This window comes from Diabrotica virgifera, chromosome 2 (genome assembly GCF_917563875.1).
Source record: "Diabrotica virgifera virgifera chromosome 2, PGI_DIABVI_V3a".
Classification (NCBI taxonomy): Eukaryota; Metazoa; Arthropoda; class Insecta; order Coleoptera; family Chrysomelidae; genus Diabrotica; species Diabrotica virgifera.
In genome coordinates this window covers 9,903,901-10,461,697 of record NC_065444.1, presented here as the reverse complement: position 1 = coordinate 10,461,697, position 557,797 = coordinate 9,903,901, and the positions used below count along the sequence as shown (strand labels likewise).

Genomic DNA, 557,797 nt, shown 5'->3' with positions numbered 1-557,797 from the left:
TTAGTAAAAAAACTGTATTCAGGTGATGAAACAACTAAAAGAAACTTAAACCATGAAGTAAATTTTAAAAATTAACTTAATTTCTAGCAATACTGAAACAAATTAAGCCGCAAATGAATGACCAACTTAAGTTGTGTAATGAAGTTTTAGAAAAGGGACTAAACTAGTTCAATTATTAGTTGTAAAATTAGTCCCAATTTTACAGATATCCCTGAAAATTAACTAATATACAATGCTACAGGATATGCTTTACTTTTCCCTATGGAGACTGGCAACTAGGGGTCGCCAATTTCTTGAAAATTTCAAGATCTTGTCTTGATCTTGTCTTCATTTCAAGACAAGATCAAGACAAGAAGTAATTTTAGATTTCAAGACAAGACAAGAAACTTTATGTCAATACCAAGATTTCTTGTCAAGAAATCAAGAAATCTTGAAATACCTATCTTGACTAGATAATAACGAAAACTCTAAAACGTATTTATTTGTGAAAAATATAATATATTTTAACATAAAATAACTTACTTTAATGTATTGAACACTTTTTTTGTTAAAACGATTTACAAAAATGTAAATCATGTAAATGTAACATAATTTTTTTAATCGGAGTTGATAAGCCATGAATTAAGGCAGATAATACTTCTTATGGAGTCAACGTCTAGCAGATTTTTTGACTTTGAAAAAAAACTGTTCTTGAAATTAGCCTTTTCGCAGGTAAAGATGTTGCTAGCGTTCCGAGAAATTCATTGGCCATTTTCGATAATAATTACGGGCAGACATTTTCGTGTCTTCTATACCAATCAAGTATATTCTCAACATCTTCTGACCTAGGCTCATTTAAGTATTTTTCGGCTCTGGTATTGGATTCTGTAGGTCATTCTGGGATCTATTAGGCCGTGTTAGCACGCAACGCAATAAAAAGGTCGCCGGGGAATCACCGGACCAGGTAATCAAGAAATTTCAAGATCTTGAAATTTCTTGAGTCAAGACAAGATATAAGATGTCAAGAAAACGTCAAGACAAGATTTTTTTAAATTTCTTGATTTTTTCTCAAGGCAAGACAAGAAGTTGTTATCAAGACAAGAATTCTTGTCTTGTCGACCCCTACTGGTAACTGGCTTGACTGGCTTCTTCTTATGTTCTTCAGTTTTCCCACTTTGTCAATCATTCTCTTGTTCTATCTGGTCTTCCCACTTCTTCGATATACCTCTGGACTGCTTCTATCCATAGCTTTCTTGGCCGCCTTCTTCTTTTCTTCTCTGTTTCTCCAATCTGGAATATTCTTAAGACATTTCTTTCCTTTGGCATCCATAATAATTGTCATATTTATCAACTTTCAACGAAAACTTTTCGTTTATAAATTTGCAAAAGTCTGTGTGTTATTGCGTTGCCGCTCCTGCATTACTTAGAGCAGGTGTATCGATGGATTCTTATGTAGTTTTGCCATCTGAATCCAAATCTGAAAACGGCATTTCGATATATCTAACCGTCTTCGAGATAATCGACCTTAAAGTCTAAAATGTGACGTCACAATCCGGTTATCTCCTACAGACGCACTAAACGTCAGCTCAAATGGTTGATTAGGAAGTAGGCTACTTTTTTTTAAATCTCGATTTGCCAAGCATAGGTTATTTACATTTGAGTTTGACACTTCGTGAATGTCAAACTAAATTTTAAATTAAGTATTAATAAAACATCAATGACATTTGATAGTGAATTTAATTATTATATAAAATAAATAAGATGTTCAAAAATACAATTTGAGTATAAATATTTTAAAAGCAATAATTTATTAACAGTTTTAAAAAGGATTATACCAGTATAAATACGGCCTCCCCTTTATGATAAATGGACTGTTCCATTTGCTATAAAATTAAAATATTATGTATACCTAGTCGTTCCCTAAACTCGGCACAACTGGCTAGTGATTGTAGAAGGTAATTATTTTGTTTTTTGAAAATTTTGCCGATATTGGCAAAATTACTAATTATTTAGTAATAATTATTAACTATTTAGAAATTATTTTTTTGTCGAATTGGCAAAATTATTGACTAAAATCACTAGCCAGTATTGTGTCTGTGTACATCCTTCTAATGGAAAAAAATATTTGAAGATTTTTCTCAAATTATGGATACCAAGAACATTTTCATTTATAACTCTTTTATTTTTAATTTGACAAATAAAAGTTATTCCTCATAAAAAGCTCTTCTTGTTCTAAGATTTATGATGCAACTGTGTCCCAAAAGTAGGGGAACGGTCGAATATTTCGCGAACTAAACATCGGATGGAAAAACTGAAAAATACGGGCTCAATCATTTTCAAAAATCTATCCAATGACACCAAACACCAACTCCCACTACACCCCCTGGAGGTGGGGTGGGGGGTAACTTTAAAATCTTAAATGGAAACCCCTAGTTTTTCTTGCAGATTTGCATTCGTTACATAAAAGTAAGCAACTTTTATGCAAGACATTTTTTCCAACTGTGGATAGATGGCGCTATAATTGGGAAAAACAATTTATCCTGATACCATAGGTAAATTAGAGAAACGGTCTAATATCTCGAGAAATACACTTCCAAATAAGAAACCAAAAAAAAAATTTTTTAATATTTTTCGAAAACCTATCGATAAACACTAAACATCACCCTCCAACCCACCCCCTGGAGGTGGGGTGGGGGGTAACTTTAAAATCTTAAATAGCAACCCCCACTTTTTATTGCAGATTCGAATTTGCCATGAAAAAATAAGCAACATTTATTGGAAACATTTTTTAAAAATGCTGATAGATGGCGCTAATAAATCGTAATTTTCCAATTAAAGCGCCATCTATCAACAATTCTAAAAGATGTTTCGAATAAATGTTGCTTAATTTTTCATGACAAATCCGAATCTGTAATAAAAAGTGGGGGTTGCTATTTAATATTTTAAAGTTACCCCCCACCTCACCTCCAGGGGGTGGGTTGGAGGGTCATGTTTAGTGTTATTCGATAGGTTTTCGAAAAGTATTAAAAAAGTTTGTTTGGTTTCTTATTTGGAAGTGTATTTCTCGAGATATTAGACCGTTTCTATAATTTACCCATGGTATTAGGATAAATGGTTTTTCCTAATTATAGCGCCATCTATCCACAGTTCGAAAAAATGTCTTGAATAAAAGTTGCTTACTTTTACGTAACGAATCCAAATCTGCAAGAAAATCTAGGGGTTTCTATTTGAGATTTTAAAGTTACCCCCCACCCCACCTCCAGGGGGTGTAGTGGAGGTTGGTGTTTGGTGTCATTGGATAGATTTTTGAAAATTATTGAACACGTATTTTTCAGTTTTTCGATCCGATGTTCAGTTCGCGAAATATTCGACCGTTCCACTACTTTTGGGACACCTTGTATAAAATTTTATTAATTTTATACGAGGTATATAAAAAATATGAATGTCGATCAAGAGTAAACTACCTTTATAGTTCATAACATTTAAATTAGAATGATATAATTGCACATTAAAACATAATTATTAATTCTAAACTACTTTTCATAATAGACATTTTCCATATTATGAATTAAAATACGTAAATATACAAAGTTTTTGTTATGACAATGCTCGCATTTTCAGCTTGTTTTATTTTCTTTTTGGTGGTGCTGCAACTAGTTGCCTTATTGTAGGTACATCTTTGATTCCTTCATGATACCCATTCCGGAACCCTTAATCAGTATATACAGGTCTAGTGGATAGGTACCATATATTTTTGGAGTCATTTGGTTGAGCTGGTCTGTAGCTAAAGTATCCATGATACAGTCCCATATATACAGGTGTCCCTTGACTGGCACATGTACAGTAATGAAGCCTGTCATGGCTATGAATTCATTCCTGCTTGTTTTCCACAATAATTCAGCCCTATTAGCATTCTGTCCAATATACATTTTGCCATGTACACAGCCATCTAAATTAAGTCAAGAACTGCAGCAACATGCAAATCGCCATGAAGTCATAATCTATTTACAATTTGCCCGAGAGTTCAAGCCAATGGAGACCGTAATAAGAAATAAAGACCGATATAGAGACCATTGTAGAAATCTGCAATAATGACTGCTCAGAATTATACAAAACACTAAAAGATGCATCAGTGTCAGAACACAAGATTCTACAATACAATACTCTGCCTGTGCGAGCACTTCACCATCTTCACAAAATGAATAGTAGATAACAAAAAAATAATAACTAAAAATTTCTAATGAATATTTCTAAATTCCAAGGTGGGTGGTTTTAAGTAGCTCACTCGGTATATTTTGGCATAAATGTAAACATGTTCGATACGCTTAGATTTACGCAATGCTAAATTCTCTCTTAAAAAGACTTTAAAGTTAATTGTCTATTAGTATAGTTATAGTTAGTCGAATATTAACATTTTACTACTTGTACATGTTAACAACAAAAGTTGCGAATTCAAGCATTGCTACACCTTCTCGCAAGTTTATAATATCATAAAGTTCAACCGCATGTTAATGGTGTTTTCCATACAAAGGTTTTTAATTATTGGGTCAAAACGGCAAACAAATGTATGTTCTCAAAAAAAATTGATAGTGTATAAAAAATGTTTTATTATCAGCTGAGTACTTTCAACACATAACGTGCCATCATCAGAGCTTCCTAAAAGGACATTTAAGATAAGATTTTTTATAAAAAAACAGATTGAAAAACTTAAGTCCTCTTATAAAACCTTCATAGAAGAACGACACAAAAAAAACATAGATTCTGGGAAAAAGCCACAGATATCGGGTATAACAACCCCTTAAAATGAATAAATTCACATCTAATTTCTATTTTATTTTAAAAACAAAGATTTTTTTAATAAAAAATAAATTAGATGTGAATTTATTCATTTTAAGGGGTTGTTATACCCGATATCTGTGGCTTTTGTCCAGAATCTATGTTTTTTATTGTGTCGTTTAGCAATTGCTCTTCTATGAAGAGCAATTCTTCTATGAAAAAATCTTATCTTAAATGTTCTTTTAGGAAGCTCTGATGATGGCACGTTATGTGTTGAAAGTACTTAGCTGATAATAAAACATTTTTATACACTATCAATTTTTTTTGAGAACATACACTTGTTTGCCATTTGGCCTAATTAGAAGTGTGTACAAGTCTTACAGTCTTTTCCAATTCTTTAATTATTGACCTAATTCAGTTTTGCGGAATTCGCCTAATGATTCTTATTTATTTGAGATTGTATTCAATTTTATTCTGATCTACAGTGTCACAAATCCATACTTTTATCAACCCAATACAAAAAGATCACTAGAAACACCCTCGAAGAGGTGGTATGACAGTTGGATATTAACATCACAAGAGCTGATATGATAGAATAAACAGGACCCCATGTCCTACCAGTGGCGTAGCTAGCATGGGTGACACCCGGGGCGGAAATCGATGCTGTCACCCCAAATCCTAAAAATAAAGATTGTGAAAATCAACGAAAATCCGATAAACGTATTTAGAAGCTGTAATATTGGCCGCTTGTAAATGTCTTCTGAACCTTGGTATTTCTAGTAGGAGGTCTGCTTCTAATACTTCTTGAATGGACTTTGATTTCGAGTTCAACATTGGATAGGTCAAAATATCCTTTTGAAGTTCGGCTTGAAGTGTGAGTCCTATATCGGTAGCTAACTCACCCTCCATTCGTTTTTGACGTCGAATTCGTTTTTCGGTGGGAATGTTTTCGTCCTCATATCTTCTCGTGGCCAAATATATTGCTTCATCCATAATATGACCACGCTTTTTTTAATATTCGCGATGAAAAACAAAGTATCTGACCTCTGGTGGAATAAATTTAAACTACTATAAGTCGTATAAACAAACCAAAAAATTGTTGATTTGAATGGTATTTGGTCACTATTTAGAAATTTTTAGTAATTTTCAGCATTCTGACATTAAAATATTTTAAATCAAATCGGTATTTTTCTATTCCTCAATTGAATGTTTGTTTATACCATTTATATCGGCCATTTTCCTGCATTCGACCTGCTCTCTACATTCCGTTTCAATCGCGAATTTGGTCGCTGATTAGGAGAAAAATTAAAAATTGCCTCTAGAGTTCTGAAAAATGTTACACAAGATGGATTTTGTGCAAAAGAGTGTTGGCCACATAAATTAATTGAATGATCATTACATCCAACGAAAATAGTCTTTTTGTTTTTTGCTTTAATAATAGCTTGTATTCCTCCATCTACGCTGCTCATAACAGCTGCATTATCGTATCCCTGTGAACGATACTTCATAATTGTGTAAATCACCAATTTCAAGCTTCTTGACAATTTCGTTACTTATATCAGCTGCTTTTTTTGTTTTTAATTAATTGTCTTTTGATCGTAAAGTGAGTAAAGCTACAAATTAAAAATTCATTCTTTTGTGATCGGGTCTCTCGGATGTCACCCTCGAACGGGTGACACCCGGGCGGACCGCCCCCTCCGCCCAACCCTAGCTACGCCACTGCCTACAAGAAGGAGAAGAAGAATATTGGGAATTAAATAAAGAAATAGGATTGAACGTATAAGCAGAAATAATTAAGGGGGTACTTCTTCTTGGTCCTTAACCTAATGCAGGTATCGTCATACCATAAAGCTATTAGCTGATTTTTTCAATATTGCTCAATTTCTTTCTATATTCTGCCATTCTAGCACATTCTGACAATTGACCGCCAATAGAAGCAACAATATGATCCGGGCATCCTGTGGGATATCTACCTCGACTCCTTTCGTCCACTACCTTCCCTTTGATGGTAAGTTTTTCAAGACCATCTTCAGTGCACGTATTCAGAATAGCCTATTATTTGTTCTGATATTTGTTTTCTTAGCCATTTCTTTATAGTTGGTTCAGTATAGATTCATTTCCTCTTCGGTCCACTTATGGTATGGTCAACATTCATCTCCAGCAGTACATTTCGAATACATCTATAATCTGTATATTTCTCCATGAGGCTGCAGCATTTTGAAGCATAAATGACAACTGGAAAAACTAGACTTCTCACCAGTCTCATTTTTGTATCGGTAGTTAAGTACTTCATGACTTCGAAGCTTTGGCTTCTCCAAAATTTTGTTAATTTTGCCATAGAGCTTTCTGCAATTGCCGACGGACGCTTTATTTCTTCAGTACAGCCTCATTTTTTTAGTTATTACTTAAAGAACCCAAATACACAAATTTATTTTCAACAGCGATATTGTTTATCATCGTCAGATGATTTTGATTATTGTTAACTCTGTCAATAAGCTATCATGATTCTCATTTTGTCTCATGTTTCTTTTAAGACCCTTCGTTAAGCTTACTTCTTCAATCCGCTAGAGCAGGTGAATCAGTTCAACCTCGGAACTATAGCGAAGATGGTTGTATCATCTGCATCTTGCAAATATTGTTTGCAGTCTACCGTTTCAGTCCTCATTAGCTTTCCACATTGCGCATCCATGATTCTTCTTCTACGGCACTACAGCCCAAATTAAGCCTTGGCCTCCTTTATTTTTTGCCTCCACCCTTACTTGTCTGTGGCTGCTCTTCTCCATACATGGACTCCTAAAAGGGCTTGTGCGTCGCTGTTTACTGTGTCTTCCCAGCGTCTTCTTGGCTTTCCAACCGGTCTCTTTCCTTGCATTCTGTCATTCAGTGCTCTTTTTGGTAGCCTATCCTCTCCCATTCTTTATCACATGTCCGGCCCATTGCAATCTTTGTATTCTACTGAAGTCTGACAGGGGTGCTTCCTTATAAAGTTGATAAAGTTCATTATTGTATCAACTTCTGAAGATTCCGTTTTCGCTCACAGGTCCTAGTATTCTCCTCAGTACTTTCCTTTCGAATGTGTCGAGTTTGTTTTTGGATGTTTCTTTCGGGACCCAGGCTTCACTGCCACAACATTGTCTGCCTCATTTTGTCTCATGTTTCTTTTAAGACCCTTCGTTAAGCTTACTTCTTCAATCCGCTATAGCAGGTGAATCAGTTCAACCTCGGAACTATAGCGAAGATGGTTGTATCATCTGCATCTTGCAAATATTGTTCCCGCCAATAACGACGCCATCGTTTCAGTCCTCGTTAGCTTTCCACATTGCGCATCCATTATATATGTTAAATAGAAGTGGGCTTAGTATGAAGCCTTGACTCACACCCTTAGTGGGCCTAATACTTCGGTTAATTCTCTATTTACTTTAACTCTTGCATAATTGTTGTTGTATAGGATTTTACTTGGCAGTATCAGATGATTCGGAATTCACATTTTAGACAAAACCTTACACATTCTACTCCAGTTGACTAAGTCGAAAGCTTTACTGTAATCTATGAAGCACAAATATGTTGCGATATTGAATTCTCTGGATTTTTCTATAATCTGTCGTAGGTCGTACGTATAAATTTTATTCATAACATAAAAATAACACTATAATAAAAAGTATTGTAGAAAGAAAACGATGCATTTAAATTCTGATGAATGAGGTTAAATATAGTTCTCATTTTTTCTTAAAATACATTAATCGTCAACTTTTTGGATCATATCTCGCTTAGACATTTAATATTGCTCATTTTAAAGGCCTTTTCAAGCACTACAAAAGGTATCGGTAGCATTATGCACCTAAAATCGACCGTTTCTCTGTTATTTCAAGTTGAATACACCGATTTGAGCATGCACCAAAAAAACAATTCTTCTCACCTGTTATATCTCTTTTTGTATTATAATTAGAAGATTTATGAAAAACGAATCTCTTTGTTTTTTCATAAGCTTTAAAAATATCATATATAGTTTTTTTCGTTAGATGCATAGTTTTTAAGGTAGTAGCAAAAAACAGTCCGAAAAGGTGTCATTTTTCAACGAAAATGGCCAATTTTCAACCACGAATAACTCAAAAAGTATTGAGTTTTCAAAAAAAAATTATAGAACAGTTTTTGCTTTGAATTAGGTTCTCTGGCCAATTCCGCAGTTATTTTAACCAAAAAAAATTCCACCCCCGAGAAGGGGTGGGAATCACCCCCAAGATAAAAGCGCACATCGGCATAGGGTAGACTTTGTTTCTCGAGCTACTTCCTAGTTGCTTTGAAAATATCAAGTAAATCGATGTAGTAGGATTAGTCCTGTCGCCAGGGGGGGTACAACGGCCTCGTTAATTCAGATGGACTTACTCAAGTTTTTTTTATGTATTTTGACCCGTAGAACACGAATTTTTTGGGTAACAGTTGATCCGGATGTCGATAAGATTGTTATAGACCAAGAACTTGAGGAATCAAATAACAGCGATTTTTGGCAAAACAAAACAATATTTTGTATTTTTTGGGCCATTTTAAGTAAAAAATATTTCTACAAGTTTTTTCGTAGGATGCACAGTTTTCGAGATAAACGCGGTTGAACTTTAAAAAAATCGAAAAATTGCAATTTTTGAACCCGAATAACTTTTGATTAAAAAATAAAATAGCAAGTCTGCTTACCGCATTTGAAAGTTTAAGTCAAATTATATCGATTTTGATTATTTGCATTGGTAAAAATTTATTTTTTTATTGTTTAACAAAGCTATAAACACGTACGGTTTCCCGTGCTTTTACATGCGTTTTAACGCATGTAACGTAGAAATAGTCTTGATTGCACTAGTACCTATTCTACCTATTCGTTCGATTTTAAATGAGAAATCATAGAAACATCACTCACGCACTAGTTGTTTGTAGCTTTGTTTAACAATAACACAATAAATTTTTAGCAATGCAAATAATCAAAACCGACATAATATGACTTGAACTTTCAAAGGCGCTAAGCAGAATTGCTATTTTATTTTTTAATCAAAAGTTATTCGGGTTTAAAAATTGCAGTTTTTCGATTTTTTGAAAGTTCAACCGCGTTTATCTCGAAAACTGTGCATCCTACTAAAAAACTTGTAGAAATATTTTTTGCTTAAAATGACCCAAAAAATACAAAATATTGTATTGTTTTGCCAAAAATCGCTGTTATTTGATTCCTCAAGTTCTTGGTCTATAACAATCTTATCGACATCCGGATCAACTGTTACCCAAAAAATTCGTGTTCTACGGGTCAAAATACATAAAAAAAACTTGGTTAAGTCCATCTGAATTAACGAGGCCGTTGTACCCCCCCTGGCGACAGGACTAGATGGAATTCGGAACCAAATACCCTCATTGACTGCCCTATATTAGGAAGCTATATTTGTTTATAAAACAATTATGCTTTGGCATTTTTTACATTGAAATATAGTTAAAGCATTTATACTTAAACATTTTCTAAGTTTTGTTTTTATCGTTCCGCTGCAGTGAAAGCAACCTGAAACCTGAACCCATAATCATTTTAAGACCAAAAAAATCCATTTCATTCTCATAAATATTTTACTGCTTCATGGGTAGCCACAAGGTAGCCACAGTTCAGCGTCGGACGCTGAACAGTAAAGACGTGCCAGCGGAGCGGTGCAACAGCGAAGAGCAGCCGAACGAGGTGGGGGTAGCTTGACTGTGGACTTCTCAGTCCAGTTGCGGATGTAAGCGCAACACCAGTTGAGCGATACTCACTCTCCGAGGCGAGAAGGAGAGGCAAAGGCCGATTGACTGGATGCGGTGAAACTTAGGGAATTTGATTTTATTGGATTCTCTGAGACGCCGTAGCTAGACAACGGTTAGCGGAAAAAGCAAGACGGGCTCTACTTGAGCCCGTCACGGGATTTCTACTGTGCCTCCGTAAGGGTATCGACACTGCAAGGTGTAGTTCTTTGGAATCTACATCGGGCAGCCCCGGCCCCTAGGTCAGTAGAACGAGAACAGCAAGAGGATCCCGTACTCAGTTCTGTCTGAGTACGTGAACAACCGCGCCACTGTGCAGGGAGCCAACCCTGAAGCCGACGTGGTGTCGGACCAGTCGGCAGACAAAAAGGCTTCATCAAAATTAGATAAATCCGTCCCCAAACCCCAGATGAATCGAGCTAGATCTCGATCACCCCCCCGTTCCATGGCGCCTACCCCGCCAACTTATGAGGACACACGTAAAGTGGGTTCAAACGTGTTTCAGAGATTAGGTTCGGAAGAAAATGATGGATACTCGTCCGTGGACGAGAACGCAAAAACCGATGGTTTTAAACTCCCCAAGAGCGAGATAAAGAAGGAAAAGTCAAAAATAAAGAAAGAGGAGAAAAAGAAAGAGAGCGACAAGAAAGAAAAGAAAAGCTCGGAAGTAGAGGCCATGGAGGAAGAAGTTCCCGATGAGGCAGGCAGAGGTACGACCAAAAGAGCACGGACATCAAAATCCGAGAGCGAAGATGAACCGAGAGACAAAGTAGCAATCCTAGAAGAAATAATAGAAACGATGAGGGCCAGGTTTCAAAATGCCGAAGAACAAATGGCAAAGAAAGAAGAAGAAAACGAGCGACTAAGAGCTGAACTCCGGAAGATGACAAACCGATTGGACGACCTGTTGACAGAACAGAAAGAAACAAGAAAACTCATGGAACAGATGCAACAACAGCTACAGCAGATTAAACCGAAGCCACAGCCAGCCTCTGACGTGAAGAAGCCACAGCCAAGCCCTGAAGATAAAAAGCAAAAACCAACTGCTGAAGAGAGATTAAAAAATATCCGAAACGAAGCTAAACCAAAAAACAAAGATTTCCCAGCGCTGAAATCACCGATTTCAAAGGAAGAGGCGACGGCATGGGAACTCCAAGCAGGCAACGCTATGAGGGCAAAGTCTCCCCAGATGCAAGACACCCCCAACCTGCCCCAAGGATCAGTTTCCCCAATCCATCCAGCTACGAGCGCAGGTGGCGACACGCCTGCCCCGAGACGTCCCAGTGTCTCAGAGTCAGAAAGTCGGATGGAAACAAACGAAGACGAAGACACCGCTGTGTTGCCTGAACAACAGGTAACACATCACCGAAAACCGCCTGTAATAAAATTACAGAGCGTGAGCGAGACAGGGGCCATCCTCAGCATCGCCCAAAAGAAAAAAATAATCACGATAAACAAAATCTCCAGGAGCGGTAGGGAAACCCTCATTCAAGCAAAAAGCCCCGAAGATTACAGAAGCATGGTCAGGATAGTGGAAGACTATGCAAAAGCATACGACGCAAAAGAAAAAACCAAAAGGCTACAATGGATAGCCTTCCCGTTAGACGAGGATAGAAAACCCAGAGTGGTTTTAAGAGGGTTACCAACGAACACCACAGAAGAGACAATAAAAGACGAAATGGCAGCACAATATAACATTGTCTGCCATTCGGCGAAAAACATGTCCACCAGAGCCGGTCCCAAGAGACAGCTTCCGATGTTCGTCCTGACTCTGGACCACGAAGACGTTGAGGGTGCAAAGCGGATAACCAACCTGTGCCATATGAAGGTCGTGGTAGAGGACCTACGAAAGGCAAACGGACCAACGCAGTGCTTTAACTGCCAGGGCTTCCATCATGCCCAAAACGCTTGCCACAAAGACCCAAAGTGTGTTAAGTGCGGTGAAGACCACCAAACAAAAGAGTGCAAACGTGTCAGAGATGTCAAAGCAACTTGCGCAAACTGCAAAGGCAGCCATCCAGCCAGCTACAGAGGATGCCCTAGGTGCCCAATATGGGGAAGACCACCGCCAAGGAGGCCACAACACCAACAAGCACAACAACAAAGACGACCACAAGCAGCCGGGGTTTCCTACGCCCAGGCCACACAAAACGCGCAAAACACCACAGCGATCCCAGACGAAGACTACATAGTCAGAATAGTGACTAGGGTAGTCAGAGAGGTGATATTGGGCACCAGGGAGGCACAGAAGTAATGGTGACAGAAAGGGGATACTTGAGGATAGGTTCCTGGAATCCAGGCGGTATTTCAACCAACCAAAACATCCTAGATGAACTCGTCAATAGATACGAGATGGACATCGTAGCAATACAGGAAACCAAGCTCACTAACAACTTCAACCTAAAGTTTCCTGGGTACGATGTTTACAGGAACGACCACACAAGAAGATCAGGAGGAACGGCCATACTAGTCAAGAAGGGAATTAAACACACAAGATTCACGACTCCACCACTAGTAAACATGGAGGCAACAACGGTAGAAGTGAAAATGACGTACGGCGCAGTCAGAATAACATCAGCCTACGTAAGACCGCAAGACCCATTAATGGACGAAGATCTAGAGGCGTTCCTAAACATCCCAGAACCATCAATAATAATAGGAGACCTTAATGCAAGATCCCCCAACTGGAATGATAGAGCTACGAACCGAAACGGAAGATTATTAAACAGTTACATAGAAAACAACGAAGATACAGTGGCAATGGGCCCAGAAGATCCAACACACTTCCCAGGAAATGGACTTCCCACCCACATAGACATCGTTGTTGCTAAAAACCTAGGACTCCAAACAGAATTAATCACACTAAATGAAGGAACCACAGATCACAACCCCATTCTACTAGAAATAGGAACATGGGAAAAAACAAACAAACCGAAGAGAACTAAAAAGAAAATAAAGTGGACAAATTACAAAAGACTAGTTAGTGAAAGAATAAATATAGTACCAATTCTAACCGACCCAGAACAAATAGAAGAAAAAGTCCTAGAATTAGAAAACACCATACAAGAAGCAATTAGAAACAGCACAACGGAAGAAGAAGTCGAGATCCACACGGGAAGGTTCAAAGACATAACACAAGAAATAAAAGATCTTATAAGGGAAAAGAACAGAGCGAAGCAAATAGCCAGAAGAACGAGAAACAGAGTAGACAAAACCTGGGCAAATACACTAAATAGAGAGGTGAAGACGGCTCTTCGACTACACCGCAGCAAAAAATGGGAAAACTACGTACAAGAGATGGAAGAAACAGACTCAAACATGAAAAACGTCTGGAAGCTTCAGAAAATGCTAAAAAGCGATAGAAAACCCATCCCCCCATTACACGGAGTAAACGGCATAGTATACTCCATAGAAGAAAAAGCTGAGGCGATGAGGTCCACACTCGAAAGTGAATGCAGGCTAAACTTCCATGTAGACGAAGACGATGACTTCTTGGAAGAAGTAGAAGAGCAAGAAGAGGTACCAGAGGATCCGGAAGACATTATTCCCCCAACATCACCGGAAGAAATTAACGAACATATAAGAAACAGTTCTCCGAGAAAAGCGCCTGGTCTAGACCAAATATCAAATAGAGCTCTAAAATACCTTCCCAGAAAAGCTATAGTGTATTTTACAAACATAGTGAACGCTATACTCAGATATAAAAGATTCCCAAACAGATGGAAAGAGGCCCATGTCATCATGATCCCAAAACCTGGCAAAAACCACACGTTCCCGCAGAACTACAGGCCAATCAGCTTACTCCCAGCTATCAGCAAGATAGTGGAAAGAATCATCCTCAGCAGACTGCAAGCGGAAACAAATAGACTAGAGATAATCCCTGAAGCTCAATTTGGATTTAGAGCAGAGCACTCCAGTGAGCTACAAGTACTCAGACTAACTGAGTACATAGCAGCTGGTTTCAATGATAAGCAGTACACTGGAGCGGCATTCCTGGACGTAAGCAAAGCTTTCGACAGAGTATGGCATAAGGGGCTCATTTATAAAATGCGAGGATATGGGTACAGCGGGGCGATGACGAGACTGATCTCTTCGTACTTGGGCGACCGGAGTTTCAGGGTTCGTATAGGACAAGTCCTGTCCGAGCTCGGGAGCCCGGAAGCTGGAGTGCCACAGGGAGCGGTCCTGTCACCTCTGCTATACACAATATACACCGCTGACGTACCTAGAACACCAGGGACCCTAATGAGCCTCTACGCCGATGATACAGCGATAGCGGCCAAACACAGAAATGTAGACATAGCAGTGACCAACCTGCAGACAGCGTTAGAAGACATCGAGGAATGGAGTATAAAATGGAAGATAGCAATAAACTCAGAAAAGACGCAAGCGGTACTATACAAGAAGGGAAGACAACAGCCAGAAGAACAGCTGACAGTGCAGAACACCCCCATCGAGTGGAAAAATGAAGCTAAATACCTAGGTGTCATCATGGACAAAGGATTAACCTTCCAAAAACATGTAGAAGCCACAGTCCAGAAGGCCAACATAGCGAGAGCAACATTAAGAGGACTCACAGGAAGAAAAAGTAAACTAAGACTAAAAACAAGGTTAAGATTAATAAACAGCATAATATTACCGGTATTAACATACGCATCTCTCGCATGGGGACAAGTATGTAACACCCACAAAAAGAAGATACAAGCGGTCCATAACAGCAGCTTAAGAGAAGCAGCCAGAGTCCCAAGATACGTAGCAGAAAGATTCCTGTTCAGAGAACTTCAACAGGTGAGAGTCACCGAAATGATGACAGACAAGGCAAGGGTCAAATTCGCGGAACTGGAGCACCACCCAAGTCACATACTGCGAGAGATGCTAGGGTACGATGCGTTCCACCGATGGAAACACAAACGTCCAAAACAGCAAATATTGTGAAATGGGAAAAATAGTGAAAACAGTGAACGGTTCGTAGCTCGAAAACAACAAGTGCCGAAGATAACGTAACACACGTAGGTTCAATACCACGATCACCTCAAGGTAAGACAGTAATAGAAAATTACAGAAGGGCGTAAGCCCCCAAAAAAATATATAAAATACAAAAAAGGCGTAAGCCCCCAAAAAAAATAAAAAACCAAAAAACACTCAAAAAAAACTCGAGCAACAAGTCATTGGACAGAGCTCAATGGGGCTCGGTACAATGACTTGGGGCCCAAGCAAGCAATTTTAGTTTCCGCGGATAAGTAAGTAAGAAGATAAAGGCATAGAGCGCTTCACGCTGGCCTAGTTTTTTGCATTCGATTAGGGTACCACATGGAATCTTATTACCCAGGATTCCATTGTGAAGAGCACTTGGCTACGATAGTTGTGCCCCCATCGCGCATCAGCGTGCTATGGGGGGGAAAGGGATGGCCTGGGGCATTGGAGCGAGGTGGGGTGATCCCTGTTCATACTCGGGTCAAAACACCTCGCTCCAATGAATTGTTACACCCGAATGTACTTTCTCGATAGGGTGGACACATCCCACAGGTCGGGTTGAATCAAATTGCTTGCTTGCTTGGGTAGCCACAAGGCGAGGTTCATTCTCATCATTGTTTAAATTATTGAAAAGCACTTTTGCAAAATGTGGGCGTTGTTTGAAACCAATGAAAACAAAATCCGTTGCTATATAAATATTTTGGCGTAACACTTTCTCTCTCACTTCGTTTAACTTAATAAACGGACTTGAGCAGGTGACAGCCAGGTTCCCAGCGAAATCAGTCATCACGTTCTAAAATATATATTTACGCATAACCATACCGACATAAATAAATAATTAAAACAAAATAGTTCGATAAATTAAATTTATTTCAATTAAATGTACCTACGTCTAAGAGCTAGTGAACCCTCCGACTAACGGTCGTCCTGTAAGGCTAGAAATTTTTCTAGTGATAATTCATAGCACACCAAGGCTAAAAACCATGACCTGGCAGGTATCAGCCGTGCACGTGTATCTACCAGGTGAAACGAAAGGTGCTTAGTTTAGGGGAAAAATAAACTTTCTCCTGTAAGGTTTAAATTTAAGTATGTGTTTGAGTAAGTCATTCAAAAGAAATGTGTACAATGACAGGCGATTCTGAAGAGCATAAGACCTTGCCAGGCGAGGGGAAAGATTAGGGGTTTTTCCTAAAATTATTATTTTTGCATCGAACAATTTTTTTTAGGTTTTTTGAATCATTCCAAACAGAAAACGTCTTTAGTGATTTTTCTCTTAAGTTAATAGTTTTTGTTATATAAGCGATTGAAAATTTTGAAAATTGCGAAATCGGCCATTTTTAACCCTAAATCGGACATTTATCTAAAAATTTCAATGTTGCCAAGATACGTAGACGTTCTTTAAATATTGATTGATGAAATCCCGAAGAGTTTTTTGCAATAAAATATCGAAAACCCCTTTGTTATTTTAATTGCTAATCAAGCAGGTGCGACACTGTAGTATAAGTGAGGACGTTTGAGTTTGCATAAATTCATTATCTCGAGAATGGGCAAATTTCAAGAGAAATCCTCAGACAGGTCGATTTTTATTTTTAAATTAGGACTTTTTGGCATATATATAATACTAGTGACGTCATCCATCTGAGCGTGATGACGTAATCGATGATTTTTTTAAATGAGAGTAGGGGTTGTGTGATAGCTCATTTGAAAGGTTATTGAATTTTCTATTTACTAATATAAATATTAACATAATTATTTATACAGGGTGTACAAAAAATGTTTTTCTATTAAATTAACTTTGATTAAATTTGACAAATAGAAGAAAATTTTTTTTGTACATCCTGTATAAATAATTATGTTAATATTTATATTAGTAAATAGAAAATTCAATAACCTTTCAAATGAGCTATCACATAACCCCTACTCTTATTTAAAACAATCATCGATTACGTCATCACGCCCAGATGGATGACGTCACTAGTATTATATATATGCCAAAAAGTCCTAATTCAAAAATAAAAATCGACCTGTCTGAGGATTTCTCTTGAAATTTGCCCATTCTCGAGATAATGAATTTATGCAAACTCAAACGTCCTCACTTATACTACAGTGTCGCACACGCTTGATTAGCAATTAATAAAACAAAGGGGTTTTCGATATTTCATTGCAAAAAACTCTTCGGGATTTCATCAATCAATGTTTAAAGAATATCTACGTACCTTGGCAAAATTGAAATTTTTATATAAATGTCCGATTTACGGTTAAAAATGGCCGATTTCTCAATTTTCAAAATTTTCAATCGCTCATATAACAAAAACTATTAACTTAAGAGAAAAATCACTAAAAACGTTTTCTGTTTGAAATGATTCAAAAAACCTAAAAAAAAATTATTCGATGCAAAAAGAATAATTTTAGGAAAAACCCCTAATCTTCGGAATGGGACGTTTCGATGCCGCCGGTTCATCGCCAGTCCATTTCATCGCCGTCATATCTCACATTTCCTAGAATTCTTAATTAATACTAAAAATAACTAATAATTGTAACTGTCGAAAATTCGGAAATATATCAGATAGGGATTAATTGACTGGCGATGAATCGGCCGGCATCGGCATCGAACTGGCGGCATCGAAACGGCGGCGATGAAACGTCCTAGTCCCCTAATCTTTCCCCTCGCCTGGCAAGGTCTTATGCTCTTCAGAATCGCCTGTCATTGTACACATATTTCTTCTAAATGACTTACTCAAACACATACTTAAATTTAAACCTTACAGGAGAAAGTTTATTTTACCCCCTAAATTTGCACTTTTCGATTCACCTGGTAGATACACGTGCACCGCTGAGGCCTGCCAGGTCATGGTTTTTAGCCTTGGTGTGCTATGAATTATCACTAGAAAAATTTTTAGCCTTACAGGACGACCGTTAGTCGGAGGGTTCACTAGCTCTTAGACTATCTACAATTCGAGAAGTTGTATGATCAAATCGAAGACATCTTACAGAAACTTAATAGACACGAAATTTTATATATTATAGGCGCCTTTAATGCAAAAATTGGGGAAGGTCGACGAGGTCAGACTGTAGGTCCTTATGGTCTTGGGCAACCTAACGATCGAATACAGAGATTGTATGAATTTTGTAAAGAAAACGATATGATCATTGCAAACACCTAGTATAAACTACCCAAGCGACGACTATACACTTGAAAAGCCCCATTTGATGATGGCAGTAACCCTGAGTCTTCAAGAAATGAAATAGACTATATACTTGTAATTGAGCGTTTCCGAAATGCCGTCAAAAAAGTCACTGCATTTCCTGGGGCAGATATTGGATCTGATCATCAACCACTTGTAGCAGATATTAAACTAAGGTTAAAACGAATTCAGCGACAAAAACCAAAAACCAATGTACTTAACTTTAACGATATAAACATAAAACATAACATTAAAAAAGAATTTAACAATAGAATAAAAAACATCGGAGAACAACTAGAAGATCCAGAAGAACTATGGAGTGAATTTAAAAACCAAGTTCACGAAATCTCCACAAGCCACAAACAATGATTATAGAAAAAACTTAATCAAGAAAATAAATAGATGACAGACGACATCTTGAAATTGATGGAACAACGTCGACTGATAAAATCTAATGAAACAGAATATAGACACCTGCAGAGAAGAATAAAAAATGAGATCAAATTAGCCAAAGAAAAATGGATGAGAGAAAGGTGCGACGAAATGGAGGATGTGATATCTCAACACGACTTAACTCAAAGAAAACCAAATTTTAAGTGTTTAATCGTGACTCACATCCCGATGCAAAGCTTCAATTAAACGGGTCCAAGTTGAGAAAGTTCACAAAATGACATATTTGGAAACTGTAATAACGGACTAACTAGATCCATAGAAATAAAACATAGAATAGCAATGACTAAAACTACTTGTAACTTCATGAAAATAAAGTACGAATAGCACGAGATAAGTCACCAAATGGACGAAGCAGTATTGGCAGACCAAGAAAAAGATGGTGCGATAACTTAAACAATTTAGGAGACTAATTTTGAAGAAGAAACAGGCTTTAAAGCCTACATACAAGAAGGAAGAAGAAGAAGAAGATAAAAATGAGGTCCTTTCTTTGCAATAATCATCTCAGTTTAGAACTAAGACAAAGAATGGTTAAGTGCTATGTTTGGTCCGTACTTTTGTATAGTGCAGAAGTGTGGACGCTAAAAATATCGATCATGAACAAGATTGAAGCACTGGAAATGTGGATTCATATACGAAAGCTGAAGATACATTGGACAGCAAGGAAAACTAATGAAGAAGTACTAAGTATGGTCAACAAAGATAGAGAACTGCTAAAGACTGTTAAATATCGAAAATGTCTTATCTGGGACATATAGTGAGGGGAAGTTGATATAAAATATTACAACTGATCCTTAAAGGCAAAATAGAGGGCCGTAGAGGTGTAGGAAGAAAACAAGTTTCTTGGTTAAAAAACATTCGAGAATGCACTTAGATACCAAATGCAGGACAATTATTCCATATTGCAGAAGATCGAGAAGCCTTCGCAACGGTGATCGCCAACGTCGGATAATTCTGATATGGCACGTGAAGAAGAAGAAGTACTCCACAATTTCCGTTTTGACTTCTTCTTCATTTAGCATTATAACCGTGGATGGGTCTTTGCCTGCCTCGCTATGTCCTTCCATTCAGATCTCTCTTGTGCCTTGTGCCCTTCTTCTCTATTATCTTATATTCTTGGGTTTTCGGTCGTCTACCACATCATCTAACTACCTCGTTCTAGGCCTTCGTTTTTTCGTTTCCTTATCGGCCTCCACTGTAATATTTATTTTCTTTGCTGTTTGCATCTTCTTGTTTCTGGACATGTCTCAGCCATGAAAGTCTTAAAACCAGGGAATGATCTGGCGGATACAAAGAGTCTTAGACCTGTCTCTCTTTTGTGTCACCTTTTCAAAGCATTTGAAAGAATGATACTGAACCGGATCGCTGAATCTGTGGAGACTAAAATTATTCCAGAACAAACAGGGTTCAGACCCGGAAAGTGCTGCTGCAGTCAAATTCTTAATCTCACCCAACATATTGAAGATGGTTTTGAACGGAAAGAAATAACAGGAGTAGCGTTCATGGACCTAACTACCGCCTATGACACAGTTAACCATCAACGGCTACTAGAAAAACTCTACGAAACTACAAAGGATTTCCGACTAACAGGGTTGGTAAAATGTCTCCTCAAGAATAGACGCTTCTACATAATGCTCCAGTCCAAGAACAGTCGGTGGAGGGATCAACAAAGTGGGCTCCCACAGGGAAGTGTCCTCCGCCGATTCTATACAACATATACACCAACGACCAACCCATACACCAACAAACAAGGCAATTTATTTACGCTGATGATACAGCTGTGGCAGCTCAGGGAAGAACCTTCAATAAAGTTGAAATGAAACTGACAGATGCCCTGGGAGACTTAGCTCTATACTACGAAGAAAACCATCTGAAACCCAATTCCACAAAAACCCAGGTATGTGCTTTCCACCTTAGAAACAAGCATGCCCGAAGGCAGCTGGAGGTGGAATGGCGTGGTGAGATGCTAGAACATAACGAGACGCCAAAATACCTCGGCGTACGTCTGGATAGAACTCTATCTTACCGATACCACGATACCAAGATGTCAAGAATAAAGTAAGTACCAGAAATAACGCCACCCGCAAGCTAACTAATACAAAATGAGGAGTACAACCACACACTCTCCGCCCGCACTTCTGCCTTAGCATTATGTTTTTCAGCCGCGGAGTTTGGAGCACCAGGCAAACTCTGCTCACGCAAAGAACGTCGACGTGGCTCTAAGTAAAACGGTGCGTATAATATCGAGTTGCCTGAAACCGAGACCTATCGAAGAGGTATACCCCATATCTGGATTGCTCCACCATCTATCAGGAGGAAAGTCACGTCAGAAGTAGAACGAAAAAAACAGGAGACGGACCGAAGACACCCCTTACATGACCACCAAACTCAGCCAAGTAGACTAAGATCTCGAAAAAGCTTTCGGAAAACATCAAGATCCATCCCCGAAGCGCCAGAGATGCGCCGAATACACCTATGGCAAGCGTCAGCTACCGCAACACATTTTCCTCCCTCAGAGGAAATGGCTGCTGGACACAATTTACCGTATCCGACTTGGAAAGCGCTAAACAGACTAAGAACCGGCGTTTCACGTTGTGTTAGTAACCTGAAAAAATGGGCATACCAGGAGGACGATACTTGCGACTGTGGCGCGGTTCAGACCAGCCGGCATCTAATATGCACAGAGATGAGAGAGACCTGCAGAGAAGAAGACTTGATTTTAGCAAATGACATGGCCATCTATGTGGTCAACCATTGGAAATACAGAATTTAAAGTCGTTGGTGTTCCGGACACGGAAAGTAGGTAAGTAGCCATGAGAGTTTTTGACTTTTCATAAATCTTACAATATCATACCCTCCATTTAATTCATTAACCTCGTTGTTTTTCCTGATTCTCCATGTGCCGTCTTCTTCTTGCACAGGATCATATACGTACTTTTCTAAGTGCCTTTCTCTCGAATTTTCTGAGTTGGGCTTCTTCTTTTTTGGTTCCTTACCCAGATTCTACAACCATAGGTTACTACGGGTCTAATTATTGTTCTGTAGATAGTCATTTTGGTTCTTTTGTCTAATAATTTCAATATCATCAATCTTTTATTAAAGCATAGTATGTACGATTCCCATTGGAAATACGTGCATTAATTTCGCTACTTACGAAATTCTTCTGATTGATTTCTGTGCCCAGATATGTGAAGGCATCCACACGTTCAGTGGTATAATTTTCTGTCATTTACTTCGTTCTTGTTTCGTTTATTTGAAGCCCTAGCTCTTTTTCGTGCTTTAGGATCAATTTCCTTAAACGCTTCCATTAGTCGTAGTACTCTTACTACCTAATGATAGCTACATCGTCTGCATATGCAGTAATTTGTACTATTTTGGTATTTATATATGTAGCCAGTTACATTGGTTTCTCTGATGACTACCGAGAACTAGGTTGAACAACAAGGTTGATAGTGTGACCCTCTGTCTAACTTCCATATTGTTGTTAAATAGAGGGGTCAGTTCTCCATCTACTTTAACTGCGGCTTTTGAACCCTATCAATATAATTTTTATGAGGCTGATATATTTTTTAGGTATACCTAGATTACGAAGGTCTTCCAGCATTTTGTCTCTTTTCATACTGTCAAAAGCTTGTTTAAAGTCTATATACATGCTCTCTACCGTATTCATTAGCATTTTCCTCTATCGCTCTTAGTGTGAATATAGTGGCTCTATTTGGTCTGAATCTATTTTGATAATCACCAATAATCCGTTTTGACACATATCATAAAATTCATTGTTTCTTGGCTTCTTCTTTCTTTCGTTCCGCAACTTTTTACTCTTCTTCTCGTGCTGGAGACGTGATGACGTAGGTATGCGAAAAATGTACGTTGTAAAAAAAGATAAGAAAAATTCAAGTTCAACTTCAAAACTTCAAAACTTTGGGTTTAAACCGCCTGTTTACTTTAAAATGTTAATTTTACAGACCTTTGTTTATTGGTTTGGTAGGTATATCAAGGCGAACGATTCTATGATAATACATGTAATTGTCCACTTAGCACATTATGCAAACGACACAAAGTACATTATCAACACGTTTGTAATGAATAATTATTTTACCATCATTACGATGCTTAGTAAAATTCAAATTTTACTTTCAGTTGCTCTTCTTCTCTTGCTGCTAATGTAAATGTCTCTTAAGCATATACCACTATTCGCCTTATGGTTGTTTCATAGATTTTCATTTTTGTGTTTAGGCTTATCTTCTTATACCTAAGCACTTTCATTTCTTTTGTTGACTAATACTCAAAATGGCCAAGTATTTGAACGTTTAAACTTTTCTATTTTCGTTTATTTCCAGTCCTCTTAGTTTGGCTTCGCTTTCTATTTCTTGGAAGATTTTTTTTGCTCTTTTATTTGTTGCTGCTATGGTTATATCGTCCTTATATCTTATTATTTGTACTGCTTTCTTGTTTATAGTTCCACGGGTGAGCAAACCGGGAGGGAAATTTTAGAGGAAAGCCAATTTTTGTCTACCAAGTAGGGGATGGGTGCGGTCGCCGATCTTATCCTGGGCGGCAAAATCCCTAGAGTCGTTCGATGAGAGCGCATCTGAAATATTAAAAAATTATAAAAACTCAAACCAATTGTGTCATCGACAACAAGAGCTCCAAATATAGTAATTCCTCAACACATTACATGATTTTTTTTCATTCAATTTTAGGGCTATTTTCATTCAGATGTGTGAAAAACGTGGATGGATGGATCCCTAGACTGTTCTTGAAAATCTGCATGTAGATTCATCAAGCGCAGTATTTGCTTAATCTTCAATAAATGTGAATATTAGCCCTTTAAAGTAATTTAAAATATACTTAATTCAAAATTAAAATCTTTTGTTTATCTTATATAAAAATGTTAGCATTAGACAATTTTATATGTTGTAAATTTTGTGGTAATAAATTGCGAATTCTTGAAGGTTATGGCGATGAGATTTATCCATAATTAACCATATAACTATCAAAAAATTGTTGTATGTATATTAAGTAAGGAAGTTGATTACGAAAGGATTAATATCGAAAAAGATTACTGTGGATTTTACATGCTCTATTAACAATATAATGTAACATATTTTGTTTTTCTGATAATAAACTTGGAAGTTACAATAAATTAAGAAATGATTTTTGGTTTTTAGCCTTTTTTCAAGGCAAAAGTATCTAAATGTTTAAATGTGTAAATTTAAAAATTTCTATAAAAAATAGGTAAAACACTTTCTTTTGTCAATAATTGCTGACGACGAATCTTGATCCATTCGGTAGGTAAGCTGTCTTCGATGCAATGAAGACAAGTAAAACCTCCGCAACCAAAGAAGTCGAAAGTTCTGCAGACAAGCTAATATTAACATTATGTTAACCATGAAGGCATCTTGCTCGTAGAGTTTATAGAACCTAAAGTGTATATCAACGAAAACCTGTATAATGAAACTTTGAACAGGCTCCATCAAGTAATAAAACGAAAACGTCTCGGGAAACTTTCACGTATTGCATTCTTCTGCACGTAAATGATCAACCTTATTAGCAAAGCAGTGGAATAAAATATAAAACGAAAGTAGTTGAGGATATTAGAGCATCCACCTTTTAATCCCGATTTATCTCCTTGCGATTTTCCATCTTTGGGCCACTGAAAAAGGAGTTAAAAGGTAGGTATTCCATTTCAGTCAGACGAAGTACAAAATGTAAAAGAATTTTTCGCGCAACAGCTACAAGATACATCGGTTGATACTTTATTGTGTCCGGACATGTCATTCATAGAATTTCAGCCCAGCATCGGGCTACGTCGGTTCCACCTTTGTTAGGGAGCCACAAATCTTCGAGGGTACACCGATGAGGACAGTTTCTGCATGTTAAGAATATGTTTCATATTCCGTGTTTCTCCACAGTTAAAGGTCACATCATCTTGGTCTATTTTCCCCCATTTTACCATGTTTAATTTTACTAGAGCGACCCCTTTCTTATCCTATTCATAGTTTTCTACGTTTTAAAGTTTAGATACTAGCCGGTCCATTGAACCTGGAGAAGAGGAAAATACTCAAGCGACTCATCCTGCACTGTTCCAAGGAAACTTTTCCTGGATTTTAGTACATAGCTTTCGTGGTGTTTGAGTTTTGTATATGGCATGCCGCTAGTCCACGATCTGTTTAATTTTCTCTATGTGCTCTGCAACACCTCTGCGTGTTGAGGGTTTTGCAAAACCCGCTGCTTTATATAGATTTGAAGTAGGTAGCGTTGATTTCATGCACCCCGTTACTATCTTGCATGTCTCATTTAGCGCAGTATCAACTTGTTTGGTGTGGGCAGATCTGCCCCAAACTGGGCACGCATATTCAGCAGTTGAGAAACACAGTGCCTGTGCCGTTGTTCTTAAGACGGCAGGACATGCAGCCCATTTACTTCCCGTTAGCTTTCTGAGTATGCTGTTCCTAACAACTTTTGATACTTTCCCTTTCGTTTTTATGCAATGTTGTCTATAGGGGAAGGACCGCTCCAGAGTTACTCCAAGATATATAGGTTGGTCTGTGTGTTCTAATGTATTGCCATTACACGCAATTTGGAGTTTTCGCTTGACTTCCTTTGCGCGAAAGTGGAATGCGTAGGCTTGAGTTTTAGAGGGATTGAGTCTCAGAGAATTCTGCAGTTAGAACGCTGTCATTGTTTTTAAGGCAGTTTCGAGTTTCTCCTTCACTTTTTGAAACTATGTTCTTAACCACATATTGCGAGATGGTCAGCATAGAGGAAGTTCTTTGTTTCAGTGGGCGTAGGTTGGTCATTTGTGAATATATTGAACAGCCTTGCTGCTAAAATACTTCTCTGTGGAAGGCCGTTCTTTTAAACTCTCCACCTACTTACTTTGCCCTTCAGCATAATGAAAGAGCGTCTGTTTTGCAGTAAGGAATATACGACTTTACCCAGGTAGTGGTCATTGAGAGTGTCGTATAATTTGCGAAGCCATGTTTTGTGCCTAAATGTGTCATAGGCTGCTGTCAAATTCACGAAAGCAGCCCCTGTTATAAGTTTTTGAAGTTATACTTCTTTACGCGCGATAGAGGGTGAATTTTAATAGGATTAAAACCTTTGATCCCGGCGCAGTCGCATTACAACTTTGTTCTGATTGGATGTTCAAATGACATGACAAAAATTATCCAATATGGCAAAAAAAAAAGTTTATAATTGTAGTGATTTTTAAATAGTTTTTAAAGCAACAGGTACGTAATAATTGGAAATGTATCATAGGTACCTACCAAAATACATAGTATGTAATATCATTTGAACTATCATTTGAACCTACCAAAATACATTAGTATGTAATACTTTTATTTACATAATTTGATTACCATCAAAATTTCTATCAATATTCACCTAATATATTGTTTTCTTACTCTATGTTTTGTTGTATTTTTTCAATTCTAAATCATTTCAATTCAAAATCAAAATAATTTGATTTACATAATGCAAAAATGTCAAAAGTTTAATCCGTTTAGTTAGTCGATCTTCGCACATAATGACACACTGTCTCCGTGGCGAAGCGTAAAATGCGAGTGAACCCCAATACAACGTCAATACCAGCCGCGCTGGTAAGTTGGTTCAAATCCCAATAGAAACTTTTATTTTTTTATTTTTTTTTATACATTTTATGATTGTAAGTATATTTATTATATAATTTTATTTTCAGAAAATACGTATTTAGTTAAAAAATTTTCCGACAATTAATGTTCAGAAATCATTTGTGGCATTTTTAATGTGTTTGTGTGTGTTTTATTCTTTTATTATTATAATTTTTGGCACTGTTTTAATAAAAATGTTTGAGAAGTAGTAAGTATAAATTAGTTTTATATTTAAATAAAATATAAATAAAAAGTATATTAATTTCGTTTATAATTATATAATCATATAATAGAAGTATAACTTCTTACGTGCGTACAAAGTACACACACATTCTTTTTTCTTCAAAGCCCTCTTCAGTGTGTTCTGTTAATGCGAGGACTTGACCGGTGCAAGATTTGCCGGGTCTGAATCATCCTTGTTGTGGGATGAGGTGCTTGTCGACATTGTCTTCTATTCTGGCGAGGATGAGTCTCTCGTATAGTTTGAAAAAGTGACACAACAGCGAAATAGGTCTGTAGCTACTGGAATTTTCTGGGTCCTCTCCTGAGTTTAATAAGGCTATTACTTTGGGTTTAGTTCTAGTTTTTTGCTCCTTGGCCTAGATGCTTTATTTGTTCACTGCAAATATCATCCACACCTGCAGCATTCCCATTTTTAAACCAGTTCATACCCTCGTGGAATTAGTTTAGTGTACTTAAAAGGAGTTCCTAGGTGGTTTGTCTCCTGATTCAATCTTCTTCTAGTATTTGGGTCCTTATATTGGTTCTTAGTTCTTCCATCCATAATGAGTTGAGTAGCAGCTTGGTTTGCAACATCAATTGATGAAACAATAGGATATGTGTCTTAATTATTGTAGTGGTACCTAATTATTTGTAGATATATTTACCAATAAAGGTTTTCTGAGCCAAAGATATGTTTCCATTGAAAAAGCCTCGTACAACAAGCCATGTTATACGAAGTTATTATTTAATTTAATTTCAATGATGTATTTATAAGTCTCTGCATTCCAATGAAATCGAAACCACGACTAGGACCGCAGCAGTGTTAAGGTCGAAGAAAGTGGCTATTGAACTTTAGTAATAATAGTCTGTAGCAATGCGTTAGAGACTACACGCCTTTTGAATTAATAATTGCTCATCCTTTTGGGCCTAAGTATCAACGCCTTTTGATCGATGACGATGAAACTATCCTTCCATGCGTATTTGCAAGAGTTAATCATATTCTTCTCGAGAAATTGATAGTTGGAAATTAATTTTATTTATTAATCATTGATATATAGCATTTTTATGATAAATACTAGTTAATTTAAAAACCAAATACTACAAGGAAGAGATATTTCTTAGTATTGTATTATGAAGTATATTTTATTGTAGTTTCTGCACTTCCCGATAAATAATTTACTGAAAAAAAATCATTAACTAATAATAAAAATAGCAAAATATACAGTTATGGTAAATTGACAGCTGTAAACAAGGAAACACATTTAAAAATATTGTTATTTCTTTTAAATAATATCATAAATTTTATTATTGTTATTCCGTGAAAAAGTCTTGGCAAAAATTTTATTATTTCCTTTTATATATACAAGGTTTCGCTTAAAATGGATAGGACGTAAACAGAGACGCCCACACTCAGATATGTTGAGAAAGATAACTAACTGGGTACCACTATTGTCCAGGTGTAGAGGAAGACATAGGAGAAGATCGCTGGGTGATGCAGAAGAAGATGTAAGAACAACAACAATCTATATATCTTTTTCCATGACAGATACAATTTATCCTATTATATTATCAACTATTATATCTCCCTCACCACTCCTTCATCGATATCACCAATAAAAGAAAATCGCTTCCTGTTGGGTTCTTTTTTGCTTATAAAAGTAGTTTCTTCTTATCCTTTTATCGTCTATTTTTGAACATAGAACTCTCTCAACTCCTTCCATCGATTTCTATCCTGAGCAACACACTTTGTTCCGGCTATGTTTTTATGTCATCTAACCATCTCATATGTGGTCTTCTTGATCGTCTACCTTTGTAAGGTCTCCAATGTTGTATTGTGGCGTTCCAACGTTGGTTTTTTTGTCTAGCAGTGCGAATTGCGAAGCTTGAACGTTGATGCCATATATATTTCCCAATACCTAAGTAATCTTAAAGATGTCATCTAAACTAGAGTAAACAACTTTGGCGAAATTACGTCGCCTTGTCGAACTCCTCTCTGAATTGGAATGGGATTTGTATTTTCATGTAGTTATACTATCCTAATTGCGTTTTCATACACATATATTACTATGACTAATGACTAGGTATGTAGAGTACTATCTATTAGTTGCCTATATCTCGAATCTATTCTACAATTATTAATATCTTGTTTTATAACCCACATCTCGATACTGTCAAATGCTTTTTCATAATCGACGAAGGAAAGAAATACGGTATTTATTTGCCTTCTTTGTCAATGTTCTCATTGTCAACAGATGGTCTGATGTACCTACTTTATTCTTTATGGAAGCCAGCCTGTTCTACCGGTTAGTAATTATCTATTTTGTAAGTCAATCGGTTGTTAATAATTCTCATAAACAATATGTACACCTGACTCAGCAACTACACATCTGTATGTGTCTACCTACAGTGCACAGGTTCTAAAGGTGCCGGTGGGGATGGCGTCTATGCGCAGTACAGTCGATGTATGAGCTGGGCCGCTGTATCCATTAGGCAATAAAGGCAGTTGCCTAGGGCGGAAATTATGGGAGGGCGGGAAAAGCAAAAATAGACAAAAATGGTACATGTTGAAGGACGGTTATACTAGAGAATTGCCTAGGGTGGCAATTGACCTAAACGCGGTCCTGTGTATGAGAGAGAATTTATTCGAAATAATGAAATAACAAATTTTATATTATGTTATTTCATTATTTCGAATACTTTCTCTGTCATACACCGACTATATAATGCTGCGCATAGACGAATCCCCCACCGGCATCTTTAGAATATGTGCACTGTGTACGTGTCTATTCTTTATAGGTCCTCTTAAGACATTTGTTCCCTTTTTGTGTAAGAGCATTACTATAGACTCTCGTTCCAGTCTGTAGAGATTTTGGAGGAACTATATGAATGCCTTTTTTTAATCGTATCCAGAAACAATCAGATACCTACAAAACTAATTCCACAACAAGCAGGCTTCACGTCAGGCAAATCCTGCATAGACCAAGTACAATTACTTAACCTAACAACGTATATAGGGATGGATTTAAGCAGAGAGAGATACAGGACCGTAACTACCATTGGGGCAACCGGGTCAGTGCCCCGGGGCCCCCGGCCAAGAGGGCCCCCGTTTGGTTGGCCTTGCATAGATTGTAACGAGGTCAAATAATATTTTTAAGTACTTTCAGTCAAGTTGTACTTCCAGTTGTCCTATTGTAATAAATACATGGCATATTAATTCTAACGGTTTCAAAGATCGATTTTAACCTGTTTCACCTGCACCATTATAAAAAATTTTATCTCAAAATCTCCTCATAAAGTCACCTTATTTTCTTTGCTTTCAAACCACAAAGCAGCTCCGTATTTTAGATGGCCTCTTATAATTTCTTTGCAGTCTTTGAAGTTCAACATATGTTGGAATTTGTTTTTTAAGATTTCAATGAAAGGTATCGGATATCGTTTTCTAAATTAAATCTCTGCCAAATTAAATTCTGCTCTCATTAGAGCTGTATACAATTACTTTCTGACAGTCTCCTTCTTTTTGACATTATCCTCTCTCCTTCAATTTTTCTTCCACTTTTTCCATATCGAGTTTTAACGCATTCTAGAATTTTCTTCCACTTTTTCAATTTCCTGTATCTTCTCAGCAATCTGGTTTACCTCTTCCTGCATTTTCTCTAAATAAACCTTCATATCTTTCTTTCTTATCTTTCTTCAAATCTTTCGTTGGGAGACACTGAAGTCCTCATACCAATCTGAAAGATGTTCCTCGAAAGTGACTCTAAAACCTCTCAATTCAACACGCTGGGCTAAAGATTTGATGCAGTCAATACATTGAAATAAAAACATTGCGATGTTTTGAAGTGCCTTTCAAGTCTAGTTCTGACAAGTAAAAAAAGAAATGAAAGGGACGAAGCAGCACAACTGAAAAATAGAAAAAAAAAACATTCAAATTTGTTTTGTTACTAGTTGTACAAAGTAAAATCCTTAAAATCCTCAACATAGTCTCGAAAACACTGCAATCAAAATCTTTGGACCTTTTAACAGCTTACAGTTTACTTAAAGAGAGCCTCTTAAAACTATCTGAAATGAGAGGACAATTTGAACCCTTCTTTGAAGTGGCTTCAAATATGTGTCAACGTTGGGGAATACCATTAGGGTTCGCTCCAAAAAGAATGCATAAGATGAAAAAATATTTCTATGAACTGTGCGAAGATAAAAGACTTCAAGATCCCAAGTCATGCTTTAGAGTAACCGTGTTTTACTCAATGATCGACACATTATGATGCCATCAGCTAGATACTCGCTTTCAAGGAATGAAAGCAGTGTAAGATACGTACCGAATTGTTCAACCTGTTTTTATTTTAAATGCCAACGAACAAGACCTTCAAAACAAAGCAATCAACTTCGTAAAATGTTTTCCAGATTATTCCAGATGAAAGATTGAGGGTTTACCCTTCCTCTGGGGGGTAAACCCTCGATGGGGGGTAAACCCTCGATACCCCCGGTAGGGGGCCCCCAGATCACGTTTGCCCCAGGGCCCCCAACATCGTAGTTACGGCCTTGGAGAGATAGTGGAGTAGCTTTCGTTGTCCTCACGGCGGCATACGATACTAAAACCATAGAATCATGTTAAATAAGATTTATATTTATACTGTGCTTGACTACGATCTAGTAGAGATCGTTAGGTGACTACTATAATAGACGCTTCTATGTTCTGATTCATTCTTTGTTGATTACTATTGTTTAATTTTTTGAGTTGAGATTGTCGTATTAAACTCTTTTGCTCTTAGGTTAAATCTGTGTACTAGTATATGCAGATTAACTTCATCTACGGCTATCAATATTGCGTCGTTTGCGTAACAGTATTTTTACTTCTTTGTTTCTCATTATGTATGCTCTTCCTTAAGTTCTTTAGGTTGTCCATCTATTCTAACTTCCTTTTTGTTGTTTTGGAAGATGTTTTCAATAATTGTTATGATATTTAGGGAAACTTCTCTATTAGAAGATGGATTACGTCTTTGAGTCTTACTCTGTCAAATGACACAGAAATGCTGGTTAGAAATACTCTAGAGATTACTCAGTAATTTGCTTTAGGACAATTATTGCATCTGTACACGATCTTCTAGTACCCTGTTATTCATCTGCAAAAATTATCCTTTGATTCATTAATGCTTGTAAAATTTTAGTTGTAAGTTTTAGGATACCGTAAAATGGGGTGAATAGGAACGGTTTTCAACTTTCAACTGAAAAAAATGTTACTAATACATGGTGCAAACATATAACTTATGCATTGTTATTTAGGTCTTACCTTCCTCTTTTGATATTAAGATGTTAAAAAATTAGAAAGTTAATACAGTAGAACCCCGCATAAATCAGAAAGCAGAAAGAGAAAAAAATTGAAAAATTCACGACAAAATCTTGAAAACATGTTTATCATACAGAGTAAAACCAGAAAATTGAACAATGTAGCATTAATAGGACTTTGACATTTAAAATTTCTTCAAAACGAATATGTACTTTATACGTAGTGCTATTGCTTATAAAGGTACTTCGGTTCCCTTGCAGTCAACTTACGTCCAAAAATATTGTCCACGCTCTTGCGAGAACGTTTTGCGATTCAAAATCAAAGACAAAACGAAATCTTTGAATTATTAGTTAGGCTAACTTTCGGATAATCCGAACTTTTCGGAATCGGAACAGGGTGTCCCCCCAATTAGTTCGGATTTGCGGGGTACTACTGTACTTTAATTACAAAAAAATCAAAACCTGGTGTTCCTATTCACCCCACCAAGCGGGGTGAATGGGAACAACTGTATTAAAAACTATTGTGTTCCTATTCGTACATTTGTAGGGTCAATAGAAACAGGTAAAAAGTGTCTTAAGGTGTAAAGTAACATACACACATAAATATAAAGTTTGTATTGTTGAAAAAATATATTGTTGAAATGAAAAATATTTCTTAAACTCTGTTTTGGCATTTTTCTCTGAAAGACTATTAACCAGCTTCTTTAATAGTCTAGGAAACTTGTCTTTAGCTATCGTGGATTCATTCCTGCCTGGTCCTGTTTTCCATTCCTCATCTATTTTGCGCCACATAATCTTCATGAGTCTTGTTGCGTCTTGACATACATTTAAACTTTTTGGACAGCAGTTCTGATGATTGCAGAAAACCGTATAAATATTTATTTCAAATTTACCGAATCCACATTTGGTCCTTCGAGCCGGATGCTGATAATTAGTGCCCATAATAATTGAAAAAATTGTGTTCATTAATACCACGCGTGGTTGAGAACCTGTTATAGAAGTTTGTTTTTGATTGGAAACGACAGCTAACTGCTAGAAACACGTTTTGCAAGATATGGTTCGTTCTATTCTCTTTGTGTGGATCAATATAATGTGTACAATTTGCCGTTAGATGAGATATTGTTTCGTTTGGTCTTACTCTATGGAGATATAGATCAAAAAAAGTAATTTCTAATGTGTGGGGTGAATGGTAACACGGTAAATAATATGCTCCTATTCACCCCACGTATCTCAAACTCATGACGTGAACAGTAATACCTGTTGTTAACAAAAAAAGTTAACAGAAAAATTAAAATACAATCATTTTATATTGTTATACAGGTTAGAATAAACAAAAAAAGAGTACATTTCAATCTATTTTGACAGATTTTGTACTTACTGAGAAAGTTTTTTAGGATGAGAAATAACCTCAAAATTAACGACTTTGTTTGCACGCCGAGAACATAGGAACCAGTGACGCCAACAACATAAACCTAAATTTCCTAAAGCCATATCACGTTAGCCAACTTGAAAAAAATTAAATAGCCCAACGAAATATCTATGTTTAGGAAGATTATTGTTATTGTTTAGTGAAGTTTTGTTCCTATTCAGCCCCACTGTTTCTATTCACCCCATTTTACGGTAGTATTAAGTTCTCTGTAGTTTTCTGGGTGTTATCTCCTTTTTGAATAGTAGAATTAGTTCGCTAGTTCTCCATTCCTCCGGTGTTTTATTGTGTTTGATAATTTTGTCATTGCTGTACCACAATATTTCCGTAACTCAGTTACCTGCAGGTTTTTTGTTCTTCGTTTTTTCAAATGTTTTCCGAACTTCCTGTATATGTATATATATATATATATATATATATATATATATATATATATATATATATATATATATATATATATATATATATATATATATATATATATATATATATATATATATAAGATTATGGTATTCTTGACTGTATATTCAAATATCAAGCAGTGATTCTTGAGGATTCAATCTTGATTCAAGCTTGACAGTAAGTCAAAGAGTTTTCTTTGTCTTGTGGGCCAAAATAGACTGCATCCTCAAGAATCACTGCTTGATATATATATATATATATATATATATATATATATATATATATATATATATATATATATATATATATATATATATATATATATATAAAAAGACAATGAGTCTTTGCTGACAGTAAATGTACAGTTTTTGGTTATTGGGTTATGCAGCAATTGATAAGTGTACTCTTTTAAGTCTTTATTCCGAGCTTTCGTTCATGATTATGAACATCGTCAGGGTGCTACAATTATATTATATATGTGAAACAATATGAAAATATGTATATAAAATTATATGTACTTACAACTTATTGAGGATATTTCAAATAGGTGGTCATTAAAATGAGAATTGTACTTATTAAAATGGTCATGTAATGTCTCGATAAAACAAAATTATTCAAATAAAAATTTTTATAATTTAGTTCAACTTCAAAATCGACGAAATATAAAATGACACTTGGACATTCATGACATGGCATTATTTGAAATATCTAACAAAAATTTTTAAAGATGATCAATTTAGTAAACGACCAATAGGGTCAATGATAATTAAGAAAGTATTTTTTAAATTTTATAAATTACTGTTGAAATTATAAATTAAGGTAAAATTTAAAAAAATTAGTAAGATTTTTTGATCAAGTTTAATTAGAAGTTTTAAATTATTTATATAAAAGTAGTGTATAAAGTTGTTGACAAAAATTAATTTATACAAAAGTAATTTATAATGTTGTTGACAAGTCAGAGTATCTAGAAGAGGAGTTAGGAGATAACTCACGATTATCTAAAAATAGTAGATAAGAAAACATTTCATTTAGGTGGCCTATATCAGTACGATGATTCATCGAATTTGGATTTTTATTTATGTGAACCATTTCCAAAAAAAGCCGCTTTGAAGTATGTGACTCACGGTCCAATATTTTAGCGTTATTGTAATCAATTTGATGATTATTATTGAAAACATGTTCACCCAATGCACTTCTGTCAGGGTACAATCTGCAGTCTGACTTATGTGAAGTTATTCTGTCTTTTAATCTTCTTGATGTTTGACCAATATATATTTGATTACAATCAAAACAAGGAAGACTGTAGACTGTACCAGTTTTAGAAAGCATTGGAGTCTTGTCTTTGACGTTTGAAAAAACCTTATTGACTGTGAGAGTCGTCTTAAATGCAAGTTTGATATTTTCGAAAGGCTTAAAAAGTCTAGTAAACTTCGGTGCAATATCGCTAATATATGGTAAGGTCATATAAAAATATTAAAATTAAAATTAAGTCATATTAAAAGACAGAATAACTTCACATAAGTCAGACTGCAGATTGTACCCTGACAGAAGTGCATTGGGTGAACATGTTTTCAATAATAATCATCAAATTGATTACAATAACGCTAAAATATTGGACCGTGAGTCACATACTTCAAAGCGGCTTTTTTTGGAAATGGTTCACATAAATAAAAATCCAAATTCGATGAATCATCGTACTGATATAGGCCACCTAAATGAAATGTTTTCTTATCTACTATTTTTAGATAATCGTGAGTTATCTCCTAACTCCTCTTCTAGATACTCTGACTTGTCAACAACATTATAAATTACTTTTGTATAAATTAATTTTTGTCAACAACTTTATACACTACTTTTATATAAATAATTTAAAACTTCTAATTAAACTTGATCAAAAAATCTTACTAATTTTTTTAAATTTTACCTTAATTTATAATTTCAACAGTAATTTATAAAATTTAAAAAATACTTTCTTAATTATCATTGACCCTATTGGTCGTTTACTAAATTGATCATCTTTAAAAATTTTTGTTAGATATTTCAAATAATGCCATGTCATGAATGTCCAAGTGTCATTTTATATTTCGTCGATTTTGAAGTTGAACTAAATTATAAAAATTTTTATTTGAATAATTTTGTTTTATCGAGACATTACATGACCATTTTAATAAGTACAATTCTCATTTTAATGACCACCTATTTGAAATATCCTCAATAAGTTGTAAGTACATATAATTTTATATACATATTTTCATATTGTTTCACATATATAATATAATTGTAGCACCCTGACGATGTTCATAATCATGAACGAAAGCTCGGAATAAAGACTTAAAAGAGTACACTTATCAATTGCTGCATAACCCAATAACCAAAAACTGTATATATATATATATATATATATATATATATATATATATATATATATATATATATATAATTGTTCGTAAGGGGATTTTTCCACATTCTCTATTTCATCTATTTGATTTCGTACGAGTGGTCGTTAAACCAATAACCTTGGATCTTTGGTTCACTGAGTGTGTTTCAAAGATCTACATCTTATGTTTTTAAATATATATATATATATATATATATATATATATATATATATATATATATATATATATATATATATATATATATATATATATATATATATATATATATATTATACTTATATTAACTTCTTCATTTATGGTCATTTCTGGTATTTCAGGTTTTCTGGCGTATTTTGTGATTGTTAATATATTATCAGTGGCGTAGCTGACAGGCCCGCAGGGGCCCGTAAAGCCTTCAAGCTTAATACTTCTATTTATTTTTTTTTTAATTGGGGACCAAAACATATTTTCCTAATTAAGCATCAAAATAGGGAATTTGGAAGGAAGTAATGAAGCGGGTAATTGACGTAACTTTTACTCTTTCTGGGTGCAATTTAGCGTTTCGTGGACATGTTGGTAGTTTAGATGAAAGTGAATCGCAAAAAGGTAATTTTTTGTCGATGGTTCTTTTACTAGCAAAATATGATCCTGTTTTAGCTAAATTAATCGACAAAAACAATAACTTAAACATTACTTGAGTCCCCAAATACAAAACGAAGTTATAAATTTGCTGGCATAAGAAACTGAAAACAAAGTGAATAATTTAATTAAAAAAGTTGTTTTTATTCAATAATTCTTGATACCACTCAAGATATTTCCGAAGACGATCAGCTTAGTTTTATTTTCCGGTATGTAAAAATAACTTGCGATGAAAATAATTTACACTCCAAGCAGAAAAGTTGTTTTTGGGATTTATTCGTATATTAGACCAAAGTTCAGAAGGTCCTGTAAGTGAAATTTTAAAATTGACAACACTTAAAAAGGTTATGTGAAACCCGGTGGTCATCCAGACATGATGCTGTTTTAGCTTTGCGTTGAGCTTTCCAACAAGTAATGAAATCTTTAACGAAAATTTCACTGTTATCAGAAAACTATGAAAAATTAGAAGCTAATGCATTATTAGAGCATATGAATAATTTTGATTTTGCCGTTAACATTACTATTTAATCTGAAATACTTAACTTTATTCATCTAACATCAAAGCTTCTGCAATCTGAAACGGCAGAGGTAACGGTCCTTCAACTTTTTGAAAAAACTCGTAATAATCTTTGACAAATGAGAAATTAGGTTTCCGAAATCACAAGGAGCAGGAATAGCAGAATAGTGGGGATCATACCGGAATTAAAAAATAAACGGATAAAACATATAAAAAATTTACGAAGAGCTCAGCTGCAACGAAAAAATAATTTGTAGCAAAGAAAGTTTTGAAGTTAATGTTTTTAATGTAAATTTATATATAGTATTGCAACAACTTAATAATAGTTTTGTCGGATTAAAAGATATGAAGGTATACTTAAAAGGTGTTCATGTCTATTCCCAAACAATCTATTAACACTAACTGATGAAGACTTATTAAAAAAGGCCAAATATTGTCATTTACACATATTTTATAATTATACTGTTGTTAGTTATCGTTATGTTTATAATACGGGGGCCCACAAAAATTATCGCGGGGGGGGGGGCCGCAATCTTCAGCTACGCCACTGTATATTATCCCATCCAAAGCTTGAGTTATAGGTTTGAGTAGATTAGATACCTTGTTTAAGCTTCAGGTACACTTCACTAGGGATGGTTAAAAATAAACAAGATAAACGGTAAACAAAAATTATGTATTTGGATTGATTCTCGTTTTTGTAAAAATTGTCAACTCATAGAGGTATAGATCTAATATGTTGTTGTTTTAAAATGAACAGTACCATTGAGACACTAATTTATTAAATTTACATAAAATTACAAAAATTAAATTATTATTCAGCCGCTTTGACTAACGCTTCTCCCACTTCAACAGCAATGGAGGCTTCAGCTTTCGCCTGAAAAGGAAAAATATATAATTAATCAAAAGAAATAAAAATACATATTTCTAAATTAAATATTTCCCATTGTAATAACCATACATATTTAAATAATAGGTACTATTCATTATTGTAATAAGATTCAGTAAACAAATAACTGTTGTCAGGTCTCAAAAAGAGACCTGACAACGAAAAAGTACAAGAAACTTACAAGTTTTTATTGAGAAACCAACAAAATATCTTTTTACAAATTTAAACATTACTACTTCCCATACATAATAGTACAATAATATGCTCAACAAAACACGCAGATCTTTAGCTGTGTTCATACTTTAGCTTAGATTTGTTCCATTGACAATGTAACCAGTTGTCAGTATGTGACTGAAGTAAAAGAATCTTGTGGAAAATCATATTTTAGAGAAAAAATTACCTGCCACTAAAAATGCATATAAGTCAATCAAACAAAGATACATAATTCATAAAAACACGATTCAATTACCTTTAAATGAAGTATTAGATCTAATATTAAGGGCCGGTTGTTCGAACGCTAATCAACAATGATCATTATCAAATAATTAATTACTGTCAATGTCAACTTTAAAAACATAATTAATTACAATTCTGAGACTACAATCAATTAATATAACAATAATTATTAACATAATTAATAATAAATCTCATAATTGTAATTAATTATGTTTTCAGCAACCCAAACAAAGTTGACATTGACAGTTTTGGTGACAGTAATTAAATATTTGATAATGATCATTGTTGATTAGCGTTCGAACAACCGGCCCTAAATATTTTTTCTTGATTAATGTAAGAAAAAAACAAGTAATCTTACCTCATCTGTACTTGCAGATGATAACTGGCTCTGGGCTTTGGTAAGGATGTCTCTTGCTGCATTGACATCAATGTTTTCTACTGGGTGGGCTTCTTCAGCAAGAATCTAAAACAAAATTGAGATATTTTAAAAATCAATGAATTTTCATCAATGGTGTACCTCCAACTTTGAAGGCTGAACAATTTAAATCATAATTCTATTATTTTATAATAAAGTATAGTCAATTCACTGAAGGTATAAAGTGCAAAAGAATGGGCATACCAGTAAAAAAATGAACACCTATATACCCTAAGTTTTGCTGACAACTAAATAGTGATCGCACAATAAGGAAATAATGGAAATAACCTAAAAGAAAACTGAATATCTAACAATTAAGAATACAGAAATAAAACAAATGGAAATAGAAAAAGATAAACAAATCAAAGGAACAGAAAAGTACAAGTATTTAGGTTTCATAACATCAAACAAAGGAACAACTGAGACTGCATACAAAAATTGAACCAGGTACTGTGGGATAAAAACATCAGTATAACAACAAAAAGAAGAATATAACACCATGACAAGAAGTATCCTGACTTATGTGAGTTCCTAAGAAGAAGCTGCGGACTATCAAGAAGAGATAGAATAAATAATATAGATATTAAGAAAAGAATGGGAATGAACTCGGATATAATAAACTACATAGAACAGAAGAGATTAACCTGGTACGGACATGTCAGAAGAGCAGACAAAAAATGTTGAATAAACAGAATGACAGAATGGAGCCTGATAGGAAGAAGGTGGAGAGGCAGACACTGAAAATCTTTCAGAGATGAAGTGGATGCAGCAAGGAAAAGAAGAGATCTGGATTACTGGCAAAACAGAAAGAACTGGAGAGAAAACCATTCTCTCCAGTTAAGGAGTTAATGAATACAATTGAAACTATGGATATCCTTAGCATATATACAATTCACTGAGTATGGGAATATCTTGATAGTCATTGTGTAACGTTACAAACGTCACATCTTTGATATTTTATTTTTAAATAATTATTCTACTTTATTTTCTTTAATATTTCATTAACAATAATTTTGTTCTATTTGTTTTACCAGTTTTCTTCGTTAAAAACTCGTTGACGCCCTCTTTGATTACCCTCTTTGATTATTCTCTTTTATTATCCTCTTTTATTATCCTCTTTTATTAGCCTCTTTTATTATCTTCTATTTACTATATCTCTTTTCATTTAAATCATCGACTGAACATACTGAACGTACCCCATACATTCTTACTCTGTAACTGCTTTCAATACGGAACATGCTCGCCACTGCCTATGCTGCACTGTCATGAAAGTGTCACTTCATCGTTCATCCCTACCTGCTGACACAAAATGAAAATGGAAGAGACAGGGAAACTAAATCTATTTAAAGAGATGAGCCCATAAGGCCCTATCTATTTCCAGACTTTCGCTCTCTTGGGGTAAGAAATCATTATTATTTTTTTGTAATCACGGTTCAACATCTAACAGTCTTTCTAATGATTTTTTATATCTAACCTAACCACAATGTCAAACCATGTGTTCTGATATTTTAGTTTTAAATATATTATCTTTTTAATTTACATATATGCACGTTTAGTAATCAAAATTTTAACTATTCTCCTCATCTAAATTCCATTTAATTTACCTTGCCATTTACTATTTTTGGATACTATTTGGCGAAGGTACAGTTTGGTTATTAGCTTCTTGATTGTTGATATGTGTTTTACTGTTACAGTTTTTTGGGAATAAGATCACTGTTCTCCCTCCGGGAGTTTCAACAACCCTCAAATCGCTGGCGATAGAACAACGAGGACCATGTCATCAGGGCTGCAACCACATTACCAAGACTGCAACGACCAACAATACACACCTACAGCTAGGGTGGAATACAACACCTACAACCCCAGAGCCCGTTGCAGAACCAGCAGCAGTACCATTCGACGTCAAGAAGTTACCATCAGCTAACAAAAGCCATAAAAGTATAATCCAGAATTGTTAGTTTTTGGCAAGAATTTGAATATATTTGTTAATGGAATTTACTAAGTCATATTTTTATTATATCTTTATGAACAATAAACATGATTAGTTAAAAGTAATGTTTTGTTTGCTTCCATTCCAAATTTTCATAGTTTATATCTAAGGTTAGGACAAGACGAACACACACCTGAGTGACTGAGCTAAGCTAAGGGTGTAACGATGGCTATCTTGGATGATTGAGGTAATATTTTCGAATATTATTTCAATTAGCTGGGGTAGTCCATCGCCTATTTCGTTTCAATTGTATTAAACATACAATAAAAAAATCCTCACTATTAACCCATTCAGCTCTGGTGACACGTATATGCATCCAAATATGACTATAGATTAGTGCTGTTGGGTGCAAAAGTGCGCTTTGTGTGTATTGCACTAACTAACTATTTTCAATGGGAAATGAGCCACAATTTTACCAAAAAAATGATTTTATTAATGTTTCGACGCCCAAGTCGGGTGTCATTGTCAAAATACAAAATAATACTAAATAGTATTATTTTGTATTTTGACAATGACACCTAACTTAAACGTTAATAAAATCATTTTTTTGGTAAAATTGTGGCTTATTTCCCATTGAAAATATTGATTACTAAGCTTAGAAATATTAAAGTGGGGCTGAAAGGGTTAACAGCTTCAATAAGCTTACTCTTTTTTGTCTAAAAAATAATAATAATCAAGAATACTCAAAGTATATTCATAATGTAGGCTTGATTGTATAGTAATTTCCAACCAATTCTAGTCACAGTCAAAATCTGCTACACATAGTGACTTCAGGGAATAAAGAATACCTTATTTGTAGTGCTATTAGTAAAATAGTTTCTATTGTAAACCTACCTGAACTGATGAATCATCATTGATGGTGACAGTACCACTGGAAACAAAGATTTTCTTAACATTACCACCATCTTCGTAAACAGTGACTACTCCAGGTTTTAGCACAGCCAGTGTGGGTACATGGGCGGGGAGGATACCAAAGCTACCAGAGAAAGATGGTACATCTACTTGTTTAACTGAAGTTGCAGTATAGTAAACCTAAAAATAAAAAAAAACTTTTAAAACTGTACCTGATCCATGTGATGCTTTTTAATTATGAATACTGTTTCTTTTTATTTGTAGCATCAGGTATATCAAATTACAACATTTAACACGTTGAACACCACAATGTATATAATATTACGGCTCTCTGGGCCGACTTAGTAGTGGTCCATACAGTATAGCAGTCACTGCGAAGCAAGTGTGATTCATGCGGCATTGTCAGTAAAATAAGCGTGAATCGTATATGATTCATGTGGCATTCAACATGTTAAAGACATGTTTTGAAATATGTAGCTTCCTCTTTAGAACCAGAGTAAACGTTGGTGTATAAACATCAGTTAAATTTGGTGCAGAAGTGTGTGAATTAAGTATCCTGTCGAAACTATTGCTAACTAAATATAACTAACATTAACACTATGCCTTGGTGTTTAGTAACATAAGCTATCTAAGTACAGCATAAAGATTGTTATGCTTTGCGATTCATCCTCCAACTTAACGTAATCAACTTAGTCACACGAACAGAGATATACCATCTGACAGACTGGTAAAAACTGAATTCATTGGTATAAATTTTATATCCGTAATCCGTCTACCCTTAATCTAAACTAGAACCGTATATATAAAGTGTGATGCCGATGGGTGGAGTTATTCCTAATAATCTGTAGAATATGTTTATACCAGTCTTTTCACATCTTCAGTTAAGGGTTAATAATTAATGGCATAAATTTTACAATGTATTCGTATTAAAGGATATGGTTCAAATCATATTAGTACTCTAGGGTTAATACTCAAATGTAAGTTTTACCTGATTTCCAGCTGCAAATGTGAAGTTCATTTGGTCGGCATAGGTCCTCTTTGCAGTGGTTTGAAGTGATCTATTAATAAGAAGGCGAGACATAGATCTGATGGCAGCCATTTCTTAAAAAATAATTATCGTTAAAATAATAGAATTAAGAAGATAGTTTTAAAAATTTATGAAAAATTCTCTCATAACCTCTCATTACATAATAATTTTCACTAGCTGATAACAGCATTGTTAACGTTATTAATTTAAATTTAATTAAAAGTAATGAAAGAATAGGAAGTGAATTTACCTTTTTTAATTTATATGACAATGTATTTGGAAATACAAAAAGGTCTTTTATCCCAAGTACAACCCAAAGTACCCAAAAAAAATGTATGAGAATGACGAATGACAGTGAAAAGCTGTCAATGTCACTGTCTGTCACTAAAGAACAAGCAAGTTGAAGTTGCTGCTGTAACTAAAAAAGAAGAAGAAAGTAAACAGTTTTGAAATGTCAAATAATGATTTCGGGATTTTTATCCATAGATATATTATACTCTAGATTGCGCCTTACGATCTTAAAATGGGTGACGGTTGCGACAGAGATAAATGAGCCTATTTGGTCGGTAGTCTCTTTCTAATTCAAGGGGAGTATCGATGACGTCACTATCCTACTCTATCGGCGAGTATTTTAGATGATTTGACAGTTCGAGCGGATGGCGACGAGAACTGGTCGTTTGTCTTCGGACGTGGATAATCCTGGTTCGAATCCCATACCAATCTTTACTTTTTTTATTTTTTATTTAATCAATATTGCGTTTATTAGATATTATTATATCTCTAAAATAAATCTAAGCAAAGAAATATATAACAAATAAGAAAAACTGTGTAGGTACCTATAGATTTTTAAAAATATAAAAGCCAATATTATTTTTTTAATAAGTTAATGGTACAATAGTATAAAGTAATTGTTAAAAATATTCGTACAAATTACCAATAATTAATATCAACATAATGTACCATCATCGATTTATTAATTGAATCGGTCATTTCAAAAACAACACGAGACACGAGTCACATATTCCTAATTTTACAGAAGAGCAAAGAAAACTACCTATATAGTCGAAAGATGGATGAAATGGATGACATCAAAATTCAGAGTTATAAATATTGTAGTTTTGTTCCTAATGTTTTTACTGGACTGGTGTCGTTTTTGCACACAATGTTTATCTTAAAGGAGTCTATTCCTCTCAAAAAGTTAGTTTCGGAAAATTGTGGACTTTGCTGTTTTTGAAATGACCGATTCAATTATAAGTAATTAGACATTATTTTTATTTATGAAACTATTATTACAATTTTTTAAAAAGGTAGAAGCAATACAAACATTATTCACGTCATTCGAATAAGGCCGAATTTATATTAATAACGAATGACTTATTTTACAAATAATTATGTATTCCAATATTAACTTACTATACATACATTTATTATCTGCTAGATTTACTTAGGTCCATTTTTCAGATGTAAAAATATCTAATAAACGCAATATTGATTAAATTAAAAATAAAAAAGGTAAAGTTGGTATGGGATTCGAACCACGATTATCCATGTCCGAAGACCAAAGACCATTTCTCGTCACCACCCGCTCGAACTGTCAATACATAATACTCGATAAAGTGGGATAGTCACGTCGTCGATATTCCCCTTAAATTAAAAAGAGACTACCGACCAAATAGGCTCATTTATCTCTGTCGCAACCGTCACCCATTTTAAGATCGTAAGGCGCAATCTAGAGTATTATAAATCTATGTTTTTATCATTATGGATAAAAACGGATAGAAATAACAAAACTGATAACCTTCAAAATTTGAATAAAAATGAATAATGTGGTGGAGCAGTTTAGTTTTAAATCGGGTTCACGTCGGTCTACTTTTAGTATATTATAGAAAATATCCGTTTTTTTTCTGATTTTATTTATAATGTAAGCAAAATACTGCTACTGTACTGTTGTCATTACATAATAACAAAATCATGCAGGAATGGCTGAAGATATCTTTAATTTTGTGCATTTTTGGATTTCTGAAGGAGATCCGTCCATCAGAACCCTTTATTTACGAGTTTTTAATAGACCGTAGATGGAGAAATGTCACAGACGAAGAAGTCACTCAGCAAGTCTATCCTGCTGGTACTTACAGTTATTTAGCCCATCTAGTTCTAGTCTTTTTAATTACTGATTTGTGTAGATACAAACCCCTCATTATTTTGCTGGGTGCTTCTGGTATTGTTATTTGGAGTTTGCTGTTATGGACGAAGACTCTTTTCTATCTACTGATTGTAGAGGTAAGCATTATTTTTATTTTTGAATATAAAATCAAGAGCAGTTTATTCTTTAAAATATACAGAAAGGTAGGTAGGTCAAAAATTAAATCATATATTCTGGAACCAAATTTAAAACCTAACTTACACTAGTATAAATGTGCACATAAAAAAGTTACAGCCCTTTAAACGCTTTTTGTTGAAAATAGACATGAGGCTTTCTTATTGCAGGAACGTCTTAAAAAAATAACAGTGAAATTTGTGCACCCATAAAAAGCGCCATAAAAATTTTATGGAGGTTTTGTTCCCTTAAGCATCCCCAAATATTTGTGTACGTTCCAATTAAATAATTATTGTGGTACCATTAGTTAAACACAATGTTTTTAAAAAAAGGTTTTTTGCCTCTTAGTACAGTAAAACCCATTTATCTGCAACTGTGAAGAAAAGAAAAGACAGACGTTTGTTGATGCTGTTCAAGTGACCTTGAGGGTTTCAGTTAAATGTGTATATTTATTTATTTATTTATTGTTAATAAACGGGGCAAGCCCATTGACAAAAAATATACAATTAAGCAACATTTATAAACATTACAAACAAATACTAAATAAAATACAAAATCATAAAATAAGTATGCATATAGAATTACAATTAAATTTAACGCTGCAGAGATTGTTTAAAGGCACTTAAGGACAAGTTAAAAAAATCTGTCTCATGAGGCAACCTATTAGCATGAACAAGAAGTCTGAACAGACCTATATTCACAGAATAATTAGTCCGACAAAAAGGAATATGAAATAGTGTATTCTCACGAAGGACACGGGAAGGAATGTGGAAACAAACCAATTGAAGCAGTTCAGGTAAATGTATCATTCCGTTAACCAATTTAAAAATGAAGATGAGATCGAAATTAACTCGTCTAGTAGACAGAGGATCAAGTTGTAAGTATCTCATCATATCAGAATATGAATAAGGTATGTGTAATTTAAAGGCACAGTGCATAAAGAACCATCTTTGTACTCTCTCCAACTTTTGAACAGAGGATTGGACAAAGGGACAAAGATTTCAGTTATACTTTTGTGGGAAAGCCAGATTTTATGGAGAAATATCGAGAAAATTCACCACATATTATTTGTAAATGGTTAAGTAAGTTATAGAACACCTTACACCGTTAGGTAGAAAGGTTTAGATTATATATATATATATATAAGTTATAGAAACCTGGTAATAATATGAAAATTTATTTATATGTAGGTAATTTAAATTTTGTTAAGTAGGTACAGTAGAACCCCGATTATCCGTATGCAAATTATCTGTGTGCGAATTATCCGGGTTGCGGATTATCCGTGCTATGATTTTTTCTATTACTTAAATTGTATTTTTGAGGTTTTATAAAAATAATGTCACCATAAATCCCTTGACGAAACTATACACCGAGAGGGAGACTCATAATGAAAGATTTATTTTTTCTGTTATCTTTAAATCTTTTTATGGTAGGTTTATAGATGTATTAGGCCTTGGGCCCGCATATACAATTATTATTTATGACCACACCGTTGAAACTTTTTGTACTTGTTATTTGGGTGGAGTCGGACAAATTTTGAGCTTGGCGCATTATGGTAGTGGGGCGTTTGTCTGTCAAGCGGTGACGAAGTTGTCAATTTTATGCAAGAAAAAAATTTATTACCACATTGGTCATTCTATTTTAATCAATGGATTTTATCATATAAACAACGAAAACAATTTTGTCGGACAAAAATATTGGGGCATACGACGCGTCGGACACGCTAAATATGTCAAATTTATGAAAATAATAAATTTATTACCACATGGATAATTTTAACGGTATCTACCATAAAGCATTTTTACAATAATGTGGTAACCTTGTCGGACAATTTTCACGGGGCATATGCGCAGTCGGACGCGCCGAAGATGTCAATTTCCTGAAATTTTTTTATTTACAACCATTTTTCCGACAACATTAGTAGGTTATAAGTAATTATATTCTTAATCAAAAAATCAAAGTGTCGGACAAAAATATTGGGGCAACTCGACAGTCGGACAAAAAATTTAATTTTTATTAGTAAACTATACTTTCCAATTATGCTGGGTTCGTGCATCCCTTATTTTACAACCATTTTTCCGACAAAAGTAGTAGGTTACAAGTAATTATATTCTTAAACAAAAAATGTAATTGTCTGACAAAAATGTTGGGGCAAACGAACAGAAAACTTAATTCTTTTAGGCTATCGACGAGGAGGTATTATCAAAAAAAAATTTTAAAACAGAGTTTCTCGGTTACTTTTGAATCGATTTAGCTGAAAATTGGTACACACACTAAGTAAAGCATTTAAAAGGGTATGACGTAGGTCGGAACCCAAAATTTTCTTAAAAAATTTTCCGACAAGAGGGAAAAATTTTAGAAAAATTGTGATCTGATAATGTGTGTATATACTCCTTGAACAACGACAAACATCGTTCTGTATTTTTTTCTCGAATTGAAAAAAATTTTCAGCACATGTATCAGGTTATAAGTAGTTATATTCCAAATCAAAAAATCTAAGTGCCCGACATAAATAGTGGGGCACATTCAAAGTCGGACAAAAAATTTAATTTTTATTAATAAACTATACTTTTAAACTATTCTGGGTTCGTGCATCCCTTATCTTTACAACCATTTTTCCGACAAAAGTAGTAGGATAAAAGTAATTATACTCTTAAACAAAAAATGTAATTATCTGACAAAAATGTTGGGGCAAACGAACAGGAAACTTAATTCTTTAGGCTATGGACGAGGAGGTATTATCCAAAAATATTTTAAAACAGTTTTTCTCGGTTATTTTTGAATCGATTTAGCTGAAAATTGGTACCCACACTAAGTAAAACATTTAAAAGGGTATGACGTAGAGCTGTACCCAAAGTTTTCCCAAAAAAATTTCGGACAAGAGGGAAAATTTTAGAAAAATTGTGATCTGATATTTGCGTACATACTCCTTGAACAACGACAAACATCGCTCTGTAGTTTTTTTTCTCGAAATAAAAAAAAATTTCCGACACAAGTATCAGGTTATAAGTAGTTATATTCCAAATCAAAAAATCTAAGTGTCCGACAAAAATATTGGGGCAAATCCAAAGTCGGACAAAAAATTTAATTTTTATTGATAAACTATACTTTTAAATTATGCTGGGTTCGTGTACCCCTTATCTTTACAACCATTTTTCCGACAAAGGTAGTAAGTTACAAGTAATTAGATTCTTAAACAAAAAATGTAATTGTTTGACAAAAATCTTGGGTCAAACGAACAGAAAACTTAATTTTTTAGGCTATCGACGAGAAAGTAATATCAAAAAATTTTAAAAGAGTATTCTCGGTTATTTTTGAATCGATTTAGCTCAAAATTGGTACACACACTAAGTAAAACATTTAAAAGGGTATGACGTAGAGCTGTACCCAAAATTTTCTTAAAAAATTTTCTGACAAGAGGGAAAATTTTAGAAAAATTGTGATCTGATATTTGCTTATATACTCCTTGAACAACGACAAACATCGTTCTGTAGTTTTTTTTTCCAATTAAAAAAAATTTCCGACACAAGTATCAGGTTATAAGTAGTTATATTCTAAATCAAAAAATCTAAGTGTCCGACAAAAATATTGGGTCAAATCCAAAGTCGGACAAAAAATTTAATTTTTATTAATAAACTGTCTTTTAAAAAATACTGGGTTCGTGCAACCCTTACCTTTAAAACCATTTTTCCGACAACATTAGTAGGTTATAAGTAATTATATTCTTAATCAAAAAATCAAAGTGTCGTACAAAAATATTGGGGCAACTCGACGGTCGGACAAAAAATGTAATTTTTATTAGTAAACTATACTTTCAAATTATGCTGGGTTCGTGCATCCCTTATCTTTACAACCATTTTTCCGACAAAAGTAGTAGGTTACAAGTAATTATATTCTTAAACAAAAAATGTAATTGTCTGACAAAAATGTTGGGGCAAACGAACAGAAAACTTAATTCTTTTAGGCTATCGACGTGGAGGTATTATCAAAAAAAATTTTAAAAGAGTGTTTCTCGGCTACTTTTGAATCGATTTAGCTGAAAATTGGTACACACACTAAGTAAAGCATTTAAAAGGGTATGACGTGGGTCGGAACCCAAAATTTTCTAAAAAAATTTTCCGACAAGAGGGAAAATTTTAGAAAAATTGTGATCTGATTATTTGTGTATATACTCCTTGAACAACGACAAACATCGTTCTGTATTTTTTTCTCGTATTAAAAAAAAATTTCAGCACATGTATCAGGTTATAAGTAGTTATATTCCAAATCAAAAAATCTAAGTGCCCGACATAAATAGTGGGGCACATCCAAAGTCGGACAAAAAATTTAATTTTTATTAATAAACTATACTTTTAAATTATTCTGGGTTCGTGCATCCCTTATCTTTACAACCATTTTTCCGATAAAAGTAGTAGGATACAAGTAATTATACTCTTAAACAAAAAATGTAGTTGTCTGACAAAAATGTTGGGGCAAACGAACAGGAAACTTAATTCTTTTGGGCTATGGACGAGGAGGTATTATCCAAAAATATTTTAAAACAGTTTTTCTCGGTTATTTTTGAATCCATTTAGCTGAAAATTGGTACACACACTAAGTAAAACATTTAAAAGGGTATGACGAAGAGCTGTACCCAAAATTTTCCCAAAACAATTTCGGACAAGAGAGAAAATTTTAGAAAAATTGTGATCTGATATTTGCGTACATACTCCTTGAACAACGACAAACATCGTTCTGTAGTTTTTTTTCTCGAAATAAAAAAAAATTTCCGACACAAGTATCAGGTTATAAGAGGTTATATTCCAAATCAAAAAATCTAAGTGTCCGACAAAAATATTGGGGCAAATCCAAAGTCGGACAAAAAATTTAATTTTTATTAATAAACTGTCTTTTAAAAAATACTGGGTTCGTGCAACCCTTACCTTTAAAACCATTTTTCCGACAACATTAGTAGGTTATAAGTAATTATATTCTTAATCAAAAAATCAAAGTGTCCGACAAAAATATTGGGGCAACTCGACAGTCGGACAAAAATTTTTAATTTTTATTAGTAAACTATACTTTCAAATTATGCTGGGTTCGTGCATCCCTTATCTTTACAACCATTTTTCCGACAAAAGTTGTAGGTTACAAGTAATTATATTCTAAAACAAAAAATGTAATTGTCTGACAAAAATGTTGGGGCAAACGAACAGAACACTTAATTCTTTTAGGCTATCGACGAGGAGGTATTATCAAAAAAAAAATTTAAAATAATGTTTCTCGGTTACTTTTGAATCGATTTAGCTGAAAATTGGTACACACACTAAGTAAAGCATTTAAAAGGGTATGACGTAGGTCGGAACCCAAAATTTTCTTAAAAAATTTTCCGACAAGAGGGAAAATTTTAGAAAAATTGTGATCTGATAATTTGTGTACATACTCCTTGAACAACGACAAACATCGTTCTGTATTTTTTTTTTCTTAATTAAAAAAATTTCCGACACAAGTATAAGGTTATAAGTAGTTATATTGTAAATCAAAAAATCTAAGTGTCCGACAAAAATATTGGGTCAAATCCAAAGTCGGACAAAAAATTTAATTTTTATTAATAAACTGTCTTTTAAAAAATACTGGGTTCGTGCAACCCTTACCTTTAAAACCATATTTCCGACAACATTAGTAGGTTATAAGTAGTTATATTCTTAATCAAAAAATCAAAGTGTCGGACAAAAATATTGGGGCAACTCGACAGTCGGACAAAAAATTTAATTTTTATTAGTAAACTATACTTTCAAATTATGCTGGGTTCGTGCATCCCTTATCTTTACAACCATTTTTCCGACAAAAGTAGTAGGTTACAAGTAATTATATTCTTAAACAAAAAATGTAATTGTCTGACAAAAATGTTGGGGCAAACGAACAGGAAACTTAATTCTTTTAGGCTATGGACGAGGAGGTATTATCCAAAAATATTTTAAAACAGTTTTCTCGGTAATTTTTGAATCGATTTAGCTGAAAATTGGTACAAACACTAAGTAAAACATTTAAAAGGGTATGACGTAGAGCTGTACCCAAAATTTTCCCAAAAAAATTTCCGACAAGAGGGAAAATTTTAGAAAAATTGTGATATGATATTTGCGTACATACTCTTTGAACAACGACAAACATGGTTCTGTAGTTTTTTTTTCTCGAAATAAAAAAAATTTCCGACACAAGTATCAGGTTATAAGTAGTTATATTACAAATAAAAAAATCTAAGTGTCCGACAAAAATATTGGGGCAAATCCAAATTCGTACAAAAAATTTAATTTTTATTGATAAACTATACTTTTAAACTATGCTGGGTTCGTGTATCCCTTATCTTTACCACCATTTTTCCGACAAAAGTAGTAAGTTACAAGTAATTATACTCTTAAACAAAAAATGTAATTGTCTGACAAAAATCTTGGGGCAAACGAACAGAAAACTTAATTCTTTTAGGCTATCGACGAGAAGGTATTATCAAAAAAATTTTTAAAACAGTTTTCTTGGTTATTTTTGAATCGATTTAGCTCAAAATTGGTACACACACTAAGTAAAACATTTAAAATGGTAGACGCAGAGCTGTACTCAAAATTTTTCCAAAAAAATTTCCGACAAGAGGGAACATTTTAGAAAAATTGTGATCTGATATTTGCGTACATACTCCTTGAACAACGACAAACATAGTTCTGTAGTTTTTTTTCTCGAAATAAAAAAAATTTCCGACACAAATCGGGTTATAAGTAGTTATATTCCAAATCAAAAAATCTAAGTGTCGGACAAAAATATTGGGGCAAATCCAAAGTCGGACAAAAAATTTAATGTTTATTAATAAACTATACTTTTAAATTATGCTGGGTTCGTGCATCCCTTATATTTACAACCATTTTTCCGACAAAGTAGTAAGTTACAACTAATTATATTCTTAACCAAAACATGTAAACTGTCTGACAAAAATGTTGGGGCAAACGAACAGAAAACTTCATTATTTTAGGCTATCGACGAGGAGGTATTATCAAAAAAAAATTTAAAACAGTTTTTCTCGGTTATTTTTAGATCGATTTAGCTGAAAATTTTTACACACATTAAGTAAAAAATTTAAAAGGGTATGACTTGGAGAATGGAGAAGAAGACACAATGATGAACTGCAGACAATATACGGAGATGAAAACATAGTACGCTACATTAAATCAAACAGAATACGATGGGCGGGTCACGTACTAAGATCAAGTGACGAAAGACTTCTAAACGCCACATTCTGGGAAAGGCCCGATGGAAAAAGGTCAGTTGGTCGCCAAAGAAAGAGATGGAAGGACGCAGTAGCCAGCGATCTACGCAAAATGGGAGTACAGCAATAGGAAATAGCTGCTCAGGACCGACAACAATGGAGGGAAATAGTAAACGCGGCCAAGACTCACATAGAGTTGTAGAGCCAAATGATGATGATGATGATGATGACTTAGAGTTGTACCCAAAATTAATTTTGGGTATTAACTACAGTTACATTATTAACTACATTTTTTAACTACAGTTAAGAATTTAATATTCACCATTGGCGCGCATACGGGTAATATGAGCCGAAAAATACGTAATTTAATATGAAGTCAAAAATGTATAAAAATTAATTTTTTTTAAATTGTACCAAAACTCCCCATTATTTTTGTCCGACAAGTGATCCAATATGCATTACATATGTAAAAAAACAGTACAAAATAAAAATAACATCTGTGGTAATAAATAAAAAATTTTCAGGAAATTGACATTTTCAGCGCGTCCGACTGCGCATATGCCCCGTGAAAATTGTCCGACAAGGTTACCACATTATTGTAAAAAGGTTTTATGGTAGATTTCGTTAAAATTAGCTATGTGGTAATAAATTTATTATTTTCATAAATTTTAAGTTATTTTTCGGGTGTAACTACAATGATATTATGCTAAAAATGATGGTGTATCGCATATTTAAAATGCGTTTATCTCGAAAACGGTTGAGTTTAGGAAGATGAAAGAAGTATACCTTTTTTAAGTAAAACTAATAGGAAAATAAAAATTTTAATGTCAAAATTATACAGAGTGAGGGATAAAAAAAATTGAACGTAATAAATGAGTGTTGAAAGGCATATGTGGCGCCCTCTGGGCAATGCATAATTTTTGGTAAGGAATGTAGATTTCTCGACCCAAGAAACCCCCAGATATAAAATTTCATGTTGTTATCTCATACCTATCAGGAAATATTCAATAATAAATAAAAAAAAAAGTTTAACTTTGACACCCTGTATCTCGGCTATTATAAACTTTGTACTAAGGTAAGTTAGCTTAAATCGGCCTATTTTAACCTCAGGGACCTGAGGTTAAGCTATGGCCCATTCTTTACCAAACACCCTGTATGCATAAAAATTACTTTTTATTTTAATTGTACCAAAACGCCCCATTATTTTTGTCCGACAAGTGATCCAATATGCATTACACATGTAAAAGAACAGTACAAAATAAAAATGACATCTGTGGTAATAAATAAAAAATTTTCAGGAAATTGACATCTTCGGCGCGTCCGACTGCGCATATGCCCCGTGAAAATTGTCCGACAAGGTTACCACATTATTGTAAAAAGGTTTTATGATAGATACCGTTAAAATTATCGATGTGGTAATAAATTTATTATTTTCATAAATTTGACATATTTAGCGTGTCCGACGCGTCATATGCCCCAATATTTTTGTCCGACAAAATTGTTTTCGTTGTTTATATGACAAAATCCATTGATTAAAATAGAATGACCAATGTGGTAATAAATTTTTTTCTTGCATAAAATTGACAACTTCGTCACCGCTTGACAGACAAACGCCCCACTACCATAATGCGCCAAGCTCAAAATTTGTCCGACTCCACCCAAATAACAAGTACAAAAAGTTTCAACGGTGTGGTCATAAATAATAATTGTATATGCGGGCCCAAGGCCTATATGTATATGGTAGGTACATACAGTAGGAAAAATGAAAGAATACCCATGAACGAACATATAAAACACGCTGTATTTTCCTGTCACCGTGTCACAAAGAAAATTGTCCAGTGCAAGTACATGCAGCAATAATTATTACATGTACTTATGCTGGCCAATTTTTTGTGTGACATGGTGACAGGAAAATACAGCATGTTTTATATGTTATTATTTCCTACATACAGTAGAAAAAATGAAAGAATACCCATGAACGAACATATAAAACACGCTGTATTTTCCTGTCACTGTGTCACACACAAAGAAAATTGTCCAGTGCAAGTACATGTAGCAATAATTATTACATGTACTTACGCTGGCCAATTTTTTGTGTGACACGGTGACAGGAAAATACAGCGTGTTTTATATGTTTGTTTATGGGTATTCTTTCATTTTTCCTACTGTATGTAGGGATATACATATACAGTGAGCACGTAAAGGTTGGAATAAATTCATTTTCTCGAGAATGGACGATTTTGGAAAAAAATCCCGAAACAGGTCAATTTTTATTTTTAAATTAGGACTTTTTGGCATATATACCATACTAGTGATGTCACCCATCTAGGCGTGATGACGTCATCGATGATATTTTTAAATAGGAATAGGGGTCGTGTGATAGCTCATTTGAAAGATAATTCAATTCTCTATTCAGTAATATAACCATTAATATAATTTTTTATACAGGGTATCCAAAAAAATATTTTTTGGATTAAGTTTACTGACATAAAAAGAAAAATGAAAGTAACTTATTTAATTCAAAATACATTTTACTGCTCTCAGAAAACAGAAAAAAATGTTTAATTGAAAAATAATCATTGATTTTCGCTTAAATTAAATGTTCGAACTGTCAAGAGGAAGGTGGGTGGCTGCTTTAATACTGAATTTAAGCAAAAAATAATATTTTTATTTGTCAAATAAACATTATTTCTTGTTTTCTGATAGGAGTAAAATGTATTTTGAGTTAAATAAATTACACACATTCTTCTTTTTATGTCAATAAATTGAATTCAAAAAAAATTTTTTGGACACCTTGTATAAATAATTATGTTAATGTTTATATTACTAAATAGAGAATTGAATTACCTTTCAAATGAGATATCACATGACCCCTATTCCTATTTAAAAATATCATCGATGACGTCATCACGCCTAGATGGGTGACATCACTAGTATGGTATATATGCCAAAAAGTTAACAACAAAAATTGACCTGTTTCGGGATTTTTTTCCAAAATCGTCCATTCTCGAGAAAATGAATTTATTCTAACCTTTACGTGCTCACTGCATATATACTAAATATAAGAAATAAATGTTCGGATTATCCGTGCTTTTCCATTATCCTTGCCACATCCAGTCCCAAGAAGCACAGATAATCAAGGTTCTACTGTTCTTCAAAAATTTTGAAACATTTTAAAAAATAAGCATTATCTTAACGAAAACTTAGGTATGTACTTATTGAAAAAGTATTATTAGGCGAAGAGTTTTAAAAACAATCACAAAAATAATTTAATTATTGGAACATACACAAACATTTGGGGAAGGGGGTTGAGGGAACAAAACCCCCATAAAATTATTAAGAGGTGCACAAATTTCACTATAATTTTGTTTTAAGATGTTCCTGCCATAAGAAAGCCAGAGGTCCATTTTCAATATAAAATCTCCAACAGTTTTCGATGGAAAAAAATCGATTTTTATTTTGTAACTTCAAAGGGCTGTAACTTTTTTATGTGCACATTTGAACTAAGGTAAGTTAGGTTCAATTGAACTATTTTTCGTCCCAGAATATGTGATATAATTTATGAGCTGCCTTGTTGCACCCTGTATATTTTATTACAATTTATATTTGGCAAACTTTTCAAATTTTATTTAGGGTAAGATAGGGAATCTAAATATATTCTTTCCCTAAACTGAATATGTATAGATATAAAATTGAAAAAAAAACAGACAGAATACAAATTATAAAGTATAATGACAGTATACGTATTTTTTATGAGAAATAAGCCACAATTTTATTAAAAATGAATTTATTAACGTTTCGAAGCCCAAATCGGGTTTCGTTGTCAAAATACAAAATACTATTAAAATAAAACAAACATGTTGTTGCTAAGTAAAAAAATTCTTCTAATAATTTATTTAATCTGACTCATTTATATTGGCAATTCAGACGTATATTATACATTTTAAAGTAGAAGACTTTAAAATGATATCGCCAATATTTATGAGTTGCGTTCCTGGGACGACTTTACTAAAAGATAGTTCATTCGATTACATGAAATCAATCCCAACTCAAGAATATCCGTCGCAAAAAAATCATAGCATGTGATCTGTCTTTAAAAAGACAACCAAATGCAACGATGACAGTAAAATTCTCGCGTTAGAGATTCCATAGTAAATCACGAGGGAAAACCAGGAAAAAAACCTCGTGATACTATCCCGACATCGTAAGTATTTGGTCTTACATTTAATCTACCTTCAAAAAAACTAATACCAAATTCTGACTTTAATATGTTTAAATTATAAATAATATTAATATTACATAGATATACAATAAGTAATACTAAAATATAAAATTTGTACTAACTCGATATGTTATTGACTTACTAATCGTGGTATTTTCTTTCTATTGACTTCCTCTTTCTTAAATACCACGATTAGTAAGTCAATAACATATCGAGTTAGTACAAATTTTATATTTTAGTATTACTTATTGTATATATATGTAATATTAATATTATTTATAATTTAAACATATTAAAGTCAGAATTTGGTATTAGTTTTTTGAAGGTAGATTAAATGTAAGACCAAATACTTACGATGTCGGGATAGTATAACGAGGTTTTTTTTCCTGGTTTTCCCTCGTGATTTACTATGGAATCTCTAACGCGAGAATTTTACTGTCATCGTTGCATTTGGTTGTCTTTTTAAAGACAGATCACATGCTATGATTTTTTTGCGACGGATATTCTTGAGTTGGGATTGATTTCATGTAATCGAATTTTTTTTCATCTTTTAGTAAAGTCGTCCCAGGAACGCAACTCATAAATATTGGCGATATCATTTTAAAGTCTTCTACTTTAAAATGTATAATATACGTCTGAATTGCCAATATAAATGAGTCAGATTAAATAAATTATTAGAAGAATTTTTTTACTTAGCAACAACATGTTTGTTTTATTTTAATAGTATTTTGTATTTTGACAACGAAACCCGATTTGGGCTTCGAAACGTTATTAAATTCATTTTTAATAAAATTGTGGCTTATTTCCCATAAAAAATACGTAATTATAAAAATGCCACAAGGAAATAGCTTCAGAACAACATTAAGACAGTACTTAATTACAAAAGATCTACTTGCAGAATTATTTGATGATGTATGTCATATATTTTACGTACTTATTGCAGTAAATTGTGCAATTTTACAAAAATGCAAAAACTGGAGTTTATAAAAATTACAGCTTAGCAATGTCTCATTAAACATTTTTTTTAATTAGTAAGTAGGTACAAAGGTTACGGTGACTATTTATAGTTGTTTTGATAGATTCATTTTTAAGGATTTGATAAATTGACACAATTTACAACAATTATTTCATAAAAATTGTTGAAATGTCTATATTAATGTTTATGAGATTGTACACTTTTATTGACTAAAATGTAAAAGTCAAAGTTATTATTAGTCCAGGAGGGATCTGTTTTGAATTGAGCAGTTTCCGTAAGAGTCTATTTTTTGTTCGAATCTCTTCAGGATGTACCAGTTGCGAACCTTGTACTTAATTTTTTATTTAACAAAATATTTACAAAGCTCCGAAATTTTTGCTTTTTATACCCATATTTACTTATTAACGGGCCTTGCCCACTTTTAGCACAATTTACAGTTTAAAAACCTCAATAGAATTAGTCAAATAATAAAATCTTAATATAAAAATAATCTAAATACAGTCTAAAAAGTGCTTAGAAAAATAAAGATAAAGTTAAAATAATAAAACAATACAACATTGATATATGAAACTGACAGGTACAAAATCATTAGTTACACGTTATTACAATATTGCTAAATTTATATCATAATTTGCTTTAACAGGCTCACAAATTTACTAAAGCTTCCATTAAAAAAATATTTTTTCCTATAACTCGAGAAATATTGTTCCAACATAAAAAGTTATAGAAGGTAAAAGTTTCGTTTTTCAATTTTATATTGTTTATGGCTAGCTAATATTTGAATAGCTAAAATTTAAAAATTTAATGCTTATTGTTTGAAAAAAATATGGAGTTCTCCTTTAAATTTTTTTTGTCCCTTAACCTTTAACTACACGCGCTGGCGTACTTTGTACGCCAGATATAAGAATTCTACTGGAAATATATTTAAAAATTGAATTTTTGACCTTGCTTATTTTTCTAACCTATCACTGGAATGTGCTTTACGATTTGGTTTTAGTTTCGTTATAATCGGCGTTCTGGAAAGATCGTAATTTACATTTTATTAGGTATTTGTTGTTTCCGGTGGTGGACAAGGATTATATTACTATAAGTCGTAATATAAGTACATATTTTAATTGTTTTTTAGTCATTATGGCAAAAAATATATTTTTCTTTGTAAACAATACTTTTTCTCCTGTAAAAGATCACATTTAAAAAAAATTTTTATTAGTAATTTTATTTATCATGGAATCCAGTTATTCCATGATTCCAGTTATAAATCCCAATTGGCTTACTGAAAAGGAACTCCAAGTATTCACTGATGCCGAATAAGGTTTATAACAAACAACTAAGTGTATTTTTTCAAAAAAAAATTAAACAAATCCGCTGTTTTTAAGTGTATTTTCTTGTGGCGTCAAAGTACGCCACGCGTGTAGTTATGTTATAACTTGATGCGCGGGTAGTTAAAGGTTAAACATAACTTACAGCTTTTATTTGCCGTCTATAAAAATTCTATTATATGACTGAAACATGTATTATATTTCGTTAAGATTGGCTAACAGTTTTTGCATAATCAATTTTCAATGCAGAGTCTGCAAAAAATTGCAAATTTTCAAATTTAAGGTGATTCAAAATAAGCTGGTAATTTCACTTAAAACCTCTCCAGCGGGTCTATTGAATAAAAAGAAGTATTTGCTTTTACTTCCGCGTATTTAAGTATTTACTTAATAGTAATTAAATAAAGCATTAAAGAAATGACTTAATTCAATTACTATTAAGTAAACACTTGTGTAAAAGCAAATACTTCTTTTTATTCAATAGACCCAGCGTGTTTAAAGTTGGTTTTTCCAGTAAATACATCACCATAATATTATGTTGTTTTTAAAAGCGCCAAGTTTTTCAACTACATATCGGGTCTATTGAATAAAAAGAAGGATTTGCTTTTACTTACAAATATTTAAGTATTTACTTAATTGAATAAAGTCATTTCTTTAATGCTTTATTTAATTACTATTAAGTAAATACTTAAATACGAGGAAGTAAAAGCAAGTATTTAAGTATTTACTTAAAAGTAATTGAATAAAGTCATTTCTTTAATGCTTTATTTAATTACTATTAAGTAAATACTTAAATACTTGTACGTAAAAGCAAATACTTTTTTTTATTCAATAGACCCATTGTCTGATTTTGCGATTTAGGCGTCATTTTTTTTTGTTTTGTTTTCTGGCCTTGGTAGACATTTTATGGGTTCCAAAGTGCTTAGCCTGAGTGGATGATTTTAATCTACATCTAAGTACACTAAAAAGTCTTTATTGCAGTTGATGCTAATATTTAAACTTAGTTGATTTTTGTTAAAATTAAAATGTGGGAATTAGATTATGAACAGAGAGAGTCTGTAATTTGGAATAAATTCAATATCTCAAATACTAATTGTTTTTTTGAAAATTGCTCAGGCCCGTCAATTAGTATTTCAAATTGTCTTTTTTGACATACAATAATAATGTATACAGGGTGTCCCAATTTAGACATATGACGCCATCGTTGATTTTCTTAAATGGCAACACTGTCATTTTGATAGTTATTTTGATAGGGTGTGTAAAGTTATACATCACTGCAAATTATCAAATTTTTATTCTCTACCATTTACAAGATAATAAAAAATAACAAAGTTATGAAAAACAAATAATCAAATAATAATTGATAGCAATTGAGGTCATAATGTGACAACTTGACTAACTTGCGTTATAGGCTATTGATTATGCTCAAAATAAGAGAGCTAAAAGGAACTACAACGTTAACGGGTTTTATTATCTCCTACGGTCAAAGGACCTCTAAATTTGAAAAAAACGCAAAGTGCTACCATTTAAATGGGTGCGTTTTTGAGAAAGGGTTGAATTATTCCCTAGGCACAGGGTGAATTAGGGTGAGTTCTATGCACTTTTGGTACAAACACGTCCACAGGAAAATTGTTCCAGTTTAAATTTGCTATCGAAAGATCACATTTTAAAGTAAAAAATGTTTTTTTTTACAAAAATATATTCAAAAGAAAAGCAAGAAAAAAACACGAAAGAAAGCAGTTTCGTTTTTTGTCCCAAACCTTTTTTCCACATGGATATAAGTATAGGCATTGCCTAAGCGAAAAATAACATCCATCCTTCCTCTTTAAAATGACGTCATGTAGAGGTCTCTAGAATTTATAGTTTCCGAAATAAGATTTTTGAAAGTTCGCCGCTCACAGTATTTTTGAGCCATTTTCCCCATTATTTCGCAAACATTGTTCTGCAACTTTTTTCTACGCATTTCTAGGTACATATATGTAATGGTACACTTAGTAGAAAGAAAAGTCAATTACCTTTAAAATGGTCTATTGTATAAGGTTGTGCGACTATTTTTAAACAAGTTATGCTTTTTGAAGTTTTTATACTTTTAATGATTTTATTTTAAATTCCGTAGGATATCCAAGAGTATCCGTAATTTGAGAAAAATTTTAAATTTTTTTATATTCATCAATTACAAGAATATAATTGCATATTATAACAGAATTTTTAATTCCAAATAACTTTTCTTAATAAAACTTTTCGATATTGTAAAATATAATGGTACATACTTTATTCTTGAGCGAAATTCATATTTTTAACATACCTCGTACACTATTGATAAAATTGTATATCTGATGATTGCATCTTAGGTTTTAGACTATGCAGAGCATTTTATAAAGAAATAATTTTTTTTTCATAAAGTTAATAATAAAAAAGTTTTCCATATGGGTCCAACTTAGTCCTTTAGCCCGTCAATAAATAAATAAATAAATAAACTTAGTGGGACCTATTACATGTTTATATGTCACACTTTGAAAAAGCATATCTTCTTTGAATATAGTCCTAGAATTTTTTACGGTACACCATTTTAAAGCAAAGAAAATAAGTTGTCTTTTTTATTGGACAATGTATATACTTACCTAAATATACAATAAAAAAGGTTATAATGAAAAATTTAAAAATGATCGTAAAATATATCAGAAATCATTAAAAGTATAAAATTTTGAAGAACGATATCTTGCTTAAAAATAGTCATGCAGCCTTCTATAGTAGATCATTTTAAAGGTAATTAACTTTTCTTCCTATTAAATGTAACATGTATATAGGTAGAAATGCGTAGAAAGAAGTAACAGGACAATGTTTGCGAAGTAACAAGGAAAATGGCCCAAAATCGCTGTGAGTGGCGAAATTTGAAAAATCATGTTTTCTTCTTCTTCTTGTAGTGCCTATCCGTTTCGGATGTTGGCGACCATCATGGCAATCTGTACTTTGCACACTGCTGCTCTGAAAAGATTTGTAGTGGTCGTGTTGAACCACGTACGTAGATTTTTCAGCCACGAAATCCTTCGCCTTCCTGGTCCTCGCTTTCCCTCTACTTTTCCCTGTAAGACCAGTTGCAGCAGTCCATATCTTTCACTATTCCTCATGATGTGACCGAGGTATTCGATTTTGGCTGTTTTTATTTTGATTAACAGCTCTTTTTCTTTTTGCATTCTCAGCAAAACACCCTCATTAGTAATGTGGTCGGTATAAGATATCTTCAGGATTCGACGATAAAGCCACATCTCAAAAGCCTCAATTTTCTTGCAGGTGGCGTCTGTGAGAGTCCACGACTCAACTCCGTACAACAGTATAGGGAAGATATAACATCGTAGTAATCTGACTTTTATGGGTATCGACAAATCATGACATTTGAACAACTTCGACATTTTTTGAAATGCAGATCTTGCTTTCTCTATCCTACATTTGATTTCTATAGAATGGTCCCAATTTTCATTGACGTTCGTACCAAGGTAGGTATATGTCTTTACTCTTTCTATTTGTTGACCATTTAAACTGAGTCGTCCAAATTGTTGTTTGTTCTTAGAGATAATCATACATTTTGTTTTCTTAGTGTTTAGTGAAAGTCCGTATCTCTGACTGACCCCCGCGATTCTGTTCATTAACTCCTGTAGGGCTTCAGAACTGTCAGCGAATACCACAGTGTCGTCTGCGTATCTTATATTATTGATACATTCTCCGTTAATTCGAATTCCGGCTTCAACATCATCCACTGCTTCTTGAAAGATTTCCTCAGAGTAGATGTTAAACAGGAGGGGGGATAGTATACATCCCTGACGGACCCCACGTTTGATTTTGATATCGTCGGATTCTCCTGCCTCTGTCCGGATAGAGGATGTTTGATTCCAGTACAGATTGCTGATAATCCTTAAATCACAGGTGTTAATTCCAATATTGGTTAATATCTCCATCAGCTTGTCGTGCTTTACTGTATCGAACGCTTTATGGTAATCAATGAAACATGCATAAATATCGCAATTTACGTCTCTACATCGTTGAAATAGCACTTGTATACTAAATAGAGCCTCTCTTGTACCCACTGCATTTCGAAAACCAAACTGTGTTCGGCTGATTTTTTCTTCGCACAGTCTATATATTCTTTGGTGTATAATTTTTAGAAATAGTTTTAAAATATGGCTCATTAAGCTGATGGTTCGGAAATCACTGCAGGATACGGACTTTGTTTTCTTTGGTAAAGCAACAAACGTCGACTTCAACCATGTTTTTGGTATTACTCCGCTTAAATATATATCGTTAAATATTTTGGTTAGGCGTTGAGTACCGTCGGTGTTAAATAGTTTTATGAGTTCAGCATATGCATTGTCAGGTCCAGGAGCTTTGCCATCTTTTAGTTGTGATATTGCTCTTTCCACTTCATCTGATGTGATTGGTAAGTGGTCATCACATATGTAGGATGGAGGTTGTTCGGATCTAGTATCATCAAAGAGTTCCTCTATGTATTTTGTCCATATGCAGATTTCTTGATTTCTGTCTGTGATGATATTCCCCTGTTGGTCTCGCAATTTGCTAGCTGTGTTGGATTTCTGAAGACCAGCTGCTTGTTTCACCTTTTTATGCATGTTAAACGTATCATGTTTTTGCTCTAACGACTCTATCTCTTCACACTGTGATTTTAACCAATTTTCTTTGGCCTTTCTTATTTCAGTTCTTATTTGTCTCTGAATCGTGTTATACATTATTTTGTTGTTTTTTGATTTTCTTCTTTCTTCCATAAGTTGTAGTATATTGTCGTTCATCCAACTTTTTCTCATCTCTTTCTTTTCTATTAGATGTTCTTCTCTGATGCTGTTAAAGGTTTCACATATATTTTGGAGTGATTCTTCGGCGTTATATGTTTGCTCCATATTAATTAGTTTCTCTGAAAGAATCTGTGCGACTGTCTCTTTTGTTTTCTTATCTTTTAGTATTCTCATATCGCACTTTTTGTTGCTGTTCTTTTTTGCAACCTTCTTGAATCTAAACCTAAATTTACCAACAACAGGAACATGATCTGATGATACGTCAGCACCGGGGTAACCCTTAACCGATAGGCATCCATTACGGAATCTCTTGTTCACCATTATGTAGTCAATTTGATTCCGTATTACGTTTCCTGGTTGATCTTGCGGGGAGACCCAGGTGTACAAGCGTCTTGGTGGTAGTTTGAAGAATGTGTTTAGTATTGCAAATTCTTCTTCTTCTATAAACAGTTTTAATCTGTCTCCCCTTTCATTTCTCTGTCCTAGACCAAAATCACCTATGAATTCACCGCTTCTCCCTTTACCAATTTTCGCATTGAAGTCACCCATAATAATAGTTATATCTTCTTTTTTAAGTCGTTTAAGTGACTTTATCAACAACTCATAGAATTGCTCTAGATCTTCTTCTGGTTTATCGCTCGTGGGGGCATACACTTGTAATATATTTAATTTGACGGGGCTAGTATTCAGTTGGATTATTATTAATCTTTCAGAAATAGGTATAACATTTGTAACATATTGACGTAATTGGGGAGACACGATTATTCCAACCCCATATATATGCTGACCATCGTCATTTCCTGAGTGGTATACCATATGGTTGTCAACAATACAAGCACCACTATTTGGCCACCTCATTTCGCTTATGCCCATTATACCGATTCCGAGTCTGGTCATTTCTTGAATGGAATTATGAATTTTTCCAGCCTGATACATTGTCTTCACATTCCAGGTACATATTTTAATAATCAACTCTGCTGTTCTTAGAGACACTTTTCCAGATCTGTCACAGGAGTTTCGCTGGGTTACGACCTGGGAGGCCCTGTGGTCTAAATCTGGATCACCTCCCCTGCCGAATCTTGGCTTCCGTATTCCATGATTAGTAACTATTTCCACTTTAGTTGGATTTGCCATGATAGCTTTTCTAGAGATGTCATCAGGGACCTTTAATGCAGTGGTTTCTCGTTGCCTTCTGCATTCTGATGCCGTTGACCACTTTCTTGGTTCTTCCGCCTTTGAGACCAGTTTCCCAGTCTCAGGACAACAGAGTGCCCTTCCATTTACCAGCTCGTCCGCCCGAAGCCGTTGGCCAGTAAATGGTGGATTGCTTATTCCGGCAAACACTCGGACGTCAGAGCCTCGTTAGTTGTCTAGCAGGATGTACCAGATGACCATGATCTAGATCACCATACGAGCAGGTGAGGTTGACATTTGAACAGGAGAGGCTATATCTTACGCATCACTATCCCTTAACATCCCAATCATATTTTGGAAAGTGTAAATTATAGAGACTTCTACCAAACGTCATTTTAAAGAAGAAGGATGGAACTTTTTTTCCGTGAAGCAATTCCTATATCTATATTCCCGTGGAAAAAAGTTATGGGGCAAGAAATAAAATTGCTATATTTCGTGTTTTTTTCTTGATTTTCTTTTGAATATATTTTTGTAAAAAAAATATTTTTGACTTTAAAATGTGATATTTCTATAGTAGATTTAACCTGAAATAATTTTTCTGTAGACGTGTTTGTACTAAACGTGCATAGAACTCACCCTAATTCGCCATGTGCCTAGGGACTAATTCACCCCTTTCTAAAAAAACGCACCCCTTTAAATGGTAGCACTCCGCGATTTTTTCATATTTAGAGGTCCATTAACTATATGAAACAATAAAACCTCGTTAACGTTGTAGTTCCTTTCTAAAATACATAATCAATAGCCTATTATATTATTTTTAAATCATAAAATCCAATGATAGGCTAGTAAAATGATCGTTTTAGAGATAGTCTGGGCTGATTATCGGAGAATAGGCTATTTTTGGGAAAAGTTATTTACCAGCAATTTTATTGCTGGAATCGAAGCTTATGATTATATATATATTAATAGTATAGGTACGTAAAGTCCGCAGATAGTGTGCTACTTTTTTATAAACAAAATGGCGCCCGAAAATCGTGTTTTTTTTCAATTATTGCTCTATAACTCCGAAGATTTTAACTTTACAACAAAAATACTCAAATAAAAATTCACCGCAATTAAATTCTTCATAGAGATATGTTTTTCCCGATCTGCTCCGACGAAAATTTTCCTCGGAAACAGCGGGTTTTCCCAACAAAATCTCTAATTTTCAAATAAAGTTTTAGATAAGTAGGTAATTATCTACCAATAATTAAATAATTTGGTGACTTTAAAGCCTTTTTGGTTTAGATTATAGTTCCAGAAGCTGGTGAAAATTGAACGAATATTTTAGCAACAATTCAATTGTTAATTAATAATTTACTGTCGCAATAATAACCAAAATAATTATGATACACTGATCAAACTTTAAAATCTTATAAAGATGAGATGCCTGTTTAACATTTTGTCGACAAAATATAAATTTTTAATTTTTTTGCATAATCTTTAAATGTTAAAAAATAGTTATAAACAAATTAACGTTTCTCAGAAAGTTTTTATTATATTCTAATTTTTAAAAATAGTTAAAATGCGTATTTCAAATATCTTTAAAATGAATGCTTTAAAACTTTTTTGCAACCATTTGCAAAAAAGTTATGAAACAGCAAAGTAAACATACGATTACTACGTTGTTTATGATTTTTTTTTAATTCTTTCAAAGCGTAAAAGTGAGTTTAAAGTACAAGCTAATTATTTACAAAACATATCGATTATTAGTTTAATGGTTATATTTTAATTAAAGATTATAAATAATTTTTTTTTGTAATTTACACGCGCGAAAGTAGACTAATACCGTACCGTAACCATGTATTATGTATTATACCCGGCCACATACACAACTCGCGCGAGTTTAAAGCGTGTCAGTCGCTTCGAGTGAACATCTCCGGCTCTGTATCAAGCCTACTTTCGCGCTAAAAATTACAAAAAAAAACATTTTTAATCTTTGATTAAAATATAACCATTTAACTAATGTTTGATATTTTTTGAGAGTAATTAGTTTGTACAGCTGGTTCCAAAAAAACTGATACGACTCTTAAAGCGTATTTTGTAGAAAATTGAGCAGTGTACTTTCTTCTTCTTCTTCTTTTTGTTTTTGGTCTCGCTGCAAGGCAATTACCAGCACGATTTATAGGGGATCTTGATGTAGTCTGGCTCTAAGCCATGTCAAAATCGCTGAGACTATGTTCTTGTAAAAAGCTTTTGATGAGGTGTGATATAATGAATATGAGTTTAATTATATTTAATTTATTATATTTGAAGGATAAATACGATAAATACTTATTATTTACATACTGTCACTGTCACTGCCAAATCTTAAAATTTGTCAGATAACTTCAACCTCAAAAAATGGATGTTTGTTTGTTTATTTTATTATTTGTCTGTCATAATAAATATAATATAATGTCAGACCAATCATACACTGCTCAAAATGATCAAATCTTACTAAGAGTCGTATCAGTTTTTTAGGAACCAGCTGAACCATAAACTCACTTTTAAGCTTTGAAACAATTAAAACAAATTATAAACAACGGAGTAATCGTATGTTTACTTTTCTGTTTCATAACTTTTTTGCAAATGGTTGGAAAAAAATTTTGATCAATGTCTCATGATTATTTTGGTTGTTATTGCAACTGTAAATTGTTAACTAACAATTGAATTGTTGCTAAAATATTCGTTTAATGTTCACCGGCTTCTGCAGTTATAATCTATACCAAGAAACCTTTTATTTCACCAAGTTATTTAATTATTGATAAATAATTACTTGCCCAAAAAATTAAAATCTTCGGAGTTATAGACCAATAATTGAAAAAAACACGATTTGGGGGCGCCATTTTGTTAATAAAAAAAGTAGCACACTATCTGCAGACTTTGCATACCTTTATTATTAATATATAGGATCATAATATTCGATTCCAGCAATAAAATTGCTGATAAATAACCTTTCTTTGTACTTTACTAATTAGACCAGCGTATTATAACTATTTTTTTTTTCAAAATTTAAAGATTATGCAAAAAAACGAAAAATTTATATTTTGTCGATAAAATAATAAATAAGCATCTCATCTTTATCATCTTTATAAGTTTGATCAATGTATCATGATTATTTTGGTTATTATTGCGATCGTAAATTGTTAATTAACAATCGAATTGTTGCTAAAATATTCGTTTAATTTTCTCCGGCTTCTGGAATTACAATCTATACCAAGAAAGCTTTGATGTCACTAAGTTATTTAATTATGGATTAATAATTACTTACCTAAAACTTTATTTGAAAATTAGAGATTTTGTTGGGAAAACCCGCATTTTCCGAGGAAAATTTTCATCGGAGCAAATCGGGAAAAACATATCTCTATGCAGAATTTAATTGCGGTGAATTTTTATTTGGGTGTTTTTGTTGTAAAGTTAAAATCTTCGGAGTTATATGGCAATAATTGAAAAAAATACGATTTGTCGGCGCCATTTTGTGTATAAAAAAAGTAGCACACTATCTGCGGACTTTGCATACCTATATTATTAATATATAGGATCTTATAATTCGATTCCAGCAATAAAATTGCTGGTAAATAACTTTTCCATGAATTTTGCTAATTAGCCCAGAGTAAGAGTGTAATTTTACTCGTCACGACGCCGACGGATTTGCTTGAAAATTTAGATTTCGGTTACTCTTACCCTCCACTTCAGTTTTGGACTTGTGTCGTTGGTTGCTTTTACTTGGTGGGTGAGTACCTCAGGGGTGAAAAAATATACGTTCAAAATAAGTTCGGAAATGGATAAACTGGCTAATTCTAAGTGAAGTTTGATAAATAAAGTTTTTCAAAAGTCAATACTTCTTAAGTTATTTCCGAGAAATGTTTACAAAAAGCTCTATTTTATTTATGTATTTTATAACACATAAATAGAGCTTTTTCTATGTACCTTACCATCAAAACTAAGCGAGTTACGCTCAAAATAAAGTTGGTTCCATTTTTTTTAAATATGTAATGATGTAATTGCTATGTATTGTTTATATGATCTGAAATTTTCAAAGTACGTTTGAGAGCTTGAGCGTTTGTTTATATGACAAATAAATTTTCGACTATTTTAAGTGCTATTTTGGGCCCAGCATAATTTTGCAAATTTGAATTTCTTTTGCGGGCCATGGATTACAAAATTATTATGGAAAAACTGTTACTGATCCTGACTCCTGACCAAATTTAGTTTACGTTTCAATCGTATTATTAAGTTTTTCTAGGCGGAATATGAAGGCTTTATGTTATGTTTAAGAGATCGAGAAAAAAACGTGAGAATTAGATTATAGGTATAACTAATATACTCTCGGATAAAAACCCATTATTCTTTGGTTTTATGTCTTCGTTTTTTAACAGTCAAATTCGAGTTTTTGTATTACTAAGGCGCCAGTATTTATGTAATTATCCTATCCGCCAATTTCGTTATATTATTTTTAAATCGTAAAACTCAATGACACCACGCCGACATTGAATAATTGCCCGAAATTTAAAATCCATGAAAAAAAACACAAAAAAATCGTTTTGTTTACCGCTCCACCTACTACTGTAAACTGAATAGGAGAACGTCCTTGACAGTCTAATTCATTTCGAATAATAACCACTTAAATATATTAAAGCTAAAATACCAATACTGCAATAACGACTGACTGATAGACTGAATACTGTGAAGTGCCAAGGCCAAGGTTTCAGCCAATTGAGCTATTTGCTTTTAAAATAAATAAATATTTTCAAATTGATAGATATTCATTTGATCTAATAATATCCTTCATGAATGAATTCATGTTTTCATTAGTTTTGATGCTTCAGTAAAAATGGGCATAAACACATCTTTATTACTTGATACTACGAGGTGAAGTAAGGAAACAACATAAAAAATAAGATGGCATCTTTTACCAAAAAACAAACACTGTAACAATTGTTGTCATATGTTAACCATATTTAAAAATAGTTCTGAGAGTTACACATTACTTTATATGGGATTAAACCACATAAATTAATTATAATTAACTATTTTGATTGGAAAATAAGCCACAATTAAATTTAAAAAATAATTTCATTAGCGTTTCGACGCCCAAATCCGATGTCGTTGTCAAAATACAAAATATTTAGTTCAATTTAATAATAAATTTAATATTTAACTGAATTTAACTGAATTGCCGATATAAATGAGTCAGATTAAATAAATTATTAGAAGAATTTTTTACTAAGTAACTAGACTACAGGCCCATGTCAAAAATGGATGGGTCATATGAACCACCAGGTGACGTATACAGGGTGAGTCATGAGGAACTGTACATACTCCTACCTCGTATAGAAGCTCCTATGGGGAATAAGAAATGACCATTAAAAAGTGTCTGCTCCCATTGTTTAATAATATACAGGGCGAGTTTCGCATTTTGACAGAAATTTGTATTCGTCATAATTTTTGAACGGTCAGATCGATGTGTCTCTTATTTTGGCCAATCGTTACACTATTACCACCTAATCAACTAATTTATTCAAACTAGAAAAAAATCAGGTCCGGCTTTACAAAAATTAGTTCGTTTGGGTCTTAGAAAAAATTTCACCCTGTATACGCTTTTTGAAAACTAATATGAATTTTACATATTAGACAAATAGGTAATTAAAATGGCATATTTATTTTTTTCCGCACACGATTACTTAATTTTTTATAAAAAAATCAAATTTCACTATGAATTAAAAGTTTGGTAAAGTGCCATGTATTTAAAAAAAATAACTTTTATTACAAAAATTAATTTTTTTTGCACAAATAAGTAATTTATGTTACCATCCAATCAACTGATTTATTCAAACTAGAGAAAAATCAGGTCCGGATTTAAAAAATTAGTTCGTTTTGGTCTTAGAAAAAATTTCACCCTGTATACGCTTTTTGAAAACTCTAATATGAATTTTACAAATAAGACAAATAGGCAATTAAAATGGCATATTTATTTTTTCCTCACACGATTACTTAATTTTTTATTAAAAAATCAAATTTGTCAAAATCGGAATTTTAACCTAAAAATGAAAAAAAAAATGAACTCACGGTTTAACTCGCTACAACTCTGTTCCATTTTAATATTTTTTTTCTGAAATTTTTACAGCACATACCTCTTACCATTGTGAAGACTATGAAAATTTTTGTAGACTTTCAGTCTTCTTCTTGTAAAAGTTGCAAACTTGTAAATCGCAAAAATTAGGTGGAAAAATTTAAAATTTATCAATTTGATCACGTTTCTGTTAAACTATAGAGTCCAAAAGAAGTGTTATGGGAAGTTGTAGATGTAGACGTGTTATAGAAAAAAAAAATGGTAAAACTTTTAAGAAAAACGTTGTTTTTGTAAATTAATTTTTGGAAAAAAAGTTAATTTTTTTAAATCTATGCAAAAACTTTGCCAAACTTTTTATGCATAGTCAAATTTGATTTTTTAATAAAAAAATAAGTAATCGTGTGGGGAAAAAATAAATATGCCATTTTAATTGCCTATTTGTCTTATTTGTAAAATTCATATTAGAGTTTTCAAAAAAACGTATACAAGGTGAAATTTTTTTTAAGACCCAAACAAACTAATTTTTTAAATCCGGGCCTGATTTTTTTCTAGTTTGAATAAATCAGTTGATTGGGTGATAACATAAATTAAATATTTGTTAAAAAAAATCATTTTTGTAATAAAAGTTATTTTTATTTTAATATATGGTTCACTTTACCAAACTTTTAATTATTCATAGTCAAATTTGATTTTTTTTTATAAAAAATTAAGTAATCGTGTAGGGAAAAAAATAAATATGCCATTTTAATTGCCTATTTGTCTAATTTGTAAAAATCATATTAGAGTTGTCAAAAAGCGTATACAGGGTAAAATTTTTTCTAAGACCAAAACGAACTTATTTTTTAAATCCGGGCCTGATTTTTTTCTTGTTTGAATAAATCAGTTGATTGGTGGTAACATAAATTAAATATTTGTTCAAAAAAAATTAATTTTGGTAATAAAAGTTAATTTTGTTAAATGTATGGTTCACTTTACCAAACTTTTAATTCATAATCAAATTTGATTTTTTTATAAAAAATTAAGCAATCGTGTGCGGAAAAAAATAAATATGTTATTTTAATTGCCTATTTGTCTAATTTGTAAAATTCATATTAGAGTTTTCAAAAAGCTTATACAGGGTGAAATTTTTTTTAAAGCCGGACCTGATTTTTTTCTAGTTTGAATAAATGTTGATTAGTGTAACGATTGACCAAAATAAGAGACACATCGATCTGACCGTTCAAAAATTATGACGAATAAAAATTTCTGTCAAAATGCGAAACTCGCCCTGTATATTATTAAACAATGGGAGCAGACCCTTTTTAATGGTCATTTGTTATTCCCCATAGGGGCCTCTATACGAGGTAGGAGTATGTACAGTTCCTGATGACTCACCCTGTATAGGACGATATAAGAGCATAAAATAATAAGATTCAGCACTATGCCGTCACTTGTAAGCAGTCCAACTGAGTGCTGGTGAGAATTCAAAAGTGCAGGTAGAGGGGTACATTTTGGTCATATATTTTTGTACGGCATTTTTACCATCGATAGATCCATGAAAAATAATAAGAAAGCGCGCAGTGTCGTAAAAAAATGGTGAGCCACAAAGTTGGTACATTTTTTTGATTTTCTGACAATTTCCAGGGTAAATTTGGTCATTTCATTCTGTACGGCATCAGTTTCATACTGTTTCAATACAACTTCTAATCCATTATTCCGCAACGCCGTACAAAAATCATGCGACAAGGGGAAAAAATCGAGGGTTGCAATCCCCTCTTTTTCCGTGGTCCGGGGGTGATTTGATGCAGCGGCCACTGTCCGCTAGCCGCTGTGGATCCACAACGTAGCGCTGCAGCGTGGTCCGTTGGTTTGAACCTAACGGAAGCAACAATGAAGAAACTGGAAGCGTTCGAAATGTGGACATATAGAAGAATTCTTAAGATATCATGGATGGACAAAATATCAAATGCCAAAATATTCAAAAAACATAACAAAAGAGAAGGAAATAATGTGCACGGTGAAAAGAAGAAAATTAGATGAAACAAAATATAATCTGTTAAAATACATTTTGCAGGGAAAGGTGAATGGTAAAAGAGTCGTCGGAAGAAGAAATATATCTTGGCTCAGGAACTTAAGGACCTGGTTTGCTACATCCACTACGGGGTTTTTCAAGGCAGCAGCTAATAATATTATCATTGCTAGAATGGTTGCCAACATTCGTAACGGATAGGCACCAGAAGAAAAAGATATAGATTATAAGCTATCATTCGATACCTCGTTGGTCATTTTGTTTTAATACCGTAGGGGTTATATTCGCGGACAGACAGACAGGCATGAAACCTCTTCTTCTTCAGGTGGCGTGTCCCAAAAGTGTACTGAAACCCATCTGGACGTATGGCATCCAAATCTGGGGAACTGCCAGTGAAACAAATTTACTCAAGATACAGCGCTTTCAATCAAAAGTTCTAAGGCAACTGTGCCAAGCTCCTTGGTACATTTCCAACGATAATATACATAGGGATCTCCAAGTCCAAACCGTCAAAGAAGAAATTGTTTCTCTGTGCTCCAAGTACCACAATAGACTACAGGTTCACCCAAACATATTGGTCACCAATCTCCTGACACCCCTACAGAACAGAAGACTAAAAAGAACAGACACTCTTGACCTCAACACTAACTAGTCATTCCCACTTATTAATTACTATTGTATTACTATTCAAATTAATTCAATTAATTTATTAATAACTGTACTAATTCAATCATTATTGTACTCTTTTAGGTATTCACCACTGGGTGAATACTGACTGTGTCACATTCTTAAAACTTATATGTATTGTTTATTATTTTTTATAAAATAGATTGCAATAAAATGGATGTCAAAAAAAAAGGTGGCGTGTCCGTATTTAGACGTTGGCCGTCATCAAGTTTACAAGTTCCTGAAACCTCTCTCTATCGGCTGCTGCGCGAACTAATTCTTCTACCGTGGAACTACACCATCCATCTCTTTCCCTCCACTTTTCCTTGTATTAGGCGAAGGCGAAGTAAATGTTATTTAGGTCCTCTAATTATATGGCCGAATTATTCCGTAGAAAGGCATGAAACCATAAAACCAGTTACAAACAGTTTAAAATAGTTATTCAGGGGCTACATTATGGGCAATGCCAGTAGATGGAATGGTTTCATACCAATCCAGGCATTCCCTGCGCTAGGGGTATAAGATGCCAGCCTGCAAAACTAGCATAAGCGCCCTTGGTTTTGTTAATTAGTATTTTGTATAATACCAGCAGAAAAAAGGCTCATTTTGGCGCACCACAAACAAGGGCGCCCGTCTGCGATGCATCCCTTACAGACCCGTGTTTTCGTGTGATAGAACAGGTTTATGGTATTTTCCCGTTGACTTATTTAGTAGGGAAAAATTAAATACATTGCTCTAACTCTATTTAACATTTAAGTTTTCTTTCCATCAATTTCATTTTTAAATAACTCCTTTTTTCCGTGGTCAACAAATTCAATTAGCACATTAGTATGTATTTTTGCAATTAACAATTTTGTTTATATGCCGAATTTTACCAACAGTGATGTAATTTTTAACCACTTTAAAGCGGCAATAAAAATATATAGATAATGGAGACAAACAATTATCGAAAGGTGATAATGTGTTTTTTATCTTATGTTATAGTTATAACATCACTTTGTATTAACTGGCAGGGTATAAATATTTGGTTTAATGTGTTATAAATATTTAACAAATATGGGATGGGGAATAGTTTGAAATCAATGTTACAAAAAAATATTCAAAAAAGTAAAAAGTAGATTATCCAAAACAGTTTATGTAAACTTGGAAGCAGTTTTTCTTTCAACTATTTCACAAATATCTCCTTTTTCATGTTTAGTTAAAGTAATGAAGCTTAAAATAAGACAAAACCTCGCAATTTTTACAGAATGGATCGATTTGCTTGAAAATTTGAGAATAAGCAGTGGATAGTCCAAGGATCAAAATCTATATGAGGCCGAAAGTCGCTTTTACCATGGGGGTGATTACCACCCCATCTCGGGGGTGGAAATTTTTTATTTTATTTTGACCGCAAAAGTTGGTAAAAACATTCATTCTATGCAAAAAACGTTCTATACATTTTTTTGATAAACTTAATAGTTTTCGATTTATTCGCTATCGAAAGTCTTAGTATTATATCGAAAAAATCAATGTTTTTAATCAGTTTTCTGCTAATAACTCAAAAAATTTTCGTTTTATTAAAACAACTTTGCTTAACAAAAATGTACCTTTTAAAAAAATAAACAAAACCGTTTTTTTTTTAATTCTCTTTAAGACCAATAGTAATCGAGCTATACTTTAGTATATGTTAGCTCTTCTTCCTCAAATGTTAAATATTGTAGTTTCAAAATCAAAAGACGGGAAAACTATGCATTTTTCGAGGATAACTTGTTTAAACTAATTTGAAGTATTTAAAAATATCTCTCTTTTGAAATAAAAAAGTAGCCTCTAGCTCAAAAATTAATAGGTCTGGATCCCGCGTATGAAAAAAAAGTTGATTAATAGTAAGCTGAAAATTTGTTAATAGCTTAAGGGTGTCTACTCGAATAAACTTTGATATATGGGAACACTGAAACAGGGGTAGTTTTAATTGTGGAACAGGTTAAAAATTTGGAACGGTTACAGCACGAAAACGGCACATTTATTTTGTCCGACAGAACAGACTTAAACTCTCCGAACAGATATTAAACTCTCATGAAAAAATCAGACTGCTATTTATTACATGTCATAATTCCTGTCATTTGACATATTCTACATGTTCCACTCATTAAAACGCCCATTTGGTGATAAATAGCAGTCTGATTTTTGCATGAGAGTTTAATCTCTGTTCGAAGAGTTTAAGTATGTTCTGTCGGACATAATAAATGTGCCGTTTTCGTGCTGTGACCGTTCCAAATTTTTAACCTGTTCCACAATTAAAACTACCCCTGTTCCAGTGTTCACACATATCAAAGTTTATTCGACTAGACACCCTTAAGCTATTAACAAATTTTCAGCTTGCTATTAATCAACTTTTTTTTCATACGCGGGATCCAGACCTATAAGTGACTTATAATAAAAGGAATATCAGTCCCTATTTTTTTCAGCGAAAAAGTTATCGGAAACTTTGCCCTACTCACCACCCAAATTAAAATTAGTCATTGACCTTATTTGGTCTTCTTTATTTATATATTATTAATAGGTTGTAGATGTTTGACCGGCTTTTAATGACAGGTTTTTAAAAAAAATGGAGTTAAAAGCTAACGAATTTTTGTAGTTTTGGTAAAAAATGCTCTTTTCTTGATAATAGAAAGATTAGCATCAGAGATACAAAAAATGTTTAAATATGAAATTGTAGGTAATTTAATTCCCAAAAACACGTTTGAAAAAAAAATTTTTGCGGCAAAAATTGAGTGAGCTATTGACAATTAAAACTTGTAATAACATGCAGAAACCACCATTACCAACCCTTTCAAAATCACCTATTTTTGCGACTGAGGACTTTAAAAGGATTTAATGTAAACAGCCTTATAGATATTATAAAAACCTACAAAATTCTTTTTTAACAAACTTTCTAGGATAAAAAATAAAAATGTTTGGTTACGGTTTATAACGGTGTAAAAAAAACGGTTAAAAATCAATATATTTTTTTGAAAAAAAAAAAGGAGAAATCCAATTGGATGCATAATAATGTAAGTTAGCGGTGTTTTTAGTCATTGGCCTTATTTATTCTTCTTTATTTGTGCATTATTAATAGATTCCAGAAGTTTGACTGGTTTATAATGATTAGTTTTTAAAAAAACTGGATTAAAGACGAATAACGAATTTTTGTAGTTTGGTAAAAAATGCCATTTTCTTCAGAATAGAAAGATTAGCATCAGAGATATGAAAAAATCTTTAAATATGAAATTGTAGATTATTTAATTTCCAAGAACTTGGTTTGAAAAAATTTTTTCTACGGCAAAAATTGGGTGAATCGTATATGAGTATAATAACGAAAAACATTGATTTTTTCGATTTAAAACTAACACTTTGATAGCGAATAACCAAAAACTATTAATTTTATCAAAAAAAATGTATAGAACATTTTTTACTTAAAATGAATGTTTTTATCAACTTTTGCAGTCAAAATATAATAAAAAATTTCCACCCCCACGATGGGGTGGCAACCAACCCCAAGGTAAAAGCGCCTTTCGGCATCATATAGATTTTGATCCTTGGACTATCCACTATTTAATCTCAAATTTTCAAGCAAATCGATTCATCATCATCATTGGCTCTACAACCTATTTTTGTCTTTGCCTGTTCCAGAATCAGCTTCCATTTCTTCCTATGTCCTATCCTTCGCCTTGGTTTTCCAATTTCGCACTTCTAACACTCGCAAGTCGTCTTCCACCTGGTCCTTAAATCGTGCTCTGGACCTGCCTCTTTTCCTCACTCCATCCGGTCTCTGGCTAATTTTATGATTTAAGAATTTAAATTGAATTATACATATAACCATTGTTTGATTTTGGGGCTATCTTGCAAGTATACGAGTTCACTGATGATGGACTGATAAGTCCGAAAACGTACGTTCTGAACAAATTTATGTCCATTTGGATTTTTATGGTTTTTTATTAAATTATACCATCTACTTAGGGGTTTTTTATTTCGATGTTAGAGTTTTTTAAAAATAATAAATCTAATTGAAGGAAACAACACAATACCAAAATATTGTTTGTTTTGTTTCAGGCTCTCTACGGAACGTTTTGCGCAACAGAAGTAGCTTATTATTCCTATATTTACACCAAAGTGAAAACAGAGTATTACCAAAAAGTTACCTCGCACACGAGAGCTGCCATATTGGCAGGTCGCGCCATTTCAGGAATATTGGCTCAATTGTTGATCTCCTTCGATTTGATGAACTATAGAGATCTGAACTATATCACTTTAGCTGGTAAGTAAAATAATAATCATAATGTTTTATCTTCGTTGAGATAGTTGTTACAGTGTTGCTAAAAAGTCAGATTGGTGTAGTCGAAAGTAGCAGCTAGTGAGGACTCTTGAAATGAGTGCTAAATTTTTTAGTTTTGTTTGTCTTATGGAGCTTCGTAAATAATTTTTAATTTTGAAAGACTTCTTTCACCACTAGCTATCGAGACAGGGAATGTTAATAAAATTCTTAGTGATACAACTTATTAGTTCCTATGTTAGAATTTTATTATGTTGTATGTTTAATTAGCAATTTTTATTAATTTTGTAATACATAATTGGTTTTGTTTTTTATTTTAATTTATTAACTTGTTTTTTAATATTGACGATTTATCTAATGTGAGAAAATTGTATGTGTTATGGTAATTGTTATTGTTATTTTTTTACCCCATGTAAGCTTTGTCTGCAAAATTGTAAAATAGTTTGTAATTTATGGAAGACTATGTACTGGGCCTGATGATGAGGCAACGAAAATGTAAGCCTCGAAACCGGGTGCTACACATTTTTTAACATCAGTTAAATACAAACTCAAAGATTGCGAGTATTGACTTAATTTATATGCAATAGTATAATGGACTCACATCGGCGACCCTTTCATGATTTATCTTCCTCTGTTAAGAGCTCAGATTTTGCGTAATCAAATTGACGCCTTTTTCTCCTGGTTCGAATTTTATTTTCAGCTGAAAATTCGAATTTATATCAAGATTTTCTTCAATTTCATTAGCAGTAATTTTCGTTAAGTCATAGTCAGATTGTCTGCGACTTTTCATTTTTTTTTTTCTATAGTTTCTGACAACATTTTTACACAATCTGACAAATTTATAGTTACTTATTCCAACATCTTCGAGACTGAATTTATATGAAATAAAATATCATGCCAAAGAACTACACCGCATATAAATTTATAATTTTTAATATTTTTTGCTAATCCTAGGGCTTTAACTTTAGTTTCTGATTTCTGAATCTTTGTTGACTTCTTCTATTATTTCGAATGAGGTATCATATATTTCACAAACTTGAAATGTTAAAGCCTTACATGTTTCAATGCATCTATTTGACTTGACCATCTATCTAGTATCACTCAACGGTTTTAGAGTTGTGAAACATGTTTTTCGGAACTTCCCAACGCTTTGTATAATTAGAAAAAAAGTTTACAGTTCTTGTGTAATACAAAACGGGTTGTTGTTTCTGTAGAAGAAGACGCTTTCTTCACTTTTAAAACTAAGTTTAAAGAGTGGCATGCGCAGAGCACGTAAAACGACCTCTGATATTTTTCAAGTGTTCTATTTTGCATACCCTATCTTATTGCTATGATTATTTTTATGTATTTTGATTTTACTGATTATGCCGCCCCCCTTATGATGCCGCCTGATGCGACTGCCTCACCGCATCATAGCACCGCACGGCCCTGATAATTCCTGTCCCTTGACATGTTCCACGTGTCGGACTTATTAAAATGCCCAGTTGGTGATAAACACCAGTCTGATTTTTGCATGAGAGTTTAATAAAATGGTAACAAATCAATTGGAAGTTAAATCCTTTTACCAAAAAATAAAAGAGACCAACAATATTTTGAGCGTAACTCACTTACTTTTAGGCCGATGCCGCAGTGCAGGAAGTTTGCTAGGATGGTGGTAGATACCCGCCTGGCGACCATCCAGCTACTTATACCACGAATAATACAATGGGTGCGTTCGGACGACCACAGCGGCTGACTGTCAGCAGAAATCGGCTGAGTGGTTGTATCCAGCCGTGATAGGGAAAGCTTAGTAAATCTCTCAGCGGCTGACTTCCAGCGGTGACGTCTGACAGCTACTGCTGGCTCAGCTGTCCAGCCGCTGTGGTCGTCCGAACGCACCCAATGACTGTAGCCGCAGTGGCCTCCCACTACCATCTACCCACCCGGTGGTCCGCCAGACGTCTATCCAATCCACCCATGCCATGACCCATCATATCAGTCGTGTTTGATAATCCATCCGGGTAGCCTCGCTATGGATGAAAGCGTAATAAGTGCTGTGTATAAAAGAAGGGCAATTTGGGACCCAGCAGACCCACTATGTGACGAAAAATTGCTTCAAATATCTGTTTTATTTATTCTTTGCAGTTGCATTAAAAAAAATCCAATATTAAAGTCAGGTGAATTTAAAAAACAATTTTTGCCTTTAAGTCTATTTTTCTCCACTTTCTGAAAAGTTTAGTGAGTGAGTTTTACCTCTAATATGACGATATGCTAAAAAAACAAACCAAATGTAACGTAACAAATGAAACAAACGATTCCTCAGCAGTCAGTTGGATACTGACTTCTGACTTCATTTCACCCTGTCACTGCGTCCAGGATGCAGCGACCCTCCACCATCCACCTTTAAAATCCACCCTCCAAGCCACCATCTAGCATCCTGCAGTGCGGCATCGGCTTTAATGTTAGAAGTTTTTTGAAAAAACAAAATACATGGGACGTTTTTGAAGTATTAAGTTTCAAATTTTTAACCTGTTCCACAATTAAAACTTCCCCTGTTCCACTGTTCCCGTACATCAAAGTTTGTCCGACTAGACCCCGTTAAGCTATTAACAGATTTTCAGCTTGCTATTAATCAACTTTTTTTTGTACGCGGGATCCAGACCTATGATAAGAATTGAGCGAGTAAAAAATAAAAATAAATTAATAAATTATTGAATAGGTATCTGAAAATTTATTTTTACTTCTCCGAAAACTTGATATACTTGATATAATACACATTATCATCAATGGCGTTAAATACAAGACTTCTTGAGCCTTGTTGCGTTTGGTTTACTATTGCCTTCCTGTTTGATATCAAATTTTGTCAAATAACCACAGATATACAATTCTTATCGTTACAAAAAAGTTGTTTATCACTGCAAAAAAATATTGCTTTGCGGTTACGGCGACAAAAGACGATTGTGTCATATTAGTCCAGGGCGGATCTGTTTTGAGATGGACGTTGAGAGGTGACTCAATTTTTTTTGCAGAAATTGCTTGAAAATAGCTCAAATAATAATATTTAAGTTATCCTCCCACTCAAAATGGTCCGGAACATTGTTTAAATAATCAAAATGTCAAAATATGAAAGGAAAAATTCGATTTTTTTATTGGTTTTTTGATTATAACTTTAAAACTATTCACTTCTGAGAAAAGTTGTACTAACATAAAAGTTGTGTAATTAAATTTCCTACAATATAGAATTGGTTGAAAATTTAAAAAATAGTCACCCTTGTTGCAAAATAGCAATAATTTCGGAAAAAAAACATACAAAAACAAGTATTCGCATTTTACGTTCTTCAACCATTTATGCTTCACTTAGGACCTTCATATTTTATCCAGAAAAACATAATGATATAGTAAAACAGCACTGTAAATTTCATTAAGATCGCTTTAATAGATTTTGCAAAATAAATTTTGCAATCCAGCTTTCGCAAAAAAAAATTCATTTTTTTAAAATGTTGCAGGACTGAAAATAAAGCAGATAGCAAGTTGAAATTTTTTGGGCTTATAGAAGTGTACTGTACCTTTCCTTTGCAATTTGCAAAATTAAAATCGATTAATTACCACGGCGTCAGGAAATTTTTTAAATAAACAATAATTTTTGGTGCTACACGCAGGACAGCGGTGTAGAATTCACACAAGTTAATTTCCGCCAAAATTTCTTCCAATCTTTATCTAATATATTATTTTCTTACTCTAATATTTTAATTCCACAAAAATCAAACTAATTTTATTATTGTTTGTGAAATATTGTTTAAACAATTGCATATGTTTAAAAATAATAAACTTTTATTCTCTAAGTTAAAATATATCAACAAAGGAAGTTTTTGCTAAAAAAAGTGTTATTTCAAAGGATAGAGTATGTGTTTTTATTTTGCAATAAACAAATTTATGTATGTATATCGAAATATAATAAAAATTAAAATGTATCAACCATTATCAAAGGTCATTGGAATGCCCAATCAGAACAAACTATCCGCTGTCCTACGCGTAGCACCAATAATTAAGGTTTATTTAAAAAAATTCCTGACGCCGTGGTAGTTAATCGATTTTAGTTTTGCAAATTGCAAATAAAAGGTACAGTACACTTCTATAAGTAAAAAAAATTTCAACTTGCTATCTGCTTTATTTTCAGTCCTGTAACATTTTGAAAAAATGAATTTTTTTTGCGAAAGCTGGATTTCAAAATTTATTTTGCAAAATCTATTTAACCAATCTTAATTAAATTTACAGTATTATTTTACTGCGTCATAAAGTTTCTGTGAATGAAATATGAAGGTCCTAAGTGTAGTATAAATGGTTGAAAAACGTAAAATGCGAATACTTGTTTTTGTATGGTTTTTTTCGCAATAATTGCTATTTTGCAACAAGGGTGACTATTTTTTAAATTTTTAACCAATTCTATATTGTTGGAAATTTAATTACGCAACTTTTATGTCAGTACAAGTTTTCTCGGAAATGAATACTTTTAAAGTTATAATCAAAAAACAAAGAAAAAAATCGAAATTTTCCTTCATTTTTTGACATTTTGATTATTTAAACAATGTTCCGGACCTTTTTGAGAGGGAGGATAACTCAAATATTATTATTTGAGTCATTTTCAAGCAATTTCTGCAAAAAAATTTGAGTCACCTCTCAACGTCCAAATGTACTAATATTTTTACAGATGCGCCCTGGTCTATATTATTATGTATTTGCAAACTGCTTGCCTTAATCAAATATGATGAAAAAGTAGTTTAACAGAGGCACAATTATGTTTCCATCAAAGGCTGTCTATTTTGGCTTGGCTTGGCTTTTAAAATTCCAGTTGAAAATTAAAGATTTTGTTGGGAAAACCCGTTTTTTCTAGGAAAATTTTCGTCGAAGAAATTAAATTAAATTTCGTCGAGTGCAGAATTAAATTACGGTGAATTTTCATTTAGGTTTTTGGTTTAAAGTTAAAATCTTCGGAGTTACAGAGCAATAATTGAAAAAAGAAGATTTCGGAGCGCTAATTTGTTTATAAACCAAATAGCACACTTTCTGCGAACTTTGCATACCTACCTATATTACTAATGCAATCTTAAGATTCAATTTCAGCAATAAAATTGCTGGTAAATAACGTTTCCTTGTTTTTTCCCAATTTGCCAAGAGTATATTTGAAAACATCTTCCAAAGACTAGGCACAAAAATGAAGCAAAATATCCATCATTATCACGTAGCGCTACAACCCTGGGTGGGTTCTGGTTAGCGTTACCAGGCGTCCCGATTTGCGCGGGACGTCCCGATTTTTAGGAGTCTGGGGACGCGTACCGATTTGTACCTAATCGGGACACTAAATGTAATCGGGACACTAAATGTCCCGATTTTGACCCACGGAAACCAATTTCAGGTGGACTTGCAGTGAATTTTATAACTATGTATGTTATAAAAAACAAGGCACTCCTAAAATCGGAAAAATCGAACGAAAAATATAATTTTAATAAAAATTAATTAATTTACTGAATCTACGATTTTTTTTTGTAATTTCGTCTGATTATTATTATTATGTAGGTTTAAATACAGATTATAGAAACACCTTGTAGTCCAGTAATGAACGGGAAATACGGCGATACCGTGTAATTTTCAGGACCAACTCCGAATTGCATGAAAATTTGGACGGCTTGTGCCGTTGGTTGCTTTTACTCGAGGGGTGACAGTCACTCCTAGTTGGGGGTGAAAAACCGTGGGTTTAAAATAAGTCCGGAGATGGATAAATTGACTAATTCTAAGCAATTTTAGTTCTATAGAATTTCAACTTAGTTAATACTTTTCGAGTTATTTACAATTGAAAATGTTTATTTTTGGACAAAAAAATCAAGTTTTCAGGCGATTTTCACAAATAACTCAAAAAGTAAGGATTTGATGGAAAAATATTCTTAGCAAAAAAATGTAGCATATTATAAAAAAATGAAAAAAATTGTGAACTCGTTAAGTCTATAAACCCAGCAAAAGCAAAGTGGTAGCTCATGAAAAATACGTTCTTATTCGTCAAATTCCAAATCAAATATCTCGACATGAAATAACCAAGAAATGAAGCCCTTTTCGGGAAAAACCAATTAAAACTTTTTTAATAAAGCTTTATGTTTATGTTTTAAAAAAGTTTCTGGCATCAAAACTAAGCGAGTTATGCTCCAAATCAAGTTGACTCCTTTTTTTTTTTGGTAAAAACATCGTGAAAATCTTCCCCTACTTAGCACCCCAAATGAAATTAATCGTTACCGCTTTACAAACAATGTACTTTACTTATGTATTTTTTACATGATTGAAAGGGCCTGAACGAGTCACTAATCACGAGTGTATGCAAAATATAAACAGCATTATTTTAACCAATTTTTGTCTTACAGAAAAACAAAATGAATCTATCAAATTTATAAAAGCAAAAGCTACCTACTTTTTACTCCTTGAGATTTTTAGTATCCCTAATACTTTTAAAATTATTTTGAAAAAGGGGTATTTTACAATATATCAGGAAAACTTTTTTTACTGTAATACTATTTTTTTTTTCAAAACTAAGCACTCCCAACCAATAAACCTTACAGATCGTATCAACAATACACATATAAAGTAAATGGTAAAGCGGTAACGATTCATTTTATTTACGGTGCTAATAAGGAGGAGGTTTTCACGATTTTTTTTTATCAAAAATGGGGCCAACTTTATAACTCGCTTAGTTTTAATGCTAGAGACTTTTATATAAAACAAAATTAAAATTTTTTTAAACACTTAATAGATACGTTTTGCCCGAAAATTGCTTAATTTTTTGGTTATTACAAGTTGAAAAATTCGATTTGGAATTTAACGAATAATAACGTATTTTTGATGAACTACATACAACTTTGCTTTTACTGGTTTTATAGACTTTAAACATACAATTTTTTTTGCTTTTTTAAATGCTACATTTTTGCTAAGAATATTTTTTTCGATAAAATTACTTAAAAAGTATTGACTTAGTTAAAAAATTATATGAAACAAAAGTTTTTTAGAGTTAGTGAGTGGATCCATTTTGGGACTTCCTTTAAACGCGCGTTTTTTTTACCCCCGAGAAGGGGTAACTGTAACTGTCACCCCCCCCCCCCCCCCAAGTAAAAGCAGCCAACGGTACAAGTTTAACTTTGAAGTAGACAGTAAGTAGAACCAAAAACCAGATTTTCATGCAATTTGGAGTTGACTCTGACTATTTCACTCATCTTAAAATTTTCACATAATCTGTCCAATCACAAACCAAAGACAGCTTGTGTTATCGCGAAAACACCAACTGTCTTTCAATTCTGATTGGTCTATCAGCTTCGTGTTTTCAACGACGTAACCATGGATACCGATCGCAAAGCAAAGTTTGACGTTTGCCAAAAAAATTATTGTAGCTGTATACGTCAAAATGAGTCGTTTCGGTGGTACTTCAAACGAAGTTATAAACCAAAACATTGAAGAAAATATACCGAGTAACACAAGAAAATCTAAATCTTATATATGGAGACAATTTATGATGTTCTGTGTGGATCGCAACTACAAATTAGATGCAGAAAATAACAACGAAAGACTAGCATTCATTCTAAAAGACTGGGCCTTCAACATGCGAAAAATTGATGGTAGTGATTACAAGGAGAGTGTTATTAAAACCATATGGAACACTACTGCAAAATTGGTACAAGAAAAATATTTCTGTGAGTATCAGAGACATATTGATCCCTTCAAAGATATAACCTTCAAGGAAGCGAGAGCGGCTCGTGATAGTAAGAGAAAATTGTTGCAAACTCAGGCAAACTGTACCCGATAAAAGGAAAATGAGTTCTGTATTATGACTAATTGTGAATTATTCAAAAAATGGGTAGATTTGGGTTACCTAGATCAAATGTATTATTATTAAATTCCTTCCTCTCATTCTACTGAATTTTTGACCTATCACTTTGTTCGTGAAATAGTCTAATAAAATACCACTCGTGATTTAATTTATCTTATAAGTCTGTCTTTTATTTCTAAACTCAACTGAGTTGCTTAAAGAAAACACCACTCGTCCTACGGACTCGTGGTGTTTTCAAGCAACTCAGTTTCGTTTAGAAGTAAATCGACAGACTTATCGCGAAAATTGAATCACTAGTGGTATTACTATTGATTATTTCATTTATAGGAGATTCTGACCAGTAGAAAGCTACAGAAGTGCAAATTAAGGTGATAATTTTTGATAATATCCCGTCGTTAAGCATATTACGTCAGATGCCCTTCGTTGCTACGAAAAAATACATTCAGTGACATTAATGACAATTAATGTTTTAAAAATTATAAAAGTGATGACTTTCAATCGTCATATTATATTTATAAAAACTGTGTGTTTAATGGTACACTTCGCGTCAAAAAAAACTGGTACAACTCTTATAACCGAAAGTCGTGTTTTTCAAGTTGTGTAAGTTGATCTTGTCACAAGTGTCATTCCAATTTCTAGGGCAACGTTGCCAGTTCAACGAAAATATTATATCAAACTAGGTAAAAACGGGGCTGTGCGACAGACCGCATTTTTTAATATTCTAAAAACTAAAACAATTGTAATTTTCCGTCACCTCAATTAAGTATCCATACATTGATTCGTGTTTTTTTATAATTTATAAAAATATTTCAATTCAAAAATAATGATAGATAATAAATCTTGACATGACTTTAAATTATTATGTTTAATGTCAAATCGAGAGGTGTGATTGGTTTCTCGTAAATTGTAGGGCAAAACTGCATTAAGTTGTGTAGAATAAATAAAACACACTGGAAAAATTAAAAATTTAATTTGAAATTAATACAAAATGAATAACTTTTACAGTGAACAAGTGTGTAAATTAAATATAATGTATTACAATTCGAAATATACATTTTAAACGTTATTTTTTTGTATTTAGATTTAGTGCAATTCCGTTATCTGTGATGGCAACAACGAAGTGATTCACGAACAATAATTGTCAGTCTGAATACAGGTTTACATTGGGAAAAAAAGTGTACCAGTTTTATATGAAGCGAAGTGTACTTTGTACTTACATAAATAAATTACAATAAAATTTTGGTTTTGAACAGTTTTATTCATGAAATAATCGCAACAAATTGCACACGATCTCTGAAATTAATATATAATTTCAGAGCTCTTGTGCAATTACTACTGAAAATTACACTCCAAAATGGTCATTTACTGGGCTATTGTTGTTTATTTGTCCCGATCTACAACCCTAAATCCCGATTTGTTTTTGTTTATGTACCGATTAAAAACAAATCGGACCTGGCAACACTAGTCCTGGCTGACTGTACAACTTTCTTCCAATTTGTTCGGTCTTCCATCAACCTAGGGTCAAATGGGATGTTCATTTTTCGGAGATCTGCTTGGATGTTATCTCTCCATCGCATTCTGGGACGTCCGAGTGGTCTTTTGCCTGTAGGAATCTCCTCCCATACCAGTCTTACAAGTCTCTCGTTATGAAGTCTGTGCACGTGGCCTGCCCATCTTAGTCGCTGTGATTTAATTTCTTGGACAATATCAGCGTCATTGAAGAGTGCTTTTAATTCGATATTGGTTCTGATCCTATGCTGGTTTGTGGTGATATCGTGGTGAGGTCCGAAATTTTTTCTCTGAAGCGTTTTTCGTTCAAAAATCTGAGCTTTTCTTCGTTTTTTTTTTGGTCATAGTCCACGTTTCGCATCCATATGTTAGTACAGGTCTGACGAAAGATTTATGGATTTTGATCTTTGAACTTCATGTAAGATTTTTTGATTTTCTTCATTAGTTTTGGACCAGATAACAGCGAAACTACAGGGTAACATTCATGGTGTTTAATGTATGCTGATGATGTTGTGTTGGTAGGAAATAGTGAAAGAGACTTATAACAAAAACTGGAACAGTGAAAACAAGCTCTGGAGGAAAAAGGTATAAAACTTAGTAGGACAAAGACAGAGTATTTGCAATGTTCATTTAAAGATGGAGTTATTACAAATAAAATGGTATCTTTGGATGGTGAACTGATTGTAAAAAGCAATAGTTTTAAGTACCTGGGATCGGTATTACAGAGTAATGGAGAAATAGATGGAGATGCATGCAGTAGAATTAGGGCTGGATGGATGAAGTGGAAGGAAACGAGTGGTGTGCTGTGTGACAGGAAAATTCCAATGAAGTTGAAGGGAAAATTCTATAAAACAGCCATAAGACCGGCTATGATGTACGGAACTGAATGTTGGGCAGTGAAAAAGAAAGAGGAACAACGAATGCATGTGGCGGAAATGAGAGTGCTTAGATGGATGATTGGAGTGACAGGAAAGGATATAATTAAAAATGAGTATATAAGGTGTGGCACCAATTGATGCCAAAATGAGAGAGCATAGGTTGAGATGGTTTGGTCATGTTCAACGTCGAGACGCTAATCACCCAATACGAAGATTGCTGAAGTGCAGATTCCTGGAAGGAGTAGGAGAGGAAGGCCGAAGAAGACGTGGGGGGAGACGATTAGGCAGGACATGTTGGTAACGGGGATTAGTATTGATATGATCCAAGATAGAATTGTATGGAGAAATGCAATTAGGGAAGCCGACCCCGCATAGGGCTAAGGCAAAGAGAATGATGATGATGTAAGATTTTTTGATTTTATAAGCTTATCCAGTGCGAATAGACAGCGATTTGCCGATTTGATTCTGTCTTTTATTTCTTCAGCAGCATATTCGTCACTCAGATACATAAAACATTGTACTCTTTTCAAATTGAAGGTGTTGACCGTCACATTGTGCCCTATTCTGTCTCTTCGTTCTATTTATACACATATATTTCGTCTTCTCTTCATTAATCTCAGTCCTACTTCACTTGTTGCTCCTTCCACCTTGTTGAAAATATCTTTTATGGATAGGATGGATAGGATCTCCAGCGAGATCAATGTCATTAGTAATAGCTTGGAAGCTAAATATTGCGTGTTTAAAATTATTGTGGTCAATTCTCGCTAAAAAGTTATTAAAAAATAAAATGCAATTTATGATGTTGCTCTATTTTTATATTGGATATATACAGAGTGGGCCAAATAAAAGGAGCCACCCCGATATTTGGCAGTATTTATTAGATTTTAAGAAAATAAAAAAACAGGTCAATTTTTGATCTAAGAGGGACACATTTTTATGATACAAACATCTGTCATTTGTCAACTCCCTCCTTTCCACTTCCCCCGCCCCTTATTTTTAAATAGGGAATAGGGGTCGTGTGCTAGCTCATTTGAAAGGTTATTCAATTCTCTATTCAGTAATATCAATATCGACTTAAAAATGTATACAGGGTGTCCAAGAAAAATTATTTTGAATTCAATTAATTGACACAAAAAGAAGAATGTATGTAATTTATTTAACTCAGAACACATTTTACTGCTGACAGAAAACAGAAAGAAATGCTTTTTGCTTAATTTTAATGTTCAAGCTTTCAACCATCTGCCTCTTGGTAGGTTGAATATTGAATTTAAGCAACAAACAGTGTTTATTTATCAGATAAACATTTTTTTCTGTTTTTTATCAGCAGTAGAATGTATTCTGAGTTAAATAAATTACATACATTCTTCTTTTTGTGTCAATTAATTTAATTTAAAATAATTTTTCTTGGACACCCTGCATGAATTTTTATGTCAATGTTGATATTACTGAATAGAGAATTAAATAACCTTTCAAGTGAGCTAGCACACGACCCCTATTCCCTATTTAAAATAAGGGGTGGGGGAAGTGGAAGGGAGGGAGTTGACAAATGACAGATGTTTGTACCCTAAAAATGTGTGCCCCTTAGATCAAAAATTGACCTGTTTTTTTATTTTCTTAAAATCTAAGAAATACTGACAAATATTGGGGTGGCTCCTTTTATTTGGCCCACTCTGTATACATACTTTATCTTACTTTTAGTTGTTTTAATTTCATTACTATCTACAGAGTGATAACAGTGTTATTCCATGTTATTTTGTTATTCCGTGATGTTTTTCTCAGAAAGGCACATTAGTTGTTTAAATCAAAATATGCGTGATATTTTTATTGACCTCCTACTATTTACTTTTATCATTTTATAAGATGTTTAGACATTAATGTATACAATGTTTTCAGCAAGATACAATCTATTTATCCTTGTCAAAATATTTTTGCTCTACTTAAAGTTTCAAGATTCTAAACCTTTTTGTAGAATTGCAATATTATATTTTTTCTACGAGCGTGCAAAAATGTCTATTTTCGCGCACGCGTTTTAGTTTAGAAAGTTTCACTTTTCCGCACGCGTTTTACTTTTCCGCAGGCGTGTAGATATTTTAATATGGCCTTAAAATAATTATAATACATGCAATAAACTAATATGTAGATATTATTTACTATTTTATTTCAAATGTATCTTATTGTGTTCCTCTTTTAATGATATTAACGCGACAATTCGATGAAATAAAATTATTTTAACATAATATTCGAAAGTCAAATCGGTAGACAATAACAGTCATTTTGAATCATCGTCATCGTCATGGAAACCAAGATCGTCGTCATGCTAACTAATTATATTGAAAGTTTGGTTTTGACACCCTTGTCAAAGAATTAATTTGTGTATGTATTTTCATATTAATTAAATTAATTGATTAAGATTTGGTCATTTTTTAAAGACTCGTAGAAAAAATATTGTTCCTAACTCTTGCAGAAAGTCTCTTTTCCGCAAGCGACTGCAGTTTGCCGAACTCCCGCTTCGCGTCGTTCGGCAAACTGCAGTCGCGTGCGGAAAAGTATGACTTTCTGCACTTGTTAGGAAAATAACTATATTAGTTTTTTAGAAAAAAAATCCAAAAAATCACTAAAGGCATTTTTCCAACAAAAAAAATCCAAATAACTCGAAAACGACGTATTTTTACAAACGACGTATTTATACCAACAAAAAAATTAGTTGGTATATTCCCTTTCTAAGCTTCTTTTTATGTGTAAACTGCTCGCCTATTTGGCCTCAATTGGATCATAATATGTGGACAAAAACGACATAATTATAACGGTTTTTTTTTAGTCTACATGCGTGTTTACCGTGCTACTGTTGTTGAGTTAATGAATATTTTTTCCACCTACCTCTACCGAAAGTATACTTTTCCTGACCTGATTGTAGGGAGCAAAGTCGTACTTTTCTTCCCTAGGGAGGGAAAGTACTTTTCCTCCCTAGGGAGGAAAAGTAAAAGTGACGTCATGGTACGTGTAATAAAAATGCCTTTTACAGAATTAGGCTTTTATTCACATAAAACTTGACAGTAGAATGAATTAGAATGACAGAACAATTAATCAATAAAATAAACAATGACAAAAGAATACTAAATTATACAACATTCACCCGGCCCTATTTTTGAACAAAATCTTGCAAATATCTTGGTTTATTTTTAGTTCTAGCTCAGCGATTCTCAATCTGTGGTACATGTACCACTGGTGGTACATTTCATTACTTGCGGTGGTACACAAAATACAAAAAAAATTAAAATAGTAGTACTTAGTAAGTCTTCATAATACACTATAAAAATACAGGGTGTAACAAAAATACAGCTCATAAATTAAATCACATGTTCTGGGACCAAAAATAGTTCGATTTTACCTTAGTACAAATGGGCACATAAAAAAAGTTACAGCCCTTTGAAGTTACAAAATTAAAATCAATTTTTTCCGATATATCGAAAACTATTTGAGTTTTCTTATTGAAAACGGACATATTAAAATCTTTAAAAAAATTATAGTGAAATGTGTGCACCCCATAAAAATTTTTTGGGGGTTTTGTTCCTTTAAACCTCCTTCCGCCCAAACTTTTGTGTACGTTCCAGGTAAATTATCATTGTGGCACCATTAGTTAAACACAATGTTTTTAAAACTTTTTTGCCTCTTAGTAATTTGTCGAAAAGCTAGTTTTTATCGAGATATTTTGAATATTCGTCAAATCCACCGCATATTTGTATACTGTACGATTATTATACAATGCTAGTCAAAAGTCTGTACCCACCCTCGTATCTTTTGAACGGTTATACCTTTAAGAGTAAAATTTGGAGTGAGAAAATAAACGGACGTAAGCTTCTTAACTAGTCATGACAGGTGACGTAATAGTGACAGATGACTTTACAGAGCCACTGTGACCGATAATAATTTTAAATGGGAACTTATGGCAAGTGATAACTCCTTTGAAAGGTATTCAAAATACCTATTCAGTCATACTAATTTTTTTGAGTTTAAGTTGATTTTGATTTTGGTGATTAAATTAAATAAATATGATACATATTGAAGTTTCACATTGAATAAATAAAAATTCAAATGTCCGCCTATGGTTTTTTTTGCCAAAAAGGTGACGTTTTTCAATTCTTTCGTAGTTTTTACGTCAACGTCAACCTTTTTGACAAGTAATCATAGGAGGAATTTTGAATTTTTATTAATTAAATGCGAAACTACAATTTTATATTTATTTCATTTATTCATCAAAATTAGCTTAAACTCAAACAAAATTAGTATAACTGAATAGGTATTTTCAATACCTTTCAAACGAGGTATCACTTGCCATAAGGTCCCATTTAAAATTATCTGTCATGGTGGCGCTGCAACGTCATCTGCCACTATTACGTCACCTGTCATGACTAGTTAAGAAGCTTACGTCCGTTTATTTCCTTCCTCTAAATTTCACTACTATAGGTATAGCCGTTCAAAAGATACGAGGGGGGTACGAACTTTTGACTAGCACTGTATAAAGACCCGATGAACATTTTTATTTATAAATTACAGATTGAGGTATATTTTTAACCATATTAAAAAAGAAGCCACATCTCGATAAAAGGTGCCTTATCGGAAAAATACTATGAGGCAAAAAAGTTTTAAAAACGCTGTATTCAACTAGTGGTACCGCAATAATAGTTTAATTGGAACGTACACAAATATTTGGGGGGTTTAAAGGCCCAAAACCTCCACAAAATTGTTATGTAAACATATTAAAAAAGAAGCCGAATCTCGATTAAAACTGGTTTATCGAAAAAATACTAAGAGGCAAAAAAGTTTCAAAAACATTGTGTTTAACTAACGGTACCACAATAATAATTTAATTGGAACGTACATAAAAGTTTGGGGGGGTTTAAGGGAACAAAACCCCCATAAAATTTTTATGGGTGCACAAATTTCACTATAATTTCCTGCCATAGTAATGCCACATGTCCATTTTCATTAAAAAATCTCCAATAGTTTTCGATATATCGGAAAAAATCGAGTTTCATTTTGTAACTTCAGAGGGCTGTAACTTTTTTTGTGTGCATATTTGTACTAGGGTAAGTTAGGTTCAATCGAACTATTTTTGGTTCCAGAATATGTGATTTAATTTATGACCTGTATTTTTGTTACACTTTGTATACATATGTGGTACCAAAAATAATAAAAAGAACTGTAGGTGGTACATGACTCAAAAAGTTTGAGAACCGCTGTTCTAGCTGATTTACGGCTAGATTGAAAATCTGACTTTTCCAATATTGGTTCATGATTATCATCAGGTACTTGATTCGGTTCTAGGTAAATTTTCTATCTCTGGTATTGATTCAGTAGTGGAATTCTCTAGTGTATTATTTGGACTTTAATTTTCATCTTCATCGTTATCTTGATTCAATAATTTTAGGTCATCTCTAGGAGCTAAATGCTTCGTTGAAACTGTACTTTTCTTTCCGTTTGGATACTGTATTCAGGCGTAATCTGAATTGGCTTCCAAAAGATCAACCTCTTCAACTAAAGGATCAAACGTACTTTTTCGTACAAATTTTCTTATTAATACTTTGTCTGAATCTTTAAGCCATGAAGGACTAGAAGTTGCTCTAGTTGATCTTCGTTGATAAGTAAACAAACGTTCATGTGGTGTACAATTTTTTGCTGTACACAGTAAACTTCTTATAGAGTGCAGAGCAACTGGTAGAACAGTTTCCCATTTAGTGATGTCTAAATTTCTGATTTTCAATGCTAGATTCACTGCTTTTCATATAACTCCATTGTATCTTTCGACTTTACCATTTCCTTCAGGGTTATAGGGTATTGTTATACTTGAAGATATTCCTTTAGAGTGTAGATAATTAATAAATTCTTGTGAAGTAAAGCTAGTTCCCCTGTCAGAATGTATACAGTCGGAAAAATGAAAGAATACCCATGAACGATCACATCAATCACTTATTTTGTATTTGCTGTCTTTTTCTATAAATAACAAACGTTTGTTATAGAAAAAGACAGCAAATACAAAATAAGTGATTGATGTGATTGTTCATGGGTATTCTTTCATTTTTTCGACTGTATATGCCGGCATTCCATATAAACAAAATAGTTGATTCAAACATTCAATTACTGTCTGACTGGATGTATCTGAGCATGGAAAACCCCATGGAAATCTTGAAAATTCATCAATGATTGTAAGCATATAGGAATTTCTAGAAGAACTGGGTATTGGACCTTTAAAGTCAATGTTCAATCTTTCGAACGGAACTGTTGATTTAATTAGATGTGTATCATCTTCTTTCTTATAAAATCTGGGTTTAATTTGTGCAGATTGGACAAGAGATAATTACGTGTTTAATTTCATCTAAAGAAAAAGGTAAATTTCGAATTTTTACAAAATGGCGCATACGAGTAATCCCAGGATGGGATAAATCTGAACGTAATTGATATAACTTGTTTGTATTATTTATATTATTGCATGTTCTTGATAGTGCATCAGCTGCATCATTAGCCTTTCCTGGACGATAGATAATATCATATTTAAAACAAGAAAGCTCCAAACGCCAACGCAAAATTTTTTCATTTTTGATTTTACTTGTATGGTTTGTATTAAACATGAACGAAACTGATTTTTGATCTGTGATTAGTTTGAATTGTCTTCCTAAGAGATAGTGTCTCCATTTTTTCAATGCTTCAACGCAAGCATATGCTTCTTATTCAATTGCAGAATGTTTTCGTTCAGAATCTGTAAGAGTACGTGAGAAAAAAGCAACGGGTCTTCCAGATTGACTCAAAGTGGCAGCAATAGCAAATTCAGAAGCATCAGTTTCAGCAATGAGAATTTCTTTTTCATCAATTATCCATAGAAGTGCATTAGCTATATCAGTTCTCAACTCCTCAAAAGCAAATACTCCAAGTCTGGACCTAATGGAAATTTCTTGCAATCTATAAGACCTCTAATTTTTGCTGAAAAATTATTAACCCATTTTGAGTAATTTTGAGTAAAACATTCCAAGTGCCGCTTTTTTCAAATAAAACTTGACAGTAGAATGAATTAGAATGACAAAACAATTAATCAATAAAATAAACAATGACAAAAGAATACTAAATTATACTACATTGTATATGTCATTGATGAAATAACTTATTGACGCCCTATACAATATTCTATTATCTATTACGTAAGTATCTATACATTTTAACGTTTATTTATAGAGCACCCTGTATTTTGCAGAATGGTAAAAACAGTAAATTGTTATTTTGATTTAACAGTTTACATTAATAATTTTACTTATATTTGACCCTTGACAGTTATACTGTACCTACTTGTTTGTTTTAGTGCTCTAATAAATTTTGTCAATTAGTTACATAAATAAATTATTTAAAAATGAAAAAATTACTTGATATTTGAGGAAGGTGGAAAAATCATATGTATAACATGGGAGTAAAGTGCCTTTTCCTCCCTCGAATGATTACTGCCCTTCGAGAGGAAGAGTAGCACTTTTCTCCCTTGTCATACAAATAGCTATTATTTAGTGTTCATTAACAAACTGTACTTGTTTGTTTGATCTGATTTACATATCCGTAATCTCTTTTTACGTATTGATGGATTTATGCGCTACATTGTTAATAAAATGTATATTTCTGATTAATTAAAACACCTTGTTGTAACAGATAAGATAAAATTTGTTACCAATATTTATTATTGGGTTGAAAAATATGATATTCCTTATTAAGACTACTTGTAATTTGAACGTTAAAAAATATCCAATATTACAGGGTGACAATTTGAACTTTCTACATAAATTACTGCTTCTTCTTAAAGTGTCCTCTCCTCAATGGAGGTTGACTACTACAATTGCAGTGCCTTTAGCTGTTCAATTTAGCCCTGAGCAGTGTGGGATGTTTCTTATCCACGATATTCCTTTCCTTCCTAGTCCTCTTTTTCCCTCGATATTTCCTTTCACTATTAGTTGAGCATATTGGTACATATTATTTCTCAGTATGTGTTCTAGGTATGTTTTTTTTACTAAAAACTGGCAACAATCAGCACAAAACCATGAAGTGTGGAAACAATTGGGGGAGAACTATGTCCAGCAGTGGACGTAAATAGGTTGAATTATGGTTCTATACTCTGCCCCACTTTGACTTTACACTATAGGGAACATAGGCAATGCAGTCCTTATGATAGTTTTTAGCGTGGTAATGCCGATTTTATCAAAAATAATTTGTAAGAGAGAGATTAAATTAAAACTGTTTTAGAAAGGCAAACTACAATTTTAGGATTCATATGCGTAATAACTATAGTATATCAAATAAACTTAAACGTATACGAATCCTAAAATTGTAGATTGTCTTTCTAAAACAGTTTTGATTTAATCTCTCTAATGTTCGATTGCAAATTCTTTTTGATAAAATCGGCATCACCGCGCTAAAAACTCTCATAAGGACTGCATTGTTTATGCTCCCTATACCACAGCATAGAAAACGCAACAGCAGTGACACACTAGAAGGCGGGAAAAGATCGCGCACTATTACTGCGCAGATCGTCGGCCATTTTTCGCGTAGTACCAGATACCAGACAGTGTAGAAAATCGACAGTGTTGCCGATTTGTACATAATTATCAGATTTACTTAACTTTTATGACATTCTGATAATAAATATTTTTTAACATAATTTTATACTTATGCCTGTGGGAAATATGTCAATAATTGGGACATAACACAAAATATTGGCGATGAATGGCGATTGAATTCCAGAAAATATTCAAAAAGAATCTCTTATGGGTAATAAAGTTAGTGCAATAACTGATACTGCAGCAATGCAGAAATAAAAAAATCACGTTTTCTTAGATATCGTTGTCTGTCGACGTTTAAATGCGATCTGTGAGCAAATATTAAATTAGTGTTAGCAAAAGTGAAGGAGTAAAAGAATGTTACTCCTTTCAAACAGACAATAAATGTTAAATTATTTTAATCACATAAAGTCTTCATTTTCACATGAGGATGAGGAAATTTTATTTGAAAGCGTTCCAGATGTAGTTTTATTATAGTATAATATACAGGGTGTCCAGAAACTCTACCGACAAGCGAAGACAGGAGATTCCTCAGATAAATTTAAGACATTTTAACCTAATTCTTCTAGTCCAAAAATGCTTCCTAAGGGAGCTAGAGCTCTTTGAAGATGGCGTCCTGTAATTAGTTTTTCTTAAATAACTCCAGAACGCGTTTATTCACAAAAATGAAAATTGGTACGCATATTTATCTTTTAGAGATAAATCGATTGCATTTATTGTGAATTTCTAGTACCGGTCATAGGCGTGCGTTTTGGGTAGGGCAACGGTTATTTTATGGCATAACTTTTAAGCATTTTTGACACTGGATTATTAAATTATGAGGTATGCTAGTACTAAAAGGTACTCTTGTTCTAAATCGGTAGAACACACCGTTTTCTAAAAAAATTGATTTGAAAATTTTTCGTTTTTTGAATTTCCAAAAAAAAATTTCAAAAAAAACATTTAGAAAAACGAAAACTGGTACGTTTATTTATATTCCAGAGAAGAATCGATTTCATTAATTGCGAATTTCTAGTACCGGTCATATGCGTCCGTTTTGGGTAGGTGAAGGGTTATTTGCATAACTTTTTTGTCTTTAATTTTAAAGAATTTTTTACTTTAGATTATTAAATTGTGAGGTATTCTAGTACTAAAAGTTATTCTTGCTATAAGTTGGTAAAATACACCGTTTTTTTTAAATGTTTTTCAATTTTTTTTCAAATTCAAAAAACGAAAAATTTTGTAATCGATTTTTCTAGAAAACAGTGTGTCCTACCGACTTAAATCAAGAGCACCTTTTAATACTAGAATATCTCACAATATAATAATCCGGTATCACAAATGCTTAAAAGTTAAAGACAAAAAAGTTATGCTGTAAAATAACCGTTGCCCTACCCAAAACGGACGCCTATGACCGGTACTAGAAATTCACAATGGATGAAATCGATTTATCTCTGGAAGATAAATATGTGTACCAATTTTTCTTTTTCTAAATAGAAGCGTTCTGGAGGTATTTAAGAAAAACTAATTGCAAGACGCCATCTTCAATGTGCTCTAGCTCCCTTAGGAAGCATTTTCGGACTAAGTGAATTGGGTTAAAATGTCTTAAAATTATATGAGAAATCTCCTGTCTTCGTTTGTCGGTAGAGTTTCTGGACACCCTGTATATTACATACAATTTTGTTACAACTATTTTTGAATTAACAAGTTGAATAAAATAACTTTTTTCTTAATGTATTTTTATTACCCTTAGAAACTACCAAGATCAAAAATTTTAACATAATTTTTGGCAAAATCTGATCATTTTAGCAGTGGCCTAATATAATTCATATAGTGACATCGGCAACACTGATGAACGAACACATCACATCACCACTGAGATATACTAAGCGAAAAATGGCGACTCTGTACTTTTCAACTTCAAAGGCGGCGTTGGGGAGTGTCCTTGCTGGTGCCTATACTGTAAAGTCAAGTTGGAATGGAATATAGGTATGGGCCATTCCACGAACATACGCCTGTTTTGGATTACTTCGACAACGAATATTTTACTGTGCAACATAAGAAGTACGAAAGTAAATGGCTCTAATAATTATTCCAATAAACAACAATGTAATTTGCAATTTACTTTCGTTCTTCTTATTTTGCACAGTAAAATATTCGTTGTCGAAGTAATCCAAAACAGGCGTATGTTCGTGGAATAGGGTATATGATGTTTTTCTAACTTTCACTGTGTTGAAAAGTTTTTGTTTCTTTCCCTGCAGCACTTCTTTGCTTGAGGTTTGCGATGTCGAAATTGTGAGGATTCTGTGGTAGATCCACATTCCAAAAGCCTCCAGTTTATTTACGGTTGATGTTTTAAGACGTCTCAACTGTATATACAGCGTGTCTACTTGAGTTGGAAACATATGGGAAACTTTTTTATTATTAATTTTACGAAAAAAAGTTATTCTTTATAAAAAGTTCTGCATGCCCCAAAACCTAAGATTCAATAATTATCAGATATCAAATTTTCTCAATATTATACGAGGTATGTCAAAAAATATGAATTTCGGCTAAGGGTAAAGTACCTTTATTTCTCTCAATATCGAAAATTCTTATTATGAAAAGTTGTTTGGAAATAAAAACCAAGCTCAAATATGTAATTACATGCTTCTAATTGGAAAAAAATATTTTCCAAATTTTTCTCAAATTTATTGATACTAACTTCGTTTTTATTCATTACACATACGATAACTCTTTTATTATTACTTTTACGAAAAAAAGGTATTCTTTACAAAAATCTCTGTATGTCCTAAGACCGAAGATTCAACCAACAGATATGACATTTTATTAATTTTATACGAGTTATGTCAAAAAATATGAATTTCACTCAAGAGTAAAGTACCTTTATTTTTCACAATATTGAAAACGGTTATTAAAAAAGTTGTTTAGAATTAAAAATTATGTGTCAATATGCAATTACATCCTTCTAATTGAAATACTGTGAAATATAAAGGTGCTATAATATTGAGCGAATTTCATATTTTTTGACACACCTCGTATAAAATTAATAAAAGTTGATATATCATGGTTGTGTCTTAGATTTTAGACCATGCAAAGTTTTTTATGAAGAATAACTTTTTTTCGTAAAATGAATAATAAACGAGTTATGATATTTGTAATAATTAAAAACGATGTTGGGTATCCATAAATTTGAGAAAAATATTTTTTTTTTCAATAAGAAGCATGTAATTGCATATTTCATCTTAGTTTTTAATTCCAAACAACTTTTTATCATAAGAATTTTCGATATTGAGAGAAATGAAGGTACTTTACCCTTAGCCGAAATTCATATTTTTTGACATACCTCGTATAATATTGAGAAAATTTGATATCTGATAATTGAATCTTAGGTTTTGGGGCATGCAGAACTTTTTATAAAGAATAACTTTTTTTCGTAAAATTAATAATAAAAAAGTTTCCCATATGTTTCCAACTCAAGTAGACACGCTGTAGAAGAATCGACCAGACGAAGCATTTTGATAAACGTACCTAGTCGAAGTTCGAGTCTTATTCGTGAGTCACATAGTCTTTTGATTTTTTCGAAAAATGTTCTGGCCTATTCTATTCTCGATCTTATTTCTAGATCAGGATTTAGGCTGCTATCGATCCAACATCCCATGTACGTAAATTTATTGACCTGTTCTAAAATGTGCCCGTTTATTGTGCAAGATTAACAATCATTTTTACCCCAAAAACCACATTAGAGAGATGCTTTTCATTTTTTTTAAGAGTACATAGTTTATTTGACAATATTTACGCGTTTAGTTCAACTGTGACAATTACAGAACAAAAGTTGATTTATCTTTTGTCTTCCATATTTATTGGTACACTCCTTCTCCTTACTCCATCTGTATACAATACACGACTTCTCGTTAACCGGTACCTACATTCCTTTCCTTGACATTATTGATGCGCTTAATAATATCCTGATACATATTGATTGAGTAGGTGGAAAAATATGAGAACAATATAATTAACCGATGACAATAAAATTAATTCCACTTAATAATGTACATGAAGAGATCACTTGTTATTGTCGTAATTAATGGACTTCAAAGAAAAGATACAAGCTTTTTATAAAGAACACAATTAGAATATAAACAAGATCCTTGATCGTAAGATGCATTGATATCTATTAGTCATGTACAATGTACATACTTGTAGTGTTTTAGAATTTGGAAAAATATGATATCACGACTTTTTTGTCAAAAAGGTGATTTAAATAAAAGTAAGTGCTCCTAATCGGATTGAGCTATTTACTTACATACCTAACATTGTAGTGGATAAGGATAAGGCAGAGTGCCTGATAAACTATCTAAATATTACTCATTTATAATCATTGTAATTTAGTGTCAAAATACATATTTATTAGAATGTGTCACCAGATATAATAACAAAGTTGGTTCTATGTAAGCCCAGATCAAACTCCTTAGTTTCAATCAAAAACAATTTTTTCGTGACTCCAGCCTTTTATTAAATCCTTTAAGACTTCATTCATATTTTTGTCATCATCATCCAGCCATGTTTGTCCAAAGTTAAACATAGGCCTTTCCTAATTCCTTCCATTGAGCTTCTTGCAACTAATTACCAGTGATTCTTTTGATGTCGTCTGTCCAGCGTGTAGGTGGTCTACCTCTGGCTGCTGATCTGCTCGTCTGCTCGTGGCTGGCTAGATGGTCCGCTCGGTTCCACTTCAGCCATGCTATGCGCTTTATGACATCTGTGGCGTCTGTCCTTATTTCTTAGTTTCTAACCATGTCTCTGAGAGTCAGTCCAAGTAGTGACCGTTCTATTCTTTGGACCACTCTGAGTTTGGTTGCTGTGGCCTGGGTTAAGGAAAGTGTTTTGCACACATAGATCGAACGTCTTCTTTTTCAAATAATTTGGAATCTTGCTTTTGAAGATGTCTGGTAGAGTTCCATATCTAGCTCATGTGCTTCTTCTTTGTAGGTCAGCAGTTGAGCAGTTTGATATTAAATCTTGGATTATATACTTAAATATGGAAGACATTGCGAAAAACCACCTACGGACCAAAATTAATTTCTTATTGCATTTTTAGTAAAGTGGAATTTAAATTCCACTTCACGGTAAGTCCAGTTATTAGAATGATTATTTCATTCATAGGAGATTCTGGCCAATAGAAAGCTACATAAATAAAAATTAAACTGATAATTTTTGATAATTTCCCGTCGTCAAGTATATTACGTCAGATGCCCTTCGTTGCTACAAAAAAAATACATTCAGTGACATTAATGACAATTAATGTTTTAAAAATTATAAAAGTGATGACTTTCAACCGTCAAATATTTATAACAACTGTGTGTTTAATTGTACTAATTTGTACTTACATAAATAAATTACAATAAAATTTTGGTTTTGAACAGTTTTATTCATGAAATAATCGCAGCAAATTGCACTCATCTCTAAAATTATTATCGAATTGTTTCCCTTGTGCCACTTTGATATAATTTCTTATTGCATTTTTAGTAAAGTGGAATTTAAATTAAAACTATCAAAGTGTCACTCGTGAAAAATTCGATAATTTTAGAGCTCTTTTGCAATTACTACTCATAATTTATGAACTGCTTAGTAAAATAACAGCCATGCTCCAAGCTAGAGAAATCAACACCTGAACTTAAAAATTGGTTTTTCGTTTAACCCTTCGCTCTTAATATTACTCAGGCCACAATGTTGTTTCTACCTTTTCAAAAAATTGTTGCAATAGGATCATAATAAATAAAAAAAAGTTATTTAAAATGAAAACTGATTAATAGTTTCTATTTGTCTATCAAACACCTTATATTTTCCAAATAAACATTTTTTTCTATTTTCTGGCAGCAATAGAATATATTTTTAATTTTAAGTTAAATAAATTACATAAATTCTTCTTTTTGCGTCAATTAATTTAATTAAAAAATTATTTTTTTGGCCACCCTGTATTAAATAATGATATTAATGTTTATATTACTGAATAGAGAATTGAACACCCTTTTAAATGAACTACCACGCGACCCCTATTCCTATTTAAAAAGAAAACATCGATTACATCATCACGCCCAGATGGATGACGTCACTAGTATAAAATATATACCAAAAAATTGTAATTTAAAAATAAAAATCGACCTCTTTTGGGATTGTTCTTCAAAATTGTTCATTTTAGAGAAAATGAATTTATTCCATAATTTAGCCTCTCTCTGTAAATAAGAACAATGCAATAGCTCATTATGTGATTGAGCAGAACATATATCTAATGACTATATTTGACTAAAAAATGGTTAAATCCATGGAAAATTATTATTATCCAGATTTAGCCATACGGCCCGCACTCCCTCTAAGGGGAAAATTCACTCATCCCAGATACCTAGGGTACCTAGCTCTGGTGGGACTCTTTCCGTGTTATCGAGCTCTAGGTGACTTGGTACGCCGGAGTATCTCCCAAAAATTTTCGCACGCATCTGGAGGTCGAGAGTAGCACAGCTTTCTGCATAGTCTTGTAAAGATGTTCATTTAGACCCAGCTTTTTGATGTTTTTTATGAGGTTCTTTGGAATGACTCCAGTAGTAGAAAGAATAATAGGTATTGTCTGGGTACTTTAAATTCTCCATTGTCTCCTTATTTGTATTTCGAGATCTCTATACTTGGCGATTTTTTCGTTGTGCTTAACACGCAGATTATTGTTGTTAGGTATCGCCACCTCTATTAATGTTGTTTGCCTAGTAAGTTTATTAACTAGTATGAGGTCCGGTCTATTGTGTGCCACTGTTTGGTCTGTGAGCACAGTGCGATCCCAGTATAGCTTGTAGTTGTCGGTTTCAAGCATTCTATCAGGGACGTATTGATAATAAGGAAGATGGTCGGTTTGGAGAAGTCCCAGTTTGTTAGCTAGTTCTTGGTGGAGAATCTTTCCTACTGAGTCGTGGCGTTCTTTATAATCAGTTCCGAAAAACGCCTGGCAGCCCCCGGTAAGATGTTGGATGGATTCTTGGGCTTGACATCCATATCGGCATTTGTCGTTTTGGACTTGAGGATCTTTTACAATGTACTTCAGGTAATTTCTAGTTGGAATAACCTGATCCTGAATGGCAAGTAGGAAACATTCTGTCTCGGGAAACATCTTTCCTGATACCAACCAATAGTTCGACGCTCTACTATCGACATATTCTTGGTGGACCTCATTGAGATGCCGTCCATGCAGTGGTTTACCCATCCAGCTGCCCATTTTTTCGTCCTTAGATAGGTGGTTTATGCGCATTTCTTGTTCCCTCAGTTTAAGCGGCGTTGAGTCATCTACTGCGCAGATTGCACGATGTAAAGTAGATGATTCAGCCTGTGCCTGAAAATAAGTTCTTAAGTTAGCCACTTGTTTATCCAATTGCTCACCTATGTCCATGAGTCCTCTTCCTCCTAGATACCGCGGTAATGTTGTTCTCTCTACTGCACTGCGAGGATGATGGTTGTGTGCCTTTGTGAGAAGTGTTCTTGCTTTCCGCTGAAGACTTTCTATATCGGTTTTTGACCATTTGATAATACCAAATGAGTAGCTAAGCGCGGAAAAGGCGTACGTATTTAATGCCTTAAACAAATTTTTACTATTGAGATATGACCGATTAAGCTGTCTAACCCTTCGTACAAATTCAGAAGTTAGTTCGGTTTTCATTTGTTTATGGTCAATTTTCCGCGCTTGCTTTACACCGAGATATTTATACATATCATTTTCACCCATGGCCTCGATGTTCTGCCCATTTTGCATATCGAAACCACCGGGCTGAACATGTCCCCTGACTATATGTAAGATACGGCACTTGTCTAGACCGAAGTGCATGACTATCATCAGAGAAGGTTTCTACAGTTTTTAGCATCTGATCTAGGTGTTTTTATTGTATTAATATTATTATTATTATACATAAGCAAGGGCAGAGGGACAAGTCCCTATTATGCCCAAAAACAAAGAAATTACATAACTAACCTACTAGTAGATACAATATAAAACAGAAAAAAAGATATAATTTTTGTTTACATAAAAAAAATAAAATAGTTCAGCTATAATAAAAAATGGTCAAGTCTGTTTTTAAACGTGTTGGTAGAGGGGGCCGAGACAATGTTATCACTAAGGTTATTCCAACTCTCGAACACTCTATTTGGTAGGAAGTTCTGCCTTGATCTCGTAGAAAAGTTCTCTTTTTTAAGTTTGAACTGGTGACCTCTGAGGCGTTCATCTTGGTTTATAGTAAACATTTCGTCGAGATTTCCGAAACTGAATTTTAATATTTTAAAAGTGGTTATTAAGTCTCCACGTTGTCTACGAAGTTCGAAGGAAGTTAGGTTGGCCATATTAAGTATCTCTGCATATGAGGGTCTTCTTAGTCGTAATGGAAAAAAACTCGAACTTTGTGTCAAAACATTCTTCAGTTTGGTGTAAGTGTTGACAACAGTATAAAGGTGGGAATCACCGCTCCAAAGTAACGTATTATTTCATTATTATTATTTAAATAAATAATTGCAATTTTATAAATATAGAGATTACAAAAGCATTAAAAAGGCCGACGGGGGTTAATTTTCCGCAGGGTTGAACTGAAATTAACCCCTCTCGCGGTTTTTTTTTTACATCACATCAAGAAAGATAATAAAAATTAAAAAAATAAGAAAAGTAGAACAATATTTTATTATACCAAAAACTGTTAACTGTAAATAAGAGGTGTTTAGCTTTAAAATTATTGATAATAAAATATATTATTTAATAACGCATAAGAATATGCTTCAGATCTTAACGACTTTAAACCATGAGTCAAAATTATAATACTCAGTATGTACATTATCCACAACAGGACATTACTACAAATCCATCACTAAATTCACTAAACCAATGTGCAGGACCGTACGCGCAAATTCAATATGTACCAATTCAACAGTCCTTATATAATAACACAGCTCAGAGTATTCAAAACGTGCAACCGCATTTAGTTTCACAACCGATGCAGCCTTCTACTAGTGCAGCACAATATTATCCTGTAGTACCTGTTCAATCGCAATCCCAAGCTGAATCTGCACCAGATGATTGGAAACACGTACATAACAAAAAAAGAAATCGAATTGATAGCCCGGAAAAATATATTAGAGCAACAAAACAATCCAAAATAGATGATTACTGGTTAAACTCACCAATATCGACCTCCAACAAATTCTCTGTATTACAAAAAGAACAAAACGATGCAAATCAGGATACAGCTACAGAAGAACAAAACGATGCAAATCAGGATACAACTACAGAAGAAAACCAGAGCCAAAATACAAATACAACTACTAAAACGCCACCAATATTTGTCTACAGTGTTAAAAATATTACTCCGCTTACCAAACTACTACAAACGATTGCAAAAGATGCTTATGTATTAAAAACTCTCGCCAATGACCAAGTAAAAATAATGCCTCAAAATAATGAAGTCTACTCTGTCATAACAAAAGCACTAGAAGACAAAAATACTGAATTTCATACCTACCAACTCAAAGAAGATCGCTCATTCAGAGTTGTACTAAGAAATGTACATCCATCTACAGATATCAACGAAATTAAGGCGGAAATCCAAAGCGTAGGGCACGAAGTCATAAATATCAATAACATTCGTCAATCAGGTACTAAAAAGCCATTACCACTGTTCTACGTTGAACTAAAACAAGCCGAGAATAACAAAGATATATATGAGATCGATTCATTGTTGAACTATAAAGTAATTTTTGAACCTCCACATAAAAAGCGTGTAGTACCTCAGTGCATAAAATGCCAACGCTACGGCCACACCAAAAATTTTTGCTACCTTTCTCCAAGATGTGTTAAATGCGCGGGTAACCACAGATCTGATCAGTGCTCTTACAAAGAAAGAAACAACCAGGTGAAATGCGTGCTGTGTGAAGGAAATCACCCAGCAAACTATCGTGGGTGCTTAGTCCACAAAGAGCTGCAAAAAAGAGCATTTCCACAACTGAGAAGCAAACCAACAAGTCAGCCTGTCCAATCAAACCAACACTTAGTAGTCCCGAATGTAACCTATGCTCAGGTAGCAACCGCTGGTAATCAAATACCATCAAATACAGCTCCCAGTCTTCAACAATCCACTGACATGCTCGAACTTAAAAATATGATCAAACAATTGGTAGAACAAATGAGCACAATGTTAAACCTCTTAACCGCTATCATTGCTAAAAAACCCTAAGATGGAGGCGTTTCTAAAACTAGCTTCATGGAACGCCAATGGCTTATCACAACATACACAGGAAATCAAATACTTTCTACACCTTCATAAAATAGATATACTGCTAGTATCCGAAACTCACTTTACACAAAAAAGTTACCTTAAAATTCCAAACTATACTATATATACTACTAATTATCCAGATGGATCAGCACATGGAGGCTCTGCTATTATAGTTAGAAATACAATAAAACATCATAATGCTGGCGAGTACCAAACAAATCACATTCAAGCGACCAATATTGTGGTTGAAGACTGGGATGGACCACTTACAGTATCTGCGCTGTATTGCCCCCCACGACACTCTATCACAAACGAACAATTTAAAGATTATTTCAATTCACTTGGGAGCCGCTTCATAGCAGCAGGGGACTATAATGCCAAACATACCAGGTGGGGATCAAGACTAATCACTCCGAGAGGTAGAGTTCTCTTAAATATCATAGAGTCAAATAATATGGATTATTCATCAACCGGCGAACCAACATACTGGCCCTCGGACAGAAATAAAATCCCCGATTTGGTCGATTTTGCTGTAGTTAAGAACATCCCTAGGTCTAATATAAAAGCTACATCATGCTACGAATTATCTTCTGATCACTCGCCTATACTATTCACAGTTGGAACCCAGGTACTTATTAAAGAAATATCCCCCTCACTTTATAACAGACGCACACACTGGCCAAAATTCAGATCTATCCTGGAGAACAAGGTGTCTCTAGACATTCCACTAAAAATCAAAGAGGACATTTTTCTTGCTGTGGAACAACTAACTACAAATATCCAATCAGCTGCCTGGCAAGCAACACCAACAATACAAAATAAATGCATAATAAATGACTGCCCACAAGTTGTCAAAGAAAAAATTTCGCTAAAGAGAAGACTGAGGAAAAGATGGCAACAGACCAGAGATCCTGCTGATAAGCGTAGATTCAATAGTGCATCAAGGGAATTAAAAAAGCTCTTCGAAGATCTCAAAAACCAATCACTTCAGTACTACTTGGAAAATTTAGATTCCACTAAAGATACCGATTATTCGCTATGGAAAGCCACGAGAAAACTGAAACAACCCCAGAAACCGTCACCTCCAATTAGAAAATCGGACAGAGAATGGGCTCGTAGTGCACAAGAGAAAGCAAGTTGTTTTGCAGAGTATTTTTCCGAAGTATTTACTCCCAATCAAGTGAATTCACCTGTTGAAGTAGACGTATTCTCATTTCTTCAAAGTCCATATCAAATGAGTTTGCCTATTCCGAAATTTAAGTCGTCCGAAGTCATCTTGGCTATTAATAATTTAAACGATAAAAAATCTCCAGGGTACGATTTGATCAGTGGAAAAGTATTGAAAGAATTACCTATCAAATGCATAAAACTTATAACGTTTATATTCAATGCCATATTAAACTTAGGTTACTTTCCTGATCAATGGAAAGTGTCTCAGATAATAACCATTCTAAAACCGGGGAAACCTCAAGAAGAAACTACATCGTACAGGCCAATCAGCCTCTTGCCAATCACGTCTAAAGTTTTCGAAAAACTATTAGTAAAAAAACTCGAACCCTGGATCAAAAATCTAATTCCAGACCACCAGTTTGGATTTCGATCCCATCACTCAACAATCCAACAAGTTCACAGAGTGGTAAAACATATAAATGCTGATTTTGAGGCCAAAAGGTACTGTTCAGCGGCATTTCTTGACGTTAGGCAGGCATTTGACAAGGTATGGCATGAAGGCCTCCTATACAAGCTAAAAAAGACATTACCGCACAGCTTTTACATTCTTCTTGAGTCATATTTGTCAGGTAGGTGTTACTTTATTAAATACCAAGATGCAATTTCCAAACTCTATTCTATCAAAGCTGGCGTACCACAGGGTAGCGTGCTGGGACCTACCTTGTATCTCTTGTTTACCGCAGATATACCTCCACCTCTTCAGGAACCACTAGAGGAGAGACCACTTACAGAAGAAATGATGCTAGGAACATTTGCCGACGATACTGCAATCCTAGCCTCACACACAGACCCTATTTATGCCTCGCATATCCTTCAAGCGTATCTAGACAGAGTACAAATTTGGTTTTTGGAATGGAAAATTAAAGTGAATGAAGGAAAATCTATTCAAGTTACATTTACAACACGAAGAGGAACTTGTCCTCCTGTAACTTTAAACAATCACCAATTACCATCAGCCAACGAGGTAAAATATCTTGGTATTCATTTGGACAGAAGTCTCACATGGAGGAAACATATCTGGACCAAGAGAAAGCAACTAGGTCTCCAATTCAGAAATATGTATTGGTTAATGGGCCGTTCATCAAGACTATCTCTGGATAATAAATTGCTGCTCTATAAGGCAATACTTATGCCAATCTGGACATATGGGTTGGAACTATGGGGAACAGCCAGTCACTCCAACATCGAAATCATCCAACGCTTCCAATCAAAAACCCTCAGAACCATCACTAATGCACCTTGGTACATCAACAATAGAATTATTCATCGAGACCTTAAAACTGATACGGTACAAGAAGTCATCACAAAACGTAGCGCTGCTTACATTGCCAAGTTGGAGGATCATGAAAACCAGTTTGCACTTAACCTCCTAGACAATTCCCAAGAACAGCGTAGGTTAAAGAGGTTCAAACCATTGGACTTACCATTTAGAGTAAACTTTTAAACTAATGAGTTAGTAGTTATGAAATGTAATTATTTTGTACAGAACTTTATAAAAATTGTACTTTGATTTTGCCAGTGGGTAAAATCTTGCTTGTCCTTAGTCAATGTAATTACTTTTGTTTATTGTTGACACTCAACAGATTGCAAAATAAATTTAAATATAAAAAAAAAAAAAAAAAAGTGAGATTAATGACAATTAATGTTTTAAAAATTATAAAAGTGATGACTTTCAACCGTCAAATATTTATAACAACTGTGTGTTTAATTGTACTAATTTGTACTTACATAAATAAATTACAATAAAATTTTGGTTTTGAACAGTTTTATTCATGAAATAATCGCAGCAAATTGCACTCATCTCTAAAATTATTATCGAATTGTTTCCCTTGTGCCACTTTGATATAATTTCTTATTGCATTTTTAGTAAAGTGGAATTTAAATTAAAACTATCAAAGTGTCACTCGTGAAAAATTCGATAATTTTAGAGCTCTTTTGCAATTACTACTCATAATTTATGAACTGCTTAGTAAAATAACAGCCATGCTCCAAGCTAGAGAAATCAACACCTGAACTTAAAAATTGGTTTTTCGTTTAACCCTTCGCTCTTAATATTACTCAGGCCACAATGTTGTTTCTACCTTTTCAAAAAATTGTTGCAATAGGATCATAATAAATAAAAAAAAGTTATTTAAAATGAAAACTGATTAATAGTTTCTATTTGTCTATCAAACACCTTATATTTTCCAAATAAACATTTTTTTCTATTTTCTGGCAGCAATAGAATATATTTTTAATTTTAAGTTAAATAAATTACATAAATTCTTCTTTTTGCGTCAATTAATTTAATTAAAAAATTATTTTTTTGGCCACCCTGTATTAAATAATGATATTAATGTTTATATTACTGAATAGAGAATTGAACACCCTTTTAAATGAACTACCACGCGACCCCTATTCCTATTTAAAAAGAAAACATCGATTACATCATCACGCCCAGATGGATGACGTCACTAGTATAAAATATATACCAAAAAATTGTAATTTAAAAATAAAAATCGACCTCTTTTGGGATTGTTCTTCAAAATTGTTCATTTTAGAGAAAATGAATTTATTCCATAATTTAGCCTCTCTCTGTAAATAAGAACAATGCAATAGCTCATTATGTGATTGAGCAGAACATATATCTAATGACTATATTTGACTAAAAAATGGTTAAATCCATGGAAAATTATTATTATCCAGATTTAGCCATACGGCCCGCACTCCCTCTAAGGGGAAAATTCACTCATCCCAGATACCTAGGGTACCTAGCTCTGGTGGGACTCTTTCCGTGTTATCGAGCTCTAGGTGACTTGGTACGCCGGAGTATCTCCCAAAAATTTTCGCACGCATCTGGAGGTCGAGAGTAGCACAGCTTTCTGCATAGTCTTGTAAAGATGTTCATTTAGACCCAGCTTTTTGATGTTTTTTATGAGGTTCTTTGGAATGACTCCAGTAGTAGAAAGAATAATAGGTATTGTCTGGGTACTTTAAATTCTCCATTGTCTCCTTATTTGTATTTCGAGATCTCTATACTTGGCGATTTTTTCGTTGTGCTTAACACGCAGATTATTGTTGTTAGGTATCGCCACCTCTATTAATGTTGTTTGCCTAGTAAGTTTATTAACTAGTATGAGGTCCGGTCTATTGTGTGCCACTGTTTGGTCTGTGAGCACAGTGCGATCCCAGTATAGCTTGTAGTTGTCGGTTTCAAGCATTCTATCAGGGACGTATTGATAATAAGGAAGATGGTCGGTTTGGAGAAGTCCCAGTTTGTTAGCTAGTTCTTGGTGGAGAATCTTTCCTACTGAGTCGTGGCGTTCTTTATAATCAGTTCCGACAAACGCCTGGCAGCCCCCGGTAAGATGTTGGATGGATTCTTGGGCTTGACATCCATATCGGCATTTGTCGTTTTGGACTTGAGGATCTTTTACAATGTACTTCAGGTAATTTCTAGTTGGAATAACCTGATCCTGAATGGCAAGTAGGAAACATTCTGTCTCGGGAAACATCTTTCCTGATACCAACCAATAGTTCGACGCTCTACTATCGACATATTCTTGGTGGACCTCATTGAGATGCCGTCCATGCAGTGGTTTACCCATCCAGCTGCCCATTTTTTCGTCCTTAGATAGGTGGTTTATGCGCATTTCTTGTTCCCTCAGTTTAAGCGGCGTTGAGTCATCTACTGCGCAGATTGCACGATGTAAAGTAGATGATTCAGCCTGTGCCTGAAAATAAGTTCTTAAGTTAGCCACTTGTTTATCCAATTGCTCACCTATGTCCATGAGTCCTCTTCCTCCTAGATACCGCGGTAATGTTGTTCTCTCTACTGCACTGCGAGGATGATGGTTGTGTGCCTTTGTGAGAAGTGTTCTTGCTTTCCGCTGAAGACTTTCTATATCGGTTTTTGACCATTTGATAATACCAAATGAGTAGCTAAGCGCGGAAAAGGCGTACGTATTTAATGCCTTAAACAAATTTTTACTATTGAGATATGACCGATTAAGCTGTCTAACCCTTCGTACAAATTCAGAAGTTAGTTCGGTTTTCATTTGTTTATGGTCAATTTTCCGCGCTTGCTTTACACCGAGATATTTATACATATCATTTTCACCCATGGCCTCGATGTTCTGCCCATTTTGCATATCGAAACCACCGGGCTGAACATGTCCCCTGACTATATGTAAGATACGGCACTTGTCTAGACCGAAGTGCATGACTATCATCAGAGAAGGTTTCTACAGTTTTTAGCATCTGATCTAGGTGTTTTTATTGTATTAATATTATTATTATTATACATAAGCAAGGGCAGAGGGACAAGTCCCTATTATGCCCAAAAACAAAGAAATTACATAACTAACCTACTAGTAGATACAATATAAAACAGAAAAAAAGATATAATTTTTGTTTACATAAAAAAAATAAAATAGTTCAGCTATAATAAAAAATGGTCAAGTCTGTTTTTAAACGTGTTGGTAGAGGGGGCCGAGACAATGTTATCACTAAGGTTATTCCAACTCTCGAACACTCTATTTGGTAGGAAGTTCTGCCTTGATCTCGTAGAAAAGTTCTCTTTTTTAAGTTTGAACTGGTGACCTCTGAGGCGTTCATCTTGGTTTATAGTAAACATTTCGTCGAGATTTCCGAAACTGAATTTTAATATTTTAAAAGTGGTTATTAAGTCTCCACGTTGTCTACGAAGTTCGAAGGAAGTTAGGTTGGCCATATTAAGTATCTCTGCATATGAGGGTCTTCTCAGTCGTAATGGAATTCGAGTGGCTTTTCTTTGGACGTTTTCCAACAATGTTTTGTCTCGAACCAAATTAGGATGCCACGTTGGACCAGCATATTCAAGAATCGGTCTTACGTAAATAGTGTAAAGTTTACAGAATGACTGCATTGAGACTCTCGAAAAACACCTCCGAATAAGATATAGTCAAATGTCAATTGGTAGTTTAGATTTCTCTCCCAGGTGGCGCTAGGAGTTATCGTTCCGGACAAACTGCGTTTCCGCTTGACGTGTCGTCCTAGGCTTTTATTAAATTAGATTTGTTTCTTTCCTAGTATTTTATTTAAAAATTTTATAAGAAAAATACATATTTACAATCAGCATTAATTTCTAAACCTTAAATTTCTGATATTTTTAGCCATGATCCTCGCAACAGCATGGAGTCTGTTTCTTCCAACTTCCAAGAAAAGCATTTATTTCCATCCGGAAGAAGAAGTGAGCAAGCCGTTGTCTAGAAAAGTGACGGATGCTTTTACATTAATGGCTACGCACTTTAAAACATCATTCACAAACGGATACGTCGTGAAATGGTCTCTCTGGTACGCTTTAGCAACATGCGGATTCGTACAGGTAAAGTTGGATTTATAGTTTGACGTAGCGTAGACGTAGACGCAACGTAGACGTAAGAAACGGACTGGAGACGGAAGAAAATATTATGTCAATTTATAGATCGACGTAGCGGAATTTTTGCGCATGAGTAGAAAGAGTAAACAATGACTTAATTCTAATTCAACAACATAGCCTATAAATTATACGAACAGTAAACAAACTTTGTGTTTATTTATTTATACTTATACTATTATTTATTATAATATTTATCTGTTTTGTGTGTTACATGGATTAGGAAATAAACGAAAGTATGCTCTTTGGTGCCGCATGCCGTGGGATTTCCAACTATTTTGTTCCATTTCCTGGTCTTTAAATGTTTATTGGATTTACCTATCGTATAATATGTGTGGATAACCACGAATTAGGCTAATAACAACTCATATTTATCTGAAATATTGAAATGACTCTATGATATATTTTTATTAAATTAATAACTTAACATCCATTGTATTAACAAATAATTAACAAAATTCGAATATGTTGACAATCAACTTTTTACACAACACAAGGAATGAGGGGGCGGGGCGGGTCCACTTTGAGTGACAGAACAAAATTCTGCCTTATGATTGGCCAGACGGAAGAAACGCACTGTAAAAGATGAAAGTTGGTCATCTCTTATGTTACGTTACGTTTCTCTTACGTTCCGTCAGGCGCTTGCGTTCATCTATAAACACGAGTACACAAAATTCGGTGTTGATCTTTTCCAGTGCGTCTCCGTTGCGTCTACGTCTACGCTACGTCAAACTATAAATCCAACTTAAGCGTTTTTGTAGAGATTTATAAAGCCGGGATACTACGGAACGTGGAACAGCGCTCTTCGCCAGTTCACGTCACAAAGATAAATAGAAAATAAGTAACAGTGAACAGAAGAGATCACAGTTGGCGCGCCACTTTACTGGGAAATTAATAAATATTTCAAAGTACAAAAACTCGTAGTTTTAGTAGGCCCATGGCTTGACTGACCATTCTCCTCCATCCGTTCTTGTACATTGCCTTCATCCTCCAATTTGTGACATTGAGTCTTTTTAGATACTCTTCTACATCCATTTCCACCTTGTTCTGGGCCGAACTCTTCCCTGACGTCTTCCAATTGTACTTGAGAGTAGAATTTTCGGTAATCTACACTCTGGTATCCTCTGTTACTAAATATTTATTAACATGAAGAGAAGTATCCATATTTCTCAAATGTGGTATCGAGGTAACCAAGTACAAAAACTCGAAGAAGTACCACAAAGTTTTTTTTATTAAAAGATCAAAAAAGGACGCGTTTTGGCTCAGTACGAGCCATCATCAGCTTAAATATAGGAACATAAACAACAAAGGACTGACCCGAACAGGAAGGAGAAAAGACTCCTCCTTCCTGTTCGTTGTTTGTTGTTTATGTTCCTGTAATTAACCTGATGATGGCTCGTGCTGAGCCAAAACGCGTCCTTTTTTGATCTTTTAATAAAAAAAATGTGTGTGTACTTTGTACGCACGTAAGAAGTTATACTTCTACTACATATTATGTGATTTTTAAGACAATACCAAAAATTTTAAAAAATAAAAGAATAAAACGCACACAAACACATTGAAAAATGCCACAAAGAAAAAATGATTTCTGAACGATAATAATTGTTGGCAAAAATTTTAAATACGCATTTTCTGAAAAAAAATATATATAAAAAATATACTTACAATCATAAAATGCATAAAAAAATAAAAACTTGCATCGGGAATCGAACCCGTGAATTTCGTGGCGCTTTGATTCGTAATCGAAGCCTAGACTCACTCGTCCAATTCCACATTATTTGTCATGTGGAAAAATAGGGTAACTGAACGTTTTACTGTTTGAGAGTTGTTTTGAATATAATTAAATTACGTAGTTTAAATTTTGTGGAAGAAAATATAAAAATATAACAAAACAGTAAGAAAACAATATATTAGATGAAGATTAGTAGAACTTTTGTTGGTAATCAAATTAAGTATGTAAATCAAAGCATTACATACCTACTAGATAAATAAATCTACGCCAAAAAATCATAATTTAAAAATAAAAATCGGACCTAATTTGGGATTTCTTTCTAAAATCCCCATTCTTGAGAAAATAAATGTACAGTAGAGCGTCGATTATCCGAACGTCGATCAACCGAACGACCGCTTATTCGAACTATCGACTCCCGCGTCCCGCACTCGAATACCGAGCAAGCGTTAGTAATTGACGCTTAAAATATCTTCAATTTTCTTCAATATTGTATCCAAAAATAATTATGTTGTTGCAAAGACTGCACTTTTTTGTTTAGTTGCTAGTTGTCATTATCAAGATATAAATAAATATGTAGGTATATAAATATGGCTTTTATTCACTTGTGGATAAATATGTATGACTATAAATATGTATCAATATATTGTAGTTCGATTATCCGAACAAATCGGTTTTCCGAACACCTATGTCCCCCAATTAGTTCGGATAATCGACGTTCTACTGTATTTCAACCTAATCCAAATGTATAATTACAATATGAAAATCAATGGGAAAGTCCCCGTAGCTGGCTGTATACCATAATAAAAAACCATACAGAAGTAAAAACTTCTTTTGTATATTGGTATAAAAAGTTTTATTAAAAAACATAAAAGTCCTCCAAAAGGATTTGCAAAACGTTTTCAATCTGAATCAGATCATCCTCAATGCCTAGAACGAAGTATTTCCACGTTAAAATGAATGCAAAAGATTAAAATTGTGACTAGGTTAAAGAAAAATGTGGCAATACTTACGTTCTGCTTCGTAAAAGAAACTAGCAACTTTTTGAAAAAGGTTACATCGATATTTATGGTTTACATAATTATTAAGTGGTATTTGTAGCGACTCCAAGTCGATGTTACAAGATGAAATGTGTTAGGAGTGCTCAAAGGGCAACATGGTTCCCTGCTCGTTAAGAACTCGTGGTTCTTGCCAGTTCAATGGACACAGACCAACAAAAGTGAAGGAGATGACAATCCAATTATCAGACCGAAGTGACATGACAAGATAGGTAGTCAATTTTTGGTTATGAATTTCAAATTATTATTGTTGTTTAAAAAATTTGGATTATATATTAGTAACTGTATAAAATTGAAATTTAAATTATAATAATTAGATTTTATTGTAAAAGTATATAAGGCAACTCTCTACTCTCTGTTACAGAAAGAACTGTTGTTAGTGTTAGGTAGATAAAATGCTAGTCAGTGACGTCATCGGTGATTAAATTTGAGAAAGAAGGCAAACATTTTTATTTAAATAAAAATGTTGATGTCATCGGTGATTAAATTTGAGAAAGAAGGCAAACATTTTTATTTAAATAAAAATGTTTGCCTTCTTTCTCAAATTTAATCACCGATGACGTCACTGACTAGCATTTTATCTACCTAACACTAACAACAGTTCTTTCTGTAACAGAGAGTAGGGAGTTGCCTTATATACTTTTACAATAAAATCTATTTGTGTGTGTGTGTGTGAAAAAATGGCTTGGATGCGGGTCCGTTAGCCACAGATTTTTATTTTATTTTTACCTCAATTTATTAGTTTTGTTATATTCCCACCTATCTGACTCAAATGACTATATTTGTTTCTTTCAAGTAGTTTATGAGTAATTTAAATATTTCCATTAAATATTTCCAATAAAATCTAATTATTATAATTTATATTTCAATTTTATATAGTTACTAATATATAATCCAAATTTTTTAAACAACAATAATAATTTGAAATTCATAACCAAAAATTGACTACCTATCTTGTCATGTCACTTCGGTCTGATAATTGGATTGTCATCTCCTTCACTTTTGTTGGTCTGTGTCCATTGAACTGGCAAGAACCACGAGTTCTTAACGAGCAGGGAACCATGTTGCCCTTTGAGCACTCCTAACACATTTCATCTTGTAACATCGACTTGGAGTCGCTACAAATACCACTTAATTATTATGTAAACCATAAATATCGATGTAACCTTTTTCAAAAAGTTGCTAGTTTCTTTTACGAAGCAGAACGTAAGTATTGCCACATTTTTCTTGAACCTAGTCACAATTTTAACCTTTTGCATTCATTTTAACGTGGAAATACTTCGTTCTAGGCACTGAGGATGATCTGATTCAGATTGAAAACGTTTTGCAAATCCTTTTGGAGGACTTTTATGTTTTTAATAAAACTTTTTATACCAATATACAAAAGAAGTTTTTACTTCTGTATGGTTTTTTAATTACAATATGATTATAATAAAAACTACTTACCAAATTAGAATGAGTTTTCCTTGTCCAAAATAGTCCAAAAGTCCAAAAATATAGGTATATGAAAACTATTTAAAAAGGCAGTATAACTATTAGTTAAATTTTGTTTGTTGTTTCTTTTCACACAAATTTTAAAACGCAACAACCATAAATAATCTTAACTACAGCTGTGCCACAGCCGCCATATTGAATAATTTTTGACATGTCATTTGAACATCCAATCAGAACAAAGTTATAATGCGCATGCGCCGGGATCATAGGTTTTAACATATAAAAATTCACCCTGATATCGCCGGTAAAGAAGTATAACTTCAAAAACTTTGTGGTACTTCTTCGAGTTTTTGTACTTGGTTACCTCGAGACCACATTTGAGAAATATGGATACTTCTCTTCATGTTAATATATATTTAGTAACAGAGGATGCCAGAGTGTAGATTACCGAAAATTCTACTGTCAAGTACAATTGGAAGACGTCAGGTAAGAGTTCGGCCCAGAACAGGGTGGAAATGGATGTAGAAGAGTATCTAAAAAGACTCAATGTCACAAATTGGAGGATGAAGGCAATGTACAAGAACGGATGGAGGAGAATGGTCAATCAAACCATGGGCCTACTAAGCTCGACGCGCTAATTATTATTATTATTTATTCTGCCAAAATGTGGTCGAACTATCTAGATGGAGCATTTCCCGTTGAGTATCGAAGGTTTAGTTTAGTCTGTTTAGTAAGCCACCAGTGTTGGCGGTAGAAATTGTAGTTGGTTAATTCATACAATGATAAAAATTCCAACACAACGTCGTTAGACCACTCCATACTAATATTACCACGACACTAACCGTACCAACCCATAAGTCAAGTTTGAAGGTTTGGAGGAGTAAATACCTAATGTGCATCAGATTCTGACTATCCTATCGGCTCTAACAGCATCCTTCCATCTTTTTCTAGGACGGCCTACTGATCTTCTACCGTCTAGTCTCTCAAAAAATGCTGTCTTTAATACTCTGTCTTCATCTGATCTTACCACATGACCTGCCCATCTTATCCGGTTAGATTTTATATGTCTGACGATATTTTCAGTGCCACGCAGAATCACCAATTCAGCATTACGGCTCCTTCTCCACTCGCCTGTCACTTCATCTCTTTGGGAGTCAAATATCATTCTGAGGACCTTCCTTTCAAATACCAGCAGCTTATTTATTTCCCGCTGATGTAGAGTCAATGTTTCGCTTCCATATGTAACAACTGCGCGAATAACTGGCAAGTACAGTCTTAATTTAGATTTTCTTGTTCTTCTTCTAACAGAAAGAAAAGAAAAAGAAACAAAATAAGATAAAAATTAAATTAATTAAATATTATTTTCTATTGGTTGTCGACTCTTTCATTGTACTTAGTTTTTTCTTTGCAATTTCTAAATTTTTCATCTGACTTTTCCTGCAACTTGTTTTTATTTCATCGGCAAAAAAACTGGCGGATAACCAAGACATATTGTCCTTTTCATGATCATTTTTCAGTGCGTAACAAATGATAGGAAAAAGGGTAAGTCCGTGATAATACACATGACATTTATTCTAACATCACATTTTAGTTAAATCTGACAGTTGTCACATTTTATTTTCAATTTGGAATAAAAACAAATCAAATGTGTTTCTTGCATTTATAAAATGGTATTTTCTTTGATTTGTATAGTCTTATAAATTATACAGATTATATTTGTAATATTATTATCTAATTAAAAAAAATTATTTTTTTATTATGGCGCCATCTATCGACAACTAGAATAACTAGAATAAATGTTATAAAAATGTCACCGACGAAATGTAATCACCGACGTGCCTTTTTTTCTGTCACATACAATTTAATGCGTTAGAAAGAAATCGAAAAACTGTGACGCACTTAAAGATGATCATGAGAAATACTGTACTTGATATCTACTCTTCTTTGTGGCTGGTATATTTTTTAGTTTAACTAATTACTTTTTTTACATTAACCCTTTTTGTAGGTACAGACGTATATGCAACCATTATGGACAGCTATAGTAAACGATCCCTCCAAACCAATATACAACGGAGCGGTCGAAGCAGTATTAACAGTAATAGGTTTTCTGGGAGCCTTGGTTGCCGGATTTCTCAAAACAGACTGGAAAATCAAAGGGGAGCTGTGCCTCACCATATGCTCTCTCTTCCAAGGGTTCATAATACTTTTTGCTTCCAGGACTAATCACGTCTTCTGGGCTTACGTGTGCTACGTCTTGTTCGGTGGAATGTACCATTTTATGATAACAGTAACTTGTAGCGAGATAGCGAAATGTATCGAAGATGACAGCTACGGATTAGTCTTTGGTGTCAACACTTTCATAGCAGTAGTTTTCCAAACTATTTTAACCGCGGTTGTTGTGACAGAGGGCGTTGGGTTCGCGCTGAAACCCAGAGATCAGTATTTTGTATATGGTTGCGTCCATATAGTGATAGCGGCACTTTTTATTTGTATAGGTCTTGCAGTGTGGATGAAGAGATCAAAGGACTACAAGAAAGCAATTATTTTAGAAAACGGTAGATGACCAATAAGAATTTTGGTCGTGAAGACTTTTGCAGATGAAGTCTGATGTAAGTAATAGTTACTAACAACACTCTCGTAGGATATTAATGACAAGTACAAATAGACCAGGGCATTGAGAACTAAAAATACCGGAATAAATCGATTTTTAAATACAGCACCTAGAGACTTACAACTTTTTGCATTGCATTCAGGATGATGTCAGGAAAAAAGTTACAATAGAAAAATGGGTTGAAATGCATAATTGCATACAGTACATAGACATGCCAAAATAAGTATATTAAGGGCCAGATTTTGTTACTCAAGGGTTTTTGGGGTTGCTGAACACGAATACGCCATCAGAACCGACCCCCCAGAGCACCTGGTGCCCAGGGTCAGTGCTAAGCCACGTCTTCTGGGGGTTAGAGGATTATTATCGGCACTAAATTGATGCAAACAGGTTCTTCTTCATGTACCATGCCCTTTCAGAACGTTCGCGTTGGTTACTAGGCTATTGATTATGTTCAAAATAAGAGAGCTAAAAGGAACAACAACGTTAAGGGGGGGGTATGGTTTGAAATCAACATATCAAGCACATTTTTGTTATTTTTTTTTCGAAGCTATGGTAGAATTATTTTATTTTTAAATTAAATAAACATATTAAGTACAATTCAAAGAATATTTGAGAAAAAATTCAATCCAAAATATTGAAAAATAAGCCATTGGCGACAAATTTTGGCAGGCAGCTCAAAAAAAAATGGATGTTGCGGTGGACATCAGAACTCATCACTGGATCATACGAAAGAAAAAATTCAAAAAGATTTAATTAGTTTATGAGTTTCATGAGTAACAACGTCGAGTTTTTTTTTATTTTTAATGATTTTTGAATTTTTGTTATCACTCAGAAGTCAAAAATAGGAAATTTTTGATAAAAATTTTGTGAAAACCAACCAATTTAATATTGTTGAACAAAAAATAAGCACAAAACGAAAAATATCTCGAGGTTGTTACCTCACTAAATGTCTAAAGAAAATCTATGCAAAATTTCAGGTAGATCGGTCAAGTAGTTTTTCAGTTACAATGTCCACCGCATTTGAAAAAGCAGTTTTGAGAAAAATGCGTTTAAAGTTTTGACAACTGCATCTTCCTCTTCTGATTTGTCTGCCAAATCGTAAAGTGATGAAAATTGGAATATGTTTTTTGAATTGCGGAGTAATCTACAAAAGAGAAGGCGAACAGTTGTTTAACGTTTCTCACTACGGTCAAGCGTGATGGCGCGAAGCCGCGGCAACGCGAGTCGAAGGTAGGGATATTCAACACCCTGTATCTCTGGTAATTTTACTCCGATTATTTTGAAATTTTCAGAGAGTATTCTTGAAAGTATGCACTTTTATTTGAAATAATAAAAAAAATTAAATATTTCAAACCATACCCCCCCCCCTCCCCTTAACGGGGTTTTATTGTTTCATATGGTCAATGGATCTCTAAATATGGTAAAACCTCGGAGTGCTACTATTTAAAGGGGTGCGTTTTTGAGAAAGGGGTGAATTAGTCCCTAGGCACAGGGCGAATTAGGGTGAGTTCTATGCACTCTTCTCTTGGTACAAACAGGTCTACCGGAACATTGTTCCTGATTAAATTTACTATCGAAATATCACATATTAGTGAAAATTATTTTTTTTTACAAAATATATTCAAAAGAAAATCAAGAAAAAAACACGGAAGAAAGCAATTTTGTTTTTTGCCCCATAACTTTTTTCCACAGGGATATAGGTATAGGAATTGCTTCAGCGAAAAATAACTTCAATCCTTCTTCTTTAAAATGACGTTTGGTAAAAGTCTCTAGGATGTAGTTTCCGAAATAGGATTTTTCATTTTTTTGGTCCATTGCCCCCATTATTTCGCAAACATTGTTCTGTAACTTTTTTCTACGCATTTCTAGGTATATGCAATGGTAAATTTAGTAGAAATAGAAGTCAATTACCTTTAAAATGTAACAATCATTTATAAAATATTAAATGATCTATATCATTGCCCAACTATCTTACAAGCTATAAGCCTCAATACTGTCCAAAGACGGGTTTCCCCAATTTTTCGCATACCTTATCATAATACGAACTATTGCTTTTACTCCCCATTGTCACGCACCTTGCGTCTAATTAATCATAATCAAAACAGTCTTGATCCGTTTGTGGACAGTCTTCGTGTATTTAAAAGAAGCATACATAATTCAGTAACTGAAGTAAAGTACTAAGTTCCTATAATTTATTAATTATTTATTATTGTTACTAATTTAATTTTGTTGGTTTTTATTGTTGTCATTGTTGTCATTTTTATTATCTTTTGTTATTTGTTATTTTAGGTTAAAATTGGTTATCTTTACTGTTTACCATAATATTTCATTTTTTTTATACATTTTTTGTAAATTGGCTCTGCCGTTTATTGAATAAATTAAATTAAATTAAAATGGTCTGTTGTATAAGGTTATACAATTATTTTTAGCAAGTTATGCTTTTTCAAGTTTTTATACTTTTAATGATTTTTTATATTTTTTATGATTATTTTTTAAATTTGTCATTATGACTTTTTTTCTTGTACATTTAGGTATATACATTGTGGAATAAAAAAAGCTTATTTCCTTTACTTTAAAATGGTGTATTGCAAAAAATTCTAGGACTATTTTTAAACAAGATATGCGTAGGATATCCAAGGGTATCCGTAATTTGAGAAAAATTTTAAAATTTTTATTTAGAAGAATATAATATTAGATTGTAACATAATTTTTAATTTCAAATAACTTTTCTTTATAACACTTTTCGATATTGTGAGATATAAAGGTACTTTACTCTAGAGCGAAATTCATATTTTTTAACATACCTCGTACACTATTGATAAACTTATATATCTGATGATTGCATCTTAGGTTTTAGACTATGCAGAGCATTTTATAAAGAATAATTTTTTTTTTTCATAAAGTTACTAATAAAAAAGTTTTCCATATGATTCCAACTTAGTGGGACTTATTGCATGTGTATATGTCACACATTGAAAAATCTTATCTTGTTTAAAAAGAGTCCTAGAATTTTTTACAATACACCATTTTAAAGTAAAAAAAATAAGCTTTCTTTTTTATTGCACAATGTATACATATATCTAGATATACAATAAAAAAAGTTATAATGAGAAACTTAAAAATAATCGTAAAATATATCAAAAATCATTAAAAGTATAAAATTTTGAAAAACCATACCTTGTTTAAAAATAGTCATACAGCCTTCTACAATAGACCATTTTAAACGTAATTGACTTTTCTTCCCAGCGAATGTAACATTGCATATACCTAAAGCTGCGTAGAAAAAAGTTACAGAACAATGTTTGCGAAGTAACAAGAAAAATTAGCCAAAATCGCTGTGAGTGGCGAACTTTGAAAAATCATATTTTGGAAACTATAAATCGTAGAGACTTCTACCGAACGACGTTTTAAAGAGGAAGGATGGTTGTTTTTTCTGTACAGCAATTGCTATACCTATATCCCCGTGGAAAGAAGTTATGGGGCAAAAAACAAAATTGCCATCTTTCATGTTTTTTTCTTGCTTTTCTTTTGAATATATTTTTGTAAAAAAATATTTTTGACTTTAAAATGTAATATTTCGATAATAAATTTAATCTGGAATAATTTTGCTGTAGACGTGTTTGTACCAAAAGTGCATAGAACTCAACCTAATTCGCCCTGTGCCTAGGGACTAATTCACCCGTTTCTCAAAAACGCACCGGTTTAAATGATAGCACTCCACGATGTTTTCATATTTAGAGGTCCATTGACCATATGAAATAATAAAACCCTGTTAACGTTGTAGTTCCTTTCTGAAATACATAATAAATAGCCTATAATATGTACCGTCATGTCTATCTTAATTTTATTCATGTCTGTCAATGCACTTAATATCAATTGCATAATATTTTGTGGCAACCTATATTTGGAACCTCTCATTACATGTCCGAAGTACTCTAGCAATTTTAGGTCTCTGTTACATAATACCTTGGACAACCTTCTTAAAGCTGCTCTGGCCTGCTCAATTCAATGAATTTTAATTCAGAATCCGTGAGAGTGCACTGTTACATCTATTATTACAATACTTCAGATAAATTAGTTTTTCTGTATCTTTTGATACAGTAGACGTTAGACTAGAGAAGAAGTATTTTTTCAAAGACTTACTTATTGTAAAATACATAATGTGATATTTGACATGTGTCCAAAATTGTTGAATTTTTTTATTTTAATCAATAATTAAAAATATCCCATTATGTAGATACTTTTTAGGTTTTAAAATGTAAATAAAAATACTTGTTTTTCACAGGAAAACAAGCTAGAACTGTAGACTGCAGGGTTTCCTAGAAAAGCAGTGTCGCTATCATACGGCCGCAAAGCGAAGGTGGATGACGTCACAAATATATTTTAAACAAATTTTGGTCGATTATGTAAACAAAATTCAGTTATATATAATCAAGTATCCAAGAGCAAGCATAAGCAAATTGAAACAAAATTTATCATATATGTGTACTTGGCTTAGTTAGCGACAGTTAGTTACTTTGTAGCGACAAGATACTGATATGAATGATACTAGTGCTTCGGAGGGCACGTAAAGCAATCGGTCCCCCTAGGCTAGGGTGCATCGACACTATTGTGCGTCCCACCTTGACTTTACAGTACAGGTTCTTATGACCAACAGTGATGCCAAATTTTATCAGAAACAGGTTTTAAGCAAACATACTTTTTTCTATAGGATAACTATTAATAACTTAGGAATTAATATTATTGACATTTTGTGGCTGTAAGGGGTTCTAAAACATTTTTTTTTCCGAAAAATACCTTTATGTGAACAAAATAAAAATAATTTTGTATAAATCATTATATAATAATGTATTTAAGGGCATAAATATGTTAAACCTTAATAAATACGTAGGTACCTACAGAAATAATTAAAATACATTTAAACTATATATATTTTAGCTTCTTTCTATAATCCCGTCTCCCTCACTTTCACTGCCACTGTCGTAGGGTGTAAACACATTAAAATGACATTAATTTCATCTTGGAACTCAGTCATTAAGAATAACAATAAACTGCAATTAGGATCCAAATTTTCGAAATAAGCAATGAGTTACTCAATACAATGTTATCAGTAATAATTTTAAGCTTATTTAATATTAATTTAGGTCAACTGACCGTCAACAATTATAATTTATTTATTCTCAACTGTAGGACAATATAAAACTTTACTTAAACTTGACTGACAATCTATTTTATATTTTTCTTGAGATTACTTCAGAACCAGAACTGTCTATAAGTACTGTCAATACATAAATTAACAACCATAGAACAACATCCACTTTTAATGTTGAATATTCTAACATTCTTAACCAAAAAAAGTTATTACGCATATCGATTATAAAATTGCTGATTACTTTTTGAAAATGACTATCACACAAAAAACAATGAAACATATTGTTTTACTTGACTGTAACGGGTTAGTTTTAATTTAAAATTTTTAGGGACCTACATTTTTAGGACCTTGGTAATGTCCGATTGAAAATTCTTTTGAAGAAAATCGGCATCGCCGCGCTAAAAACTCCCATAAGGATTGTATTGCCGTATGTTCGTGTACTGTAAAGTCAAGGTGGGGAAGACATTAGCTACTTGAAACAGGGTTACCAATGCCATTGGTGCCGGAACCTGCCCAAAAGGATCTCCCCGGAAAAAATGTCATACGAAATTATTATTATTAGTTGATAGTGTAAAGTAATACTTATATGAAATATTATAACTTGTCATTCGGTAGCTAGGTGTTTTTAATATAATTTAAAAGAAATATTCTGTCCTACACGATTACACGATAAACAATAATTTTAGTAGGTACTCGAAGTGTATCATGAGCATGTTTTGGATCAGGATTTAAAACTTTCCCATAAGATATTATGTAATATGGAGAAACACATCATCAATCGAGTCTTAACTACAGTTTTGTAGTTTACTTTTTTCTAAAGATAATTATGATCCTCATTTTTAATCACTTGTATGTGTATGTTGCTCGTCCATTCAACACTGTCCAAACTATTCGCGATTGAAACGGAATATAGAGGGCAGGTCGAATGCAAGAAAATGGCAGATATACATGGTATAAACAAACATTCATTTGAGGAATAGAACAATACCGATTTGATTTAAAATATTTTAATGTACTCATGATGCTGAAATTTACTAAAAATTTCTTAATAGTGACCAAATTCAATTCAGATCAACAATTTTCTGGTTTGTTTATACCACTTATAGTAGTTTAAATTTATTCCACCAGAGGTCAGCTACTTTGTTTTTCATCGCGAATAGTTGACGCTCTCTTAGGGCGGTGGTCTCCACTAATTGCTGTGTTCAGCTTACAAAATAAGAGACCTCATCCAAAGCAAATAGACACAACGTATGGCGTGACGCTGTACGCGACCTACTGCGTTTATTGGAGACCACCGCGTTTGTCCGCTCATCACACCAAATCATATTGCGGCCGCTTGATATTAGATATTCTGCTTTATCCGATTTATTGCCAACTAAACAAGGTATATTTTTTTGTTAATATTTCTTTTTCCTTTTTTTATAACAAAGTTATACATACATGTAACAGTTTTAGAATTATATAATAAAACTTTTAAAAAACTAACGGTTAGTAATTTTATTTTAAATAATAAGTTCTTTTTATCGTATTTAATCTACAAGTTTCTGAAGAAGTGGTAAACAACAAAAAGATAGAAAATAGGGAATATTATTCACGGTCAAGAGAAAGATAAGAAGCGTAGAACAGTACAGGTAAACATTATAATAGTTATTTATGTACCAAGTTAGTAAAGTTACTCTTTATCCAACGAGTCTGATATTATGAGCAGAGCGAGGCGAATAACAGACGAGTTCGATAAAGAGTCTTTACTGACGTGGTGCATACAAAATTTTATCGCCAACATAATTTGACATTAGTTTAACACTTACTTACAATTTAAGAACGTTTTAAATTTTTGACGCAATAAAAATTTCCATAGAGGTATATATTAACATAGAGGGAGCCTACCTTCCGCGCTTCCTGACGACAAGATCTCATGGACTGGTTTGCTGCATCTCTTTCTAACACATTGTATCGAAAATCTATGATGACATTCAGTGTGAATATAGGCACGGAAGAGGAGGACAACTGTAGCAGCTTTACTATGCGTAAGAGTGCAACAGCACTAATCCAAATAAAAAGATGGTGTCACTTCGCTCTGAATGACACTCTCTCTATGCTAATATACACTGTGTCCGTAAAGTATGGAACAAATTCTTTTTTAGCTAAACAGAGCATTTTAAGAAATAATCCTGAAACACGTCGATTTTTGATTTTAATTTACCGTATTTTAAAATAATATTCTAATATACAGGGTGAATTACTTTCGAGTAATGACGTCACCGTCATTTTTTTTAAATGGAACACCCCCATTTTGTTTCAATTTTCGGATTACTCTAGCTGAGCTGATTCCAAAAATGTATCACATGTTGATTCAAATTGGTACAGGGTGGACAAAAATACAATAGGTTTGTGTGTGTTCATAAAGTAACGCGTTAGTTAAATTAACAACATTATCAAAAATACTTATTTATTTTTGATATTTTAATTAATTTTTGATTTTAATGAATTTTTGATATGGTTTAATTTAATATCAAAAACTAATTAAAATTTAATATTATGAGTACACACAAAACTATTGTATTTTTGTCCACCCTGTACCAATTTGAATCATTTTTGGAATCAGCTCAGCTAGAGTATTCCGAAAATTGAGACAAAATGGGGGTGTTCCATTTAAAAAAAAATGACGGTGACGTCATTACTCGAAAGTAATTCACCCTGTATATTAGAATGTTATTTTAAAATACGGTAAATTAAAATCAAAAATCGACGTGTTTCAGGATTATTTCTTAAAATGCTCTGTTTAGCTAAAAAAGAATTTGTTCCATACTTTACGGACACAGTGTATAACTATGGAGACCTGTAAGAAGGAGTGGAAACGCAATGCATCGTTTGTGGGCTAACTTTTCAACCTCTAATTCAACTTTCAGCAATCGCCGCTAGAGGCGCAAGTGTTCGAATAGGTGCTACAAATACATTAGCTCTTATGGACTTATTTATTATTTAACTCATTTTATTATTGTTTTTATCGTAATTAGACATTAATTTATTGGTGGATTGTAGCTGAATGTGTTTTATGCCAAAAATAAATTATTTTAACCTTATAACATATCGACGTGTGGTAAAAAGTGTATTCTTTTTATACCATTGTAGATGGAGATGTGACATCAAATTTAAATTTGTCATTACTTTAATATGAGGACAGCTTATTTTGAAGCGGAAATATTTTGTCACATTATCTAACTGCCACATTTATATACCAATGGTATTTCAACTGCAAATTAATTTGTTAATATCTTTGTAACTGATATCAAAAAGTTTGTTAGTTGAAAAAATTGAACTTAACTGTACGTAATTGTTTTTAAAAAGTTTAAAAAGTTATTTAAATAATTTGAAGTTTATTGATCAATTTTTTTTAAATTATTCTTTTTATCAAAATTTGAAATGCTTTTTCTTTTGAACACTTCATTTATCTATATTCTGAAAGCTTACCTATCAGATGTTTAAATTTAGTTAATAAAGTACATATATGTAAATTAACTACAGACGACAGTCTGACTTTTATAAAATTAATGTTAATTTTTGTGAAATATTTTGTCTCAAAAAATGCATTGTTTCGACAGAAAAACTTTCAAGATCCTCCTATTATTATCACTATAATTTTCAGGTTAAAATAAAAACCAATAATAGGTAATACACAAATTTTATTTACACCGAAGGAAACAAAAATACAAACGAATAGGTATAATCCATGAACGTTATAAATAACATAAAGACAAATATTTATAAAAAGTCTTTATTAACTTCGATAAGTTCCCTTTTGAATTTTTTATCGGAACGATATCTCGATATAAATCCTGGTACGAAGCAATTTCTTTTAGTGTAAGCTTTCTTGGCACTCATATTTAAATAATATTAACCACCAAAACCAGTAATCTTATATTAACTACGAATAATTAATTATTTTCGAAATTTTCACATTCACTCCAATGCAAAACTAGCATCTATCTCTACGCCACCGCCGCCCTAGCGAGAAACCAAGCAAACAGGCAAAATCGTGTACAAAAATTTCAAGGTCGTCCTATCTCGATTCCTCTCCTCTGTGTAGGTCTCCATATGTATAACTCTATGAAAAATTTCATGACAGTGATGACAGATGACGTTTGCATGATGGCCTTTTTCGATCTTTAATCGATAGTTATCAACATTGAATAATTACTAAATCGGTAAAGTTTTGATTTATTTTATATGAATATAATTACAAAATACTACAGAATTTCACTTTGTGAAATAAATTTAATTAACAATGTTTTAAATTTTATACAATATTTTTAATAATTAAAGTAAACAAATTGTAAGTTAACTCAAATAAAAAAAGAATGTGTGTGTACTTTGTACGCACGTAAGAAGTTATACTTCTTTTATAATATGATCTAACTTCATATTATGATTTCAACAAAATCGATATACCTATCTACTTTAAACAGTTTTTTGTATTGTATTTAAATATTAAACTAATTTTAGAAAGAACAACTTTATATGTTATAACAGGTACAATTAGAGCTAATAAAATTTTAAACCACCTACATTCGATGGTCAAAAATAATGGAAAACTAATCTTTTTGAATTCGAAGCTGCAGCTAGAGCAAATGGTGAGCTGAGAAAGAAATTGCAGCTTGCTTGATAGTGTCTCTTCTAGGACAGGCAGCGACCATCTTGTGATTTCTGTCCTAGGATGCACTCAGTTATATCTCTCTCGTTCAAGCTTTAGAGACAAGATATGGCCAGCAGTACCTGGATCTAGAAATAATGAAGATAAACTGAGTAATGTTAGTGCTCAATTTGGTAATAGCACCAATGATAACGATGATGACTGATAATTATTGTTCTAACACAAGTTGTTATTGTGTTAATTTTCCATATATTATTGACAATAATAAAAAACATGGTTTCAATATCTTTTATTTAACAGATACTCTACATCCTAGTCTATTTGTAACCCATTACAAATCTATAACGTAAAAAAGCTATAAAACAACCACAAAAGTCATGCACAATCGGAAATTATGTTTATTCTTATACTGAACATTAAATTAAATAAATATAGCTGAATAATAAGTAAACCGTTTTCAATTATAAATTTAATTGATTTAAAATTAAGATATTTTATTTAACTTACATTTAATAAAGTTTCATATTAATGTTGCAAATTTGTTTGAATGTAGTTTTTAACAGAACAGTTTAAAATTGACGCTAGCCAAGCATATGCATTACATTTGGTTTTAAAGAGGTGTAATACTTTCAATAAACTGATACTTGTTCACAAGGACATAGTATCAGGAGAATACGGGATAAAATTTAAATCAATTATATTAGTAAAAAGTAATTCTTTATTGTACAGTAAATTGAGTAGGGAAATTTCAAGTTTATTAATAAAAACTATTATAATATTTATAAAATTTAGTTCTTTTTAATACGAACAACAAAATAAATATGTAATAATATTTTAAAATAATGTCTCAAGGAATAAACTATTTGTATTATATCACAAATAAGTCAGTTCATATTTTAAACCTTATCTAATAATAAGAAAAGTTTTATTTCTTTAAAAACCCTACTTTTCTAAGATATCTGACAATCAACGGTACTGATGCTAGAGTTATTGTAATTCGTACTGGAGCAAAAACTTTATGAAGAGCGTAAGCAACTGCAAAAGTCCCGGCGTTAGTTGCGATATTACTGTTTTTGATCCATTCTTCCAGTCCAATGGTTTTAAAAAGTGAAGCTACATCTAAGCCACTAAAAATAAAGAAACTTGTTTAAGAGCTGAGACATTTATAAAATGATATTTTTTTCGTCTTGAATATCATACTTTTTATCAGATTAGATGATAAAGAATGAATAAAATACTAGTTCATGAAAAGAAGAGTTGGCCAGAACACTATAACCCTGAAATTGCAAACTTTTCAGGAGAACAAAAACAACATTTTATGGAACTCCCATTTTTTTTCTCTGCAATTTCCTTATTTAAGGCTGTTTTATCAGTTAAAGCACACTGCAATTTGAAATGGGCGTATCACTTACTTTTCTACACTGCTTACGTCAGACCCACGTGACTCCCTACTTGAAATTGATTTGAAGTAGGGAGTGTGATCTACAATTCGATCTTTACTCAGTGGCGCCGGCGGACAAGTAGTTTAATGACAACAAAATGCATTATTCTCCATTCAAATTAGTTTTGTCGGGAATACCTTTTTAGATTGATTATCGTAGATAATGTTTTAAAAAGAATTATCACATTTTTAATTTATAATATCTTAGCTAAATATAGTATTGAATAAAAATTTGTGAAACGTGACTCCAAAAAACATCATGGTGTTTATTTATAATAAATTTAAAATAACATAAAAATATTATTATAAAAAATTACAATTTGTTGTCACAAACAAATAACCAATTTCGCAGTTATAGCTTGAAAATGATCTCAAGAAGTTATTTATTTGTTAGAGAAAACCGATATTAGCCTAGTAAAAATTAAAATATTTTTATTTATCTATAAAAAATTGGTACCTGCCAAAGCATCATAATAGTAAATGTATTTATCTGGCAAGTATTTCGAGGCGACGCGCGACGCGACGTACTGTGAGGAAAAGTCCTCTGAATGGAATATGTATACATTATTTTAATATATTTATAGTCTGGGCAGATTATCGGAGAACAGGCCATTTTTGGGAAAAGTTATTTACCACCAATTTTATTGCTGGAATCGTATCTTATGACTGTATATATTAATAATATAGGTATGCAAAGTCCGCAGATAGTGTGCTACTTTTTTTATAAACAAAATGGCGCCCGAAAATCGTGTTTTTTTCAATGTCTGCTCTATAACTCAAAAGATTTTAACTTTACACCAAAAACACCCAAATAAAAATTCACCGTAAATAAATTCTGCATAGAGACGTGTTTTTCCCGATTTACGTCGACGAAAATTTTCCTCGGAAAATGCCGGTTTTTCCAACAAAATCTTTAATTTTTAACTAAAATTTTAGATAAGTAATTGTTCGATGGAAATTCAATGAACAGTTTAGCAACAATTGCATTGTTAATTAAAAATTTACGGTCGCTATAATAACCACAATAATTATGATACATAAGAATAACTATGATTTTTGTATAAAAAGACACTGTACCTACCTAATGTAAGTACTTTACAAAATTTAAATTGGACTATTTAAGCGGCCTCAGGAATATTTTAAAATTATAAACAATTTTTTGGCTTATAAACAAATAGAATATCTCGGTAAATATTTAATAAAATAAAATTATGAAAACGGTATTGGAAAAAAAGCGGCAGGACGCTTCTTTTAAAAGAAAAAAAAATGTGTGTGTACTTTGTACGCACTTAAGAAGTTATACTTCTATTATATAGTTTCAACGAAATAAATATACCTAACTGTTTATATTTGCATTTTATTTAAATATTAAACTAACTTTCTTACCTACCACTTTTAAAAAATTTTTATTAAAACTACTAAAAATTTAAAAAAAAACGTGAATCGTCCGGGATTTGAACCCGCGACCTCTCGATCTCTAGTCCAATGCTCTACCTCTTATCTGTTACCTCTCCAGAGTTCGGAGCCGTTTTTAATTCTGAACAATTCACTGCAACTAAGTACATACTGTCTGTGTGCGCATGCGCGCAGAATTATGAAATTTTACTCTCAATTGCGCCTAAAGAAGTATAACTTCAAAAACGTTTAATTGTGATGAGTGGTTCCTATTGTTTATATCTTTGCCGTAAATGCCGGTCAACTTTAACCGGTTGTATATCAGGAACCACTTATTACAATTAAACGTTTTTTCTTTTAAAAGAAGCGTCCTGCCGCTTTTTTTCCAATACCGTTTTCATGATATAATTTAATTTAATATTTCCCGAGATATTCTACTTGTTTATAAGCCAAAAAATTGTTTATAATTTTAAAATATTCCTGAGGCCGCTTAAATAGTCTAATTTCAATTCTGTAAAGTACATTAGATAGGTGCAGTGTATTTTTATACAAAAATCATAGTTATTCTTATGTATCATAATTATTGTGGTTATCATAGCGACCATAAATTTTTAATTAACAATTCAATTGTTGCTAAACTGTTCAATAAGAGCTTTTATACTACCAAGTTATTTAATTATTGATAAACAGTTACTTATCTAAAATTTTAGTTGAAAATTAAAGATTTTGTTGGAAAACCCGCATTTTCCAGGGAAAATTTTCGTCGAAGTAAATCAGGAAAAACACATCTCTAAGCAGAATTTAATTACGGTGAATTTTTATTTGGGTGTTTTTCGCGATTTTCACACTGTTCGCGAACTTTGCATACCTATATTATTAAAATATATCATAAGATTCGATTCCAGCAATAAAATTGCTGGTAAATAACTTTTCCTTGTATTTTGCTAATTAGCCCAGAGTATTATAGGTTGCAGTTACAATAATGAATAACTGGAAATGGATTCTGATACAAGCGAACTGACTGACTGACCGTACGTTCATGAGATTTGACGTCACAAAGGTGATAATGATGAAACTAAGCACCAATGATGAGTACCACGTTTCACTATTAGATTTCAATATTTTTAGCAATTTTCTTCAAAGTTGGAACACGCTTTTTTCGATTATTACTGGACACAGAAAGGAGAAAAAAAAATCAACGATTACAGAAAAAAAAACTCTTTCAAGTGATGGGAGTAAAAAGTTTGGTTATAATAGAACGTTAAACATTATAGTCCAATTTTTCAACAGATTTTCAAAAAAATAAAAAAAAGTAAAACCATCATTTTAAAGGCAACATAATTTTGAATAACGTGTCCAAATTTCGAGACATTCTGTCGGTAAATAACAGAGAAAACACTGTCCCTAGGTTTTGGTGCACCGATAAAACAGCCTTAAGTTAACCAAATTCTTCATGCATATTAATGAAGTGTGTATCTATCTAATGCTAGTATTTATTTTTAATTATTGACATTGCTTTACCCTTAAATAAGGCGTTACTGCTAAAGCACCCATATTCAAAATTCGAGACATGTTCTCTAGTGCCTTGGCCCTCACAGGTTATGGCACTAGAAAAGTTTTACTTGAGTAATTTTTCTTGGCTAACAAATGCATTATCACATGTAAGGGCAACATTTAAAAATGAACGGTACTTATCAAGGTGACACAAACTGCCTTAGGGCAGTCTTGCTAATGCTGAGAGAACCAAAATCGGAAATTGTAACAACTACACAGGTGCACTATGCAGATTGTAAGATAACTAAATTATATGACATTATTCCACAATGAAGGCAATGTCTAAAGGAACGTGTTAGGCAAAAAAAACAGATTTTCCATTTTTTAGGGTTATGGCATTATTGAAGTCAGGTGTGTGATGAAAAAACAGTAAAATACTTACGATGAAACTAGCAAATATGAAGTGCCCAATGACATTAATGATATTCCAATGTGAAATACAATAACAGTTGAACCATATTCTTTTACAGCCTTCTTTAACTTTTCCTTTCTTGAAAGAGTTTCTTTGAGGACAATTTTTTCAGGTATCTCTTTCTCAGACCTTTTAGAGTCATCTTTAGCTGCCTCCTTAATATCGGTGCCTTGAAATCTACAAGATTGATATAGCGCTGGACTGTTAAATATCACAGATCTAGGTGTTAAACAGGAGTAAGTTTGATAAAAGGGTTCATTGTAGCAATTGCAGTTTCCTAAAATAAATCAAATACACATTGCAAACTGCATGTCAAAGAAATAGGATGCATAAACAATTTAAAATTAAAGCATATGTGATTAAATGGACATATTTATAACTTGCAGATTTAGAATTAACTGTGCCAATATAGTAAAACATTAAAATTCTTACCCAAAATATTTACTTTGCTTGTCACATTAAAACGGTTTATTACTAATTTATTTAATGTTTTAGCCCTAATATAAATTGTGGTTCTCATTGTTTTTAACAATAAACAACGGGAACAAGGTTCATTTGAATAATTATTTTAATAATATCCCAAATCGAAAGTTCAAAACAAAATTATGTCAAATGTCAAAAAAGAAAAAAGTGATATTTTTGGAACTATAGTAAAATGTGTTGCCTATGTTTTAGGCTGATTTATTTATCAAATTAAAGATTATCCACACAATTTCGATAGCACACCGTCTTTCACATCTTAAAAATTGAAATAAATATTGTAAGATAAAAATATATCGAACAATTGTTATAATAAAGTTTCTATTTGGGTCATATCAATATCAATCCCCTTTATTCATATGTCCTGCCTTAGCGTCTCCCTCTGGTCTTCCGCTCCTAGTTCTTCCAAGAACCCTACCTCTCTTCTATGGAGCCACAGCCACAGTATAAAGAGGGACAGTAGAACTGGTAGAACCACTCACCGAAAAATTGGAAGTAAAATCTTTAGTCGCAATGGCGACCGCGCAATGTTCCCAGTCGCTTTTGCCCCACTGTCGCATTGCTAGTCGCATAGAAACGTACGAGTTTTAACAGGGAAAAAGCGCATCCACCACTGATGAATTACCAACTTGCGTACTGCCGGTATTACTTCTTGAGATCAAAGTGCCGACATGGAAGAAGTTTTACGTTTTACTGTCCCTCTTTATACTGTGCCACAGCCCAAGTTGGGCCTTGACCTCACCCTCCAAATATCTCTGTCCCTGGCTGCTTTCCTTCAGTTATATCTTTTGGAGAAGGAAGCTTGCCGAGTACTTATTAATTAGGTATATTTACTGGGAGACATAATTCATATGCAACGCTTCGTGACGACCATTTTATTAGACTACTTCAACTGTCAATATTGCCAACCTGATTTACATATACTTGGGGATCAGGATAGCTAACATTTCAATACCCCCTCTCAATTTATACAACATTTACATAAATAGTAAATTTGGATGAATTGTCGACTAAACAACAATCTTGACTCTAACCAAGTCTTGACAAAAATTGAACTAAATGAAATCATAAAAACATACTTATACATCCTACATTACTCAGGTTACAACTCATACCTATATAGAAAAATATTCAAAAAATAACTTTCATTAACTCAAAAAATATTAACATGAGAATATGATAAAAAATAAAAAAAGCAAATAGATAATTCACATGAGTTGTGCCTAAAATATAAAAGTACTAATCTATAAAAACTTTCAACATTCTTGAATTTTGATCAAAGTTCTGAGACGTGAGAATATTTCATTTGAAGGAGCTTTAGTGAAAATATCAGCACAGTTTGATTTTGTATTTATGTACTGTAAAGTAATTACATTGTTTTCAATTAAATTTCGAATGAAATGATATTTTGTGTCTATATGCTTAGACCTTTTACCTTTAAATGAATTTGTTGCAATACATATAGCTCCCTGGTTATCTATATATAATATACTACCAGTTATTTTCTCGTTCAATAATTCTTCTGCTAAGTTTTTTGTGAACAATAACTCACAACATGTAACAGTTGATGAAATATATTCGGCCTCAGTACTGCTCAATGAAACAGTGCTCTGTTTCCTTGAATACCATGAAACTGGATTGTCTAGAAAATATACTATACCTCCTGACATGCTTTTTCTATCATTTACATTTGCTGCCCAATCTGAGTCTGAATATGCAAATATTAAAGGTTTTCTTTTTATATTTTTACTGTATATAAGACAGAAATTAATTGTATTTTTTAAATATCTAATAATACGTTTAGCAGCTTTCCATAATATATCATCAGGACAATCGAGAAATTGACTCAAATAAGAGATTGAAAACATTATGTCAGGGCGACTACCCAATGCAATATACATTAAGCTTCCAATTAATTGCCTATAAGGCACATTGACAGAGATTTGATTATTAGCATTAGTTTTGTCAACCTGAAAACCTGTTTCCATTGGTGTTTTGCTAACATTGCAATTCGTCATATTAAATTTCTCAATTATCTTATTGATTAAGGGTTTTTGAGAAATATACATTTTTACATCATTTTTATTTACAGAATATTCAAAATCAATACCCAAAAAGTTGTTTACACAACCAAGATTTTTTGCGTTAAACTCACTTTTTAAACTTTCAATAATTTTTTGAATCGAATCGCTATCTTCACCGCACAATAGGATATCATCGACCCATATACACATACACACATTTTTCTTTGTATAAACGCAACAGTCACTTTCCGCACTTTTAAAACCAATTTTGATTGCCCATTTGTTGAATCGTTGGTTCCAGCATTTGGGTGATTCTTTTAGTCCATGTAAAGCCTTTTGTAGTTTGAGAACTTTGCTTTGTCGTTTATAACCCTTAGGACAATGAATATAAACATCATGTTGTAGCACTCCGTTGATGAACGCTGAAGGAATGTCTAATTGGTATACCTTCCAGTCGTTATTGAGAGCCAGTGATAATAAAATTCTTACACTTGCCATCTTAGCTACCGGTGAATATATATCTAAAAACACTTCTTCTTCATAACCCTTGGCGACTAAGCGAGCTTTTTTCGTGCCATCACTTTTTGTTTTAAATACCCATTTTGTATTTATGATTTGTTGATCATGAGGTATTTTTGTGGCTTCACTCCACGTGTTCATTTTTTCAAGACATTCTAGTTCTGTTTCTATTGCCTGCTTCCATTCATCCTCCTCTACTGCTTCTTCATAAGTTACTGGTGTTGATGTAACTAAGCAATATGCATAATAAAGTTCATAGTCTTTGAACTTCGAAGGTTGTTTTATTTCTCTATTGGAGGAAGTAATTTTGGTATTTTGTAAATTTACTGGTTCTTCATCTTGTGAATTAATTTCAGTAGTGTTTCTTAATGTTTGGACTGTACTTTCTTCATAATTTGTTTCAAATGTTTCCAATTCATTTTGGCTTGGTAAAATTTCCTCAATATTTTGATTATTCGACGATATTTCTGGAGAATATTTATACTGTGTTTCATCGAAAACAACATCTCTTGAAATTTTGATTTGCTTGGTCAGTGGATTCCAAATTCTATAACCAGCACCACTGTATCCAACCATTACACCTTTACTTGCTCTTGGTTCTAATTTACTTTGCTTTGGTAGGTTGTAGTACCATACTTTTGAACCAAAAATTCTAAGTTTAGACAAGTCAAGTCTGCCTAAGTATATTTCTGCTGGTACTTGTAATTCAATTGCTCGTGATGGAGTTCGATTAAGCTGATAAACAGCTGTTCTCACTGCTTCTCCCCACAAACTCTTTGGAAGATTTGTTTCTACAAACATTGCTCTTACTTTATCTAAAATAGTACGATTAAATCGTTCAGCTATACTATTCTGCTGAGGTGTGTACCCTGCAGTAAATTCTTGTACTATACCATGTTGTATACAATAGTTTTTAAAATATTTAGAAGACATCTCTCCACCTTTATCCATTCTTATTCTAGATACTCTTCTGCCTTCTGCAGCTAATTTTTCAATATGATTAATAAGATGTGATTCGCTTTCGCTTTTTCTTGTCATTAAATATACAACACTAAAATGTGAGAAATCATCAATAATTGATAAGTAATACTTTTCACCAGAAAATGTGGGATCTTTGGATGGTCCCCAAGTATCAACATGTAAAAGTTCCCCAACTCTAGAGGATTTTTTGTATATAACTTCTTTAAAAGGTTGCCTTGTGGCTTTTCCTTGTTGACACGAGTCACATAGTTTATCTGAATAGGGAAGTCCCAACAATTGTAGTCCCCTTCTATTTACGTGTCCTAAACGTAAATGCCATAAGTCTTTATCGCTATGCTTTGCTACTAAACTAGATTGAAAATTATTTAATTGAAAATTTGCGGCAAATAAGTTACTCTTATGTTTATAGCAAATAAGTTTAAAGTTCTTTTTTCTTATTTCAGCCTTATTTTCTTTAAATACTACTGTGAAACCTAAACTGTTTAGTTTACTGACTGATAATAAATTATATTCTAGTTCATTTAAAATGAGAACATCAATGTTAATAGGAGTTTCATTGTAATAAACTTTTAATTTACCTTTTGTACGAGCCGTCATCACTCTTCCATCTGCTATTTTAATGCCAACAGGCTCAATTTCAATAATATTACTTATAAATTGTTTATATTTATTGCTGCACATATTCTGTGATGCTCCAGAATCTATTATAAACGAAATTTGGCTGTCATCATTCTTGAGATTTTCAGCTGGTAGGGCTGTGCTAAAACTTACTTCGTCTTCGGCTACATGTATATTCTGTTTACCTTGTGTATCATTATTGGCTCTTCTGCCACGGGAATAGTTATTTCCTCGAAAAAATCTCCCTCGATTATTGTTACCTCTATAATTATTATTGTTTTTTCTGAAACAATTGGACACTAGATGGCCTTCAAGTCCACAAAATGAGCATCGGGGTTTTTTATTGTATTGCTTCGTATAAAAAGAGGATTCTTCACTTTCTTGTACATTATTTTTCAGCTTCAATTCTGCATCTAATAATTTTGCTTTAACGAAATCAACAGATAGTTTATCATTTGAAGTTTCTAGGACAGTAATAACGGTGTCAAACGTATCTGTCATTGTCAACAAAAGGTGACATACCTTGTCATCTTCTTCGATTGTAGTTCCAGTCGATTCAAGCTCTCGGATTAAAGAATCGAATTCAACGAAAAATTTTTGTAAATCGATACCTTGTTTATATTTCAACGTTAACAACTTTTTCCGCACATATAAACGAGAAAGAATACTTTTTCTTTCAAACACTTTTTCTAAACTTTTTATCATTTCGAATGCTGAGTCACAGTCACGAATATATTCTAAATGTTCATCTGTAATGCATGTGACAATGATCGATCTTGCTGTTGCATCATGCTTTTTATGTTGATTTTGCTCGTCTCTTGATAATTGTGTGAATTGCGTTGCAGTTACTTCAGTGGTAATAAAATCTTTAACACCTTTGGCATCTAGAAGATTGCCTAATCTAAATTTCCATGACGAAAAGTTCGTAGATGTTAATTGCGGATACAAACTCACGGTTGAATTCGCGCCATTTAAACCTTGGACTGCCATTTTTTTGCGGTCACTCACAACACTGCCGGTCGGTATAAACAGCAACACTAAAAAACTTTACTTCTTATTGAATGTACTCTTGGCATGTAAAACTGGAGTCCATAACCTTTTGGAGAAGGAAGCTTGCCGAGTACTTATTAATTAGGTATATTTACTGGGAGACATAATTCATATGCAACGCTTCGTGACGACCATTTTATTAGACTACTTCAACTGTCAATATTGCCAACCTGATTTACATATACTTGGGGATCAGGATAGCTAACATTTCAATAATATCCGCCCTCAATATCTCTTTACCTGTCATTTTGGGATGGGATCAATTGGTTCCACCCCTAGACTTACCCTAATATATTCATTTTTAATTTTATCCTTTTTTATTATCACTCCACTCATCCATCTAGACATTTGTTTATACCTACATACTTAAATATTATGATACTTATTACTATATCTTAGTTATAGTGGCATCATAGTTACAGTGCTGAGCTACAATGAATCTATTCAAACTGGAACAGACAACAATAGAGCATAAATTATGCAAAATAATATTTAACTTTGGGAATTGCGTTCAGTATTGCTGAAAAGTAAAATTATCTCAATTGTTTGACGAATGGATTTAGTGTCCGCAGTCATATAAACCCAAGTAAACAACAATTGTTTGTGTCCAATAATAAATATTCAGAATTCATATTCGATATTGAACAGAATTATTTTATCACCCAGTAGACCGCACGAATTTATTTATTTTATATTCACGCACGTAGATTAATTAGTTTAGATACAAATTGGTCAATTATCAACAATATAATTTGGAAATGTCACGAAACTGCTGACAAAAGTAGAATTATTTACCTTAATTAGATATACAAATCACGGGGGACTAGCGTCACCTATGACCCAATTTAAGCTTCTATAAAACTAGGCTCTTGGGCCTAGAAAGAGAGTTCTCATTCAGTCTTCAGCTAATCGCGTATCATTTATCAGTTACAGTGTTCGGCGGTTCTCCCGGGATTGAAATATATCCTTGTGTTCGTCTATATCAATAAACGTATTTATCGCTACTTACGTCTTTTACATCCTACGTATTTACACAGTTTGACTCTATTATAACTGCATAATAAGTCCAATTTGTTACCTACTTCTTCCTATTTATAAACAATTATTGTGCTTGTTCATTGGCGGAGTGATACCCATACGTGCCCATACGGAAGTTGTCACTCCATCTTTTGTGCGGTCGTACGATACTTCTTCTGTCGATTGGTGATTTATCTCTTGCTATTTTGCCCACACAAGATTCTCCCATTCTGCTTATGATTATATCCTCTTTCGATCTCTCAGCGTATTTCCTACAATTCTTCTCATACTCCCCTCTCGTCCTTTCCAGTAGTTTTGTTCCTGATGCATATATCATTATTGGTCTTACACTGAATTTATAAATTGTTGACTTCATCTCAGTGTTAATATTACGGTTTCGCCATACACTGTGTCCGTAAAGTATGGAACAAATTCTTTTTTAGCTAAACAGAACATTTTAAGAAATAATCCTGGAACACGTCGATTTTTGATTTTAATTTACCGTATTTTAAAATAATATTCTAATATACAGGGTGAATTACTTTCGAGTAATGACGTCACCGTCATTTTTTTTAAATGGAACACCCCCATTTTGTCTTAATTTTCGGATTACTCTAGCTGAGCTGATTCCAAAAATGTATCACATGTTGATTCAAATTGGTACAGGGTGGACAAAAATTCAATAGTTTTGTGTGTGCTTATATTATTAAATTTTAATTAATTTTTGATATTAAATTAAAATATTAAACTAAACAATATCAAAAATTAATTAAAGTCAAAAATTAATTAAAATATCAAAAATACAATAAGTATTTTTGATAATATTGTTAATTTAACTAACGCGTTACTTTAAGAACACACACAAAGCTATTGTATTTTTGTCCACCCTGTACCAATTTGAATCAACACGTGATACATTTTTGGAATCAGCTCAGCTAGAGTATTACGAAAATTGAGACAAAATGGGGGTGTTCCATTTAAAAAAAATGACGGTGACGTCATTACTCGAAAGTAATTCACCCTGTATATTAGAATATTATTTTAAAATACGGTAAATTAAAATCAAAAATCGACGTGTTTTAGGATTATTTCTTAAAATGCTCTGTTTAGCTAAAAAAGAATTTGTTCCATACTTTACGGACACAGTGTATAATGTTGTTAAGGGATTTTCGCCAGTCTATTTGCTTTTTGTGTTTGCAAAGATATTTTATTCCCATTACTTGTTCAATACTGACGCCATCAATTTCTACTTTACATTTGGTTAGTACTTTGCTGATTACTATTGTTTTAGTTTTCCGAGATGTGAATATCATAATAAATTCTTTTGTTCTTATGTTAAATTTGTGGACTAGTTTTTGCAGACTATCTTCATCTTGAGCTATCAATAATTGCGTCATCTGCATAACAGAGTAGTTTTACTTCTTTGTTCCCACTCTGTATCCTCCTCCTTTATTGACACTTAATGATTTCATCCATGATTAAACTGAAGAGCATATGGCCTAGTGAGTCTCCTCTCTTATTTCGCTGCATATCGCCGCTTCGCCAGAACGTAGGCTTAAGTCAAAAAAGACGATTTTAGAGGAGAGGCATTTTAAAATTTTATGGATATGATTATGAGCATAACTCCTAATAAGTTTTCACTTTAAGAGCACACACTAGCGATCAACAGGTAGCAACAAACGCGGTCCAAGATTGCGAGAGTTCTGCGAACTTTCAAAAGTGAGGCAACAGTGCGTCGGTAATTCCGGTAGATATGTATTCTTTGGTAATTCGACACTGACAGTGACATTTTTCTACGACCGTTTAATAACATGCTCATTATTCGCTACTTTTTCATAGATAATAGCACTCATTACTGTACCCGTGAGTAATAATTCATTACTCACGGGCTGAAGTTACTCACGGGTCATTACTCACGGGCTGAAGTTAGATTCAAGTGACGAATGCCACTTTTAATATTAATCGTATATAAACTGCAAATAAAATTACGTAAAGTTGTTTATTTAATACAATAATTATTGTAATTTATATCAATAATTACCTTCGAAAAATTTTTAAAGGAATTTTAACTGTAACAATGTTAATATATTTTTTTCCACCTACCTCTACCGAAAGTATACTTTTCCGGACCTGATTGTAGGGAGCAAAGTTGTACTTTTCCTCCCTAGGGAGGAAAAGTAAAAGTGACGTCATGGTATTTCATTCATTAAATATAACTTATTGATGCCCTGTACAATATCTATTTTCTATTACGTAAGTATCTATACATTTTAACGTTTATTTAAAAACACTTTGTATTTTGCAGAATTGTAAAAAACAGTAAATTGTTATTCTGATTTAACAATGTTTACATTAATAATTTGACTTATTATTTGACAGTTGACAGTTATATTGTACCTACTTGTTAGTTTTAGTTCTAATAAATTTTGTTGGTTAGATACATAAATAAATTAAGTAAAAATAAAAAAATGACTTGTTAATTGAGAAAGGTGGAAAAACCATATGTATAACATGGGAGTAAAGTGCCTTTTCCTCCCTTGAATGATTACTGCCCTCCGCTACGCGTTGGGCAGTAAACTTCATTCTCGGGAGGAAAAGTAGCACTTTCCTCCCTTGTTATACAAATAGCTATTACTCACAATCGGTTAGTAATTTATGGATTTCTAACCTTTGAAGTAATCAGGAAGCGACTTATTACTTACTTTACTTTCCCAGCTAGCCGGGAAAGTACTTTCCCGGCTAGCATCTGTCAAGGTACATTCAAATTCACTATCAGACATTTTTGTAAAATAAACACAATTTGATTATATGTACAATTAATGGCGTCGTGTATCGCCTAAATGTCAGATTCAACAAACTTGTTTTGTTACCTAGCAACGATCTCACAGGTTACTTAAAATAATTCATCTTATCACATAATGAAAATGGATACAGATATTTGAAACGAAATTATTATTGGTAGATTGTGAGTATTAGAAATCCATAAACTACTAACCGATTGTGAGTAAAATAGTATACAAACCTCGCGGGAACTCATTCTAGCCTCGCGTCTGTAGTTTACCTCGGTGCTTCGCACCTCGGTAAACTACCTTGCCGCTCGGCTGAAATAGAGTACTTTCCCGCTAGGTATGTAATATACTAATACGTTTATTTTTACTTGTTTACTAAACAAGCAAAATAAACAATAATGAATTAATTGAAACGTACACAAAAGTTTGGGGGGGTTTAAAGGAACAAAACCCCCATAGATTTGTTATGGGTTGGACAAATTTCACTGTAATTTTGTTTTAAGATGTTCCTGCCATAAGAATGATACGTATCCATTTTCAATAAAAAATCTCTAATAGTTTTCGATATATTGAAAAAAATCGATTTTCATTTTGTAACTTCAAAGGGCTGTAACTTTTTTTATGAGCACATTTGTACTAAGGTAAGTTAAGTTCAATCGAACTATTTTTGACCCCAGAATGTGTGGTATAATTTATGACCAATCTTTTCGGGACACCCTGTATATAGTTAAATGTAAATATACATTATACCAACTATTGAAATACGTCCACCGACAACAGCCATTTCCTATTTATTAGATTAATTGACAGTAGGTATAAAATTAAGCTTATAATTTTTCGGAAACGAATAGAACTTATATTGACTATTTCTAGTTGTATTTTTACAATAAATAATAATTTGGTAATAGTAGGCAACAAATTATTCAGCCACGTACTAGAGGTAAATAGCATTTAAGTATTCTTGTAAATTATTATAATTTAAATCTCGAGTAGTTGATAATTAAATTTTTTACTAATTCAAATAAAAAAAGGTCGTAGAAAAAGTATAGTATTCTACTCGCATGTGATGGTTATTACATGCTCGTTGAATAATATACTATTATACTACCAAAAACAATAATTTTTATACACATAGGCGCGAAATGTTGCCAAGTCAGTGACGTTCGATTTCTTGTAAAAAAATCGATTTTTAGTAGTTCCAATGTGACACAAAATCTAGGCACGGGATAAAAAAGTTTATTTGAAGAAAGTGTATTTTTTTTGTCTTTCTTAATGGCGATACAGGCTCCTTTTTTCAATATTTTATTAAGTTATAGAGTAATTTCCACATACTAACATATTTCTGAAATTGGGATTTCTCTGTACCGCCATTCTTTATTATATTACGAATATGTGTGCCAAATATGTCGACAAAATATTCAAAATTAGAGCCGCAATCTTGGAACGCGTTTGTTGCTACCTGTTGATCGCTACTGTTTGCTCTTAAAGAAATTACCTATACAATTTTGTTAGAGATATATCTAAATACAAACTGTGATAACTAGATAAATTTATAAAGTGTTTTTGTTAACCCCTATTAGATTATTATTTTTTCCTCAGAAACATTTACTTCAACTTTGTTAAAACGCTGACCTAACTAAAAAAGGGTCCTTATTTTAGAGAGAATTTTCACAAAAACTAATCGTAAGTATAAGATCGGTCGTCCTTGGCGGGAAATAAGCACACAAATTGTTTCACATTCTGCGCTATTTTGCGGCGTAACTAACTTGGGTCTGTATTCATACGAAAATGTTAAGTATTTAACTAATTTCGCGCTAAACAAATATAGACACTTAGTGCCATCTCTTAGCGACTATTATTATTAACGTCATAGGTCTTTATTCACGCGATAAATACTTTTATTTTTAGTAGATCTGCATTAAAAGTCAATTTCGTCAAATTTTGACTTACTCCTACGTTCTTGCGAAGCGGCGATATGTCTAAAAGTTTTGTTAGTTTTTCTGTGTCACAGTTTTTATATTTAGGGGAACTTCTCTATTATACAGAAGATGGAAATATCGCCGCCGCCTACGAAAAGTATAACTCCGAAAAATGCCGTTAAGAGTAGAACTTTCAATGAACGCCGCGAAAAATATTATTTTCGATTATATGATTGTGAAAATTATAATCCCTAATAAAGTGTTAGCGAAAAAATTTATTTCTTGAGGAGTATCGGAAAAAACATCATTTCTGTTTGTGGGTCCACGAAAATTATAATTAGTAAAAAGTTCTCAGAAATAATTGTTTTCGTGGGCAGAAACAGAAACAGAAAGAAAAATAATTGTTTTAGTCGGCATCTATTATGAACTAAATCTTTTCATTATAAATATTTTGGGAGTTATAATCTTCGCGGACTCGCATATAAAAAAAAATTGTTATCGCCAATACTTATCAAAGAGTTATTATTTTCACTGGAAATGTATTAGGAATCACATTAATCATAGGTACCAGCGATATCTTTCGAGTCTTACTCTGAAATGCTTTCTTCAAGTCAATCAGGCACAGAAATTCTGGTCTATCATACTCTTCCATGTATCTTTTTCTGTGTTAATTTTTTTAAGAAATAAAAAAAATGTAACATTTGATAGACATAAGTTATATTTAATTCTCATTACAAAAAAAATAAAGAAATACACATCATATATACAAGAAATTATACGGTCAGGAAATAAAATATTTTTTTCTTTTGATTAATAAATTACAATATGCCAAAGCAAAAGACACAAAGTTTATGGGATTCCGAATAAGATTCATAAAGCAAATCTATCTAGAAATTGTTTTCATCATCATCATCATAATTGGCTCAACAATACCCTGTGGATCTTGGCCTACTCGCAGAGAAGGCGCCACTTAGCAACTTCCTTTCATCTTCTGACCCTTAGAATCCAAGGTCTTTTTCCACATCACCAATCCATCTTCTATGCTGTTGTCTACTTCTTCTGTCCTGTGAGTTTAAGAAAGTTAATCTCTCCATGTATTCATTATCTGACATCCTAGCAATGTGTCCAGCCCATCTCAATCCTTGCACCCTAATAAACTTCACAATATCTGGATTTGTGTATAGCTGGTATAATTCAAAGTCTTTTAGCCACAAAAATCTTTCGAAGAATTTTTCTCTCAAATATACCAAGTAGCCTCTCATTGTTTTGGGAAAGTCCTATCAAAACCGGTCTTATTAAGACCTTCTAAATGTTAAATGTTATTGCATGTTGTAGGTTTTTATTTCTTAGATGTTTTTGAATGCCATGGAGAGTTCTGTTTGCTATTGTTATGCATCTTTTTACTTCATCGATCGTGGTGTTGTATTTACTAGCGATCCAATATATGTGAATTCTTTGACTTATGTTTACCTCAGGTATGGTTGTTAAGTTGGATTATTTGCTGAACATTTTGAGGGTTTTTATTGACCAACATATCTGGACCTCGGAGGTAAACTACACTATGTCGACATGGTGTTGTTTTGTTTTTTTTTCCTTTAATTCACTCAGCTCTCCAAGAGCTTTCTAGAGGTATACTACACTTTGTACTAATAACCACCAAAACGAAATTACCAAAAAAATAGAACACTATGTTCAAATAATTTAAGAGGTAAAAAGCGCCATGTAAACTTGTGTGTTTTTACCTCACAGTTACTGCAGTAGGTTGATGGCAAACAACACTATGTTACTTAGTGTACTGAGCACCTAGCGGCAAACGGGTCATAGATGGCTGTTTTACTTAACAAAAATAAATCTGTTTGTTTTCATTTATTCTTTTTTTTATAGTTACATATTTTTGTTGTTTTTATAGAAATCGTGGTTATTAATACATTGTAATAAATAATCAACAAATATTGTGTATCTTCTCTTAAAAATGGGTATTTCTATTTCGAGTGATATTATACACATAGTTTCAAAAGTTACGCATCACTTAAAATTATGTTAAATTTAAAAAAATTATAAAAGAAACAGAAATAACAACAAATATTATTAAATGTTATTATTTTGTTGAGCCACAATATGACAACAACAAATTGACAACATTTAATTGTCGTTATTTCTGTTTTCTTTCAAGAGTCAATAAATACATATTGGTTCATTCATAATAATGTTATATTTGTGATAAAATATAGACAATTAAATCGACAATCAAACAACATACCTTGTGTCTGGTATATACCAAAAACCTATTTAGTATTACAATGGTATTACCTCATAATTAACAGTTTTTATAAAATCTTTTATAGTGCGTCTAATAATTTGGCCAGATACTTTATGCTAAGGACAAAACAGAATCTGTTCAGATTGTTATCACATGTTAAACCTCTAATGTCAAGCGTTTTAAAGAATTCGTCAACTCACTTTTATTTTTTTATTATATAGCTTGATAATTTTACACCATATTTTTCGACCAACTGTGAATTATTTAAACCATACTTTTCACTTTCTCAGCTATTATATTTTTATTTTGTTTCTTGGCGACAAAGGTTTCCTATTTTACAACATATTATTATAGAGCTTTAAGAAATTTGTGATCGCCGACACCGACCCTAATAAATTATTATGCAGGTTATTTTTAATCTCATTTTAGATAAATACGATAAGTAATAAAATAGTATTGGGTATTTCCCAATATTTTGTATTATTAACAAGTACCTATACAAAAACATTTTGGCTGATATTAGCTGGTAAATTTCTATGATATGGGTTTTAAAAATAATGAGATTATTTGGCCGCGACCGTATTATAAAGGAGAATTTATAAAATGGCCGTTAGTACAGGTTGCCGATTTTGACAGATGGCCGTTAACACAGGTTTTACTGTAATAACATTTTACTAAAATAAAAATTTGTTTCATGAGAAGTAGCTAATTTTTTGGGCTTAAATACGTTCAAATTCATTAAATTTTTTATAAGTATAGATCAAACCCATCAAGGGTAAACTGCACTACGTCACTGTAAATTACCATTAAGTACAGTAATTAGGGCAAACTTTAACGTTTTATCAGTTGTGTTGTACAAACTAGTTATAGGTTATGCTTAATATATGATCACATTGTCTTTCAGACCGAAAGATACCTAATTATGAGATATATAAAAATTTTAAAATATTAAAACTGCTCTACTGAAAAGTTGCTTAAAATGACATAGTGTAGTTTACCTCGGAGGTCCAGATATATGTATTTGGTTTTTTCCTTGTTAACCCTAGTTTACTTAACATGTTCGTAAACTTTGTAAAACACTGCACTAGTTCTCTCATACTTCTGCCCTCTATAATGATACCATCAGCGAATACAAGAATTTGTGTCAATCTATTAAAGATGGTTCCTGACTGCATCACAATGTTTGCTTACTTTTGAGTTAAAAGTGTTAATCTTCTTGAAGAACATATAGATACTTATAATGCTGATGGGTTTTAAAAAATTATATTGTATAAACTTTTTAATAGAACCATTTTTATTCATACCATTCAAAAGTTTCTTTTTTCCTGGATCCTTTACATTGGCATATACTGGGTTATACCAACGAATATAGACGCATATAGAAGCATTTCAAATGGCAGAAGGGTCACAGTTAGTATACTTCAAAATACTCCTGTATAAGGTGACTGCATCATTTTAATAGGAATATCATTTGTAAATTTCGACACATTTAAATTAAAAATTTGAATCACTCACAATATTGTTTATAGTTCTAAAATTATTTAGTTACTAAAAAGATTTAAAAGTTAAAATAATATTTTATTTTCTCCAAAAAATATGGTGCATGAGTAGGATCTGATTTCTAATTTTATAAAATGCTAAAATTTAAGGCTAAGCATCCCCACCCCCACACTTTCATATTTCAGAAGTAGTAATTTATTGACCAAGGATGGTGTGATGGTGAAAGGAGGATCACATGACCACTCCCTGGTGTTGAGGGAACAAAAGTAAAAAAAATATGAAAAAAAAAATTTTATGAAACGCTTTTCTTTGTTTATGAGTGACTAAAATAAAAAATATAAAAAAATAACTAAAAAGCAAAAAATAAAAAAAAATTGAAAAAATCTAACACATTTCGTCAAAGAAAAGCGTGGCGCGTCTTCATCGAATAAACGGTTTTCCCCCACGCTTTACTTTAACGAATGTGTTAGATTTTTTCAATTTTTTTTTTATTTTTTGCTTTTTAGTTATTTTTTTATATTTATAATTTTAGTCACTCGTAAACAAAGAAAAGCGTTTCTTAAAATTTTTTTTCATATTTTTTATTTTTTACTTTTTAGTCCTACACTTTTCAAACATTAAAATATATCGCCATGTCTCTTAAAATATGTAAAAAACATATTATGATGTACAAACTTGAAAAGTAGTCGGAATCGGCAAAAAATTTGAAACTTTATTGTTTATTTATGAAGCATAACGTAAACAATTAATGTAAAAAGTGAAATATGTGTAGTTCATATAATTAGCTACAATCTGTACCTAAAAGTTTCAAGTTTCTTCATTGTAAAAACAAAAGAATTTTCCGTTAAAATCGTTTTTTTTATTTAAACAATTAATAAACATAAAAAAAATTTATTGACTATTCGTGTATTGTTCCCGAGAATGCATGTCTGCAAATTTTTAGTCATTTGCATTGAAGAAAAGGCAGTCAAATTAACGTCCAAAGATTTGACCCAAACGATTGAACTAAAGAAATGCGTTTAATTCATTAATACGACAAAACGAATTCTAATGTTAATAGTAGCACAAAACGTCTCTACCGGTGGTTTTTCTAAGACTACGATAAAAACACGAATTTTTTGAATTCGAGTTTTGGTTGAAGTTTTGTTTCGTATCGTATTGAAATTTGACACGAATAAACGCCGATTTATATATAAACAAATATATGAGCGTTCAAAATTTGAAACTTTATTGTTTATTTATAAAGCATAACGTAAACAATTAACGTAAAAAGTGAAATTGTGTATAGTTCATATCATTAGCTACAATCCGTAAAAGTTTCAAGTTTCTACATTGTAAAAAACAAGAAAATTTAAGCATTTTCCATTAAAATAGATTTTTTGAAGTTATACTGCTTTAGGCGCGATTGAGAGTAAAATTTCATAATGCTGCGCGCATGCGCACACAGACAGTATGCCGTTTAGTTGCTGAATCTTTCAAGTTATGTATAAATATATGTCCAAGAAAAGGTGTGAAAAGAATATATTAGTGTTTTTAGTAAATACATATATTTATTATAATTTTTGTGTCTGGATTTGTCTTCCTCGGGAATAAAATGTTTTATAATAATAGTAAGTATATTTAAAGTATTTTTGTATTAAATTTGTCAGCATGTATGAGAAATCTTGTAACCTGTCAAAGCAAAGGGGAGCGCAGTAATAGAGCGTGTGACCGGAGATCGAGAGGTCCCGGGTTCAAATTCCGGACGATTCATATTCTTTTTTTTTTTTATTTTTGGTATCGTTTTAATAAAAAAAATTTTAAAAGTGGTAGGTAAGAAAGTTAGTTTAATATTTAAATAAAATACAAATAACCTGTTAAGTATATTAATTTCGTTGAAATCATAATAATAGAAGTATAACTTCTTACGTGCGTACAAAGTACACACACATTCTTTTTTTTTATTTAAACAATTAATAAACATAAAAAAAAATTATTGACTATTCGTGTATTGTTCCGCGAATGCATATGTCTGCAAATTTTCATTCATTTGCATTGAAGAAAAGGCAGTCAAATTAACGTCTAAAGATTTGATGCAAACTATTGAAGTAAAGAAAAGCGTTTAAAAAAGTAATTTAATCTAGTCATTCTGTGCTTCTATATTCGTTGGTTATATATTGTACATAACAGTTTTTTAATACATACTGTATAACAGCATTATTAAACATCTCTTTTATTTAAAATTTTCTAAGATGAGTGGAGCATGTTTTTTCAACTGAATTAAAATAAGAGTTTTTATTTAAAATATTAGAACACTATAATCTAGTTTAAATAGTTTCAGGATCATTCACCACCCTCCGGTTGAAAATTGTCATTCTGTCCAATCCCAGGTTGATAATATCCTGACTGAAAGGATGTCTGTTGATCAGGTACCACACTGATAAAAGAATAATTTCCATTCTCTTCCGTGTGTGCATTTTCGGGTGCTCTGTGGTTTTCATCTGGTAATGCAATATTACTTAATTCTGTACTTGCTACTTCAGTCTCGACTTGTCCGTCAGATTCTTCTTTGTCGATAGCTGGAGATTTACTTACTGGTACGTCGTCAATGTGGCCATTATGGTCACTATCTTGGTGTTCTTCAGGTGGATCTTGTTCAGGCTGAATTTCATGGTCCTCCATCTCATGCTCCTGATCTTGTTCCGTCTGAGAGTCTTCTTTTTCTTCCTTTTTACCTCCCAACTTGTCGAAACCTTTCCTCATTTTTATTTCCATTTGTTCAAGTTCCTCAGCCACTTGTTTCTTTTTATTTTCAATTATTTCTAAAAAAAAATATAGAGAATTTAATATGCTTACAAAAAAATAATAAAATCTACTTCAGGTCCCTCGATGTAGAGCATTTGGTATACATTTGATGAATTTGATATAAACATTTAGTATAAAAGTGTATAAGAGATAAAATAAGAAAAGTTTTTAATATACAGTACAACTTTTTTGAACCAGAATGTTTTATTCAACTAGTGTCACCATAAATCGCTAGATGGTGGAAAATATCTATATGCCATGAGGGAGACATAATGCAATATGGATACAATGTATATTATATCCATATTGCATTATGTGGCAACGCTGTCAATATACTGCGAGGTATAAGTTAGGGATATAGAAAATTATGCTCATTTTCATAGTTGATTTTTTCGTGAACAGATTAACGGATTATGTAAATTTTTTTTTAATTTGTCTTTAGTATTTAGACAGTTGTGCAAAAATTTACTCAAACTTATTTTTTGTACTTATACCAGGTGGAAGAAAAGAAGTGTTTTTCTTATGTTAATTTTGACACACCCTGTAGGGAGAATGAGGTACAAATGTGAGTATACATCAAAATCATATTGCAGACTTATGTTTTGTGAACATTTTGGCTTTTGAATGTCCCTGACATCTTTAGAAACAAAGAAAATATATGGTTGTGTAGTTTAATATGTGTTTTAACCGAAACAAAAGTTTGAGACATCCTGTAGGGAGGAAAAGGTACAAAGGTGGGTATACATCGATATTATGTTGTAGTCTCATATCTTGTGAACATTTAACTTTTTTAATTTCTCTGTTATCTTTAATAACAAAGAAACAAACGGTTTTACTCTTTAAAATGTGTTTTATGTGAAGTAGCCATGTCTTATCATACCACTAAGATGAAATTATTTCCTATTGGGACCGTGCAAGTTCGGCAAAGCGACCTCTATTTCTACGCTCTGTACTTTTATTCGCAGTTTTAATTATATTGGCCAATTATATTAGTCCTGGTTGCTGGATAATTGTCAAGGCCATAGTCCAAAAAAATATTAAGAAGAAAAAATAAGATGCAGGTTATGTTATGCAAACGTAAACAAGTGTATGTAGTAAATAAAATTAGTTATTAAAATGCAGTACTGCAAGCAAAATACAATTAATTAAATTTACCTTTATATAATAATTGCATATCACATCAATATTGTGGAGCAATATATAATTTTTCTGCTTCAATGATAGAAGGTATGAAATATACGTCAATTTGACAATTTCAATTGACAATATGAATTATTTAAGATAGTTGCAATATTTCTCCGCGACTCGCACACGGTCTTTTCTCGTTTCCCTTCCAAGTACTTGCACACCGCAAATATAAGAGACAGAGTGTTCAAAGAAAAAAATATGTGTAATGTATGTGTCGCTATTTAAAGAGCCTCTATCTAGACACCAAATCCGTACTTACTGTCAAGGAAATTCCACCCCAAACCTCACAGAGCCTGCGTTAATCAATCTCGTCTCTTATACTGCGCTGTGCATACCGCTTACCTGGTTGACAAATAACTTTTATAGGTGTCGACAACAACTGTTTACGTTATGTGCCTTTCTGTTTTTAAAGTTTTGTTAACGGTTATTTTTTATTGTTAATTTATTTTTGTTTCAGTTAAAGCACATTCATGTTAAAGAGTAAAACCACATATTTTCTTTGTTTCTAAAGATATCAGGTAGATTCAAAAAATAAAATGTTCACAAAGCATAAGACTACAATACGATTCCGATGTATACTCACACTTTACCTCATCCTCCCTACAGGGTGTCTCAAACTTAACATAAGAAAAACATTTCATTTCTTCCACCCTGTATAAGTATAAGAAAGAAGTTTGAGCAAACCTTTGCACAACTGCGTAAATACTAAAGAATAATCTAAAATAATAAAAAAATAGCTGGATCCGTTAATCTGTTAACGAAAAAATCAACTTTGAAAATGAGCATAATTTTCTATTGGGACTGTGCAAGTTCAGAAAAGCGACACCTGGTTTCATAGTTCGGCAACATTTTTCGCACTTTTAATTATATTGGCCAATCATATTGGCCCTGGTTACTGGACAATAATTGTCAAGGCCATAGCCCAAAAAAATTATAAGAAGAAAAAGTAATATTAAGGTTATGTTATTAAAAGGTAAACAATAGGGAACTTTCATAAAATTTTAAATTCGAAAAAAATGTTATAAATCACAACAGAACATAATTTAAAACATGTATCAAAGATAAAAAAGTTTTGTTTGTCTTTCGTTTGGCCCCTAAAGATGATTAAAAATTCAAATTATACCAGCCAGCCCAAAACGTGTCGTGACGTCATTCGGTTATATGCTTACATTCTGAACCAACAAAGTAAACAAAATTGTATATAATTTTAAATTAGACATTATAGACGTCAGTAGAAAATACAGTTATGTGATGTTACAAGTGTTTTTGATCGTTTGAACTATTCATAGAAAATTTGTACTTTTACAAAATGGTTTTATTTTCCATAGTAAACCTTCTTTCCTTTCCTTCAATAACTATATCAAACTGCAATCTCAACAAACTGGTATATATTATATTATTACAATGACATACTATAAATGTCATTAGAATATAAATATTTTTCCTTTATTCCGCGACGATGAGCTGGCCAAATACCCAAGTAGGTGGAGGCCAATAAACTAAAGAAGAAGAATATACCTAAATATAACCATAAACGGAACCTATAATTAAGCTATGTGACGTCACGGGCCGTTTGAACTATTTTAAAATACAGAAGACTTTAAATTTGTACTTCTAAGTTATTAGGTATACGTTTTTGAAGGGTGAAATTTTGGTAATCTCATTTTTATACAAAACTGAACATTATTATGTAATAAAAAAAATTGTGCAAGTTCCCTATTTTATGTAGTAAATAAAATTAATTACAGTCTGAAAAATGAAAGAATACCCATGAACGATCACATCAATCACTTATTTTGTATTTGCTATCTTTTTCTATAACAAACGTTTGTTATTTATAGAAAAAGACAGCAAATACAATATAAGTGATTGATAATGTGATCGTTCATGGGTATTCTTTCATTTTTCCGACTGTATTAAAATGCACTACTACAAGCAAAATACAATTGATTAAATTTATTTTATATAATACATAATTGCATATCATATCAATATTGTGGAATAACATATAATTTTTCTTCTTCATTGACAGTAGATATGAAATATACGTCAATTTGACAATTTCAATTGACAATTAATTATTTAAGAAAGTTGTAAGATTTCTTCGCTATTCGTGCACAATCGTTTCTCATATCCCCTGCAAGTACTTGCACAAGACGAATATCCCTAACTTATGCTGCTCAGTGTATGTTAAGCTTACATTTAGTGTCAAATATATTAACTAATCATTAACTGATTATGTTTCCTGGTTGCCAGTTGTTAGCTAATATGTATTGAAACATTTTCTAAAATTACTTACCTTCAACTGATTTAGAACTATCTTCAAGAATTTTCTTAGTACGTTCTGACATTTTTCGAGGCAAATAGTAAATAGGAGGTTTAGCTTTGGTTTTGATAAAATTCATGCTTGGTTTTTGATTCTGTTCCCAAACAGTATATTCTTTAGTCCTTAACATTTTCATTTCTATTAATTTAATTTCCGCTTGTTTCTTTTTTCGATTAAGAAACAATTCTTGTCTTTCCTTTCTTACCTCTTCTTTCTCTTTTATCTCATGTTCCTCAATTTTTTTCTCTACCTCTGCACGTTTCTGCTCCTGAAACATAATAAAAATTCCGAGTAAACAGAGTTATAAACACAAAAGAGGGCAAAATCATCAAAAACACCCAAGAGAGTAAAGCTACTGGACTAGATAATGTGCCCATCGAATTATTAAAGCTCACTGATGAAGATGTTATTGATGTAATGATAAAAACATTTTTGAAAATAATACACAGCAGAATTGTTAAAATTCTTGAATGTGAAATAAGTGACAATTTGGCTTTAGAAATGGTGTGAGCACAAGAGATACTTTATTTGGCTTGAATGTGCTAGCCCAGAGATGCATGGTCATGAATCAGGACATTTACTTATGTTTTGTAGACTTTCGAAAGGCATTTGATAAGGTTTAACAGAAAAAGCTCATAGATATATTAAAAAACAAAAATAATGGCAGTTGTGATATGAAAATTATATCTAATCTTTATTGGAATCAAACTGCCAAGGCAAGAGTTGGAATCAAACTACCCGAACACTCGAAATATCAAAATACAAAGAAAAGTCTACCAGGGGTGCGTGTTGTCCTCACTATGTCTATGTCTACAGTGAAGTGGTATTTAAAGAAGAGCCCTCAGATTCAATAAAAGCCATATCTATAAATGGAGAAGTTTTGAATAACTTACGTTTTGCAGATGATACAGTAATAATGACAGATAACAACAATGATTTACAGAACTTGATGCAAAGCCTTAATGAATGCTCTCATGAATAAGGACTGAAGATGAATTTGAAGAAAACTAAATGCATCACAAATGGCAGATGCAAATATCCAATAGGGCTTTTTAACGATTCTCATTTGTTTTGAGCTTCTGTCACATGTTGTATATTAATATTATGCACCGATTATACAACATATGACTATATGACAGAGTCTCTAAACAAATGAGAATCGTTGAAAAGCCCTATTGATTATTGAAGATACAGTAATCCCTCTTTATCCGCGGATTTATCAACTGTGGTTTCACTTATCTGCGGTTGAGATATCTGTTGAATCTTTAATGAGAATATTTTATTATTTTTATATATTTTTTATAATTTGTCCAGTCACGTTGAATTACTCATGATAGGCCACTGGCGCATGTTCTTAGTAATACTATGGCAATTAGTTTATAGTTTTAAAGGTATAAAATACCGGCGAATGTAGACGATCTCAGCATCTTTATTTTTGTTGATGTGATAATATTATTTCACAGATATGCAATTACATATTTTGTACGTAATGTACATACTTTCATCATATTCCTTTCTCTGTACTAATATACCTATCCAAATTGAGATTATACGTCTGCGTAACTTGGAACCATATGGGAAACTTTTTTAATATCAATTTTACGAAAAAGAGTCATTCTTTATAAAGTGCTCTGCATAGTCTAAAACCTAAGATGAAATCATCAGATATCAAATTTTGTCAACAGTATACGAGGTATGTCAAAAAATATGAATTTCGCTCAAGAGCAAACTACCTTTATATTTCATTTCATTTCATTTATTTACCCACAGGAAAACCCCATTAACAGTAAAAATACAATAAATACAATAAAAAAATGAGGTACAATCATTCATTAAAATATAAAAAGTAAAAAATAAGAAAAGCAAAGGCTTGAAAAATCACCAGGCAAGATATTCAAAACATAACAGTTAGAAAAATAAAATATAAAATGTACACATGTAACTGAAACAAATCATTAAAATTATACAAAACACAAATACAATAATAAAATACAACAACATTGCAAGATGAAACCTAATTATCACATGGCAAGAGATCTCCTCAGTTGGCCCAGGCTTATATTAAACAGATCCATATCAAAACCGTTAAGGAAGCACATATATCTATCTAAAGGCATGTTACTACCGTAGGATGTTCTGTGAAAGGCCGTGTTAAAGGTAACATTGTAGTGTAAACCTGGATATGGAACATTAAATGGATTTTGACAAATGATTTTGAAAACAAAGACACCTCCCGAAATATCACGCCTAACACTAAGGGGAGCTAACGATAAACGTTGCTCAATCCCAGTGTAATCATGGTTCTCAATATAAGGACTTCTCTCAAGGACTTGAGAGGACCAGAAATGGAACCAGATACCTAGCATTGAAATTTTATAACTGTATACCAATATCTATTAAAAGTCTTGATTTTAACCAATTTAAGAGACAAATTAAAAATTATCTTCTGATGGGTGCTTTCTACTCATTTGAGGAGTACTTCAGATCTAAATTTTGTTTTGTCCTGTAATTTAATTAGTGTTTAGTTTTTAAATTTTAGTAATAGGTTTTTTTTACTGAAGTACTGTCAACTTTTAATGTAATTTTAGACAATTTTAATTATTGCTGACCTGTAAAAGTACATTTGTACATTATTACCAATAAATACTCTACTCTATAAGTCTAAGCTTTATAAGCACAGTATTTCAGGAACTTATGTTGGACTTTTTCAATAGTGTCAATATGAATTTGATGGTATGGAGACCAAACTACCGAACAATATTCTAATATTGATCTGACTAGACAACAATAGATCAACCTAACAGCATCAATAGAGAAGTATTTAGAGTTTCTTTAACAAATCCAAGTAATTTAGAAGCCTTCACGGATAATGAATTGATATGTTCGACAAATGAGAGCTTTTCATCCATGATAACACCTAGATCTCTAACAGACGAGACATATCTAAGAGGTTTACTGTCTATGTGATAAGCAGTATCAATTCTGTTTAACTTACGGGAAAAACTAATATAACAACACTTCTCAACACATAACTGAAGATTATTGCAAATGCACCAATCAAATAAGTGATCCATATCAGTCTGTAAAAGTTTCTGATCCTCAATATCATTCACAACTCGCCAAAATTTTACATCATCAGCCAACATTAAACATTTACTATATAAGAAACAATTAACGATATCATTAACAAATAAGTCAAAAAATATTTCAAAATATCGAAAAATTTTATTATGAAAAGTTATTTGTAATTAAAAACCATATTCAAATATGCAATAACAGCCTTCTACTTGAAAAAAAAAATTTCTGAAATTTTCCTAAATTACTGATTCCAAACATCATTTTTATTTATTAGACATGTAATAACTCTTATTAATAATTTTAGGAAAAAAAGTTATTCTTCATAAAAATCTGGGCATGGTCTAAACCTCAAGATGCAACCATCAGTTATCCAAGTTTGTTAATTTTATACGAGGTGTGTCAAATAATATGAATTTAGAAAGAATTTCTTTATTACATGTCTAATAAATAAAAATTATGTTCGGAATCGGTAATTTAGGAAAATTTCAGAATTTTTTTTTAAGTAGAAGGCTGTTATTGCATATTTGAATATGGTTGTTAATTACAAATAACTTTTCATAATAAAATTTTTTGATATTTTGAAATATAAAGGTAGTTTGCTCTTGAGCGAAATTCATATTTTTTGACATACCTCGTATACTGTTGACAAAATTTGATATCTGATGATTGCATCTTACGTTTTATGCAGGGCACTTTATAAAGAATGAGTTTTTTTCGTAAAATTGATATTAAAAAAGTTTCCCATATCGTCGCACTAGAACAATACTAGGATATCTTCAAATATTTGACTTTTGAGTTATCTGCTCTATCTGATGTAAAATTTCATAAGCTATCTGGAGAGATACTAAGATTTGTTCAATCGGCTGCTTTGGGGTGTTTATGAGCAATATCCTAATATTGCACTAATTGATTTGTTGGAAATACCTTGGTTAAAACGAAGATATCTTAAAATACCTTTTTATTATCCGATTAATATTTGCCTTTTCTAATCATAGTTGTGGTGAAATACCCGGACATTCCCACATGTCTTAGTCTAGCCCCACATCTGCATTATGATTTTTTTAACATATCCGTGTTTTTAAGTTGTCTTAGTATTTTACTAGCAAACTTGTCTGACTATTTCACCGAGTGTGGCAAAGAAAATTTTAAATTAACCTGTTTTTTTTAAGTTGTCTCTGTATTTCGCTAACCAAGCTTCAAAAATAAGAATTATTTGAGTAAATGGCCGAGTATATCCCCACTCTCACCTACGAATTCGTGGATGAGTCGGTAAGTTACAGTAAAGTTGTTCACTTTCACTGGTCAGTTCAAGTTGCTCTCCGACTACAATAGAGTGGGGATGCTAGAAGTCGTTTCTTAAATTCGCTTGGAAAACATGTGTCTTCTGTTTATTAAAATGTATTCGAAAAAGTTTAGCATGAATTTTGCAAGTTTTTCTAAAAATTCAATTGGAGAGCAATATTAAGGTATTGCGAGTGACCAAAGAAAGCACAAATATTATTTTCTACAAGGAAACCTTTGGTACCGATTCATTTAAACAAATTAACGTTCGAATGAATGAAGTTGACAATATTGCTCCAGCTTAGATGGAACACCCTAAAAATCCCTTTAAGAAAAAAGAAGATCTTTTAAGTTTCATCCGACATATCCCTGCTGAACATCACGATTTTTTTTTAAATCTAAAATCGTACAAGAAAGGACAACACAAGATCAAGAAGTTAGCAATTAAAAAATGTTCGCAGAAGTATTTTTTTTTTCAATTTATTATTGTTTATTGAGTGAAATTTTAGTATAAACGATTTAACCAGTTGGTAATATTTGATTTCATTTTATAAATTTATGTAATAATATTATCGCACCCTCAGTGCAAGACTGCAGTAACTCAAAATTTTATGAAAATGAAGTAATCATGGAATTCGATTGTAAACATGCATATCTATCCCCTGCAAAACTTTAGTAACTTTCAAATGCTTAATGGGCTAAATTTTACAACAACAGTTTAAATATTTTGCATTTTTGAACATAATTTCCGTGCAAAACTGTTGTAACTCTAATGTAACAGAGTTACAACAGTTTTGCACGGAACATTGCAACGGATTCGATAACAAGCAATAAAAAAAGTAAGATATTTGTTATTTTAATATCTATATCTGTGGTGTTTAATTTTAATATACAGAGCGTCTACGTAATCCATTAACGGCTGAGACAATAAACAAAGAATTTTCGAGACCAATCTATTCATGTAAATTTTATGTCCTTTGTGTAATACATATTACATTTATTTTCCATAAGATTTTAAAAGGAAGAACAGTTATCTTAAAACTTGTGTATTGACAATACTGAGAGGTCAAAAATATCTATTCTCAGAAAACTTGCCAAAGAACAGCCAAAAATTCAAATGGCCAAAAAAAAGATTGGGTATACTTATGCCATTTGGGTATGATACCAGAAGCCCACCATAGTTTTTATAAAATATTTTGGCACAAGATGATGTACGAGAAGAGGACAACAACTACGGTAAAACCTGTCAGCAACGGCCACTAAAAATGAAAGAACTATTGACCGATATAGATAGGTGGCCGGTAATGCCAGTTTTTGTAGTCTAGATATACAGTAAAACCTGTCAATAACGGTCACTAAAAATGACAGAACTATTGGCCGATATAAAAAGGTGGCCGCTAATACCAGGTTTTGTAGTCCAAAAATTTTGGGTTGGGGAACTTTGAAGCTGGCCGGCTAGTTCAGGTGGCCGGTTTTGACAGGTGACCGTTAACACAGGTTTTACTGTACATAATTGGTTTGGGTAATTTTTAAACTGGCCGTTAGTACAGGTGGCCGTTGTTGGCAAGTAGCCAGTAACACAGGTTTTACTGTAAAAGTAAATGTGTCTACGCTTTTTACAATTTTCTCCGTGCAAAACTGTTGTAACTTTGAAATTCTAATACTAAATGTGTAGTGATTAACAATTTTTTCATTGCAAAAGTGTTGTAACCTTGAAATTCCTAATTTTTTGCGTTAATATTATTTTATTTAAATTTCTATTTTTGGTTAATGTAATATAGGCTGAAAAGCATGCAAATTCATAATTAAATATTAATTTTTCTTACAATTTGTGTCTTATTTCACCGATATTAGCACGAAAATAAACAAAATCGTCTTTATCTCGAAACTTACTTATTTTGACTTACTGCAGTCTTGCACTGAGGGTGCGTTATGCTATTGAACTATTTCTTGAAGTTTCAGTAAAAAATAAAAAATTACAATACCTACTGTATTTTTTTGAGAATAACTGTGTAAAGATAACTTGAAAAATCAATGAAACAAGACAAAGTGGTCAAAAGCGTCAAAAAATAGTGTAACAGTGGGATATTTTTAAATGCTAATAATAGTAACAAAATTAATAGTTGAACAATAGAATTGGTGAAATACTAGGATAAGCTGAAGAAAAATAAAGATATTTTTAAAGAATATTACAAAAAATAAATACAATACTAGGTCAACTTCAACCCTTAGCAAAGATAAATTGTATAATCACAAATTTTTAAAGTTTAAGAGGAGGACATGTTACAAAATCTCAGTTTATTCTCATTATTTATTATTTCAAATTTTCAGTTGAACTATAAACACACTCAAGAACAAATAGGACACCATAACATTTAAGAAACAATGCAATAAACTTATATAAAATAGTTTTATTTCATACTTTCTATGGAGGAAATTTAAAACTCAATTTACTTGAAACTATATTGTTTAAGTTGTCTTAGTATTGTTCTAGTACGACGATATGGTTCCAAGTTACGCAGACACCCTGTATATGTCATATACAGGATGTGTTCTTTGGATCGTAGAACCCTCGCCAACCATGGTTACACCAACTGCACCTTTCTCTTCAGAACGTAACCCCGTGGTTGAAGAGTGATTACTGTACTGTAATTGAGGGTGTGGATACCTACAAATACTTAGGAACATGGATAACATCAAATCTTGACCAAACCAAAGCAATTAAAATACATGTTGAAATAGCATGTGCATCACTCATTAAACTTAAAAAGCTTCTTTGTTGTCAGAATATAAGGTTAGAACTATCAAAGATCTTTACAGATCTATCAAAGATCATGAAGATTGTAGTCTCCTTCAAAACGATCTCAATAATTTAGTTGAGTGGTGTAACAAAAACAGACTCTTTTTAAACATTAATAAATGTCATTTCATTAGCTTCCACAAAGTTGCAAAAAAATATCAATCATCATATGTCATCAACAGTAAAGCGCTCTCTTATGTTAAAACAGTAAAGGATTTAGGAGTAATATTCGATGAAAACTTAAGGTTTGTGGATCACATTAACTATGTGACAGCAAAGGCTTCAAAAGTACTGGGTTATATACTTCGCAGTTGTGCTGATCTTTCCCTTAATACAATAAAGGCTGTTTACTCATCATTGGTTATATCTATATTAGAATTCTCCTCTATTGTCTGGTCACCATTTTATAATGTTCATGTTGTTTGTCTCGAGAGAGTTCAAAATAAGTTTTTAAGATTTGCAGCATACAGATTGGGATATAATGTTACTGAACTAAACCACAACTATACCATCATCCGTAGTGATCTATCTCAATTTGCACTCCTTAAAAGACCGTAGAATTATAAATGATCTAGCTTTTATTTATAAACTATTAAATAGCGAAATCAATTGTCCTGATTTATTAAAATTAATAAACTTTAATATTTCAAACCATAATCTGAGAAATAATAACTTGTTCCATGTACCTCATCATTCAACAAACTATGGTCTTAACTCACCAATAGATAGAACTTTAAGTCGCCTGAATGATTTGGACATCGATTTATTCTCTTCTTCCAGTCGAGTATTTAAAAACCGACTAAAATCAATTTTTCCAGTCAGCACTTATGTTTAATATTTAATATTATATTTTCAGTGGATTTGTTAATTTTTGCCATGGATAATGCTTTTGTATTATGTAATGTGTTAATTTTTTTATTGTCTGTAGTTAGTTGATTAATGTCAGTTTATATTATATTATTATGTATTGTCACTGCATAACGTGGATTGTGTGTATGTTAAATTTAGTTTTATTGTAATGTACTTACTACAGTTTTATGCTGTCACACTTTCATTTAATTCATTTAATTTTATTTTTAGTCTTTTACTGTTTTACTGGACTTTACTAATACTACTTTTACTTCTACTTATTGTTTATATATGTACATTTTTTTTTAAATTGGGGAAACCGGTAAATAAATAAATAAATAAATAAATAAAATAAATAAACTATGGCTAAGGATGCTTCAGTGCTACATTTTCTGTATTCTTCTTTATGGTTTGGAACCATAAACGTTAAAACAAGTCCATCTGAATAAGTTGGCCCCCTTTGAATTTTGGTGCTACAGAAGAATCCTACGAATATCATGGATTCAAAGAATGTCAAACGTGGAAGTAACTATAAGGATAGTAAATGAAACGGAAATAATATTAACTATCAAAAGAAGAAAACTTGAGTACTTTACTTAGGACATGTGATGACAGCATCAGCGGGCAAAAATACGTATTATTACAACTTATACACAGCAAAATGTGAGGAAAGTGAAATTTGCACAAAGTCGAAGAATATCTTAGCTTAAGGACTTCGACAGATGATGGAAATTGAAGAAGAGTAATAAAAAAATTAGAAACATAATATAGTAATACTCACTCTTTGTTTAAGTTTTGTTTCTTCTTGTTGAAACTTTTGAAGAGTTCCCAATAAAGCCCCAAACATTCTTCGATTCCTAGCTTTAAATTTTTCATCCTTGTTTTGTGCTTCAAGGGCTTGCTCACGACTAGGCACTTTCTTTGGAGTCACTATAACTTTACTTATTAAACCCCGTTTATTTGTTGAAACATCATCATCATCAGGAACCTTATCTGACAATCTATTAAACACAGAAACTGCACTTCTTCTTTTAGCAGGGGGCTCCTCATTTTCTGTGAACATCCGTGTTTTAATAGGAGTTTTATTGTTACCTCGACTTTTGTCATCGCCAAGTCTTTTCATAACATTTCGTGGAGGTAATTGAGAAGGATCTCTGCCGATTAACCTTTTTATACTTTCGTCCACTCCTTTTAAACTATTTTTTGCTTCTTCTAGTTCGTGTTGTAGGTTGCCAAAGGATATAATTTCTGTTCCCATATTGTTAGTTTTTAATAAGTAATGTTATATTTCATTTATTTAAAAACTTAAAATACAGATTTAATGAATACAACCGACATTTATTTATTAATGAGACTAGGGATTAGGGATTTTAGATTTTCTTTTTTATAAATTATGTCATATGTCTAATGTCAGTCAGCCTAAAATACAGGGTCGGCAACTGAAGGAACGGAAATAGTCACAGAAAAATCCGTGTTCTGTCATTTGAAGAAAGTTTGAAGTATGTTTGAAGCGTTTCTTCTTCTTCTCTTCATTTGAATGGCCTTAGCTGCCAGGGCTATCCGGCCAGGTTTGAAGCGTTTGAAGAAAGTGCTTTTCATTCACAGTCATTTGTTTCGAGCTTCTGTCATATGTCGTATAATCCGTGTATATTAATATTATACACAGATTATACAACATATGACAGGAGCTCGAAACAAATGACAGTCGATGAAAAGCCCTATTTCAAAGTTAGGAACAAAACTAGAGATGGTAAAGAGTGTTGCCTAGTTAGTTGCCTTATAGTTTTTGAATTTTGACTTTTGACATAATCAATTATCAATTTTTGATTTTCAATCAAAATTTTTGATCAAAAACAATTTTGAGGGGTACTGAAAAAGTCACATAAAAATAGAAATTATAATATACTTGATCGATTAACATTTATTTTTCTTCTGGATACACATGTAAGTACATTAATTTATATTAATTAGGTTTTAAAAATGAAATAATATGCCAGAAAATATACAAAGATTATGCAACAATTTTTAGGTTAACTTTTTATTTTGTAGATTATGGGGGGCGACGGACACGGTCATGGACATGGTCATGGACCCCCATATACAGTACCCGATTACAGGATATATAAGGTTAAAGATGTGCCCGAACTGTTGGCTACTGAAAGAGCCTTATCTGCCCATGGTTTAAAAGATCCCTGGCTTCGCAATGAAGTTTGGAGATACAATCCCAAGGAATTTGGGACCCATAGCTCTAGATTAAATACGCTGGTTTTTAGAGGATTCAAACTTGGATTTGGAGCTTTTGTGGCCACAGTTATCGGAACAGCTATTTACGATAAAATGAATCCTAGTGATCATGGCCATGGACATGGGCATCATTAAATGTGTGTATGTTGTGAACGTAGGATTTTTATAAATAGGAATATATAATATAACAAAATATTGGTACTTTTTATTTTAAAATTATTTGTAGATAATTATCTAGAGTAGTTGTGAAAAAATAACAATTTATTACCAACGAATATACACTCGTATTCATCTATATTCGCATGTGCATCTATATTCATTGCTATTGCCAATAATATCTACCCAGTTTGTAAAAATAAGCATTTGCCTATGGGGCCGTTCAAGTATTACGTAACGCAGGTTGGGGGAGGGGGGTCAAAAATCGCGTTACGTAATACTTGAATGCTCCCTATACTAAAATCCCAATAAAGATGCACTAGAAATAAACAAACCAAGACACATTGAATGTTATGAGGAGCACTCCCAAATCATAATTTCAAACTTATATATCGAGGGGTTCGAGCGAAAACCCGATAACTAAAAATAACATTGTTTCGAGATAATCGCGATTAAAAATTTAGGAAGTTTGAAGAAGTTTTCAAATCGTCATAGAAAGTTTAATGATGATTTGATTGAACTTCCTATGACGATTTGAAATCTTCAAACTTCCTAAAATCCTTAGTCGCGATTATTTCGAAACAATGTTATTTTTAGTTATCGGGTTTTCGCTCGAACCCCTCGATATATGGTTGATTCGCCTAATCTGAGACACAACTGTCTATACTACAATCACAATAAAGATGCACTAGAAATAAACAAGCATGAGGAGTACTCCCAAATCATGATTCAGGAGTGCCCCTCGAACATTCAACATGTCTTGGTTTGTTTATTTGTATATAGTGCATTTTTATTGTGGTTTGTAGTGTAGACAGTTGTGTCTCAGATTAGTGAATCGACTATATTGTAAATCCCAAATTATGTTTTACAATAAATCATCGGGAGTGCTCCTAGTAACATTCATTATGTCTTTGTTTATTTCTAGTGCATCTTTATTGAGATTTTAGTAAAAGAAATCTTTGTTTATAGAATAAAGAACACAGTAATAGGACTTTTCAACGCTTCTCATTTGTTTCTAACCTCTGTTATATGTAATATAATCCTTGTATAATATTAATATGTATACAACATATGACAGAGGCTCGAAACAAATGAGAAGCATTGAAAAGTCCTATTGTAAGGTTTAAATTTATTAAGGATTCTGCTATTTTATCAGTGTAATGTCACACTCTGAAAATCCTTGACAGTAAGGTACTGACAGTCTCAACTTTGAATGCAAATCAGCTATTAAGATGTGCTTAATAATTATGGAAATTATTCAAAGAGTTTGCTGAGGGTACAATAAGTAAAAAATATTTGATTTTGTTTAATTGGGAAAGTGCTGTGGGACAAGTTTTGCCTTTTTGAATGAAATGTCTTAAGTTGATAGCGTTTTGACATAAAGCACATGTAAAGATGTTATGTAAATTCATTTTAGCAGTTTCCAACAATATTCATAAGTTTTGCAAGTATTTGAGGCAATTTATACAACTTACAAATAAAATCAGAATGCAGAAATATATTACTTCGGAGGCAATCACTGCCACTATCAGCATTTAGTTTGAAACATTTTAACCCACACCCTTTATTGTTTAACACTTTACTCTGGAAGCTGATAGTACCTCATAGGCTCATAGCTGAATGCAATAAGTCCAAATCAGTAGAGGAGCAATTTATTATTTGAATTGAGCTTAGAGTGTCAACTAATCAGGCAGTACATTTACCTAAACATAGTTATTTTTCTTCTTTTGAAATTAGTCACAATGGAAACAAGTTCATTAGTGTAATTTATTATTTGATTGTTTAGTGACGTTATTCTTTCTGATTGTATAATTGTATGGTCTCATTTTGTTTTGGAACAAGTGAAATCTTCAGTACTCATTTTGTCTTTGTTTTCTTTATTAAGTTTTCAATGCCTTTCACTCTTTTGAAAGTTCTCATTTTGGTAGCTTGGATTCTATAGAGACAAGAAAAAATATTGTACCTGGTCCAAAATATATTGGTCCAAAATATATTGGACCAGGAAACAAACAGGTATGTTCTTTTGAAAAACCAACCTGATCTAGGAGTAACACTCAAGGAAATGAAATGTTTTATTGTCATATTCATTCTTAGTGGTTACAATGATCTTTCCAGTAAGGAGAAGTATTGCGAGCAAAGTCTTGATACTGTAATACATTCAAATACCAAGGTAAGCTCGAGGCCACACCCATTGGTGCATATGTCGTGACATTGCAGCTTGTCATTGGTTAGAAATTACTTGTGTTGTTCTGAAGCTAATTATTTGTGGTATTTTTGAAGTTATACTTCTTTACGATCGAGAGTGAAATTTTATAATACCGTGCGCATGCGCACACAGACAGTATGTAGTTCGTTGCTAATCTTTCAAGATATGTATGTATCAGCGCAAATAAGTCATTAAAAGGATATATTAGTGTTTTTAGTAAATGTATTATTTATTATAATTTTTGTGTCTTTGGATTTGTCTTCCTCGGGAATAAGACATTTTATAATAATAGTAAGTATATTTAAAGTATTTTTGTATACTTCACTTGGTCTATTAAATTTGTCATCAAAATAAGCCACAATTTAAATAAAAAAATGATTTTATTAAATTGTGGCTTATTTCCCATTTATAATAGTTAATTAATTTCTTGTGATACAGATAAGGCAAGTTATAAGAACAAATGGCATGCTCTAAACTAATTTGAAGAAAATTGTTTGTAAATATGATATCAAGAATTTGGATTTACCAAAGATAGGCCATGCACTAGAAAATTTGGATTGGAAATTGTGAGAATTATGCTTGAAGTGATCTTTCAAGAAACTGGTGTACAAATTAATGTGTGTTGCCAAAGAGATTGTGTCCTTCAAAGACGGTAGACTGTTATTTCTGCTGAGGGGTTTATGTAGAGCTTGAGAGTCCTGCTGTAGACTCCGCCATGCTGTGCCTTCATTATAGAGTTGCTGATCGAGACAATCAGATCTAAGAGGGGAGCAGTGTAATGAAATAGCTTATCTTCGACTTTAGCCCTTAGACCTAATGTCTCACAATTGGACAGAAAAATGATTCATAGACGAGAATCTTCGCTGCCTTCGAAATTGTGGGCAAAATAAATCTGTGCAATAATGGGTTTGTATGCATTTGGAACGATTCAAGTAAATTCGTAGAACTTTCTTCCTTACAACCTTCTTCCTAGTTCAAACTGATTAAAATTTGAAAGTATAAGTTTTTCAACCTAATAAAAATATTTGTAAAATAAAATACTTTTAAAAGATTTTTAATTGAAAAACTTATTAGACCATTTTCCTGGGACCATGGCTTCTAAAAATTGCAAGCCAGATGGATGCTGCAGTGAAGACAAGAGGGAATTCTAAAAAGTTGCAATTCACAACCCCGTCTACAGCTTGGTAAAGTTCCAACGGAAAATGGACCTAGTTACTCTATAGGAGTAATACTAATATGAATTGCAACTTTTTAGAATTCCCTCTTGTCTTCACTGCAGCATCCATCTGGCTTTCAATTTTTAGAAGCCATGGAGGTTGTCACCAGGAAAATGGTTCAATAAGTTTTTCAATTAAAAATCTTTTAAAAGTATTTTATTTTACAAATATTTTATTAGGTTGAAAAACTTAGACTTTCATTTAGCAGATGCCGCTACGTACCTACTACCTTCACGTCAGTTGCAATGGGGGACTAATAAATGTCGAAAATGTTTACCTGGAGTAGAGATAGCAGCCTATGCATTCTCTGAAGAGCCTCTAACAAGAGGTGAAATCGTCGATAAGAGTGCTGGTTGCGCTATCTAACCTATTTTTGGCTTCGTATTGCAACTGAATAAAAATAGTATACTTTTTTATTTTAGATTAAAATTTGCCTTGGGGTGGGGACTTCCAATGAAACACCAATAAAAAGATAAACCCAAACTACATAAAATACATAAATAATAAGTATGTATTTTTATATTTTCAATTATTTTTTTCTTTAATCAAAACAAATACATCACATTAAAGAAAAAAATTATCCATAGACAAATTCACCCCAATAAACCCGCTAGTTAGGAAAATTAAGGGAACTTAATGCGTATAATTTATTATTTATGTCTTTTATGTACCTAATTTGACTTTATTTTTTTTATGTCTTTTGCTTGGTGTTTCATTGGAAGTTACTGGTGCTTCTGGGAAAGGCCCGATGGTAGAAGGTTAGTTGATCACCCAAGAAATAGATGAAAGGGTGCAGTAACAAGTGATCTACGTAAGATGCGGGTGCACCAATGGGATATATTATTAAAGAGAGGAGGAAAATAGTACACGCGACCAATACTCACTTTAAGAGTTGAAGAACCAAGATAGAAGAAGAAAAATCATATGAAAAGGAGCATTCATAGGCATCTATCTTCGGTTCAATCCCAATCCAGAGAACCAGATCCTTATCATATGAAAGATTTCTTTCCTTATATCAACGGCGTCTGGTATGTCTGGTCCTTACTAAGGTACGTTAGATAAATAGCATTATAGCCCGATCAGGGAACACAAAATTTTACGAAAACCTCAAAAAAAAATAAAGGAAGGATGAAAATTTGGGAATAGGTAGTTGAAATTGTCTATTATTATACAGCGTGTCTACCTAAGTTGGAAATATATGGGAAACTTTTTTGTTATGCATTTTACGAAAAAAAGTTATTCTTTATAAAAAGTTCTGAATGCTCTAAAACCTAAGATTCAATCATCAGATATCAAATTTTCTCAATATTATACGAGGTATGTCAAAAAATATGAACTTCGTTCAAGAGTAAAGTACCTTTATTTCTCTGAATATCAAAAATTCTTATTATGAAAAGTTGTTTGGAAATACCCATATAGCACACAACGTCCGATGTACGTCCATATAACGTACATTTAAAGTCCAAACGTCCATGGACCAAAACTGGACGTACTATGTACGTACATTACGGGACGTCCATTGGACGTTTGATTTCAACGTACATTGGACATCCATTTGTGGTCCATGGATATTTTACACAAAACGCGACTATTATATTAAATCCCAATACAAACTAAATGAGAATCTTCTTGACAACGTTGTCGCTCTTCGCGCTATCGGTCGTGAAAGGTAGTATATCAGGTACTTTTAGGGGATTATCGATGTTAATTGTTGTGGAATACTGAAGGATGGTTTATTTATGATAATTCACAGAATGGCAAACGCGCTTGTAATATACAACAACGGTACTGACTCTAAAAATAGTTTGGAACAGAAACAGAACAGAGATTAAACCTCTTTTAATGTGCATGCTTCCTAGGGCGTCATTATCTGAATCTCGTCTTTATGAAAATACATCCTGTGATATATTTGTGTTTTCTGTTTATCGTGCAAGTGCAGTCGTGCATTAATGAAGTTCCTAGTTCCTATAATAAAGTATATATTATAATGAAGTTATAGTAAAGAGAAATAAAAAAGGTCTTTTGTGTAATATTTTTAAGTATAAGTTTAGTATTATAAGGAACTATTTCCTATAAAGGCTTTTTGCTATGTATTCACAAAATTATGGATACTAGATTGCTTTCTGAAAAGTGCCCTACAAATAAGGTGTACACTGAAAGCTCCAATACAACGTACAATGTACGTTTGTAGCGGACGTTCTATGGACGTCCAATTTTGTGAACTCTGGACATTCGTTGGACGTCCATCGGATGTCCATTGTATCTTAGCGGGACGTCCATTGGACGTTCCAATGTACACAGATGTACGTCCATTGGATGTCCATAAAACGTACTTGTGCTATCTGGGTATAAACTAAGATCAAATATGCAATTACATGGTTCTAATTGGAAAAAAATATTTTCCAAATTTTTCTCAAATTTATTGATACTAACTTCGTTTTTATTTATTACACATACGATAACTCTTCTATTATTACTTTTACGAAAAAAAAGTATTCTTTATAAAAAGCTCTGTATGTCCTAAGGCCGAAGATGCAACCATCAGATATCACATTTTATTAATTTTATACGAGGTATGTCAAAAAATATGAATTTCACTCAAGAGTAAAGTACCTTTATTTTTCACAATATTGAAAACGGTTATTAAAAAAGTTGTTTAGAATTAAAGATTATGTTTCGATATGCAATAACATCCTTCTAATTGAAATATTGTGAAATATAAAGGTACTATAATCTTGAGCGAATTTCATATTTTTTGACACACCTCGTATAAAATTAATAAAAGTTGATATATCATGGTTGTGTCTTATATTTTGGACCATGCAAAGCTTTTTATGAAGAATAACTTTTTTTCATAAAATGAATAATAAACGAGTTATCATATTTTTGTAATAATTAAAAACGATGTTGGGTATCCATAACTTTGAGAATTTTTTTTTCCAATTAGAAGCATGTAATTGCATATTTGATCTTAGTTTTTAATTCCAAACAACTTTTTATCATAAGAATTTTCGATATTGAGAGAAATAAAGGTACTTTATCCTTGACCGAAATTCATATTTTTTTACATACCTCGTATAATATTGAGAAAATTTGATATCTGATGATTGAATCTTAAGTTTTGGGGCATGCAGAACTTTTTATAAAGTATAACTTTTTTTCGTAAAATTAATAATAAAAAAGTTTCCCATATGTTTCCAACTTAAGTAGACACGCTGTATAAGAAAAACATTACAATTCTACATCCTCTCCAATTTACAGAAATTGGGAAATACGGGGTGAAAAATATTTTCTCAGGAGTGAAAAAATATACGTTCAAAATAGGCCCGGAATTGGATAAAATGACTAATTCTAAGCAACTTTTGTTCTATAGAGTTTTTTCACAAAGTCGTTACTTTTCGAGTTATTTGCGAGTGAATATGTTCATTTTTAACAAAAAAAAAAACATGTTTTTTTGGACGGTTTTTCGCAGATAAAGTAATCTAGCGAAAAAATATTCCGAGTAAAAATTCAGCTTATAAAAAATTGAAAAAAAAAAAATGGTGTACGCGTGAGGTCTGTAGACCCAACAGAAGCAGAGTTGCAGCTAATGAAAAGTAGGTTCTTCTTCGTCAAATTCCAAATCGAATATTTCGAAGTGTTTAAAAAAGGTTTATTTTTGTTTTTTAAAAAAACTTCTAACAATAAAAATAAGTGAGTTACGCTCAAAATATTGTTGGTCTCTTTTATTTTTTTTGGTCCAAAAATCGCGAAAATTACCCCCTAATTAGCTTCCCAAATAAAAATAGTTGAAAGACTGATAAGTTTGTACACACTTGAATGAATAAGGGAAAATGAAAATGTAGTATGTCAAAGTGTGTAAATAATTTATTTCCTTAGCTGAGCGCTTTCGACATAAACGTCATCATCGGAGCTAATGGTCAAATACTAAAAAAGTACCGCTACATAGAGGTGTAAACAAGTGCATCTTAGGAATGTAAATTTGATTTTTAAATTGTGAATGCTAACTTAGTCCTCCGTACAACAGCAAATAGCAAAAAAACAGAAAGAAACGGAGTCAGCTGTTGTTACAAGGCCAAGGATGGACGGGTGATATCGACACCCGTACCATGAAAAAAGTTTATATGTTTTTGTGCAACGTGTATGTGGCCGTTTCTTTCTGTTTTTTTGCTGTTTGCTGTTGTACGGAGGACTAAGTTAGCATTCACAATTTAAAAATCAAATTTACATTCCTAAGATGCACTTGTTTACACCTCTATGTAGCGGTACTTTTTTAGTATTTGACCATTAGCTCCGATGATGAGGTTTATGTCGAAAACGCTCAGCTAAGGAAATAAATTATTTACACACTTTGACATACTACATTTTCATTTTCCCTTATTCCCAAATAAAATTAATCGTTACCACTTCACAAGTTACTTTACTTATCTATTGTTTATATTATCTATAGGTTTCATTGGTTCAAAGTGCTCACTTTTAAAAAAAATTGGGTTTAAAATAAAACATTTTTTTTTAATTTGAAAAAAAAATGGAATTGTTCATGGAATTAACTTAAAAATTATTAGTAATACCAAAAATCGTAAAGAGTAATAAAATGTACGTTTTGCTTTTCTGAATATTTTTGTTGTTTTGTTTTCTTGGACAAAAATTGGTTATGCTATGGCTGTTCAAAATTTGCCTAAACTCGTGATTAGTTACTCGTTCAAGCCATTTTAACTACAGCTTTTTCAAAAATAAGCCCTTTGAACCGATGAAACTTACAGATCATATAAATAATACATAAGTAAAGTAAATTGTGAAGTGGTAATGATAAAATTTATCTGTCGTGCTAATTAGGAAGTGATCTTCGCGATTTTTTTACCAAAAAATAAAAGGGACCAACAATATTTTGAGCGCAACTCACTTACTTTTAATGTTACAAGTTTTTTTAAAAAACAAAAATAAACCTTTTTTAAACACTTTAAAAAAGTTAAAATAAATTTTACCCGAAAAGTGCTTCGTTTTTGGGTTATTTCACAGTGAAATATTCGATTTGGAATTTGATGAAGAAGAACCTACTTTTCATTAGCTACAACTCTGCTTCTACTGGGTCCACATATCTCAAACATACACCATTGTTTCAGTTTTTTATAAGCTATATTTTTGCTAAGAATATTTTTTTCGCTGAAATACTTACTTTTTGGGTTATCTCCGAAAAACCGTCTAAAAACATGTTTTTTTCTGTTTAAAATGAACATATTCGCTTGCAAATAACTCGAAAAGTATTGACTTAAAGAAAAAACTCCATGGAACAAAAGTTGCTTAGAATTAGTCATTTTATCTAATTCCGGACTTATTTTGAATGTATATTTTTCACCTTCGAGAGGGGGTTTCCCCTCCATTTTTGTAAAATGGAGGGGATGTATAATTGTAAACTTTGTCTTATATAATAATAGACAATTTCAACTACCTAATACCAAATTTTCATCCTTCCTTTATTTTTGTTTGATGTCAGATTGTTCTTTGATCGGGCTATTAACAATTATGTACCTATTTAGGGAGTAAAATACAAAAATGATTTATTTAAAAAACCGTATGCATTAACACAAATAAACTTTATTTTAAGCCTTAACAAAATATTAAACATGTATTATGTCTATATATGTATTATGACAATTTTTTTAAAAACCTATTTTTTATTTGTGCTTTTTGTTTGATCATTTAATGCCATAAATAAAATAAATAAACGAAACTTAACGTTTGCAATAAATCTACACTCGATGTTTGATTCCAAAAATATTTTAGCTCATTTATTAAATCCTAAACAGTCTATCGGAATGTAATTACAATATCATTATCTCCCTTCTCGCATTTGCCAAACATAGTCAGTGTTGTTTTCGCTTGCGCTTGTAAATTATCATCCAGGTTTAAGCTCACCTTCATGGCACTTACTACGATCAATTATTTTGGAAAGAGCTTTTTACATTTTATGTAATTGGTTCATGTTCTTTTCTTGACGATGAGACTTTCTGTAGTTTTGGTGTTTGCGATTTTTAGTGCGCTTGTCGGGGCGAATTTGGATAAACATAGTGACGAATCATGCCATGAGTGTAACAAAGAGTCTTTGGTAAGAATATTAATTTTATTAAATAATACGATGATAAGATCATTGAAATGTGTATCAAAGAAAATGCCCACATCATAAATTTTCTAAAAAATAATCTAAATTCAGCCAAATCTCAAATAAAACAGATTTGAATTAAGATATAGATATATGTAGTCCTTTTCTAGGTAACTCTGGTTGCACCAACAGATCTTAAGCTCCAGCTTAGCTAAGCTCTACTTATAGATAGGGCCTCTTTGAGTATCACTTGAGTTGCACCATAATTTTAGATTCTTACATTATTATCAATTATATCTATTATTATATTATGGTATTCTTATTGTAATATATTATAATTATCTTATATATTAATTCTTATGATATTCTCGACTTAAGCTTAAGATCTGTTGGTGCAACCGGGCATTAGCCATACAAAGGTATGTGATTTTTCCATATCCTTGCATTTCTAATTCTTTATTTTTATGCCTCTAATATATTGCGGAAAGCATTCCCATGAGTTTCTTCTTAGTCTATCTATGTATAAATATTGGTACATCTTTTATAGATCATAAACTAGTTCATTTGTACGTCCCTTTATTCCGTATTCCCCGTTTTTGTCTTTAAGATATATTATTCCTTACCATCATGATCAGTTGGCTCTATAGCCAGTCGTGAACCTTCATCATCATCATCATCAACAGCTATTCTATCCATCGCCGGATGTAAGCCTCCCTTAGGTGTGTCCATTCATTTTTGTTCGTTGTTTTTTGCAACCATTAGTGGCCAGCCATTTGCTTGATGTCATCAGTCCATCCGGTTTGAGGACTGCCTCTACTTCTCTTACTTGCGCTTGGTCGCCACTTAACAATTCGCTTCGTCCAATGGTTGTTTTCTATTCTTCACATGTGTCCTGCCAGTTCCATTTTAACATGGCAAGCCTTAATCGTGAGCCTTATCCTGCGTCAAAACATTCTTCCATCCTTCCCTGTTGAGTGTCTGTCTTCTCCATCCCGTTACTTTAATCTCCCTTAATTCTTCATGTACGTCGTCCAAGTATCTAAATTTAGGTCGCCTCCTTCTTCTTCTTCTTCCGACCGGCCTATTTAGCATAATTTTAGCAGGGTCGCAATGAAGAGGCCTTAATTAAGAAGAATGAAGAAAAACCGAGAGGTACCGAACACCATTAAATAAAAAAAGTTGTAATATTTCGGACACATTATGCGAAATTAATCCATATATGAACTCCTACAAGCCATTCTGCAAGGAAAAATACCAGGAAAGCGAGCTCCGAGAAAAAGAAGAACATTCTGGTTAAAGAACCTCAGAACCTGGTTCAGAAAAACATCTATAGAGTTCGAAATTATTTCTCCTTCTCCACAGAACCTGTTCATTATCTCCGCCATACACATATGATAGTCAATACATTTCTTTCAAAGATTCGTAGTAACTCTTTATCTCGAACATAGTCAGTTTTGTTTTTGCCTACGGTTGTAAATTATCATCCAGGTCCAAGCTCACCTTCATGGCACTTACTACGATCAATTATTTTGGAAAGAGCTTTTTACATTTTGTGTAATTGGTTCATGTTCTTTTCTTGACGATTAGACTTTCTGTAGTTTTGGTGTTCGGGATTTTTAGTGCACTTGTCGAGGCGAATTTGGATAAACATAGACGATAATTGGACATAATTGGACGAATCATGCCATGAATGTAACAATGAGTCTTTGGTAAGAATATTAATTATGTTAAATAATACGATGATAAGATCATTGGAATTTGTATCAAAGAAAATACACATATCAAATTTTATAAAAAATAATCTAAATTCAGCCAAATCTCAAATAAAACAGATTTGAATTAAGATAGAGATAGATGTAGTCCTTTTCCAGGTAACTTAGCCATACAAAGGTAGGTATATGATTTTTCCATATCCTTGCATTTCTAATTCTTTATTTTTATGCCTCTTATATATTGCAGAAAGCATTCCCATGAGTTTCTTCTTAGTATATCTATGTATAAATATTGGTACATCTTTTATAGATTATAAACTAGTTCATTTGTACGTCCCTTTATTCCGTATTCCCCGTTATAGTCTTTAAGATATATTATTCCTTACCATCATTATCAGCTTACCATCATATTTACAAGCTATGTGAAAGTCAAATTTCGCCCAACCAGTTCGGGTTCATAAATGTTGTTGGTACGAGAGAGGCTTTGTTTTCAATACAAGTCTTATTCCAGAGATGCAGAGACGTCAATTGCGACGTATACGCATGTCTGGTTGATTACGAGAAGGCGTTTGATCGAGTACAACACGCCAAGATGATGCAAATACTAAAAGAAGCAGGAATTAACAACCAAGATCTGAAAATAATTAAAAACCTTTACTGGAGGCAGGGCTGCATTTTGTACCCCTAATTTTCAATCTTTACTCTGAAAGAATATTTATCGAAGCTTTGCACGAAACTGAAAAAGGTATTTTACTAAACGGGTGCCGGCTAAATAACATCAGGTATGCAGATGACACCATAGTATTTGCAGACAACCTAGAAGACCTACAAGTCCTCATGAACAAAATCACGTATTATAGTCAACAATATAGACTCAATATAAACGTAAAGAAAACAAAGCATATGATCGTCAGCAAGAAAAAGATAACAGAAGTTCAACTCGATATCAACCAAACCCCTGTAGAAAGAGTGAGGCACTACAACTACCTCGGCACCATAATAAATGAAGAATGGACCAACATCCAAGAGATAAGAGCGCGCATCGGAAAAGCTACATCAATCTTCAATGGGCGCGTTTTTCAAGAGCCACAACCTTTCTCTTGGTATAAAAGTAAGAATGTTGAGATGTTACGTCTTCTCTGTCCTTTTTTATGGTGTTGAATCATGGATCTTGAACGGAGATATGTGCCGAAAGTTGGAAACATTTGAGATGTGGCTATATCGGAGAATTCTTAAAATCCCATGGACTAATTGAGGTCCTTAGAAGGATGGGGAAGAACCGAGAAGTACTGACCACCATCAAATCTCGAAAGTTGGAATACTTTGAACACATTATGCGAAATGAGTATCCAGACATGCCCTCCTACAAGCCATCCTGCAAGGAAAAATATTTGGAAAGCGAGGTCCAGGAAGAAGAAGAACATCCTGGTTAAAGAAGCTCAGAACGTGGTTCAACACAACATCTGTGCAGCTTTTCCGCGTTTCTGCAGATAAGGTGAAGATTGCCATGATGATCGCCAACATTCGTCACGAATAGGCACATCAAGAAGAAGAAGAATCATTATCAGTTGGCGCTACAGCCCTTGGTAAACCTTCATCATCATCATCATCATCATCATCAACAGCCATTCCATACATCGCCGGATGTAAACCTCCCTTAGTAGTCGAGGAAATGAAGCATTTTGGCTCGCAATTTTTTCGTCCAGCATGGATTTACTTGAAATTTTCACAGAAGGTAGGGAATAGTACAAGGATCATTTTCTATATCATGCCGCTGTACGCTAAAACCTTGGGGGGTGGTTGCCACCCCATCTCGGGGGTGGGAATTTTTTATTACATTTTAACCATGTAAATCAATGTAAAAAGTGATTCTAAGAAAAGAATGTTTTTTACATTTTCTTCGTAAAACTAATATTTTTCGAGTTATTCGCGCTTGAAAGTAACGGTTTTTCGTCGAAAAAATTGACTTCTTAGAGGGTTTTTTGAGAATACCTCGAAAAATATGCATTTAATCAAAAAAACTGCAGATAACAAAATTGTATCTTTTAGGAGCACAAACTAAATTCTTTTTCTATAATATCTTTAAGACCAATACAAACCGAGATACGGCATGTTAAATTTAGCTTTTCTCGTCAAATGCATAATTTGAAATATTGAAAGCCAAATAACGGGAAAATTTAGCTTTTTGAGGAAAACTTAAATTATTTATTTTCAAGTATACAATTAAACCTTTCAAAAAATAATAATAAAAAATTTCTAACATAAAAATAGAGCGATTAATGATAAAAAAAATGTCGGTACCTGCTTTTCTCTACGAAAAAATCAGTGAAAATAACCCTCTAACTACCCTCCTAATTAAAAATTGGTCTTGACCTTTCTGTAATTCCTTGTATATTTGTATCGTCAATACACCCAAGAAGTTTCACCTATTTAAAAGGCCAAACTTTAGAAAAAATGGAGTTTAAAGAAAAATTAATTTTTTGCACTTTCGTATTTTCCACGTTTTACTTCCAAATATTACTAAATTATAGCTTTTTTAATGACTATATTTGCATAGATTTTCATAACAGTGAACAGTTAGCCAGATATAGCTGTTTAAAACCTCTATTTACCAGTAAACACTTCCTTATTCGAGCCCTTTAAACCCGCCCCAATTAAAAAGAAAGGGATCTAACGGAATTTAATTTACACAGTCTTATAGTTCTTCAAAAATCCTACAAAACCGTTTTTGAAAAAACTTTTTATCGCCAAAAATGAATGAGCTATGTTTATAAAACGCGTTTTTTTTCGAAATATTCGAATAGTCCGCTTGTGGAACATTTTCAATGCATGTATAATACCACAGAACTGGTTCGTATACTGGAAGATGACTTAAAAACAATGTGTATTTGTACTTCTACATATTTGTAAATTCGTATTTTTGTGTAAATAAATGTTTTTGTAATTCTTTAATTCTACTTTTTTTCTGTATAGATCTATTAAATTATCTACTTATAAAAATTATAATGTTCTTAAGGGTGGTTTTTAAGGGTTGAAATATGATATTATATCCTAAAGCATTAAACAATCATTATTTTTAGCCAATCAAAACCAAATTTTACCCATATTAAAGTTTACAATGTTTTTATATAATTTTTGACAATAAGGGGTAGTTTACACACCTAAAAATAATCGACGCCCTTGAGCATGTTGTAGAATATGAAGTACAGGGTGAGGTGATCCTAATCCCAAATTATAATGTAAATCGATGCAAGCCAAAATTATTCTTTTAGGATAAGTAATTTTTTATATATAGCTCCAACAAGGGTGGTTATAAAGGTTCAAATATTATGATAGTATACCTTAAAGCAGCGGTTCTCAATCTGTGGTACATGTACCACTGGTGGTACATTTCATTATTTGTGGTGGTACACAAAACACAAAACAGCCAAAATCAGCACCACTATTATAGTTAATCAGATCATTCAGCTAGATAGGTATTTCAGTTAGGTGGTACCAAAAATAATAAAAATTGTTTGGTGGTACATGACTCAAAAAGATTGAGAACCGCTGCCTTAAAGTATAAAACAATCATTATTTAACTAATAAGAACCAAATGTTGACAATATTAAAGTTTAAAACGTTGTTTTATATTTTTTACAAGTAGTTTTTTTAGGGGTCGTTTTCACCCTTAAAAAACCAAAAGCGTACAACGGCTCAATATAGAAAATTAACTAGAGGATAAAATGAGCCTAATCCCAAATTTTTGTACAAATCGATGCTGGACGAAAAAATTGCGAGGTTTTGCCATTTTTCCAGCTTCATTTCCTCGACTATAGGTGTGTCCATTCATTTTTGTTCGTTGATTTTTGCAACTATTCGTGGCCAGCCATTTGCTTGATGTCATCAGTCCATCCGGTTTAAGGACTGCCTCTACTTCTCTTACTTGCTTTTGGTCGCCATTTAACAATTCGCTTTGTCCAATGGTTATTTTCTATTCTTTACATGTGTCCTGCCAGTTCCATTTTAACATGGCAAGCCTTAATCGTGAGCCTTATCCTGTCTCAAAACATTCTTCCATCCTTCCCTGGTGAGCGCCTGTCTTCTCCATCCACTTACTCCAATCTCCCTTAAATCTTCCTTTACATCGTCCAGATAACTAAATTTAGGTCGCCTCTTCTTCTTCTTTTTCCGACCGGCCTATTTAGCATAATTTTAGCTGGGTCACAAATGAAGAGGTTTTAAAGGTAGCTAATGACACAAAAGAAAATGAAATATGAACAATACAAAGTATACCAAGATGCGAATATCGTAACATTTCTTAAAATATCAAACAGAAGTAAAAAACTTCGTTTGTATAATGGTATAAAAGTTTATTAAAAAACTATTAAAATGTCATCCAAATGGATTGCAAAACGTTTCCGATCTAAATCAGATCGTCTTCAGTGCGTTCCGCTTAGTAGATGAAACTAGCACACTATTAAAAGTGGTAACATCGAGATGTGTGATTTACATGTTAAGATTATGATAAATATAGCGACTCCAAGTCGATGTTAAAAGATTTTATATTAATAGTACTCAAAGGTCAACGTGGTTCCCTGCTCGAATAGAACGTGTGGTTCTTGCCAGTTCAATGGACACAGACCAACCAATGTCTGTTAATATCCAACAAAATAACGCAAAAGATGGAAAACAATACATTGTGAAATAAAAAGAGATAAAATTAGTAGAGGCGGAAATTACCGATATAAACGTATAAATTCACATAACATTATATAGTTTCCCACCTTTAGGCTCTGTGACAGGAGTATTTTATCAAATTCTCATAGTGACAGTTGTCATACTCCTCCGATACGTCTGAAGGTGGGAAACTATGTAATGTAATGTTAATTTATACGTTTATATCGATAATTTCCACCTCTACTAGTTTCATCCCTTTTTACTTCACAATGCATTATGTTTTCCATCTTTTGCGTTATTTTGCCGGTTATTAGCACGCTCATCACTGTATAATAACGGAAACGATGGTGGGGTGGGGCGGCTTGATATCATCACTTGATAATATCATCCCGCCGCCTTGATAAGAAAGTAAATGACTCATCACACGGGGCCCCTGCCGTATTCCAGTGCGGGTTACATTAATTCATCACATTCCTAGAACTTTCCACAATCCACCTGCAATATACAGTAGATATATGGTGCAAATGCCTGGAATAAATTCGATATTTCGTAAACCGGTGACTTTAAGGAAAAATCCCGAAACAGGTCGATTTTTATTTTTAAATTACGATATTTTGGCATTTATTTCATGCGAGTAATGTCATCCATATGGATGTGATGACGTAATGATGATTTTCTTAAATGAGACTGGGGGCGTGTGATAGCTCATTGGAAAGGGTATTCAATTATGTATTCAGTAATATAAATATTAACATAATTATTTATACACAGTGTCAAAAATTTTTAAATTAAATTAATTGACAAAAAAGAAGAGTGCATGTAATTTATTTAATTCAAAATACATTTTACTATTGTCAGAAAACAGAAAAAATGTTTATTTGACAAATAAGCATTGTTTTTCGCTTAAATTCAATGTTCAAACCAGCTCCCGCCAACCACCTGCCTCTTGAAAGTTTGAACATTTAATTTAAGCGAAAAGCAATGCTTATTTGTCAAATAAACATTTTTTTCTGTTTCCTGGCAGGAGTAAAATGTATTTTGAATTAAATAAATTAGGTACATACATTTTTATTTTTTTGTGAATTAATTTAATTAAAAATGTTTTTTGGACACTGCGTATAAACAATTATATTACTGAATACAGAATTGAATACCCTTTCAAATGAGCTATCACACGACCCCTAGTCTCATTTAAAAAAATTATCGATTACGTCATCACGTCCATATGGATGACGTCACTCGTATGAAATACATGCCAAAATATCGTAATTTAAAAATAAAAATCGACGTGTTTCGGGATTTTTCCTTAAAGTCGCCGATTTACGAAATATAGAATTTATTCTAGACATTTGCACCATATTGTATAGCGTTAATATTTTTTATTTTTGATATGAACGTTGCGTATTTTAATTAAATTGTATTGTTTATATACAAAAGTAATGTACTCAATTTACAGTAGCGGTAATTATTAATTAATTTTGGAAAATAAAAATTCAATTTCTTTACAAAGAAAGTTTTTTTTACAAAAATGCTGCGGCCCCTTTTTGCTGCCCTAGGCCGCGGTCTAGTCCGCCTAGTGGTAATTTCGGCACTGCTGTAAACTGATGTAAAAAGCTGATGAAGACCTATGACCAGCAAGGGACTCGTACAGGTTGATGATAATGATGAATAAATTTTGACGAATATATTTTAGTGAGCCTATTTCTATTCTTTATTTATCTTGTTTTATTATTCTTTTTATAACAAAGTCTCCTCCTTAAATGTTTTTTCAGAACTGATCTCTCAACAATATCGTATCGTATTAAACGACACTACTTGTTTTTCGCATTCATACCAAAGTAATGATCTGTCTGTAGCCTTTTATATGGAAATTATAAACAAGGTGATATTGACCAAATTTGAAATTATAATGCGAACGAATGAACTTTTATTCTTTTCTGTATCACCATATTATGGTGATTAGATGACGGTACTTTTAAATGGCCAGAAAATAAATGGTATCCTAATATGTTTGGTCAAATTCGAAGACAGTCGTTTGAAATTAGTAAAAACGCAACAATAAAAGCTTCATAAAAAACGAATTAAACAATTTTACCATGAGTACTGGTATTATTTATCAAGAATGGCTGTTATCCACTTTTTCGTCCCAATATCAAAAACAGCTAGGTAATGCAAAAGAATATTCCGATCATCGATCAATCTCGTTAATGAGTCATTTTTACTTACAGTTATCTAATAAGGGCCGGTTGTTCAAACGCTAATCAAGAAGTTGATTATAATTAAGTCCCCTTAACAACCATCAAATAACAACACCCCTCATTCGTTGACTAATCAATTATGTTAATTATCATTATGATAATTAACATAATTGATTGATTAATGAATTATTAATTAACATAACAATTATTGGCATAATTGATTAATAAATCTCATAATTGTAAACAATTATGTTTTCAGCAACCCAAACAAAGTTGACATTGACAGTTGGTGACAGTACATAATTAAATATTTGATAATGATCAGTTGATTCCATTTTCCGGTTGTTCAAACGCTAATCAAAAAGTTGATTATAATTAAGTCCCCTTAACAACCATCAAATAACAACACCCCTCATTCATACGTCAATTAGTTGATTGTAATCAATTATGTTAATTATCATTATGATAATTAACATAATTGCTTGATTAATTGATTATTAATTATTAATTAACATAACAATTATTAACATAATTGATTAATAAATATCATAATAATTGTAATCAATTATGTTTTCAGCAACCCAAACAAAGTTGACATTGGCAGTTATTGACAGTAATTAAATATTTGATAAGGATCAGTTGATTCCATTTTTGATTAGCATTCGAAAAACCGGCCCTATGTTTATCTAAATTCATTATCTAAAATTATTGGAGCTAATTCAAATGTGCGTGACAGTGACAGACTCATATGCACAGGTAAAAATAGGAAAGAGAACATCGATGCCATTTAGTATAAAATCAGGACTTAGACAAGGAGACCTCTTATCACCGTTGCGATTCAGTTTGGCCTTAGAATATACAATAAGTGAAATATTATCTGAGCTGACAGAGGATTTGCGAATCGAGGATCAAAAATATTGTTGGCGTTTGCTGATGATTTAGATGCAGTCGCTCATTCTACAAGAGACGTGAGAGAGGTGTTTTCACAACTCGAGGAAGAAGCAGGTACTCTTGGTCTTCGAATAAATAAAGAGAAGACTAAATATATGCTAGTAACCAAAAATTCAAAACCGAGTGTTAGGCAGAACATAACTACAACTTCGAAGTAGTAAAATCGTTTTAATATGGGGGGGTGGTAATCAGGGACGACAACCATATAGAAAAAAAAATTAAAGGCACTCGTGGGAGTGCCGACAGAAGTGAAAACTTCTTATAGTATATAAATTACGAGCTCAATGCTTTTACACCATCCTAAAAGAAGTGCTATACCTATATCATATACGATATACACGATGCGTATGCCCTATGCTATTTATGTATACACGCATAATTTAGATATGTACAAAATTTATTTCAGCGAAGTGATGACGGTCGCAAATTCGATACTTTTTCCCCATCCAAGAAGTGCACAACGTCCCTAAAGAAATTTTCAATTCAAAAATTTATTTCGTCGAAGCGATACCGGCCGCTAATTTACTACTTTTTCCCCATCCAAAAAGTGCACAACATCCCTCAAGGAGTTTTCACTTCAAATATTTATTTCGTCGAAGCGATGATGGTCGCTAATTTAATACTTTTTTACATCGAAAAAGTGCACAACGTCTCTACATAAGTTTCACTTCAAATATGTATTTCGTCGAAGCGATTACGGCCCTAATTCAATACTTTTCTTCCATACAAAAAGTGCACAACGTCCCTATAAAAGTTTTCACTTAAAAAATTTATTTCGTCGAAGCGATGGCGGTCGCTGATTTAATAATTTTTTACATCGAAAAAGTGCACAACGACCCTAAATAAGTTTCACTTCAAATATTTATTTCGTCGAAGCGATGACGGTCCCTAATTCAATACTTTTCCCCCGTCCAAAAAGTGCACAACGTTCCTAAAGACGTTTTCATTTCAAAAATGTATTTCGTTAAAGCGATGACGGTCGCTAATTTAATAATTTTTCCCCATCCAAAAAGTGCACAACGTTCCTAAAGAAGTTTTCACTTCAAAAATTTATTTCGTCGAAAAAATAAAGGTCGCTAATTTATATTTTTCCCCATCCAAAAAGTGCACAACGTCCCTCAAGAAGTTTCCACTTCAAAAATTGATTTCATCGAAGCGATGACGGTCGCTAATTTAATGCTTTTTTCATCGAATAAGTGTACAACGTCCCTAAAGAAGTTTCACTTGAAATATTTATTTCGTCGAAGCGATGACGGTCCATAATTCAATACTTTTCCTCCATCCAAAAAGTGCACAACGTCCCTCAAGAAGTTTTTACTTCACGAATTTATTTCATCGAAGCGATGACGGTCGATAATTTAATACTTTTTTCCATCCACAAAGAGCACAACGTCCCTAAAGAAGTTTTTACTTCAAATGTTTATTTCGTCGAAGCGATGACGGTCGCTTATTTATTACTTTCTCCCCATTAAAATTTAATAATTTTTCCCCATCCAAAAAGTGCACAACGTCCCTAAAGAAGTTTTCACTTCAAAAATTTATTTTGCCGAAGCGATGACGGTCGCTAATTCAATACTTCTTCCCCATCTAAAAAGTGCACAACGTCCCCAAAAGAAGTTTTCACTTTAAAAATTTATTTTGCCGAAGCGATGACGGTCGCGATGACGTTCGCTAATTCAATACTTTTTCCCTATCTAAAAAGTGCACAACGTCCCTAAAGAAATTTTCACTTCAAAAATGTATTTCTTCGAAGCGATGACGGTCGCAATGACGGTCGCCAATTTAATACTTTTTCCCATCCAAAAAGTGCACAACGTCCCTAAAGAAGTTTTCACTTCAATACATATACGTACAAAATTTATTTCGCCGAAGAGATGACGGTCGCAATGACGGTCGCGAAATAAATCCTTTTTCCCTATCGAAAAATAGGTTTTACATTTATTTTAAATTTAAACACTTCTATACAATTTATGTATAGATACATATAATATAGATACGTACAAAATTTATTTCGTCGAAGAGATGACGGTCGCTATGACGGTCGCGAAATAAATATTTTTTCTCCATCCTAAAATAGGTTTTACATTAATTTTAAATTTAAATACTTCTATACAATTTATATATACATACAAATAATATATAGCATAAGCGATGACGGTCGCAATGACGGTCGCGATGACGGTCGCGATGACGGTCGCGATGACGGTCGCGAATTCAATGCTTTTTCCCCTATCTAAAAATCGCACAACGTCCCTAAAGAAGTTTTCACTTCAAAAAAGGCCTCAGCAAGGATAGCTGCGGGGAATAGAGCATTTATACTCGCTAATATCAGCGTTATTAAGATCTATACTCCAGGAACCGAAGTTTTTCACCTCGCAATTTTTACAGAATGGATCGATTTACTTGAAACTTTGAGAATAAATAGTGGATAGTCCAAGGATCAAATTCTATTTGGTGCCGAAAGGCGCTTTTACCATGGGAGCCTTCATTCTAAGCAAAAATGTTCTATACATTTTTTTGATAAAATTAATAGTTTTCGATTTATTCGCTATCGAAAGTGTTAATTTTATATCGAAAAAATCAATGTTTTACGATATACTCATTTACGATTCACTCAATATTTGTGTTGAAAAAATTTTATCAAACCAAATTCTTGGGAATTAAATAACCTAAAATTTCATATTTAAACATTTTTTTGTATCTCTGATGCTAATCTTTCTATTCTCAAGAAAACGGCATTTTTTTACCAAACTACAAAAATTCCTTATTCGCTTTTAACTCCAGTTTTTTTAAAACTAATCATTCTAAGCCAGTCAAACTTCTAGAATCTATCATTTATATATAAATAAAGAAGAATGAATAAGGCCAATGACTAAAAACACCGCTAACTTACATTATTATGCTTCCAGTTGGATTTCTCCTTTTTTTTCAAAAAAATATTGATTTTCTAACCGTAACTTTTTTATTTTTTATCTTAGAAAGTTTGTTAAAAAAGAATTTTCTAGGTTTTTACAAGATATATAAGCTTATTAATATTAAATCTTTTTAAAATCCTCAGTCGCAAAAAGAGGTGACTTTGAAAGGGTTGGTAAAGGGGGTTTTTGCATGTTATTATAAGTTTTAATTCTCAATACAGTCGGAAAAATGAAAGAAGATGATCACATCAATCACTTATTTTGTATTTGCTGTATTTTTCTATAACAAACGTTTGTTATTTATTTATTGTTCATGGGTATTCTTTCATTTTTCCGACTGTAGCTTACTTAATTTTTACCGTAGAAAAAAATTTTGCAAACCAGTTTCTTGGGAATTAAATAAGCTACAATTTCATATTTAAACATTTTTTCGTATCGCTGACGCTAATCTATCTATTCTGAAGAAAAGGCCATTTTTTCCAAACTACAAAAATTTGTTATTTGCTTTTAACTTTATTTTTTAAAAACTAATCACTCAAACTAAGCCGGTCAAACTTCTGTTTCAGTTCAATTCTTCAATCAAACCAAGTTTTGTGGTCAAAATATAATAAAATATTTCCACCCCCGAGATGGGGTGGCAACCACCCCCATGGTAAAAGCGCCTTTCGGCATCATATAGATTTTGATCCTTTTCAAGCAAATTGATTCATTCTGTGAAAATTGCGAGGTTTTGTCCTATTTTAAGCTTCATTACTTGGACTACTAAGCTGCTAAAAAGAAAATCTAAATTCAGACTGTAGGTACATCTCAATTATTCGCCCAGTTGTTACATATGAAAGTGAAACATGGACTGTTCTTACATCTCTTACATGCTTGAAAATTTGAGAATAAATAAGCTGCTGGTATTTAAAAGGAAGGTTTTCAGAATGATATTTGGCCATCAAAGAGATGAATTAACAGAAGAGTGGAGAAGTCGCCGCAATGCTGAATTGATGACTGTACAGTACTGAAAACATCGTCAGTCATATAAAAGCTAACCGGATAAGATGGGTAGGTCATGTGTAGAGATTGCAATTGCTGGATCCAGCAATCCAGCTGGATCTAGCGCTATTTTTTACATGCTGGATCCGCAAACGTGTCAAATTCGAAATAAGTTACTTAATATATTCATTAGCCTTTTTATTCAAAGCCGTGAGTAGGCAACTTGCCATTCTATCGCGCTAGCAGTAGCTCAGTATGCTGGAAAGTTTCTACAGCCTAAAAGTTTGCATCCATAAAGCGTTGATAGTCATAGCCAGTGGTCAATAAACAATGAGTTGATCCCGCTCTTTGACCGGTAAAACTGACCTGGCTATAGAAGCTCTTTGCAGAAGAGAGTACACTTTGATAACAGCCGACACAACCATGAAATTTGTCTTAGACAAACTAAATAGCCAGGACTCTAGCCTTAGCGCCGATCTATCGGAAGATCTACGCAACAGAATCGCGGAACGGCACCTCTCTGAAGTTACAGGTATATTAATGTACTTACAGAATCCAAAAAAGTATGACGGAGAACTAAACAATCCTGGTTATTTCCCCATAACGAAAAAGAATGCAATGCGACGAGATGAAAAATTTGTTGAGTTGTATAAATAAACAAGTGATTGTGGAACCAGTGCAAGAGGACATAATGGAAGAAGATGGGCCAACTAATCCGGAGCCCGTGAATTTTACTATAGAACAAGACCTTGAGATTGAATTGAAACGAGAAAGAGAAAACTTGTATAACAAAAAAAAACTGGTTATCAAAAAGATTATGAAAAGATTGTGGAAAAGGAAATGACCGTTTGTGACACCGGATGAGTGAAAGGCGATCATTTGTCCATGATCTATGGCTATTTGATGACCTTAAAACCGATCAGCACAGAGGCCGAAAGGGCTTTCTCCGCAACCGGTTATATGTGCAGTTCTGTGAGAAGTAGGTTAGGCGATAAGACGATAGTTAAATATGTTTTTAAGGTCTAACTTCAAAAAAACAAAATTATTCATGTTTCTGTTGTTTAGAATATAGACAAAAAAACATTAAAATCGTGTTTTTATTTTGATTCCACATTTTGCTGGATTCAGGCCAATCTTGCAAAAATCCAGCTGGACTGAAAATGCTGCTGGATTGCAATCCCTAGTCATGTGGTAATATCAGAGGAAGAGAGAGTGTTAAAGACAGTGTTTTTGAAAGATAAGACAGAAAGGTAGAAGACAGAAAGGTAGAAGAAAGATAAGGTAGAAGATCAATAGGCTGTTTCAGAAAAAGATGGAAGGATGATGTTGAAGCCCATTTATCCAGGATTGGAGTACAACAATGGAAAATGGAAGCGCAACATCGTAGAAGATAGAGGGCTATAGTAGATGCGATGCGATGAAGACTCACCCCGAATTGTAAAGCCAGTCAAGAAGAAGATGATTTAAAAAAAAATAAATATTATAAACTTCAAAAATTCTTTTTAAATATCACATTGTCTTCCTACTTGTTACATTTTATTGCTATTTATGTATATAGAGTATTATAGTTGAAGTATTTATGACAATGATTACATACTACCTATATACATTTTGCGTGACACCGATTGCACATAATTACTAAAAAAGTAGATTCGGGTTGGGATAAGCGGCAATATCACCTTTTATTTTGATGAATATGTGTTATATTTCTAATAACTGTCGATAAGTGGATAAAATAAAATTTGTAAGCGATGATTATATTTGGGCAAAGTTATCGTACATACAATTTATTAAAATAAATGTTGTTGTACGGGAAAGGATTAAAAAATTTAATATTCTTTTCACCCATTTTGAAAAAAATGTAAAAACGTTGAATTATCCATGTTCTTCTGTCCCAGGGACTTTGTAAACACAACTCATCCATCATTTTACCAGATAGAATGACAAATGAGGTGCCGAATAACAGCTTATAACCCAAGGATGGTATTAAATAGGAGTTTGACCTAGGACTTCCGGTTTTAGAGTTGCAGCCGGAAGTGCTATTTTAAAGTCGCCGAATAGTACAAACAATATATTATTTCAAAAATGAATAACCATTTTCAATGTGAATTGTAAATTGTAGAATTCCCTCATCTTCCTTAGTCTCAGCATCCGTATGGCTTGCAAATTGTAGAAGCCTCGGAGGTGTAACCAGAGAAGGTTCCCATTGTTTTCATTCTGGTGGGGTGTAGAATAGCATTATGTTGTTTTATATGCCATTAGAGTGAAAACTTAGTCTTTTTTTTAATATATTATTTCGTCTACGCAAGACGAAAACAAATATATTCTTACGGTTTCCGTTTTCATACGAGAACAAAAAATATACAGGGTGTAACAAAAATATAGGTCATAAATTTAATCACATATTCTGGGACCAAAAATAGTTCGATTGAACCTAACTTACCTTAGTGCAAATGTGCACATAAAAAAAGGTACAGCCCTTTGAAGTTACAAAATGAAAATCGATTTTTTCCAATATATCGAAAACTATTAGAGATCTTTTATTGAAAATAGAGATGTGGTATTCTTATGGTAGTAGTATCTTAAGAAAAAAGTTATAGTGAAATTTGGACACCCCATAAAAATTTTATGGGGGTTTCGTTCTTTTAAACCCCCCCAAACTTTTGTGTACGTTCCAATTTAATTATTATTGTAGTACCATTAGTTAAACACACTATTTTAAAAACTTTTTTGCCTCTTAGTACTTTTTCGAAAAGTCAGTTTTTATCGAGATATTTTGAATATTTGTCAAATCCACCACATATTTGTATATGGCTAAGTACGATTATGGAGACTTGGTAATAATATGAAAATTTATTTATGATTTACATTTTTAGGTATATTTTGAACCATATTAAAAAAGAAATAATATCTGGATAAAAAGTGCCTTTTCGAAAAAATACAAAGAGGCAAAAAAGTTTTAAAAACACTGTGTTTAACTAATGGTACCGCAGTAAAAGGAACAAGTTTAATTGGAACATACACAAACATTTGGGGGGTTTAAAGGAACAAGACCCCCATAAAATTTTTATGTAAACATATTAAAAAAGAAGCCGCAACTCGATAAAAACTGCCTTATCGAAAAAATACTAAGAGGCAAAAAAGTTTTATAAATAGTAAATTTAACTAATGGTACCACAATAATAATTTAATTGGAACGTACACAAAAGTTTGGGGGGGTTTAAAGGAACAAAACCCCCATAAAATTTTTATGGGGTGCACAAATTTCGCTATAATTCTTTTTTAAGATGTTCCTGCCATAAGAATGCCACATGTCCACTTTCAATAAAAAATCTCGAATAGTTTTCGATATATTCGAAAAAATCGATTTTCATTTTGTAACTTCAAAGGGCTGTAACTATTTTTATGTGCATATTTGTACTAAGGTAAATTAGGTTCACTCGAACTATTTTTGGTCTCAGAATATGTGATTTAATTTATGACCTGTATTTTCGTTACACCCTGTATAATTATGGTTTCATGCCTGTCTGTTCGCGAATATAACTCCTCTGTTATTAAAAGGTTAAATAACAAGTGAGATGTAGAATCAGACCTTATAACTCAAAGGTAGTATTATAGATGAGAAATTTGAAGTCGGTCTTCCGGTGTTAGAGTTGCAACCGGAAGTACTGTTTTAAAGTCGCCGAATAGTACAAGTGATATTACTATTCGACGCACCTTAGCAAGACGCAAACAAATTAATACTGTGAATGTGCAATATTAAAACGATATAATTCGTATTAAATAATTATTATTTCTTGTTGTGTTTCAGAAACATCCAAGCTGCATGCAGAAACAATGCGACTGCAAAAAACCGCCTCATAAAAAAGATAAAGTTACTTTAAATTGTAAGTATTTTTTTTACTTATTATGACTTCATACTCATACTTGAATGGCTGAAAATGTTAATAAAATATTTTATTGTGTTTCTCTAATATTCCTTCAACTAGACATTTGCCTTGGAGGAAGGGGAGAACTTCCAATGAAACATCAACCAAAAGAAATAAAAAAGATAAACCCACACTACATAAAAGATATAAATAATAACTTATATGCATTAAGTTTCTTTAATTTTCCTAACTAGTGGGTTTATTGGGTTGAATTAGTCTGTCTATGGTTTAAGTTTTATGAATTTTGGACCTTGTTGACGAGGGGAATAGTGACGAGGGGAATTTCCTCTATTCCCCCCTTAGATCCGTAGATCTGTTCCCCGTTTGTTTTTATTGAAAATTAATTATAATTATTTTATTTTTTAACAAGTTTTATGCTTTTAGCGGATTTAAGCGATAGTAATATTACCGATGTGGAAAAAGCTTCATCATCTATCATTCGCATCAATGCAACAACCCTGTACCAATCATTCGTAAATGCTCCAAGGTTGCACTGTCTGGAAACTGACTTTTTAATTCTATTTTGGCCTCTTCCAGAACAAGTAGACTACTATTACGTACGATATGTAAGCGTCGGAATGAGTACAATAATTAGGGAAACTCCTATGGTGAGTATGATACTGCTATTTATTTGTAACCGAAACGGTATTTATGAAGACCAAGAAGATGATAAAAATGTATGCAATATGTACAGGGTGTTTCATTGGGAAAGTAACATACGTTAACTGTAGAAAGAGGACACTTAGGCGGTCTCAAAAATACCATACTTAATGGGCCTTACTCCATTAATAACAAAGATACTGGGTGTTTTATCTATTTTTCCATTTTCTTAATTGGTTCATAACTTTTTAACCACACTGTATATTTCTTTTATATTTGGCACGCAAATATCATTTAAGTACAATAAACTAATTTATTTACAATTGTAAAAAATCCAGGTCCGGATTAAAAAATATTGGAAAAATGTACCAACCCAAAAACAACGCCCTGTACATTAAATTTTTTTAAAATGGGTTTTTCAGTTGAAAAGATGATAAAAAAATAAATTTAGTGGTATACTTTGAATTTTCGGCAAAATGATTTTTCTGGTGAAATTTTGAATTTGAGTTCTGAAATTAAGTGAATTGTGAGAGCTCTAAGTAGAAAAAAATTGAAACACAGCTTACAACTTGTCAACCACACTGTATATTGATTTTATATTGTTAAAAAAACCCGTTGCATATTACATTTTTTTAAAATGGATTTTGCATTTGAAAAGAGGATGAATAACAAAATTAGTCGTATAATTTGAATTTTCGGCAAAATGATTTTTCTGGTAAAATTTTGAATTTGAATTCTGAAATTATGTCAATTGCGAGAGCTCTAAGTAGAAAAAATTAAAATGCGACTTAATTTTAATTAATACCATTATTTAATCTAAATTGTTAAAATGTTAATATTTTAGTGTTTTTTTATTATGTGTGAAAAATAGTTTTTGCGAATATTCATCTTTAAATAATGAATAAATAATAAAGGGTCAATAAAGAATACATCACTTTAATCAACAAAATATCTAAAAATTATAACAAAACGGCGAAAATTTGCAGCATAATAACTATTCAAAACTAAAGTACTTATTCAAAATGATCGCCATTAAAAATTATTATTTTTTTTATACGTAGATACGGTAAATTTTTGTAGATATGTACCTAGTGTCATGTGTAGTGTGTGTGTTGAGTAAGTGTCTTGTTACTTTGCAAATTGTCATTGTCTTTGCAAAGAGACGCTAATTGTATCCAAACGTCTGCGGTCCCTCCGGTGAGTATCGATCCCACAAGGACATAAACTATTTTCATTTATTAATTTATTATAAACAAAAAATTTCTGACCCTGGTGAGATTCGAACTCACGACCTTTCGATCCAAAGGTAGGCGCTCTTACCACTGAGCCACAGAGAGGTCTTCAAAAATTATTGTTATGTGTGTAAATGTTAATATTTTACCAATTTAGATTAAATAATGGTATTAATTAAAATTAAGTCATATTTTAATTTATTACACTTTGAGCTTCGCAATTCACATAATTTTAGAATTCAAATTCAAAATTTTACCAGAAAAATCATTTTGCCGAAAATTCAAAGTATACCACTAATTTTGTTTTTCATCCTCTTTTCAAATGCCTAATCCATTTAAAAAAAAAATTAATATACAAGGTGTTTTTTTAAGTCGGAACATTTATACAATATCTTTTAATCCGGACCTGGATTTTTAATAATTGTAAATAAATTAATTGATTGGACACCTGAAGGAATATTCGCGTGTTAAATATAAAATCAATATACAGTGTGGTTAACAAGTTGTAAGCTGTATTTCAATTTTTTTCCACTTAGAGCTCGCAATTCACTTAATTTCGGAATTCAAATTCAAAATTTCACCAGAAAAATCGTTTTGCCGAAAATTCAAAGTATACCTCTGAATTTAGTTTTTTATCCTCTTTTCAACTGAAAAATCCATTTTAAAAAAATTTAATGTACAGGGTGTTGTTTTTGGGTCGGAACATTTTTCCAATATTTTTTAATCCGGTCCTGGATTTTTACAATTTTAAATAAATTAATCTATTGTACACTTTAAATGATATTTGCGTGCCAAATATAAAATAAATATACAGTATGGTTAAAAAGTTATGAACCAATTAAGAAAATGGCAAAATAGATAAAACACCCAGTATCTTTGTTATTAATGGAGTAAGACCCATTAAGTATGATATTTTTGAGACTGCTTAAGTGTCCTCTTTCTACAGTTAACGTATGTTACTTTCCCAATGAAACACCCTGTATAAATAGTTTATGAAATGAGCAGTCCCAGATCTAGTCCATTCTTTCACGGTTTTTGCTCTAAATTTTAAAGAACCGCTTGGATTGGCATGAAATTTGGCATACGTATAGCTTACATGTCAAAGAAAAAAAGTGATATTGTGCCAATGTGTGCTTTTGCCCTGGGGGTGACTTTCACCCCCTTTTTGGGGTGAAAAAATATATGTCCAAAATAAGTGCGGAAATGGATAAACTGACTAATTTTAAGTAACTTTTGTTCTATAGAGCTTTTTCGCCAAGTCAACACTTTTCGAGTTATTTGCGAGTGAATATGTTCATGTTTCAACAAAATAACCACATTTTAGACGGTTTTTCGCAAATAACTCAAAAAGTAAGTACTTTGTCGAAAAAAACGTTCTTAGTAAAAATATAGCCTATAAAAAAAGTAAAAAAATGGTGTACACGTTAGGTCTGTGGATCTTGTAGATCCAGAGTTATAGCTAATGAAAAATAGATTAATATTCACCAAATTTCAAATAGAATATTTCGACGTGAAATATCCAAAAAATTTAGCACTTTTTGGGAAAAACCCATTATAACTTTTTTAAAAAGTGTTTAAAAAAGCTTTATTTCTGTTTTTACAAAAAGTTTCTAGCATTAAATTTAAGCAAGTTACGCTCAAAATAAAGTTGGTCACTTTTGTTTTTGCAAAAAAAAATCGGGAAGACCACCCCCTAATTAGCAACTTAAATGAAATTAATCGTTAGCGCTCCACAAATTATTTTACTTATGTTGTGTTTATATGATCTGTAAGTTTTATCGATTTAAAGTGCTTATTTTTGAAAAAATTTGGTTTCAAAATAAAATTTTTAAAAATTTAAATTTTGAAAAATATGCTTTTTTTCAAAATAACTTAAAAATTGTTAGAGATACCAAAAATCTCGAAAAACAAAAAAAAGTCAGATGTGCTTTTCTGAATATCATGTATTTTTTGTTTTTCTGTTAGACAAAAATTGATCGAGATTTGGTGTTTCTAAATTTGCATACATTCGTGATAAGTGACTCGTTCAACCCCTTTTAACTACAGTCCTTTCAATAATCAGGACTTTGAACTGATCAAACTTACAGATCATATAAACAATATATACACGAATCAAGAAACTTGTGAAGTCGTAACGATTAAGTTCATGTAAGATACTAATTAGGGGGTGATTTTCTCGATTTTTTTACCAAAACCAAAAGGGACTAACTTTATTTTGAGCGTAACTTGTTTAATTTTGATGCTAGAATTTTTCTTTATTAAACAAAAATGAAGCTGTTTTTAAACACTTTAAATAAGTTGTAATGAGTTTTCCCCGAAATGTGCTTCATTTTTGGTTATTTCTCGTTAAAGTATCCCATTTGGAATTTGACGAATATGAACCTACTTTTCATTAGCTATAACTCTGCTTCTACTAAGTGAAGAGACGTGATATATACACCATTTTTTTTTTAATATTTTATAGGCTATATTTTTCCTAAGAATGTTTTTTCGACAAAATACTTACTATTTGAGTTATTTGCAAAAAACCGTCTAAAAGCGTGGTTATTTTGTTGAAAAAATTAACATATTCACTGCCAAATAACTCGAAAAGTATTGACATTGAAAAAACTCTATAGAACAAAAGTTACTTAAAATTAGCCAGTTTATCCATTTCCTGACTTTCTTTGGACGAATATTTTTTGTGAAAACCACCCCCAGGGCAAAAGCACATATCGGCACAATATCACTTTTTTTCTTTGACTTGTTAGCTATGTGTATGCCACATTTCATGTCAATCCAAGCGGTTCTTTAAAATTTAGAGGTTTTGCAATATTTTACCGTTAAAGAACGGACTAATCCGTAAATCTGAAGACCTATACAAACAGTGGAACCAATTTCTGGGTACATCCTTAATCTCTGCCTTTTACAATTTATAAGGCAAGCAGACGACGAATAAAGGAGATGAAAGGGACTCTATAATATGCAGTCACATTCCGTCCATTCGCCTAAGAAATAATTCCTTTAAAAGTTGGTTCCGTGTACCTACTCATAATATGAGTAAACTGAGAAAATAAGAGACAGCTTGTATTTTATTCTTAACTAGCTGAACTATGTGATTAGCGCTAATTCTACAGCCCCTCTGATGTTCTCTGGGTAGAGTAAAACGTACGTAGGGGATAATTGATCATCTCTGAATCGAAATGAAATGCTGCCTTTCATTAAATAGCTTATATAGTTTATACCTACCTACTACAAATGGTTTTGTCTGAAATAAGAGTCCCGAATCATCTGATACTGCTAATTAAAAGATTAAACGATAAAAATTATGCCAGAGTTAGAGTAAATGGAAAATTAACCGAAACTTTCAGAGTCACTAAGGGCGTGAGACAAGGCTGCATACTAAAGCCAATTCTATTCAACATGTATAGTGAATGAATAATGCGGAAAGCTACTGAGGACTGGAACGGTGGCGTCACTATCGGCGGGAAGAAGATTTGCAGTTTGAGATGGCTTTCTTGGAAGATATTGAATTACTGACAATACTTTTTAAAATTGAAACTGTTTTTTTTTTCATTAAAATAACAGTTCTATTTGTATCACTGTATCTATTTATCGTTTCTTTTTGGTGATTATAGAAAAAAATTAAAACATGCAGATATTTTATCCAGCAGTCTATTTATAGGGGAGTGCAATAAGAACGAAAACATGCATTGTTTCGGAAAAATTCAAACAAGCTTATATTTTTCTAAAACTTTTTTTGTTAGTTTATATACTTGTTAAAGTAAAAAGTTCTACTCGCAGATTTGGCCGCTAATTGTTTATTAATTGTTTAATCAATAACAATTATTGTGTATAAATAATTTTAAAAATATCGTTAAATTCATCATTTAACTTTGATCAAATGTGTTTCTATTTTGTTTTTGATTATGCTGAATCCGAATATGGCATTGCAATTTGAAAATTCTTATACAGAAGCTCTTATACAGTATGTCTGCGTAGCTAGGAACCACATGGAAAACTTTTTTTATTATCAATTTTACGAAAAAAAGTTATTCTTCATAAAATGCTCTGGATAGTCAAAAATCTAAAACTCAAGTACCAGATATCAAATTTTATCAATTTTATACGAGTTATGTCAAAAATATGAATTTCGTTAAAGAGTAAAGTACCTTTATATTCCAGAATATCAAAAAATGATATTATGAAAAGTTGTTTGAAATTAAAAACTATGTTTAAATATACAATTACATCATTCTAATCGAAAAAATTTTTTTCAATTTTTTCTCAAATTACGGATACTCATCATCATTTTATTACAATTATGAGAACTATTTTATTATCAATTTTACGAATAAAGTTATTCTTCATAAAATATTCTAGCTGGTCTAAAATCTAAGATACAACCGTCAGATATCAAAATTTTTTAATTTTATACGAGATATGTAAAAAATATGAATTTTTCTTAAGAGTTAAGTGCCTTTATTATTCACAACATTTTAATTACAAGAATGTAATTGAACACTTAAACACAATTTTTAATTCCAAACAACTTTTCTTAATAACAATTTTCGATATTTTGAAATGTAAACGTACTTTACTCTTGAGTGAAATTCATATTTTTTGACATATCTCGTATAAAATTAATTAAATTTGATATTAATTTGATGATTGCATCTTAGATTACATATGATGCGGAGTATTTTATAAAAAATAACTTTTTCGTACTTCCGGGCCTAAAGTGACAACTTCACTCCCTTGTGACAGGTACTAAAGTGTCACATTTAATCCCTCCGGGATTAAATATTGACGAAACTCCCGGAACGATTAAATCACAAACAAACGAATTTAAGGGATATTTTATTGAAAAATATAATTAATTAGAATGGTAATTAACGTTAATATTCAAATTAATATTGTGACAGTTCGTCATATTGACCAGTCTTTCCTGGGTTAATGCAGCAGGTAACTGACGAGTAACAGATAGGTCCTTTTCATATTGAACTGGTGTTTGTTTCGAAGATCCTGCGGAAACAGGAAGCGAGAATGAGGACTGTGGCATAACTATAGTGGACGAATCGGCGACTTGACCAAATATTTTATCTGAAATTTTTTGTTTATTTTTAATAGACGATTCAATATATCCCTCGGCCACGTTGGAGGATTTCCATCCTCCATGTCTCTTCAGCACGTCTATTGTTGCTCCCGAATCAGCTAACAAAGACGCAGATGTGCGTCTAAAACAATGTCCCGTATAAGACGTCGCATTTTCTAATTTCAAGAAAGCTGCTATTTGCCGTGGAATTGTACCAAACATGTTTTTTCCTACTACTCGCGTAGTACATTCTTTGTTGATGTATTGAACAAAAAATTTTGAATGAGTTGTCCCTGTCTTTCGCAATGCCACATATTTCCGAAATATCGCCACAAAACTGATGGCACTGTTTTCTGAATTTTTGATCACAAAATTTCGGTCAATTTTATTTTTGGTGTTTCTAATCGCAATTAGGAAGGAATCGCCCAAATCTCTCACATCGTCGATTTCTAAATCAACCAACTCTTTTCCACGACAAGCTCCCGCAACGCCCAAAATAAGTGCAACCTACAAAAAAATTGATTTCTTAAAATTTCTGAATATAAAAAAATTTCCAAATTTACCTTAAGCATTAAATATTTATCATCCGGAGCCTCCCGTAAGAACTGATCTACCTGCTCAGACGTGAGAATTCTTGACTTCTTTGGCTTAAATCCCTCATTTCTTCTCTTCAAAAAAGCTAATAATTTTGGAAATTTACTTATATCAATATCTTCTCTAATGTTAATAACCGATTTCAGCATTGAGTAATGTGCCCAGAGAGTTGAGGCACAAACCGCTTTTGATTTATCATCGAAGTAGACTAACAGCGCATTTTCAGTAGGTTGTCTCACATTTTTTAAGCGGCACCACTTTTTAAAAGCATCGTACTGCTGCTCGTATAGTTTTCTAGATTTCGGTGGTAACAATTCTTCACCTACTTCGGCTGCTCTTTTATCAATATCAGATACACCTTCTTCACTCATGATACCAATAATTATCAATAACAATGTTTCTTTACAATGACACTAGTAATGACAATGTTTCTAAATTATAACTGTCACAACGCAATGTTACTATGGTAACTTATTTTAAAGACAGTTTATTAAATGAGTTGAAGAGAGAAAAAACTGATTGAAATTATTGAAATAATTAATAAAATCATACCGGAAGTACGAAAAGTATCGTATATACCTTGCGACTGAAGTACATTTAATCCTTCAGGTAAATTATGGCCCTCCCTGCGGTCGGGCCATAAACTTTACCTTCAGGATTAAATGTACTACTTCAGTCCCGCGGTATATAATGTACTATTTTTCGTAAAACTGATAATAAAAAAGTTATCAATAGGTTCCAAGTTACGCAGACATACTGTATGAGCTAAAAAAATTTTTTTTGCTGGACATTTATTATTGTTGAAGCGTATTATTAAATGTATTTTAGGTAAGTTTTACAAAAAAAAGTTTTGATCATTTTGTATAAACATTTTTTTAGCTGGTATTTTCGGTTTTTGGATTACATTTTTGTTATCTTTCTTAATTTTCTCAAAAAGAAATAGTGTATTTCATTTCTAAAGTAAAATAATTAGTGCATTTTAAAGATTACATCCTAAGCTTTAAAGAAGCACTTATAAAACTGTAATAGATATGTTCAAACTTGAGTAATACCGTCTTAAAGTGGTGGTAATTCTATAAAACTACGAAGATTTCAAAAATTACATTTTTTGAGACGTTTCATTTGAATTAAATTTTTGAGATTTTTTTTTGAATGAAACATCATTTAGTAAGATGTTTGAAAGGTGAGTTGTGCAAAATTGAGAGTTCTATAAGAAAAATTGTATTAGTTACACATTTTTAAATCATTTTTAAACAAAATTCATGTAAGGCTCACTTTCCGCCCACACCGTACTTATGTCCATACATTTTATTTTTTTTTATTATAACCATAAGATATCTTAATTATTCTTCTTTCATGTTCAATTTGTAAAATTTCATTTGATCTATTAGTTAAAGAATTACATTAAAATAACTCAACCGTGCACTTCGCCGTACGCTAGTTTACAGTGCGCCAATGTTTGTGAGAAGGAAGACTTTAGCGTTATAAATAAAAAATTATAGAAGATACAGATCTAATTTTAGAAAATTCTTTATATAAGGTTTTTTTGTAAAATTTTCTGAATTTTTCAATGTTCAAGTCAGTTTTTTTCTAAAATTTATATTTTCGGAGTTATTTAAAAAGACATCTAATTTCGTAGTTCATTTGTTTAATAAAAAATGAAGCACCCACTTCTCGAGTAGAAATTTTTGATATGTTGTTTATTAAACATTTCTTAATGAAATTACAAAAAGTTCTGTCTTGTTTAATTTTTTCCGAAGTGAAATCTATATGCACTCCCCTATTAGTCAGAGATATACAGTATTAGATTTGCTGGTTGTAAGACAAAATAAAAGAGTACTACTTGAGTTCCTCGTTCTCTTACTACTGCTTTTTATTTATTTTAGACAAGATGTAGATATATAGCTCTCAAGGATCTAGAACCGGACACAATATATAGTATAGAACTTCAAGGATTTATTTTTAAACCAAAACGACAAACTCAACGTGTACGAAGCCATCCCATCTTAATAAGTACTAGAAAGGAACATGTAACTGTAGGACGTATTAATCATTTTTGGCTCAGCAAATTTGAGTTTAAAGAAAAAAAATATTCCGCTAATGTGCAGTGGGATGGAGGAAGAGGTAGGTCGAATGGTAAAGTACTTAAAATTAATTTTATTTTACTGTTGATTTGATTAAATTTAATTTACTTTCATCTTGCGATTCCATGCGATTTCCTTTTAATTAATTTGTTGGTTGTCCTTTCATTATAATCATTAACATCTACCATTTCCTTTTCTCTGCCATTTTGCTCCATTATTTCGCTCCAATGCTCACTGTCCCGCGTTTTCCCATTTGCTCTTCTCTTCTGCCTCATCATTTTTCTCTTCCCAGCTGCTCTTTTCTTCCTCTTCTGATATTGCCATCTCTCACCTATATACAGGGTGTCCAGAAACTCTACCGACAAACGAAGACAGGAGATTCTTCAGATAATTTTAAGATAATTTAACCCAATTCACTTAGTCCGAAAATGCTTCCTAAGGGAGCTAGAGCAGAATGCTTCTATTTAGAAAAACAAAAATTGGTGCGCGTATTTATCTTCAAGATATAAATCTAATCCATCTATTGCAAATTTCTAGTACCGATCATAGGCGTCCGTTTTAGGTAGGGCAACGGTTATTTTATCGCATAACTTTTTTATCTTTAACTTTTATGCATTTCTGACACTGGATTATTAAATTGTAAAGTATTCTAGTACTAAAAGGTACTCTTGTTTTAAATCGGTAGGACACACCGTTTTCTAGAAAAATCGATTTGAAAATTTTTCGCTTTATGAATTAAAACAAAAATTAAAAAAAAACTGTTTAGAAAGACGAAAACTGGTACATTTATTTATATTCCAGAGATAAATCGATTTCATTAATTGCGAATTTCTAGTACTGGTCATAGGCGTCCGTTTTGGGTAGATCAACTGTTATTTTATAGCATACCTTTCTTGTCTTGAATTTTTGAGCATTTTTGACACTAGATTATTAAATTATGAGGTATTCGAGTACTAAAAGTTACTCTTACTTTATGTTGGTAAAATACTTCGTTTTTTGTTGAAAGGTTCTTTCAATTTTTTTTTCAAATTCCAAAAACGAAAAACTTTCAAATCGATTTTTCTAGAAAACGGTGTGTCCTACCGACTTAAAACAAGAGTACCTTTAAGTACTAGAATACCTCACAATTTGATAATCTGGTGTCAAAAATGCATAAAAGTTAAGGACAAAAAAGTTATGCGATAAAATACCCGTTGCTCTACCCAAAACGGACGCCTATGACCGGTACTAGAAATTTGCAATGGATGGAATCGATTCATCTCTGAAAAGTAAATATGCATACCAATTTTCGTTTTTCTAAATAGAAGCGTTCTAGAGGTATTTAAGAAAAACTAATTTCATGACGCCATCTTCAAAGAGCTCTAGCTCCCTTAAGAAGCATTTTCGGACTAGGTGAATTGGGCTGAATTATCTTAAAATTATCTAAGGAATCTCCTGTCTTCGTTTGTCGGTAGAGTTTCTGGAGACCCTGTATAGGTAATGACGCTTTTTTTATTAGTCCATTTTTCTTCCCACGAGTTGGGTCGGTCCTTTATTCCAGCGTGACAGTGCGCCCATTTTTCCCTTTGGGCCATGCACCCTTTCAGCACGATGGCGTTACACCTCGAGGTTGGGGTGGCGCTATATTAGAATGATGCGTATCAGAATAATGCAGTCTACTTAAGTGGCGAAATTGGGGAAATTCCCCTTCACATGGGGAAATTCTGTCAGCTTAGAATTTCTCAAAAGAGATAAGCAAAAGGTATAGATACGAAAGCCTCATCTAAATGGCGAAAAAGGATATTCAGTTGTGCCCTGGTTTACTTATTGGTTAAAAACTCGAAGAGAAGTTCTGGCAACCCCTCTAAGTCCTAGGAAGCTAGGATTTAATGGAATCACATAAAAGAAATTGACTGGGATTGATGGTTTTTAAGTCTAAGTAAACTAAAAGTTTTGTTTTTTCTTTCAGATATAAACACGATTAAAATCAAGATGAGTAGTTTCAAATCTAGACTGAAAACAAACAAAATAGAATAGGAAAAAAGTAATGAATTGTTATAAATAAGATAAACCATAGTTTTTTTTTCTTATTTTCAGATCCTCCTTGTTTTTATAAGTTAACTTACTTCACACCTGCGGGAGATTATGAGGAAATCAACATTGATCCAGTAAGTGTTTTATGAATTTCATAAGTCCTAGGAAAATATTCCAACATGCGATCTCAGAGAACCCATATGAAACGAGTCTTTTGTACTCTAATACAGAGTATGGTATAAATGAATGTAGGCAAATCCAAATCAAAACTTCCGATCTTTTCGGTATAAAATAAACTATTTATACCGTAAGTATAGTATAGTATAGTATAGTATAGTATAGTATAGTATAGTAAGTATAGTATAGTATAAGACGAAACCGTCTATTTTCATTTATACCATACTCTGTATTAGAGTACAAAAGACTCGTTTCATATGGGTTCTCTGAGATCGTATGTTAGAATATTTTCCTAGCGGCGCCTTTTGATATATGGGTTAACAGAGAACTTGATTCGTGTCGACATTAAATTCACTTATTCCCCGTTAGAGGTCGTTCTAACCTTGCTACACTATAAATAGTTTAGTTTATACCGAGAAGATCGGAAGTTTTGATTTGGATTTGTCTTCTTGCATAGCCTTCTTAACAACGGGTAGACCTAGAAATAGCTATCGAAGGATGGCAGGAGTTATTTAACGGTAAAATATTGCAAAACCTCTAAATTTTAAAGAACCGCTTGGATTGACATGAAATTTGGCATACACATAGCTAACAAGTCAAACAAAAAAAGTGATATTGTGCCGATATGTGCTTTTGCCCTGGGGGGTGGTTTTCACCCCCTCTTGGGGTGAAAAAATGGTCGTCCAAAGAAAGTCAGGAAATGGATAAACTGGCTAATTTTAAGTAACTTTTGTTCTATAGAGTTTTTTCACTAAGTCAATATTTTTCGAGTTATTTGGCCGTGAATATGTTCATTTTTTCAACAAAATAACCACGCTTTTAGACGGTTTTTCGCAAATAACTCAAATAGTAAGTATTTTGTCGAAAAAATATTCCTAGCAAAAATATAGCCTGTAAAAAATTTAAAAAAAATGGTGTATATATCACGTCTCTACACCTAGTAGAAGCAGAGTTATAGCTAATGAAAAATAGGTTCATATTCGTCAAATTCCAAATGGAATACTTTAACGTGAAATAACCAAAAATTAAGCACATTTCGAGGAAAACTCATTACAACTTATTTAAAGTGTTTAAAAAAGCTTCATTTTTGTTTTATAAAAAAAATTTCTAGCATCAAAATTAAACAAGTTACGCTCAAAATAATGTTAGTCCCTTTTGGTTTTGGTAAAAAAATCGAGAAAATCACCCCCTAATTAGTATCTTAAATGAACTTAATCGTTACGACTTCACAAGTTTCTTGACTCGTGTATATATTGTTTATATGATCTGTAAGTTTCATCGGTTCAAAGTCCTTATTATTGAAAGGGCCGTAGTTAAAAGGAGTTGAACGAGTCACTGATCACGAATGTATGCAAATTTAGAAACACCAAATCTTAATCAATTTTTGTCTACAGAAAAACAAAAAAAATACATGATATTCAGAAAAGCAAATCTGACTTTTTTTGTTTCTCGAGATATTTGGTATCTCGTAAAAATTTTTAAGTTATTTTGAAAAAAAAAGCATATTTTTCAAAATTAAAATTTTTAAAAATTTTACTTTGAAACCAAATTTTTTCAAAAATAAGCACTTTGAATCGATGAAACTTACAGATCATATAAACACAACATAAGTAAAATAATTTGTAGAGCGGTAACGATTAATTTAATTTAAGTTGCTAATTAGGGGGTGGTCTTCCCGATTTTTTTTGCAAAAACAAAAGGGACCATCTTTATTTTGAGCGTAACTTGCTGAAATTTAATGCTAGAAATTTTTTGTAAAAAACAGAAATAAACACTTTAAAATTTTAAACACTTTAAAAAAGTTATAATGGGTTTTCCCCAAAAAGTACTTAATTTTTTGGATATTTCACGTCGAAATATTCTATTTGAAATTTGGTGAATATGAATCTATTTTTCATTGGCTATAATTCTGGTTCTGCGGGATCCAGAGACCTAACGCGTACACCATTTTTTTACTTTTTTATAGGCTATATTTTTGCTAAGAACGTTTTTTTCGACAAAATACTTACTTTTTAAATTATTTGCGGAGAACCGTCTAAAAATGTGGTTATTTTGTTGAAAAATGAACATATTCACTCGCAAATAACTCGAAAAATGTTGACTTGGCGAAAAAGCTCTATAGAACAAAAGTTACTTAAAATTAGTCAGTTTACCCATTTCCGGACTTATTTTGGACATATATTTTTTCACCCCCGAGATGGGGTAACAGTCACCCCCAGGGCAAAAGCACACATCGGCACCATATCACTTTTTTTTTCTTTGACGTGTAAGCTATACGTATGCCAAATTTCATGTCAATCCAAGCGGTTCTTTAAAATTTAGAGCAAAAACCCTGAAAGAATGGACTAGAGACAGATTTAAATCAAAACGAAACCGTCTATTTTTATTAATGGTAGGGGAGCCCAAGCGGGGATTTTTGCAGTTACTCGAGCGCGTCAGATTATCATATGGGAGAAACCTGGTACCCTGCAGATGTACCTCTACCATATATTAGCTCTTAACACAGGGGAGTTCGTTAAGCGGGGCCCGAAAAAAAAATCTACCCTTAAAAAAACTCGAAATTGTCAGATTAAGATAAGGTAAGTTAAGTACATGCAAAAGAGTGTATATTTCAAAAATCTGACGATTTGAGCAGGGCATAAGGAAATGGGCGAGTCCCAAAGTTTCACAAGAAAAAGGCGAATATTTCGCAAAATGAACGACAGATCGAAAAACTAAAAAATATATGCTCAATATTTTTAAAAAATCTATCGAATGATACCAAACACGACTTCCCACGGAGAGGGGTGGGGGGTAAATTTAATATTTTAAATACGGATCCCAGGATATTTCGCGAAATGAACATCAGATCGAAAAACTGTAAAATACACTTATTTAATATTTTTAAAAAATCTATCGAATGGCACCAAACACGACCCCCCACGGAGATGGGGTGGGGGTTACTTTAAAATCTTAAATAGGAGCCCCCATTTTTTATTGCAGATTTGGATTCCTTACGAAAAAATAAGTAACTTTTATTTTAAACATTTTTTCGAATTATGCATAGATGCTGTTATAATAGGAAAAAACGATTGTTGGAAATGGAAAATTAAATTTAAAAATGGCAAGCGCCCACTAAAATGGAAAATGTTACTTAACTTTTTTTGGTTTTAGGACCTACTCTTCACAACCCAATAGGTCTCCAAAGCGCTCGAGTGACTGCACATTTAGCATACTTTGCTCCCCTACCATAATGTTATATTATTAAAATACAATTACTTATTTCAATTCTAGTTCGAACTGGATTACACTTGGACTATACCAAATCTTAAAGTTGGATCAAATTATCAAATAGCATTAACACCGTATACATCTCCCGATGATGAATTAGAAGGTCCAAAAACGTGGTTAAACATCACTACACCCACGTGTATTGAAACTTTTCATAGTACCAAAAAGTGCGGTAAGAATAATTATTATCTTTAAGTAACTCATAACTATACCCTATTCCACGAACATACGCCTGTTTTGGATTACTTCGACAACGAATATTTTACTGTGCAAAATAAGAAGAACGAAAGTATATTGCAAATTACATTGTTGTTTATTGGAATAATTATTAGCGCCATTTACTTTCGTACTTCTTATGTTGCACAGTAAAATATTCGTTGTCGAAGTAATCCAAAACAGGCGTATGTTCGTGGAATGGCCCATAGTAACAATCTACCATAATGGTGTAAGGTTTTATTTACTTCTTAACCAATTTCTCCCATTGTGTCCATTTTACGCCTCTTTCCTCCAATATCTTTAAGATTACTTCATCCCTTGTATGTCTTGGTCTTTCCCCTTTTTTATTTTTCAATATTTTTGCTTCCCACACTCTTTTCACTGGTATGTATGGTATCTTTCAACCGATGTAAATGACTCAACCAACTTAACTGTCTCTGTTCTAAAAAACTCCAATGTGGATTTTATTTTCAGTTCGTTCCTTACATATGTGTTTATTATTTTGGTAACACTTTTAATTCTGCTTAAAAACTTCACCTCCATAGTCTGTATCTTGCTCTTTTTCCGTTCCGTTACTACCTATGATTCGCTGGCAAAAGTCAGAAGAGATCTATAAACTGCTTTGAAAACTTTCATTTTTGTATTCCGTGATATTTCTTTTCTATGAAAAAATAGTTGGCAGGTACCAAAGTGGCTTCTGTAGACAGAAGTCAACAATAGACCAGATATTTGTTCTGCGACAGATCCTTGAAAAAACAAGTGAACATAACATCGACACACATCATCTCTTCATAGACTTCGAAAGCGCATATGACAATATAAACCGAGAATTCTTAATAAAAGCAATGAAAGAATTTAATATACCAACACAACTAATAGAACTGATAAAAGAATCTCTAAAAGTAGAAAGTAAAATCCGGATACAAAACGAACTAACGGAAACAATAGATGTGAAAAAGGGACTACGCCAGGGAGACGCTCTATCATGCATCTTGTTCAACATTGTACTCGAGAAAATAATGAGGGACACAACAGTCAATACTCGAGGAACAATAATTAATAAAAGCGTGCAAATACTAGCATTTGCAGATGATGTTGACATAATCGCAAGATCAAGAAGAGAAATGATAGAGGCATTCAATCAAATAGAACGAGCTGCACAAAATAGTGGCCTGAAAATCAACCAGAACAAAACAAAATATATGCAGGTAAGTAAAAACACAGAAATAAGGCAGCCACAAAATATAACAATAGGAGAATACAACATTGAGGGGGTAAAAAACTTTACATACTTGGGATCCCTAGTCACATCTGATAATAACGTAGCAGAGGAAGTGAAGAGGCGAATATTTATTGCCAATAAAAGTTATCATGGCTTAATTCGGCAACTAAGATCAGACAACGTCGCAAGGAAAACAAAATGCCAAATATACAAAACCCTAATAAGACCGGTACTCACATACGGCTCAGAAACCTGGACACTCACTAAAAGAGAGGAAACATTGCTAGCCACCTTTGAAAGAAAAATCTTGCGACACATATATAAGGGCACAAAAGAAAATGGAATTTGGCGAAGAAGGTACAACTTTGAACTATACGAAATATACCAGGATCCAGATATCATAACATTCATTAAAATAGGACGGCTGCGTTGGATGGGACATGTAGAAAGAATGGAAGAAGGCGAAATACCAAACAAAATATTCAAACAGATGCCAGTAGGAAAAAGAACAAGAGGAAAACCGAAGCTGAGATATTTAGAACAAATAGAAAATGATATAAAAACCTTAAAAATAAAAAACTGGAGAAAAAAAGCACGAAACAGATCAGAGTGGAGAAGAATCCTGGAACAGGCCAAGACCCAGAAAGGGCTGTCGAGCCAATGATGATGATGATGATGATATTTCTTTTCCGCATATAATTTTTTTTTCGTTCATTGCATGATACAGTTGTAGCGTTTTATCCACTCTGCTGTTGATTTCTGCTTCTAGAGATCCTGTTTCTTCTATTATTATTTCTAAGTAGGTAAAAGTTTTACCTTGCTCTATTTTTGTTCCTTCAATTTCTATATTAAGTTCTTCTCTTGTTTCTCCTATCTGCAAAAGTTTTGTTTTGTTAACATTTATCTTCATTCAGTTTTCAGTGACTTCTTTCCATATTTTCAAATTATTCTGAAGTTATTTCTCAGTTTTTGCAATTAGCACAAGATCTTCAGCAAATACTCGATTTTCTCTTTAAGTACTCCCCGTGTTTGCTCTCCAATATTCTAGACCGGGCCTGGAACACAATAGAATAAATCAAATTGACTACATTGAGACAAAATGACGCCTAAACCGGCCTCGCGTCTTTTCTCGATCGAATGAGTCCATGGACGTATAAATACTTTATTTATACGTCCATGAATGAGTCGAAACCAGTTCACGGCCACTTCGATTCGGTCTTCCAGAAGGTTCTAGAGATCCAGGGCCGGCCTGCATGCTCTTTCGAATCGTAACATTATTTACGTAAAATATTATTAAGCAAATCAGAATATCGATAGACTTATGTTGATTTTAGTTCCTGATGATCCAGAAGATGTGATGGTTGAAGAAAACGTTTTGAAAAATGTAAGATCTGTTATCCATTTCAACGTTAGTGTTAAATGGAAAAAACCAAAGTACCCACCGTCTAGTTATAGTATCTGCATTTTATTAGTTGATAGCGATACTCCTTACAAATTGATGTCACGTAATATTTCAGGGGTAAGTCTTATTCAATTCCTCTCATGTCTCTCATTTTCATTCAGTTCAATCCCTTTAATTTTAATTTTATTCCACAGGATCACACCAATTTTACATTTTTGGATATAGTACTCCCTTCGATCTATGGAGTATCCCTGGTAGCTTATTCTGAAGGTGGTGCCAGTAAACCTGCTTATATCGAGCGACATACGATTGTAAAAATAAACGAAAGTGAGCAAGTTATTGATCGTCCTCCTCCAAAAGTATCAAACAATCTCACAGTTATTATTGCTCCAGTAGCTGCATTAATTGTTTTACTTATGATAACTGCGACTATCTTCATTATTTTAAGGATAAAGAAAAAGGAAAAAAGCTTCGAGGTAAGTGGAAGATTTAGGTAATCTCTCTTCTATGGCGCTACAGTCCAAGCCTTCCCCAGCATCTACCAACAAGTATATCTGTTCCTGGATGCTCTCCTCCAGTTATGCTTCCTCAATATCTCTTTAGTATCAGTTCTCACTTCGTCTATCCACCCCTTCCTTGGTTTTACTACTGGCAGACGTCTCACCTTAGTTCCGCTGAGCGTTCTACTAGGTGTTCTGTCATTATACATTCTTATAAGATGATCTGCCCAGCGCAATCTTTGTATTTTTACATAATTTGCTATAGAGGGTTATTTGTAATATTCGTTTAACTCGTGGTTGAACCTTATTTTCCATATACCATTGTTGCAGATGGATCCCAATATCCTCCTTAATACCTTTTTTTTTATAAAATAAGATGTATTGTCTTTTCTGTCATGATCCATGTTTCAACAACATATTATGTTGCTATTGGATATCTTTGGATCCAAACACCTGCGACTGTGAGAAGTATATGCTTCAACTCACCTCTTCAAACGATTATAAGGCGATTAAATAATGAAAGAATGAAACAATCTTATTTTTAGGACAGCAATAATAAATTTATACCACACAATCTAAACACAGCTATAATCATCCCCATGAAAGCAGACGAATGGGAAATTGATGTGAACAAGCTGACAATAAAAGAAGTTTTAGGTAATGGTGCTTTTGGGGTAGTAAGAAAAGGCTGGTATATGAAAACTAAAGAAAAAGAAGTAGAAGTTGCTATTAAAATGTTAAGAGGTAAGTATTTATATAAAATGTGTTCTTAATCCTAGAACCACAACTTGGGGTAACTGACACGCCAATCACAACGTGGGGTCACCTCTGGACCTATTCTTATAATCTCTCCAAGTTTAACCTTCGAGCGAGCGAGCGCGCTGTCGTAAATTTTACGACAAAACACGTGATCGGATTCTTTGCTCATATCACGCGATCTAGCGCTTTGAGTTTCTGGGTTTTGAAGTTCAGTATGTTCCTAAACTAACAAAGTATCAGCTGTACGCACAGCTGTACGACTAAATTTTCTGGAAAATGGTTCTTGACAGGATCCAATCTGTTGTGGAATGCAATCTTAGATCCCCTATAGTCTACTTTATTCATCGTTCGTTTGCCTTGCAAATTTTAGGAGGTACCAACGAATTCAGTTTACCACCATAATCTTGGTTCCAATGATAGAAGTTTTAGAATTTCGGATATAGACTTCTCATTGTTTCGTGAAATATACTTTAAAATCTAATCTGTGCGACTAACATATTAATGCTGTTATATATTTTTTTAGAAAACCCAACTTCTGAAGAAATTCAACAATTTCAACAAGAAATCCAATTAATGAAAGCTGTTCCAGTTCATCCTAATCTAGTATCAATGATCGGCTGCGTTACTCAAGGACAGCTTCTTTTAGTTGTAGAGTATTGTCCAAAAGGCGATCTTCAAACTTATTTAAAAGTGGCTGCAGACAAAATGTTAAAAGCGTAAGTAAACATTTTCGAGTATTATGTGTAAATAATTTATAAGGTAATGGTTACATTAGTCTAGGATCGTATTCAAGTTAAAAGTATTATGTAATGAGTTCTTTACTTTATTACATGTTTAACAACACTTTATTTTAATGAAAACACTTAGTTTATTAGTTTTATTTTTAACTATTTACCCACTAAAACACATACTAAATTATATGTACAATTTATTTTATACAATTTATAAGATGCACTTTACATCGAAATTATGACTGAATCCGTTCAACACAAGTTCTCTTATTTATAGTAATCCTATCCTGTTCTGGAAACGGTAGAATGAGTCTCGAACAGGTAAACCCGTTCAGCGAAGAATCTGGATGTAAAACTTGTTCCATACAATCTTCCAGAACGGTGCGGAAGGTATACCGTTACTGATCCGGCGTATTGTTTATTGACTAGATGGCTGGCAGACGGTTAGCTACGTAACGATTATATAAACACTTATTTGTATTTCGAAAGCTTTTCAAATGAAAACGATATAATTTTTTTATATTTAAATTATTTTAATCTTTTAAAAATAACTGAAATAAATCAAAAATCTTTTATCTGTTTTTAGAAATCTTATAAAAGGAAATGATTATGTAGAAAAATCAGTGTTCAACAAGATGTACGAATTTGATCAACTTGATCTCGATGATATTCCTCAACCCAAAGATCTTATTTCTTTCGCTAGGCAAGTTACGTTGGGAATGGTAAGTAAAGAAACTTATAATAAAAGTAATAATAATAATAATAAGAAAATACTGGATAAGAAAATACAAATATTTTCTAATGATATTAGTATGCACTTCGGACTAGGCAAGTGCCGTGTTTTAAATATAGTCAGAGGAAAGGTACAGCTCGGTGGATTCGATATGCAAAATGGCGAGAAAATCGAGGCCATGAGTGAAAACGATATGTACAAATATCTTGGAGTAAAGCAGGCGCGGAAAATTGACCATAAGCAAATGAAAACTGAGATATCTACTGAGTTCATACGAAGGGTAAAACAGCTGCTTGGTTCACAGCTTAACAGTAAAAATTTGTTTAAGGCACTAAACACCTACGCTTGTTCTGCGCTTAGCTATTCATTTGGTATTGTTAAGTGGACAAAAGCGGATATAGAAAATCTTCAGCGAAAAGTACAAACACACCTCACAAAGGCACAAGAACACCATCTTCGAAGTGCAGTAGAAAGAACGACACTACCCCGGTACTTAGGAAGACAAGGACTTATGGATATAAGTGAGCAATTAGATAAACAGACTGCTAATTTACGAACTTATTTTCAGATGCAGGCTGAGACATCTACTCTACATCGCGCTATTTGCGCAATAGATGACACAACACCAATAAAACTGAGGGAACCAGAAATGCGCATAAACCACCTTACAAAGGACGAAAAAATGCGCACCTGGATGGGTAAACCTCTGCACGGGCGACATCCCAATGAGGTCAGCCAAGATTATGTCGACAATACAGCGTCGAACTATTGGTTGACATCAGGAAAGATGTTCCCTGAAACAGAAGGTTCATTACTGGCCATTCAGGATCAGGTTATACCATCCAAAAATTACTTGAAATATATCGCCAAAGACCCTCAGGTCCAAAATGACAAATGCCTATATGGATGTCAAGCCCAAGAAACCATCCAACATATTACAGGGGGCTGCCAGGCATTTGGTGCAACTGAATACAAGGAACGGCATGACGCAGTAGGAAAGATCTTTCATCAAGAGATAGCTATCAAGCTGGGACTTCTTCCAAACGGACCATCTCCCATATTATCAATCCGGCCCTGAGTATGCTTGAGAATGACAATTACAAGCTATACTGGGACCGCACTGTGCTCACAAACCAAACAGTGGCACATAATAGACCAGATCTCGCACTAGTTAGTGTGTCTCGTAAATCAGCAAGACAAACAACACCAATTGATGTGGCGATACCAAACAACAATAATCTACGTAGGTACTAAATTTACCGAAAAGATCGCCAAATACAGAGATCCGGAAATTCAAATACGAAGACAATGGAGAATGCAAAGTACCCAGACGATACCTATTATTATGTCTACTACTGGAGTCATTCCGAAGAACCTCCTCGAAAACATAAAAAAGCTCGATCTAAATGAACATCTTTATAAGACCATGCAGAAAGCTGTATTACTAGCGACGGCCAGATGTGTACGAAAATTTCTGGGAGATACTCCAAGTCACCTAGTCCCATCAGAGCTCAATCCTTTTGATACTGGTAGGTATCTGGGATGAATCAATTTTCCCCTTAGAGGGAAAGTGAGACGTATTGCTAAATTTGGATAATAATAATTAGCGATACTGCTCGCGACGTCCTAATTTTTGGGGAAATACTCCAGCTAAGGTCCTTAAGGCTCCAAAACACGCAAAGAGTCTTCCGTCAAGTATTGTCTTCGTCTTTTAAGCCAGCGACAACGGTTTGCAATTGACGAGACATGCTCTGAAAAACATTATGCGGAAGATTGTTACATTTCTGCACCAATATGTGTGATTTGATTTAAACCTTGTCAAGATACTCAGTAACTATGTGATAAGATATTTTTTTGATTTTCAGGAATTTCTATCATCTTACAAACTAATTCATCGTGACCTAGCTGCCAGAAACGTATTGATTACCGACGACAACAAAGTGAAAATATCCGATTTCGGGCTAAGCCGTGACGTCTATTACAATAACATGTACTGCAAATCATCGGGAGGAAAACTGCCGATACGTTGGATGGCTCTGGAATCCATGACCCATCAGATCTACACGACCCATAGCGACGTTTGGTCTTTCGGAATTCTTCTCTGGGAAATCACCACCTTGGGCGGGACACCGTATCCTGGAATACCTACGCAGGATATTATGGGAATGTTAAAGAAAGGATATAGGATGGCGAAACCTGATAATTGCTCTGATGAATTGTAAGCATGATTTTTTTTCGTCTTTCTTCAAGTTTTTTAAATATAATAAAAATATGAACTACTTCATCTCTTATCATTCATCTTCATCATTTCATCTCTCCCAGTCTTTATCTTTCCTATTGCTTCCTCTAGTTCCTCTTTCTGTATAGCTTCTGTTTCCTCAGTGTTTTCCTCTGATCCGTCAATTACGATGTTTTCATTTTCCTTGCTCTCCGTTGTTCGAAATGTCTCCGTCATCACCACGATCATTCTCTTTGCACTTATCCATATCCGGGGTCGGCTTCCCTAATTGCATTTCTCCATAAGTTTCTATCTTGGGTCATATCAATATTAATCCCCTTTACCGACATGTCCTGTCTAAGCGTCTCCTCCCAGGTCTTCTTTGTCTTCCTCTCTTACTCCTTCCAGGAACCTGCAGTTCAGAAATTCTTCATAAAGGGTGATTGACGTCTCGACGTTGAACATGACCAAACCATCTTAACCTATGTTCTCTCAGTTTGGCATCAATCGGTGCCACCCCTAATATATTCATTCCTAATCTTATCCTTCCACCTAAACATTGTCATTTCCGTCACATGCATTCGTTATTCCTCTTTCTTTTTAATTGCCCAACATTCATTCCGTACATCATAGCTGGCCTAATGGCGGTTTTATAGAATTTTCCCTTCAGCTTCATTGAAATTTTTCTGTCACACAACACACCAGCCGCTTCCTTCCATTTCTTCGCTTCAACCATAATGCTACTACATGCATCTCCATCTATTTCCCCTTCTTCTTCTTCTTCTTTTGCCCTTTAATTCCTCCAATTTTGAACATAGGCTTCCCCCAGTTTCCTCCATTCGCTTCTGTTTAGTGCTTTCTGTTTCCAGTGCGTTCCTCCTATCTTTTTATTGTCGTCTCCCCATCTCATCTGGGGTCGTCCTCTTGCTCTCTTTCCTGTCCATGGTCTCCATTGTTGTATCGTGGTATTCCACCTATTGTCCGTTTGTCTAGCATTATGACCTGCGAAGCTCCATTTTAGCCTGGCTATATGTTGTCCTGCGTCTTTGACTCTTGTTCTATTTCTTACCCAGTTGTTTTGCTTTTTGTCTGTTAATTTTACTCCTAACATTGCTCTCTCCATGGCTCGTTGTGCCTTCATTATTTTATCCATGTTTGCCTTGGTCAAAGGTCCATGTTTGGCATGCGTATGTGAGAATTGGGAGTATGCACTGGTCAAACACGCTTGTTTTTAAGTATTGTATTTTTTTATTCTTTAGGACCCATTTTAATTTCCCAAATCCTGCCCAGGCTAATCTAACCCTTCTCTTTACCTCCGCTGTTTGGTTTTCCTTATTTATTTTTATTATCTGTCCCAAATATATATAATCATTAACTGCTTCTATAGTGGTGTCGTTTAGTATTACGTTTTTATTATCTTGTGTGTTTGTCATTGTTTTCGTTTTGGCAAAATTCATTTTTAGACCTATTTGTTCGGATTCATTTGCTAGTTAGGTTAGCATGGTTTGTAGTTCTTCAAAACTTGATGCTATGACTACTACATCGTCTGCATATCTTAGGTGGTTTAGTTTCTTTCCATTTATGTTTATTCCCATGTTTGTCCATTCCGTTGTTTTGAAAACATCTTCCAGTGCCAATGTAAATAGTTTAGGAGAAATAACATCTCCCTGTCGCACTCCTCTGTTAATTGGTATGGGTTTTGTGGTTTCTTCCAATTGTACTGTCATTGTTGCTTTCTTATATATTTTAGCATCCTGTATCTGGAATCTATTCGACAGTTGTTTATAGCTTTTTCTATTGCCCACATTTCCATGCTGTCAAATGCTTTTTCGTAGTCAACGAACGCTAAGTGAAGAATTCGTTAGCTTTCTCTATTAGTGTCCTAATTGTTAGAAGATGGTCAGTGGTGCTATTTCCCCATTACTCTGTAATACCGATCCTAGGTACTTAAAACTTTTCACAATCATTTCACCATCCAAAAACATCATTTTATTTGTAGTAACTCCATCTTCAAATGAACATTCCAAATACTCTATTTTTGTCTTACTAAGTTTTAAACTTTTCTCCTTAACAACTTGCCTCCACTGTTCCAGTGTTTCTTCTGTCGCTTTCACTATTTCCCACTAACACTACATCATCAACTTGCATTAAGTTGTCCATCTCTCTTTGACACCCTTTTCGTGAATTAGTATGTTATTATTTTCATCTCGGATACATCCAGATCCAATCTGACCATCATGATCTCCATCTTTCCATTATATCCTGGTCATCGGTTAATATTGTTCTGTTTTTGGTCATTATTTGTTTTAGCTTTATTTCTTCGTTACTTTTTAGGTTTATCAGTAGGTTTTTCTTTTTTCTCCGAACTTGTCTGTATTTTATTTATTTATTCTCTGTATTTTGTATCTATCATATTTCCCTTGTATTTCTTATTCTACTCTTTAAATTTATTTTTATTATTTTTTCAGATATGTCATAATGTGTAAATGTTGGATTGAAAAACCTACTAGCCGACCTTCGTTTACAGAGTTAAAAAAGAACCTGGATGATATACTTTCTTCGTTCACAGATTATTTAATTTTAGATCCTTCACTAGCCTACAAATATAAAGATTTTACACTTAAAGAAGATAATATTAGAAGATAAAGTTGCATGTTAACCATTATATTTATAGGTAGTGTTTGAATCGAAATTGTAGATTTTAAAAAGTCAACCAATCAATGTTAAATATCTTATAAACAACGGGACCAGACGTATTGGTATATTTTAAGGATACAGATTTAAAAATAATGGGTTAATTTTCTTCCTCTTTTTGCATAAACATGACTGTCTTTTTATTCAATTTATCTCCAATAAGTTGTCGTTCTTGCCTTCCTACTGGGGAACCGTTTCTCGCTGTCTTCACTACTCTGTTTGTTGTTTCTTACCCAGTTATTTAATCTCCATCTTGCATCTCCGTCGTATATCTGTACTTCTAGCTCTCTTCCATAGTGTCTGACCATAATTTTTTCTAAGCGATTTGAAGCGTCATGAAACGTTTCCATTTACTCCTTAATAAATTTATCCGTTTATTGGAATACGTATTCATAAAACAATACCGCTTATTAGAATATTTTTCAGGTCAACGAAAAAATTTTTACGTATAATTTCGAATTTCTTAAAAAATTAAATTATGTCTTGTATTATAATTTCTCACCAAGGGCTTCGAAGGCCTGTAGGGCTGTTATTTATATTATTTGGGTTTGTCAGATAGGTAATAGATATTACGTAAGGCGTAGAAAAATTCTGAATACACGAGGAGAACGAGCGGCAAATTTCATCGAAGAAAAGTGCAACAGTTTAACTTTTGAGCTCAAATTTCATAAAATATGAATTTTTTAATTTTACGAAAGGACATATCTTATGGAAAATATGTCACTCAAATTTAATAAAATTTATATGAATAGATTCGTTTTAAATTAACGGTCAATTGTTATCATTGCGCCAACTCTTAATTATGATTAATTACGGAGCAAATTGCAATTAAAGTTTATCGAAATCACATTTTTGGAGTTCATAAATGTGTCAGTTACAATCACTATTGTTCTGGGTGCTATTCAAAACAGCTTAAACCCCGCTGGGCCTAAGCGGATTAGTGAAACTAATCCGCTGATTTATGGAGTACCGATAATTTGGGTATTTTAAAATATTTTTTCTCTCTCTAACTTATGCACGTACCCATTTGATTTCAGATTTATTTATATCAATTTCTGCACTTATTATTTAAAATACAGAGTTGGCGCAATGATAAGAATTGGCCGTTAATTTGAAGCGAGTCATATAAATTTTATTGAATTTGAGTGACATTATATTTTCCATAAGATGTGTTCGGTGTCCTTTTCAAAAAATCGGCATCAACAAACGAAGTTTTTCCCACGAATCACAATCCGTATAAAAATTTTAAACACACGTAATTATAATGTAAGTACAAGTGTCTACCGCAGCTTACAATTGTTGCACTTTTAACACAATAATACGTGGCACGCATTGTGTTAAAAGTGCAACAGTATGTGTTTGAATTTCTGAGAGAGAAGGTTTGGTCATATCAAAAGAATGTTATATATGTTTCATATCTCTCAATGCTACTCACTGTTTTGCCGACTTAATAGTGGAAGAATATGTGTTTGAATTCGCGAGGGAGATAGTTTGGACATAATATGTCCTGTTATGAGTACCAATTCATTCGTTTACCGATAAATTCGGTCGTAAAATAATTTCCTTTTTCTAGAAACTATACATATTGCCACCCAGTTGCCTGTTATAAATTTTTTAAGAAACATTTCGCCCATCCTAATTTCTTGTAAAGTTAAAACGCTTTTGGAATGGCCAAACCATTGTAAATTTTTCTAATTTTTATAATTCAGAGCAACAAAAGTGACTAGTATTTTATGTAACAAAAAAACAAGCTACAATTACCGATTATTTTTCAAGACTAAATAAGTAATTTTCTTATTAAGTATTATGTATTTAATACGAAAATATTTACATAATCTATATATTGTCATTTCATACTAATTACTGTATGCATCCACATAATATAATGTAATTTGGTTTTTTAATAAATACGTTACGCTATTGTATTATTGACATAAAAAGACCTAAAACCATATAGGTACATATACATATTAACATAGTATGTACTATTATTACGTATATTCGGTACACTTATTACGGCTAGCCACCAATGATGGGTTATTAGAATATCTAGGTTATAAGAATATTTTTGCTTGGCACGAAGGCTATTTCAATAAGCGGATTCGACTGTATAACCATGCATATTATCTTTTTTAGGAAAATTAACATCGTTACTTTGAGAAATTAGTATTGCGTTGTCTGCATAGTAAATTATTTTAAGTGTTTTTCTCCCCCTGTTTTATCACATTGGTTTAGTCAGCTCTTCTTTTATTTTTGCATTTATTGTATTGTTCTGGTAGATATTTTCGATCGTTGTGATTATACCTATCTCGTGCGTACAACAAGTGTATTCGTTTGTAGTGGTTATATACCTGTTTTGTTCTGTATTGGTAAAATACTTTCTTCTTTGCTTCACATTTTATCTTCACTTCCTCTTTAAACCACGGGGTTTTCTTTTTTGATATGTCAGAGTTACCATTCCCATCAAAAGTTAAGAAATTCCTGCTAAATAGGACTTTCAGTGCCAATAAAGTAGAGAGAGAGAGAACTTAAATGTAGTGTTGAGTCCAAACGAGGCTTAGTTATTTTTCCTTCCTTACGATATTCTTGGAAAAAATTTAATATGTATAGCTACAGTACCAGTATGTTTACGTCTCTTCTATGTAATAAATGTATAACTGTGGGTTAAAAAAACGGCGTATTTCTTAATTTTAAAACTATATTTTGTACAAATAAAACTCTTGAAAAGAGTTAGAAACAAAAGTATCACTTTAGTATTCAGATTTAATCTAGATATAATAGAAAATATATATTTTTAAAATGAATAATATAAATAACTTTTAGCACATACAAATCATTTTTATACCTATTTAATATACACTTTTATACATATTTATACATTATACATCCTTTTTTGTAATCATTTTCATTCCTTAAATAAAACAATAATTATAAATCCAATAGTGGTATTCTTTGCGTGTCTTATATTGCTTAATATTTTTCGGGAATGTGTTCATAGTTTATCAGACGTGGATTTTAAAATATGACGTATACCTTGGTTGATACTTCAATACTGTTACTGTTTATTCAATCATTAGACTTAATTACATATATATTAGACGTGGTTAGTAAAGTTCACATTGTAACAAATATTTTTTAATTGTCACCTTTGGCATGTCACTGCGTACCTGTCATATGTCATATCTCAACTGTCATATGCTTTTATTTCGTAGGTCAACGAAGTAGTGCCAAGGGAGAATGAGAGTTAGCCGAAACGTCTGCAAACCCTTTTGTGTGTTAAAATTCTCAAGTGCTGTGCACTTAGAAATATACAGTAACTGCAAAGTTAATAGACACGCATTGAGCTAATACAGTCCTGGACCCTTGCTGCAGTGTCCTACATAGAAAAAGTCCCTTGACGTAAAAGAAGTATTTATTAAGTTGGACGAAATTCGAGATGTCATTGAATAACCTAGAAATGTCTAGTCACGTCTAGAACGTCAGAAAGTGTATACAGTGATGAGCGCGCTAATAACCGACAGAATAACGCAAAAGATGGAAAACATAATATATTACTAGTAAAGTAAAGAGAGATGAAACTAGTAGAGGTGGAAATTATCGATATAAACGTATAAATTAACATTACATTACATAGTTTCCCAGCTTTAGACGTATCGAAGGAATATGACAACATTCACTGTGACAGGAGAATTTTATAAAATACTCCCGTCACAGACGTCTAAAGGTGGGAAACTACAGTAGGAAAAATGAAAGAATACCCATGAACGAACATATAAAACACGCTGTATTTTCCTGTCACCGTGTCACACAAAAAATTGGTCAGCGCAAGTACATGTAATAATTATTGTTACATGTACTTGCACTGGACAATTTTCTTTGTGACACGGTAACAGGAAAATACAGCGTGATTTATATGTTCGTTCATGGGTATTCTTTCATTTTTCCTCCTATATGTAATATAATATTAATTTATACGTTTACACCGATAATTTCCATCTCTACTGTACTAAATTTCAATAGGCTATGCAGGAGATGTAAACATTAGTTGACAGCGATGTCGTCATCAGCAACATAGGGATGGCTATTTCGTTCAGTTTTTGAATATTTTTGGATAACAGTTACTTGTATAATGGCTTAAATTATTGAACTAATAAGATTATTTTTTCACTATCTGTGTATACAGTGATTACAACAATTGATATACTATACAATAAAAACTAAATAGAAGAAGTGATAAAGTGATTTTAATAATATACTGTTACTATGGAACGAGTAGATAAATTTTGAACATCTTTAACTACTAAAATCGTTGTTTACATGCCCTGCATCACTTATTGAAATTTAGTATAGTTTCATCTCTCTTTATTTCGCAATGTATTATGTTTTTCATCTTTTGCGTTATTCTGCTGATTATTAGCGCGCTCATCACTGGATAAACAGAGAGTTGACACTTTATAGAACAGTTCTATTTGAAGTTTATAGTTGTCATTGTTATTATTATCATGTGTTAAAGTTATAAAATACATAATATGCATGATGTGACAATCACATGGCATGACAGACCTGAAAGTCAGATGTGAGACGGGCTGGATTAGCCCATAAGCATAGCAATTACATATGTAGGTACCTGTGTGTCTACTAGCATGGCGCTTACTGTATAACCAAACTTATATGGAATCATCATGTATTCCAAACCCATATTTATATCTTTTGAAAAAACTTGTTATTGTTGCGAAGAATAACGATTTTTATTGAAAATAAACAAACCGCTAAAACAATGAGATAGCACAACTCGGTACGTTATAATTTAGTCCAGGGTGCATCTCTCTTGAGATAGACGTTGAGAGGTGACTCATATTTTTTGCAGAAATTGCTTGCAATTAACTCATATAATAATAATTAAGTTATCCTCCCACTCAAAAAGGTCCGGAACATTGTTTAAATAATCAAAATGTCAAAAAATTAAGGAAAGTTTCGATTTTTTTCTTCGTTTTTGAAGTTATACTTCTTTACGATTGAGAGTGAAATTTTATAATACCGGGCGCATGCGCACACAGACAGTATGTAGTTCGTTGCTAATCTTTCAAGATATGTATCAGCGCTGTCAGCGCAAATAAGTCATTAAAAGGATATATTAGTAAAAAATGAATGGGTTGCATGTGTGAGTCCATACTATTGTAGTAAAGAAAAGAGAGACGTTCTCACAAACAATTTATTTTTACAACTGACGACCGGTTTCGCTGTCTACATATTCACAGCATCTTCAGGTCACGGTAAAAGTAAAATTAAATGCTACAAATAACAAAAAACCAGAGTTAGTTCAGTGGTCTGGTTGAAATCAAAAGGGTAATGATCAAGCCAATATTAAAGTATATATATTTATGCATACATATAAATACTAACATGTACGTAAATATGGTTTACAACCCTCACACTCACATACATGCACGCATTCAAATGTAGTGGCAACAAAAGTATGTTAAGTATAAGTATATATATGCATAAATATATATACTTTAATATTGGCTTGATCATTACCCTTTTGATTTCAACCAGACCACTTAACTAACTCTGGTTTTTTATTATTTGTAGCATTTAATTTTACTTTTACCGTGACCTGAAGATGCTGTGAATATTGTAGACAGCGAAACCGGTCGTCTCTCTTTTCTTTACTACAAAAGGATATATTAGTGTTTTTAGTAAATGTATTATTTATTATAATTTTCGTGTCTTTGGATTTGTCTTCCTCGGGAATAATATATTTTATAATAATAGTAAGTATATTTAAAGTATTTTTGTATACTTCACTTGGTCTATTAAATTTGTCAGTATGTATGAGAAATCTTGTAACCTGTCAAAGCGAAGGGAATATAGCTCAGTGGGAGAGTGTGTGACCGGAGATCGAGAGGTCCCAGGTTCAAATCCCGGACGATTCATATTCTTTTTTTTTTATTTTTGGTATCGTTTTAATAAAAATGTTTTAAAAGTGGTAGGTAAGAAAGTTAGTTTATTATTTAAATACAATACAAATAACCTGTCAAGTATATTTATTTCTTTGAAATTATATAATAGAAGTATAACTTCTTACGTGCGTACAAAGTACACACACACATTTTTTTTATTATAACTTTAAAAGTATTCACTTCCCAGAAAAATTGCACTGATATAACAGTTGCATAATTAAATTTTCTACAATATAGGATTGGTTAAAATTTTTAAAAATTGTCACCTTTGTTGCGAAATAGCAGTTATTGCGGAAAAACCATAAACAAAACAAGTATTCGCATTTTACGTTTTTCAACTATTTAAGCTATACATAGGACCTTCATATTTTACCCAGAAAAACTTTATGATATAATAAAACAATACTGTAAATTTTATTAAGATCGGTTTAATAAATTTTGCAAAATAAAGTTTGCAATCCAGCTTTTGCAAAAAAAATCATTTTTTCAAAATGTTGTAGGACTGAAAATAAAGCAGATGGCAAGTTGAATTTTTTTACGTATAGAAGAATACTGTACCTTTCAATTTGCAAAATTAAAATCGGTTAATTAAAATGGCGTAAGGAATTTTTTAAATAAGCATTAATTTTTGGTGCTACGGACAGGACAGCGGAGTTCGTTTCACATAAGTTGATTTCCACCATAATTTCTTCCACTCTTTATCTAATATATTATTTTCTTTCTCTATATTTTGTTGTATTTTAATATTTTAATTCCACAAAAATCAAACTAATTTGATTATTGTTTGTGAAATATTGTTTAAACAATTGCATATGTTTAAAAATAATAAACGTTTATTCTCTAAGTTAAAATATATGAACAAAGAAAGTATTTGCTGAAAAAAGTGTTATTTCAAAGGACAGAGTATGTGTTTTTATTTTGTAATAAACAAATTTATTTATTTAGATCGAAATGTACTACAAATTAAAATTTACCAATCATTATCAAAGGTCATTGGAATGCCCAACCAGAGTAAACGTATCCGCTGTCCTGCGCGTAGCACCAAAAATTAATGTTTATTTAAAAAATTCCTGACGCCGTGGTAGTTAACTCATTTTAATTTTGCAAATTGCAAATGAAAGGTACAGTATACTTCTATATGTAAAAAAAATTTAAGTTGCTGTCAAGTGCTATTTTCAGTCCTGCAACATTTTGAAAAATTTTTTGCGAAAGCTGGATTGCGAAATTTATTTTGCAAAATCTATTAAATCAATCTTAATGAAATTTACAGTATTGTTTTATTATATCATAAATATTTTCTGGGTGAAATATAAAGGTCCTAAGTGTAGCACAAATGGTTGAAAAACGTAAAATGCGAATACCTGTCTTTTATGTTTTTTTCGCCATTATTGCTATTTTGCAACAAGGGTGACAAATTTTAATATTTTTAACTAATCCTATATTGTAGGAAATTTAATTACGCAACTTTTATGTCAGTCCAACTTTTCTCGGAAATGGATACTTTTAAAGTTATAATCAAAAAACGAGGAAAAAACTCGAATTTTTGCTTCATTTTTTGACATTTTGATTATTTAAACAATGTTCCGGACCTTTTTGAGTAGGAGGATAATTCAATTATTATTATATGACCTTTTTACAAGCAATTTCTGCAAAAAAATATGAGTCACCTCTCCACATCCAAACGTACTAATATTTTTACAGATGCGCCCTGGTCTAATTTGCTAATTGTAAATTGAACGAAAATAAAATGACTTTTGGTATGCCTTATGTGCGACTATAGACCGTGCAAAGGAAGAACGACTATTGGTCTTGTGGCACAAGGTATGTCTCAGAGTGACATAGTTGCAGTGGTATGCGTAACACAGAGGGTTGTGTAAAAACCTATGCTAGGTATCAGAAATTAATAAATCTTAAAAATAGAGCAAGGTAAAGTCGCCAAAAAGTAACAACGACTCGCCACGATCATTGTCTAAGCAGCTAGAAGAGTACCAACAATTTCTCACTTGCAGTTTCAAAGGCAGCTTTTGGAAGCTACAGGTCTAAGTGTTTCAGTTAAAACGTTACGAAAAAAATTTTTGAGAAATTATCATGGTCACAAAAGATGTTAACCAGAAATTGTAAATTAAATATAAAATGAATGTTATTTAGGATTAACACACTTTTTAAATCTATTAGAGAGTATTTCACAGCGATAGTATATTTATGTCTAATGCAAACCAATAGGAACAATTCAGCTTTTACCAAGTAGCATACGTCATACTTTTTTATTTGTTCTAACCATAATCACAGGAACGATGGATCATAAGTCAGATACCGTCATTTCTTATGAGCGGATCGTCTCGGTCTACTGGAGGTGGAGCAGAATTTACTTTGGCGCTAGGTCCCTGGGTCAAGTAACCGGCAGTTGCAGGTGTACCACCTAAAAGTAAAAATACATTTTTAATCTTAACCAGACCTTAACCACATCGAAAATGTGAGAGCAGAGTTGACAAAGAAATTAAATGAAAATAACCTTAGGCCACAGAATAGAATTGAACTATGACAAGCAATTGAGTAGGCATGGGACGAACTTGTTGAATATAACAAGAGGGTATTGACAATAATGGGGCTTCCACCAAGTACAAGGTGATTCAGTGAAACGGTACGATTTGGCAACGCTGCTGACGATAAAATAGAGGTGAATATATTGGCGTCCCACCATGACTTTACAGTACAGGTTCTTATAATCAACAGTGATTATACTGTATACTGTATTAATTTTGTCATTAAAATATCCACAGTTTTGATTATTTACGTATTTTTCTATCAATATAACCAAGCTCAGTGTTAACCGAGTTTTTCCGTATCCGAGGTAGTCACGGTCCCAGTTACCTCGGATAATCGCGAGTCTATTGTAATATTATTGACATTTTGTGGCTGTCAGGGGTTCTAAAACATTTTTTTTTTCAAAAAATACCTTTATGTAAACAACATAAAAATACTTTTGTATAAAACATTTATATAATAATGTATTTAAGCGCATAATTATGTTAAACCTTAATAAATACGTAGGTACCTACAGAAATAATTAAAATACATTTAAACTATATATTTAAACTTCTTTCTAGAATCCCGCCTTCCTCACATTCACTGCAATTGTCGTAGGGTGTAAACACATTAAAATGCCATTAATTTCATCTTGGAACTCATAGGTCTGGATCCCGCGTATGAAAAAAAAGTTGATTAATAGCAAGCTGAAAATGTGTTAATAGCTTAAGGGTGTCTAGTCGGATAAACTTTGATATATGGGAACACTGGAACAGGGGCAGTTTTAATTGTGGAAGAGGTTAAAAATTTGGAAGGGGCAGACCACGAAAACGGCACATTTATTTTGTCCGACATAACAGACTTAAACTCTCCGAACAGAGATTAAACTCTCATGCAAAAATCAGACTGCTATTCATCACCTGTCATAATTCCTGTCATTTGACATATTCTACATGTTCCACTCATTAAAACGCCCATTTGGTGATAAACAGCAGTCTGATTTTGGCATGAGAGTTTAATCTCTGTTCGGAGAGTTTAAGTCTGTTCTGTCGGACAAAATACATGTGCCGTTTTCGTGGCCTGACCGTTAGAAATTTTTAACCTGTTCCACAATTAAAACTTCCCCTGTTCCAGTGTTCCCATATATCAAAGTTTGTACGACTAGACACCCTTAAGCTATTAACAAATTTTCAGCTTGCTATTAATCAACTTTTTTTTCATACGCGGTATCCAGACCTATCAGTCATTAAGAATAACAATAAACTGCAATTAGGATCCAAATTTTCGAAATTAATATTCTTTGTTATAACTTAATTTAGGTGAACAACTGACCATCAACAATTATACTTTATTTATTCTCACCGTAGGACCTGGTAGTACAATATAAAACTTTGCTTAAACTTGACTGACAATATATTTTATATTTTTCTTGACATTACTTCAGAACTGTCTATGCTACCAATACATAAATTAACAGCCATAGAACAATATCCACTTTTAATGTTGAATATTCTAACATTCTTAACAAAAAAAGTTATTACGCACATCGATTATAAAATTGCTGATTACTTTTCGAAAATGACTATCACTCACAAAAAAAAAACAATGAAAAATATTGTTTTACTTGGCTGTAACGGGTTAGTTTTAATTTAACATTTTTAGGGACCTACATTTTGCCTTATGTTCGTGTACTGTAAAGTCAAGGTGCAAAGTCAAATGCGCGTTGTTCACCCGACCAAGTCTCCATGATAAGTAAACTTCCCACTCTCTAGACTGACAACGTTTACGTCGCAAGCCTGCGGCACCTCTATTTTATCGTCAGCAGCGTTGCCAAATCGTACAGTTTCACTGAATCACCTTGTCTTAATAATGATGTTACTATTTATTATTATTTAATTTAAACTACATTTCAAATAAAATTTTTACTTCGACGTAAATTGCGCGTTAAGGGGAACAGAGCAAAACGCAAAATTTTTAATGTGTTTTAAATGTATTCATTTTTTTTTTTCGAATCCTGAGAAAACTAATAAATATTTTTGAAAAATTTAAACGTAGAATGAATGATTACATTATTATCGAGGGCCGAAAGTCCCTGAAAACTTATATAATGTTTATTTTAATAAGTTAGAGGGGTGAAAAAAAAAGAGAAAATTTAGTGTGATTTTTAATTGAAAATATTTTATTCAAAAGAAACTTTTTATTTATTCTAAAGGACTTTCGGCCCTCGGTAATAAAGTAGTCTTTTATTCTACGTTTAAATTGTTCAAAAATACTTATTAGTTTTCTCAGGATTCGAAAAAAAAATGAATACCTTTAAAACACATTGAAAATTTTGACATGCGTCAAAATTTTGTGCTTTGCTCCGATCCTCTTAAAACGAGGTAAGAATTCCAAAAATTCGGCTCTAGATATGTAAGGGTGCAAACTTACCTGTTAAATACCCGGAAATAGGAGTACTAGAAATAAACAGATCGTGTTTTTGGTCCTTATATTCAGACCAAATGCTGCTCTTCTCCAAAATCGAAGTCACTTTCTCACCGTACAACAGACTTCTGGTCATAGATTTAAGGGCCTTAACTATTTGTGCTTTTGTCATGGCCGGATTATCGATTAATTCTAATCTAGCTTCTAATAACGTGAGTAAGAACTGGACAAATTCTACATCTAAGGCCTGTTTTATCAACTGGTCCTGATTACTGGAAAACAGCCTGTTAAGGGCCTCGCAGGCCACGGCTACCATGTCTTTTCGCACCTGCATGGCCTGCTTCAAAGGGTGCATGCAGTCCGATTGAGCAATGGCGCTAACGCATATCTAAAAGAAATTATTAAGGGTTAAAAAACGTATGTCAGTTCTCTTCAACCGAGGTCAAAAAGACACGGTACTCCTAGCTCTACTCAAGAAGATCTGTAAACATTACTAGATAGTGTCTTTGAGAGCTGTAGGGAAGCAGGTCTGGATCTGAACATACAGAAAACTAAAATACTCATAAACAATAAAATATAAAACCGTCTATACAGGGTGTCCCCGAAAATAGTGCGTTCCTTTAAGGTATGGGTATAATACACAATTTAGAACAAAAAAGTCCTGTAACATTTTTTTCTAAAACCGTTTCCAAGAAAAAAATTACATTGTTCTCCATATAACTGAATTTTTATTTTCATAAATTTGAATGACATGGCAACGTAGCCTAGAAGAATTTGCTGTGACTGTGGAAATTTAACCTAATAACCCCTTGTTTATTTACTTTAAGGTGTGATTTTTGGGGTTGTTGACATCGTAGGTACCTACCTGCAAAATAATGGATATGGGTTTGGTTGATATTTACATTATTTTACCTAGCAGATGCAACTGACCTACAAACCTACTTTTTTAATCTTTAAATTTTTGAGTTGCGCGTTGTTGCCAGACTTCAATTTGCATATCAAAATGTATTTTCGTTTTTTGGTCAAACGGATCAATTTAGAAAAAAATGTTACAAGACTTTTTTGCTCTACATTGTGCCTTCTACCTATACCTTTAAGGAACGCACTATTTTCTCTCTCTGAGTCTCTGAGACACTCTGTATATGTAAATAGTACCAAACTTGAGCAAGTTGATCAAATTTTTAGCTTGGATATCAGTTAAAGTATAACGCAGAGGATGTCAAAGGTATTTCACTAGGTTAGCTACTTCGCTCCTAAGTGTTTTCAATCTTACCTTATGGTGTCGAATCTTGGACTGTAAATAAAATCGATCTAAATCGCCTCGAGGCTTTCGAAATGTGGTGCTATAGAAGAATTTTTAAAGTTTCCTGGGTGGAGAAGATTCGAAACTCCACAATACTAGAACGTCTCAGCAAGACTACTGAGATTATAAAGAGCATCAAGAAGAGAAAGCTGTAGTATTTCGGACATGTAATGAGAGGTCCCAAATATAGGTTGCTACAAAATATTATGCAAGGAAAAATAGCAGGCAAACGCAGTCCAGGACGAAGTAGAACTTCATGGTTGAATAACTTGCGAGATTGGTATGGTGTTGATACAAGCATGTTATTTTGGGTGGCAATGTAAAGGATATGGTACATGAAGAAGAAATGTAAAACTGGAGAAGTTATACTTGTAGTGAAAACTGTAACAATTGCTTATATTTATATTCTTATATTTCTAACATAAGACTACTTACCGTACTCATTGATAATGAGTTAAGTATACATATGGCAGATTTCGGTACAACTATTTGTCTAATATTAGATCCCATTTGTCGACATAGTCTAGGAATGTGTCCCATAGACGGAACCAGATCTAAGAGAGCTGGTTGTGATTGCAGCAGAGCACATAAGGCAGTTGTACATAGTTCTAAATATTCTACCTGAAAAATAAATTATGGAAAATTGTAAATATTATTCAACCACATTGTCTTTTAGATTTGTGGGAATATGGGTAATCATTTCGACCCAAAAATTAGAATATATAAGGTTCCGGGGTCAGAGCACATGCTAGTCAGAGCGAAACTAAGAATGAAATTGGCCATAGACAAAAACCAACATAAGGAACAAATGCAACGTCGATGCCCTAAAACAAAACAGTATAAGAAATAAATTCAGTGAGAAACTGGCTATTAACCAAACTGCATCACAGCAAACTGGAGGGTAAGTCGAAGAATCATGGAAGCATTCTAAAGAAGTAAAGATAAATACAGCAAAAGAAACAATCGGACTGAAAAGAAAAAATGGATAGCTAAAAATACCCCACACCTCTTAGAAAAAAAAAAAAAAAGAAAATAATCAAAGAGGAAATACAACAAAAGGAAGGATCGGAAGAAGAGAAAGCACGTGAAAAGAAATATAAGGCAAAAAACTTGTGCAAAAAACGTAGAAGTAAAAAAATAAGCCAGAAAAAATAAAAGCAACTATACAGGGTGTCCAGAAACTATACCGACAAACGAAGACAGGAGATTCCTCAGATAATTTTAAGACAATTTAACCCAATTCACCTAGTCCGAAAATGCTTTCTAGCTAGAGCTCTTTGAAGATGGCGTCATGTAATTAGTTTTTCTTAAATATCTCCAGAACGCTTCTATTTAGAAAAACGAAAATTGGTATGCATATTTACTATTCAGAAATGAATCGTTTCCATTCATTGCGAATTTCTAGTACTGGTCATAGGCGTTCGTTTTGGGAAGGGCAACGGTTATTTTATCGTTTAACTTTTTTGTCTTTAATTTTTAAGCATTTTTGACTCTGAATTATTAAATTGAGATATTCTAGTACTAAAAGGTACTCTTACTTTCAATCGATAGGATACACCGTTTTCTAGAAAAATAAATTTGAAAATTTTTCGTTCTTTGAATTAAAAAAAAAAGATTAAAAAAAAACTATTTATAAAGATGAAAACTGATACATTTATTCATATTCCAGAGATTAATCGATTTCATTAATAGCGAATTTCTAGTACCGGTCATAGGTGTCCGTTTTGGGTAGGTCAACAGTTATTTTATAGCATAACTTTATTGTCTTTAATTTTTAAGTATTTTTGACACTAGATTATTCAATTATGAGATATTCGAGTACTAAAAGTTACTCTTGCTTTAAGTTGGTAAAATACATCGTTTTTTTTTTAATTTTTTTCAATTTTTTTTCAAATTCCCAAAACTAAAAACTTTCAAATAGATTTTTCTAGAAAACGGTGTGTCCTACCGACTTAAAATAAGAGTACCGTTTAGTACTAGAATACCTCACAATTTAATAATCCAGTATCAAAAATGTTTAAAAGTTGAAGACAAAAAAGTTATGCGATAAAATAACCGTTGCCCTACCCAAAACGGACGCCTATGACCGGTACTAGAAATTGGCAATGGATGGAATCGATTCATTTCTGGAAAGTAAATATGTATACAAATTTTCGTTCTTCTAAATAAAAGCGTTCTGGAGGTATTTAAGAAAAACTAATTACATGGCGCCATCATCAAAGAGCTCTAGCTCCCTTAGAAAGCATTTTCAGACTAGGTGAATTGGGTTAAATTGTCTTAAAATTATCTGAGGAATCTTCTATCTTCGTTTGTCGGTAGAGTTTCTGGACACCCTGTATAAATGAAATGCGAAATATATCAGAAAAAGCATGACAAGAAAACGAGATACGAACACAATATACAATCATAGGAAACCTAACAGGAAAAGCGCAAAGAAATATACTAGAAGTAAAGGTTAAACAAGGAAATAAATAATACAAATATGAAAGGAATACTTCGAAGAAATGTATGCTAGACATGATATAACAGAAGTCATAGAAGACGAAGCAGAATCACCAGAGCTAGAAGTGAATATTGAATAAATTACAATGAAAGAAGTTATAAATTCACTAAAACTTCTAAAAAATGGCAAAGCCGCAGGAATCGGCAATATACCCCTTAACATACTAAAAGCAGATATTGAACAATTAACAAAAATGTTACATGAACTTTTAAACAAAATATCGACTGACGAAGAATTACCAAAGGAGTGGAACGCGGGATTGAAAAATACCCAAAAATGAAGACCTGAGTAGATTCAATAATTGGCGTGCAATAACACTGTTAAGTGCCACATACAAAGTGTTGACCAATATCATATCATCAAGAACCTAAATCATAGTTGTTTTATCGACTTTGAAAAAGCCTTCGACATTAATAATAATATTTACAGGAATTATCATCTGTAACAGAAATTTTTTAATTTTTAAATTTTAATATATTCTTAACGTTGCGCCAGCTTGAATGCGTTTTTTGGAAAAGAAAAATTTTTCCTGTAATTGGCTGTATACCATTAATCACAAAAATTGGAAAAAATCTTTTGTAAAAGGTATAAAATTTTTATTAAAAATCCCTTTAAGGGCTACATCACAACAAAACGTTTTCGATTTTATAAAAAATCATCATCAGTGTTAGACCTAAAAGTAAGTATAACCGTTTTAATGAATGTAAAGTTGATATTTAAATTTTGACTAAGTTTAAAGCAAGTTGGTTATACTTACAGATTAGATGCCAGCTGAGCCACCAAAGAAATATTCGGGTAAAAACCCTTATAAAAACTCGGGTAAATATAATATGGATGCATTAATGGTGTATACTTAAATAAAATGCCTTAGGGTGGATATATGGCAACACGGATATTGCCCTTAGGTAAGGTATTGAATTTCCCAACACGTGGGAGGCAAATTGAGTTGTTTACATTCCAATGACTTAATGGCAACTAAATGTAAATTGAGTGATTTTTCTGAAAGGTGTCAAAAACAAACCGACAATGTGACGGTTTTTTGGTAATGTTTAATACCGGGCACTTTCTACTTGGTTGCATATTAATGAAAACATTTATAAAATCACAATAAAATTTGACTTACATTAGGTTTGTCTTTACTCATAAGATTAAGGCAAGTTTCCATCAACTCCGTGAGGAATTCCTTCGGTTTTCTCAAATTCCACGACGGATTAGCGATGAAAATCCTCAGATAAACACCGCCAACGACAACTTCATTGGGCGTGGCGAGATTCGTGAGGCCGTTGGTATCTGGCATCTTCCACTGGATGGAAGGATTGCAACTTTGTTCAGTCTGGTGTCTGAAAGATATCAAAATCGTATATGAGTGTCAAGTGTCTACAGAATATTGTGTGATACTTATTAAGCTCACATTAAAGTTAAACAACTTTAAAGAGAAACGGATATATTATGATAAAAAAGATTGTTAATGGAGGAAAATAATCATTTATTCAGTTGTTAGGTTTATAATTGTATATGTACAGTATGCGGCAAACTAAACATAGTCTAAGATCCGGATAGGAGGTCAAAATGTACCCATCTGCTTGCCGGATGAAATATTTTTTTTTATTAAATTTCATACACAGACAAATATTTCTAGCATGGGTTGCTTATCAAAATCGTGTCATAGCTATCCTTAAGGGGACCGGAGGGGTTGAAATCAATATTCCAAACACATTTTTTTTAAGTATGGTAGAATTATTTTATTTTTAAATTAAATAGGCATATTCAGTACAACTCATGGATTACTCAAGAAAAAATTCAAGGAAAAATACTGAAAAATAAGCCAACGGTGGCAAATTTTTAAAAGACACCTCAAAATATAATGAATTTTGCGGTGTACATCAGAACTCATCATTGAATCATGGTAAACAAAAAACTCAAAAAGATTTTATTAGCTTATGAGTTTCTCGGGGTAAAGCTGTCAAGTTTTTTTAGTTTTATCTAATTTTGACTTTTTGATACCACTCAGAAGTCAAAACAACGAATTTTTTTGTAAAAAAGGGGTGAAAATTAACATATTTATTATTGTTAAACGGTCAACAGCTGTTATTATTTTCTTTTGTAAATTACTCCGCGATTTAAAAACATATTTCAGTGTGCATCACTTTACCATTTAACAGACAAAAAAGAAATTGAAAATTAAAGTTGACAATACTTTAAAAGCGTTTTTCTCAAAACTGCTTTTTTTCAGGCTGTAGACATTGTAACTCAAAAACTACTCGACCAACTCACTTGAAATTTTGTATGTATATATTTTCCTTAGACATTCCTTGAGGTAACGCTGTCAAGATATTTTTGTTTTATGCTTATTTTTTGTTTAACAATAATAAACATGTTGATTTTCACCCTTTTTTGCAAAAAAAATTATTTGTTTAGATTTCTGAGTGATATCAAAAAGTCAAAATTAGATAAAACTAAAAAACTTGACAGCGTTATCTCGAGAAACTCATAAGCTAATAAAATATTTTTAAATTTTTTGTTTACCATCAATCAATGATGAGTTCTGATGTCCACCGCAAAATTCATTATATTTTGAGATGTCTTTTAAAAATTTGCCACCGTTGGCTTATTTTTCAGAATTTTTCCTTGATTTTTTTTTTTTGAGTAATGTATGAATTGTACTGAATACATATGCCTATTTAATTTAAAAATAAAATAATTCTACCATACTTTCAAAAACAAAATGTGCTTGAAATATTGATTTCAACCCCTACGGCCCCCCCCTTAAGGATAGCTATGACACGATTTTTATAGACAACCCATGCTGGTCGTGTTTGTCTATGTATGAAATTTAATAAAAAAAATGTTTCATCCGGCAAGCAGATGGGTACATTTTGACCTACTATTTGGATCTCGTACTAACAGTACTGAAATGAATATTGAAACGTTTACGATTACTTATTTATTTACTATACATGATATAGCCTTGCAAAGATTATTCACAACGACGTTCCCGATAAAACAGATGTTAAAGACGCCCCCTGTCATGAAAAAAAATCTTTCCGGAATTTGAGACGGTGGATCGGTCAGCTCCCTTCAGCATTTCCCATATGTACGCATCAGGTGGCGTTAGGTCTGGTGAGTGGCGATCTCCCAAAATAATCGATCAGTATTCGAAGAGACTCCCTGGGCGTGTGACAGGTTGCCGTTACCCCGTCCTGCTGAAACCATTGCTAATTTTAAGCCTGGACCGTTTTAGTACTCTACGATAAAAAAATTTTCTGCAAAACTGAGAAGCATCCTGAAGTACCTAACATTAACAAGAACCACTCAGTACGTTTCGGCACATGACACATACAAATTTGAGGCATACGCATTTCAGTACTGCTCATTTTACCGCATACCGTACTTTAAAAATGTTAAATTTCTTCTAAAAAGTATTAAAATATGTTCACTTACTCTCTTCTAAATCTAGCTACCACTTTGCACACATTATCTTTGGCATCTTGATCCCAAATAAGTTCCGGGTGTTCGTGGGCGCTCTCGAACATCGTCACCGAAGCCTCGGGATTGTCCCGCATTGCGTCCGCGAATATGGGCGGCAGGAAAGCGCCCAAAGCTAACCTCACTTTCGGACCCACCAACTTATCCAAATTCATCCTCGCTAATAATTCTGCGCACGTCTGTCTTACGTTCGGATTTGTTGAGTTACAAAAGAGGTCGAGGAGGTAGATTACCTGAAGAAAATGTTTATTAAACTATTTTTCTAAATGTATACAGCTGTTGTTCTGATTTATAGAGCCCAGTAATCGTCTCAGTGTATCAGAGAAAAAAACAACCACACAAATAACATGTATCAAGAACTGCAACAACATTCACACCTCCATGAAAGTCTTGAACTATTTAAGAAAGTTGAATATTTGACTCGAGAGCTCAAACGGAGAAGTAAAAACCAACATAGAGACCATTGCAGAGACCTGGAAAATGACTGCTCAGAATTATACAAAGACACTTTAAAAGTGTATCAGTCTCAGAAGATAAGAAACGTGACAAGAAACTAAGAAACAAAAAACCCCACTAATCGATGGCATACCACTGGAGACTCTAAAAGCAATGGGCAAGATTGGCGTAGATGTAATACTAGATATTTGCAACATGATATGGATCATGGATCACAGGTGAATCCATAAAAGATCACTAAGCGTATGCAGCAATTACATAAACATTGTCCTTATTCCTCATGCAAGCAAAATCCTACTACATATAATAAATGAACAGAATGAACAGCTAAAGAACTTTCTACTTCCAGAGATAGCCGAAGAATGCGAATTCGTAACAGGTAAAGGAACGCGTGAGCAGATATTGAACACCAGACAGATAATACTTAAGGCGAAAGAACATATTATACCAATGCTATTCTGTTTCCTAGATCACATAAAGGCTTTCGATTTAGTAAAATGGGATCTCCTCTGGAGAATAATGGAAAAGATGGTAGTACCTAACCACCTAATTAACCTAATAAGAAATATATATGATAAAAACTCAGTCACAGTAGTTAAAGTACATGGCATATATTCACATGCGTTCAAAACAAAGAAAAGAACTAGACATGGCTGCATACTACCACCATTATTATACAACATATATTCTGAATAATGTAATGAAGAAACTACTAGACGAATGGGATAGAAGAATTCCTATAGAAGGCAGAAAAATCGGTAACCTTCGGTACATAGATGACACACTTATACTAACAGCGAATGAAGTCGAAATGTCCACGAGGAAAAATTCCTCTTAGTAAAAGGTATATTTATTTAAAAACCCTTAAAAGGGCCACAAATATCACAGAATGCTTTCGCTCTCTAAAAAGAGCATCATCAGTGTTACAGGCTTGACATGTTGAGCCACCCAAAAATACAGAGGATAAACCTTTTAAATGTTGACTAAATGTCTTACATTGTTACATTAAATATGAAATCCAAAGGATGGATATAATCCCTAAGCATAAGGCCCTGGGGCACTGTATGATTCCCACGAGGCAGGTCGGTTGCTAGGTGAAAATTAGGTATTCACATTGAGAGCGGTGAATGGCTCAGCATGTCAAGCCTGTAACACTGATGATGCTCTTTTTAGAGAGCGAAAACGTTCTGCGATATTTGTGGCCCTTTTAAGGGTTAATAAATAAATATACCTTTTACTAAGAGGAATTTTTTTATTAAATTTATCTGAAGTCGAAATGATTACAATCACCGAACGGCTAAACCGGATAAGCAAAGAATTCTGACTTGAGATCAACACATAAAAAAAATGACCGTAGACAGAGCAAATTAATCTGCGCACATACACCAAGTGCCGAATTTCGAAGTACATAGTAGATAGATTTGTACACTTGTGCTCCTTGATAAACAACAATGGCGATTGCTCCTCAAAAATCAAGCATAGACTAGCAATGGCCTAAATCTTAACAGCTAAATTAATTAAAATATGGAAAGACCGAATAATAAAAAGGAATCTCTTCTTCTTCAAGTGCCATCTTCGCGACTGAGGTCGGCAATCATCATGGTTATTCAGACTTTGAAGACGGCTGCTCTGAAATGTTCATTTGATGTATATCCATACCATTCTCTCAGTTTGCGCAGCCACAACATTCTAAGCTCAGGTTGGTCAATCCTCTTATTTTTCTCACTGTTACATAATCAGCTGAAACATGGACTCTCAAAAAAATCAATAGAAGTAAGATCGAAGCATTCAAAATGTATTGGACAGAACACAGAACCAACATGTCAATTCTGGAGCTTCATGTAAAAGACAGGCTATTAAAAAAATAAACCGAGCGTACCTAAATTACTTCGGCCACATAGTGGGAAGAAGCAGGACCATGAAACCATGAAAAGCAGAACGAGCAGAAAAAATGAAGACTCTGGTAGGAAAATTCCTACATGAAGCCGTCCATCTGGTAGAGGATCGCAGCCAAGCTAACAATATTTTTTTTTAATTGAATGGTTAAATGAATATAAATCTGCCAAAACTTACCGCCCCTTTGTTTAATGCTTCCTTCACAATCTTCGTAGTTGCCATCAACGCATACAGAGCTTCCAAAGTCTGCGGTTGCGAATCTTGGAGAGTATAAATCACCAACAACAAATACCCTAATACTTCACTGGTAGCTATATCAGTAATACAGTCGTTATTCCTCGTCACCAACGAAATAACGTTCAGTGCCCCCTTTTGGATTGGAATATAGTTTACATTGAGTAAACCGAACAGTAATCTAAAATGGCCGATGCATTGTGTTTCGACGCCGACGTTATTTCTTATCACATTTGTTAAAGCTTCGAGTGTCATCACAGTATATTTTAACCTATCTTCTATGGTAACGGAAAACGCTATGTTTACTAAATTTAGGAGGTCTGAGGATTGTTGTTTTATGTAATTGAGGAGTTCTATCACAAAGCCCTTGGGGTCCTAAAACAGAAATATATTACAATATCATTTTTTATGGTGTTCGTAAGAATGTTAGTGTATTTTTATTAGGCTAAAATGTTTGGTACCTTAATAGACAAGGGAAGTAACGATATTCAGCCCTATTCTGTAACTTTTAACAAATCGAATAGAAATGACAAAGTCGAATCGTAATAACCCGAAAATCGGAATGTTGGATAAACGACCCAAGAATCGCGTCGTTTTCGTGTTTGCATTAGCATTCTGTAACTCACATCGTAATCAGTGTAAATCGAAAACGCCAACTTCTATTTGACGCACTCAGGAGGTGGTGGCAACCCCGCAATGAAAAGTGAAATAAGTGTTCTGTGACGTTAAGTTACAGGAAAAGATAGTGCGGCGCGAAGAATTCATCAAAAAAAGAAGAAATTTTGGTTTGTTTTGGTTAAGTTTGACAAATTCAACACAAGAATAAAAAATTGCAAGCAAAACACCAAAGAAGCAACATCTGCTGAGCATTTAAATAACATAGTAGACTTTATCTCTGAACATAAAATATTATTGCACGGTAAAAGTAAGTTTTTTTAAGGCCATCGGTACATAATTCGCAAATATTTTACGGCTATCCCTACTTTTTCTGTCTTTACACGGCAAATTACGTGTAGTACAATTCACACTGGTATGAATATGTAAACATTACTAGAATGTCATTCTACTTGACAATGTCATCATTAACTTTAAAGAGATGGCTTTTGAATGTTCTTGGATAACTGCTATTTGTATAATTGCAAATTATTAATTCAGTTAATAAATGTGATAACTTTTTGACTAACTATGTATAGGGCTTTTCATCGATTGTCATTAGTTTCGAGCTTCTGTCATGTGTCACATAATATTGATATATCTACGTCATACGTCTATGGTTTGTATCATTGGTATATACCAATAACGTATGACGTAGATATATTAATATTATGTGACACATGATAGAAGCTCGAAACAAATGACTGTAAATGATTCCCTATTCAGTGATTGTAATAATTTATATGTACAACAAAAACTAATACTCAATCGATAAAAGAGGAAAAGTGTTAAAGTGATTTTATAATAATATATTGTTACTATGGAACGCTTACAATTTGGAACATCTTTAACAAAAAAATACTTGGATCACAGAATATATCCTGATGTATTCTCTGCTTGGATCTCCATAAATACTAAACAATAAATAACTTTTTATTAAGTTCACGTCTTAAATCAATTATTTACCAAATACACTACCAATATTATTTAATCAACAACTCAAAATATTCCCGAAGCCATGTCAAATATTTAAAACTGTCACTGTCTTGTCATCATATTCTATTTGACTCAGAGCGTTGTATGACAAAGATAGCGAATGTTCGATTTGGAAAATATCACCACGGACATGGTGTCCATTTTTTTCGAATCTTGAAAAAACTAATAAATATTTTTTTAAAATTTTAACGCAGAATCAAAGACTAAAGTATTACGAGGGCCGAAAGTCCCTTACAATAAATACAAAGTTTCTTTTCAATGAGATATTTGAAATTAAAAATCACACTACATTTTCTCTTAGTTTTTCAACCCTGTAATTTCTTAAAATAAACATTATAGACGTTTTCAGGGACTTTCGGCCCTCGGTAAGAACATAATCTTTCATTCTGCGTTTAAATTTTTCAAAAATACTTATTAGTTTTCTTAGGATTCGAAAAAAATGAATCCCCATTTGAATAGCATTGCAGCCGAAAATACGTACACATCCCCTTAAGAAAAATTTAACATATCCCCTTAAGATACATTCTACCAGTACATTAATTAGAGTAGCAATTCTTAAAATGTTTAATGATTTCTAATAACCTTGATGCTGTATAATTATTGGTAAATAAAATTAAACATACAATTATCTATATAAATAAAAACACAGACTAAAATCGCTAATTAGTTAACTGTGTACACGTCAAAACAACGATAATGATATCAATTATGATAACGCGCAAGCGTCAAGACCAATTTCGATGTCGAAATGTGATCCCGACAGAGCTTGTCTATTCGAAATCAGTTTCTACCGGTTCCGATAGTAAAGGCCGAGATGAGTTACAGAATACCAATTCCTACAAATTCTGATCCGACTTGATGACCTCTATTCGATTTGACTCATTTCTATTCGATTTGTAGTTACAGAATAGGCTTAAATATCACAAATATTCAGCTATAAAAATTTCAAGAAGATTCACTTAATAATTAATAAAAAATTGAAATTGTTTATCCCACAAAGCTTTTATCTTCAACATTATTTTTCGCAAAATATTGAATCTATATGAATTCTGAAAGCGCCAATTTGAAGAGAAAGGCTTATATTATCAAATTAAAACATCTAACGATTAAAAGTTTATGTTAAATATTGTAAAATAGGTTTCCAAATGTATTGTGATTTTTAGCTTATAGCCATTTAAAATTTTTTTTCGAAATGTTGGCATTTTTACACGAATTAAAAAATTGCAATGTCCTACGACGACCGTTAGAACCTAAGTTAGCCTGTTTTCTTCAAAAATTCACCAATGCTTTGTTTATAAACATTAATAAGGAATTTCAAAAGCATTGTTTGAAAGATAAAAAGTTCCAATTTTTGACAAAAAAAAAATTAAAATGGTTCCTTTAAAAATAAGCCGCTCATGATGTGGCAAAGATGAAGGGTTTGAAGGACAAGGGAGGAGAGAGTAAACCCTCTGGATTTTACTATTTCAAAAACTGAATTCATAACTTCAAATTTATATAAGTCACAATATCTTCAGTTCTAACGAAAATTGATATATTTTTGATATTGAAATTGATATATTTTTTTTTTAATTTGGGGTATCTCATTGCATAGATAGATTATAAAAATGTAATTAGTTAATTAGTGAATTGTTTATTTAACTGAGTAATTCATAGAATCAAAAACATACATACCTTAATCGGATACGTTGGTTGTTCATTATAAATCTTGATAAATATATCGCCAATTTTGTGTTCCCCATCATGAGCAGAATACTTGAATTCATTTGGATTATAGAAATCGCCTTGGTTTCTATTATTCCTTTGTGTCTCCAAAAAGTCCATAAGCTCAGCCCTAGTTCCATTATCCCAAATTAGGTATGGCGTTTCTGTATTACTATTAAGAATCTTCAAGATCTACAAAAATATATACTAAATGAAATGATCTTCAAAAATTTATTAGGAATGGGTAATATTTTTTTAATAGGAGATATATCACTAAAATTGCGTTAAATAAAATGAAACGTCTCATTACTATTCAATGTAGCAGTTTCTGTGAAAAAAATGGATTAAAAATGAACATAAAAAGACTAAATATATAATGATTTTTTTTTTGTTTTATGGCATAGACTTGGGTGTCAATTAGCCAGTCACAACTTTTTTTCCTATTGAATACATAAAGAAGACAATGAGGTCCTTAGAGTTCCATAGCAAACTCTTTCACAGCTCTCTACTCAGTTCAAAAGCTGCAGCTGGCCGTTATGGACTATCCCAGTTGCTCAAAACATTTTTCCATTAAATATCTTCTTCTTCTTCTCTTTTAATAATAATAATAATAAACTCTTTATTACAGAGACAAAATAAAGAAGTACAAGTACCAAATATAACAATATAGGAAAAAAAATATCTCTGTAAAAGGGACAAGAGAACAACATATGTACATATACATATATATCAAATTATCAGGATTAAGTTTAGGTTAATTTTAGTTTCACAGATAAATTTCATTAAACAATCATATATATTTTTGCTGTTCAGAGACAATAGATAGGATATATTGAAAGGTGGAAAAACATTACAGATTTTATTAAATTTTCGATTAAATTATAGATGTATGAAATGTATTTTGTGCACTCAAAGAAAGTGTGATTCAAATCACCCACCTTCTGAAATTCAGTACAAAGATTTGAATCAAAAACTTTTCTTGCTAGATGTAGAGGGAAACATGCATGTCCAAACTTCATTCTGATTAATGTTGTTATATATCTTCGAGGTACTGCATAATTTTTAAACCAATATATATTTGGAACAGAAGGTTGAATCAGTGAATACTGAGATTTGGATTGTTTACAAAGATCTCGCCATGATTGACTCCACTGATTTTTAACTCGATGCTTAATACTGTTAACTAAATCAGATATGCAAAACTTACGATTATTTTAAGTACTATACTTAATAGTTTTTTTAAATATATGATAATAACTAAGAAAACAAATATACGAAAAAAAAAACACATTTGGGAAATGTACCGATAGAAAGGGTTGATAAATCCAAATACCTAGGAACCTGGATTCCATCAAATAATGATCAAACAATAGAAATAAGGGCCAGGGTAGAAATAACGACAAATGCGTTTGTAAAAATGAAACCAATTCTCTGCAATGGGAGACGACACTTGAAGAATAAGAAATAAAATGAGTAGAACTTAACACAAAACATAATGTCTGTTCTACGATAGGAAAGATATAATAAGATAAAGTATCAACCCACTGGAAGGACTAGAATTGTTTTCTCATTTTTTTTTTCATGTACATAAATTTAATGAAAATAAAAAAATCGAGAAAAAAACATACATAATTTATATAATCCTTACCTCTTCCGGTTTTTCATCTCCAAGTTGTTCGCTAAGATAGCCGGTCAACAGCTCTTTTAAAATCCCTCTCGTAAGCGAATTAGGTGGTGGTTTATCCTCCCCTTGTACGTATCCTCCTAAAGCTGCACAAGCTTGCACCGCCTTCTTCGCAAGCATATTACTGACTTCTTGTTTGTTCGCTTCTTCGCTCTTTTCTACGCCTCCCTCGTCTAATGTGAAATCGTAGTTGAACATATAAAGTAGTAGATGCCACAAGGCGCCAGATTTAAGCAATTCCATTTGCAGTATCGAATCCATGGAAAGTGCTGTAACACATTCTGTTGCAACGGAACACAGTTTGGTCAAGTGCTAAAATAGAGAACATAATATCAAAATTACTTACTATAGTGATCAATTTGAAATTGTTCCTATTTAAACTAAGATCCTTAATTATTATTATTATTTATTTATTTTTTGCAGTCCACAATAGACCATGTAGGTCTAAGGCACAAAGTAACATTTAAAATATTTTGTTCATCATCATTATCCAGCCTCAAAAGTCCACTGCTCAACATAGGCCTCTTTCTCGTGTTTCCAACCCGATCTATCTTGAGTTTTTATTCTCTCATCCAGTTTTTATATAACCTTCTTAAAACGTCAGTGCATCGTGTAGATGGTCGACCGACGGTCGACGATTTGTGACGATAATATAATTTTATCGTCTAGAGTACACCAATGAATTAAGTAAAACACGTTTTTGTACTGTTTCGAACGATATAAAAATCGGATCGAAAAGCCTAGTTGATTATTATTCTTGGAGCGTTGATCGGAGAATAATAAACAACAGCGAGGTACAAGAGATGAGTTTATGTAGGTAGTATTTCCCGACCATTTTCCGCTGTCGTTTTGGCGAGCTGAGCGCATCTGACAGTTTTCTTCTGACCTATCCTTATATGAGCGGTGATCGTATATCCTTTATATGTCTTTTCAATCCGGCGAGGTGAGCGGGATCTCCTTTCTCCCCTTTCCATATACATTCATGTCGTATTAATAAAAGCAATTCCTATTTCGCGTGATCGTCAAAATCATTCATTCATGTAAAAAATATGGTCACATCGGCCCGAACAGTAAGCTCGATGCGTAGAAATTATAAATATATTTTATTAACGAACTTAATAAGTAATTAAGGCTAATTATCTTATCTTCTGTTTATTTTGATTCCAAATAAAAATGTTTTAAAAAGCGAACTCTTTTTCTTCGACTGATAGTTACCTGGAGCAACAACGACGCAACGACCTCGTTACACATTCTAGCTATGTGTCCTAACCATCTCCCATTTTAGTATGGCTATTTTTCGATGACGTCAGTCACATGGGTTCTTCTGCTGATCTCTTTTTTTATTGTCTTCCTAGTTATTCCTAATATTGACCGCTCCATTCTTCTCTGTTTGACTCTGTTTGGTAGCCGAGTCTTTTGCTAGGGTAAGCGTTTCTGCTCCGTATGTCAGAACTGGGAGGAGACATTGATCAAATACTTATCTCTTCAGGCATGCGGGCAGCTCACTTTTAAAAGTTTCTCTCAGTTTTCCATATGCTGCCCACCCAAGAGCGATTCTTCTCTTCAGTTCATGGGCCTGATTATCCCTGCCAATCATAATTTCATGTACTAGATATTTATATTTATCTACGAGTTCTATATCTTGTCCACCAATACTGATGTTCTGGTTGGGTACCAAATTTGTCATTATTTTTGTTTTCGAGATGTTTATATTGAAACCTACATTTTCTGTAGCCATAATGAGTTCCTATACCATCTCTCTTGCCATTCCTAGATCCTCAGCTACTGTAACTATATCATCGGCGAAACGTAAGTTGATTAGATATTATCTATCTATATTTATTGACTTTGTCAGCCAATCCAAATTCTTAAAAGCATAATTAACTAGTTTTGATGGGAAATAAGCCACAATTTCTTAAAAGCATATTCCATCAACGTATTAATAAACAACTTTGTTACTTTTCACTAAATTTCTGACGCACTGTTCGCTACTAGAATCTTTCAGAAAACCTCTCGTATAACTAAAGTTAAAAATTTTAATCACTTACCTTAAAGTATAGAAGCCTACAAAGATCATGTACCAGCTGCTTCAATTCTACCATTTTCTCCCTACAGGCTGGGAACTGTGCCGCTACGGTAAAACATCTTGTTATATGTGTGCAAACTTGAACGGGTACTTCGTCAGACTTTGAAGAATTATTGAGAACGTCGACACATCTAGTATATGCTTCTAACATTACCTAAATCAAAATAATAGTTAATAAATAATTATTTCGTCCTAAAACGAAACGAAAGCCGTCTAATTTTTGGTTAGTTCAGAGAGCGCCAAAAGCATCCTGACCCGTTTCAATCCTTATTAAGATATCCTCAGAGAGTGCATATTTGTTTCTCTCTGAACAACCAAAATCCGGGCGGCCAGCATCGATCCTGATGGTGTGGATGTCGTAGCGACATCTGCTAAAGTTAAGTGTAAGTTTTACTTTTAATAAAATTAAAAATAATATCAAAAATAAAACTATTGGGACTAATCTTCTCGTAACATCTTCGTAGTTTCTAAAATTTGGAAACCAACAAATTTCCGGAGCAAAGAAGGCCGAGAGAGATCTAAATAGTTGTATCTGACTTCCCGCCTGTCCAGCTGGACTATATAATAATTGTTATTTCTACCGTTCTACAGAGAAACAGTTACTCTCTATACACATATGATCAAAATAGTATGAGATAAAGAGACAACATTTGTCCTAAAGACCAGTAAAATCCCCAAAACCACTCGAAAACCGGGTTATTAGCATGTTTCAAGAAATTTCTAGCTTCTCTGAACGTGGTAAATATATATCGTCTCATGTTGTTATAAGATTTTTGAAAACATGTCGTTTAATGATACAGAAAGATAAAAAAGTTGGGAAATACCAGTAAAAACACCGAATAACCCTTGAAACCTGGTTTTTCATATTAACCATGGTTGTATTTGCTTCGTTGAGGCCTGAAAATATTATTTTTCACATATTTTTTTAGTATGAATTGGAGACGCATTGATTCAGGTGTTATCGATCTCAAAAATATTATTAGCCAGCAATAACTTGCAAAAAACCCGTAAAAACCATAAAAAACATGGTTTTTGGGGGAAAAATGGTGTTTTGACCAATCTTTGAGTGTGGCAAAGGAATCAGATACTTTAAATTATATGTAACCTATAAAATAACGTTGATTTGATCTATTTTGTTCTATAAAGGGAAAAATTCTCAAAAACCTCTAAGAACCATTTTTTGGATTTTTGAAAGTGGCGCACCTTACGGAAAAATCCGAAAAAAAACAGAAATATGTTTTTTGATAAAATACACAAAATAAAAAAAATTCTGGAAAGGGGATAAGGGGCTGGAGGAGGGGGTGCCGGGCTAAAATTGCGCTGTCTTCTTTTTAATCACATAGAATTAAAAAAAAATGAAAAAGGTTGAATTCTGGGAGTGAGGACATTTTGCCTATATTAACGGAGGGATTTGTGCAATAATAAGTACTTAAAATTATCAAAAGCTTACCTCTAAACCATTCTCACGTCGCAGTTCTTCAGCATTTAGGGCAGAACAGTATACTGTGTGATAGGCCAGTTCACAAGCAGCGGTAAGAAGGGGAGCATTCTTGGAAAATAATTGATCATCTGCAGTTTCTATTTTAATTGTTTTAATTAATTGGGGATAGCCAGCATACTTGTACGGTTGTAAATCTAAAAAGTAAGAAAATATTTAATAAAGTAAGCTACAGTTATGCGGAGATTTATTTATTAATAACAGATACAAACAGGTTTCCCTACTTACATGTATCCGTATCTACAATGACAACAGTTTAGTACAACATGCACATAATGTAATAATTCGAGGTAATAGAGACAAGAACGACAGATGTTTACCAGCGAAAACGTTAAAAATAATAATAAAAAAACCTCTCTTTATATTATTCATGCAATAGACGTTTAAATAATTGCAAGTTTATTCCAAATAATTCCAGACAAGTGGTTGTTGTTAAATCGTTGTAAATTTGGCACATTTTATTAAGTGGGCTAGAAGTATTTACAAAAAATAATATGTTTCTTGGACGGGTTCTGTGATCCGGGATATAAAATTGTATTTGCCCCAAAAGATCAGGCGAGTCTATTAAGTGATTACATAGTTTATAGAGAAAAATTAAACAACGTTGAAGTCTTCTTTGCTCTAATTTTTTTATATTAAATTCTTTTCTTAATGGTTGATACGAATCATATTCTGGCGATATTTTATGCTATTTGTAAAATAAATATTTAATAAACTTGTTTTGAATTGATTCAATTTGGCGCATGTGACCACTATTTATTAAGGTACTCCAGACAATACTCCCAAATTCTAATTTGCTTCTAACAAATGAATTAAAGAGCCGTTTAATTGAGTCGATATTATGAAATTTATATATTACACGTTTAATAAGTCCCATCATTTTGTATGACTGAGACATAATATTTTGCACATGTAAGTTGAAACTTAAATTATTTACAAACGTAATACCAAGATCCGTCACTTCATTGACCCTATGTAAGTTATTATTTCCCATATTGTACATAAAATAACTAGGGTTTGCCTGACGACTATATGTCATGATCGTACATTTGTTCAAATTAAAATACAATTTATTACGTATTGACCAATCATAAATCTCGTTTAAATCGTACTGTAATTGAAAATAATCATTCAAATCTTTAATTTCTCTAAATATTTTTAAATCATCCGCATATAAAAGGCACCGATATGTAATTAAAGAAGGTAATTCATTCACAAACAGTAAAAATAATAGCGGTCCTAAATTTGAACCTTGTGGTATACCTGATTCCACCAGGAAAACCTCCGATTTATCTCCTTTATATGATACAAATTGCCATCTGTCTGTCAAGTATGTTACAAAAAGTTCTAGCAATGAATTGCTTAGCCCAAAGTACAATAATTTTTCTAATAGAATAATAATATCATGGTTGACCTTATCGAAGGCTTTGGCGAAATCAGTGTATACCACGTCTACCTGGTTCTTGTTGACTATGACATCATTAATATAATTAGTAAATAATAATAAATTAGCTTCAATAGATTTATTTTTACAAAATCCATATTGTTGTGGGCATATCATTTTCTGTACATGTGCATACATTTTTTCATGTAAGATGTGTTCAAAAATTTTTGCTATACAATTCAAAATTGCAATAGGTCTGTAATTTTTGCAATCATTTCGTGAACCTTTTTTATGGATAGGAGTTACCTTAGTCATTTTGAACAATTTCGGAAAATAATTATTATCTACTATTTTTTGGAAGATAATTATTAGAGGATATGTAAGGTAGTCGCGACTTGCTTTAAATATATACCCCGGAATACCATCAGGTCCCGAAGAAAACTTTGGTTTTAATTTTGAAAATGCGTTATGTATATCACGCACTGTAACTTTAGTGAAACTGAGCAAAGGAGAATTATTGTGACTAGAATTAATAAAATTTAAATCGTATGTAGAAGATTTATGGTCATATATAGACTTAAAATAATCAGCAAACTCTTGGGAAATTGTTTTACTGTCAGAAATTATTTCATTGTTTCCATTAATTATATATTCAGTGTCAATACTCGCTTTCTTGTTTCTATTTACCAAATTCCAAAATAAGTTAGGGCTAGTATTGATACTGTTTTCGGCATTATGTATGTATGACTCATGCGCTTCCCTGATCCTATTTTTTAAAAGTGCTCGCAGTCTTTTATATTCAGTTACATGATAAACCGCTACATTTTGCATACCCCTATGAAACTCTTTCTCCCTTTGCAAACGAATAATGTCTGGAGTAAACCACACAGGAAATTTGTTTATTCTACTCTTAGTTCGAAATCTAGGTACACACACCTCAAATATTTCATAAATTTTGTGATAAAAATAGTCAACTGCAATGTCAATATCTTGTATACATCCTAAATTATCCCAGCTACAGTTCCTCAATAAATCACACAACATAGGAAAATTGGCTTTTTTAAAATTAAATTGGTTAGTTAGATTATTCATCTCATGATGATTGATTGTTCCTGTCTTTATCATGTTAAATTCTATACTCAAAACTGGATGTTTCTTATCCTCATTTGTAAATGGATAGTTATTTTTACCAACTAAAATATCAATATTACTCAAAATTAGATCTAAGGTTCGCACATCCTCATTCACAATGTTATTGAAAGACTGAAAGTTATACATACTAATTAATTCATGAATTGACAAATATTTGAGAGAAGTGTTGTTTTCAAATTTATAGTCAACACCGGTTACACAAGGTAAACTAAAATAGATGTTTTCATTGTATTATCTATGTACGAAAAAAGATCAACAAAAGCTATATAATCGTTATTGCTCGACTGGGGGGGCAAATATACGTTACTAAGAATTAATTTATTTCCAAATACATCCAATTCAACGAATAGTACCTCTAATTCAGTATGTACTAAGATTTGTTTAGATTTATATTTTTTATGAACTGCAATCAGAACACCTCCGCCTCTTGCCTTACGCGTCCTTACAAGGTCCCTATCGTTTCTATAAACCACATACCTTTCGTCAAACAATTCAGAATCATTAATGTCATTACTTAACCAGGTTTCCGTCAAAGCAATAATATCAAAGGTTTCTATCAACAAAATTTGGTAAAAATCTGTCGTTTTCGTCCTTAAACCAACTCGACCAACTAAACCAACCAACCCGAGATTGGGGTTAATTCCAAAAAAAACTACATTTATGGTGAGATATCTGCGAAGATATGTTTTTTTTTCCAAGTTAATGTCACTGGGAAAGCCAAAAGGCCAGTCATTTTTCTTATGGTTTTATCAACCAATGCTTACATTATGATACTTGGTCATTGGGATACAATAATTTTAGTGTGTTACTAATTGCCTAAAGGTTTTGGTTAATTATTTTTATTATTATTATTTTTATTTATATGTAACTTTTATTTTATTTTTATTAAATTCTAGTCAATTTATTATGATTTTTTATTTTTTACTATTTGTATTTGTTTGTTTTGTTTTTTGAAGTTATACTTCTTTAGGCGCGTTGATTGGGAGTAAATTTATATGTGCGCGAATTCATCAAAAGTCTTGGTCCTGGGCGCAGCTGAAACGTTAAACGTGCTCTGATTGGGTAATTACAATGACCTGTCAATAATTGTTCAATATGTCGGTTATTTTATTAACGTCAATGGTTATGGATAAACAAATTGTGTGTATATTAGTTTTTATTGTTGTGAGGACACAGACAAAAAGCAAGTTTATAATTGTAGTGACTTTTTAAATAGTTTTTAAAAGCAACAGGTACGTAATTATTGTAAATTTTTCAGTATTGCAATAAAAAACTACATACCTATTTGGAAAATGTAACTACCTAGCTAGTAGGTAATGCTTTGATTTACATAATTTGATTACCAACAAAATTTCTACCAATCTTCATCTAATATATTGCTTTTTTAGTCTATATTTTGTTGTATTTTATTATTTTAATTCCACAAGAATCAAAGTTATTTGATTAAATTAAGAGAATAAGCAACTGTCAAAAAAGTTTAAAACGTTTAGTTGCTATATCTTCCCACACCATTCATATGTCTCCGTAGTTAAATTCTGCGTGCGGTGAGTTCAAAATCTAACAACCTGATAGACGCAGGTTCAATCCCCGGTGCAAATTTTTTTTTTAATTTTATTTTATACATTTTATGATTGTAAGTATATTTATTATTTTTTTTTTAGAAAATAAGTATTTAGTTAAAAAATTTGTCAACAATAATTATTGTTTGGAAATAATTTCTTTGTTTTATTTTTGAATGTGTTTGCGTGTGTTTTATTCTTTTATTTTTTTAATTTTTGGTATTGTTTTAATAAAAATTTTTGGAAGGTAGTAAGTATTAAAATTAGTTTATTGATATTATTAGTAAACGACATCAAAAAGAAAACTGGCAAACGTATTATCGAAACACGAGAACTGGAAGTAATTACAAACAAATGCAACCTGAAATTCCCATAAAAAGATGGTTTCATTCTGTATCAAATCGCCATTTCATAAGAGTTATAAATAGATTGAGATGTAATCACGCTCTTACTCCCCTTCATATGTTCAGTTTGGGTCTCACAGAGTCACCTAACTGTGAGTGTGGACAAGAAGGTGATCTACTACATATTCTCCTCGAATGTTCCCATCAATCAGTAAATATAAACAAATTTTAGGATAATCTTAATATTTTAAAAATTCCACTTCCCGTCTACCTAAACAATTTGATTTTTTCTGAAGATATTAATATATTAAAAACAATTTACGAGCATATCAAAAACTGTAAATATAAATTGTAGCAATATAATTAACCCTATATTTAAGTAATTTTGTTAAAACAAAACAGGCATGTTTGTTAAAACAAAACAAACATGTTTGTTTTGTTGTTATTTTTTTTAACCCTCTAGATTTAAGTAATTATTGTATATTATAATTGAAAAAAAAAGAAAAAAAAAAGAGAGAAAAAAAAAACAAAAAAAAAAGAGTAAAAAAAGAGAAAAAAGAGAAAAAAAAAACGAAGAAAAAAAAACTAAGAAGATGTAAACCTCCGCGAAGTTGAATCGGGTTTATGTCTTAGCGTATTAAAAAAAACATATTAAAAATATAAAATATATATATATACAAAAAAAATAAATATATACAAAAAAAATATTTACATCCAAAATAATGTATTTATTTAGATAGTAGTATGTTAGTTTATTATGTACATATATTTAGAGTTAAAAATACAAAAAAATTCCTCTGATTGAAAAAAAAATATTTGTTTTTAAAATAAAATGTCTGGCCAATTGGCTCAGCCAAGGGCATCAAATTCACACAAAAAAAATTAGTTTATTTAAATAAAATATAAATAAACTGTTTAAAGTATATTGATTTCGTTGAAATCATATAATAGAAGTATAACTTCTTACGTGCGTACAAAGTACACACACATTCTTTTTTTTTTTAATTTTTATTTTTTAATATTTTTATTTAACAAATTTTATCCAACAAATATGCACATGCCTCTGTTTGATTGCCACGATCTTTAAAAATATTTATATTTATAACTACCTATTGCTTTTGGTTTCTTACCTTCAGAATATCGTCTGAATAAAATACTTTGAGTTTGTAATACCAGCACAATATTATTTGGATTGGGCCCATTACCTGTCCAACTAGTTCGACTACATAAAAATTCATAAGCTTCGTTCACTTTTTCAAACATTTCCTAAAAATATAAAGCAAATATTAGTGCCTCCTTATGATTGAATTTCATACAGTGAAACAAGTACAATGCACATTTCAGTGAACATTATACAAGGAAAGACAGAAGGGCGAAGATCACGAGAAAGATCCTCAACATGATGGATCGGCCACATGATGGATCGACCAAATTACAGGAGTATGCAAAAGGAAGGTATGCTAGAAGAAGATTGAAACAGGAGGCAACCTCCCTAGGAACTCCTTTTACACTAAAAGAACTCCAAGATGGTATGAACAGGTTAAAAACGGGAGAGCTGCAGGTGTGGATGATATATGCAGTGAACAAAGAAAGCATCTAGGCCAAGGACAAAAAAAAACTGGATCCTGCAAGTCTACGGTGTGATTCATTAGTGGGGTAAAAAGCTCAATAGATCCGCTATAGTAATAGATAGCAATAAAAGTTAATAACAAAAATTGTAGCCAACTTTGAGCTTCACATTACAAAATTAGTTAGAATGTTACAGGGTGTTCGATAACATAATGGCAGATCAAATTTATGTTTTTTTAAATGGAACACCCTATATTTTATTTTATATTCGAAATCCTGTTAACTTCTCCATCACAAAAATATAAAGGTTTGTTATGTTATACAGGGTATTTACAAAGTTATAGTTATAGTCATAGTCATACTTTATTGATCCTTTAAGGAGGGGGTATGGTTTGAAATATTTAAATTTTTTTATTATTTCAAATAAAATTGCATACTTTCAAGAATACTCTCTGAAAATTTCAAAATAATCGGAGTAAAATTACCAGAGATACAGGGTGTTGAATATCCCTACCTTCGACTCGCTTTGCCGCGGCTTCGCGCCAGCACGCCGGAGCGTAGTGAGAAACGTTAAACAACTGTTCGCCTTCTCTTTTGTAGATTACTCCCCAATTTAAAATACATATTCCAATGTTCATCACTTTACGATTTGGCAGACAAATAAGAAGATGAAGATGCAATGTCAAAACTTTAAACGCATTTTTCTCCAAACTGCTTTTTCAAATGCGGTGGACATTGTAACTGAAAAACTACTCGGCCGATCTACCTCATATTTTGCACAGATTTTCTTTAGACATTTCATGAGGTAACAACGTCGAGATATTTTTCGTTTTGTGCTTATTTTTTGTTCAACAATATTAAATCTGTTGGTTTTCACAAAATTTTTATCAAAAATTTCGTATTCTTGACTTTTGAGTGATACCAAAAATTCAAAAATCATTAAAAATAAAAAAACTCGACGTTGTTACCTCGTAAAACTCATAACCTAATAAAATCTTTTTGAATTTTTTGTTTCGTATAATCCAGTGATGAGTTCTGATGTCCACCGCAAAATCCATTTTTTTTTTAGCTGCCTGCCAAAATTTGTCGCCAATGGCTTATATTTCAATATTTTGGATTGAATTTTTTCTTAAATATTCTTTGAATTGTACTTAATGTGTTTATTTAATTTAAAAATAAAATAATTCTACCATAGTTTCGAAAAAAATTCACAAAAATGTGCTTGATATGTTGATTTCAAACCATACCCCCTCCTTAAGACATTCAAAATAAATGTATAGGATACGTCAATACAGAATTCAGTATAAAAAAAAACATCAATGTGTATAATACAATATTCACAGTGTAACAAAATTGACAAAACATAAAATATATAAAATAACATTGTTACACGTAAAATATGAAGCTACTGCAGTTTGTCCTCCAGATATTCATTTATCGAATAATATGCTTTTTTATGAGTAAATCTTTAACATTTTTTTTAAATTTAGTGGAGAGTGGTATTTCTTTCACAGCTTTTGGCAAATGGTTGTATAAGGTCAGACCCATATATCTGAAGCTATTTTGAAATTTGGATGTTCTGTGTTTAGGAACTCGTAAAGATTCAGCACTTCTTGTATTGTAATAGTTACCACAGCTATTTCTCAGTCGGAATTATTATTTTTAATTAGTTGGTTTGATTTAGATGAGCATGAGACATGACAGTTCAAATAAAACACTAGATAACTATAGAGAATATAATGTCAACAAAATTTTAAGTCCCTTTTTACATACAAATATTAATTTTGATTTCAATAGTTTATAAGAACAAAAGTAAGTAATTAATTTAAAAAAATAAACCAGAACCAGCTGTTTCCTTCACATAAATATAAAAATCATTGTATTTTAGTCCCCTTTTTAGACCCCTTAACCCAATCTAAATTGTACCTTGTTATTTCTTGTTTTCTCCCATAAAATAAAATAAAATCTATTACCGTCCTTATTTTCTTCAATAAAAAAAATCATTTGCCTGGATAAACACACTGCAATCTTCCTTAAATTTTGTCAAAATGTCAAAAGGTTAAACGTCAAATATCGAACTTCTAAATAAATCTGCCAAATGTATTATTTCCAATATACTAAATAAATGTAAATCTGGTAAATAAATGTACTTCTATTACTTCTTTAAAGCCTCAGGATCGATAAATACATACAATTACTGAATACCGGAACACCCTTTAACATACAAAAGGGTCTATTACACGACTCTCAGCCTGGCCATTAATAAACATCGAATTAATCTCTAGAGGATTTTCCAAGACAAATCTTTACGTGCCCCAAATTTCCAGCACACCAACGGATACCTCAATAAGAGAATTCCCAGTACATCCCACCAAAGGATTGAAAAAGTACCATTTCAATTAAAAAAACTGGGAATCCAAATCGCCGACCAGGCTTCAAGTGCTTTCTCAAAAATGTTTATTGAAAAGAATGAACGTTGTTGATTTGCTAACAAGGCGTTCAAAAACAAAAACTCTACAACAAAAATCTTCTCTCACTGACTCACACAAAAAGCATATACATCCAAACATAAAAATTATACATCCTCCAAGGACAAAATAATCGGTTATAAACAACCAAAACTCAACAAACGTTACTACTAAATTTTCAACCGTAATATAGTGATTGTCTGCATTTACTGGAAATGTATTTATTTCCTCTTTTACATAGAGTAAACATTTATAGATATATAGGCAGTAGAAAGTTAAAATTTGATGTTTAATAAAAATTGGTTTACAAGATTGTTGATAATCCAAATTAAAAATTTCACGGATAATTTTTTTTTTTTGGGTAATGAACACTTTGGCACTATCTACTGAGTTCCCCCATAAAATTACATTATAGCACATGTGGCTGTAAGCAAGGCTATAATAAACGTTTATTAATGCCGATATGGGTAGTGTGTTTTTAATTCTAGATATAGCATAAAAAGCTTTATTCAATTTCATGTTCACTGAATTCACTTGCTCTGACCATTTCAGATTACAATCAATGAACAGGTGTGGATGATATATGCAGTGAACAAATAAAGCATCTAGGCCAAGGACAAAAAAAAACTGGATCCTGCAAGTCTACGGTGTGATTCATTAGTGGGGTAAAAAGCTCAATAGATCCGCTATAGTAATAGATAGCAAGGCCAATTTGTATGAAAATCGTAACAAGTTCAACTCCCTGTATAAATAAAAATAAGCACAACAGCAATGGTTTATTAATGCCATATTTTTTTATTTATTGTCAAAATTTTCAAGAATTATCGACATTGCTAATTTCCTTTATATCAAATACTGGGTGAGTCAAAACGCAAGTACATACATTATGTTCTCAGTAATGTTAAATGGAACACCCTGTATTTTATATCATTATTGAAAAGTAACATTACCGTACTTTAATTTTTATAGAACATTCCCTATGTTCAAATTTATTAGTTTTTGAGATATTTTCATTTTTCAGAGCAAATTATTTAAGGTGTCTAAATTTATCTAAATTTTAAGTAAGCCATGACTGAATTGACAATTGACGATTACTGATTATCAATCCGGTAATCAATGTAACAATGTACCAAATAAAAAAATAAAAATAATTTATTAGTAATACATTTTACAAAAAACAAACAACCACAACATGCAACATTTTTGAAACAATTAAAAACTACTTTTTTATGTAAATAATAAAGAAAGAAAATTAGTAATACGTTTTACAAAAACATACAAAAACACAAAATACAACACTTTGTGAAGACAATTAAACACTACTCTTGTATGTAAATGTAACAATGTAACAAATAAAGAACGAAAAAAATAAATTATCAGTATCTAATACATTTTGCAAAAAAACATGTTTGAAAAAATTAGAAGCTACTTTTAATAAAATATTTTTAATATTTAATTACAAAAGGTGTTCAAAATTACCTCCTAACACATTTATGCACGCCTAAAAACGATCATTGAATGAGCTACTTACTCTACGAAGCATTTGTAAATTAACACATCGAAATACACTTTGTATTCTATTTTTCATCTCATCCCTTGTTGTTGGAGGTATTTTATAATGTTCATTATTAACGTAATCCCAAAAAAATCAGTCCAGTTTATTAAACTCTGGTGATTTGGGTGGCCACGCTACTGGTCCATCAAAAAATGAAAATATCTCGAAATTTAGACATAGGGAATGTTATCCAAAAATTAAAGTACGGTAATGGTACATTTCAATAGTGATATAAAATACAGGGTGGTCCATTTAAAATTACTGAGAAAATAATGTACTTGCGTTTTGACTCACCCTGTATTTGATATAAAGAAAATTAACAATATCAATCATTCTTGAAAATTTTGACAATACGTAAAAAAATATGGCATTAATAAACCATTGCTGTTTTACTTATTTTTATTTATACAGGGAGTTGAACTTGTTACGATTTTCATATAAAATTGGTTATAACTTTGTAAATACCCTGTATAACATAACAAACCTTAATATTTTCTGATGGAGAAGTTAACAGGATTTCGAATTTAAAATAAAATATACGGTGTTCCATTTAAAAAAAACATAAGTTTGGTCTGCCACTGTGTTATCGAACGCATCTTATCGAATCTTAAATAATTTTATAATGTGAAAAGCTCAAAGGTGGCTAAAGTTTTTGTTATTAATTTTTATTGCTATCTATTACTATAGCAGATCTATTGAGTTTTACCCCACTAATCAATCACCCTGTATAATACTTGATGCAAAACCTGCAAAATTCCAAAATCATGGAGTGAAATCTAAAGTAATAGCCTTGTTAAAACCAGGAAAGGATCCAGAAAATCCCGAGTAGCTACAGACCTATTTTGCTGTTGTGTCACTTTTTCAAACATATACAAGAGACTCATCCTCGCCAGAATAGAAGAAAATGTCTACAAGCACCTCATCCCACAACACGGAGGATTCAGACCCGGCAAATCTTGCACCGGTCAAGTCCTCGCACTAACAGAACACACTGAAGAGGGCTTTGAAGAAAAACTTATAACAGGGGCTGCTTTCGTAAATTTGACAGCAGCCTAAGACACAAAGAATTGCTCCGAAAATTATACGATACTCTCAATGACCACCATCTGGGTAAGTATACATCTAACTACTGGATTTTTCCTTGATGATTTGATGGATAGACACTAATTAGATTTGACTGTACATAATTTGTAATTGTGATTTTGTAATTGTAAGTAAGAATTGAAAAAGAAACATCTGAAGAAATGGAAATAAAGAGAGGAGCCAGATACTCTGGAAGATGAAACAGTCGGCATAAGAGTAAATGGAGTCTTAGTTAACAACATCAGTAATGCAGATGATACAGTAATAATAGCCGATAGTTTACAAGACCTGCAAAGACTCATGAATAAAATAGTAAGGTGTAGTAGGGAGTATGGACTCTCTCTCAATATCAAAAAGACGAAGTTTATGAAAATTAGTAAAAACAACCATAATACTAACGAAATCTTAATAGTAGAGGGCCAACAGATCGAAATAGTAAAAAAGTACACTTACCTAGGAACACTTATAACAGAAAATAATGACTACACTGCAGAAATCAAAGTCAGAATCGAAAGAGCACGATCTAATTTTATGAAAATGAAAAAGGTCCTATGTAGCAAAGATTTAACATTAGCTCTTAAAGTACGCCTAACAAAATGTTACGTATACAGTGCACTATACTATGGAGTGGAATCATGGACGTTAAATGTAGAGACAATGAGACGACTTAACGCCTTTGAAATGTGGACCTATAGAAGAATTATGAGGGTTTCCTGGGTAGATAGAGTTACGAACAAAGAAGTACTGAGAAGAATAGGTAAAGAGAAGGAAGTTGAACTTACAATTAAAGAAAGAAAACTACAGTATCTCGGACATGTGATGCGGGCGCATCCTGCGACTCATAATGCAAGGAAAGATAGATGGCAGAAGAAGACGAATTTCATGGCTGAAGAACCTGAGAGAATGGTTTGGATGCAGCTCAAAACAACTATTTAGAGCTATTGCCTCAAAAATTAAAACAGCTATGACGATTGCCAACCTCCGTAGCGGAGATGGCACCTGAAGAAGAAGAAGAAGAATTTGTAATAATTATCTTTAGAAATGCCTGTACTTACTCTTCCTTCTGGATTTTTATCAGGATGGTACTGCTGAGCTAACTTGTAATAAGCTTTCCTTACAGTAGCTTCATCGTGATTATTGTCATTAAGCCCAAGAGTTTGATACGCGTCATGCAATGTCATTAACGGAGGTTTCTTTTCTACCTCCGATCTCCAAGCTTCCAGTGTGTCCTTCAACAGTCGAACCTAGAAAACAAACAAACAAAGCTATGGTAGGGGAGCAAAGTATGCTAAATTTGCAGTCACTCGAGCGTTATGGGGACCTATTGGGTTGTGATTATTAGGTCGTAAAACCAAAAAAAGTTTAGTAAAATTTTCCATTTGAGTGGGGACTTTCCATTTTTTAATTTAATTTTCCATTTCCAACAATAGTTTTTCCGATTATAGCGCTATCTATCTATAATTCGAAAAAATGTCTCAAATAAAAGTTGCTTATTTTTACGTAAAGAATTCAAATCTGCAATAAAAATTTGGGGTCCCATTTAAGATTTTAAAGTAACCACCCACCCCACCTCCGTGGGGGGTCGTGTTTGGTACCATTCGATAGATTTCTCAAAAACATTTTGAAAGTGTATATGTTTGAAATATTCGCTTTTTTTGTGAAACTTTTTGACTCGCCCATTTCCTTACAGCTCAAATCGTCAGATTTTTGAAATATACACTCTTTTGCATGTACTTAACTTACCTTACCTTAATCTCATAATTTCGAGTATTTTTAAGAATAGATTTTTTTTTTCGGCCCCCTTAACGAACTTCCCTGTGTTAAGAGCCAATATATGGTAGAGGTACATCTGCAGGGTACCAGGTTTCTCCCCATATGATAATCTGACGCGCTCGAGTAACTGCAAAAATCCCCGCTTGGGCTCCCCTAGTAGCATCAAAGATTAAAAGGTGGAAATCTAAAAATTTAAAAGAACTTGAACTTACTGCATCTGGAATAGGCCACTCAGGGAATTTGTGAGTATCACACAGATGGCGTAGGTAAAATATGTTACAAAACAGTTCATGTTCTAACTGTGGATATCTAACGGCGGGTATGGGAATGTAGTGATATCTGACCATAGTATGACTACGTAAACGAGGGGTAAAATCTGCAATGTGAGCTGCCACTTTTTCTATCAGCATCCGCCTAAAACATAAAAATATAGATAACACTCTCTCTATAACGAACACGTGTATTACGAAATTTCGCATATAACGAGGTGCACTAGATGTCCCATGAAATTCCTATTGAACTATAACATTTCTATAACGAGGAAAAATGAAATCGAAGAATATGTTTCTTTACCTGTTTTTGGTGTGGTGATGGCCATAAATAAATACCATAACTGCCTGTATACAGGAATGACCAACATCTGTGTGCTTATTGAGACCAGTGCTGTAATAGATTCCACCGCCGGTAATAAACTTCTTCCTTCTTGTTTATCTATCGACCGATATTAAATATTGTAGGAAATTTACAATTTACGATGGCCAAATTTCATTGTTGAGGTCGACCATCCACACCTAATAAACTACGTAAGAGGCATCAAAACATTTCAGTGGTGGTGGTATGCACAATATTATTGTCTGATATAACGAGATCCGCTTATAACGAGGTAATTAGTCTCGTTATAGAGGGAGTCTACTGTAGTAGGTACTGTAACGCCAAAACTGCCTATCAAATATTTGTGTGGCGTTCGATGACCTACCAATATCAAAGCGTGTGGAGCCTAATCGAACAATCTAGATGACGACGCGTAGTCTGACTTCGATGACCCACCAATCGAGAAATTTCTACGAGGATCGAGAACCGATTCACAAAATATATAAATAAAGAACGATTTAGATTTTAGACGGTCGAAATTATAAGTTCATATAGTAAGTAATAAACAAAAATGCATATATTAAAAATTAAATACATGAAAGATTACCCATGAACGATCCCATCAATCACTTATTTTGTATTTGCTGTCTTTTTCTATAAATAACAAACGTTTGCTGTAGAAAAAGACACCAAATACAAAATAAGTGATTGATGGGATCGTTCATGAGTAATCTTTCATTTTTCCGACTGTAGTTGCGTTTTTAACGTAAGTGAGTTTAAGAAAGTGTTAAAATATCTGTAAAATAAAGACTGTAAATAAATTAAAGATAAAATCATTACATTGGTGTCGAAGGGGATATTTAAATAAAAGTAAAGGATTTGACTGTGCTCAAATTTTGACTTTTGAAGCTGGGTACTGTCTCTTAAATCATATACAGTGAACGCCACGCTACTAGATACATGGGTAGGTGCCTAACTGCTATGCTTATGGGCTAATCCGGTCCGTTCTCAGATGTGACTTTCATCTCTGTCATGTTACTGTCAAGAAACTATTCAAAATAATTCTTTTTTCACACAAAAAATGCATTAATAGTATTGTTATAGTCTGTTTGCTAAACTCAGACCCAACTGGCTACATATTTTAGTCGATAATTTGTTTGTTTTTTGCCAATTTTGCAAAAATTGGCGAAATTACTAACCATTTAGTGATTATTAACTATTTAGTAATTATTTTTTGCCAATTTTACTAAAATTGGCAAAATTACCGACTAAAATATCTAGAACGTTGCGTCTGAGTTTAGCGAACAGACTATACTCTGCTTTAAAATAACTTAAATAAAACACCAAGAATATTACAATACTTTAAAACTTACACAATTTTAACAAAATGACAACTATAAGTGTCAAATACAGCTGATTTATTAATTGTCAACTTTCTATGTTAATATTCAGTTTCTATACGTTTTCTGACGTTTTAAACGTCACTAGACATAAAAAATAAACATTGCAACAAGTGAAGGGTCTAGGACTGTAATAGCTCAATGTTCCTATGTGTCTAGTAGGGTGGCGGTTACTGTATAATGATTATTAGTGACGCCATATATACAGGGTGCGCCAAACCTCTGGTTTTCTTTGATTATGGCTAAATTATGGGATATACAAAAAAATGTTTTTAACAAAATAATGTATATCGACGCCGTCTATAATTTAAAATTATTTTAGATTATACAGGGTGCGTCAGAACGACGGTAGGAACCAAAGTTTTGTTTTTTTAAATAGAACACCCTATGTATTAAATAATTTTTGAATATATTTTTTAAAAATATTAAGAATTATTAGAAGGTATTATAGGCCTAAAGTTAACAATTTTCGAAATATTTACACTTTTATTGAGAAAAATGGTAATATTCAAAGGGCTGTGAATTAGGCTTTCAAGGTAATAAAATTTTTTATGACATGTCAAAGTTTTTTTAGTATACTGTTATTTTTAAATAAATTAACATATTTGACATATATCCATAAAATATACAGTGTGATCACTATTTGCAAATATCAAATTTTCTCATTTTTTTTAAACAGGGACACCCTGGGTATTGGCTTTTGTAGTAAATATTACAACCTTTCTTTTGGTATAAGGTTGTATGTACCTAGTATGTTTCGTTTTGAAGATATTTAAAGAAAACTATAGACGTTACCTTTTTGCGGATTTTTTATTAAAACATTTTTTTGCAAAAAAAAATAATTATAATCTTGTTTTAGAAACATACATTAAAATATTAAATATGAAAATAAAAACGTAATTAAAGTTTAAAATAAATCGTATACTAGTACAATTATATTGAATTTAATATCTTAAAATTATTTTACAAAAAATATTTTACCATACTAATGAATGCATAAATTAGTTACTAAATTAAATAAACAACTAAATTTGATATCTAACCTAGTAATTTTTCTACCACAGCAACTTTCTTGCACCAAATTAATTGTTAGTTATATTGTATTTACGAGTAAGATCAGTTAAACTTTTAATTTACCTTTTAAATTTACTTACATCTTGAGAACATAATTATAAAGTATGCTTTGAAACAAATAAATGTTAAATGTATCAGCCAAATTATTAATATAAATAGGTGTCACAAAAACTGGTGTCACAAAAGCTGGTAATTCTTTTGTAGTTAAAATTTTTGTAACAATTTTTTATATTTTAAATTTTAATTTTTCAACCGAACAATTGGTGAATATGACATTTGTTATGGGCGAAACCATTAGAAATTATTCCCAGCTTTTGTGACACGACTACATAGATACTATTTACTTCATAATATTATACTTCTATAACGTTCATTTGTTTCAAAGCATACTTTATACGTTCTCAAGATAAATTAAAAAGTTATTAACTGATCTTACTCGTAAGTACAATTTAACTATCAAAATTGGGTACAATAAAGTTACTAGGGCAGAAAAATTTCTAGGGTAGATTTTAAAATTGGTTGTTTAATTTAATAATTAATTTATCCATATTAATTACTTATTAGTATGGTAAAATATTGTTTGTAACATAATTTTAAAGTTATTATATTCAATTAAGTTGCACTTGCATACGTTTTATTTTAACCTTTAATTACGTTTTTATTTTTATCTTTGATATTTTAGTGTATGTTTCTAAAATCAGATTATAATTTTTTTTGCAAAAAAATTTAATTAAAATTATCGCGGATATAAAATATCCGCGAAACGTAAAATCTATAGTTCTTTTTTAAATATTTACAAAACCAAACATGCTATGTACATAAAACCTTATACCAAAAGAAAGGTTGTAATATTTACTACAAAATGCAATACTAATATACAGGGTGTTCCATTTAAAAAAATGAGAAAATTTTGTATTTGCAAATAGTGATCACACTGTATATTTTATGGCTATAAGTAAAAGATATTAAATTATTTAAAAATGATACTATATTATAAAAACTTTGACCTACCACTTAAATTTTTTATTACTTTGGAAACATAATCCACAGCCCTACAAATATTACCATTTTTCTCAATAAAAATGTAAATATTTCGAAAATTATTAACTTTAGGCCTATAAGACCTTATACAAATTTTTCATATTTTAAAAAAGTATATTCAAAAATCATTTAATATATAGGGTGTTCCATTTAAAAAAAATACAACCTTGGGCCATACCGTCGTTCTGACTCACCCTGTATAATTAAAAATTATAGACGGTTTTGATATACATTAGTTTTGTTAAAAACATTTTTTTGTAAATCCCATAGTTTAGCCGTAATCAAAGAAAACCAGAGGTTTGGCGCACCCTGTATGTCAACCCGTGACATGAGTGATATGGTATATGTTAGGCTCTATTATAAGAAATTTAATTATTTTTGTATCAAAACATCTTCGTAACCTCATACATACTTTGATGGCCATGTTCAACATTTAACCTACCTCATTTCAGAATTCCAAATTGCTTCTGGCGTATCAAACTCCCCTAGGTAGATTTGGGCAAATCTTTCAGCCTCATAATTTTCTAAATAATGTATCATTGCTTCGGGAAGAAGCCTTCCTAAAATACTCTTCTGTATAATCGGTGATGCTTCCTAAAAAATAAGGATTAAAGAAGTAAACAAATATAAAAATCAAAGGAGCAATGAAAGTTATTAGAAATTAAAATTTAAAAATTCCCATAGGATTACATAAATGTACAGAACGAACGTTTTTGGAATTATCAGTCCATAAATAATATAAATAAAATTAGTAGGTATAAACAAATTAAAAAATAATTGGAAGATGAAGTTTTCAATCCTAATAGCATTATTAATATTTAAAAATATTAAAAATATTACTAAAAGATTTTTAAATTGAAAACTTATTGGTCCATTTCCTTGGTAACACCTCCATGGCTTCTAAAATTTGCAAGCCAAATGGATGCTGAAGCGAAGAAGACAAGAGGGAATTCAAAAACTTACAATTCACGACCCCGTCTGTTCAGCTTCTAAATTCCAACAGAAAATGGGCCTAGTTACTCAAAGGAGTAAAGACCAATATAACAATAAAATAAAAATTTCATTTTTAATTCAGTTGCAATGCGAAGGCAAAACAATCTCTCATCGGAGAGAACGTAGGCTTCTTCTCCATATTCTAACCGATCAGTACCGAGAGCTTTTCCCACCCATTGCAACTGAAGTGAAAATATTAGGTGACTAGCGTCATCTGGCAGTTAAAAGATGAAGTTTTTTCAATCCTAATAGCATTATTAATAATATTTAAAAATATTACTAAAAGATTTATAAATTGAAAACTTATTGGTCCATTTTGATCCATTGAAATTTTTATTTTATTTTTATATTGGTCTTTACTCCTTTGAGTAACTAGGTCCATTTTCTGTTGGAATTTACCAGCTGAACAGACGGGTTCGTGAATTGTAAGTTTTTGAATTCCCTCTTGTCTTCTTCGCTTCAGCATCCATATGGCTTGCAAATTTTAGAAGCCTTGGAGGTGTTACCAAGAAAATGGACCAATAAGTTTTCAATTTAAAAATCTTTTAGTAATATTTTTAATATTTTTAAATATTATTAATAATGCTGAATGCAACTGAATTAAAAATGAAATTTTTATTTTATTTTTAAAAAATAATTGTAAATAAATTGAAATAAACACTAAATAAATTAAGTGTTACATTCATTGCAATAGTTTGGTTACAATTGAGCAAAAAACAATTACCTCCTCAGTTTTAAACGCTTGCTTCAAATGTGTTAGTTTTAAAAACCTCGCTACAGGCAACACATTACTACCCGTATACATCATAATAAAGTAAAACACACCAGACGTGTATAGTTTGGACATTTCTGGATTATCTGTCATTACTTCGCACAACAGTGTAGCCACCTTTTCAACTAAGATAGGATCAAAAGTAAGCAGCAACTGTACGATATTTGGCAAGGTTGCCTGATCCGACAACAGTCTTTTTACTTTGGGTAAAGGTCTTATCACAGCGTCGTCTGCATCTCGACTTGGAAAATACTGACACATTCTGAAATGAATAAAATATTACATTTAATTACGATAAAACAAATGAGAGAATAGTAAAAATATCTAGTCAAATGTCCTAGCATACGTTATAAACATCACATGTTTGTTGAAGTTATACTTCTTTAGGCGCAATAGAGAGTGAATTTTTATTATTCTGCGCGCATGCGCACAGAGACAGTATGTTATTCGTTGCTAAGGTCCGGTTTCACCAACAACAAATAAATCAATGAATAGTTATTCGTCGAATAAAATTTATTAGACGTTTATATTTATATTTTGTTTCAATATAATTTTTTTTTTTTTTTTTTTGGTTTATTGGCTTTGGGAAGAACCCGTTTTGCCACGAAAATTTATAACATTTAAAAGACTATACATATAACTGAACACAATTTGGTACAAATACAATTTTTACAAATCTGTACATATAAATACAGTAACTGAATACAATTATTTGGTACAAATACAGTTTTTACAAATCTATACATATATATTTAATACCTAACTGAATAAAATTTGGATTGGTTGATACAGACCTAAAAGTTGAGGAAATTATAAGCGTCTCCTCGTACGACCTAAAAAGTTACAAAAAATAGCTCTTACTTCGGGATTATGGATGCACTCCAGCATAACGGAAAGATAATTTTGAGGAAACGGGATTTTTAGTTTCGTTAGTTCCGTAATAAGGTAAGAGGTGGCATTAGAGTTATGACCGCATTGAAAAATCCAGTGATTAAAGTCGTCAAAACTGTCACTGCAGTCACAGAGGGGGGATGTGGCCAATTTCATCTTATAAAGCTTAGAGTTGACTGCTCCGTGTCCAAAGAGGCACCTAATGTATTTGGTGTTAATTTTTCTATTGGGATGGCTTCTTTTAGCAAGCTTTGTAGAAGGAAGTGTTGGAAAAAGCGTGCAGTACTGAAATGCATTGTTAGATCTAATTGTTGTCCATTTGTCTGCCCATTTAGTTCTTAAGTTTTGCTTACATATAGATAATGCGTCTTGTAGCGTTAATTCGGGGGCTTGTTTACCATCAGTGATAGCTCTTTTTGCCAGTTTGTCAGCTGTTTCGTTTCCAGTTATGGAGGAATGCCCTTTGGCCCATATGAAGAATGTATTTATCTGTTTATAATCTAAGGCTCTTAAGGTTGTCAAAATTTCCACGATTATTGAGTTATTGTATATGGAGGTAACCGGGTACACCAGAGCTGATAAAACAGATTTCGAATCCGATATTATAGCCAAGTTTGACAAGGGTAGCAGTGAATTGTTTGCCCAATCCAAAGCCTTAAATATAGCAAGTGCCTCTGCTGTAAAGATTGTAGAGTTTTTGTTTAGTTTAAACAACAAACTTTCGTTTGTGTTTTCCCTGTACACTGCACATCCTGTTCCAGTAGGGGATTTGGATCCGTCTGTAAAAAATTTATGTACATTACCTAATTTCTCTAATTCTATTTGCATAGATATGTTATTAATTGCTGGGTTATCATTATATTCTGGAAAAATAATATTTGGTTGTGTAAGACATATATCGAATTTAGCCGTGAAGAACGGCAAACCAGAATCATCACGTAGTTCGATGTTTGAGACTGTTGCAAATGCATCAGCTAGAGGGGGACAGTTTCTGTTATGCCAGTATTTATTAGTGTAGCTATATGCAGTTAAGATGCCTAAATTTTTAATAAGGTCGTTGTGTGTAAATCGTTTTTGTTTAACGACGAATTTTTCAGCTAGTAACTGTCGTCGAAGTTGCATGGGGGGTTCGCCACACTCTGCAAGGAGAGCAGCTGTGGGAGTGGATTTAAATGCACCAAGAACAATGCGTAGAGCCTTGAACTGTACCCTATCTATTTGTGAAAGTCTGGAATTAGTGGCTGATCCATACAAGAAACAACCATAATCTAGGATAGATCGAGTGTACGCTCGGTAGAAAATCAAGTTAATGTTAGGGTCAGCGCCCCAATGATATCTGTTAATTGCTCTTAGGATATTAAGACTTTTTTCACTTTTCTTAATGCATCTTGATATGTGATCAGACCAGGTCAGTTTGCAATCAAATGTGATACCCAAATATGTGTATGTTTTGCAAACAGGTATAGTGTGATTTTGAATTGTAAGGCTATTAAGTTCTGGCAATTGGTGTCTGGTAAAAAATACAATAGCAGATTTATGAGGTGATATTTCAAATCCCTGTTCAGGAAAGTATTTAAAGCAGCAATGCACTATATACTTAAGATTACTAACACATTGAGAGTAGTTTTTATGAGTAGTGTATATAGAAAAATCGTCAGCATATTGTAAAATTCTTGCGTTCATACCAAGGTTGTGAACATCGAGGGTATAGATATTAAATAGAAGCGGGCTCAACACCGACCCCTGTGGCAGACCAGAGTTAACCTCTCTAGGACCTAGAGTATTTGTATTGTATTTTATAAAGATCTGTCGTCTGAGGAACATATTAATAAGAACAAATGCAAATTGTGGTGGTATATGGATGTATGTTAACTTTTCATATAAACAATCCAACATCACGCTTTCATAAGCACTAGAGATATCTAAAAATAAGGCAGCTGAATAATGGTTTTCTGAAAAAGCCAACTGAATTTCCGTTGCAAGATTGGCTGCACAGTCGAGAGTACCTTTACCTCGCCGAAAACCAAACTGGGATTGAGGGAGGATGTTATTATTTTCTAACCACCATTCTAATCTGAGTTTGATAATTCTTTCCAAAGTTTTTAATACACAAGACATTAGAGAAATGGGTCGCAGAGCTTTGTTGTCACTGACCTTAGGAATAGGAATAATTAGACACTGTTTTAGTGAGGGGTAATCCGTATCTCCTGAAAGTATATTGTTATATATTTTGCAAAGAAAGTGTTTCGCCGAGTCAGGGAGCTTTTTAATCATCATGTAATTGATGCCATCTAAGCCTGGAGCAGTAAGTTTTGACGATTTGATATTAAGTTCTAACTCTCTTAGTGTAACTGGGGCTAGAAGAGAATGATCATGATTACTGGTGGGTGTGTAGTGAATGTAAGGACTAACAAAACTTGGAGCTAATTTATGAAAAAGTATTTCCGCCTTATCTTCTTCACATGGTTGGATATCATTTTTCTTCTTTTGAAATCTATTGATCCGGCGCCAAATTTCCGAGGGATTTGAATTCCTATTAAGTTGAGTACAATAGTCTGCCCAAGCCTGTTTGGCTTTCAATTTGAAGGTTCTTTTGCATAGCGCATCTATTTTTTTTACATTGATATAATTTGAAGTTATCATATTGCGCTTGTACGTTTTGTAAGCTTCCTTCCTTTGGGTAACTAACTGTTGACATTCCTCATCCCACCAAGGGGGATGAGGAGCCTTTTTAGGAGAGAAGGGGTAAGTTTTTTTAAGAGCTGAATCCGCCGAGGATGTCATTGAATTGGTGATAAAGTTAATCATTTCGTTAGTATTGTTGAAAAGCGGAATCTCGGAGAAATCTTTATCAATTTTTGTTTGAAACAATGCCCAATCAGCTTCTCGCATAGACCATTTATGAATGGGGGTAATATTAATATTATCAATTCTGAGTTGTTGTAACACAAATGTGATAGCATAATGGTCAGAGCCATACGTATCTGCTTTAACAGACCAAGAGAATTGTGAGCTAAAGTTGGACGAAATGAGGGTAAGATCAACACATGATGGAGGAGAGCCAGGGGCAGATACTCTGGTAGGAGATCCGTCATTTGCAATGATAAAGTTGTCGAAGTATTCTAAAGCTTCCATGAGTATGTTACCGCTATGATCATTGTTTATAGAGCCCCAGGCTCCATGATGGGCGTTAAAGTCGCCACCAATAATAAAATTATGCGGAATTTGTTGAAAAAGAGAAACATAGTCGTTCACTGTGACTGCAATGCTACCTGGACGATAAATACTAACCACAGATATTTTGGTGCCATTGACATCAATATCAATGCCACAAACTTCAATATTTTTATTAAATGTTTGGTTGAATACTATATTATTGTATTTAATATTATTAGAGATAATTATGCTAACACCTCCACCTCGTTTATTACGTCTATCTTTTCTAATAATATTAAATCCCTGTAAGGACATTTCATACTTAGGTTTGTACCAAGTTTCCGAAATAAGAGCTATATCAAAGTGTTCTTCTGTAAAAAGTTGCGTAATAGAGTTTTTATTAGAGTACGCTGATCTAGCGTTCCACTGGACAATTTTTAAACCGGCCATATCAGGTAAAGAAATGTTTAATCACGCTGTTAATTATATTTTCTACATCTTGTATAGAGGGAACTGAACTATTAATCGCAGGGTTTCGAGCAGGAATGTCTGAAAAGAAATTATTGATTGAATCCTTCAAAGTAGTAGCGAATTCATTTTTAAGATGTTCATCGTTATTTTTAGATACATTTTTATTATAGTTTCCGAACTGGAATACGGGGCTAGCACAAAAGCTAAATTCGCTTGGAGCGGTAATAAGCGTAGGAGACGATGGGTGTATTTTTCGTTTTTTTCTAGTAGAAGCTGCAGTATTTGAAATATTTGCAATGGAAGGCAAATGTTTTGATGAGCTTTGAGCAATATTGGAATAGGTATTTGGCCTGGAAACTAATGAAGGGAATTCAGTAGTGGATGACAGTAACGGAGCAAATCTGTTTTTTTGAACAATACTAGTGTAGGCAGGATTGTCAATAACTTTTTCGGCCTCTTTGAAAGAAATATTAAGGTGTGCCATTGCTTCCTTAGTTCGTTTTTGTTTTTTATACTCTGAACAATCTCGATTTGTCGAGTTGTGTGAATTAGAGTTACAAAAAATGCAGAAGTTATCACATTGAGTGCATTCGTTATCATTTTCTTTGCCGCAGTTTCGGCATTTCTTTTTTCCTTTACATTGAGATGCAGAGTGACCGTAACGAAGACAATTGTAACACTGCATAACAGGATGAACGTACGTGTCTACAGGACATCTCACTTTATTTATATAAATAAATTGGGGAATTTTGTTCCCTGCAAATGTGACAATTATCATTTGACGGGGGATTTTTTCAATCACTCCGTCTTTTATTACTTTTCGAAACATTCTTTGAACCTTACGAACAGAACACTCTGATTTTATAACTTTAACAAGATCATTTTCAGTCAGATATGTATCGACCGATCTCACAATACCTTTTTTTTCAGTTAAATGTGAGGGGATATAAGCTATCAGTTTATTGTCTTTGAATACCGAATTTTCCACTAATTTGTTCGCAACTAACCCTGAATTAACTTCAATTTTAAGTCTGTTACGACCCACGCTACTAATTTCTAAGATCGATTTTTCGTATTCCGAAAGTGCTAACAGTTTTTCACCAAGTCTCATTGGATGCAATCTTCCCACATTCAAAACTTCGTGTTCCACAAAAATTAAGTACGGACCTGTATCTCTTGACGTCAATCGATTATTAATGGAAATATCGCGTCTGAAAGACTGGTTTGGCTGGTCTAAATTACTTGCTGTTGTTGTTAATGAGCTTTTATTGTTATCATTATCTGCTGGCAAAAATTTGATTTTTGTCCCCTGTTGCAATATTATTCTTATCGGCTTCTGTAAATCCACGAAAACCATCTTGATTAATATTTACATTTGAATCGTCGAGTTCCATGCCATCCAGAACCCTGATATCCTCGATTCTTATATTTGAAGATCGCGGCGGCTTCCCGCCGCCAGGTGAAGTTCCCGACATCCGTCCCAGACAGAAGTCGGATTTTTAAGTATAATTTCCCAGGACAAATTAAGTAATGAATCGACTTACTTGTAGAAATCCAAAAAACTTAACCAAATAAATGAGTAAAAGGTAAACAAACTGTGTATTTTTTGCGGCAATTAGTGAATCGACTTTTAAATCAAACACGTCTAATCACTAAGAGATTTGATAGACGACTGAATATAATTTTGATAATTTAAAGTTAAACTGGCAAATTTACTTTCTTATAAATATTTACAGCGAGATTAACTTGCCAATTTATTCGAAGAGTAAGTATTTATTTGATAAATAAGCAAAATTATTCTTATTTAACGTTAGTAAAATGGAGAAATGTCAGTTTATTGGTCGAATAACTTTATTCAGAGACTACTATTTGTCGGTGAAACTTAATAAGACTTATTTTATTAATTAGAATAAGACTTATTTTATTAATTTATCAAATAAATACTTACTCTTCGAATAAATTGGCACGTGAATCTCGCTGTAAATATTTATAAGAAAGTAAATTCGCCAGTTTAACATTAAATTATCAAAATTATATTGAAACAAAATATAAATAATATAAACGTCTAATAAATTTTATTCGACGAATTGTATATAATTCATTGATTTATTTGTTATTGATGAAACCGGACTTAAATCTTTTAAGTTATGTATGTATCAGTCCAAAAAAGTTGTGGAAAAAGTATATTAGTATTTATAGTAAATATATTTATTATAATCTTTGTGTCTTTGGATTTGTCTTCCTCGGGAGTAAGATAATACGTATTATTATACTTTTATAAACATCTTTTAATATTTCACTTCGTCTATTTGTTACGTGGATACGAAACATTTTTTCAGGTAGGATAAATACTTTTAAAATTGTGTATTATGGATACTTACTTTATTAAAATATTTAATATATACGTCGCCAGCTCACTTTCGTTTAGTACTGGCGAGCCTTTGGCTAAAAGGTACCATTTCAATTGAGGTAGCTGGGATAGGGGTCGCCATCCGGTAATGCCCATTGCCCAACATCGAGTTTTGTGATTGATTTTTCCTTTTTCGTACAAGTCTTTCATCTAAAATATAAACATAATTCAGTTAAAACGCCTTATTATCTTCCGAAAATTAGTTTTTCTGAAAGAGTGCAATTGTTTGTAAAGATTCGACGCTGAATTGCAGAAGCGGCCTCATTTGGCGAAGAAAAGAGTGCTCTTCCACCATGACGTCGTCGCCACAACCAAATTGGTCTAATTGGGCGACGAACTGCTGCTCCATCCACCGTATTCTCCAGATTTGATCCCGTGTGACTTCCTTTAATTTCACATCGATTATGAAGGTTTATTTTGCACACATCGAAAATACATACTTTTCATACGGGTGACAAAGATGGAGCATAAGACTACTTATACGACATAAAACAGAAAAAATTAACAATCAGACTCACCTCACTGAACGAAACGGGTCCTTCCCTCCCTTTATCACGATTGTAATACCATTCTTTTTCTTCGGCAATTTTCATACCAGGACCAGCTTCGATGACATTGGTTTGAGTCGGTATCATGGCTCTTGATGTGTGTAGATGTGCTAATGTCATTAGGTCCACTAAAATTTGAACGCCTCCTACATCGAGAATATCTCTGACGTTTCTGTGATGTAATATTAACTTTTCGATAAACACTATTAATCTATCCCTCTCTAAACGATCGACACACTGAAAAAAATGTCAAATATATAAAACTGAAAGTGATTAATAAAAAAATCATGAAGATTTCAAATTTAATGTTGCAGTGTTGCCAGATTTATAAGTTTGGAGCCAATTTTAATGAGATATGGTTTCAGCAAGACGGAGCTCCAGCTTATTTTTGTGTAAATGTTCGGCATTATTTAGATCAGACTTCTCCCAGACAACAGATTGGTAGATTAGGTAGTATTGCATGACCTCCTCGTTCACCCGATTTGTATCCTAAGGATTATTTTTATTAGACATTACAAACATCAAATTTCAAATCTTCATATTGCAAAATAGGTGTATCCCCGTAAACTAATTAATACAACGAGATACTTACCCTTTCTAACATTCCTACGATATACTTAGTATCACTGAACGGTCCGATATCTTCAAAATATCTCCCATAAACTATCGACATGGCTTGGAGGCATAAACATTTCATTTCAACTTTATTAGTTAACAAAAACCTATGATATAAGTCATTAAAAAATTCATATCTGAAATAGAAGAAACATCCCTTTTAAAAGAATCTACAGAACACCGAACGAGTTTTTACGTGGACAGACATGCGTCACTTGTAAATTATACAGACCGTTTAGTTTTTAATTAGATATAAGAGGCTGAAGGAAGCGCTAAAATTGGCAACATTGCTGTATACTATAAATTTATTTTTATTTGTTAAAGATGTTCCAAATGAAACAGATAACGAAAAAGTGCGGAGAATATAGGCTAATAAGTCTAGTAAGCCATGCATTACAACTTTTTTTTTAAATTATACATAGCAGAATATACAAGATATGCGAAGAAGAATACAAGACACAGTTTGGATTCATGAAAGGCGTAGATACGAGAAATGCACTCTTTAGTCTACAGGTATTATTCCAAAGATGCAAAGATATGACTTGCGATATTTACACCTGCTTTGGGGACTACCAAAAAGCGTTTGATAAAGTTCAACACCGAAAAATGATGGATGTTCTAACAAAAGCCCAAATGGTTGATAAAGACCGGCGTATAATAAAAAATTTATACTGGAACCAATCAGTCACAATAAGAACAACTCTTGGAGATAAATCGATGGAAGCCATTCAGATTCTGCGAGGCGTTAGACAAGGATGTATACTTTCACCTATATTGTATTTAACCTATATTTAGAGGAAATATTTAGTGAAGCCTTGAAAAATTGCGAACATGGAATACTCCTAAATGGAGAACACCTAAGCAACATACGCTATGTAGTCGACACCGTTATTTTTGCAGACAGTTTGAATAGTTTACAGCAACTAATAAACAAAGTAAATGAAGTAAGTGAAAGATTTGGACCACAAGTAAACATATCAAAACTAAATTTATGGTCATCAACAAAAATAATATAAATTTAGAGATGTTCAACTGCTTATCAAGAATACAACAGTGAACCGAGTAAAACAGTATACCTACTCTTGGAAAAATAGTAAATGAACAATGGGATCACTCACAAGTAAAATGTAGAATAGAGAAGGCTGGGAGTGCATTCAAGACATGGCCAAACTCTTTAAAAGCCACAACCTTAATTTGGAGATAAAAGTAAGGCTCCTACGATGTTATATCTTCTCAATATTATACTACGGAGTTGAATCCTGGACACTCACTGAAGCGATGGACAAGAAACTTGAAGCCTTCGAGATGTGGCTATACAGGCGAATCCTAAGGACATCATGGACGGACAAGATAACCAACGAGACAGTACTATGACGAATGGTGAAAGAAAGAGAAGTAATGTTTACGATCAAAATGAGAAAGTTAGAATATCTCGGACACACAATGAGAAACGGCACTAAATACAGATTACTGGAAAATAATCCTTCAAGGCAAGGTATTCGGAAAGCGAGGAATTGGTAGAAGAAGAATATAGTCAAAAAACCTGAAAAAATGGTTATCCACAACTAATATATTTCAAGCATCAGATAATAAAATAATTACAGCCAGAATGATCGCCAATATTCCAAACGAATAGGCACCAAAAGAAGAAGAAAGATGTTCAAAATCTATCTACTCGTTGCAATAGTAACAGTATGTTATTAAAATCATTTTATCATTTTTTCTCTTTTCTCGATTATTAGGTTTTATTGCATTGTATATAAATTATTGTAATCACTGAATACATAGTGAAAAAATAATCCTATTAATTAAATTAGTGAATAGATGCATGTAATGATTGTCCAAAAATATTAAAAAACTAAACGAAATAGCTATCTCTATTTTGCTGATGAAATTGATACTCAGGCGACTAATACAACTTACTAATGTTTACGTCTATCGCGCAGTGTTGTCATTTAAAGCGTGTATATCTAATTTAAATGTAAACAGTCTGTATCATATAATGGTAATTTAAATTATTTGAAGTTTATTTATATTACTACTTACGTTCTACGAATTGGAGAATCATCGTCATTAATTTCTAATAACAGTCTTAAGTAATAATCACCAATTTTAACTTCATCAGCAAGACAGGCATAATTTACTTCAAATTCTTGATGGTTCCAAGCTACAAGAGTCAAATGTGCTAATTCTCTGTCTGACGAGAAATTCCGTACTTCCGCTTCTAAGGCACTTCTCAATTCTTCTCTAGTCTAAAAAATAGCCATTACATAAACACATCTGACATGGTGTAGGACGTGTATATGAGCCATATTATTAAAATAAAAAAAAATGTTTGTAAAAGGTATATTTAAAAATATACCTAAAAAGGGCTACATCAAGACAACAAACGTTTTCGGAATAAAAATTCCATCATCAGGTTTTAAATTCAACACAGCATGCCTGAGCCAGCAAAATAATAGGGTCAATACCCTTTAAAGTAGTTAATGTTTACAAAGATTGTACATAGTGTTGTTTTAAAATTAGGATGTTTTAAATGTTCCTAGATTTAACTTCACGCAACATATAATTATGCCCCACGTGGGTTGCAATGTCCAGAGGGTGAACCTCTATTGACGGACTTCACCATCTGGACATTGCAACCCACATGGGGCAGAATTATATGTTGCCTGAAGTTAAATCTAGGAAAATTTAAAACATCCTAATTTTGAAACAACGCTATGTACAATCTTTGTAAACATTAACTATTTTACACTATTATATTGACACCATTGTCTTGATGTAGCCCCTTTTAAGGATATTTTCAATATACCTTTTACAAACAAATTTTATATTTTTTCCATATTATTATTTTTCGACCACTTTTGTAGGGGGTCCCGGATTTTTACTAAATTTTAGTATATTATTGTACCTTAAAAAATTGCCTATAGCTATACTTTTAGCCCTCTAGGTGCCCCTGAGCCTGAGATGGGCCCCTCGAAAGTGTCAAAAATAGCCCTTTTTAACTTATATTTGAAGAGCTATATCTTAAAGCATCTCTTTGATCGATTTTAGCGCACAAGGTCTCATGTTTCTTTTTATAATGTCAATTTATTGATGATGCATCGCAAAAAAATATAATTTATTTTGTTGAAGAACGAGAAGAAAACTTACAAAATTTTATGACTTTCAACTAATTATCAAAATTTAACTAAGACAGGAATAAAAATGTAGAAACCGGCATATGAAAGGGTTTTTAATTACATTTCAAACGAGCATTTGTAAATTAAAATACGTCTGTGTAGGAAACAGAGGTTGAACCTTGCAAAATGGACACAAGTCTGGTTTTATTTTTGTTCTGGTATATCAAGGGGGTGCTATTATGAGACTAACTTTTTCTTAAAAAATTTCGCCCCGGAATCCCCCTTTTCACCCCTTTAAAGGGGGTAATTTGTGGTTTTGCAAAAAATTTACTTAATAGTAAAATGAAGAGGACTATATTTCCTACTATTTATTTCCCGACAGCATATGGCTGTCACCCACCGTTTGGCGGGGGTGGCGCCCCAAAGTTGACAAATTAAAAAAAAATGTTTTTAAAAAAAATTATTTTTCCCTGTTATGAAAATTTAGAAGAAAACCTGCGTCGATTAATCACAAATAAGTGGCTGATTTTTTGGTATAGGTTTCATTAAATGGCAATTGCAATTTTTTTAATTACAGGGTGATACGTTATAAAAACCCCCTTTTTATCCCACCTGAACCGCCTATGCTAAAGTAAAAAAAACTTTCAGCGATTATCCATGTACTGGTGTTATTTACAAATTTCTATAATGCACCCCAATTTTTTTCCGGAACCACCCAAAAAAAAGGAGAATTAATAAAGAAAGTGATTTTCTTGGAATCTTTCACACACCATTTCCTTTATTAAAATACTTCATATTATCATTTTGTACACGTTCTTATTACCCATGCATGGATACCAAAAGCGATTTCTTGATGCAATCCCTATAGCCAAAAAAAAAATAAATAAAGGGGGGGTTGAAAAAAAATTTTTTTTTTTTTGCTTTTTGACCCATATGGACATATGCTCCATCAATAGCGGTTTTCATAAATATATATCATTATTGCAACATCCCTGCGAAAACTACCCCTATCCTTGAAAATAAACTGCAGAGACTACCCCTATCACTTGGAGAGCATGTTTTTACGATTTTCTCATTACGGCACAGTGGCGCCGTAAACCTCAGAAATGTTTTGGCGAGCTCCAGTTTTTGTTTTTTTTTTCGTCACCTATTCATTTTATTGATAACATGCTTATGGAAAATAAAAGAACACACTGTCTGATACACATTATTACCTATGCATATTTTATTTTCTTTTCACCCTAAAGCCACAGTGGTGGTCCAAAATCAATTTTTGATTATTTTCTTTATTAATTCTCGTTTTTTTTTGGGTGGTTCCGGGGAAAATATAGGGGTGCATTATACAAATTTGTAAATAACACCAGTACATGGATAATCGCTGAAAGTTTTTTTACTCTAGCATAGGCGGTTCAGATGGTAAAAAAGGGGTATTTTAAAATGTAACACCCTGTAATTAAAAAATTTGCAATTGCCCTTAAATGAAACCTATACCAAAAAATCAGCCACTTATTTGTGATGAATCGACGCAGGTTTTCTTCTAAATTTTCATAACAGTTAGGGAAAAATAATTTTTTTAAAAGACATTTTTTTAAATTTGTCAACTTTTGGGCGCCACTCCCGCTAAACGGTGGGTGATAGACATATGCTGTCAGGAAATAAATAGTAGGAAATATTATAGTCCTCTTCATTTTACTACTAAGTAAATTTTTTGCAAAACGTAGAGGAAGGGCTTTTTCGCAAAAACCACAAATTACCCCCTTTAAAGGGGTGAAAGGAGGGGTTCCGGGGCGAAATTTTTTAAGAAAAAGTTAGTCTCGCAATAAGCACCCCTTGATATACCAGAAAAAAAATAAAACCGGACTTGTGTCCATTTTGCGAGGTTCAACCTCTCTTTCCTACACTAATTCGTAGATGCAGCTGTTTAAAAATAGCCAGTTTTTCAAAAATTGCATGTTTTATCATTTATAAACAGATACTTAGTACTTTTTCGTGACAATCTCAAATTGCATAAATTTAGGTAAAGGTAGTTCTATGTATATCTACAACAATCTCTACTTATTGTATTTGTTCGCCAGAGTCTATAACTTTTTTTGACCGCCTAAAAATTGAGCTTTTTGCTTCATAAGTAAACCAACACAGATGCTCTTTAATGATTTTTCTTATCTGTCATAATATGATCATTCCGCAATATTAGAACTCAACGAATTATAAAAATAGATAACAAAACAAATTTTAAGCGTTTAAGGAAGCCTTTAGGTGGTCAAGAACCTATGGCAGTTTTAATTTTAACTTTATTTTGACGTGTTAAATACAAATATAGGCTATTTTTGGCCTTTTTGAGGAGCATATATCTGGCCCAGAGGCACCTAGAGGGATAAAAAAATAGCTATTGGCTACATAAAAAATAGCTATAGACAATTTTTTTGGGTACAAAAATATGTATATACAAAAATTTGGTAAAAATCCGCGGACCCCCCCTACAAAAGTGGTACCATTGTGATTTGTGCCGTGGGAAAAAATAGCACATTTTGTGTTTAAGTACGTATATCCAAGTATTCAATACCCTTACCTTATGGTTCCATATCAAATTAGGTAGGGAATGGTCCCTATTGAAATTCCAATAAAAAAGCGGCCAATTGGATTCCGCTTTCTTCCTCTCCCTCCTTCTCCTCAAAACAATCGGTCGTTCTTTGATCTTCTCCTCTCGTTTCAGCTGAATACCTACGGTGGTTCCCCAATGCTGTAAAGCTAGATTGGTATAATGTTCGACTCTTTTTTCCATAAGCTTAAGTTGTCTTTCTACGGCTACCCAGTTCGGGTTTCTTTTTGTCTTGTTCGCATGATCTTGGGCTAACTTGAGGTTATCTCTGTTGTTTAACATCTCTTGTTCGACCGCATCTTTCGGTATTTGATCTTGTGAGTCCAAAAATGCTATCAATCCCGTAGGCTGAAAACAGAAAATAGAAGAATAATGTTGCTACACGTTAAAATTAATCTCAGCCTAAGCTAAGAGATTTTGGCAGAACTGTTGTGCCCCATCCCCCCTACAGTCCGGACTTAGTATCAAGTGATTATCACTTATTACAAACATTAAAGGAACATTTGGGTAGCTTAAGCTTCAGTGCCGATGATGAAGTCAAGGAAGAGGTTACTTAAGTCCTCAAAGGAATGGCGGTAGAATTCTATAGCATAGAAATAGAAAAGTTGGAGCATCGTCTGCAAAATAGTTTACAGACAACATGATTAGCGTGAAAATGTCATGTTTTTATCAATTTACTCAAACATGAAACAAAGATAAAGCTCAACGAATATAACTTACCATTATCCTCTTCAATAAACCCATGGCAATAGGATTCCCTGTAACCCAAAGGCCGATTAGATGTCTAGACAACTGTCTATGCGTCAGCAGTCTGCCGTCTGTTCCTTGAGTGTAGAGAGCGGCCAAAAGATGTCGTGGTAAAGCTCCTTCGGCAAGGGCCAAGTTTTGCATTTTTTCCGCTACATCGGACTCTCCTTCTTCGATGATCGAACGCATGACTAGGCCAGCTCCTTTTACTATCGCCATTGATGGATGCTAAAATCAAAAAAAGCATTTAACATTATTTCTCCTCCTTCCATCTACCTATCTACAAAAAAGGAGATAGAAAAAATTGAATGCTCCTAATGAGCAACATCTGTAAAAGGCCTTTAAAGATACATCTCTTCCTGTAGGTCCCACAAGAAAAATCGAGTGGTGTCAAATCTGGAGACCGAGGAGGCCAGAAAATTTCAGAAACCCGATGTATAACTCTTCCTTTAAACCGATTTTCAATGTATTTCCTTATATCTAAACTACTGTCACATACTTAATTCTTAAATCGTTAAAATGTTTGTAAACAAGAAAGATTTACCTGAAACAAACGAAACAACATCCTTCCTCTTTCGGAAACCATTTCCAAAAGAGTGTCGAAGTGTTTTCCGTCCGTCGTTTCGCTGTATGGTACACACAAAGCGAACGTTAAAAAATCCAACATGGCCGATACGATCAAGGCACCAGTACCAACTGCCTAAAATAAAAATAATTTTATTAGTTGTATAACTAATGTATTACTAATAATTATTAATAGTTATTTTAACTCGTAATAAAAAAATGTTCCGTGGTTGTGGTTGGATGCGTGTGATAACTTTATTGTCCACGAAAACAAATAAAATAATATCAAATAAAACGTAAAACAACAAACTGTCAATAATATATTTATTTCGGTAAAAGGCGTGCTTGTGCTTAGTTCTCGGAGAGGGTGTGTTATTCTTTCCCGGCCGAAGGCTTGTAACTGACTGAATTCATTAGTTTTGTCAGCTGGTAGTTTCAGATGTGAATGCATTTAAAACTGATTTATAGGGCTTTTCATCGATTGTCATTTGTTTCGGGCTTCTGTCATATTTTGTATAATCTGTGTATAATATTAACATACACGGATTATACGACATATGACAGAAGCTCGAAACAAATGACTGTGAATGAAAAGCCCTATTGCTCGGTCTGAATGATGTGATTAGAAACGGTATTTTGTTTCGTATACATAAAACTGAAAAGAGGTTTGGGCCATTAATTTTATACATATGGATTTGTATATTATGAGCGGAAAAATGTAAATTTTAAATGAGCCGTATTATTTTGTTTAGGGAGAAAAGTTATTAAAAATTAATAATTAAAATTAGTAATTGAAAAATAGTAATTGTAGCTTTTCGCTACAAATGATTTATTATCTCTTCATACTACTCCCGGACAGGCAGAAATATTTTCCTGAGCACTTTCCTTTCAAAAATTGTCAGGGCATCTTACTCTCTCTTCGGCAGTGTTCATGTTTCACAATCATAGTTCACAATGGGTCTTATTAGCGTTTTGTACCATTGCATCTTCGAATAGGGAACTTGCATAAAACAAAATTGGAAAAAAATGTTATAAATCACAACAGAACATAATTTAAAACATGTATCAATGATAAAAAAGTTTTGTTTGTCTTTCATTTTTCCCCTAAAGACGATTAAAAATTCAAATTATTCCAGCCAGCAAAAAACGCGTCGTGACGTCATATGGTTTTGCATTTACATTTTACACCAAAAAGTAAACAAAATTAATTAGACATTATAAACGTCAGTAAAAAATACAGTTATGTGACGTTAAAAGTGTTTTTGTTCGTTTGAACTATTCATAGAAAATTTTTACTTTTACAAAATGGTTTTATTTTCAATAGTAAACCTTCTTTTCTTTCCTTCAAAAACTGTATCAAACTCCAATCTCAACAAACTGGTATATATTATTACAACGACATACGATAAATGTCACACTGTGTCTAGGTACACGCTAACGTGTACGCAAATAAAAAAGTTAGGTACACGCTTAAACGTCATCAAGTCAGTGACGTCATTATTTAGCGTGTACTATGACTGGGTTTTTTGGTACACGCTAATTTGAGCCGCGTGTATGCTGTGGTATTAAGTATCTGTAAGTATCGCGAGTGTCAGAGTGTGGTTAGAATTTGTCTAATCGCGTTATGTTTACACTTTAATATTGATTTGTAAAGAGTTTCCTTATTTTTTACTTGTTTAGTGTTTTTTTTTTTAATTAACTATATGGAGTGTGAACAATTATTTAGTTCTTTTAATGAGTTTAACAACATTCTAAAACAGTATGAAAAAGATAAGAGACAAAAATTCGTGATTAACGGTAGCAGAAGTAATAAGATAAAATATACGGGGCGAGTGATTAGTGTGATAAAGCTCAGTAGATCCGCTATAGTAATAGATAGCAATAAAAGTTAGTATCAAAAATTTTAGCAAACTTTGAGCTTCATATTACAAAATTACTAAAATTAGTTAGAATGTTACAGGGCGTTCGATAATATACTGGCGGACCAAACTTATGTTTTCTAAATGGAACACCCTATATTTTAGAAATCTTCTTAACTTCCATATCACAAAAATATAAAGGTTTATTATGTTATACAGGATATTTACAAAGTTATAACCAATTTTCTATGAAAATCGTAACAAGTTCAACTCCCTGTATAAATAAAAATAAACACCAAATAAACTGGTATAATTAACTTACGTATAAAAATTATTTTAGCAGTATTTTGTATATATCATGTTAACTAATATTTATTTTGCTAACCTGAATATATACTTTTATATGCATATTGTTTTATTACAATTAAGTTTGAAACATCTGAATAGTTTTGCTTCCCTTCCCCTTCCCTTAATAAAAATATTTTCTATCAAACAAACAACAAACACTAAAAATATCAAAATAGCGTGTACCAAAATATAAAGTCACCGCGCACGCTAAATAATGACGTCACTGGCTTGATGAAGTTTAATTCGCGTGTACCTAACTTTTTTATTTGCGTACACGTTAGCGTGTACCTAGACACAGCGTAAATGTCATTAGAATATAAATATTTTTCCTTTATTACCCTACGACGAGCTGGCCAAATACCCAAGTAGGTGGAGGCCAATAAACTAAAGAAGGAAAAGAAGAATATACCTAAATATAACGCTGTGTCTAGGTACACGCTAACGTGTACGCAAATAAAAAAGTTAGTGTCAGAGTGTTGGAATTTGTTTAATTGCGTTGTGTTTATACTTTAATTTAAATATTGATTAGTAAAAAGATTTCTTATTTTTTATTTGTTTAGTGTTTGTTTTTAAATTAACTATGCAGTGTGGACAATTATTTAGTTGTTCTAATGAGTTTAACAACATTTTAAAACAGTATGAAAAATTTAAGAGACTATAAATTAATATATATTTTTTTAGTTATAAGTGAAATACAGTATTTAGTATTACAATATAGTACAATATGTTACAATTTAGTATATACAATATTTAGTATTACCGTCCAAAATTAAAATAAAAGGAAGACCTAAAGCTTTCACAATAATAATTAACTTGTTATGAAGCTATTTCCTTGTGGCATTTTTGTAATCAACTATTCTAAATGGGAACTAAGCCACAATTTAACTAAAAAAATGATGTTATTAACGTTTCAACGTCTAAATCGGACGTCGTTGTCAAAATACAAAATATTATTAAATTAAACAAAAATGTTCTTGCTTAGTAAAAAATTTTTTCTAATAATTAATTTAATCTGACTAATTTTTGTATTTTGACAATGACATCCGATTTGGACGTCGAAACGTTAATAAAATCATTTTTTAGTTAAATTGTGGCTCATTTCCCATTTAGAATAGTTGATTATAATAATTAACTTACGTATAAAAATTATTTTAGCAATATTTTGTACGTGTCATGTCAACTAAATACATATATTTATTTTGCTAACCTAAATATATACTTTTATTATATACATTGATTTATTACAATTAAGTTTGAAACATCTGAATAGTTCTGCTTCCCTTCCCTTAACAAATATTTTTCTATCAAACAAACACTAAACATATCAAAATAGCATGTATTTACCAAATTATACAGTCACTGCGTACGTTAAATAATGACGTCACTGGCTTGATGAAGTTTAATTCGCGTGTATGTACCTAACTTTTTTATTTGCGTACACGTTAGCGTTTACCTAGACAGAGCGAAATATAACCATAATAATAACTAATGTAAAACTAGGTGACGTCACGGGCCGTTCGAACTACTTTAAAATACCGAAGACTTTAAATTTGTACTTTTAAGTTATTATGAGGTTTTGAAGCGTGAAATTTAGGAAATCTTATTTTTATACAAAACTGAACATTATTATGTAATAAAAAAAATGTGCAAGTTCCCTATTCTGCCCTAGTATTTTAGAAGTTTTTTTTTATTTTTGTAATATGCCCTGTTTCCTTTGCTTATTCTTTTCTTTATTTCTGCACATTCATGAAACAAATAATTTACCTTTAGACGAAACCCTTAGTTTAGATTTGACCGAGGGCCGCAATTTTATGTAGCTATTAGGATTATTGATGTCGATATTTGTCCTTTTTTTAGTAAGTAATAAATAATTTTTTCAAGTTTATTTTTTTGATGATTTTATTTTATTGACGACATAACTTTTTTGCATTATATAGTTAAACATGTAAATTTCAATAGTTTTGCTTGTGGTAATTATTTGGTATGTTTTATGACGATTTTGAGTCCTTTATAGATCTCTGGTTAAGATTTATTGATGTCCAATCATATTACAGTTGTCTAGAATTCAGTATTTCTTGTCTCTTTTTGGTCAAACTGTTATCTATTTGATATTTTCCTATTAGTCGTGTTCATACCCACCCCATTGACGCTCCCGAGAACGAGCAATGAGGCCTTCGTATTGCTCTTGCATACGATAGGCTTATTATCACCTACTCATTCTTTGTCCAAGTAGGGATAATTATTCTAGTTATACAGGGTGTCCCGGAAAATAGTGCGTTCCTTAAAGGTATGGGTAGAATGCACCATTTAAAAGAAAACTTTCTTATAATTTTTTTTCTAAAGTCGTCTGTTGCCTCAAAAAAAATAAAATAATGTCTTTTACTAAAATTTACACTTGGCAACACGGCAGTTTTATATTTTAACATAGCGAAGATATTTAAGATTGTAAACACAAACAGTCATGTCATAATTACCTGTAACCCGAGAATACATCGTATTGTTGTGGTATTGTCATGATTTCGATGGCAAGTATCATGTTAATTAAGTAATACCTATAATAATAGTATACCTATAATAATTAGTGCAAGATTTAGGTACACCAAGGCGATTTACCTCGAAGTTTAAGGATTTGTAGATGGTTTCAAAACAAAATGTGTAAAGGGTTGTGTGCAGATAAAGCTTGTTTTACGAGGAATTGTGTTTGTGTGTTTTACTTTAATAATGCCAAAAGTATTAATGTATGGGCTGGGATTATTAGTAGTCATCTGATTGAACCACTCGAACTTCCCAGAAGATTGAATGGAGAAGTGTAATACTCAAATTTTTTGTAACATGTTCTACCGATAGATAAGTACTTCTTGAAGACGTAGCTTGATTGAGTTGATTGTAATAAAAAATTTTCATGTAAGTTAAAACACTATACAAACCTTATTTATTAGATATTTAATAAACACAAATATTATGCTGTTTTTCTATCACTGTTATCAGTATTTTATCAATACATAATATTATGCCTAATGGTCGATGATTCATGATAGTTGAGTTCGAGTAAAATTATTTTTACACAGAAGAAGGAACGCAGCGTTGCCGGCTGTATTTGAATTTCTGTGGACATTAATGAAATGCATTAAAATTAATAAATTATTTTTTTGAAAACTGTTGACTTTACAAAAAAAATTTATCAGACTTTTTTGCTCTAAATGGTGCACTTAGCCCGTACCTTGAAGGAACGCACTATTTTCCGGGACACCCTGTATAGTTATATACATAGAATGGCGACCTGATCGTTATAATTACTCTTTTAGATTTTCTTCGTTTGTAGTTTACTTATACTCCATTTCTTCTTATACCCCAGAGCGTTTTTACGTCAGTTCTACACACCTGTATTAATATGTTTTTCGAAACGAAGCAACTTTACATAAACCGTCGATACTTACAATATGTTGAGTCCACATGTTCAAAAGACTGTCTAGGAAGGGCTTGGTTTGTAACAACGACGACTTGTTGAGTTGTTCCTGTCTTAAATCGTAATCATCATGCATCGGATGCATCAATGCGCAAATGACATCTATAGCAGCTTGAGTCACGGCATAATCATCTCTTTTCAATGCTGCAATAACTTTGTGTCCTATGGCTTCCCTAAAACTGTGAGAAAATATTGTAAAACAACTCTTAGTCCCACACAAAAATGTGTTTGATAGTTTACTTACAAGAGATTAAAAGCTTACTTATAAGAGATTAAAAGCCGCATAAAAATAGCAAGGGCAAAATTTGTGAAAATGAAACATCTATTATGTAGAAAGTAACAAAAAAGAAAAACTTCTGTTGGAATGAAAGTAAATAGGATGATAAACTCCAACAGAAGTAAGAAAAAGATGAAAGAAACTAATGTGTAACTAAATGGGAACAAAAATGAAAATAAAAAGAAAATAGCTTATCATTGGAGAGGCTGAAGTCATAAAAATTACTACTTTGCAGTAGTATTATGTAGGGGGAGAATGATAAGATGAATGGAGTGATGAATAAATAATAGGTATATGAATAGACATAAGCAAACTGAATGGAGTTGGCTAGCAAGAGATGCAAGAGAACGACTACTTGACACACAAGGATGGATACGGCCAATTTTCATGATTGTCGAAGACAGTAAATCAAAATAGATAGTAGTTATTTTTAATAAATATTTATTTATTTTGTATATCATTTATTCTTGTTTCATTATATTTATATTTACTGAGTTAATATATTTGACAGCAGTGTGAGATACCTGGGAAAATGATCGACTATCATTTTCTTGGCGCTCATGATTTGTTAGTGTTATTTAATTTGTTCTTCTTTATCAATTATTCTTCTTTATCTAATTTCAGTACATGATTCTTATTGTAGTATTTACCTTTTCTTAGTTATCATCACTATCTACTTTGAACTACCGTCTTCGAAAGGCATGCAAATTGGCCGTATCCATCCTTAAGTGTCAAGTTGTCATTCTCTTGCATCTCTTGCTAGCCTACTCTATTCAGTTTGCATATGTCTCTTCATACTTTTATTATCAGTCCATCTATTTCTGTATCTTATCATTTTCCCCCTCTACTAATACTACTGCAAAAGTAGTATTTTATTACTTCAGCTTCTTCAACGTAGAAGGCATTCATTTTGATACACTAAGGCCCGGTACTTTATGTCTCCGTTAACAGCCGATTAGATAACCGGGGTTTAATCGGGACTACTTTAGGGTCTCTTGCGTTGTAATAAATGCAATTATAATTATTATTATACTTATTTATAATTATAATAATACTTGTAATTAAATTTATTACAACGCAAGAGACCCTAAAGAGGTCCCGATTAAACCCCCGTTAACTAACCGGCTGTTAACGGAGACATAAAGTACCGGGCCTTAGAATTAGTCCATGTGGTGAGACCGCTCCCGTCTGAAAAAAATTTCTGATTCGGTTTCTTTGTGGATTTCTATTCAAAAATGTCCCCTTTAAACAAATCTGAAGGGTACCGGGCGGAATTTTTGGGCAGAAATTGTTTAAACAATTTTTTTAAACAAATACATAAGATCATGTTTTTTTGCTCTGGGACATATATTTTTAGATTTATTCTGTCAATCTAAACAAGAAAGGTATCTTGTAATTTTTCTCAGAAATTGATAGTTTTGGAGTTATAGGCGATTTAAAATCTGAAAAATGCGAAAATACGCATTTTCGAAGCTTAAAAACTCATATTTAAATTAGTATTTTTGAGGTTGCCAGATACTTAGATTGAAGACTGAACATTCAGCTTCAAGAGTCTGAAGAGTGATCACGTCCAACTTTAATTTATACCGTTGTTTTTAATTGTTAAATATGCGTGTTTATCCGATTTTTTTGCCGGTGAGGAGCGCTCCGTTTCAAAAATCTCCTATTTTCATTCGAAAAATATTTTTTCTAGATTCTTTGGGACATTCTAAATAAAATAAGTTTCTTGACATTTTTCTCAAAAGTTAATAGTTTTTAAGTTATAAGCGATTGAAAATCCGAAAAATGACAAAAAACGCATTTTCGGATTTTAAATCGCTTATAACTTAAAAACTATTAACTTTTGAGAAAAATGTCAAGAAACTTATTTTATTTAGAATGTCCCAAAAAATCTAGAAAAAATATTTTTCGGAGGCAAATAGGAGATTTTTGAAACGGAGCGCGCAGCACCGGCAAAAAAATCGGATAATCACGCATATTTAACAATTAAAAAACAACGGTATAAATTAAAGTTAGACGCGATCATTCTTCAGAATCTGGAAGCTGAATATTTAGTCTTCAATTTAAGTATCTGGCAACCTCAAAAATACTAATTTAAATATGAGTTTTTAAGTCTCGAAAATGCGTACTTTTGCATTTGTCAGATTTTAAATCGCCTATAACTCGAAAACTATCAATTTTTGAGAAAATTTACAAGATACCTTTCTTGTTCAGAATCACCGACAAAACTCAAATATATATGTTCCGGAACAAAAAAACGTGATCTTTTGTATTTGTTTAAAAAAATTGTTTAAACAATTTCTGCCCAAAAATTCCGCCCGGCACCCTTCAGATTTGTTTAAAGGGGACATTTTTGAATAGGAATCCACAAAGAAACCGAATCAGAAATTTTTCCAGACGGGAGCGGTCTCACCACATGGACTAAATCTGTTTTCTTTGTATACTTCTGTGAAGTTTATCATCTTCTTTACTTTCACTCCAACAGAAGTTTTCTTTATTGTTACATTGGCGCCCAACGTGGGGCCAACGTAGAGACCTAAGAATGGATCTAAAGATAAGGTTGTTGCTCTGCTACGTTTTTACAACTTTGCTCTAAGGATCTGAGGCCTGTACATTAAAGCAAATATATATTAAGAAATTGGAAGCTTTTGAGCGTTGGTGTTATCGAAGAATGCTACGAATATCATGGGTAGACAAAATTAGCAATATTAAAGTCCTTGATAGAGTTAATAAGAGGGAATACAGACAATTAAGAGGCGGAAGCTTGAATATTTCGGTCATATAGTAAGAGATCCTCGTTATGGTCTGCTGCGTTTGATTATAGAGGGCAAATTAAAAAATATGTAGGAAGAAGACGAACCTCCTTGTTACGAAATCTAAGGGAATGGTTTAGTCTGTTTGATATCCAACCTTCGATAGAAGATGGAACCTTAAGAAAAAGAAGTTTACTTACCCAGGTAATTTTGTAAATGATGCGTATCCTACTTTGCTGGCTACAAGACGTCTTAGTGCTTGGAACTGAGCTTCCAATTCGACTAAACTAATGGTTTTTTGGTCACCTTCCTTTGATACTAATGATTGCAGTACGCCTGTGATAAGTTTTTCTTTATTTTCTGAAAATATACCCTAGAAGAAAAAATTACAATGAAGTAAATGAACTTGAAAAAAATTGACGAGATCTATGTCCAACAGTGGACGAAATCAGATCCTGTATGATGATGAAATATGTATATAGCCCATTTATGCAACCAGTGTTTCAATTGGTAGACAAATTACCTAAGTTTATGTTTCAAAAACCTTATTGTAATTCCTTACCTCTTGTGTTATGCTGTATAGAAGCCCGCTGTAAGGAATATTACTGTTAAACCTCCTCAAACATTGCGAAAAGGGTTTGGAAGGTGGTGGATTCATGAGTAACTTTAGGTGTAAACTTTCTGCTTCTTCGTCTACGGGTATGCTCAGAGGACTTAACCTCAACCCCCTATCAGTGGCAACCATCGTCACATGCACATCTTTATTACCTGCAGCTCTAACACCATCTAACAATGAGGCTAATAGTGAATCTCTAAAATGTTTAATATACAAATTAATAGTCCCTTCTCCCTGTGCAGTAGCGGATCCATGGAGAGGGAAAATGGGGAAAGTCCCCCCACCCCAAGGTTCAAAATTAAATCCCTAAGGCAATGTCTAGATCCGCCACTGCGTAAAGCAAGCTAAACCATAGCTAGTGCCATGTTTTTCTATATTAACATAAACTTTTGTAATACAAATGTGATTATATTGTCCTAAAATGTTAACTAGTTTTGATGGGAAATAAGCCACAATTTTACTAAAAAAAAAATGATTTTATTAACGTTTCGACGTCCAAATCGGATGCGGTTGTCAAAATACAATTTTTTTTATTTTGACAACGGCATCCGATTTGGACGTCGAAACGTTAATAACATCATTTTTTTAGTAAAATTGTGGCTTATTTCCCATCAAAACTAGTTAATTATAAAAATGCCACAAGAAAATAGTTTCAGAATAACCATCCTAAAATGTTCACATCCTAAAGTGGCTAAAGGTTCCAAACCAAGGCCAAAAACAAAACAAAACAAAAATAAATAACTTACCTATCAGTTGTAGTGTATGTTCTAGTCTGCCCATTTAGATACTCAATGGAAAAGAGTTGCAGATTACTGTTATCTCTTACGAGAGCGAAAATATTGTTTAACGGTTGTAGAGTACAAATACTGTAGGTTTGTGGATCTCTTTCTAATATACAGTGCTCCGAGAGACACAGCGTTCTTCTAACAGGTTCGTTATGTCTAGCTTTTTGAATTTTGTACACGGAGAATTCAGATACAGCAGTAATGTACTCATCATCACTAAAACAAAAGCATAATCATTGAAACTGATAAATGTTCTGAAAGATGATAACTTCGACATGGAAGGGCAAATATTATGGGGACAAGTGAGCAGAAAAAAAAAGAAGATATGACTCGAATTGTGGAAAGAAATTTATTGGTTCTTTAAAAGACAATCTGCTGGCTTTTGCACTGTCTTGTCAAGAGGTTCCCTACTAGAGGATCTACTTTAAAAGGAACAAGACTTAAGTCAGTAAAAGCTTTGAAAGAGAAAGCGACTCCTCTTAAAGCAGCTGAGAGAGGAAGACTCCCAGTTAGTGATGTGGAAAAAGGAACTATTCGTTACAAAGTACTCGTTACTTACGAATACCGAAAGTAACGATTACTATACAGAGAAGCAAATCGTTACTTTGATTACTCTGATTACTTCGTTACTTCGTACCAATCGTATCAGAGCTAGTAACGACTATTGTATCTACTTTGATTACTTTGATTACTCTGATTACTTCGTTACTTCATACCAATCATATTAGAGCGAGTAACGACTATTGTATATACTTTGATTACTTTGATTACTCTGATTATTTCGTACCAATCATAACAGAGCGAGTAACGACTATTGTATCTACTTTGATTAATTTGATTAGTCTGATTACTTCATACTTCGTGAAGGTCGTTATTATATCTATATAAAATACCTACCTATTGAGAAATACGATTCTAGATATGATTACCGGTACTCAAATGCAAAAGTAACAAAAGTAAACATAGTAATCAAATCATTTTTATCCCTTAAACAGATTGGTGAAGGTCGTTGTTATATCGGAATACCTATACAAACCTACCTACTGAGAAATACGATTCTCGATATGACTACCGGTACTCAAATACAAAAGTAACAAAAGTAATTCTAGTAATCAAATCATTTTTATCCCTTAAACAGATCGGTGAAGGTCGTTGTTATATCGGAATACCTATACAAAATACCTACCTACTGAGAAATACGATTCTCGATATGATGACTGGTACTCAAATACAAAAGTAATCATAGTAATCAAAGTAACGAATATTGTGTGTAAATGATTACTTTATACAAAATACCTACCTACTGAGAAATATGATTCTCGATATGATTACCGGTTCTCAAATACAAAAGTAACAAAAGTAATCATAGTAATCAAAGTAACGAATACTGTAAATGATTACTTTATACAAAAGTAACGATTTGTAACGAATACTCCAAAGTAACTATAATCAACATCACTACTCCCAGTGTTCTTTCCAATAAACTGAAATCTATATATGTAGCATCATAGGGGCAAAAGATATTAAAGCTGAAAATATGTAAATAAGTATGACATGAATATATAATTTATTGCGGTGTTAGTTCTGGTTATTTAAGGAGGGGTATGGTGTGAAATCAACATTGCAAGCACATTTTTGTGAATTTTTTTTTGAAACTATGGTAGAAATATGTCATTTTAAAATTAAATAAACACCTTCATTATAATTCAAACAATATTCAAAAAAAAATTTCAAGCAAAATATTGACAAATAGGCCAACGGTGGCAATTTTTTATGGGCACCTCCAAAAAACTTGATTTGTGGTGGACATCAGAACTCATCATTGTATTATGCGAATCAAAAAATTGAAAAAGATTTTATTAGCTTCTGAGTTTGTCGAGGTAACGCTGTCGAGTTTTTTTAAATATTATTAAGGATATTCGAGTTTTTGGTATCCCTCAGAAGTCAAAATAACGAAATATTTTGTAAAAATTGGGTGAAATTCAACATATTTATTATTGTTAAACAAAAAATAAGCATAAAACAAAAAAGATCTCGACAGCGTTACCTTACGAAATATCTAAAGAAAATCTATGCAAAATTTCAGGTGGATTGGTCAAGTAGTTTTTGAGTTACAATATCCGCCACGTTTGAAAAAAGCAGTTTTGACAAAAACGTGTTTAAAATTTTGACAACTTTTATTTTCATTTTCTGTTTTGTGTGTCAAATCGTTAAGTGATGCACACCGGAATATGTTTTTGAATCGCGTAGTTTTTTTTTATTAACTCCTTGAGAGATCTGCAATCTGCCTATTAGGCAATAAGCGTTTTTTCTGACAATGAAGCTGATGACATGTAGAGTATTATTCGAATGTTATTCTAAGTTAAACATTGTTGGTATGATTTTACAATAATTTGCCTTAAGGGGGGGGGGTATGGTTTGAAATATTTAATTTTTTTTATTATTTTAAATAAAAGTGCATACTTCCAAGAATACTCTCTGAAAATTTCAAAATAATCGGAGTAAAATTACCAGAGATACAGGGTGTTGAATATCCCTACCTTCGACTCACGTTGCCGCGGCTTCGCGCCAGCACGCTTGAGCGTAGTGAGAAATGTTAAACAACTGTTCGCCTTCTCTTTTGTAGATTACTCCTCGATTTAAAAAACATATTCCAATGTGCATCACTTTACGATTTGGCAGACAAATAAGAAGATGAAGATGCAGTTGTCAAAACTTTAAACGCATTTTTCTCAAAACTGCTTTTTCAAATGCGGTGGACATTGTAACTGAAAAACTACTGGGCCGATCTACCTGATATTTTGCACATATTTTCTTTGGACATTTCATAAGGTAACAACGTCGAGATATTTTTCTTTTTTTGCTTATTTTTTGTTCAAATAATAAGTCTGTTGATTTTCACAAAATTTTTACCAAAAATTTCATTTTTTTGATTTCTGAGTGATACCAAAAATTCAAAAATCATTAAAAATAAAAAAACTCAACGTTGTGACCTCGTGAAACTCATAAGCTTATTAAATCTTTTTGATTTTTTTGTTTCATATGATCGAGTGATGAGTTCTGATGTCCACCGCAAAATCCATTCTTTTGTGAGCTGCCTGTCAAAATTTGTCACCAATGGCTTATTTTCCAATATTTTGGATTGGATTTTTTTCTAAGCATTCTTTGAATTGTACTTAATATGCTTATATAATTTAAAAATAAAATATTTGTACCATAGCTTCGAAAAAAATTCACAAAAATGTACTTGATATGTTGATTTCAAACCATACCCCCTCCTTAAAAAACTAAACTAAAGTCTGTGTGATATAGATAGATTGGATGGCAGTAGACGTTTTAGCCTACGGATTTCATTGGCATCGCGCACGTTTAGTTTGGCCGCTAACCGATTCAGGTGCACTGACACTTTTTCACTATAGTTGACACTAAAACGATGTATGGCATCTTTGATGGATTCTAAAGGGATATCATGCTGAATGATTTCGTTACTGACGTAGTAGGGAGCATCAACAATAGTTCGTAGTACTTTATTTTGGAACCTTTGCAAGATGGATATGTTGGAGTTGCTAGCAGTTCCCCACAGCTGGATGCCGTAGGTCCACACAGGTTTTAAGATTGTTTTGTATAATAATATTTTATTGTCTATGGAGAGTTTTGATCTGCGACCGATGAGCCAATACATGTTTCTTAATTTGAGGCCAAGTTGCTTGTGCTTAGTGAATATGTGTCCAATATGTGTGTTTTGTCCAAGGTCAGTCGTCGATCCAGGTGCATTTCGAGGTATTTGGCGCTATCAGATTGTGAAAGTTGACAATCAATAAATTGAACAGGTGGGCACGTTTCTCAGCGGAGGGTAAACATCAATCCATTTGCTTTAATACGCCATCTTTTTAGACAGTTTTGGACCTTGTTTAGACTAGTTTGCAGGTTCCTAGAGGCTGATGTTGGGTCAGTGTGGGACGCCAAAATGGCTGTATCATCGGCAAATGTTGCAACAGTGGTAAGTCGTGTTGATGGCACGTCTGCAGTATACAATAAGTACAGAATCGGTCCAAGTACGCTACCTTGTGGAACTCCTGAATGTATTGGATGCAGCTCTGTATATTCACTTCCATGTTTTATTTGGAAGTGCCTATCTGTCAGGTATGATTTTAGAAGTTGAAAGTGGAGATGGGGCAGTAGGTTCTTTAGTTTAACTTGCAATCCTTCATGCCACACCTTGTCGAAAGCCTGAGATATATCGAGGAAAGCTGCTGAACAATATCTTTTACTATTCAGGTCCTTATTGATTTGGTTTACCACTCTATGAACTTGTTCTATTGTCCCGTGTTTATTGCGGAATCCGAATTGGTGATCTGGAATTATCTTCTTTTCGTCTATTATAGTTTTTAGCCTTTTAACATATAGCTTCTCAAAAACCTTGGAAAGAATTGGCAGTAGACTTATCGGTCTGTAGGAAGACAACTCTTCTGTTTTCTTCCCGGGCTTGGCTATCATAACGATCTGGGCAACTTTCCAGATGCTAGGGAAATAATTTAGTCGTAGTATAGAATCAAAAATGTAAGTAATCTATAGTCTACAGTCTATAGCACTTTTCGGATAGTTCTTGAAGAATTTTTCCAGATACCAAATCGAAACCAGGAGCTTTTTATGTTAATTTCTTCCTTAATTATTGTTTGTTTGACTTCTCGAATAGTGAACTTGTTATGTAGCCCGATCAAAGAACAATCTGACCTCAAAAAAAAATAAAGGAAGGATGAAAATTTGGGAACAGGTAGTTGAAATTGTCTATTATTTTATAAAAAAAGTTTACAATTCTACACCCCCTCCGTTTTACAAAAATAGGGAAAGAAGGGTTGGTTTTTCATTAAAAGTGCTGTATTTCGGAAAATAAGGCAATAATAACAAAACATTTTGTTTAAAAATCATCAAGGTACTTTTATTCTAACATTTTGACTAAAAACTTTGTTTGCATCTTGATTCGTTTCTAACCTATAGCCCTTTTTAAAGTACTTAACAGGGGCGCTTATTTGAATTGCGCGCGCAACAAAAATGTCACATTTTAAAATTAACTAACTTTTATATCGATAATTTTGGGCATTTATCAAACATTAACATGTACGAATAAAACCTAATACTTTTAGAAAAATATCAATTTTAACGTGAATATATTTTCATTGTGAATTAAAAATTATTTAATTTAGAAAAATATGTTTTAAAATATACTAATACAAGTTTTGATAGCAACACATATTTTTTGTCACAAAAATTTACATAATCATTTAAATTAAAATTCCTTTTAGATTTACGTTTTAAGATGGCTAATTAACATTTAGATTTAAAATAGCACAACGTTACTTTAAAGGATAAAAATTTGTATGGCGATAAAAAATGGATATTTTTTTGATTTTTATTTTAAGTCAATTTTCAAGATTTCAATCAATAATATCTTTGTTGAAAATTCATAAAAAACTTTAAAAATATGCTTGTAGGTACTTGAAAATGTACTCTTTCGAAAACGGTATCTAATTTTCTTATGCATAGAATACTTTTTAAATAAGGCTCACTTATTATAAACAACTACAAAAAAATGTCATGTTTTAATAAAATCGATGCCATTCTTTTATGAAAGCCTTTTTTTAAATGAAAATATGGGAACATATTAAAAAAGGCTTGAATAACATATTACATATATATATACAACAGGCCTATTGCAAAGGTAAAAATATATGGGGCACGTAAACACATGTGAAAAAGTTGCTTAAAAGAGAAAACGGCGCGCTTCCTAACCACTTTAGACGAACATAACCTAAAAAATTGGAGCAATGTTCACGCTGCAATGTTTTGTTATCGTTTTCGGCTGTCAAAGTTTTTGAATTTATAACTTATTATCAATAAAAGTGATCTGTTTGTTATAAAATAATTGTGTAAATATTTACAATGAGTGCGAACTGTGAAACAAATAATAATAATTCTTGTTTTATTTGTGAAAAACATTTAGAATGTAATAACGAAAAAATTGTAATTGTCAAACGTGGAATTGAAACATTAAAAAGTGTTTAGAAAGAAAAGATGATAGACACAAAATGCTTTTGGACTGTGATGAAATTAAAATGTAGACAAAAATTTGTATTAAAAAGAGGAGTAACGTTTTCATGCTGCATGCGGAAGTTGTCAAACTGGTAATTATACAAATCATAAAAAGGAAGACATTATAGTTTCTGATGATTAAGATGATAATAGTTTAGATCGTAGCTGCCAAGAGACCCAATATTATGATTTTACAGTTGGTTCTATTATAAATGAAGTTGATTCAGACACAAATTTTACATCAGACGAAGATGAAAATGAACTTTGAATAATTTAGATTAATTAATTAAATGTAAACAGTGACGATCCAGTTCGATATACAATAAACGATTTTTCATTGCACCTTTTATCATTTTAGTACTTCATACTCATTTGATCCTTTATAACTTAGGAGGCAACATCAGCGCGCGAAAAACGCGTTCCAAGATTGCAACTTTAATTTTGAATATTCTGTCGAGACATCTGGCACACATATTCGCAATATAGTAAAGAATTGTGGTACAGAGCCCAATTTAAGAAACATGTTAGTATGTAGAAATTACTCTAAAATTAAATTAAGTATAAAAAACGAGTCTGTGCCGCTTTAAGAAGAACAAAAAAATACAGTTTCTCCAAATAAACTTTTTTATCCCATGTCTAGATTTTGTGTCACAATGGAATTACTAAAAAACGATTATCTATAACAAGAAATCGAATTTGACTGACATGGCAACATTTAGAGCGCCTATGAGTATAATAATTATTGTTATCACATTACTGTGCCTTTGTTTCTGATAGTATAGTGTATAGTGTCAGTGACACTGTAGTACTGCCGACACACTGTTGCCGCAATGTTGAAAGTTCGGAGAACTATCGAAAAAAATATTGATGACGCGCTGTAGCCTCTTAATAGAGTACATTTATTTTTAATTAAGTTAATTTAATTTTTAAATTAACTTTAGAAAACCTAATAAATATTTAGTAAAAGAAATATTTTTTTGAGAAATTTTGATATATTTTCATTTCATATGTTTATATTGAAATAATTAACTTAAAAATACAAGTATGTACTTTAAAATTATAGTTTTTCAAATTAGTAACTTAATTCAAAAAGAAAATAATATAGGATACGTGCACGCGCATGTAATTCGTTCAGGTAAGTACATACTTACAAGAAAAACCAAAGTTTTCAGTTCTTTTTCCAAAAATTCAAAATAAAATTTCCAAAATTTTTCCACTGGCCGTAAATTTTTTTTGAAATTTTTTGGAAAATCTTAACCTCAAGCCCTTATTAGATCTGTAAAGAGTGTGTTCACCAATTTTCAGATTAACTGATACAAAACTAACCGAATAAGACCGTTTTAAAAATTTTTGGTTTTCAATCCTTATTAAATGGGCTATATCTCATAAAATAATGGAGATCTAAAAAAATTTTTAAGACCAATCTTTAAGGTTGAATCTCTCTAATGACTATTTTATTTTTCACTGTTACATTTTTTTTATTATTTCATTGTTTTTAAAATACAGCAATTTTAATGAAAAACCAACCCGTATTTCCCTATTTTTGTAAAATGGAGACGGTTTAGAATTGTACACTTTTTCTTATATAATAATAGACAATTTCAACTACCTATTCCCAAATTTTCATCCTTCCTTTAATTTTTTTGAGGTTTTTGTAAAGTTTTGTGTTCCTTGATCGGGCTAATGAGGCAGGTCCATTTGGAAGGATACATTTAGATAGTCGGTAATTTCGTGTTCTTCTTCAGCAGATAATTCTGAAGGAAAGGGCATGCAGCCTTTTTTCAGATATTTGCCAAAAGCTTCAGATTATTCTTTATCATTTCTGGCCCAGGTGTTATCATTTCTGATTGGTGGATTAGGCAATCGCGGAGTAATTTACAAAATAAAAGGGAAACAGCTGTTGAATTTTTCTCACTACGCTCAAGCGCGCTGGCGCCAAGTTGCTGCAAAGTGAGTTGAAGGTAGGGATATTAAACATGTGTATTTCCCGTAATTTTGCTCCGATCACTCTGAAATTTTCAGTTAGTATTCTTGATGTTATGTACTTTCATTTAAAATAATAAAAAACCGAAAATTTCAAAATAAATTATTTAACTTTGCAATTATTCATTTTTATTCAAATATTGTTAGTAAAATAGTGTGACTAGTTGGATACATATCGAAAATCAATCAACTGTCCCAAATTTTGTTTATAATAAAAGTCAATAGTGGTATAAGCTTAATCAAAAGTCTTACCTGTACTTTCCAAATCGTTGAACTTGAAAATCCTCTAAAGATATTGGCTTACTTAACAGTTTGATATTTATTCCTAAATTGGCTGTTGCAGATTCCAAAATTTTACTTTTGATACTTTCATAATGTGACGATTGAAATAAATGCAAACGACCAAATCCTCCGCAAACTATCACAAATCCTCCTGAAAAGGAAATTTGAATTAAATTTTATTACAAGCTTGTTAATAGTGTATGCTTCCAAAAATAGAGAAGTCAAATATGGAATATGGTCGTGGGTTTAGTCATTTTAATACCAACTTTCCAATTTTTCCAAAGATCAATTTTTATAAGATTTATAAAACTTTTATTTCGAGCGACAGGTTTGGATTCAGCAGCGCACAAGAGTTTACTAGTAAATAAATGAAGAGTGGAAGAGGTAGACCTCATACAGTAAAACATATAAGGGAAAGAATAACTATACTTTTTTTATTCAATAAAAATAAATTTCTAGCTCACAGAAGGACAAGCTGAAAGATTAAATGAAATATTAAATGAAACCCTAAATGAAATAAATGGATAGAAAAAGAACTACCAAAAATTTTAATTTTAGAATTGAAGTTGTTGTGAAGCTATTTTCTTGTGGCATTTTTGTAATTAACTATTTTTAATGGGAAATAAGCCACAATTTTACTAAAAAAAAATGATTTTATTATCGTTTCGACGCGCGACGTCCAAATCGGATGCCGTTGTCAAAATACAAAAAATATTAATGAATTAAACAAAAATGTTGTTGCTTAGTAAAAAATTCTTCTAAATTTATTTAATCTGACATTAATATCGGCAATTCAAACATATTAATATTTATTGACGGAAAACTCCATTTTACAATTAAAATTAAAAGTCAAAATTAAACATTGAACACAAGTTAACTTACATTACTTACAATTAAACTAACGACATCAAAAAATTAAAATCAAATTAAAATAATTCACGTGAAATAGTCCTTTTAAAAGCATTTAGTGTGACTCCCATAAAGTCTATATTTGGAAACTCATTTACACTAGAAACAATTCTATTTAAAGGCATATTTTCTGCATGACGTGTATTGCACGATCTAGAGCAGCGGTTCTCAAACTTTTTGAGTCATGTACCACCTACAGTTCTTTTTATTATTTTTGGTACCACATATATAGGATACCACATATTCTGGAACCAAAAATAGTTCGATTTCACCTAACTTACCCTAGTACAAATATGCACACAAAAAAAGTTACAGCCCTCTGAAGTTACAAAATGAAAATAGATTTTTTTCCGATATATCGAAAACTAATGGAGAAAATGGACATGTGGCAATTATAGGAAATTATAGTGAAATTTGTGCACCCATAAAAATTTTATTGGGGTTTTGTTCCCTCAAACCCCCCCAAACTTTTATGTACGTTCCAAATAAATTATTATTGTGGTACCGTTGGTTAAACAATGTTTTTGAAACTTTTTTCCTCTTAATATTTTTTCGATAAAACAGTTTAAATCGAGATGCGGCTTCTTTTTTAATATGTTTACATAACAATTTTATGGAGGTTTTGTGCCTTTCAACCCCCCAAATGTTTGTGTAGGTTCCAATTAAAAACTATTATTGCGGTACCATTAGTTGAACACAGTGTTTTTAAAACTTTTTTGCCCCTTATTATTTTTCCGATAAGGCACCTTTTATGGAGATGTGGCTTCTTTTTTAATATGGTTAAAAATATACCTCAATCTGTAATTTATAAATAAATTTTCATATTATTATCGGGTCTCTATATAATAATCGTACTTAACAGTATACAAATATGTGGTGGATTTGACAAATTTCAAAATATCTCGAAAAACTAGCTTTTCGAAAAATTACTAAGAGGCCAAAAAGTTTTAAATACATTGTGACTAATGGTGCCACAATGATAATTTAATTGGAACGTACACAAAAGTTTGGGGGGGGGGGTTATTATATAAAAATTAGCCGAACACGTTAAAAATGGGACATGTTTGATGTCTCGTATTTCATAAACCAGTAGTCCGATTTGAATGATTCTTTTAGTATGTTATAGCCTTATTATTGAAGAATATTGTTGTAATAATATTGTTGCTAGACAGTTAAATACCATTTTATACCGGGTGTACCAATCATACTGTGTTTTTTTCTTAAAGTTTGGAACACCCTGTGGAATATTCTAGCATATGTAAAATATTAGAATTAATACTAGATTGTAGACTTAGGCTTGCTTAATATTTTCCTTTTCGATTCGTTTACTTATGTGAGATAATAACAAAGTTATGTGCGTTAACAACTATCCATGTTTTTCATCAATAAATCCTCATAGTAGGGGAGGAAAATATACTAAATTTGCAGTTACTCGAGCGTTATGGGGACCTATTGGATTGTGAAGAGTATGTGCTAAAATCAGAAAAAGGTTAAGTTAAGTTTTCCATAAAGTGGGGGACTTCTCATTTTTTAATTTAATTTTCCATTTGAAACAATCATTTTTCTCCGATTATAGCGCTATCTATCCATAATTCGAAAAAATATGTCGAATAAAAGTTGCTTATTTTTACGTAAAGAATCCAAATCTGCAATAAAAATTGGGGGCTCCTATTTAAGATTTTAAATTAAATCCCCCACCCCACCTCGTGACACCCCACGGAGAGGGGTGGGGGGTAAATTAAAAATTACAAATACGAACCCTGCGATATTTTGCGAAATGAACATCAGATCGAAAACTGCAAAATACACCTATTCAATATTTTTCAAAAATCTACCGAATGGCACCAAACACGACCCCACACGGAAGTGGGGTGGGGGGTTACATTAAAATATTAAATAGGAGCCCCCAATTTTTATTGCAGGTTTGGATCCTTGACGTAAAAATAAGCAACTTTTATTCGCAACATTTTTTCCTATTATGGATAAATGGCGCTATAATCGGAAAAAACGATTGGTGGAAATGGAAAATTAAATTGAAAAATGGAGAGTCCCACACTTTACGGAAAACTTAACTTAACTTTTTTTGGTTGTAGCACCCACTCTTCACAATCCACTCCAGGTCCCAAGAACGCTCGAGTAATTGCAAATTTAGCATACTTTTCTCCCCTACTATGAGGATTTATTGATAAAAAACATGGCTAGTTGGTAAAGCACATAACTTTTTTATTTTCTAACATAAGCAAATGAATCAAAAAAGAAAATGTTAAGAAAGCATAATTCTACAATCGAGTTTTAATTTTAATATTTTATATATGCTGGAATATTCCACAGGGTGTTCCGAACTTTAAGAAAAAAACACAGTATGTTTGTTACACCCGGTATAAAATGACATTTACCTGTCTAGCAACAATATTATCACACCGATATTATTAAATAATAAGGCTATAACATACTAAAAAAATCACTCAAATCGGACCACTGGTTTATGAAATACGAGACATTAAACATGTCCCATTTTTAACATGTTCGGCTAATTTTGCCGGTGTGTGTATATTATTAGTTATTAATTATAGTTTTCGATATATTGGAAAAAATCAATTTTTATTTTGTAACTTCAAAAGGCTGTAACTTTTTTTTATGTGCCCATTTGTACTAAGGTAAGTTAGGTTCAATCGAACTATTTTTGGTCCCAGAATATGTGATTTAATTTATGACCTGTATTTTTGTTACACCCTGTATTTTTGTAGTGTATTATGAAGACTTACTAAGTACTACTATTTTAATTTTTTTTTGTGTTTTGTGTACCACCGCAAATAATGAAATGTACCACCAGTGGTACATGTACCACAGATTGAGAATCGCTGATCTAGAGGATAGCAAGGGACATCTTCTCAAATTCCTAGCTGGAACATAAAAATCTATTCGACCCAGAATGCTAGGTGCAACAATAATACCATTTAACACCTTAAATACGAAATTAAGGCTATGGGTACATAATTCGCAAATATTTTACGTGTATCCCTACTTTTTCTGTCTTTACACGGCAAATCACGTGTAGTAAAATTCACACTGGTATGGATATGTAAACATTACTAGAATGTCATTCTACTTGAAAATGTCATCATTAATTTAAAGAGATGGGTTTTGAATGTTCTTGGATAACTGTTATTTTTATAATTGCAAATTATTAATTCAGTTAATAAATGTGATAATTTTTTCACTAACTATGTATTCAGTGATTGTAATAATTTATTTGTACAACAAAGACTAATACTCAATCGAAAAAAGAGAAAAAGTGTTAAAGTAATTTTTTAATAATATATTGTTATGGAACGCTTACAATTTTGAACATCTTTAACAACAAAATAGGTACTTGGATCACAGAATATATTATCCTGATGTATTCTCTGCTTGGATCTTCCACAAATAATACACAATAAATAACTTTTTATTAAGTTCACGTCTTAAATCCATTATTTATCAAATACATTATATATCAATAATATTTAATCAATAACTCAACATATTCCCGATGCAATGTCAAATATTTAAAATTCTCACTGATTGTCAGTGTCTGACTGACAATATATGCTGACAATATTATATTCGGCTGAGTGCATTGTAAGACAAAGTTAGATTTGGAAAATATTACCACGGCATTGTGTTTATTTTTTTCGAATCCTGAAAAAACCAATAAATATTTTTGAAAAATTTAAACGCAGAACGAAAGACTAAATTATTACCAAGGGCCAAAAGTCCCTTAGAATAAATAAAAAGTTTATTTTGAATGATATATTTGAAATTAAAAATCACACTAAATTTTCTCTTAGTTTTTCACCCCTGTAACTTATTAAAATAAACATTATAGAAGTTCTCAGGGACTTTCGGCCCTCGCTAATAACGTGATCTTTCATTCTGCGTTTACATTTTTCAAAAATACTTATTAGTTTTCTCAGGATTCGAAAAAAATGAATCCCCATTTGAATAGCATTGCAGCCGAAAATACGTACCGATCCTCTTAAGGTCAAAGTATCGCCTCCGATCCTCTAGACGGTGCAAATGAAACATCTGCATGACCTGACTGGAATTCAATTGCATTCCTCTAGTACCTAATCTATACCGCAGATATCTAACGAATTTATTTTGAATCGATTCAATTCGATATTTGTGATTCTCATAACTTAGACTCAAAATCACTGAACAATACTCTAGTAATGAACGAACATAACTCAAAAACAATCTCACAATACAAACAAATTATTAAAATCATATGACATTCTGATGACTAACCCTAATGTCCGATTAGCACGCGCAATAATGGCATCATAATGATCCACGAAACTTAACTTACTATCCAGTAAGACACCTAAATCCTTAATTACCTGAACCCTAGATAAATCCACATCTCCTATCTTGTATTTAAAATCACTGGTGGTCTTATTACGTGAAAAAATAATATATGAGCATTTCGAAGCATTTAATCTAAAATTATTTTCCTGGCACCAATGTACTAAAGAATCCAAGTCTCTCTGCAAACCCTCACAATCAGATTCTGACCTAATGCATTTAAATATCTTTAAGTCGTCTGCAAATATCAGATATTCAGATTTAAAGTTCATACCAATATCATTTACCAACAACAGAAAAAGCTTAGGACCCAAATGGGAACCCTGCGGAACCCCTGACACGGCTTCAAATCCATTAGAAACACATCCTGCTGATCTTACTTGCAATGTTCTTCCTTGCAAATACGAAGTAAACCAAGCTAATAAAGAACCAGTGATACCAAAATTTCTCAGCTTTGTAATTAAGACATTATGATCTAGTAGGTCAAAGGCCTTACTGAAATCGGTGTATATAGAGTGCACCTCGTAACCCTCATCCATTGCTGTACCTATACTATCGATATACAAAAAGAGGTTAGTGAGAGTAGAACGTCCGCCTACAAATCCATGTTGGTTGTCCGTAATAATGTTCCTAAAACAATTATTCAAACTTGGCAAAACCATTTTTTCAAATACTTAAGATACGGCTGACTGAATACAAACAGGCCGATAATTTTTGATATCACTATGATCTCCTGCCTTGAAAATAGGACACACAAAGGAATGTTTCCATCTGTTCGGGAAAATTCCCGTCTGGAGAGATTTATTAAGAACATATACTAATGGTTCACACAAGGACACTGCACTTTCACTTAGGAACAAATTCGGTATCAAATCAGGGCCAGCCCCTTTATTGACATTTAATGACAACAACACATTCAGTAAATTGTCAAAAGTGACTTCGAGGTTACTAATTTCCACCTCCAGCTGTTGTGAGAAAATTTCATTACTCTCCAGGTTATCCAGAGATTTACCATTAAAAGTGCTGTATACAGTACCAAAATGTTTCGCAAACAACTCTGTTATTTTTTGTTTGTCATTCTCACTTTCCTCACCTAGAAACATAGAGCCAGGGAGAGCACCATGACCGTTGGTTTTATTTTTGATGAACTTCCAAAATTCACCAGCGTTCTCATTTATTCTCACTTCCATCTTTGAAACGTAAGCATTGTAAGACTGCTCAGTGAGTGATGAGCATTCATCTCTCAAATTTTTAAATTCAATATAGTGGTGATACTTATTTGTAGTTTTATATTTTTTATGCGCAATCTTTTTGGCAATGACTTAACTCTTGAGTTCAGATGAGAACCAAACAGGAAAATTCGATCTTTTTACAGATATCTTTGATACAAAAAGTTCAATTGCGTTCCAAATAATGGAATAAAAAGCATCTAAAATGTCATTTACATCCTCTAAACAGTACAACTCAATCCAATTGATCTGAAGCAAATAATTATTCAAGGCGCCATAATCCGCCTTGTGAAAGTTATAATAAATATTAGTTTCCAAACTGATATATTGATTATCAAATAATATTAATGCTTCAAGTGAGGGATGATACCTGTCACACGCCATTAAAGCTTCCGCTTTTTTTAGATTTAAATAAGTATCAGAGAAACACAGATCAAGAATTGAGTCATACTGGTTTTTAAAATAATTATATTGACCTAATCCTAAAAAATTGAACTCGTCACAAAACAAAATTTCAGTATCATTGCCTATATTTTTAGCAGTCGTCTCACCGCCCCATATCAGGTTTGGTAGATTATAATCCCCAAATAATACTAGTTTAGAATCTTTATACTTATTCATAATTAGTTTTACAGTATCAATGTGATTGGAATAAACATCCAATCTAGATCTGGGCGGAATGTAGACACAGCCAAAAACATATTTAATGCAATTAATAGTAATTCCAGCAAAAACCTGTTCTACATTTGAACTGGCAATTTCCACTAGACAAGAACTGATATCACTTCTAACTGCAATTAACACTCCACCTCCTCTTCATTTCTCGCTGGAAATATGATCACGGTCCCGACGGTATACGGTATATAAATCACAGAAAACTTCATTACTTTTAATTTCAGGACCAAGCCAACTCTCTGTTAGGAAAATAACGTCATATGTAGCTGAACAGGATGTCAAATATATGTCCTTTAGCTTCGTACGCAGACCACGCACATTTTGGTAGTAAAGTGATAGACTATTCATATTTATGTTCGCATTTGGGAGTTTTTTGGATTCTGGTGGTTTTGTTCTTTTACCTTTGAAATAAACGGGTTACCATTCTTGTATCGTATTGCCAAGTTTGATTCACCATTTCTTCTACGCCTATCAAGTTCTTCATATAATTTCTTGAGATGATTTCGTTGCATTTGAGTAAGATCTGATTTAATCAATATGCTCGATGGCTTCAACTTATGTTTTAAAACGATATTGCCAATATTTATGAGTTGCGTTCCTGGGACGACTACATGAATTCGATTACATGAAATCAACCCCAACTAAAGAATATCCGCCACAAAAAAAATCATAGCATGTGATCTGTCTTTAAAAAGACAACCACATGGCACGGTGACAGTAAAATTCTCACGTTAGAGATTCCATAGTAAATCACGAGGGAAAACCTAGATAAATACTAGAATTGAAATTGAACGTCTACACACAATCTATGTCTATAAAAAGATTTACATTCCTCCAACACGTTACCTGCGGGACTAGGTCTATTTGGCCCCGCCAAATTTCTTCGTATATGGTGGAATCAATTTTTATAAGGCTTCAAATATGGCCGTATGAGGTTCGACGATTTATCTCTTCCCCTAAAACTACGTCTAGTTAACCCTTTCGCGAGCACGACTGCATATGCAGACACTTACCAAGGGAAATTACTGTCTGCATATGCAGTCGTGTCCGTGAATGGGTTAAATGCTACGTTTTTCCGATCTTACCATATGGTGGGGGGGGACTTCTGGACATACGAGGAAAGCCGTGAAAACACGAGGCTTATTAGACCTCGTAGTTGTCAAACGGATAAAAGTCATACTTTATGACAGTAAGGGGTCAAATCAACCTCATACATTTTTTTACAATAATTCGACTAGAGTACTCTATATGGATTTAAACGGTACCAATAACCTTAACAATGGTTCAAAAATAAACATTTTACAGCCTTAGCAGGTGGGGATGTTTTAAACATTTTTTTTATCTGCCAAATAAGAACTTTTATGACGAGGTCTTTAAGACCTCGTTCCATCAAATAGGAAGTTATTTAAAAACTGTTCTCGCAGGTAACGTGTTAAATTACTCTAAAATTGAATATAATTTCAAAATATTTTCAAATAAATTAAAAAAAATTAAAAAGCTCTTAAATGTCACCAAAGTCACATCACCCTGTATAATATCTACTCTCAAATAATTAATTTTAATATATATTTCATGTAAAGCTAATCTTTCAACTTTTTAAAACCATTGTAAACAATTCAATACAAGAAAAAAGTGAAGTAATCGTCAACCGATTGTAGACATACAGGAATCAAATAACAAACAACAAATACAAAAAAACCATGTCTTTTTAGTGCTTTATAAACAATATTGACGTTTATAAGTATCTAAGCAAATAATATGAAAGAACAATTGCATTTAGCTATTGTTTGCCATTTAAAAAGTGTTTAAAAAATGTTTCGTCCTCCCACATGATACCGATAAGTTTTCGATATGAAACTGATCGACTAGATTGATAAACCGCATTTACCTAAACAATATCCACTTCACAAAGAAGGCATTTTTAGAAAGATTTGTATGGAGAACCTACTTTGATTTCAAGGCAAATTTGGGGTACAGTTAGGGGAGAGGCATGTGGTGCACCAATGGTGAGTCTTATTGAATACAGACCATATTTAATTTAAAAAAATACTATTCCTTAATGTACTATGCATAAAACTACTTTATATATAATAAATTATAAAATTTTATAAAAACATTATTAGTTTCAATTAAAAAAAATTAATTTGAAAATTAAAATAAATTCAATAGAAAATTAGTGTGATACATATTTTGTAACAAAATATAATAAATATGACATTAACATGAAATTAATTTAAAAATGTTAGTTATTTTATACACTCAAAATTTGTTTTATCATAGAAAAAACAAAGAAAATATATTCTTTACAAAATAATAGCATATAAAAATTAATGTGTACAATTTGACAAGTAAAATAATATACACAAGAACTATACAGTGATGAGTGCACTAATAACCGGCAAAATATCACAAAAGATAGAAAACATAATATGTTGTAAAATAAAAAGGGATGAAACTAGTAGGTAGTGAGTTGAAAAATTATCAATAGAAACCTATAAATTTGCATATATTGATAGTTTCCCACCTTTAGACGTATTGGAGGAGTTTGACAACTGCCACTATGACCGGAGAATTTTAAAAAATTCTCCTGTGACAGTTTGACTCCAACATGTCTAAACGTGGAAAACTATCAATATACTTTTTTAAATTTATTAAGAAATATAAATCAAATGGACAAATGGTACAAGGAAATAGATTCACATTTCTCAAAATGCAAAATATGTAGTAAATAAAGAAATAGATGTAAAAATAATAAAAGAATAGCCAGGTAAAGGATTCGTTGTATCCGAAGTAAATTATTTAAATTAAAGTTCAATAATTGAATTAATTATTGTTGAAATGGGGTGAGAGCCATTTTCTACTTTTTGAGTTACAGTAAAAACCCCTCTCTCTTTCTTTATCTGCAGCATTTGGTGTTAAAAGGAAGTAAGCACTGATGTACTGCATGGATAAAGTTTATACTGCTAAACAAACAAAACACCAAATGACATGCATATAGATAGTAGGGTTTTTAACTACCTATAACTGGAAAAGTTAAGTGGTGCTTACCCCCTTTCAACAAAAAACGATTTAATTATAGGCATCATATGATTTAAAGGGTTAAAAACAAATCAATGACAAAAAGACGACCAAGGACATTCAAGGAATGTCACATATTATAATACCAGTGAACTGATGTAAACTAGCTTCTTACCAGAGTATCAGAGCGAAAAATATTTTGAAATTACACCTAGTTAAGCTTGTACCATGACAGAAATAACTTAAAATGCAAAATAAGATTTATAGCTTAATTAATTCTGTTTTGTTTAATTTATTTGTTAAAATCCAATTAAATTGAATTACCTAATGTCTTTGACTTATTTGACTTTATTTAATAATATACATTGAATATTTATTAATAAAATACCTCTTTACAATACCCAACACTGGTTGGCAATGTTACATATTCTCATGAACTGTAATCTGATATAGGCAAAATAAGAAATTATGTTGATAAAAAAACATGCCACCAGCTAGGTCAGTGTAAGATGATATGGCAGAAAAATAACCCAGACCACAGACAAAACAATAAAATGTTATCTTCCACTTCCTTTTTTGATGTTCAATAAAAAGTTGTATATTTATGTAATATTTATATCTGTCTTATTTCATTACATATTATACAATATGTAGTAGGTTAAACAACAATAATAATATTGATTATTCCTTACATGTTTTAAAAAAATTGGAATTTTTTAGCAATTTGTAATTTGTTTTTTATAAACAGTTAAAATAAACTTACCAGGATAATCTGAAACTGTACATATTCCCTCAAAATCTTTGAAATTGTAACTGGCAAGGACTGTATTACTAGTAGGATCCAGTTGATCTAAAGAGTATGATGTGACTTCTAGTATAATTGGCAATCTTATATCAGACCAGTGATGTTTGTAAGCTTGGTATCTCTAAAAAACACACATAACAAGATCAGAATGCGAATACTCCTAATGAGAGACTGTTTTAGATGGTTTTTGGGAAACCCCATTATCTTCCTTTTATTTTATTGTCTCAACCATTATATACACCTGAATATATATGATTTTCTTAATACTAGTACTAATACAAAGCCCTAATACAGCAAGGAATCAACGAAACTTGCAGAATTTAGCAAAAGATGACGTTAATATTGAGTTAGTAAAACAACTCACATACCTGGGCATACAGATATCAGTATGATCATGAGGAGGAGGAAATACAGAAACATAATGCTGCCTAACAAACCTTACTTCTATCTGTCACAGGTATTTGTATCCAAAAACATCCATAGGGTAGTTAGTAGTAAAGTTCAAAGTATATACAGTCAGAAAAATGAAAGAATGCCCATGAACGATCACATCAATCACTTATTTTGTAGTTGCTATCTTTTTCTGTAACAAACGTTTGTTATTTACAGAAAAAGACAGCAAATACAAAATAAGTGATTGATGTGATTGTTGATGGGTATTCTTTCATTTTTCAGACTGTAAAACTATCATACAACCAATAGCAACATATGGCATAGAAACATAGATCATGATAGAAAAGGCAATAAACTTATCAATACTTTTGAAAGGAGGATATTGAGACCCATCTGAAACAGTGGTATGTGGAGAATAAGGTTCAACCATGAGTTCTATCAATATTCCAAAGAACTCTCTATAGCAAATTCAGCAAAAATACAATGATTACTCTGGGCAGGTCACCTTATAAGAATGGATAATGACAGAACATTTAGTGGACTATGGCGGGATGTCAGCATGTCAGTAGGAAGACCAAGAAAGAGATGGATAGACGAAGTAAGAACCGATACTAAAGAGATATTGAAGGTGGATAACTGGAGGAGAGTAGCTAGGGATAGAGATGCGGAAGAGGATGCTGGAGAGGCCAGAGACTGACTTGGGCTGTAACGCCATAGGAGAGAGAGAATACTTAATACACATACATGTCAAAAGCTATCATAAAAGAAAACCATCTTAAAATTTGAGTCCCAGTACAAAATTTCAATAAACTTGTTAATGTTTCTAAAAAAAAACTGCACGAAAGCATGTAAATAAGGAAAGCACAAAAACCTTACCAGTATTTCCTTGGGTTTTTCAGAAAAGTGAGTTCTAAACTTGAGAGCTTCTGTTAGGATGAATGTTCTAAGATCAGAAGAAAATGTCATTTTATCAACCTTCTTCTCTTTCTTCATAGTAATCTGAAATTCATTGTGATTTCCACCCCTCAAGGGAGTGATAGATATGAAATCGCTGTAGGCCCATCTGTTTGTGATTTCCAAATTGTTAGGATTGTAAGTTGTAATCCCTTGTGTGCCCACAGAAAAAATTCTTTTGTATCTGAAATAACAAATAGGTGTAACGATTTTTGTATCTGTATTGTGGTATTTCGAGACTTACTTTCCCTTCCACGTTGTGTGTTTTGTGCAAAAGAAGCAAGCCACATCTTGATTATCCTTTACAGGCATCATATTGCTAGACTTTCTTTACACAATTTGATATTTTAAAGTAAAACGCCTGCAGCTTCGGCATAAAGAGTTCGTTTAAGTTACGGGGTATTGAAACAAAAACACTTATAAACAATATCTAGAAAAAAGCAAAAACCGCATTAATTATATAGAAAACACAACTTTTATCCTTCACAAAAACATTTTGGGGGTGTCAGCTGTTGATTACTCAAAACTCAAATGTCAAATATTCAACTGACAAGTGAAGTTTTTATGTCATAATACGTATTTTGATTCGCCCAACGGAACGTAAATAATTTTATCTGACATTGTTCTGACGTCAGAATATACAAAAAAATACAAGGACCGTACTTATTTTTGTTTTACAAAAATTTAATAAAAATTACTCATATTAATATCGAAAGTCGAAAACAAAGCAATAATTCTTTTTCCAGACACAACACAATTTATATTTTATAATTAGGGAAATTATTACGTTTCTAATTAAAACTTTTGGAGTATTTAATTTTATTTATTTCTTTTCGCTTTATAACATTCCCATTGCCTGTATACAATTATTTGGCCTGTATATTTTATTTTCTTATCTCTATCTTGTGTTCTTCAGATATTTTAATGAAAACTCCATTGTCTACAATTTCTCAACAATAGAGATTTAAATACATATTTATTAATGAAGTTAATTATACGGTTCTCCAATTTTCTATGTGAAAATAGATGTTATAAGTTGGTTTATATTTCTCTCTGTGCAGTTTCCCATGACATATTATAATCTAGTTTTATGAATTTTCGGGCCGTCCTCTTTCACTCTTCTTGTTCAAAAGCTATATTTGCTATAAGAAACCAGATCAAAAGCATTTTTTATTATTATTAAGACTGCTTTTATCTTCAAAGGTTTCTGAACACAGAACCAAAGGCTGGTTGCTCTGTCCAGGACATGTGTAGGTACAATGCTTCTGTAGACCCACCTTTCGAAGGCTTCGATCTTCTATCTATTTTTTTTTTGAGTCTTTGTATAATTCTGAGCAGTAATCTTTCCAGGTCTCTGCAATGCTCTCTGTATGTCGGTTTTTACTTCTCCATTCTGGTCTTGAATGGCTTGAAGGTGGGGCTTTAACTTTTTTAAATAGTTCATGACTTTCATGGTGGTTTGCATATTGCTCCAGCTCCAGTTCTAGATGTCTGTGCTTCCCATAGACATGAATTAATACCTTATTAAGATCAGGCGTTGGATGTGTTACATTTTTGTAAATAAAATACAATGTGTAAGCAATATACTTTATTATTTAATAGAAACTAGAGAATTATAATGCGATTTTAACACAAATTCTAAACTTTCTAGTTCTTCTGTAGAATTTACTTTATGAAGATGGTCAGAAAAGTCTTTTAAAATCCGTTTTTTAGTTTCCTCCAGATTCTCATTGGTTTTGCCGTTTCCAAGTTCTACAGTATCTATTTCTGTTGCTAAAATAAAAAAAATACTAATTAGTTCACAGCTCAGAAACATGGTACAATAATGCTTCTGAATTAATTTACAGATAAAGACAGAATAAAAAGACTAAAAGTGCCCTTCAAATAATCAAATCGAAGAAGATATTATGCTCCAGTTGGATTATAAAAAAAATACTGGACTCGGTTCATTCAGCTGACTTAGAAACAAATTTGCTAATTTAGAAATATTAAGGAATAACTTAGCACAGCCTATAAGCCAGAAAGATGTATCAGTACAATGTCTTTGCTAACCAAGCAACCAGTGTGAATCAAAACTGAAGCTAGAGAGGAAAATATCAAGCCACGAAATATGAAGAGAAAATTTATTAGAAAATATAAAAGCACAACAGTTTGAATGATATTTGCACTCAGCATTATGTAGTGTACCGGGTGTCCCAATAAGAATGGCTCTCGGCCATATCTTAGGAACCGTTTAGAGTACAGCTTTGAGAAAAAAATATTTATAACAAAAGTTACCTCGGGAAAAGCCTGGAAATTATTTTCATAATTGTAGGTCCACCGCTAGAGGCAGTAATTGAATATCAAAAATTAAAAAATCAAAATTTTACAAAATTTACCTAATGAAAGGGCACTCGAAATCCAATCATCGTATTCTTCATAAAATTCTGCGCATATTTGATTTCACAAGTTTAAGTCTACTTTGCAAATAAGAGGTGGGGTTGAGTGGGAACCTTCTTATGAAAAAATGGCTGTAAGTCCGGTTCTGCTAAATCGAATTTTGCATACTTGGTCTTGTTGAAAACAGCTCTTTTTCGTCAATGTAATTGTCTTATTTTCGAAATAGCCTAATAAGTAATATGCAAGCTAGGAGGCGTTATTTAATTATTTTCAGAAATCTAGTTTTCTTTGAAAAATATTAAATACAAGTATGCATTTTAATCGTGTATTACAAAATTAGACGAAATTAGCAACATAATACCGTAAACCTCATGCCGATACCTTTTTTCTATCTCGAGATATCTTAAGAAATGTGTAAATTTTAAACATAACTGTTACTGCTTGTTCACAATGGACGTAACCATAAGATGAACGTAAACCGTTATAATTTCGTAAACCATAATTTGTACATAATTTTATGCAGCGTTCACAATAGACTTAAATTTTACGTAAAGACAGCGTGTCTTTACGTAAAATTTAAGTCTATTGTGAACGCTGCATAAAATTATGTACAAATTACGGTTTACGAAATGATAACGGTTTACGTTCATCTTATGGTTACGTCCATTGTGAACAAGCGCTTACTGTCACCGGTAAACGAGATTAAGGAAACGTAGTGTGCTATGGAAAAAACAAATAAACATTTTCCAGATGTAAACGTATATAATTAATTAAAACAAAAATAAGACTAACAACACTATAAAATATAACAAAGAAATAAAAGCAATTACTTACTTGTCTTAGTGACTGCCTAAATGTTCAAATTGTTGCCAATCATTTTCGATGCAAGCGTTTATTCTTTGAAGAGTAGATTGAATAACAACAGATTTAACTGTTTACAACACTACTCGAGTAAACATGATCTAGAATATAGAGAATACGAAACGCCATTCAAAGTATTGCGAAAGCAGAAATTGAGACTGCTGTTCAATCTACTCTTGAAAGAGTAAATGCTTGCATCGAAAATGATGGGCAACAATTTGAACATTTAGGTCGTCACTAAGTAAGTAGTTGCTTTTATTTCTGTGTTATATTTTATAGTGTTGTTTGTTTTATTGTTGTTTTAATTAATTATAAACGTTTGCATCTGGAAAAGGTTTCTCTGTTTTTTCCATAGCACACTACTTTTCCTTAACTTGGTTTACCGGTGACATTAACAATTGTTTAAAATTTACACGTTTCTTAAGATATCTCGAGGCAGAAAAAAGGTATCGACATGCGGTTTTCGGTATTATGTTGCCAATTTGGTCTAATTTTGTAATGCAGGATTAAAAATGCATACTTGTATTTAATATTCTCCAAAGAAAACTACATTTCCGAAAATAATTAAATAATGCCTCCTAGCTTGCATATTACTTACTAGGCTATTTCGAAAATAAGACACTTACATTGACGAAAAAGAGCTGTTTTTAACAAGACCAAGTATGCAAAATTCGATTTAGCAGAACCCGACTTACAGCCATTTTTTCATAAGAAGGTTCCCACTCACCCCCACCTTTTTATTTACAAAGGTAGACTTAAACTTGTGAAATCAAATATGTGCAGAATTTTATGAAGAATACGAGGATTGGATTTTTAGTGCCCTTTCATTAGGCAAATTTTGTAAAATTTTGATTTTTTAATTTTTGATATTCAATTACGCCCTCTAGCGGTGGACCTAGAATTATAAAAATAATTTCTAGGCTTTTCCCGAGGAAATTTTTGTTATAAATATTTTTTTCTCAAAGCTGTATGTACTAAAAACGGTTCCTGAGATATGGCCGAGAGCCATTCTTATTGGGACACCCGGTACATTCTAGGTATAGTGCAGTCAATGAGGGTATTTGTTGGTATTTTCAAAGTAAGTAGGGAATAGCTCAAGAAACAAAGTCTACCCTATATACTATGGCGCTTTTATCTTAGTCCCCACCCCTCTCGGGGATGCAGAAAGTGCTAGAGAACCTAATTCTAAGCAAAAACTGTTCTATAATTTTTTGAAGATATTCTTCTTTAGCGGCGAATCGATTGAGGGTAAAATTGTACATTTACCGCGCGCCTGCGCACACTGACAGTATGTAATTCATTGCTAATCTTTCAAGATAGGTATGTATGTATCTGTAACCGTGCAAATAAGTCATTAAAAGAATATATTAGTGGTTTTAGAAAATGTATTATTTATTATAATTCTTGTGTATTTGGATTAATAAAATATTATGTAAGCATTACATTTTTACACTATATGTTGCCGTGTTGTGTAATTATATCCGAAACTTACATATCTATTTCTAGAGCCTCGATGGAGTAGTTAGAAATGCGTTAGCACTGAGATTGGAAGGTCGCGGGTTCAATTCCCGGGTGATTTATATTTTTTTTTATTTTTGGTTGTTTTAATAAAAATTTTTTGAAAGTGATTAATAAAAGTAATAAGAAAGTTAGTTTGATTTTTAAATAAAATACAAATAACCTTTTAAGTATATTTACTTCGTTTAAATTACCTATTATATAATAGAAGAATATCTTCTTACGTGCGTACATAGTACACACACACATTCTTTTTTTGAAAACTCAATACTTTTTGAGTTATTCGTGGTTGAAAATTTGCCACTTTCATTGAAAAATGACACCTTTACGGACAGTTTTTTGTGAATACCTTAAAAATTGGGCATCCAATGAAAAAACTATATAAAACAACTTGGTAGCTTATGAAAAATCAAAGAGATTCATTTCTTCTTAAATCTTCTACTTATAATAAAAAAAAGAGATATGGTAGGTGAAAAGAGATGCTCAAATCGGTGTATTCGACTTAAAATAATAGGTAGATGGACGATTTTAGGGTTATCATGCTAGAAACACTTTTTTTAGTGCTTGAAAAGACCTTTAAAACAAGCACTGTTAAATAATGTCAATTACATCCAAACTATTGTATTTTAAGAAAAAATGAGTAAGGTGAGTCGGGGTAAGATCGAATCTGGGGGAAGACCGTCCACAGTCGCTGTAACTCGGATTACTTCTTAAAATCACGTCACCGGTAGTGCTTTCGCTTGCTTTACGGATTAGTTGGATGGTACCAAAGTTGGAGCGTGCTTACTTACACTTATTTTAGGAAGTGAATATTCTTAGATTTAGTGTGTTTTTTAACTAAATTTAGCTATTCGGTCTTGCCCCACAGAAAATAAATCCTTATTCGAGGTGAACACATTGAATGATGAATACCTGGTAAAATGCTTAAAACATAAGCATAACAGTGCCCAGTTTTTTTGGCCCGAGCAACCCGACGAAGATACTGTAACGAAAGATACAATTGTAATGATTTTACCAGAACCTGAGAAAGATCGTCGAGGCTCATATATGACTTTCAATATTGAATTTTCTGGCATGAACTTGTGCTAAAATTATTAATGTTGTATTTTTTAAGTTTCACCAGAAATTACTTTTTATTTTGTAGTTACTTAAGCACACATTTAGTTATAATGGGACTTTCCTTTATGTCCAGTTTTGTTCATAAGCATTACATTATTTCTTGTTATATACTGACTTAAATAAAATACTAAATTACTGCCATTGTTTGCACAGACAATTTATTTTCTCATTGGGGAAGACCGGAATTCGAACTTCCACCTTATTAGGACAAATGAATGTTCTGTACAATTTTGACCTCTTGTTCGGTCTTGCCCCATAAGTAGGTATAAGATCGGACACTGACTATATATTATTATTTTTAATATTTCAGTAATACGGTTTTGTTAACTATAAATCTAACCTTGTAGATGAATAGAGTATGTCTTGAAAGTAGAGTATGCATATTATTATAATTCTATGCCTAATTTTCATTTTACAATTGTCAGACAAATTTCATGTTTACATTTTTTGGTGCGATTTTACCCCGACTCACCTTATATTTAATCTCTCATGCACCAGTATTTAAATGCGTAGTTTTTCTTCTACAATATCTTTTATTATAGTGTTATTTCTATGCTCAAAAAGTTGGACTTTAAATATTTCAATAAATATGTAACGTGAAAGAAAAATTTCAAAGTAATGGTATACACATTAAATTTGTTACCTTCCAGATCAAGACATATTTGTTCTTCTCCTTTAAATTTATTTATATCCTTTTTACTTTTTGTAATTGCTCCAGAATGCCGATTAAAGCATGCTTCAATATTCCTTAGATCTCTTTTTGTTACAAGATGTAACCGTTTATTACTATCCGGATCAGCTGATTTCTTAATTTGTTGTATAATTTCATCAAAGTTCATCCCAGAAGCAATTTTAACGGCCAGATCTTTTCTTTCTAAATCCGTAAGTTGAAGATGCTCCAAATCGAAGTCATGTCCTACGTGTGTATCAATCAACGTAACTGTGCAGCTTCCACTAATGTTTTTAATTAGTCTTATACTTGCTGGACAATAAGCATTTATTTTATTGGATCCTTGTCCTTTTAAGCGCCTGACTCTATCGTCCTTAGGTGTGTAGTTCCCAGAACGGTGACAACAATAGTAACTACTGTTGGACACAACACTTTTTGCCTTTTTGATATATCGACTACAACTCTTAGTTTCTAAGTCAGTTTTCCATTTTTCAAATTGTTGAATATTGGAAAATGTGTATTCTTTAGAATCTACACAAATATTGTGTTCTTTCTGGAAGTGTTCTAACATTGAACTTTTCTCTCTTGCTGAAAAATCACACAATGGACATTTTCTCTGCAAAATGTTATTCTGCTCATCTAAATGGACCTTTCTTCTGTGGGATTTTAAGTGACGAATATGGTTGAAGTTTCTTCCGCATTCACATGTAAAATTAAAGTGTTTACTGTTTTTATAATATGATTCTACTAAAACTGTATCTGGATGAAATTTCTTGGCATGTTTTTTCAAATTTGAAGAAGTGCTGAAAGTTTTTTTACAAATAGAACATTTTACTACTTTACTGGTGTTCATAATATGATCATATGATTCTTCCAGAACTCTATCTGGATGCAATTTCTTGACATGTTTCCTCACGTTTGAAGAACTGCTGAAAGTTTTTCCACAAATTAAACATTCTACTACTTTACTGGTGTTCATATTTCTATAATAAACTGATGTAATTCTATTTAAATGCCCTTTTGTCTCATTTTTTAAAATCTATTCAGTTTAAATTAGAATATTAGGAAAGGCGCTCAGTTTCTGTTTCTAGTTTTTGTCCATAGCACGTTTCTGTTTCTGTCATATAATAGATAATCATAACAAATCAGCTGTTTAGTATTAAGTAAATGACGTCAGCGATAGTCACGTTAAATTAAAATGTACTCTAAAAAACGACCCGGTATTAAATTTCCCATATATGGTAAACTGGTAGTGTATAATAATACAAACATACGTATATACACCCACTAATCTGCATAAATATCAATAATATTCTTCAAACCAAACAAAATAAGCATAAAAGTAGGTACCAGTAGGAAAAGAACAAGGACAAGACCGAACCTGAGGTACATAGTACAAATAGAAAATATTATAAGGACCTTAAAAATACGGAATTCGAGAAAAAAAGTAAGAAACAGATCAGAATGGAGAAAAATCTTGGAACAGGCTACGGCTAGACCCAAAAAGAGTTGTCGAGCCATTGATGATGATGATTATCCTTCCAGTTAGATTATCATGTCAGAATTTAGTACTGAGAAGTAATAAGTACCAATATGCTCAACTAATAGTGAAAGAAAAGATCGAGGGAAAGATATGACTAGGAAGAAAGACTATAGTGTCTTAAGGTCGTAGATATTAGATCCCTTATCTATGAACCTTGATAGTGGCTAAGAATAAGAAACGTCTGACAATGATAGACAGGATTAAATTTTGAACAGCTAATAAGACCTGAAGACAGAGAAAAATTTGCAATTGTAATAGCCAACCTCCATCATGGAGGAGAGAGCATTAAGAAGAAGAAGAAAAAAGTGAATATACATTCAAAAAAATGCTCTTGCGTGGAAAGCAGTATTTTAAATTATCAACGATAATTACCTACCTAATATGGTACCTCAAAAAATAAAGAAAATAAAAGCAGTCGGACCAGATGATATTGCTGGGGAAGTATAGAGAACATTGGGAGAGACAGGAATAAGTTGGCTTGCAGGTCTATTTAATAGAATTAAGGAAGTTGGGCAAATGCCAGACGCATGGAGAAGCAGTATATTAGTACCTGTCTACAAAAACAAGGGAGACATACAACAATGTACAAACTACAGGGCAATAAAACTACTTAGCCACACCTAGTATTAGGACTAGTGTTAGGACTAGTGTTAGGACAGGTGTGGGAGAGACTGATAAATTTCAGGTGAAAATAGGGTTGCACCAAGGCAAGGCTCGGTGCTTAGTCCTTATTTATTCTGATTAGTTTTGGACCAGATAACAGCGAAACTACAGGGTAGCATTCCATGGTGCCTAATGTATGCTGATGATGTAGTGTTAATAGGAAATAGTGAAAGAGACTTAGAACAAAAACTGGAACAGTGGAGACAAGCTCTGGAGGAAAAAGGTTTAAAACTTAGTAGGACAAAAACAGAGTATTTGGAATGTTCATTTAAAGATGGAGTTACTACAAATAAAATGGTATCTTTGGATAGCAAAATTATTGTGAAAAGCATTAGCTTTAAGTACCTAGGATCGGTATTATTACAGAGTAATGGAGAAATAGATGGAGATGTATGCAGTAGAATTAGGGCTGGATGGATGAAGTGGAAAGAAGCGAGTGGTGTGTTGTGTGACAGAGAAATTCCAATGAAGCTGAAGGGTAAATTCTATAAAACAGCCATAAGACCGGCTATGATGTACGGAACTGAATGTTGGGCAGTGAAAAAGAAAGAGGAACAACGAATACATGTGGCGGAAATGAGAATGCTTAGATGGATGAGTGGAGTGACAAAGAAGGATAAAATTAGAAATGAGTTAGGGGAAGTCTAGGTGCGGCACCAATTGATGCCAAAATGAGAGAGCATAGTTTAGAGTTTAGATGGTTTGGTGTGGTTTGGTCATGTTCAACGTTGGGACGTTAATCACCCAATACGAAGAATAGCTGAAGTGCAGATTCCTGGAAGGAGTAGGAGAGGAAGACCAAAATAGACCTGGAGGGAGACGATAAGGCAGGACATGTTGGTAAAGGGGATTAACATTGATGTGACCCAAGATAGAATTATGTGGAGAAATACAATTAAGGAAGCCGACCCTAAGGAATGCCGAAGAGAATCATGATGATGAATTTCCTACCTACTATGGTGCAGTAGAAAATATTGTTTTACATTTGTCAGAAAGTTGTAGAGGGGGGATTAACGTTAGCAGATCGAAAAAGGATTACCTATATGGCTGAGAAGAACAAACATGGTTGGGCTTGGAGAAGAACTGGGACGAGTAGGAAAATTTAAAAAATTTGGCTAATACCTACATTATGGAAAATAGGATACTGGGAGATAATTGCCCAAAGGTTACAGACTGGTTGGTTGAATTGGAGCGTATGAGAGGGGTATTTTTGATCGAAAAATCGGGGGAATGCCGAAAGGAAACAAAAAATTGTGGTGAGACCAGCATTGATATACGGCGGTGAAATGTGGTCTGCAAAGAAGATTCAGGAAAGGAATATGGAGGTAGTTGAAATGAAAATGTTACGGTGAAGAGAATGGTGATAGAGCTTTTAGAAGTTGATGGAAAGAGAGGTATAAGGAAAATCGAGTCCAAAGACTAGTCCAAAAGATTTCCGTGTTAAAATAGAACTGGGCAGGACATATAGGATGAATGGAAAGCAACCGTTGGACGACGCGAATTCTTGAATAGCGACCAAGAGCAAGTAAGAGAAGTTGAGGCAGACTTCAAACCAGATGGACTTAATAAGATCAAGCAAATGGTTGGCCAAGAATAGATGCAAGAAGCAACCAATAGAAATGAATGGACACACCTAAGGGAGGCTTAAATCCGACGATGGATGGAATAGCTGTTGATGATAGGAACTATTCCTGATATTAAGATTAAAACGTCACCTAATATTGGCCTAAATGCTTTACGCATTCTACGTAATCATCTTTTTGGACACGCGACCATCATTGTTCTGTCTATTCTATCTGTGTGTCTCATTCCAAGATATTACTCTGCTCTATTCTTATATAGGTACTAGACTATTTTAGATGGTTCGTAGCCATTCTTATTAAATTAGGATCAATTTTATTTTGCAGACGTACTCTAAAGAAGTTTTAGAATACTTTTTCACGCGGAAAATTACTATTTTCCTAGTACTATTTTGTAATCTAAAAATAATTTTATGTTTATATACATTATTGCTTTGTTTATGTTTTGTTCTGTAGTTGCAGATATTCTCCCATTCCGATTTTTATCATGTATCTAAAGCAGAAGTTTCTACAGAGGAGTCATTTCTTGCAGAATTTGGGCATAAACAAAAATGGAGTAGTGGGTGTAAACTCCAAAATTAATCGCATTTCGAACCCACGCAATCGGTCTAGTATACACTTTCAAATAAAGAAAATGGAATTCGACCTTGACGATTTCTTTTTTTATTCCTTCTCTATCTTATTACCGTAAATCCGTATACATTCTACTTTATCTCGTGGGAAATGTCAGATGGAAGGACCTTGAAATTATGAAATTGTCAAATCCATTATGGTGTCTTGACAGTGACGTTTGTATTTACATAATTTTCTGTAAGTTTCTCATTTTAAGTGGAAAATAGTGATATAGAGGAACTTTTCAAAAGAAAATTAGGTTCCTTTTTATTGCATTTTCATATTATTGATAACGTTCGTACGGTCACAGTGTTGGTTCTGAATTAAATTTTGCCAGGGATTGAACATGGATGTGGTTGTTTAATTTTTTGTTTAAATTAATATAAACATTTAAATTTTCAAGTAGCCAACCCTTATGTTCGCGAAAGTGTTTGGGAAAGCTTGGTGTTAACAAAACTAGGATTGTGAGTATTCAAAAGCCACATTAAAAACCCTAAAGAGATTTGTATAAGTTGTTACCATATCATTATTATAGAAAGTGTACTTTTCTTTTAAGATCCGTTTTTACGACCTAAATTCCATTGGTTACAGATAATAAAAAAATATGAAATATTTGATACTATCTCCAAAGCGTCTAGCTTTAAGAAGAAATTCCTCAATGCTTGAATAATCTTTTTTAACTCTTGATATACCATATTGCAAGTAATTAAGTTCTTTCACATTCATTTAGATGTAAGTTTACATTCTTTTCTAATTGTTTAACAGTTGCGAATATTTAATTGCAATGACATATAATCTTGATTGTTGTTAAATCATTATTATGGTTTATTTGATTTAAAAAACTTTAAACATTGTTTTATAAACATTTCTGAAAGATTAAATAATTAAAATGAAAAGATATTATTTATGAAATGGCCTTCAATGTTTTACTTTCCCAATATTTTTAATATTGCATATTTGGGAAAATATATAATTATAAATGTTTATTTTAAATTTAATTTTGTTAGTTATGCCTTTCTAAAGCCTTTCTATATTGAAATTTAAAGAAATGGTGCCATAGACTATATTTTTTAGTCAGTTTTCTTTTGGATTTATAAAATGCGGTTCTTTTTATAAAAAAAATATTTTAAACAATTATTTAATTGTTTTACTTGTTGCAATGATTTAGGTAAAATATTGACTTCATAATAATGGTATTTCAACCAGTATACCACATGTTTGTATTATTTTTGATGTCTCTACTTAATCTGCAAAATATACAATTTTTTTTTCTCTACCCTGAGGAATTTCACTGCATTTGTGTTTACAATATCTCATTTTCAATTTTATTTTTATTTATTTAATTTATTTATTATACACACAACAGGCCGTTAAGACATAGGGCATTTTTATGAAATACAATGATAAGATTACAATTATTTGTATATTTATTTAACCTCCTTTAATACACAAAACAATTGTTATTACATTAAAAGAGTGCTTACTACTGCTAAAAACTAATTCCTATATTAATTAGTAAACCTAATACCCCAGGCTGCGGGTGAAAAAACGTGATATAATTCAGGAATTTTTGAAACCTATCAGGTGTTGTAAAAGACGATGCCAGGAATAACTTATACTAAAATGTAACCAAAAATATTGTGCGCTTTTTTTTTAATTGCGATTTTCATTTGTTAAATTTGCAATTTTTATTGATTTTTAATTTTGTAGCTTAGGATATTGATTTTAGAGAAAAACTTTTTAATAGAAAGTTGTAGTAAATTAAAAAACCTACAATTTGAGCTATGGTAAGTTTAATTTCGTTAATTAGTTATTGCAAAACAGCCTGCGAAAGGTCCAAAATGGCCGTTTTTTACAATTGCATTATTTATTGTACAAATAATTTTTTTTTATTTTTTAAAGCTTTAAAATGAAGACCTTTCAATTCCAAACATAAAAAAAATTGTAAAGCCAGATTAACGAATTTATTGCTTAGATATTATAAATTGTTTATCCCAAGAGGTAAAATGTCGAAGGCTATAACTTTTTGAAAAAAAATCGTAGAAAGTTGGTGAAACATCCAATCTCCTTCGAAAGAGTTATGTCTTCATATTCTGATGTAAATAAATGCGTAAAAGTTTTTTAAACCTCTAATTTTTGGATTTGAAAATAAGGGGGCAAATTTCGTTATAAACATTTAGAGCTGAAGCGGCCCTGTACATCCTATGAGTTTTTAACTTACATATTATTGTTGCTGAAGATGAAACGAAGGTTAATAAAAAAATAAAAAATTTCTACGACCAACTGAAGCCGAGATAATTTTTGGGTTTGCAAATAAGGGGGCAAATTTCGTTATAAACATTTAGAGCTGAAGCGGCCCTGTATATCCTATGAGTTTCTAACTTACAGATTATTGTTGCTAAAGACAAAACGAAGATTTATAAAAAAATTAAAATTTTCTGCAAACAACTGAAGCCGAGATAATTGTTTTTTTTTTCTTAAATCATAGTGCCTTTATTTATAACAATTAAGAAATTATTTTACAGTCATTGACTAAAGAAAGACTTATATTATCTTAAAATAAAGATTATTATAAAATATAATTATATTTAATTATTAAAAATTATTTTTTAAATCGGTGCTTTTGCAAGGGCCGAATTTTGCAAATCGCCCGGCTCGCTTCAAATCCGCGTGCTCGAAAAATTTTTATGTAACTTGTATTAAATGACAGAAAACAATTTAATAATATTACCATTATAATATACAGTCTATTTACCACTGTATTTGTTTTTCTTTATAAACTTTTATATGTGAAATCCAAAAAGAATAGTCACTACAAGAAGAAAAAGTTTTATGTATATTATAGTAAGAAGTAACATTATTATTATTATATTTATATAACAATGAAAAAATTAAAAATATAGTTATATATTTCATATATATGTATCATTTTTGTAATATTATTTCTTCAGAAATGAAATTTCACATATAAAAGTTTATCAAGAAAAACAGATACAGTGGTAAATAGATTGTATATTATAACGGTAATATTATTAAATTGTTTTCTGTCAAAATTTAATACAAGTTACGGGAAAATTTTCCGACCGCGCGGATTTGAAGCGAGCCGGGCGATTTGCAAAATTCGGCCGCTCGCAAAAGCACCGATTTTAAAAATAATTTTTAATAATTAAATGTAATTATATTTTATAATAATTTTTATTTTAAGATAATATAGGTCTTTCTTTAGTCAATGACTGTAAAATAATTTCTTAATTGTTATAAATAAAGGCACTACGACTTAAGAAAAAAAAACAATTATGTCGGCTTCAGTTGGTTGTAGAAAATTTTTATTTTTTTATAAATCTTCGTTTTGTCTTCAGCAACAATAATCTGTAAGTTAGAAACTCCTAGGATGTACAGGGCCGCTACAGCTCTAAATGTTTATAACGAAATTTGCCCCCTTATTTGCAAACCCAAAAATTTTCTCGGCTTCAGTTGGTCGTAGAAATTTTTTATTTTTTTATAAATTTCTGTTTTATCTTTAGCAACAATAATCTGTAAATTAAAAACTCATAGGATGTACAGGGCCGCTTCAGCTCTAAATGTTTATAACGAAATTTGACCTCTTATTTTCAAACCCAAAAATTAGAGGTTTAAAAATGTTTTACGCATTTATTTACATCAGAATATGAAAATATAAATCTTTCGAAGGAGATTGGATGTTTCACTAACTTTCTACGATTTTTTTTTCAAAAAGTTATAGCCTTCGACATTTGACCTCTTGTGATAAACAATTTAAAATATCTAAGCAACAAATTCGTTAATCTGGTTTACAATTTTTTTTATGTTTGGAATTGAAAGATCTTCATTTTAAAGCTTTAAAAAATAAAAAAAAATTATTTGTACAATAAATAATGCAATTGTAAAATACGGCCATTTTGGACCTTCCGCAGACTGTTTTGCAATAACCAATTAACGAAATTAAACTTACCATAGCTCAAATTGTAGGTTTTTTAATTTACTACAACTTTCTATTAAAAAGTTTTTCTCTAAAATCAATATCCTAAGCTACAAAATTAAAAATCAATAAAAATTGCAAATTTAACAAATGAAAATCGCAATTAAAAAAAAGCGCACAATATTTTTGGTTACATTTTAGTAGAAGTTATTCCTGGCTTCGTCCTTTACAACACCTGATAAGTTTCAAAAATTCCTGAATTATATCCTGAAATCGACCTATTTTTCACCCACAGCCTGGGGTATAAAAAGAATAGAACAAGTAAAAACAAGTAAAAAAAACACTATAAATACATCTAAACAAATAAATACATCTAAATACAAATAAATACATCTAAATAAAATTTTACGACAACAGCTTTTATAGACTAGAAATTTGTTTCAGTAGCAACTTTTATTTGTTTCACAGAAGAATTTAAAAAGTCTATATCACAGTTAATTATCATATGGTTACATTCTTCCAACATCTTATTTATGGGTGAACAATCAGTCTTATTAGTTGAGAACAGTTGTTTGTTATTGATTCTTAAATGTGTGTTTGTAACATAAAATTTAATATTATTTATAAAAAGGCAATCATTATATTTAGTGTGATTTACAAGATAGTATATAAAAGGGCTGAATGAAAATGTCTTCTATTATCCAGTCGCTGAACTTTAAAACAAGTTAGCATAGCATTATAGGAAATCATGTATGGATAGATACCAAAGTTTCTGACATAAAGAAACCTCAAGAATCGTTTTTGAACCTTTTCAATCAGATCAACATTGAATTGGGCTTGTGGTGCCCATATAATAGAGGCATACTCCAAGTGAGGTCTTACCAGTGCATTGTATAATGATAGAGTTGCAGTTCTTTTAACCCTTTGACTGCGGGAACCACATACTTGCGTAATTTCAGTAGTGCACGAGATGTGCGGGAAACGCATATATGCAACAAGGCTAACCGCTTCGCTACGGTTAGCGATTATTTGCGTATAGACAAAATATAACGTAAACAAAATATAAAATATATAATGTCATCAGATGGTTTCCGAATGAATGGGTGTGAACCGCCCACCTAAAGTGCCTCGAGCGGGATGAGGTTCCCGCAGTCAAAGGGTTAAAAAATTTTGAATTACTAATTATGAAGAAAAGAGTTCTGTATGCCTTTCCAATGATGATCCGATAATGTTCACTAATCTCAAATTTTGCTGAAACATTACTCCAAGATCTTTGCAAGTGTTCTTTCTTCCAAGTACAGTGTTAGAAATTTTGTATTGGTTCTCCACTAGTGTTTTTCGAGTGATAGTAAAAACATGACATTTAGAAGTGTTTAAAAACATTTTGTTGTCATCGAACCATTAACTTACTGAGTTCAAATCACATTGCAGCATCTCCTGAGATGATGAAAGATTGCAGATTGAAAGATTACATTATCACAGAGGGTGAAAAGTCCCTTAGAATAAACAAAAAGTTTCTTTTGAATGATATATTCGAAATTAAAAATCATACTAAATTTTCTCTTCTTTTTCTTCCCTGTAACTTATTAAAATGAACATTATTTTGTTTGTTAGTTTGTAAGTTGCCATCACCTGTGATTACCATTGTAACATTTTTTTTTGTTTATTACTGGTGTTTGTGATGTGTACCAATAAATAAATAAATAAATTATAGAAGTTTTTAGGGACTTTTTACCCTCGGTAATAATGTAATCTTTCATTCTGAGTTTGAATTTTTCAAAAATTCATATTAGTTTTCTCAGGATTAAAAAAAATGAATGCATTTAAAAAGCAATGGATCGAAATTGTGCGCAAGTATTATACATTTTTGTAATCAGTATTTCAAAAGCTTTTAAATGAGGTGTCACATGATGTACTTTCCCATTTTTAAAAATTAAAGTTATGACCTTCACCTTAAGAGCAATCGCGTAAAGTAGGAAACATTGATGCTATCATATATGATTATTTTAAAAAGTGACCTGTCACAAGTGTTTTGCTTATGTGCTGAAAATAAATGAGTTAATATGGGAGGGTAACACTTATTTCAGCGCACTGTATCCTTTATTTATTATTTTATTTAAGTGTATGTACAATAAATTGTTACTACATACTTTTATTTATACATATTTTTCTTTAGTTTTTTGTGAATGTTTGACTTTTCTAATCAGGGTTGGCAAAAGCCAAGGTTTTTCCAAAAAACCTAAAAATACCAGGTTTTTTTATTTAAACCAGGTTTATTTGGTTTGAACCTGGCTTATTTGATACAACGTATAATAAGTCTAAATACTTTAAAAATGAATAAATTATTTTATAAAATACGCAATACTAATAAACAATGAGAAAATGGGTAAGGCAACTTTTATTTTTATTTACACACACAAACTATAAAAAAAAAACATCTTCAGACGTAATAATATTCAAAATAACTAAGTTCGAAAGTAAAAAAATAGAATTTATTTATTTTAATTTTCTTCATTTGAGGGAGCTGTATTAAAAACTTTAAATAAAAACACCAGTTTGGAGGCTCAATAAAAAAACCAGGTTTTTTTCCTAAAAATCCAGTTGGTTTAAACCAAGGTCTTAAGCATGTAGGTTTAAACCTGCCAACTGTGTTTACATATCTGTATGTGTATATCATGTATTAAAATATATGTAATGAATGTCCCCATTTTGAGATAGTAAGGTCTTTGTTTGAATATTGCTGTTACATCCCCTCTAGATGGCGAGAATCTAACTTTATTGTTGGGGAGTCTGGTATGTATATGTCCTCAGAACTCCTTTTGATCAAATGTTTGAGTCTACAATGGTTCTTAGGATGTTCTTCTTCCGAGGGGGTGGATCTGACTTAGAATTGTGGGGATGTTAACCAATTTATAGATAGTCATTTAACATCTGTTCATGATTCTCCTCAGTATTGTTCTTTCAGTTGCCATATTGATATTAATTTGGTGCTTGTTGAACATTACGTAAAGTAGCGCCCTTTATTTGTTAATAGGCCTACATACATTTCATATGTATGGGGACGAATCCAGTAGAAGGTTCTATTAAGTTTACCTCCTATTACTGTTCAAGATTGGTCCTGAGATTGGTTCCTCTTCCCTGTTTTTGATATCAGTGTCCAAGCTGAGCATATTAGCAAATAGGACACCACTATCACTATGGTAGGTAAACTTTACTTAGTTACTTTGACATCCATCGTAAATGCGTCTTCAGGCGTCTCCAAGCCATACACCACTATATGAACACACAAATGAGCATTAGGGGAAGCACAAAAATACAATATTTCATTTTCAGATTATATCTTTCTGTATGAGCAATCTAGCACATGCAACTGAAATTAAAAATAATATAAAAGACTAAAAGACTAAGTTTTTCAACCTAATAAAAATATTTGTAAATTAAATATTTTTAAAAGATTTTTAATTGAAAAACTTTATTGGCCCATTTCCTGGTGACAACCTCCAAGGCTTCTACAATATGCAAGCACATGGATGCTGCAGTGAAGACTAAGGGGAAGGAATTCTACACTATGCAATTCACAACCCCCGTCTGCAGCGTGGTAAAGTTCCAGCGGAAAATGGACCTAGTTACTCTATAGGAGTAATACTAATAAAAATTAAAAATGTATACCATTTTTATTTATTCAGTTGCGGTGCGAAACCAAAACTGTCTTAATTTTCACTCAGATCAGAGAGTGCAGCCAGCACTCTTATCGACGATTTCACCTCTTTTTAGAGGTTCATCAGAGACTGCATAGGCTGCTTTTCTCTGGCCCAGGTAAAAATCTTCGACATATCCATCTCCCACCGCAACTGACGAGATGGTAGTAGGTGCCTAGCGGCATCTGCTAAATAAAAGACTAAGTTTTTCAACCTAATTAAAATATTTGTAAATTAAATATTTTTAAAAGATTTTTAATTGAAAAACTTTATTGGCCCATTTCCTGGTGACAACCTCCAAGGCTTCTACAATATGCAAGCACATGGATGCTGCAGTGAAGACTAAGGGGAAGGAATTCTACACTATGCAATTCACAACCCCCGTCTGCAGCGTGGTAAAGTTCCAGCGGAAAATGGACCTAGTTACTCTATAGGAGTAATACTAATAAAAATAAAAATGTATACCATTTTTATTCATTCAGTTGCGGTGCGAAACCAAAACTGTCTTAATTTTCACTCAGATCAGAGAGTGCAGCCAGCACTCTTATCGACGATTTCACCTCTTTTTAGAGGTTCATCAGAGACTGCATAGGCTGCTTTTCTCTGGCCCAGGTAAAAATCTTCGGCATATCCATCTCCCACCGCAACTGACGAGATGGTAGTAGGTGCCTAGCGGCATCTGCTAAATAAAAGACTAAGTTTTTCAACCTAATAAAAATATTTGTAAATTAAATATTTTTAAAAGATTTTTAATTGAAAAACTTTATTGGCCCATTTCCTGGTGACAACCTCCAAGGCTTCTACAATATGCAAGCACATGGATGCTGCAGTGAAGACTAAGGGGAAGGAATTCTACACTTCTCTCTGATCTGAGTGAAAATTAAGACAGTTTTGGTTTCGCACCGCAACTGAATGAATAAAAATGGTATACATTTTTATTTTTATTAGTATTACTCCTATAGAGTAACTAGGTCCATTTTCCGCTGGAACTTTACCACGCTGCAGACGGGGGTTGTGAATTGCATAGTGTAGAATTCCTTCCCCTTAGTCTTCACTGCAGCATCCATGTGCTTGCATATTGTAGAAGCCTTGGAGGTTGTCACCAGGAAATGGGCCAATAAAGTTTTTCAATTAAAAATCTTTTAAAAATATTTAATTTACAAATATTTTAATTAGGTTGAAAAACTTAGTCTTTTATTTAGCAGATGCCGCTAGGCACCTACTACCATCTCGTCAGTTGCGGTGGGAGATGGATATGTCGAAGATTTTTACCTGGGCCAGAGAAAAGCAGCCTATGCAGTCTCTGATGAACCTCTAAAAAGAGGTGAAATCGTCGATAAGAGTGCTGGCTGCACTCTCTGATCTGAGTGAAAATTAAGACAGTTTTGGTTTCGCACCGCAACTGAATGAATAAAAATGGTATACATTTTTATTTTTATAAAAATAATATGTTATAATAAAACTGTGACAAATTACTAGGTTGTTTACAATATAGACTATAGAGTGCAAAAAATGTAATGATAAGTAAACAAGTACTTGAGAAAAAGATTAGCAATTTTAGGTCAAGAGTATGAAATATATTAATTTTTCCTGAAATTCTATACAATGGCAATTGTTTTTATTGGCATATTAATTGATTTTATTTACTAACTTAATTTTTTGATTACTTACACTTGGAGATATAGCCAAATATTTTTTAAATACCTATCGTATATGTATTGTTATGCTCTACTTTATCTATTTATTTATATTGATTAGCAAATTCTTAATTTAATTGATTATTCAATTATCTTATTTACTGCCTATGTAAAAACAACTAAATTCAAATTTAATTTTCCAATCAATTTTATTCTCAGGGCTAATTTTGTATTTGATACAATACCTGTGATCTGTGGCTTCTAGTATTTCTAGTTGCTTCTTCTAGGGTGGAAACAGGGAAATTGAAAACACTCAAAATCATATAAATGTAATCTATTGTTTTTATCAAATAAGCCGTGTACATATGATTAAAAAATACTAAAATTTAACTTTGTTGCACAATCTCTAACTTAATAAATTAAACTCTAACTCTGATATCTCCTTGTTTTGACAAAAAAAATTATTTAATTAATTTCTTATTTACTCATACTAGATTGAATGAATTTTACTTTTCTTCTTTTGAATTGATTTCTCAAATTTGAAATGACTAACTGCGTTAAAAAAAGAAATGTTCAATAAACAAATAAACAAATATGGTTTTGATCTAAACAAATTTTCTCCATTCCGACAAATGATTTGACTAACCTTTTGTTTCTTCACTCCCTCGTTTTCTGGATTGCGCCGTCCTTGATTCTCCCAACACGTACTCTCTGGATGTTGCGAAAAAGTCCCTCTCGTCAAAACTGCTTCCAAGAAAAACACACAGGACTTGCTCGAATTCTATTACTCAGTTTTCCTTGCTCGATATCTTGTGCACAAAAGGATAACAATCAGCTACTCATTCTAGACAAAACAAAGGAATCTCTCTCGGACCAGGAAAATTAACTCTTCAACCGGTCGACAATTTGGTTTCAACTTGATTCTGCTGGCAAAGGCTGATCACTCCACTCTACACTGATTACTCACTTTTTAAAAACTGCCTTCTATCGATGTTCATTACACAGTGCCCTTTATTTCTCTCTCCAATCCATACTCCAACATTCATTATCCCTACTCCCGATATTTTCCATCCAATAAACAACAACCTCTCTCAAACCATTTATTTCTTAAGAAACCAAATATTCTTCCACATAACTTTTCCAATTTGTCAAATTTCAAGAAATATCATGATTAGTTCTTTTCTACTTTCTACTTTTACAACTAAAAACTAATACAATTTGTTTACCAAATTAAAAACCTTCCCGGAAAGATCTTAAAAACGTCATTGTTCCCGTCAACGCTCTGTCCACTTTCTAATCACCGAATTGTTTGTTAATGCCCCGTCCATTTCGTCGAATAATTATCACTAATCGTTTTCATTTTTTCGAACACTTGTTTAATAGCAAAATTAAATTCTATGCAATTTTGGTCATATACAGGGTGATGAAAAACTATGATCTTATGCTGTTTGATATAAATTTAATTTTTTTTTAGTTTCTTTAAAAAAAAACAATTCTACAACAGTATATTCCGATGTGACTAATGTGTGTTGAACTGTAGACTGATTATTTAATACCAACCAGGTAATCAGTGAGAAACATAACTCAAAGATCAAATCTTTATTAACTTCAAGATCTACTTTTCCTTGTTTTTCTTTAATTATGTATAAAATATATACTAAAATAATAATAACACTAGATTATACTAATAATATATTATTTAGTCCAAGTTACCAATGAAGGGGTTTTGTGAAGACTCAAAAGAATCAAATTTAAACAATGAAATAAAGATACATTACAATTGCAGCATCTAGGCCATGTGATGGGAGGAACGAAATACCAGTTTCATTCAGTTATCAGTAAGGGAAGGATTATAGGAAAACGTAGCGTTGGAGTAAGACAAATGACTTAGAAGCTTCGTAATCTCAGAGACTGGCTCACATATTCTAGACCAGCAAAGAAACAAGCTAAAATATCTTATCAAGTCACTAAACTACTAATCACAAAAAAAAATCCAGTTCCGGACTATAAAAACATAAATTCATTGTGACTTTGAAACAACACCCTGTATATTGAAATTTTCAAAATCCGTTTGCATATTTGAAAAGTGCACAAAAGCTAAGTTTAATGGTTCACTTCCATTTTTTGGGCAGACAATTTAATGACTTTAACTTTGAAATTATATTGAAATTTTTAAGAACTCTGAGATTAAAAAGCAGGTATTATTGACTTTTAATCATAAATTATTAAAGGTAATAAAAAATACTCATTTTAAAACTAATCAATACTTATTTACTAAATTGGAACAACCCATTTAGTAATCACAAGAAAAATCCAGGCCCAGATTAACAAAAAAACATAAAGTAATTGTGAGCTTAAAACAATACACTGTAGGTATATTGAAATTTTCAAAATCCGTTTGCACATTTGAAAGTAGCACAAAAAACTGTGTTTATAGGTTCGCTTTATTTTTTTTTCGCAGTAAATTTAATGAATTTAATTATATTAAATACATATTATATTGAAATTTTTAAGAACTCCTAAATTAAAAAGCAGGTTTTAAAGCACTTTTAATACGTAAGTTATTAAAGTTAATGAATAAATACTCATTTTAAAAATAATCAAAAATCATTTACTACCTTGGAACGACCCACTTACTAATCATAAGACCATCCAGGTCCGTATTAACAAAAAATATAAAGTAATAGGTAGTTACCTTGAAACACTACCCTGTATATTGAAATTTTCAAAATCCGTTTGAACATTTGAAAAGAGCACAAAAAACGAAGTTTAATGGCTCGCTTCAATTTTTTGCGCAGACAATTTAATGACATTACTTTTGAAATTACATAATATATCTAAATTTTTGTTTGAGTTCTCAGAGTTCTTAAAAATTTCGAGATAATTTCAAAATTAATGTCATTAAATTGTCTGCGCAATAAATGAAAGCAACCCATTAAACTTAATTATTTTTTGTGCTCTTTTCAAATGTGCATACGGATTTTTAAAATTTCAATATACAGGGTGTTGTTTCAAGGTCACAATTACTTTATATTTGTTTGTTAATCCGGTCCTGGATTTTTGTTGTGATTAGTATGTGGGTCGTTCCAATGTAGTAAATAAGCATTGATTGTTTTTAAAATGAGGATTTAGTCATTAACTTTTATAATTTATTATTAAAAGTTAATATTACCTGCCTTTTAATGTTTAATTTGAAAAGTTCTAAAAAATTTCAATAGATAGGTAAACTTAATTTCAAAATTAAAGACATTCAATGTTCTGCGCAAAAAATTAAAGCGAACCTATAAACTCAGTTTTTGTGCTCTCTTCAAATGTGCAAACGTATTTTGAAAATTTGAATATACAGGGTGTTGTTTCAAGGTCACAATAATTGTGTTAGGTCACAGGCAAGTCTGTCTGCGGTCAAATTGTACGATTTCGTTGGATGCACGGTCACACACGATCAAAATGTTTGCCGATTCGTCGAATTCCACAAAGTTGAACGACGCCGCAGTACCGTGAGTGGTCGGCTTTAGAAACTTACAAATTGAAGACCTTTTTCAAGTTTTACAACTTTTATTTGAACTATTTTTCTCTAAAATACAGGGTGTTTCATTGGGAAAGTAACATATGTTAACTACTGTAGAAAGAGGACACTTAGGCGGTCTCAAAAATACCATACTTAATGTGTCTTACTCCATTAATAACAAAGATACTGGGTGTTTTATCTATTTTGCCATTTTCTTAATTGGCTCATAACTTTTTAACCACACTGTATATTTATTTTATATTTGGCACGCAAATATCATTTAAAGTGTACAATAAACTAATTTATTTATAATTGTAGAAAATCCAGGTCCGGATTAAAAAATATTTGAAAAATATTCCGACCCAAAAACAACACCCTGTACATTAAATTTTTTTAAAACCGATTTTTCTTAAAAAAAAAATGAAAAACCAAATTTAGTGGTATACTTTGAGTTTTCGGCAAAATGATTTTTCTGGTCAAATGAGTTTGAATTCTGAAATTATGTGAATTGCGAGAGCTCCAAGTAGAAAAAAATTAAAATACAGCTTACAACTTGTCAACCGTACTGTATATTGATTTTATATTTAACACGCGAGTATTATTTTAGGTACCCAATCAATTAATTTACTTACAATTATAGAAAATCCAGATCCGTATTAAAAAATATTGTATAAATGTTCCGACCCCAAAAAAAATACCCTGTATATTAAATTTTTTTAAATTGATTTTGCATTTGAAAAGAGGATGAAAAACTAAATTTAGTGGTATACTTTGAATTTTCGGCAAAATGATTTTTCTGGTCAAATTTTGAATTTGAATTCTGAAATTATGTCAATTGCGAGAGCTCTAAGCAGAAAAAATTAAAATGCGACTTAATTTTAATTAATACCATTATTTAATCTAAATTGGTAAAATGTTAACATTTCAGTGTTTTTTAATTATGTGTGACAAATAGTTTATGGCGAATATTCATCTTTAAATAATGAATAAATAATAAAGGGTCAATAAAGAATACATCAATTTAATCAACAAAGTATCTAAAAATTATAACAAACTGCGAAAATTCGAAGTATAATAACTATTCAAAACTAAAGCACTTATTCAAAATTACCACAATAAAAAATTGTTGTTATGTGTGCAAATGTTAATATTTTACAAATTTAGATTAAATAATGGTATTCATTAAAATTAAGTCATATTTTAATTTATTTTACTTGGAGCTTCGCAATGCACATAATTTCAGAATTCAAATTCAAAATTTTACCAGAAAAATCATTTTGTCGAAAATTCAAAGTATACCACTAAATTTAGTTTTACATATTCTTTTCAAATGCAAAATCCATTTAAAAAAAATTTAATATACAGGGTATTTTTTTGGGTCGGAACATTCATACAATATTTTTTAATCCGGACCTGGATTTTTTATAATTGTAAATAAATTAATTGATTGGGCACCTAAAAGAATATTCGCGTGTTAAATATAAAACCAATATGCAGTGCGGTTGACAAGTTGTAAGCTGTATTTCAATTTTTTTCTACATAGAGCTCTCGCAATTCACATAATTTCAGAATTCAAATTCAAAATTTGACCAGAAAAATCATTTTGCCGAAAATTCAAAGTATACCACTAAATTTAGTTTTTCATCCTCTTTTCAACTGAAAAATCTATTTTAAAAAAAATTAATGTACAGGGTGTTGTTTTTGGGTCAGAACATTTTTCCAATATTTTTTAATCCGGACCTGGATTTTTTACAATTACAAATAAATTAGTTTATTGTACACTTTAAAAATGATATTTGCGTGCCAAATATAAAATAAATATATAGTGTGGTTAAAAAGTTATGAAACAATTAAGAAAATGGCAAAATAGATAAAACAAACAGCAGTATCTTTGTTATTAATGGAGTAAGACCCATTAAGTATGGTATTTTTGAGACCGCCGAAGTGTCCTCTTTCTACAGTTAACGTATGTTACTTTCCCAATGAAACACCCTGTATATAAAAAATGTTTTATAGGCAAAAAATATTTTCACTTTTTATGATTGTTAAAAAAAACAAAATCAACTGTATGTCTTCAAGAATTTCTTGTCAACTATTCCACATATCCATTTTAGAACTTTCAAAAACCTGTATAAGATTTTTTTAACTAAAAAAAAACAGTAAATCCTGTATAAAAGGTATATTTAAAAACTTATTTAAATATACCTTTTATACAGGATTTACTGTTTTTTGTATCACATGGTATACAGCCAACTACAGGAAAACTTTTTCCTTGTGGATTTTTTTAACTGTTTTTTTTGCTGGCATATTTTCTCAATTTTCTTGTGCCTATTTTCTACTCGTTTTGATTCCTTTATCTTTCACCTGAAATATTCGTAAGTAGTTTATAGATACCGCTGATTAATTGTTTGTTATATTTTTTGATATTAAAAAAAATACTTTAATCCGAGACTAGTTTTTGATATGCACTCTGGAACAATAGCTCCCTTTATCTATCAGATAAAAATGCATTTGGTTCGACATAATATTGTTATTAGTTCATCGTGAAAACGCAGCTTGTCTGTATTGATTATTCTATTAGAAGATGAAAAATCTGATTTTTGATTTTCGTGTAGAGGTATACTTGTGTAAAAACGGAGAACTTATATGAAGGTATGTCAGACAGTGATTAATTCAATGTACTCTTACACAGATATGGCAAATTATAATTCGCTTACCTCTACAAAAAAACGATTCTCTCGATTCATTAATAAGACCAAAAATCACAAAAACATTACAGCATCACAAAAACATCTAGAAAATCACAAAAACGTCTACAAAGTCACAAAAACGTCAACAAAATCACAAATTTTTTACGTTGCACACATTATCATTTCTTGGAACTCTCTATACATTAATTAGACCACCTTGTGGTGCCCCCCACTATTTGAGAATTTTTTATATTGTTTGATATGCCAATGAGGAATCAGATGTAGATAATTTTGTCAAACGTTGGTAGTTTTATCTTTCTTTCGTAATTTTGGAAATTAATATCTTAATAAGGATCAAGTCACTTTTGTCAAGCCAAATTTTGATTAGTTTCTGATATATGGGAGTACTAAGAAATTTACTTTGTTGGTATGTGCATTAAACATCCATTTAACATACGTTGGTATCTGGGTAAAAATTTGCCCCATTTTTTCTGTCAGCAGTTGCTTAGGTGAGTTAGAAATTAATAATCTCTATTCCGTTTTGCCCATACCAAGAAAGCTGTTAGGACATGACGGAAGAAGGTTTCAAAGGTTAATTTAAAGATGAGTTATCAATTTTTTAAAGTACCTAATAAAAAATGTTGATAGACGTGTAGAGTTTTAAGTGTAGGAAACATTGGACATAATCCTTCCTCTTTCTGTTCGTTTCATGCATTCCCATGATTGCCAAAACATGTCATTAGTGGTCTGATTTTTAAAGTCTTCCTTTTAATTCTTTCCCGATACTATTATTTCTCCATTTTGTTTCATTCAGGCAACTTGCGGCCCTGTTTGCTCTATTTAATTGATCTTCCACTTCTGTTTCGAGCTTTCCTTAATTAGATATTGTAATCCCTAGGTATTTAAACTTTTTTTTTGGGAAATCAACATGTTAAGGGTCATTCCATATCAAATCACTCAATTTTGGAGCAAAAAAAAATTTTGGACCTCCGATTTGTCTGAAAATTGGTATATAGCTTCTGCGGGACGTAAAAATAAGATATTTAAGGTCAAAAAATCTTCTTTTTTTCTCAAAATGGTATTTTATGCGGTTTTACAGTGATTTGGTGTTTATTTATACAAATTTGCATTTTCTATCGTAAAGTATCAATGGAAAACATAATATTTTAATAGAAGGGACTCAAAAATGTCATTATATGGCATTATAATAAGTTACTTTGATTCAAAACAAGCTTTTGATCAAATTTTATAGTGTAGAAAACGTTAAAATACCGTTTTTTACATTTTTCTCCATTTCCAAAATACATCATAATCGATTTGGCTGAAAATTTGCCCACAGATAGACAAAACATAGGACTTTAAGTGGTGAGAAGGATTTGAATTATATTACAGTACCAAAAAAGTTACATGCAATATTATAGTCAAAAATATAGGCGTCTACTGTAAGTAATATAATTAACTCGAAAATACCGACCTCACGACAAAAATTGTTAAAAAGAAATTGTAATAATTGTAAATACGATTTATTTGGAACAATGTAAGTTCCTACCATTTTTGTCGAAAAGTTAAAAATGGCGGAGATATTGAGCAAAACAGGTTCTCCTTTAAAATCAAGATGGCGGCTAACGCAACGGAGGTATTCATTCGTGATTTTAAATTTAGGCTACTATTGGCTCCCCTAAAGATCAGAAAAATAAAATTTTGGGCAGCTCGGCATTCAAGGTCAAATGCTATCCCGACTGGACTAATATATACTTTTGAGACTGATATTACTGCATGTAACTTTTTTGGTATTGTAATATAATTCAAATCCTTCTAACCACTTAACGTCCTATCTTTTGGCTATCTGGGAGCAAATTTTCAGCCAAATCGATGATGATGTATTTTGGGAATGGAGGAAAATGTAAAAAACGGTATTTTAACGTTTTTTACACTATAAAATTTGATCAAAAACTTGTTTTGATTCAAAATAACTTGTTATAATGCCATATAATGACATTTTTGAGTCTTTTCTATTAAAATATTATGTTTTTCATTGATACTTTACTACAGAAAATGCAAATTTGTTTAAATAAACACCAAATCACTGTAAAATCGCATAACATACCATTTTGAGAAAAAAAGAAGAATATTTTTTGACCTTAAATATCTTATTTTTACGTCCCGCAGAAGCTATATACCAATTTTCAGACAAGTCGGAGATCCAAAATTTTTTGCCTGAGTGATTTGACATGGAATGTACCTTAAACTTCCTAGAGGTTATATTAAATTGGTATAGCATATAAATTGTTTTTCTCCTACTTGGTATCCTTTTTTAGTTCTTATTCCTGTCAAATTCCTTGTTCAGGTCCGCTAAACATAAATAGACCGGTTTGTTGTATTCTAACGATTTCCCTTGCACTTATATGAATATAACGTGGGTGCATGATCTTCCTGACCTTAAACATTGTTCTACTGGTGTTATAATTTTATTCAGTTTATTTGGTTGTTAATTTTAATGTTGTGTTTAATAAATTAATTCCTCTATAATTATGCTGGTCCAATTTGTCTCCATTTTTGAAGAGAGTTAGTAGGATGCTTAATCTTTACTCTTCTGGTATTCTATTTTGTCCTAATATATTTTGGATTAGTTTTAATGGTTGTTTGGTTAGATCTGGTCCTCAGTACTTTATGAGTTCTTTCAATATTCTGTCATATCTTGGTGATTTTCTATTTTTTAATTTCCTTAATGCTAGTTAGTGGTAGCGAAACTCTTTCTATTAAGTTATTCTACAATAATATCCATAAATTCTTCGGTACATTCCATGTCAAATCACTCGGGCAAAAACATTTGGATCTCCCATTTTTCTGAAACTTGATGTATAGCTTGTGCTGGACGTAAAAATAAGATATTTAAGGTCAAAAAGTCTTCTTCTTTTTTTTCTTAAATGTTATTTTATGCGATTTTACAGTGATTTGATGTTTATTTAAACAAATTCGCATTTTTTACCATAAAGTATCAATGCAAAAAATATTGTTTTAAAAATGTCATTATATGGCATTATAACAAGTTATTTTGATTCAAAACAAGTGTTTGATCAAATTTTTTATAGTGTATAAAACGTTAAAATACCGTTTTTTTACATTTTCCTCCATTCCCAAAATACATCATAATCGATTTGGCTGAACATTTGCCCACATATAGCCATAACATAGTACTTTAAGAAGGATTTGAATTATTTTATAATACAAAAAAAGTTACATGCAATAATATCAGACTCAAAAGTACATTACTCCAGTCGGGATAGCATTTGACCTTGCATGCCGAAATTTTATTTTTCTAATCTTTAGGGGGGTCAACAGTAGCCTAAATTTAAAATCGCGAATGAATTCATCCGTTACATTAGCCGCCATCTTGATTTTAAAGGAGAACCGTTCTTGCTCAATATCTCTGCCATTATTAACTTTTTGACAGAAATGGTATAGGAACTAAAATTGTTCCAAATAAATCGTATTTACAATTATTACAATTTCTTTTCAACAATGTTTGTCGTGAGGTCGATATTTTCCGAGTTAATTGTACTTACAGTAGACGCCTATATTTTTGACTATGATATTGCATGTAACTTTTTTAGTATTGTAAAATAATTCAAATCCTTCTAACCACTTAAAGTCCTATATTTTGGCTATCTGTGGGCAAATTTTCAGCCAAATCGATTATGGCGTGTTTTGGGAATGGAGGAAAATGTAAAAAAACGGTATTTTAACGTTTTCTGCACTATAAAATTTGATCAACAACTTGTTTTGAATCAAAATAACTTGTTATAATGCCATATAATGACATTTTTGAGTCCTCTCTATTAAAATATTATTTTTTCCATTGATACTTTACGATAGAAAATGAAAATTTGTTTAAATAAATACCAAATCACTGTAGAATCTCTTAAAATAACATTTTGAGAAAAAAGAAAAAGAAGAAGAAGACAATTCAACCTTAAATGTTTTATTTCTACGTCTCGCAGATGCTATATACCAATTCTCAGACAAATCGGAGATCCAAAAGTTTTTTTGATCCAAAATTGAGTGATTTGAAATGGAATTCCCCCTTCATAAATCTATGATTAACCGTATATTCGGTAACTTTTCAGATGATGCTGTCCCCATTGTTATCGCCATGGGAACTCCAGGCGATAAAGCAGGCAGCATCAAAGAGGTAATTAAGACAGAATCGGAAGAGCCCGCACCCCGACCGCCAGATCCTCAACAACAATTACAACTTTTTTCACCACCACCATCGTCACCGTCATCCACACCAGCAAGTTTTCCATTGCAACAGACCATATCTTCACCAGGACCAGGACCACCTTCGTCTTCGGATATGGGCGTCATCAACATATTACCACATTTCAGGACTTTAGCTAGTCCTCCTCAGCATGTGGGAACTAAACCAGAAGCTTTGATAAAGGCTGAGTTAGAGCAATCGACCATAGGTAAGTGTGAACAAGTTTTTATCGTCTATTAAAATCACGAGCTTTCTCACAAAATGGATAAGCTTCGGAGCCCTGTAAAATTCTTCCGTACAATGTTTGGCTCTGTTTAGGACACTTCCCTGTTTTTCGAAAATTTGGAAACCTTTTATCCTTAATATATCATTTCGAGCTCTACCGTCTCTTCAATGAGCTTAATATTAATGGTTCCATCAAAATAAACAGGCTATGGTGGCAAGGTCTTGTACATTCCATAAATGATAACGTCAAAGGCCAGATGGAAGAAATACTAACAATCTTACGAGAACAGAAAACCCAAATCTTATTAACAAAATACTTATTTAAAAGGTAAATAAGACATCAGACAGTTAAAGACTTCTTCTTCTTAAGGTTCCTATCCATTCCGGACGTTGGCGATCAGCAAGGCTATCCTAACTTTGCTTGCTTCCATTCGGAATAGTCCGGTTGTAGATGTATCGAACAACTTTCTCAGGTTTTGAAGCCAAGATATTCTTCTCCCTGTTCCTCTCTTTCCAAATACCTTGCCCTGAAGAATGAGTTGCACAACAAGCGGTATCTGTCTTCATTCCTCATAACATGGCCAAGATATTCTAGTTTACGCACTTTGATGGTGTTAATAATCTCGCATTCCTTGCATATTCTACGTAGTACCTCAAAATTAGTCACATGATCAAGTCATGAGATTCTTAAAATGCGTGTAACATCACATTCATCTCAAAGGGCTTGAGTTTTCTTAAAGAAGCTTCAGAAAGAGCCTAGGCCTCTACTCCGTATAATAACGTAGAAAATACATAGCATTTGATTATACACATTTTGGTACCAAGTGGTAAGTCGTGACTTCTGAAAAGAGATTTATTCTTGCTTTTCCTGCGTTATTGTATTGCAGTAGAGTAGTCCCATTGGCTGTTTATGTTGGTACCAAAGTATGTGTAGCTATCCATCCTGTCAATTGGTTGTTCGTTAACCAAAGCCGTGTATTTTATGTTTCGTTCTTACTGGCTACCATCATCATCATCATCACTGGCTCGACAACCCTTTCTGGGTCTTGGCCTGTTCCAGAATCCTTCTCCATTCTGATCTGTTTCGTGCTTTTTTCTCCAGTTTTTTATTTTTAAGGTTATTATATAATTTTCTATTTGTTCTAAATGGCTACCATGTACTTTGTTTTTTTTTCATATTGAGAGAACAAGTTCATGTTCTCTGCTTATATCTGATATACGCATTATTTGCAAACCATCTACATAATAGACCAGGAAGGATCTATTTTTAGGTGGATGTGAGAGGTGGCATTCAGATTTTTGCGGATAAAGTTAGGTGATAACTTCGTTAATAATAATTTACTTATATGCTTCTTCTTAAATATGCCCGGAACATTAATAAAAAAAATAAAATATTTAAAAATTTCAAAAAGTTTCTTTTTTTTCTACTTTCTTTGCTTATAACTTTAAAACGATTCATTTTGGAACAAAGTCGTATAGGAATAAAACAAAGATAATTAAATTTTCTATCAGATACGATTGGTTAAAAATGTCTGAATTTATCACCCTTGCTGCAAAATAACAATAAGTATAAAATAAGGGGGCAAAACAAGCCTGTCCTTATTCAGTGTTTTTTCCTAATTCGTTTAGAAAATTTTTGTAGTGTGCTAAAACCGTCCACCAAATTTCATTAAGAGGATCGGTACGTATTTTCGGCTGCAATGCTATTCAAATGGGGATTAATTTTTTTCGAATCCTGAGAAAACTAATAAGTATTTTTGAAAAATTTAAACGCAGAATGAAAGATTACGTTATTAGCGAGGGCCGAAAGTCCCTGAGAACTTCTATAATGTTTATTTTAATAAGTTACAGGGGTGAAAAACTAAGAGAAAATTTAGTGTGATTTTTAATTTCAAATATATCATTCAAAATAAACTGTTTATTTGTTCTAAGGGACTTTACTGCGTTTAAATTTTTCAAAAATATTTATTGGTTTTTTCAGGATTCGAAAAAAATGAACACAATGCCGTGGTAATATTTTCCAAATCTATCTTTGTCTTACAACGCACTCAGTCAGTCAGACACTGATAATCAGTGACAATTTTAAATATTTGACATTGCATCGGGAATATGTTGAGTTGTTGATTAAATATTATTGATATATAGTGTATTTGATAAATAATTGATTTAAGACGTGAACTTAATAAACAGTTATTTATTGTGTATTATTTGTGGAAGATCCAAGCAGAGAATACATCAGGATAATATATTCTGTGATCCAAGTATTGTGTTGTTAAAGATGTTCAAAATTGTAAGCGTTCCATAACAATATATTATTAAAAAATCACTTTAACACTTTTCCTCTTTTCTCGATTGAGTATTAGTCTTTGTTGTACAAATAAATTATTACAATCACTGAATACATAGTTAGTGAAAAAATTATCACATTTATTAACTGAATTAATAATTCTATTCAATTATAAAAATAACAGTTATCCAAGAACATTCAAAACCCATCTCTTTAAATTAATGATGACATTTTCAAGTAGAATGACATTCTAGTAATGTTTACATATCCATACCAGTATGAATTTTACTACACGTAATTTGCCGTGTAAAGACAGAAAAAGTGGGGATACACGTAAAATATTTGCGAATTATGTACCCATAGCCTTAAAATTGACTTACTAGATTTTGCATAATAATTTTGGAATCTAAACTTTTTTAAAAAATTAAAATTTTTTAAAATCTTGCACAACAAAACTAGAACATACAAAGATTTGTCAATTTTTTACATATAAAGAAGTACTCCACCTATCTAATGTACTTTACAGAATTAAAATCGGATTATTTAAGGGGCCTCAGCAATGTTTTAAAATTATAAACAATTTTTGGCTTATAAACAAATTAGTGCTGTGGCCAGGAGGGGGTGCTACGGGCTCCTTTATTTAGATGGACTTACCCAAGTTTTGTTTATTTACTTTGAACCGTAGAACACGAATTGTTTGGGTAACAGTTGATCCGGATGTGATAAGATTGTTATACACAAAGAACTTGAGGAATTACATAACATCGATTTTTCGCAAAATAAAACATTTTTTGCATTTCTTGGGTAATTCTAAGCAAAAAATGTTCTTACAAGTTTTTTCGTAGGATGCATAGTTTTCGAGATAAACGCGGTGGAACTTTCAAAAAATCGAAAAATTGTAATTTTTGAACGCGAATAACTTTTTATTGAAAATTAAATTAGCAATTCTGCTGACAGCATTTGAAAGTTTAAGTCAAATTATACCGGTTTTCATTATTTACACTGCTAAAAATTAATTTTTTTATTATTAAATAAAGCTATTTGTTTATAAGCCAAAAAATTGTTTATAATTTTAAAACATTGCTGAGGCCCCTTAAATAATCCGATTTTAATTCTGTAAAGTGTATTAGATAGGTAAAGCACCTCTTTATATGTAAAAAAATTAGCCAACTTCTAAATGGTCTACTTTTTGTTCAGAAAGATTTTAAAAAATTTGAACTTTTTTAAAAACATTTAGATTGCAAATTTATTATGCAAAATCTATAAGGTCGATTTTAATGAAATTTGGTAGACCGTTTAAGTAAGTTATAAGAGTTTTCTAAGCGAATTACTAAGGTTCTAAGTGCCACCAAAGGGGTTAAGAAACATTGAATAACAACAGGCGTATTTTCCCCCTTATTTTGTATTTATTGCTATATTGCAGAAAAGGTAATACCTTAAGACATTTTTGACCAATCGTATATCATACAAAATTCAATTATCTTTATTTTATTTTTGTACGACTTTGTTCCAAAACGAATCGTTTTAAAGTTATAAGCAAAGAAAGCAGAAAAAAATCGATGTTTTTCGAAATTTTTAAATATTTTAATTTTTTTATTAATGTTTCGGGCATATTTGAGAAGGAGCATAAGTCAATTATTATTACTGAAGGTGTCCTAACTTTATCTGCAAAAATCCAAATGCCACCTGTCACATCCAAAAATAGACGTTTTTTTACAGATTAGTCCTGGTCTATAAGGTGTCTGAAAAAAGCGCTGGGTTGTCGGGATATCTGGGGATATCTAACGTTGTTTAGACGCATTCCGTTGACTAATACGCCTACCTGTAGTTCTCCCAGCGCTTGCTCGCCGCGTTGACAGTACAAATTAAAAAACACCGAGGACATAATACATCCTTGAATCACTTCTCTATCTATGGAGACTGCCTCTGTTAACTGGCCATCCACTTTAATGCTGGAAGTTTGGTTGTAATATAAATCATATACAGGGTGTCTGCGTAACTTTGCACCATATGGGAAACTTTTTTAATATCAATTTTACGAAAAAAAGACATTCTTTATAAAGTGCTCTGCATAGTCTAAAACCTAAGATGCAATCATCAGATATCAAATTTTGTCAACAGTATACGAGGTATGTCAAAAAATATTAATTTCGCTCAAGAGCAAACTACCGTTATACTTCAAAATATCAAAAAATTTTATTATGAAAAGTTATTTGTAATTAAAAACCATATTCAAAAATGCAATAACAGCCTTCTACGTGAAAAAAAAATTTCTGAGATTTTCCTAAATTACCGATTCCGAACATCATTTTTATTTATTAGACATGTAATAACTCTTTTATTAATAATTTTAGGAAAAAAACTTATTCTTCATAAAAATCTGTGCATGGTCTAAACCTCAAGATGCAACCATCAGTTTTCCAAGTTTGTTAATTTTATACGAGGTGTGTCAAATAATATGAATTTAGAAAGAATATAGAAAGAATTCTTTCTAAATTCATATTATTTGATACACCTCGTATAAAATTAACAAACTTGGATAACTGATGGTTGCATCTTGAGGTTTAGACCATGCACAGATTTTTATGAAGAATACATTTTTCCTAAAATTATTAATAAAAGAGTTATTACAGGTCTAATAAATAAAAATGATGTTCGGAATCAGTAATTTAGGAAAATCTCAGACATTTTTTTTCTCGTAGATGGCTGTTATTGCATATTTGAATATGGTTTTTAATTACAAATAACTTTTCATAATAAATTTTTTTGATATTTTGAAATATAAAGGTAGTTTACTCTTGAGCGAAATTAATATTTTTTGACATACCTCGTATACTGTTGACAAAATTTGATATCTGATGATTGCACCTTAGGTTTTAGACTATGCAGAGCACTTTATAAAGAATGACTTTTTTTCGTAAAATTGATATTAAAAAAGTTTCCCATATGGTGCCAAGTTACGCAGACACCCTGTATGATTCTCAAGTTTCTATCACCTAATCCCGCTTCTATGAGATGGTTATGAGCTTATCATGTTTTACTATATCAAATGCCTTTTTGTAGTCGATAAAACAAATATATACTTCACAGTTGACATCCCTGCACCTCTGCATAAGGACTTGGACAAGGACTGAAGACAGGAGATTCCTCAGATAATTTTAAGATAATTTAACCAAATTCACCGTGTCCGAAAATGCTTCCTAAGGGAGCTAGAGCTCTTTGAAGATGACGTCTTGTAATTAGTTTTTCTTAAATACCCCCAGAACGCTTCTAGTTAGAAAGACGAAAATTGGTACACGTATTTATCTTCCAGAGATACATCGATTCCATTTATTGTGAATTTCTAGTACCAGTCATAGGCGTCCGTTTTGGGTGGGGCAAGGGTTAACTTATCGCATAACTTTTTTGTCTTTAACTTTTAAGCATTTTTTATGCTGGTTTATTAAATTGTGAGGTATTCTATTAACAAAAGGTACTCTTGCTGTAAGTCGGTAGGACACACCGTTTCCTAGAAAAATCGATTTGAAAATTTTTCGGTACCTGAATTTGAATTGGTGTATTTTACAAATATTGGTGAATACAAATTGGTGTATTTTACCAACTTAAAGCAAACAAATATTGCTGAATACAAATTGGTGTATTTTACCAACTTAAAGCAAGAGTAAATTTTAGTACCAGAATACCTCATATTTAATAATCTAGTGTCAAAAATTCTTAAAAATTAAAGACAAAAAAGTTATGCGATAAAATAACCGTTGACCTACCCAAAACGGACGCATATGACCGGTACTAGAAATTCTAAATTAATGAAATTGATTCATCTCTGGAATATAAATAAACGTACCAGTTTTCGTTTTTCTAAATAGTTTTTTTTTAATTTTTTTTTGATATTCAAAAAACGAAAAATATTCAAATCGTTTTTTCTAGAAAACGGTGTATCCTATCGACTTAAAGTAAGAGTACCTTTTAGTACTATAATACCTTAAGTTTTAATAATCCAGACTCAAAAATGCTTAAAAATTAAAAACAAAAAAGTTATGCGATAATATAACTGTTGTCCTACACAAAACGGACGCCTATGACCGGTACTAGAAATTTCCAATGGATGGAATCGATTTCTGGAAGATAAATATGTGTACCAATTTTCATTTTTCTAAATATAAGCTTTCTGGAGATATTTAAGAAAAACTAATTACCAGACGCCATCTTCAAATAGCTCTAGCTCCTTTAGGAAGCATTTTCGGACTAGTAAATTGGGTTAAATTGTCTTAAAATTATCAGTAGTAATTGTACAAGAGCTCTAAAATTCTATATTAATTTTAGAGATCGAGTGCAATTTGTTGCGATTATTTCATGAATAAAACTGTTCAAAACCAAAATTTTATTGTAATTTATTTATGTAAGTACAAATTAGTACAATTAAACACACAGTTGTTATAAATATTTTACGGTTGAAAGTCATCACTTTTATAATTTTTAAAACATTAATTGTTATTAATGTCACTGAATGTATTTTTTCATAGCAACGAAGGGCATCTGACGTAATATACTTGACGACGGGAATTTATCAAAAATTATCAGTCTAATTTAGATTTCTGTAGCTTTCTGTTGGTCAGAATCTCCTATGAATGAAATAATCGGGTATAATATCACAAGAGAGTGAGAATAAATTGAAAATAATGCGACAGTTTTTCGAAAATTTGTTGTCGAAATATTGCCCAATGACAACAAATTTGAGTAAAAATGAAGCATTATGTTCTTATTTATTCTTACTTTCGTGTGATATTCGTAAGATTATTTTTTAATACACACATACAAAAGTTAAGTCTTTAGTAACATTAATTTTATTGTATAAAGTATATTACAAAAGACAACAGAACATGACAAGAGAACTAAGAACTATGTGTTTCTAGCATCTCGCGAGGATTTAAATTCCACATCCTTAAAGGGGTCTATGACTCGGTTAAATTCGTTATAATATAAATCTTGAATAAGTTTGGCGATTTTGTTCCACATTGTTTTAATCACTGCTTCTTTATAGTCTTCACCATTACACCTTTTCATGTTGAATGCCCAGTCTTTTAAAATGAGGGCCAATTTTGGGACAGTAGTATCTTGTTCCAGTTTGTAACCCCTTTCATCACAAAATTCTTGGAATTGCTTTCAAATTGAATTGTTGCTAAGTAAAATATTCTTACTTGCATTTGCTGTAATTTCGATGTTTATTTCTTCCACGGATGCAGGATCAAAACGTTTACTTTCGTTCATTTTATTAAATGTGACAGTTGTCAAAACTAGAAAACGTCACAGTATAATGAGCGGTTGTCATGAAACAGAAACAATCTACTTAAGAGGATCGGTACGTATTTTCGGCTGCAATGCTATTCAAATGGGGATTCATTTTTTTCGAATCCTGAGAAAACTAATAAGTATTTTTGAAAAATTTAAACGCAGAATGAAAGATTACGTTATTAGCGAGGGCCGAAAGTCCCTGAGAACTTCTATAATGTTTATTTTAATAAGTTACAGGGGTGAAAAACTAAGAGAAAATTTAGTGTGATTTTTAATTTCAAATATATCATTCAAAATAAGCTTTTTATTTATTCTAAGGGACTTTCGGCCCTTGGTAATAATTTAGTCTCTCATTCTGCGTTTAAATTTTTCAAAAATATTTATTGGTTTTTTCAGGATTCGAAAAAAATGAACACAATGCCGTGGTAATATTTTCCAAATCTATCTTTGTCTTACAACGCACTCAGCTGAATATAATATTGTCAGCATATATTTTCAGTCAGACACTGACAATCAGTGACAATTTTAAATATTTGACATTGCATCGGGAATATGTTGAGTTATTGATTAAATATTATTGATATATAGTGTATTTGATAAATAATTAATTTAAGACGTGAACTTAATAAAAAGTTATTTATTGTGTATTATTTGTGGAAGATCCTAGCAGAGAATACATCAGGATAATATATTCTGTGATCCAAGTATTTTGTTGTTAAATATGTTCAAAATTGTAAGCGTTCCACAACAATATATTATTAAAAAATCACTTTAACACTTTTCCTCTTTTCTCGATTGAGTATTAGTCTTTGTTGTAAAAATAAATTATTACAATCGCTGAATACATAGTTAGTGAAAAAATTATCACATTTATTAACTGAATTAATAATTTGCAATTATAAAAATAACAGTTACCCAAGAATATTCAAAACCCATCTCTTTAAATTAATGATGACATTTTCAAGTAGAATGACATTCTAATAATGTTTACATATCCATACCAGTGTGAATTTTACTACACGTAATTTGCCGTGTAAATACAGAAAAAGTAGGGATACACGTAAAATATTTGCGTATTATGTACCCATAGCCTTAAAAAAATTCTCAGTAGTAATTGCACAAGAGCTCTAAAATTATCGAATTTTTCCCGAGTGACACTTTGACAGTTTTAATTTCACGACCGGAAGGGGAGTGAAATTATGTTAAAGTGTCACGAGGGCAAAAATTCGTTAATAATTTTAGAGATCGAGTGCAATTTGTTGCAATTATTTCATGAATAAAACTGTTCAAAACCAAAATTTTATTGTAATTTATTTATGTAAGTACAAATTAGTACAATTAAACACACAGTTGTTATAAATATTTGACTGTTGAAAGTAATCACTTTTTTCATTTTTAAAACATTAATTTTCATTAATGTCACTGAATGTATTTTTTCGTAGCAACGAAGGGCATCTGACATAATGTACTTGACGACGGGATATTATCAAAAATTATCAGTTTAATTTTTTATTTCTGTAGCTTTCTATTGGTCAGAATATCCTATGAATGAAATAATCACCGTAATTTTCTACAGTAGATAATTCTCAATATAATTTTAATCTGATTGGACAGAATTAAACACGTGTTCAAATATCTTACTATACGATTGGAAGGTAAAATCATTAAAAAATAATCAATTTAATTTAGATTTCTGTAGCTTTCTATTGGTCAGAATCTCCTATAAATGAAATAATCTGAGGAATCTCCTGTCTTCGTTTGTCGGTAGAGTTTCTGGACACCCTGTATATACCTAATGAAATATTGGATAACGTGAAAGGTGAATTTAGTGTAATTTAGGCAAACACGTAATTCCAATCTCTTGTTTTAGAACGTTTCTATGGCCAAACCAAATACTATCCAGACTATCAGCAGCCGTCAACAAGTTACTCTACAACGTCGAAGTCGAAAACATTCCTTAGTAGTTCGGAACAACCGGGTCCTTCTGGCTTGCAGACGCCTAAATCCAAACCTTCCGCTTCCTCTGCCAGTCCAGGTCGACTGAAACGGCTGAGGAAGACAGCTCAAGAACAACAAGGAACTCCGCAATCAAGAAAATCATACCAGTGTCCTTATACGTACTGCAATAAGATATTTAGTAGTTCTGAAAAATTGGAGAAGCATGAACAAACTCATACGGGTAAGTTGACACTGTTCGTTTCAAATATTCTTCTTCCTCTCTTCTTCTTCTTAACTCAGGCGAGACTCGTTAGTCTTTGGCACTTGGTCATAAGGCCTTTTTACAATACCTTGTTTTTTTCCTTAAACTCTAATAAGTTCTGTGGCATCAACGAAGGTCAACAGTTTTCTTATTGGTAGTTTGTGGATCTCTTCTGGTTCACACCTCAGATGACCAGTAAATTCCTTCCTTACATCACTTACCACACTACAATGGCATAGTATGTGTATGGCAGTCTCTTCTTCCATTTCGCATTTTCTGCACCATGGTTAACCTGGTTAACATGGTTTAACCAAGGTTAAAAAATGAAAGGTTAATACTAGAGCAAACCCAAATAGAAAAAGTAAAGACATACAAATATCTGGGATCCTGGGTTGATGACAAAAATGACCAAAGCAAAGAAATTAAAGTCCGAATTGAAACTGCAAGGCAAGCATTTATAAAAATGAAGACACTGCTTACAAACAAAGACCTTCAGTTGCCTCTCAGATTGAGGGCTCTAAGATGCTACATATTTTCTATATTACTATACGGAATGGAAGCTTGGACATTGAAAAGGCAACATATAAGAAAAATAGTAGCGTTCGAAATGTGGTGTTACAGAAGAATGTTGAAAATTCAGTGGGTTCAAAGGATTACCAATGTTGAAGTGCTACGACGTTTAAATAAGGAGTTAGAAATTATGAACAGTATAAAAACAAGAAAACTAGAATATTTGGGTCACATTACCAGAGGAGAGAAATATGAGCTGCTGAGAGTTATTATGCAAGGAAGGATCCAAGGAAAAAGAAGCATAGGAAGAAGACGCATCTCCTGGCTGAGGAACCTTAGAGAATGGTTTAACTGTATTCATTACAGTGTTCATTACAACTGTTCAGAGCAGCAGCCAACAAAGTGACCATAGCCATTATGATATCCAACCTCCGCTAGGAGATGGAACTTTAAGAAGAAGAAGCACCATGGTTCATTCACCTTACCTAGTTTGTATAGGTGGTTTCTTAAACGGCAATCTCGAGTCACCATTTCAGTGACCGTTTTGATCTCTCGTTTATTGCGTGTCGTGTTGGGTCCTTAAAGGACGGAAAGGGAGCCAACTATCGGAACTTAGGAAAACACTGACTCTAGACTACACTTTTATTTAAAGTTTACAATATGACAGCCCTGGGCACTAAGGCTATCTTCTCCCGGTGAGGGTGGTTATCCCTTATCCGAGGGGTGGAATAATTGATACGCTTTTACTTGTTGAGTTGTTTTATTTACACTCGCATTAGCATAAGCTGGTAGCACCGCACCCAAAGAACATCTCGTGTAGAAAGAGACACTATCTTTAATGTGGAAATATTACGTCTGATCACCAAGATAGAATGACGAATGTCTCATATAATAATATAGAATTCCCTTGTTATAGTTTTGCTGTTTATATATTTAGAAATGCCTATTCAGCATCGACCATGAAAAGTGTTTATAATTGACTCTGCAATTATTAGTTGAATCGTGATCTAGGATAACAATATTTATATAATCGAATGAAGGTTGTAATATTGTTATGATGACATAAATAACTGAAAGTAATTATCGTAGATAATTACAGGGTGTTTTTAAGATATATCTACTGAGTACAGATGAATTCTTGTACACCTTCCCTTTTTAGGAATTTTCCGACTACGGGGAGGGAAATTTGCAAGTCGTGCTACCAACCCATACTGTGTTGTAATCAATACAAAAAATTTATTTTATATACAAACTTCCTAAGCCTACGCAAATACATAAATAATATAAAATGTTCGTTTAACAACATTGTTTCGTAACACTTGTCACTCACTGTGTTTTCGGATTGTAAGCATATAATCTATTCTTATGTATTTCCTTGATTTTATTGTTTTCTATTCTGATTTTACAATTAACGTTATTTACTTCTGTTATCGTGAAAGGACCTACATAAAGACTATCAAACTTACCATTCTCTTCCCTTTTTACAAGGACTAGGTCTCCTCTTTTAAAGTGTTGTGGTGTTGCTTTGAGCTTATTCTTTTCTTGCCGCTCTTTTTTGTCTTCATTGCTTCTAGTGAGGTGACCTATCGTGTCTATGTACGCTGTGTCCTCTGGTTTCGAAGAAGTGTCCGATATCACGTCTTCTTTGACAAGTGTTCTATTCGGTTTGTTAATGTGACATTCATGGCACTGTTTAACGTATTTTCTTACGTCTTTTTCTAAATTTTTCCATCTAAATCTTGCTTTTAGCTTCTTTATTAGTCTATTTTTCTTTAAGTGTCCTCCGAACATCGGGTGATTATGGTATTCTTCTATTAATCTGTGTTTTTCTTTGTCATCTTTTATTGTTTCTGGTACTTCACATATGTATATTTCTATATTCTTCAATTTTTTATTTCCTTCTTTAATAAATTCATCAATTGTGCACATTTTAAAAATAATATCATTTACGTATATTTTTACTTTACGTACTGCATTCTCTACCGCCAGCTTATCAAGCTGTACCAACGCTTGGTTTAAATCGAAATGATTCAATCCTGTGGCTATGCTTTTGCTGCATTTTATTTTGTTTTTGGCCCTAATGCTCAGTCTTGGTGAGATTAGTTCTGCTCCAAAGGACAAAATTGGTAGTCTATGCGCCTCTAAATTATTTAGTACCTTCCTTACTGTCTGTTTGGTGGCTTCTGGCTGTAGTGCGAGTTCACTTTCAGCCTTTGTTTGTCTTGCTTCTTTCTCCTTTTCTTTTGCTTGAGCTCTTGTTATAGCTAGTATATGGGCGTTGTCTATGTATAGGTTTTTTAGTTGATGCAATGTTATTCTTGAAAGGCTGTCTGCGTAGTTACTTTTCCCTGTTATATACTCTATTTCGAAGTCATATTCTTCTAGGTCTAATCTGATCCTCGTGAGTTTTGAGGTTGGTTCTTTCATTGCAAATAGGTGTGTCAAAGGTTTATGGTCTGTTTTTACTTTGAATGTTGGTGCTCCATATAGGTAACATTTAAAATAATTAATTCCCCAATGAATCGCTAGTAATTCCTTAACGATTATAGGTTTATTACATTCTCCTTTACTAAAACTTCTTGATGCATATGCTATAGGTAGGTCAATTCCGTTATAATCTTGACTTAGGATTGCTGAACAACTCTCATTGGATGCGTCTGTTGTTAAGATAAACTGTTTGTTGAAATCAGGATATTTTAAAATTGGTGGTTTCGTCAGAGATGCTTTAAGCTTTTTGAATGCTTTTTCACACTCCTCGGTCCACGAAAATTCTACTCCTTTCCTCGATAATTTGTTGAGTGGTCTGCATATTTCCGCAAAATTTTTAATAAAACGTCTGTAATAGTTGCAAAATGCTACAAATCTCTTTGTTTCTTCCGCTGTCTGAGGTGTCGGATATTGTTCAATTGCTGCATACTTCGCTTTGTCTGGTGATACTCCCTCTTGAGAAAGATCATGTCCTAAATATGTTACTTCCCTTCTAAAGAATTGACATTTTCCTGGGTTAAGTTTCAAATTGAATTTTCGACATGTCTCGAATGTCTTTTTCAGGTTGTCTAAGTGATGTTTTTCGGATATTCCAATTACTACGATATCGTCCATGTAAAGAAATGCTTTGTCTGGTGTTAATCCTGAAAATGCTATTGACATCATTCTTGAAAAGCTATTTGGGCTTACATTTAATCCAAAAGGTAATCTGGTAAATTGAAATGCTCCATTTTCTGTGCTGAACGATGTGTATTTTCTCGATGATTTTTCTAATGGTATCTGGTGAAAGCCTGACATTAAGTCTATAACTGAAAACCATTTTGCTCTTCCTAGTTGATCTAATATCGAATCTATTCTTGGTAATGGAAATTTGTCTGTAACTATCTTCTTGTTCAGTTGTCTAAAATCTATGCATAATCTCCATGCTTTTCCTCCATCTATAGCTTTTTTCGGTACCAGTACTACTGGGCTGTTGTACTCGGATGTAGATGGTTCTATGATTCCTTGGTCTCTTAGGTTTTGTACTTGTCGATTTAATTCCTCTGTTTGCGCATGAGGTGTCCTATAATTCTTGATATATACCGGAGTTTGGTCTTTAACTCTTAGTTTTTGTTCGTAGAAATTGTTACAGGTTAACATATCATGCCTTAGGGCGAATATGTCTGAATATTGCTCGCATAACGATACTAAGTTGTCTCGTATGTATTCTGGTATGTCTAATTTCAGTGATTCTCGTAATTCTTTTTTTCTGTCCTTGCTGTCGTTGACTAGCCTATATATATTGAATAGTTTAATATCCAACGTCCTGATTGTGCTTGCGTCTACATTTACTGTTTCGTACGTTGTGTTCAAAATTTTGATGTATGGATTATTACTTGAAATAATTGCTCTTGCTATGAATATTCCTGGTTGTATTTCTTGCTGTTCCACTATCCTGTCTTTCTTTAACGTTTGAAAAAATTTTACAATTCTGTAAATTTCACATCTAGGCGGTATTATTATGGTGTCATTGTCTATATTATCCAGAATTTTCGTACTAATGTAACAATCGTTGTCCTCTTTAATGTGCATTTTAAGGTTTGCGTAATCTAGTATACATTGAAAGTTAGAAATAAAGTCTCTCCCAATGATTCCGTCTGTTGGAATTGGAAAGTTAGGTTCTACCAATTGAAAGATGTGTTCGAATCGAGTTCCTTTTACTTCGAGTGTTGTCTCAACTTCTCCCATTGTTTGCAACTCTCCTTTAGTGACTCCTTTTATTTTCGCCTTTGTGTTTGGTTTCACCTGTTCCTTCATAAAATCTTGTGAACATTTTAGTATTGAAATGTCAGCTCCTGTGTCTATGATAAAAGTGCTTGTGTTTTCAAGAATTCCTGTTTTCATTCGTACAAAGTTCGTTAGGTTTAGGTCTAAGTTGTAAATGTTATATTTTATTTCTGCCTGTGTGCTTCCAACTTCTTGTTCATTCAAAACCCCAACTGCTGGTTTTCTTGCTCTTCTTGACTGTCCTCTATTTCTAGTAACCTTACGTTCCTGTTACGTCCGCCTCTCTGGTTTCCTCTGTATGTTTGATTGTTAAATTGTCTGTATCCTCTGTTCGAATAATTTCGTTGATTGTCCGTTGCTTCTCCTTCGTTCCGTTGTCCGAAGTTATTTCTTCTTCCTCTGTCGATAGTTCGATAGTCTTACGGTGTATATAGATATGTAGTATATAGATATATAGTAAAAAATATAGAGATAAAATAATACGTCAATATATGGTAAAAATATGTAAAAATTGCAGTAGTAATAAAAATTCAAAAATAAATAACGTTATATTAACCCTTGTAAATAAGTAGTTAGAATAATAATTTAAATGTATTATGCATATAGCGTATATTTGTTATATCGTATATTTATTTTGATAGGTATATTTACGATAGCAAATATTAAGATCATAAAAAATTGCAAAAATGTACTAAAAATCAGTAGTCAAATAATAAATGAATAAAAGTCAGCAAGGATAAAGTATACGTTGATAAATATGTAAAAATCATATAAAATTGTATCATTGCGTCCTATAATAACTTAATATGAGGGTAAAAAAAAATCTTTGTATATTGATAAATATTGGTAATAGAATAGAATAATTAAGTAAAAATAGGTAAACTTGAAACATATATTAATGTAATTAAGGTAGCACATAATGTTTATACTTTATACTTTATATTAATCAGGAAATACCATAAAAATAGCTAATATGGACTTACCACTTTTACGCGTCTTTGTTCGTATCACAAGTCCTTGCTGCACGTTCCATAGCATTGTCCATTTTCCATTGTCCCACGATGTTCCATCTCCATACTATTCCCTTTTCAGCTCCGCGTCGGCCTGATGTCTCCATCCATTTTACATACCACACTGTTGTCTAAGGTGGTCTAGGTGCCTGAACATTGACGTGTTTCTTCATACCTGGCCTGTTCACCAGTCCTGAGTTCTTCCCTGGTTCTGGATCGCCATATGACAGCCCTGGGCACTAAGGCTATCTTCTCCCGGTGAGGGTGGTTATCCCTTATCCGAGGGGTGGAATAATTGATACGCTTTTACTTGTTGAGTTGTTTTATTTACACTCGCATTAGCATAAGCTGGTAGCACCGCACCCAAAGAACATCTCGTGTAGAAAGAGACACTATCTTTAATGTGGAAATATTACGTCTGATCACCAAGATAGAATGACGAATGTCTCATATAATAATATAGAATTCCCTTGTTATAGTTTTGCTGTTTATATATTTAGAAATGCCTATTCAGCATCGACCATGAAAAGTGTTTATAATTGACTCTGCAATTATTAGTTGAATCGTGATCTAGGATAACAATATTTATATAATCGAATGAAGGTTGTAATATTGTTATGATGACATAAATAACTGAAAGTAATTATCGTAGATAATTACAGGGTGTTTTTAAGATATATCTACTGAGTACAGATGAATTCTTGTACAACAACATCCATAAACGTAAGGTTAAGAAGATGTTGTTTCGCGGGGTAGTCGTTCAGACACCCATCTCGCAGGACTTCTACTATAATAGTAATCTTAATGATGATCTATTTTACCTCTCTTCGGGCTTTTTATATCTTTCTTTTATTTTGGACTTTTAAAGTAAACGGTACGTGTGTATCGTTACTTACTTGCGAGGTTACCCAAACAAAATCCATCAATCAACCTTCGCTTTGTTTGTGATTATAGAAACAACACCTTCTGTAACGACCTAATTATGCCTAAATTATATACATTTTTTGGATACACATTATACCGGGTGGCCACTTATATTTTCCCCCATTTTAACTGCATATAACTTCTAAACGGCTCAAAATAGAAATATGCGGTTTTCGCTGAAATGTTTTATTTTAATAAAAGTTTTGTCTGAATGGATTGAATTTTTTATATCTCTGTCAAATACGAAAAAAAAATGGCGGATTTTTGAAAAAAACGTTGTTGACTTTTTTTAATGGAACACCCAGTATATTGTTGTTCTGAAGCTATTTTATTGTGGCATTTTTATAATCAAGTATATTCAAATGGGAAATAAGCCACAATTTTACCTAAAAATGATTTTATTAACGTTTCGACGCCCAAGTCGGGTGTCGTTGTCAAAATACAAAATAATACTAAATAAACAAAAATGTTGTTGCTTAGTAAAAAATTCTTCTAATAATTTATTTAATCTGACTCATTTATATCGGCAATTCAGACACGTATTATACATTTTAAAGTAGACGACTTTAAAATGATATTGTATATTTTTATTATATTATATTATATTACCCAGTATATTTTTCTGTAAATTGAAAGAAAGGTCATTCACCTATCCAGCGATATAACGTTTTTCAAAATCGGTTGTCAAATCACTGAGTAATTAATTTTTAAAATTAGAGGTGCAATGTGGATATCACATACCTAAATAACATCTAAGCACAAAATGATATTGTTATGTGATTTCCACATTGTCTCTCTCATTTTAAAAATTAATTGCTCAGTCATTTGACAACCGATTTTAAAAAACTTTATATCGCTGGATAGGTAAATGACCGTTTTTTTCAAGTTACAAAAAAATGTACTGGTTGTTTTAATAAAAAAAATCAACAAAGTTTTTTTTTTCAAAAATCCGCCATTTTTTATTTAAAAGCGATATAAAAAATGGTCATTTACCTAAAAACTTGAAAAAACGGTCATTTACCTATCCAGTGATATAATTTTTTTTAAAATCGGTTGTCAAATGCCTGAGCAATTAATTTTTAAAATGAGAAATGCAATGTGGAAATCGCATAACATAATATCAATTTGCTTAGTTGTGTTATTTAGGTATGTGATATCCACGTTGCACCTCTCATTTTAAAAATTAATTACTCAGTGATTTGACAACCGATTTTGAAAAACTTTATATCGCTGGATAGGTGAATGACCTTTCTTTCAATTTACAAAAAAATATACTGGGTGTTCCATTAAAAAAAGTTAACAACGTTTTTTTTTTAAATCCGCCATTTTTTTTTCGTATTTGAAAGCGATATAAAAAATTCAATCCATTGAGACAAAACTTTTACTAAAATAAAACATTTCAGCGAAAACCGCATATTTGTATCTTGAGCCGTTTAGAAGTTATAGGCAGGTAAAATGGGAGAAAATATAAGTGGACACCCGGTATTATACACTAAGGGTTTTTTCCCTTACTGTACATGAGGTTCATCAAACTATTCGAGAGTTTTTTATCAATATTCTTGATTATTTTTTTAGTCTGGATTTGTTCTTGAGTGGCTCTCAATTTTTTTGATGATTCTTTATCAGCCATTTCTGAATCTCGTTTTTAGTAGCATCTTTAGTGATTCCACAGAAAGATTCTGGCCTTTAAAAGTTTCTCTCGAGCCTTGTTTCGCCAAACTATTTGCTCATTCGTTCCCATGCACCCTTTCATGCATGACCCGGCACCCACATTAAAGATACTTTATTGTCTTTTGCCGGGTTGTTGAGGATATTGTTATAAAACTGAATTTTTACGCGGTTGACTTTACTATTTTATTATTTATGTTTTTTTAGGCACTAAGTTTAATTTTAGTTGACTTTATTTATTTTTAGTAACTTACAACTAAACAAATTAAAAATCAATACCTTTTATTTTACAAACTATGATAAACTCTTAACATTAATTAATTTATTAGAAAATACTACACTAATTTTATACGTTACAAAATAACCACGGCTTTATTATAATTTATTTACAATTTATTTCGCGACGGCTACAAATTTATGACTAAACTCTAATTCCAAAATGTCTCTTTATGTAGTTATAAAATTAATTTACTGATTTCCAGAAAAATCGAAAGGTAAGTATTAGTTACAGAGCAATAAAAAAGTGTATTCGATGGCCTTCTAGATCGTAAACAAGTTTCCTCTCGCCCTCGGACAGTTCGTCGCCAGAAAGTTCTGCCGTTGACAGGGCCGGCCTGGGACCGTGACAATATCTTGACAGTTTTTCACCAGTTTTGATTTGGTGAGTGGGTTCTTTACAGCCAGAATAGCCGATTGGCCGATCTGTTACTTCGGACGTTGAAGTTTTTTTTTGAGAGGTAGACTGTCAGCTATCTCTCCATGTTTTTGGTGGTCTCCCCGGTGGACGCTTGCCAGATGGTTTTCCTTCTAGCGCAATTCTTGGTAGTATGTGCTCCTCCATTCCTTTTACATGACTGAACCATTCTCTTCGTCTTTTCCTACCCCACTTACTACATCTTGCACGCCACATTGTTCCCTGATGATGTTGTTTCGTATTCTATCCCTTCTTGTCTTCCCTACAATTGCTCTTAGTGTCTTCATTTCGGCTGTTAGTAGTATGCTTTTGGTTTTATTGGTGTCTTCTCTTGATTCAATACCATAGGTCATAACAACTCTGATGCAAGCTTTATAAATTCTAACTTTGCTGTCCATTATTATCATATACCTATGGGTTATTCCAGACCACATCTCTCAAACATCTGGACATGACTGCGACCTTGTTTGTTTGTCCTCTGAGGTCTCTGGCTGGGTCATGATAACCTGATAATTATACACCTAGATATTTGAACTGGTTTAGCTGCTCTATGGGTTCCCCTCTACCACGAGCTTCCATCTAATTGGATATTTCGCAATGGTAATGCATTTTGTTTTCTGCGAGGATATGTTCATGTTCAGTCGTCGACATGCTTGGTAGAATCGATAAAGTTGTCTTTGTAGGTCATCCTCATCATATGCAATCAGGGCTGCATCATCCGCATAGCACACTATACTGATTCTACTGTGACCTGACCGAGTCTGTATTCTTGTAGCGATTCCACATCTTCTATTATATCATCCATCAGCATATTGAATAGAAATGGGTTGAGGCTGTCTCCTGATTACCCTGGTGTTGGTGTGTTGGCCGTAGTGGTGTCGTTTGTTTTAATTTTTGTCGTGTTGTTATTGTTCAGCTGTTTTATGACTTCCACAATGTTTGCCGGTATCCTTTTTTTCTTTCCTTTCTTTAATATATCGCTAAGGTCGCGTTCAGAGTGGACGAGCAAAGAGCAAAGAGCAACGAGCAAAGAGCAAAGAGCAAAAAGTGCACGTTCAGAGTGGACGAGCAAAGAGCAAAGAAGTGCTAATAGCGGGTAGTTACGCTAGACGAGAGTTTAGTTCTTTTCCACTCGGCAGTGTGGATAGGAGCGGTAGGATATTTGCTCTTTACTCTCACAGTAGTCCATGTAGTGAGACCGCTCCCGTCTGAAAAAATTTCCGATTCGGTCTCTTTGTGGATTCCTATTTAAAAATATTTTAAAATTTCCTTTAAAAAAATCTGAAGGGTGCCGGGCAGAATTTTTGGGCAGAAATTGTTTAAACAATTTTTTTTAAGCAAATACAAAATATCACGTTTTTTGCTCTGGAACATATATTTTTAAGTTTTTTGGGTCATTCTAAACAACAAAGGTATCTTGTAAATGTTCTCAAAAATTGATAGTTTTCGAGTTATAGGCAATTTAAAATCTGAAAAATGCGCAAATACGCATTTTCGAGGCCTAAAAACTCATATTTAAATTAGTATTTTTGAGGTTTCCAGATACTTAAATTGAAGTTTAAACATTGAGCTTCAAGACTCTGAAGAGTGATCGCGTCTAACCTTAATTTATACCGTTGTTTTTTAATTGATAAATATGCGTGTTTATCCGATTTTTTTGCCGGTGCGGCGCGCTCTATTTAAAAAATCTCCTATTTTCCTCCGAAAATTATTTTTTCTAGATTTTTTGGGATTTTCTAAATAAAATAAGTTTCTTGACATTTTTCTCAAAAGTTAACAGTTTTAAAGTTATAAGCGATTTAAAATCCAAAAATGAGTTTTTTTTTAACGTATAACTTTAAAACTATTAACTTTTGAGAAAAATGTCAAGAAACTTATTTTATTTAGAATATCCCAAAAAATCTAGAAAAAATAATTTTCGGAGGAAATAGGAGATTTTTGAAATAGAGCGCGCCGAACCGGCAAAAAAATCTGATAAACACGCATATTTAACAATTAAAAAACAACGGTATAAATTAAGGTTAGACGCGATCACTCTTCAGAATCGAAGCTGAATGTTTATTCATCAATTTAAGTATCTGGTAACCTCAAAAATACTGATTGAAATATGAATTTTTAAGCCGCGAAAATGCGTATTTTCGCATTTTTCAGATTTTAAATCGCCTATAACTCGAACACTATTAATTTTTGGGAAAAATTACAAGATACCTTTTTTGTTTAGAATAACCCAAAAAACCTAAAAATATATGTTCCGGAGCAAAAAAACGTGATCTTTTGTATTTGTTTAAAAATAGTTATTTATTAAACAGTTCGTGAAGTATGCTTTTTGCGAACGCACGCAATATTTAGAGCACGAGCGACAGCGGCGCGAGTGCTATACATCGCGTAAGTTCGCAAAAAGTACTTCATGCACAGTTTCATACAATATTTTATCTACTCTACCATAAACAAATAAAAAACTGTAACTCTTCGTCACTGGAATTCATTTCTATTTTACAATTTTTAGAACTTTGACATTTAAAAATTCTAACTTCTTTCAAACCACAAAACTGTAAAAACTTTTGTCGTAATTTATTGCTCATTATGTCATGACCATGACAACGCCAAAGTTAAGGATATTTGATTATATGAAAGTGTGTTAAAAACAGTGCGAAAAGTAAGTCCCATTTAAAATACATTGTTACTTCACGCTCACTTTAAACACTTCACGCACTGCTATTTTTATAATGACAGTTTTCACAAACTAAAAACTTACACATAACATAGCATAGAGTAGATAAAATTGTTTAAACAATTTCTGCCCAAAAATTCCTCCCGGTGCTCTTCAGATTTGTTTAAAGGGGACATTTTTGAATAGGAATTGCCAAAGAAACCGAATCAAAATTTTTTTCAGACGGGAGCGGTCTCACAACATGGACCAAAGAGTGCGAGCGGAGAAATCAAACTTGTTTGGTTTCGCCGCTTTGCTCTTTGCTAGCACTCTGTGTACCTCCATTTCCCAGTATGAGTTTGATTTTTCTGCTTTGCTCTTTGCTCTTTGCTCGTCCACTCTGAACGCGGCCTAAGTCTGACTCTGTTAAATGCTTTTGTTAGGTACATATACCCTTCGTAGAAATCATTTTTAATTATTGAAAAAAATACTAAAATAAAAAAATAACATATTACTTACATCTTAAATGCTTATTGTATAATATATTATAATATGATTTTCTTGTATTTTAGGTTCCTCGCCTTACAAATGTGAACACTGCAAAAAGGTGTTTTCTTCTAAGTTCAAATTGGTCAGGCACGCCCTCATACACTCTGATCGCAAACCATTCAGCTGTACGGTATGTGACCGCACGTTTCATCGCAAAGACCACCTCAAGAACCATATCAAAGTGCACAGTCCTCAAAAAGACATCCATGTTTGTGATTCATGCAAGAAACAGTACACATCGTTGCTTAGTTACAGGTATTGAACAATTACTTTAAAGAATACTATAATGAGTTATTTACTTTATTTTATGTCACATCGGTTTAATATTGTGTATTTATTACTTAGTTACGAACCACATAATGGTATACTTTATGCCCCCGAGGGCATAAAGTATGTGTCTCCTATGTATACTGCATCATTTTACTTGATATTTTCCCTGTAAGTAGGAACTAGCTCAAAAAAGTCTACCCTATATTCTATGGCGCTTTTTATCTTGGGGTTGGTTCCCAAAATTTTTTGGTCAAAAGTTGCTAGAGAACCTAATTCTAAGCAAAAACTGTTCTATATATTTTTTTAAACTCGATACTTTTTGAGTTATGCGTGGTTGAAAATTTGCCATTTTCATAAAAAAATGACACTTTTTTAACTATTTAGAATGGGAAATAAGCCACAATATTATTAAAAAATGATTTTTATTAACGTTTCGACGCCCAAATCGGGTGCCGTTGTCAAAATACAAAATACTATTAACATAAACAAAAATGTTGTTGCTTAGTAAAAAAATTCTTCTAATAATTTATTTAATTTGACTCATTTATATCGGCAATTCAAATACATATAATACATTTTAAAGTAGAAGACTTTAAAATGATATTGCCAATATTTATGATATATTAATTAAAATAAATAATCAAATTAAATAAATTATTAGAAGAATTTTTTTACTAAGCAACAACATTTTTGTTTATGTTAATAGTATTTTGTATTTTGACAAAGGCACCCGATTTGGGCGTCGAAACGTTAATAAAAATCATTTTTTAATAATACTGTGGCTTATTTCCCATTCTAAATAGTTAAAATTGTAAAAATGCCACAAGAAAATAGCTTCAGAACAACATTAAAAAATGACACCTTTTCGGACGGTTTTTTGCGAATACCTTAAAAATTATACATCATCTAACGACAAAAACTGTACAGGGTGTTTCATTAATAATTGTCCATATAGTAACTGGAGAAACCTTAGCACAAAATACGAAGATTTAACCTAAAACACTTAAAAAATAAAATGTGGTTCCTTACTGAGTTACAGGGTGTTTTGTCTAAAAATTTAAAAACTATTTTTGCTCAGCATTTTAAAACTATTCGACGTATCCTTTTTATACTTGGCAGAAAGTACGACTACTTATACACCCTACTAAATTATGATAAACAAACGTTTCTAGCTACTACCAGAGGCGTACGACAGGGGATAGTGAATGGTTGATCCTTCTCAAATTCTACGCCACTGGAGGAATTACTATTTTAGTGCCATTTTTAGATTCTCCAATACTTTCTACGTAAATAATATACTCTTCATTGGTAACGATAAAGTCATTAGTTTTCGAGATATTTGAAGTTAAATATGAAACGGCACAGTTATTTTGATTAATTTATGATAATGATTCATATGATTAAAATTTAAAAATTATTTTTACCCAGTACTTTAAAACTATTTGGGGTATTCTTATCATACTTGGCATAAAGTGTAGGTACTGTACACCCTACTAAATTAAGATAATTAAACGTTTCTAGCTACTACCAGAGGCGTACGACAGGGGATAGTGGCTGGTTGACCCTTCTCAAATTCTACGCCACTGACGAAATTGCTATTTTAGTGAAATTTTTTGATTTTGCAATACTTTTTATGTAAATAATATACTCTTCATTCGTAACAATAAAATGATTAGTTTTCGAGTTATTTGAAATTAAAAATTAAGCGACACAATACATTAATCGAAATAACCGTGTCGTTTTATTTTTAACTTAAAGATCTCGAAAATTAATGACTTTATTGTTACGAATGAAGAGTATATTATTTTCATAGAAAGTATTGGAGAATCCAAAAATTGAACTAAAATAGTAATTCCGCCAGTTGCGTAGAATTTGGAAAGGGTCAACCATTCACTATCCCCCGTCGTACGCTTCTGGTAATAGCCAGAAACGTTTGTTTAACATAATTTAGTAGTTTGTACAGTACCTATACTTCCTGCCAAGTATGAAAAGGATACGTCGAATAGTTTTAAAATGCTAAGCAAAAATAGTTTTTAAATTTTTAGATAAAACACCCTGTAACTCAGTAAGGAACCACATTTTATTTAACTGTTTTAGGTTAAATCTTCGTATTTTGTGTTAAGGTTTCTCCAGTTACTATATGGACAATTATTACTGAAACACCCTGTATAAACCATTTTTGTAGCGTATGAAAAATCGAAGAAACTCATTTACTCTCTTCTAGTTATAATAAAATAAAAGATATGGTTGATGAAAAGAGATTTTTTTGGTGCATGCTCAAATCAGGGTATTCAACTTAAAATAATAGCGAAATGGTCGATTTTAGGGGTATAATGCTACCGATATCTTTTATAGTGCTTAAAAAGTCCTTTAAAACGAGCACTGTTAAATGTTGATTACATTCAAACTAAGCGAGATATGTTGCAAAAAAAATTGATGACTATTGTATTTTAAGGAAAAATGAGAAATATATATAACACCTCATCCACTAGAATCTAAATGCATCGTTTTCCTTCTATAATACCTTTTATTATAGTGTTATTTCTATGCTTAAAAAGTTGGATGGGTTTATTATGAATAGTTTTTGAAAAAAATAAGATCAAATTATATAACGAATTTTTAAATTTTCCTAAAAATCTTCCTGTTTCTAACTCAAAAGTGATAAGAGATAGAAAAAAAATATGCAGTACAAAAATGTAGGGTATTTTCATATAAAAATTTTGTTTTGTATTTTATTACTGTATCTCTTTATAGTTTTCAAGTTTCATAGAGAAAAGGAAGATTTTTAAGAAACTTGAAAAATGCGCTCTATAATTTGATCTTAGTTTTTTCAAAAACCATGTATTTTAAACCCATCCAACATTTGAACATAGAAATAACACTGTAATAAAAGGTATTGTAGAAGTAAAATGATGCATTTAAATCTGGTGGATGAGGGGTTAATATACTTCGCATTTTATCTTAAAATAAATTAGCCATACATTTTTTACATTAGGTATATCTCGCTTAGTTTGAATGTAATCGACATTAAACTATGCTCGTTTTAAAGGTCTTTTCAAGCACTATAAAAGATATTAATAGCATTATATTCCTAAAATCGATTATTTCGCTGTTATTTTAAGTTGAACTCATAAATTTGAGCATTCACCAAAAAAAAATCTCGTTTCACCTACCGTATCTCTTTTTGTATTATATCTAGAAGGTTTATGAAGAAATAAATCTCTTTGATTTTTCGTATGCTACAAAAAAGTTTTTGTTTTCGTTAGATGCATAATTTTTTAGCTATTCGCAAAAAACCTTCCGAAAAGTGGACATTTTTCAATGAAAATGGCCAATTTTTAACCACGAATAACTGAAAAAGTACTGAGTTTTTAAAAAAAATTATAGAGCACTGTTTGCTTACAATTAGGTTCTCTAGCCAAGATAAAAGCGCACATCGGCATAGGGTAGACTTTGAATTAGGAGATAAGTAGAGGATAGGCCCAAAATTTCATTAAAATCCATGCAGTAGGATAAAATTCGGAGGTAATATCCTGTTTTTGCTCTCATTGACTGGCGTATAGTTATAAGTGTTCTTAATTTTATATTTTAATAACGAAACATTTTTAGGAAACACCTCGCTTTACATGCTGCCGAAGAAGGAAACTTAACTTGTCAAATTTGTAACGATACGTTCGATAGCAAAGAGAAAATTTTATACCATCTGAAGATCCACGCCGGTAGTCGGACAGTCAAAAACCCGAACGACAAAAAGTTCAAATGCGATCAATGCGACAGTAAGTTTTTTACAAGGAAGGATGTTCGGAGGCACAGTGTTGTACATACAGGTAAGCATTGATTCATTATTGACACAAGAGGACGAGGCATATTGCAGCTTCTTCTCCTTCTTCTTCTTCAGCTTTTTTCTTTTCAGGGGTCGCTAATTACTCTTCCACACAGCCGTTAAATCTTCTCCTCGCTTTTTCTCTACCTCTCCTTCCATCAACTTTAACACCTCTTTCGTGTTTTTTAGTTCGCTAAACTCGGACGTAGTGATTTTAGTAAGTAATTTTGCCAAATTGGCAAAAAATTATTTTATAAATAGTTAATAATTACCAAATAGTTAGTAATTTTGCCAATACAGTGGAACCTCGATAAGTCGGATTAATCGGGACCGCGGCTTATCCGGGTTATCGAAAATCCGGGTTAGCCGGAGAATATGGTAAAAGTAAAAATTAATAAAATACAATTTAGGTACTTACAGATAAACTCCATTATTATTGCCAAAACATGAAATATATATGCCCAGTAAATCTAAATTATGTACAGTATTGTTCATTTCTTGCCAAAAACTCTTGTCAAACTGAAAAATGATTGTCTTGTCTGATGAAAATCGGTCCGGGTTAGCCGGACTTCCGGGTTATCGGAAGCCGACTTATCGGGGTTCCACTGTATTTGCAAAATTGGCAAAAAACAAAAAAATTACCGACTAAAATCTGTAGCCAGTTGTGTCTGAGTTTAGCGAACCGACTATAATTAGAAATCGAATAGAAATGAATCAAATCAAATAGAGGTTAGCAAGTCGGAAAGAAAGAAAGGCAAGAAAGGAAAGTTGGGAAGAAATTGATTTCGACTAGACAAGCCCTTAGTCCAGAGTAATAAGGATTTTCTCAGGACATTCAATGATCCAGGTAGCTGACTACTTTTTTAGTTATTTTAGACCTATAGGAAGAAAACCTACCTGTTTCCTTCCTAGAGTTCGCGTCCGTTTTTTAATTATTAACAATTTATTGTAAAAATCGCAATTTTTTCGATTTTTTGCACCCTATTCAAAAGCTAAACAATTGACATAAAACTACAAAATTTAATTTTTTAGAACATTGAAAAACCTTCAAAATACCGATTTTTGAAAGTTAAAAAGTTAATTTGTTGCTTCACAAATTGCAAAATAAATGAAAATCGATATTTGTTAATAACTTTTACTAAATTTAACTTAAAATTTTAGGGTTTCACCCAAAGTTGGTTATATTGGTACTTAACAATCCTGTAAAGGTTTATCAACATCCAATATTGAGATCAATACATATTCATTTAATTCTTAAATGTACTAGAAACAAAACCAAAACATACACATTTGTTTACATTTTAGTAGGTGACCTAGATTTGTTAGAAGCACCAGTCGACAATAATGCATAGTCAACTAATTCATATTTTCGTATGTCATGATCAAGCTGAGTCGGCAATATATTTGTTTATATACTTATACATGAAGGCACCGTGATTCATTCTAATTGATTCGTTAATTAAATATCATTCTTAATCCAGATGCACTCGTAGATGGTTCTACTTTAAGGACACCAACTTGTTACTGATAATAATTAGTAGTGTTCAATAAATAAAGTATGGACAAATAGTGTATTCCTAACAACCAACCCTCTTCTCAGAGTAACTACCCCATTACGACACAGTATTCTTTTATAATCCCTCAAAATTTGGGACAGATCCATTAATTAGTTTAATTCTTATTTGTTTATCCCAGAGACATTTATTTTGCCATAACATAAGACAGAAAATAATAAACATTGGGCAATTCTGAGTATGATACACGAAAGTAGAAGACTGATAGTATCAAAATGTATTAAAAAAAGATGAAAAAATTAATCAATATAATCAAACATCCTAATGCCAAATTTTTGAAATTTTGTAGTTTATAAACATTTAGAATAACTTGACAAATATTGTCCGTAGGAACTTTCTTTTTATATATTCGGAAAATATATTCTATTTATATATTTTAACACGAATTTTCATATAAAAAAATTTAGCCTGGGTTCATTAGAGACAAAGTTAGCCATTTGTTTTTTTTTAATTCACAGCTAATTTGATTATGATAATTAAGGAATTTCATTGATGCCATTTTAAAAAATGGGATTTGTATTTTTTGTTAAAAAATTTGCATAAACATTGTATCTTCACAGCACCCTCTACGATTTTTCAAAATTGTAGTTCAAACGGTTACTAGGGGGAACCTACGAATCCACCGAGTTAAAATACCGAAAGAGCAATTTCAAACTAATACAATTTTCTGTATCTCCGGATCAACTCAATGGATTTTCGTCTTCTTTTTTTAATTTGTATGTAATTTCTACGTACATTACAAATATGCAATTTGTTTATAAATTTATTAATTAATAATCAGTCTAATTTGTTTAAACAATTCTTGAAAAAATATTTTTTACAAAAATCTATTTTTTTAATTATAGTATCATTAATGATCATACAAAACGTTAAAGTTCACTTTAATAAATAAATTATTCTTATTAGATAATTATTTAATGAAGATAATTTATTTATTAAAGTATAACTTAACTTTTTTATGATTAATAATGATAGTCTGATTAAAACATGGATTTTTGGGGAAAAATTATTTATTCAAAAATTGTTTAAACAAATTAGACTGTTTATTAATTAATAAATGTCAAATTGCAAATTGACAAATTACATATTTGTAATGTACAGAAAAATTACATACAAATTAAAAAATAAAGATCAAAATATATTCAGTAGATCCGGAGATATATAGAAAATGATAGTAGTTTTAAGTTGCCTTTTTTAGTTTTTGAACTCGTGCATTTGTCGGCGCCCAGCTCCCCGTTCACTTACCACGACTAGTCACCAACATAACAACATTTTTAAAAATTCGTGTAGAATACCAACTTTTCGAATATGTAAAATGATTTTTTCTACGGACAATATTTTTAAAGTTGTTCTAAATGTTTATAAACTACAAAATTTCAAAAATTTGGCATTACTATTTTTGACTATATTAGATATTTTTTTATCTTTTTTTAGTACATTTTGATAGTATCACTTTTCTACTTTCATTTGACATACGCAGAATTGTCTTATCTTCATTATTTATTGTCTTATGTTATTGCAAAATAAAGGTCTCTGGGGTAAACAAATAGAATAAACTAAAAGGGAAGTTCCCTAGGTTGGCTGTATACCATATAGTTAAAAAACTCTAACAAGAAGTAAAACCACTTCTATGTAAATTGGTATATTTATTAAAACTTAAAAATCCCAATGGATTGAATAAAATATGTCCAATTCAGAACGTTTTCAGACCTATCGGTCCATCATCAGTGAATGTGGATACTTGCTAAATAGCCCCAGAACCAAACAATGGTTGAATTTAAAATTCAATTTACATTATTTAAAAATAATATTAAACAGGCTAAACGCCGATGTTAAAGGATATAGCCTATGGGAACATGGTGAAACCCTACCAAAACCTCAATCAACCATCTTAGGCCAACTTTGACTATAAAGTGAATAGAGTAAATAGAATAACTTTTAAACTAATTAATGGATCGGTCTCAAATTTTAAGGGTTTGTTAAGTACCCCAATACACAACTTTGGGTGAAACCCTAAAGTTCTTAAGTAGTTTTAGTAAAAGTTATTAACAAATAACGATTTTCACTTATTTTGCAGTTTGCGTAGCAACAAATTAACTTTTTAACTTTCAAAAATCGGCATTTTGAAAGTTTTTCAATGTTCTAAAAAATTAAATTTTGCAGTTTTATGTCAACTGTTTAGCTTTTGAATGGGGTGCAAAAAATCGAAAAAATCGCGATTTTGCACTAAATTGTTAATCATTAAAAATCGGACGCGAACTTTAGGCAGGAAACAGGTAGGTTTTGTTCCTATAGGTCTACAATAACTAAAAAAGTAGTCAGCTACGTGGATCTTTAAGTGTCCCGAACATGGTTTATTTCCAGCTTATTACCCTGGTCTACCTGTCGAGATCACATTTCGAGATGGTAATTGGTCTTGACGCTTATGCATTGGCATTATTATGGTAGTGGAGCCCAAGCGGTGATTTTTGCAGTTACTCGAGCGCGTCAGATTATTACATGGGGAGAAACCTTGTACCCTGAAAATGTACCTCTACCATATATTGGCTCTTAATGCAGGTTAGTTCGTTAAGGGAGGGTCGAAAAAAATCTATCCTTAGTAAAACTCGAAATCGCCAGATTAAGATAAGGTAAGTTAAGTACATGCAAAACAGTGTATATTTCAAAAATCTAACGATTTGAGCGGGGCGTAAGGAAACGGGTAAGTTCCAAAGTTTCACAAGAAAAAAGCGAATATTTCGCGAAATTAATGACAGATAGAAAAACTAAAAAATACGTTCTCAATATTTCGAAAATCTATCGAATGATACCAAACACGACTTTCCACGGAGAGGGGTGGGGAGTAAATTTAATATTTTAAATACGAATCCCGCGATATTTCGCGAAATGAACATCAGATCGAAAAATACATTTGTTCAATATTTTTGAAAAATATATCGAATGGCACCAAACACGGCGCCCGACGGTGGTGGGGTGGTGGTTACTTTAAAATCTTAAATGGGAGCCCCCATTTTTTTATTGCAGATTTGGATTCCTTACGTAAAAACGAAACGTATTCGAGACATTTTTTCGAATTGTGGATAGATGGCGCTATAATCTAAAAAACGATTGTTGGAAATGGAAAATTAAATTAAAAAATGGGAAAATGGAAAATTTTACTTAATTTTTTTTTGTTTTATTACCTACTCTTCACAACCCAATAGGCCCCCAAAGCGCTCGAGTAACTGCACATTTAGCATACTTTGCTCCCCTACCATTATTGTTGTTTTGACGTTTATTTGTTAAATTCATTAGTGATTTTAATATGTGTTGTTATTTATTTAGATAATTGTATATTTCATTAAACATTTTAAGAATTGCTACTCTGATTAATTTACTGGTAGAATGTGTAGATTTGAACGTATCTAGTGTGTTTCAAACGAAAAACCAAAATTTTTCTTAAGGAAAAAATTTACTTTTACCGTTCAATAATATTTTATATCAGACCTAAAGTCTACTATGTAATTTAAATGCTCAGCAGATGTTTTTTCCTTTGGTATTCGTGTTCCCAATCGTGTTTTTATTCTTGTTGCGTTGAATTTGTCAAACCTAACCAAAACAAACCAAAACTTCTTTTTTTCTGATCAATTCTTCGCACCAAATACTTATTTTAGTTTGCAGTACGGTGTTGCCACCTCCTCCTGAGCCCGTCAAATAGAAGTTGGCGTTTTCGATTTACACTGATTACGATGTGAGTTACGGAATGCCAATCCAAACACGAAAACGACACGATAGATATCCAACATTCCGATTTCGGGTAATTACGATGCGACTTGGTCATTTCTATTCGATTTGTTAAAAGTTACAGAATAGGGCTGAATATAATAGATATCTTTAATTTGATAAAATTTAATTTGATTCGTATAGATGTTCTCTTATTATAAAAATATGTCTCCTCAGGTAAGCGAGATTTCTTGTGCCAGTACTGCCCACAACGTTTCGGACGCAAAGATCACTTAGTCAGACACATAAAAAAATCACACAACGACAAATACAAAGCCGAGGAGACTATTACCAGTATAACCATAAAAACTGAACCGAAGGAAATGCTGCTGGCTTCGGACGTTTCCGTCAAATCCGAATATTCCGAGAGTAGTCTTTCGAACGCTCCAGAAACTTTTGGAACTGTCACTGTCGATTCAAGTTTGCCGCTCATTGAAGGTGACCTAACTCCGTTCTTAGGTAAGTGAAAAGTCCTTTTTTAATTTCAAATCTATCATTATACGGATGCTGGTTTTTTGTGTTCTCCCTGTTTGTTTGATATATATACTCCCCGGCACAAAATTCCGCCACTAAATTTTTTTTATTAAGTTTCACAATTTATAACTACTATTTTTGTGACAATTCTCAAAAATAACTCCACTTTGAAACAACATAAATTATTACTCTTGATAAAAAGTATTATTTAGTGCTTTGTTTAAGATAAAGAATATTAATAGTGGTGTAGTATGTAATTCAATACAGATATTCCAACTTAACTGAACCACGAATTCGAAGGAAAATTTTATGTACTAGTAAATTTATACTCTGTGTAATAAAGATTTAAATAAGACTTCCCGTTGCTTTGAAATAGCTACAAACCCAGAGGAAGGAAGACGGTAGTAAGACTCCATTCATTCACATTGGTCCTTCGAGCCGGATAAAGAAATAATTGGAATAATATTGGAAATAGGTACACCAGTTTTATTATTTTTATTCCGATTTTCAAGATTCTTGCATTAGTTTGTAGGTACATGCATTGAAATCGTTTGTTATTATTCTGGCAATACACAATTTTTGCTTAGTTGGCATTATACGGGGTGAATAGAAGGGTTGTATTTTCTCCTAACTTTAAAAAATTCTGTGGAAAAGTTGAAAAGCTGATTTGTTTCATAGTCCTTTCGTATTATTCCGTAGGCATCTCTAAGATTTTGTTTTTTGAATTATCTGAATATCTCTTTTCTTGTAAGAGCTGCATACACTGTTAGCCTCGTAAACACGAACATCTCAAATAGAGGTTGAATTGATAAGATTGGAATAGCCCATATTCAGCCCAAATCTCAATCCTATCGAGCATTTATGGGATGAATTAAAAATAGCTATTCACCGTCATCCTCGGCTTCCAGAAAATTTGGTACAGTTAAGGTTGGCGCTGATAGAGGAATATCGGGCTATTCCCCAGGCAAGGATAACAAATGTTATTCATTCGATGTCATACAGATTGCGAGCAGTCATTGCTGCCAGAGGTGGACATACCCGCTATTGAATTGTTTTGTTGTTAATTTTGTTTTGGTTTGTTAATTTTAGTGCGTTTGATATTTTTAATTAAATAAATCTTCAAAGCAGGGTTTTTAATTACAGATTTTACAAAAAAAGAGTTACTCGGATAATTAAAAAAACAAAGAATTAGGAATGCCTCTGAAATAATACGAAAGGACTATAAAACAAAATCAGCCCTTTAATTTTTCCACAGAACTTTTTAAAGTTAGGATAAAATACAATTCTTCCATTCACCCCCATATAATGTCATCTAATCAAAAAATTGTTACCGGAATAATAACAAACTATGTCAATACATGTACCTACAAACTGATGCAAGAATTTTGAAAATCGGAGTACAAACAATAAAGTTATAAATTGTCAAACTTAATCAAAAATTTTGGGTGGCGGGATTTTGTGCCGAGGAGTGTATCTTTGGGCAATTTTACTTTAATTTTTGATTTTTTTTAAAATACATTTTAATTTGGAAAGTGAATTGTTGTATCCTTTGCTTTCTGTGGAATGTAGACATGTGTTGCTTTAGCTATTTTTATTTGTCTGCTTAAATTGTTATTTGTATTAAACCGGTACTAGTCGTTTTTGCTACGTAATCGACAGCTTTGCACTACCAACTGTCTAGGAGACTCAATAATATTCAGCTCAGCAGGGAGCTATTGTTTGAGGTGTCAAATTACATAAAAAAGGGATCATAACAAGTAGATCCCTTGTTTATGGAATTCCGCCCCCTTGAACAATAGTACCGCGCTGAGTTGAATATTAATGAGTCCTTAGATAGCTGGTACTACTATACTTCCATAACGTTTTACTGATTCTTTAGGGTGAAGAGGGGTATTTGTGAATGTGTGGAGTCACTTAGGAAGTTGGCAGGTTTCAAACCCTTTTCTTTTTGTTTGCAGATATGTATTGCTAATATGTTATCTTCAGCATTGGCTGAGTCTAGATATTATACGTTATTGATTTCGATTTCCACTCTTTCATATGTCAGAAGCAGTAGTAGCTTCTAAATGAGGAACGGTGCGCTGGTGAAGGGGAGATCACACGAACGCTCCTTGGTGTCGAGGGAACAGAAGTAAAAAAAGTAAAATATTCCCTCACAGCATATACCAAAAATTACATTGAAGTGTATGCTTCTATATACGTCTATATTCGTTGGCTGTACTGATTACACCTAATGTTAGGGTAACTGTGGACTTCTTCGTAATTAACAAACATACTTAAGCTATTTTACTTCGTAAAAAACATACTTCAGGTATCGAGCGCTAGCTGGCGCCTAAAAGTCACAGAAGTATGGTGGTACTCCACCCTCAGGAACGTCCTAGGTTAGTTGGGGTAGTTACCCCCTATGATGTGGGTTGATGAAGCAGATACTATTTGTTAAACATGTATTTATTCACCACCTTTAAATGCAACAGTAACTAGCTGGTGAGTTTGAGGTCTAAATATCGAATGATGAATAATGAATCACGAATAACGAATGATAAAAGAATGATCAGCGATACTTCTCCTGAATCTATAAATAAACTTGTAAATGTTGTTATTTTGATTGTTGACACGGCTCGACCGTGAAATATTAATAATAGCTGACAAAGCGTTCTTGAAAACTAGTGCACTATGTTGGGCAATCGGTGTCACCTAATTATTTTACAACAACCGGCGATGTTTGTTTTTAAGATATTTAAAAATTAAATGAATATGAGTTGCTTTTATTTTGGATGCTGATATAATCCTGTACAGAAGCATGAATTGGAAACTGGGGCATTTGTACTTCATGTTTAAGAAATTTGACTTAACAGATCAGATTTCTAGTTGTTGATTTATTTTCTATTTGTTTTTTTACCCTGTTTTTAAACCAGGAGAAGTAAACTCAAAAGACAGATTCACACCCAATAATGTCACTAGAAAAATCACCAGATTCATCTTCTGTTTTTCTTGACCATGTCGCTAAAGGTTCTAAAAACAACTGTTTTTTTTTATATAAATGCATGCTAAAAATCTAACAATTAAAGAAATGCTTATGAATTTTAAATGTCAATATTGTCAAACTTCGTAAATGTCAATTGTGCTAAAATTCTAAAGTTTAGTGGAGTTAACATGCCTGTAGTTGGACCAATTGCAAACAAGCATTACGGCGCGGTAAATATGAATTACTCCTCCTAGTTTAAAAACGAGGAATATTTTACTACCAGAGAGATTAAACAATCATGTACTGTAAACTTTATCTGGCCAATGTACTGATATTTTAATTGGTGTCACAGTTACCCCAAATCACAGTTAACCCATTTCACCCTATTTAATCAAAATGAAAATTTATGATTATTGTGCCACAAGTGATTATATACCAAAAACAAAACTATTTTAGATTTATTACAGATAGCAACTACAACGCCATATTCAGTTTGTACACCCCCAAAACTCGGTAAGAGTGTTTATCTGTCTTAGCTCTAGTTTAACTACTTTTGCTTCTTTAATAATGTTTTTAACGAAATTTGTAGAGATAGAAACTGGACACCTATTGCCAGTGGAACCTGAATTAAAAGACTTCGGAAGCGCCATTTTGGAGGACATCGAAAGCACTCCCTCGACCTCTGGGATTCTGACCACCGAAAATTTAGATGCTAGTCAAGATGTTTTGGACGAGGTCGTATTGAACAATCCCGAATTGTTGTTGCTGGAATCAGACGGCGACACCAATCTACCTTTGCCTGGATTTAGTCAGACGTTTCAGCCACCCCCTGCTCCAGGCCCCCCTCCCCAGTAAATATTATGAGTCGAAAAATAGACGGACTTTTCTCAATGCTAGTGTGAGTGTTCTTACCGGTGTCGTATTAGTTTTTTAGATGTATTTTTATCCTTTTATTACATATAATCGAAATAAAATCCACCAGGAAAAGGAATTTCCTGTAGTCGGCTGTATAAATGCTATTTTGACATATATATCTTATAAAAGAGTATAAGTTTTTTCCTGGGTTATTGAATTCTAATATTATTTTATTAAACTGCTCACAAATCTTTCTTACTAAAAGAAAAACAGTTTATGAGCCAGCAAATACTATTGACTGTAATACATACAACTCTTGACATTTCCCATTACATTTGAGGAAGCAAACAATATAGCACCATCTAGTGGTGTGCAGTGATAACCAGAGCAATCTAACCTTACATTTATAAAATTGCTTTATTATTGTTTTTGTATAAGTGTTTAACTATTTTTATTTTAATTTAATTTAGCAAAATTAGCTCGTTATTCAAAAATTTATAAAATTAAATTTGAATGTTTACGTCAAATTTTACATTTTCAAAACGTAGTTTCAATTCAAGCCGACAGTGGCGCTAGTGCGCTAGTGGCAACGTGCTTCCAGATTTCTGTGGGAGTTGGATGTATTACAGTCCATAGTATTTGGAGCCAGTGAACACCTGACAATATGTATATGCGTTATGCAACCTGCGTTACGTAATACTTGAACGGCCCCCAAAGCCCTGTTAGGTTATTGGTAGAGCATTCGACTACGCATCGCGAAGGTCCCGGGTTCAAATCCGGACACCGACGATTCTTTTTTTCTTTTTTTTTTAATTTTTGATATTGTTTTAATAAAAAAATTTTGAAAGTGGTAATATCAAAATTAATTTAATAATCAAATAAAATACAAATAAACTGTTTAAGTATATTAATTTCGTTGAAATCATATAATAGAAGTATAACTTCTTACGTGCGTACAAAGCACACACACATTCTTTTTTTTTGGTTATTTTTTTAGATAATTAATTATTCTCATCAATATCGACACATATCGTCTTTTAGTAAATTTTAAATCGGCCTATAATACTGTTCTAAGAAATAAATTGTATGAAGCCATGGATGAACTCCACATCCCCGATAAACTAATAAGATTGGTTAAGGCTACAATGCCTAAAGTTGTTTGAAAAGTCGAAATACAGGGCGAGCAATCACAGGCGTTTGAAACGCATGTTGGACTGCGACAGGGAGATGCGCTGGCGTGTCTCCTTTTCAACATAGCTCTGGAAAAGGCGGTCAGAGATGCCCGAATAGACAACAGAGGAAATATTTTTAATAAATCATCCCAAATTTTGGCATGTGGCAACAATAGAGCCAGAAACATCGGTCATCATTTCACGATTGATAAATCTACCTTTGAAGTGGTGGACAAATTCACATACTTAGGCTCCCTGATTACCAAGGAGAACGTCAAGACAAAAGAAATCAAGCGAAGGATAAAATATTACCAAACAAATGCTATTTTGGACTGAATAGACACGTGAGAAGCAGAAACTTACGCCAAAATTTAAAAATATTTTTTGGAAAAAGCTTGAGATTAAAAAAATTTAAACTCCAAATCATTTTAAATCATTATATACAGTACTTATAATAACCTTCACTGCCACAAAAAGACAAAAATTTTATGTTAGGAAAACTTTAGTGAAAACATAAGAATTTTTTACGTCCTTTTACTATGTATTACAATATGCAATCTTCCTAATATGTTGACTTTAAATAAACATAAACAAAGTGTGTTCTTGTATTCCATTCAGTATAACCAAGACACTCGACACTGGTATTGAGGAAAGTCCACCCTTAGGTTAACATTCTACCCTTATTATTTATAATCTGTTCAAAATGTTAATTTTATGTTTGTCGGAAGGTTGGCCTTTGTTTGAACTTTAGAATAAGGTTACCATAAAACGTACAAAATACAAATTTAAAAAAAGTACTATTTTAGGAGAGACATTACCAAAAATGTAAAAAACATGCTTTTTATTTATTTAATTAGATATTAAGATGACGAATTTATACCTATTAGTTGTAGTACTCAACTATTTTTATGCGAGTTTAATAGAATACTGGAATAGGGACGGTAGAAAGGACACAACTCTTATTTATAGATTTCGTCCATGAAAAATCAGTATTCGCGGTGTGCAAGTACTTGGAAGGGAAACGAGAAACGACCATGCGCGAGTCGCGGAGAAATATTGCAACTATCTTAAATAATTCATATTGTCAACTGAAATTGTCAAATTGACGTATATTTCATACCTTCTGTCATCGAAGCAGAAAAATTATATATTGCTCCACAATATTGACATGATATGCAATTATTATATAAAGGTAAATTTAATTAATTGTATTTTGCTTGCAGTACTGCATTTTAATAACTAATTTTATTTACTACATACAATAGACCGTGATAGTCGTGACGTCAAAACGTAAAAAAAAGTTTTCCAAACACGTTGTGTCTAGGTACACGCTAAAATGTACGCAAATAAAAAAGTTAAACTTCATCAAGCTAGTGACTATTTAGCGTGGACAGTGACTGTATATTTTGATACACGCTATTTTGATATGTTTAGTGTTTGTTTGATAGAAAAATATTTGTTATGACGTTTAATTCTACCTAACTTTTTTATTTGCGTACACGGTAGCGTATACCCTAGACACAACGTGTTTGGAAAAATTTTGACGTTTTGACGTCACACTATCATGGTCCATTGTTTACGTTTGCATAACATAACCTGCATCTTATTTTTCTTCTTATAATTTCTTTGGACTGTGGCCTTGACAATTATCCAGCAACCAGGACTAATATAATTGGCCAATATAATTAAAAGTGCGAATAAAAGTACAGAGCGTAGAAATAGAGGTCGCTTTGCCGAACTTGCACGGTCCCAATACCCAGTAAGCTATTTTATTAAAAACTTCTATTGGATCAACTGAAGTTGAAGTATATTAACTATTAAGTTAAGATTACATATTTTATTATTCTTATTATTTGATGTTATTTAATATTTTCTTCTGCAGTCTCTATTTTAAACATGTTTTGATCGAAATGGATTAACTAAACGTTACTTTTTTGACCTTGTACGCATTTGTCTATATTTTCATTTTAATGCACACCTCTTGATTTAAACGCACAGTTAATCCGTTGCAAAGCGAACTTAAGTTAGTTAAGACCATTTTTATGCTTTTTACGTGTATATACTTATAATATTTCGTATTTTTATTTATCATGCCCGATTCTACAAAAAAATCTATGTAAAGTTTGTTTAGCAGTAAATGGTTGACTTCAATTAAAACATCCTGGGTTAACCGATAATAGTATAAAATTCAAGACCATCAAAGTCAAATAAACGCATCACAATCATACTCTTTGGCAGCGTCAAAAATTCAATTTCCTTTAAAGCAGCAAGGAATTATCTTTAGTGCCTTAGAAAACACCAAACTTCCAGACTACCTTCTCCCATTTGGAAATATAATTCAACCGAAAAATATAATCTTCTCTTCTAGATTATCTAATAATCGCATATAAATAATTTATCCAATAAGCAAATAGTGGATGATTTTATGAATAATCATAGTCAAATAGAAATACAAGGTGAAATTGTCAGAGCAAGAAGGTTAGTTACACCAGCGGAACGACTTGTGCTCTCCAGCGTATGTGCTTCAATACCACATGACTTGCTAATCAATGAGTTACAAAAAATTGGCATAGTTCCTGTCTATCCCATGACATTTCTCAAAATTAGTGCTTCTATGCCTGAGTACAATCACATCCTTAGTTTTCGAAGACAAATCTATATCAGTCTTCACAGTCTAACACTACCAGAGTCATTTACTCTTATTTTTGACAACACGCTATATAAAATATTTATTTCTCAAGACAGTCTAGTTTGCTTTAGCTGCAAGAAGTCAGGCCACATTGCATCACAGTGCTCCGAACCACTAGCTCAACTAATCCCCAACCAAAACAATGAAGCATCGGTATCCAGTGCAACAAATATATCTTTGCAAGAACCCAATGATACAAACCCTTCTCAGCGTGAACAAATGTATATTTCTAATGTCCCGAGTAGATGCATCAAATAAGGACAGTCACATAATTAATCAACCAAAACGTAACTTTGATGAAATTATTTTACCTGAAGCAGATCCATCTTCAAAACAACGTAACATTTTTCCACCACCTAAAGTCCAAGCAAAATCTAAAAAAGCTAAAATTAGTTCAGCAAGCAGTTCTGAATGCTCATTTTCTCTCTTACTTGACCCTGTCAAAAACTTCATAGAAAATCACCCTCTACCTTTCCCTCTAATCTTTGATCAACTTAACATGCTCCTAACGAATATCACGGGATCAAAAGATCCTATAGCCACGATTCAAGAATATACCACAGATAGTATGGTATAGTTAGACCCAAACCCAGACATCCAAAGTGAAAGTTATCCTCCAACACCAAATTGTTCTATATGGTCCACATAATGTTCAGAAAAAAGTCACACCATTTTGAGCGTCGGGTTTGGGGGGGAGAGGGGGGAGAAATCTGCAAATTTGTAGTTTTTTAAGTTTTTCGTCAATATTTCTAAAACTAAGCGGTTTAGCATGAACAACCCTCTACACAAAATTGTTCTACATTAAATTTGAAATAAAAAAGGCCCTATGCATAACCCTTCTAAAATAAACGGTTCCAAAGTTACGGAGGTAGTATAGTATAATTGGTCCAAAAAAGGCCTAACCCAGACATCCAAAGTAAAAGTTTTCCTTTAACACCAAATTGTTCTATATGGTCCACATATTGTTCAGTAAAAAGTTAGACCATTTTGAGCGTCCGGTTTGGGGGGGGGAGATTGGGGAGAAGTCGGTAAATTAGTAGTTTTTTTACGTGGTTCGTCAATATTTCTAAAACTATGCTTTAATGTAAGGAATGTTCTATAGAAAAATGTTCTACATAAAATTTTAGGTTCTATACATAATTGTTATAAAATCAACTCAGTTATATCATAAATATTGCCCAAAAAATATAAAAAGTATCGAAAACCTCGACTTTTCACCATCTTTAACTCTGGAACCGTTGATTTTATAACAATTATGTATAGAACATTTTTTGTTTTAAATTTCATGTAGAACATTTTTGTATATAATATTGTTTACGATAAAGCATAGTTTTAGAAATATTGACGAAAAACGTAAAAAAACTACTAATTTACCGGCTTCTCTCCCATCTCCCTCCCAAACCGGACGCTCAAAATGGTGTAACTTTTTACTGAACAATATGTGGACCATATAGAACATTTTGGTGTTGGAGGAAAACTTTTACTTTGGATGTTTGGGTTAGGCCTTTTTTTGGACCAGTTATACTATACTACCTCCGTAACTTTGGAACCATTCATTTTAGAAAGATTATGCATAGGGCCTTTTTTATTTCAAATTTAATGTAGAACAATTTTATATAAAAGGTTGTTCATGCTAAACCGCATAGTTTTAGAAATATTGGCGAAAAACTTAAAAAACTACGAATTTACCGATTTCTCCCCCCTCTCCCCCCCAAACCCGACGCTCAAAATGGTGTGACTTTTTTCTGGACATTGTGTGGACCATATAGAACAATTTGGTGTTGAAGGATAACTTTCACTTTGGATGTCTGGGTTATGCCATCTTTTGGATCAACTATACTATACTAAGACCTACCAGCCTTGACCGATATGGTCACTGAAGTTTACCCCCATTTAAAGGAAAGATCTATAAAACGCAAATTCACGTCCTTAAGGAAAAACATTTATAAACACCTTGGTAGTGAGGCATCGGACTGGGAAAGTGACATATCTCAATTAAGTCAACATTAAGATTCAAGTTTCTACTTCAAAAGCATATTGATAGATTTTTCCATCGCCTTGCTATGCTCCAATATCTTTCTCTAAATTCCAGCATCTATACTGCAGAGCTCTTTGGTTTGTTTAAATCCATCAAACATGTATATATTAAAAACTTCCATTGTTGTCTAGTCCTTTCCGACTCTCTTAGCACAGTCAAAACTATGCAAAATATATACCATAAACACCCCATTGAGAAAAGAATCAAGGCCGAGCTAATGGAAGCTCAAGAAAGTTTCAGAAGAATCCACTTCCTGTGGATACCATCCCACATAGGCATAGAAGGAAATATGAACAAGCAGATACTGGTGCGCGTAACGCTATCACTAATGATGCATCAGAAAGAGAATGTCGGAGTGTCGCTAGCGATCTAAAAGTTCATTTCAAAAATAAAGTGTTAGTGCGTGGAATCCAATTATTGCTCCAAACGTTTAATTGTCTACAAATTGTAATTCATTTTTACCAAGTTTTGATTTAATATTGTTACAAATGTTACAGAAATGTCGCTAATAACCTTCGGGTGGATGCGACTTTGTCTTTTTTAAATAAAAAAAAAATAGTATAAAAGGCCCGGTTTCAGGTAAAATTTAAATATGTTTCAATTACATATTTCAGGTAAAAATTGTGTGGATCCTTTGCTTTATTATAGGAGTACCCTTTTATCAGTGTTAATTGTCAAAAGACCAACTTTGTCTACCTCGTTCGCTTATCGCTCCGGACCGGTCTTTACAATGGGCCAAGACAGACAAATTTAATAATATTTACGACCGCACTAATTGAAGTCAACCATTTTCTGCTAAACAAACTTTAATCAAATTGGGTAGTGTTCGGGATACTTCAAATTTTAAACAAACAACTTCTCCATTTTAATTGACTAGCTCTGTCTAACTTTTTCAAATCTTTATATTACTTTCTTCACTGATTGCGTCATTGATGTCAACTATAATAGGGAAATGGTTTTATTTCAAATTTTTCTCACTTTACTTTTGTGTTGTGGTAAACGACTGCCAAAAAATCTAGTTTAATATTATCACATCTTAAAATATTCCAATATTTTATAAAACTCGATATAAACCTACATGACTTAATACTTTAAAAAGCAAAGGCCGATATGTAACTTCTTTAATAATGAGATTTATTTCGAAAATTAATATTTGATCTGAAATGTGAAATTGAAAAAAAAAAAGATAAGATAACAAAACTATCACAGTTGGAAGATTAGTTTCTGTTGAAAGTCTCATTTTTATATTTAACTAATTAGTATGAGAAAAAGAGCAATATTTTTACATAGTGTGACACTAAATTTGTTGTTTATAGTAAAATGTCACAATGTTAACCGTATTTTTTATTAACTTTGTATATTTCAGATTTTGTTCTATGTACAGTGTTATTTATCAAAGTTTGGTAGGGATAAATAATTCATACATTTTCAGGATGTTTTTTCAAGATGACAATAAAACTGCAGCACTGCTTGAACCACGTTGACAATCTATCATTAGTTTATAAAACTAGATTTTCTTCTTTTTTGTGTTTTTTTATATTTCGATTTTAGTTTTTTTGCAGAATCCTTCATTTAAAATGACTTTTCGCCGGTATATTTAAAAAATTGCTATGTAAAAGGGAGCAACTTGAGCCTTCCATTTTTTTTTGTTCCTTTGTAATTTTTCTGACTATGTAGGTTTCTAACACTAAGACAAGAAACTTCGATTTCCTTGACATTGCTGATATTGTTGCTATAACTAATAGTAACAAAATATTGAAATAATGATGAATTTAAGGTTATGTTTTTTTATTCAACAATTTTACTTCTTTTTAGCTTCTGAAGACAATGATTTTAATATAAACATTACACTCATTTCATCCTTCCTTGTTAGAGGTCGCTAAAGGCATACTTTAGTATACTATTTTACTATAATTGCCAACCATCCGGTACGTTTTTATTCTGTTCAGTCTTCTTACAAGTCTCTCTGATGACGGGTAGACCCAGAAACATGTGTAAGAGAATGGTAAGAGACTCGAACCAAAAATAAAGATTTTTTGCAATTATCTCGGTCCATAGTTTATGTATTTTTAATTTAGAAACTCGCAAATTAAAGAAATTTTTAAGATTATAATTTTTATTTGAACCAATTTTCTCTAAAATGTATAAGAGACGTTTATAGGCAAAAAATGATTTTTTTAACTTTTTATGATTGTTTAAAAAACAAAGCAAAATCATCTGTACATCTTCAAGAATTTGTCATCAGCTATCCCTCATATACCGTTTAGATGTTTAGAACCTTCAAAAACAATTATAAGATTTTTCAGCTGCTTTATTTTTCTTTACTGGTCCTACCAAACCTCAGATAAATAACATTGTAATTTTATTTGAACTATCATATTACTGTGTGACAGTGATACCATTTATATTGTGACGTTGGTTGTTATTAAAATTTAATTTAATTGAATCCATATTTACATTCTCGTCGTTGTTTAAGATAAGTTTTTGAAGGAAAACCACGCATTACAAAGAACCTGATTCAATTAAGATAAATTTTAAACTTTTAAATGGATAAAATATCAACTCTACCATTATTATTGACATTGGCATATTGTTTAAAAATAACGACCATAAAGGTATTTAAAACTTTCATAATTTTTCATATGAATTCATATACAGGGTGTCCCGGAAAATAGTGCGTTCCTTTAAGGTATGGAGAGAATACACAATTTAGAACAAAAAAGTCCTATATTATTTTTTTCTAAAGTCATTCGTTTCCAAAAAAAAATAACATTGTTTTCCATATACCTGTATTTTAATGTTTGGAAATTTTAATAAACTGGCAACATCGTATGCACTACGGAATAATAACAGATAATAAGAACTCGTTTGTGATTGTGATTTACAGTATTTAAAATATTCCAACCTAATAGTAGGTACTTATGTATTTACTATTTGTTGACTAAAATTATTTTCATTTAAAATGTATTGAAACACCTATTTCATAATTTTAAACGAATTACACATCTTTTAACTGAACTAGTATTATATATTTAGTAAGGTTTAAATGTGTTGAATGCTGAGTATTGCTGAGGGCTTAACTGAATTACATAGTTTACAGTGGAACTTAAATACACCAGATAATGTCTCAGTAATTTGTTTACTTGTGAACTGAAATAATTAAGTTGTACTTACTTGAAAATAATTATTATACCGAATAGATGTTCCAAGTAACCCACTTTCACAAACACCATTCATACGACGAGAAATACCGGCAAAACATTTTGAAAGAAATTAATTATAGTATGCCTCTCCATTTAGTGATCTGCCATAAATAATCAACTTAATAACATTAATACACTCACGATTCGAAAACATTTTCGGCATTGAGACTAAACATGATTCTTTAAAACTATCTGTTTACTATCTGTTTTCTATCTATTTAGATGGGACTGTCTATGCTTAAAAATTTGCGTACCGCACATAGTTGTCAGATTTAAATTTTCATACCAAAATGTATTTTAGTTTTTTGGTCAAACGGTTGCATTTAGAAAAAAATGTTATAAGAGTTTTTTGTTCTACATGGTGCCTTCTACCTATACATTTAAGGAAAGCACTATTTTCCGGGACACCTTGTATAGACTATTTTAATACGTGTCTACGGTTTAGTATCAAAAGACTGATGTATAATGGTTATTTGCTGAGAAGATTCACCTACATATCTTCTTCACGTGCCATCTCCGCGACGGAGGTTGGCAATCATCATGGCTATTCTGATCTTAGATGCTGCTGCTCTGAATAGTTCGGTTGATGTGCATCCGTACCATTCCCTCAAGTTACGCAACCACGAGATTCGTCTCCTTCCTACACTTCTCTTGCCCTGGATTTTCCCTGTATAATCAACTGAAGTATGTTGTATCTCTCATTACGCATAACATGCCCCAGGTACTGCAGCTTTCGTGTCTTGATGGTTTCCAATATTTCCAGTCTTTTGTTGACTCTCCAGTCTCTATCTCGGTCCATGATATCTTCAGGATTCTTCTATACACCCACAGTTCAAATGCTTCCAACTTTTTAGTAGTCGATGCGTTAAGTGTCCACGCTTCTAACCCGTAAAGCAGAGTCGAGAAAATATAGCACCTTGCCAGCCTAACTCTCAAGTCTAATTTCAGTTCTCTTGCACAAAGTACCTTTCTCATTTTATTGAAGTTTGTTCTTGCTTTCTCTATTCGAACTTTGATTTCTTTGGAATAATCGTTTGTGTGATGAATTATTGTGCCAAGATAGTTGTAGTTTTCTACTTGTTCTAAAGTTTTACCTTTAACTGTCAGGCTTTCATCATTATTTTGGGTTTTTGATATCCTCATAAATTTAGTTTTCTTGATGTTTATTGATAATCCATATTTTTCTCCATACTCAACTATCTTGTTCATTAGCTTTTGGAGGTCTTTAAGGTTGTCTGCTATTATGATAGTATCGTCCGCATATCTAATGTTGTTAATTGGCGTTCCATTTACCTTTATTCCTGCTGTTTCTCCCTCAAGAGCTCTTTTCATAATTTCTTCAGAGTATGCATTGAATAGTAGTGATGATAATATACACCCCTGTCGCACTCCTCTTTTAATTTCGAACTCTTCTGATGTGTGTTCGTTAATCCGTATGTGTGCCTGCTGTTTATAATATAGATTTGTTATAATTCGAACAAATCTATATTACAGTATACAGTATACACCTACATATACAGTACACCAAACATAGCTGAAAGTGTGAAATTCACATTGCCTTTGCGAACAATAAAGTGGGAATGCACATACAAACGGTAGATATTAACAGGACGGTCAGTGCGAGTCCGTCGTATGACGAATGCGCATCATGGGCGTGGTTATTTTCACCCTTTCTATGTTTGGAGGGCTGTTCTTGCTTAATTGATTTTAATATACAGCACAAATCAAGCATATGAGTTCTTACAGTTCAAACAAACCCTTCTTTCAGTACGTCCTTCAGAACGTCGCGAATCATTGCATAACATTTTACTTTAATGTGACAGTTGCCAGAATCGTAATCAGCCAAATAAGAAAAGGCTATATTAACACTTTTATTGCAATTTGGAATAAAAACAAATCAATAGTGTTTATTGTATTCACGGTCAGTGCGAGGTCCGTCGTATGACGAATGCGCATCATGGGCGTGGTTATTTTCACCCTTTCTATGTTTGGAGGGCTGTTCTTGCTTAATTGATTTTAATATACAGCACAAATCAAGCATATGAGTTCTTACAGTTCAAACAAACCCTTCTTTCAGTACGTCGCGAATCATTGCATAACATTTTACTTTAATGTGACAGTTGCCAGAATCGTAATCAGCCAAATAAGAAAAGGCTATATTAACACTTTTATTGCAATTTGGAATAAAAACAAATCAATAGTGTTTATTGTATTTATAAAAAGTCTGTCGGTCAGACGGCTCAGTGGGCTGAGCGCACTCGATCGACAAATCTAGCGGATATACGATCGAGCTTCAAGCCCCAGCTCGGTCATTTGAAAAATAAAAAAGGCCAACGTCGTAGTATAAATTCTATATAGAATCTACGACTTGGTCTGGAATAAACTAGCGTCTGATCGGCCTATGGAGGAGCGGTACGAAAAGGGATAAGGGCTTGCGGCTTGGTGATACTCCTCCATAGATCCCTACCGAAGGGCGTTGACGCCTAAAAAACGGTGTATATATATAATATATAAATAGTTCTGCTCTTTGATATACAGGGTGTTAGTAAATAAGTATGAAAAACTTTATGGGGAATATAAGTATGAAAAACTACATGAAAAAATAATGACAGTTTGCTCTATAAACGTATGTCCGCAAATGCTTCGTATCCAAGCTACGGGGTGTTGAAATTTTTTTTTCAAATTGCGAATTTTTTTATCGCTCTAAGACCTTTTAAACTATGAAAATTAAATTTGGTGGGTTTCAAGAGGTAGTTATTGCGCATTTTTTGGCAAACAAATAACAATTTTATATTCATCATTGGCGCGCCTACGGGTAATGGTCTGAATTTAAAAAAAAATAGTACGCCACTAAGATATTTCAAATTAATTTTTTTTTATATTTCACGTTTAATTTATGATAAAGAACCTTTCTTGTCTTATTTTCATATGGTGCTCCGTTTTTATGCAAAAAAATAAAACATCTTCGCGCGTATTTTTCATTTCGTAATATATTATCAAGAACTCTCCAATATAATAATGCCAAACTAGAACAATAGAAAATATTTCTAAAAAGATTTTAACTGTGTGCAAAGCTACAACAAATGTTCAAAATTACCTCCTTTAAAGGTGACAGAGTAATGTTATATTGACCTTTGGCGCGCGTACGGGTAATGGCCCGAATTTTTTAAAGAAAAAAATAGTACGCCACTGAGATATGTCAAATTAAAAATCATTTTTGAATTCCTCGTTCAGTTTACGACAAAAAATCGTTTTTGTCTTTTTTTCAAATGAGGCGCCGTTTTTATGCAAAAAAAATAAAATATCTTAACGTTTACAAAGTATTTGAAATAAGTTTCTGTGCATATAGACCTGGATCCCGCGTAAGAAAAAAAAGTTGATTAATAGCAAGCTGAAAATTTGTTAATAGCTTAACGGTGTCTAGTCGGACAAACATTGATGCACGGGAACACTGGAACAGGGGAAGTTTTAACGGTGGAGCATGATAAACGTGTCGTCCTGACAAGTTTATGATGGTGAAAAATAGCAAGTTGTTTTTAAGTTTATTCAATAGCTAACGTTATATAATATTTGAAAAAATGTTTGTCCGACAAAAAGGTTGGGCATTTTAACGAGTCCGACACGTAGAACATGTCACATCACAGGAACTATGTTGGTGATGAATAGCAGTCTGATTTTTGCAGAAGAGTTTAATGAAAGGTTAAAAAAGCAATTGGAAGTTTTGTCGGACAAAATGAATGGGAAATTTTCCTAGTCGGACATTCTAAACATGTAAGATATAGACAAAAATGTTGGTGATAAATAGCAAGCTAATTTTGATTTGTTTATGTACAAATTATATTTTGTAACGCAAAAAGTTATATGTCGGATAAAAAGTTTGGGCAAATCGAAGGAAATAAATAAAAAACATTTTTTCAGAATGACTTAGTAACATATTAATAAAGCTATTTTAGTTGTATATTATTATTTATATTCACATATTTGCATGTGCATATATATACATGCACACTCCAAAAACATTGAGGTAAGTATCAATGCATGTATATATTGCCAAACAATTATTTTTTTGGGTAGAGTTTGTTCAAGATATTCTCAAAATGACAATAAAAAATGTCAAAGAACATGTGAAAGCAATCTCTTAGGGTTTTCTAATTAGGCGCATCAGAAAGTAAGGAAAATTTCCTACAAAAAACGTTGTATACATTTTTTTCCATACTCAAATCTTAACCCTGTAAACGACATTGAAAAATGTGAAGAGTCTAAAACTTCGGTGCTTATAAGAATAGACGTAAATATGACACATTATGTTTAGAAGTATGTATTAGAAGGCTGCATTTGTCAGTGTGACACTTTGTGTTATACAAAGTAGTATTTGAAAGTACATGGTCTCTGAGTTTCTGTTTGCCACGTGTGTTGGAAATTAAAATTTATATTAACTATGGAGTGTTTTTGTGTCTATTTTTGAGTGTCAACAGTTTAAATTTTAAGTCGCCAAATCAAAAGTGAAATCATTCAACGGAACATTTTTGAGTAATTTTCGAACATTTTACAAAGTTAGTAAAATACTTGGTCATCAATTCAATGAGGTTCAGTTGCCAGATAATTGTGAAAATTCTATTGAATATCATTATTCGTGCTATAATGCTTTGCTTGATTGAAAAAGGGTACCTAAATAAATTATTACTAAAATTATATAACGTAATTTTTCTCAACTTTCTACAAATGAAATAATAATGTAATTAATATGTCACATGGCTAGAAATAATTTGCTGCCAAAATAAATCGATTAGTTTAAATTTGAAGTTACGATTGCAATTTATTATGAATTATTGTCAAAAGTGACAGTTTTTCTTAAATGGAAATGTATTCATAGACATAAGGGTAGACAGGGAATACAGTGCAAAAAGTCGATAGGTGGTCTATCTATCTTTTTTAACCAAGCGATCCCGCGCATGTGGCAGACAAAGATAGCTAGACCACTCAATCCATAATATAATTTGCCTGATCTACTATAAATGTATTACAGTGAGGTATCTAAATGATGTAGAGATAAATCGTAAGATATCGATTGTAATTGATTGCAGGTACTTTTGACATAGAATAATCACCCCTTATTGAAATTTCAAAAATTATTTTTTTAAATTGTCCGACTACAAAATCTACCCCTTATTTTTTTCCGACAACAGTCATTCTTGGTAAGGAATAATTTACTTAAGGCTATGGGTACATAATTCGCAAATATTTTACGTGTATCCCTACTTTTTCTGTCTTTATACGGCAAATTACGTGTAGTAAAATTCACACTGGTATGGATATGTAAACATTACTAGAATGTCATTCTACTTGAAAATGCCATCATTAATTTAAAGAGATGGGTTTTGAATGTTCTTGGATAACTGTTATTTTTATAATTGCAAATTATTAATTCAGTTAATAAATGTGATAATTTTTTCACTAACTATGTATTCAGTGATTGTAATAATTTATTTGTACAACAAAGACTAATACTTAATTGAGAAAAGAGGAAAAGTGTTAAAGTGATTTTTTAATAATATATTGTTATGGAACGCTTACAATTTTAAACATCTTTAACAACAAAATACTTGGATCACAGAATATATTATCCTGATGTATTCTCTGCTTGGATCTTCCACAAATAATACACAATAAATAACTTTTTGTTAAGTTCACGTCTTAAATCAGTTATTTATCAAATACACTATATATCAATAATATTTAATCAATAACTCAACATATTCCCGATGCAATGTCAAATATTTAAAATTGTCACTGATTGTCAGTGTCTAACTGACAATATATGCTGACAATATTATATTCGGCTGAGTGCGTTGTAAGACAAAGATAGATTTGGAAAATATTACCACGGCATTGTGTTCATTTTTTTCGAATCCTGAAAAAACCAATAAATATTTTTGAAAAATTTAAACGCAGAATGAAAGACTAAATTATTACCGAGGGCCGAAAGTCCCTTAGAATAAATAAAAAGTTTATTTTGAATGATATATTTGAAATTAAAAATCACACTAAATTTTCTCTTAGTTTTTCACCCCTGTAACTTATTAAAATAAACATTATAGAAGTTCTCAGGGACTTTCGGCCCTCGCTAATAACGTAATCTTACATTCTGCGTTTAAATTTTTCAAATGAATTTTCATTGAATTTGACGTTTCTCAGTGGCGTACTTTTTTTTTAAATTCAGGCCATTACCTGTACGGGCGCCAATGATGAATATAAAATTATTCTGTCACCTTTAAAGAAGGTAATTTTGAACATTTGTTGTAGCTTTTCACCTAGTTAAAATCTCTTTAGTAATATTTTCTGTTATTGTTCTACCTTGGTATTATTATATTGAAGAGTTCTTGATAATGTATTAAGAAATGAAGAATACGCTCGAAGATGTTTTATTTTTTCGCATAAAAACGGTGCACCATAGGAAAAAAATACAAGAAAGGTTCTTTTTCATAAATTAAACGTGAAATACAAAATTAATTTTTAATTTGAAATATCTCAGTGGCGTACGATGAATATAAAATTGTTATTTGTTTGCCAAAAAATGCGCAATAACTACCTCTTGAAACCCACCAAATGTAATTTTCATATCTCAACCATTCTTAGAGCAATAAAAAAAAATGGCAGTTTGAAATAAATATGTCAACACCCTGTATCCCGGAAACAAAGTATTTGGGGACATACGTTTATAGAACAAACTGCCATTATTTTTTCATGTAGAATTACTCCTTAAAGTTTTTCATACTTATTTACTAACACCCTGTATACCTATATGAAATATATTTTTTGTAAAATATAAAAAACATATGAGTTCTTACCTAGAGGTAGTTGATTATCCAAATGGCCATGAGTATGACTCATGCATGGGCAGTGTACAAATTTAGGTTTCGACCGCACACATTTTAATAATTTTAGACGGGCCAGTACGCAGATATTTTCAAGGTCATATAGACTAAGAGCCGCTATAGGGAAATTTCTTAATCATTAATTAGGCACGACGGGACCCTATAACTTAAATAGTAAAACATAAAAGAAAACGTTTGAGCACTGTGCCGTCACTTTTCAGTGGCACATGCGTCTACAGTGGCGCATCAAACTTTCCACTTATGGATGGGATACATAAATTAAAAAATACCCTCCCTCATTACCAGAATTTAATTTTTTTCATTTTTTTGAGTTCTATGTGATTAAGACATAAGATTCATCGTAATTTTAACCCACCACCCCCCTTCTTCCTGCCCCCACCATCAAAAACTTTATTTTTCGATTTTATTTTTTTTGTGAGATGCAATCAATTTTAAAATTTCAAAAAATTCACAAGCATAGTTAAGGCTTTTATAAAACACGTCTATTTTTATAGACCTGTAGGGTGAGTGTACATAACCTCAAAAAAATTTTATTTTTTTATTTTTTTTTTTTTTTTGGAAAAAAGTGTATAACTTTTTTTGAAGATAGCTGCAGATCTAATTTTTTCTTAGTCTTGTGTATTTTATCAAACACTATATTTCTAATTTTTTTCAGATTTTTCTGTAACGCTGGTCACCTTTAAAAATCCAAAAAACTGTTTTTTAAGGGGGTTTTGGGGGGTTTGAACGTGTTTTTCTGATTTTTAAATATTCTAAAGGACTCAATTACTTCAAGTACATATAATCTATAAAAACAAAATTGATTTGATTTATTATGAAGTCTATAAAATAGGGAAAATCCCCCAAAACCCCCCAAAAAACAGTTTTTCGGATTTTTGAAGGTGGGGAGCCTTACGGAAAAATCTGAAAAAAAATTAAAAATATAGCGTTTGATAAAACACACAAGATTAAGAAAAAATTAGACCTGCAGCTATTCCTCAAAAAAAGTTATACGCTTTTTTGAAAAAAAAAAATTTCTCTTAATTTTTTGATGTTATGTACACTCTACCTATGGGTCTATAAAAAATAGGCATGTTTTAGAAAAGCATCAGTTATGCGTGTGAATTTTTTGAAATTATAAAATTGATTGCATCCCACCAAAAAAAATAAAAACGAACAATGAAATTTTTGATGGTGGGGCAGGGGGAAGGGGTGGTGGGTTCAAATTACGCTGAATCCTATATGTTAATCACAAAGAACTTAAAAAATAAAAAAAAATTAATTCTGTTAGTAAGGGAGGGTAACTTTTAATTTATTTATCCCATCCATAAGTGGAAAGTTTGATGCGCCACTGTCGACGCATGTGCCACTGAAAAGTGACGGCACAGTGTTCAAACGTTTTCTTTTAGGTTCTACTATTTAAGTTATAGGGTCCCATCGTGCCTAAAATGATTAAGAAATTTCACCTATAGCGGCTCTTAGTCTAATAGCTCTTTAGAAAATATATTACCTCTACCTTTTCTCTGTCTCTTTCAACTTAATGCGCTAGAGAGAATTCGATAAACTATGGCGCACTCAAAGAACGGTTTGGTTTGAATTGAACTGTATTTAACAATACAAGACACATCACGGCAACAGTGTACAACCAGATTATAGTCAGTGAATGCTGACTAGTCAAATAGTTATCTCTAGGTTGTCGCTGTCGGTGTTCTCTAACGTAGATTTCTTAGGTCCAGTGTTCACGGCTCAACTGTTTTAAAGCTAAAGTCTGAATCCGATTACGGTCGCAACTACCTCGTTATCTCGGCAGCGTTAAAGCGTGTGCTCAAAAGCACACGCTTTTACGCTGGGATTCTGTCTGAACTGGTTTCCAACTAGTTTTGAACCTTGCTTTAAAACAGTTCTATCGTGGGGACCGGATCTAGGACATAGGTTAGTGTAGGTTAGGCCTAAGGTCCAGCGAACACGACGTTTACTGTTTTAATAATAACGGTTGAAAACTAATTGGAAACTAGTTTTAGGCGGAATCCCCAGACTAAAAGCGTGTGCTAAAGGTTCAAAACAAACGGACCTATACACAAAGGATACGGATACACAAAGTAGTTTCCGATGATTAGCCATAAATTCTTATGTAAATCAATCGTACCATCCCATGTAGTGATGTTGAAAAAGTAACTATTCGTTACAAAGTACTCGTTACTTACGAATACCGAAAGTAACGATTACTATACAGAGAGGCAAATCGTTACTTTGATTACTCTGATTACTTCGTATCAATTGTATCACAGCGAGTAACGACTTTTGTATCTACTTTGATTACTTTGATTACTCTGATTACTTCGTTACTTCGTACCAATCGTATTAGAGCGAGTAACGATTAGGGATTTTGCCGACCTGGGCAAGATCGGCGACCGCCGCCCAGTTTAAAACCCACCCCTTGGTAAACCCAAAAACTCAAAAATTTCACCATGGCTCTTAATTTGCCGAAATATATCACTTGATGCAATAACGGTTGTGTCTATAATTTTTAAATAGAAGTCTAAGAAGTCAACTTATATCGTGTCTCTGGATCTAGGTCCATACTTTCATCTTCAGCCTCATGGCCAAATTGTCTTTTCAATTTCCTTTGTAGAAATCACAGTGATTTCTACAAGAGCATCGTAAATTTCTTCAATTTGCTATCTGATGGTAGTAATTGCATCAATTCTACTTTCTCATCTAGTCTCGGACAAAGGGTTTAATGTTAGGCTAGAAATATGATTTTTCAGTATAGCCGAACGATAAATAGATGCTCAGAAAAAGTTATAAATTTTTGCCACTAAGGAAAAGAAAGGAACTGCAAACTGTGAGGCTTTAGCAGCATTGTTTACGACTAAGTTGAGTGAATGGCTAAAACATGGGACAAAAATGGGTCAAATTTTCCAAAGAGCTCAATAAGCCATAAAAGATTACCATTGTTGTGACGAAAAAGTTTACCAGTATCGCTCCTCAATGGAAGACACTGTCGTTCTGTGACTATAAGTCGTTCTATTACATTTTTCTAATGACCAGTTTCTGAATTTAGAACTTTTTGTGTTTCTTCATCTATGGTTTTGTCCTATTCTTGTCAAATTGCTAGTTCTACCCACTATTGCTGTGACTGTAGATGGGCTGGAGACTTAGCGTGACTGGACAAAGCAAATTTAATTTTGACATTGGAAAATATTTTACAGAAAACCAATACACAGAATTATTTGTCTTAGAACCCTTTTCTCTCAATAGTTTGACCATTGCACATATTGTAACTGTAGTAGTTAGTTGTAAATCTACGATCTGAATTATATTTCGGACACAACTGAGCCTCTGCAACGAATAATTTTGGCGGAGGCCTCTTGTTACCAAAGTTGCTCTAATAAAATCATTAATTTTATTGCTGGATCATAATCAGTAATAACATTGTTTCCTGTGACGGTAGTAGTGGCATCAGTAGCTGACGTAGATGCTGATGATTGCCCTAGATGACTGTCGATAGGCCTAAGTCTGGGTGAATATTGTCAGACTCAAAGGAAGCGGTAACAGCTGTATGCTCTCTAGGTTGAGCAATATTGTCAGCATCAGTGTGTAACGATTTTAAAAATTTACCTAGGGAAATTTTAAGCCTTTTTGTTTTAATCTCGTTCTCTGCTCTCTTTTTCCTATACTGACAACCAGAAAAACGTTTTCTACCATCCATTATTGCACTCACACAATTATTTTTAATAACACTAAATACTCAATAGTATTCTGGCACACAACTATACGGAAATTACACTAACAATAGGTTTGTTCGTAGAACGATCAGCAACCGTTGCCAACCATCAGACGCATGCGCGTTCGTAGTCTACGAACGCTAACTGTTAACTGCGCAACGCTAACTGTTCACTGCGCATGCGTCTGATGGTTGGCAACGGTTGCTGATCGATTGGATCGTACTACGAACAAACCTAATTATTGATCTAAACTGATTTGAAAACTAAACACAGTAAAATACCTACAAGCCTATACAATTAAACGAAATACAAAAACACAGTACAATTGTTAACAGCACATCTATAGAAACTTGGTAACAAGTTATACGAAAAGCGTGAGCCTACAGATATCATTCGGTCGATGCTACTGCACAAGAACCATAAAAAGAATCCTGGGAGGGAGGTATGGTGAGGGGTAGTTCTGATCCCACTATTCTTATGCGATGAAGAAGAAGGCGGTGTTGTCGATTTCCGGTCGAATCAACCTTGCAATTGATATTGTTTCACTTATTTAATTCTCGTTTTTACAGTTGCGTTTTTGCCGCTATTGTTCATAATATTGATTTTTTATAATATTAAAAAAATAATTTATTATTTCTTCAATTTCAAAAATTGGTGTCCTTTAAAATTTGCCGCCCCTAAAATTGCCGCCCTGGGCAGCCGCCCAGTTCGCCCACCCCTGGGGCCGGGTACGACTATTGTAGTTGTTATATGGGAATACTTATACAAAATACCTACCTACTGAGAAATACGATTCTCGATATGATTACCGGTACTCAAATACAAAAGTAAACATAGTAATCAAAGTAACGAATACTGTAAATTATTACTTTATACAAAATACCTACCTACTGAGAAATATGATTCTCGATATGCTTACCGGTACTCAAATACAAAAGTAACAAAAGTAATCATAGTAATCAAAATAACGAATACTGTAAATGATTACTTTATACAAAAGTAACGATTTGTAACGAATACTCGAAAGTAACTATAATCAACATCACTACTGGGATGGAACGTCCAATCCACATAAGAACCCACGGCTAATCATCGGAAACTACTTTGTGTATCATTTGTTTTGAACCAAAAGCACACGATTTTACGCTGCCGAGATAACAAAATAGTTGCGATTGCAATTGGTTTCAGACCGAAGTTTTAGAACAGGGTCGATGTGAGTGCGGGACCTCAGTAAATCGGTGCCAATATGTATCTCAATGCAAAACTGTAAGCCTGTATATTCAAAAAAGCACAATTTTTCTAAAAAAATCTATAACTTATACTAAATTTCAATAAGCTATGCAGGAGATGTAAATCTTAGTTGACAGCGATGTCGTCATCAGCAACATAGGGATGGCTATTTCGTTCAGTTTTTGAATATTTTTGGATAACAGTTACTTGTATAATCGCTTAAATTATTCATTAATTTAACTAATAGGATTATTTTTTCATTATCTGTGTATACAGTGATTACAATAATTTATATACTATACAATAAAAACTAAATAGAAGAAGTGATAAAGTGATTTTAATAATATAGTGTTACTATGGAACGACTAGATAAATTTTGAACATATTTAACAACTAAAATCATTGTTTACATGACCTACATCACTTATTGAAATTTAGTATAGTATGTGCGCATACCAATGGACCATATGAGGCGCTCAGAGCAACAGTGGCCTAACCCACATCTCACAATTTTACCTAAACACTTTTATCACATTAAACGTATCCCTTATTTAAGTATTTTCAGATGCAGAGTAGCTAAAACAATGGTTGCTTGAGCCATTCTGCATATGAAAATGCTTAAATAAGGGATAACTTGAATATAATAAAAGCATTGTGGGATGTGGGTTAGGCCACTGTTGCTCTAAGCGCCTCATATGTACATCGGCATGCATAATAAAAAATACTGGAACTATCGCAGCAAACTCAGAATTATTTTATAAAAATTGGACAAGTAAAAACGGCGCTGAAAAAGACTTAAATAGTGTCAAAATAGTCAAATAAAATTAAATAGCAGGTTTTTCGGTTACTTTTGACGATATAAGGATGAGAAAACAGAGACTAGTAAACTGTTTGCGTCTTCAGTTTGGCTTCGTCTTCTTTTTGCGAATTTGTTGCGAATCCATAGCCTTCCGGAAAGACTACGAAAGAACATTAACGTGAGTTTCTTCCAACCATTCTCGAACATTGTCACTGATGGCTACATCATGTTCTCAAGAATATGTTTCTTCAGCACTTATCCATCCCCATACGTTGACTGAGAATCCTCCACTATTCCTTAAATAATGAGTATTCCGTTCATCAAACCTACGATTTTTCGGCCTAGAAACATGTATTCGACCATTGCTATATTATTGAAACACTTTTTCATTGGAAAAAGCAACATTAGACCAAAACCTCACGGTTTATGAATTCATTACAAAATGTAACTCATCTCCTCTTGTGATCGTCAGTCAAGAAGGGCTTCCTTGCAGCTGCAAAATTTATCAATTCACTTCCTTTAATCCTTCTACATGCAGTACGAATGCTGTCCGGAAACGCTTTCTCTTCGCTAGCTTTTCGAGCTGTGGCAGATAATCTTCTAACACCTAATCGTGTTGCTCTGTGGAGATCTTCTGTCCTCTTGACCCACCCAATCTATAGAACATAAAGTATAGAGTATATAGAGTAAAAATGATCCCATCTCTGTTCGATTTTCCATATGCACATACGGCTCACCTGCAGAAAGTTGCCTTAGTGATCAACAATTACAATTTTACAGTATTACAATGTAAAAAATGAAGGTGTAAACTATTCAGTGACTGCAGCCGTACAATGAGCTGGTCTTCCTTTATTCGACTAATGTTCTTTCATATTGTTGTAGATTCTCATTTTTGTTTTCTCCTAAACTTATTATCTCATTTTAAAACAAAAAGTATTTTTAAAATTGTCTATAGAAATTTTAGTTTGCTATTTATGGATAGTCCGATCTAAGTATTTGTATTTCAATTTGTTTCCTATTTTTGTGCCATCTATTTTTAGAATTTTTTGTTTTAGTGCATATTTGAATTTATTTGCGTGGAAATTAAGAACCCTGTTTTTCTATATAATAGTAGATATGAATCCGTTTTGAAGAGAGAACACGGCAATGATAAGAAAATAGTATAAATACACATAATAATACTAATCAGTAAATAACCTTTGATGATGCTGTTATAATAACTTAGTTCAACTAAAATCATGTCTCAAATGGAAGATATGTTTATGAAATATTTTTTGTAGTTTCGTTTAATTAAAGTCTATTGCCGAAAAGTCGAATTTTGATAAAGAAAATTCATAAATATAATTGAAATAATGTAAAAGTTAGAAAAAAATCAAAAAACAAAATGGAGCACTGATAAAAACTTGAAAGTAACAGTTTATGGATTTTACTTTGTGAGCTCTATCTCTTCATTAACAAATATAAGATTTAGTTATTGCTCATTTTACAGTTTGACTGCTCTTGTATTCCATTTCAAAGCGTCTTTTGAGAACAATACAAGATCTTTTTATTCTTCCAAAATCCAGATTCTTTATTTTGACACATTTTGATTCTATTATGTTTTGAATTTTTATTTCTCGTTCTTGCTATACTGTGATGAGCGCGCTAATAACCGGTAAAATAGCGCAAAAGATAGAAAACATAATACATTGCGAAACAAAAAGAGATAAAACTAGTGGAGGTGGAAATTATCGTTTTAAACGTAAAAATAATTAACATTACATTACATAGTTTCCCACCTTTAGACATCTGTGACAAGAGTATTTTATAAAATTCTACTGTCACAGTGACAGTTGTCATACTCCTCTGATACGTCTAAAGCTGGAAAACTATGTAATGTTAATTTATACGTTTATAACGATAATTTCCACCTCCACTCGTTTCATCTCTTTTTGTTTCACAGTCTATTATGTTTTCCATCTTTTGAGCTATTTTGCCGGTTATTAGCGAGCTCATCACTGTATACCAAATATGCCATTGTCAATAATTACATATAAATATTTTTTTTTACTTATATTTATATCTTTATGAGCGTTTTAAACGCCTTTTATATTGTTTATAAGATTGCTCTATAAATTGTTGAACACTGCCTATTTTTATATATATTTTGTTATACAGTTTTTCGCAGTATTTTTTACATATCACTTTTCTTTTATGAGATGTTTAAATTGTTATTGAGTTTACGCCGAGAATATACAGCGAATATTTCTTGGTTGCTCCAATTGAAACAAACATTAATAATTGGTTTTTGAAGTTTTATGATAAATATAAAACACATATATTAAGTTGTTGTAAATATGGAAGTAAATTGTGGTTAAACTTTCATAAGTTATAAAAGATCCTTGTGTTCAAAATGTTGCACCAATCCTATCAAATATCGTTATTCATATTTGCCAAGTGTACTAATGAGTAAATTTTGTAGCAATACGTACGTCGCGTATTTTTGAGCCGCGTGAGAGAATCTATTGTGATGAAGAGGGATGTTTTCTGTTTTAAACCAACCTTTTTCCATGGATTTTTTCATCCAACTGATCTAAAAGGTTACAATAATAATCCTACTTCATTGTTTTACCAGTTTCAAGGTAATCTACGTGCAAAAAAATTCCTTTTGCATTCCAAAAACCTCATACTAACAGTTTCTTGGCCGATTTCTTAACACTTATTTATTCCATTGTTAGCAAATGTATGGTGCTTCTCAGAGGCTTTTTTCAGTGCGACACAAGTGACAGAAAAAAAGGTACGTCCGTGATACATACACACAGTGGCGTACCGATATATAAGCGAGCCATGGTTCCAGTTGAGATGCGGGCCCATCCTCCCAATAAAAACTCACATTGTATAACACGAGTATCGAGCATCTAGCCTATTATATTGGGATTATTTTTATGACCCACCGTATAAAACTTGCATTGAATATCTTAGTTTCCGAATTTTTGCAACTTTGTAGTTTACCTACAACTTATTCATGGATCGTGCTAATATAAAAAATACAAGTGTTTGAGTTAGCACGTGTAGGCAGGCACCGGCGGTTAGTCTTTAAACAAGGACTTCGGCAAGCAGGTAAATGAGCAAGGAACCTTACAAAAGCGTTCCCTGTGTTTCTTAATAAATTTTGATGTCAAATTTTTTGATAAATAGTTGTTCTTCATTTTTATTAATAAGTAGGTACCTACACAAAAATTAAAATTTATTAAGCAGTTACATTTCGTAGTGTGCACTTGTGTAGTTCAAAATGTCCTTATCAAATTAGGAACAAAAGAAACAAAAAGCGCATTAGAGCGGGCCCCTGCGGGGCCAAGGCCTTAGTTCCGCGAAACCATGCTCAGTACGCCACTACATACACATAACATTTATTCCAGTTGTTGATAGATGGCGCTGTAATCGGAAATGAAATGATTTATCTATTACATATCTATATGACTATAAATTATAGTTATAAATTATAAGTTCTTCTCAGTCTTTCAGTGTGTCATTAATGACGTAATAAATGATTTTACGAATGTAGAGGATCATAGCATGACATTTAAGTTAAATCTGACAGTTGTCAGAATCGTAATCGTAATTTGATATAAAACAAATCAATTGTGTTTATTTCATTTATAAAAAGGTATGTTCTTTGATTTGTATAGTTTTATAAATTGTACAGATTATAGTCGTATAGATAATACGTAAATAATTTTTTGTTCGATTGCAGCGCCATCTATCAATAGCTAGAATAAATGTTATAAATGACTTTAATCACAGACGTACGTTTTTCTCCGTCACTTCCAACTTAATGCATTAGAAATAAATCGAAAAACTGTGACGCTCTGAAAGATGCCTCTGAGAAGGAGTATAGCACTTATTGAGCACACAACAGTCTTAAACCCAAAAATTCAGCAACGTACTGCATATATTATGTAATAAGATCATTAGAGCCTCTATGGAATATCCCTAATTTAATTTGCCATCTTCCAAAATCATAATCTGTATTTCTGCTATGGTTGCTGGCGTTGATGCACTTTTTGGACCTTCTTCACGTGGATCATCTTCAAGACATGTACGACCACATTTAAATTCAGAAACCCTTTTTTACTGTTCTAATTAACGGCTAAAAGCCCTTATACACTTCTAACAAGCCTCCAAGTATTTGTTTTGCTGTGACATCTTTAAAAAAAAATTTTCAACGTAATAAAACTTGTCCCAACTCTAACAAACATTGTATAATCAAACATTCATTCAGATTTCTGTAACCATATTGTTCTGATTACTATATTTATTAGCCTATAAAGGTTTAACCCAACCTATAGAAACATATCGAAAGTTACCTCGGAGCAACCATTTTGAAAGTTACTGTGAGCTCAAAATTCTGAAGGGTGATAATTGTAAAATGTTTGTATGTGTACCACCATTCTTATTATATTTTTCTCTAACTTTAATTCGTATTATAAATAGTCTTGGTGAGATCACAATTTAAAATCTTCTGCGTGTAATAGTTCTGTAGAGTATTTTAAACTGTAAAGCTCAGAGAAACGTAGAAATTCAGATAAGTAGATGCTATAAATTTCCTCTTTAAATAAAAAAAAATAAAAACCTTATCTTGTAAAATGTATATATAAAATCCCTAAAAAGGGGCTATATCACATCAAAACGTTTTCGGAATCAATATTCCATCATCAGTGTTATCACCTAAAATTAGTATAACTCTATAAGTAAAGCGAAAGTGAGGTTAAATTTTGACAAAGGTAAAAAAGGTGAATAGATAGTTATACTTACAGGTTTACATGCTTTAAGCCACCAAAATATATGGGTAAAAACCCTTAAGTTGTTTTTGAACAGTTGAGGTTACAGTATCTTATTTGATTTTAAAGGATGTTAAAAATATTTCCAGATTAACCCCTGGCATCACATGACATCAACCATATTGGTTGAAAATTTGTAGGTAAGGCCTTACATGGCAGAGTTTAGGTGACAACTGAACCAGAATGGCTGTCTGAAGGGTGTCAGCACTAGATTGTCAGTGAACAATGACAGACTGTAATAATATGTGTAGTTACTTCAGCCAAAGAATTTAAATTTTATGATAATATTTAAAATAATAACAGTAGTGAAAAAACATTTGTTGGAATTAAAATTAATCTGCTCTGAACAAATGTGATGGGTAAATGTAAAATTACAGGATCAAACAAAAGTGAATATACCCATCACACTTGTTCAGGGCAGATTAATTTTAATTCCAACAAATGTTTTTTTCACTACTGTTATTATTTTAAATATTAACATAAAATTTAAATTCTTTGGCTGAAGTAACTACACATATTATTACAGTATGTCATTGTTCACTGACAATCTGACACCCGTCAGACAGCCATTCTGGATCAGTTGTCACCTAAACTCTGCCATGTAAGGTCCTGCCTACAAATTTCCAACCAATATGGTTGATGTCATGTGATGCCAGGAGTTAATCTGGATTAACCCCTGTTTTTTAAATATTTGAACTTTTTTTAAAAAAATTTAGATTGCCAAATTATTATGCAAAATCTATTAGGTCGATTTTAATGAAATTTGGTGGACGGTTGTAAGAATTTTCTAAGCGGATTATGAGGGTTCTAAGTGTAACCAAAATGTTTAAAAAACATTGAATAAAAACAGTCTTTTTTGCCCCCTTATTTTCTATTTATTGCTATTTTGCAGAAAGGGTAATAATTTAAGACATTTTAAACCAGTCGTATATTATACAAAATTCGATTATCTTTATTTTCTTTCCCTACGACTTTTTCCCAAAATGAATCATTTTAAAGTTATAAGCAATGAAAGTAGAAAAAAATCGATGTTTTTCGAAATTTTTAAATATTTTAATTTTTTTATTAATGTTCCGGACATATTTGAGAAGGAGCATAAGTCAATTATAATTATTGCAGTTGTCACCTAACTTAATCTGCAAAAATCCGAATGCCACCTCTCACATCCACCTCAAAACAGATCCGCCCTGGTCTAAAAGTGATTCCAACAAAGAATAGAGTCCTATGGAAATTGTCCAATTCAAAACATCTCGCCGGGACTAAATATATGAATAAAAAGTTTACTTAAATGAATTTTTAGGTTACTGTAGATCCACCAAGATTGAGACTAAAATAGGAAACATCTTTCATAACACTGTGTTAATAGATCTTGGGCCTACCATTAAAAAAATATTACCTCCCTCATGAGACTTTTTTTATTCAGTTATTCATGTCGAGTCGGAAAACTTTTCTATTTTGGGAAATTTTCGGGAGGGTGGTAACTTAAATATAGAGGTTTTTAAACTTTGGTGCGTCCGACAGCAACTGGAGTACCCTTAAAAATTTGTCGGACAATATTACCAGTAAATTGTAAATATTTTTAACAAACAATCCTGCAAAAATTAGCTGTGAGGGTATACATTTTATGACTGATGCGTGCCCCCATATGGGGGGCGCACTATGGAGTCATATAGTTATATTAAAGTGTAATTGGATATTGAGGTCTTTAAAACACGCACAATTTTTCGAAATAGAGCAAGTGTTTTAAGGCCAGTTATCCACGAATACTTTACGCTATTTTTTTATTAGTTCACTTGTATCATGTATTATTACTACAAAAAAATTGAAATAAGAGCTAATAATGTAAAATGGTTTAATCTGTGATGTACCTTTTGTATACCTGTGTATACCTTTTGTTGTTATGGAAATGAGAAAAACCAGCAATGGTTACATTACTGGTTGTATATTGCTTAAAAATTAGTTCTAACATTGATTACTTAAATAGTAAAGCGGAATCGCGATTAATACCGCAAACATCGGAAGACGCTTATAAAAAAGAGTACAAGTTCATTAAATGGATGGAAGAGCAAAAGGCAACAGATACAGATGAACGAGTTGTGCTTGCTTACCTTCAGAAAATGGAACAGTACATGCCGTCGACTATGTGAGCTATCCATTCGAAATTGCAATGTTGAGGATAAACAAAAGGGTCGATTTAAAATAATTTCCTCTGATTTAAAAACGGATGTATAAATACTTCAAACAATACCAACTGTACTTTTCACATTCATATGAAATATGATTTTCAAATATTTGAATAAAGCTTTTTTGAAACATTTGTTGGTAATATTTTATTCACATTTTATTTATTTGAGGTATGTACTCCTGTCAGGTCAGATCAATATTTAAAACTCTTGATATATTGAGATGGTAACTTTGAAACACGCGCGTTTTTGAAAGTTGAATTTAAACACGCTGAGGCGTACTTTAAATAAGCAAAATGGGGTACTATGGTGGCTCCTAGCTTCTGAGCCACCTTAGTAAGATGTTTACTGAGATGCGGTGTATCCCAATACAGTACCAATAAAAATTATTTTTTTCCAGGATTGTTTGATAAAAATACTTACAATTTACTGGTAATATTGTCCGACAAATTTTTAAGAGTAATCCAGTTGTTGGACGCACCAAAGGTAAGAAACCTCTATTTACGAAATGTCCCCCTTCCGACTCGACATGAATGACTGAAAAAAAAGTCTCATGAAGGAGGTAACAATTTTTTTAATGGTTGGCCCAAAGACTATAAGAAGCGTTTACCTAAAATACGTTGGTGCTAAAAATATAATTGTTAGCTTTATACTATGTACAAGATTGGAGCGCCTCCACGATTTCCCGGTCGGAATGAATATGTGATTGTAATATAAGGTTGGTAGTTTCGTATGCGGGAAATTCTGGAGGTGTTCCAACTGCCGCTAGATGTTAATCGTTAATTTTTTAAATTAATATATGTATTGAAAACTCATAACTTAATCAAGTACAAACCATGAGAATTTAAAAAACACTTTTACTATTTTCATTTATTTTATATGTAATAGGTGTGTATGGAAATAGTGAGATGTCCGATATTAGTCGAAGTACAACAAAATTATACATAAATCATTAAAGGAGTTCATCGAAACTTGATGGAAATTAAATACCTATATCGGTATTTCATGAAAATTATATAACGTTAAACACGACATTTGCAAGATCAAACATCTCTTGACAACACAAGTTATTTACAGATCATCAATATATTCAATAATATACTCTCTATCCATTTACTTTCTAACTAATTTCTTCCAACGGTGTCGTATAAATATCTTTGCGTCTGTCCATATGACTCCTCTTCTCTCCAATATCTTTCCGATTACGTCATCCCATGCCTGTCTTGGTATTTGCCTTTTTGGTTTTCAATATTGTTGCTCTCAAAAAAATAAAAACACTACTCACTTGTATGGTATCCTTCATCCGGTGTAAATGACCCCACTAACTCATGTGTGTGTTCTATAAACTCCAATGTGGATTTTATTCTCAGTTCGTTCCTTACATCTGCGTTGCTTTCTCTATCCATTGTGGTAACACCTTTAGCTCTTCTTAAAAACACCATCTCTATAGTGATAGCTCTTTATCTTTCCTGTATCTTGCTCTTTGATGGAAAAGTTTTAACTTGTTCCATTTTTGTTCCTTCAATTTCTATATCAAGTTCTTCTCTTGTTTCTGCTATGTGCATAAGTTTTGTTTTGTTGATATTTATATTCATTCCGTTTTCAGTAAGTACATACTTCTTTCCATATTTCCAAATTATTCTGAAGTTAAAGAAAAGAGAATTCCAAATACAGAATCCATTATTAAAAATAATAATAGACAATAGTTTAAATCTGAAACTTTCCTTATTAGAACCCCTTTCTGTTAACATCCTAAATCTCTGCCTTTTACAATTATAAGACATAGAGCCGACGAATATAGAAAGCGAAAAGGATTCTACAATATGCAATCACATTCCGCTTTCAGTCGTCTAGGAAAAGGTACGAAAAAAGGTTTCTAGTAGTCCAGTATTCTGAAGTTATTTTTCAGTTTTTGCAATTGACAACAGATCGTCAGCAAATATTCCTTCAGAGATTTCTATACTCAACATTCAGATTTTTTACTCCTTGTTGTGCATTTCTTAATAAATTCGTCCATAAGTATTAGAAGTAGTGTTGGGCTAAGCGTTCCTCCCTGTCTTAAAACTCCATTTTTTGTAAACGTATCTGATGTTGCATTACGGCATTGTTGTTCTCATTGTATATTTTTTTGTATCATTCTCAGTAACTTGTCCATTCCTTTTTCTCTTAGTATTTTAAACAGTTTCTGTGTTGGAACTTTATTGAAGGCTTTTTCGAGGTCAAGAAATGCTATGTATATTTTCTTTTTCTCTTGCACGCTTTTTGTGTTATCTGTTTTAAAGTAAATATATGATCCTGTATACTCCTACCACTTCTCAATCTACATATCAAAACATAATAAAAACTAGAAATAGCTGCATTAGTTCAGTTACCTATCCAAAAATGTAATAATTTAGGTTTATGATTCAGAAAATATTTAAAGACGATACTGTAGTGTAGATGTTAATTGTATACTATACTACAATCAGAAACAACGCAATACTAGCCGATATTGAATATTCAAATCATTATTTAAAGAATAGACAATCATATTTTTGAATTGCACGATTTTGGAACACTATATTTTATAAACTTGTCTTCTGTTTTGTGTTCGGTTCATGAAAATAAAATTTATTCGTGCAGATATAGTAGTAAATGTGTATAATTTTGTTGTAGTTTGATGTCAAGCTCCGTTAATAATATTAATCTACCTCATTTTGCAACATTTCATGCTGTACAATCAGCTAGTCATAGTTTTTAAGAAGATATCATTAATTTTTTATAAAATGTAATGTAAAAAGGAGTAATATATTTTACCGACAGTTATGTATATAAAATATTTAAGTATTTTAAAGACATATGTACAGACTATATTTTTATACAAATTATAGTATTATTTATATCTGAACTGAATTTTTTTATACTCCCAACTTTGATCCCACAACCACAACAGCACTAATAAGTTATCCTTTTATACAAGTACAAGACAATTGAGGCTATCAGAGCAACAGTGGCCAACAAGCCCAAAAACGAAGTTTTGAGATAAATGCAATCTTTGCATTCGTATTTCAAGCATATTTGATAAGGCAACAAAAAATTATGTAGCGCCATCTAGCCAAATATAGAGAGAGGTAGGTTTCGCAAGCGTTTCTGGCGCCTGTGTGCAAAAAAGATTTTGGCGCCCCTTAAGGCATTTTGAATCATGTTTTTTATGTATTTTTTTGACACTAGGTAGGTAGTTGCTTGAAATAAAGCAAAAAACTGAACTTTAGAAGTCATATTCATAGTCCATTCACCCACGGTCAAATATTGCAAAACCTCCGAATTCTAAAGAACCACTTGGATCGACATGAAATTTGGCACACACATAGCTAACAAGTCAAAGAAAAAAGTGGTATTGTGCTGATGTGTCATTTGCCCTGGATGTGAGTTTCACCCCTTCTCGGGGGTAAAAAACCATAAGTTCAAAAAAATCCGGAATCTTTGTTGCTGATTAATTTCATTTGGGATGCTAATTAGGGGGTGATTTTTACGAATTTTTTACAAAAAAATAAGGGAACAACTTTATTTTGACCGTAACTTACTTACTTTTGATGCTAGAAACTTTTTTAAAATGCAAAATAAACCTTTTTTAAACACTTTTAAAAAGTTTTAATGAGTTTTACCCGAAAAGTGCTTAATTTTTTTTATTATTTCACGTTGAAATATTCGATTTGGAATTTGACGAATAAGAACCTAATTTTCATTAGCTGCAAATTTGCTTCTGCTGGGTTTACCGATACTTCATAAATATACGCCATTTTTTCACTTTTTTGTAAGCTATATTTTTGCTAGGATTATTTTTTTCGATAAAATACATACTTTTTGAGTTATTCGCGAAAAACGGGGTTTTTTTGTTGAGGAATGAACATATTCACTCACAAATAACTCAAAAAGTATTGACAGTTAAAAAAAATCTATAGAACCAAAGTTGCTTAGAATTAGTCAATTTATCCAATTCCGAACTTATTTTGAACGTATGTTTTTTTCACCCCCGAGAGGGGGTAAAACTCACCCCCATGCGGCAAAAGTTATGGGCACAAGATCACTTTTTTTTCTTTGACATATTTATATTAGCTATGTGTACCTATGCCAAATTTCACGTCAATACGCGGTTACAATATAAGCAGTTCTTTAACATTCGCAACAAAAACCGTGAGTAAATGGACTATTATTTTGTACACTAAACTATCAAAATGATCCAAACAGAATAAAATCATCCCAACCATGAAAGTTTCTTTCGACCAATCCATCTCTTTCCCTCCACTTATCCTTGTATTAAAGGCGAATTAGATGGTATTTAGGTCCTTAATTATATGTCCGAAGTATTCTGATTTTCTCCTCCTTTTCTCCTATTTATACCTAATCCTATTTAATTTCTCAACTTTTATTTTAAAATTAACTTGTTTGTTTTTTTTAATTATTTTGCAATTTTGGACCCCGGGTTTTGGCGCCCGTGTTCATTGCACACTTTGCACATATGGTAGCCGCGGCCCTGCCCCTGTTAATCCGAAGATTTAATGTTGCTGCTTTTGTTGGTATATTAATCTCAAAGTGCTCAATTTGTGGCTTATTAGGCCACTGTTGCTGTAAGGAAACAATTTAGAACACAAGAAGAACTGTAGAGTTACAAGAAATAAAGACCTTAACGAGTAAAATATTTTATGACGAATTGTAACAAGCAGTAGATTAAGCTAGAGGGAAGATAATAATACTGGGGATTTTAATGCTCGAATGGGCAACCAAATACTACCCGGAATTAAGCAAAAATGTAATGAGAATGTTATTAACTATAATGGGGAACTGATGATAAACTTCTACACAAATAATTAACTTTAATAACTAATCATGTAACAATCAACACATTTTTGACTTCAAAGACCAACACAAATATATATTCATTAACACCCATGGATAAAGTTCTATAATAGATTATGTTATGACTAACAGAGATATACAGTAGGAACAATGAAAGAATACCCATGAACGAACATATAAAACACGCTGTATTTTCCTGTCACCGTGTCACACAAAAAATTGGCCAGCGCAAGTACATGTAATAATTATTGTTACATGTACTTGCACTGGACAATTTTCTTTGTGACACGGTGACAGGAAAATACAGCGTGTTTTATATGTTCGTTCATGGGTATTCTTTCATTTTTCCGACTGTACAGTATGTCCCTGTAAGTTGTATCCATAAGGAAAACTTTTATTATTAATTTTACGAAAAAAAGTTATTCTTCATAAAAAGCTCTGCATGGTCCAAAACCTAAGATTCAACCATCAAATATAAAATTTTATGAATATTATAGGAGGTATGTCAAAAAGTTTGAATTTCACTCAAGAGTAGCTTTATTTTTCACAATATTGAAAATTGCTATTATGAAAAGTTATTTGGAATTAAAAACTATATTCTAATATGCAATTACATCCTTCTAATTGAAATTTTTTTTTTAAATTATGGAAACATTTTCAGTTATTTCAATTCTGATAACTCTTTTATTACTAATTTTACGAAAAAAGTGATTCTTAATAAAAAGTTCTGCATGGTCTGAAACCTAAAATACAACCATCTTATGACAAATTTTATCAATTTTATACAAGGTATGTCAAAAAATATGAATTTGGCTCAAGAGTAAAATATACCTTTATTTTTCACAATATCGAAAATTGTTATTATGAATAGCTGTTAAGAATTAAAAACCATGTTTCAGTATGTAATAACATCCTTCTAATTGAAATATTTTGAACTATAAAGGTACTTTACTTTTGATCTAAATTTATCTTTTTTGACATACCTCGTATAAAATTGACATAAGATGAAGATGGTTGTATTTTAGGTTTTAGAGTATTTTAGACCATGCAGAACTTTTTATTAAGAATCACTTTTTTCGTAAAATTAATAATAAAAGAAAATAAAAAGGAAAAGATTCCTCTCATTGGCTGTATACCATAATAAAAAACTTACTAAGGAAGTAAAACTTCGCTTGTAGGTAAATGGTATATAAATTTTTATTAAAATTTTATCTAAAATGATCCAAATTGGATAAAAGTGGGTACATCTATAGTCTGTCAGTTTGAAGCCAAGATGAAGACCACATTATAATAATGCTGCATATTTAAATCCTTTTAACATCAACTTATTGTCGACATTGTTGTAGCCGAAATGGCATAATTATTGTAAAATGAAGGTCTTTTGACCTATCTATGTAGCTAGTTCCAACTACTTTGGATCTAAAGTTTCTACCACCTGATGATGGACTGATTGGTCCAAAAACGTTTGTGTGATTTTGTACTATGGATGTACCCACTTTTATCCAATTTGGATCATTTTAGATAAAATTTTAATAAAAATTTATATACCATTTACCTACAAGCGAAGTTTTACTTCCTTAGTAAAAAATAATAGTTATTAGAATTAAAACTACTGAAAATGTTAGTTATCCATAATTTTTCAAACAAAAAATTTTCAATTAGAAGGATGTAATTGCATATTGGAATATAGTTTTTAATTCCAAACAACTTTTCATAATAGCAATTTTCAATATTGTGAAAAATAAAGCTACTTTACTCTTGAGTGAAATTCAAACTTTTTGACATACCTCGTATAATATTCATAAAATTTGATATCTGAAGGTTGAATCTTAGGTTTTTGACCATACAGAGCTTTTTATGAATAACTTTTTTTCGTAAAATTAATAATAAAAAAATTTTCCATATGGATATAACTTACAGGGACATATTTTACATCTAGCAAAAATAATCGAAGTAGATGCCTCAACTAGCCAGAGATGTAGGTAGTGACAGTAGCACCAACACAAACAAAAATCAGAGTCGAAAGACAACATACCATATTGCAAAATACTTGTACAGAAAAATAATATCAGAGGTTTCTGAGAATGGAATATTAGGAAACAATAACATATACAATAGGAAAAACTGAAACATAATATGATTAATGCAGCAACAGAATTACTTGGAGAGAGGAAATAATAGAATAGAAATAAACGAACACAAAGTAATGAGTAACAAACGAAACAGACATACAATAACTATGTATAAACGAATCCATAATGAAACGAATACTTTAGTCAAAGAAGTAAGCGAACAGAGCTTCTCAAAACAGATGTAACAATTCTTCTACGGAACTCAAAAGAAATGTGAAGGATGATCAGAGCACAAAGAAAACAGACGATAGAACTAATAAAAACGAAATACTTTTAGAAGGAGATATAAGAAGAAAATTTTCAATCCCATTTGCTAAAGGTAGCGATAATGAACCATCAACACCAGAAGTAACAACAAAAGAAGAAATAATCTGAAGGTGGAGAGGTGAAGGAAGCATTAAAGAAATTAAAAGTAGAAAATCACCAGGACAGGACAGCGTACCGAATGAAGTATGGTGGACCAGATCTGACGAAACTATTAAAACTAATCCAGAAAATATTAGAACATAACAGAAGAATAAAGATCAAGGCATACTCTTCGAAAAGTGAGACAAATCTGACCCAGATAATTACAACAAGGAAGGTCCACCAGTTATTTAGAGGTATTGACTGTTTTTCTCGAAAGTGACTGGATCAAATTATTTGAAATTTTAACCCATTCTGGTTGCCGTAGTCATATAACTCCAAGAGAAAAAAAGCCCATTCTGGTTACTAAGGTATCATTTCCATAGTAACATAGCTTAAATACGCAAATACAAACTAAAACTAGTAAAATTAAAACAATATTTCCTAAATTATGGTATATTTATAATATAAAAAACATAAATCATAACTGGACTGAAGATTATAATGTATTTTAATAATTTAAATATAAAAAAATTTATTAGCACATCATCTCCCATCAATCTGTAGGATTCTGCACAACTATAAGTATAAACTCCTTATCCGGAGCTACCATTATTTCATGTTTCTTTGATCTAATTCTTAAAAATGTAAGGTCATTGGATGGATCCAAATCTCTAACAACACTTCTAGCTTTATCTGCTAAAGAACTTATTAATCCAGCATATTGCACCGTTGTTGTATTATCCAAAGTAGTTTTTATTGGAACTCCTAAAAACGAATTAATTTGATCCTCTCATCATCATCCAAGAAAGAAATGACTTACCTTCTGAGTTCACTACAATGGTTCCAACAATTCCCTTGTGGGATTGGATCCTCTTCATGGTCTCTTCTACTTCTTGAGCCTGTAAAAGAATTATATTTAAAACATTTTGTCTATATTAATCCAACAAATACATACCATTTTTCTTTTTGAGTATTTTAATTTTCTCCTCAAAACTACAAAACTTCAAAATAAACGTCAAAGTCAAATATATCAATGACTCATATTATTTTCTATCCTTTTCTATCATAATGAATTAAAAAGAAAGAAAATCAATTAAAGAACTGTTGGCTAACCTGATGATAATACCCACTTCACAAGACAAAATACAGCTTTAAATGTCAATCTATGAAATAATTTTTTATTAGTCTGATTATCAGAATAGGCCATTTTTGGGAAAAGTTATTTACCAGCAATTTTATTGCTGGAATCGAATCTTATGATTGTATATTGGGATAAACCGTAATCGTACCCCTTCCTAACTGCCAAAGTGTCATGGCCGCCGTCGGGACCTATTGTGCTGACATTTACAATGTTTACATATAGAAAAGTTTGTTTTTTTCTGCTTATAATGCCGTTTTCTAAAGATATTAATGAACAAAATCGATTTGCTAACAATATTTAATATATTTTAAATGTGCTAAAATTGGATTCAACAGCAAAAGTCGCATAAATAACATATAAATGACGAATTTGTTTACCTATTACAAATGGGGTTATGTGGTTGTAACTGTTTATTTTGGGAATAAAATGAAAATGATCAATTAAACGACTGGAAAACTGTAAGTATTACAATTAAAACATGTTTATCCTATCACAAGAGTTCACTTCATTTTAAGAAAGCTAATTATTATTATACAATAGACATTTATAAACTGCCATGTACTTTTAAGGTTACTTTTGATCTGTTTTCAAAGCTTATGATTAAATGTTACCTCTTTATTAATTAGATTTGCCAACAAAAGATGCATGATTAAGGCCAAATGCAATTCCTTTGCTAAAGTCATAAAAAAAGTACAAATACAGTTAAAAAAATTATTTTAAAAAGGTCTCTCAAAAGACATGAAAATTATACAACAACTCAAAAAACTAGAGAATGTAAAGAAAGCCAGGTTATTGGAAATGGAATTCCTGTTTAATTGAAAGCCAGTAAACTATCCAAGACTTTTCAGAATCAAATGTGTCAACTTGTAAAACGATTCTTCTGACATTTTTAGTAAAAACCAGATTATCCTCAAGAAAAATTCTGTTTTAAGTGAAACTCAAAGTCATATATATAAATATAATTTTGTGAATGTGTCATCTTTGAATGAAACAAATTTTTTACCTAAACAAATAAATGTTTGGATCTAATTAAAAACAATGCTGAATCAAGTACAGTAGAAATACAATCCTTTGAACTTCTAAATGTGATTGTTAAAAGTGTCGAGATAGCTACTGCATAGGGATTCGAAAGGGATAGACTTGTTATGAACGCACTTGATCATGTACTTCTTACTGTTATAAAGTTGAAACAAAACTTATTTTATGCTTTCTTATCAGTCACTTTTAATTGTGTATCAACTTTACGTGGTACATCGTGCAAAAATTGCTAAAATGCAAACATTATATTTATTTTCTGTGTTACATTGGATACTATGATTGAATGTCTTCCTCTTTTAGATAGTGAAGTGAAGAACATCTTGAAGTTCCAATGATGTTTCAAGATGAGATAAATCGAAATAATGGTTGTATGTTAGAAGGACAGAGAATACGAAGAAATGTTATTGTGCATACTTAGTGTAGTGAAATACAAACTTCAAACATTATAATATATTTTTTTATTTCAAACATTTCATATGATTATGAAAGAACATCTTCCTCTTTAAAACAATGAAGAAGTGAAGAACATAATAAAGTTCCAACGAAAATGATTCCAGATGAGGAAAATCGAAATAATGGTTGTATGTTACGTGTATAGAGAATACGAAGAAATGTTATTGCTGCAAACTTAGTGTAGTGAATTAAAAACTTATTGTCAAATACAAATCAATTTATTTCATACTTTTATAATATATAGTGGTACAATTTTATGTGTTCAAATAAAAATATTAATAAATAAAATACAATAAACACAAATCATGTATATCTTACAATGAATTACAAAATCAAAAATTAATTACAAAAATATCAAAATAAATCTAAAATATTAAAAAGTAACCCATAATTTTTATAGTACCTACATACTTTGGTTGGTACTCTAATAATTTGGAAATCCATTAAAGTTTGTAGATGGAAATTGCAGGTATCTAAAAAATATATAAAGTAACTCAACAATCTCTTTTCAATTAGGGTTGCAGTTGATAAAGATGAATGACCCTTGCTCGGGAAATCAAATGTATCTAAAAAAAATTAAGTAACAGCTTTCTAACAAAACAATCTTAGCACTAAACGGAAACAAAGATACTGGTAAGTATTAAAACATTTTTTGAAAAATCTTTCTGAAAGTGAAAATAAAGACTACTCTCTATGGGAACAACTAAAACTGGGTATGCTTTACAAAAAAATGTATCCAGAACAAACTTCTTCTCTATAAGGCAATACTACTACAAGTCTGGATGTACAGGATTTAATTCTGGGGAACTGCCAGTAACACATAATATGCAAAGACTACAAAGATCCCAATCCAAAGTCTTTCATGATGTCCGATTTTTTTAGTACCACTACCAAATATCACGCTAAACTTAAAATTCTTACAATGAAGATAGCTAAAGCTTGAGTACACATAGATAGATCCAACCAAATAAATAAAAACAATTAATGTATGTAAAATGTATGTTAGTCTTCTTCCACTTGCAGAAGATATTTTCAGTTGTTTGTGCCACTGTGAACTTAAGATCTCTAATATTAACCGATGATAAATTTATGAAAACTAATTTTAAATATTAAAAACTTTCAGAGATATTTCAATTTTCGAAACATCTTATAAAAGAGTGAAAAATATTCAGAGACACCTTACAGCCATAAACCAGTAAAACTAAAATATTTAATGTTTTTGTATAAATTAATATTAATATTTATGAACTTTTTAAATATATCTTTAAAAATTTTATGATAAATAAAATGTTTTTGAGTAAAGGCAATATTTTTTTGTATGGTAATAGAAAAGATTAATATTTGAAATCATATACAGCATCACATTTTATAAATTATAATCTTTTTATTATAAAAATAGTAATACCGTGTGTCTACGGATGGGGTGCCCAAGAGGAAAAACTTTTTTATTTTCAATTTTAGCGAAAAATGTCATTCTTGATAAAAACTTTTGCTTGTTCTAAAACCCCATAAAATGAACTAAAATTCAAGTTTTTCAAATCCTGCTTATTTTTATAGCCAATTTTATGTAAATCCCTATAAATTTTTGCACTAAGTTCGAAATTGTAACAATAATAACTTGGGAGAACAACCCTTTCACTTCTCTGGATTACGAAGCCAGACTTTGTCGTTCTCCTTGAATCATCCAATTATTTATTAATTAAATAATTATTAATACAACAATTTTAATAATGAAATTTATCACAAGATAAATTCTTTATTGATAGCTTAACATTGTCAAAAAAATTGACAATTCGCAAATTATTTATCGAAGTTGATAGTTACTAAGCTACATTGTGGCTTGGCAACACTAGATTATTGTTAAGATTTCAAACTTAGTGCAAAAATTTACATAAAATAGGGATTTACATAAAATTGGCTACAAAATTAAGCAGGATTTAAAAAACTTGAATTTTATTTCGTTTTATGGGGTTTTAGAACAAGCAAAACTTTTTATCAATAATGACATTTTTCGCTAAAATTGAAAATAAAAAAGTTTTTCCTCTTGGGCACCCCAACCGTGGACACACTGTATATAATTATAATACTAAAATCACAATAAATATGCACTAGAAAGAAACAAACACAAGACATGATGAATGTTATGAGGAGCACTCACAAATCATGATTTACAAAGTTTATACATTGTAAATCATGATTCGGGAGTGCTATTTGTATCATTCAACATGTCTTGGGTTGTTTATTTCTGGTGCATCTTTATTGTGAGTTTAGTATAAGAGAATTACAAGTTTTATGTTAAATCTTCTGAATCAAATTTTTGTTAGGTATCATGTCACTCTTACTAATTTTATCCCATAAACACTTTGAACACACATTTTTTAGTTCCATGACTGTTATCAATTGTTGGATATCATATTGGCTACCATATTCGCTATTGTGGCTTTATTGACAGCAGCTCTAACTAATGATGATGGAGTCGATTTTCCATACTATGGTCTTAGATTGTTCAGCTATGATTGTGAGATTCTACCAGAACCACATTTACCTTGGATCTTTCTCTGAATTATCAAATGCAAAAGTTCATATTTTTTAGGGTGTTTCATACCTAAGTATTATTGACCTAAGTATTCCAGCTTGTGTCTCTTTAGTCAAATGGAAATTATTATATGAAACTCTACAAGAACACATTCATATTATAATCAATTAAGTATATTAATTTTAATCACAAATGTTTATTGGTTGAGAGAGTGACTTTTTTACTTATGCTCAATCAAATATTTTTACTATTTTCTGTTAGTTTTTTAATAGTTATTTATGATATAAGTGTTAAAAGTACACATTTAAGGCACGCATGTGAAAGTCTGCAATTCACATGAGTGCCTTAAAAATGTACTTTTTAACACACATATCATACAATATTTTTTCTGCAAACGTAATTACAGAATAATATCTACAAAAACTTTTTTCTACAACCGTGTTAAAAATTCAATTTTTAGCACTCCATAAGAGCATTAAAAATGCTACTTTAAGGCACAAGTGCTTTAAAATTTTTATGGCACTGCAATTCGTATTGACCGTATAGACAATTTTGATGTAATGTCACAAAAATATAAAAATGGAATGTCAGTCAAGTTCAAGTAAAAGTTTTTGTAGATATTGTCCTGTAATTACGTTTGTAGAAAAAATATTGTATGATATGCGTGTTAAAAAGTACATTTTTAAGGCACTCATGTGAATTGCAGAACTCGCTATCGCTCATTCTGCAAACTTTCACATGCGTGCCTTAAACGTGTACTTTTAACACTTATACAGTACGTAAATCGTTCAGCTGGACATAGGGAACATACATTGTACATATTTAGATACATAAATACATACATTGTATTATATTGAGACAATTGTGGCAACTAAGCTCTCTAGATGACATGATGGTTGTTAGCATTAAGGGGCATTAACCTCAAAATTGACAACTCTGGCACAAATAAACGTCAAAATATTACAATGTAGTAGCTAAATATTTTTGGCCTAAGGGAATGGGAAAACGGTTTAGTTTTGAAATTAGTTTTTAAAAATAAATATTTTAAAAATTAAAGTAAACTTATTAACTCATTAATCATAAACTTTGTTTTCGATTTAATTATGGACATCCTTGCTTCAAAAATCACTCATTCTATTCGTTCTAACAGCCCTATTACACCAAAAACTCGTACTCGAACAGAAGCTTCAACTAACACAGGTTACCGCAGTTGCCACAATTCTCTCAATGTATAATCCCTATGTCCAGCCGAACGATTTACGTACTGTATCATAAATAACTATTACTTGAACTGACATTCCATTTTTATATTTTTTTGACATTACATCAAAATTGCCTATACAGTCAATACGAACTGCAGTGCCATAAAATTTTTAAAGCACTAGTGCCTTAAGGTAGCGTTTTTAACGCTTGCATAAAGTGCTGAAAGTTGCATTTTTAACACGGTTGTAGAAAAAATAAATTTTATGTATATTTTATCTAAAAAAGTATTTAAGCACTTAAATATTTTTTCAAAAATAGAATATTTTTATGAACTTCTTTAATTCTTTTTTATTTTAACTTTAATGCAATCTGTTATCATTATAACAATATGACAGATATAAAAAATGACACAGTGGGAACTACACTCAGGGGTGAGAACTCTTTACATATTTATATTAATTTAGTCTACATTACCATATTTCTGACTTTTTTACAAATTAGTAACTACTATTTACTTCCCAGTGGTGTAGAGATCTGTAACTTTTCTTAACCCTCTAGTGCCCTAGTTTGCCTCAAGGCGGACCATAATAAAAATTTCCATGCTTACTATTTAAGTATTTTATAGCTGCAATACCGAAACCAGCCTCTGGACTAGATCAGATAAGCATCCAGCTTTTAAAAGTTTGGGTGATCAGACAGATTTTTACCCTATAATTTTCAGTTTAGCATGATATTTGGTAGTGGTACTAAAAACATCGGACATCATAGAAGACTTCGGATTAGAATCTTAATAGTTTTTGCATATTTGTATTACTGGCAGTTCCCCAGATTTAAATCCTGTACATCCAGACTTGTCGTAGTATTGCCTTATAGAGAAGAAGTTTGTTCTGGATACATTTTTTTGTAAAGCATGCCCAGTTTTAGTTGTTCCCATAGAGAGTAGTCTTTATTTTCACTTTCAGAAAGATTTTTCAAAAAATGTTTTAATACTTACCATTATCTTTGTTTCCGTTTAGTGCTAAGATTGTTTTGTTAGAAAGCTGTTACTTAATTTTTTTTTAGATACATTTGATTTCCCGAGCAAGGGTCATCTTTATCAACTGCTACCCTAATTAAAAAGAGATTGTTGAGTTACTTTATATTATTATATTTTTTAGATACCTGCAATTTCCATCTACAAACTTTAATGGATCTCCAAATTATTAGAGTACCAACCAAAGTATGTAGGTACTATAAAAATTATATGTAACTTTCTAATATTTTAAATTTATTTTGATATTTTTGTAATTAATTTTTGATTTTGTAATTCATTGTAAGATATACATGATTTGTGTTTATTGTATTTTATTTATTAATATTTTTATTTGAACACATATAAAATTATATCACTATATATTATAAAAGTATGAAATAAACTGATTTGTATTTGACAATAAGTTTTTAATTCACTACACTAAGTTTGCAGCAATAACATTTCTTCGTATTCTCTATACATGTAACATACAACCATTATTTCGATTTTCCTCATCTGGAATCATTTTCGTTGGAACTTTATTATGTTCTTCACTTCTTCATTGTTTTAAAAAGAAAGATGTTCTTTCATAATCATATGAAATGTTTGAAATCAAAAAATATATTATAATGTTTGATGTTTGTATTTCACTACACTAAATATGCAGCAATAACATTTCTTCATATTCTCTGTCCTTCTAACATACAATTATTTCGATTTACCTCATCTTGAAACATCATTGGAACTTCAAGATGTTCTTCACTTCACTATCTAAAAGAGGAAGACATTCAATCATATTATCCAATGTAACACAGAAAATAAATATAATGTTTGCATTTTTAGCAATTTTTGCACGATGTACCACGTAAAGTTGATACACAATTAAAAGTGACTGATAAAAAAGCATAAAATAAGTTTTGTTTCAACTTTATAACAGTAAGAAGTACATGATCAAGTGCGTTCATAACAAGTCTATCCCTTTCGAATCCCTATGCAGTAGCTATTTCAACACTTTCAACAATCACATTTAGAAGTTCAAAGGATTGTATTTCTGTAACTGTACTTGATTCAGCATTGTTTTTAATTAGATCCATACATTTAATTGTTTAGGTAAAAAAATTGTTTCATTCAAAGATGACACATTCACAAATATGACTTTGAGTCTCACTTAAACAGAATTTTTCTTGAGGATAATCTGGTTTTTACTAAAAATTTCAGAAGAATCGTTTTTACAAGTTGACACATTTGATTCTGAAAAGTCTTGGATAGTTTACTGGCTTTCAATTAAACAGGAATTCCATTTCCAATAACCTGGCTTTCTTTACATTCTCTAGTTTTTTGAGTTGTTGTATATTTTCATGTCTTTTGAGAGACCTTTTTAAAATAATTTTTTTAACTGTATTGGTACTTTTTTTATGACTTTAGCAAAGGAATTGCATTTGGCCTTAATCATGCATCTTTTGTTGGCAAATCTAATTAATAAAGAGGTAACATTTAATCATAAGCTTTGAAAACAGATCAAAAGTAACCTTAAAAGTACATGGCAGTTTATAAATGTCTATTGTATAATAATAATTAGCTTTCTTAAAATGAAGTGAACTCTTGTGATAGGATAAACATGTTTTAATTGTAATACTTACAGTTTTCCAGTCGTTTAATTGATCATTTTCATTTTATTCCCAAAATAAACAGTTACAACCACATAACCCCATTTGTAATAGGTGAACAAATTCGTTATTTATATGTTATTTATGCGACTTTTGCTGTTGAATCCAATTTTAGCACATTTAAAATATATTAAATATTGTTAGCAAATCGATTTTGTTCACTAATATCTTTAGAAAACGGCATTATAAGCAGAAAAAAACAAACTTTTCTATATGTAAACATTGTAAATGTCAGCACAATAGGTCCCGACGGCGGCCATGACCCTTTGGCAGTTAGGAGGGGGTACGATTACGGTTTATCCCAATATTAATAATATAGATATGCAAAGTCCGCAGATAGTTGCTAATTTTTTTTATAAACAAAATGGCGCCCAAAAATCGTGTTTGTTTCAATTTTTGCTCTATAACTCCAAAGATTTTAACTTTAGACCAAAAACACTCAAATAAAAATTCACCGCAATTACATTCTGCATAGAGACGTGTTTTTTCCGATTTACTTCGACGAAAACTTTCCCCGGAAAAAGCGAGTTTTTCCAACAAAATCTTTAATTTTCAACTAAACTTTTAGATAAGTAGTTGTTAATCAATAATTAAATAACTTGGTAACGTAAAAGCCCTTTCCGTATACCTATATTATAATTCCAGAAGCCGATGGATATTGAATGAACAGTTTAGCAACAATTGAAATGTTAATTAAAAATTTTACGGTCGCTATAATAACGACAATAATTATGATGCATAAGAATAACTACGATTCTTTCATAAAAAGACACTATACCTATCTAATGTACCTTACAGAATTGAAATTGGACTATTTAAGCGGCCTCAGGAATATTTTAAAATTATAAACAATTTTTTGGCTTATAAACAAACAGAATATCTCGGGAAATATTAAACTAAATTAAATTGTGAAAACGGTATTCGAAAGACAGTGGCAGGACGCTTCTTTTAAAAGAAAAAAGTTTAATTATGACGAGTGGTTCCTGAGATACAACCGGTCAAAGTTGACCGAAATTTACGGCAAAAATATAAACAATAAGATCATAATTTTCAAACCATCACCTTTTTATTTTTGTCCTCTTTTTCCACACCAATTTTCATATCTTTAAAATCCTCATAACATATATTATTATAATAAAAAATATCGATAATACGTGTGAAAATTGCCAAAAATAGCAAAATTCCAATCAAAAATTAGGTTGGAGAAAATGTAACCCTCAAAGTTCAAAATCGGTATACGTTAAAAAATGCATTTTCTTGGCTTCCCATGGAGCAAATTTCCTTCATTCTTTTTTTGTTCCCAAGTAACTCGAATAGAGCCATCGAACTACGCATTATTAAATGTCGAACTTGCTTTTGTTTTGTTATAATAAATTAATTTATAACACAATATTTTAATTTGTTTAAATAAAAATTGTTTAAATAATTATTATACAGCTTTCAAATGAGAATATTTATGTTTTTAACTTTAAAAGGTACACTTGTAGTAAGTTTATCTAAAAAAAAAAGCCTACAACTGGTAAAAATATGTAATTTTCTGTTCTTATAAATAAATTAATCTATTATAACGAAACAAAAGCAAGTTTGACATTTAATAATGCTTTATATAGTTCGATGGCCCTACTCGAGTTATTAGGGAACAAAAAAAGAATGAAGGAAATTGCTCCATGGGAAGCCGAGAAAATGCATTTTGTTAACGTATACCGATTTTGAACTTTGAGGGTTACATTTTCTCCAACCTAATTTTTGATTGGAATTTTGCTATTTTTGGCAATTTTCACACGTATTATCAATAGTTTTTATTATAATAATATATGTTATGAGGATTTTAAAGATATGAAAATAGGTGTGGAGAAATAGGACAAAAATAAAAAGGTGATGGTTTGAAAATTATGATCCTATTGTTTATATCTTTGCCGTAAATTCCGGTCAACTTTGACCGGTTGTATCTCAGGAACCACTCGTCATAATTAAACTTTTTTTCTTTTAAAAGAAGCGTCCTGCCGCTGTCTTTCGAATACCATTTTAACAATTTAATTTAGTTGAATATTTCCCGAGATATTCTATTTGTTTATAAACCAAAAAATTGTTTATAATATATAATTATATGTAGGTATAGTGTCTTTTTATGAAAAAATCATAGTTATTTTTATGCATCATAATTATTGTCGTTATTATAGCGACCGTAAATTTTTAATTAACATTTTAATTGTTGCTAAACTTTTCATTCACTTTCCATGGAATTATAATATACCTATGCAGAAAGGGCTTTTACGTTACCAAGTTATTTAATTATTGATTAACAACTACTTATCTAAAAGTTTAGTTGAAAATTAAAGATTTTGTTGAAAAAACCCGCTTTTTCCGGGGAAATTTTTCGTCGAAGTAAATCGGAAAAAACACGTCTCTATGCAGAATTTAATTGCGGTGAATTTTTATTTGGGTGTTTTTGGTCTAAAGTTAAAATCTTTGGAGTTATAGAGCAAAAATTGAAAAAACACGATTTTCGGGCGCCATTTTGTTTATAAAAAAAGTAGCACACTATCTGCGGACTTTGCATATCTATATTATTAATACATACAATAATAAGATTCGATTCCAGCAATAAAATTGCTGGTAAATAACTTTTCCTTGTATTTTGCTAATTAGCCCAGAGTATATGTATGGTACAATAAAAACGTATATAATTATTTTATATTAATTTTATGTGTATCTTAAACTTGTTTGTAAATATTTAATTGAAAATACAAAATAATTTTTAAATTTCTTAGGACCACTGCGTCATTGGTCAGAACTACCAACCCATTTATTTTTTTGTGTACCTGTCAAATGTTTACATCTAACATCTAACTTTTTATTTTTTATATTTTTACTACATTTTTAATTTCAAAGTACGAGGGGTCAAAGTCTAATCTAAAAAATTTGGGTTCAATTTTGTGGACTCGGTTTATATTATTAATTTATTTTGTTCTTTCATTTAAGTAAAAGTAAAACAAAAAATAAAATACGAAAATGGCTTTAAGTTCAGCGAGAAATATTGTAAAAAATCAGGTTACATTAGGCCTAATAAAGCAACAAGGCAGTAAGTTAATATTCTCTATTTTTACACTAAATATTTATAGTGCATTCAATTATTTGTGATCTAAATGTTTCTTTTGTTTTTCAAGCAGCTGTTTTTCAAAATCAAATGTTCTGTGTAAATTTTTCCTCTTATCATTTTCAGATGCTTTGAGAACTTTTTCCCTTGGAATTCATAACAATCAGAAGAAATCTTTGGCTCCTAAAAATGGTCAGAACATAGTATTAGTAGATGGAGTAAGGACCCCCTTTTTGTTATCTGGAACTGATTATGCAAAACTTATGCCACATGAACTGGCTAAACAGGCTCTAAGGTAAAATTAATATCTGTCATGGTTGATTATTTCAACTGCTCAACTGTTAATTCAATATCCAGTCATTAAAAATAAAAAAAAAATTAATTAAATGGATAAATTGTATATTAGGTATTTATTTATTTAATGCTTTTTATATCACACAAAGTATATCGTCGTCGACACAAGAAAAACTCGTAACTCCATTTTCCTTAATTTTTCAGGAGAGCCTAAAAACAGTAATTTAAAAGAACATGTAACTCCAACATGGGTTCATAAAATAAAATATGGAAAACCATGTAACTCTAGCGATAGTTTAAAGCAACAAAAATCCCTTTATTTTTTAATTGTACTAAAAACATTTATTACCCAAATCAACTTACTTTATCTGACTTCCTTACAGATGTAAAATTAGAACTTAAAAGCCTCTATTTCACTCCAAAAAAACAAATCAAATCAACGGCAATAATCACCTAACTGATTAAGCAGAAGGAGTTGCGTGTTCTACTAACATAATTTTTTGACAAGGGAGATACCTGCTTTTCTAGTATACACTTTAAAAATAGAAATCTACATTTAAATGACGTATTATTTGTCGGATGGCTAGAATAGGCGATTGGCTAATAGATGACAGTAAAATATCATTTTAAGTAAAAATTGGAGTTACGCGGTTTTCTTGTGTCGACGACGATATGTGTCATCCTTGTGATTGTAAAGTACAATAATCCAATGGATTAAAGCTACCAGAATTAGATTCAAAAACATTATTTATTATACAATAAGATGAATAAGCTCATAGTATTTTTACTACAAAAACGTTATTACGCAGGTCAAAATTTTTGACGTAAGAGAACTGTCAAAACATTAGAATGTGACTTTTCATATTGCCATGTTTTTATAAAAGTCACATTCTAATGTTTTGACAGTTCTCTTACGTCAAAAATTTTGACCTACGTAATAACGTTTTTGTAGTAAAAATACTATACATTTTTGCTCTAGTCATCTAGTCCTTCATTCTTCATATTTATGTACTTATATGTTTTTAGTTGAATAGAGAAATGTGATATAGATTGTCCCAAACCCTTTTTTCAGTGCGTCACATATTATCGAATTTTCTCTAACACATTATAGTTGAAAGTGACAGAAAACAACATATAGTCCGTCCGCTATAACTTTTCCCATGCTGTACGATTCATTTTCAATCAAATTAAGTCAAAACATAAATTGAAACGAACGTCGATGTGTATATACAGTATTTCTCATGATCATCTTTCAGTGCTTCACAGTTTTTCGATTTCTTTCTAACGCATTAAATTGTATGTGACAGAAAAAAAGGCACGTCAGTGATTACATTTCGTCGGTGACATTTTTATAACATTTATTCTAGTTATTCTAGTTGTCGATAGATGGCGCCATAATAAAAAAATAATTTTTTTTAATTAGATAATAATATTACAAATATAATCTGTATAATTTATAAGACTATACAAATCAAAGAAAATACCATTTTACAAATGCAAGAAACACATTTGATTTGTTTTTATTCCAAATTGAAAATAAAATGTGACAACTGTCAGATTTAACTAAAATGTCATGTTAGAATAAATGTCATAAATGTGTATTATCACGGACTTACCCTTTTTCCTATCATTTGTTACGCACTGAAAAATGATCATGAGAAATACTGTACATTTTGTATACTGTATACCAGCGACTCTCCATCTTTTTGAGTAATGTACCACCAAATAATTTTTATTTTTTTTTTGGTACCTCCTATAACTGAAATACCTATCTAGCTAGGCGATCTAATTAACTACAATAGTGCCAATAGTGGTGTTGATTTTGGCTGTTTTGAGTTTTGTGTACCACCTCAACTAATGAAATGTACCACCAGTGGTACATGTACCACAGATTGAAAACCGCTGCTGTATACTATATACTACACACATCGGCGTATGTTTCACTTTGTTTTGACTTAATTTGATTAAAAATGAATCGTACCCATGGGAAAAGTTATAGCGGATGGACTATAGGTACCTCTGTGACTATTATACATTGAACTTGAAAATTATGTATTCCTTGATGGGTATTTGCATACTAAAACGAATTTATACTTATAGATGTATAATTGGTTGGCGATTACAATACTCTAAACAGATAACCAATCAATGAGGCGAGTAAAGATAATTTGACACAAAAATAATCGATCATATGGTAAAATGACAATTGTAATTTCTAGGTCAGTACAATCGGACAAGCAAGACCTGGCGCATGACCTTGTCGTATTGTGCATTTATTGCTGTGTATTTTCGGGCAAGGTTAGCCACCAGGTCTCGTTTGTCAGATAGTATTTTTCAGCGACGTAAATATAAATATTTTATGTCATTGGTATATTCGGATATAGTGAAATTTGATTTTATATTTATTTATTTGTACATTAAAATATTTTAAATATTAATATTCTGACAAATATTTGTATAAATATTGATGTTTATATAAATATAAATATTATGACAACTGTCAGATTTAACATTCATTGCATTTCAACTGTCAGATTCATTGCATTTCATAATGAATTAAGTAAGGCTTTCTTGCACTCTTTTCCTGAAAAATTCTATAAAAAATGTAGAGATCCAAGTCGACTAATAAACTGGTTCAACGATGATTTGAAGTCCATGAGGGAAACTCTGCACTTGCTAAAGAAGCAGTATGATATAAAGCAGTAAGCTAGAGGAGCAGTATGATGAGTTTCCTACATTGGCTCAGAAAACTCTATTAGCAAATCACAAAAAAGATTATAAATTAGCAATAAAATCTACTAAACAAAGGGCCAATGATAACCTTATTTCAACTACATCCAATCCAGTTAAGTGTATGTGGGGTATCATCAATGAACACATAAACAAGTCTAAAAGCAAGTTAGAAACAAAAATTACACCTAATGAATGTTAATGACGTCTTCACTAATGTCACCTGTAACTTGCAAACCCAGATTCAACCCTCCTTTTTCAATCCCTTGGATTTTGATGTCACCATGTTTGGGGAAGAATTTTTCTTCCAAGATGTTTGTTTCTCTCATTGAAATCAGAGACATTTTAACAAACATGGTGAACAAGAAAAGTAGAGACTACTTCGGATTCTCGGTTAACATAATAAAAGGAGTGAAACATCTCATTGTTAGTCCATTAACAACACTTATAAATCACTGCTTTAAGGAAAGCATCTTTCCTGATCTGCTCAAAAAAGCAGTGGTGGTACAGATCTATAAGAAGGGTGACAATGATGACCCATCCAATTATAGGCCAATATCACTCCTTCCTATAATATCAAAGGTATTTGAGAAATGTATGGCAGCAATGATTATTACAATAAGTACTTTGAATCCAAAAATTTGTTCACAAATAGTCAGTTTGGTTTTAGAAGGGGTCTAAATACGACAAAAGCCATCGTGGAGTTAGTGATGAAGATTCAAGAGGCTTTTGAGCAGAGCTGCTATCTGTCGGCTACATTTTGTGACCTGAGCAAAGTTTTTGATTGTGTTTCACATGAACTGCTTCTCAGGAAATTGGAGAGATATGGGTTTGGAGATAGTAGCATTGCAATGATCTCCAGCTATCTCTCCGATAGAAAGCAGAGTGTGCAGGTGGGTAGAGTGAGGTCGGCAGAGAGAGCTATAAATATCGGATTACCTCAAGGGTCAATATTGGGACCACTTTTATTTCTAATTTATATTAATGATCTTCCACAGACAGACCTTACCAGTTCATTTACTCTTTTTGCTGATGATACTACTATTACCTGCAAAGATTGGGATTGTAATGCAGCAATAGAGGCATCAAAACAAGCACAAGATAAGGCAGAACAATGGTTTGCAGCAAATATGTTGCTTCTAAACATCAATAAAACCCAGTCTTTGATTTTTTCAACAAGACAGCTTCCACCCGGAGATGCAGACAAACAAATAAAATTTTTGGGGTTTACTTGGATGCAGAACTATGTTGGAAAGCTCATACACGGTCCCTTGTTGCTAAGTTAGGAACTGCAACTTTTCTGATTAGAAGACTTTCTGAGTGTGTATCTCAGTTCACTTTACAACAGGCCTATTTTGCACTGTGTCATTCGCACATCAGCTATGAAATTTTGGCATGGGGTCACAGTGCTGGAGCCAAAGATGTCTTTCGTATTCAGAGAAGAATAGTAAGGATAATTGCTGGCCTGTCCTATCAGAAAGAATGTCGGCAAGCATTTGTTGCATTGCACATACTAACTCTACCTTCGCTATTTATTCTAGAGTCTTGTTCATGTGAAACAAAATATAGATTGTCATCAAAGACATGAGGATGTACACCGATATGAAACCAGAAATAAGCATGCCTTAATATTGCCCTACACCAGGCTCCAAAGAAGTAGAGACGGACCAAACTCTTATGGTGTAACATTCTACAACAAGTTGCCTACTGAAATTACTGAATTGCCAATTTTACAATTTAGAAAACAACTAAAGAATTTTCTCATAGGTCAGGCATTTTACAGCAGTGATGAATTTTTAAATTTTAACTTTAATGTTTGGAACTGGGTTGTGAATTGTTGAATTGTACTTTGTTTATTCTTAGGAACCCAGAAAGTGTTTGTCTTAATCGATGTATGTATTATTTCATATTATGCCTTGTGTTTTTATATTTGTATTTTATATCTGTGGACCAAAGTTGTACACTATTTTTTGACGTATGTAAGTACTTTGTATAAATACATGAATAAATGACTTGACTTGACTTAACTAAAATGTCATGTAATGATTTGCGACATTCTTAAAATCCTACATGACGTTAAAATTAATGACGCCCTGAAAAAAAGGTTTGGGATCCACTATAACAGTGTTTTTCTATCAAAAATTTATGCTCTAAACTCTATTATCTGAATTTGAATAGCAATGGGGAGCAATTTAAAAATGGTTAGTTTTGTTCTGAAGCTATTTTCTTGTGGCATTTTTGCAATTAACTAGTTTTGATGGGAAATAAGCCATAATTTTACTAAAAAAATGATTTTATTAACTCACAATAAAACACTGAAAAACGTTTGTTTTCTATACTTCCACAAAATTTATTACAACTATGTTATTACTACAGCTGTTTCGGCAAAGTGCCTTTCTCAAGTGATATATTTTACAATGTGTTTGCCTTTTTAAGTCTTTAACTGAAGAGGTTGAGGAGTGGGGAGCTGTTTGTCTCGAGTTGGTCATTCAGAATTATATCTGTATTTTTCAATTTATTAATTTCCATTGATTCTAAAAGTGATAGCTTAAGGCCTTTATTTTGAATATGTAGAATTTGAAACTCTTCATTGAAAGAATGATTATGATCTAGAAGGTGAAGTGCGTATGTAGAAGTGTCTGTTTTTCTATTGTTGAAAGCCCTTTTCTGTTCTGCCATCCGTTTGTCAAAAGTTCTGCCAGTTTGACCGATGTAAGTTTTCGGACAGTCACCACAAGTTAGTTTGTACACACCACTCTGTAGTTGCTTTCTCTTTCGGCTTTTATTGTTTTCAATATTGTTTCGACGCCCAAATCGGGTGTCGTTGTCAAAATACAAAAAATATTAATGAATTAAACAAAAATGTTGCTGCTTAGTAAAAAAAATTCTTCTAATAGGTAATTTATTTAATCTGACTCATTTATATCGGCAATTCAGGCATATATTATACATTTTAAAGTAGAAGACTTTAAAATCATATTGCCAATAGTTATGAGTTGAGTTCCTGGGACGACTTTATTCGATTACATGAAATCAACCCCAACTCAAGAATATCCATCACAAAAAATCATAACATGTGATCTGTCTTTAAAAAGACAACCACATGCAATGGTGACTGTAAAATTCTCGCGCTAGAGATTCTATAGTAAATCACGAGGAAAAATCAGGAAAAAACTTCATGATACTATCCTGACATCGTAAGTAAGACCTATACTTTAGTTTACTCTCAAAACTAATACCAAACTCTGACCTTAATATGTACATGTGTTATTTTAAATTATAAATAATATTAATAATACATAGATATATAAACAATACTAAAATATAATAATTTTTTTAGTAAAATTGTGGCTTATTTCCCATCAAAACTAGTTAATGATTAGTTTTTTTGCAAAACAAGGCAGATAGAAATATCCAAGACTACTACATGTGAAATTCTATGCCCCAGTATTAATTTATTGAAGGAAATGTTTAATGTTATGGTTAACATCCGAAATCAGATTAATCTCAATATTATCCAGTTAATATCAAGATTCACCAGTCTAGTTGATTAATATCCAAAGATAGAACTGTCTTCATCCTTCAGTCAGATATGCTTTTTCTCATGAGGATCTTTCAGTGCGTCACAGTTTTTCGATTTCTTTCTAACGCATTAAATTGTATGTGACAGAAAAAACGCACGTCGGTGACATTTATAACATTTATTCTAGTTGTCAATAGATGGCGCTATAATCGAAAATAAAATATTTTGCGAATTATATAATATATCTACGATTATAATCTGAACAATTTAAAAGACTATACAAATCAAAGAAAATACCATTTTATAAATGCAATAAACACAATTGATTTATTTTTATGCCAAATTGCAAATAAAATTTGACAACTGTCAGATTTAACTAAAATGTCATGTCACTAAAATGTATATTATCACGGACTTACCTTTTTTTCTATTATTTGTGACGCACTGAAAAATGCTCATGAAAAGAAGGATGTCAATTGACTAATCTCTACTTTAAGAGGCTATATCGGCACGTCATCAAAACGGAAAATGCGTTCCAAGATTGCAGCTTTAATTTTGAATATTTTGTTGAGATATTTGGCACACATATTCGTAACATAGTAAAGAATGGCGGTATAGAGCCCAATTTGAGAAATATATTAGTATATCGAAATTACTCTATAATTAAATAAAATATTACAAAAACGAGCCTGTACCGCCATTAAAGAGAACCAAAAAATACACTTTCTTCAACTAAACTTTTTTATCCCATGCCTAGATTTTGTGTCACATTGGAACTACGAAAATTGATTATCTATAACACGAAATCGAAAATAATAACTATAATATAATAACTATAATTATAACTAATAACTGATTAGGCAACATAGAGAAATAGTCACTGTCATTTTGATAAACCTCCATCGATTTTACTCTTACATGTAATTACTACCTAGCCTACAGTTGAGTCCGCAAGTCTTTACCCGCGCGTCATTAATACCTGGTGAGATAAAACACATACTTTTTATTTAGCATCATTCTCTTGCACGCATGACATTAATGACAAACCAGCTGCCGTTTGTTATTTAAGTAAAAACACATGTTATTTTTATGAACGATTAAGACTCAGTGTATTGAAAAGAGATAGGTACAAAGAAAGACGGTTGGGTATGTCTTCACATATTTTAAGTACAATTTCTGACGTTTTGGTTTGTTTACTTTTGTGGCTGTCAGTTTGTTGAATTTTTTGCTGTTATTTTGTCGAGTTTTTGCATTTTAAAGTTTTTTATAGTATACAAACAGTTGTTTTCACAACTAATTTTATATTGGAGTTAGAACTTTTGTGATAAGTTTATGATATTTTAAGATAAATTTTGACGACGTACAAAGCTAACCTCATTGTTGACACAGTTGAATGCTTGTGTTTAAGGTTCCGCCAAAGTGAATAAAATAACAAAAAGAAAATATGTTATTAAATTTTTTTATAAATTGTTTATTTATTTATTAATCAATGATAATAAAATAATTTATTAAGCTACTTCAAATGTAGCTGTAATGATGCACCAAAATTTTAAAGCAAAATTTAAATTTGACATTCTATTTATTTGATAACGTCAAATTTTATAATAACCCGTGATCGGAATAATATCCATTTGCCGTTACGTTCAGTAAATTTCCGACTTATTTCGTTTGCTTTAAATGATGACGCACGGGTAAAGACTGGCGGACTCAACTGTAGGTGGTGTTTGTAAGTTTTAATAAATAAATAAATAAATAAATTTTCTAAGTGTAATAGCATGATTCTCTTATCTGTTCTCTTATCTATATCGATATCTGCTCAGTGCAGTAGTGTATTATTTTCCAAGATATTGGAATTCATTAGTGTTTATCCATAAGGAAGTATTGTTTGTTTATAATTAATTTATTATATTTTGTGTAATAGAACTAAGTTGTTGGACTATTTGAAAAAATAGATTATTATTAATTGTAAGTTTTGTAGTAAGTATATTTTATGTAAAAATATTTCGAATTCTAATGCATAGTGTATATAGAGTTTTAGGAGGATCTTTTATTCTAGAAATATCAATAGTTTAAAATTTAAATTTTAAATTTAAATGAAAATACCAAAATACCTGCTTTTAATAAAATTTTCACCTATTTTGGTATATTTTTATAAATATTTATTTACTTATAATAAAATAATTGTTTTCTATTACTTCCATTTAGCGCGCCTATGAGTATATTGTCACAATATTAGTTAGTGTCAAATAATGCTGATGCACTGTTGCCAAAGTTTCGCAGAACTTTCGAAAAAGGGTGTGCTCTATCTCCCGAAGTAATATTGATGACATGCTAATGTTGCCTCTTAACATAAGTGTCTTGTTAAAATCCACATATTGTTATTTCTTAATCAAATGATAGTTGTGCAGAGAATATTGGTATTAATAAGTAAACATTTAAGCATTCATGGACATAAATTATTGTTACTAATAAGTAAACATTTAAGTATTCATGGACATAAATTATATTAAAATGAATTTAAAGACCAGTTCTACTAGAATCTTGATAAACTTATTTCCACAAAAGGGATGATAACAGTGCTTGTCAACAAGACAAGCTGATGACAACAAGATTTAGTGAATATGAATTTCTGCATACTCTAACTTAAAATATTTTAGCGCAACTGTCCCTACATTAAAAATTAATGTGTAAAAATGCCCATTCTGTAATTGAATCAGTGAGAAGAAAAACCGGGCATATCTTTGTATTAACAATGCTTTGTTAGTATGAAGATATGTCCGGTTTCTCTAAAAAATGGTGCGTCTTCATACTTATAATGGATTTCTGTCAAAATGACAAAAATGCGTATTTATGGACATGTCCGCTTTCTCTTCTCACTGATTCAATTAACTATGTATGTGTAACTTTTTGTATGCTTAACAAAATATTCATCGTTTCAGTGGCATTCTTAAGAAGACTGGTGTTCCAAAGGAAATTATCGATTATGTTATTTATGGTACTGTGATGCAAGAAGTCAGAACTTCTAATATTGCTAGGGAAGCTGCTCTGGTTGCTGGATATAGTGACAAAACTCCTGCTCATACTGTCACAATGGCTTGCATTTCTTCAAATGTTGCCATGACAACAGGTATTGTTAAACTTTAGTTATATATTATTGTCAAATATAAGATACTACAAGATAGCGTTTACATTTCTCTGTAATGAGCTACAATTTTCTGTAGTCCTTAACTTATAGGGTTTAACTTGTCTATATGTTACTGTTACTGTTTTTCTGTGTCATCGTGAGACACTAACTACTGTCTTTGAAAAAAATATATAATATGTAATATGCTGAAGAAGAAATATAAGTTTCATGTGTATCTTTTGTTTCAGCTATTGGTCTTATTAACAGTGGCATTTACGAGACAATAGTATGTGGTGGAGTAGAATTTATGTCAGATATCCCTATTAGACATAGCAGAAAAATGAGAAACCTACTACTAAAAGCAAATAAAGCGAAGAACCTCCAACAGAGACTGTCTTTGTTGGCTTCGATCAGACCTGATTACTTTGTACCAGATCTCCCATCAATTGCCGAATTTTCTTCTGGAGAGACTATGGGTCATTCAGCCGACAGGTAAGATTGTTAAATTTTAACATGCTTAGATTGCCTGTTCTATTACATATTTCATATGTGATTATAAATTTATGATTTTTTAAGTAGTTAATTACTTACGAGTACCACTTTATAGACTATATTATACTCTTATTATAGGCTCGCTGCTGCTTTTGGAGCAAACCGCAAGGAGCAAGACGAATTTGCCTTAAGGTCACATACCAGAGCACAAGAAGCTGCTGATAAAGGTTACTTAACCGACATCGTGCCATTCCAAGTACCAGGAGTTGCAAAGCAAGTCGAAAAAGATAATGGTATCCGTGTATCAAGTCCTGAAAAATTGGCGTCACTCAAACCAGCTTTTATTAAACCTCATGGAACGGTCACTGCAGCAAATGCTTCATTTTTGACTGATGGTGCTTCTGCTTGCCTCATTACTACAGAAGCTAAGTGCAAACAACTGGGGCTAAAACCAAAAGCGTACCTCAGAAACTTCATTTACGTATCCCAAGATCCCATCGATCAACTTCTTCTGGGACCTGCGTATGGAACACCTCAAGTATTAGAAAGGGCTGGACTCACACCCAAGGAGATTGATGTTTGGGAATTCCATGAAGCCTTTGCAGTAAGTAGACACCATTATGTTATGATACACGGTATCATCAACTAGAGCTTTATTCAGTGGCGGCCGTGGCTTTAGGGACAGGGTCGGCAAGGATTTGTCTCCTCAGATAGGTATGCCATCTAATTAAAATGCTTCAATTTCATAGGAAATTTTTGGTTTTTGTTTTTTTTTTATTTTTTTTTGTTTTTTCCTATAAATTTAGAACCTAAACCTGTTTATAAATTAACTCTAGTCTATGTTGTTTCGAAGTAGCAAAATGGGTTATAACGTCATTGTAAAATTTTTTATTGTTTTGGAGAGGTTTTAAAAGTTTTTTTCTATTGACATTTGAGACAAGTTTGACATTCTCTCTTGTTTCATAGTGTTTCGACAATACGTTTTGACTCTTTTGAGACAAGAGAAATCCCGTTCATTTGAGGCAGAATTTGCCCACATTTGAGCACAATAATTTATTAATTTCTGGAACAGAAATTTTATACCCAATGAATTGCAGTATATAAAATTAAACATATTTTGTAACTTATCCAACCTTCCGAAGATATTTAGATCAGCATATAATACTGTTAATCCATTTTCTTATTTTATTTGATTAAAGAATGATGGATAATTTTTAATGAACTTGTCTAATAGATATTTTGAAAATTCTTTGGAAATAATAATTGAGTTATCCTTCCACTCAAAAAGGTCCGGAACATTGTTTACATAATCAAAATGTCAAAAAATGAAGAAAAAATTCGATTTTTTTCTTCGTTTTTTGATTTTTTGAATCCTATATTGTAGGAAATTTAATTACGCAACTTTTATGTCAGTGCAACTTTTATCGAAAAAGAATACTGTTAAAGTTATAATCAAAAAATGAAGAAAAATATCGAATTTTTCCTTCATTTTTTGACATTTTGATTATTTAGACAACGCTCCGGACCTTTTTGAGTGAGATGATAACCCAAATATTATTATATGAGTTATTTTCAAGCAATTTCTGCAAACAAATATGAGTCACCTCTCAACGTCCAAATTAATGTACAGTGGAACCCCGATAAGTCGGCCCCCGATAACCCGGAAGTCCGGCTAACCCGGACCGATTTTCATCAGACAAAAATTTAACAAATAAACAATTTAACAATTTTATCAAATAAAAATGTATGTAGGCCAAATAATATTTGAGAGATAATGTGTATTTGTGTAATTTGAACACATAGGTAAGTACAATAGTAAAAATGATTCATGCACACGGCGGCAGCCAGAGCGACCGTCTCAGCTTATCGGAAAGAACAGACACCTGTCTGTATTCCTTTTTCTTTATTTATGTCAAACTGTCTTAGCATTGTTTAAAAAAGACGTGACTATTTAAAAATTCTTTTTTAAAACAATGGTCTTGTGTGTAGTACAGCCTATTAATCACTTCCGTTCTGTAATGTAATCGTGCTTCAGATTGTGTTTGCTTTGTCTACGTAATGGTAACAAAACGTAAAAATGTTGTAGTGACAATGGAAAAGAAACTAGAAACATTAGGTAGGATTGATAAAGGCGAATCTTTAAAATAAATTTATTGCAGCATCATAATATGATATTATGCTACCATAGGTCTGGATCCCGCGTATGAAAAACAAGTTGATTAATAGCAAGCTAAAAATTTATTAATAGCTTAAGGGTGTCTAGTCGGATAAACTTTGATATATGAGAACACTGGAACAGGGGCAGTTTTAATTGTGGAACAGGTCAAAAATTTGGAACGGTCAGAACACGAAAATGGCACATTTGTTTTGTCCGACAGAACAGACATAAACTCTCCGAACAGAGATTAAACTCTCATGCAAAAATCAGACTGCTATTTATCACCTGTCATAATTCCTGTCATTTGACATATTCTACATGTTCCACTCATTAAAACGCCAATTTGGTGATAAATAGCAGTCTGATTTTTGCATGAGAGTTTAATCTCTGTTCGGAGAGTTTAAGTCTGTTCTGTCGGAAAAAATACATGTGCCGTTTTCGTGGTCTGACCGTTCCAAATTTTTAACCTGTTCCACAGTTAAAACTTCCCCTGTTCCAGTGTTCCCATATATTAATGTTTGTCCGACTAGACACCCTTAAGCTAATAACAAATTTTCAGCTTGCTATTTATCAATTTTTTTTTGTACGCAGGATCCAGACCTACCGTATTATGGTGTCGGTACATCTCTACAGTATGACTGAGTTTTTTACCAAGAAATGAACAAAACTCTACACTCTATACAACTATACGTAATTAAGATGTGTACTGTGCATATGTGTTTCATGTTTTTGTAATTATAATGGAGGTTATTTATTAATTTTTACTATATTCTCCGGCTAACCCGGATTTTCGATAACCCGGATCGGCCGCGGTCCCGATTAATCCCAGTTATCGAGGTTCCACTGTACTAATATTTTTACAGATGCGCCCTGGTCTATAATAGGTACACCTGGTTCCAAAAAAAACTGATACGACTCTTGACGCGTATTTTGTAGAAAATTGAGCAGTGTATTTTGAAGGATAAATACCTAATATTTACATACTGTCAATGTCACTGCCAAATCTTAAAATTTGTCAGATAGCTTATTCTGTTCCACGGTTATTAGACTTTATTATTAATCTTTATTATTAATACTTTCTCCGCATCTGAGGGTATCTTATCAACTGTATTGTTTTTAAACAATAGATGATAAAATAAAAATATTGACAGTTCAAAAATGTGAACATTATTGCATTGTGTGTGGCCTAAGTTTGGGCTGAAAACTGAAATGTATTACATTTTTACAAAATTTTGGAATATGTTTAATTACGTAGACCAATTTTAACAGTTCTTTTCAATACAGATTTCAATCATCTACAAATAGTTTCTAATGTCTTTTGATGTCAAATAATTAGGGAAGCTGGAATTCAACAGTTTAGAATTTTACATTGAGTTAATGCAAAATTGTGACGCATGTCAAAATTCTCAATGTATTTTAATTGTATTCATTTTTTTTCGAATCCTGAGAAAACTAATAAATATTTTTGAAAAATTTAAACTCAGAATGAAAGACTACATTATTACCGAGGGCTGAAAGTCCCTGAAAACTTCTATAATATTTATTTTAATAAGTTACAGGGCTGAAAATAAAAAAAAGTGTGATATTTAATTTCAAATATTTCATTCAATAGAAACTGCTTGTTTATTCTAAGGGGCTTTCCGCCCTCGGTAATAATGTAATCTTTCATCCTGCGTTTAAATTTTTCTAAAATACTTATTAGTTTTTTCATGGATCAGTTGTTTGTTGTTTGTTTATTTTATTATTTGTCTGTCATAATCAATATAATGTCAGATCAATCAAATACACTGCTCAACATGATCAAATCTTACTAAGAGTCGTATCAGTTTTTTTAGGAACCGGCTGTACGTGTCTTGTTGCCGTTTGCAGATCACCGCTCGGCAGATTGTTTATCTGCCGTACTTGCCATTCAAATAAATACGGGGAATGTACAATTGGTTGCCAGTCGGCTAATATTCCATAGCTTCTTATTACAAGCAAATGGTCAATCTGGGGACCGAATGGCTTGCCGAAGCGGGCCTTATAAGAATTCACACAATCGCAATCGGGTGCTTGGCTAGGATCATTAATTTGAAAAGTCTCTTACGCACAGCGCACAGGGATCACTTAACGTATTCGCGGTGTGCAAGTACTCGGAAGGGATACGCGAAACGATCGTGCGCGAATAGCGGAGAAATATTGCAACTTTCTTAAATAATTCATATTGTCAATTGAAATTGTCAAATTGACGTACATTTCATAACTAATGTCATTGAAGGACAAAAATTATATATTGCTCCACAATATTGATATGATATGCAATTATTATATAAAGGTAAATTTAATTAATTGTATTTTGCTTGCAGTACGGCATTTTAATAACTAATTTTATTTACTACATACAATTGTTTACGTTTTAATAACATAACCTAAATCTTATTTTTTCTTCTTATTATTTTTTTGGACTATGGCCTTGACATTTATCCAGTCACCAGGACCATATGATTGGCTAATATAATTAAAAGTGCGAATAAAAGTGCAGAGCGAAGAAACCAGGTGTCGCTTTTCCGAACTTGCACGGTCCCAATCGGATCGATCGAATTCTTTTAAAAACAATGAATAAAATTTAGTCTTTTATTATCTCACAGATATTTTTTTTATTTCACATAAACGAATATCATCAACTCTGATTATTAAATATTTAAAAATATATATAATGTGTTCATAAATGTATGGGTTAGCACTGCCGACCCTGACGAGCCGCCACTGGCTTTATTCCTCACCCAATAATTTTTTTTGGTACTTTGGGGTAATACTTAAACGATACTTTTTAGGGTCAAATTTTGGCGAACTTAAAAGCGCTTGACAGTGACTGGTTCGCTCAGAAATACATGAATAGACAGAATAGAGTTGGAGCTCCCGATCTCAACAAGTTCAATGCCTGGGGAGGATCACTTTCAATCGGACATCCATTTGCTGCTACAGGTGTAAGATTGGCTATGCACACAGCTAATAGATTAGTTAGAGAAGATGGTCAATTTGGATTGGTTGCTGCATGTGCTGCTGGTGGTCAAGTAAGTAGAATATCTGTTATTTATTATGTTTTTAAAAAAATTAAGTTTTTTGAAAAATGTGTTCTTTTAATGTTACGGTGCAGAAACTTAACACTTTAATAAATCTGGAAAAATTAAAACTGCTCAGCGAAACAGAGAGCCAGAACAGGAATTACGGATCCTAGAGAAAGCATACACACAGTGGAAGTGGACTGGATCTCTCTCTTGTCGTTTCTCGTGGATCGAGTACTGAGACTAAAGAATGTGATTTTCTTCAATACTCCTAACAAATTTTCTCCATTGGTCTCTATCTTCAGCTAAGAGCTTTCTAAGAGTTTCTCAGAATAAGTGGCTCGCTGAATTCTGAATTTGGTCTGACTATCTGGTTGGTGATCTTCCTCTTGTTTTTTTCCAGGAACGTTTCCAGAAACAATTAATCTCTCTAAATTATAGTCACCTCTGAGAACCACGTGACCAAAGAACTGTAGAATTCGCTGCAGACATGTTGTGGACAGACTTTTTAAATGTCAAGTTGGTTAAGGATAGAAACATTGTCCGATGGGCTGTTCCAAGGTATGTGCAGCATTCTTCTCCATGGCGTTCTTGTGCATGAAGAGTCCAAGTTTATGCCTCATATAGAAATATAGAGCCTATGAAAATAGACAAATAGAAAAAATGGAAGAAAATTTCAAAAACAACGAAATTAGAGGAGCTTACGAATACCTAAAAAAGATAAGAAGTGGGTATAAACCTCAAACAAGTCTATGTAAAGATGAAAGTGGGCAAATAATCAGTGACCAACAGAAAGTCACAGAAACCTGGAACCATTATTTTCAGACCCTACTTGGAACACAAGTAGACATGGAAGATGAAATGGGTATGAACTACGTAGAAGAGAATGAAGTAGGTAATGGAGTAGAAGCTCCAACTATAGAGGAAGTCCTCGAAGCTATTAAGGCCCAGAAAAACAATAAAGCTCCAGGAGTTGACGAAATACCAGCAGAATTGTATAAGGTAGGTGGCGACCACCTAGCAAGTCACATCCAGGCGCTCATCAAAGACATATGGCAAGAAGAGAAAATACCCGACGACTAGAAGAAAAGTATAGTATGCCCGATCTTTAAACGATCGATCCGACCGATCTATAAAAAAGAAGACTAACTCCAGTGCAAAAACTACCGTGGAATCACTCTACTATGTACAGCATATAAAGTTCTCACGTATATTATAAACTAGCGGCTCCAACCATTAGCAGAAAATATTGGAGAGTATCAGACGGGCTTCCGACGGGGAAGATCGACACTGGATCAAATATTTACAGTCAAACAGATCTTGAGCAAATCATGGGAACACGATATTGATGTTCACAACGTGTTTGTAGACTTCAAACAGGCATACGACTCAGTCAAAAGGAACAAACTATACTATATATTGGCTGAATTGGCAATTCGCGGTGTGCAAGTACTTGGAAAGGGAAACGAGAAACGACCGTGCGCGAGTCGCGGAGAAATATTGCAACTATCTTAAATAATTCATATTGTCAATTGAAATTGTCAAATTGACGTATATTTCATACCTTCTGTCATTGACTTAGAAAAATTATATATTGCTCCACAATATTGATATGATATGCAATTATTATATAAAGGTAAATTTAATTAATTGTATTTTGCTTGCAATACTGCATTTTAATAACGGATTTTATTTACTACATACAATTGTTTACGTTTGCTAAACATAACCTGCATCTTATTTTTTTCTTCTTATTATTTTTTTGGACTATGGTCTTGACAATTATCCAGCAACCAGGACTAATATAATTGGCCAATATAATTAAAAGTGCGAATAAAAGTACAGAGCGTAGAAATAGAGGTCGCTTTGCCGAACTTGCACGGTCCCAATACCACACAAGCTAATAAGACTCATTAAAGCCACAATGGATGAAACTCAGGCATGTGTACGAATACAAAACCACCGAACAGACTTTTTCAAAATTTCGCAGGGACTAAAGCAGTGAGATGGGCTGGCCCCAACATTGTTTAACCTGGCACTGGAGTATGCGGTTAGGCAAATGCAAACTGGACGAGGAAACCTACTGACCAACCGAACGGTTCAACTGGCCGCTTATGCCGATGATATTAATATCATGAGTAGAACATCAACAGGAGCACAGGAAACATACGCAGAGTTAAAAACACAGACAAAAATGCTAGGTCTGGAAATTAACACAGAAAAAACAAAAATAATGACTTAGACGAGAAGAAATATAGTCCCACAAAACATTATACATGAAGATGACATTCAAACGGTTGGAAAGTTTACATACCTGGGAGTAGAAATATATGCCGACGGATCAGAAGATGGAGAAATGCGGAAGAGAATAACGCAGGCAAACAGAGCTTATTTTACCCTCTCCCATATATTTCGGTCTAAAAGTGTCCACCGAAATACAAAGATGAGAATCTATAAAACTTTAATTCGACCAATAACATGCTATGGCAGTGAAGCCTGGGTCCTGAAAGAAACATCCAAAAACAAACTCGACACATTCGAAAGGAAAGTACTGAGGAGAATACCAGGACCTGTGAGGGAAAACGGAATCTTCAGAAGTTGATACAACAACGAACTTTATCAACTTTATAAGGAAGCACCCCTGTCAGACTTCATTAGAATACAAAGATTGCAATGGGCCGGACATGTGATAAGAATGGGAGAGGATAGGCTACCAAAAAGAGCACTGAATGCTAGAATGCAGGGAAAGAGACCGGTTGGAAAGCCAAGAAAGCGCTCGGAAGACACAGTAAACAGCGACGCACAAGCCCTTTTAGGAGTCCGTGTATGGAGAAGAGCAGCCACAGACAAGCAAGGGTGGAGGCAAAAAGTAAAGGAGGCCAAGGCTCAATTTGGGCTGTAATGCCGTAGAAGAAGAAGATAGAAATATTGAGAATACAAGTGCATTCATCATCTCATCTTTATTTTTTGAGAGATGGACCTGTCTTTTCCAAAGTCTTTCGTATTGTACTGGTAAAGATTTTGAATATACCAATATCGGTATCGGTCCACCCATCTCTATTGAAATGGGCCAAAGATTTGTCCAGCTTACACAGTCAGATGCCTCCTGGTAGTCATCAAAGCATATAATATGTAGTTGGGTCAGATATGTGGCGAAAAATAATGATGCTAGACGGACTAAACTTTGTGCTGATCTAGCCAGTCATCAATCTTACACTTTTGGCCATGAAACGCCTAATACTCCACAGAGAAGGATATAACTAGATCGATAGATATAGAGAGAGATGAACTAAACCTAAACGCTCAGTGGGACGTTTAGGTTTAGATAGGAATATCCTTGGACCAAGGATAGAACATGGTCAACATCTTCTTATGGAGTAAGTGACTTCATATGCAGTTGTGTCCGTGAATGTGTTAAGAGGGTTACAACAAACTGTTTACCAGACACAAGATCGGCACGTGGAAACAAGCATGCCTAACAATGGAGACTTCATGAAGTGTGATAATAAATTGATTTCAATTCACGATTGTTGCTTGATCAACATTAAATAATTATATTATAGTCGGTTCGCTAAACTCAGACAAAACTGGCTAGTGATTTTAGTAGGTAATATTTTTGTTTTTGGCCAATTTTACCAAAATTGGCAAAATTACTAACTACACATTTAGTAAATTATTTTTTTGCCAATTTTACGAAATTGGCAAAATTACTTACTAAAATCACTAGAAAGTTGTGTCTAGAGTTAAGCGAACCTACTATATTAGCATAATTATAATATTATACCAAAAATACTTAACGTTTCCAGTCATAGGGACTACAGTTTCATACTATAGCAAATGCACATTACATCAACATCAGTGAATATAGCACCCGATACGTAGAAAAGATGGAAGACTCCATAAACGAATTTTCACTAAATCTGCTAGATAATAGTGTCATACCCATTGAAGTTTTCATATAGATTCTTATTCTGTGGTAGTGACATACCTTAGCATTAATTGCACAATTGATTCATCAAAGCGACTAGTTCAGATTACCAACCTATTACATACATTGTTTTATACAAAGAAGTCCTTATAATAGTTTATACTTTATTGATATTGTGTTTTGGAATGTTTGAATCTATTTAATTTTGTTTTCAGGGAGTAGCCATGATTTTGGAGAGACATCCTGATGCTACCCCCAATTAGTATGGAAACTGCAATGACAAACTTTACTAAGAAATTATATTAAGAAATGTCGCCAATATTTTTATACACTTTAAGTTTTAATCAACGTAGTATACTTTTGTAAAAATTACGTATATAATTATATAATATTAAGTAGCAAATATTCAGTACTGTAAAATATGGCTATTTTAGTCACTTGTTTATTTTATTATTTATAAGTTGTCCAAAAATAAACTGTTAATTTTTTTATTAGTTGTAATCTTATATTGCCAGAACTTTACCTGTTTTCCTTATGTTCTTACCATGATTTACAATATGAGATGCATGTTTAAATTAATATGATTTCAATTCTATCCAGAAAGATAGACTTCGAACTAATAAAGTATATGTAGACTACTAATATGAAATAAGAATTTCATATATGAGACTTTACAGTTACTTGATAACATCAACTATCAGCATCATTTGGAAATAATAAAGATGCACTGCCCTGTTTTTTCCTAGTTGGCAAATACCATATCTGTGATTTAAAAACAGTTGTCGCCCGAATTATAACATACTTAGACCCATACAGACATATGCAACTAACATTTTGCTGACATTTCTCGTGCTAGTTGCATGCCACTGTACCAACCTTTTTTTGGAGGTGAAAATCTTCTAAAGAGATCTGGGAAGAAGATCCAGATACTGTTGCATTCATATCAACTGTAACGAAATGAATAGAATAGAAAAAAGCTTTATTCTCAGGATTCACAAGTTACAAATATAAATTGTCAATAGAGAGAATGGTGTCAATTACAATTTATAAGTGTTGCTGAAACAGCCTACACTTAACATAAAAGTAATATTAAAATATAATAATAATAACAGTGACATTTAGATTCAGATAAGAGCCCTCAGTCTCCCTGCAGGTCAGTTTGAAGGTATTCTTCCACTTTGTATGGTTCTACTTGTATGAGCAACTGTTGAACAGACTGTCTATATTTATTTATGTCAGTTTCTATTTTGATGCTGTAAGGCAGTTTATTAAAGAATTTAATACAGGCATATTCTGTGGTTTTCTCAGATTTTGTTAGTCTATGTATTGGTATATTATAGTTTATGAGATTGTTTCGTGTATTAGTATTATGGTTTGTTATGTGTTTCAAGAATTTATGTGTATTTTAAAAAATGAAAAGTAAGCATTCATATATGTATGTTCCAGCCATTGTTGACACGTTGAGCTTTTTGAAATTATCTCTACAAGAATCCCTGTATTTCAAATTAAGTAGAGTTCTGATTGCTCTTTTTTGTAATATAAAAACCTGTTCAGAAAATTATTCCAAATCGCATTACAGAATAAAAATTTGAAAAATATATAACTCGTTTACATTTTTCGTCCAAATAATTTGCTGTTATTCTGAAAGAGTAGCAGATAGATGCTAACCTGTTACAGATCTCATTTATATGCACTCCAAAATCTACATTTTGGTCAATATGTACCCTCAGAAATTTTGTGCTTTGGTTTAGAGTAACCATTTGCGATTGAATTGAGACAGTTTCTGGTAAGGTACTATTATTTGTTTTAGTGACGAAAGATATATAACTTGTTTTTTCTCGGTTCAGTATGAGTTTATTCATATTCAGCCATCTCTGCACTTTCTCTATTATTATCGATATTCAATAAATTATTCAAGCATGACCCTATAGTTAAAATGTTAGTATCATCTGCAAATTCCACAATAAGAATATCCTGATTGTTATCTGTAATGTCTAAAGCTAAATCATTTACATAAAAAACAAAGAGAAGAGGACCCATAATACTTCCCTGAGGAAGTCCCACCGAAATGAGACCTTCATCAGAGAAGCAATTTCTTCCCTCGTACTCAAATTTTACTTTCTGTTTGATAGGTACAATTTTATCCAATTATAACCTGGCCCGCTAATGCCATATCCGTAAAGCTTTTCCATTAGTATTTTGTGATTTAAAGTATCAAATGCCTTTGATAAATCTAAAAATATGCCCATGGATATATCTTTGTTTTCAAATGTTGCTAATGTTAGTTCGAGCACCTACCAACTAAACTCACCCCCTCTTCCAGCAGCACATCCTGAAAGTCAAAGATAGCTGAAGGGCCAGTATGGTTATATGTGTAGGACCATGGTATAATGAGAGGAACAAAAGACAAATACAGGACAGAATGATATGTATTTAATGACAACCTTAAGTTTCATAATTTTATTCTTCAAAGTATACAAACTTAATATTAAAAGCATTAAACACTAAAACTTTATAAAAGTCCACTTATTAGAGATGCTACCATTAACTAATCGAAGTGCTTGCCCATCCTGTAGAGCTTCCAATCTCTCTAACATGTAACCTAACCGCAGCATCCAAAATTTGTTTGATATCTTTGCACCCCTGTAAAGCTTTATTCAAAACTTTTTCTAGATGATCTAGATGGAATCTTTGTGACATTTCCATGAGAACAATTTTCCCTGACATAGGTAAAGCTGCTACTGTTAGTGTTGGACCTCCCATTATCTCTTCATGGTGAGAAATATCTACCATTGGAACATCATTATTAGCTAAACTGGCTGTACATGCGCATACATATTCTTTCAAAGGTATCCCTGCATCTACAAGTGCAAGTGTTGCTGCATTTACACAAGCTGGATAAATTCCTCCATCAGCATGTAGAACTTCTACGTAGATATCTATTTGACAAAAAGGATATAGTTCGCTTTTGATTGCAGCTTCTAGAGCTTGTTGTAGATGCATTGATAGTTCAGTAGACTTTCTATCTCCTCTGGGTCTCTTTTTGCGATCTGTTGTTGAAAATACTGCCATGCTAAACTGACAATTTATTACAGCACTATCATGTAATGCTTTAGATCGGCCTCCTTTTACCTGCAATAAATTAATATATTCAAGTATTATGTTATCTGCCAGCTTTATTTATCTTACATCATGGGGTCCATATACAGCAGCTAGAACTTTTGTTAAACCCTGTTCAATGTATGCACTTCCATCGGGTGCTGAGAAAACGCCTAATTTACAACGGATTCTTCTGAGCTCATTTGGTCTTCTGCCGTCCAAACGGAGACCACCTTTTGAAAGTAATTCCCTATCATTTTTACTCATTTTTTCAGATTTCCATAAAGTATATTTATTCAAAATAAGTAGGGTTAGGTTAGGATTTTCATTTTACCAATAAGTGACATATGACAGTTGACACAAAAAATTTTGTATTATCTTGTTAGATGTGGCAATACTGTCGAGCTGTCAAATAGAGGGCCCATTTAAAAATATAATAGTGATATAGGGTGAAGGAAGAATACCATTTTAAAGAGCTATATTTAATTAAATTAACACAAAATATTATTTATTTTACTTATATAACAGACTGTCATAACTAAACAAAATACACATTCTCATTTTTTTGAAAGACGTACAGCTTGGTTAGTAAAATTATATTTTTCACATTGGCTGTATGTTAAAGTTACTGTTTGCTGTCATTAGCTGTCATCGCGGAAATTGGCGCGGAAAATTCCCTCTATTTCAGTTTTCGCTTCTCTACCGGCCATAGTCCTTTGTCATCGTGTTGTGTATTTTTCAATTATTTTAACTGTTTATTAAGTACAAATAAATCCAAAATGTTTGAAGCACGTTTAGTTCAAAGTGCCACCTTCAAAAAAGTATTAGACGCAATCAAAGATCTTCTAAATGAAGCATCCTTCGATTGTTCCGAATCTGGGATCCAACTCCAGGCTATGGATAACTCTCACGTTTCCTTAGTCTCCCTAACGCTGAAATCAGATGGATTCGACAAATACAGATGTGATAGAAACCTTACAATGGGCATGAACTTGGGAAGGTAAAATTTATAATCATGTATTAATCTGAATGGGGACCACAACTTGGTCCCAAGACAACACATTCTCTCTCCTATGGCATTACAGCTCAAGTCGGACCCTGGTCACCCCCATCATCTGCCTCCCAAGTATATCTGTCCCTGGCTGCTCTCTTCCAGTTGTCCACCCTCTCTTTAGTGTTGGTTCACTGTATCTCTTTAGTGTTGGTTCTCATTTCATCATTCACCTCTTTTGTGGTGTTCCTACTGGCTGACGTCCCAGTAAGCATTCTACTAGGTGTTCTGTTATCAATTCTTATAGGGTTATGCAGACAATATATCACTTTTCTTTTTTTTAAGCGATTAGTAGTATATATAGCGTTAACATTCCTTAGGCCCGTTGCTGGATGAATATTTTCCATCGTTCTCCCTCTTCTACTTTTTCACCAAACAATCTTTCTTTCCCATGCTTCCAATCTGTTCTGCATGGTTTTGTTCATAGTCCATGTCTCAGCAGGATATAGCATTGTGGGTCTAATTATAGTTTTGTATATAGGGATGATACAAATGAGTATTTTTCGGTAAGTTACGTTACGTTCCGGTTCCATATTAATACTTGTTACAAATACTAGTTACTTTTTAACCTAGTATTTTTCATATTTTCCTGTCACAGAGTCACAGTCGGTTGTGATGCTACCGATTCTAGGATTCTACCAAATTCCTGTCAAATCTACCGATCTACCGAAGTTTCTTTTTCCCCCTATTATTCTGTTATTTTTTAATTCAATATGAACAAACTAATAAATATTTGTTTTTGTTTTGATATTGATTGCAGTTCATTATTAGAAATTTTTTTTGGCAGTTGCCCTGATAGATTAGCGGATAGATTTGGCAATAGAGTTTACGTCAATTTTCAAGAATCCTTGCATTTGCTTGCAGTTACTTTGATTGCCCTGACTTCGGCTTTTGGGTTCAGGAACTCCACGCCACCAATAAAAGTAAATAAATATCATTAATAAGTATGGCTTACAATGTTATCTAGGTCCTACTATCCCATATCGAATGTAATCTTTATTTGCTTTTTTTAATTTTTAATAAACTAAAAAGTTATTTGCACATACAGAAAATTTACACACCCTTTTATTTTAGTTTCATTGAAAATATGTGTTCCATTCAAACAAAATAAAACTAAAATACTTCTATGTAGACTAGAATAATATAGTAAAAAGAAGGAACCAATATGATACGTTTAATTTCACATCTGGGTACCCCACCGTAAACCGTAATAATCCCGAACGGCCCGAACCCGTCGGGCCCGAAAAACCTCAGTAAAACTACCTACAAGACAAGTACAAAGTAATACCCTACCCACAAAATGTAACTGTTCCCAGTTCGTATCAGGTACCTATTACAAATTCAGCAAATAATTTCAGCAGAGCTTATTTAAGGTTTTTAGAAAAGTGATTTGCATTTTGTAATGATCTTTAGTTTATTCTCAAATTTTTTGTTCAGAATTATTAATCTTAGAAATGTTTACTTTAAGGTAATACAATCATACCCAACAATGGATAAATTGTGTTCTCAAAATAACAACATTTAGATAAAAAGTGGTGGAGATACATTTTTGTGTCCCTAAATGAAACATCTATTATTATAGAGACTTACTGTTAGGATCAGTAATTTATTTGTAATTCTTTGTTGCTATAGTAACGAGCGATCCAAAATTATTGGGATCAAAGCTAGCCGTGCAAAAAAATTACGTATGTCCTCTTTTAATCTGAATTGATATCATTGGTTTATCAATTAATTTTGATTAACATTATAAAACATAAAAAATCAGTCAAAACCTTTAACACTGAACTTTAATAAAAAATAAAAAGAATTAACAAAATTATAAGTAACAATAATAAATAAAATCAAACAACCAACATCTCTACATAACCTAACTTTTCTTGAAGTTGACGTACACTGCAAAGTTGACGTTAACTGGTAAATATATCTGAATTAAGAATAGACATGCACTGTATAGCTATCTCTGTCGTTCAGAGCCACCTATCGTGACAATAATTTTGGATCACACGTTATTATAATCTAATTTTACAACTGAGGGTTACCCAATTTTCTAATAATATTAATAATAAAAGTAATAATCATACTTCATTTTAAAACTTTATTTATTTATTTATTTATTTATTCACGGGCAAGCCCTATTCCGATATAAATTTTACAGTGTTCTAAATTATATAACATAATTATACAATTATATAACATTAATGTTAACCAATTATATAACATAAACTATCGTAATATAACATATAACTAAGTGGTTTGAGAAAAAATAACTCGTATGAGTAATACAGTTACAAAAAAGAAAAAAAAAAAAGAATAAGATAACATTAGGTCAGTACAATTACAAACAAAAGATATCACCTAAATCAATTCGGAAATGTTGTAAGGTATAACGGTTTTAAGTTATCTAATACATACAGGTCATGTAACACTAATCACAATACAAAAGCTCTGGCCGAAAATATTAAAAAGTTAAAAAGTTAGGGAAGAAATTAGGTTTTTAAAGCGGGAAACTGATATATTAAAAATTTCGAGGTTATTTAATGAGTTAGCTAATCGAAGAGTTCTAGGAATAAATGTGTTGTAGGAATAATTGAATCTATGAAAAGAGACATAAAAGGTTTGCACCTGCCTAGTCGAACGACTGGGGACAAATAGAGATATTTTGGAGAGAAGTTCGGGGCAGTTACACAGCCCGTTGATAATTTTAAATAAAATAATTAAGTCTCTTTGTTTTCTGCGTACCTCAAGAGGAGGTAAGTTCAGTATGCGCTCTAATACAGAATAGTCATAGTATACATGCAACTTACTGGCAGTATATCTCAGAAAATTGTGTTGGACAGCCTCAATCTTCAGTTTATGAGTAAAGTAATAGGGGGACCAAATTGTGGAACAGTAATCGAAATGAGATCTAACCAGGGAGAAATAAAGAGATTTAATAGCTGAGATGTTTGTAAAGTCTCTAGTGGTTCTTTTTATAAAGCCAAGCATCTTCATAGACTTCTGTATTGTACTGTAAATGTGTGATTTATAGCTAAGGGCGGAGTCAAGGATCACACCTAGATCCCTAGTTTCAGAGGCAGAATGTAAGGTCAGATTATTTATACTATATTCGAAGATGATTGGATGATGAGTTCGGTGGAAACGAAGAATATGGCATTTGGATGCATTCAAACACATACCATTTTGCATACACCAGTTAGATAGGCGATCAATATCACCTTGTAGACTAAGTGAATCAGCCTCAGATGTGATTATTTTAAAACATTTTAAATCATCAGCGAATAACAAAGTTTCACTTACTTGGAAACAGGGTATTAGATCATTGATAAATATATTAAACAACAGAGGTCCCAAGTGTGATCCCTGTGGTACACCTGAGTTAACAGAGATGGTATGAGAATAGTGATGATTAACCCTGACAATTTGCGATCTTTGCGTAAGATAGCTCTTGAGCCACTTCAATATAAGGCCATCAACTCCGTATAAATAAAGTTTATGAATCAAGAGCTCATGATTAACTTTGTCGAAAGCTTTGGAAAAGTCAGTATACACAGAGTCAACTTGTAAACCCCTCTCAAGAGCATCTGTCAAAAAATCAACATATGTTATGAGACCCAATTCTGCTGATATTTTGGATGTAAATCCAAATTGTTGGGCCCCTATAATTGGCGAGAAGTCATAACTTAAATAATCGGAAATAATGCTCTCAAAAACTTTAGGAATAGCACTAAGAATACAAATGGGACGATAGTTACCTATATCCGATTTTCGACCTGATTTATATATTGGAGTGACATAAGAGTTTTTCCAGTAGTCTGGAAATTCCCCTGTTGATAAAGACTTATTAAATATATAAAAAAGTGGGCGCGATAGAATGAAGCTGAATGTTTTAAGGAAAGTGGGGGGAATTCCATCAGGACCAGGACCTTTGTTGGTATTGAGTTCAGACAGTTTTTCGTAGATTTTTGAAATTTCAATGTGATAATTAGACACATTAACCAAAGGTGAAATCTGGGTTACATGCGGATGTAAGGATTGGTTAGTATAGACGGAAGAGAATTGGTTAGCAAAAAGATTAGCAATATCAGTTCCATTGAAGGCAGTACGATCTCCAAGAGTCATTGTATTAGGTATAGCGTTATTTTCCCTTTTACTACTTACAAATTTCCAAAAGGATTTACCGTTATTAACAATAGAATGTTCGGTACGTTGAATGTAATCAGCATAACACTGTCTTGATAAAAATTTACATCTAGTTCTTAAGTTACTAAATGCTGCATAACTGTCTGGACACCTTGTGCTCTTATATATCTTGTGCACTGATTTCTTCTCGTGAAGCAACTTCTTCAGCTCAGAGGAGTACCAGCATGGATATTTCTTATCACAGATTTTTTTTAGCGGAACAAAACAATCAATGATGGAATAAAAAATGTCGTAAAATACAGAAACCATGTCAGAGAGTACTTTTCCTTGAAGTGCACCATCCCAATTAATTGCTTGAAGGGATGAACGAATTGCTGCATAGTCAGCATGAACAAAGTCATAATAATACTCTTCACCAGATAAATGATCATTTGTGATTTTGAGTGGCAAACTGCATTCAAGCGGAGGATGATGTGTGTCCACTGGAATTAAAGTGTCGATAGCCTTCAATACATCAATACCCAATGGAGATAAAATGAGATCAAGCGTAACTCCTCTATCGTTGGTTATTTCGTAGGTCTGGAAGAGATTGAAAAAAGCACAGATATTGGATATAGTTTCAATAGAATCAGCTTCAGATTTTGTAGCTGTAGGCTGAGGAGAAGCAACGGAACAATAATCATCGACATCCCAAACTGCAGATGGAAGATTAAAATCACCCAATAGAAAAAGGTTTGCTCTATCATATTGCTCGCTTATAGTGATAAGCTGTTCAAAGTACGATTGGTATAAAGTAGCTATAGATTTAGGTGGAAAATATACTGTACCGATTATAGATTTGTTATTAAAGAGTTTAAAATCACAAAATAAAAGTAATCGACTTTAGATATTGATAGAACCGATAAACAGTTTTTTATTTATTTTTTTAAATAAACATCAACTTTGAAAAAATTTTCAAACATTAATTTTAATTGTGTCAATCACTTTGCACACCTGATTGATTGTGATACGCTCTGCTGAAAAGTAGTCATTTCTGAGATACAATTTTGTGTCCCTAAGCCGATGAAATTATCAAGTTATTCACTTTTTTACGCCTTCACAGTTGTAACAGAGCTGGAAATGCAACAGACCACGCTGCCAAATATACGAAACAAATTATTAAATCCATTGTTGCTACCTGCAACCACCGTTCAGTGCAGTAAAATTTATGCCACAAAAATGTAACTCAATATCATCAGTCAAAACATAGTATCACAGAAATGTAAGACCACTTACATTTCTGTGACACTCAAAGATTGCTAAGAAATGTAGTTACGAAAACTTACTGGGGTTTAAAGTGTTCGGAGAAATACAATTTTGTGTCACTCAAAAGAACTCATTAAGGTAAGTTAATGATGTAGATATCTCAAAATGGAAAAAATTGTAGTTACATTTTCGTGTCCCTAAGCCGACGTATTTATCCCACTATCCCTTACAATTTTTTTAGAACTACATAGAATAGCAAGGTAGATAAGGGGTCTCCTTAGCGCACACCTTTTTCCCTTCTAATTCTGAATTTCTGTGATTGTACCATTGCATTTCACAGCACAAATTGTATTATTTCTAATTGTCATTTTTACCAATCTTAATGTTTTTCTGGTATTTGGAATTCTTTTAGCGTTTCTATTAATTCGTTTATGTCTATTGTATCGATTTTAAGATAACTCAAGGAAATACAATTGTATTTCACCTGTCTGCTGGAGGGTTAGTCAAAACAAATATTTATTTTATTATTATAAAACAATGTGTTTGTTGTTAATTAATTGCTTAATATTTTGTTACAGCATGTCAAAGATCTTCAAATGCTCCAGTAATGATGACACAGTAACAATCAAAGCTCAAGATGATGCCGACATAGTAACGTTTATGTTTGAAGCCAAAAAGCAGGACAAGATCTCAGATTACGAAATGAAACTGATGAATTTGGACCAGGAGCATTTGGGTATCCCAGAAACAGATTTCTCTTGTGTCATCAGGATGCCTGCAGCTGAATTCGCAAGAATAGTCAAAGATCTTTCACAGTTTGGAGAATCTATCGTAATCTCATGCACAAAAGAGGGTGTTAGGTTCTCAACTTCTGGAGATATTGGCAGTGCTAACATCAAAATTGCCCAGACAAGTAATTTCGAAAAGGAAGAGGAATCTGTAAGCATAGAAATGCAAGAACCAGTTACTCTTACTTTCGCTTGTCAGTATTTGAATTCCTTCACCAAAGCCACACCTCTTACTAACGTTGTGCAGCTATCGATGTCTGACAATGTACCTTTAGTAGTTGAATATCAAATACCTGATTTGGGCCATTTGAGGTACTACTTAGCACCTAAAATTGAAGAAGATGAAAATTAAGATCTCTCTAGTTTTCTTTTTACTATTTTTAAGGGCCTTAATCTATTTTAGTTTTAATTATGTTCTTGTACACTTTCTTATTTGTATAAAATAAGTAGATAATCCAGCAGATAATTTAAGAATAAATAAGAACTTTTTTTACAAGTTTTTCTTTTTTTTTTGTCTTTAAACATCCATTAAATGGATCCATTAAATGGATCTTTAAACACATTAAATTTTAATCCATTTTTAAAGAAAAATGTCAAAAGACCAAATGTATTGAATAAAGATAAAAATAATAACTAAGTATTCAATGGATGGATCTTCTGGAGAAATGAAAGAAATATGGGAAACATATATATTCAGAAGATATCGATGGTTGAAAGGAAAAAAGTTGTAAACCATAAATCAACTTTTTTCAAGAAGTAGAAAAAACGTTGCATTTAAGTAATTTGATGGGGTATTCCCTGAAAAAAGTTAATTTGTGAGTTACAACCTTTTGCCTTTCAACTATCGATATATAGTGGAAACCCTAGAAATTATAAAAGGTATCAAATGATATGATCCTCATTAAACTAAGGTTTTTAATTACCAAAATGTGTACAATGTAACGCTTTAACCATGCTATTACCTGAATTTACTATTTTTGTTGGGAAATAACCAAAAATTTAGTTTAATATGTTTTTGATGTTTTGATTTCCACTTTCGAAATTATTCTAAAAATAATATATCAAGGTAGAAATCAAAATGTCACAATAAACATATTTTTAAACTAATATTGTGGTTATTTTCCAATAAAAATAGTAAATTTATTATAAAAATGCCACAAGAAAACAGCTTAGGAACTCATCTACAGTTAATTAATTTTTTCAAGGTTGTGGAAAAATGTTAGTGTCTCAATCCAAATATGTACTGTACTCTGTACTGTAAAGTAAAACACTGATAATTAGCCTGTTAAAATAATATAATAGTTATCATTTTCATTCCCCCTCCTCCTTGTTTTGTGCGTACAGTTTAGTCCTAATATAGTCCTGTAGTACCATTTTCAAACATAGTATTTGGGCATTATCAGGAAGATAATCGGTAGTTCTTGGTTAAGTATTTTTCGTATTCAGTTATAACAAATGTTCAGCAATCAGCATTAGTCTCCATATTGTCATTTTGCACCTGAGGGTCTCTATGTATTTGATGTAATTTTTGGTTGAAATTACATAATTCTGAATAGCAAGTATTAACTAATAGTTCAATACTGTATTGTCAACATAGTCCTAGCTTTTTCATTGGGATACCATGCGGTTTTTCCATCCTTATTCTGTGCATTCTATTACTGAAGGTTTGTGATCATGATCACTGAATCAAAATTTTTCCTATTCTATGTGTCTCTACGTAATTGTTTCACACTCAAGCCTATCCATGCTCTGATGTTACTAAGCCATGATATTGCTCTTCTACCATTGCTACTGTGGCCTATCTTTCCTTCAATGTCAAGTAGTAGTGTATTATATTTTTGTTATTTCTTACATCTTTCTTTTCTTAATCATTATTAATTTTAATTGTTTAGTCTTGCTTTATTAGTTCATGGTATTTGGAAGGTGGTGGCAAGAACGCTAACTACTTCTTCACCCAGCTCCTAAGAGGGCATGGCTCGTTCAGGCCCTACCTATTTCTTGTGCTATACCTGGAAAGGATAGGGAAGGTAGAGTATGGAAACTGCACAGACTGGAGTAACTGACACTGCTGAGCACTGTGTATGCAAGTTCAGAATGTTAAAACACAACAGAAACAAATTATACAGGAAGGTAGGGTAAGTACAAATACCATAATGCAGGTGGCGATGAGGGGAAAGACTGAATACAAGGCAATACCGGAGGCAGTAACTTGAATTGTCAGAAACAGAAAGAAGGAAATATTAGAGAGGAATCTGCACCAAAGGTAGGAGAGAGAAGACAGGCTATTCATTAGGGTGGGCCGTTGAGTAATGTGTTTTTATTTTGTTTTTTTAATTAACTTCCCTGACCTCAGAAAAGATGTATGATAAGATAACTTACTTCACAGTGTTTTGTTTTATAATTAATTTTATTTTTTTCCGCTGAAACAGAGCTGTATAAGAATGAGATTTTTACGAAAATATCAAATCATCTAATAAATGTCAAATTCGTTTTTTTTAATTTATTATGGTCGCCTGAGCCAAAAAACGTGTTTGATAAGATAACTGCCATCATAGTATGTATTTTGGCTGATAAATAATTCTTTTCCACTACCACAGAGCTATATAAAACTAGGGATTTAAAAAAAACTATATTTTGTATGAATGTTTTTTATGCATACAAAAGAATTAAATTGAGCTAAAGCTGACTTTGGTTTGAACACAAAAAGTAAACGAAAATACACCCTCTCAACCGCTTGTGTGCTACAAGGGTATGCTGTTACATATGCCAAAAGACTGGTGTCGGGATTTTTAACAACTTCCCTTAGTTGGTCTTTGGATAGTTTCATAGCTACACGAGGCTCTATTCATAAAACTTTCTGACAGTCGATAATCTCAAAGTATTCCTTAGCGCAAAAAAAAAATAATTCTGTTACTACGAAATATCGTAATTTAATTATTTCCTCTTAAAAATTGTTTAAAATTCCAGTTGTCTTATGTTTTTACGTTCACCAATTAGCATAATCAAAATAATATCTCTGGTTACATATATGTATATTCTCTTTGAATATTTTTGTAGACTAAATCTTTTAATTCTGGTAGTAAGAAGAGGTCTGCTCGCAGAGTCTTATTGTCTTCAATAGATGTCTTGCACCATCAAGTCATGATGGTCGACTCCTGAACTCATTGAGTCTTAATGCAAAACCACATGGGCGCATGCACTTTTATTATAAAATGGCTTAGTATTTGTAAATTTTCCGAGTGGTTTCCGATTGCTACATAAAACTGAAAGATTATAAGCCAGCGAGAATGAACCATTTTCCCAAGCTGTCTCTCGGAAAGTTGTTCTGAACAAACACCACTTTCTGTTTTGACAAAAATATCGTACAGGAATTCTTGATCTGCACTAAGATCGTAACTGCGGAAATCGTCAGCTGATGATTCTATTTTTGAAAATGAAGCTAAGTCACTAAGTACATGCAGTTGTTCTCCAAAATACCCGCAAATGCACATGGTCCATTGGTACTGCTATCCAGTTCTTCAAATAGATAAATTATAGGCAACTTGTTGGCAGACAAACCACTGCAGGGACCTTTCAATTTTTAGGTAACAATATAATGTCTCCTTTACGCCTGTATTTATGACAGTACCGTTCAGTACAGAATCGTTGACGTCCAAGGTTATGTTATTTTAGAAGTGAAATAACGATCGGTAATGTTAACTTATTTACACTATCGTATATTTTATTTCAGTATTTCATCCCATTTTTTGAAGTAGGTTTCTAAATTAATTTTTGTCTATTTATTATTTAGTGGCGACATACCCAAATAAAGTATACGTTAGTATATAACGTATACCTACATGAACCAGCCACAACAATACAGATTTTATTTAAACTTTTTTTTGAGGTACAAAATAAATAACCCTGATGTTTAAGAAATTAGATAATAAAAAAATCTGTATTTGAAAAAGTTAATTTTTTTTATTTTTTCCACTGCCACAATGACGTTTTATATTAAAATAATATACAGCCTTTGTGGCAGTGGAGAAAAATGTTTTTAGCTACTCATTTTGGGTCTTAAAATTTGTGTTTTAGTACAACGCAACTTTTTTGACCTCAGGTGTTGGTATTTTACAGAAAAAATTTTTTCTGCCCACCCTACTATTCATGTGATCCACCAGTTGAGAGAGGACTTACTGCATGAATAGTTCAATTGAGGGGGTGGACTTTACTTGGTAGGCAGGGAGACATGGTGCATCTGTGAGCATGACTGCTCTAGGAGGATTGCTAGTGGATGGACGCTTCTACCCTGAATCCAACATACGTTTGGGCATCCCATCCCATAAGAAACTTATTAGATCTTCGACATCAAGTATGTTGTTCCCTGATTAAGAATGATATTTCTTATGGATTTCATATAGCATGGTTATTGAATATTGTTAAGCACATATGAATAGTACACATCTTCCTTTGCCAACTGTGTCCCTGGAGATTTCCTGCTATAAAAAGTTTTGATCCAATTTATGACTTCTTCAGTACATAGTTAAAGATTTGTAAAGAGTGATTGTAGTACATATTGACCTGTTTCTTTTATACACCCATATATTCGTAATTTATTATTGAAAAGCAAAGTTCAGTCCTACACCTATTTATTTGGTTAAAATAACAAAACTTTTCGGGACTAAATTTTATTTAACACATAACTTACATAAATATTGTACAAATTGCTACAATTCACTATATAATTAATAAACTTTATTCCATTCTTCTTGTTCTTTTTTTTCTTTAATAACTTGGTTGACAAATGGAGTCAGGTATAGTTTATCATCTTCTAGTTTTGTCCACTGTTCTTTGGGTAAAATACTATGAGAAAGGGACAGTTGGGTGGCTCTAAGGATACGGTAGTTTCTTTCATCAATTGTCTTCTGGGGTACACGTTTTAGGGCTTCTGCAACATCAGAATCTTCGTAGAGAAGATCGTCTCTCCACAGACCATACCTGTTGAAACCAGCCAAGTTGTATGCCCATTTTTGTAGTCCGCTGGACATGAAACGTTTCTGGGCAAAGCTAACAGCCATTTTTCTAGAATAAGTTCTAAAAATTTATAAAATTCACGAAAGAAAGATTATTATTAGGTAATCAACCTAACCGAACTTTCGTCCCCGATGAAATTGTCAATGTCAAGTCAATTAAGTTGTCAATGTCAAAGAAAAGATTTTGATCAAGTGGAAAGAACGAAAAATATAAAGAGCAACCAAAGCTAATAAAATTTAAAATATTAATCAAAAATAAACTTCGTTTAGTTCGATATTTTTTTTGAATAACTGCGACTCTTTCGAAGAGGCGAATATTTAATTAAATCTTTATTTGAACAGACCGCCGTGTTAGATGTGGCAACACCGCCGAGCTGTCAAATAGAAGGCCTATATTTTAAAGAAGAAATATAATCTAACATAACCAAGTAAAAACTTTAGTGAATATTTATAAACAAACGTGTGTAATTTTGATTTCAAATTTTATTATTATAAAGTAATATCTATTGAATATGCCAGTCGACCACAAGAGAATTAATGGACCAGAAGACACTCTGCCGTATGAGTTATTCGCAAAGAAAAACAAGCAAACCTTATCCGAGTCCTTTGAAGAAATTCTAAAAAATGGGATAAGAAAGGATTCCAGATCTTTTCATGAACACAGAAAAATTTGTAAACGTTCAAACAACTATTATATTGATTAAAACTAACTTATTCTTGTTTTAGTCATCAAAACTGGTGTGGTAAGCCAAGCAAAGGGTTCAGCATATATTGAAATGGAAAAAAGCAAAGTAATAGTATCTGTTTTTGATCCTAGGGAGATTCCAAATAGGTCAGATTATTCCTTAAAGGGTGAAATTTATTGTGAATTTAAGTTTGCGCCATTCAGTTGTAAAAAACGGAGGTTACATCAACTAGATACTGAAGAAAAACAGTACAGTGTAATAATGAAACAAGCATTAGAATCGACTGTATGCCGTCATGAATTTCCAAATTTTCAGGTAAATTAGCAGTAGTAATGTACAACACTACCAAATTCACTTTGTATTTGAGAGTTGGATGCATACTGGTGTTGACGTTGGCATGGAATTTTTTAAATTGTATTTTGGTAACGTTTCGCCAAGTAAAATACCTGCATGGTACCAAAATGAAATTCAGTGCACATCCAAATCTCAAATACAAAGTGAATTTGGTGATGCTGTAAATCTTATAACCTAGCTAGTACCTATTATTAGTAAGTAATATATCGATAATCTGTTTAAGTCAATAAATGTTTGAAATGAGATAATAAGATGTTTGTGAACATAGTTGCAGAACAATGAGGAGCCATTAAAAATAAATAAACCGTCTTTACTGATCATAATATGAGTATTATATTCATAAATACAAACAAGGACATTAATTAGTCGTTAGTGTTTGTAGTATAATTTAGTATTCTTTTGTCATTGTTTATTTTATTGATTAATTGTTTTGTCATTCAAATTAATTCTACTGTCAAGTTTTATGTGAATAAAATTGTAGTAAAAATGCCTTTTACAAAATTAGGCTTTTATTCACATAAAACTTGACAGTAGAATTAATTTGAATGACAAAACAATTAATCAATAAAATAAACAATGACAAAAGAATACTAAATTATACTACATTCGAGATCAACTTATGCATCTACAATGGTAATCGCTTCTTCAATGGAAACACCTCAATCGCTTTCAAAATGTATAGCCAAAGTAACAGTTAACCAAATTGATGCCAACGCTTTAATAGACACTGGAAGCTCAGATACTTTTTTAGATCATGAATTCGCTATTGAAAATAAGCTTAAAATTTTTCCAATACAAGGGGTCCAAGTTTCTATGGCATCTATGTCATTCTCAGTTAATATTCAAGGCTATTGTTTAATAAACATTCAGGTTGATAAAGAAAAATATGATCAAACAAAAGTTTTAGTTTTATCCAATCTTTGTACAGATGTGATTTTGGGTCAAGATATTATGAAACAACATGAAAGCTTAGAAGTTAAATTTGGAGGACCAAGAAGACCTCTTAAGATATGCTGTCTTACTGAAGCTAAAATTAAGCCACCTTCGTTGTTTGCCAATTTAACAGAAAATTGTCACCCTATTGCTACTAAATCTCGCAGGCATTCACAGGAAGATGAAGAATTTATTAAACAAGAAATAAAACGTCTCCTTAAAGAAGAAATTATTGAAGAAAGTAAATCACCTTGGAGGGCCCAAGTGTTGGTAACTAAAAACGAAAATCATAAACGTCGGATGGTAGTTGATTACTATCAAACAATAAATAGATTCACATTACTTGATGCTTATCCGTTGCCGAATATTGATTCACTGGTGTCTAAGATAACAAAATATAAAATTTTTAGCTCAATTGATTTAAAATACGCATATCATCAAATACCAATTTACGAATCTGACAAACCATTTACAGCTTTCGAGGCAAGTGGAGGCCTTTACCAATTCCGTCGTATTCCTTTTGGAGTTACCAATGGAGTATCATGTTTTCAGAGAGCCATTGATTCTATCATAAAAAAAGAAAATCTACAAGGTGTTTACGCTTATTTAGATGATGTAACAGTTGGTGGTGAGGATCAAGATAGACATGATTTAAATTTACAGAATTTTTTAAATGCTGTTAAAAAATATGGGTTAACTTTAAATCAAAATAAATGTCACTACAATCAAAAAATTATAAATATTTTGGGATATACAATAGAAAACTCTACAATGAAACCTGATCCAGACAGATTGAAGCCTCTACTAAATTTACCAGTTCCGAATGATTCTAAAAGTCTTCAGAGGACACTTGGAATGTTTTCACATTACTCAAAATGGGTTAATAATTTTTCAGCAAAAATTAGAGGTCTTATAGATTGCAAGAAATTTCCATTAGGTCCTGACTTGGTATTTGCTTTTGAGGAGTTGAGAACTGATATAGCTAATGCACTTCTATGGACAATTGATGAAAAAGAAATTCTCATTGTTGAAACTGATGCTTCTGAATTTGCTATTGCTGCCACTCTGAGTCAATCTGGAAGACCCGTTGCTTTTTTCTCACGTACCCTTACAGATTCTGAACGAAAACATTCTGCAATTGAAAAAGAAGCATATGCTTGCGTTGAAGCATTGAAAAAATGGAGACACTATCTTTTAGGAAGACAATTCAAACTAATCACAGATCAGAAATCAGTTTCGTTCATGTTTAATACAAACCATACAAGTAAAATCAAAAATGAAAAAAATTTGCGTTGGCGTTTGGAGCTTTCTTGTTTTAAATATGATATTATCTATCGTCCAGGAAAGGCTAATGATGCAGCTGATGCACTATCAAGAATATGCAATAATATAAATAATACAAGCAAGTTATATCAATTACATTCAGATTTATCGCATCCTGGGATTACTCGTATGCACCATTTTGTAAAAATTCGAAATTTACCTTATTCTTTAGATGAAATTAAACACGTAATTACCTCTTGTCCAATCTGTGCAGAAATTAAACCCAGATTTTATAAGAAAGAAGATGATACACATTTAATTAAATCAACAGCTCCGTTCGAAAGATTGAATATTGACTTTAAAGGTCCAATACCCGGTTCTTCTAGAAATTCTTATATGCTTACAATCATTGATGAATTTTCAAGATTTCCATGGACTTTTCCATGCTCAGATACATCCAGTCAGACAGTATTTGAATGTTTGAATCAAATGTTTTGTTTATATGGAATGCCGGCATATATACATTCTGACAGGGGAACTAGCTTTACTTCACAAGAATTTATTAATTATCTACACTCTAAAAAGGAATATCTTCAAGTAGAACAACACCATATAACCCTGGAGGAAATGGTCAAGTCGAGAGATACAATGGAATTATATGGAAAGCAGTGAAACTAGCATTGAAAACCAAAAATTTAGACATCACTAATGGGAGACTGTTCTTCCAGATGCTCTGCACTCTATAAGAAGTTTACTGTGTACAGCAACCAATTGTACACCTCATGAACGTTTGTTTACGTATCAGCGAAGATCAACTAGCGGAACTTCTATTCCATCATGGCTTAAAGATTCAGACAAAGTATTACTAAGAAAATTTGTACGAAAAAGTAAGTTTGATCCTTTAGTTGAAGAGGTTGATCTTTTAGAAGCCAATTCAGATTACGCCTTAATACAGTATCCAAACGGAAAGAAAAGTACAGTTTCAACGAAGCATTTAGCTCCTAGAGGTGACCTGAAATTATTGAATCAAGATAATGATGAAGATGAAAATGAAAGTCCAAATAATACACTAGAGAATTCCACTACTGAATCAATACCAGAGGAGATAGAAAATTTATCTATTCAAGAACCCAATCAAGTACCTGATGATAATCATGAACCAAGATTGGAAAATTCAGATTTTCAATCTAGCCGTAAATCAGCTAGAACTAAAAATAAACCGCGATATTTGCAAGATTTTGTTCAAAAATAGGGCCGGGTGAATGTAGTATAATTTAGTATTCTTTTGTCATTGTTTATTTTATTGATTAATTGTTTTGTCATTCAAATTAATTCTACTGTCAAGTTTTATGTGAATAAAAGCCTAATTTTGTAAAAGGCATTTTTACTACAGTGTTACATCTCATAAGTCATTTTTAGGAAGAACTTGACTTACACCGTTTGACTTCTGAAGCATCCAATGTATTCTGCTATGCTAGAGCATCTTGGAATCACAGAAAAATTAAGATAAATTAAAGTATGAGACGATGGTAACGCCAGGAAGGACAACACAATAACTCAGAAATATCTAATAACACCGAACCATAAGTTTGAAACTGCATCCACCTTTAGCTACGTGGGAGTATCAATAGAGAAGACTGGAAAAGGGAGAACAGATGAAAGAATTTTGAGAGGCAAAAAACATATGGAATTAATAGAAATCTGATGAGAAGCATGACTCTAAATAAGAGAACAAAGATGAACCAATAAAGACCTGTTACATGGGATGGAAAAAACTATGATAAACAAGAAAGAGGAAGTAAAATTTGAAAGAACAATAATGAGAACAATACTGGGCCACAATGCAACAAGAGAGGGAGAAAGAATAATGAAAACATTGTTGAAATTGAAGAAGAATTAAAGGGAGAAAATACAGTCAGATACATAAAATCTCTTTACTTACAATGGATAGGCCATTGTACAAGACACTCAGATATGTTAAGAAGGATAACTAACTGGACACCACTGTGGTCCAGGCAGGCATAGAGGAAGGCCTAGAAAATGGCTAGATGATATAGGAAGATATAAGAACAATGCATGTAAAAGACTGGAAAGGTTAGGGCCAGTCTTACACTTACACCTGAAGGTAGAAAGGCTTAGGACTACGTAAGTTCAGGGCAAGGTCAGGAAGAAATGGAAAAGAGTCAAAACAGCAGCAAAGATACACAATAAGCTATAAATGACATATAGGAGTAATCCACCTCATGCAGGAATATGATTTTGAATGCCATGATCATGATGGTAGCCCTAGAGATTGTAATGCTGCTTAACAAATGAATGAAGTAACATATCAATCAATTTAATCCTTTTACATTGATCTATTGTAATACGTTTTTCATTTCTAGGTTGACATTTATGCCATGGTACTACACAATGATGGATCTTGTTTAAGTGCAGCAATAACTGCTGCTGGGTTGGCATTAAGTCACGCAGGAGTTCCTATGTATGACATAATAACTTCCGTCACCCTAGGTATACAACAAGATACTATATTCGTAGATCCCAGTTGTAAAGAACAGAATATAAGCTGGTTTCCTCTCTCTAAAGACACAAAGAATAATGACCATGGACTTATAGTGATATCTAAGCTTCATACACACAATCAGATTTCACACTTTTACCAGACAGGAAGTATATCATTAGCCAAGGTGACGGAAGCTATTGGCATTGTCGATAAGGCCTGTGAAGAAATTGTTCCACTTATTAAAAAATGTTTAGTTAAGCATGTGATTAAGAATTTAAAAAATAGTGAGACTGTTGCTGAATGAATAAAGTTTGATATTCTTAAGTTTTATTTAGTTTCTTTATATATCACCATTTATTTCCTCCAAGATTAAGCTAATTGATCTAACACAGTTGGACTATTTTCAGTGAAGATAAGTTAAGTAGCTATATTATGACCATGATAATCTCGAAAAGCTTACAGACTTATAAGCACTTCTAGCCTGCATTCAGCACATGGTTACCTTATTGAGGTAGAGCTTTTTGAAGTTATACTTTTTTAGGCACGATTGAGAGTAAAATTTCATAATACTGCGCGCATGCGCACACAGACAGTATGGCGTTTAGTTGCTAAATCTTTCAAGTTATGTATAAATATATCAGTGCAAGAAAAGGTGTGAAAAGAATATATTTAGTCGAGGCATTGAAGGATTGAAGTGTCGATTTTTTTGGAGTAAGACGGATTTTAATGCTGATTGGTGAGTTGGATTCGTGAGAATGTCAGGAAATTTTGTGAACTAATGTAATGAATAAGAAATCTCAAATTGCATTTGTGCACAAGATAAATGCATTTTGAAATAGGCAATTATTATGTGCAGGTACCTACAGTCAGAAAAATGAAAGAATACCCATGAACGAACATATAAAACACGCTGCATTTTCCTGTCACCGTGTCACAAAGTAAATTGCCCAGCGCAAGTACATGTAATAATAATTTTTACATGTACTTGCACTGGCCAATTTTTTGTGTAACACGGTGACAGGAAAATACAGCGTGTTTTATATGTTCGTTCATGGGTATTCTTTCATTTTTCCTACTGTACATGCTTTTGTGTTTACGAATGTTTTGTATAAATGTACCTATTTACGAACGTTTCTTCTAAAATTTAGGGAATATATTAATTTTATAATACATTTAAGTATGTAGTAATTTTCTTTACAATTTTTACTTACCTATTTGTTTTTTATACCTAATATCACCCGTGTCTAGCAAGTGTCTGCGTAGACTAGCAGTATGTGTATCTAGTTACGGACGTGTTAGTACTTGGTTGGATTCCCTATAAGGAAACATTTTTTGTTTATTATTAATGGTTATTGACATCTTAGAATATTATATGGACTTATAATTAATCGGAATGTTGCCCAACTATTTACCGAATTGCAAATTTATAATAATTGCCTATTTCAAAATGCATTTTTCTTATGCACAAATGCAATTTCAGATTTCTTATTCATTACATTAGTTCACAAAATTTCCTGACATTCTCACGAATCCAACGCACCAAACTGCATTACAATCCGTCTTACTGCGCCAAAAATCGACAGTAAGGCCTTTTTTGTGTTTCGTTTAGTAAATATATTTATTATAATATTTGTGTCTTTGGATTTGTCTTCCTCAGGAGTAAGATGAGTATTATTAAAACATTTTATTGTATATTTATTATACTTCACCTTGTCTGTTTGTTACCGTGAATTGTCATTAGGTACGTCCGAACCAATACAGACACAGTCCTCGTAGCGTATTTGGTATAGCATTCGGCCAGAGATCGAGAGGTCTTGAGTTCGACTCCAGTGCAATCCTATACTTTTTTTTTATTTTTTTGAAAGCGGTAAGCACAAAATTAGTTTGGTGTTAAAAAAAAATAAAAAAAAACTTTAAAGTATATTTATTTTTAAGAAATCATATAATAAAAGTATAACTTCTTACGTGCGTACAAAGTACACACACATTCTTTTTTTATTGGCTTTAGGATAGGGGTGGGCAAATACTTTTAAATCTAAACGGGAACTGGTGTATGTTTTCAAAAGACTGATAGTGTGTAAATAAATTTATTAAATCAGCTAAGTACTTTCAGCATATTATGCCATCATCAGAGCTATCCTATAAAAAGACTAAGTTGAAAAATCTTATTCATAAAAAATTATAAAGTGAAACTTACGTCTTATAGGTGTAAAAACCTCAAAAGAAGAGAAAACTTCGAACAAACACATTCTTTAGTTTAAAATAATAACAAGCTTCACAATTTGATAAAAAAGAAAAATAATCTCAACAGTAATAGTCAAAACACTAATAGATTGATGGGTTCCTTTAATTTTAGATTTCACAAACGTACAGTTAACTTGTCAACTTGCTCTTTTACTAATAAAGAACTTGATTTTCTGTCCAAAGGTTTAAAATTCTCTACTCTAGTACCTTTTAACAATAAAATGGTTGAGGAATTTTCAGTTGATATTGATACCATTATAGAAAGCTTACCTTTAGACAACATTTTTAAAACTAACTTGAAAAGCAATTGTTTTCTTTCTTTACAAAAAGATCTAATCAAATTTAATAACAATGTTAATAACATTAAAACCAAATGTTTTAAACAACTCCATTTGATTAGACAATTATCCTTCAAACTGAAAAGTAATAACCTCATCATAACTAAAGCTGACAAAGGCAACTGCCTCATCATCATGCATCATAGTGATTATGTTCAGAAAACTGAAGAGTTTTTAAGAAATAACAACTTTGACATTTTAGATAGAAATCCTCTAAATAAATTAATCACTAACCTAAAAAATACCTTATCTAAACATAAAGATTTCCTACAATTACATAAAACGAAAGAAAAAACCTTCATTTTGTCAAATCCTCAAATACCTAGACTATATGGTTTACCAAAAATTCACAAACCGAATGTTCCTATGAGACCAGTGGTTAGCTTTTACAACACACCAGTTGTTACATTGTCTAAATTCATTAATTCCATTTTACAATCTACAATAACTTTACAACCTTCTTATTCTGTCAAAAATTCTACCGATTTAGTAAATAAGCTGTCAGTTTTAAACTTACCTAGAGACTTCTTTCTAGTTTCTTTTGATGTAAGTAATTTGTTTACTAATGTACCTAGAGATGAAACCATTCCTATAGTGGAGAATTTACTTATTAAAAGTAATATTAATAGAGTTTCAATTCCTCACTTGTTGGATTTACTTAAATTTTGTTTATCGCAAGATTTCTTCACCTTTAACGATATTATTTATAGACAATCACAAGGCTTGGCAATGGGTAATCCTTTATCACCTTTGCTAGCAGATTTGTTTCTTAACAACCTCGAGGTTAACATATTTGATAATAATTCTTCGAACCAAAACTCTTTCCAAAAAATCTTATACTGGTTCAGGTATGTTGATGATGTATTGGCTATTATAGATGGCAATTCTACAGATGCTGAAAATATTCTTTATTTGCTCAACAATTTACATCCAGCTATAAATTTCACTCTAGAAACCGAGTCCAACAAGTCTATAAATTTTCTAGACCTTACTTTAACTAGGATGGACAGTAAATTAATTTTTTCAGTCTTTAGAAAACCTACTCAGACTGACCATACCATCCCTAGATCTTCTAACCATCCTTTTCAACAGAAGATGGCTTCCTTTTATTGCTACATCCATCGTTTACTTAGTCTACCATTATCAGATACTAATTTCAATTCAGAATTAGATATTATCAAACAACTTGCATATAGTAATGGTTATTCCCCTACTTTAGTTGATAACATCCTCAACAAATTAAGGAGTAAAAGGAATAGATCCCTAGCTTACAATTCTGTCCTTAACAATTCCACTACAGCAGTTATGTATAGATCAATATCATACATAGGTTATCCTTCAGATAATATAGCCAAAATCCTAAATAACATCCCCAACCTTAAACTATCATTCAAATGTAAGGAAAATATCAAATCTATTTTTTCTCATACCAAAGATAAAATTGGAAAAACATCAAAAAGTGGTATATACAAATTGTCCTGTGGAGACTGCCCTGTTACTTATGTGGGGAGAACTATGCGACCTTTGGAAACACGCATCAAAGAACATTTGTCTAAGATTGACAAATCTAGTTTTGGCAATCACTTACATGCTTCTAAACATAACTTCAGTCCCCAAAGAGATAGTAGGATTCTACATAGTATACCCATTAACAACTATACAAAAATGAATTTATTAGAAGACTTAGAAATTAGCAGGGAATTAAAAAGAAATCCTCAAAATTGTGTTAACACCCAGGTTCAATTAAATTGTAAATTTGATCCAATCTTTAAGAAGTTTCTTTAATACTGTTATATTCAGCATGCCCAACAATTGCTCTAGTTTTTTGAACATTACTTTATAACATATTTGAATTTTCTTTCATTGATTACAATAAGTAAATATTTTCGATTTGCCTTTTAATAATAATATTGTTTTCAAACAGTTTTGGAACTCTGAGCTTGTCCAACGGTGCTTCTCCTTGGTTTTCATCTATCTCACTTCTATATTTGGTCAGAACTGACTGGTTGTTTGGTTTTTTAATAATTAATAATACTTTGATAATTTGATTATTTTCACATTTAACTTTACTTTAAACTTAACAATTGTCATTTAAATTTAACTTCAGTTTTCATATTAATTTCATTAATTAGTAACCTACATATGACAACATAGTCATTTCAAAAAAAAAAAAAAAAAAAAATTTTAAATAATTTTAAAAACACAGATGTCGCTAGGAACTATTGTTTCCGTCAGCAGCCTGTCGTTTTTGAATATTGTCAGTAACAGCTGTTTGTAAGAATGGTAGCCATTTTATAAAAAACACATTAAATGTAATTTTTAAACATTTAAGGGTTTTTACCCTAACCAGTGGTTATATCCCTGGGTTTATTTTAAACTAAAGAATGTGTTTGTTCGAAGTTTTCTCTTCTTTTGAGGTTTTTACACCTATAAGACGTAAGTTTCACTTTATAATTTTTTATGAATAAGATTTTTCAACTTAGTCTTTTTATAGGATAGCTCTGATGATGGCATAATATGCTGAAAGTACTTAGCTGATTTAATAAATTTATTTACACACTATCAGTCTTTTGAAAACATACACCAGTTCCCGTTTAGATTTATATAGAAGTGTGTACAAGTCAAACAGTCTTTTTCTATTCATTAAATACTTTTAAGCACGGGCCAACATGACATTTTCAAAATTTTTATGTTTATTATTTATATTATTTGTCTGTGTATCTTCATGTTTAATTGTCTTATAATTTTTAGCTTATAAATGTTTTATTTTGTTTTAAACCTTTAACATGCTAATTGTATTTTTTTAAATTATCGTACTTGTTTTAAAATTGTACTTATTTTGTAAAATGTGTTCGCCCATAAATAAATAAATAATAAACATTTTGGGATAAGGACAAGAGTCACACTTTTCTCATTCAAGGGTTTTTATTAGCATTTTTAATAGTTATTGATGTGATAATACTAACAGTGTTAAGAATTCAATTTCACTTATCGATGGTTTAGTATGAAAACCTTGTATGCCATTTTACAGACATGTTTACAGGAGAGACAAAAAACTGAATTTCTACATACCTACTCTATCTTAAAATATATGTGAAAACATTATGTGTAAGGACCTAAATGTGCTCAGAATCAAAAATACCTACAGATAGTTTTGAAGTTATACTTCTTTACGATCGAGAGTGAAATTTTATAATGCCGGGCGCACGCGCACACAGACAGTCTATATTTCGTTACTAATCTTTCAAGATATGTATGTATCAGCGCTGTCAGCGCAAATAAGTCATACTATATCATATAAAAGGATATATTAGTGTTCTTAGTAAATGTATTATTTATTATAATTTTTGTGTCTTTGGATTTGTCTTCCTCGGGAATAAGATATTTTATAATAATAGTAAGTATATTTAAAGTATTTTTGTATATTCACTTGGTCTATTAAATTTGTCAGTATGTATGAGAAATCTTGTAACCTGTTAAAGCAAAAGGGATATAGCTCAGTGGTAGAGCGTGTGACCGGAGATCAAGAGGTCCCGGGTTCAAATCCCGGACGATTCATATTCTTTTTTTTGAAGTTATTTTATATTTTTGGTATCGTTTTAATAAAAATGTTTTAAAAGTGGTAGGTAAAGAAAGTAGTTTAATATTTAAATAAAATACAAATAACCTGTTAAGTATATTAATTTCGTTGAAATCATAATAATAGATAAGTATAACTTCTTACGTGCGTACAAAGTACACACACATTCTTTTTTATCTCTCCTGTAAAATGACATGTTTTTATACTAAGCCATCCTTATGATAAATTTTATAGCATCAGCTAAATAAACACACATGAAGTTTAAAATCAACATTTAATAAATATAAAATAAGATATAAATATAACGGCTGAAAAATGTGTAATCTTACAATAAAATTTGTAACTTAAGCGATTTTTTTACATGAGATATCAGTAGCCGGCCATCATAACTCAATGAAGCGAATACCCATGGTTCCGCAGGTGACCATTCTACACAGTACACACTGTCCTCATGCTCACACCATTGAAGTGGACCATCTTTTAATCTAATAAAAAGAAAGAGTTAGCATTAGAAATATAGACCTAATGTAATAAAAATATCTAATTACAGAATACTCTCTCTATAACGAAGACAGGTATAACGAGGTTTCACTTATAACGAGTAGGTGTCCCATGAAATTCCATTAATCTCTCTAGGCATATCTCTAACGAGTCATATTTCTTACATCGAAAAACATGTTTCTTTACCTGTTTTTGGCGCAGTGATGGCTATAAGTGAATACCCCAACTGCCTGTATACAGAAATGCCTAAAATCTGTGTGTTTATCGAGGCCAATAATGTCATAAACTCTACTGCTTATCAACTTCTTCCTGTGTATCCACTGACTCTTTTTCAAAAGCGCCACTCAAACAATATTTAGCGTCTTATATTGCTCAGAATGGCTTATAGACAAGGCGAAAACGGCGGGTTCGTTGGAAAAAATGTTCCCATGAGGTTTTTTTGCATAATCATATTCATGAGACATCCCAGAATAAGGTTCAAGAAGTCGCCCACGTGAAAAGTGGTCCAAATTTTTTTTTTCAATTTATTTTTAATCAAATTGCAAAAATCAATATTTTCGGCCCGGACACATTTTTTTAGGTTTTTTTGGGCTATTCTGGACAAAACAGGTCTCTTATAATTTTTCTCTACAGTTGCTCGTTTTCGAGTTATAAGCAATTTAAAATTAAAAAAAAAACGAAAAATGGCTATTTTTAAGGCTTAATAACTCGGTTAAAAATTATTATTATGAAATTCAGAAAGTGACCGTTGACACAGAAAAGTTATGCGATAAAATATCCGTGTCCTTACCCTAAACGGACGCCTATGACCGGTACTAAAAATTGACATTTGATGGAATCGATTTATCTCTGGAAGATAAACAGGTGTACCAGTTTTCATTTTTCTAAATAGAAGTGTTCTGGAGCTATTTTCAAAAAACTAATTACAATACGCCATCTTTAAAGAGCTCTAGCTTCCTTAGAATTTTCGGACTAGGTGAATTGAGTTAAATTTTCTTAAAATTATCTGAGGAATCTCGGGGCTTCGTTTGCTAGAAGAGTTTCTGGACACCCTGTATAATAGGTACAATCCCTACTATAACCAATTATATTAATTGTAAAATTATTGACTTTCTTCCTATTACTTTTATTACGTTTACTTAGATACAAATATGATCTAATCGCTTAAAATAAAGATGTTACAGTTTGGTATTAGATTTGAAAGATGTGTAAAAATCCGACACATTCCTCAAGAAAATAATATTTAATACCGTACGTTATAAACCGATTGTTTTAACGATATAAAAATTAATTTTTATGTATTAAATATCTTTGCGGTTATCCTGCCACGTTGTAAACGGTTTTAGATTAGTGTTTTTAAGCATACTCGACATGGCATGACTAAGACAATTGTGGTGATATGAATATGTCTGTAAAAAACCCTGTAATAATTTTACAGACTTAAAATTTTATTTTTATATACGAAATAACTACACAACCATCCTGCCTCTTTGTAAGTAGCTTAATATTAACATTCTTGAGATATGTGCAAAATGGCATGACTCAGAAAATCGTGTAACTTTCCATGAATTTTCTTACACATTTTTTAACTATGTATAGTAAAAAAGGTGTAACTAAACATCCTGCCATTTTAAATAATGTCTACTTAAATTATTTATGTTATAATAAAATTTATTTTATGACTCAGAAAATCACGGAACCAGGGTGAAAATTTTACACAGAATTTTCCACGAGACAAGTGCAGTTAAACATTAGGAGACGTCATGCCAACATTTTTTTCGATAATTTTCAACTAATTATGTTTAATTTATTAAGTTGGCAGGACTCAGAAAATTATGAAAATTTCATTATTTTCATTACATATTTGTATATCTATATACTCCCTTAGTCCTTTTGCAACTCTCCTGCCCAAAAAATTTTTTTCATAAAATTGATAGTATCCTGTCATTCTATGGATATGGCAGGACTCAGAAATTCATCCCCATTTTTTTCCTCATGGAAAATCTAATTTTCACAGGAAAATGTCACAGGAAACCCGTGGATTTTTCCATAAATTGCAAGTACCTTTTCTAACCTTCCAGTATTGCAAAGGGCAGGACTTAGAAAATCGTGGTTGAAGTTCTGTTAATATCTCCCGGTATATTTAGAGAAAAATTATAAGAGACCTTTTTTGTCCAGAATGGTCCAAAAAACCTAAAAAAAAATGTGTCCGGGCAGAAAATATTGATTTTTGCAATTTGATTAAAAAAAATTGAAAAAAAAAATTTGGATCACTTTTCACGTGTGCGACTTCTTGAACCTTATTCTGGGGTGTCTCACGAATGTGATTATGCAAAAAAATCTCATGGGAATATTTTTTCCAAGAACCCGCCGGTTTCGCATTGTCTATTATATGAAGATAGTGTTTTAGAAAACTACATATTCATGTGTATGTAAGCACAATATTATTGTTGTCTGATATAATGAGATCAGCTTATAACGAGGTAATTAGTCTGCCATTTCAGTTCTCGTTATAGATGGAGTCTACTGTACTTACTTTTGTTTTGTGTCTAGGCCTTCCTTATCGTCAGTAATAAGTGTCTCACTGAGATTTTCTGAACTGACACTTGCAGCACTTGATAATAATACTCGTGCATCTGAACTAGCTGTTAACATCAACTGGTCATGGAATGGATTAAATCTCACACACCAAATCCTAAAATATTACTTGAAATATATATGATGTATTAACATAAACAAAATTAATCAACAGCTGAAAAAACAATAGGTTTTAATGAGAAAGGGTCTTGTGATGGGGACGATATCATGGTGGTATTTACATTGTTGTCAAATCTTCCGTTTTTCTGCAAATTTAATAAATTTTCTTATTTCAAATGGATCACTCTGTATATTTTTTGAGTTTTGAACTCCTTAAGAAATACTGATTATTTTCAGAGTTATTGCTCGAATTATTTAAACAAATTATAAAAATAAATTTTTTTGGTCCGTGTAGATATATTTTAGGTTTTTTTTGGATCATTCGGAATAAAAAAGGGCTCTTGTAATTTTTCTTTACCATGGATCGTTTTGGAGTTATAAATAAATTGAAACTGAAAAATTGTGATTTTCAAGGCTCAAAAACACAAGTAAACAATTTTATTTGGAAATTACGAAGTACCTAAATTCAAGTTCAAACCTTATTTTATCAGTTTCTGATAAGTATTTTGGGCTTATTTCATTTTAAAACATTGTTTTTAGTTGTTAATGTAGTCCGATCGCCAGTCCTCTCATAAGTGCTTCATTAACAATTAAAACAATTATTGCTTTAGAATAAACATGACAAAAATTCTTATTAGGAGCTGATAGAAGAAGATTTGACCTTGAATTTAGGCACTTCATTTTTTTCAGTTTTAACTTGTTTATAACTTGAAAACGATCAATTTTAGAGAAAAATTATAAGAGATCATTTTTGTTCCGAATGATTCAAAAAACTTTGTTTAATAAAAATTGTTTAAACAAATGTAGCAATAATTCCAAAATTGTGGCATTTAGGTATAGGAACATTATTTGAAAAATAGTCAGTATTTCTTAAGGAGTTCAAACGCAAAAAATATACAGGGTGATTCATTTGAAATAAGAAAGTTCATTAAATTTTCAGAAAAACGGAAGATCTGACAACAATGTAAATACGACCATAATCATACCTATTCTGTAACTCATTTCGATGATAGAAGTCAGTAAAATCGAATAGAAGTGACCAAGTCGAATAGAAATAGTCCAAATCCGTATTCCATAACTACTTCGGAATCTCTACAATCGTAATGTGAATAGAAATCACTTCGACAGCATTTACCCTGTCGAGATGAGATTCCGATTATCGGAATTGTGGTTGACGCAAGCGCATTTTGTTTTGTTTTGACGTTTATATTTTATATATAAAAATAATTAATTACATACTACTTATTTATAATTATTTATAGTATTTGTACCTTTTTTTAGCTGCTTAATTTTTAGTCTGTGGTGTTATTTGTTTAGAGAACTATATATATTTCATTTAGACATGTTGTACGAGTATGAATAATTGGACCTAACCTTATTTATTTGCTACTTGGCGTCTGAATGTTTCCCATTCACATTGTTGCCATATTTTGTTCGTATATTTCTTGTACAATTGCAATCAATGGTATAATGCACAAGAATAGCTTGATAAATAAATATTATACCAGTATACTTGTATATTTATCAGTCAACGCTCATAGCCTGAACAAATTATAGAAAAGATGCCATTTTTGGGAAAAGTTGTTTAGCAGTTATTTCAACTGAAAAAGAATCTTAAAGATTGCATATTATTAGTAATATCAATTTTAAATAATTTATTAATAATAATGAATTAATAACATCAATTTAAATATCTTTGATTTAAAAGCATTTATACTTCTTATCTTCACTTATCTTTTTTATTTATCAGTTTATCTTCTTTTTTATATCAATTTTAATTAACTTTAATTTAAAACCATTTATCCTCTTTTAAGCTTTTTGCATCCAGTATTTACACGAATATTTTATTTACTTCTCAAAACTTTGAGGATAGTATGAAGAAAGTATGAAAACATTGAGGAAATGGCAACGGTGTCATATCTCAAGTAACAAAATAGGTCACAGAACACAATTTCGCTGGTTACTGCGCGGCTGCCACCTCCTCAGAACCGCGTGAAATAGAAGTCAGAGATTCCGATTACGATATGAGTTACAGAATACCGATCCAAACACAAAAATGACGCGATAGATATCAAACATTCCGATTTTGGGTAATTACGATTCGACTTGGTCATTTCTATTCGATTTGTTAAAAGTTACAGAATAGGGCTGAATATCGTCCGCATCACACAACCCTTACTCACTAAAACCTATAAAAATCATGCAAGCCGTGTGGCAAAGTAATTTTTGTTTTATTTATGTTCTTGTATATACAGAGTGGGCCAAAGAAAAGAGTCCACCTTGAGATTTGGCAGTATTTATTAGATTTTAAGGAAATGACGAAACAGGTCGATTTTTGATCTCAGGGGGACACATTTTTACAGTACATACATCTGTCATTTGTCAACCCCCTCCCTTCCACATCCCCCACCTCCTATTTTAAAATAGGGAATAGGGCATGGGTCGTGTGCTAGCTCATTTGAAGGGTTATTCAATTCTCTATTCAGTAATATTAACATTGGCATAGTTATTTATGCAGGGTGTCCAAGAAAAATTATTTTGAATTAAATTAATTGACACAAAAAGAAAAATGTATGTAATTTATTTATTAACTCAAAATACATTTTACTGCTGACAGAAAACAGAAAAAAATGTTTATTTGATAAATAAACATTGTTGCTTAAATTCAATATTTAATCTACCAAGAGGCAGATGGGTGGCAGCTTGAACATTGAAATTAAGCAAAAAGCAATGCTTATTTATCAAAAAAACATTTTTTTCTGTTTTGTGACAGCAGTAGAATGTGACAGTAATTAATTTAATTTAAATTTTTTTTCTTGGTCACCCTGTATAAATAATTATGTTAATGTTTATATTACTGAGTAGAGAATTGAATAACCTTTCAAATGAGCTTGCACACAACCCCTATTCCCTATTTAAAAATAAGGGGTGGGGGAAGTGGAAGGGAGGGGTTGACAAATGACAGATGTATGTACCGTAAAAATGTGTCCCCCTTAGATCAAAAATCGACCCGTTTCTTAATTTCCTTAAAATCTAATAAATACTGCCAAATATCGAGGTGGACTCTTTTCTTTGGCCCACTCTGTATAATAAATTCTCACACTTATTTCAGATAAGACTATTAATTTTTTAAGTAAAAGTTAAAAGTTGTAGATTTATAATTGATAATATATAATTACCAATGGGAATGATCACTTCTTGAAAATACTGGAGCACTGGTTTGCCTGAAATCCCAAATCTTCAAAAACCCATCGTCTCCACATGTAGCTAGATGGTATAGTTTGTTCATATTATAATCCATATCACGTATAAATTGACAATGTGCTTGATCGATACTCCATGCTAATTCTCCAGATCTAATATCGTAAGTCTTTATATGTGTCTCAGTTGCTGTACTGAACTAAAATAGTAAATAGTACTAATATAGTAAAGATTTTAATAACCAACGAGATCAATTATACAATATTATATAATATTATGAACCAAGACCAGAATAAAATTAAAAAAAATTATACAATATCAAGTTGACTCTATACATAGCAGCATCTAAACAGCTAGAAATCAGGTCTCTCTATGGTATGCCAGATTACTTGTCTGTTTTTTCAAAATGCCAGGGAAACTAAAAATGTCAAGGTCAGTGATAAAAAAGTATGTATTCTTGTTCTCATGATCATTTTTCAGTGCGTCACAGTTTTTCGATTTCTCTCTAATGCATTAAGTTAGATGAGACGGAAAAAGCGGTAGCTCCGTGATTAAACACAAAAATAATGCAGCATTACAATGGTTATATACATAAGATGTCTAGTCTATTCCTAACCTACGTTTGATTCGTTGATATTTAGAATGCGCGTTTTTTCTAGCCAATCAAATACACGTATTACGAACATTTGACGAAAACTTCGTTCATTTTGGCCATTTTTTAGAAGTGTCAAAGAGTCAAGTGACGGTTATTATTCAGGTCAGTATTTTGTGTACCTGTCATTTTGAAATTTCGAATTCGACTTCCCTTGTGTTTCACAACGTCTTTGTGCATTTTTTTGTGTTTTGGTTTAGAATTTAGTTCGTTAAAAGTTAGTCATTGGCGTGAGGAGACTAGAGACATTTGAGATGTACCGAAGAGTGCTAAATATCTCATGAGTAGATAGAATAGCCAACGTGGAGGTAATGAGACTTACGCATAAGGAACGAGAAGAACTAACAAATAAGAAGAAAACTGAGATATATCGGACATGTGATGAGAGATGTATATCTAATACTCCAGGTCATTATGCAAGAAAAAGATCTATAGTAAGGAGACGTAACTCATGGCTGAAGAACCTTAGGAACTGGTTTGGATGTAATAACAATGAATTATTTAGAGCCGCGGTTTCAGAAATAAAGATCGCTCTGATGACTGCCAACTTTTGAAGCGGAGACAGCACCTAGAGAAGGAGATAAAAACACAATTAATGGATAGTTTTGTGTCATTTTTTAATGTTTCCATATTTATAAATTTAATTAACAATATTGTTTACTTTCTAATTTTATTCCCCTTTATAAAAAATACCTACATGTTAACATATTGTGTAAAAATCAAATATACTAAATTACTAATTAGTTTAATTCCACCAGCTTTTCACCTATGGCTAAGTACGATTCTAGCATCTGTCAGATTCCTCAATAATTACATGAAATAAGTCTCGACACACCCAATACAGTATATGACGTCATAATTAATGACGCACTGAAAATTATCAAGAGAACAGGAATATAGAACCATACAAGTGTAAAGATTTTAAATAGGTACTACGACTTTTATGATTTAAGAAAATTGTCACACACTCTAATTAAAAACCAAACAAAAGACCAAAACGGCGAAAAAAGAATGCGGTTAAAGATAAAAAGATGAGATTCGTGAAAGAAGAGACAAACAGAATTGATTTCAATCATGACTTCGCCAATGAATATATGAATATGAATATTTATGATAGAACTTCGCCAACTAGCATAGCAAAAAACAGAGATTTGTTACAGCTATTTGATAAGGGAGTGATACCGGAGGAATATAACAGGTAGTATCGTATTTTATGATGCCAATGGCATCTTGTCAGATCCTGCTTTCAGATCTGACGAGTAATACGCATAGTAATATTATTTTCTTGTAGCTATAACACATTCAAAATAAATTTGTTTTTTCTATAAAACTGCCTATCATTTATGTAAATAATATCCATATAACTACAAACAGTTCTGAATAAAATGTTCAGGGAAAACCAGTTAAATGTAATAATTATATCGACTAATGCCTTAAAAACATTGCTATTAACTAGTTAAAGCTTCATATTCCGATCACAAAACTACAAAATATTATATTTGGTTTATTATATTTGTTATAAATGTGTTATTTTAAGGGTAACTGATTAATTTAGATTTATAGGTAAAACCAGTGACCGCATAACCATCTTAAATTTAGGTTTAATCAGCTAGGTGTCTTAACTTTTTCAAACTAATGATAGAATATCATTTCTGATATATGCATCTTTCATTAGAATACCGAATATCAAACACAAGTTGTCCTCTTAATTCAAAATAAAACACTAAACTTTAAAAACGTTTTTTCTCGGTTTCACTATTTCAGCATTTACCTGGTTTTCGTAGTATACTGACGATATATTTGTTTTCGTAATGCTAAGGTGCATTGAATAATATATCACTTGAACTATTTCAATGACAATATTATGTTTAATTTTTACAAACTTTGTATTGCGTTTTAAAAAGCTCTGGATATAAACTAGTTCTGCACATATATTGAAAGCATTGTAGCAAATCATCAATACCCTTTTGAACTAATGTCTCAAACTATACAAGAATGAGAGATCTTTGAAATATGAAAAATAACTTGCAACAAAAATTGAAATACAGTGGAACCCCAAAAATCCGAACTAATTGGGGGGACAGCCTGTTCTGATTCCGAAAAGTTCGGATTATCCGAAAGTTAGCCTAACTAGTAATTCGAAGCTTTCATTGTCGTTGATTTTGAGTCGCAAAACGTTCTCGCAAGAGTGTGGACAATAATTTTGGACTCAAGTTGACTACAAGAGAACCAAAGTAAGTTTATGTTTAACCTGTATAAGCACTACATATTAAAGTACGTATTTATTTTTAAGAAATTTTAAATGTCAAAGTCCTATTAATCCTACATTGTTCAATTTTCTGGTTTTACTCTGTATAATAAACATGTTTTTAAGTTTTTGTCTTGAATTTTTTTCACTTTCCGTTGGTTCAAATTTGCCGAATGTTCGGATTAGCGGGGTAATACTGTAATTGTTATAATACCTGATTACAATTTTGATGTGGATTCCATTTTCCATTTGTAAACTTGGGATTATTCTTTCCTTCTAAGGCTATGTTACTAACAGCTCTACCTTCAGTCTCAGAAATATCCCAAAGAACAACATGGCTGTCCGTCAATGTAACTGCTGTATTTGCGTCAGTGGGATGGAATTCCGTAGTTTTAATATCATTGCCAAAAGAAGAGGTATCCAGTTTTGTCACGATTTCTAGATTTTCTATGGTATCATGATTTTCGTTTTCAGGTAATTTTAAAATTGCACTTTTCATGGTGCAGCTGTTTTCTCCTACTAGAGAGTTGTAGCAAGTCGAGATCTTGGAGGCATCAGTTGGGCTAGACGTTAATTTCCATATTTCTCCCGCTGAATGATGGAATACCTAAGTAATTTTTAAAAATTAAAACAAAAATTGTAATAGAATAATTTTTGGGAAAGTAACCTAGCAATCCCTAGGGATTGTAAGGCTTAACATGTTCGATGCCCATTGCACATGAGTAGAGTCACTAAGGTTTCATCAAAGGTACCAATGACGCATAAGTATCGTCAGTGTTATGAAATGAACGATTTAAGTACGTGGTATAGTCGGTTCGCTAAACTCGGACACAACTGGCTAGTGATTTTAGTCAGTAATTTTTTTGTTTTTTGCCAATTTTGCCAAAATTACTAACTATTTAGTAATTTATTAACTATTTACTAATTATTTTTTTTTTGCAATTTTACTAAATTGGCATAATAACTTACTAAAATCACTAGCCAATTGTGTCTGAGTATAGCGAACCGACTATACCAGCCAAGTGACCCTTGTTTAAGATGGGCACCGAACCTGTTAATGAATGAAAGAATAAATGAAACTCACTGAAGTTTTTATTGTGGATATTTCTTCATTAAACTCTATCAAATGGATTTGATTATTAGTCTGTTTTAGAAATTGGGTTCCGATTATAAACCTTATTTTTTCAGTTTCTGCTTGAGGTGTTAAGGCTCTGGCCTAAAAGTAATTTTATGTTATAAAATAATTTTGCTACACATATACAAAAATTACCTGGAATTCTAAACCATAAATAACAGAATTTTCATTGTCCATTTTAATTTTTTATTGTTGAAAGAAAATAAAAATATTTTATACAATCTCAAAAATATTTTCCTCTACAACTGTCAGTGTCAAAATCAAAATCTTGTAATCTGATTATTTTTCAAATACATGGCAACACTTTTGAGCTGTCAAATAGAGGGCCTATATATGTAACAACTTCAGTGTTGCCAAATATCAATGTTCTGGACTTTACAATGTTCCTGGTTTTATCATTCACAGTGTTCCTTGAAATCAAAACAAAACTCGATTAATTTAATATCGTACGAGGTAAATACTTTCCTACAAGACGGAAGAAGTTTTACAGAAAATAGTAGCTACTAAAGAAGTTTTTTTTTTAATAAAACAAAACTATGGTTGATGACGTTGAGGAAAAATGTAGTTGAGAGCACAGAACACGAAAGTTGCAACTTACTTTTGAAGACAAACAGTTTATTCGATTGTCAACAGAAGGAAAATACTTTAAATATGTCTGTTAAGACAGTTTTACATTATGCTATTTTCATGCTAGGCAAGAGCCATGCAAGACAAATCACGCTACTGCGCATGCCCACGCGCTATTTCCATGCAATTCCTGTGCTAGACGAAAAATTAAAACATGTTCTATTTTTCATGCTATTTTGATGCAAGTCCTGTCAAAATTCATGTTGCCAATATGACAAAATTTATAGTTTAGAAAAAAACTTAACCTTATTGTGTAAGTTTAAATGGTATTTACTGGATGTAGTAATTTGTGATTTATATTTGAATATATTTAATTATGTACTGAAATTTCCAAGTGAAATATCTAAAGTTAATATTTTGATATATTTCTTCTATTGGCAACAATGAAAGTGGTATCCAAAATTGCACAGAAATAGCTCTGATGTAAAAAGGTCAAGCTAGGCAAGAGATATGCCTTGCAAGACGGACTTGCATAGCATGAGACTTGCATAGCCTTGATGTAAAGCTGCTTTTAGAAGTTAATTTAAACAGTAGAGAACATAATATTTAATTAATCCCAATAATTAAGCATTAAAAACTAATTTAACAATTAGTGTTCCATGGACTTAACAGGTACAATGACCCGGACATTGCTCGTTACGCCGGTAACGGAAGTTGCGGGAGTTTCAGAAAGTCGGTAATCACAATTCGGCTCGGCAAGTTTCGTTTATCGGTGTCGGTGTTTCGTTTCGTTTTACAGATTGTATTATCCATCATTTGGTGTTGTTATTATTAAAAGTAGTTAAAAATGACGGACAAATATAATTCAAACGGCGAGGACTATTATGGCGACAAAAGAAAAGGTGGAGAAGAGTCGATTAAAAGAGATTCTGAGGCTGCTGGCGACAACGAAGAAAACACATCAAGCCAAAGAGCAAGCGAATATGTCAAAGAATTGTTAGCGGAAAAGCTATCGATTGATCAACATAAGCTACCTAATGCCGTTAGGTTATTAGAACAAGGTAATTTTGATTAAAATGTAGTAGATTCAATAAATAAAAGCTAAAATTTATCAAACAGGATAAGGGTGATTATTTACTTTTGGCTAGGTGTAAATATTTCGCTTTCATGCGGCGAGGATGGTCTTTACCCGGCTTTATAAAAAATAACGCTAAAAATGTATTTCAATGTAAATATTTCATGTGCAATGCAAAGCACTTAATAAATTAAGCTACTCTACTTACCTACTTTGATGCAAGAAAAATATTGTTCCTACATTCCAAAATGGCCGTTTCTTTTTTATAAAAAAAATTAAAACATTTACATTTTTTATCTTAATTTTTGATGTTCTACACTGTATGTATAGTAGAAAAAATGAAAGAATACCCATGAACGAACATATAAAACACGCCGTATTTTCCTGTCACCCTGTCACAAAAAAAATTGGCCAGGGCAAGTACATGTAATAATAATTATTAATACATTATAGACCTGGATCCCGCGTAAGAAAGAAAAGTTAATTAATAGCAAGCTGAAAATTTGTTAATAGCTTAACAGTGTCTAGTCGGACAAACTTTGATGCACGGGAACACTGGAACAGGGGAAGTTTTAACTGTGGAGCATGATAAACGTGTCATCCTGACAAGTTTATGATTGTGAAAAATAGCAAGTTGTTTTTAAGTTTATTCGATAGCCAACGTTATGTAATATATGCGAAAATGTTTGTCCGACAAAAATGTTGGGCATTTTAACGAGTCCGACACGTAGAACATGTCACATCACAGGAATTATGTTGGTGATGAATAGCAGTCTGATTTTTGCATGAGAGTTTAATGAAAGGTTAAAAAAGCAATTGGAAGTTCTGTCCGACAAAATTAATGGGAAGTTTTCGTAGTCAGACATTCTAAACAGGTAAGATATAGACAAAAATTCTGGTGATAAATAGCTTTCCGACAAAGACGAAATTTAATTAAGTAAATTATTCCTTACCAAGAATGACTGTTGTCGGAAAAAAATAAGGGGTAGATTTTGTAGTCGGACAATTTAAAAAAATAATTTTTGAAATTTCAATAAGAGGTGATTATTCTATGTCAAAAGTACCTGCAATCAATTACAATCGATATCTTTCGATTTATGTCAACATCATTTAGATACCTCACTGTAATACATTTATAGTAAATCAGGCAAATTATATTATGGATTGAGTGGTCTAGCTATCTTTGTCTGCTACATGCGCGGGATCGCTTGGTTAAAAGAGATAGACCACCTATCAGCTTTTTGCACTGTATTCCCTGTCTACCCTTATGTCTATGAATACATTTCCATTTAAGAAAAACTGTCACTTTTGACAATAATCATAATAAATTGCAATCGTAACTTCAAATTTAAACTAATCGATTTATTTTGGCAGCAAATTATTTCTTGCCATGTGACATATTAATTACATTATTATTTCATTTGTAGAAAGTTGAGAAAAATTACGTTATACAATTTTAGTAATAATTTATTTAGGTACCCTTTTTCAAATAGAACTTTCACAATTATCTGGCAACTGAACCTCATTGAATTGATGACCAAGTATTTTACTAACTTTGTAAAATGTTCGAAAATTACTCAAAAATGTTCCGTTGAATGGTTTCACTTTTGATTTGGCGACTTAAAATTTAAACTGTTGACACTCAAAAATAGACACAAAAACACTCCATAGTTAATATAAATTTTAATTTCCAACACACATGGCAAACAGAAACTCAGAGACCATGTACTTTCAAATACTACTTTGTATAGCACAAAGTGTCACACTGATAAATGCAGCCTTCTAATACATACTTCTAAGCATAATGTGTCATATTTACGTCTATTCTTATAAGCACCGAAGTTTTAGACTCTTCACATTTTTCAATGTCGTTTACAGGGTTAAGATTTGAGTATGGAAAAAAATGTATACAACGTTTTTTGTAGGAAATTTTCCGTACTTTCTGATGCGTTTAATTAGAAAACCCTAAGAGATTGCTTTCACATGTTCTTTGACATTTTTTATTGTCATTTTGAGAATATCTAGAACAAACTCCACCCAAAAAAATAATTGTTTTGCAATATATACATGCATTGATACTTACCTCACTGTTTTTGGAGTGTGCATGTATATATATGCACACGCAAATATGTGAATATAAATAATAATATACAACTAAAATAGCTTTATCAATATGTGACTAAGTCATTCTGAAAAAATGTTTTTTATTTATTTCCTTCGATTTGCCCAAACTTTTTGTCCGACATATAACTTTTTGCGTTACAAAATATAATTTGTACATAAACAAATCAAAATTAGCTTGCTATTTATCACCAACATTTTTGTCTATATCTTACATGTTTAGAATGTCCGACTAGGAAAATTTCCCATTCATTTTGTCCGACAGAACTTCCAATTGCTTTTTTAACCTTTCATTAAACTCTCATGCAAAAATCAGACTGCTATTCATCACCAACATAGTTCCTGTGATGTGACATGTTCTACGTGTCGGACTCGTTAATATGCCCAACATTTTTGTCAGACAAACATTTTTTCATATATTATATAACGTTGGCTATTGAATAAACTTAAAAACAACTTGCTATTTTTCACCATCATAAACTTGTCAGGACGACACGTTTATCATGCTCCACCGTTAAAACTTCCCCTGTTTCAGTGTTCCCGTGCATCAATGTTTGTCCGACTAGACACCGTTAAGCTATTAACAAATTTTCAGCTGGCTATTAATCAACTTTTTTTTCTTACGCGGGATCCAGGTCTATTATCGTCGCCTTAGTACTATAACTTGATAACTCCAAAATTGACGTTTTTGAGATAACTAGTTCACATGATGTATTTTATTTGCCTCTATATTGTGTAAAAACTTGATGACTAGCTTCAAACGGGTTAAGTATTTATTTACCATTGACGAAAGTTGATAAAACTCAAATGCCGCTAATATTCAGTGCTAAAACTTGACAAGATAAGTTATCAAGCTATTTTTTAATAGAAATAATCGTGAATACGACATACACTGAATGCTATAACTAGGTAACTCCAGTTATCTAGTTGTAGCACATGTTTTTCTGAAACCATTGAGCTTACCACGTAAATGTTTATTCGGTTCATGTTAATGCAAAAATTCTAGAATTGTTAGCAGATCTGGCAACCCCCATGGCAGAGGGCTAATTTTCACCGAAATAATGCTTAAAATATTAGTTTTGTTAAAAAGTTCGCTTAGATGCAACTTGGCATCTCATGCGACATTACCAAATGTTAACATTATGGTAGTGCTAAAAGTTGATAACTTTAATTTTTCATGTTATTTTCCATTTTGGAAAGCAAATTTGCACCATATTCCTAAATAGATCAGTAGCCAAAAAGTTAAGGAACAGTATTTTAGAGCTGCAGAGTGAATTCCTTATTTACCAACATCATGGGAGATGTTGGTAAATATCTTAAAAATCTTTAAACCCGTTTATCTCAAAACTACTAATTTCGAGTTATCAAGTTATAGTATTACGGCGACAATATTATACTTGCGCTAGGCAATTTTCTTTGTGACACAGTGACAGGAAAATGCAGCGTGTTTTATATGTTTGTTCATGGGTATTCTTTCAGTTTTCCTACTATACATTTCGTGGAGCTAGTAAAATAGTCAATATTTAGAGGTTATCAAAACAAATAATTAGTGCCTTTAGTTGATTTTTATTTATATGCAATAATATTTAGGTATCCCAGGCTTCAAAATAATTGATAGAGTTTTAATGGATTCTTCTTCATGTAACATGCCCTTTCTTTCAGACTAACCCTTTGACTGCCACCCACAATAAGAGGTCATTCTCTATATGCCAGCGAAATATTAGACTCCTAAGATGAATCATATGAAGAGTACAGGGGAAAAACAAGGAATGTCACTTTTTCATGAATTTTGGCCTTTCTCGCCATGTGGTAGCAAAAACTGAGTACTATCGACTAGACCAGGGCTTCCCAAACTGTGCGTCGCGACGCCGGGGCGTCGCAGAGTTGTCCCAGGGGCGTCGCATTTAAGAGCGGCTTTTAATACAGAAAATATATTTATTACAATACTCATATCCTGAAATTGGCAGATAAAGTTACTGGGTTTCAGAAGAAGTTGCTCTTATGGAAGGGAAAATTAGAAGATCAAGAAATTTACTGTTTCCCTGCTTTACAAGGTATTCTAGAAGAAAAATCGATAAAAATCCTCGATCCCTCTTTAAAAAATATGTTTACACAACACGACACTTTCAACAGAGGAAGAAGAACAACTGACAGAATTGTCCTGTGATTCCAACCTAAAGCTTCAATACAACAAGGACCAAACTGTTTGAATGTTGGAGCCATAGAGAAACTATGGTTGGAGCTCAGTTTCTCATGAACATCATGCCATCAGCACTGCAACATTAAAGATTTTATTACCATTTGCGGCTTCATACTTGTGCGAAAGGGACTTTTCTGCAGTGACAGTAATTAAAAACAAGTAGGTACAGGTCAAACATAAACTTAGAAAAAGAAATGGGAGTGGCAATTTCTAAATTGGAGCCCCGGTTTCATAAGCTGTGCTCAAAAAATCAAGCACATCCCTCACATTAATCAGCCAGTTACATAAAAAAATATCCCTTTTTATTTTTGTGCTTATGTTTTGATTTCGTTCCTAACTTCTAATAAAAATATAAATCTTCAAATAGTTAACCTGTTACTAGGCTAGTACCTACTTAATAAAATTGTTAAGTTTTATTGGAGGTTGAGTTGAGGGGCGTCGCAAAAAAATAGCAAAGTCTCAAGGGCGTCACAGTATGAATAAGTTTGGGAAGCCCTGGACTAGACTATCGATTCAGAACAATAACCAGAAAGATCAGGCTATATAAATTTTTTAAGAATTTGTATCCAGGCGAAGGACCAGGATTGTCTGCACGCCACTGGACAAAAATAAGGAATGTTAGCAGTTTTTTGGTGCATTATTAAATTAATAAGTTAATATAGATTATTATTATATTAAGATTATAGACTAATAATTGCTAGAATTCTGCTAAGAATTTCATAAGTAGTTTTTAGATATCATAAGAATTAAACCTTTCTTGGTATTTATCTCAATATGTATAAAATGTGACATTCCTTGTTTTTCCCCTTACCTACTCTTCATATGAAGAACTCGAGAGTTGCTTTGCTGGCACATAAACAAAGTTTGTCAAAACTTAAGAGGAACGTTGGTGGTAGTCAGTAGGCTAAACAGCATGCTTGTATCAATACCATACCAATCTTGCAAGTTTTTCAACCATGAAGTCCTTCTTCGCCCTGGACTGCGTTTGCCTGCTATTTTACCTTGCATAATATTTTGTAGCAACTTATATTTGGCTGTTCACTGTGCTTAGAAGGGTATGTTAAGCTGTCGGTCCCTCAGGGTTAGTGTACCTTGACACTAGTTACTTGAATCAGGATTAAATTAAGGATGCAATTGGAACTGGAACAATCCGAAAGGATCTCGCTAGCAAAATGCCATATGATATTATTATTTGGGACCTCATTACATGTCAGAAATACTCTAGCTTTCTCTTTTTATAATCTCAGTACTGTTGCTGAAATGTTCTAGTATTTTCTCCACAAAATTTTTTTAAAATTCTTCATGAAATATCACATTTCAAAAGCCGGTGATGACTTAGATCAATTTTATTCACAGATCAAGACTCGATACCATACATTAAGACAGAATAAGTAGCAGCGAAGTAGGAGGATCCTCAATGCCAATTTTGGGAATCTGTTACATAATACCTTGGACATTCTTCTAATTTTAATAGATTAACTAAAGAAATTATTTGGCATTGATGCTAGCAAAAAACTGCTTTACTGAATTCGTTCAGCCGAGATTAATTTTGACACATTTAGGAGAGGAAACATACAACACAAAAATTCCTACCTCACACTATTAACTGCTCAAATCAACTTAATCTTTCATTAAAAAAAGAGAGGAATTATTGGAAATAGTGGGAGTGTAAAATTTTGTGGAATTTGTTTTTACAAAATATTTTTATTTTGTACAATATATAATTTTCTCATTTGTTATCAATACATCATAATGGTGTAAATAAATAATATTGATTGGCGTAAAGTTTACTTATGTTATTTATGTCTGTTTACTATTTATAATATTGGCTATGAGCAGGTATGTTTGGTTGTGTAGTAATTTCCAGTCACGTCTAGCAACCTAACTTCCCAAAATAAAAATTACCAAGGTCACTAGACAGTTGTGTCTCAGATTAGCAAATTGCTTTTATGAGGATTATAATCCCCAAAACAGCAACTGCTTTGAATTACCTATTCTTGGTCTCAGCAATGTCTGCACAGTTTTACATAGTCTTGACTAACTTTTTTTAAAACAAACATGTTGGTTAGGAGGCAACAGTAGCGATCAACAGGTAGCAACAAATGCAGTCCAAGGTTGCGGCTGTAATTTTGAATATTGTGTCAAGATATTTGGCACACATATTCTTAATATAATAGAGAATGGCGGCACACAGCCCAATTTCAGAAATATATTAGTATGTGGAAATTACTCTGTAATTAAATAAAATATTAAAAAAACGAGCCTTTACCGCCATTAAGAAGAACAAAAAAATACACTTTCTTCAAATAAACTTTTTTATCCCATGCCTAGATTTTGTGTCATTTTGGACCTACTAATGAAATAAAAAATTTTAGTACAGTAGACTCCCTTAAGTTCGGCCACCTCGGGACCGGACCCTAGGCCGAACTTAAAAGTGGCCGAACAAACCGATGCTTATCTAAAAAATGCCCATTTATTGTTTTTATGATTGTATGGATCTAGCAAAAACAAAACACTTGTACATTAAGTAGAAGACAACACAGAGGAATACTCTGACATATATTTAACATAATATATGAAAAGATAGACCGTTACAAAAATACTATAAAACAATACTTTCAGAACTCTAGGCCTAATAAAATTTAAAAATATTATTGCACATTGGTGGTTTGGCTTCTTAAACACTTAAAAAAAAGTCAGTAATTTTTTTCTGAATTTTCTTTTCTAATGATTTTTGATGTGCAAAGTGTGTGACTAATGCTCAGAGAGTAGGCCGGACTAAGCGGAGACCGAACTAACCGAGGCCGAACTTACGGGAGTCTACTGTAGGTCCAAAATGACACAAAATCTAGGCATGGGATAAAAAAGTTTATTTGAAGAAAGTGTATTTTTTTGTTCTTTTTAATGGCGGTACAGGCTCGTTTTTTTAATATTGTATTTAATTACAGAGAAATTTCCACAAACTAATATATTTCTCAATTTGGGCTCTGTACCGCCATTCTTTATTATATTAAGAATATGTGTGCCAAATATTTCAAAAAAATATTCAAAATTACAACCGCAATCTTGGACCGCGTTTGTTGCTACCTGTTGAATCATCTTAATAAGAAAAATCTACTTATTTTCTCTGCCCTAAATGCACTTGATCATATGGGCAAATTATTCTTTTTCAACTATTAAAACAAAAAATAAGATCTTTATTTTATTTTAAAATACACCTCATGTATGGTTGGTTGCCTATCTTTAGTAATACACTTATTAAACCCCGCTGACAATTGGTTTTTAAATAACATTATTTTCACTCCGTATATTATCCTTGGTAGCTTAATAGTGAATACTTGTAATCCCAGCACATCATGTTTGTTGTTATTATCGTATTTTACCACAAATAAATTTTGAAACTATTGGCTAGTGTACCTAACTACATATCAGTTCACAAAACTTCATGTTGGACCGTCTGTCTCTTGCTGTCATCAGTCAGAAACGCTTTCTTACCTGTCACCTGTAATTAGTTGGCTTTTACCTTTCTCTTTGTGAAGATAGAGAAATCAACTCAACCACCCACATACACATATATCTTGTTTAAATTTCACCCATCGCCAGGGTTTAATATATAACACGCCAATGTAAGACTTTTGGTCGGCGTTTTAAGGGTTTTAACCCATGTATTTTTGGTGGCTTAGCATGTAGAGCTTGTAAGTATAACCTAATTTTTTTATCTTGGTCAACCTTTAAATTTTTTTACTCTTGTCTTCACTAATTATGGTTGTACTTATTTTAGGCTTAGAACACTGATGATGCTCTCTTTAGAGCGAAAACGTTCTGTTTTTTAATGCAGCCCTTTATTGGGGTTTTAAATAAATATACCTTTTACACAGAAGATTTTCTTCAATTTTTATTATTTTTTGCATATCATTGTAGTTACACCCGAAGAATAAGTTAAAACCATGCTATTATGATATTAACCAATGATATTATGCAAAAAATTATGTTGTATCGCAGATTTAAAATACGTTTATTTCGAGAACAGTTGAGTTTAGCGAGATGAATGTAGTATACGTTTTTTAAGTAAAACTATTACCTCCGACGCCCCTGAGGGTCATAAGGATTTTCGACAAAGAAGAAGAAGAAGCATAAATATTAAGAGAATAAAAGTTTTTATCCAAAAACTTTAAAAGTGAGGGATAAAAAAATTGGACGTATTAAATGAGCTCATCATTTTCGGTGGCGAATTTAGATTTTCCGCCCCAAAAAACCCCCTCTTACCAAATTTCGTGTTATTATCCCATGCCTGTCAGAAAATATTCAAGAATAAATAAAATAAAAGTTTAATTTTGACACCCTGTATTTCGATTATTATCAACTTTCATACTAAGGTAAGTTTAACTGTATACGATTTTTTCGGCGTTTTTTTTTACATACGTTTCACACATAATACCTAAAATGAATTTCTAATCACAACAGCTGAATAAACGATAGTCAAACGATAATTTCGAGACCCTATATATTTTTGTAACTTTATGTTGTGATTATAATATATTCATGTTCGCAAAATAACATTTAACGATATTTACTATGCAGCTTTTCCCATATATTCTCCGAATTCCACGAACGTCGCCAAATACCAAGTAACTACAAAATTTACGACGGCAACTTTATTAATCCCTTCCTGAGCCTAATTGATTTTGCATTCTGAAATTGAAATTTGTAGGCCAATATCGACTGCACATACTGCAATACGAAGGGCGAGGGGATCTTTGTACAGAGACATGAAGTTTTTTATTATGAAAATAACGAAAATAATATATTGCTAAGTACGAAAGCATTCGATACCACAGAAATTAACAGCGTAGTTGAAAGCCGTATAGATTATCGTACTCCAAACTGATCGCGAACACATACGAGGATAGATTGATATAAAACTAGCCTTTGATAGATGGCGTTACTTGATACCGAATTGGTCTCGGCAATGATATTTGTCATTTGTCATTCATAACATGACGTCTGTCAAAATTTTAAGCCAAAAAACTATTAGTTTGGTTTTTACAGCCGTCAAAAGCAAACAACTTTTTAGGCCATTAAAATGTTACATATTTTAGGCCATACCTTGCATTTGTTAGAGGAGTCAATTTTATTTCTTTAATGTGTAGGGGGGATCAGTGGAAGCTTAAGTTTAAGTTTTTGGGGTCGCCACCCTTGTCCCCCGGCCGTCATCTTGGAAATGGGGTGCAAAGGGGTTTCGCGCTATATCTCGTAAACTACAAACCCTACGGAAAATCTAATTAAACATAAAATGTAGCAAATTTAATTTTCTACAATATTGTTTCTATTACTTTCTATCGTGGAGTGACCAACAAAAAAGATATAAAAAAAATAAGTACAAATTTTTTAACAAGTTTCCTTTTGGAGGTTATAACTTTTTTTCAGTTCATTTTAAAATAAAATAACAGTATATCAATTTTGTAGAGGGTTTTTCAGTGAACAATTTTCACTATAAGGTTGTTTAATTCTATTTATTTATATAGGTTTTACAACGCTCCAAACTTGACCAGATGCTCGAATGCTCATAGGAATACAATGAAAACAAAACGTTAGGCTTACTTTTCTATCTATATATATTCCTTATTCATAAAATTTATTATGATTTAACATTTCTATGCTATTATTAATCTATTTTTGACCTTTCTCCCCACTATAAAACTTATAACCCTAAGCATATATAGAAAAGGCCCAAGAAGTTGTTTGAGGACAAATTCGCTCGTCCAGAAGAAGAATGACGCAACCGCAAAATGCAAAATTCTTAAGAAGAGCGAAAAAACGATTTTTGATATCAAAGTCATAAAGTATGATCAAAATTAGCCATCCACCACACCGTGACCAGGATCTCGAGATATAAGCGTTTTAGGGGTGTGCCGCTTGTCTATGAAGTAGGTAACATAACTTTTTTCCTATTGTATATTTTGACTTAAAATTTTCCAAAAAACTTCTTCATGAATCATATTTTATTGTTGTTGGTTAAAATTATAAATTAAAAAGTTTGTCACTCAACTTTTATCAGTAAACATGAAACTAACAGAATATGATGACAAAATGTTTAAAAATTAACAACTCCTTTTATAATGTGTTTAAACATTTTGGACAAATTTCATTGTTATCTACATACTTCAGCGGTAACACAGTAAAATTTTGAAAAGGAAATATTTCCAGCGACCAAAGATACAGCGAGGTAAATTTAAAAAATCATCAAAATTGATTTTTGGCATTTTTGTATAAAATTTGATTTTTGAACATGTTCCATCAACTTTAGATAAAAATAAGCTTCATATTCGGATTCAGAGACCTCAAAAACATAAAAAATTACCAAAATTAGTCATTTATCTTAAATTTGATTTTCGTGGTCGGCATAACGTAATTTTAATTAAAGTATTGTTTTTATTGTATTCCTATGAGAATTACAGAATCTGGTGAAGTTTGGAGCGCTGTAAAACCTAGATAATAAATAAAATTAAACAACTTTATAGTGAAAATTGTTAAAAAATCCTGTACAAAATCGCTATGATGTTATTTTATTGTGAAATTAACGAAAAAAAGTTATAACCTCCAAAAGGAAACTTCTTACAAAATTTTCTCTTATTTTTATTTATAACTTTTTTGTTGGTCTCTTGACGATAAAAAGTAATAGATATAAAATTGTAGAAAATTTAATTTGCTACATTTTATGTCTAATTAAATTTTCTGTAGGCTTGCTAGTTTAGGAGATACAGCGCGAAAGCCCTGTGCACCCCTTTTTCCAATATGGCGGCCGGGGGACAAGGGTGGCGACCCCAAAAACTTAAAGTTAAGCTTCTACTGAACCCTCCTACACATTAAAAAAATAAAATTGACTCCTCTAAGAAATGCAAGGTAAATGTAACATTTTAATGGACTATTTGTGCTTTCGAAAAATTGAAAAAAAAACCAGTATCGTTCGGTGATTAAGTTCCTGCACAAAAAGGGGAAAACGAATATGCAAATCAAAGCCGACTTGGACGAAGTATATGGTCAGGCTACACCTTCGTTAGCAACAGTAAAATTTTGGAAAGCTGAATTTGTTCGTGGTCGTACGAGTGTTTTTGATAATTAGCGTCCCGGGAGGCCAAATGAAGTCACCAAGCCGAAAATGATCAACAAAGTCCATGACATGATTATGGCAGATCCAAGAATAAAGCTCCGCGAGTTAGTAGACACCCTAAACATTTCCTACGAAGGCGTACAACATCATTCACCATCATTTGGTCATGAAAAAGCTATCCGCGCGATGGGCGCCTTTGCTGACAATCGACCAAATGCGAAAACGTGTGACTACTTCGGAGATGCTTTTGGCGATGATACGGCGCGATCCGAATGATTTTTTTCGGTGATTTATCACCGTTGATGAAACCTGGGTGCACTATTACACACCGAAACCCAAAGAACAGTCGAAAGAGTGGAGCAAACGCGGCGAAGGCCCGTCGAAGAATGCAAAAAGTGCACATTCGGCCGGCAAAGTGATGGCGACTGTTTTCTGGGATACAAAGGGCATCATCCACATCGACTACTTAGAAAAAGGAAAAACAATCAATGGCGAGTACTACGCAGCATTATTTGATCGATTCGATGTCGAATTGCGTCGAAGACGACCATGTTTGTCACGCAAAAAAAATGCTTTTTCACCAAGACAACGCATCGGCTCACCGATCGGCCGTCGGCATGGCAAAATTATATGAATTGATTGAACACCCACCATATTCGCCAGATCTTGCCGCCAGCGACTTTTTCTTTCCTCTTTCCAAACCTAAAAAAAAAATGGCGCGGAGAACGCCGTTTCGCAACAAACGATGAAGTCGTCGCTGAAACTTCGGCCTATTTTGAAGAGCTCGAGCAAAAGTACTATTCGGATGGGATAAAAAAAATTGGAACATCGTCTTACTAAGTGGATCGAGCTAAAAGGGGACTATGTTGAGAAATAAATCGATTTAATCCCCAAAAACTTATTTTTTCTATCAAAGGCTAGTTTTATATCAATCCACCCTCGTACAATAATGCAACCATGACAGCAAAGGCAGAAATGCGTTAGAGAGTCGCGGACGCGACTCGTTGCGAACAAGACAGTAGACGACTTGAGTAGGGATGGCGGTTTTTGACAAAACACCGGTTTTCGGTTATACCGGTTTTTTTTGCTTACGGTTTAACCTGGCGGTTATAACCGGCCAAAAAAAACCTTTTTTTTGGAAAAACCGGTTTTCGGTTTTTTTAATCCAATAGGTTACAAAGTTACATTTACAATGCACTTTAGTTTGCGATACTCCATTCGACTCGATATCAATATAATCAAAATTAGTACTATCGAAAGAACATCAATATCAATATAAATAAAACACAATTTTTAATAAATACCATTTTATTCTATTAATTAATATATTTATTTATTATTTTACTATTATTATTATCGCAGACTCTTTGAAATGGGATTTAAAAAAAATAATATCAACATAAATATTTTACTTAAAAATAAATTGGATAATGCAATTTACCTTTTATTTTTACTACCATCAAAAAAATTTATCATAATGTATTACTTTTAACACGTTGGTATATTTGCAGAATAGGTACATTTTAACTCATTTAATACTTCCTGTATGGGTGTATCGTTTTGAAAACGTAGGGAAATTCTTGGAGATTCGTATTCGTAATCAGTAATTCGATATTCATAGTCAGAGCAATATTTTTGGTAATCAGAAAAAGTCATTCACCCACTGTCAATGTCAAGAGTTGAAGTGTGAAAAATAGATGATGCTTGCGTCTAATTCAACCAGATTACTTCTTATGTAAATATATTATGAGTACAAATACCTTTTCAAGGAAATATTATAATAAAACTTAATAATTATTGTTTCTGGCTGATGTGAGATTGCACTTTCAGTTTGCTTCTGTATTTATAAAATAAAATAAAATTTGAATTATGGTTTTGTTTGGAATAATTACTTGAAAATAATAATTATGATTGGGATCCAAAATAATACCTAACCTAATCCTAATCACCGAAAAACCTAATAACCGGTTTTTACTTTAAAAAGAAAAAACCGGATATAACCGGGACAAAAAAACGGTAAAACCGGTTATTGCGAAGTAAAAAAACCGGTTTTAGATTTAAACCGGTAGGTTTTTCCCATCCCTAGACTTGAGATTCTCATTAAAAATTGAATCAAGTCCTCGTCCCGTCCACGACTTCTCCAAATACTTTCATGAAAATTAAAAATAACGTAAAGAATCTGAGTTGAGACTAGTCTGCGACTCTCTAATGCTTAAGTACCTTAAGACTAAACAAAGATACAAAAAGTATAAGAATCAAAAGAGGAATTAGACAAGGAGATATGTTATCTCCAAAGCTCTTTACGGCAGTTCTAGAACTTGCTTTCAAACAGTTGGACTCAGACGCCTAAGGAATCAATGTCAACGGCGAAATGCTCTCACACGTATGATACGCTGACGACATAGTTCTAATAACAGATAACTTAAGGATTGGAACTATGTTTGCTGAGTTTGATGACGCCTCCAAAGGCACGTATCCACCATGTTGGTGCTCCGCGCTCCTGCAACTGCTCCACATAGGGGATATGTTCATACGTTTTCGCTCCCTCTCGGTGCAACAGTGCGCTCCGTTTCGGTGCAACGGTGCGATCCGCCTCGGTGCTCAAATCGGTGGCGGTTTATATGTAGAGGAGCGCATGCCGTGTCGGTTGGAGCAGTTGCAGGGAGCACGGAGCACTAACATAGTGGATACGTGCTAGGGATGGCGGTTGTTGAAAAAACACCGGTTTTCGGTTATACCGGTTTTTTTCACCTACGGTTTAACCTGGCGGTTATAACCGGTCAAATAAACCGGTTATTCCAAAAACCGGTTTTCGGTTTTTAGTCAATAGCCAATACCCAATAGGTTACATTTATATTGAGCTTTAGTTTGCGATACTCCATTCTAATCGATGCCAATCCATATCAGTATAGAAATCAGTCATCAATGTTGTCAAATCGGTTTCGGTCAACTTAAAATTTCTCATTCGTGCGTGTAATAATAATAATAATGTTTATTTACTTCTCATTATGCTCTCATATATAAGTGTGGAAGTAAAAATTTTCCCATTTTTTCTGAATTCATTATTTTTTTCCACTTACCCAGTTTTTCACCGGTTATTACTTTAAAATGAAAAAACCGGTTATAACCGGGACAAAAAACAACCGGTAAAACCGATTATTGCGTAGTAAAAAACCGGTTTTAGGTTATAACCGGTAGGTTTTTCCCATCCCTACTACGTGCCTTAAGGAAATTGGTTTGAATATAAATTCTATACCAAGAACTAACGAATGCGAAGAGCTCATATAAAACAGTAAATCTTCTTTTAATCATTATAAAAAGCATAAAACCATGCAAAACAAAATTAATTTCAAAAAATTAAAGGCAAACGCGCAGCTTACTATAACGTAAGCTAAAAGGAATTCATGGCAAAAATTTGTATCGGAAATAAATAAATTCTTGTTCTGGACCCGATGATATTCGAACTATATTCCTAAAACTTCTTCCAGAATAAGCCATATATCATTTACTTGTTGAATTGAATATGGGTGCAACAGCGTTTTACTTCAACGTGGACAATTCATATGTCCTACCTTTTTTAAAATACAAAAACAATTACGATTTAGTGTTGGAAAATTCTCGAGAATGAAAAGTCGGAGAATATTCTCAAGAATATTCTCGAGAATATTCTCGATATGGAGAATTTTCTGAGAATGAACCCTATGATGCGCTTAGGGATGTTGTTAAAGATGAAATAGAGCATTAAAAATCATGAAATTATATACAAAATTATGAGATGAAATAACAGTGTTCTTTATATACAAAAAAATACAAAAACAACAAAAGACACAACATTTATTTGATAAAAAAATGAAATTTTCTTTTAACAGCAAATCATGGATGTGGTTATCTAATCTGAAAAAGATGAGGTATTAGATTCAAAATCTATTTCTATCACTAGCTCATCATTATCATCTACATTCTGCATTTTAATGTACATACTAATGAGAAGTTGTGGGATTTTGTTTTTCACGAGTCGCCAGCTCAGTTATACAGATTTCAGCAGTAGATACCTAAGCCGGTTTCTTTTAGAGGAGTGGATAAAAAAACCATAAGTACTGAAACTTCTTTCAGTCGCTGCAGTGGATAAGACATGCTTAATATATTAACTGCAGTTTTAGTTAATTTTGTTCTGAAACATGTACCTGTCAACCATATGATTTGGTAAATTTTTCAATAAGTTTCAAAATTATCTATAAACTCAGTTCCCTCAACTTGTTCTTCTCTACTTAAATGAACACCATTCTAAATATTTGCACGTTAATATAGCACCAAAACAATAAATACTGACACTGTAAACACCCTCTTAGCTACTGGTTCATGGGATTCTCCAGCACCGGCTACTTCGATTTTGGGGGATTTTATCTAAAATCGCGTGATTCCTTGGCCAGCCAAAGCGAAAAAGCATTTCCGGAGCGGCAAGTAGGTATTTGGGCTTTAAGAATAATGTTTAGGATGCAAAAATATTCTAGGTGAATTGGCAAAAACAATATACATATTTTTTAAAGTGTAATAATTTGACCCATATCTACTTTCTATTTTTATTTCGGTTTTTGTGCATACATATGAGAAAATTCTCCCTGAGAATTTTCTGACCGAGAATATTCTCTTGAGAATATTCTCTTCTTACATCACTAATCACGATATATGTAATTGGGAATCATACCATATAATATGTTTGTTCTCATTCTATAAATATAATCTTGTTCTAATGGTGCTACGTATGCTTCTAAGTATGGCATCCTGCGACTCATAATGCAAGGAAAGATAGATGGCAGAAGAAGCATCGGAAGAAGCATCGGAAGAAGACGAATTTCATGGCTGAAGAATGTGAGAGAGTGGATTGGATGCAGCTCAAAACAACTATTTAGAGCTACTACTGCCTCAAAAATTAAAATAGTTATGATGCTACAACCCTTTGTGAGTCTTGGCCTGCTTAACAATGTTCTTCCATTCTGTCCTGTCGGATACTTTCCTTCGCAACTGCCTGATGTTCATGGTTTTAGAATCTTCCTTTACGTCATCTATCCATCTTTTACGGGGCCTTCTTCTTGTTCTATTTCCTTGGGGCCTCGATCTCTAGATTAGTTTTACAGCTCGATTATCTGGCATTTTTTCTAAATGACCAAGCCAGTTTAGTCTTTGTGACTTTACAAATTTAACAATGTCTGTGCTCTGCATTGGTTCATCCAGCTTGTAGTCAGGGTTGGCGTAGAATTTCCCCATCTTATAAAACCCAGTGGGTTTTTTCGGTTTTTTTCAATTGATAAAACCCACTATTATTGGGTTTTTTGGGGTTTTTTCAAAAATAGCAAATTTTCAGTTGAATGAACGTCATATACATATATTTATTTCTGAATAAGAACAAAAACTAGCATAAATACCATGAAGTAAGTAGTAGGTGAATACAAAACGAGAGAAACTGAAACTAAACTAATAAAACACTTATTTTAAACATGGTATATAGACAAATAAAAAAAAAGAATGTGTGTGTACTTTGTACGCACGTAAGAAGTTATACTTCGACTACATATTATGTGATTTTTAAGACAATACCAAAAATTTAAAAAAATAAAAGAATAAAACGCATACAAACACATTGAAAAATGCCACAAAGAAAAAATTATTTCTGAACGATAATAATTGTTGGCAAAAATTTTAAATACGCATTTTCTGAAAAAAAAAATTATATAACAAATATACTTACAATCTTAAAATGCATAAAAAAATAAAAAAAAACTTGCATCGGGAATTGAACCCGTGAATTTCTGGCCGCTTTGATTCGTAATCGAAGCCTAGACTCACTCGTCCAATTCCACATTATTTGTCATGTGGAAAAATAGGGTAACTGAACGTTTTACTGTTTGACAATTGTTTTGAATATAATTAAATTATGTAGTTTAAATTTTGTGGAAGAAAATATTAAAATATAAGAAAACAATATATTAGATGAAGATTGGTAGAACTTTTGTTGGTAATCAAATTAAGTATGCAAATCAAAGTATTACATACCTACTAGATAAATAAATCTACGCCAAAAAATTATAATTTAAAAATAAAAATCGGACCTAATTTGGGATTTCTCTCTAAAATTCCCATTCTTGAGAAAATAAATGTATGTATGCCAACCTAATCCAAATGTATAATTACAATATGATTATAATAAAAACTACTTACCAAATTAGAATGAGTTTTCTTTGTCCAAAATAGTCTAAAAGTCCAAAAATATAGGTATATGAAAACTATTTAAAAAGGCAGTATAACTATTAACTAACTTTGTTTCTTTTCACACAAATTTCAAAACGCAACAACCATAAATAATCAAACTACGTACAGCTGTGCCACATCCCCCATATTGAATAATTTTTGACATGTCATTTGAACATCCAATCAGAACAAAGTTATAATGCGCATGCGCCGGGATCATAGGTTTTAACATATAAAAATTCACCCTCATATCGCCGGTAAAGAAGTATAACTTCAAAAATAAACAAGTTTCTTGTTAAACAAAGCATCAGCAAAGCATATTAGTTATCAGGAAAATCAGAATCTGTATTTTTGTCACATTCCCAATTCCCATTCGTTATTCGTTAGACTCGGTCGAGGACGAGAACTCGGTTCTTAAATGATTATATATTTTTACCAAGTTTGCAGCTCTATCGGCACCTAATCTGTTGCGAAGCTTAGTCCATATTAATCCATATGAAGAAAAAATCCGCTCAATAGATGCAGATGAAGCTGGACATGAGAACAAAGATAACATATAAATACAGAATTCATCTGGTATTTTATTTGTTTTTTTATTTTTTATTGATATCAGCTTCCACCATTTCTTTGTTAAGAATTTTTTGACAAGTTCTTCTTTGAAAAGTGTTGCGGGGAACATATCTGTATCCTTAATCTTGAATGATAACATCACTGCCAAAAACTCATCAGAAAGATTCGATGCAAACCATTGTTCGACTGTTTCCTCTTCTTCCTCTGTAAGTCGTCTTCCCATGTATTTGGGATCCATAGTATTTGCAAAAAGGTGAAATGGTTGAATGGCAAAGTCATATTTCTTTTTTATTTCTTGTCTGTATGACTGTAACAAATCATGGTCGAGGGCATCTTTCCATATTTCTACTGCATCAGAAATGTTTACAGAATCGCTTTGGAATCTGTCTAGAGCTTTCACAATAACGCCAAGTTGTTTTTGCAAATACAGAGCCTCTCTATATATGGCGACATTATCTAATATTTTGGAGATATTTTTATCAAATTCTTGCTCCTTCTCTGTCCTAATTTCAACATATATCTGATAGTTGCTTATAAATGTTGCAAGACAGGCTTCATGTGATTTCCAACGGGTTTCATTGGGTAGCTGAGGCATTAGACCCTTTTTTTCTTTAAGCCACCCATGTGGTAAACGTTTATTTCTAAAATATTTATGGACCTCAATTATGTGCTTGGTAACTGTTTTGGGTGTAACATATGTTTCTAATAAATTCATTAAATGAGAGGAACACCCATATGTTAGTAAATTTGGATAAGTTTCCTTCAAAATGTCTTTCATATTGACCATTTTTGCCTCATTATCGGTACATATAGCAAAAACATCTTTATTATAAGTTTCTTTAATATATTCAATATTTTTTTAGCTATTTCAGAACCATATAAAGCAGTTTTTTTCATCAGAAGGCTCCACAGCATCAATTAATATACTATGTTCGCCAGTATGAATACTCGTAGCAATTATAGGGTCATTCTTAATACTGGACCATCCATCCTGCATCATTGTGAAGCTAACGTCTTCAGCACTGAGTTCACTTTTCAGGGTTTCTTCTATTTCCTTATAAACTGTATCTAACAGCTCTCCTGATACTTTCTTGCGGCTAGGTGGATTATATCCAGGTCTCAATGCGCAGATCATGTCCTTGAATAATTTGTTATCAGCAATATTGAATGCTATGTTACAGCCATAAAAAAATTTGGCTATTTTAATATCCAATTTCTGCTTTTCACTTGCGGAAGTCTGCACAACAAAGCTTTCAATACCTAAAACAATTTACATAAAATTAATTATGTTTGTTACTTTTCTTGAAATTTCTTCTTATTATAGTAGACCAGACACAGGGTGGGTAGAAAATATATAGATATACATCCTGTATATCCTGTCAAAGTTTGGGTTAGTTTGGGCATAGTCAGTAGCATAAACATAATATGATGTTTTCACTTTCTGCGACGCCACTGGAAGTTACATAAAAATCGGCGAAAACACTTTACAGCAATAATTGACAAACTTTGACACCCCTTTATGATTTCGATAATTCGATATATTATGACAAAGTATACTAATACTTATTAGTTATTTTGACATTTTCTATTGATTTTAGATATTTGAAGTTATGCCAAATAGTTAGACCACCCTATACATATATTATAGATTGAATCCAATATCAAAATTGAAGGAAATAATAAAAATAACAATTGGTTAGCGTTGGTTAAATTTTAAATTACTAAATTTAAATTACGGAGAATTTATTGAATTGACGTAATTAATTCTCAAATATAGAATATAGTATAATGAATGATTTAATGATTTTACTATACCTGCCTGTCTTTTTCTTTTAATAGGTACATTCGTTGATGCACTTTCTTCAAAAAAACTGCTGCTACCACCACCACTACTACAACTTTCTATTTCACTCATTCTATTGATGTCCCCGTCAGCTCGTTCAGCCACTCTTTTTTAGTTAGCACCGCACATTTCTGCAAGTGTGCTTTTACTCTTTCAATTTTGCTGCTAATTAAAATTTTACAATGTTTACATTCGGCTTTAAGCTTTCCTTCCGTTTCAAGTTTCTTAACGTCTGCCCAACTGAAATCTAATTTTCTTCCACATCTACTGTTATTTGCCATAATTTCAGAATGATGTAATTTCACAACTCCAGAACGCCACGGCAAAACGCACTCATCAATGTGACACAGTTAAAATTGACAAAATTAAGAGGTTTGTGCTCTAAATAAATCCCCGAAGAAATATCGGTGATTCCCCATTATCCGGCTGTTGGCGTGGAGGCAAATGACGTAGTGCAGGTGTTGATGCACTGATGGCCAGTGATGCCAAATGTATTTATTTATGTCAAGTTGCTTTATTTTTTAAGCATATTTTGATATTTTATTATTTTTGCAATAAAATTCATAATTTTTGTAAAACTTTTGATAGAGCAGAAACTATATATCAAATCTAAATAAAAAACTGAAAATCCCCAAAAAAATCCGAAAAACCCTAAAAAACCTAAAAAAAAACCGTCGGGTTGGGCTTTAAAAAAAACCCGGGTTTTTTCCAACCCTGCTTGTAGTTCATTTTAATTATCCACGAACCAACGTTACAATGGGTTGGTCCAAATATCTTCCTTAGTATTTTACACTCAAATATTCTCAGTTGAATTGCATCAGTGGTTGAAGGGGTCCACGTTTCACATCCATATGTGACCACTGGTCTAATTACTGTTTTGTAGATTTTAAACTTAGACTCACAATTCACTTTTTTTTATTAAGTCTTTGTATGCATAAAAGTACTTATTACCGCTAAGAATCCGTGCTTATATTTCTTGACTGAAGTTGTTGTTATTTATGGTTGAGCCTAGGTAGGGAAAAGTGGAGGCCATTCATAGGTATGGTTGTCTACCTTCAGATACTCACATTGAATTGACTGTGTGCACTCCATATATTTTGTTTTACTTCTATAAATATATTTCTATTAAATTTCTTGATTAAGTTATGTTATAATAAATGCTTTTGTTTTTTTTTTCAGAGGTCACCAAGACACAATCGATAGGCCGAGCTCCCGTGAGAGACATAAAATATGTTGATATTTACAGGGAAAAACCGATCAAAGTTACTGTTAAGGTATTAGTACCTGTTCGGGAATACCCTAAGGTAAGGCACTAACTATAGACAGTAACCGTCACGCTACTAGACACATGGGTACATTGAGCTAATACAGTCCTGGACCTTTCACTTGTTGCACTGTTTACTTTTATGTCTAGTGACGTCTAGAACGTCAAAAAATGTATAGAAACCGAATATAAACATAGAAAGTTGACAGTTTATAGAACGGTTGTATTTGAAATTTAGTTGTCAGTGTGTTAAAGGTGTAAAAGTTATAAAGTATTGTAATATTGTTGGTCTTTGAATAAAATTATTTTAAAGCAGTCTAACAATACTATTAATTAATGTATTTTTTGTATGGAAAAACATTTATTTTGAATAGTTTCATAAGAGTCACATGACATGACAGACATGAAAATCAAAGGTGAGATCGAGTCGGATTAGCCCAAGACTAGCAATTAGGTACCCGTGTGTCTACTATCGTGGCGACGCTTACAATATATATTGGCACAATATTGTAAAACTCTCGATAACTTAATTTTGTCACTGACAACAGGATAATTAAGTTAATCTCTATTTTAGTTTAATTTTGTTGGAAAACTTTTGGGACCGAAAGGAAATTCTATGAAACGGCTCCAGGAAGAAACCATGTGCAAGATGGCCGTTTTAGGAAGAGGATCAATGAAAGATAGAGCTAAAGAGGATGAGTTGAGAAATTCTCTTGATCCCAAATACAGGTACTTTCTATACTGCAATACTGTGCAAATACTGATTACTGTTAGAGTCCTATTAGATTAATCACTTTAACTTTGTCATTCGTTTTTTTCTAGCCATTTGATGGACGATCTTCATGTAGAAATCTCAGCTCTTGGTCCTCCAGCTGAGGCTCATGCAAGGGTAGCTTTTGCTCTGGCAGAGGTCAGAAAATATCTTATACCAGATAGCAACGATAATATTCGGCAAGAGCAATTGAGAGAGATGGAATTATTTTCCGATAGAGAAATGATACCCGAGCCACGAAGACCTCCTCCACCTCATCACATAAGACGTAAGTGTTTGCCAAAATATTTTTATTCATATTTATAAACTGTACATAGACTTCAAAGCCGCATACAACTCAGTTAATAGAGGTAAACTTCTACTTGCTATAGTAGAATTTCAAATACCGCTTCATCTTGTCCAATTAACTGAACTTACACTCACAGGAGCAGAGAAGATGGTAAAAATCCAAAACGATTTCTCAAGACCCTTCCATTGTAAAAATGGACTAAAACAGGGTGATGGACTGATTTAACCTGGCATTAGAAAAAATAATTCGAGAATCCCAGATTAGTACGAATGGCACCATCTTTAACAAATCAGTACAAATTGTTGGATATGCAGATGACATATAGACATCATAGAATCCACACGTCCACAGAATCTGTGACTGAAGCATTTCGGTCCTTCTGCACAGAGAATGGGACTAAATATAAATGTTCAAAAGACCAAATATATGTGTTGCACTAGGTCAAGCAACCCGACACCTACAAGAATAATAATTGGCTACCTAGAACTGGAAGGTGTCGACACCTTCATTATTATTATTATTATTATTATTATTATTATACAATAATATCGAGCCAAAGCAGAGCTTATATGGCTCAAAGTACAAAAATAATTGTAGGTCTTAAACTAAATAACATAACATAAAACAAATTCTTACAAAATAAAAATTAAATTAAAGTAAATATTCAAAAGAATTGGTTTTCATAAAAGTTGTTACATCAATAGCAAATTAAAAAAGATACAAAAACTAGAAAGTAAGTATACCTAAAAATTACAAATTTTTTTTTCTCATAAAAAAAACATAAAATATATCCTTATATTTTACAACAACTATTTTAACAAAAATTGCTAACATTACACATACAATGTCCAGTTAGTTCTCATCAAACCTGTTTTTGAAACTATTTAAGCTAATAGCCCCTACGATGTCATGACTTAAACTGTTCCATTTATCAAAAACTCGATTTACCAAAAAGTTTTGCCTTACAGTAGTTTTAAAAGGTTTCTTTTTCAATTTATAGTGATGACCTCGTAGTCTGGCATCTTCGCTGATATTAAAAAAATTCGATGTTCCCCAAAATTCTCCCCTAAGAATTCTGTAAGTAGATATTAAATCACCTCTCTCTCTTCTATGAGTCAATGGAGACAACTTAAGCTTTCTTAATCGAGTTTCATAGCTTAATCTTGCATAATTAAAAGGTAGCTTAGTAGCTCTTCGTTGTACTCCTTCTAATAATTTAATATCTCTTTGTAAATGAGGTGACCAAACAGATACCGCAAATTCCAGGTGAGGTCTGACATAACTTTTATAGAGTTTCAAAAACAAGTCTGGAGACATTCTAGGAAAAGCTTTTGATATGAGGTATAAAGCAGAGTTAGCCTTACCGACTACTTTTGCTGTTTGAGTAGACCAACTTAACGTTTGGTTGACCGTAACGCCCAAATCATTAACTTCCTGTACCGATTTCAGAGGAACTCCATCCAAAAAATATGTTATATGTGGATTATTATATCCACATTGAACAACACAACACTTACGCGAATTTAATGGAATAGCCCATTTCATGCTCCATTCTGATAGCTGATTAAGGTCACTCTGAAGAGTATTAACAATATCGGGACAGTAATATAACTTAAAATCGTCGGCATATGAAACTGATTTTGACTGCCATCCGCACGTTAAATCAGACACGTACAACAAAAACAGAATAGGCCCTAATATTGATCCCTGAGGGACACCACTGGCTACCGCACGTGGAACACTGCAGTCATTTTCCACTTTGACCGAAAAAGTTCTTTCAGAGAGGAAGTTTTCTAACCACAATAGCAACTCACCACGCACGCCGTAATGTTCTAGCTTCAGCATTAATTTTTGTATGGGTACCTTATCAAATGCACGGGAAAAATCTATATAAATAATGTCAATCGGTTCATATCGGTCCAAAGATAAAGTCCATTCATTAAGAGAGTGAAGAAGGTTGCTAGTTACAGAACGGTTCGGCAGAAATCCGTGTTGAGAGACTGGAATAACATTATGCTCTAACCAAAAGGATATTAATTTATTAGCTATTAATTTTTCCATTATTTTAACTGATGTTGGTGGAACTGTTACTGGGCGATAATTAGACGAAAGGAGTTTATTTCCACTTTTATATATCGGTGTTACTATACCAGATTTCCATGAAGCTGGTATTGAATTTGTTTGCAAAGATTTGGCCAATAAAGCTGCCATTGGAGCCGCTAAACTATCTGCACAATTATGATATAACAATGGTGAAATATTTTCCGATCCAGGAGACGCAGTAGTCTTTAAAGAACATAATACCTCTCTAACCAATTCAGTAGAGATGTCAATTGTTGATAAACTCTCCATTATTCTATCAGTAGTGGGCAAACCTGAAAACGCAGCATCCGTGTCAACTGTAAAAGCAGTGGAAAAAGTCTCAGCAAATAACTCACAAACCTCTTCTTTTAAACATATTTCGCCATTAGATTTTTCTAATAAAGGAATACCAGTTTTTGTACAGAATTTTGATCTAACGTATTTGTAAAAAGATTTGGGACCTCTGGAGCTAACTCTGTTTTCATAATTACTTCTCGATAATCTCAACTCCTTTGTCAATCTATTGGAAAATTGTCTATGTGTAAGTATGTTTTCTTCCGATGGATTTTTTCTTACCCTTTTCCATAAAATGTTTTTTTCTTTAGTCATTGCGATCAGTCGGTTATCGATCCAAGGGCTTCTGGGATTAGTCCTAATAGTGTACTTTGAAGAACATTTATCAATACCTTTATATATAATTTCTTTATATTTATTCCAAGAATCATTACATGAACAATTATCTAAATCCGGCCAAATTACTTCTCAAAAATAGTGATTTAATTTAACATAATCTATTTTACTAAACTCTTTAACTATTTTTTCATTAATTGCTCCAGTAATGTCCAATTGAGCTTGTGTCTGAAGAACTACATGGTCCGAAATACCTATTGGTGAAAGATAATGAATTTCACTGATAAGTTCTTCCTCATTAGTGATTATCAAATCTAAAATCGAAGGTGTATTACCTTGACGATATCTAGTAGGTTCTTTTACCAATTGGTTAAGATTGGTTTGAAAAAATAAATTGTAAAATGGAACACTCGGATTATCTCCAATAAGCGGAGTTTGAACTGGCCATTTTAAATCCTTAAAATTGAAATCTCCACAAATGATTAAATTTTCTTTTTCTCTACTACATTTTTCAATAAATTCACACATTGATTTGGTAAGAGTAAAAGAAATGTTTGGTTTATAGATAACAAGGAGGTGCAAAACAACTTTATTAGGAAAGATAATTTTAAACATAAGAGATTCTATACCTTCCAGATTATGACTTACAGTACTTATCTTGGATTTTTTAAAGAAAGTCTCCTGAAAGTAGACACATACTCCGCCACCTACACGATCAATGCGATCTTTACGATAAATTGAATAGCCATTAAGTTTTACAAAAGAATTAGGTATTCTGGGACTTAACCAGGATTCTGTTACAGCAAAAATATGAATATCGGGATTAGAAGATGAAAATGACAAAACATCAGCGAACTTAGCATGTAAAGAAGCAATATTAGTATAAAAAATATTTATTGTTGTCAACTTTATTCGTTTTTTGCGGTGGGTTGTTGGTTAGTACTAACAATGGTTGGAATCTTATTAATATACCTTATCGTTAGATCCTTATCTAGTATTTTTCGTTTTTCCAGTTCCTCTCGCACTTTATGTAAATAGTTAATCTGATATTTAGTTAAATCATCCTTGAAAACGACTCTAGAAAATACTTCATATACTTAGGCTCGCTGCTAACTAAAGATAACAATGTCAGTGCAGAAATTAAAAGAAGAATAGTGCTCGCCAATAAGTGCTACTATGGCTTAAGAAGCCAGATGGCCTCAGAAATAAATAGAAAAATTAAATTGACTGTCTACAAAACACTAATAAGACCAGTGCTGACATATGGTTCAAAAACTTGGTCACTTAAACAGTGTAACCAAGAACTGCTCAAACATTTTGAGCGAAAAATCATAAGAAGAATATACAGAGGGATAAAAGAACAAGGTTTGTGGCGCAGGCGTTACAACAAGTTGTATAGAACTTTTGGAGAACCTGCCATTGTAAAATTCATTAAGGTAGCACGCCTTAATAGTCCAGTCGGGTTAGACGAATAACAGGCCTAACCTTGCATTAGGAGCTGCCCCAAATTTTATTTTTCTAATCTTTAGGGAGGGTCAATATTAGTATAAATTTAAAATCTCGACTGAATTCCACCGTTGCGTTAGCCGCCATCTTGATTTTAAACGAGAACCGTTTTTGCTCAATATCTCCGCCATTTTCCATTTTTTGACAAAAAGTGTGAAAACTGAAATTGTTGAAAATGCGATTTTCTATAATTTCATTTATTATAATTTTTTCCGTGCGGTCGATATTTTCCGAGTTATGAGGGGAGAATAGTGACAGTTGGAGCATAATTATTGAATTATTGAATTATCTCGTTTATTATTAGTTTTACAACAAATATGTACCTATACAAAAATAAAGAGAATTAAATTCTATACAATTTTGATCTCTTTCATTTTTTTGCTAAAATTAATATTTAAGGTAGTACGTATGCGGTAATGGCGCGAGCGTAAGACCGGATTGATTTTATAGCAATTGTTTTTGTTCAATATCTACGCCATTTTCAACTAAAATTGTTCAAAATATAATTTCCTACAATTTCTTTTTAACAATTTTTTTCATGCGGTTGATATTTTCCGAGTTACATGGGAAAATAGTAAAAAGTGGTGGGGGAGCATAATTATTGAATTGAATTTTGTATCCGAGCTGCCCCAAATTTTATAATTATATCCTTTAGGAGAGATCAATAGTAGTGTAAATTTAAAATCTCGACTGAATTCCGCGGTTGCATTAGCCGCCATATTGATTTTAAATGAGAACTGTTGTTGCTTAATATCTCCGCCATTTTCAACTTTTCGACATAAATGGTGGGAAAGAAAATTGTTGAAAATGCAATTTCCTACAATTTCTTTGGCACAATTTTTTTATACGATCAATATTCTCCGAGTTAAGGGAGAAAATAATGGAAGCGGAGGGGAAGCATAATTATTGAATTGTCTCATTTATTATTAATTTTACGACATAATTGTACATAAAGAAAAATAAAGAGAATTATATTTTATACAATTTTTGAAACTTCCAATGAAACATCAACCAAACTAAGTATGTATATAAAAGACATAAAAAGACATTATATACATTAAGTTCACTTAATTTTATTAACTAGCGGGTTTAATTGGTTGAATTTGTCTGTCGATATTTTAAGTTTTATGTCAGCTAATATGTCGTGATGTTCCAACAATTTTTTTTTAAATTTTGGACCCTGTTGGGGGAATTTTCCCATTTCCCCCCTTGTAGACCCGCCACTGGTTCTCTCGAAAAATTGTAGTAAATCGTAATTGCAACAATTTCAGTTCTTACACTTTTTGTCGAAAAGTTGAAAATCGCGGAAATATTGAACAAAAACAATTGCTACAAAATCAATCAGGTCTTACGCTCGCACCTTTACCACATAAGTACTACCTTAAATATTGATTTTATCAAAAAAATGAACGGCATCAAAATTGTACAAAATTTAATTCTCTTCATTTTTGTATAGGTAAATATTTGTTGTAAAACTAATAATAAACGAGATAATTCAATAATTCAATAATTATGCTACAACTGTCACTATTTTCCCCTCATAACTCGGAAAATATCGACCGCACGAAAAAAATTATAATAAATGAAATTATAGAAAATCGCATTTTCAACAATTTCAGTTTCTACACTTTTGGTCAAAAAATTGAAAATGGCGGAGATATTAAGCAAAAACCGTTCTCGTTTAAAATCAAGATGGCGGCTAACGCAACGGTGGAATTCAGTCGAGATTTTAAATTTGTACTAATATTGAGCCTCCCTAAAGATTAGAAAAATAAAATTTGGGGCAGCTCCTAATGCAAGGTCAAATGCTATCCCGACTGGGCTATAAATGGATAGAGCATGTAATCAGGCGAGAGGAAGATGCCATAGTCAGAAAAGTTTTTGACCGAAGAGGGCCGATAGGACCACGAGCAAGAGGAGGACCGAGACTTAGGTACTAAGACAACATAGAGAATGATTTAAAATCTATTGGAATTAGAGCGTCGAGAAGAGTTGTCAGAGACAGGGGCGAATGGAGAATTATTGTTCTGAAGAAGGCTTTGGCTCATAAAGAGCAGTAACGCCACTGATGGTGATGATAAACTGTACATACAGGGTTGCGAGAAAGTCTGGCGACACGTTATTTTCTCAGAAACCGTTAGAACGATTTTTATAGATTTTGGTGAGTAAGGGTCTTTTAATGCAGCTGATATTAGAGTGATAATTACATTGTTTTCAAATCTTCCGTTTTTATGGAAATCTAATGAACTTTCTTATTTCAAATGGAACACCCTGTATATTTTTTAAGTTTTGGAATCCTTAAGGGATATTGATTATTTTTCATAGATATTTTCTATACCTAAATGCCATAATTTCGGAGTTATTGCTACATTTATAAAAAATAAAAAAATAAACAATTTATAAAAATCTTGTTTTTCGGCCCGGCTAGACATGTTCCGTTTGTGGTTTACGGAAACAATTATGAAATTAAAGTAAGTAAAACAACGAACAGTAATATATTTATTTATTTTGGGTAAACAAGCGTGCTTCGTTTATATCTCGTAAGGGTTTGTTATTTTAGCGAGGGTATGACTGCGCTGCGTGCCCACTGTGTCGATACTGACCGAGACCACAACACTATTATGTCGTCATGTATGCGGTTCTACCATGTGGGCCAGAAAAGGCGATAAATTACTAAATCTGGCGTTTTAAAAGCTGAGAACCTTTCTGTAGTTTTTAAGAAGTTGACATAAAGAGCGTGGCCAATCTGGTAATTTGTGTTTCCCTGAAAAAAACATTAATTTTATACAATCTGGTTTTGTATTTTAGGAACGAAAACACATGTGAATTTAACATGAGACGTATTCTTTCGTTTTGAGAAAAGTTAATAGGTAAAATTAGCAATTAAAAAAATAATAAATAAAGCGTGTCGCTATAGACATTATTTTAGGTTTTTTGGATCATTGGGAACAAAAAAGGTCTTTTGTCATTTTTCTCTAAAGTTAATCGTTTTCGAGTTATAAACAATTTAAAACTGAAAAAAAAAACAAAGAATGACGATTTTAAAGGTTCAAAAACACAAGTAAAAAATAATTTTTGGAATTACAAAGTACCTAAATTCAAGATCAAACCTTCTATCAGATACCTATAAGAATTCTTGGCACGTTTTATTCTAAAATATGTTGTTTTAATTATTAATGAAGCGCATATGAGAGAACGGACGATCGGGCTGCATTAACAACTAAAAAATAATATTTTAAAATAAGACAAGGCCAAATTGCTTATCGGTAACTGATAAAATAAGGCTTGAACTTGAATTTATGCACTTCGTAGTTTTAAAAATATGTCATATTTTTTACTTGTGTTTTTAAACCTAGAAAATCGTAATTTTTCGATTTTTTTCATTTTTAAATTATTTATAAATCGGAAACTTTAGAAGAAAATTACAAAACGCAAATATATACAGGGTATTCCATTTGAAATAAGAAAGTTAATTAGATTTCCAGAAAAACGGAAGATTGACAACAATGTAATTACCACTATAATATCGGCCGCATTAAAAGACCCTCACCCACCAAAATCCATAAAAATCTTTCCAGCGGTTCCCTAGAAATTACCGTGTTGCCAGACTTTTTCGCAACCCTGTATGATACTTAAAGATATCCACCTGATAACTGGTGGATATCGAAATTGTTGAAATTTTTTGTTCACAGCATCTAATCCGATATCCCGAGGACCACCTCCACCTCATGCAATGCGTACAGCAACCAGAGCCCCAGTTCACACGCCGAGAGTAATGCCAGCCAAGACTAAAATAATGTCTATATTAGATAGAGCTCGTGTAGCCATGGAGGAAAGTTATGGATACGAAGATGATTATGGAGCCACGTCACCCCCTCGTTACGGTAACATGTATGCTCCAAAAGTTAACGATTACACATCAGGGTACTATGAAGATTATGAAACTGATTACTACAAAGATAATGGTTCTCCGAGTTTTGGTGAGTACCTTACATTTCATTTTTATTTTGTAAGGGTGAGAGTTGGTATTGAGGAAGTAGCTCATAATATCTTTTAAATTATTACCAATTAATATTGTAGTAGGTATGTACTCTTTTTTTGTAAACTGTTGATTTGTTAATTGCAATAATTTTTAATGTATTAGTATTAGGCCTTTGTTCTCTATAAATTTTATACATACTATATGGTGTTGGTATTTTGAATTTTGGTGTAAATTCGAGGATGATATGACGAATTGTCTTTATTTATTGCCGAATTAAGTTTAATAATGCGAGTTAGTCAAAAGAGACAGGAAGTAAAATTCATAAAGCCGGCTACTCACGATACTGCGGCGTTGTTCAATTTTGTCGAATTCGACTCTTCTTCTTCTTCTTCTTCTTCTTCTTCTTCTTCTTCTTCTTCTTCTTCTTCTTCTTCTTCTTCTTCTTCTTCTTCTTCTTCTTCTTCTTCTTCTTCTTCTTCTTCTTCTTCTTCTTCTTCTTATAATAGGCCTCTTGGCCTGTTTCTTACCGATTTTGAGCTTGTATTCGTAGCTGTGATGTTGACTGCCAGCTATCTCGCCACCTTTTAAAGGGCCTTCCTATTGGTCTCTTGCCTGTTGGCTTCGAATCCCTGGCTATACGGGCTATTCTCTCGCTGTCCATTCTCGTCACATGCTGATTCCAATCTCGTCGTCTGTCTTCCCCACCATACTGTATCTTGTATGTTACAGAGATCTCTTATTCTGTCGTTCGGGATTCTCAGTATCCTCTTGGTTTCCGCTGTGTCACATCTTGTTTCTATCGCGTACGTCATGATCGGTCTTACACATGATTTGTATCTTCCAGCCTCATATCTTTGTTTCTCCAGATGACATCCCTCCGACATCCTGACACGTAATTGGCTTTATTTGCTTGCTTTCGGACGCTCTCTTTAACATCTCCATAACTACATATTTCGATTCCCAGATATTGGAATCTCGAGACTTGTTCAATTAGTTCATTGTTAATTAATAATTGGCATCTTATGGGTTCCCTTGACACTACCAGGGATTTTGTCTTGGCTGTTGATATTTTCATGTTGTAGTTCTTCGCTACTGTACTGAAAGTTTGTGCCATTCGCTGTAGGTTATTCTCGTTATCGGAGATTAAGATTGCGTCGTCAGCATAACAGGATTTTTATTTGTTTTTCCGCCATCTTATATCCTTTTCCAGTAACTTTATTGTTTTCTATGATTTTGTCCATGACTAAATTAAAAAGCAATGGGCTCAAGCTATCCCCTTGTCTGATTCCCGAGTTGATGTCTACTTCCGATGTTAGTTCATTCTCGACTTTTATACTGGTTTTGTTCTTCGTATTAATGTCTTTAATTATCCTTATCATCTTGTTGGGCTGATTTTTCTCGTTTAGCAATCTTAGCACATCTTCCAATCCTACACAATCGAAGGCCTTAGTCAGATCTATAAAGCACATAAATGCAGGTTTATTATATTCCAGTGCTTTCTCAGCAATTTGTCTGGCTATGAATATGGCGTCTATTGTGGACCTATTTTTCCGAAAACCTTGTTGTTCCTCACTGTGTATTCTTCATTTATTTTATTGGCAAGTATTTTTGTTAAGAGTTTAAGAGTTGTGCTCAGCGAATTCGACTAAATTAGCAAAAATTTTGATAGTTTGTGACCATGCAATGCATTCAACAAACTCATACCATTTGACCACAGACTGGCCTATCTGCTGCAGTACTGCAGAATTGATATCATATACGATCTTGTCGAAGGACACCGCAATACAGTGAGTGGCCGGCTTAAGTGCCTCTACACAGGTGCTCTGATGAAGCTAAGTTAAAGCCGAAATACATATAAGCACATAGTGGAGCTGTTCTGTAATCAAATCTGAATCATCTTTACTTTCATTTAATAATGCGAATTTAAGTCCAGTTCGGGATGTATTGGGAATCCGAACTCACATGCCTGTCCTGCAACTCTATATGCCTGTCCTGCAACTCTACATGGCGATTTCGCCAGGATCATAATTTGGATTCGACCAAGTCGAATCGTAATTACCCGAAATCGGAATATTTGATATCTATCGCGTCATTTTCGTATTTGGCTTGGCATTCTGTAACTCACATCGTAATCAGTGTAAATCGAAAACGCCAACTTCTATTTGACGCGCTCAAAAGGTGGTGACAACCCCGCACTGAAAGATGAAATTACTGTTCTGTGACCTGTTTATTACTTGATCTAAACTTGAAATTTGATACCGTTGCCATATCCTCAATTTTTTTATACTATCACACTACATAAACTTGCATTTAAAAATAGTTTTGAAACACCAATAAAGAAAAGTTTTGAAAAGCAAATAGTAAAATAACAGTGTAAATACTGGATACAAAAAGCTCAAAATAGGATAAATGGAATTTCTATTCACTATTTCGATTGTAGAGATTCCAAAATATTTATGGAATACCGATTTGGACTATTTCTAGTCCACTTGGCCACTTCTATTCGATTTTCCTTACTTTCATCACCGAAATGAGTTACAGAATAGGGATGAACATCTAGTAGCCGATTTTTTTTAAATCCATACCGCGTTTAAACCTACTTTTTACGCCAAATTAACGTTAATTACCAGTGGCGAACCCAGAATAGGTTGATTAAAATTAAAAAATCAAAATAAAAGGTAAATAACTAAATGAAAATAAATACAAAATAAATGTAAAAATGAAAATGTAAATATTTCAGTAACCGCAACTGTACATAATGATTTAAAATATATTAGAGCTATTTCTCTATATGAGTATGAATAATAGTTTTATTAAATGGAAATGTATGAGTGTAGTGGGATAAAATATAATGCTAAACTATCTATCAAATTATACAGGGTGTTTAATTGGGAAAAGGAAATACTTAAAAATGGTAAATATAGGTCAACGAGACGGTTCTTGATATACTAATGAAACGCCCTGTATAAGGTTAAAAATTTAAAATTAAAAAAAAATATATTAAAGATGTTTCTTAGCCGTTAAAATGAATGGATCTTAATATTTGATTCAAATAAAAATGTCGGTATTAAATAAAAGTATGTTATAATAATAAAAAGTATTTTATCAAAAATATCAGTCTATTTTGCTTACCCTACAGTATAAATTTTATCAAGATTATAATGCCCTGTTTTTGGTTTATTGTAGCAAATACCAATATTTGAAATAAAGCAATTCCAGTTTGGACAAAGTGATGGTCAGAGTGAGTTCTCTTGTAGAATGAGCCAGTGCATGTATGTCATCAGCTAAGATCAACACCAGTTTTTCACCGCGATTGGCAAAATCGTCTGTCAGCATCTCATTCATTTCATGTTCTAAGGTAAAATTGAACAGTAATGGTGACAAGGGGTCTCCTTGTATGAGTCCTGATATACTAAATTACGTTGATGTTCTGCTTCTTGTCTTTACCTGTGCAAATGAGTTTGTCACCCACCTTCGTGTTAGCTCCACGAATTTTCTTGCTATTCCCATTTCTAGCATTGCTAGCCACATCCAGCTTCTTTTATGGAATTTATGGAATCCTATGCTTGCTGGAAATCTAGGAAAATACGGTTCACAGCCCGGTTGAATTCCCAGTGACCTTGATCTGTCGTTGATCTTGCGTTGGCATGTAAATGGCATCGGTAGTCTTTTATTATATCTTCATCATAATGAGTAAGTTTCTGTAGCAAGATACCTGCTAGAACTTCATATGCTGTGCGTATTATGAATAACGGGATTTAAAAATAGAAGTGATATTAAAGATATCTTGTTGGGAATAAACTAATGAGGTGGGCATAAGTCAAATAAGTGTTCAAAATGTTCATAATTCATCTTAATACACTTCAAATAAGGTTTTTCGATTGAATTAATAATGAGAGCAAGCATTGTGAGACCTTCTTTGATGATATCTAAATCAATTGCTATCCAATGTTTAAAATATTCGACGTGTTCTATCGTTGCGCAGAAACTGTTCTTAGGCATGCCCAGATTGAGAAATCCCTAGGAGTAAAGTATGGGGACCTTGGAGGCCAGGATTCCCTGTATAATTACTACGAAGTAAACTGTCTAATATTGATATAAACTGATATTATTGATATATTACAATAAAATATCTTAATAATCTTAATATTTATAACAACAATAATAAAAATAATGAAATATAATAATGAAAAATAATAATATATTATAATAAGAATTATTAATAATAATTTTATAAATTATACTATCTTTGAACTATCTCCTCTACAGAATCTGCACCTCGTTCTTGGAAGCCCAGGATGTCGAGCTCTTCATATTCTAAATCGGCTCCAGGTCCGCCATCGTCGTCACGAGGTGGGGACATGCATCGTTATAAAGCTTCCCCTTACTCAAGACCTTTAAAATAAAAAGTATCTCAAGTTGGACCAGAGTTCCCATAACAAACTTTACATTTAATTTTAGATTTTAAGTAGACTCTTTATAATTTGAATACATCGATTATGTAATTACATTTTATTGGTATAATACTTATTTTATAAGACAATGCGTTATATAGTATATACACACACATCAAGGAGAACGAATGATTCTGTGCTGGTATAGGATTAGAGATGGAACGGATCAATCAATACTCGGTCCGATAAGGAACGGCACGGCGATTAATCAATACTTAATCGCCGCGGCAGGACGGTTTGGTCTTAAATGAATAATTTAAGAGCTCGGTTTGAAAACCGCTACTAAATCAATCTTTCAGCAGAGGCAAGTGGCCTCCAGTCAATACCTTTTGGCCAATGGAGTTTTTGCCAGATCAATTCTCCAGTAATGGATTTCTTCCATAAAATTTTACAAAATGAGTAATTATATCTAAGATACAAGATTCATTCTGCTCATTTTTTATCTTTTTCTAATAGATTTGATACAGTTGCTTGTCTGATCATGACAAAAGCACGAGCAATAATTTTCAATTGTAATACTATTCTGCTGTTTACTAAACTGGTTTGATTTGATGGGAACTCTGTAATAACTCATATTGTTTCTTAAATGTATTTGGTGTTTATTTTTTTTAATGTGAACTTTATACTAAACACTAATAATATAGATTGTAAACTGAGCGCAATGCTTTTTTGTCTTGAAAATAACGTCTAAGCGGAGCAACCAACTGTTACGCTCCTTTCACACACTAAGAATTTGAACGTGCGATCGCTAGAACGCACGATGGCATTCCAATGGTGGCTCGAGGAATCCCATGGTAACTATCACATTATACCGAACGTTCCAACCACCGTGTATCATATGATTGTTCGAGCCACTATTGGAATGTCATCGTGCGTTCAAATTTCTTAGCGTGTGAAACGAGGATTATATACCATTAAACGTGTGTAAACCCAGCACAAATAGAGAAGATTTGAAGATATAACTACATACCAAAAACATCTAAATTTTCGGGGAAAAAAAGTGTTGATTTAATATAACCCTCAAACACAATAAAGTAAAAATGTTAACTAACCTTAAATTATAATGTAATAGTGGACGTACCATTTAATTTGAAAATTGGAAATATTGGTTATTAGTTTTTGGGGTATATATCTTCTGTGTTTGTGTATTTTAAATTTTTTTAGCAATAGTGCAACTTTAATGTTACAAAGCATGGTCTCGAAAATTGTCGTGATACTATTGATTAATTAATCTGTTTTGATATATTTTGTAATCAAAAATTAGTTTTTACAGTTTTGTTCTTTTTTATTTTATACATATGGACGTCACGATGGAAATATGATCAACATATTTACGATAGCAATGGAAAACGAAGCATAGAAAATCATTTGTGATTTCCACCTGTAACGTTTAAATTTTCGTAAAGTGCAAACTTGTACGAAATAACGATGAGTATGCGTGTTGAATAACTTACTTCATTCGTAGGTTTTTCATTACTGAACGATACTCAAACAAATTATAAATTTACTTCAGCGTCCATTGTGACAACAAACAGAAATGAAATGAAATCAGAGTGTTCGATTATTTATAACTGATGGGGCCAAACTAAGAATTGAGTGCTGAGGAACAGTCCTAGTCGTGATTTGATCTTGTGTTTATATTATACGACGGTTTTCCACTTAAAGAAAGTGGCTAAAAGACAAAATATTACTCACTTTTCTAATTAGACTTTAATGATATGAAAATTGAAAAATAATGTGGTTTGGTACGACGCTAACAAAAGTTCGAAGACTGTTAATACTTCGGAAAATTTAAATGCTACTCAATATACTTGGATTAATTAAAGTTTCTGGCAATATTGCAAATTTTTGGAAATTTGGATGCATACTACATTTTTTAACCAATTTTGTCAAAAACAAGAAACTAACCAAACTGAACTGATATCCTCAGTTTCTCAAAATTATTTGATACTAGATTGTTGTATGACGTAAAACCGTTAAATATCCATTAGGTACCTCCACTTCTTACTCTAATTCACGCTTCACAAGCTCAAATTGAACAACTGAAAAAGAGACCTAAAAGTATAGGAAGTAAGACGTGATAGAATTCCGACATCATAAACAATATAGAAAATACCGTCGTCTTAAATTGTATGCAAGTTTTTTGGAACTCGGTCAATTAAAAATCAGTAATAAACCAAACCAAAATTTAATGCCAATTTTGTCATCTACTTTTGTAAACTGTAAACCTACTTTTCGTATAAATACTATTTTATATTTTCGTGTAAACACTAAAAACCCTTCAGAAACCGCGTAAAGCTTGGCAAAAGAAAAATCATAACACAAATTTTTACTTTTAAACTACTCTTACGAAAGCAGCAGACATGATCTGTTTTTAAAAGGTAAGTTAACAGTCTTTATTCAAGTATGTGAAAACTATTTTTTCAAACTGGTTAAAAGGGATGTAGAGAATGTCTCAAAATCACTTGCACCGCTTCAACGAACGTCTGTCGTGTATTCTCTTCACCGTTAAAGCCAAATGGGTTTTACTGTAAGTGGGACTTTTTCGCTATATTATACAACCGTATCAGGCAACAGTATACCCACGCATCGTAGCGAGGTCGTTAGTACTTCCGTCGGCAGTACCGGGTCAAATTCCCGGTACCGCCTCTTCAGCTGGTTGCGACACCAGGTGGAGAGGCGGTACTCCACGAGGCTACGAGACAACTCCACGACTTGACGAAAGACCAAACCAAGACTGACTTCCTTTCTGATAGGAAGGCTCAGTCGGCGATTGGATTCCGCTTCTCGGCTATTGTCAATGCAACTAAGCATAATATCATATATTATTATGATTCTGCTAGCGGCACTTTCCAATGCAAATAAATGATTGGATTTTGTTTATTCTAATCGAACATTAAAACAATTAAAACATTATGCAGGGTAGACCAAAAAAATGCTACAGTGTTGCAAACCTAAATTGATTCTTCATAAAACTATGTAGCATTTCCTCGTAAACATATGAAAATGAAAGAATTTAGGTATACATTCCCTTAATTTAAAAAATTTTGTTGCTATTGACAGAGAAAGTTAAAAGTAGAAATTTGTGTGTTTATGCGGTTAATATTTTTTATAAACTTTGTTTCTTTCGTAAAAATCTATGATGTTAGATAATATAAAATATTTCATAAACATTAAGTAGTATTGGTGTATAACTTACATATTGTACCCTAAACTAAATAATAATAATTAGATTAGTTTTTAATGGTCTAAAATTATTTTAAATATGTAAATGCATTGCATAATTATTCATGTAAACTGGTATTAATAATAAAGAATCTAAACTAGCGTATGTAATTTTTTCGTTTAATACGTTTTTAAATAATTACAGCGAGCTTAGTAGATAAAGGTAAAGTATTAAATCAAATGCACTCATTTGTTAATAAAAAACTTACTAAAATTTTAAGAAGTTTGATTAAATTTTATTACTTTTTTGCTTTATCTAATTTTAATTTTTCCCGCAGAGTTCTATGAAATAAATGACCTGGAGGTGGTATAATCTTATTAAGACAGAATTTAAGCGGACTAGAGGGCGCCATTGGTCGAAAAAAAAAATAAAGAAATAAGGGAGCGAGAATTTGAAAATTAAACTTGACTTAATATAAGAAAATTTTGAAAGATCTCGATGAAGTTAGCTTTATTTATGATCTTTATCATGGAAAGAGGCGGATTTGAAGATTTGCTGCCCCTGGGCTATCCACAATTTGCCATTTTTTACTTTTACCAAAATTTGCTGCCCCTGAATTTTGCCGCCCTGGGCTATAGCCCATTCAGTAAATTCATCCCTGCTCATGAAATAATGAAGTTCGGGCTTGCTTTATCAAATTGAACTTGTAAGGAAGCAAAACGATTGTTTTAACCCAAAACAATTACAAAAAAGATACATATCCCGCTGGTTTAATATTTCTTCTCTATTCTTCTTTAACTTTTCTTCTCTATTGTCTCTCACGACAAAGTTTTTATTTAACTAATTATTGCGTATACTGTGTATAATCACATTAACTTCTTCTTTACGTGCCATCTCCGCGACAAAGGTTGGCAATCATAATTGCTATTCTAACTTTTGACACTACAGCCTGAAGAGTTCAGTTGAGCTGCATCCAAACCATTCTGAGGTTTCTCAGCCAGGACATTTTTCTTCTACCAATGCTGCGCCTGCCTTGAATCTTTCCCTGCATTATTAATTAGGAGTTCATACTGTCACCACGTGTTATATATGACCCAAGTATTGAAGTTTTCTTATTTTGATGGAATCCAGTATCTCCCTGCTGTTCTCTACTCTTCTTAGTATTTCTTCATTGGTTATTCTGTCTGTCCAGGAGGTTCTTAGCATTCTTCGATATGTCCACATTTCAAATGTTTCCATTCTATTGAGACATTGTTTATTACGAGTCCATATCTCCACACCATACTAATTACATAAACAAGCAATGACTAATATGCATTCAACATACAACCACCAATTTTTTATTCTTCGCACACATGATCGAGACCTGAATTCAAAAAAGTCTAACCCTAAGGTAGTAATGCTAACCATCTTAAAGCTCGATACAGTGATAACTGAAGTCGACTATAGAGAAAACGTTTCCTGATGAAAAGTTATTTACTACAGACAGAACAATGCCATCGACTATATTAGCATTCAGACCCGAAACATTTTTGAAGTCACCTGTTACGAAGAACAAGGCTTTTTCTGTGCGCTTCACAATCTGAGCAGTGTCTTAAGTGGTAGGAATCCTGGAATAATCCACTAGTGGAATAATCCACTATTATTTTTGGAATCAGCTTTTTATCGCGGGCTACGTAGGAGCGTAGTGTAGGAGGACTGAAACGACTGTAACGACAGATTCCGCAAACCACCGATTATAATATTATTTTTAATTAATTCTGCGGCATTTTTAACTGGCATTTTGGCAGCCATTGGCAACCTCGCACAGACGCTGTCATAGTTCAATACAAATGTCATAGTAAAGACAGCAAAATATTAATTAACAAAATTGATTATTTTGATGAATATCAACCACTATTTCATTATAATCCAGTATTCTAATAACAATTATGAAATATTCCGCACTAATATGATATAAATAAAAGGTTAAAAGAAGTATATAGTTTTGTTTTATAATTAATTGAAATGTTTACGTTTTATAACTGACTCCGCTTGTTGAGTAAATTGACTCTTCCATCTATTTCACGTGTCGTGATGATTTTTCGTTTTACTGAAGAGAATAATTATTATAAAAAGGAAAAGATTCCTCTCATTGGCTGTATACCATAATAAAAAACTTACTAAGGCATTCTGCACACGGAGCGTATCGTCATAGACGCGTATTAGATGCGACGTACGAAAGGCATACGCTTTCGTGCTGCTCACTTGTGTCTTTATGGAATACTGTACACGAAGCGTAAGCGGCGCGGAATCGTCAACGCAGACAAGCTTCAATCCGCCAGGCGTACAACGATGTCAGTAGCTTGCAGTACGCTTAAGTGTTAGAACACCTTTTTTGGCGGAACTTTATGAGAATGGCGGATTAAATATTAAAATTTGTCCAACTGATTGAAAATTATGAGTGTTCATATAATAATACCCAAACAAGAGTACCCAGAAAAATGTGTGGAATTTAGAATCATCTTCCGACAACTCTTTGGCGGCAATAAATAACTTTCTGTTGTAGTTTTTGTAGATATAAGGATGCACCCAAAATTTCCTCTTTCTTTTTTTTGCGGTGGCGAAGATAATTTAACAAATGTAAGTCCTCTTCATCACTTAACATATTTGCAACTACTGTAAGAGCATGGAAAACCTTAAAACAAGACGATCACATGCCGCTTGCAAATCGAATCGTTTGCGGATTTTAAGGCGCAAGGGAATCGTCTCTGCATGACGAAACTTATACGCGTCTATGACGATACGCTTCGTGTGCAGAATGCCTAAGGAAGTAAAACTTCGCTTGTAGGTAAATGGTATATAAATTAAATTAATTTAATTTATATACCAAAATTAATTTATATACCATTTACCTACAAGCGAAGTTTTACTTCCTTAGTAAGAATAATTATTAATACAAATTTACTATAAAAGCTTCGCTTATAATGTTCGAACCTTATATTTTCCTATTATTAGAATTAAATTAATAAAGAAATATCAAGCTATCTTAAGATTTTTGACTGGTGTATTTTGTCGGTGAGTTTAGTAGTTAATAGTGCATGGTAGATTATGAAATGCCGTGCTAAATCTTTCTTTAAATATCGTAAAGTGAAAATATGTTTAAATTAAATATTTATGTGTGTTGTGTTAAATTTTTGTTTAATTTATTGTGCGCGTTCTAATAAGAAGCACGTTGAAAATATATATACAGGGTGGTTCATCTTATTCGCCTCGGTCTCTGTACGGAAAACCACTTGATATTTTAAAAAAATTTCTTCACAGAAATATACACGGCCTTTAATACTACAATCTAAAAATTATGTGAATTATACAGGGTGCTCCAAGAAAGAGTGGTATATCAAAGTTATATTTTTTCTTATGGAATGCCCTATATCTGATAACATTATTGAATTAACCTTAAAAAATAAGCTATACTTTCATAAGGGTTCCCTATACCTAAATACAGGGTGTTTTGATTTATTTCGATTTTTATAAAAATGTAAGGTTTTAGAAAAAAATAAATATTTACGAATCTAAGAAGCAGTAACAAATTATTTCTTGGATCTTAATAACAGACTATTTAGCATACTTAAACAGATGCTTATTGCAACAAAATTTCTTACAGGGTGGTCAAAATATGAGATTGTTCTATTAACAAATTCAAGCTGTAATAACTTAAAAATGAATAACCACTTTCTCAAGTCTCAGCATCCGTATGGCTTGCAAATTGTAGAAGCCTCGGAGATGTAACCAGAGAAGGTTCCCATTATTTTCATTCTGGTGGGATATGTTATATGCCATTAGAGTGAAAACTTAGTCTTTTGTAATAACTTACTTATTTTAAATGGAACACCCTGTATCTTACTAGTCTATCGCGTAGAAAATTTACTTAGCTTTCAATTTGTATTAGGGTTTCCTATACCTATTTTTTACAGGGTGGTCAAAATATTAGATTGTTCTATTAACAAATTCAAGCTGTAATAACTTACTTATTTTAAATGGAACACCCTGTATCTTACTAGTCTATCGCGTATAAAATTTACTTAGCTTTCAATTCTTATTAGGGTTTCCTATACCTATCTCCCTTAATTTTTTAAATATTTAAAGATTTCCTAATTTGTAAGCTTTAAAAATTAGAATTAAATACCTCGTGGTCGTGGTTATGTACAACACATCACCAACACCGCCAATATACTTAAATATCTTAGTCAAGATAGTTTCATTAATAAAATTCACATTATTATCATTTAATCACACAGAGTGTTCTTATTTTAAATGACATACTCGATATTCTATTCTTTATAATGGAAGATATTTAAAATCTCTACAATTCCATGTAAATATTCTCAATACACATGTTATTCTGTAAATATAAATTCCATGTTATTCTGTAAATACCCATTTTTACATATTTTTGTACAATAGGCTCGTTTTCGTCAAAGTAGCCATTGCATTTAATTGTTTGTAATTGCGATTTAAAGATTCAAACAAAAAGTGGTGTTCTTAAATTTACTTAATAACCGTTGGGTTAATATATGGAAAATATTTATACGGAATGAAATATAATTTAAATATCTTCCAGAATACTGCATCTAATATAGGGTTTGCAGTTTCATATAAACATATTATTCAATGTCACATGTAGGCCAAAATCAACTAAAATCATACAACACTCTGTGTGATTACATGATAACAATGACAATTTTATTAATGACAGTATCTTGTCTAAGTATATTGCCGGTGTTGGTGATGTGTTGTACATAAACACGACATAGGTACTTAATTCTAATTTTTAAAGCTTACAAATTAGGAAATCTTTAAATATTTAAAAAATGAAGGGAGATAGGTATAGGAAACCCTAATAAGAATTGAAAGCTAAGTAAATTTTCTACGCGATAGACTAGTAAGATACAGTGTGTTCCATTTAAAATAAGTAAGTTATTACAGCTTGAATTTGTTAATAGAACAATCTAATATTTTGACCACCCTGTAAAAAGATAGGTATAGGAAACCCTAATAAGAATTGAAAGCTAAGTAAATTTTCTACGCGATAGACTAGTATGATACAGGGTGTTCCATTTAAAATAAGTAAGTTATTACAGCTTGAATTTGTTAATAGAAAAATCTAATATTTTGACCACCCTGTAAAAAGATAGGTATAGGAAACCCTAATAAGAATTGAAATCTAAGTATATTTTCTGCGCGATAGACTAGTAAGATATACGGTGTTCTATTTAAAATAAGTAAGTTATTACAGCTTGAATTTGTTAATAGAACAATCTAATATTTTGACCACCCTGTAAAAACATAGGTATAGGAAACCCTAATACAAATTGAAAGCTAATTAAATTTTCTACGCGATAGACTAGTAAGATACAGGGTGTTCCATTTAAAATAAGTAAGTTATTACAGCTTGAATTTGTTAATAGAACAATCTCATATTTTGACCACCCTGTAAGAAATTTTGTTGCAATTAGCATCTGTTTAAGTATGCTAAATAGTCTATTATTAAGATCCAAGAAAGAATTTGTTACTGCTTCTTAGATTCGTAGATATTTATTTTTTTCTAAAACCTTACATTTTTATAAAAATCGAAATAAATCAAAACACCCTGTATTTAGGTATAGGGAACCCTTATAAAAGTATAGCTTATTTTTTAAGGTCAATTTAATAATGTCATCAGATATAGAGCATTCCGTAAGAAAAAATATAACTTTGATATACCACTCTTTTTTGGAACACCCTGTATAATTCACATTATTTTTAGGTTGTAGTATTAAAGGCCCTGTATATTTCTGTGCAGAAATTTTTTTTAAATATCCAGTGGTTTTTCGTACACAGACCGAGGCGAATAAGATGAAGCACCCTGATAAAAATTCGTATGTAAACCATTACCGATGACTTGTTGGGACAAATCTACATTTAGATGAACTGTTAGAAGAAGACTTACTTAAAACCTTCACTGCAAAAAAGTAGAAGATGTAATTTTTTATGTCTTTTCATCTCTTTTTCATATCTGCGCGGTTTTTTAACGATTATCTAGAATAAATTTAATTTAATTCCATGAGGATTTGCTATTTATATAAATGTTTTGAGATAATAGAAACAAACTGAATACCCATTTTGCATTTATTTATTCAAAAGATTCTATTTTCGTTAGTCTTAAGCTACATATTATATATTACAGAACATCTAGATGTTTGATGTCGAACGAATTTCGTATTTAGATAACAAAACATAAAAGCCCTAAGTTCAATATTGGTTCGTATTTGTGCATTTTTATTAAAATTGGCATTTGATTGATTTTAATTTGTTTTGGATGGATTCGATGTTAAAATATGCTGCTTGTTTGTAGACCAGTCTCCTGAATTAAATATTAGACGTAAATCTGAGTTTTGCAATTTTACGCCCACTGAAAACAAGATTAATTAAAATTCCGTTATTTGTATTCGTCCTATAATCACTAACTCCACATTCAATCATCGGTTTATAATATAGATCAGACGGTATTTGTTCTAAAACTGCCTCGTTTGGTTAAATCGTATATGATCCTATTTTTTGCTTTAATCGCTTCAAGATATTAGAAATAATAATTTCACTATGCGGACACTTTAAAAGGTGGGCTAAATTTTTATTAAACAATTTGTAAGAAAAAAGAAAAATTTAATTTTTTTTCTCCTTTTCGTTGCTGTATCTCGGAAGGTATTCATTTTATAAAAATTTAGCAGGACAAAAAATTTTTTAATTAAATTTCCTACAAGATAAAATTTATTGTAAATTGAAAAAATTAAAAAAAAATGTTAAAAATCCATGCTTTTCAATAATAGTTTTCAGATATTTAAAAGACACAGGAACCTTCAAAATTTATCCAGAAAATCTATAAAAAAACACTACACAAAATGTGGATACACTCGTTCGTCTAGTTTTCACAAAATAATTTTGCAATCCAAGTTTTTGAAAAAAATTTATGTACCTATTCATTTTCAAAATTATCCAGAACCAATAAAAGTTTTAAATACTTGAAAATTTTTTTACACATGAAGGGGCATTCAAGCTTACAAATAAATCGAATCATTGAAATCCGTTTAATAGGAGAGCCTAAGGAATTTTTTAATTACCTACAATATAAGCTTACAAATAAATCGAATCATTGAAATCCGTTTAATAGGAGAGCCTAAGGAATTTTTTAATTACCTACAATATAAGCTAATTTTAAACTCTCTCTCTCTCCTGTCGTTTCCCCATTATTGAGGATCGTGATTTCTTCCAATATTCCTAACAATGTTTCTCCACTGGTCCCTATCTTCAGCTGCTCTAAGAGCTTCGCAGAGTGAGTTTCCAGCTGAATGCTTTATTTGGTCAGACCATCTAGTTGGTGATCGTCCTCTTGATTTTCTCCCCGGAACGTTTCCAGAAACAATAGGGAACTTGCATAAAATTTTAAATTCGAAAAAAATGTTATAAATCACAACAGAACATAATTTAAAACATGTATCAAAGATTAAAAAGTTTTGTTTGGCTTTCGTTTGGTCCCTAAAGATGATTAAAAATTCAAATTAAAACAGGTGGCCCAAAACGCGTCGTGACGTCATTCGTTTATATTATGTTTGCATTCTTCCAAAAAAGTAAACAGAATTTAAAATTAGACATTATAAACGTCAGTAGAAAATACAGTTATGTAACCTCACAAGTGTTTTTGATCGTTTGAACTATTTTAAATTGACTAAAGGTTCTCTAAACCAAGGTCAGAAAACAAAATAAAATATATAGATTTTAAATGTGTACTTCTGTTATTATCAGGTTTTAAGGCGTGAAATTTTGGAAATCTTATTTTTAAAGGAAACTTAATATTATTATGCAATAAAAAAATGTGCAAGTTCCCTATTGTCTTAAGTAATAAAAACACTCAAATATGTCAGAAATAGCAATTATCAAAATATTTATAAAACTTAGTGTCAGTGTCAAAACGAATGCCAAACCTAATAGGGAACTTGCACATTTTTTTATTGCATAATAATATTCAGTTTCCTTAAAAAATAAGATTTCCAAAATTTCACGCCTTAAAACCTCATAATAACAGAAGGACAAATTTAAAATCTATATATTTTTTTTTGTTTTCTGGCCTTGGTTTAGAGAACCTTTAGTCAATTTAAAATAGTTCAAACGATCAAAAACACTTGTGAGGTTACATAACTGTATTTTCTACTGACGTTTATAATGTCTAATTTTAAATTGTGTTTACTTTTTTGGAAGAATGTAAACATAATGTAAACGAATGACGTCACGACGCGTTTTGGGCCACCTGTTTTAATTTGAATTTTTAATCATATTTAGGGGCCAAACGAAAGCCAAACAAAACTTTTTAATCTTTGATACATGTTTTAAATTATGTTCTGTTGTGATTTATAACATTTTTTTCGAATTTAAAATTTTATGCAAGTTCCCTATTAATCTCTCCAAACTGTCGTCACCTCTACGAACCACGTGACCAAATAATTGCCGAATTCGTTGCAGACATTCTGTGGACAGCCTTTTTTTTTAATATTGAATTGGTTTAGAATGGAAACGTTTGTCCTATGAGCTGTTTAAGGTATGCGCAGCATTCTTCTCCAGCACCACATCTCAAAGGCATAAATTTTTTGGAACCATGCGCGAAGAGTCCAAGTTTCTGCTCCGTATAGAAATATTGAGAATACAAGAGCATTCACCAGTCTCATCTTGATATTTTGAGAGATAGATCTGTCTTTCCAAACTTTAGTTAGGCGACTCATCGCATTTTTTGCCATACCAATACGTCTCCGAACTTCTGCTTCACAGTTACCATCGTTAGTTATACTAGACCCGAGATAGACAAAGGTGTTTACTATCTGGTATTCCTGTAATATGTTAGTCAGTTGAATAGTGTCAAATCTGCCGACCACCATTATTTTTGTCTTAGCTTTATTGATTTTCAGACCAACTTTATTGCTTTCGTACTCAACTCTTCGCAGAATATTTGCTGCTATAAGTGTAGTGTCATCAGCAAATCTTAAATTGGAGATTTTCCTACGAGCTACTGTTACTCCACCGGCCCATCCTTCTAAAACCATCCTCATGACATGTTCACCATAAATGTTAAAAAAGTCAGGTGACAACACGCATCCTTGTCTAACACCTCTCTCGGTCTTGGATTGGTTTGAGAACTTCTGATCTAGTCGTACTGTCGCTATATTAGACTGGTACAGATTTTTAATGTCACCAGGTGCATTGGCGCACACCATTTTAAAGTCAAGAAAATCATTTTTCTTTTTGGTTATACAATGTATATACCCAAAATTTACAATAAAAAAAGTTATAATGAGAAATATAAAAATAATCGCAAAATATATCAAAAATCGTTAAAGTATAAAACCTTGAACAACAATATCTTGCTTAAAAATAGTCATAAGACCATTTTAAAGGTAATTGACTTTTCTTCCTATTAAATGTAACATTGAATTGCGGGTTTTTCACATTTAGAGGTCCATTGACTATATGAAACAATAAAACCCCGTTAACGTTGTAATTCCTTTCTAAAATACAAAATCAATAGCATATTCATGTCATCAATTATTGGAGGTTCATGGTATCATCATCATCAAGGCTTTTCATTCCGGATGGAATGATTGTCGCTCTTACTTAGAGCTCTCTGATTCGCTTATTGCTGTGAATCACTCCTCATTCTTATTATGTATTGTCAAAGTTCGTTGTATGACGGCTTTCGTTACGATTTTCTTCCACTCATTTTGATATGTGCATAGTTGCTCAGTTTCTCACCTGGTCCTTATATCTCTCTCTCTCTCACCTTGGTCCTTCAGTTACTGGTTTCCACCTGGTGACCTTCTTAATAAGTAGGTCGCTTTCGTTCTCTATATGTGTCCCAGCCTTCTCAGTCTGTGCACTTTAATAAATAATAGATATAACGGGTTGTCCTGAAGAAGCTTTAGGGTTGGTACTTAAACTGCTCCTTTGGTTCTTATTTAAATAAAACTATATTTCGGTTCAGATACACTATATTTTCAATTCACAATCGGTAACTAAACCATAACAACTTGTTTACAATAATAATATCGCTACCTAGCCCAACGTCATGTTGACATCATCTTTACGTTAATAAATATTAACTACAATAATTATTCTATATCACCAGGTTTACGTTTATATACACCTTTAAGTAATAACTAGCATGGCATTTCAATCTTACTAGAGGTTACTGAATCCAAGAGTTTATACTACCTTGAATATTGACCTTGAGTGAGGTTTATTATTTGTGAGAACATATTTTATATGAATTATACAAAGTATCATAATATCACTACAGGGTGTCACAAAAGTTGTGACCAAAGTGTATTGAAAACCATTAACTATGACTAGACAAATAAATGCAGACAATTTAACTTGATTTTTACTGTTCATAGAATATAATACGAGATATTAATATTGTTGTTATCTACAGACTATCACCGGCGAGGTTTCTCACATCAATCAGGACCACGTAGACAACAAAATTCCAAACAATCCAACCATTACAATTCATCTCCTTCGAAGAAGGTGGGCTAGAATTAATGTGACACGGTAGATGGAGATACCTAAAGACTTTAACCAATCGGGTGCAGGATGAGTGTGACCAGGACCGGGTTGCCATTTAGATGGTAGACATTACTAATTATTTATAGACGTTTGAAGGTGAGCGGTGTGTACGCTGGTCGAGACACTTCGAAAGAAAGAATTGTTTAATATGTTAATTTTTTATACAATACGTTCAGTTTTCGATTAGATATAGGCAACTGAAAGAAGTGCTAAAAGCGGCAACATTGCATAGTCGACTATCGTTGTTTAATCGCCGAATGACGACGGAGCGACGGAGTTACAATCGGCGAGATTCAGGCGCATTAGCGTAGGAAGTGGGGACCATCTGGCACTCGACGGCTAACAGTGTTGCCATTTATAGGCCATATAACTAATTTAAAACTAAACATGCTGTATAAGTACCTAATAATAAAATTGTTGAATTGTATTATATTGTATTATAATAGATGCCACAGTGTCAATATGTTATAAGTGTTATTTAGATTATGTTATAAGTGTATAAATAAAATTAACAATAAATAATTAATATTTGAAATATAAAATCTATTAAATAATGATTCTATTTATAATAGTAAACATATTTACAATATAGGTGATTTTCGAATTTTGTGATGGTCAAAGATGTCTAATTTTCGAAAAATTATATATATAAAATTATTTATTAATTAACTAATTATTTAATTTAAAAAAATTATATTTATAATAACAAACAATATTTACAATATAGGTGCTTTTCGAGTTCCTCTCTTCAAAATTATCAGTCGTGTCACTAGTTGGCACAGGGAAATCATCAACAAATCTCACAGGCTTCTTACGCCGTTTTTCTTTACTTTACGTAAATTCTGGATTTATTCAATAGTTGCTGGCAGCTAATTTAGATTCTTCAACAATGAAAGACCATGCATTTCTGATTTTTTACCCATACGTAATATGACTGCACTATATCTGACTGGTATTTAACCTATGTATATATCTATATTTTAATTGAGTGGCTCACAGAGCATTCTGTCTATATAATAGATATTGTATAACTGCCATTTTACGAAATAATCTACCTTTTATGTGTGGTAGCTTGTTGCTTTTAAACTCTAAATGGAATCTCAAATTTGATTCTGACTTGGAGATCTGAATACTTAAGGTTGGAACCCTTTTTATATCTTCCAAGTGTCTAATATTACTATAACTTAAATCAACAGATAGAAACCTACCTTAAAAATTTGGCTTTTGGATCAATTAGCATACTTTTCATGTTTTCCCTAATAGACCAGGGCGGATCTGTAAAAATATTAGTACATTTGGACGTTGAGAGGTGACTCAAATTTTTTTGCAGAAATTGCTTGAAAATAACTCAAATAATAATATTTGAGTTATCTTCCTCTCAAAAAGGTCCGGAACATTGTTTAAATAAACAAAATGTCAAAAAATTAAGGAAAAATTCGATTTTTTTCTTGGTTTTTTGATTATAACTTTAAAAGTATTCATTTCCGAGAAAAGTTGTACTGACATAAAAGTTGCGTAATTAAATTTCCTATAATATAGAATTAGTTAAAAATTTAAGAAATACTCACAATTGTTGCAAAATAGCAATAATTTTGAAAAAAACATACAAAAACAAGTATTCGCATTTTACGTTTTTCAACCATTTATGCTACACTTAGGACCTTCATAAATTTTATGATACAGTAAAACAATACTGTAAATTTCATTAAGATCGGTTCAATAGATTTTGCAAAATAAATTTTGCAATCCAGCTTTCGTAAAAAAAATTCATTTTTTCAAAATATTACAGGACTGAAAATAAAGCAGATAGCAAGTTGAAAATTTTTTTGCACATAGAAGTGTACTGTACCATTCATTTGCAATTTTGCAAAATTAAAATCGCTTAACACCACGGCGTCAGGATTTTTTTTAAATAAGCATTAATTATTGGTGCTACGCGCAGGACAGCGGATAGGTTGCTCTGATTGGGCATTTCAATGACCTTTTATAATGATTGATACATTTTAATTTTTATGACATTTTGATATAAATAAATAAATTTGTTTATTGCAAAATAAAAACACATACTCTATACTTTGAAATAACACTTTTATTAGCAAAAACTTTCTTTGTTCATATATTTTAACTTAAATAATAAAAGTTTATTATTTTTAAACATATTTAATTGTTTAAACAATATTTCACAAACAATAATAAAATTAGTTTGATTTTTGTGGAATTAAAATATTAAAATACAACAAAATATAGAGTAAGAAAGTAATATATTAGATAAAGATTAGAAGAAATTTTGGTGGAAATCAACCTGTGTGAATCGAACACAGTTGTCCTGCGCGTAGCACCAAAAATTATTGTTTATTTCAAAAATTTTCTGACGCCGTGGTAATTAATCGATTTTAATTTTGAAAATTGCAAATGAAAGGTAGAGTACATTTCTATAAGCAAAAAAAAATCAACTTGCTATCTGCTTTATTTTCAGTCCTGTAACATTTTGAAAAAATGAATTTTTTTTGCGAAAGCTGGATTGCAAAATTTATTTTGCAAAATCTATTGAACCGATCTTAATGAAATTTACAGTATTGTTTTACTGTATCATAAAGTTTTTCAGGGAGAAATATGAAGCTCCTAAGTGTAGCATAAATGGTTGAAAAACGTAAAATACGAATACTTCTTTTTGTATGGTTTTTTCGCAATTATTGCTATTTTGCAACTAGGGTTACTATTTTTTAAATTTTTAACCAATTCTATATTGTAGTAAATTGAATTACGCAACTTTTATGTCAGTACAACTTTTCTCGGAAATGAATACTTTTAAAGTTATAATAAAAAAACAAAGAAAAAAATCGATTTTTCCTTCAATTTTTGACATTTTGATTATTTAAACAATGTTCCGGACCTTTTTGAGAGGGAGGATAACTTAAATATTATTATTTGATTTATTTTCAAGCAATTTCTGCAAAAAAATTTGAGTCACCTCTCAACGTCCATCTCAAAACAGATCCGCCCTGGACTATAACCTTAATTATTTATAGTATGTTTGAGTAGATGTGGTAGATATTTATAATGAATCATGTAATATACATACATAATTTATTAAATATTTTAACTTTGCACATTTAAGACGTAAGTGAAGATTATATTGTTAAATTATTATATTAACACATTCGCTGCCTATCGAAGTGGATGGAACTCGGCTAGGAGCCGTTTTGTTAAATGGTACCTGACTGAAGTAACCCTATCACTCGCTGACGCGTCAACGGCAGCGAATGGGTTAAATCGATACACCAGTTCCAAAGAGTAACAAGTCTGAATTATAGTGATTTGGAGTGAAGTATTGGAAAGTGCTTCAATAACAAATATTTACGAGCTCCAAAGGACAACTCTATAAGGACGTTCTGTGAAGATGTCACACATATTCTTTTGCCCTTTAGCTCGTCCAATTTTGAACATAGGCTTCCCCCAGTTTCCTCCATTCGCTTCTGTTTGGTGCTTTCTGTTTCCAGTGCGTACCTCCTATCTTTTTAATGTCGTCTCCCCATCTCATCTGGGGTCGTCCTCTTGACTCTTTTCTGTCCATGGTCTCCATTGTTGTATCGTGATATTCCACCTATTGTCCGTTTGTCTGGCGTTATGACCTGCGAAGCTCCATTTTAGCCTGGCTATATGTTGTCCTGCGTCTTTGACTTTTGTTTTATTTCTGACCCAGTTGTTTTGCTTTTTGTCTGTTTTAGTTCCAACATTGCCCTCTCCATGGATCTTTGGGTCTTCATATATTTATGTTTGCCTTGGTCAAGGTCCATGTTTGGCATGCGTATATGAGAATTGGGAGTATGCACTGGTCAAACACTCTTGTTTTTAAGTATTGTTGTATTTTTTTTATTCTTTAGGACCCATTTTAATTTCCCAAATCCTGCCCAGGCTAATCTGACCCTTCTTTTTACCTCCCTATATGTCACATATATATTTTGTCATAAAACGGTAATTATTTTAGTTCCAAAGCGTAACAATTCGAGTTGTTACCCTGTTTTCTCGTAATTAACGATTTTGGACTTGTTACATTTTGGAACTGGTGTATCGAAATGATTATTTTCAAACTTATTGGGCATATTGATATTCATGGCATCTATTGTTTATTTTGTGGCTATGAAGTTTGAAAAATATTTGTCTCGCCGGATGTCGCCTTCCTTCATTCTTCTATGTAATGATCGGTTCTGGCTAGAACAGAAATCATTTAATTGAGAACAATGTTGGTTACAATGTAATTTAGCAAGTTGTTTAACTATTTTTGTATAATAAAAAAATCTAATATTCTTGTAGTTGGGTTTTTATTTTAATTATATTGTGAGTCACACACCCCTGAATGCCGTCCTGTGCGTTAGAGAAGTCCAGAAGTCTGTGTCATTGTCACCGAAATATTCCAAGAACTGAATTGTCACGGTCAAGACAGCAAATTAGTTACCATTCCAATCCAGAGATGTCGCTGTCAGTCAATTTTCTTGTCATATTCACCGAACAACCCGAAGGCACAGTCGACTCGGCGGGAAGAGTTCGCGCATCTGTTTTGCGCACGGCCGGCGGCCATTTTTTCGGTCCACAGGTCCGCTGCTGACACGATCAATTTGTGATTGTTGTTGTCAGATCACGCTTGTTTCGGGGTTACTTTGATTTTGTGTTGTTCTCTTCGGTGATTTTGTTTTTGTGCATTGTGCAATAATAATTAAGGATATGGACAAAAAGAAAGGAAGTTCGAATTCAATCTGTGCAGCGATCAACTGTAAAAACACGGTATCAAATTGCAGCTATAGTTTTTTCCGTTTTCCAAAAGACGAATCAAGGTAAGCATTTTTAAATTCACAATGTTTTTGTAAATGTGTATGTACTTAAATGGGTAGGTATTGAAAATTTGGTGTTAACTATGAAACTTTACCTAATCAACTATTTTCAATGGGAAATAAGCCACAATTTTACCAAGAAAATGATTTTATTAACGTTTAGACGCCCAAGTCGGGTGTCGTTGTCAAAATACAAAATAATTCTTGTATTCAATCATTGAAAATTCAGAACAAAACTTTACCTATATGTATATATAAAACATTGTTGAAAACGTACTTATACATACCTTGTTATTGTAGAGCTTGGAACTCCTATTTTTTGTACAAAAAAATTACAGAAAAAGGGATAAAATACATAGAATACAGAGAAGCTCTTATTAGATCGCTATTAGGTCTCGATAACAATTTCAAGGATGGTTGTTTCTGTGCCAATTTCAAGCCAATTCATCAACGTAGTGACAATTCAGAACCCCATTATGCTACTGGTACAGTATCTCAACACTTCCAAGAACTAATACCAAGACCAGATAACCATCATAGAAAGTTCTAGTACCTACGCTGTAAACAGTGTTCCAGAGACAAGAAGAGGACAGAAACTCATTGGAGATGTAAGGCATGCCAGGACAATCCACTTCTTTGCCCTGGACCATGCTTCAAAAGATGGCATATAGAAAAAAATTAATTTGTTTTGTCCAAAAATGACTTTCTCTAATGTTCCAAATACCTAATAAAACAATTTGACGTAAAATTACATTAAACGGTTGCAGCCATTGTGTCCCATTAGACATAATATATTTGCCGGGTGGGACGGTGACGGTTCCTACCGTCATAGTTTTTTAGTAAAGTCACTTAATTTTAAGCAGTTGAGTCATTTCTAAAAATTTGAGTTCAAAATATTCCATAGTATAATAGATAATCAAGTGCGTTGGTTTGGTCGAAAAAACGTTAGCTGGTGTCCGTCAACGTGTTAAAATACACAATAATTTATAAGATAAAAAAGGGTTCAATATATACACAATATTTATTATTCAACCTACACAATAATTATTTTTCGTATGGGCATTTTGGTATTGCAATTTTTCCATTTAACTGTTTTAAATTTAATGAAACGACATATAAACTAATAAATAATTTATTAACAAATTATCCACCATAATATCTTAATTATTTAACGCTACCAAAAAGACATACGATGTATTGAAAACTTGCACTGGTATCAGAGAGCACAATTAAAAATAGATTTTTTAATTAAAATTATATGTTAAATAAGTTTAAAATAAATAAATTTTATTTGCTACACTTATTTGAAAAATCAAGACCGGTGCTGCAACATATATTTAAGCAAAGCCGGATCTGACCACTTGGACCGATAAAATGGCGCAAGGTCACAGAATCTGTCTGACAGCTAAACAATGAAATTTATTGAAGTGCACCTTCGGGTTGTTCGGTGTCATATTTAACAACTGACAGTTGACAATTAAATTCATTTGTTATTTACTTTTTATTTTACAGTTTGTGGTTTAATTATTCCAATGTCTATTTATTCCAATTCCACTTGTCTATTTATTCCAATAGACAAGTGTGTCATCAACATTTCTGGCCTATATATTTTTGGAAGTTTGTAAAAGATTATAAGGTAATATTTATCTAAACAATCATCCTACAAGATTTTTTCAAAAATTTTCATTCAACTCAATATTACACATCAGTGCTTTCACATGACACATGGCAGTAGTGTTTAGCATTTTGAAAACAAATTGGAATGTTTGAAGTTTTCAGTAAAATATTGAATAAAACATAAACATTGAATTGTCTTTCCGTTGTTTTAATTTCCTGCGAAATTTCATCAAAAATCCCGCAAAATTTATAAGTTGAAATTCCCACGTAACTAAAATTTGTCAATTTAGTTCCCATTCCAATCAAGAGATGGCGGTAATTCGATCCGAAAGATTAACATGGTCGTGAAACGTCTATAAGTATATATGGTCTGTGGATTGAATCAACGCAGCGATGGCCTTCGCGAAAAAAACACGGAACACAGCAAAAAAGAGATGAAGAAAACAGAAGAAGTGGAATGGACCAAATGAAGAAAATGATAGGGAATTAGCAAAGGATGTTACATAATATACATAGTCTACATAAAGGATATGTCAGAAGAACAAACAATTATCCAGATTAGAAGTATATCCAAGAAATTAGAAGGTTTTTGTAGCGAGATATAATGAAAAAAAAAATGTCAAAATAAAATACCAGAAACTAATACACGAAGAAATAGCCAACAACGATTATGTACAACGAGTAAAACAAAAATGTAAAACCAAAAAACTAAATAACTACGAGGAAGAAAGATCAAAACACTTAAATGACGAATGCAAAAAATATAAATTCAAAATAGAAAGAAACCAAACAACTGAGGCAAAGCAATTATTTATTTTTCCATAGTGGAGAAGAATAGACTAGTTAGCAGCAGGGACGTATCTTGCCATTCGTGCGCCCTTGGCGAAATTCAATGCACCCGCCCCCCCCCCCTTCCCACAAAAAAAACGAGATTCCCATTAATTGCACCCACAATTCACAGGACTGTAATGTAACAATTTTTAAATAGTTGTAGGCAAATTACTACAACTACTACTTTAAAATGTATTAGGCCTGGTAGCCTGATCAAAGAACAATCTGACCCCAAAAAATATAAAGGAAGGATGAAAATTTGGGAATAGGTAGTTGAAATTGTCTATTATTATATAAGAAAAAGTTTAAAAATATACATTCAAAATAAGACCGGAATTTAATAAAATGACTACCTAATTCAAAACCACTTTTGTTCTATAGAGTTTTTTCGCTTAGTCAAAAATTTTCGAGTTATTTGCGAGTGAATATGTTCATTTTTAACAAAAAAAAAAAACATGTTTTTGGACGGTTTTTCGAAGATAACTCAAAAAGTATTTTATTGAAAAAAATATTCATAGCAAAAATATAGATTATAAAAAATTGAAAAAACCGGTGTATGCATGAGGTCGGTAGACCCAGTAGAAGCAGAGTTGTAGCTAATGAAAAGTAGGTTCTTCTTCGTCAACTTTCAAATCGAATATTTCAATGTGAAATAGCTCAAAAAACGGAGCACTTTTCGGGGAAATTCATTTTAACTTTTTAAAGTGGTTAAAAAAAGGTTTATTTTTGTTTTCTAAAAAAACTTTTAACATTAAAAGTCAGTGAGTTACGCTCAAAATATTGTTGGTCCCTTTTGTTTTTTGTTAAAAAAATTCGCGAAAATCACCCCCTAATTGGCATCAGAAATAAATTTTATCATTACCTCTTAACAAGTTACTTTGCTTATGTATTATTTATATGATCTGTAAGTTTCATCGGTTCAAAGTACTTATTCTTGAAAAAGCTGTAGTTAAAATGGCTTAAACGAGTAACTAATCACGAGTTTAGGCAAATTTTGAACAGCCTTAGCATATCCAATTTTTGTCTAGAAAGAAAACAAAAAATCAAAAATATTCAGAAAAGCAAGACGAACATTTTATTACTCTTAGAGATTTTTTGGTAGTACTAATAATTTTTAAGTTAATTCCATAAAAAATTCCATTTTTTTCAAAATTAATAAAAAATGTTTTATTTTAAACCCAATTTTTTTTCAAAAATGAGTGCTTTGAACCAATGAAACTTATAGATAATATAAAAAATAGCGAGGTAAAGTAACTTGTAAAGCGGTAACGATTAATTTTATTTGGGAAACTAATTAGGGGGTGATTTTCGCGATTTTTTTAGCAAAAAATAAAAAAAGACCAGAAATATTTTAAGCGTAACTCACTTACTTTTAATGTTAAAAGTTTTTTTAGAACACACAAATAAACCTTTTTTAACCACTTTAAAAAAGTTGTAATGAATTTTCCCCGAAAAGAGCTCCGTTTTCGGGTTATTTCAAATTGAAATATTCGATTTGGAATTTGACGAAGAAGAACCTACTTTTCATTAGCTACACCTCTGATCCTGCTGGGTCTACAGACGTCATGCATACACCATTTTTTTCAGTTTTTTATAAGCTATATTTTTGCTAAGAACATTTTTTTCGCTAAAATACTTACTTTTTGAGTTATCTGCGAAAAATCGTCCAAAAATATGTTTTTTTGTCAAAAATGAACATATTCACTCACAAATAACTCGAAAAGTATTAACTTAGTGAAAAAACTCTATAGAACAAAAGTTACTTAGAATTAGTCATTTTATACAATTTCGAACTTATTTTGAACTTATATTTGTTCACTCCCGAGAAAATATTTTTCACCCCGCATTTCCCAATTTTTGTAAAATGGAGGGGATGTAGAATTGTAAACTTTTTCTTATATAATAATAGACAATCTCAACTACCTATTCCCAAATTTTCATCCATCCTTTATTTTTTTTGAGGTTTTCGTAAAATGTTGTGTTCCCTGATCGGGCTATGGGTTCAAAAAACAATAACAATAAAGGAGGTATTTTTGAAACATTATTTATTTTACTTATAAAATTATTTTACTCACTAGTACTTTACATGTAATATTGTGATTCACAATTTGTGAATCTGTTAAATACATTCATGAGAAAATGTACTTACATACTTACATAAACTATCATAACTATGCACTTATGTTACATTACTTTAAGCGAAAACATATTGATATATAATAATAAATAATAGCCTACAACAGTTCATGAAGTTTTGATTTAAAATTTAAATTTTTAGTCAATTTAATTTTGTTGAATTAACCTGGTATCTTTTATTATTTTTAAAATTTCACTTTGCGTGCTTTAATAGATGCTAATTCATTTATGACATCGTCAAAGTTAAGTTTTGAAGCTTAAAATCCTTTATATGTTACAATTATTTTTATAATATTACTGACACCGTACCCGTATTTATGTAGTCTCTTATCTTTTTAATTTTGCTAGAATACGGATCATATTTTTTTATCGAAAGTATGAAAAATGCTTAGTTTATAAAATTAAAATCTTGGATTTCCTAAAAGTTTTTCTTCCGCTAATTTTGCGCCCCCTCACTCTTGCGCCCTTGGCGGGCGCCTCTTTCGCCAACCCCTAAATACGTCCCTGGTTAGCAGAAGCTTTGTGGTAAATAAAAAGCTGAAATATCTAATCCTTGACTTCAAACCAATTTCAGAAAGAATATGAGTACCTACTAAGAATAAGGTGAAAATACCAAAAAGAAAGAAATATGAGCACATACTTCCAAGACAAAAGAATATATCAAGGAACATGGAGATCTAGATGGGAAAACTAAACCCAATCAATGATGTCCTCGTCGAAAAAGACATAAAAAAATATATTAGGAACATACAAAGGCCCAGATGCAGAACCAGATCACTACGGCATCACATCACAGAGGTAGAGAGACAATACACCGAACGAAAAAAACGAACCAAAAAAAATCGTAAGACCAAAGAAAAAAAATACAATGTAATGCATAAAAGAAAACTTCTAAAAATAGAGAATTTAGAAACCTATATCAAGGGGTAAAAATGAGAAAAGGGTTACCAAAGAAAACCTGTACACTACAAAAGCAAAAATGGAGGAAATTTAGTAAGAATTACTGAACAGATGGAAAGAATACTTCGGAGAGCTTATAAATGATATACCCACAACAGAATATGAAGAAAAAACGACGAAAATACGGATTAAGAATAAACAGGAAAGACCGCCTAATAAAAAAGAAATGATACAGAAACTAAAGAAATATAAGTAACAGCCGAAATGTTCAAATATGGAGGACTAGTACTCATTAAAGATTTGGAAAAGTTACTGAAAGAAATATGGGAACAAGAACACAAACCGAATGAATGGACTGAAGCTACACTTTGCCCATAATTCACAAAAAAGGCGACAAAAGTTTATATTATAATTACAGGAGAATAGCGCGAATAAATGTTGCATATAAAATGCTTGAAGTACATATAATAAAAGATAAAAAAGAATAGATAATGACATATAGGCGAATACCAATTATTTGGATTGAGAAGAGGATTTTTACGCACAGTAAATCAGATTTTTCTGTTGCGCGAAATACAATTAGAAAGTTACAACTACGGAAAATTTACAGTGGCCCTATTAATCGAAACAAGCTTTTGACATAGTAAAACTGAAAGAAATATATAAGGCACCACGTGAAACGGATTAGTGAAAAATCAGCAAGAGTGATAAAAGTAACACTCAGAAACACAGAGAATATAGATAAAATAAATGAATAGAAAGAGTAAGGGTGCCATCACTGTTGTTCAGTATGCTTCTTAAAATTGAAATGAATGTCGACTCGATTCAAGTTCTCTGTTAACCCAGATATGTAAATATCAAAAGGGCCGCTAGGAAAATATTCCAACATGCGGTCTCAGAGAACCTATATGAAACGATTCTTATGTGTACTCTAATACAGAGTATGGCATTAATAAAAATAGAAAATAGACGGTTTCGTTTTGATTTAAATCTGTCTCCTGACATCCCCTGATAGCTATTTCTAGGTCTACCCGTTGTCAAGGAGACTGCAAGAAGACAAATTTACATCAAAGCTTCCGATCTTCTCGGTATAACACTATTTATACCGTAGTAAAGTTAGAACGCCCTCTAACGGGGAGTAAGTGAAATTAATGTCGACTCAATTCAAGTTCTCTGTTAACCCAGATATGAAAAATATATTAACAAAAACACCAATGCCTAGCTTATAGAAAAGATTATAAGCAAAAGCGAGAAATAAATATACATAAACGAAGAGAAGACCAAACATGGAATGGGCAGAACGAGAATACGTACAGGACAGTATTTTTCTTGTAGTGCCTATCCGTTTTGGATGTTGGTGACCATCATAGCAATCTGTACACTGCTGCTCTGAAGAAGAAATTTTGTCACAAGTAGTTCAAACAACTTGGGCAATTAATCAGTTATGACACCTAAAAATAGGAGAAATTATTTTAACAAATTTTGAAATACTTTACACATACTACTCGACTATTCACGCCAGAATTTATTATGTACATAGTTTCCACACTTGAAACACATTTTCAATTGTTCAACTTTTCTTGTCTAAAGAACTCTGAAACAAAACTTTCTTAATTGATTCCAATTCACGTATTCAATCCCAGCGTGTTGGAGAAATACAACTTAGTTTAAAACTATCAATATTGATTTAAACTGGACTTCGGCATCAAATTTTCCAGTTTGCCGAAGCGTTGAAATGCAGCAAGATCACAGATTATATGTTGGGCCAAGTAAGGAAAATCGAACAGTATAGAAATTCAGCGATTGCGGTTCTATGCCATGCGTCGCTAACTATGAACAAAGGAAAGTTTGGTTCAGTCATTCAATGGAATTTTGCCTTATAATGTTATTATTGAATCTGGGGTAAGTGGATGGAAAAACAACTTTTCTCTATTTTTAGATTGATTTTGAAAAATATTTTTATTGCACCTAATCTAATCTATGAAAAAACGAATACAGTCGAACCCGCTTAGTGGAATAACCTTTGTGCCAAGCAAAAGTATTCCTGTCCCCGTGATATTTTAATAATCGATCATTGGTGGCTAGTAGAAACGTTTCGGGGCATCAAATTTCTATTTCTTAAAGCGGGATATACCTATAACCAGTGTTCTAATAAGCGGGTTCAACCGTAGTGATCAAAATTATATGTTATGTAGGTTCTTTAGAGACACTTGTAGTCAAGGACCGTATATGATGTTCAACAGTTTTTAATTAGTAAAATAAACAATTAAATGATAATTACTTTTGTAGATACTGAATATGTACTAATAAAATATGAGAAATATAAAAGTGATGTGTGAAATAATGCGACCAAAATTTACTTGTTCTTACAAAAGTCTTGGAAATAATCGCGTTTAGTCAATTTGACCGACTTGTCATATACTTCTTAAAAGCGTTGCGTCGCTTCTTTGCAATTACCAACAAACTCAACCTGCCCACATAACAATGATGTTCGCATCATGTTCTAAGCATATCCCACCAACATTCGTCGAAGTATATCCTTTTTAGTATATGCGTAGTACAAGCATAGCATGTACCATAAAAAACATTCTAAATGTCATGTTCTTTGCATGTGCCTCAAAGAATATTCTTGCACCGAATATACTGAGCACATTCGGGTACGTAGTATCTCGGAATGTTCGTAAAAGTTTATTCTTAGAATATACCTTAATCGAATATTCTTAGTATATGCGTAAGTATATGCAAAAGTATATACTTAACACATACCTACTTGTATATACTTTTAAAATATCTAAAAAATAATATACTGTATGTACGTACGTACCTATAGGAAGAAGAATAATGTGAGCCTATAAATTATCAACTTCGCGTTAAGAATAATTAATAAAATTTATGTATTTTAGTAGGTAGGTACTACTGAACTATCTAATTCATTTTTTTTAAACCGTTTTAATTGTATGGTAAAAAGTTTAAAACTTAATTCTATTGTGAAGAAAAATGAGAAATTCTCGTTTCGTTTTCAGTTGAAATGAATATACCATTTTGATTTGAGTTTATACCATAAGTAAAATAATTTTCGGGAATCCGGAAACGGCCATTCATTGTCATTCTGACCCTTGCATTGCATTTTATACCTGCACAAGGGAAGGGGGTAGGTAACAAAAGAGCAAAATATGAAAATAGTTTCCAGTACCAGTACAGTTATGCATTTATGTCTACGCTGTTAGGTAGGACCAAGTATTTCTAGCTACAAGGACTAAAACATTTTTAAGAACATAAAAAGCAGTTTGAAAATAATAAATTCATATTGGTACTTCAATATTTCCTAAATACCTAGTAAGTAAAAGTATGTATAATGTATATAGATACCTATAAATTTTAGTAATTTACATACATATTATAATATATTTGGCTATTATATAATTATATAAGCAGCATTTTTATTTTGATGTGCACATAATAACTAAATATATTACTTATATTTTATATATAGGCTACTTACCCATATAATATTTATTATACATAGGTACCTATATAACTAACTAAAGTTTATATATTTTATACTTACTTTTTACGTAATATTGTAGAATGTAATAACTACATTCTCATATGCAATTAGAATATGTAAATATAATATATGTATTAGTAGAACCAAAGAATACTAACACACCCACAGGGTGTGTTACCACACCCTGTGGGTGTGTTAGTATTCTTTGGTAGAACCTATAGGATGAGATTGGGTGATGTTGATTACATACTTCTGAGAAATACAGCACATCCTTGGAATATTCTTCCCATATACTAAAAATATGTGCGATAGTACATTCTAAGTACAGTCGAACCCGCTTATTGGAATAGCCGTCGTGCCAAGAAAAAGTATTTCTATAACAGGAATATTCTAATAACCGATCATATAAGCCTTGTAAAAACGTTTTGGGACCTCAAATTTCTATTCCTTAAACTGGGATATTCCTTTAACCGGTATTCTAATAAGCGGGTTCGACTGATACATAGAAGGTATATAGCACTTCCTTGGAATATTCTTCCCATATACTAAAAATATGTGCGATAGTACATTCTAAGTATATAACTAGAAGGTATATAGCACTTCCTTGGAATATTCTTCCCATATACTAAAATATGTGCGATAGTACATTCTAAGTATATAAATAGAAGGTTTATAGCACCTCCTTAGAATCTTCTAAAAAGTATGTTCTTGGTATATACTGAAAAGAAGTGCGGTAGTACATTCTAAGTATATACATAGAACGTTTAAGTACTGTAATGTAGTATATACTCAGTATATGCTCTGCACATTCGCAATGGTAATTACGCATATTCTAAGTATATACTTTTTCTGAAAAGTATGTTCTATGAATGTACTGAGAACATGAAATTGTTATGTGGGTGGTGCTTCCAGCTTTCAGAATAGACTGAGTATCGACCGCCTGTATCGAACCCCACGGTAACCAAAATTATTTCACTTCATCCCCATATTACTTAATGCTTAAATTAGTTCCAATAGGAACGGTATTGCTCTAAGATTTATAACACTGTGCTTGACTATGACCTGGTAAAGATCATTAGATCACAACAGCAGATGGAAAACTAAAAAAATTGACCTCCCGCACGGAAGCGTTCTGGCGCCGTCCCTAGTTAACATCTACACCAACGACCAGCCAATGCACCCCCAAACTGAGAGTTTTGTTTACGCTGACAACCTTAATATTGCTGTAAAAGGGAAATCCTTCACACAAATAGAGTTGACAATGGAAGAGGCTTTAAACATGTCTTCAACCAGAGCCGTGCGGTATATATTTTCAATATGATGCAAGTCTTCGAAATGCCGCCCCCTAAATATTATTGAAACCTAATACTAGTATTTATTTTTATTAAATGAAAATACACAAAATGAATGAAAACTTTTATTTTAAAAACAAAACATAATTAAAATTAAATGAAATATGTATTAACATTAAATAACATTATTTATGAAAATTACAATTTAATCCTTTTGATTTTAATTTTTTTCAACTGGTCACTCAGAGGCAGAGGTGTATTCTAAAACAGCTAGTGAGGACTCTATTGAAATAAGTGCTAATTTTTTTAGTTTTGGTTGTCTTATGGAGCTTCGTTAATAGTTTTTAATCATTTTTAGTTTTGAAAAACTTCTTTCCCCAAGTTACCGAGACAGAGAGTGTTAATAAAATTCTTAGAGCCGGTTAGGTCCGGTTCTTTCTGCGCCTCGCATGACAAAATTCCTCTAACCGGGGTTTAATCGGGACAGATATTACCGGCCCTTATAGTGATACAACTATATTTGAGTGTAAAGAAATTAGGTTATTTTGGCATAAACAGTTCAAAACCTCTAAAGGTTTCATGGACTATGGTATCATTTGGGATAAAGCATGCAATAATTCTTCTAGAAAATCATTTGCCTCTATATCCGATTCTTTTTCTATGAAAAGTATTGAATGAAGATTTTCTAGTACTTTATCATCTTTCCCTTTTCCCTTTTTTATATTTCCCTCAATTTAAAAATATCATATAAAAATTTAAAATTTTTATTATGAGTTTCTAAAAGCGAAAATCGATCAATCAAAGAGTTAAAGGCAATGTCTAAAATATAGATGAAAAAATTTACTTTAAATAATTGATCTTCCTCTGTTGAGAGCTGATCCACAGATCAAATTGACGCATATTTCTCTTGCCTAAATATTCATTTTCAGCAGGAAATTCGGAACTTGAACAAGATTTTCTGCAATTTCATTATCAGTAATTTTCATTTGTGGCCATACCCAAATTGTCAGTTAATTTTCATTTTTTCCATAGTTTCTGACGACATTTTTACACAATCTGACAAATTTATAGTTACATGTTGCAACGTCTTCGAGACTGAATTTATATAAATAAAATATCATATCAAAGAACTACACGGCATATAAATTTATAATTTTTAATATTTTTTACTAATCCTCCTGCTTTGACTTTAGTTTCTGAATCATTGTTGACGTCTTCTACTATTTCGAATAAGGCATTATATATTTCACAAAATTGAAATCTTAGAGGTTTCAATGCATCTATTCGACTTAACCATCTAGTAGTACTCAACGGTTTTAGTGTTAGTTGTGCAACATGTTTTTTTCAGAACTTCCCAACGCTTTGTAAAACCAGAAAAAAGTGTACAGTTCTTGTATAATACAAAAAAGGTTGTTGTTTCTGTAGAAGAAGACGCTGCGTCATTTATGACTAAGGTGGCATGCACAGGGCACGTAAAACGCCCTCGGATATTTCTCAAATATTCTGTTTTGTACACCCTTTCTTATTCCTTTTATATTAACCCCGTTATTATAGCCTTCTCCTCTGAGCCGTTTAAATCAAGAACTAATTTTTCCAAATTTGTCAAAATAAGTTCTGTACTTTCACCGGTTAAATATTTTCGGCTACCGGTACCAATTATTATTTGTATTTTGATTTTACTGATTATGCCGCCCCTCTTGTGATGCCGCCTGATGCGGCTGCCTCACCGCATCATAGCACCGCACGGCCCTGACTTCAACGTACTACAAACAAATCTCGCTAAATCCAAATCATACTAAAACCCGAGTATGTGCATTCCATCTCAACAACGGGATAAGCTCTCGGAGATTGGTCATTTGGGGCAAAGAGCAGCAGGCCTACGCCTCTCTGATGATGACTCCAAATAGAGTCCAAAATCGTCGATTTAGAGTGCTGGCTTGCGCTCTATGTTCTAAGTGAAAAATAAGACAGTTTTGCCTTCGCATTGTAACTGAATAAAAATGGTATACATTTTTATTTTATTTTATATTGGTTTTACTCCTTTGAGCAACTTGGTCCATTTTCCGTTGGAATTTACGAGCTGAACAGACGGGGTCGTGAATTGTAAGTTTTTTGAATTCTTGTCTTCGCTTCAGCATCCATCTGGCTTGCAATTTTTAGAAGCCATGGATGTGTTAGCAGGAAAATGGTCCAATAAGTTTTCAATTAAATACCTTTTAGGAATATTTTTAATATTTTTCAATGTTTTTAATATTACTATTAGGTTGAAAACTTTATAACTTTGACTTTAAGTATGTAAAATACATTATCAGTTATATATGAGGGGATTGGATGCTAAAGGGTACAAGTGACAAAATAGTTTAATTGAGAAAAACGAAGTCAAAGTTAAATTTACATAGTAAATTCTACAGCGAATTAATCGCTTATGGACATATTTTGAATTAATTTTATACCTTTTATTTATCTGATTGTAAATGCTTTTGTAAAGATAGTATTTATTTTCATTCAAAATATATGAAATTTGGAAAAAAACGTTCGCACTTGTACCTCTCTGCTTCAAATTTTGCACTTGTTTCTCTTTGCCACTTAAGTACCTTACGAATTTCTTAAATTCTTAAACTAAAATAAAAGAAAAATTACGTAAAAATTAAACGTTTTTATTTATGAAAAATTACTTGGTACATTTTGTGTTATCATTTCACTCATTTTGGAGAGTTTTTTAAGAGCACGATTTACAAAGATGCTAAATGATTCACTAAAAATAATATCCAACACCTTACAGGCAAGGGGATACAAATGTAGTTACACCGGTTTGCCATCAACTCTTTTCGAATATTTTGTAAGTATTCAAACTAGAACTTGCGATATATCGCCACCAGTAGTTTAATTCAACTGTATCTCTTTGTCACTAAATTTTTACTACTATCTAGTATTATTTTATGCGCTTAACTCATTTTTCAATAATTTGTCACTTGTACTCCTTAGCATCTCGTCCCCTCATATATATCCCGTTCACAGCGTAATACGCCTTTGGGTTCCCGTTCGCCAAGTCTGTCTATTCTGCCAGTCTTCTTCAGATAGATTTCTTGCTTACATTGCTTTTGAGATTCATTGGATCCATGTTGTTGGTGGTCGTCCTCGTTTTATTTTCTCTGGTGGTACCCATTCTAATATCTTTTTGGGTAGTCTTTCTTCCCGCATACGTCTAACATGTCCGTACCATATTAGTTGTTGTTTTTCGATGTCTTCTATAATTGATCTTTCCCGCTGCTCTCGTCCAAAAATCCATTTCAACTGCCAATAGGTTACCTTTAAGTTTTTGTGATAACTGCCACACTTCTGAGCCATAGACGATTACTGGTTTAATATGGTATTATATTATATTCTCTTTTTCGTTTCATTTTTCATTTTCATTATCAGTTAAAACCGTATTTTCGACAGTACTTCAAATATTAATGGGAGAATTTATTATTAACTTTCTTAACACCACTGACCGTTTAAATCAAAGTTTATATCCTTCATCAAAAATAGGTGCAAATTCGTCAAATATACCTACTATAAAAATTTTGCGCAATAATATTTTACTGTGTATGCTCACCAGCAACATTATTGTAAAAAATATTTGTATAGTATAATATCGAAGTTAATATTGATCGTCTAGAATTGCTGCTGTTTGTATTGAATAATAACATTTTCAAACAAACTTATAAGTACTCAAAATTTTATATATAGAAGTTGAAAAACCTTCTCTGTACAGCAACAGTTATTGCTCTAATATAGTAAAAGTTAGATGGAGCAAATAGAAGTTTTTCCACTTAATAAAGTATAAACTCAACAATTTTAGTTATATAAGTTTTAATTATGGTATAAAACATCCGCTTGAGTGGTTCTCTTACACACGACTCAGTATCGTACTCTACAATTTTAATTCACTCCTAGAATTTGTCTTCTGACGAATTTTAAAGCATTGAATGATTATCTACAATTTATAAATAGGAACCCAAAAAGCAGTACGGTAAGATTCTTCTGTTGACCCTACACTTTAAGTAATACTCAGACAAGATGTTTATCAAAGTTTTACACCATACAACAATAAAAAGTAATTGAACATTTATTGTTACACGGTGTTAACTAATTTTTCTTCCTCTTCATGTGTCTTCTCAGTTCAGAAGATTGGCTATAATCATAGCATACAGTTACACAAACTAGTTGATTGGAGCTATAGCCAAACCAACACTCTCTTTAGTTTCGCTGCTATGACACTTTTCTTCTCCCTATGTTTCTTTTCCCCGTATTCTTTCTTTGGCTAATATTTTGCTTAAGTTAATATTTATCTCATCTTATAGCACTCAACAGTTGTAGTTGGTCGACTTTTGTCGACACATTTTCTTGTGTATTTAAAATTTGATATTTTATACATTTAAGATATTTTTAATAAGTACTACTACTACTATCGGTAGTACTACTACTACTACCCAGTTTTAAATATCTTGGTTGCCATATTACTGAACAACTAGATCCAGATAAAGAGATAAAATGTAGAATCGAGATAGCCTGCACGACATTTTTAAAAATGAGGTCATTCTTCTGTAATGATACCTTGCAACTTCAACTTCGAAAGCGCATGATTAAATGCTACATTTGGTCAGTCCTCTTGTATGGTGTTGAAGCATGGACATTAAAAATATCCACCATTAACCGTTTGAAGGCCTTTGAAATGTGGCTGCACAGACGTATTCTGAAAATACCATGGACGGCTATGCTGACAAATGTGGCAGTCCTTAAGAGAGCAAATGCTACTCGCGAGCTGCTTGATAACATCAAATATAGAAAGATGGCCTATTTTGGACACGTAGTAAGGGGAGAGACCGGCATAATATTCTTCAACTTATTATGATGGGTAAAATCGAAGGACGCAGAGGAATTGGTAGAAAGCAGGCCTCTTGGTTGAATAATATCCGGGAGTGGACAGGAATAAAGAAAGCAGAACACCTATTTAGAATAGCTCGAGACAGAGACAGTTTCGCCATATTAATCGCCAACGTCAAGGGGACTTGATAGGGCACGTTAAGAAGAAGACTACTATCGGTTTACAGCGTTCTCCGACGCCTTCCAACTCCTAACCGCCATTCTTCTCTATTTAACCATACACCTGGAGGGATTTCTCCTTCCTCTACTTCTTTTTCAATTCCCTCCCTCCAGCTTCTTCTCGGCCTTTCTCTTTTTCTTCTTCCTTGTGGTGTCCATGCCAAAATCTGCTTAGGGATCCAGTCATCTGGCATTCTCTGTACATGGCCGTACCATACTAGTTGTTTTGTTTTTATGACATATGTCATATTATGTGGTAGTCATATTTAACTATTACAGCAAATCACAGACTATTACTGCAAAACTAGGTACTGGGTACCTAATATGACAAAGGCAGATAAAGAACATGAATAGGTACAGTAAAATTGAAATTTTCAAGCTAAAAACACAGAAAAATAGGAATAAATACCCAAAAGAAATATATGAAGACTTCACAAGAGTAGGCGATCATAAAGACGGATGAACACTGGAAGACATAGGTATGGGAAAAATTTATGGATGAGAAGGTATGTGGAATAAGATAGTACGGTAGAACACTAGAGAGAATGAAATGGTGGAACGAGGAGGATTTTTAAGATTTAGTAAATATAAAGAATGCAGTTAATTGTTGAATGGTGACCAAGAGCAAGTAAGATAAGAAGAGGCAGACCTCAAACCAGGTAGACTGATAACATCAAGCGAATGGCTGCAAAAAGCAACGAACATAAATAATTAACGAAACTAAGGGAGGCTTTTACATCGGACGATGGATGGAACCGTTGTTGATGATGAAAGAAAAAGGGACAAGCATGGAAAACATTCATCCAGACTGCAGATTAAAGAGACAAAAATACAATACTAGAAGAAAGGAAGTGAAACAGGCAGTAAAAAAAAGAAAAGAGGGAGTTGCAGAGAATTTGGAAAATAAGTAACGGGGAGTATAGGATGATAAACAACAAATTCTGCACAAGAATTAAAAGATGAAGAGGTGATAAAAAGTAATAAATAAGAGCAATGGGAAACAGTCAAAATAAACTAAAGTCGAAGAGGTACTAAAAATGTGGAAAAAAATGTTGAAATCGAACTGAGATTTGCCAATGTTTTCTTCACATCAGATTATACAGTAATGAGAAAATAACGCAAAAGATGGAAAACATATTGAGTTGTGAGATAAAAAGAGATGAAACTAGGAGAGGTGGAAAATTTAGCGATAGAAACCTATATACCTAATTATTTTTTTTGATTGTTTTCCACCTTTAGACGTATGTCAACTAAAACTGTCATGGTCACAGTGGTAGTTGCCAAACTCGTCCGATACGTCTAAAGGTGGGAAACGATCACTATAATCTGTGCTACATATAATGTAAATTTATAGGTTTCTATCGCTAAATTTCCTACCTCCGCTGGTCTCATCTCTTTTTATCCTACAACTTAATTTATGTTTTCTCTCTTTTACGTTATTTTGCCGGTTATTAGCGCACTCATCACTGTATGAATCTCGC

General features: G+C 32.3%; 17 protein-coding genes across 23 annotated transcripts; 8 read left to right on the top strand and 9 right to left on the bottom strand.

Annotated features, from left to right (window-relative positions):
- Positions 1-38,279: 38,279 nt before the first annotated feature.
- LOC126879957 (ATP synthase subunit delta, mitochondrial) lies at positions 38,280-128,026 on the bottom strand. The gene is made up of 6 exons (XM_050643356.1): positions 127,885-128,026; positions 43,502-43,669; positions 43,213-43,325; positions 42,207-42,404; positions 39,326-39,430; positions 38,280-38,499 (listed from the first exon to the last, which is right to left on the bottom strand). The coding sequence occupies exons 3-6, from the start codon at positions 43,321-43,323 to the stop codon at positions 38,437-38,439; spliced, it is 477 nt and encodes a 158-aa protein (XP_050499313.1). The 5' UTR covers positions 43,324-43,325; positions 43,502-43,669; positions 127,885-128,026; the 3' UTR covers positions 38,280-38,436.
- Positions 45,032-127,482, top strand: LOC126879956 (thiamine transporter 2-like). The gene is made up of 4 exons (XM_050643355.1): positions 45,032-45,531; positions 78,086-78,290; positions 113,751-113,962; positions 120,240-127,482. Exons 1-4 carry the CDS (start codon positions 45,223-45,225, stop codon positions 120,795-120,797), a joined length of 1,284 nt encoding a protein of 427 aa, XP_050499312.1. The 5' UTR covers positions 45,032-45,222; the 3' UTR covers positions 120,798-127,482.
- Positions 128,027-130,199: 2,173 nt separating the features above from the next.
- On the bottom strand, positions 130,200-136,066 carry LOC126879955 (protein FAM210B, mitochondrial-like). 2 transcript variants are annotated; one of them, XM_050643354.1, is made up of 3 exons: positions 135,883-136,066; positions 135,421-135,727; positions 130,200-130,776 (listed from the first exon to the last, which is right to left on the bottom strand). In XM_050643354.1, exons 1-3 carry the CDS (start codon positions 135,968-135,970, stop codon positions 130,737-130,739), a joined length of 435 nt encoding a protein of 144 aa, XP_050499311.1. In that variant the 5' UTR covers positions 135,971-136,066; the 3' UTR covers positions 130,200-130,736. The 2 variants fall into 2 exon arrangements, with proteins under 2 accessions (XP_050499311.1, XP_050499310.1); XM_050643353.1 differs by lacking the exon at positions 130,200-130,776 and adding an exon at positions 130,923-131,775.
- Positions 136,067-147,547: 11,481 nt separating this feature from the next.
- LOC126879953 (pinin) lies at positions 147,548-166,306 on the bottom strand. Its single transcript, XM_050643350.1, has 3 exons — positions 165,695-166,306; positions 156,879-157,173; positions 147,548-153,408 (listed from the first exon to the last, which is right to left on the bottom strand). Exons 1-3 carry the CDS (start codon positions 166,169-166,171, stop codon positions 152,930-152,932), a joined length of 1,251 nt encoding a protein of 416 aa, XP_050499307.1. The 5' UTR covers positions 166,172-166,306; the 3' UTR covers positions 147,548-152,929.
- Positions 166,307-166,688: 382 nt separating this feature from the next.
- Positions 166,689-167,350, top strand: LOC126879954 (NADH dehydrogenase [ubiquinone] 1 beta subcomplex subunit 3). 2 transcript variants are annotated; one of them, XM_050643351.1, is made up of 2 exons: positions 166,689-166,857; positions 166,963-167,350. In XM_050643351.1, exon 2 carries the CDS (start codon positions 166,966-166,968, stop codon positions 167,290-167,292), a length of 327 nt encoding a protein of 108 aa, XP_050499308.1. In that variant the 5' UTR covers positions 166,689-166,857; positions 166,963-166,965; the 3' UTR covers positions 167,293-167,350. The 2 variants fall into 2 exon arrangements, with proteins under 2 accessions (XP_050499308.1, XP_050499309.1); XM_050643352.1 differs by having other exon boundaries at positions 166,716-166,857; positions 166,943-167,350.
- A 9,225-nt stretch (positions 167,351-176,575) lies between these two features.
- On the top strand, positions 176,576-222,416 carry LOC126879951 (tyrosine-protein kinase receptor torso). The gene is made up of 13 exons (XM_050643343.1): positions 176,576-176,842; positions 194,064-194,139; positions 194,566-194,789; positions 203,568-203,805; positions 205,842-205,912; positions 209,229-209,397; positions 211,998-212,182; positions 212,260-212,541; positions 213,111-213,309; positions 213,848-214,040; positions 214,642-214,777; positions 216,654-217,006; positions 219,475-222,416. The coding sequence occupies exons 1-13, from the start codon at positions 176,735-176,737 to the stop codon at positions 219,650-219,652; spliced, it is 2,412 nt and encodes an 803-aa protein (XP_050499300.1). The 5' UTR covers positions 176,576-176,734; the 3' UTR covers positions 219,653-222,416.
- Positions 222,381-314,314, bottom strand: LOC126879950 (dnaJ homolog subfamily C member 13). Its single transcript, XM_050643342.1, has 30 exons — positions 314,028-314,314; positions 313,706-313,967; positions 312,395-312,557; positions 301,424-301,604; positions 293,060-293,314; positions 292,260-292,509; positions 291,898-292,070; positions 288,639-288,846; positions 282,975-283,130; positions 282,404-282,658; positions 281,654-282,031; positions 278,009-278,214; positions 275,940-276,099; positions 275,318-275,584; positions 274,771-274,949; positions 267,824-268,133; positions 266,549-266,700; positions 262,213-262,414; positions 261,283-261,471; positions 254,683-254,818; positions 249,066-249,250; positions 247,578-247,769; positions 245,494-245,841; positions 243,816-244,037; positions 240,435-240,866; positions 237,861-238,138; positions 235,543-235,759; positions 232,352-232,537; positions 230,620-231,001; positions 222,381-228,082 (listed from the first exon to the last, which is right to left on the bottom strand). Exons 1-30 carry the CDS (start codon positions 314,096-314,098, stop codon positions 227,970-227,972), a joined length of 6,708 nt encoding a protein of 2,235 aa, XP_050499299.1. The 5' UTR covers positions 314,099-314,314; the 3' UTR covers positions 222,381-227,969.
- Positions 314,315-315,356: 1,042 nt separating this feature from the next.
- LOC126879952 (zinc finger protein 596-like) lies at positions 315,357-321,469 on the bottom strand. The gene is made up of 2 exons (XM_050643349.1): positions 320,304-321,469; positions 315,357-315,556 (listed from the first exon to the last, which is right to left on the bottom strand). Exons 1-2 carry the CDS (start codon positions 321,307-321,309, stop codon positions 315,375-315,377), a joined length of 1,188 nt encoding a protein of 395 aa, XP_050499306.1. The 5' UTR covers positions 321,310-321,469; the 3' UTR covers positions 315,357-315,374.
- Positions 321,470-324,858: 3,389 nt separating this feature from the next.
- LOC114324645 (zinc finger and BTB domain-containing protein 41-like) lies at positions 324,859-381,749 on the top strand. 3 transcript variants are annotated; one of them, XM_050643344.1, is made up of 7 exons: positions 324,859-324,926; positions 344,326-344,667; positions 354,134-354,442; positions 366,746-366,977; positions 370,602-370,819; positions 376,329-376,610; positions 380,180-381,749. In XM_050643344.1, the coding sequence occupies exons 1-7, from the start codon at positions 324,866-324,868 to the stop codon at positions 380,443-380,445; spliced, it is 1,710 nt and encodes a 569-aa protein (XP_050499301.1). In that variant the 5' UTR covers positions 324,859-324,865; the 3' UTR covers positions 380,446-381,749. The 3 variants fall into 3 exon arrangements, with proteins under 3 accessions (XP_050499301.1, XP_050499302.1, XP_050499303.1); XM_050643345.1 differs by having other exon boundaries at positions 324,899-325,192; XM_050643346.1 differs by lacking the exon at positions 324,859-324,926 and adding an exon at positions 340,052-340,160.
- Positions 381,750-416,935: 35,186 nt separating this feature from the next.
- On the bottom strand, positions 416,936-417,576 carry LOC114324646 (dynein light chain roadblock-type 2). Its single transcript, XM_028272512.2, has 3 exons — positions 417,454-417,576; positions 417,319-417,397; positions 416,936-417,263 (listed from the first exon to the last, which is right to left on the bottom strand). Exons 1-3 carry the CDS (start codon positions 417,454-417,456, stop codon positions 417,052-417,054), a joined length of 294 nt encoding a protein of 97 aa, XP_028128313.1. The 5' UTR covers positions 417,457-417,576; the 3' UTR covers positions 416,936-417,051.
- Positions 417,577-428,291: 10,715 nt separating this feature from the next.
- Positions 428,292-448,429, top strand: LOC114324647 (trifunctional enzyme subunit beta, mitochondrial). Of its 2 annotated transcripts, XM_050643348.1 has the most exons (8): positions 428,292-428,335; positions 428,531-428,630; positions 428,772-428,940; positions 438,132-438,319; positions 438,565-438,808; positions 438,947-439,412; positions 443,780-444,019; positions 448,154-448,429. In XM_050643348.1, the coding sequence occupies exons 2-8, from the start codon at positions 428,561-428,563 to the stop codon at positions 448,199-448,201; spliced, it is 1,425 nt and encodes a 474-aa protein (XP_050499305.1). In that variant the 5' UTR covers positions 428,292-428,335; positions 428,531-428,560; the 3' UTR covers positions 448,202-448,429. The 2 variants fall into 2 exon arrangements, with proteins under 2 accessions (XP_050499305.1, XP_050499304.1); XM_050643347.1 differs by lacking the exon at positions 428,292-428,335 and having other exon boundaries at positions 428,392-428,630.
- Positions 448,430-450,356: 1,927 nt separating this feature from the next.
- Positions 450,357-451,380, bottom strand: LOC114324649 (exosome complex component RRP41). The gene is made up of 2 exons (XM_028272514.2): positions 451,128-451,380; positions 450,357-451,070 (listed from the first exon to the last, which is right to left on the bottom strand). The coding sequence occupies exons 1-2, from the start codon at positions 451,302-451,304 to the stop codon at positions 450,483-450,485; spliced, it is 765 nt and encodes a 254-aa protein (XP_028128315.1). The 5' UTR covers positions 451,305-451,380; the 3' UTR covers positions 450,357-450,482.
- A 311-nt stretch (positions 451,381-451,691) lies between these two features.
- LOC114324650 (proliferating cell nuclear antigen) lies at positions 451,692-458,757 on the top strand. The gene is made up of 2 exons (XM_028272515.2): positions 451,692-452,037; positions 458,052-458,757. The coding sequence occupies exons 1-2, from the start codon at positions 451,817-451,819 to the stop codon at positions 458,611-458,613; spliced, it is 783 nt and encodes a 260-aa protein (XP_028128316.1). The 5' UTR covers positions 451,692-451,816; the 3' UTR covers positions 458,614-458,757.
- A 4,155-nt stretch (positions 458,758-462,912) lies between these two features.
- On the bottom strand, positions 462,913-463,427 carry LOC114324652 (cytochrome b-c1 complex subunit 7). The gene has a single exon (XM_028272518.2). It carries the CDS (start codon positions 463,316-463,318, stop codon positions 462,986-462,988), a length of 333 nt encoding a protein of 110 aa, XP_028128319.1. The 5' UTR covers positions 463,319-463,427; the 3' UTR covers positions 462,913-462,985.
- Positions 463,428-463,691: 264 nt separating this feature from the next.
- On the top strand, positions 463,692-469,336 carry LOC114324651 (exosome complex component MTR3). The gene is made up of 3 exons (XM_028272516.2): positions 463,692-463,945; positions 464,000-464,274; positions 468,894-469,336. The coding sequence occupies exons 1-3, from the start codon at positions 463,786-463,788 to the stop codon at positions 469,314-469,316; spliced, it is 858 nt and encodes a 285-aa protein (XP_028128317.1). The 5' UTR covers positions 463,692-463,785; the 3' UTR covers positions 469,317-469,336.
- A 6,095-nt stretch (positions 469,337-475,431) lies between these two features.
- LOC114324654 (EARP-interacting protein homolog) lies at positions 475,432-485,913 on the bottom strand. The gene is made up of 6 exons (XM_028272521.2): positions 485,744-485,913; positions 485,558-485,689; positions 484,688-485,080; positions 481,552-481,772; positions 478,212-478,370; positions 475,432-475,659 (listed from the first exon to the last, which is right to left on the bottom strand). The coding sequence occupies exons 1-6, from the start codon at positions 485,783-485,785 to the stop codon at positions 475,500-475,502; spliced, it is 1,107 nt and encodes a 368-aa protein (XP_028128322.2). The 5' UTR covers positions 485,786-485,913; the 3' UTR covers positions 475,432-475,499.
- Positions 485,914-486,915: 1,002 nt separating this feature from the next.
- On the top strand, positions 486,916-540,428 carry LOC114324653 (KH domain-containing, RNA-binding, signal transduction-associated protein 2). Of its 2 annotated transcripts, none has more exons than XM_028272520.2 (6): positions 486,916-487,236; positions 508,521-508,645; positions 509,180-509,334; positions 509,428-509,645; positions 517,577-517,864; positions 535,982-540,428. In XM_028272520.2, exons 1-6 carry the CDS (start codon positions 487,023-487,025, stop codon positions 536,083-536,085), a joined length of 1,104 nt encoding a protein of 367 aa, XP_028128321.1. In that variant the 5' UTR covers positions 486,916-487,022; the 3' UTR covers positions 536,086-540,428. The 2 variants fall into 2 exon arrangements, with proteins under 2 accessions (XP_028128321.1, XP_028128320.1); XM_028272519.2 differs by lacking the exon at positions 535,982-540,428 and adding an exon at positions 522,136-525,647.
- Positions 540,429-557,797: the final 17,369 nt, after the last annotated feature.

Bases quoted from the DNA above. Each gene is read 5' to 3' on its own strand.
- LOC114324651 (XM_028272516.2), top strand. From the start codon at position 463,786: ATGCCAGTCGACCACAAGAGAATTAATGGACCAGAAGACACTCTGCCG. The intron at 463,946-463,999 runs GTAAACGTTCAA...TTCTTGTTTTAG, and splicing joins TCATGAACACAGAAAAATTT to TCATCAAAACTGGTGTGGTA. The intron at 464,275-468,893 runs GTAAATTAGCAG...TTTCATTTCTAG, and splicing joins ATGAATTTCCAAATTTTCAG to GTTGACATTTATGCCATGGT.
- LOC126879954 (XM_050643351.1), top strand. From the start codon at position 166,966: ATGGGGGGCGACGGACACGGTCATGGACATGGTCATGGACCCCCATAT.
- LOC126879953 (XM_050643350.1), bottom strand. From the start codon at position 166,171: ATGGGAACAGAAATTATATCCTTTGGCAACCTACAACACGAACTAGAA. The intron at 157,174-165,694 runs GTGAGTATTACT...ATTATGTTTCAG, and splicing joins AAACAAAACTTAAACAAAGA to GAGCAGAAACGTGCAGAGGT. The intron at 153,409-156,878 runs GTAAGTAATTTT...ATTTTTTTTTAG, and splicing joins TAGTTCTAAATCAGTTGAAG to AAATAATTGAAAATAAAAAG.
- LOC126879952 (XM_050643349.1), bottom strand. From the start codon at position 321,309: ATGAACACCAGTAAAGTAGTAGAATGTTTAATTTGTGGAAAAACTTTC. The intron at 315,557-320,303 runs GTAACAAATTTA...TTTTTATTTTAG, and splicing joins AATATGTCTTGATCTGGAAG to CAACAGAAATAGATACTGTA.
- LOC126879956 (XM_050643355.1), top strand. From the start codon at position 45,223: ATGCAGGAATGGCTGAAGATATCTTTAATTTTGTGCATTTTTGGATTT. The intron at 45,532-78,085 runs GTAAGCATTATT...GTTTTGTTTCAG, and splicing joins TCTATCTACTGATTGTAGAG to GCTCTCTACGGAACGTTTTG. The intron at 113,963-120,239 runs GTAAAGTTGGAT...CCCTTTTTGTAG, and splicing joins CAACATGCGGATTCGTACAG to GTACAGACGTATATGCAACC.
- LOC114324649 (XM_028272514.2), bottom strand. From the start codon at position 451,304: ATGAGTAAAAATGATAGGGAATTACTTTCAAAAGGTGGTCTCCGTTTG. The intron at 451,071-451,127 runs GTAAGATAAATA...AATTTATTGCAG, and splicing joins CTGTATATGGACCCCATGAT to GTAAAAGGAGGCCGATCTAA.
- LOC126879950 (XM_050643342.1), bottom strand. From the start codon at position 314,098: ATGATGCCTGTAAAGGATAATCAAGATGTGGCTTGCTTCTTTTGCACA. The intron at 249,251-254,682 runs GTAAGAAACCAA...CTTACTTTTTAG, and splicing joins ATTCAGACGATATTCTGAAG to ATTTACAACCGTACAAGTAT. The intron at 228,083-230,619 runs GTAAGTTTGCAC...TTTTACTTTTAG, and splicing joins TATTTCCGGGTATTTAACAG to GTGGTACACCTGCAACTGCC.
- LOC114324654 (XM_028272521.2), bottom strand. From the start codon at position 485,785: ATGGACAATGAAAATTCTGTTATTTATGGTTTAGAATTCCAG. The intron at 481,773-484,687 runs GTATTATAACAA...TTACTATTTTAG, and splicing joins CACATCAAAATTGTAATCAG to TTCAGTACAGCAACTGAGAC. The intron at 475,660-478,211 runs GTAAGTACAGTA...TCTTTTTATTAG, and splicing joins GGCCTAGACACAAAACAAAA to ATTAAAAGATGGTCCACTTC.
- LOC114324652 (XM_028272518.2), bottom strand. From the start codon at position 463,318: ATGGCTGTTAGCTTTGCCCAGAAACGTTTCATGTCCAGCGGACTACAA.
- LOC114324650 (XM_028272515.2), top strand. From the start codon at position 451,817: ATGTTTGAAGCACGTTTAGTTCAAAGTGCCACCTTCAAAAAAGTATTA. The intron at 452,038-458,051 runs GTAAAATTTATA...ATTTTGTTACAG, and splicing joins ATGGGCATGAACTTGGGAAG to CATGTCAAAGATCTTCAAAT.
- LOC126879955 (XM_050643353.1), bottom strand. From the start codon at position 135,970: ATGAGAACCACAATTTATATTAGGGCTAAAACATTAAATAAATTAGTA. The intron at 135,728-135,882 runs GTAAGAATTTTA...GATTTATTTTAG, and splicing joins AAGCAAAGTAAATATTTTGG to GAAACTGCAATTGCTACAAT. The intron at 131,776-135,420 runs GTAAGTATTTTA...CTTTATTTTTAG, and splicing joins TCATATTTGCTAGTTTCATC to TGGCTTAGATGTAGCTTCAC.
- LOC114324645 (XM_050643344.1), top strand. From the start codon at position 324,866: ATGAAATTGTCAAATCCATTATGGTGTCTTGACAGTGACGTTTGTATT. The intron at 354,443-366,745 runs GTAAGTTGACAC...CTTGTATTTTAG, and splicing joins GCATGAACAAACTCATACGG to GTTCCTCGCCTTACAAATGT. The intron at 366,978-370,601 runs GTATTGAACAAT...AAACATTTTTAG, and splicing joins ACATCGTTGCTTAGTTACAG to GAAACACCTCGCTTTACATG.
- LOC114324653 (XM_028272519.2), top strand. From the start codon at position 487,023: ATGACGGACAAATATAATTCAAACGGCGAGGACTATTATGGCGACAAA. The intron at 509,646-517,576 runs GTAAGTGTTTGC...TTTTGTTCACAG, and splicing joins TCCACCTCATCACATAAGAC to CATCTAATCCGATATCCCGA. The intron at 517,865-522,135 runs GTGAGTACCTTA...TCTCCTCTACAG, and splicing joins TAATGGTTCTCCGAGTTTTG to AATCTGCACCTCGTTCTTGG.
- LOC126879957 (XM_050643356.1), bottom strand. From the start codon at position 43,323: ATGGCTGCCATCAGATCTATGTCTCGCCTTCTTATTAATAGATCACTT. The intron at 42,405-43,212 runs GTAAAACTTACA...TTTTATTTTTAG, and splicing joins CATTTGCAGCTGGAAATCAG to GTTTACTATACTGCAACTTC. The intron at 38,500-39,325 runs GTAAGATTACTT...TTTCCTTTTCAG, and splicing joins CATCTGCAAGTACAGATGAG to GCGAAAGCTGAAGCCTCCAT.
- LOC114324647 (XM_050643348.1), top strand. From the start codon at position 428,561: ATGGCTTTAAGTTCAGCGAGAAATATTGTAAAAAATCAGGTTACATTA. The intron at 428,631-428,771 runs GTAAGTTAATAT...TATCATTTTCAG, and splicing joins CCTAATAAAGCAACAAGGCA to ATGCTTTGAGAACTTTTTCC. The intron at 438,809-438,946 runs GTAAGATTGTTA...CTCTTATTATAG, and splicing joins ATGGGTCATTCAGCCGACAG to GCTCGCTGCTGCTTTTGGAG.
- LOC126879951 (XM_050643343.1), top strand. From the start codon at position 176,735: ATGAGACTTTCTGTAGTTTTGGTGTTTGCGATTTTTAGTGCGCTTGTC. The intron at 209,398-211,997 runs GTAAGAATAATT...TGTTGATTTTAG, and splicing joins TCATAGTACCAAAAAGTGCG to TTCCTGATGATCCAGAAGAT. The intron at 212,542-213,110 runs GTAAGTGGAAGA...TCTTATTTTTAG, and splicing joins AAAAGGAAAAAAGCTTCGAG to GACAGCAATAATAAATTTAT.
- LOC114324646 (XM_028272512.2), bottom strand. The intron at 417,264-417,318 runs GTAAGTCATTTC...ATTCGTTTTTAG, and splicing joins CATTGTAGTGAACTCAGAAG to GAGTTCCAATAAAAACTACT.